Source organism: Carassius gibelio, chromosome A9 (assembly GCF_023724105.1).
Source record: "Carassius gibelio isolate Cgi1373 ecotype wild population from Czech Republic chromosome A9, carGib1.2-hapl.c, whole genome shotgun sequence".
Lineage (NCBI taxonomy): Eukaryota > Metazoa > Chordata > Actinopteri > Cypriniformes > Cyprinidae > Carassius > Carassius gibelio.
The window spans coordinates 10350556-10927271 of NC_068379.1; the positions used below are offsets into that span (position 1 = coordinate 10350556).

General features: G+C 39.5%; 6 protein-coding genes and 2 long non-coding RNA genes across 18 annotated transcripts in view; 3 read left to right on the forward strand and 5 right to left on the reverse strand.

The window, feature by feature from the left end:
- Nucleotides 1-9243: 9243 nt before the first annotated feature.
- LOC128020207 (interferon alpha/beta receptor 2-like) lies at nucleotides 9244-151403 on the reverse strand. Of its 3 annotated transcripts, none has more exons than XM_052606982.1 (9): nucleotides 151294-151403; nucleotides 127598-127691; nucleotides 123144-123264; nucleotides 117118-117287; nucleotides 116783-116940; nucleotides 112026-112185; nucleotides 95129-95247; nucleotides 38026-38205; nucleotides 9244-16221 (listed from the first exon to the last, which is right to left on the reverse strand). In XM_052606982.1, the coding sequence occupies exons 2-9, from the start codon at nucleotides 127647-127649 to the stop codon at nucleotides 15523-15525; spliced, it is 1659 nt and encodes a 552-aa protein (XP_052462942.1). In that variant the 5' UTR covers nucleotides 127650-127691; nucleotides 151294-151403; the 3' UTR covers nucleotides 9244-15522. The 3 variants fall into 3 exon arrangements, with proteins under 3 accessions (XP_052462942.1, XP_052462944.1, XP_052462945.1); XM_052606985.1 differs by lacking the exon at nucleotides 9244-16221 and adding an exon at nucleotides 16251-22967; XM_052606984.1 differs by lacking the exon at nucleotides 123144-123264 and having other exon boundaries at nucleotides 151294-151334.
- On the forward strand, nucleotides 46558-69614 carry LOC128020225 (uncharacterized). Its single transcript, XR_008185309.1, has 3 exons — nucleotides 46558-46663; nucleotides 68139-69024; nucleotides 69068-69614. It is a non-coding gene; the product is annotated as an uncharacterized LOC128020225 (long non-coding RNA).
- Nucleotides 151404-164207: 12804 nt separating the features above from the next.
- On the reverse strand, nucleotides 164208-226106 carry LOC128020201 (plakophilin-4). Of its 6 annotated transcripts, none has more exons than XM_052606917.1 (21): nucleotides 225965-226106; nucleotides 204934-205052; nucleotides 201060-201172; nucleotides 199246-199280; nucleotides 197849-198030; nucleotides 195375-195777; nucleotides 194873-195064; nucleotides 193617-193815; nucleotides 193310-193442; nucleotides 191286-191499; nucleotides 186547-186730; nucleotides 181284-181401; nucleotides 180999-181187; nucleotides 179706-179879; nucleotides 169216-169366; nucleotides 168656-168848; nucleotides 168384-168471; nucleotides 168191-168308; nucleotides 165551-165676; nucleotides 165291-165352; nucleotides 164208-165142 (listed from the first exon to the last, which is right to left on the reverse strand). In XM_052606917.1, exons 2-21 carry the CDS (start codon nucleotides 205045-205047, stop codon nucleotides 164903-164905), a joined length of 3228 nt encoding a protein of 1075 aa, XP_052462877.1. In that variant the 5' UTR covers nucleotides 205048-205052; nucleotides 225965-226106; the 3' UTR covers nucleotides 164208-164902. The 6 variants fall into 6 exon arrangements, with proteins under 6 accessions (XP_052462877.1, XP_052462879.1, XP_052462880.1 ...); XM_052606919.1 differs by lacking the exon at nucleotides 225965-226106 and adding an exon at nucleotides 216068-216192; XM_052606920.1 differs by lacking the exon at nucleotides 225965-226106 and adding an exon at nucleotides 216058-216157 and having other exon boundaries at nucleotides 165551-165669; nucleotides 168187-168308.
- A 246-nt stretch (nucleotides 226107-226352) lies between these two features.
- Nucleotides 226353-349457, forward strand: LOC128020222 (coiled-coil domain-containing protein 148-like). Its single transcript, XM_052607003.1, has 15 exons — nucleotides 226353-226463; nucleotides 228840-228894; nucleotides 229181-229302; nucleotides 257978-258081; nucleotides 272098-272192; nucleotides 272489-272634; nucleotides 288674-288769; nucleotides 289497-289684; nucleotides 289944-290082; nucleotides 291628-291834; nucleotides 316648-316788; nucleotides 323435-323553; nucleotides 339707-339824; nucleotides 339943-340077; nucleotides 349037-349457. Exons 2-15 carry the CDS (start codon nucleotides 228840-228842, stop codon nucleotides 349181-349183), a joined length of 1812 nt encoding a protein of 603 aa, XP_052462963.1. The 5' UTR covers nucleotides 226353-226463; the 3' UTR covers nucleotides 349184-349457.
- LOC128020217 (uncharacterized) lies at nucleotides 305482-307491 on the reverse strand. The gene has a single exon (XM_052606998.1). It carries the CDS (start codon nucleotides 307353-307355, stop codon nucleotides 306492-306494), a length of 864 nt encoding a protein of 287 aa, XP_052462958.1. The 5' UTR covers nucleotides 307356-307491; the 3' UTR covers nucleotides 305482-306491.
- An 829-nt stretch (nucleotides 349458-350286) lies between the features above and the next one.
- upp2 (uridine phosphorylase 2) lies at nucleotides 350287-354674 on the reverse strand. Of its 3 annotated transcripts, XM_052606996.1 has the most exons (9): nucleotides 354514-354674; nucleotides 354344-354415; nucleotides 353863-353977; nucleotides 352929-353087; nucleotides 352446-352560; nucleotides 351997-352206; nucleotides 351312-351458; nucleotides 351082-351113; nucleotides 350684-350860 (listed from the first exon to the last, which is right to left on the reverse strand). In XM_052606996.1, exons 2-8 carry the CDS (start codon nucleotides 354394-354396, stop codon nucleotides 351097-351099), a joined length of 816 nt encoding a protein of 271 aa, XP_052462956.1. In that variant the 5' UTR covers nucleotides 354397-354415; nucleotides 354514-354674; the 3' UTR covers nucleotides 350684-350860; nucleotides 351082-351096. The 3 variants fall into 3 exon arrangements, with proteins under 3 accessions (XP_052462954.1, XP_052462955.1, XP_052462956.1); XM_052606994.1 differs by lacking the exon at nucleotides 351082-351113 and having other exon boundaries at nucleotides 350287-350860; XM_052606995.1 differs by lacking the exon at nucleotides 351082-351113 and having other exon boundaries at nucleotides 350287-350860; nucleotides 353863-354048; nucleotides 354514-354602.
- Nucleotides 354675-392791: 38117 nt separating this feature from the next.
- Nucleotides 392792-576716, forward strand: part of si:dkey-11f4.7 (piezo-type mechanosensitive ion channel component 2) — a 293659-nt gene continuing 109734 nt past the window's right edge. Inside the window, 28 exon segments of the mRNA XM_052605318.1 lie at nucleotides 392792-392849; nucleotides 400439-400534; nucleotides 404998-405099; nucleotides 429790-429835; nucleotides 430657-430792; nucleotides 431129-431348; nucleotides 431434-431647; nucleotides 448705-448864; nucleotides 449371-449454; nucleotides 488962-489100; nucleotides 490948-491105; nucleotides 492153-492416; nucleotides 497539-497647; nucleotides 507561-507742; nucleotides 509333-509481; nucleotides 509695-509862; nucleotides 510711-510752; nucleotides 512481-512513; nucleotides 523882-523979; nucleotides 540363-540526; nucleotides 540626-540802; nucleotides 546377-546523; nucleotides 550615-550815; nucleotides 553484-553688; nucleotides 564401-564502; nucleotides 564593-564758; nucleotides 570679-570922; nucleotides 571478-571574. Of these exon segments, the coding sequence (XP_052461278.1) occupies nucleotides 392792-392849; nucleotides 400439-400534; nucleotides 404998-405099; nucleotides 429790-429835; nucleotides 430657-430792; nucleotides 431129-431348; nucleotides 431434-431647; nucleotides 448705-448864; nucleotides 449371-449454; nucleotides 488962-489100; nucleotides 490948-491105; nucleotides 492153-492416; nucleotides 497539-497647; nucleotides 507561-507742; nucleotides 509333-509481; nucleotides 509695-509862; nucleotides 510711-510752; nucleotides 512481-512513; nucleotides 523882-523979; nucleotides 540363-540526; nucleotides 540626-540802; nucleotides 546377-546523; nucleotides 550615-550815; nucleotides 553484-553688; nucleotides 564401-564502; nucleotides 564593-564758; nucleotides 570679-570922; nucleotides 571478-571574 (3961 nt within the window).
- LOC128020224 (uncharacterized) lies at nucleotides 483886-485997 on the reverse strand. 2 transcript variants are annotated; one of them, XR_008185308.1, is made up of 4 exons: nucleotides 485497-485997; nucleotides 485319-485353; nucleotides 484538-484572; nucleotides 483886-484116 (listed from the first exon to the last, which is right to left on the reverse strand). It is a non-coding gene; the product is annotated as an uncharacterized LOC128020224 (long non-coding RNA). The 2 variants fall into 2 exon arrangements; XR_008185307.1 differs by lacking the exon at nucleotides 485319-485353.

Consider the following 576716-nt stretch of genomic DNA (forward strand, 5'->3'; position numbering starts at 1 on the left):
TATTGAATGAAGCAGCTTTCTCTGATAGAGAGACAATTTTTTGAGCAGATTTGGGCTAGATTTCACTTCATTTGAACAGAAGCACTATTTCAACATTACTGGTCTCAGAAACGTAAACTGACAATCTTGAGCATTGAAGCTCAAACATAAGTTTTTGTGCATATAACTTCTAACACATTAAAAACAGTCTCACAGCATTGCAAAAACATTGCATTTCATAAGGCATAAGAATCTTTCAGTTTGGCAAGGTTTGCACTGAATATTGAATGAAACAGCTTTGTCTGATAGAGAGACAAGCTTTTGAGCAGATTTGGGCTAGATTTCACTTCATTTGAACAGAAGCACTATTTCAACATTACTGGTCTCAGAAACCTGTAAACTGACAATCTGGAGCATTGAAGCTCAAACATAAGTTTTTGTGCATATAACTTCTACCACATTAAAAACAGTCTTACAGTATTGCAAAAACATTGTATTTCATAAGGCATAAGCATCTTTCCGTTTGGCAAGATTTGCGCTGAATATTGAATGAAGCAGCTTTCTATGTTAGAGAGACAAGCTTTTGAGCAGATTTGGGCTAGATTTCACTTCATTTGAACAGAAACACTATTTCAACATTACTGGTCTCAGAAACCTGTAAACTCACAATCTTGAGCACTGAAGCTCTAACATGAGTTTTTGTGCATATAACTTCTAACACTTCTAAAACTGTCTTAAAGCAAGCTTGCTCTGTCCACCCCACATCTAACTTTAGCATTAACTAGCATTTGAATTGTAAACATATTTGCATGATGGAACAATTAATTATACAACATTAACACTCTCTATTTCTGTTCAATCTACTTTTTATTTATTATAAAACGTGTACTATGTTAGACTAACTGTGACTTGTCACAGCTCTTACATTTTGATCCTCTTTTGTTGGATTGATTGCTTCTATTGTTGTAATTTGTAAAGTGCTTTGGATAAAAGCATATGTTAAATGATTAAATGCATTTGTGATGTAACTAAACTGGTACACAATACACAAAAGTACAAAGACAATGTACAAAAACATTAAAATTACAAACAATGTCTTGGGTATATGAATGTTTATTCATTGGAAGGTTTTTCTATGAATTACAGTGGTGGACAGTAACGGAGTAGCTTTACTTCGTTACTGTACTTAAGTACATTTTTCAAGTATCTGTACTTTACTGGAGTAGTTTTATTTTGAGTAACTTTTACTTTTACTTCACTACATACCAGCGTCAATCAACATCAATCAGCGTCTCTGTGTTTTAGGTAAAAAAAAAAATCCATTAAACTAACACAGATTAGAATAAAATAACTTGTGCATGTTCAAATTCCCCGCTGCCATAATATTAACAGTTATATTAAAATGCTAACATGTCCTATGTGACGTCTGTTTTTATATTGTTTATCAACAGTAACGTTAGGCCTATATTGTTTGGATTAACTAGACGAGTAGACAGACATGAATGTTTATTCATAACCGTACTGAAAATAAGTAAATATTGTTAGCTGATGCTAACTGTCTAGCTAACAAGCTTGCTGGTGCTAACTTGAGGTATTTTTTATAAATAATGTCCAAATATTTTTATTCAACAACCAATATATATATATATTGGTTGGTATATATATATATATATATATATATATATATATATATATATATATATATATATATATATATATATATATATTGTTGGTATATATATATATATAGATAGATAGATAGATAGATAGATAGATAGATAGATAGATAGATAGATAGATAGATAGATAGATAGATAGATAGATAGATAGATAGATAGATAGATTACATCTAGGGACAAAAGAAAGGATGTGATGTTCAGAACATATATATATATATAGATAGATAGATAGATAGATAGATAGATAGATAGATAGATAGATAGATAGATAGATAGATAGATAGATAGATAGATAGATAGATAGATTACATCTAGGGACAAAAGAAAGGATGTGATGTTCAGAACATGGTAACTAAAGTAATTATCAAAGAGGGCAAGAGATGCACCGTTTGGCCAGGGGTGTTTTTACACCACAGACAAGATTTGAGAAGGAAAAAATCATTATGAAAATATAATTATATTTTCCTTAAAATGTTCTTCCTAACTTCAGGCCTTATTATCATGTCATATAACTGTGATGTTCTGTAAAGCAACAAACTTTAAAATACTTTGTTCTTACTGGTGAAAATCAGATGGTCAGCTCTGCTTTCTCTCAGGTACATCACAGTGTAAGCTTCACAGTTAACATCACCCTCGTCAACGTAGTCCATATCAACAACAAAAATATATCTTGACTCCATATAGTGGTTATTTTGGAAAAAATCCCAGGTATTTTGAGCAGTATGATTATTAAAAAAAAATTTGCTTATATAAAATTAAATTAAGTAGCCTATATGAAATTGCAAACATCTATCGTTCAGTACTTTTTTACTTAAGTACATAAAAAATTGAGTACTTTTGTACTTTCACTTGAGTAAAATTGAAAAAGGAGTACTTTTACTTTTACTGGAGTAATATTTTACCATACGTATCTGTACTTTTACTCAAGTACTTGATTTGTGTACTTCGTTCCACCACTGATGAATTAACTGAAAGAAGTCCTTTTCTATGGACCTTATGTGTCTGTTTCAAAGTGAATTAAGTGTGATTAAAACTCTAAATTAATTTGGGTTGTAAAAGCCATATTTTCTTGTTAAGGTGTCCTTACTGCTATGGTAACCAGTTGCCCGGTGCCACATTGGGTATTTGTGGTTTGGGGGAGCAGTCCATGGTTAATGCCTGTTGGGTGTGAAGAGTAATATATGATTGGTTAAATATAATAAATAATTGTGTTTTTTGATTATTCTAGCTGCTACTATAGTCAGAGCCATTGAGAGACAGAATTGCGTCAACTCCATTCACTACAATGGAATTCCTTTATACAGCAATGGTGGATTGTGGAGCCTCTCAATAGTTTCTAGAAGTGCCGTAGAGATGCAGCAAAAGAGACCACTGTTATTAACTTTTATAAGGTAATGCTGGGTACACAACAAAATATTTTTTAAATCTTATAAGATTTTCAAAATGTACGGAGCCCCTCTGGTCACACTTTGTCAAAAAAAAAAAAAATATATATATATATATAACTTACTCGTGGCCTCAAGATAAGCTAACTCGTGGCCTCAAGATAAGTTAACTCGTGGCCTCAAGATAAGCTAACTCGTGGCCTCAAGATAAGTTAACTCGTGGCCTCAAGATAAGCTAACTCGTGGCCTCAAGATAAGCTAACTCGTGGCCTCAAGATAAGCTAACTCGTGGCCTCAAGGTAAGTTAACTCGTGGCCTCAAGATAAGCTAACTCGTGGCCTCAAGATAAGCTAACTCGTGGCCTCAAGATAAGCTAACTCGTGGCCTCAAGATAAGTTAAGTCGTGGCCTCAAGATAAGCTAACTCGTGGCCTCAAGATAGTGAAGTGTCTGACACATGGACCCTTTGTTATTAAACTGAACCCTGTACTGTAGTGCAATGTAATACTCCACATTCTGTGCAATATTATCTGTTTTAATATTCAGTGTAATAGAATTTGCTGCAGTTCTGTTTCTATTTATTTACTAGTAATGTTCATCACAATCAATTCAATTCTGTTAATACAGTAATATAAATCTTGTAGGCTGCATTTCCATAGTCCTTTATAATTCTTCTTCATATTTTATAGCATATTTTTATACTTTTTACATATATATAGGCTACTAGTTTATTTACCAACTTATATTATTATTTATATTCCTTTAAATGTCTTGAGTTGCACATCAACTGTGACACAAGAATTGTCCCCCGGGTTATCAATATCAATAAAGATCAAAGTATTTCTGATTCGGATTTTAAGATAGCCTATAGTAGTGTGCAGACTGGTTCATTAATTATTGAAGTGTTTCACATTTTGGAAAAGCATGTCTGTGTAGCCTACGATAAAACGTCAGCAGAGGGCGTTCTAGGCTTAGGTCACGGTACCTCCGTCTGGCTGTATGTATTTATGTGTATTTCCCAGTTGACGGCAAGGAGTTGCAGGATGAGAATGCGTTAGATGATCATATAATTAATTGTGACGACTTTACAGAAGTAAGAGTGTTTTAATTAGAATGGTTAACATTTACTTAGATGGCAAATTACTGAGTTAAGATAACTGCAAGACATAAGAGATCGCTAATGTGTTGTCATCATGACGTTTTCCCAGTGGTGAACGCAAAGCATTTTGGGAATCCGCAGCACAAGCATTAGGCGCTAGACTTCTTTGCATGAGGGAAGAACACAGTGTTCAAGATGCTGTCTACCTATAAACTGCAATAGTCGTTCTCACGATAGAAGTGGCATAAAGCAGTCGATGTGAATCCATCCATTTTCAGTCAAGCAATTAATACATGAATGGATAAAATATTTATATTTTATTTACTGAGAACAAAAAAACATGTCTAAATGATTAAAATAATGTATAAAAGTTAGCATCACAATAAATGCATACATGCACAAGTCAACAACACATGATACAAAGCTTCATTCAAACTTATTGTTCTAACAATCATGTATTTACAGATGGTGAAACCAACATCCTCCTGCGATCTGAACACAGCTGATACAGTTCTGCTGCACTTAACAATCTCACTCTTCTCAACAGGGATGTCGTTGAGCAACAGGATGAGGAAGACCTTGATGACGGCTCTCTGAACCACAAAACCTTGAAGCGAGAGCAGGGGAACACGTGCAGGACAATCTGACTGCTGTGTCTGCTCCAAACTTTTTTATGTGCCTGCACCCCATGAGCACGACTATATGAAAAACATTTACACAGAGTTTACAAGTACATGCATTGATTTATTACTTTTGTAGTGGGCTAAACCACTGAAGTGGTTCAAATTTATAAATAAATTATACATTTATCCAAAGTGACTTACAGTGCATTCAGACTAACAGTTTTTACCTAACATGTGTTCCCTGGTATTCGAACCCAAAACCTTGCACTGCTAACACAATGCTCTACCACTTGAGCCACAGGAACACCAGTGTGTCCTTGAGCAAGGCTCTCTTCTCCAGGTTGATCAGGGGATTGTAGGCCCCTGTAATAAGAGCACTGTCAATCACTTCAGATAAAAGCTCCATCACATTTTTTGATGATGCTTTTGAAGCTTCTGAAAGTCGGGCCTTCATTGTTTAAACATTAACCAGCTGAACAAACATTACCAAAATCACATCCTCAGTGTCTTGTGGTGTTTCTCTAGATGCTCTCACTGGCTCTGGGATCACTAAGGATGAAGACACCAGAGCAGCATCTGGTCCTGATGAGACAGTAAGAGCTGGAGTGATGGAGCGTCTCATCTGTGACTCTCGATCATTTCCAGGATGATGCTGTGGTCTTCTCCATCCTCAGTGCACACACCAGTCTACAGACATTTTCATGTCCTACAAAAATACACATACACAATACAAAAAGTCATTACATTATTCTTTTGTTTCAGGTTTTCCCTCTTTTTCATCTTTCCTTGCAGGTCCTGCTCCACCACAAAAGATCTGCAGCAAATGCACAGAAATCAAGAATAAGAAAGGAGGTGTAATAGTTGTTTAAAATTACATTTATTAAAATAAAATACAACTTAAGACTTCAAATGTTTAATTTATTTTTGTAGTGTAGTTACACAAATCCTTTGATGGCAACATTCCTTCATCAGTTACTCTACAGCAGATAAACACATATGTGTCTCATCTGTTCCTGTAACATCCAGACAAGAGTCAGTCTCCTCTGTCATATATCTGTGATATACTGCATTTACATGTTGAACTAATAACTGATGTAACTCACTTTTTATCCAACAAAAATGTTCCTTAAATTATCCATATTGCAAATGGACAAATAAAATAGATAACTTATGTTTAGTTACTTTATGTAGATTTGTTTGTTTACATGACTCACATTCATCTATAGCAGTGTTGACAAAAGTGAATTCTACACAATATCACACACACATATCACTCAGACACCTGTTTCATGTCTGTTAGATGTGCTCATCTACAATACTTATCTAACATTATCCAGTCAGATGATAAATAGACATTTTAGTAATAGTCTTCAAGAAGTATATATAGTTTATGTAAATCTACTATTGAGTCGTGTACTTAATGGAGCTTCACTGTTAGTTATGCATTATAAAACATGTTTACAGCTAAATCACAAATATGCTATATTATGTAGGTCACAGACAGATTGAGCCTGTGATACCTGGGGATGGCGTCTTTAGACCTTTTGCTTATATGTTGCTTACTTTACGCCTTAGTTTTAATAAATTATTAACTCCAAAAAACAATACCACTGTATGAAAATGACTTATACACTTCAATTGAAATAATTATTTCGGAAAAAAAAAATATTCTCACCGTTGTCTCTCACAGCAAGCTGTCATATTCGTTTTCCTTCCAGTTTAACGGCGGTTGGCATCCAGCTTATTGGTGCATTACCGCCCTCTTCTGTTCCGGAGTGTGGGTCAGATAATACGTTTTCCTACTAAAACGAACTCTCACATTGTCCCCTAACATTAATATCTACACACACATCATGAATCAAATCCTGCCTAAAATCCCTGCCTTCCTTAAAACGTAACCAATATTCTACTCTGTGCCGCCATATAGAGCTCGGGCGTAGACGTTATGGAATGGTGCATTGTGGGTAACGGCGGCCATTTTAGAGGCATCGCAAAGCAGGTTTGTAATAAGATAATAGCCGGTCTCCAGAAAAAGTTATAGAACGTGACAAAAAAAAGTTGCCTATACCTATACGGACAAACTTAATAATGAAGCCAAACAACGCTACTTAAAAAAAAAAAAAAAAAGAGGTTGTAGGCGGAATCGATCCCTATGAACACATGAAAGTTTACCAAGCCTCAGTTTCCCTGATAATTTCTCCTACCGGGTCTGTGGAGAGAGCGCTTACACCTCCGATCAATTAAAAAAATTAAAGTCACTGGAGGCTCACCTGCAGAACACAAATGGATCTGCAAATTAAACGTGGAGAAAACAATCGTTCTCACTAAGGAAATGTTAACATTAACCAAGCATCAGTGGTGACACACACACACACTTCTCAGATTCTGCGAGCTATGAAGCTTGTCTATGCGGGTTTGTTACACTTCAGGAGTAATTACTCACCTATCATACTTGCAAAAATCCACTGTTTTCATCCGGTAGTTCTGTAATCCGGTATAATATTGACGAACAGTAACCTCAGACACAGCCCACCATTCACCAAAACAAGTCGCTTAACTTCCTATTTTGAAGTTCGTTCCAGTTTTTTTTTTTTTTTTTTTTAAACAAGTTTTTAAAATTTGTTAAATACAGTCAGCACAAAAATATCAAAAAGCAAATTAAGTTCAGGATTGGGTCAAAAGAAAATGTTTAAACAAAAAATACAGACACTAAACTGACTCCCTTACTGGCCAAAAACTAGAGAAAGCGTAATGTGTCTGTGTCTGAGTTTGTGTGTGTGTATGTGAGAGAGAGAGACCATACACAACATGTCTCACCATAACTATGTATTATAATATTATCGAAGGTGATGGTTTCCCTCCGTACAGTGGCGACCCAAGCCATCTGACGCCTCTTGGTGATTTCAGACACCTTGTGTTTTCTTTCCAAGTAGGAAAATGTTGAAAACTAATATGATTCACGAGGTGTTTGCCCTGTCGATCATGAAACCGATTACAGCAGTTCACAATACAGCAATACTGAACCATTTTCCAAAAAATAATCAAAATTAATGACCAAATGACCAACGTTACCTAATGCCTACTATACAGTACATCTACTTCTGTACCGTGATTCCCACAATGCATTGCGACGTGACGCAACGATCCCGACCTCTATTGCCAACAATTTATCGTTTTGAGGTCTCGCGTGGTTCTGTGTGATTTGGACAACTTCAAGTTACGCCTCCTACTTCAAGTTACGCCCCGTCATGCAGTCTGCAGACGTACACGCTTGTGGATAGCAGCGGTAAGGAGGCCAAGCTTACCTTCGATAACACTCCACCACACATGATGGTGTTCAAAGCATTTTCACAAAGGTAAGTTACAATAACTCTCTGTAAATGTTAACTGTTAACTAGCATGACATGGCTAGAAAATGAACTTAAGTTACCAGTGTATTAAAGCGTAACGTTAATCAGTTTTAAATGTTGTACATCTAGGCTACATTGCAATTTATTTGGTGACTGTGTTTGCAGTCAAACCTGCCTATGAAATGTTGGAGTGTGATCCTGCTTTGATTACAGGAATAAATTAGTTTAAAATATATTAAAATAGAGAAGTCATTTTAAATTGTCATAATATTTCACAATATTACTGTTTTTATTATTATTAATTTTTTTATCAAATAAATGCATCCTTGGTGAGCAGAAGATGCTTCTTTTAAAAACATTTAAAAATCTTACTGACCCCAAACTTTTGAACGGTAGTGTATGTTGCCCCCTGTGTATGGATAATCTGGAATCCTTAGGAATAGAGGTTGTGATATGACACGATTTCTTTATATTGTTACTGTCAGACATTACACCTGCACCTGAGATGGAAGATCCTGAGAATCCACTGCCATCGCCGGACACTGTCCACACCACTCATGAGACTGAGCTGAAGACTTTGCTGGATAATAATTGTGGTTGTGTGCTGTGCTTTGACCAATGTGTCCAAGTATTGTTGTGAAGGTGTCATGTTAGAATTATACACCATGCTCACATCTAATATGTAAATTTATTTTATTTTTTTTCTAAAAAAAGATTTTGTAATGTCTCTTCTCACATGTAATGTTTTTTTTAGCCATGTCTGTAAATAAAATACACAAAGATTGAATGTAATTCTGCCTCCTTTATCTTTATTAAGGAAGAATTGTGCAAAATCAGTGTTCTTTGGTTGCAAACACAATTACATAACTTAAATAGTAGTAACAACCAACTTAATTTCAGTTTCTTTACATATTTAACATGTAAATACATTTAGATGAATACATAAACATGTAAATACAATTAGATGAATACATTAACATTTATAAAGAGTCGAAAAAAATGATGAGAAACTGAAAATGTATGAAGTAGGTTGTGGGTGATAAGTCACAGACACATGACTTTTCTCTGGCTGGTGCGCTGCTGAGTCCCACGAAGTCTAAACGGAATCACTGTATAGGACAGTTCTGATTGTCGCAAGCAAACATGTCATCAAGCTCTTCAGGCTGTCTGCAAAAGCACCACAACACAGCCTTTTCACATGCCCTTCTTTTGGGCTGGAGGGTGTTACCTTGACCAGACGCTCTGCTCGTAAGGATCGAGTTCTTTGATTCTCTTTATTTTCTTGTCATATCTCATCTTTGCATTAGGATTTAGTTTTAGGCGGTATGCTCCGACAATGTTTTCTTTAGCCCGCTGCATTTTGTAGGATTATATTCAGTTTTCACGCTAATTTTTCATTATTTTCATGCCAGAACACTAGCCTGCTATGCCAGACGATGTTAACTGGCCAAACATGCCCATAATTCTTTGCATTCGGATGACGTTGCCGCCCAGTTGGTCACATGTGTTAGCGATCTCTTATAGGTGTTCGAGCTGGAAGCATTAACGATTAGAATAACAAGTAAAGCAGGCTAATTCAACGTTAATGGCTATCAAGTCACTGCTATCTTAGTCTCTGTTACTAATGTTACAAATTTTATCGGACTTGATAGCCATTAATGTTGAATTAGCCTGCTTAACTTGTTATGCTAATTATTCATATGATCATCTAACGCATTCTCATCCCGCAACTCCTTGCCGTCAACTGGGAAACACACATAAATACATACAGCCAGAGGGAGGTACCGTGACCTAAGCCTAGAACGCCCTCTGCTGACGTTTTATCGTAGGCTACACAGACATGCTTTTCCAAAATGTGAAACACTTCAATAATTAATGAACCAGTCTGCACACTACTACAGGCTATCTTAAAATCAGAATCAGAAATACTTTGATCTTTATTGATATTGATAACCCGGGGGACAATTCTTGTGTCACAGTTGATGTGCACATCAAGACATTTAAAGGAATATAAATAATAATAGAAGTTGGTAAAAAAAACTAGTAGCCTATATACATGTAAAAAGTATAAAAATATGCTATAAAATATGAAGAAGAATTATAAAGGACTATGGAAATGCAGCCTACAAGATTTATATTACTGTATTAACAGAATTGAATTGATTGTGATGAACAGTACTAGTAAATAAATAGAAACCGAACTGCAGCAAATTCTATTACACTGAACATTAAAACAGATAATATTGCACAGAATGTGAAGTATTACATTGTACTACAGTACAGGATTCAGTTTAATAACAAAGGGTTTATGTGTCAGACACTTCACTATCTTGAGGCCATGAGTTAGCTTATCTTGAGGCCACGAGTTAGCTTATCTTGAGGCCACGAGTTAACTTATCTTGAGGCCACGAGTTAGTATCTTGAGGCCACGAGTTAACTTATCTTAAGGCCACGAGTTAGTTTTTTTTTTTTTTTTGACAAAGTGGTTCCAGAAGGGCTCCGTAAAAATGTGATAGACCACAAACATGAGGATAAAAAAATCCTAGATTTAACCGTTTTGCTCTATAGTGCACATGAACAGATTTTCAACCAGAATCTTGACTGTGAACACAGGAAATCTCACAAAATCTTGCGAGACTTCAGAATAAGCATGGTAGGTGATATGCAGGAAGAAATTGCAATCATAGTGTTTGGAATGATTTCCCCAGAAAATACATGACACGTTGTATAAACATTCATGCTGTTGCCACAAATCAACAAGCTGATCCTCCATTTCTACTGTCCACATAAATTTCACTTTGTGCTGCGCCATGACTGCTTCCATCTTCCATCATCTTGTTTTCTGATTGGATATTGTTTCGTTTCACGTGATACTCTCCAGAGCGTGCATGCGTTTTTCCTCTGGGTTCCCCCCACACATCAGGATTTCTGATCGTAAATATTAAACATGTTGAATATTTACAATTCACGATCCATGCGGCTCCGACGTTCTTCCGATCAGGTTCGGACACTCCTAACACACCTCCCACCAAGGGAAAATCTGCTAAAATAATCTGTAGAACCATCAAGATAATCGGAACATAGCTAGGAAGGGGGGAAATCGACCCAAAATCAGCCCATCTTTATCTTTAGGTGAGTACCCAGCATAAGACACATAGAATACAATTGTTTATTATCAACACAGCTAATCAAATTACCTTGTAAATTAAAATAGATTATTATAAGATTATTCCTCACTAAATTTGTAGATTTAGGGAATTATACATCCTCTTCTTGCATTGATCATTGTCTAATTAAGACTTTTAAAAAATTGTTTTTGGTGGGGAGTTAAATAATAGAATAAGATTTATTGCAAAGGATGCTGATGAACCTAAGTGAGAATGAAGTGAGCAGTGTCAAAAAAATATTATTGTATTATATAATTAATCACAGTGAACCTGTACTTTATTAGGCCTACTGTTTTTTGTACTGAAACTTCTTAGCTACTGTAGAAGCACTTTTTGGGGAGGAGCACTGATGCCACAGGACTGATATGATATGATATGGATCATCACATTACCATTTCTCCTGTGCTTTTCTCCTTCTCTATTTTGCTTTCAGAACCACCTGAAGAATCCCTGTAATGAGACATCACATTCATAATGAGTCTCAGTTCACATGGTTTTGCAAGTCTTTCAATGTTTTTTGTGAAAAAGTGCCAATTCCCAAGTATGATCACCTCACTTTTTGTTGGTGTAATCCATAGCTAAATTTAGAGTGTAAGAGGCTGGATATGATTAGCAGGAGCAAAGACTTCATATGACCAGTACCTGTGAAGTGATGATGCCAACCCTTGAAATGGCACTCCTGTGATGCAAAGCTGAATTTTCAGCATTATTACTCCTGAGAAATCTTGAAAACGTTGTTATAAATTGAAGCAACACCTTTTGCCTTTTAGACGCGGCTCATGTTTATAAAAGTAATCTTGGGGTAGACTCATTTACAATAATGTAATCATCAGGTTTTAGCCAGGTTTCTGTCAAACAGAGCACATCTATATTATGATCAGTGATCATATTATTTACAAAAAGTGTTTTTGTTGAAAGGGATCTGCTATTCAATAAGCCAAGCTTTATCATTTGTTTATCCGTATTGCATCTGTTTTTTGTTTGTTGAACCTCAATTAAATTGTTACTCTTAACTTGGTTTGGATGTTTTTTGTATTTTCTAGTTCGGGGAACAGACACAGTCTCTATAGTGTGATATCTAGGTGAAAGAGTCTCTATGTGCTGAGAATTAACTGACCTCTGTGACGTGAAGCAGCTAGCAGAACGTCGGTTTAGCCAGTCTGTCTGCTTCCTGACCTGGGCCCGAATTAGTCAAGTATAAACTCTAAGACTATTTGCCATATTTCTAGAGAGAAGAGCGGCGCCACCCCAGGAGGTATGAAGACCATCTCTTTTCAACATGTCAGGTCTGCCCCAAAAGCTCATCCAATTGTCTATGAAACTTTTTCTGTGGGCACCACTTAGACATCCGGCCATTGAGTGATGACAATCTGCTATGCATCTTGTCACCACGGTAAGCAGGGCATATTATAGTGTCTGACATCGTGCTTGCATGTTCAAACACCTCTTTAATGTTATTTTTAGTGATCTCCGACTGGCGAAGTCGAACATCATTAGCGCCGGCATGAATAACAATCTTACTGTATTTATGTTTAGCATTAGCTAGCACTTTGCAAATTTGCCAAGATGTCAGGCTCTCTGGCTCCCAAGTAAACATTTGACTATGGTGGCTGGTGTCTCTATATTCACGTTCAGTACAATAGAATCGCCAATAACTAGAGCACTTTCATCAGGTTTCTCAGTGGGTGCCAGTGATGCGCTGGTTAATGTATAAACAACCCACACCTGACTGACGTTTTCAACTAACACAACTCGGACCGCAAAACAAGAAAACTAAAATACTGTACCCGACCCGCTTCCTGACCCGCATTTTTTAAAAGTAGTAAACGCGTCGCCCTTTTATATTCATTTAATTACTTAAATAGGCTATAGCCTACAGGATAATAAGCATTATGACCGCACACATAAGGCTTGCCACAAAGAACCAATTAAAGTAATGATTATGAATGTGTCTGAATTAGCAAGGAGACATTTAATTGTTTAGTAATAAACTAGTTTTTTCTGTGTCGCATTGGACCTGCCATGAACGTCAGAGAGAAATGCACATTTCATATGGATTACATAATCAGATAGTAACGTTAGCATATGTATTTTGTTTTGAATATTTTCATTTAAAAGTAGACATTTTAAGCTTCCTGTAATATATTGCCTATATTTATTTTTAAACCCACCGACTAAAAGATTACGACACTACCTGACCCAAAATATCACCCGAAGTTTCTACAGCTTTTTTCTTAGCTATTTCAGAATCTGGAAAAATTACTGGGGCTAACTTGTTGCTGCAGTGGGTAGAGCGATATGAATGTGTGTAATGTACGGTATGATAAATGCTCATCACTTCTGCTGCCGAAACTTTGTAAGCCTATGGGTCATTTGGTTTACTGAAAAATGATTGCACTGATTTGCATGTTTCTTGATGATCTGCTATTTTTCTGTGGTACTCACATGCACCCTGTTACTTCATGTCGTATTCTCCACCATGTCCCACAGAAAAACTGCTTTTGCTCTCTCTGCTTCACCATCTACAGGTCTTAACCAAGACTACTGTATGTTGTGGTCCATTCTCTATTAAAAGTGCATCTTCTCTTTTTCATTGCCACACTGGCCATGGCTGAAGGGGCCGTTCACATATCACGCCTAAAACGCGTGGAAAACGCTAGGCATGCCACTTTCAGATTTTTTCCAAAAGCCTTCAGCACTTGTGCTCCTGATGCATCTGCATTTGTTAAGCAACCATGACCTGCTCTCTCCATGAAGACGCGGAAATTTCAGCAATGGATAAATGGATTTGCAGCACTAAAAATTGCTTGCAGTAGCTCTGCTACTAACGTTAAATTAATTAAAAAATGGTAATCCATATACAGCTATGATCAGCTGTTCCTTCATCTTAGCTGAGCTTTCAACGTTGACCATTGTTGACATATCGCTTCCATTATGAGCGTGCATACCGTGCGCCTACATTTGAAATAACGAACTTGAGCGTGCAAAAGACGTGATATGTGAATGGCCCCTAACCTTTCTTTTACTGTCTAAGTCCCTAACCTGACCAAATAGTGCACGCGTGCTCCAATTTGAGATTGTTGACACTACTGTGGAGGAGGCGTTCATGCACCAGTCAACAGTTTAATTGATGTACGACCTATCGACTAACGCTTTTATTGCTCTCCTCTGAACTATTGGACATAAATTAACAGTACACCTATGGACGTATCCGTGTATTTATTAGTCATGGTCGAATGAAAAAGTGGGACATATGCTCAGTTTGCATGAGGCGGGACAAAGGGTAAAATTGCTGTACAGTACAACGTAAAGCGGGACAGGTGGTCACTCTATTCGTGCCAGTTATTCAGCCAATAGAGTGTAGGCCTATGTATTTAAAAATTGTGTCTATTACTTTATAAATCACAAAGGTTTAATTGGGATCTTTATTTCGAACGACCCGACTGACCGCGACCTGAATATGGATCAGGCGCAGGCACCTGCTCATTTTGGATCAACCTGCGCATCACTGGTGGGTGCATCACTGAGTGGGGAGAACCTGTTTAATGTTTTGATCGGACCTGAATGCGAGTTGCTTGCACTGCTCCTTATATACCCACTCTGCGGGGTGGAGCTCGCGATTCAAATTCCGCAGACCAAGGTACTCGGCGTACCATTGGCTCATTTTGTAACCACTCAAAGGTGTTACGTCTCCATTCCCTCCTTCAGGGAACGAGGGTAACATACTGTAAGTAACCAAGACATTCTCTCTAGATGAGGGAACGATTGTTGCGTAAGATAGCTTATGCTATGGGAAAATCCCCTTTTCTCGAGAATACTTAAGCCAAAAAAGTATCCTTAATTTTGCATTAATTTAATTTATCCTTCGATAGGATACAGCAGTTGCTGCAGAGCGACCAATAGGCATGCAAGCTGTCTCACCTAGGTCTGCTTGGGCAGAAATGCGCTTTAAATTAATGCAAAATTAAGGATAATTTTTTGGCTTCAGTATTCTCGAGAAAAAGGGATTTTCCCCTACACGAGAGGACTCTCGTAAGATAATAGTTATTTTGAATTGTAATATTTGACAATATTTGTTTTACTGTATTTTTGAGCCCATAAATGCAACATTGGCAAGCAGAAGAGACTTCATTAAGAAGTCGTAATGGTCCCAAATTTTTTCACATATATATTTACATTTTACAATTTTTATCACAAACATTTTATAAACATTCATATTGTGAATATGTTCTGACACGTCTTTACCGTGTTATATAGTCTGTATCACAGTCTGTTCCCTCTGACAATGAACTGTTATGTTCATGCATGTTTCCTGTATGGTTTATCATATATCCTGATGTTGTTTCATACTCACTCCCCATGTCCAAATCAGAACATACACACCTTTCTGTATGTTCTTCTGAGGTATCTTTGCATTCCATTTGCATTTGATTGTCTGTTTTAATTTCTCTCTGTATGGATGCACAAAGCTGTTGGCTTGTTTTCTGTTTCTCCAGTAGAGAGATGTGAGAAGTCGATAATTCTTGAACTTCACTTACCACTGATTTAGGTAGTAATGGTTTACATGCCTCTTCCTCATCCAAATCATCCTCCGATCCCAGAGCACTCAAAGTGACTGAAAACAAGTTGATGTTCCCAGAGACATGCCCTGAACGATCTTGATTTCCCTTCGATTCTAACACAGAATTGTTTTCTTCAAGATGGCTTTTTCTATCTTCAGACATGTCTAATATAAATTCCTTTTTAAACTCAAATTTATCATGATGGATTTGTTCCATGGATGATGCTTTTGTATGGCAGATCCCTGAACTGTTATGGAGAGTCAAAAAAGAAACTATAGCCTTCTCTTCACTGTTATTAGTTTCCCGACCACTGTTGTCAATTACACAATCCATGTTGTTGCAGTTGCCTTCATCTTCTTCCTCATCCTCTGTATCTGCCTGTGAGAACAACAGTTGGTGAATTTTCAATAAAAACATGTTTCATGGTGGCAGTGTACAATTTTATAACAAGCAATTAAGTGACTAGGAATAGTCTGTGTCATGGCTATTGCAAGCAAAGGAACCAGAATTTTAATAACTGGCATTATTAACTGCACTCAGATCATCTGCATTTCAGATACGGGCTGAATTATTTTTTTTTTTTTCACAGAATATTAGAAACTCAAATTTCATAATGCTTGAAAACATTTATTTTATTATATCAATTAATTAAACAATAAGACAAAAGTTGAGACAACATCACTGTTAAAAATATAGAAGAAGCCTGAGGCACTGAGTTTAGAAATTAGTTGTCCAAAAACAAAAACTAAAACTAAAAAAACCATCCAGATGATCCTGCACCCCTGATGTGTCCATCTGACATTGTACATTGTTAGCTGTATTTCATTTCATGTTTATTTCTCCTAAATGCAAATGATTAAGGTATAAGATCTGTTCTGTGCATGCATGCCATGCCTACTAAATTAGTGATCAAAAATCAAAATTAATGCTCAGTCCCAAAGGCAATAAAAGTAAAACAATCATTCTGAATTACTACATTTACAGAGAGAAAAAAAAAACAAAAAAAACATTTGTATCATTATAGTTTAAAATAAAAATTGCTTAAACATTAAAAGTGGTTCTTGAGGCCTACTCAGTGAAACCATTCAGGCATTTACTTAATGTTTAGACCAGGTCTGCAAAACTACAAGCACATCACATGCTTTAAACTCAGTTTGTTATTGTAAAACAAACTTTTTACGAATACACACACACACACACACACACACACACCAGCCACTTTATTAGGTTCACCTGTTCAATTGCTTGGTAACACAAATTGCTAAACAGCCAATGACATGGCAGCAACTCAATGCATTAAGGCATCTAGATGGGGTGAGGACGACTTGCTAAAGTTCAAACTGAGCATAAGAATGGGGAAGAAAGGGAATTTGAGTGACTTTGAATTTGGAATGGTTGTTGGTGCTAGACAGGCTGTATTTCAAAAACTGCTGATCTACTGGGATTTTCTCAAACAACCATCTATAGGGTTTACAGAGAATGGTCCAAAAAATAGTTGTGTGGACGAAAATGCCTTCTGCCGATCTGCTCCAGTTTGAATATCGTCCAAACTGCTCTACAGAAGATGCAATTTCCTCAACCCTCCACCTGACTCTTAACCACTTAGAGATTAAAGACTCCTATGCTAGAATGCTGTTCATCGACTTCAGCTCAGCATTCAACAAAATAATACCACAACAGCTCATCAACAAACTAAACCTGCTGGGCCTTAACAGTTTCCACTGTAATTGGATCCTGGACTTTCTAACTGCAACACCGTGTCACTCTCCAAGAAGGCACAACAGCACCTACACTTTCTCCGCTGGCTGAAAAGAGCAAGTCTCCCTCCACCCATAATCATCACATTCTACCCAGGAACCACAGAGTGCGGTCAGCTGACAGTGAACACAGCTGCAAAGACCCTGTGTGTGTTTCATGAGGAATGCGGCTGTATCTGCATGATTACCATCTTTATGAGCACATATCAGCGTGTGATTACTGTATATGACAGTTATCAATGTAAATGCGGTCTATATGAATAGAGTGTGATAATTATCACATGCTGATGGCCGTAATAAAGATGGTAAGTATACAGATGCGCCATTCAGTCAGTAATTAGTACTGTACTGAATTAGTAAATTTGAGAGGTTGAGCAGGACCCCATGGCCTGCCTGCTTGTGACCTAGACTGGTGATATTAATCCTGAATTTGCATATTTAACAGTCTACTCCAACCTCCATTTAAATAAATACATTTTCCAATATTATAGCGACTATTACCGAAAATCAACAGTAGGCTAAATAATAAAATGATCACAAATTCGTGAAAATGTTCGAATACAAACAGTCTATGTACGATTTTTGCGATCAAAATTACTGATTCTGTTGCGGCTTTTCTCAAAAATTTGTATTATTTTTGCAGACTTTATTATTGTTTTGCAGTGAAAATATACTACAGAGAACATTACTCTAACACTGTTATGACTTTTCTGACTTCGAGAACCACTGTAGGTCTCCAGACTAATGTTTGACGACACCAGCACTAGTGCCATTAAGTTCTACAGAGATGGCACCAGCAAATAACAGTAAAGCACATGTACATCTCAGAGATGTATGTTTAATGTCTGCATTTCCATATGCAAGATGTATTTTTAAGTGATTGTTAATCTGTATGTAAAACTGCTTCTGAGACGTTTATCAGAGTACACAGCAGATGATTCCCATATCTTTAGCAGACGTCTTACAGAGGTAATAAATATATTACATCTGATAACGTACTTTTTAAACTGTCATTCATAATGTCTAAATATTATTTAATAAATACAAAAATATATAGGCTATATTAGGGAGTGGAAATGACCTATAAGTACTTCTCTGGAGTCATCTACTAGTGGTCATTTAATATCTTTTTTTTTTTAAGTGTTTGCTTTTCTAAATTATTCAACTTTTAGTTTTATACATGAGGGAAACCGATTAAATATGAACAAATATTGTCACATTAAAAATAACTTTCAAATTTGGTAATACTTGAAGCATTGAAGTGCAGGGAAAAGTTGTGTGAAGCATTTAAAATCACTTGAAAACTAAGACCATTTCTGCAACTAGTTGTTGTGTAGTTTACTGTTAAATCCATGGTTAATGGTGGAGATTTTGTGTTTAATGAACAATGTTTTTCCTAGTTTCCACATCAGTTGCATTTGTTCTGATATCCTCTAATGTAAACGAGCTTGCGTACCGTATTTTCCGCACTATAAGGCGCACTTAAAAGCCTATAATTTTCTCAAAAAATAACAGTGCGCCTTATAATCCGGAGCGCCTTATATATGGATCAAGACGCTCTGTCAAAATGTTGACATTCCCTTTAGCACAGCTCCATCTAGTGGATGCATAACGCAAACCCAGTCAAACGTTTGACTGCAGTATCTTCTATCCCAGTGGTTTTCAACCTTTTTTTCCAATGGGCCGCATTATAGTCCAAGTGCAATACTCGCGGGCTGCACGCATATAATGTACATATAATGTCATCAATACATACCAACCTGATTTATAATATTATAGCATAAATATTATAATATCGATTAGATTCATTGAAATAAATAAATAATTCTATTCCCCATAAATAAAACACCTGATGCTGTCGGGAGCTGAACAATTTTGTGAAATTCGGCTCAATGTACTAACAGCACAATGAAGTTGCGATTGTAAAGCCTGTGTTATACTTTTCGCATGAGCAATCCAGACATGGACGCGGCCAGCGCGGACTTCTTCCATTTATACTTCCGAAAGCGTACGCTGATGATCTGCAACAAACATGTGAACATGTGCGGTCGTCTGCTCAGAGCCTCGGCTCTCCAATGGCGATTTTTACGTCATGCCTACCTAGCGGTCCATAGCGGACTCGCGGATGTAGAAAGTATAACAGACAGAGGCTTTAATATGCAGTCTGTAAGACGCGCATGAGAGCATGACCTGATGCGCGACATTGCAGAAAATGTGCATTCATGTCGATCCAAATATGGAAAGCACTTTCGAGTTTAATAATACGAGGTTCTCTTCAGAGTTGTTTTGCCAGATTTCTTCTATTAAGGATAATTGCTGCATAGTTTATAGTGTTTCTATTTGCTTGAACTTCTTTAAGTGATGTAACAGAAATGAGTCGAACCAGACAAATTAAAGAGTCTATCAAAGCAGTGTTTGGAACACGAGCCGAATTCCTCAGGAAGTCATAAAACATTCTGTGCCACAAGTCCCAAGGAAGATAACCAACCAAACAACTTGTTCACACAACAGCTTTCAACGTTAACACCACTAGAACAATTATTGACAATTTTAATTCGCAGAAGAGATTGTCAAATTTGTTGTTCGTAATTGAAATGCAACGCTGGACATCACATGGTAACCCATGAGTTAAACACTTCCATTGACTTCCCCCCACCTAGCAGAACCAGACTGAAATTCCTAAGGGAGGGGGGGGGGGGGGGTACTTGTATCCTCTGCTCTCCACAGAACATCCCTATGTCAGAGAATGACAAAGAAAATGTCTTTTGTACATATATATGGACCAAAATGAACTCCAAAATGACTTATAAATGAATCAGTCCATCCATTCACTCCATAGTCATTTATGTGTAACCCACACATTTGACTATCATGTTATAATCACTTATTGTGTATGTTTTTTTTTTATAACTATGGCATAGCTTAACAATTTATAGTTATGTTTGGTATGTGTGTGATCGAATCTGTTTGCTTGATATTGTCCTGACAATCATTTATTTGTCAAATATATCATAACCTGGTAATAGGAATCATGTCCAAAATTAGACCCTTGCAAGGCAGGAAAATTCGGACCACATGCTTGGTAATATAAACATATGATTTATGAAACCCCCGAGCCAAGACAATATCTGATTGGTCAAGACAACATTTGAGGTGTGGCCAACAGGCCAGTTTAAATACTTAGGACACCATAAAATCTTTGCTGTTATTCTCTAGCTGTGTTTCTGCTATTAGCCATGTTTTTTTGTCATCACTATTCTTTGAGCGCGGTTGCAGCATGCTTCAGCCTGCATGCCTGCTGCTACTTAGCCACGATGAGAAGGAACACAACCTTGTCTCGTCAAACTTTATTTCTTTTCTTTTCCGTTTGTGAGTTTCGTGTTCTGAGTTAAGTTTTGTACCGTCGAGTCTCCGAGGCCTGACCTCAGGTGCCCGTTCAACTTCAGCCAGCGCACACGACTCTGCACCTTCAGCCAACGCCCAACAACCACGGGCTTCCCAAGACGTCACTTCAGCCACTACTGAACTTCCAGCCAATCAGCGACACCGGGATACCCCTTTCACCGGGACTCCTTTTTCACAGGAAACCAAGGCAATGTATCCTCAGACATTTGTGCTGGTGTATCTAATATAATTTTAACCCCATTGAGGAACTCAATGCGAGCATTAATTAAGTGATTGATGGTTGTTCATGTCTATGCAATTTAACGTATTGCTGTAAACTTGGGATTCCATATTTCCATTCTCCTAAAGATCGTACAATAAGGTAGAAATTGAGCGTGTTCCTCATTTTTGTAATGCCTTGTTTATAGCTGATTGGATTTTACTGCGTGTTCCAGTGTCTCTCTCAAAAGCTATCTCAGTCACTGTTTGCTGAACAGAGCTAAACTGTTAGTGTTTCAAAAGGGATATAAATCGGTGAATAAAGAATAGTTTTGAGCGTGTTCCTCAATCTATTTATCAAAGCCCCCGTATTCATATTTCATATAGTCTGATTGCCAGTGCGTGTTCCACTGCCGAATCAAATTTGATATTTGACTCCCCTAGTTAATGTTAAACATTAGAGAATAATGTTTGCCCGTTTGTGTCTGTTCACAAAGTGAATGCAATCTCGCGTAACACTGCGTGTGTCCGAGAGTAATTTGAATGGGAGTGTTTTAAAAGCTTGATCGCGTAAATTTTAACGGTGTACCAACAGTGAAGGAAACCTTTTTGTGTTTGTGTCCAGAGAAACTGGCACAGAGATTCAGATCTGCAGAAGGTCGCTATCACTGTGTTCCCTTAACTACAGCACGAAGCTGCTATTTGAAATAAGATAAATTTAACTCTATACAAACTGAGAGTTTAAGTGCCACATCACAAAACCAACTGAAGGCGGTGTTATTTGTACAGTGTTGAAATGAGCCGACATTTCATGTAACATGCTTAACTGTATGTCCAATGCAACGATTCATGTACTAACGTTAATCCACTAGAGTGTGTTTTGGTTGCCATAGTGATGACCGTGACCCAGAAGTCTTAACGTACTTCAGGAGCAACTCTGAACTGTGCACGCGCAGCGCACTAGTGTAAACAAACTCCACGGTGTTGCTAAGCTAACAAAACCAATGCATTTACATTGAAGTCTATGCTAAAGCCACTAGCCTCAAAGGTTAGCCGTTAGCATTACAATTCGGTGGATGAATAGGGTGTGTTTGGGCAACGCTGACGTGATTTAACCCTTTAAACATCTTAACTAACACTTGTTGGTCTCTTTCTCTCACTTATTGCTCTCTTTTCTCACTATACAACTTTTTTTCATTTTACTAGAAAGGGAAATACTAATTGCCCATTTAAATTTTACTTTTTCTTACCATTTCTTTACTTTGTGTATCCTAGCCTGGGAACGACACACCTGAGCCCTAAAAGGACACATTGTTATCCCTCACTACGAGTTCAAATAAATTAGAAAGACAACTCTCTTTCACTTAAAGTTTATTTTGTTTGATTAGTTGTATAGCAACTAACACAGCGCTCTCCTTGTACTTGAGATAACCGCTACTGAGACTTACCATCTCCGTCCTCTCTCTCCTTTACTTTCCTCTTCTCTTTTTACATTTGTAGGACATGTAAGAACCAATCAATTAATTCTAAGTGAATTAAATACACAATCGTGCCAAAGACGACAAATCATCCTTATGAATTTTGATTGTAATCAAACCTCTCCCTTGTTCTTCCTAACCTACATTTGAAAACGCAATCGAAGTTTTAGCATCTCATCCAACGTTGAGATCAATTTAATAGAGATACGTGTTGAACAACTGTCACCTTCGCAGCCTCACTGGTGAGTGGTCCAACTGTAAGGTGTATGGTGTCAATCCTGGCAGACTAAGAAAAGATATATCAGAATTATTATTGTATTCTTTTGTCCAAAACAAGAAATATAATAATATTGTTTACCTTTTTGATAACATTTAATTGGAAAAAAAATATTTTCCTAATTTGAAAAACATACATTTTTGCATTTTTGCATTCACATCTCTAGTCTACTTAGACCCCCTGAGACCAACACAGTCATCACCACATTTCACTAGTGGTTAACAATCACTGATACAACACTTAGTTGTCCCACAACACATAGGCTTTTACTCCACACAGATCTGTGTCAGTGTCTCTTCTCCCCAGTGTGCCAACATGCCGCAGACTGCAGACCCCATTTCCCATGGGGAAGATGTGAACATTTGGCTGAGAGGCATGACAGACAGCCTCACTCCAAAGACATTTGAACTGTTATTGTTTTTAATAATAATCCTAATCCTGAGAAGATTCCTGACACAAGATTCAAGCCAGAACAACAACCACGAGGAGCTAGTCAAGATCACGAGCTCACTAAGCTATGCCTTCAGAACCCAGCTGAAACTGAGCGACAAGCACATCACCCACCTTCAAGAGGAGCTGACACGTGCTCAACGTCGCATAGACAAGCTGGAAGTGAAAGTTCAAGATCAAATCAAAGCACCCAGCGAGAGGGAACAGAAAACAACGGAACAAGTTATGAAGCTCCAAGCAGCCCTGGCAGCAGCTCAGCTCGACCAGCAACATGCAACGGCTGCTCAGAAAAACCTGGTAAACAGACTCCAGTATGCCGAACAGCTACTAGAGAAAGCCAAGCTAGACATCAGAAACAAGAATTATGAAATCAGTGCTTTGAAAGACCACCTTGAAGGTTACAGAACTGAAACAGACAATCTGACCCAACAACTAGATGATACCAAACGATGAGCTCTACATGGTCAGAAAAGAACTCCAATATGCTTACAAGCACAAACAAAAGCCAAGGAAAGAGAAACCTCTCTTAGCCTCATCACTGCTGAGCAGAGCTGAGTCCCACGTCCAAGAACTGGCATATGACGAAAGGAGCGAAGGGCCACAACCCAAAACCTCACCTGCCTTCGCCACACAATCCTTTCCTGCCAACGAAAGAAAACCTCCCGTCCAAGGACTTGGAGCTGCACACAGGATGACCATCAAAGACCTCAACAAGCTGTCTGAAAACATCAGCAGGTTCAACCCGGACTCCACAGAGAGCCCCGACATCCAAGGTTACCTGCGAGATATCGAATTTCATCTGGAAGTGAGACCTCATGTGACTGGTTATACCTCCTTAGAGCCACGTCCAGTCCCGAGGTACGAAACTTTCTAGATCAACAGCCCAGTCAAACTAAGTCAAACTACCAGCGACTTTGTGAGGTCCTGATTAAAGAGTTTACAGACCCAGAGTCTGAACATGGACTGTTAACTGCCTTGGAAACCAAACAAGGTCGTCAAGAGACTCCACAAGCTTACTACAACCGACTCCGACAAGCCTACTTTGGTGCACACAACCAACCTGACCTTGAAGAGGATGTGAACTTCAAAAGCCTCTTACTAAAGAATCTGCACCCTGGAGTCAGTCACCATCTAGGTGTCATGGCCTGTCCGAACTCCATGACCATCCAACAGTTGCGTGACCTAACACAGAAGGCTTATAACAAGCAGAAGTTGGCCTCAAAGAAAGGTAACAAAACATCCACACTCTTGAACTCTGTCAACAAAGACTCAAGCCTTGCACTGGACGACACCCAGTGGCATCACAACACCAGAGTCTTCCATCAAGAGCACAGAGAACGTGACCCCCATATCCACGACCGCATTCAGCCCAACTGCTGGAAAAATCCATGGGACCAGCCACGCTTCTCAAGAAACCAAAAGGATAAGAACATCTGGAAACCTAACCAGATATCCAAAGGTAATCACCTGACTCATCCAAGAGCAATTCATGTTGGTGAGCAACAACAAAACCCACCTCAGCACCACTCAGACATGCACAGTGCTGAGTATGCACAAGAACATGACCGCTTACCATCAGAAGACATGGAACAAGTCATGAAACAACTGAGAGAGTTCTTTCAAGATAATTTACATGCATATGACCACAAAGTTGAGTCATGCTCGCTGTGACCAGCGACAGAACGGAAGGCCGGTGATCACCTGGTGCACCACATCAGTGATGACAAGCACCTGTTCAACAACGACCCAGAATGAGTCTTTCACGAAGTCTTTCACGGCCAACTGTTGATGAAAAATCTGAGGTACTAAACGACATCACCTCAGGTACCTAACACAGTCATTAACAAACTGTCAAATTAACTCCAATTCCAAGAACCACATTCCCTGTCTGTCCAACAGCAACCACCATAGCACAGAAGGTCAGAAAGTCTGCTACAGCCAGAAGGCATCAGAAGAAGAATGCAACATAGGAGACAAAGTTTTGCAACCCAGCTGCACACAGCCATGCCAAACTGCCTCCGACTGTGTGCTAAAGAATTTCCTGCCTTGCTGGACTGACCCTCATTAGACCATGGACATGCCTTCATCCAAGCCAAGGATGCAGAGAGCCAGTCTTCAGTGACATGCTAGAAAAAGGGGGAGACAACACAGACTTGAACAGATCTGACCACACATGCACTACACCAGTAACACACACAACATTACCTACACCCAGAGGTAACCACATCTACTGATAACACAGTCAACAAACATATTCTTCCTACAGGTAGAATACCCAACTTTTAGTGTAAAAAACTTACACATAACCACCATGAAGAAACGTGCAGCCATCCTCACAATAGGTAGAACACCTGACACTAAGTTAAGGTTCATGACACACTAGCTGCACCTGACATCCTAGCTCAATAGTAGTTGTAACCCATGCAAGGAAAACCCACAGCAGCCTTGTTTTGTTTTGTTCTTCTTTTACCTATCCTTCTCCTTCCCCTCTTTCCTGAGTAGGTGAAACGCCTGGACACCCTGCAAGGGTCGAAGGTCTGATATTAGGATTGACTCGCAACACCTAATATCCACCAGCCACTCTAAACTGTATGGAAGCTAGAGAGCTCCATTCATGATGGGTCAATTAATTTCATTGAAAATGAGATTACTAGGAAACTAACAGTAAACGTGCAAAGTAAGACAACCTAGAAGAACCAAACAAAGTTAACCACAAATTTGATTGATGAATCAAAATAATAAAACAATTTCCAAAACAATCTAAACTATCCTCAATGTGCTAAACTACATTGACTAATTGAACTTAACCACGTGTACCTAAATAACCTGATGCCTGCACCAGTACAGTAACTGTCACGGAGGTGTTGTCTTGTTGTTTGCTGTGTTTGTCTGTTTCTTCTGCCTTTGTTTCTCCAGCGATCGACGATGTCTTCACCTAAACACCTCGCAGATCGAAAGGAGGATATGTAAAAGAAATGAGTCAAACCAGACAAATTAAAGAGTTTATCAAAGCAGTGTTTGGAACACGAGCCAAATTCCTCAGGAAGTCATAAAACATTCTGTGCCACAAGTCCCAAGGAAGATAACCAACCAACCAACTTGTTCACACAACAGCTTTCAACGTTAACACCACTAGAACAATTATTGACAATTTTAATTCGCAGAAGAGATTGTCAAATTTGTTGTTCGTAATTGAAATGCAACGCTGGACATCACATGGAAACCCATGAGTTAAACACTTCCATTGACTTCCCCCCACCTAGCAGAACCAGACTGAAATTCCTAAGGGGGGGAGGGGACTTGTATCCTCTGCTCTCCACAGAACATCCCTATGTCAGAGAATGACAAAGAAAATGTCTTTTGTACATATATATGGACCAAAATGAACTCCAAAATGACTTATAAATGAATCAGTCCATCCATTCACTCCAAATTCATTTATGTGTAACCCACACATTTGACTATCATGTTATAATCACTTATTGTGTATGTTTTTTTTTTTTATAACTATGGCATAGCTTAACAATTCATAGTTATGTTTGGTATGTGTGTGATCGAATCTGTTTGTTTATTTGTCAAATATATCATAACCTGGTAATAGGAATCATGTCCAAAATTAGACCCTGCAAGGCAGGAAAATTCGGACCACATGCTTGGTAAGATAAACATATGATTTATGAAACCCCCGAGCCAAGACAATATCTGATTTGTCAAGACAACATTTGAGGTGTGGCCAACAGGCCAGTTTAAATACTTAGGACACCATAAAATCTTTGCTGTTAGTCTCTAGCTGTGTTTCTGCTATTAGCCATGTTTTTTTGTCATCACTATTCTTTGAGCGCAGTTGCAGCGTGCTTCAGCCTGCATGCCTGCTGCTACTTAGCCACGATGAGAAGGAACACAACCTTGTCTCGTCAAACTTTATTTCTTTTCTTTTCCGTTTGTGAGTTTCGTGTTCTGAGTTAAGTTTTGTAACGTCGAGTCTCCGACACCTGACCTCTGGTGCCCGTTCAACTTCAGCCAGCGCACACGACTCTGCACCTTCAGCCAACGCCCAACAACCACGGGCTTCCCAAGACGTCAATACAGCCACTTCTGAACTTCCAGTCAATCAGCGACACCGGGATACCCCTTTCACCGGGACTCCTTTTTCACAGGAAACCAAGGCAATGTATCCTCAGACATTTCTGCTGGTGTATCTAATATAATTTTAACCCCATTGAGGAACTCAATGCGAGCGTTAATTAAGTGATTGATGGTTGTTCATGTCTATGCAATTTAACGTATTGCTGTAAACTTGGGATTCCATATTTCCATTCTCCTAAACTCATCTTTCCCCAACTTTCGATCTTCCTGCAACTTGTGTGAATGTGTGAGTGCATGCGTTTATGTGTTAGATTAGTTTATATGTCTTAGATTTATCTAATAAAGCCTTATTCATATTGAAAAGAGAAGTATCTTGTGTTTTGTGCTTACAATTTAATGTCTTAAACTGCCGATCTTGTTACTGTGCTAATTGATAGTGTTTTCACTATACTTTGGATATTAATATCCAGCGCAGATTTGATGTTAAATGGCTTGTTCAGTGAATCGCAGGGCGTCTCAGTGATCAGCCGTGAAACAGTGATTCTGTTCAAATTCCCTTTAAATTATTAAATGATTCCCTTTGAGCTAAATTGACCTGTTTCCGTTACAGTGAGTTGCGGGGCAAACCGAAAATCCTCCTTAACTACATACTGCGACTATTCTTTTTTGTATGTGTTCTTCGCTGGCATTCTCCACATTTCTTTTTTTCTCCCTTAAAAACAAATTTCTAATTCCTGATGCTCAATTTTACCAAACTAATAGCTGTTGATGACTATTCGAATTGAATTCTGCCAAAGTGCGTGCTTGTATGTGTTTGTAATGTTATGTAAGTCTGCTTATGTCTGAAAACAATATATGAAAAACAAAATAATTTCTCATAAATACATTAGGTTATAGCTTATATTTCTGTAGTAGCCTTTTTTTAATTAATTAACAAAATAAAATGTATTGTAAAATTAAAAACTTTTTTTTTTGTGTTCAGCATTCGGTGGGCCGCATTTGAATTCATGATGGGCCGCATGTGCCCCGTAGGCCGCGGGTTTGAGAACCACTGGTTTATTCTATGCGCCTTATAATCCGGTGCGCCCTATATATGAAAACAGTTCTAAAATAGGCCATTTATTTTAAGGTGCTGTTTTATAATCCGGTGCACCTTACAGTGCGGAAAATTAGGTACATGTTTGGCAACAAGCCAGTAGGTTACCCAGCTTGTTTCAGCATGCGTGCGAGAAAGAACACCTCACATGATATCACTCCTACTCCTACTTTCAACATCTAAATAAATCCACGCGAATTTTAGAAGAAAGGCCTGCACTCAGGGGCGTAGCAAGCTTTTCAAAAGTGCGGGGGATGGATGTGGTTTGTTTATAAACAATAAAAACGATGAATACAGTGACAGAGGGGTACAAAATGCAGGGCTTAAAGTTCTCCGGCATCGTGCAGAATTTCCGGCTTGCAGCGTTTGGCTGAAAAAAAAAAAAAAAAAAAAAAAAAAAAAAAAAATCAGAAAAGGGGAGAAAAAAAGGCCCACACAAAGCTTTTTCTCTGATGGTATAAATAATGTAACAATTTACTGTTTTTAAACGTTAAAATAATATACACTTTTCTTTCATAGTTCTTCAACAGGTATGCAAACAATGTCATCATTTCTCACTTTTTTCTCCTCAACAGGTAACGTTACAATCAAACACAACAGGTAAGTATCCACAAAAGTATTCAGCTAATCAACAAACAATGCTCAAAATATCAAAATCAGTTGCACTGGCAATGAACCCATAAATACACTGCTTAACAATGGCAGTTTGTCCCCCATCTTCGTCAATTCCTTGCCTTCTTCATCACAGTTATGTTATACATTGCGTACCACATAACTTTACATAACCGAATTTAGCTAGCTGCTGAACAATATCCCAATAATAGCAAATAGCATTAGTCTAAAAAACGAAATATATTACCGAAAACACTCGACATAAACAAAACGATAACAGAACATCTTCCCAAACACATATCATTTAAAAACTTCGAAAGCATAAACACTCATTCAAAGTACCTGGAAAAGGGAGATGTAAATAACCATAACCAAGTTCCCGCCTCAGCAGTAGCTGACCAATAACACCCCAAGAGAGGCGGGACTTAAGGTAGAACAGCCAATCATCAGCCGGTCACACTCAAAGCTGGTGTCATGTTTGAGAGGGAGGGGGAGAGGAGGCAGCCGCAGCAAGCACAGACACAGAGCGGCCATACAAACGGAGGAGCGACTGTAGTAAGGCGTTTGTGCAAAACTGCGGAAAAACTGCAGAAAACGTGCGGCTGTTGAACCCTCTCACCGGGAAAAGTGTGGGTGTTAAAACATTGGGCCTTAACAGTTTCCACTGTAATTGGATCCTGGACTTTCTAACTGGAAGACCTGTCAGTCCGTGTTGTCAACAACACCTTGAGCACTACCACACTGAGCACAGGTGCCCCACAAGGCTAACTATATGGCTCAGCATTACTGTCTGGGCAGAACTATTGTTCCAGCCTTGAAGCATTAGTGCTCTCAGAAGCTCTAAACTGACAATTCTGAGCACTGAAGCTGTAACATAAGTTTATGTGCATAGAACGTCTAACACATTAAAAACATCTTGCATGTTGGCAAGTTTTGCACTGAATATTGTAAAAAGCAACATTCTCTCACTGAGAGAGAGAAGCTGTATTGCATATGTGGGCTTGTTCTAGCTTATTTTCACCAGAACCACTAACTAAGCATTTGTGCTCTCCGAAGCTCTAAACTGACAATCCTAAGCACTGAAGCTGAAACAAAAATTATGTTTATTTTGTTGGAACAGCAGCTACGCTAATTATGTCTATTTGTTTCGCCCCGTTTTAACTAGGATTTAAACAAGCTCCAGTCTGGATCCAGAACACCTGAGAAGAGATGCTGCCAACCCTGAAACAACATAAAGAAACTTACAAATATTGCTACTTACTATGCAATCACATTATAATTGCTGTTAACAATGTTCATCGTCTGGTTGAAAGTGACGTGACATTCAGCCAAGTATGGTGACCCATACTCAGAAATCGTGCTCTGCATTTAACCCATCCAAAGTGCACACACACAGCAGTAAGCGCACACACACACACACCAAGAAGACCACTAGAAGACGCAGTGTCTCATTTCCCTACACAGGGAACCATGGTTAGTCGTAACCTGAAACGTTTTCCTTTGTACAAACAAAAGGAACTCATATACTGTAGATTAGTTCAAAAGACAATCATTTAAAAGTATGAAATGGGAACTAGATTCCTAAATAATAATTGCTATGCTTGATGTGTTTCATGTAATCGGTGCAACTTAATCAACTTAATCAACTTCTTTTAGCAGATAAAGCCATTAAATATGTGTAAGATATGCAAAGTTTGTTGTTTAATGGAAGCCAGTGTTATTTGCACTACTTTGACATGAATGAAATGTTGAAATCTGGAATTGTACGCACGTTAAGAAACTTTATTTACAAAACCTGCAAAGACACCTCCACAGTAATTAATTAAACAGTGTTTTAATTTATGCTTGGGAAAGGAACAGAGAAGCCGAGAAACTAAACTCTCAGAAGAACTAGTGCTTCACCATCTGTATCTAAGGCAACCGACTTCAGCAGTTACAAGGAAAACCCTTTTCGTCACCATCTGAATCCCAAAGACATCATCCAGACGACAGATCTGCAACCAATCCGAGGTGCAGAATACCCTGAGAAGCAGCAATAAGTGAATCTTCAACTCTTCTGGACTCCACTTTTCAGCGCAAATGCAAGTAGAACAAACAAATCTTCTATCTGCTGAAGCTGGGGCAAATTGATCTTGAGCAGTAAAGATAAGACAAATCTCTGCTTTTGTGTTTCTCTTGGTGTGATCTAAGAACCAACAACCACTACTGGAGCCTTGGGACTTAATTCAAAATCAGTTAATCCTCATCTTCAGTAACTTTATGCGTGTGTTCGTTTCTTGGAATGTGTATTTTCAAGTTAAACTTTGTCCAAACCCTTTGCTACCCAGGTTATTCATTATCAATTTGGTTTATATTCTCGTTGGCCTCGAAGTAGTATAAACAAAACTGTTAACTAATACTGATATTAACGTTCACTGGACAAATAGTTGAACTAAGTATAAACTAATTAAATTTGGAATCAGCTCAATTAAATCAATTCAAATCTTTAGATTTGATTCCCCTCTTTAAAAGAATAGAGCTAAAAAAAAAAACAACACACCCCTACCCCTTCATGTGAACGCACGAAACGGAGAGGTAGGGGAAAGGGAAAGGGCTAAGGGGTAGAATTGGGATTGGGTCTAAGTGTTCCCCTTTTCTAAAGTGTTTCCAAAGTATGGTTACTATAGTTAAACCTTGATAATCACAAATTACACCAACCAACGTTTAACCATGGCATTTCCATGGCATTAAACTCGGAGCTGATAGGACGGGGGCATGGCACAACAGATCTTTTGCAGCATTAAATGCACAATTACAATCATGACTCCACACAAATTTTCTGGAGGTGCTAAGGAGATCTGTCAACGGGGCAACCACAGAAGCAAAGTTTTTACAGAAGCTTCTGTAGTAGCCAGCCATACCCAGGAATCGTCTCAGTTCTCTTTTGTTAGTAGGAATGGGAAATTTCAATATGGCAACAACTTTTTCTTCAACTGGCCTCACTTGACCTTGGCCCACCTTTTTACCCAAATAGGTAACTACAGCCTTTGCAAACTCACACTTTGTTAAGTTTAACGTCAATGACGCCTCAGATAATCTACAAAAAACTTGGTTAAGACTATTCAGATGGTCTCCCCAACTAGCTGAATAGATCACTACGTCATCCAAGTAGGCCTCACAGTTGGCCACCCCTGACAACACGTGCTGCATTAGGCGTTGGAAGGTCGCAGGCGCATTTCGCATCCCGAATGCCATAACGGAATACTGTAGGAAGTTGTCAGGGGTAACAAAAGCAGAGATTTCTGAGGCTCGAGGTGTGAGTGGCACCTGCCAGTACCCTTTTAGAAGATCCAATTTGGTAACATATCGCGCAGAACCAACTCTGTCAACACAATCCTCTATTCGAGGTAGCGGAAAAGAGTCAGGCTTGGTGATGTTATTAACTTTGCGATAGTCAGTGCAAAAACAATAGGACGAGTCAGATTTAGGAACAAGCAAGCATGGTGAACTCCAGGGGCTTTGGCTGGGTGTAGCAAAACCATGTTGCAACAGATATTCAACCTCTGACTTCATTACTTCACGTTTATGCGGATTGACACGGTAAGGATGTTGCTTAATGGGTACTGAGGCACCTATATAGATGTCGTGTGCAAGGACAGTAGTTTGGCGGGGAACATCAGAAAACAAGGTGGGATGCCCACTTATCAATTCCACTAAATTTGTGCGTTGGTTCTTAGGCAAATGAGCAAGATACGAGTCTAAGTTACTCAGTACTGCAGAATTGTTTAGACGTGTACAAGACATTCGATCTTCATTTTCAATCAGATCATCTTCCAATGGACAATATGCAGTAGAGAGCACTGTAGTAGTAGCTGATGACACCACATCGGAGACAGGGGTTTTGTTTGCGACTTCGTTCGTGACATAAGCCTTCAACATATTCACATGACACACTCGACTTTTTCTCCTACGATCTGGAGTTGAGATTGCATAATCAGTGTCAGTAAGCCTTTTCTCAACAGCATAAGGACCAGTGAATTTAGCCTGCAGTGCTGACCCTGGAACCGGAAGCAAGATCAAAACCAAGTCGTTCGGTTGAAAATTGCGCTTTACACTTCTCTTGTCATAGCGCAATTTCATCTTAGATTGTGCAGTTATCAGATGAGCTTTTGCTACATCACAAGCCTTATGGAGACGTTCACGAAAATCACTTACATAGTCCAATACATTACTAGACATTTTTTTTTTTTGATAACTGCTCACTCAGCAGTTTCAAGGGTCCCCGAACAGTGTGCCCAAAAACAAGTTCCGCAGGGCTGAAACCTAACGACTCCTGCACAGTCTCTCTAGCTGCGAACATTAATAACGGCAAACCCTCAACCCAGTCTTTGCCAGTACTGAGACAATATGCACGTAGCATTGATTTTAGAGTTTGGTGAAAGCATTCCAGCGCACCCTGGGACTCTGGATGGTATGCGCTGGATAGTTTATGATCAACTCCTAACTCTCTTAACACTTGAGCGAACACTTTGGACGTGAAGTTAGTACCTTGATCGGTTTGGATAACTTTAGGCAATCCAAACATTGAGCAGAACTTAATCTCCTTCACTATCGCCTGGGCTTTAAGAGTACGGAGCGGAACAGCTTCTGGGAACCGAGTTGCAGCACACATCAAAGTCAAAACATATTGATGCCCTGATTTTGATTTTGGTAACAGCCCGACACAATCCATAATCAACCGTTCAAACGGCTCACCCACTACTGGAATCGGATGGAGGGGAGCAGAAGGTAAAGTCTGATTCGGCTTACCCGCGATTTGGCAAACATGGCAACTCTTGCAGAATTTGGAAACACTAGACTTTAATCCAGGCCAAAAGAAGTATTGATAAATGCGCTTGTAGGTTTTATTAAGCCGAGATGGCCAGAGAGTGGATGCTCATGGGCAAGCTGCAATACCTCAGAACGATAATCAGAAGGCAAAACAATCTGACAGACAGCTAAAGCTTAATCAACATCATGTGGCTTCCAGCGACGCATTAGGACATCATCTTCCCAAATAAAGGCTATTCTAGTATCGTACGAGTCCTCTAACTGAACAGCAGCTTCAAGGCAGGGTGCTAGAGATTGATCAGATCTTTGAGCAGCAATTAAGTGTTCTCTTTCAAATCTCAGAGCTGTTGCTTTTAAACCTGACTTCACAGAATCATTAGGGTCTAATTGTGTTTTAATATATAGAGTACACTCCAGAGGTTTTTTTTCTGGATTCAAAAATGAGTCAGCAAGATTCACCGTCTCTTCCCACTTCCGTGCCTGAGCACGAGTTACTGCACATGCAAGAAACACGGAAGGGTAACAAATCGCAACATCAGAGTCAGGCGATATCTCTGGCGTATCAACGACAACTGGAGAGGGGAAAACCTTACCGCCTGCCAAGTCATTCCCCAAGATAAGGCTTACCCCATCCACAGGCAGCTCAGTTCGCACCCCAAGAGGAACCACACCTGTAACTAGATCAGACTTAAGATAAACCACATGCACTGGGACCCTCACACATCCCAACTCAATTCCACGCACCAACACATCAGTACCAGAGTACGTATCAGCAGAAAATGGCAAAGCATCTGCTAAAATAAATGACTGTTTTACTCCTGTGTCCCTCAGAATTGAGATAGGCTTACCCAGAGAGTCAGAACCAAGGGAAACCGAACCCTTAAAGAGAAAAGGTTCAGACCCAGTACCATCAGCCGACACTGAACAGTTTTTCGGGATTGAGACAGCCTGAGCAAAAACTACACTTTTAGATTTCCCAGCAGCATTTTTCTGTTTCCATGCTTTACAATCCATTATCAAGTGGCCTGGATCCAAACAGTAGAAACAAACACGTTTGTTACTGGAGCGTTTTGCATCAGCTTTACAACCTTTTTCTGCCATCTCCCTTAAAACACTGGAAGTTTCCCTCTCCGCCTGTTCCGTATTAAACTGACGTTTGGACTGACGTGAAGATGTAAATACTGTCTTATGGGTGAGCACAAACTCGTCTGCTATCACAGCAGCTTCAGAGAGCGTGCTTACCTTTTGTTCATTCAAATGGACAACTACAGTTTCAGGTGCACAATTCTTAAACTCCTCCAATAAGATAAGTTCCTGCAACTGCTCAAAACTGGTGACTTTATTAGAGAGGCACCACTTCTCAAAGAGTGTTTATTTCTCTCTCGCAAACTCTACATATGTTTGTTTGGCTGTTTTCATTAAGTGTCGGAAGCGCTGACGGTAGGCTTCAGGAACCAATTCATATGCTCTCAATACTGCCGCTTTGACAATTTCATAATCAAGAGATTGCCCAACCAGTTAATACCTCACAACATCAAAGTTAGGCTAGGTATTACCAACTGGGTCGTAGCCAACCGTGTTGGATTGTGAAGGTGAACTCTCAAACGTTGGTAAGGAGGGAGATCCCAAGCGTGGAAGGGGAACAGGCTTCCTGCGCAAAGTTTCAGCTTCTAATTCAAGAGTCTTTAGCTTAATGTCACGCTCTGCTTCAACCTCGACAGTACGGAGTTGTACTACTTTAATATTGTGTTCTTTTTTTTTTTAGCTCCAACTCAAGCTCTTTCAATTTAACTACCGTTATCGGATCTAATCGAGATTCAGCAGGAAGGGATACACCTGAAGAAGAAGTTTCTCTCCCTCCTACGTTCTCCTCTAACACATCCAGTGGTGATTCAGCAGGTAAAATGCCTGTACTCACCAACTCCTCATACAGCTTCTCTTTGATCACCTGCTTGGTAGCATCTTTATTTACTATAACATTGAAGAATTCAGCAATTAATAACAGATATTTCTTTCTGCACTGATTAAAAACTTCTGTAGTTGGTAGAAGTGTAAACGCCAATAGATCAAATTCCATTTTTACATATGCAGTCTGCCCTCACCCACCCCCCCCCCCAAAAAAAATTAAAGCAGCCAAAACTTACTTTACCAACCTACCAATAAGGTGCTACAATGCTCTACCCCATAAATGTGTGTTTTTACAAGAGAAAGTCACCAATAATAGGAAAGTTCAACAGCAAGTAACTTTGTAGAGGACACTTGTTAACTCTACAAATAATCAAATTCGCAAAGGACGAGCCCCCAAATATGTTACGTCCCACTAGTGTCTAGGGTTCTTGTCTGAACGTAACAAAATTAGGATTTTAAAGAGCATTAGTCAGGGCCCTGCCACAGCACCACAACAGCAAGAATCATTTTAAGGCTTTTATTTAAAAGCTCTTAACAGAAAGAACGTGTACATCCATGTCAAAACTTTAGGGGAACAAAGACTTCAGAAGGGGGCAATGCCAAAATAACAAACAAAAGTTTAGTCTACCTGGGAAATTAAATTCTTAATAAGCTTCACAAACAAATAAATGACAGAAATGTACACTCACTCCCTACCTAACCACAAACCAGGAGAAAACACGATTACAAAACCAAAATGGCGCCCACCTCCCTACAGTTCCCAAGTAACACACAAAAAAAGTAAACAATCAGGAGAATAACAGCTTGAAAAGGAAAATAAAAGGGGTGGCTTTATAACAGTGAAATGTTAGGGGCGTCTCACCAGCAACAGAACTCCTAGGCATCAGCATTCAACAATGAGCAGACTACAGCATTCAACAATGAGCAGACTACAGCATTCAACAATGAGCAGACTACAGCATTCAACAATGAGCAGACTACAGCATTCAACACAACAGTTTCAAACAACTGGACCGGGCAGGACACAGACCAAGCTCTGGAGAAAAGTTCTCCCCGATTGAGAGTTCTGCTGGCTTTTATGCTGCTTCCCTCCTGGTTGGTAAGCAGGTGCAGCTGGGGACGCAATCAGCTACCTGCCAGAGTGAAAGAGTGGGAGGAGCCAAAGGAGAGCAGGATACACAAAACAAAAACCACAGGAAGAAAGAAACACATACCACAGTACCATGCAGGTCTCACAAATATATATATACGTCCTTGGACGTAACACTTGTTAAAGGGAATCTAGGGTTAGCAGTCAAACTCTCTAAGCACTAGGCCCCATTTATTCCCCAATAATTACTACAATTTTACTCTAATAAAACCATGATATAAAACATTTTCTTAAGTGTTGATGGAGTCCCCTTGAAACATTTCCATTGTCGTTTGGGCCACATGCCACATGTTTTTTAAGTATTTCGTAATCATGTGAGTCTTTGCAGTGTGCTTTGCAGTATTTGGTTGTGTTGTGCATACAGTATTTGCAGAGCGTTTCTATATTTGGTTATGTTGTTAGTATCTGCAGTGCACATGTTGTCAAACTGATGAATATGTTTTCTTGGTGTTTTTTTCAGATGGAGTATCAAGCTCACATCAATTAATTAACATTAGCTCCACATGAAACATTCAAATAACACTCAACATCTAACCACTCACAAGCTGTAGTAAGATACTGTGCAGATCTTAAATGAACAATGTCAAGATATGATACTGTCCATTATACTGTAAATGAAGCTGATTTAATATGGTGTTCATTGTGTTATAAATAATCAGACTCTTAAAGTTGTGTATTATAATTGTTGTTATGATTATTCATGAGTTGATATATTATAAGACATTTTATAATGCATTAAGTATTCATCATAATGCCTTAAGAATACCCTTATAAATATGGGCTTCATAGAAATTGTTACCAAAAAATATTAAAAAGCTTACTGATCCCAAACTCTTAAACAGCAGGGTGTGTCTGTGTGTGTGTGTGTGTGTATATATATATATATATATATATATATATATATATATATATATATATATATATATAAACAGGATATATACAGGTATCAGACCGACCTCATTGAGATAGTTTTCCTCATCTTCATGTTGCTTGTTTTCTGCATCTTCCTGTACATTCATTTGGTTGTTGTTTTTGGTGGGATGACTCTTAGATGCCCAAATTAACTGTGAATCAGTCCACACACTCTCAAATAATGTCTGTTCAGGAATTAGATGGTAGGCTTCAGTGGTGTTAATCTAAATTAGAAACAAACCAAAAAAAAAAAAAAATGTTGAGAGAGAAAAAGCAAAAGAACAACCATGGCAGGATGATAAATGAGACTTACTAATACTTCAACTATACTAATAAAAGGTTTGGATAGACTTAAACATATATATGATTCTCAGAGATGTATAGTAACGAAGTAGAACTACTTCACTACTGTACTTAAGTACTAAAAGGCGGTATCTGTACTTTACTAGAGTATTATTTTTTTTCTCCTACTTCCACTTTTACTTCAGTACATATTTTCGCTGAGTTTAATACTTTTACTCCGATATTTTTTTTATGTGCTGCATCGTTACTCGTTACTAGGGGTGCTATCGGCCGCATCTCGTCAGTAAAGCCGGTTCTCTAATCAGCGGTTAATTCCATCAGGTGCGTGGTTTCACATAGAGCAGCTGTTACTACACAGAGCCGTTGTTAACTGAGAAGATGCTCCAAAAAACGCTGAAAATGAGGTGGATTTGTGCAGCTTCTCTATTAGCAAAGGCTCTGTGTAGTAACAGTTGCTCTATGTGAAATCACGCACCTGATGGAATTAACCGCTGATTAGAGAACCGGCTTTACTGACGAGATGCGCATAACGATCGGCCGATCGTGATCGGAGCACCCCTACTCGTTAAAATTATAAAAATGTTACGAATCATTCCATTACAAACCACTGCCAGAACTGTAGATGGCAGGTTTGATGAAGCTGGCACATCATTGAGCGAATCAAGCGATTAAGCTCCTCGGTTCACGAATCGGACACGTCTGACAGAAACGGTTCTTGACTCGTGAACGAGTCATTATCTGGCTCGGATCGGTGTTCATCTTCAGTTCTCTCTTCACAGCAGTTCAGTCAGTGTACTGTTTGAGTAAATTAATTACTCCGGGATATTGGTTTGTTTTAACTCAGGGGGAGTGTCACACATTAAACAAGTTAACAGCTTAATTCATCTGTGGATTAATGCGTATTGGAGAAGCGAACCATTTAAAATGATTCAGTTCGATTTGGTGAACGGTTTCAAAAAGATCCGGTTACATCGAATGATTATATCACAAACTGCTTTGTTTTTAACTGTCTTACAACAGACACGGAAGAGAAGACAATGCTGAATAAAGTCATAGTTTTTGCTATTTTTGGACCAAAATGTATTTTCGATGCTTCAAAAAATTCAAATGACCCTCTGATGTCTTATGGGTTTGAAACAACATGAGGGTAAGATATTAATGACATAATTTTGCAAATTGGGCTAACTAACCCTAGTAACCGTTTTTTGTTTACAAGAAGTTACAGTCAAAGGAATTGTGATTGTCCTTTAGGTTAATCATTTGAAATAGTAAAAACAATATGTTCAAACTTTTGACTACTTTCTTTAATAACTACATAACACAATACTTCTACTTTTACTTTCAGTACTTGAGTAGTAAATTTTAAAATAGACTACTTGCAATACTTAAGTACAAAACATGTTGAATACTTTAGTACTTCTACTTAAGTGTGGTGCTTAAAGAGCACTTCAACTTCTACTCAAGTCACTTTTTTGATAGAGCACTTGTACTTTTACTCAAGTATGGGTCTCTAGTACTTTATACATCTCTGATGATTCTCTTTATGAACATTGGTGTATGTACATTATGTACATTTGCTCACAAAATATTATAAGACAGTTTGTGTTAAACAGACTATAATCAGACTTGAGACACTGATTGTGGTCATATGATGTGATTTAAATTTTTCCTTTCTCTTTGGAGTGTTACCAAAGTTAGTAACCCCAATCTGTCTTGAAGCAGCTGTGCCAAGGAGATGCTGTGTGTTTCTAGGGGAAAGCAAAAGCACTTAATTTGGTCTTCCGGAAGTAGATGCATTTAGGACAGAACAACAGAACAGCAACGCATTTTATGGACAACCGTTTCATGAACCTAGGAAAGGAGGTGATTCTGACTTGTTTTACGACAATCTGGCGCTTCTGAATCAGCTTTTGTTAGTATGTTTTTTTATTAGTTGAAGTATTTGCTATAGACTGTTCAAATGCAGAGTTTTGTGCATTGTGTGTGTGTGTATGAGCATGTGTGTGTAAGAATGTGTGTGTGAGAGAGAGAGAGAAAGGGTCACACAGTGGAGTCAGTCTTAATCATCCGTGGCTTGTGTATTGCAAACACATACGAGCTTCATCACTATGTCTGTCACGCGACTCTGATCCCCTTTGGGCTTGAACTTATGGTAAAACTAAGGAAATTATTAACCGTCTTTACTTTTATTTTAAAATATGAAGCTCGTGATTATGGAAAGGGGCATTACATTTCCAACATGTGCTTGCGGTATTCGGCCAATCACAATGTACTGGGTCAGTTGGCCAATCAGAACAGACTGCTAATAAAGCATCATATGACCCCTTTAACTGAAATGAGCACAACTGTTCACTTTGAAGTGAACTTGTCCTCACAACTGTCATGCATCTGCTTGACTAACAACACAACTGTGATGCCATAAAGGATATACAGTACTGTGCAGAAGTCTTAGGCCACTAGTACTTTCACCAAAAAGAAATGCTTTTAAGTTAGTTACTGACAACAGCCAGTGCTCCACAGAGATCTGATCTCACCATCATTCAGTCTGTCTGGAATAACATGAAGAAACAGAACAAACTGAGATGAACTACATCCAGTAGAACTATGGTAATGTCTCCAAGACACTTCAACAGAGATGTATAAAGTACTAGAGACTCATACTTGAGTAAAAGTACAAGTGCTCTATCAAAAAAGTGACTTGAGTAGAAGTTGAAGTGCTCTTTAAGCACCACACTTAAGTAGAAGTACTAAAGTATTCAACATTTTTTGTACTTAAGTATTGCAAGTAGTCTATTTTAAAATTTACTACTCAAGTACTGAAAGTAAAAGTACAAGTATTGTGTTATGTAGTTATTAAAGAAAGTAGTCAAAAGTTTGAACATATTGTTTTTACTATTTCAACTGATTAACCTAAAGGACAATCACAATTCCTTTGGCTGTAACTTTTTTGTAAACAAAAAAACAGATTAAAGGGTTATTTCAGATATTTCAAAACCAAAGTACATGGATTTAAACACTTGCATTCCATTGTGCTGGTCATTTAATGGTGAGAAGAGCAGCAAGCAACACGAGAAAGTGCTTGACTTGTACTGAAGTTTTAGAAATTATTATGCAGCTTGACCCCTCCAGCGAGGTGCAGCTTATTTGAAGTTGGTATTGCATTTCGGTTCATAATACATTATGTTCGTAAATTTGATGCGAAGAAGATTTTTTACAGGTTTTAAACTGGCTTTACAATCAAGAAAAGACGAGCATTTCACACATAGACCATCCGTACTTTTCACCATCAAAAGGCAGCAGGTGCATAAACACACTTCTTTTTTTATTGTTTACTCCATGTAGTTCAGATACATCAAGGTAAGGGCACAAAGGTCTCTTTTACACTCTATCTTTCTCTCTCTCTCTCTTTATAACACACACACACACACACACTATAATTTGCTGTTATACTCCATATAACTCCATATACAAGCCAGAAACTAAGCCTTTTTTTTTGCACAGGCCTATCTGAAGGGATAATGGTCCCACCTAGTAATCAACTGTAAAAATAACAAATTTCCTCTCAAAAAAAAAAAAAAAAAAACTCTTCTCAAAAGGGGGAAAAGAAAAACAATCGAGAATGCATGATTATATGGTGTCATGGCTTTGCAATCAAAAAATGTCATTATAATGGAAGTCAATGGGGCAAAAACAGCCACCAACAACAAATGAGGAAAAAATAAAATCTAATGCTGCACAAAAACTAATAATGCATCAAAGCCAATCTTGTTACTAATCTTTGACATGTCTAAAACTATGATAAAAGGTAAAAAAAAAATATCCAGTCCACAATCATTTTATACATTGAAAATATGTAATTTTGTGTGTTTTTCCCCCAAATCAGTAACATAATTTATGAACTTGGTAATTAAAGAGTTAAAATCTTGGATTTTTTTTTTTTACATTTTGTAATTTTGATCAGGAATGAGGTTGATTCATAGATTTATGAAAAAAAAAATATAAATAAATAAATAATTGATACATTTTTACAGCAGGTTAATTTAGTGGATGTTTTCATCCACGAGCATAACGAAAGGGTAGTAAATTTGCCCACAGTGTACCGTTGAGTTTTTGAAAAAAAATTAAAAGCATTTTCCCAAAATATGGGTCAAAATAAGATTTGTCACCAAAATCATTCCATTAGCTCAAACACAGAGAAAGTTGTGGCCAAAGTAAGACTTTAACCCCTAGTGGATGAAAACGTCCCCAACAACGCGTAAGGGTTAAGACATATTGTGTCACTTCGGAGTAATTTTCAAGGACAAGGAAGAGTTGATTGTCCTTCCTGGGGTGCATTTCCCAAAAGCATCATTAGCTAACAAAAAGGTGTGAAAAGTGACGTGATATGGTGACCCATACTCAGAATTTGTGCTCTGCATTTAACCCATCCAAAGTGCACACACACAGCAGTGAATACACACCGTGAACACACACTCAGAGCAGTGGGCAGCCATTTATGCTGCGGATCCCAAGAAGCAGTTGGGTTTGGTGCCTTGCTCAAGGGTATCTCAGTCATGGTATTGCCGGCCCGAGACTCAAACCCACAACCTTAGCTAATTTACTTTTATAACTTCCTTTAAGAAAATTAACCCTGGTTTTACTATTAAAAACATCAACAACAACAAAAAACATTTAAAATATACAAAAATTATTTTAGTGTATCTTAACTAGTTGTTTATTATCATGCATATTACTAGAATATTTGCCATTTTTTAGTATACAAATTTAACACGTATTAATGCCTTATTCTACATGACTTTATTTTATATCCCTAATCCTACCCAATACTTAAATTTAACAGCTACATTTCTAACTATTAATGAGCAGCAAATTTATTTATTGAGGGCAACGTGGTGGGAAAAATGGTTACTGTAGTTACACAAAAGTTAATCACCACTAATCTAACCTGCTAGACTATCAAATAACATATGTTTGCACTCTGTAGGCATTTTTTTTTTTGCTATTCACGATAAACTGGATAATATCATAACAACAATTGCAATATTATTGCAAGATTCGCAGACCACATCGAAACCCCTATACTTTTTTGATTTGCATCATCTTCTTATTGATCCACCAGTTCATATTTAAAGCTCTGTGTGTGTGCAGGGTTAAAACATTGGTCTCTGAACAAAACAACAGTTTTATTGAAAATGCTCATTCATTCATTCTGCTAACAGGTGGAGTGTTTGGTAGAATATAACTGTTTCCCTGGTAACAGCAGAACAAGAAGCTCAGCACCATACTTCGAACATGCAGCACTCATGTTTATTTAATGATATCATAACGTTAGCCTTTTGTAGTTTAATCTCACATTCAGCCATATCTCAATTCTGGTCTTTCTGTCCCCTAATTTAAGACCTCAAGAATCATAATTAAGACTTCCCTGTACAACTTAAGACTTTTTAAGGCCTTAAATGTGGTGCAACTAATTTAAGTCTTTTTAAGAGTTTTTGAAGACCTGCCATACTTCTGCTGCTGTTCTTTCAATAAGCGAACTAAAAGGGTACAATAAATGAAATTCCAAACGAACATTTTTATCAAAAGTAAATTGCCTACACTTCGTCATTTCATAGTTGTTGTGTATAGGGGATACGCCCGAGCGTTGTGACATGTTTACATTAATCTACACCCTGCCTGCAGCAGTACGGGGTTGTCAGAATGTTCGGAAACAGTATACTATCATTCAGCCTTTTTGAACTTCTTTTTGCCCCCAAGCGAAGAATGGATACAAACTTAATTTGAAGTATATCAGGGCCTTTAAGTTGCAGCACATTGAGCTCTCTCGGCCACCATACATAGTTCCAATAAAAAAAAAATAATAATAAAAAAAAAAAAAAACAGCAGTGCAAAATTGTGTGGTTGGAAATACAGCCCTCTTAAAAGGGTCAATCTATTATTTATAATAAATTCCTGACAATGACAATGCTGAATAAAGTCGTAATTTTTGTTATTTTTGGACCAAAATGTTTTTTGTGATGCTTTAATAAATTCAAAATGTTTCCAACTACTTTTTGGAAGTACAAATGTTTTAAATGTTTTCAACTACTTGTAAATCATGAGACAATTCCCATTCTAAACAGTGACATGGGGCAGTGCAGTCGCCTGTCAATGATGTTAGTTACCCTTTGTTACTGCCTTTACTGATGTAGAAACCACATGACACCAGTGTCGTGGACAAATGCGGAAGTAGCTTCGTGACAAACTTCAACTAGAAGGAGATGCCGATCTCGCTTGTGTTTTATTCGACAGGTGAATTGTTTTGATTCGTATCTTTACAGAAAACGTATGCTATTATAACAATCAACAAGATTAGTATTATGGGACATGCACGCCAAACGCGGGGGATCACGTCTCTAGACCCACACGAGGACACGTCTAATCCATAGTCTGATCATGTCTTTGCATTGACTTCGTATGTAATCTACTCGCGCAAATCGTTGAACTCGCATTAAATCCATGATTTATCTTTCCGTCTGATTGATGGCCGTCAGCAGTTGGGTAGAACACAAAAAATCCCATCATTCCATGTTCCTTCTTAGCGTCATCAAACCACGCGATTGTTATTGTTTTGGTAATGTGCCCTCTAGGCAGGTCCTACAACCTGTACCTTTAAATCACAATTTACATAACAGATTTGTTTCATGCTATGCTACGAAGAGAAACAATGTGAAGTTGATCGTTTAGTCACTGGCTTGATTCACTGATGCATAAAGAGTATAAAATGTTTTTGAAAGAAAGTCTGTGTGAACTTGAATAATTAGCTACACATCAGAAATCATTGATTGCAGATCATGCATTAATGAACACTGTTACTCACTGTTTGATGTGGTGCTGTCGAATCCATATCGTAAAAGTCAGTTTGTAAAGCCTGTGCTGACATTGTGACTGAATTATATGTAAAAAAAAAAATGAACTGAATACATTTTCTCCAAATTCTCTCGGTGGGCAAAGCAGAGAAAGGGGAGGTAACCTTTCCCCTTATGACGACATAAGGGGAAGATTCCAGATCGGCTCGTCTGAGCTCTCTTTTTTCAAACACAGAGCAGAACACCCAGAGCTTGCTTTACAGCTCTCCAAAGTTCTAGCCACTGAGGGACCATAGACAGTCTAGGTGAACTCATATTAATGTTAAAAAACCTTGTAAAGTGAAATTTTCTTGGACAGAAAAGGGAGATTCGATATTGGTCTATAATCAACTAGTTCTTTGGGTTTTTTTTTTTTCAAGTTGTGTTTTTTTGATGAGAGGATTAATAACAGCCAGTTTGAAGGTTTTGGGGACATATCTTAATAACAATGAGGAACTGTGAAGAGGATCTATGACTTCTGGAAGCACCTCTTTTAGGAGCTTAGATGGTATAGGGTCTAACATACATGTTGTTGGTTTAGATGATTTAACAAATGTATACAATTCTTCCTCTCCTATAATAGAGAATGAGTGGAACTGTTCCTCAGGGGGTCTATAGTGCACTGTCTGATGCGATACTGTAGTTGACGGCTGAATGGTTGCAATTTTATCTCTAATAGTATCGATTTTAGAAGTAAAGTAGTTCATAAAGTCATTACTGCTGTGAAGTTGGGAAATGTCAACACTTGTTGAGGTTAATTTAGCCACTGTATTGAATAAATACCCGGGGGTTATGTTTGTTTTTTTCTAAAAGAGAAGAAAAAAGTAATCGGATATTGCAGTTTTTAATGCTTTTCTGTAGGATAGGTTACTTTCCCGCCAAGCAATACGAAATACCTCTAGTTTTGTTTTCCTCCAACTGTGCTCCATTTTTTGGGCTGCTCTCTTTAGGGTGCAAGTATGATCATTATACCATGGTGTCATACTGGTTTCCTTGACCTTCCTTAAGCGTAAAGGAGCAACTGTATTTAAAATGCTAGAAAAGAGAGAGTCCATAGTTTCTGTTAAATTATCAAGTTTTTCGGAGGTTTTGGATATGCTAAGGAATTTGGATACATCAGGAAGATAACTTAAAAAGCAGTCTTTTGTGGTAGAAGTGATGGTTCTACCATACTTGTAACAAGAAGTAGAATTTACAATTTTGGCTATATGAAGTTTGCACAAAACTAAATAGTGATCTGAGATATCATCACTTGGCTGCACAATTTCAACACTATCAACATCATTCCGTATGACATTATTAAATCTAGAGTATGATTTTGACAATGAGTAGGTCCTGAAACGTGTTGTCTAACCCCAATAGAGTTCAGAATGTCTATAAATGCTGAGCCCGGTGAAACACACCAATTTGAAAAACTAATGGAATGCATAGTCGATATAAAAAATTGGATGACGAGTAATTTCTTACTGCTAAATTCAGAAAAAAAACAGAGGTGTTAATCATAGGGCATAAAAACTCTGCTTGTAATAACCTAGAACACTGTCTAAGACTTGATGGTTGCTCTGTCAATTCTTCGTCATCAGTTAGGAACCTAGGTGTGCTACTTGATCGCAATCTTTCCTTAGAAAGCCACATTTCTAGCATTTGTAAAACTGCATTTTTCCATCTCAAAAATATATCTAAATTACGGCCTATGCTCTCAATGTCAAATGCAGAAATGTTAATCCATGCATTTATGACTTCAAGGTTAGACTATTGTAATGCTTTATTGGGTGGTTGTTCTGCACGCTTGGTAAACAAACTACAGCTAGTCCAAAATGCAGCAGCAAGAGTTCTTACTAGAACCAGGAAGTATGACCATATTAGCCCGGTCCTGTCCACACTGCACTGGCTCCCTATCAAACATTGTATAGATTTTAAAATATTGCTTATTACTTATAAAGCCCTGAATGGTTTAGCACCTCAGTATTTGAATGAGCTCCTTTTACATTATACTCCTCTACGTCCGCTACGTTTTCAAAACTCAGGCAATTTGATAATACCTAGAATATCAAAATCAACTGCGGGCAGCAGATCCTTTTCCTATTTGGCGCCTAAACTCTGGAATAACCTACCTAACATTGTTCGGGAGGCAGACACACTCTTGCAGTTTAAATCTAGATTAAAGACCCATCTCTTTAACCTGGCATACACATAACATACTAATATGCTTTTAATATCCAAATCCGTTAAAGGATTTTTAGGCTGCATTAATTAGGTAAACCGGAACCGGAAACACTTCACATAACACCGTACTTTCTACATCATTAGAAGAATGGCATCTACGCTAATATTTGTCTATTTCTCTCTTGTTCCGAGGTCACCGTGGCCACCAGATCCAGTCTGTATCCAGATCAGAGGGTCACTGCAGTCACCCAGATCCAGTACGTATCCAGACCAAATGGTGGATCAGCACCTAGAAAGGACCTCTACTGCCCTGAAAGACAGCGGACACCAAGACAACTAGAGCCCCAGATACAGATCCCCTGTAAAGACCTTGTCTCAGAGGAGCACCAGGACAAGACCACAGGAAACAGATGATTCTTCTGCACAATCTGACCCTGCAATCTTCGCTGCACCCTGGAATTGAACTACTGGTTTCGTCTGGTAAGAGGAGAACTGGCCCCCCAACTGAGCCTGGTTTCTCCCAAGGTTTTTTTCTCCATTCTGTCACCGATGGAGTTTCGGTTCCTTGCCGCTGTCGCCTCTGGCTTGCTTAGTTGGTGTCACTTCATCTACAGCGATATCATTGACTTGATTGCAAATAAATGCACAGACACTATTTAAACTGAACAGAGATGACATAACTGAATTCAATGATGAACTGCCTTTAACTATCATTTTGCATTATTGAGACACTGTTTTCCAAATGAATGTTGTTCAGTGCTTTGACGCAATGTATTTTGTTTAAAGCACTATAAAAATAAAGGTGATTGATTGATTGATTGATACAATAGCCAGTACAAACATAACAGGGTATTTATCATTAACATTTGTTTCTCTGGATAATGTTATATGAAGCACCATGGGCCCTATTTTAACGATCTTAAACACAAGTGTCAAAGCGCGAAGCGCAAGTAACTTTGTGGGCGGGTCTCGGCGCTGTTGCTATTTTCCCGGCGGGATAAATGGCTCTTGCGCCCGGCGCAAATCTAAAATGGGTTGGTCTGAAGTAGCTTCATTATTCATAGGTGTGGTTTGGGCGTAACGTGAAATAAACCAATCAGAGCGTCATCCAACATTCCCTTTAAAAGCAGGTGCGCAAGTTCCATTATAGATTGCTATTATTATGGCGTATTTACCAGGCGCATGCCAGGAGCGGTTCACAGCCGAGGAGACTGATGTTCTTGTAAGAGCAGTGAAAGACAGAGAAGTTGTGTTGTATGGGGATGGGAGAATAATTAGCCTGAATAATTTGTAAACTAGATTTATGCCTATTTTTTTCACATCTTCGTGGCACACCACAATGATTTTCGTCATCTCATGTGTTAATAATTTTTAAGTGTAACAATTTATGATTTGCAAAAATAACTGTTGCATCTGTGTAGATTACTACATGAGCAACGTGTATGCGCGTTTTGCACGCTATACATTATGGTCAAGCATGCGCCCTTAAAATAGCATAATGAACAACTGCGCAACGCGCCACTGACTTTAGACTAGGTTTTTTCTGGTCAGTGGCGCAATTGTTTAATGGAACAGCAAAATAGCACCAGGGATTGTTTGCGCCGGAACATGCCTCCTTTTTTGCGCTGAACCGCCCAGGGAGCGCAAGTTCATTCACTAGTTTAGCGACGTGCTTCTGTGGAGGGAAAAGCGTGCTTTGCGCGGGTGCAAAATAGGAATGACACATGCGTCGGTGTACAAAGTCAATTGCGCTGGGTGCAAGATAGGGCCCCATAACTTCAAACGAGTTATACTTGAAGCCTGCCCTCTGAGAAATCCTGAAAATGTTGTTATAAATTGAAGCAACACCTCCCCCCTTTGCCTTTTAGACGCGGCTCATGTTTATAACAGTAATCTTGGGGGGTAGACACATTTGAAATAATGTAATCATCAGGTTTTAGCCAGGTTTCTGTCAAACATAGCACATCTAGATTATGATCAGTCATCATATTATTTACAAAAAGTTTTTTCGTAGAAAGGGATCTGATATTCAATAAGCCAAGCTTTATCATTTATTTATCCGTATTGCATCTGTTTTTTATTTGTTGAACCTCAATTTAATTGTTAATCTTAACTTGGTTTGAAGGTTTTTTGTATTTTCTATTTCGGGGAACAGACACAGTCTCTATAGTGTGATATCTAGGTGAAAGAGTCTCTATGTGCTGAGAATTAACTGACCTCTGTGACGTGAGGCAACTAGCAGATGGTCGGTTTAGCCAGTCTGTCTGCTTCCTGACCTGGGCCCCAGTTAGTCAAGTATAAACACTAAGACTATTTGCCATATTCTAGAGAGAAGAGTGGCGCCACCCCAGGATGAATGAAGACCATCTCTTGTCAACAGGTCAGGTCTGCCCCAATGCCCCAGGTCTGCTCGTCCAATTGTCTATGAAACCTATGTTATTCACCACTTAGACATCCAGCCATTGAGTGATGACAATTTGCTATGCATCTCGTCACCACAGTAAGCAGGGACGCGACCAGAGCATTACAGTGTCTGACATCGTGCTTGCAAGTCCACACACCTCTTTAATGTTATTTTTAGTGATCTCCGACTGGCGAAGTCGAACAAAATTAACCTAACCCTAACCCTGTCTCTAATTCTGAAATCTTCTCTGTCAGCCTAACTATTTCCCTGCATTTATCATTTGTGAATCCCTCATCTTCGACAGAGATAGATAAACTGTACATGTGACAAGATGTGCAAATAACAATAGCAGGAGAAGCCATTACTCACTGTGCTTGATTAAATATTCTTACCACAGTTGTTTGATGAACTTGCAAAAAACTGAAGCGAGAGAGAGGAGAGGAGAAAAGGAAACAGCGATAGGTTCGAATGAAAACGCTAATGACAAGCTAATGAGTGCTAAAGCTTTGCAGGTGTACTGCACTCACGGATTTAAAATAAAAGTGAACGATCAAAATTAATCTGATAAGATTGATCGATAATATCAGAAATATGGTGTGAATTAAGTTATATTTTATCACTGTAGCAGAAATGACTCGAACCAGACAAATTAAAGAGTCGATTAGGGCTGTGTTTGAAACACAAGCCGAATTCCTCAGGAAGTCATAAATCAGTTCTAGTGCCACAAGTCCAAAGCAAGATGACCAACCAACTTGTTCACAGAACAGCTTTCAACATTAACAACACTAGAACAATTATTTACAATCTCAATTCGAAGAAGAGAAATTTGGTGTCAATGAGAGTTAAACACTTCCATTGACTTCCCCCCACCTAGCAGAACCAGACTGAAATTCCTAGGGGGGGGGGGGGGGGGGCTTTGAACCTCCGGTCTCCACAGAAATCTTTGTCAAGAGAATGGCATAGAAACTTTTGTACTTTTTGTCTTTTGTACATATATATGGACCAGAATGAACTCAAAAAGACTTATAAATGAATATCAGTCCATCGCTTCACTCCATATTCATTTATGTGTAGCCCACACATTTGACTATCATGTTATAATCACTTATTGTGTATGTCTTTCTAATAACTATGGGATAGCTTAAGGATACATGTTCATGTCTAGTGTCTATGTAATCGAATCTGCTTGCTTGAAATAGTCCTGACAATCATTTATTTGTCAAATATATCATATTCTTGTTACTCTGAGTAGTATTGAACAGTAAGAAAGCTATTTTTCTTAACCAGGAAATTAACATTCTTATAGCTGACAGACAGTTGACACTGAGCGGTCAAGTAAATACTTACAGCGGATCTAAATAGTTAAATTAATCATAATCTGTTATCATAATCATAATCATATCATCATAACCATAATCATTAATCAGTTATGAAAATTTATTAATATTTCCCCTTTGAGCTGATTCACTACATTATAATCAGTAATTATGTCCCCACTATATGCAACAAATGCCTCGTTTGTAATGGGTTTTATTGGTTTTGTCTTATCGCGACAGGACACACAGCATCACAGTATGGTAGGGGGTGTAACATTTCCATCACACGCTTGAGGAATTTGGCCAATCACAATGCACTGGATAGTTGGCCAATCAGAGCACACTTTGCTTTTCAGATCAATGAGCCTTTTAAAAATCAATGTGTTTTAGAAAGGCGGGGCATAGAGGAGCAACAATAGTGTACAGGATGTGGAAAATGTGTGTTTTTTTTTTAACCTTAAACTGCATAAACCTATTGCATTACACCAAATACCGCAATACTATTCTTTTTAGCAATGTAATATGACCCCTTTAAGGAATATCACATAAACAACAGTGGCATTTTCCTAGACTATCAGTATTAATGCAAACGAGATATTGAGTTTATCCTGTTAACCTGACCCCCCATTATGGGACTCCCAGCTGAAAGTGCTCTACCTAACTTATGTAACACTAATGAGCTGATGGTATTTCAGCCATCTGTTCCATACTAGTGAATCCTGACTCTTAACACATTCGGAACTCAAAAGACCAGAACGTGAGTAAACAAGGACCTTCGTTGTTTACATAATTCACCATTTTGGCCGCCCTGAAGTCGGCCACATCCTGCCTTGAGTGACAGTTATTTACAACACGAAATTCCAGAGTCACGTGGGCGAGCCTCAAAGGAGAAATGAAAACCCCCAACCAAATTCCTGAACACAAAGGAAACCTTTCGTAGAAGTTCCTTACTTTCATCATGTTATTAATAATATGTATTTTGAATATGTTTTGTGTGTACCATGGTTAATCCTTGTTATGCGAGGATTATAATTTTTCTAGCGTATAAATTGGAATTGTTTCTCCTCACCAACTTTCTAAAAGAAAGCCATGTGCTGCAACCCCCAGTCCCTTGCAGCTCGTAAAATTTTACGACCACACAGGACAGGAAACCTAATCCTTACAAAAGAATGGTAAAATGTACTCAAATTTAGTCTTAATGTGTATATTATTGTTTTTGCGGTGCATTAGAGGTTTCCCATATAAATTGGGACTATCTGCAGTGTTATCATGTGTTAATCAAATCTTTAAATGTGTGTAATTCTGCATTTGAATGTAACTTCATGTTTTGATCATTTATATATATTGTTTTTAGTATCTGTGTGATCGTCATGCTTTGACAGACCCATTTATCTAGAGCAAAGTAATGAAAAATGTATTTAATCTGGAATTACGAACTTGGTAGAATATCCCTGATGAAATCGGAGAAGCCCTAAATCATCAGGGGGCTGTCTCCACAGAGACAAAGGAACTTTTCCCTCCGCTTCAGATCGCGGACGTTCATTGGCTGTTCACACGAAAAGAGGCGGGAACCATCCCAAGCCATAAGAACCGGCCGAACAAGATCCGCTCTCTCTTCTTACGCTGATTCCCTTCCCTCCTGCATCGACCCAGGTCACTCCCGCGAGTCCCTCGGCGCGGATTTCACACTCTCTTCTCTTCTTCTCGTTCTTGGTTCTCGGACACGCTGCTCTCCTGTGCCACCCTCCGCTCATAACGCCGTCCCCCCTCAGCACAGGGACTGAGAGGGGGAAGCCATTATCACGGCTCCTTTGGAAGCTTTCGTTTTTGTTGTTTGTTTTCTTTACTAAGTTTATTCAACTATTCGCCTCTCCACACAAGGAAGACGAATTCTGGAACATTGTTTGTTGAACCTTTCAAATACCGCGCGAAGACAGAACAAAGGACCACGTGACTCCACGCTCACGCCAAGATCCAGAGCAGCTCACACGCGCGCGTCGGTCTTCACGCTCACGCACGATGGGCCATGCAAGTATCACTTTTCTATGGAGATTTAAATGCTGCTTTAAAGTGTTGCTATGATCTGATTGTTGTTGGCTTCCAAAAAGGTTACTGACTGATTTTCATACCTGAGCTCATTCTGTGATCTCTCTCGCTTTCTCCATTTTCTCCATTTTCTCTCTCTCTCTCTCTTATTTGGATTCCGTTATGTCTTGTATAAAGGTTACTGTCTGTATTGTCGTACGCATATTTACTCTGTGTGATTTGTAGTTTGATGTATTATTAGTTGAATTATTAAAAAACCATATATCCATGATTGGCTTGGACTCCACCCCACTCACATTACGAGTCACTGAAAGGTCTGATCTTTAGCTACAAGCTTTAAATTTAGAAACTAAATTTATCATAAGGATAGGATAATGTTTTCATGGCCAGAGAATATTTTTCAATAAAGTGATAACTTTATTGAAAATTGATAGGTCAACCTGGTTTGCTGGACAAACCACTGTTTGATTTGCAGTAATTTACAGTAAGAGATATCACAATAATTGATATGAAGAATGGAATATTGACATATTAATGAGTAAGTTACAGTGCCCTGTAATTAGTTATTGGTATAGACAATTGAGCTATTTTTAATAATCAATAAAATTAAATGTAACTGTCATCTGAGATATATATTAATCATATTCCTGATTAATTATTCAAATTCCCTATATATCATTTGAGTTAATTACTATGTAAAACTCATTGTTGTTACATTTTGGTGGAGAATGCGGGAATTTCAAACTTCGTTTTGTGAGCAATCAATCTGTGTATATGGTTTTTAATAATTTCTGCACGTGCGCTATGAAATTATGTAACGTTACTTGTGAGATAAGTCGCAAGACGCGAATTCACTCAACTGACTGAGGCAAAAAGCTGGTCAGTCAGCGTGCTAGGTATTTGTAGAAACTTAACAGTATAGTCACTGTTATTTTTAATGAAAGTAAACTGCAGTATAATGTTAAAAGTATCCTGTTAAGAAAGACCAAAATCTTTTTACAGTGAGAACATTTTAATATGAATGATTAAAAGATAAAGAAATCTTTTATTAGTTGCAACATGTAAATCTGAACATGAGCGATGTTCCTCTGATTCAGTTAAAAAGGCCTTGCTTATTAAATATCATTATTGAATTTGTGGTGAACCACAGTGATATTCAAAAAATAAAACGATAAAAACTCCTGGTCTAAAATTGGCTTAGCTACCCGATTTTAAACCTAAAACATTTAAATCATAAGTGCTATTTTGATAAATGTCTATTGGAGTCAACTGATGGAAAATTCCTGTTTTGTTACATTTGTGTTTTGGAAGTGAACGGATCCTTCCTTCACCCTATGTTTAATATAGCACCACAGAAATCAAAACTTTCTGTTCGTTACTTGTGATTTTTGATGCAGAAAATCAGCCTGACAAAAGATCTGATAATTTCTAAGTCATATTGAAATTGTAATTCCGCTATCTAAACACCAGAGGGAATGCGTGGTTTAGAAATTTCAGGTTACGCCCTGCTTTCTGATTCCAGCTTGCATGAGTGCAAAGCTGCCATCCTGTGGCCGTTTCAGATAATGCGCTCTGATTGCTAATTTATAATCCCCTGTGATGTATTTGAATTAGATGTCTAAATTCTCGATAATTATTTGCATTTACAGCTTTGCTCGTGCGAATATTATTACAGGGAAACAAAAGAATTTTCCCTGCCTTTGACTGTTTACATTTACTTTGAGTTTGGTTCAAACATGATTTGAATTAAAATGTAATTGTTTAATAGTGGAAATCTAGATGTTTCAGGTCAACTACTGTTTGACCCACTTAGAAGGTAAGCCATCTAGTGGCAGTCTCCTGTTAAATCGACTAACAGACCTCTGTCTTTTCCATTCTGTTTTGAATTGCATGTCCACTTTTACCCTTTTTGATTAATCTCACCCTGTTTGATTAATTTCATAATTATTAATGATAACTTACAAGCTATCATGGGTTATTATACGATATTATTCAGATTTTCCTTTTAATTCTTACATGCTTATTTTAAATTTTGAATTTTTAATTTGAATTAAGTTTTCTGTTCAGCAGGTTAAAGACAGAGAAGCAGCACTCCCCCCCCCCTTGTGGTGAAAACCAGCTACTCCTTCTCCCTTGTTTCATTCCTGTCTTTTAATTTGATGTTTATTATTTTTCTTCTCTCTTTTGACTTAGGTTATTTTGATAATTACCATTATTATCATAATTCCTTTGTTTTGTTTTATTATTATTAGGTAAAGCTGTTACCTTTCCTCTCTACATATATAGTTACTCAATTGATGTTAAACAAACCAAACCTTAATTAACTTTAAGTTTCCTTTGTTCATCCTTTGTGTATTTGATTGTAGAACTCCCTCGGTGATTGGACAGTCATCTCAGGTTTCCAGTGAGCAAGGCTGCCCGACCGGTGTTACCGATACTGGCTGCGAGTGAAACTCGGTTCCTCTTGTCTCTGTCCGTTAGCTGCATGCAGTGGAGACATCAGCAATTTTGGCACTCCAAAGGTTGTGCTAAAAGTCACAAGCCGTTCGAGATGGCGCCACGCCAGAGTAACGGAGGACCGGGGACACTGCGGTTGAGTGTTTGGGGAGCACCGGAGAGGTTTACCAAGCTACGGGTCACCTCCTGAATGACTTCAATTCACCCAGGTGAACCCAATGTGATAAAACCTATCCACTTATTATAAGCCACAGAATATTAGATATTCCCCCAGATATATTTTAAGTGTTTGACCCTTTTGCTTCTTTAAACCACACCATATTTCTAGGTTTCCTACCCAGATAGCCCACTCACCTGTTGGCCCTATCTTAAAACCTAGCAGTAGGCTTAGGCCTCCTTATTCTCACAAACACATTGTGTTTCTATTGTTTTTATCTCATTTCAAGTGTTGTTTCACTTTGATCTTTTTCTATCCCCTGTTGTGATTTGTTTCTTTCATTTCACATAGAGACAGTAACCTATGAGCCACCAACACGAAGTTAAATCGTAGAGCCAACCAGCAGCCGGTGTCATCACACGACCCGCTAGGCTACTGCCTGTCAAATCTCCATTTCAGGTCCTTCGTTGACCCAAGTTAATTGGCTACTTAACTGTCTGACTGTTTGCATCAGTCAGCCCCAAAATTCTCATAAACGGCACAGCCCGTATGAATATAGCTCGTTAAACGTAGAAAAAAAACTGGCATTGGTCTTTTTGTGTGTGTGTGCTGTGCTTCTCTCACCGACAGAGAGTCAGGATGTTCCAGGCATCCAGTCCAGCAGTCCACGGGGGCCACCTCTCGCCATGGTTGAAAGCAGTGACGACCCCCTTCCTGCCCAAGGACGCCAGTAACCTGCAGCACCCAGAGCAACTAGACACCGAGCTAGATGAACTGATGGCACACGATCCAACCAAAAGTGACTACTACAGAGAAGTAGTCACCCAGGCACGGCTCAGTGAACGGAGCAACATCGCGGAGGAGGCCTGGAAGGACCAGGCCCCAACCCAGAGTCATCTTGATCAGCTCCTCCTCGAGACCCGGAACCAGCGCGAGAAAGAGGACGACACAGATTCAGAGCTACAGAAAGGAGTTGAAAGACTTCACAATGCTCTGCAAGATCTTCGCCTCGACACAGATCAAAAAGAACAGCTGGAGAGAGAAGCCAGAAAAGAACTCAACAAAAAACTCCAGCAAGGTGACGCTCTACTAAAAAGAACAGAGACTGAACTGAAAGAAAGAGACTATAAAACCTGGGCCTGCAAAACACACTTGCAAGCGGCCCGAGCTAGAATTCAACAAGCTTACTCTGCAGAGAGACAAGCTCCAAGATGAACTTGACACTGTTCACACAGAACTGAGACAATCTCACAGATTACAGAGTGGCTGCATCGGAGAAACGCACACCACAAAGTTTCTCCCGGCCCGCCACTCCAACCCTTTCAACCAAGAACCCAGAGCTGAAAAAGGGGGTGTAAGCTCACTTCTAAGGAAATCACCAGCCAGCTTACAAGAACATCTGTTAACAACAGAGGGAAGAGAACCCTTCCAGAGAACGCATGTCACTAAACCCTGCACTGCTCACAGAGAACTTCACAAGCTAGCCAGAACCATCTCTACATTCAATCCAGATCCTGCAGGAGGACATGACGTTCATGCTTCTTTACAAGCCATTGACTTTCATTTGCAAACTGTCGCTAACGTGACAGATGTGAACACATTGTACCTGTTAAAAATCACGTCCAGCCGTGATGTGCAGTGTTTTCTGGATCGTCAACCAGAGACTGTCAAAGCGTATTACCAGCAACTGCTACAGACTTTGATTCTTGAATTATCTGATCCAAACTCAGACCATGGGCTCCTTATTGCTATGGACCTCAAACAGGGCCGATTTGAAAACCCACAGACTTTCTGTAGTCAGCTACGAAAAGCCTACTTCGGAGCATGCAACGAACCAGGTATGTAACAGGATGTCAACTTAATAATGCTGTTCCTCCTAAACCTACATGCCAGTTGGAGTTTTCATCTCAGAGTCCCAGCGTGTCCACGTAACAGGACTACACAAGAGTTACGGAACTTAGCCCACAAAGCTTGCACCAAGCAAAAGACTATTGGTGAAGTCTCTATCTCTGAGCACTGCTTGGAGTTAACCCTAGATGGCGCCCTACAACGCCACAGTCACAGACATTTTTACAGAGAGTTCCAAGCGTTCCAAGCCAGCAGAGGGCAACACAATCGTAATGGTGCTCATCCAACGCACCAGAGCGAGCGATTCCTACCATCCAGGACACAAAGCCCCAACATCCGGCAGTGGAACCACTCTCGACTCGACACTGGTAAGCTCAGTCCTGAGCCCACGTCGGAAAAAGACAGTGCAGCCACGTCTGAGACAGCAGAGATCCTGAGGGTGCTGAAAGATCTTCTTCACATGAAAACTCGCAAGGAAGATGAGCCAAGCACCCAGAACACTGCCCGTCATCTACAGACCACAGAGCTAACTGTCACAGCACAAAGTGACAACAACACCCAAGCTCCACAGTCAACAGCTGCACACCCTGAATGAGACAGCACAGGTCCTCACACCAGGTACCACAAACACAAGGTACCAGAAAATGCTGTTTTGACTACCTGCCTTCGCAGCGAGCTACACAAGACCGGTCCTCACCACCCACCGATCGTCACACCTGCCCTGATGCCAACATTCCTGGGCAGCCTTGTCAAAAAGGGGGTGGGTCGAAAAGGAGTCAACAGGGAAGACCTGATCGACACAGGATTAAACCTGATGGTGATCTCATCTCACCTTTTCAAAAGACTCCAATTTGAAGCTAAGAGACAAGATCGAACTCTTACACCTCAAACTTATGAACTGAATGTACAGGTGTACAGACAGAATGACATCCAGTTTGAACAGGTTGTTTCCATTCACCTGAAAATCGTTCCGTTGAGTCTAATACATCCCATGTATGTCCCACCAATGAACACTCATACATTGCTCATTGACAAAGACCTGCTAGAACACTTTGACCCTTTTCTGAACTTCAAACAGCTAAAAGACTTTGCTCAAGTGCGAGAACCTTTTTCTCTCCAGCCACTCCCACAGAGCCAGACGGTCAGGTCATAGAGGTCACAGGAACCCCAGCAGCCAGCCATGAGTACAACACCCTAACGACAGGCCCAAGTTCAAGCCTCTGTACCTTAGTCAACAAACAGGGTACGGTGGTACCAGCTTACACCAAAGGGGTCGCTGTTCGGCTCAACCTGCAATGTGGTCAAACCTTACACCACACGCTGGGTTTCTTCCAATCCTCACCTGAATGTGTGGAACTCGGACTCACACTTGCAAACAACAAGCATGTCAAACACCAACACCTGTTCCAGCAATGTGATAACATCACAAAAACACACAATGTGATCGGGTACTGGAAGAAAGCAAAAGGACACTCGAAGTTACCAAGTCTAGACAAGGACTTTAAAGATCACACTGACACCCTTGCCAAAACTGGCACACTAAACAACATTCTGTGGTCACTCCCAACCCTCCCACCCACATTCAAGGTTGAAGTGATTACACACAGCATAAGAACTTTACTAGCTAAACTGCCTACCTCAGAATCACTTACGCTGGATCCGTTGTCTACACAGACCAACATAGCGGACATGCGTGCTTCTGAAAACTCGATAATGACTTTGCTTTACCACCTCTCAGACCCCTCCATCCACCCTGGCAACCAGTCTACAGTCACTGACAACCAAAGCCCCAGACCACTGCATGATACACAAACCATGCTGCGTGCACAGAACAATATTGTGGGTTGTGCACCGTCTGACATCACAATGCCAGGGCTTGTAATGCCACGGAGCAAAAGGGGGATAATGCAAATATATTTCCATGACGCAGCATGTGCTGCACCACGCAGCACCAGAGCCACTGACAAAACACTGAAGCAAGCGTCATGCCAGCAGCAAGATGTGGCAAAACATGGGCGAGGGCGAGCTAAACCCAGTCGCCGCCCACTAAGCAAAGAGGCTGCCCTGTCCAACCAAAGACAGCCCTCGTTTGTTCTTTCTCCCCTTTCTCTCTCTCTCTCCCTATTATCTGTACCAGGATGCTGCTGTGGTTTGCCGTGCCGTGCTGTCAGCCAAAGAGAGGACAGCTGCCAACGAGAAAACCGCTGAGACTCCTGACTACCGATGACAGGGCACACTACCCCAGCACTGTAACCGAATACAGCTGTACAAGGTTCCGATGGAGAGAGGACTCCCTCACTCACACTGAGGCCGATGTCAAACACATGTTCAGCCAACATGAGAAAGTGACTGTTACACAATTGGAGTTAAGTGGACACCACCACCGCTCCAAACAGTTCCCGGGAGCTTTGCTTAGAGCCGCTGCTGCCGCCAGAATGTTTAACATTGTTATGTCCAGTGTCAATGCAGCGAACCAGACTGTAAACTCCTTGAAACCATTGTTTACTGTCTTCCAGAAGAACTTCACCCAGACTCAGCTGTTTACAGCATTAACAACAGACATGCTGTGGGAGGTTAGCTCCTCCAAAGACAGCCTAACCACGAGTAAACCCACACCATACATGATAACCTTAAACCTTGTGTTAACTGTGCTGTCTTACGCCATCACCATGCCAGCTGACCTGCTACAAATACACCTGACCAACTCTCTGGATAGCGCCTTCCTACGGCCGTCAACCCCAAACAGAGAGAAGTGAACGTGCTCCTGAACCAACCCATCAGCGAGTCAAGCCAAGTCTACAGACCTAAAGACATTGTCAGTGTCAGGATGTGGAAAAGCAACACCCACACCACAACACACATTCCAAATGTGGTGGCCTAACACGACAGTGACACACAGCTGTACCTGGCCCCAAACGTGCACATGTGTGCTTTGTCCAAAGACATTCATTATCTCTGCCTTAGCAAACCCTTCCTCAGACACAACTCTGAAGGAATCTGCGAGCTGCAACCCTGGGACAGCGATACGCGCTGCCCTGCCGAAGCCAAGCCTCTTACACAAGTCACAGAAACGCAAGCAGAGATTGTGGGTAACAGATGGCTCGTCAACACTCCTGTGCGCTCAGCTACGCTGACCTACGACCAGCATGACACCGCCACCCGTGCCAACCTGCTTGACCAAGTACTGAAAGGTACCACCCAACACATTGACATTACTCCTGTCGACACAGCCCTCCAAGCACAGCCTCGACAGCCCGTTCTGAACCCGTTATCTGCGGTCCGAGTCTGGACTGCTCCCGACACTGCACGGTGCATCTCCACCATCATTGGTCCCGCCCTGAATCTTGGCGTGACCTTCATCCTATACAGGATACTCAACGAGATGCAAACCTCTACAGCCAAACTCACGACAACTGTGGCTGGAGGTCTCCGATGGAATCTCCGGAAAGGGGGTGCCAAGTCAAAGACAACACCGAACCTCACCAAGCTGAATCCACAGCTCCAGGAACCACCTTCCATCTTGAACCACCTGCCGTCATGATCCACCTTTCATCTGCCCATAGTGATGATTGCCGTCCGATGATGTCCACACAGGGACTTCATCCGACGGAAAGGGGGGAGATGTAACACTAATGAGCTGATGGTATTTCAGCCATCTGTTCCATACTAGTGAATCCTGACTCTTAACACATTCGGAACTCAAAAGACCAGAATGTGAGTAAACAAGGACCTTCGTTTTTTACATAATTCACCATTTTGGCCGCCCTGAAGTCGGCCACATCCTGCCTTGAGTGACAGTTATTTACGACAAGAAATTCCAGAGTCACGTGGGCGAGCCTCAAAGGAGAAATGAAAACCCCCAACCAAATTCCTGAACACAAAGGAAACCTTTCGTAGAAGTTCCTTACTTTCATCATGTTATTAATAATATGTATTTTGAATATGTTTTGTGTGTACCATGGTTAATCCTTGTTATGCGAGGATTATAATTTTTCTAGCGTATAAATTGGAATTGTTTCTCCTCACCAACTTTCTCAAAGAAAGCCATGTGCTGCAACCCCCAGTCCCTTGCAGCTCGTAAAATTTTACGACCACACAGGACAGGAAACCTAATCCTTACAAAAGAATGGTAAAATGTACTCAAATAGTAGTCTTAATGTGTATATTATTGTTTTTGCGGTGCATTAGAGGTTTCCCATATAAATTGGGACTATCTGCAGTGTTATCATGTGTTAATCAAATCTTTAAATGTGTGTAATTCTGCATTTGAATGTAACTTCATGTTTTGATCATTTATATATATTGTTTTTAGTATCTGTGTGATCGTCATGCTTTGACAGACCCATTTATCTGATTTGATTTGATTTAATGGTTTATTTAAAAGGGGACAGTGCAATTTCATAAAACACATGAACAAACATGGTTAAAAAAGCCAGAATTAGCCAAAAGGCTATTTTTCATCTGTAGTCCCCTGGCCAAGATGTAAAAAAAGCAATATAAATGACACATAAAATAACTTAAGGTACATTGTACCTGTTACAATAATCAGACACACAAAAAACACATTTTCAAAAATGGCTATAGTGTATCTAATATATAATACAGCTCAAATAGGCTCAGCTTTTAATGTTGGCAGACATAATTGTTAATGAGCCAAATTTTCAATTTTTTTGTAAAGGCCTTGTAAGTGTTAAGCTGTCTAAGCTCCTCAGGTATAGAATTCCATTCAGTAGCGCTCCTCACTGACCAGGCCGAGCGACTGAAAACGCTCCTGCGCAGAGGGATGACACAGTCCCCTCTGGCAGAGCCTCGAGTAACGCGCTCAGAACTGTTTCTTTGGCTGATGAACTCAGCCAGAGGAGCTGGTGCCAAATCATGTGTCACTTTGTATATGAGATTCAAATTTAAAAACTTATGAATACTGTTCCAGTTTAAACGGCTGTGTTTTTTTAAAATTGCACAGTGATGATAGTGCCTTGGTTTTTTGTCCATGATTTTAATGGCTTGTTTGTATAATGTTTCCAAAGGTCTTTTTGCGCTCGGACTTGCTTGAGACCAACTTGTAAAACAGTAATTGAGATGACTGAAAATCATGGAATGTAGAAAAATTAGTGCAGCTTGGGTTGACATGTCATTACGAATTGAGTGGAAATTTGCAAGATTAAACTTGATTATTTTACATAGTTTTTCAATATGGGCTTTAAAGGAGAGTTGTGAATCTATTACTAAGCCAAGATATTTATCAATCAATCAATCAATCACCTCTATTTATATAGTGCTTTAAACAAAATACATTGCGCCAAAGCACTGAACAACATTCATTTGGAAAACAGTGTCTCAATAATGCAAAATGATAGTTAAAGGCAGTTCATCATTGAATTCAGTTATGTCATCTCTGTTCGATTTATATTGATTTACGATTCGTAATTTTTCTCCACCAACTATTATGTCAGGATTAAATGAAGCTCTATTGGTTTTACTGAGAAACATACCAACAGTTTAAATATTTAGCTGCAGGAAGTTCTCCTGCAGCCAGGATGTAACACGAGTCATTGCTTTATTAAGTTTATCTGCAACAATGTCTTTAGAGCGACCATGAACAAATAAAACGGTGTCATCCGCATACATTAAACATTCTACTTCAGAGCAAACATTAGGCAAGTCATTGATATAAAGGCTAAATAAGAGGGGCCCTAATATTGAGCCCTGAGGAACCCCGGTGGTTAGCATCTAGAGCAAAGTAATGAAAAATGTATTTAATCTGGAATTACGAACTTGCTAGAATATCCCTGATGAAATCGGAGAAGCCCTAAATCATCAGGCGGCTGTCTCCACAGAGACAAAGGAACTTTTCCCTCCGCTTCAGATCGCGGACGTTCATTGGCTGTTCACGCGAAAAGAGGCGGGAACCATCCCAAGCCATAAGAACCGGCCGAACAAGATCTGCTCTCTCTTCTTACGCTGACTCCCTTCCCTCCTGCATCGACCCAGGTCGCTCCCGCGAGTCCCTCGGTGCGGCCTTGGGCCATGATCATTTCGCGCTCTCTTCTCTTCTTTTCGTTCTTGGTTCTCGGACACGCTGCTCTCCTGTGCGACCCTCGGCGCGGCCTTGGGCCGCGCTCATAACGCCGTCCCCCCTCAGCACAGGGACTGAGAGGGGGAAGCCATTATCACGGCTCCTTTGGAAGCTTTCGTTTTTGTTGTTTGTTTTCTTTACTAAGTTTATTCAACTATTCGCCTCTCCACATAAGGAAGACGAATTCTGGAACATTGTTTGTTGAACCTTTCAAATACCGCGCGAAGACAGAACAAAGGACCACGTGACTCCACGCTCACGCCAGGATCCAGAGCAGCTCACACGCGCGCGTCGGTCTTCACGCTCACGCACGATGGGCCATGCAAGTATCACTTTTCTATGGAGATTTAAATGCTGCTTTAAAGTGTTGCTATGATCTGATTGTTGTTGGCTTCCAAAAAGTTTACTGACTGATTTTCATACCTGAGCTCATTCTGTGATCTCTCTCGCTTTCTCCATTTTCTCTCTTTCTCGCTCGCTCTCTTTCTCTCTCTCTCTCTTTTATTTGGATTCCGTTATGTCTTGTATGAAGGTTACTGTCTGTATTGTCGTACGCATATTTACTCTGTGTGATTTGTAGTTTGATGTATTATTAGTTGAATTATTAAAAAACCATATATCCATGATTGGCTTGGACTCCACCCCACCCACATTACGAGTCACTGAAAGGTCTGATCTTTAGCTACAAGCTTTAAATTTAGAAACTAAATTTATCATAAGGATAGGATAATGTTTTCATGGCCAGAGAATATTTTTCCTTGAATTATAAGGAGTGATAACTTTATTGAAAATTGATAGGTCAACCTGGTTTGCTGGACAAACCACTGTTTGATTTGCAGTGATTTACAGTAAGAGATATCACAATAATTGATATGAAGAATGGAATATTGACATATTAATGATTAAGTTACAGTGCCCTGTAATTAGGCTGTTGGACAGTGTTTTCTCTACTTCCTGTTGGCCTTCTGTAGCTAATCATAGCTCCGTGTAGCTGTTTTTATTTTATATTTTTTTCTCTATAATCTTTCTTACTATCACTGTCTGTTTGTTTGTTTTTTAAATTGTAAAATATAACTTAATTCACACCATATTTCTGATATTACCGATCAATCTTATCAGATTAACTTTGACCTTCACTCTTCCGTGACTGCAGTACACCTGCAAAGCGTTAACACTCGTTAGCTTGTCATTAGCGTTTTCTTTTCTCCTCTCCTCTCCTCTCTCACGCTGCAGTTTTCCACAAGTTCATCAAACAACCGCAGTAAGAATATTTCATCAAGCACGGTGAGTAATGGCTTCTCCTACAATTGTTATTTGCACCTCTTGCCACATGTACAGTTTATCTATCTCTGTCGCTGATGAGGGATTCACATGTGATAAATGCAGGGAAATAGTTAGGCTGACAGAGAAGATTTCAGAATTAGAGACACGCATCCAAACTTTAATTGAGGACAGTAAGAATGTTAGGGCTCTAGATATGGCTTTGGATGCGTCTAGCTCAGGGACTCCTGAACATTGTCCGGTTCCAGCAGAGCCCCTGCAGCAGGGCAACTGGGTGACGGTGAGGCAGCGTAGTCGTGGGTCAAAACACCGCTCTTCTGTTCCGATCAAAACATTAAACAGGTTCTCCCCACTCAGTGATGCACCCACTGAGAAACCTGATGAAAGTGCTCTAGTTATTGGCGATTCTATTGTACGGAACGTGAATATAGAGACACCAGCCACCATAGTCAAATGTTTACCGGGAGCCAGAGCGCCTGACATCTTGGCAAATTTAAAAGTGCTGGCTAATGCTAAGCGTAAATACAGTAAGATTGTTATTCATGCCGGCGCTAATGATGTTCGACTTCGCCAGTCGGAGATCACTAAAAATAACTTTAAAGAGGTGTGTGAACTTGCAAGCACGATGTCAGACACTGTAATATGCTCTGGTCCCCTGCCTGCTTACCGTGGTGACGAGATGCATAGCAGATTGTCATCACTCAATGGCTGGATGTCTAAGTGGTGCCCACAGAATAACATAGGTTTCATAGACAATTGGACGAGCTTTTGGGGCAGACCTGACCTGTTTAAAAGAGATGGTCTTCATCCCTCCTGGGGTGGTGCTGCTCTTCTGTCTAGAAATATGGCACATAGTCTTGGTGATTATACTTGACTAACTGGGGCCCAGGTCAGGAAGCAGACAGACTGGCTAAACCGACCGTCTGCTAGCTGCCTCCCGTCACAGAGGTCAGTTAATTCTCAGCACATAGAGACTCTTTCACCTAGATATCACACTATAGAGACTGTGTCTGTTCCCCGAACTAGAAAATACAAAAAACGTCCAAACCAAGTTAAGGTTAACAATTTAATTGAGGTTCAACAAATAAAAAACAAATGCAATATGGATAAACAAATGATAAAGATTGGCTTATTGAATATCAGATCCATTTCTACGAAAACACTTTTTGTAAATAATATGATAACTGATCATAATATAGATGTGCTCTGTTTGACAGAAACTTGGCTAAAACCTGATGATTACATTATTTTAAATGAGTCCACCCCCCAAGATTATTGTTATAAACACAAGCCGCGTCTAAAAGGCAAAGGGGGAGGAGTTGCTTCAATATATAACAACGTTTTCAGGATTTCTCAGAGGGCAGGCTTCAAGTATAACTCGTTTATGATAAATGTTAATGATAAATTCCCTGTTATGTTTGTACTGGCTACTGTATACAGGCCACCAGGGCACCATACAGACTTTATTAAAGAGTTTGGTGATTTTACATCCGAGTTAGTTCTGGCTGCAGATAAAGTCTTAATAGTTGGTGATTTTAATATCCATGTCGATAATGAAAAAGATGCATTGGGATCAGCATTTATAGACATTATGAACTCTATTGGTGTTAGACAACATGTTTCAGGACCTACTCATTGTCTAAATCATACTCTAGATTTAATACTGTCACATGGAATTGATGTTGATAGTGTTGAAATTATTCAGCCAAGTGATGATATCTCAGATCATTATTTAGTTCTGTGTAAACTTCATATTGCCAAAATTGTAAATTCTACTTCTTGTTACAAGTATCGAAGAAACATCACTTCTACCACAAAAGACTGCTTTTTAAGTTATCTTCCTGATGTATCCGAATTCCTTAGCATATCCAAAACCTCAGAACAACTTGATGATGTAACAGAAACTATGGACTCTCTCTTTTCTAGCACTTTAAATACAGTTGCTCCTTTACGCTTAAGGAAGGCTAAGGAAAACAGTTTGACACCATGGTATAATGAGCATACTCGCACCCTAAAGAGAGCAGCCCGAAAAATGGAGCGCAGCTGGAGGAAAACAAAACTAGAGGTATTTCGTATTGCTTGGCGGCAAAGTAGCATATCCTATAGAAAAGCATTAAAAACTGCTAGATCTGATTACTTTTCTTCTCTTTTAGAAGAAAACAAACATAACCCCAGGTATTTATTCAATACAGTGGCTAAATTAACGAAAAATAAAGCCTCAACAAGTGTTGACATTTCCCAACACCACAACAGTAATGACTTTATGAACTACTTTACTTCTAAAATCGATACTATTAGAGATAAAATTGCAACCATTCAGCCGTCAGCTACCGTATCACATCAGACAGTGCACTATAGACCCCCTGAGGAACAGTTCCACTCATTCTCTACTATAGGAGAGGAAGAATTGTATAAACTTGTTAAATCATCTAAACCAACAACATGTATGTTAGACCCTATACCATCTAAGCTCTTAAAAGAGGTGTTTCCAGAAGTCATAGGTCCTCTTCTGACTATTATTAATTCCTCATTGTCATTAGGATATGTCCCCAAAACCTTCAAACTGGCTGTTATTAAGCCTCTCATAAAAAAGCCACAACCTGACCCCAGAGAACTTGTTAATTATAGACCAATCTCGAATCTCCCTTTTCTGTCCAAGATACTAGAAAAGGTGGTATCCTCACAATTATATTCCTTCTTAGAGAATAATGGTATATGTGAGGATTTCCAGTCAGGATTTAGACCGTATCATAGTACTGAGACTGCTCTCCTTAGAGTTACAAATGATCTGCTCTTATCATCTAATCGTGGGTGTATCTCTCTATTAGTTTTATTGGATCTTAGTGCTGCGTGAACACTTGAACACTTTGTTGGCATCAGTGGAAGTGCATTAGCATGGTTTAAATCGTACTTATATGACCGCCATCAGTTCGTAGCAGTGAATGAAGATGTATCATATCAATCACAAGTGCAGTATGGAGTACCTCAAGGCTCAGTACTAGGGCCGCTACTCTTCACGCTTTATATGTTACCCTTGGGAGATATCATCAGGAAACATGGTGTTAGCTTTCACTGTTATGCTGATGATACTCAGCTCTATATTTTCTCGCAGTCTGGTGAAACACACCAATTTGAAAAACTAATGGAATGCATAGTCGATATAAAAAAATTGGATGACGAGTAATTTCTTACTGCTAAATTCAGAAAAAAACAGAGGTGTTAATCATAGGGCCTAAAAACTCTGCTTGTAATAACCTAGAACACTGTCTAAGACTTGATGGTTGCTCTGTCAATTCTTCGTCATCATTTAGGAACCTAGGTGTGCTACTTGATCGCAATCTTTCCTTAGAAAGCCACGTTTCTAGCATTTGTAAAACTGCATTTTTCTATCTCAAAAATATATCTAAATTACGGCCTATGCTCTCAATGTCAAATGCAGAAATGTTAATCCATGCATTTATGACTTCAAGGTTAGACTATTGTAATGCTTTATTGGGTGGTTGTTCTGCACGCTTGGTAAACAAACTACAGCTAGTCCAAAATGCAGCAGCAAGAGTTCTTACTAGAACCAGGAAGTATGACCATATTAGCCCGGTCCTGTCCACACTGCACTGGCTCCCTATCAAACATAGTATAGATTTTAAAATATTGCTTATTACTTATAAAGCCCTGAATGGTTTAGCACCTCAGTATTTGAATGAGCTCCTTTTACATTATACTCCTCTACGTCCGCTACGTTCTCAAAACTCAGGCAATTTGATAATACCTAGAATATCAAAATCAACTGCGGGCGGCAGATCCTTTTCCTATTTGGCGCCTAAACTCGAATAACCTACCTAACATTGTTCGGGAGGCAGACACACTCTTGCAGTTTAAATCTAGATTAAAGACCCATCTCTTTAACCTGGCATACACATAACATACTAATATGCTTTTAATATCCAAATCCGTTAAAGGATTTTTAGGCTGCATTAATTAGGTAAACCGGAACTGGAAACACTTCACATAACACCGTACTTTCTACATCATTAGAAGAATGGCATCTACGCTAATATTTGTCTGTTTCTCTCTTGTTCCGAGGTCACCGTGGCCACGAGATCCAGTCTGTGTCCAGATCAGAGGGTCACTGCAGTCACCCGGATCAGGTACGTATCCCGACCAGATGGTGGATCAGCACCTAGAAAGGACCTCTACTGCCCTGAAAGACAGCGGAGACCAGGACAACTAGAGCCCCAGATACAGATCCCCTGTAAAGACCTTGTCTCAGAGGAGCACCAGGACAAGACCACAGGAAACAGATGATTCTTCTGCACAATCTGACTTTGCTGCAGCCTGGAATTGAACTACTGGTTTTCGTCTGGTCAGAGGAGAACTGACCCCCCAACTGAGCCTGGTTTCTCCCAAGGTTTTTTCCTCCATTCTGTCACCGATGGAGTTTCGGTTCCTTGCCGCTGTCGCCTCTGGCTTGCTTAGTTGGGGTCACTTCATCTACAGCGATATCATTGACTTGATTGCAAATAAAAACAGACACTATTTCAACTGAACAGAGATGACATAACTGAATTCAATGATGAACTGCCTTTAACTATCATTTTGCATTATTGAGACACTGTTTTCCAAATGAATGTTGTTCAGTGCTTTGACGCAATGTATTTTGTTTAAAGCACTATATAAATAAAGGTTATTGATTGATTGATTAGTTATTGGTATAGACAATTGAGCTATTTTTCATAATCAATAAAATTAAATGTAACTGTCATCTGAGATATATATTAATCATATTCCTGATTAATTATTCAAATTCCCTATATATCATTTGTTGTTACACTTATAATTGTAATAGTTTCCTACTTCAGTGGGTTACAAACATAATTGTGGTGTCTTTAGAAAGAAGACCCTTTGGGCTTTAATTTTTATCAAGCGGATTTGATAATGCTCAAAAATATTAAAAGCTATAGACACTTGAGTGCCTTGAATTTTTTTTTTACCACTCTTAAATATTTTTTTTATTTGTTCTAAAAATACATGAAATGAGTCCTGGAGACCAATCTAGAAAAGTAATGAGTTGAAAGCCACATGTCTCATGAGTTTCTATTTCAAATCTGAATAAAATATTATGAAAAAGGAGACTCCTGCTAATATTTTTATGAGACTATGTCTACACCCCCCATCCCCCAAATACAAGAAAATATATTTCCAAATAGTATTGAAGGCTTCTACAAACTATTTAGTCAGTAAACATACCACTGCATAGTTTTTTTCAATTATAAAACACTAGACAGAAACTTAGACATCATATAAGTGATTTATTTGAGCACTAGAAAAATAGAATAAGAATAATTTGAGTAAGAAAAATAAGAAAAATAAAAAAAAGATTTAACTTTGTTTGCCAATTATAGAACATCCTGAGATTGCTAGAAATGCATCTTTTACAATGAATTATGATGCAAATAAGTTAGGGCTGCGCGATTAATCGAAATCGAAATAAAATCACGATTTGAGTGTGTGTGATTTCTAAATTGCTTTATAGCACAATTTTCTTGCATTGCATGCAGGGCCGGCGCAAGCTCAAATGCCGCTCTAGGCAGAGAACGATCGTGCCGCCCCAACCTCACACTCACATTTAGGTATCCTTAAGATGCATGTAAACAAATTATTATTTATTTTTTATACAAAATTACACTAAAATAAAAACATGTTTTTTTCATACTGAAACATGAAAAAAGTACATAATGCAACAGCTGCATATAATTTCTGTTTTATAATACATAGTGTACAGAATAAAACTAAACATATGCACACAACTTTTAAGCTCATAAGTACTGGAGGTTTAGATTTTTCTTGACTGAAACACACATTCTCACAACTAGCCTACATTTCAGAAGCGTGCGCATCGGGCTTTCGCAGCGACAAATGCTTTGATTGCATCCTCGAGTTTAACTTGTACTTTGGAGATAATTTTTAATCAGTTTAAGCTTTAAAAAACCGCGTTCTCCAGAGCTCACAGCGACAGAGAGAGTGAGGAGTGTGACCCTTGGGCAATAAATATATTGGGCAAAACATATAACACCTGAGGCACCACTAAAGTGAGCTCTATGACCAATGCATGGCAAAAAAAAAAAAAAAAAGAAGAAGGAAAAAAAATCCCTGAACACGGTTTTATTTTTTATTTTTTTCATGTCTAGACATTTTGTTTGACATCTTTACTTAGTGATTATTTTGACCTATGTCTGTTCTAGAGACATTTGATAAAGATCTCATTGGTTTTCTTTTGGAAATAAGTTTAAAATTTATACTGAATGCATTTATGACTGTAAAGCATGTCTGTGTGTGTCAAAATAGTGATTAAAATCGAAATCGCAAAATTGATCAAAAAATCGTAATAGTTTTTTTTTGTCCATATCGCACTGCCCTAAAATAAGTGCTGATGTGCTGATGGCCACTTATATAGATGGTAATAACACAAATGCGCCATAAAGTAAATAATCCACTCTCTCTATTCATAAAGATGCGTTCACTTTGATAGCCGTGATCATTCAGTAATAGCGAGCTGATTTGGGCTGATTTGCACTCAAACAGATGGTAATCATGCAGATACATTCACATTCAACATAAAACACACTCACACATATACAAAAACTGTTGAAAAATAAAAGAAACAAAGACAAAGGCGATTGCTTTAAGTTCCGCCTCCATCAGCTGACAGGTGCGTCAGAACACGTCACAAGTTATTGCTTCGTTGGACTAAACGTGCTTCATGAGATGTCGTTCAGTGGACCCTTACGTTTCTAATTAAACCGGGATTTACAGCTGTGGATGTGTTTATGACTCATTATTATGACGGATCTGGTATGTACAGCATTTCTAATGTTCATGTTTTTTATGTGTACTGCTTACACAAATGTAGCAAATGCAGTCTTTATAAGCTTTCCATTGAAAACAGCGATCTGTCGTCGATGCTTGAGGCTTAGATCTTTATAATGATACATAGATTGTCAAGATTAAATTTGTCCCGTTTCATTTAATCTATTCATAAACACTGACACGTGCGAGTTGAGTGGCTTTTTATCCAACTGTTCAAGAAGTAGTTTATATTAAGTGACATTTAAAAGACACAATATTATGGTATCTGTCCTTCCTCTATATACTAACACTGAGTGAAAAGATGAATTTCCGGGATAAATCTGTATGGGAAATTTCAGTGAAATTTAAGGTGTACGACCCGTGTACGAAAATTTCCCAGGTAAGTGTGCTGAGTCCAGGGCAGATCTACGTTTTGAATCCTAATAAACAAGTAACACTACAGTTCTATAGTCTAATTTGAAGGGTGAACTTAAAAGACATAAATCATACAACAAGGAAATTTTTGAAGATTAGAATCCAATGTAAAAAAATAAAATAAAATAAAAAAAACAATCAAAGTGATGTCGCCATAATAGAGACGACTCGTTCTTCCCTAGTGACATTAAAGATTCGAACGACACATCACAAGACACCAAACAAATAGCTAGTAGGTAACCTATTCATGTATGGTTTAATATGTTTGTATGGTTTTCTCAGATCAATGTTTTTACTCCGTCAAGGCTCTGCTCGCGTTGGTCGTGGTTGATTTTAATTGAACGTTCAATCAAAATTTAATAAAACACAATAAAAGTAAAATACGCTGGGCGGTATCAAACAATATACAGTCATGTTGATTTGCATATTTTGTATCAGTTTATTGTGTGACAGTGACCACATAGCAAGATTGCACCAAATGACAATATGCACAGAATGTTCCATAATAATAAACTGTCGTTTTGACGGTCGTGGACCGGTTCTCGAAGGCGGCTCATTTTATCACCTTGCCCAAATTACCTTCAGCCAAGGAGACAGTGGTTGCTGTCATAGATCACGTCTTTCGTTTACATGGCCTCCCAAAGGACGTGGTCTCCGACAGGGGTCCAAAATTTGTGTCCAAATTTTGGCAAGAGTTCTGTAGATTATTAGGGGCGACGGTTAGTCTCTCTTCGGGGTTTCATCCCCAAAGCAATGGTCAATCAGAGAGGGCCAACCAAGATCTGGAGAGAGTATTGCGATGTTTGGTTTCCAAGAATCCTTCCTCTTGGAGCCAACAACTTTCTATGGTGGAGTACGCACACAACTCATTACCAGTGTCAGCTACGGGCCTTACTCCGTTTGAGTGCAGTTTAGGTTACCAGCCACCAGTTTTTGACAGTACGGAATCCGAAGTCGCGGTCCCCTCCGCTCACGCCTTCGTCCAGAGGTGTCACCACACTCGGACTAGAGCCCGTGAGACTCTTCTCCAAGTGGGGGCGCGCGCCAAGGCCAAGGCCGATCGCCACCGGTCAAAGCCTCCCGTATACGTCGTTGGTCAAAAAGTGTGGCTTTTTTCTTAGAACATTCCTCTCCACTCCGTCTCTAATAAGCTTGCTCCCAAATTTATTGGCCCGTTTCCTGTCACTAAAATCATTAGTCCGGTGGCAGTCCGCCTCAAACTTCCTCCCACGTACAGAAGAATTCACCCCGCCTTCCATGTATCAAAGATCAAACTCGTGTTTTGGGCACCTATTAATCCGCCTGTCCCGGTTCCTCCCCCGCCGCGTCTCGTAGATGGGGAACCCACTTATTTGGTTAACCGTATTCTGGACTTGAGAAGGAGGGGACGCGGATTTTAGTACCTGGTGGACTGGGAGGGTTACGGTCCGGAGGAGAGAAGTTGGGTTCCTGCTAGAGACATTCTGGATCACTCTCTGATCGATGATTACAATCGTCAGGTAAGAAGTCAGGGAACGCCAAGAGGCGTTCATAGGGGAGGGGGTACTGTCACGGTTCATGAATTCACTCTCTCTCTCGTCTAACGTGTTGTTATGTGTGCCTCTATGGGCGTGGTCACTGATCAGCGATGATCAGCAGCACCAGCTGCTTTGGGCCGCGCTTGGGCCGCGCTCATATGGCCGTCCCCCTCAGCACAGGGACTGAGAGGGGGAAGCCATTATCATGGCTCCTTCGGAAACATTCGTTTTCGTTGTTTTGTTTTGTTTTCTTTACTAAGTTTATTCAACTATTCGCCTCTCCACACAAGGAAGACGAATTCTGGAACACTGCCTTGTTAAACCTTTCAAATACCGCGCGATCCCGCAACAGCCGGAAGATGAACGAACACCCCTTGCCACAAAGGACCACGTGGCTCCACGCTCACGCGAAGATCCAGCGCAGCTCACACGCGCGTCACACGGCCTCCGGCACACGCACGCTGTTTTCAAAAGGACCAGCGCACGCACGCTGGGCCATGCAAGTATCACTTTTCTATGGAGATTTAAATGCTGCTTTAAAGTGTTGCTGTGATTTGATTGGTGTTGGCTGCTAAGGTTTACTGACTGTGATTTTCATACCTGAGCTCCTTCTGTGATCTCATTCATTCTCTCTCTCTCTCTCTCTCTCTCTCTCTCTCTCTCCCTCATTTGGATTCCGTTATGTCTTGTATAAAGTTTACTGTCTGTATTGTCGTAAGCATATTTACTCTGTGTAATTTGTAGTTTCGATGTATTATTAGTCAATTATTAAAACTCATATATTTATGATGATTCTTGGCCTCCACCCCACTCACATTACGAGTCACTGAGATGTCTGATCTTTAGCTACAAGCTTTAAATTTAGAAACTAAATTTATCATAAGGATAGGATAATGTTTTCATGGCCAGAGAATATTTTTCCTTGAATTATAAGAAGTGATAACTTTATTGAAAATTGCTAGGTCAATCTGGTTTGCTGGACATACCACTGTTTAACTTGCAGTAATTTACAGTTAGAGATATCACAATAATTGATAGGAAGAATGGAATATTGACATATTAATGAGTAAGTTACAGTGCCCTGTAATTAGTTATTGTATAGACAATTGAGCTATTTTTCATAATCAATACAATTTATTGTAACTGTCATATGAGATATAAATATTAATCATATTCCTGATTAATTATTCAAATTCCCTATATATCATTTGAGTTAATTATTCTGTACAACTCATTGTTGCTACACTTCAGAGCAGAGCCTGCATGGGTCTAATCTAGGATATCCAGGTTCTTTTTTTTCATTGCACCTGAAAATGACTTTGTGCAGCATATTCACTTCTGGCGTACATCCGCCTCTCGCGTTGCTCAGCTGTGGATGATTTAAAAATGTTTGATATAAAGGTTGCTGTCCCATTTTATACAGGAATTGTTCATTTAATAAAAAAATCTAATTATATTGTTAGTTCTAATTATATTGTTAACACAAGTTGATTTAGGCTATTTAACATGCACTGTGACATTTTATCCTTTTTAATTTATAAATTCCTTGAGATATTAAAGTTAGTTTAATAGTATTTAAATTCAAGTTTAAAAATAGGTTTTAACTGCTTAAATTATTTCTAGATGAATTAGTAATATGTTATGTTTTTCTCTCATGTCTCTTCGTTGAGTATTCACGGAGTTAGAGTTCATTTTAATGACGTGTTTGTAAATGAAGATCAGCGCAGACAGCACACCTTGTTTGTTATCTTTATTTTATAAGTGCACAAAGTTTTGTTGTTATAATGTCTGTATCCAAAAAAAAGTATACCTTTTACAGATTCGATTGATGTATTGCTCTTATCTGTACGATTAAAACTGAAAGTGTAATTTAAGTTCTTTTCGGGGTTATCAGGAGAAAATGACTAATCGACTCCAGAGGGTTAAGAAAAGAAGGGAAAAAAATTATAACAAATGGCATTTGATTTTAGAGCATAACAACTGAAGGTTTATGAAACCTTAGCCAATAAAGCATTTTTTTTAAATAATGGAACTTAAAGTTGTGAACTAAAATATAATTTCAGCCAATTTCATTATTCATACAATGCATAACATTTCTGGTGTTTGGATTTGTACTTCAATATAATGAGCTCCAAGAATAGCCCTAGATTAGTTACTTTCTCTCTCTCTCTCTCTCTCTCTATTTAACAGCATTAGCTCGATGAAATACGTCTTCCTTCAAGGCAGAATTCATGTTTTCCTGCCTTGCTAAATGGTCTCATGATCAATAAGTTGTATTCGCCTCAATCTGATTTAATAAAGTCAAACCGCAGACGGTGAAGCTGCGTCAGATATCTTAAATAACTGCTACCTTATCAACTGCTACGGTAATAGTACATTTTTAAAAGTGAACTTTTAGTACAATATACATATTAATTAATGTTAGTTTAGCTAGCATGCTTTAGTTGGTAACATATATTCCCCATTGACACATTCTGCTCATCTGATTTCAGAGTCTCCAAAGACTGCAGCTGACTTCTGATTCCCCAGAGACAGTCTTGGAGGAGAAATGGTTTGTCTTCATTTGTAAATATATTATAATATTCACAATGCAGCGTAAATTTCACTTGTTTTGTTCACTTCAGTGTTCTAGTTTAAATTTTTTGAAATCTACAGTGTATTCTGTTGTATTCTGAGGTGATTTAATGTTTTAATGTGTATATATATTTAATGTTTTTAGGTCAGATAGCAAATGTTGCCATTCTTCTGGAAAACTGCTGGTCTTTAAAGAAGTCATCAATTAGGTAACTTGAACACAAACCCAACCATTCATCTGAAGGACTGTGAAAATATGAACCCTTTGAACCACCGGTGACCGTTTCCACATGATAAATAGAAATGACATGCCATAGGATGATAGGGGTATTGATATTTCATATAATATTTTATATTTTATATAATTTAATTACATTTAGTCTGCTAGTGTTTCATGTTTGTTTTGGGATAGTGGGTCATGAGTCCTTTGATCTGAACAGTTTAAATGATCCTCCAGATCCTTCACTTTCTCAGGTATTCCATCATCTTTTGCATATCTAAACCCTTTCCAGCAATGAAAGTATGATTTCAGATCTATTTATTTACACTAAGAACAGTTAAGGGACTCATACACAACTATTTTGAACTACTTGAATTGGATGATTAGGGAAAACTCATTTTTCCAGTATTAAATCAGCATTAAAGTATATAGATTCTGAAGGGCAGTTCTAAATTAACATATTTTGTCTTTAAACTGTAACACCAATGAGCGGATGGTATTCAACCATCTGTTCCATGTTAATGAATCCTGACCCTGTTGACACATTCTACACTCAAAGACCAGAACGTGAGTTAAAGAAAAAACAGGGACTTTCGTTTTACAACCCTCTTACAACATAACTCACCACCCTGGGCGCCGCCATGACGGCAATGTCCTGGCGAGGATGAGAGTTATAACACCTTGGAGACTATCCAGAGATGCGATATCGAACTTCAAAAGGGGAGACAAACACCCCCCCTTTCTGATCGCACATTCCAGTGAAACAGACGCACACGCAGTCATGAGACGCACACACACTCAAAAACAGGCACAAGCATTTTTGCTGGCCCATGGACCTTCTTTTACTAAAACTACCTCTAAATGTATTTTAATGTCTCCCTTTTTGTGCTCAAATGTATGTATGCGGCATAGTGGAATATATGAATGTTACTGTGTGTTTAATGCAAACTTTAGATGCATTTAGTTAATAGTAAGTCTGTATCTTTGGATACGGGACTGGTAAAAGCCTAGTTCTTAGTGTCGGTATAATCGTAAAAACACGACTGTAACGAATCTTGATAGCAAATTACAAAAAGATGCATTGTTTCAGAGGAACGATCTTGCTTAAGAAAAGTGTTTAACTTTGACATCGCCATAAATTAGACCAGTGGGCGGAGATCAGCAAACAAAGAAGATTTTTCCCGCCTTAGTTTGTTTACACTTCATTGGCTCATACTAAAAAAATAGGTGTAAACCTAGAGTTACTTAAAAGCTCAGGGAAACCTGTATTCTGGGCATTCCACCAGAGAGAAAAGAGGATTCCCAGCTTTGCAACCGGACTTCAAGAAGTTCTCCGTTATTCTTCTTTACTTTTCGTTTCATTCTAGTTTTTCTTTATTGTCTGCTGATATTTGACTTCGTTCAATTGCCCTCACGAGCCAAACGAACTTAAGTCTAGTCATCTTTTGGCAAAGTTTACCTTCGCGTTAACCATCGAGCTCGCGCATCATCTGCTCTGGAAAGAACCACGCTGAGGCCGCACAGACCGGACAATTTGAGCGCAGCTACGCACAAGAGCCAGATCAAAGCAAGTACTTTCTTATATCGCAACTAAAATTGCTGTTTAAGGTTGTCTAGGCTATTCCATGTTTGTGAAATCATCCAATGACTTGGGGTCTCTTGCAAAGTTAACTGTTTGAAATTGCCACGCTGAGATTGTTTTTCACTTTCACTTTCTCTCCCTCTCTCTCTCTCTCTCTCTCTTTATCTCTCTCTCTCATTTATCTCATTATTATTCTTGTTCATTTACCTCGTTTAAATTGTATTTTCGTTTTTGCTATATACTCATATATACTCCGTGTGAATTGTAGTTATGTACTCTTTAGTCTGTTTTTATTAAATCCTATAATTTGCTTGAATTGAATTGTTTTATTGCTCATTGAGATCGAAGTCCCTGAATCGTGTGATCTACGCTACGAGCTTTGTTTTATATGAATTAATTTTCAGTAATCTTAGTAGTACAGACACAGAAAATATTGTTTTTTCCTGATCAGAAGATTAATATTTCTTGGAGTTTGTAAGAAGGGTATTTTTATTGGATTTTGATAAGGAAGTCTAGCTTCCAGTTCGCTGGACAAACAGATTGTCTAGAGTAACTTAAATTAATTCTAGTAAAGGTTACCTTTAAATGATTAAATATTCCCTCTTTGGGTAATTTAATATTTGTAAGCAATAAGCACGTTATATTCATAGACTCATGAATATTCACTTCATTTGAGTTAATTATTCCCCAGAAAGTGATTGTTGCTACATTATAATGGTGGAGAATGCGGGCAGCGTTCAAACTTTGTTTTTGTGAGCAATATTCATTTTCATTTTCATGAGCATTTTTGGATGTTAATATTATGTATGCGCATTTTTGAATTGTGAGTTAAGTCGCGCTTCGAGCGAACTCATTTGGCACAAAGGCAACTGTTCAGCACAGCAGCCTAACAGTTTCTAAAAATACCTATAGTCACTGTTATTTTAATAAAAGTAAACTGCAGTAAATGTTAAAAGTCTCCTGTCAAGAGAAGACCAACATTTTCATATGAATAATTAAAAGATGAAGAAATCTTTTATTAATTGTAATATGTAAATCTGAACCTGAGCGATGTTCCTCTGATTCAGTTAAAAAGGCCTTGCATATTAAGTATCGTTATTGAATTTCGTGGTGAGCCACAGTGATATTCAACATTTAAACGATAAAAACTCCTGGTCTAAATTGGCTTAGCTACCCGATTTTAAACCTAAAACATTTAAATCATAAGTGCTATTTTGTTAAATGTTTATGGGAGGTCAACAGATGGACAAAACCTGTTATTAACAGTCGTGTGTTGGTTAGAGAAAAGCTCCGGCCTCACGCGCTGTTTAATTTAGCACCTCAAGGGTCATAAAACCTTTGTCTGTTTGTGAGTTGCGATTTTGATGCAGAGAATCAGCGCTGATGAGCGCACAGAGATTAGATCATAGTGAAACTGACTGTCATTCCGCTATCTAAACACCAGAGGGATTTTTAGAAGTTTCAAGTTGCCCTGTCTTCTGATTCCGGCTTGCATGAGTGCCATCTCGTGGCCGTTTCAGATAAGGCTCTCGAATTACTAACCTCTATTTCTCTCTGTGATTTATTGAATTAGCTGTCTAAATTCTCAATAATTATTTGCATTAACAGCTTTGCTCGTGCGAAAATTATTATTTCAGCATTAGACAATTTTTGCCTGTTTTTGTTCACATTTACTTTGAATTTGGTTCAAACATGATTTGAATTAGAATTTAATTGTTTAATAGTGCAAATTAAGTGTCTCAGCCCAACCACTGATTAACCCATTTAGAAGGAAGTAAGCCATCTAGTGGCAGTAACCTGTTAAGTCAGTTCACAGCTGGCATCTCTCTGATCTCTTTCTGTTCGGTTCTGTTTTGAATTGCTTCATCTACTTTTACCCTTTCTGATTAATTTCATAATTATTAATGATACATTACTGTTATCGTTGGGTATTATAGGGCATTTATTCCGATTTTCCTATTAATTCTTCTCACCTGCTTATTTTCAATTTTGATTTAAACCAGTTTTGAAATTTTTAATTTGAATTAAGTTTTCTGCTCACCAGGTTAAGCCACAGAGAGTGAATACGCCCCTTTGTGGTGAAAACCAGCTTCTTCTTCTCCCGTGCTCATTCCTGTCTTTTGTTATTTATTTTATTATTATTATTATTTTTTTTTTTATTATTATTATTATTATTTTTTTTTCCTCTTTAATTTTTTTTTTAATTATTACTTTTTTTTATTATTATTATTTTTTTTTTTTTCATTTTAGTTTTATTCAACTTTTTATTTTATTTTATTCTATATAGCCCTTTTTGTTGTTTATCTTTCCTCTCTCTTTTTGCTTAGATTATTTTGATAATTACCATCATTATCATAAGCTTTTGTTTTTGTTTTATCATCATTAGGTAAAGCTGTTTACCTCTCATTTCTACATATATATTTACTCAGTTGATGATTAAACAAACCAAACCTTAATTCACTTTAAGTTTCCTTTGTTCATCCTTTGTGTATTTGATTGTAGAACTCCTTTGGTGATAGGACAGTCATCTCAGGTTTCCAGTGAGCAAGGGGGCCAACCGGCGTTGCCAACACTGGCCGTGAGTGAAACTCGGTCCCTCTTATCTCTGTTCGTTTGCGGCACGCAGTGGAGACATCAGCAATTTGGCACTCCAACGGTGATCAATCAGTCCAGCCGACACACGACGCAATCTCTGGGACCAGTACCTAAACCGGGGGCTAAATCGGGGCCCACTTTCTTTTCTAAAGAGAGGGTTCTGGGGAACAGCCCAATTTTGTAGTGCTGTCTGGCGGTTGACATCTTGGTGTTGCCGGTTGTGTTAAAAGTCACAAGCTGTTTGAGAGGGCGCAACGTCAGAGTAACGGAGGGCCAGGGACACTGCGGTTGAGTGTTTGGGAGCGCCAGGGAGGCTGACCGTGCCGCTGGATTCCACCAGGTGAACCAAAAGTGATAAAACCTATCCACTTATTATAAGGCGCAGGATATTAGATATTCCCCCTGATATTTATGTTAAGTGTTTGGTCCATTTTCCTCTGTAAGCCACACCCTTTTCCTAGGTCTCTTACTCCCCCAGCCGCACGTGCTGTAGGCCCCTAGCAGAAACTCTTATGAAAAGCAGCAGGCTTAATTTTTTTTTTTTTTATTCTCTACCTAACACTTCTAGCGTTCTTATTCAGTCCATTTCATTGCAGACCAATATATTTGGTGTTTTGTTTTCACGGTGCTCTTTCCTATCTTCACCTTTTTGCATGCTGTTGTGATTCTGTTTCTTGCAGTTCACCGAGAGACCCCAAGGAGAGCTAAGTAGTAGAGCGACAACCGAGCAGCCGGTGTCACCAGGTGACCCACGAGGCTATCCCCTGTCAAGTCTCTATTTTGGGCCGACCCTAATTGGACCCGCCTCCCTGTCTAACTGTCTGCACCAGTTAGCCAAAATTCTTATAGACGGCATAGCCGTATGATAGCTCGTTAACCAGAGAACGAACTTGCATTGGCCTCTTTGTGTGTGTGTTGTGCTTCTCTTGTCCGCAGTGAGCCAAGATGTCGCGTGCATCCAGTCCCGCAGTCCCTTGGGATCAGCTAGCGACATGGCTGGAGACGATGACGACCTCCTTCCTGCCAAAGGACACCAGTGACCTGCAGCACTTGAGCCAGGGACAACTGGATACTGAGATGGACCAGCTGATGGCGAACGATCCAACGCAGAGTTACACCCACAAAGAACTTGCCAGGATCACAGGGACCCTAGCTCACCTCCTCATCGCCCAGGCAAGGATCAGCGAAAGGAGCAACCACGACTTGGAGCAGGAAGCCGCGGCTCTGAGACTTCGAGTGGAGGAAGCCCTACAGCGTCAGGCCCACACCCAGAGTCGTCTAGATAAGCTACTTCTCGAGACCCAAGACCAACACGAGAAAGAGAACGCTACAGATCCAGAACTACAGAAAGAAGTGGAAAGACTTCAAAATGCCCTGGAGAATCTTCGTCTGGACACAGACCAAAGAGAACATTTGGAGAGAGAAACCCGAGAGAGACTCGAGGCAAAGCTCCGACAAGGTGACGCTCTCCTTGAAAGGGCTGAAATCGAACTGAAAGAAAGAGATGCTAAAGTGAAGGCCTATGAAAATCACCTGGAAATGGCCCGAGCTGAAATCCACGACCTTACACAGCGTAAAGACTCTCTAATAGATGAACTTGACATGGTTCACAGAGAACTGAAACATTCTTATAGCCTGCAACGTGAACAGAAAGAGGAAACACACTCCACAGAGTTTCCCCTGGCCAGTGAACCCCAGCGTGTCAGCCAAGAACTTCGAGCTGGAAAAGGGGGTGAAAGCCTGCTTTTCAAAATGTCACCAGCCAGCCTCCACGAACCCCTGTCAGCAGTGGGGGAAGGAAAACCCTTCCAGAAAGTCCGGGTCACCAGCCACGGACACATAACTCCAAAAGAACTGGACAAGCTGGCTAGACACATCCCTACGTTCAACCCAGATCCTGCAGGAGGCCACGACATTCACGCTTATTTACAAGATATAGACTTTCACTTGCAAACTGTCACCAACGTAACCACTTGGGACAAATTGTACCTGCTCAGAATTACGTCCAGTCGTGAGGTACGCAGTTTCTTAGACCGTCAACCAGAGACTGTCAAAATGGACTACCAGCAACTGCGAAAAGCTTTGGTGCGTGAATTCTCTGATCCAGAATCAGACCAAGGGCTAGTAACCGCAATGGACCTCAAGCAAGGTCGACTTGAAACCCCACCAAATTTCTACAACCGACTGCGACGTGCCTACTTCGGAGCGAGGAATGAACCAGGCATGGAGGAAGACGTCAACTTCCGAACTTTGTTTCTGCGAAACCTCCATCCTACTGTCAGCCACCATTTGGGAGTGTTAGCGTGCCCGCGTAGCATGTCAACGCAACAGTTACGTGATTTAGCACATAAGGCCTACACCAAACAAAAGACTGTGTCAGAAAAGACTGTAAAGCACCCAACTATTTGCTCTGTCTCTGAGTCCCATTCAGAGTTGACCCTAGAGGGCGCCCAACAGCACCCAAGTTATACACCCATCAACCGAGAGTCAAGACCGTTCCAAGCCAGCAGAGGGCAGCGCGGTCGCGGTGGTGGTGCCCGTCCGAAGCACCAGAACGACCGCTCTGGAATATCCTGGGACCGGCCTCGCCCCTCCCATAACCAAAAGGGGGGGGCCACCTGGGAAGCCGGCCGGCGACCCAGAACTAGCCAACCTCCAGCCTCCAGAACACCAAGCCCAGGGAGGCGGGAGGGGGAACACTCTCGACGTGATGCTTGGAAACTCAAGGCTGAGCCCACATCTAAAAAGGAAAGTGCAGCCACATCCGAAGCTGCAGAACTTCTGAGAATACTGAGAGAGTTCCTTCAACAGAAACCTCACAAGGAGGACAAGAAGGATAAACCAGACACCGCATGACTAAACCTTATGCCTGAAACCAGCAACACTCCCAACGTCTCCACAACTGAACCAAGCACACAGAACACTGTTTGTCAACCACGAACTATTGAACTAGCTGTTGCCTCATCAAACAATAGCAACACCCACTCAGTCCAGCTGACGTCTGCACCTCCTGACCAAGAAAGCATCATCCCACACACTGAGGTGCCAGAAAGTGCTGTTTTGGTTATCTGTACCCACAACGAAACACACAAAACATACCCTAACTGTTTATCGATCAACACACAAGCCCCAACACCAAAACTCCTGGGGAACCTGATCGAGAAGGGAGTGGCTCGGAAACTCTACCTAACCATCACTTTAGAAAAGGAAATGAGACTCGAAGCCCTTGTGGACACAGGCTCAGACCTCACGTTGATTTCGGCTCAACTATTTGATAAGCTCAAATTTGAAGCTCAGAGACAGAATCGAACTCTAAATTTTCACACTTGCAAGCTGAATGTGCAGTCATACAGCCAAAATGACATCCAGCTCAGAAATGTAGCTCCCATCCACCTGACGATCGGACCTATGAGCCTAGTACATCCTATTTATGTCTCACCAATGAACAATTATTCATTTCTCATCGGGAAAGACCTGCTTGATCGCTTTGAGCCTTTACTAGATTTCAAACAGCTGAAAGTCTGGGCTCAAGTGCGAGAACCTCTTCCCCTCCAACCACACAGGTCGCCGGTGCCAGACGGTCAGGTCACAGAGGTCACGAGAATTCCCACGGTGCCAGACGGTCAGGCCACAGAGGTCACGAGAATTCCCACAGAGTCAGACTGTCAGGTCACAGAGGTCACGGGAACCCCAGCAGCCAGCCATAGGTACCCAGCCTCAACAATGAACCAAGGCTCAAGTTCGATCCTCTGTACCTTCAAGGCCACTAAAGACTCTGATACCTACTGCCCCAATGTCAAAACCAAACTGCAGCTGCATGATATAACAACAACGGACAGTATTCTGGCCATATGGGCAGACAACTCAGCCATTAGTCTGTCACTGTACAATGCAATCACTGAGAAGACACCTGACCTCCCTTATGCCAGCAAGCGCACTCGTTTCCCTTTGAACTCACACCCATCCTCAATGGTGTCTGCTAGAGGAATCTGCGCTTTGCATGTGAAATGGAATTATCGGTGCCTTACTCATTATTTCCTGGTCCTTCCGGACCTGCCACACGATGTTTACATTGGAGCAGACCTCTTGATTCGCCTCAAGGCTCATGTGGACACTTTTAATGAAGTTGTATGGGCCCCATTGACTTTGCAGCCACACGTTTCCATCAACCATGACAACCTCATAATCCGGGCAGACCATCCCAGAAGTCTGCACTTTAGTCAACGAACAGGAAACGGTGGTACCAGCTTACACCAAAGGGGTCGCTATTCGGCTCAACATGCGATGGGGTCAAACCTTAAACCACACGCTGGGTTTCTTCCAACCCTCACCTGAATGTGTGGAACTCGGACTCACACTGGAAGCCACACCCCTCACTGAAGTGTCATCTCGTGTAGTCTACATCCTGTTCAACAACTGCACGGCAACTGACATCAACATTCCCAAGGCCTACCGGCTGGGATGGCTAGTAAGCCATGACTTTCATGATTTTGAACTTGTACTACCTGTCATTGGTCCCATTCCACCCGCACTGATACCCGAAGGGAGTACAGACAGTACATTGTTCACTGCACCCTTCAAACTCATTGCCATCACATCTGTTATGTCGGTGCCTAAAGACCAAGTGTGCAGAACGGAGCTGACCGAGGACGAACACCTCACAATATACACAGTCTCCCACAAGAACGTCGGTGAGGCTCATGAACCTACTACACCTCTCAATGCCAACCCGACTGATGACACACCGATGGAGGAGCCTTACCCAGGTTTTGAATCTCAAGTGCAGCAAATTCTACAAGACGCTAATGCACTTCAAAGACAAGTTCTGTATAAGTTCAAAGAATCCTTTGCCAAAGACTCTCTAGACTGTGGTCTCACCAACCTCCACACGGTGCGCATCCCTACGCACCCTGATGCTCCTCCCACTTTTGTCAGACAGTACAAGATTCCCATCGCCTCACACGAACCAGTGCAGGAGATCATCGAATCTATGCTTGAAAAGGGGGTCATCCGTCCATGCAACAGCACCTACTCAGCCCCCATCTGGCCCGTCCTCAAACCTAACGGCAAATGGCGACCCACCATTGACTACAGGAAACTGAATCAACAGGTGCCGCTGTCACGATGGCCCATGACCCAGCTAGAACAAGAACTACCCCGAATCAGAGGAGCCACAATCTTCTCTACACTTGATGTGGCCTCTGGATTCTGGACCATTCCGGTGCACCCGGAAGACCAACACAAGTTGGCATTCACATTTGGCAACAGACAGTTCACCTTCAACAGGTGTCCGTTCGGCTACGCCAACTCACCAGCTGAATTCAACATCTTTCTGAACAAAGCCTGCCCAGACGCTAGAATGAGAGGCAACTTGATCTATGTAGACGATGTTCTCATGAAGAGCACAACGGTGGCCGACCACCTGAAAGAAATAGACTATGTTTTGAACCAACTATCCACCGCCGGAGCCAAGATCGCCCTCCACAAAGGACAGTGGTGCCGAACTAAGGTTAACTACGTGGGCCTGCTCATCGGATCCCAAGGCATTGAACCTCAGTCAAACCGCATTCATGCCATTCAGAACATCAAGCCTCCCACCAACGTCTCTGAGCTGCGGAGTTTTCTAGGGGTATGCAATTACTCTCGACAGTTCATGGAAAACTACTCGGACATTGCCAGACCTCTGACAGCTCTGCTAAAAAAGGACTGCCCTTTCGTCTGGTCAGAGTCTCAAGAACACGCCATGAAAGAACTAAAAAGACATTTATGCACAGCTCCGTGTCTTGCTTACCCCGATCCACAAAAGGAATTCTACCTGGAAGCTGGGTTCTCCAACCAATGTCTCAGTGCTGGCCTGTACCAACGGCATGATCAAGACAAGAAAGTAGTTGCCTATGCCAGCAAGACACTGCTTCCACCAGAGTGTAAGTTCTCAGACTGTGAAAAAGCTCTGCTCTGCACTGTATGGGCCATTCAGCGATTCTCCAATTACATTGGGGCACAGAAAGTTATCATAGAGACTTGCCACCAGCCAGTAATGTTCCTCAACAGCCAGCGAATCCGAGATGGCGTGGTCACCAATTCACGCATAGCCACATGGCTAATGGCTCTCCAAGGACGCAATGTTGAGGCACGGTATGCACAGAATCACAAGTCTGCGCTGGGCAATGGCCTGGCCGCATGCCAAAACTGTTCTGATAACATATCTGCAGAAGAAATGGGCGTGCAAGAACCCCAACAGCAACAACCGACCTGTCACAGGTACTTTGAAGAGAATGCGTGTCAGGGCATGCTCACAGCCTACGTCGATGGATGCTCCTACAACCACGATGGCATCCTCAAGGCAGGCGCAGGAGTGCTGTGGGTCAACGACCAGCCGTGTTCCCCACAACACTTCAAGTTAGGTCCCCAGTCATCACAATATGCAGAAATAGCAGCCATTCTCATAACTCTGCAGATCGCATCAGCCCATGACATCAGAGAAATCCTCATCTGTACAGACTCTAACTATGCCAGACTCAGTTTTGTGTGCCACCTTACCGGCTGGAAACAGAATGGTTTCAAAACGGCAAACAACAAGCCAGTCAAACACCAACACCTGTTCCAAGAATGTGATAACATCACCGAAATGCACAATATGACTGTGTACTGGAAGAAGGTAAAAGGACACTCTAAGCTACCAGGGCTGGACAAAGACTTAAATGATAAAACCGACGCCCTCGCCAAAACAGGCGCACTACACGGGGAGGTGTGGTCACCCCCAGAACCCACACCCAGCCCCGATGTTGCAGTATTAACCCGCAGCAAACGACCTTCAGCTGTGGCAGTGCCCGCCTCACAGTCGCTATCGCTAACTCCGCAGATCTCCAACAACGACATTGCGGATATGCAAGCCTCTGACACTGCCATAAAGACAATTCTTAACCACCTCTCTGACCCCTCCAACCACCCTATCACTGAAGCTGAGCTCAATGATGACTCGTGCCTCCGACACCTGTATAACACCAGACACATGCTACGTGTACAAGACGACATTCTGTGGTTTGCACCTGATGACAGCACATCGCCACGGCTCGTGGTGCCACGATGCCAAAAGGGGGTGATGCTAATGTACGCCCACGACACACCATGTGCTGGACACCACGGTGCCAGAGCCACGTATGACACACTGAGACAGGTGGCATTCTGGCCCGGCATGCAACAAGATGTGGCAGAGTACGTCAGAGAATGTCTTGTGTGCTGCCAGTTCACACCAGCAAACCCAAACCACAGAGCCCCACTGCAACGCAGAGGGATCACGTTCCCGTGGTCAGACCTCCAAATCGACTGGGTAGGGCCCCTGCCCAGATCAACAAGAGGCAACAAGTACTTCCTCACGGTGGTGTGCCAGTTTACCAAGTGGGTAGAGTGTCTGCCAGCACCCAATGACACTGCCCAAACCACTGCATACCTCCTGATGAACCATATCTTCTCCCGGTTCGGATTGCCACTGAGAGTCAACTCAGACAGAGGTACCCACTTCACGGCCGAGATCATGCAACAGATCTGGAAATGCCTAGGGGTACAAGCTAAACTACACATCAGCCACCATCCAATTGCATCCGGCCAGGTAGAGAGATCGAACCGAGCGGTGGTCGCCATGCTGAAAAAGTATGTGTCTGCTAATCAGAAAGACTGGGATGTGAAACTACCCCTTGTGTTGATGGCCATCAGAGCCACCCCACAGGAATCAACACGGGTGTCCCCTTTTGAACTCATGACTGGGCGGCAGATGACCCTGCCACTACACTTGCTGTATCAACCAGGAGACTCCAACCTTGTTACTGCTTACACCACATTCCAGTACCTTGACGAGCTCCATAGACACTTGAAAACAACGTTTGCTTTTGCCCAGCAACACCTGCAAAAAAGCGCTGAAGGCCAGAAAGCATACTATGATCGGAAAGCGTCACACCAGGAACTGAATGTGGGCGACAGGGTCTTGTATTACCGCTTCACCCCGCCAACTCAGACAGGCCCCCAGCGGCTGTCAAAGAAATTCCTGCCACACTGGACGGGACCTCATGAGATTATGAACAAACTCTCCCCAGTTGCGTACCAAATCCAGCTAAGTCGGGGATCGAGAGAACCAGTTCTCAAATGGGTCCACCGTAACCAGATTAAGAGACATGTGGCCACTAGCAGAGAAAGACAGGGAGGGGCCAATGCAAGCTAAACACCAACCGCCGCCATCGAAGCGAAAAGACTGTCCCATCCAACCCGGGACAAACCTCACTGACCTGTTCCCTCTCTCTCTTTTCCCTTTTCCTCCCCATCTCTCTCTCTCTCTCTGGCCTGTAACAGGATGCTGCTGTGGATTCTCATCCTGTGCCTCCAGTCAACCAGAGGCCAGCCGTCATCAGACATTATCACACCGGGTCCTGCCTCGGGCATTGTATTGAGAGAGCAACCGGGACTCCTGATCACGAATTGTCGGACGTACACCCAGAAAGTATACGTTCGACTCGACCCCCGCAACGTCTACAGAGCACACTACCCCCGCGCAGTAGCCCAGTACAGCTGGGCCGGTGCCCGTTGGACAGAGGATTCCCTCCAGCACGCCGAGGCCGATGTCAAGCACATGCTCAACCAACTTGAGAAGATGACTGTTACCCAGGCGGAACTAGGTGGACACAACCGCCGCCCCAAACGTTTCCTGGGAGCGCTGCTCGGAGCCGCCGCTGCTGTGGGAACTCTGTTCAACATTGGTATGTCCAGTGTCAATGCAGTAAATATAGCCACTGTGAGACGGCATGTGGTTGAAATTCAGACGGAACTTCCACAGCTAAAAGAGCAACTCACTACACAGAGTGCATCCTTGCAAACCATTGGAAAGACTTTGAAAGGAACGGTGGTCATTCTCAACACCCACAGCGTGCTTTTGAACCAGACCATGAACTCCATGAAACAGCTGTTCACTGTGTTCCAGAATGACTTTGCCCAAACGCAGCTGGTCACAGCATTAATGACTGACATGCTACGGGAAGTGAGTTCTTCCATCGACAGTCTAGCCATGGGAAGAATTCCACCATACCTGATACCCCTAAGCTTGGTGCAAAATGTGCTGGCTTCCGCCATCACCACACCCACTGATCCCATGCAAATCCACCTTGCCTACTCTCTAGGTAGTGCTATTCCCCTTTACGTGGATCCTGAGCAGAAGGAGATGAGTTTCCTCCTGAACTTACCCATCATAGAGTCAAGCCGAATCTACAGACTCAAAGACATTGTTAATGTGGGGTTCTGGAAGGATAACACTCATATCAAGATACGTACCCCTGAGGTGGTGGCGTACCATGACAGCAACACCCAGCTGTACTTAGCCCCAAACCTGCACATGTGCACCCTAACTAAAGACATTCACTACCTCTGCCCCAGCAAGCCATTTCTCAGAGACAATACTGATGGAATCTGCGGGTTGCAACCCATGATCAGCGACACGCGTTGCCCTGCCGATGCCCAGCCTCGCAGCCACGTCACCGAGACGCAAGCTGAGATTGTAGGTGATAGATGGCTCGTTAACACTCCAGTACGTACCGCTACACTGACCTACGACCAGCATGACACAGCCACCCGTGTCAATCTGCTCGACCAGAGCATGTGGATTCAAGTCCCACGAGGGGCCATCCTCCACCTCGACGATCTGGCCTTATACCATCTTCCGAGTGAAGAGTACCAATCAGAACTAGAAATCCCATCCTTCTTCAAGAACTACAACTTCACCCTAGGTCCGGAGTTGGAACTGTGGATTGAAAAAGGCGGGCCTCAGCTCATTGACATTGCTCCCGTCGACGCAGCCCTCCAAGCCTTGTCTCGATTGCCCATCCTGAACACCTCACCTGTTGTCCAAGCCTGGACTGCAGCTGACACAGCACTGTGCATCTCCATGGTCGTCGGCCACACCCTGACCCTTGGCGTGGCCTTAGTCCTATACAGGAAACTCAATGAGATGCGAATCTCTGCAGCTAAACTCAAGACAACTAGGATTGGAAGTCTCCGATGGAAACCCCGAAGGGAAGGTAACACACCAGAGACGGATAAGGACCTCATCGAGTTGAGTCCTCAGCCCTAACAAACACCTGCTACCCGACTGTCAGGATTCACCTGCCATCCGACCATGGTGGTGGGTGTTGTCCGATAATGACCACAGGGCATCATCCGACCACAAAGGGGGAATGTAACACCAATGAGCGGATGGTATTCAACCATCTGTTCCATGTTAATGAATCCTGACCCTGTTGACACATTCTACACTCAAAGACCAGAACGTGAGTTAAAGAAAAAACAAGGACTTTCGTTTTACAACCCTCTTACAACATAACTCACCACCCTGGGCGCCGCCATGACGGCAATGTCCTGGCGAGGATGAGAGTTATAACACCTTGGAGACTATCCAGAGATGCGATATCGAACTTCAAAAGGGGAGACAAACACCCCCCCTTTCTGATCGCACATTCCAGTGAAACAGACGCACACGCAGTCATGAGACGCACACACACTCAAAAACAGGCACAAGCATTTTTGCTGGCCCATGGACCTTCTTTTACTAAAACTACCTCTAAATGTATTTTAATGTCTCCCTTTTTGTGCTCAAATGTATGTATGCGGCATAGTGGAATATATGAATGTTACTGTGTGTTTAATGCAAACTTTAGATGCATTTAGTTAATAGTAAGTCTGTATCTTTGGATACGGGACTGGTAAAAGCCTAGTTCTTAGTGTCGGTATAATCGTAAAAACACGACTGTAACGAATCTTGATAGCAAATTACAAAAAGATGCATTGTTTCAGAGGAACGATCTTGCTTAAGAAAAGTGTTTAACTTTGACATCGCCATAAATTAGACCAGTGGGCGGAGATCAGCAAACAAAGAAGATTTTTCCCGCCTTAGTTTGTTTACACTTCATTGGCTCATACTAAAAAAATAGGTGTAAACCTAGAGTTACTTAAAAGCTCAGGGAAACCTGTATTCTGGGCATTCCGCCAGAGAGAAAAGAGGATTCCCAGCTTTGCAACCGGACTTCAAGAAGTTCTCCGTTATTCTTCTTTACTTTTCGTTTCATTCTAGTTTTTCTTTATTGTCTGCTGATATTTGACTTCGTTCAATTGCCCTCACGAGCCAAACGAACTTAAGTCTAGTCATCTTTTGGCAAAGTTTACCTTCGCGTTAACCATCGAGCTCGCGCATCATCTGCTCTGGAAAGAACCACGCTGAGGCCGCACAGACCGGACAATTTGAGCGCAGCTACGCACAAGAGCCAGATCAAAGCAAGTACTTTCTTATGTCGCAACTAAAATTGCTGTTTAAGGTTGTCTAGGCTATTCCATGTTTGTGAAATCATCCAATGACTTGGGGTCTCTTGCAAAGTTAACTGTTTGAAATTGCCACGCTGAGATTGTTTTTCACTTTCACTTTCACTTTCTCTCCCTCTCTCTCTCTCTCTCTCTCTTTATCTCTCTCTCTCATTTATCTCATTATTATTCTTGTTCATTTACCTCGTTTAAATTGTATTTTCGTTTTTGCTATATACTCATATATACTCCGTGTGAATTGTAGTTATGTACTCTTTAGTCTGTTTTTATTAAATCCTATAATTTGCTTGAATTGAATTGTTTTATTGCTCATTGAGATCGAAGTCCCTGAATCGTGTGATCTACGCTACGAGCTTTGTTTTATATGAATTAATTTTCAGTAATCTTAGTAGTACAGACACAGAAAATATTGTTTTTTCCTGATCAGAAGATTAATATTTCTTGGAGTTTGTAAGAAGGGTATTTTTATTGGATTTTGATAAGGAAGTCTAGCTTCCAGTTCGCTGGACGAACAGATTGTCTAGAGTAACTTAAATTAATTCTAGTAAAGGTTACCTTTAAATGATTAAATATTCCCTCTTTGGGTAATTTAATATTTGTAAGCAATAAGCACGTTATATTCATAGACTCATGAATATTCACTTCATTTGAGTTAATTATTCCCCAGAAAGTGATTGTTGCTACAAAACAAAACAAGAAAAATTGACTTATCCTGTTCAAAATGTACATCCCCATCTCTTAATGCATTGTGTTTCCTTCTGGAGCATCAGTGAACAATATTTTCAACTCGTATAATAGTTGTGTATGAGCAGTGTTGGGTATAGTTACTTTGGAAAGTAGTTAGTTAGGTTACAATGTTACCATCAATTAAAAGTAATCAGTTATGATACAGCGTTACCTATTCATAAAAGTAACGCGTTAGAGTACTCATGCGTTACCAAAAATTAAAAGCCGTTTGCAGCGGCTCACACATGACAGACACAGCCCCCGGCCCCTTTAAATGCACCTATAAGTCGTGACTCCCGACAAAGAATAACGTCAGTCATCCGACTAAATTAACACTGCAGGATAACAATAACGGGAAAGACAGTCAGCAATAGGCTATTCCACATGGCGTTTTATTTATTTATTATCAAAGAACATATTATTAATAAAAATTTGCACCTACCCAGCCCGGGTAGCCTAGGCTACTATATATTATGAGCACCACAAGAAAACTCCTGATTTTTCTTTAACTTTAAATAATGCAGTTATCAAAGTACAATTATGCTTACTTGTAAACACAACCTTAAACAGGCTTGCAGATTTAAATCCATTTAGAAATGATGAACAATCAGCCAGCCAACGATCTAACAGAAATTAACAGCTGCCTGTCAAACAAAAATGATAACAAACCGAATTAAATCCTTCACCGCCACATAGGCAAATGACAAATCGCTTAATAGCCGAACTAATTATTATTAAAGTGTCACTCACAGTCACAAGCCTAAATTCGCTTTAACACAGTCCTCTTACATTTACTCTTAGTAGTGATGTACGTAGCGTTAAATTTGAGGTAGAATTTTTGGCGGTCGACAGAAGCTTTTCACCAACGCAGTGTGCATTTTACCATTATGTTCTTTTCTTTTTCATTGACAAATTGAAAATAGTGTGCGTACTTCCATAAACCAAACGCTGTCCACTCTGCCATCTTGCCGGGAGTTCGAAAAAAAAAAAAACCACACACACAGGGTCAGGCGCAGGGCACAGACGCATCACAGCCATTGACTTTACGATCACAGAGTTTCGGCTCCGCTGATACATCCGCAGGTGGCACAGTAGACCTTGGCATACTGTCTGACAAAAAGCAGGCTGCAGTCGGGATTTTCCTTTCCTTAAAATAACGGATTACTTTTTTAAAAAAATAACGAAGTTACTGATTACTTACGCATGAAACTAACGCGTTAAGTTACACATTTCAGGAAAAAAGTAATTACCCACAACACTGTGTATGAGTTCTTAATTTTTCCTCACAGTGAAAAGATGGATCTCAAAATTATTAGTCATTGTTAGACAGGGGCCAAATCTGCAGAAGATGCTGGAAAAGCAAAAGAATTTGCGGGACTTGGAGAATTTTTCTGAAGAAAAGCAGGCAGTTGAACTGCTCTGGAGTCATAAAAACTATCCCAAAACAAAAACAGCTGTGGGACATCCAGTGTATGTAAACTTTTGAACATTTTTATAAATTATACATTTTCATTTTTAGAAAATCAGTAAATGTAAATATCTATTAAGTAAAATGTATTATTTAATGACAGTACTAAATAAAAATGGCATACATTATGATCCCTCTTATTTTGTTAAAATGATTGTATATTCTGCTAGGGCACAAAGGGGCAAACTCAGTCCTTTAAGTTTACTTTAAGTGTCTGTGTTTGCAAATATTTAAAATATTTTTCTCAATCTAAATGATTTTGCAGTCCTGCTGAGTTTGTTTAATAATATTTACTGTCCTGCTAAATGTTTGCAGTCTTGCATTTGCTGAAAAATAAAAATAGATTTTTCTTGACGCCTTGCTGTGTTTGTGACTTTGTTGACAGTTATTATAAGCGCATATGATGCATTTTTGTATAGAAGGCCCATAGCATTTAAAACATTAAGTGTACAGTAATTTAGAGACCTTTACTGAGACACAAGTGTCCGTTTACGGAGATTTAAAAGCCTGGATTTTGCAGAAACTATTGTCATGCACGGGGATGTTCGTAGATTTACCGGTGAGTGAAATGCTGGAGGACACAAAAAAACAGCAACTGCCTACATTGTTGAGAATCAATGCAATGCCTGATGTTCCATCTAAGCTGCAGCTTTGCATATACATTGCTTTTTGTGCAATGTGAAACAGGTGCTTGAATAAATTTACAGTCACTGTGATTTACTGACATTTATTAGCCAGACAACCTTACTATACTCAGTAACAACAACAACTTAAAATAGCAAGGTAAGGAAAGGGTAAGACAAGAAAAACAAATGATGTACAGTAAATGAAAATGTATGATACATTCCTCATGAAATATGTCAAATTCTGTGTTTGAATGTAGAAAGGGCTTACCAGTGATTTAGGAAGAGGGGGCTTACATATAAACCCAGTGTAAACCAGACTCAAAGCCAGCAACAGCAAACCTAACCCTGACACTGCTGCTCCTAGTGACCAACTCATTAAATAGAACACTGTAGAGAGACAAAAGTACAAAACAATCAATTACAACACAATGCACAAAAAGTATACATACTGTAGCTCTACTGTTTTTCTTCTGGATAAAATTCCATGGCAGGCCACAGAACCATATGGTAAAAAAGGGTACACTGACTGGGACGGGTCTATATAGACCGCAATAGTTTCTCACTAAAACCTTATAGCATCACATATAGCACAACTTTTGCCTCATGCTAAATTCACAGCTTGCCTTGCTATTAGGGGTGCTACTTGCTATGATGAGATGTTTTGTCTTTTAATGTCACCAGTGTTATATTCCTATCCTATTCATGAGCTTGACAAGAGCATTTTACTCAGAAAATCCATATGTCCACTTTAACTTCATTAAAGTTATCAACATATGTTTTTAACACTGCTGCTGAGATGCAGTACAGTTATTTGAATTTGTGACATATTTTGAACATATGCTCTTCTACCATAATCCATTTCTTTTGGAAAGTTGTGAAATCACAATAGTGGATTAATACATATATATTTAATTACATTTTTACAAGTAATAATGAATTTGATGAAATCTGTAGTTTTATTTAGGCTACTCAATTTCACGTTTAATTTTTTTTTTCATAGATACTTTTCTAAAATCCAAATAATAGTCACAGATCTTTAGAAAGGGTTTAAACAATTTGTTTCATTCTTGTTCAATAAACCATTAACTATTCCTGCACATGCTAACTGTGGAACAGTTCGTAAGACATTTATAGTTTACAGGTGGCAGGCAATTAAGGTCAGTTACAACTTTAAAGTAAAGAGACTTTTCTACTTCTGCAGGAAGCATGATGACTGCAGATGTGGCCAGAGCGATAAACTGCAATGTCTGTAATGTAAGAGGCCTTAGATCTTCTTTGCAGTGGCAAACCACAGTGATCATGGTAACATCTCATAGTAAAACAGTTTGTAAACTTTATTTTTTTTTGTGTGCGTGTGTGTCTGTCCCCTGAGAACAAATGTGCGTGCTCTCAGTAGATAGTCACGTGGAATGAAGCAATTTCTAAAAGAAAACAGAAGCATTACTCTCCTCCAGCTCCTGCTGTAATATATAAAGTTTATGTTCAGACTGTCTCCACGACTTCATCCAGACCTTTTTCTTTTTTTCCCGCGAACTTTCGGTAAAAAGATATCCAGTTATTATAATCACCATTTCTTTTTGCAAATCGTCCATCATTTGTTTACTCTGAAGTCACGTTTGTCCACGCAAGATTTCCCGTGTTTACAGTTATAATTTGTGATTTTGACATGAACGGAATCTGTTAAGTGTGTACTGTCACACTGTAGGAACAAAACTATTAAATCTGTTTTTGTGTGTTTTGTTTTGTTACTGGTATGCCTTAATCATGTTAATGTAACAAGACGGATAGAGGAATGCAGCGTTTTATTGCCAGGTAATATTAAGACAGCGGGAGAGATGCAGGTACGTGGATACTTTGATGAATTGATGTGAAGAGAGGAGGCGATAAATTAAATCTAGTGTATCTTCTTTTAGAATGGGGGTTGCCGTGTGATAGGGCTGCCGCGTGATAGCATACACCTCAGTAGGAGTTGGATATGGAGACTTGGAGGGATCGTTCGTTGGAGAATCACAGGAGTCACTAGGAGGTGAGGAGAGATTCGCTGGAGAGAATGTAACCACAAAGAGGTAAGTTAGAGGAGTCAATCCAGGTAACTATGACAGAGGAACGTTCCGCTGTGTAGCCACGAGATTAGACAACTTGGTGAGTGAGGTGTGTGCATTTATGTGCTGGGGAATTGAGTTGAGAATTGAGACTCAATTGTGAACAGGTGCCGGTGATCAGTATTCAGGTGAGGGAGTGCACTGTGATGAGCCTGGCCTGATTTGTCACTGTTAATAAACAGTCTACATATATAAGTTATAGTGAATCTTTAATGTGACTCGGGAAGAACGAGTCATCTCGGGGAGTGATTTGTTCAGTCGCTCATGTGCAATATTCTATAGGTTCTGTTCTGCTAGTAATTCACCTGTGTCAGTCAATGTAATCTTGATTGATTGATTAGTTTATCTTTCGGGATTTTGACTCGTTCCTTAATCACGTGACAGCCCCATACGCTAAACCAATGCAGTCTCAGCCAGAAAGAGAATCGATTAGTTCATAGTACGGGTCTTCGTGTTGTTCATTATTTTGTCACGTGACGTGACAACATTGGCTAGATTAATTAGTTAATTTACAACCTTCCTTACAAATGGGTGCATAGTACTTATTATTATTTTGTATTATTATTATTGGTTATGCTTTAAATGTTGTCCACATGATGGTGAAATCACTCTGATGAAGATTTTTTTTTTTTTTTCAGTGGATTCTATTCTTCAAAAATGACCTTGTTGTATGATTTATGTCTTTTGGATTCACCCTTCAGATTAGACTATAGAACTGTAGTGTTACTTGTTTAGGATTCAAAATGTTATTTGCTTTTAATTTATGTCATTATGTTCTTTTTGAGCAATATTCTTGCACATATATTAGACCAAAATGTCAGGTCTGCCTAGGAATAGCAATTATTATACCAGCAAACTCAAAATTGGATTAAAAATGAACAAACTAGGCTATAAATACTTTGTAATGTAGGCTTGGATTATTATATTATTATATAGCCTAGTGTTTATTTACTGATAGACAGTAAAAAAAAAGACAAATTAATCAATATTTTATTTATAACAGGGTTTTATTTATTTATAAAAAATAATAACACACCACAGATCCTGAAGAAACTGTAACAAAAACACAGTGACAGAAATGTCAGAAATAGTGCATGGGTCTGTCACGTGATTAAGGAACGACTCGACCTGAAGACCCGAAAGATGAAATAATCAATTCTCTTTCCGGCTCAGACTGCATTGGTTTAGCGTATGGGTCTGTCACGTGATTAAGGAACGACTCGACCCGAAAGATGAACTAATCAATTCTCTTTCTGGCTCAGACTGCATTGGTTTAGCGTATGGATCTGTCACGTGATTAAGGAACTTGAAGACTTGTCAGACAAGAGATGGATGTGCTTATCACAGACTGAAGACCCAGGTAAAAAAATTTATTAATCTTTTCTGTATCTTATAGCATTTTTAGTTTTGTATTGTTTGTAGTGTGATCAAAGTTTGCATAAGTACTAGATGTTTTGGGAAGTACCACATCAATTTTTTTATTACATTTTGCTATAATTAACAAAATGACTCGAAAAAAGATTTGTTTATTTTGCTGAACGAGACTCAAAAGTCTGTGACGGTTGGGTTTAGGATAAACACAAGGAGAGGGTAGGATCCAATTGCAAGTATGGGTTTTATTAACAGAAGGGAAAAATACAAAATAAACAGTCATGGGAGACAAACCAAACAAAAAAGGGAACCGGATGAAACAGATAAGAACTCGGAGGAACAAGAAGTTAACGGGAAGACTCGGGAGACGAGCACAACTCACACATAGGGTAAGGACTCAATACATATGAGAGAGAAAGACAGCTATACATAGGGAGACTAATGACAGAGGATTGTCAGCACCTGTGCGATTCTAATTGGAGTGCAATTACTGTGAAGACAGAACCAGACTAGAGGAATTAAAGTGCCTATGGTGAAGTGCCTAAGGAGAAGTGAGCTCACTAGGGAACACCCAGGAAAACAGAGACTGACAGCGTGACATTACCCCCTCCCCTACGGAGCAGCCCCCAGATGCTCCACCTGAAACCCCGGAAAACCCAACAGAAAAAGAGGTAGGAGGGAGGTGAAGCGGCGGACTAGGGGGAGGGACGGAGGGTCAGAAAACAGGGACAGGAGAACCAGATAGAATGGACAGAGACAAACAACCAGGTGGAATGGAGAGACAAAGACAGGACAACCAGGTAAAATGGAAAAAACAGAGACGGAACAACCAGATGGGATGGAAAGGCAGAGACAGGAAAGTGTAACACAAAACAAGGAGTCCAGGAGGGTGGTGGACCGGCGGAGGGAAAAAGGGGAGGGACGGAGGGCCAGGTCCAAAGGAGGAAAATAGACAAACAAATGCAAACAAAAACATGGGTAAATGGAGGACATTAGGTGATTACCACCCGGGTGGAACAGAGGGCCATCACACCCATGTGGTCAAGACAGAAGCCCCCCAGGGCGGAGCGGAAGACCACCACATCCTCGTAGTCAAGGCCAGAGTCCCCCAGGGCGGAGCGGAAGACCACCACATCCTCGTAGTCAAGGCCAGATTCCCCCAGGCCGGAGCGGAAGACCACCACATCCTCGTAGTCAAGGCCAGAGTCCCCCAGGGCGGAGCGGAAGACCACCACATCCTCGTAGTCAAGGCCAGAGTCCCCCAGGGCGGAGCGAAAGACCACCACGTCTTCGCGGTCAAGGCCGGAGTCCCCCAGGGCGGAGCGGAAGACCACCACATCCTTGTTGCCGACCCCATGGGAGGACGAAGATCACCGGTGACTTGACTCAGTCCTTGAAGATCACCGGTGACTAGCCTTGTCTCTGGAGAGTTCATGGGAACCTGAGTCGACTCTGAAAGGTCAATAGTGACAAGCCCTGACTCTGGAAGGCCATCGGTAACTAGCCCTGACTCTGGAAAACCATCTGTGACTAGCCCTGACTCTGGAAGGCCATCTGTGACTAGCCCTGACTCTGGAAGGCCATCTGTGACTAACCCTGACTCTGGAAGGCCATCTGTGACTAGCCCTGACTCTGGAAGGCCATCTGTGACTAACCCTGACTCTGGAGGGTCCACGAACACCTGACTCGACTCTGAACAGTCAATGGGCACCTGACTTGACTTAAGACTGCCTGTGGAGACGTGAGACACCTCTGCTTCGTGCACTGCCTCTGGAACGGCCTCGGGCACCGCCTCAGTCACCACATCGGGAACGGCCTCGGTCACCGCCTTGGCCTCCGGAACAACAGCGGGCACCGCCTCGGCCTCCGGAACAGCAGTGGGCACCTCCTCGGGAACGGCGTCGGGCACCGCCTCGGCCTCGGGAACGGCATCTGGCGCCGCCTCGGGAACAGCATCGGGCACCGCCTCTCGAACAGCATCGGGCACCGCCTCGGCCTCTCGAACAGCATCGAGCGCCTCCTCGGGAACGGCCTCGGGCACCGCCTCGGGAACTGCATCGGGCACCGCCTCGGGAACTGCATCAGGCACCGCCTCGGGAACTGCATCGGGCACCGCCTCGGCCTCTCGAACAGCATCGAGCGCCTCCTCGGGAACGGCCTCGGGCACCGCCTCGGGCTCTCGAACAGCATCGAGCGCCTCCTCGGGAACTGCATCGGGCACCGCCTCGGGAACTGCATCGGGCACCGCCTCGGCCTCTCGAACAGCATCGAGCGCCTCCTCGGGAACTGCATCGGGCACCGCCTCGGGAACTGCATCGGGCACCGCCTCGGGCTCTCGAACAGCATCGGGCACTGCCTCGGGCTCTCGAACAGCATCGAGCGCCTCCTCGGGAACTGCATCGGGCACCGCCTCGGGAACTGCATCGGGCACCGTCTTGGGAACTGCATCGGGCACCGCCTCGGCCTCTCGAACAGCATCGAGCGCCTCCTCAGGAACTGCATCGGGCACCGCCTTGGGAACTGCATCGGGCACCGCCTCGGGAACTGCATCGGGCACCGCCTCGGCCTCTCGAACAGCATCGAACACCTCCTCGGGAACTGCATCGGGCACCGCCTCGGGCCCTCGAACAGCATTGGGCACCGCCTCGGGCTCTCGAACAGCATCCTGTGCTGTGGCGCTGGGCTGGCGGCCATCCTGTGCTGTGGCGCTGGGCTGGCGGCCATCCTGTGCTGTGGCGCTGGGCTAGTGGCCATCATGTGCTGTGGCGCTGGGCTGGCTAGAGGAATTAAAGTGCCTATGGTGAAGTGCCTAAGGAGAAGTGAGCTCACTAGGGAACACCCAGGAAAACAGAGACTGACAGCGTGACAAAGTCTGAGTCGGTAAAATGATTCGAGCTTCCCATCACTAGACATCAGTTAATGTTGGACTAGTGTAAACTTTACAATAAGTTTTACAAATTAATTCCCTTAAATAATGGTTTGTTAGTAATAAGTCGTGTTAATAAACAGTCTACAAACATGAGAAGCATTATCAGTTGATGTTTAGATGATTTCCAAGTTTACCAATAGCCCAAATCAGTGTCCAATTGGGCAGTTAGTATTGTTTATTCATTGTGTGTGTTAGCTGCTCAAGTCAAGTCTAAATAAATGTATGTGTACATACTGTATTATAATTAAATAAAGCTTATTAAATAAAGCTATCAACAGGCATAGTTCATTGTTAGTTCATGTTAACTAATACATGAACTAAAGCATTAGTATACAAATTAAACATGAGCAAAGATAAAGTAATGTTGAACAGATGCGTTGTTCATTTATAGATCATTGTAAATAATGCTTTAACCACAAAGTTAACTAGTTAATGTTAATGTGAATAAACTTGTAAAGTTAACATTAAAAAACATTAAGTAATCCTGAACAGTGTAGTTGTTCATTGTTAGTTCATGTTAACTAATGTAATTAACTAATACATTAGTAAATAAATAAGTTAACATGAAGAAAGATTAAGTAACATTGAGCAGATGCGTTGTTCATTGTTAGTTCATGTAAACTAATGCATTAACTTAAGTTAACTAATACAACCTCATTGTAACGTGTTGCCAAGAAAATGCCATTGCCATCAAAATTTCTGAAGACGTCAGATTTTATTTTATTTATTTTACTTTATTAGTTTATTTGACAGGGACCGTGCACAGTTCAAGCCCTGTACCAGAGTTAGCTGTAAAGCTAATTTACATCTGTGGTCCCTGGGCAAGGAAGATAAAAATAAATAATAAATAAATAATAAAAAAACAAGAACAATACAGACAGTGTAGACAATACTATCAAAACAGATAAAAACAAACAGCATGTGACAAACAGTACTCGGATATAAACCAAAACACAGATATAGATACTCATTCCATGGATTAATGATCACATAATTGATTTGCCTTCAGCCAAGTTTTTAAGGATATTTTAAAACTGTGAAAGCTTTCACAATCTCTAATATAAGGTGGAATTAAGTTCCACCTTTTTACTACAGAAAAGGAAAAAAATGGTTTTCCAAATTTTGTCTTTCTAAACTGGGTTTAAGAGTCACCTGTTACAGAAGCCCTGGTGACCCTTACATTTTCTATGCAAAATGACACACATTGCTTGAGTGGGGGTGGTGCAAGATCATGGATCAATTTATACATCAGGCACATGTCTGCAAAACAGAGAAAACTATCAAAGGTTAATAAATTGTATATTTTTTTTTTAATGGAGCAATGGTGATAGTTTCTTGGTTTTTTGTAGAGAACTGTCACAGCTTGTTTGTAAAGGGTACATAAAGGTTTTAGTGTGGTCCAACCCACCTGGGACCAGCTTGTCGAATAGTATGATAATTGTGAAAAAATCACTGAATGCAAAAACAGTTTAGCTGCGGCTATTGGTAACTGGTGTCTTATATGTCTAAAATTAGCCAAATTAGCGCTGACACAATTGGAGATATTTTTTATGTGTTTTTTAAATCTTAAATTAGAATCAATAATTATGCCCAGATACTTGAAATGATCAACAATATGTATCAACTCTCCCATAATACAGATATCGGGTTGATGTTGTGTAACATTCCTCTTAATAGAGAAATACATACCCACTGTTTTGCTTACATTAAGAGTAAGACAATTGAGAGTTAACCAGTCTTATACTTTGGTCAACACTGCAGTAAGTTTTGCTGCAGCTTGTTCTCTAGTTTTCGCATGGGTGTAGATAACTGTATCATCAGCGTACAATTGGATGTGAACTTCTGGGCAAATCAATGGTAGGTCATTAATATATAAACTAAATAAAATTGGTCCTAAAATTGATCCCTGAGGGACTCCAGTAGTGCAATTAGCAAAGGAGGAGCATCTATCATTAATCCTGGTGCACTGCTTTCTATAATCTAAATAAGATCATTTTGGGATAAATTATATAAACCTCCACTACCACTTTATTATTTATTTTTCCTTCCAGTATTTTGCATAATGAACAGTGAGATTGCTCTGCATGATACAGTATTTTATCATCGTTGCTTTAATCTTAGACTTCTGTGAGAGTCCTGTTTAAAAGACAAATCCGGTTCCAGAAAAATCTACAGCATGATTTTAGCTTCTTGCCCGTTGCCTTTGTCTAATTGTACAGGAAGAGAGCTGAATTGGATGATGACTGGAATTATCTGTTTTTATCCTCTTGCATTATTGTCAAACAGTTTTTCTGTTTGACACTGTAAAGGTGACTGTCCCAGTAGTTCCTGAAAATAACTAACAAATACAGGTTGGCCACCACTGGACTAAAATATTAAAATATCAGAACTGTATAATGTCTTTGCCAGTGCTATACTTATTTTTTCCCATAAGAACTGGCGTGGCAGTTTGTAAATTTAATGTGTAATCTTTCGTTGTCATCTGCATCCAGCTATTTTTATAACAGTAATCATAATTTTAATTCTTCTCATTATTTCCCTAGAGCAGCTAAGGAAATGGAAGTCTTGCACATTCACAGAAAACAGCTTACTTCCGTGTTGAAAAATTAGGTGGATATATTTTCACACATCACACAAAAAAAAAACAGATTGAATTGAAAATTGACAAGAAATTATGCCTGTTGATGCTTTCCTGTTTGGAAGAATTTGCAAAGGTCAGTGGTTGTAGATATGAGATCAGATCATAGGCATAGGGCAATGTCAAGCACACATCACTTTTATTTAGTAAATCTTTTTGAAAATAGACACTTAAGCATTTTATGTCCTAATATATATGTTTAGGTTTTGTGCTATGTAAATTAAATAACATTTTGATGTAATGGTCCTCCACCTGACATAAATGTACTGGGCTACTACAATCGGTCCTGTGGATCAACTGTATCAGAATGTCAAGGTACAGAATGAACATCATGAGTATCTTAATTTGATGTTTTATTATTATTTTTTTTAGAGTAAGGTGAAAACTTTTTTGTAATAATGGATGTTGTCAAAAAATGCTGAAAATCCATTTATTAACAGGCAAATAGTATATTCCTTAACCCATTATCCATGAAAAATGCAGATTTATCACAGGACAATGTCTTACATAACTGAGTCTGCAGAAGTATTAGTAAGTTTGATTTGATTTATAAATTTCTTTACAAAATAACCCTACAGTCCTGTTTTGTGTTGTACATGGTGTCAGGGTTTTCCACTGTATTATTATATAACGCAATTATATTTATCAATTAGAATGATATATTTTTAATTCTTGTTTTGTTCTGATAAATTTGTTAAATTTAAAGGATTCGTTGTAAAGTGAAGGGAACTAAAAATATCCTGTTGGCACATTTTAACATTATTAGGCCAGCCATTATTATTTCTGAATGTAAAAAAATGCAACTTATAAATGACTTATATATACTTTATTTATTTTTTAGTGTCTTTAAAAAAAACCAAAAAAAAACCAAAGCAAATGAAAACAGGCTATTAATCAGTTACAATTTGTTATTGTGGGTTAACAGTAATTATAATTATGAAATAGGCTACTTAGGAACAGTCTGGGACTAAGCTAGGCTATCCAGGTTTTTTATTTTTCTCATTGCATCTGAAAATGACTTTGTGCAGCAAATTCACTTAATGCGGTCTGTCGCAGATTCGCCTCTTGCATTGCTCAGCTGTGGACGTTTTAAAAATGTTTGATATAAAGGTTGCTGTCCCATTTTATACAGAAATTGTTTATTTAACACCCCTTTACGGTCAAGGATCGTCAAAAGCCCCAGATTATTATTGTTTCACATTCACAGCATGTTAAACATCACTCTTTTACTTGATCTGGACAAACTGTGCATCAGTTGAAAGTTTAAAGACTCTAACTTCGATATTTGATCAATGTTTTGATAAAACATTGTTGCAGTGACGGTTTAGTAATTTATGTCAGGAGTACAAAATAATGAATATGTATATTTTTAGAACAGAAATTCACCAAGCATTCATATTCAGTCATGTCTGCAGAGGTTTAATTGTGTTTACATAGATTCACTGAACAGCGTCAATAAGGGTTTATAGTCCAAAGTTGCATATCTGCTGAGATATATGGATATATTTACTGCTGTTTACTTCATATTTCTTCAGACAGAATCATAATTTCTATTCATGTTCCACTGATTTACATGATCTGATCATAATGATCTGCACCCAGTGCTGTCTATGTGTGTTAGTGAGCCTTGTGCACGCTGCCGCTGACAGAGACCTGATTCGTCCATGTCTTGTCCATCATAACTGTGCTTCGTATCCCACCCCCTCAGATCCGCTGATGTATTTCCTGTACACTTGAGTGTTGATATCTGCCCACAACAACACAGATAAACCTCTTTACCCATGAAATATCCAAATAATAAACACACGATTATGATAGAAATGGTTGGTATTTGATTTTCTTGAGATTTGGGGCATTTGTTTGAAAAAATATTGAAAATGTACATCTGAAATGCTAACTTGTGCAGCAATGTAAAAGGCTATAAATAGCATATTTTTACAACAGTAAACGGCCAAATTCCACCCGTGATCACTGTTAACGCGCGAAACGCTCAATTGAAACGGGTAAACTACATGATAAGACGAGATCTAACGTGTGACCATGCTGTGACGAGTCTCTCTATTCTTCTTGCTACAGCTGGTTAGTGGGTGTGGCTAGGAGATTCGTCAACGGAATGATGTCCACCTGTTCATCCCTCTGTAAAAGTTTAGGCTGGCTAGTGTAGGAGTGGGACTTTCTCTGGGTTTATTTTGTGTTTGCTTTAGGCTCTGGTTTGTTATTTGATTTAGTATTTTGTTTCTGTAGCTATTACATTTACACCCATGCACCTGACAGACATTACAGATGACCACGTTTTCTTGTTTAGATATATATTATTTTATTTGCATTAATAAATGTTTATTTCTTTCAATCCAGTCACTGTGTTCTCCATTTCATTTGCCACGGCTTCGAGCCGGTCGTGACAAATGTGGGGGCTCGTCCATAACTTTGTTTGTTTGGTTAAATAGTTAAATAGAAATTTCGTGGAGGATTATAATGATTGGTTTGGATTTTTGGGGTTTGGTCTACTTTACGGGAGTCTGGTTTTGGTAAGTGTTGACTATATTTGTATGTTTGAGGGGAGGTTTCTTGGATATGCTTTCCCTGTTCAGGTTTAGCGGGGTATCCTTAACGGGATGCTCAGAATTTTTTTTTATTTTAGTTTGTTTTGTTTGTACGGTGAAAGCAGCTAGGGCAGTTGTCTCGGGAACACGTCCGTGTTTTGTAATGGTGACTTGTTAATCGGTTGCCATTTCAAACACTGGTTTACAGTGTATAAAAACCCGCTGCAAGTAACTGTATGAAGATTAGGGATCAGTTTAAATAGTTTGGAAATTTAGGTAGAGGGAATTGTTTATCCAGTTTTTACCCCCTCAAATATATATATTTTTTGGAAATCAAGTAGCCGTACGCTTATCTTTTACCATGGATTCAAAGGTTGAGGAATTTATTAGTGCTCCATCTGAAGATCTGTTGAATGGGTTTTCTAAAAAGAAACTGGTAGAACTTGCAACTCATTACAAAATTAGTTTGTCAAGTCAAGATAAACGTCTAAAAGATAGTATTAGAACTATGACTAAGACTGAGTTGTCTGAACGTGGAGTTTTGAAGTCTCAATCTTTGGAAGATGCTTCAGCGTTTGTTAGTGCTGCATCAATGTCTCATCTAACATTTGAACAACAAAAACAGTTGTTGTTAATTCAAACCGAAACGAAAAAAGAAACCGTAGAAGGATCGCATTGAGATGTTTAAACTACAGTTACAACAACAACAGCTTGATCTGGAATGTTATCGGTTAGATCTGATCAAAGACGGTAAACTTAATTTAACGGAAGGTGTAGAACGTGGTTTGGCTTTGTGTAAATTTGATGTTGCGACTAATATGAGCTTGATCCCTAGATTTGAAGAGGAAGATGTGGAACGTTTCTTTTTATTGTTTGAACGTGTGGCAAAAGCGCGAAAGTGGCCAGATGAGGAATGTACGCTTATGTTACAGTCTGTTTTTACAGGAAAAGCTCAAGAAGCGTATTTGTCTCTGTGTGGAAGATGCTAAGGACTATTTGACTGTTAAGAATGCAGTATTAAGGGCATACGAGTTGGTCCTTATACTGTTGCTCGTCAAATTTCTGAGCTTAACTATTTGATTAATACGCCAGATCGGAAAAAGAAGACTAGAGTGTGTCATGTAAATTTGCTAAAGCCTTTTTATGGTTCTGAAGATGTTGACACTAAAATAAATCAAGTTAACATCGATATATCCAATTCTGGTATTAAACCTGTGTTGCTTACAGGTTCATTTGGCTGTGATGCTGAATTGTCAACTAATTCAATTCTGATAGGAGGGGATCAGGATGAGATTGATCCTGGAGATTCTATTCTTCAGGGTCGTTTACACAATTCAGAATCGTTAAGCTCTTTGCCTGATCGTTTTAGTCACTTAATAGAGGTGCAGCGTACCGACTTGATTGATTTGATTTCTGAATATATTACATTGTTTGCCGATACTCCGTCTCGTACAAGTCTTATTGAACACGACATTGATGTGGGAGATTCAGCTCCAATTCATCAACGCTACTATCGAGTATCTGCGACTAAAAAGCAACAATTAGGGAAATAAACTATATGTTGGAAAATGATATCGCTGAACCTTCCTTTTCAAGTTGGGCTTCTCCTTCATTGCTGGTAAATAAATCTGATGGATCATTCAGATTTTGTACTGATTACCGAAAGGTAAATGCTATAACAAAACCGGATTCATTTCCATTACCTCGAATTGAGGACTGTATTGATCAGGTGGGAAACGCTAAATTTGTTAGCAAGTTTGATCTGCAAAAAGGTTACTGGCAAGTGCCTTTAACTGAAAGAGCTCGAGAAATTTCTGCTTTCATTATACCATCTGGATTATTTTCGTACAACGTTATGAGTTTCGGGTTGCGCAATGCTCCCGCAACTTTTCAGCGTTTAATGAATAAAGTTATTTCTGGTTTGAAGGGATGCACTGTGTACTTGGATGCAATGTTGTTTTCATCAACGATGACGACAACAAAATGATTTCGTCGACGTACCTTTTTTTATGATGATAAGGCGACGATGACTAGCTAAAAATGGCTATAATGTGACTAAAACATGATGAGATGTTTTCGAGATTTTGTTGACGAGACGAAAATGATTATAAGTCTGACGTTCACAATGCATATCATTTCTGCCTGTTTTGGAGAAGCACCCGGCTGCAGCCTGCAGATCGAGGCAGGGCTGCACGTACTTTTAAATGCACACTTGAGCAGCGCAGCGCACTGTGACTCCATGTTGCTTTGAGCACATCATTCTGCACCCGCGATGTGCATATGCGCTTTGTGCACTCTGTTTTGAAGCGTTTCATATTATCATGGTTTTGCGCACTGAAAGATTATTAAAAGCCTATATTTTTATACCTAGCCTACACAATACATTTAAAATGAGCATAATTTAATTGTATATTATTTGTGTGTAGTGTAGGCTATATAAATACATACACTTCTTAGCTCTTGACATCCATATATAAATATAAAATTGTGATATTTGCTGCGGGGTGAGGGCTTCGATAACTCTCTCTTTTTTGACCATACATGTGTTTGCATCCCTGAATGTTTGTGTCACTTTTATTAGACAGGGTTGTATGGTGTTTGTGTTTACAAATAATATGCATCTTGTTGTTGCACTGGCAGACAAGTTGAAGCACAAGTTGTAGAGCATAAGTATGTGTTCCTCAATAGCTTATATTTTGGGCACATTGTTCATTGCACTTTAGCAATTTCTCAAATAAAGCCACAATTGCCAAAGTAAGAATGTTTTTATTCCTGGATTTTTTTGGAGTAAAACAGTGATTCCACTGTTACCACTTTATCTGTGTGTAATGTTGTAGTAGCTCAAAGTTTTTTGCTGTTTAAACTTTAAACCATTCCTTTATAACTGTGATTACTGGTGAAAATAGGCAATGTGCTGAAATCTCCATCAATGAGAAAGTCTAGTTTATTATGCAAAGCTTTTAAGGTTAACTGTTGTTTTAGGAATTGCAACACTCGTTACAACCTGTCAAACATAAGTCAACTTCCAATACTTTTTAATCTAAATTAATTTGCTAAAGACTACTTTTTTGTTTTTTACTAAAATTGACTAAAACTTGACTAAAACCTTTTTGTGTTTTCGTCGACTAAAATTTCACTAAAACCCTTTTGTGTTTTCGTCGACTAAAACTTGACTAAAACTATCAAGTTTATAAGTGACTAAAATGTGACTAAAACTAAAAAGCATTTTCGTCCAAAAGACTAAGACTAAAACTAAAAGGGCCGCCAAAAACAACACTGACGTCGTCGTGTATAGTCAGACTTGGGAAGAACATATTGTTCAAATTAGAGCACTATTCGATCGATTTGTGGGGGCAAATTTGACCGTTAATTTGTTAAAATGTGAGTTTGCCAAGGCCACAGTAGTTTACTTGGGGAAAGTGGTTGGGCAAGGCCAAGTGTGCCCTGTCCGTGCAAAAGTAGAAACGATTGATAACTACCCTACTCCTACCACAAAGAAAGAACTTATGCGATTTCTTGGAATGGTAGGGTTTTATAGTTGTTTTTGTAGTAATTTTTCTACAGTGGTGGCCCCCCTGACAAGTTTATTGTGGGGCGGAGTAGACTTTTGTTGGACATCGGTTTCTCAGCAAGCCTTTGAAAAGGTAAAAATCCTTCTTACAGGGGATCCTGTTTTGAAAGCTCCAAAATTTTATCAGGCGTTTCGTTTCGTGGATGCCAGCAATGTGGGTGCTGGTGCCGTGTTGTTACAGACTTATGAAGATGGAATTGATCATCCAGTTGGATTATTTTCTAAAAAATTTAATTCTTATCAACTTAACTATTCTGTGATTGAGAAGGAGGCGCTTGCTCTGATTTGGGCTTTGCAACACTTTGAAGTGTATGTGGGTTCCTCTGAGGGACCCCTGGTGGTTTTTACTGATCATAACCCTTAGTTTTTCTTCACTCGTTGCAGAACCCAAACCAGAGGTTAATGAGGTGGTGCTTATTTTTACAGGGATACCTATTAGATATTCGCCACATTAAAGGTTCAGAGAACATAACTGCTGATGCCTTATCTCGTTGCAGAAATTGATATTAAAATCGCCAATAATTAAAATCCTGTCATAATTTGCAGAATTCCAGAACAAAATTCCTAAATTCCAGACAAAAAGTCAGTAAAGTCATTGTTGTACTTGATATTGTGGTTGTGGTTGATATATCACAACGCAAAGCACTGGCTGGAAACGACACAGTTCAGAGATAATCAACTCAAAACTGGAATTATTGTTTAAAAGACAGTTGGCGACAGTTAAAGGTCCCATTCTTCATGATCCGATGTTTCAAACTTTAGTTAGTGTGTAATGTTGTTGTTAGAGTATAAATAATATCTGTAAAATTCTAAAGCTCAAAGTTCAATGCCAAGCGAGATATTTTATTTAACAGAATTCGCCTACATCGAACGACCCGTTTTGACTACATCCCTCTACTTCCTGTAGGAATGACGTCACTAAAAACATTTTTTTGACTAACCTCCGCCCACAGGAATACACAAACAAGGGGGCGTGGTCTTGTTGCGCTCAGACGGAGAAGAAGGAAGAGTTCCTTTTGTGTTTGCTATGTCGTTGAAACGTTGAAACAATTTATGTTTAACTCGGTTCCCGAAAATTATAATCCACATGTAAAACTATGTGCAGCACTTTTTTCTGGGGACAGCTTCCTCAATCTCAATCAGTTTAATGCCGGGTTCGCACAAAGATTATTCTTGAAAGATGGAACAGTTCCCTCTTTGTCTGGAGAAGGCTTTATTTATGGATCACAACCGGTATGTGTATTTTATTATTTAAGTTGGTGCGTTTAACAGTTTCTGTAACTTATTACACAAATGTCAACACTGTTTAGCTTTGTTAACTAGACGTTAGGGCTGTGCAAAAAAATAAAATGTGATTTTCATGCGCATCTCGTCAGTAAAGGCTGTGATTAGAAGTACATCTCCAGCATGTGCGTTCAGATCAGGATTCATCATAACACATGTTATATTGAACAATGTAAACATAATCAAAGCTTCAAAAAAACACAAAAACGTGACCTTTGAATTGTTCTTTAAAAGTAGTCGCTATTCCTCCTCCTTGTCCAGAAGACCTCGGAGAGTTAAAATATGTGCAGTCTATAGGTAAAACCTCCGAGAATGTGCTTTAATCACTCCCATTAAACCAAGTTCCAGTTTCATCTGGGGGCATTTAGCGAGATTAATTTTCATTTTCATCAGCATTCCCCTCCGCTTACCCCAGTGTCTGTTACGCCTCCTCTGGGAAAGAGGAACTGGCGCATGCTAGAGCTCCAAAGGAATGACATTTAAAAATGGAGATGATTTCTGCTGTCCATCCTGTTCATACTGTATCAAGTTCTTTGCATCAAATCCAATATTTAGCAGTGCTTGGCGATCATATACCAGTAGAGAATGGGTATTCTTACAAATAATTGACAAAAACAGCACAAATGGGACTAGGAGCAGCAGACAGCATGCCACTGGCACCATCTTGCCATTTTGTCAAAAAGAATAAAAAAATAATACAATGCTATGGTTAAAGGTATTTTCTTACTTCCTCTTGGCTCTTCTTTACTGGTGTATCCACACTGCCAAGCAGAAGGGTGAGTGTTGAGGTTAGAAATGATTTGGGGAAATACTCTAACACAGTACTGTTCACCAGGCTGAAGATTCTGCAAGACATACTGTTTACCGGATATAGAGATCTGGTTGGCCTAGGCAAAAAAAGAACATAATCAAGGAATATGCAAGCATTCAGTTATCAACAGTAATTAAATGAATTAAATTATAAATATTAAATCTAACATTATTTCATTGTTAAATTATTTTATAATATCTTAAAATCCACATTCATTTTTGAGCAAGAGTAGTATTTATTCTGTACAAAGTGATCTCAACCAGCCTAAAGCAAATTCTAAATCCATAAATCTCATGAAAAAAATAAATTTGTAAATAAATAAATGCGATAATAAACAGTGATTAAGAGGTGTGGTGGCCAATGCTGATCATACAACCTTAACTTTCCTTGTTACACGTAATAAATCAAAGTAATGTAAATTAACATAAATGAGAATGTCAGCTGACCAGTCTGAAGGATTTGTGAGATATACACTGACACAAGGATAAAAAATGCTAACACTTTAGAATAATGGTCCATTAGTTAATGCTAGTTAATGTATTAATTAACATGACCAAACAATGAACAGTACATTTATTACTGTATTTATTAATCTTTGTTAATGAAAATATAGTTATTCATTGTTAGTTCATGCTAATTCAAAGTGCATTATCTAATGTTAACAAGCACAACATTTGATTTCAATAATGCATTAGTAAATGTTGAAATTAACATTAACATCAACTAAAATTAGGAAATGCTGTAGAAGGATTGTTCTTGCTTAGATCATGTTAACTAAAGTAGTTAACTAACATTAACCAATGGAGCATTATTCTAAAGTGTTACCTAATTTTAATCTACAAATCAGAGAAATTGCATAAAATGGATATATGCAAGTGATAGAGTTGGACGTTGATATGGCAGTTACATTGTATTTGTTGTCAGCTGATCCCCTTGAAGAAAACCTGAGATTTTAAGCTAATATTACAATTCCTTAGGTTTGATGGATTTCCTGTCAAGTCTTTATCATGGTCAAAAATATGGGTCTGCTATCTGATAGCAATTTATTTAAAACGTAATTTCTAGAATTTGTAAAATAGTTTTTCAATGTGAAAAACATCTCTAAATTACAACACATTCTCTCAATCTCAATTGCAGAAATGTAAGACCTTTAAGATCTCAAGGCTACATAACTGTAATGCATTATGGGCGGTTACCCTATAGCCTTTATAAACAAACTTTTGCTTGAGCAACCAGAAGCTGTACGTTACAGTTTATAAAGTTTTAATTATCTATATTTTTCTTAAATTAATGCATTGTTTTGCTTCAGAAGGCCTTTATTAACACCCCAGAGCCGTGTGGAGTAGTTTTATGATGGATACTTTAAAAAAAAAAAATTATTCAGAAACAAGGACAAGATTCAATGCAATTATACAGACTGGAACAGACAAGACAATGACAAATATAACTTCAAATGTGTTCATCTGAAAGATGAATGTCAGACAAGCCTAGGATGCCATGAGGGTGAGTGAATCTTGGACTAATAAACATTTTTGGGTGAACCATCCCTTTAACTGTTAGTATCAAACATCTGCAATGTTCGTGTTGGTGTTTTTTTTTTAACAACTTGACTGTTGGTGTGCTGAAGTTTGCAGTTTGAGGGGGGCTGATGGTTGTTTGTTTATCATTCTCTCCTCCTTTGATGTCTGTTTTGCTATCTCAGCAAAAAGAGAGTGGGTCTGCATTTCTCTTCACAAGCTGCAATTAGAGCATTGTCCCAACATCCACAGCAGAACTGCCTCAACAGACAATGGTGTCATTCACTCTCAGCAGTGGTGCTGCTAGTGGTGGGGGTACAGATGCTATCCACTGTGCGCACATGAAATGCAGTGCCTGCATCAGTGAGCTGCTGCTGACTTGCATTTTACGAATTAACAAGCACTATGGATTCAGCTAAAAATCATATTTACTGTTGTAGTCAAGAAAAAAAAGTCAGCCATCTTGGATGGTTGGAGGGTGAGTTCATTAACAGCAAATTTTAATTTTTGGGTAAACTATTCCTTTAAAATTTTGTATTATGAGTTTAAATATTTTTATTACAATTAAGCACATTTTCCCCTACATTTCCTTTATGCTAATTATTTATCATAAAAATGTCACAATGCTAAATGAATAAATGATTTGTGAATGATTTGCATTTTATGAATCAACAAAATCAACAAGGCCTTTGCCTGAAAATAATAAGGAACAACATATATTAATATCCCCTATTGGGATTTGTAGAGCAGTGATTTATATACAGTATTGTTCAAAATAATAGCAGTACAATGTGACTAACCAGAATAATCAAGGTTTTTAGTATATTTTTTATTGCTACGTGGCAAACAAGTTACCAGTAGGTTCAGTAGATTGTCAGAAAACAAACAAGACCCAGCATTCATGATATGCACGCTCTTAAGGCTGTGCAATTGGGCAATTAGTTGAAAGGGGTGTGTTCAAAAAAATAGCAGTGTCTACCTTTGACTGTACAAACTCAAAACTATTTTGTACAAACATTTTTTTTTTCTGGGATTTAGCAATCCTGTGAATCACTAAACTAATATTTAGTTGTATGACCACAGTTTTTTAAAACTGCTTGACATCTGTGTGGCATGGAGTCAACCAACTTGTGGCACCTCTCAGCTGTTATTCCACTCCATGATTCTTTAACAACATTCCACAATTCATTCACATTTCTTGGTTTTGCTTCAGAAACAGCATTTTTGATATCACCCCACAAGTTCTCAATTGGATTAAGGTCTGGAGATTGGGCTGGCCACTCCATAACATTAATTTTGTTGGTTTGGAACCAAGACTTTGCCCGTTTACTAGTGTGTTTTGGGTCATTGTCTTGTTGAAACAACCATTTCAAGGGCATGTCCTCTTCAGCATAGGGCAACATGACCTCTTCAAGTATTTTAACATATGCAAACTGATCCATGATCCCTGGTATGCGATAAATAGGCCCAACACCATAGTAGGAGAAACATGCCCATATCATGATGCTTGCACCTCCATGCTTCACGGTCTTCACTGTGTACTGTGGCTTGAATTCAGAGTTTGGGGGTCGTCTCACAAACTGCCTGTGGCCCTTGGACCCAAAAAGAACAATTTTACTCTCATCAGTCCACAAAATGTTCCTCCATTTCTCTTTAGGCCAGTTGATGTGTTCTTTGGCAAATTGTAACCTCTTCTGCACATGCCTTTTTTTTAACAGAGGGACTTTGCGGGGGATTCTTGAAAATAGATTAGCTTCACACAGACGTCTTCTAACTGTCACAGTACTTACAGGTAACTCCAGACTGTCTTTGATCATCCTGGAGGTGATCATTGGCTGAGCCTTTGCCATTCTGGTTATTCTTCTATCCATTTTGATGGTTGTCCCGTTTTCTTCCACGTCTCTCTGGTTTTGCTCTCCATTTTAAGGCATTGGAGATCATTTTAGCTGAACAGCCTATCATTTTTTGCACCTCTTTATAGGTTTTCCCCTCTCTAATCAACTTTTTAATCAAAGTACGCTGTTCTTCTGAACAATGTCTTGAACGACCCATTTTCCTCAGCTTTCAAATGCATGTTCAACAAGTGTTGGCTTCATCCTTAAATAGGGGCCACCTGATTCACACCTGTTTCTTCACAAAATTGATGACCTCAGTGATTGAATGCCACACTGCTATTTTTTTGAACACACCCCTTTCAGCTAATTCAACTAATTGCCCAATTGCACAGCCTTAAGAGCGTGCATATCATGAATGCTGGGTCTCATTTGTTTTCTGAGAATCTACTGAACCTACTGGTAACTTGTTTGCCACGTAGCAATAAAAAAATATACGAAAAACCTTGATTATTCTGGTTAGTCACATTGTACTGCTACTATTTTGAACAATACTGTATATATATATATAAACTTGGACATTGACTTGGACATGTTTTCATCAGATTCAGTAAAAAAAAAAAAAAGCTGTTTTGCTATCTCAGCAAAAAGAGAGTGGGTCTGCATTTCTCTTCACAAGCTGCAATTAGAGCATTGTCCCAACAACCACAGCAGAACTGCCTCAACAGACAATGGTGTCATTCACTCTCAGCAGTGGTGCTGCTAGTGGTGGGGGTACAGATGCTATCCACTGTGCGCACATGAAATGCAGTGCCTGCATCAGTGAGCTGCTGCTGACTTGCATTTTACGAATTAACAAGCACTATGGATTCAGCTAAAAATCATATTTACTGTTGTAGTCAAGAAAAAAAAGTCAGCCATCTTGGATGGTTGGAGGGTGAGTTCATTAACAGCAAATTTTAATTTTTGGGTAAACTTTCAACTAATTCAACTAATTGCCCAATTGCACAGCCTTAAGAGCGTGCATATCATGAATGCTGGGTCTCATTTGTTTTCTGAGAATCTACTGAACCTACAGGTAACTTGTTTGCCACGTAGCAATAAAAAAATATACGAAAAACCTTGATTATTCTGGTTAGTCACATTGTACTGCTATTATTTTGAACAATACTGTATATATATATAAACTTGGACATTGACTTGGACATGTTTTCATCAGATTCAGTAAAAAAAAAAAAAAAAAAGTAAACTAAGCAAAGTCTTTATCTTTTCATCTTTATCTTTTTCTGTTTGAGTATACAAAAAGACTCACAGGAATACTTACCTCTTTCTGTCCAGATTTCTTCCAACTTATATCGAAGGACACAGAATTATAAAACGGATGCAGATGATCTATCTTCATTGATTCACTGGGTAGAGAGATGCTGATATTCAGACAATCTCCACAGCCAGACATAAATATAATGGGTGGACCTATAATAGCTAAAATAAAAATAAATAAATAAATAAATAAACACAAACATACATACATACAAATAAAGCCATTTTAAAAGACTAAAAACTAGATCTTGACACATGCATATTCAAAATGACGAAGAAAAAATTGGTCTAATTAAGTGCATTAACTGTAAAACTAGCTTCAGATATGCAAGTACTTACTGTCTTCATAAGGTGTAATACTTTTATTAACTATTGATGATGTCATGTTGTCAATCGATGCCCAAAGAAAGAATGTGCAGGATGTATAGATGTCTTTGAATGTTTCAGAGACATCTACTGCCGTATTTCTAATGTTCAGTTGCAGATGTTCAGGTTTTCTGTTACCACAGCTATGAAAAAAAAAATCAGTCTCTTTAGTAAGATGGATATAAAGGGAAAATAATGTGATTGCCATTTTTCACAATAGAAACTGCCTCAAATTTGTGCAACACTGACAAAAGGAGAGTTGTCTTTTACAGTTACAGTGGGTTCAGGATGCATTTCTGCATTTGAAAATGTTGGTGTGAACTTTCCAAACTCGATGGAGAGTATTGGTGGAAAGTGACATCTGGATTAATCTAAGATACTGAACTTTCTCTAAGCTCCTGCTGGGAAATAATCATGAAAGTAAATGCTAGGAAATAATGACTCTTTCAGGACACACCTATATTTGGCTCTATCCAAGTTGCAACCCCCCAGGGCATAATGTTGCCACTAGGGATGCGCAATATATTAAAATAGAATCAATATTGCAATATGCCTTGTTGCAGTGATCAAATCACAATGTATGGAATTTAAAAGCACCACGGGTTTCAAAGTGAACTGTGTGCCACGGTGTTCATTTATAAGTACGTAACTCATTATACATTTTTGAGAATCTCAGAGCAGCTCAGTTCATTTACTATAAAATAAGCCGCTCTGCCTAGTTCTCAAACAAATTAATTCTCAACCAGAGCTTTTCTGAATTGCTTGAAAAAATTGTGTCTCAAGTTAGCATTTCTCGAGTCAAAAGTACACTTAATAGATCCTGGCTCTTTCAGATAGATGTGGTTTTATTAACAAAGTTCGGAAGGAGCACGATCAGATAATCATCCAATTTGGCACCGGTGCATCTCGTTTAGCTAATCATCTTAACTAGCACACAAGCGTGTATATATCCAGTCTTCCTACCTCCTTTCCCACTACAGTTTTTCCGCATGGACGGTTTATCAGCATTCAGTTCGCTCTGTCTGTCATCTTATCACAGACCCAATTTGCCTTCCAACGAAGAGATCCAGGGGTGTAGATTACGCGGGGGACGTATATATATATATATATATATATATATATATATATATATATATATATATATATATATATATAATTCCACATGTGTTAATTCATAGTTTTGATGCCTTCAGTGTGAATCTACAATTTTCATAGTCTTGAAAATAAAGAAAACTCTTTGAATGAGAAGGTGTGTCCAAACTTTTGGTCTGTACTGTATATATGCCATATATATGCGATATTGAGCCACTTAATTCCCGCAAAGGTAATTAATTCACCGCAACAATCAATCAATCAATCACCTTTATTTATATAGTGCTTTAAACAAAATACATTGCGTCAAAGCACTGAACAACATTCATTTGGAAAACAGTGTCTCAATAATGCAAAATGATAGTTAAAGGCAGTTCATCATTGAATTCAGTTATGTCATCTCTGTTCAGTTTAAATAGTGTCTGTGCATTTATTTGCAATCAAGTCAACGATATCGCTGTAGATGAAGTGACCCCAACTAAGCAAGCCAGAGGCGACAGCGGCAAGGAACCGAAACTCCATCGGTGACAGAATGGAGAAAAAAACCTTGGGAGAAGCCAGGCTCAGTTGGGGGGCCAGTTCTCCTCTGACCAGACGAAACCAGTAATTCAATTCCAGGCTGCAGCAAAGTCAGATTGTGCAGAAGAATCATCTGTTTCCTGTGGTCTTGTCCTGGTGCTCCTCTGAGACAAGGTCTTTACAGGGGATCTGTATCTGGGGCTCTAGTTGTCCTGGTCTCCGCTGTCTTTCAGGGCAGTAGAGGTCCTTTCTAGGTGCTGATCCACCATCTGGTCTGGATACGTACTGGATCCGGGCGACTGCAGTGACCCTCTGATCTGGATACAGACTGGATCTGGTGGCTACGGTGACCTCGGAATAAGACAGAAACAGACAAATATTAGCGTAGATGCCATTCTTCTAATGATGTAGAAAGTACGGTGTTATGTGAAGTGCTTCCGGTTCCAGTTTACCTAATTAATGCAGCCTAAAAATCCTTTAACGGATTTGGATATTAAAAGCATATTAGTATGTTATGTGTATGCCAGGTTAAAGAGATGGGTCTTTAATCTAGATTTAAACTGCAAGAGTGTGTCTGCCTCCCGAACAATGTTAGGTAGGTTATTCCAGAGTTTAGGCGCCAAATAGGAAAAGGATCTGCCGCCCGCAGTTGATTTTGATATTCTAGGGATTATCAAATTGCCTGAGTTTTGAGAACGTAGCGGACGTAGAGGAGTATAATGTAAAAAGAGCTCATTCAAATACTGAGGTGCTAAACCATTCAGGGCTTTATAAGTAATAAGCAATATTTTAAAATCTATACGATGTTTGATAGGGAGCCAGTGCAGTGTGGACAGGACCGGGCTAATATGGTCATACTTCCTGGTTCTAGTAAGAACTCTTGCTGCTGCATTTTGGACTAGCTGTAGTTTGTTTACCAAGCGTGCAGAACAACCACCCAATAAAGCATTACAATAGTCTAACCTTGAAGTCATAAATGCATGGATTAGCATTTCTGCATTTGACATTGAGAGCATAGGCCGTAATTTAGATATATTTTTGAGATGGAAAAATGCAGTTTTACAAATGCTAGAAACGTGGCTTTCTAAGGAAAGATTGCGATCAAGTAGCACACCTAGGTTCCTAACTGATGACGAAGAATTGACAGAGCAACCATCAAGTCTTAGACAGTGTTCTAGGTTATTCAGTGGTGGAGGAAGTACTTAAGTTTAGTACTTAAGTAAAAGTACAACTACCCTGCAAAATATATACTTAAGTAAAAGTATAATTACTACATCAACATCTTACTTAAGTAAAAGTCATAAGTACATACTTTTAAATTTACTTTAAAGTATTTTTTTAAGTAAAAGTACAATCAGTTGTCTCAATGTCTGGGCTGTTCAATTGTAACAATCACAAACAATATCTATTGTGTACTGGAAAGAGTTGTTGTGCAATACTGACACTGTAAAAATCTGGTTATTTACTAATTACTCATTAAATAATAATTAGGCTAAGCCAATTATGACGTACAATTTATTATGACATACAATTTTTTTTTTTTTTTTTTTTACTATACTATTAAGAGCAGTAAAAAAAACTCAAAAGTACACAGGTGAGTGTTATTCTGAACACTTTAATCAAATTTGTATGACCAGTTTATTCTGCACAATATTATTCTGCTCAATATTACATTTATTTCTGTATTTTTGATCAAATAAATGCAGGCTTGATAAGAAGAAGAAACTTGTGTCAAAAACATAAAAAATAGTAATGTTTCCAAACTTTTGGCCTGTACTGTATGTATATATATATATATATATATATATATATATATATATATATATATATATATATATATATATATATATATATATATATAATATCATGATATTGACGAAAAACCACTGTCATAGTTCAAAATTGTTCACAATCGAATCAAACCAAGATATAGTTTTGCCTGCATGCTTACTTGTGAATGTCAAATATATACCCAATGTTGTATGGTAAAGAAGCTAGGAGCCGACGACGTATAAATAGTTTGAACATTTTTTCATCGAGTCAAAACAAACAGCTATTTTAGCCAACTACGAATGTACAGATATAGCAGTAGTTTGCTCATCTCCAAAAATGTAACGTACTAGCAAGCTATCGTCCCTGCTGTGCTAATAACCAGCTAAAGAAGTTGCCCTGTTAGGGTAACAGTTACCACTAACTTACGTCAAACAAATATTATAATATCTTCGATTTACATCAGTTCCGCTTGTGTTGTTTCAAAACACGCGCTGAGCGCGTGAGTTCTTCGGCCAATTAGATCTCCGATCTGTTTCAACGTGCATTGGCCAGCAACGCCAAAACGTCAGTCGACCAAAAAAAAATGTATGCAAGATTCGGAAGGATGTAACGACACGCATTTTAATAATGTAGTGGAGTAGAAAGTACAGATAATTGCTGAAAAATCTACTTGAGTAAAAGTATAAGTATGCATTATTTTTTTTACTTAAGTAAAGTATAGATACGTAAAAATTTACTTAAGTACAGTAACGAAGTACAAATACTTCGTTACATTCCGTCACTGAGGTTATTACAAGCAGAGTTTTTAGGCCCTATGATTAACACCTCTGTTTTTTCTGAATTTAGCAGTAAGAAATTACTCGTCATCCAATTTTTTATATCGACTATGCATTCCATTAGTTTTTCAAATTGGTGTGTTTCACCGGGCTGCGAGGAAATATAGAGCTGAGTATCATCAGCATAACAGTGAAAGCTAACACCATGTTTCCTGATGGTATCTCCCAAGGGTAACATATAAACCGTGAAGAGTAGCGGCCCTAGTACTGAGCCTTGAGGTACTCCATACTGCACTTGTGATCGATATGATACATCTTCATTCACTGCTACGAACTGATGGCGGTCATATAAGTACGATTTAAACCATGCTAATGCACTTCCACTGATGCCAACAAAGTGTTCAAGTCTATGCAAAAGAATGTTGTGATCAATTGTGTCAAATGCAGCACTAAGATCCAATAAAACTAATAGAGAGATACACCCACGATCAGACGATAAGAGCAGATCATTTGTAACTCTAAGGAGAGCAGTCTCAGTACTATGATACGGTCTAAATGATACATCCCTAAAGGTGATACATCCCTAAAGGTGAATGATATGAATGCGAATGTGGTGTATTTTTGCTTATTTTGTTTTGCACATTTGCAATGTAACAAAAAAATGTCTGAAAACACACAAGTAAATAAATTGTATTAAAAAAAGAAGAAAATATGTTTTCCTGTGCCCTGACCTCATTCAGATGATGCTATCAAAACAACTCAATTATTTACAATTGGAAACAGTAGGGAGGGATTCCATTAAATTGGTCAAAAGTTTTAGGAGCAATTACCAAAAAAAAAAAAAAAAAAAAGATCTAATAATAATTTATGTTTGGAGGCAGGTTGCTTTTAGGATCTTGAAGTAAGTAAATGCAGAAATCCAGATAAGGGCTCACAATCTTAGTTTTGCAACTGTATATAAAGAACACAAGAATTGTTTAAATGCAGTAATTATAATGCACATACAAGCTGAACTAAGAACTGCACACTTGAGTCATGAGTTTGAGTTTACACAATGTCAAAATGTCGAGATTATGGAATGAAATTAAAATAACTTAAAAACAAACATTTTGAACCAGTTAACAAACAAACCATTTGAAAGAACCAGTTAAGACTCAGTACAGACAGTATAATAAGTTGCATGTCCGCACGACACAGTTCGGTGTTTTAAAACCTGCAGAGCATTTATTTATCTTGAAGTACATAGTTTGATCATTTAACAATTAAAATGGATTTTCAAATACATAAATATTATTATTGTAGCTTGACAGATTTAACGGCTAATTACTCTTCTATCTAATTACTTTTACAAGGTGGTAACTGAGTTACTAACTCAATTACATTTTGGGAGAAGTAATTTGTAACTGTAACTAGTTACTTTTTTCAAGTAAGATGACCAACACTGATAGATTGTAGATTAGATTAGATTTAATTGTAATATAGTGAAGTAAATGTAAGTGTCCCGGGATGACAGTTAAAGGGTTAAGATATAATTGTTTGTATCAAACATAATGGCACATTAGAAGTGATCGTGCTATGTTTTGCATACTTTTTAATAATGTTTCTAGAAAGTTTCTAAACTTTCAGGACTTATCAAACGTGATGTTTGGAGCAAATTATGAAAAAGACAAAAAGTTATATTAAGGCCAACATAATCTTTTCCCCCTTTTTTCCACTTAATTTCAGAGTGCAAACTAAAATACCTTCTTATTCCGTCCTTCCCAATGAGGTGACCACAAAGGTTGTATCTACTTGTATCAGAATTGCTTCCAGACTTATTTGTACTTTGAGAACACTCACCTTTGATTTAAATTGAAAACTGTCTGTGGAGGAGAATTTATTCCAGGACTCCACTGTAAAATGTGCTTGAAGTTGTGAGACAATATTGTAAAGTTGACAGGAACAGGGATTGTGTCAAGCACTAGAAGAAGAATACCATAAAGAAATATGACATACCACAAACAATCAATGGTTATCTTTTATTATGTGTCATACTAAGCAACAACATAATCACAAACAGTGGTAGCTGGTGATAAAAAATAATTGCAAAGGCAGCAACAAACTGAATCACACTGTTAAGGCAGCAGGACTGAATGCAATTGTTAAATAACCATTTAAAAAGTAACATTATAACGTATATTGTAGGGGTGCTCCGATCACGATCGGCCGATCGTTAATGCGCATCTCGTCAGTAAAGCCGGTTCTCTAATCAGCTGTCAATTCCATCAGGTGCGTGATTTCAAATACAGCAGCTGTTACTACACAGAGCCGTTTGTTAACTGAGAAGATGCGCCAAAAAACACTGAAAATGAAGTGGATTTGCGCATCTTCTCTATTAACAACGGCTCTGTGTAGTAACAGCTGCTCTATTTGAAATCACGCACCTGATGAAATTAACAGCTGATTAGAGAACCGGCTTTACTGACGAGATGCGCATAACGATCGGCCGATCGTGATCAGAGCACCCCTAGTATATTGCTTAGCTAAAAAAAATCTAACTGAAAATTCAACTGTTAAAGCATGAAATAAGATCCCTCAAATCATTGAGTTTGAGTGTAATGTTTGGTGTATTATCAGTAAAGTAATCATTAAATGTTTAATCATAAAAAAAATAAAAAATAAAAAATAAAAACCTGTTCATATAATACGATTATCATGAAAAAGTTTATTCCACTAATTCCATTTAAAAAGTGAAAATTGTATATTATATCAATTCATTACACACACACACAGACACAAATGTTTATTTATTTTAATTTTGATGATTGTAACTGACCACTAAGGGAAAATACCAAATTCAGTATCTCAGAAAATTATAATAATGTGAAAAGGTCTCTAATCAGCTAATTAACTCAAAACGCCTGCAAAGGCATTTAAATGGTCTCTCAGTATAGTTCTGTAGGCTACACAATCTTGGGGAAGACTTCTGACTTGACATTTGTCCAAAAGACGACCACTGACACCTGCACAAGGAGGGCAAGACACAAAAGGTCATTGCAAAAGAGTCTGGCTGTTCACAGAGCTCTTTGTCCAAGCACATTAATAGAGAGGCGAAGGGAAGGAAAAGATGTGGTAGAAAATAAGTGTAGAAGCAATAGGGATAACCGCACCCCAGAGAGGATTGTGAAACAAAACCCATTCAAAATTGTGGGGGAGATTGACAAAGAGTGGATTGCAGCTTGAGTAAGTGCTTCAAGAACCAATACACAAAGACGTATGCAAGACATGGGTTTCAGCTTCGCATTCCTTGTGTCAAGCCACTCTTGAACACCAGACATCTCGCCTGGGCTAAAGACAAACAGGACTGGACTGCTGCTGAGTGGTCCAAAGTTATGTTGTCTGATGAAAGTAAATTTTGCATTTACTTTGGAAATCAGGGTCCCAGTGTCTGGAGGAGATGCACACAATCCACGTTTCTTGAGGTCCAGTGTAAAGTTTTCTGAGGTCCAAGGTAAACACAGCCGTATACCAGGAAGTTTTAGAGTACTACATTCTTCCTGCTGCTGACCAACTTTATGGAGATGCAGATTTCATTTTCCAACAGGACCTGGCACCTGCACACAGTGCCAAAGCTACCAGTACCTGGTTTAAGGACATTGGTATCCCTGTTTTTAATTGGCAAACTCGCCTGACCTTAACCCCACAGAAAATCTATGGGGTATTGTGAAGAGGAAGATGTGATATGCCAGTCCCAATAATGCAGAAGAGCTGAAGGCCACTATCAGAGCAACCTGGGCTCCCATAAAAACCTGAGCAGTGCCACAGACTGAACGACTCCATGCAACGCCGCATTGCTGCAGTAATTCAGGCAAAAGGAGGCCCAACTAAGTACTGAGTGCTGTATGCTCATACTTTTCATGTTCATACTTTTCAGTTGGCTTAAGTAATATTGTAATTTTCTGAATTTGGTGTTTTTCTTAGTTACATACATACATATACTTATACCACGATGATTGCCTAAACGTAAACTGCAATTATTTTGGTAATAAAAATAGACCTAAGTGAAAAAACTTTAAGGCTTTTATATAACTACATTTATATATATATTAAACTAAGACAAGACAATAATAATTGGTTTGAATAAAGAATCAAAACCAAGTAATGTACAACAGGCAAAATGTGCAAACAGGTTGACACTGTCAGTATGTCAAAGTGAGGTAGTGAATGATGAAGATCTTACTGATAAAGTGAATATTTAGGAGTTTAGGAGCCTGATGGCCTGAAACGCAAAGATTCCTCACTTAATGTTGAAAAGGAAGATCAGGCAAAAGAAATAGAGCATGCAATGGATATTGTTGTATAAAATAAGAGAGATCTTGGAAATGGCTGTAACAGCCAAAACTATGTAGTTTGCATGCATCACATTATAGTGTGGTGTGCTCTTTAAGAGACTGATTACTTAACTTATAACGCACGCTATGTGGTGATAATGTATAAGGACTAGGTGACTATGTAATAACAACCACTATGGATGATAAGTTCACTCTGCCGCCTTTTTATTATTCTGTCTTTGCTTTATTTGTAACGGCAAGAAAGAGTTAATCTTTGTACCAGCCATTAAACGTGTAGAAAACTCCTTGTTTTCTATCTCTTTCATTTCATGGATTTAATGAGTTATCCGAGTCAAAGCGTTACAATTGGCACCTGGACAACTGAAGCTGGATCCTTCATCTATGTGGAACATGCGGAACATTTGCTATAAATTTCCTGGTATGTTTTTTTTTTATTTTTGTGCAGATGGTTGAAACCTAAATCCAACTTCAATTCAATTTTGTAATAAGGTAAAACTCTTATACAAATCTTTAAAATTAGTTAAGAACAAGAAAGCCCATAAGTTGATTTTTCTTTTGGTATTTGTATAATTTAATTTAAAAGGCTTATTTTTTTGTATCTAATACACTTATTTTCTTTCTGGTTCAGTTTGGTTTATTTTCATGCTTTTTATTTTTATTTTGTTGTTGTTCTTGTGTTTATGCTCAACAAAGGCTGAATAAGACTGGATTTATTTTGTAATGTGATTATTTACCTTGTTTGGTTGTAAAGTAGATGCATTAATAAAAAAATAAAAAAAACTGGGTGAAGTGACAAGTGACTCTGTATTTAAACATGATGCATTGTTAATTTAGCGAGAAAAGACAAATTTCATATATAATGCCAGCACCAAAAAATCAGCACCAATTTCATATATAATGCCTTTTAAAAATTCAAGTACTTCAAGCACCTTGTACGAACCCTGTAAAAGGCATCCAGCTAGCCAACTCCAAGCTCCATGATCCATAATTTTATTTTTATTTTTTCCTTCATTTAAATGTCTTGTGAAAGATTTTGTAAAGATCAAATTGACTTTCATCTCGGAAGAGATATCCAATCACAAGGCCAAATATATCTAAAAACAATACTGATTCACTAAAATCAAAAGTGGGAGGTTCTGGGGCACAGAGTACAATTTGAAACAAGCCAATTAGAGCTCAGCCTCAAGTCACATATAATTCAAAAGTTCACGGACCTAATAGACACCCATTTGTCCAGTGCCCTGCACAAACACAACAGTCTTGAATGTTTTTGCAGCATATTATTAACTAATTTTTAACATGAAGTAGGCTTCTTTCCTGGCTAACTTGAGGGGGGCCGCACCCCAGCACCAGCTTTTGACCAGCCGCCACATATAATTCTATATATAGTGTTCCTGTAGCTCAATTGGCAGAGCACTGCTTAACAAGCGCAAGGTTGGGGGTTCAAATCCCAAGGAGCACATGATAGGAGAACATTTTTAGCCTGAATGCAATGTAAGTCGCATCTGCTAATATAAATGCATTTTAGCAATTCCATAAAAATGGAAAAGAAACATGCCAAAATGTATCTTATTTTATATATATTTTCCAGATCTATAAACTGTTATTTCCATTCCCAGTTCCAGGGTCTCAACCAGATTAAATCTTTATCTTGCTTGACCTTAGGATATTTTTTTTTACTTGAATCACACTACTGCTGGTCCTTAAGTCATTAGATTATCAAACATACCCACAAAACCTAAAAAAAAAAAAAAAACTTCAAATGAGAATGGAAGCATTTATTCAATCCTTAATCGTGGATTAGTACAGTATCTAGTCTGTGATTAAAATTACAAACAACTTTGAGACACAAAGCATTGGTTGCTATATTTCACACATAATGTTCAACATGAGAGCCACTCGTTTAAATGTAATTCACCTGACATTCTAAGACCCTAGATTCCTTACCCCCAAGCATCATACCTGTAAAGTAGAGAGACATGAGGAAAAGCTGCCCCATGTAAGTGGTCGTCATTTTGATTGTTGATTATAATTCACAAACAGCAGCAATCTCAAACTGAAATGAAAATACAAAACAGAAATTATTCAGATAGACCACCAATGGAAGAAAACAGGAACTGAGAAAAATACCTTTATTTACCAAACCTGATAGGGGTCATATGACGTTGCTAAAAAGAACATTTGGTGTATTCGGTCTAATGCAATGTGGTTTAAGGTTTAAGTGTGTGACGCCCCTTACGGTGATGCCGTCTCCCAGCACGATGAGACAAAACCAATAACACCCATTACAAACTAGGCATTTGTTGCATCCAGTGGGGACATTATAACATTATAAATTACTTCTACTGTCTTTTTATGCACTGCGTATCATGCTAAGTAAACATAAAACTATGTCTGCATTTGTGATTGGAGAAACAACAAACAACAAGTGCTACTCTACACTGATCAATCACTCATCAGTGGCAAATTTATGAAGGTATTTTTGGTGCAAAACAACTGAGCGTCTGTGACAGTGGAATTTGTAGTTGTAAACGTGTACACGTGTACCGGTAATTTTGAAGTAGTGTTGCATGGTGCAATGATACTTCAAAAGTATCGCGATTCTCGGAAACTAAAAACGTCACGATTCCTAAATGTATTAGTACTTCAATTAGATACTTCAAAGAATGACTGCGTTCCAGTTTTGTAAGAGACGTATTTCATGTTGGTGTGTGCAACGCACGCTTCCAGTGCCTCCCTATGGACATCTGTGTTTTTTCTCCTCACGCAAGCAGCAAAAAAGCACTACAGCGAGATGGCTGCATTAGTGGCTTTAATAAGCTGATTTGGCTTTACTAAAATGTGCATAATCGCATTAAATAGTTTAAATAAATTGTTCAGATGAACAAAGCACAAGGTTTTCTTGCATAATTATCATTTTAATTGTTTGGTCAGACAGTTATATATATAATATTCACATTAATCAGGGATTAAACATAGAGTTATGTTCTGTATGCTAAATATGAAAATGAGCATATCTGCACAGCACTTATAACTGTGCTTTGTATCTGCTGATTGCTGATCGAGATTTACATGCTTGGCTCACTGACCCTGTATACTCATTCATTTAGTTCATAAACGAGATCAGTTCGTTCAACTTGTTCACGAATGAAAAGATCTCTCGCTCTCGTTCAGTGAAGGGCGTATGGGTTCACTACATTCAACAAATCATATGCTCCGTCACATCTTGAGTAACTCTTTGACACTATTGAAACAGTTCACAGACCTGTTCACTATCTGCACATGCACTGCCAATAGCGTCGTGCTCGCGTGCTGCTGTGGAGAGAGGAACTTTAGTGAATGAGAAATATGAGTCAGTGGATTACATGAACGAGAACGATTCGTTCATGGACAAACCATCACTAGTGCAATTTCGTATAGCCTATATTAAATATTTGGAATATATTTTCATATTTTATTAGGTTCTTTGATAAGGTTACAATATGAAGGTCTAAGTAGACACGTATCTTCCGTGATGTCCCGAATGCACAAAAGAAATTTTACTTTATGTGCGAGCACAAGTGATACGGTGGCCACCGGTCCATGACTGGTAGAAAAAGATGACGCTCATTAAAGCTCACTGGCTGAGTTTTCTCTTCTGAAAGAAAAGGTTGCACAACTGACAGAATAAGTTACAATATCTGAGATATTGCTGCTAAATTTTATTTGCTTTATTTATTTATTTTTTTTACTTGAAAGCCATTGCTTAAATTGATATTATTTATCTTTTGACATTTAATCTTCTGAGTTCAGAAACATTGTTTAATATAATTGCTAATCATATTTTTATTCAAAGATAAATACAGAGGGCACTGTTCAGAGATCAGAGAGTTTGGGCCAATCAGAAGAGATACACTATCCAATTTTTATTATGTTACAGTTTGTGAATCTTATCATTGTAGGGTGTATTTTGTAGCCATCGTGATGGTGATTACATCAACTGGTAAGTTATAACATCACTTAGTCAAAGTAAATTAATCAGAGAAGCATTATAATTCTTCGCTGCCTCTTTATCGCAGGATGTCAGACATATGTTGCATAACAGTGAACTGTGAACTGCCAAAATACAGACAACATGTTACATGTCCCACCAGAGACTGCAACATATTGGATCACTGTTACACCACAATAAAGGGTGCATATTACTCTGTTCCAATTGCAGCTTTGGGACTGTCTGATCACTGTCTGGTTCATCTTATAACCATCCTAAACCAGAAACTTAAATCTGCTAAACCTATAGTAAAGACTGTAAAGCCATGGTTTTCAGCAAAACTCAGACATCTTTGTCAGGCCAAAGAGGACGCCTACAGAAATGGGGACATAGTCTTGTACAATCAGGCCAGGAACACACTGAACAAAGAGATTAGAGCAGCTAAAAAGACCTATGTTAAAAAGTCGGAAGACCAGTTTACTTCCAATGCCTCAACTTCAGTGTGGAGAGGACTGAGAGCCATCACTAACTGCAAGACACCAACCTACTACACTGAGGCTAATCAACGACTTGCTAATGACCTGAATAAGTTTTATTGTAGATTTGAAACCCCCAACACCCATTCTGACTAACTCCCAACTGTTAACACCTCCTGCAATCCCCCTCTCTACACCTCCTGCTCTTCAAATCTGTGAAGGTGATGTGCGCCAGATCTTCAGGAAGAACAAAAGAAGACACCAGCCTGTCTGAAAACCTGTGCTGACCCCCATCTTTTGTGTGAGTTGTGTGAAGTGCCTTCCTGCTTCAAACGCTCCACCATCATCCCTGTTCCAAAGAAACCCAAGATAACAGGACTTAACGAGTACAGACCTGTGGCCTCTAACATCTGTCGTCATGAAGTCATTTGAAAAACTGGTTCTGGCTTATCTGAAGGACATCACTGGACCCTTACTGAACCCCCTGCAGTTTGCTTACCAGGCAAACAGGTCCATGGATGATGCAATCAACATGGGATTGCACTTCATCATGCAACATCTGGACAAAACAGGGATTTATTTAAGGATCATGTTTTTGGACTTTATTTCTGCTTTCAACACCATCATCCCAACAGCCCTCCAGACCAAACTGACCCAGCTCTCTTTTCCTAGATCTATCTGTCAGTGGATCACCAGCTTTCTGACAGATAGGCAACAGTTAGTGACACTGGGGAAATGTCAAACAGCTGCTCCACCAACACTGGTGCCCCTCAGGGATGTGTTCTCTCCCCACTGCTCTTCTCCCTGTACACCAACGACTGCACCTCTAAAGACCCCTCTGTCAAGCTCCTGAAGTTTGCAGATGACACTACAGTCATCAGCCTCATCCAGGACGGTGATGAGTCAGCATACAGACAAGAGGTTGTGCAGCTGTCTGTCTGGTGTAGTCTTAACAACCTGGAGCTGAACACGCTCTAAACAGTGGAGATGATCGTGGACTTTAGGAGAAACCCGCCAGCACTCCCCCCACTCACCATAATGAACAGCACTGTGGGTGCAGTGGAGTCATTCAGATTCCTGGGAACCACCATCTCTCAGGACCTGAAGTGGGACAATCACATTGACTCCATTGTGAAAAAGGCCCAACAAAGGTTGTACTTCCTTCGACAGCTGAGGAACTTTAATCTGCCTTAGGAGCTGCCGAAACGGTTCGATTCAGCCATCATTGAGTCTGTACAGTGCACTTCAATAGCTGTCTGGTTTGGTTCAACTACAAAATCAGACATCAGAAGACTACAGAGAACTGTTCGGACTGCCGAAAGGATTACTGGTGCTCCCCTACCCACCCTTCAAGAACTGTATACATCTAGAGTGAGGAAAAGGGCTCAAAAAACACTCTGGATCCCTCACATCTAATTTACCCCATCTTTGAAATTTTGCCCTCTGGCCGGCGCCTTAGAGCCACAAATGCCAGAACAGTCAGGCACAAGAACAGTTTCTTCCCCCAAGCAATCAGTCCAGTTAAAATAACAGTTAAATATCCCCCACTTATGCAATAAAAATGTGATATATCCTTACATTTATTTGTTACCCCTCCATCCTAGTACATCTCTGCATCTTACTCAATCCTATTCCATTATCTTTTATGGCACAATTGTTTATAAACTTATTTATTTGCCTTTTTTTGTCTTTGTGTTGTTGTGTCTGTGTACTGGAAGCATATGTCACTAAAACAAATTCCTTGTATGCGCAAGCACTTCACTTTTATCCAAGGAGACAGAACTATTTGCACTGTATTTATCAGTGGGACAAATATTCACACAATACTATAACCTAGAAATAAATTAAAGGGGTCACTTGCAACTTGCAGCAGCACTAATTATGTGCCCAGCAACATCTGATTCAATTATTATGCTAATTAACAGTGAGCGGTGGTTTCAGGCATTACAGTGCCGCACTCATGCTGACTCTTATTCTGTCTGAAAGAATGAAAAGACGGTGCTGAAGGAGGAGCGATTCGACCAATCAGATGAAAGCAGTGTTTCAGCTCCACCCACAAGTGCGACTGAAATATTGAAGCCATAAAACTGATTTGTAAACCTTAAACGAAAAATGAGAAATCGATCCAAAATCTCATTTTACGTTTGTTAAACTAAACGGAAAAACGAATAAACAAGCCATTTTTCCATTTCTTACATTGCAGTCTAAATAGGAAATGAAATTATCATGTCGAGTTGGATAACTAAATATCAAAATCAGATTCATGGTGAATCAGGGTATCTTCCGTCCATTCCAAATCCGTTTCCAATTAAAAAACAGAAAACGAAAGACTCAAGAGGATTCAAGTGAGAGAACATGAATTCAATAACGAGAAATGGAAAAATGGCTCGTTTATTCGTTATCCCATCTAGGTTAACAAACGGAAAATGAGTTTTTGACTTGATTTCTAATTTTGTCATTTGGGGTTTAAAAAACGGTTTATGGCTTCAATATTTCATTCGCACTTGTGGGCGGAGCTGAAACACTCCTTTCATCTGATTGGTCGAATCGCTCCGCCTTCAACTTGGTCTTTCATTCTTTCAGAATAAGAGTCTTATAAGAGTAGTGTCTGAAACCACCGCTCACTGTTAATTAACATAATATTTGAGTCAGATGTTGCTGCGCACATAATTCGTGCTGCTGTGACTTGCAAATCACCCCTTTAAATTATTTCTAGGTTATAGTATTGTATGAATATTGTCCCACTGTAAATACAGTGCAAATAGTTCTGTCTCCTGGGATAAAAGTGAAGTGGAAATAAAAATCAATAATAGACTGAACATTTCCATGATAATATGTCTGTAACATTTACCACTCTCATCTTTTAAGTCTAATGGCACTAGGTAGGTGTGTGTGACATTAATAATTAATTGCGGAAATTAATATAGTTAAATTTATTAAATAAATTGGAATTATTAGTTTTATTACAGACAAAATTGAATGATGTTTCTCTTTTAGTCTTCTTTGTTGGCCTTGAGAAAGCCAACATATATTTGAACATTATTATCATTTATTATGAGAGTAATTGACAACGACTAAAATTTCATTGTTTCACCAAATTCATCTCAGATCTTCAGACTCGTTTGACTCGTTGCTGTAACTGGTCAGACTTTTTCCTTCTCAAAAAATCCTACTGACTTTCATTATCTGAGCGATGAAGGTCTTACACTTAAGGTCCACTAGAGGGGGAGACAGGATTTCTGTTTATGTAAGTTTAAATGACAGATAAATACATTAATTTCATGTGAACTACCATGAATATGCCATATCTGTGTAACACAGGTTCTTCAATGATAGATGGGGTGGGAGGTGGGTATACCTTAGCTCAATGATAGCTGTATAATATAAAACAACATTAACTACTGCAGCTGGTACCAAATAAAAATGATTAAGTTTTGGAAAACTGCAAGTCAAATGTACTTGCACAAATGACTTGCTGTTACATAATACCCCATATGCGTTGTTGGGGACGTTTTCGTCCACTAGGGGGTAAAATTGAGTCTTATTTTGGCCACAACTTTCTCTGTGTTTCAGCTAATGGAATGATTGGTGACTAATCTTATTTTGACACTTATTTTGGGAAAATGCTTGAAATTTTTCAAAAACTCAACAGTATACTGTGGGTAAATTCACTACCCTTTTGTTATGTTCGGGATGAAAACACCCACTAAATTAAAATGCTGTAAAAATGTCTCAGATAAAGTTTTTTTTTTTTTTTTTGCATAAATCTATTAATCACCCTAAGTCCTGATCAAAACTACCAAATGTTTCAAAAAAAATCCAAGATTTTAACTCTTTAATTACCAAGTTCATAAATGATGTCACTGATTTGGGAAGAAAAAACACACACAAAATGACATATTTTCAATATAAAAAGTAATTGTGGACTGAATGTTTTTTTTTTACCTTTTATGACAGTCTTGGGCATGTCAAAGATTAGTAACTGTAGATTGGCTTTGATGTATTGTTAGTTTTTGTGCAGCATTAGATTTTCATTTTTTCTCCCTCATTTATTGTTTGTGGCTGTTTTTGCCCCATTGACTTCCATTATAACGACATTTTTTGATTGCAAAGCCATAACACCATATTATCATGCACTCTTGATTGTTGGTGGTTTTCCCTGTTGGGAAGAGGTAACATTTGTTATTTTTACAGTTGATCACTAGGTGGGACCATTAACGCTTTAGATAGGCCTGTGCAAAAAAAGGCTTAGTTTCTGGCCTGTATATAGAGTTATATGGAGTTTAACAGCAAATTATAGTGTGTGTGTGTGTGTGTGTGTGTGTGTGTTTGAGAGAGAGAGAGAGAGAGAGAGAGTGTGAGAGAGACCTTTGTGCACTTACCTTGATGTATCTGAAAAAATCCAAATATGCACCTCATGCTCTCAGAACTACATGGACTAAACAATAAAAAAAGAAGTGTGTTTATGCACCTGCTGCCTTTTGATGGTGAAAAGTACGGATGGCCTATGTGTGAAATGCTTGTCTTTTCTTGATGGTGAAGCCAGTTTAAAACCTTTAAATCTTATAAAAAAACTACTTTGAACATAATTGATTATGGACCAAAATGCAATACCAACTTCAAATAAGCAGCAACTCGCTGGAGGGGTCAAGCTGCATAATCATTTCTAAATCTCTGGTTCAAGTCAAGCCCTTTCTCGTATTGCTTGCTGCTCTTCTCACCATCAAATGACCAGAAGGATGGCATGCAAGTGTTTAAATCCATGTACTTTGTTTTTGTTTAGTCTATACTTATCACCACAATTAAAAGGCAGCAGGTGCATAAATACACTTTTGTTTACTCCATGTAGTTCTGAGAGCTGAGGTGTACATTTAGATTTTCTCAAATACATCAAGGTAAGTGCGCAAAAGTCACTCTCTCTCTCTCTCTCTCTCTCTCTCTCCCTCTCTCTCTCGCTCCTACACACATACACACAATATAATTTGCTGTTATACTCCACATAACTCTATATACAAGTCAGAAACTAAGCTTTTTTTTGCACAGGCATATCTAAAGGGTTGATGGTCCCACCTAGTGATCAACTGTAAAAAATAACAAATTTTACCTCTTCCCAACAGGGAAAACCACAAACAATCAAGAATGCATGATTATGTGTCATGGCTTTGCAATCAAAAATGTAATTATAATGGAAGTCAGTGAAAAAAAAACATCCACCAACAATAAATTAGGGGGAAAAAAAATTATCTAAGGGTATCTAAAGGGTAGTGAATTTGAACAATGCACAAGGGATACATAATAATTTTTATTTGGCACCAGCCGCAATTAATGTTGACAGCTAGCAGGAGTGTGGTGGGGTGCGAGGTCTGTTTTGACCAATGGATGGAGACCTCAAGGCAGTGGCCTAAATGCTTATCTGAAGATTTTGTCTTTATAGATTACAGTTTACATTGTACTTACTGAAGTACACCTCTGCATGCAGACACCCAACTGTACAAATTCATTTATAGATTTAAAACCCAGTCCTGAACCTGGAGAACCATGTTCTGCAGAGTTCAGTTCCAACACACTTGCTTGGACATTGCTACTGATCCTGAAGACCTTGCTTAGCTTAGGTGTGTTTATTTGGGGTAGCTAAACTTTGCAGGACACTGGCCATCCAGGAGGAGGACTGAGAGTCCTGACATTAGCACTTTACATTCAGTGCATGTGATTTATCAACACTGAGTACATCTTAAAATGTACAGCTCATGAAAAATACAAGTTCCAGATGGACAAACATTAAATGCATAAACCAGTGTGAATAAAAAATAAATCTTAAAATAAATTTGGAGGTACGTTGAAAAAGCCAGAATGAGAAGTTTTAAGTACAGCTTGAAGTGTGAAATTTATTCTTGTACACAGATATGGCATATTCATGGTAGTACACATGAAATTAATGTATTTATTTGCCATTTTACGTAAATAGAAATCCTGTCTCCCCCTCTAGTGGACATTAAGTGTAAGACCTTCATTGCTCTTCATGAAAGTCACTAGGATTTTTTGAGAAGGAAATTTGGTGAAACATAAAAGTGAAGTGGAAATAATATTCCAAATTTTAGCCGTTGTCAATTACTCTCATAATAAATGATAATAATGTTCAAATATATGTTGGCTTTCTTAAGGCCAACAAAGAAGACTAAAAGAGAAACATCATTCAATTTTGTCTGTAATAAAACTAATAATTCTAATTTATTTAATCAATTTTACTATATTAATTTCCACAATTAATTATTAATGTCACACACACACCTACCTAGTGCCATTAGACTTAAAAGATGAGAGTGGTAAATGTTACAGACATATTATCATGGAAATGTTCACTCTATAATTGATTTTTATTTCCACTTCACTTTTATCCCAGGAGACAGAACTATTTGCACTGTATTTACAGTGGGACAATATTCATACAATACTATAACCTAGAAATAATTTAAAGGGGTGATTTGCAAGTCACAGCAGCACGAATTATGTGCGCAGCAACATCTGACTCCAATATTATGTTAATTAACAGTGAGCGGTGGTTTCAAACACTACTCTTATAAGACTCTTATTCTGAAAGAATGAAAGACCAAGTTGAAGGCGGAGCGATTCGACCAATCAGATGAAAGGAGCGTTTCAGCTCCGCCCACAAGTGCAAATGAAATATTGAAGCCATAAACCATTTTTTAAACCCCAAATGACAAAATGAGAAATCATGTCAAAAACTCCTTTTCCGTTTGTTATCCTAGATGGAATAACGAATGAACGAGCCATTTTTCAATTTCTCGTTGTTGAATTCATGTTCTCTCACTTGAATCCTCTTGAGTCTTTCGTTTTCAGTTTTTTAATTGGAAACGGATTTGGAATGGACGGAAGATACCCTGATTTGGTCCGTGTATCTTTTGCTCATTCGATTTTCTATTTAAAAATAAATAAAGATAAATGAGAAACGGTTTGATTTTCGTTTTTTCATTTTCTTTAAGAAACGGAAAACGAAAATTTAGCTGGATTTTTCGTATTTTTGTTTGTGGGAAAAAAATGAGATTATGCTTTATATGTTGTTTGAATGTGTGGGCGGCGCTGAAGCGCCCCTTTCCTCCCTTCTGTACTGCACCGACAAGCGGCAACCGGAAGCTCAGTTCATCTTCACCAGGAGAGAAGCGGCAGACAGCAGAGTTGATTAATCCTGCAAATTATTTGCTAGTGGTGCTTGCAAGATAAAATAATAATAATAATAATAATAATAATAATAATAATAATAATAATAATAATAAATTAATTAAATTAATAATAAAATAAAAAATAATATAATATTTTTCCGGCTGCTGACAAAGCAGACTTGACAACTTTATTCATAAAACACCATTTGAATTTTACTGTAGCCTGTGATCTACAACGACATGGAATAAAATATAGGCCTACTACAAATTTTTGCCTACTTATTTTATTCTAGGCCATTCAAAAAAAAAAATAATTAAATGAGAAAAATCCAACCCCACATTTATAATAAAATTTATATTAAAATAAGTTAAGTTTTCCCCATAATTAGTCTACTTTAAATGTTTTAATTATAGGCTATAGGCTACTTAAAATTATGAACTGAATTCACGAATTCTGTAGATGACCGTATGAATATAGTGATGGTGTGACATCATTACAGATAATGAGTTCAGACGGGAAACACTGCACCTCTGGTTGGTTTCATTTGAATTACATAAGCCTAAATATAAAATTATTATTATTATTATTCTATTTAAATGGCTTATTTTAAAAGTAGCCATGTCCAGCTAGACATGGTTCGTCTGATGCATGAGCCTGGTTCATTTCTGACGTTTCAGAAAGAAGTTAATGTAGACCGAGATGGCAGAAAGCAAATCCTGTTGAGTTTTCATGTTATTTAGGGTGTCTTACAACCCAAACTGATGGAGCTGAAGCTCTTTCCTCTTGTTATCGGGATGGGAGCTGTGGATCGGGATCCGCCGATCGGAGAAGTGCAGACTACACTCTACAAGATAAAGCTTCAGTTGCTGTTGTTTGTATAGCAAATGAAAACATGTTATGCTGTGAGGTTTTTCTTAAATAGGCATAGAATAAAATTAGTAGGCTAAAAATCTGCATATTTCATGTCATTGTAGATCTTACAGTAAAATTCAAATGTCATTGAATAAATTAATTTCTGTTTGGTCAAAAAAAAAAATATATATAAATATATATATATAAAAAGCTTGCAAGCACCACTAGCAAAGAATTCGCTGTCTGCCGCTTCTCTCCTGGTGAAGATGAACTGAGCTTCCGGTTGCCGCTTGTCGGTGCAGTACAGAAGGGATGAAAGGGGCGTTTCAGCGCCGCCCACACATTCAAACAAATATTAAAGCATAATCTCATTTTTTACCCACAAACAAAAATACTAAAAATCCAGCAAAATTTTAGTTTTCCGCTTCTTAAAGAAAACGAAAAAACGAAAATCAAACCGTTTCTCATTTATCTTTATTTATTTTTAAATAGAAAATCGAATGACCAAAAGATACACGGACCAATAATCAGGGTATCTTCCGTCCATTCCAAATCCGTTTTAAATTAAAAAACAGAAAACGAAAGACTCAAGAGGATTCAAGTGAGAGAAAATGAATTCAATAACGAGAAATTGAAAAATGGCTCGTTTATTCGTTATTCCATCTAGGTAAACAAACAAAAAATGAGTTTTTGACTTGATTTCTCATTTTGTCGTTTGGGGTTTAAAAAACGGTTTATGGCTTCAATATTTCATTCCCACTTGTGGGCGGAGCTGAAACGCTCCTTTCATCTGATTGGTCGGATCGCTCCGCCTTCAACTCGGGCTCCTCAGTCTTTCAGAATAAGAGTCTTACAAGAGCAATATCTGAAACCAGATGTAGACACATAATTAGCGTTGTTTGACTTGCAAGTCACCCCTTTAAATTATTTCTAGGTTATAGTATTGTATGAATATTGTCCCACTGTAAATACAGTGCAAATAGTTCTGTCTCCTGGGATAAAAGTGAAGTGGAAATAAAAATCAATAATAGACTGAACATTTCCATGATAATATGTCTGTAACATTTACCACTCTCATCTTTTAAGTCTAATGGCACTAGGTAGGTGTGTGTGACATTAATAATTAATTGTGGAAATTAATATAGTTAAATTTATTAAATAAATTAGAATTATTAGTTTTATTACAGACAAAATTGAATGATGTTTCTCTTTTAGTCTTCTTTGTTGGCCTTGACAACGACAAAAATTTTATTGTTTCACCAAATTCAGCTCAGATCTTCAGACTCGTTTGACTCGTTGCTGTAACTGGTCAGACTTTTTCCTTCTCAAAAAATCCTAGTGACTTTCATTATCTGAGCGATGAAGGTCTTACACTTAAGGTCCACTAGAGGGGGAGACAGGATTTCTGTTTATGTAAGTTTAAATGACAGATAAATACATTAATTTCATGTGTACTACCATGAATATGCCATATCTGTGTAACACAGGTTCTTCAATGATAGATGGTGTGGTAGGGGGGTATACCTTAGCTCAATGATAGCTGTATAATATAAAACAACGAACTACTGCAGCTGGTACCAAATAAAAATGATTAAGTTTTGGAAAAACTGCAAGTCAAATGTACTTGCACAAATGACTTGCTGTTACATAATAACCCATATGCGTTGTTGGGGACGTTTCTGTCCACTAGGGGGTAAAGTTGAGTCTTATTTTGGCCACAACTTTCTCTGTGTTGCAGCTAATGGAATGATTGGTGACAAATCTTATTTTGACACTTATTTTGGGAAAATGCTTGAAATTTTTCAAAAACTCAACAGTATACTGTGGGTAAATTCACTACCCTTTTGTTATGTTTGGGATGAAAACACCCACTAAATTAAAATGCTGTAAAAATGTCTCAGATAAAGATTTTTTTTTTTTTTGCAGAAATCTATTAATCACCCTCAGTCCTGATCAAATTACCAATGTTTAAAAAAAAAATCCAAGATTTTAACTCTTTAATTACCAAGTTCATAAATTATGTCACTGAGTTGGGAAGAAAAAACACACACAAAATGACATATTTTCAATATAAAAAGTAATTGTGGACTGGATATTTTTTTTTACCTTTTATGACAGTCTTGGGCATGTCAAAGATTAGTAACTTATAAGATTAGCTTTGATGTATTGTTAGTTTTGTGCAGCATTAGATTTTAATTTTTTCTCCCTCATTTATTGTTGGTGGCTGTTTTTGCCCCATTGACTTCCATTATAACGACATTTTTTGATTGCAAAGCCATGACACCATATAATCATGCACTCTTGATTGTTGGTGGTTTTCCCTGTTGGGAAGAGGTAACATTTGTTATTTTTACAGTTGATCACTAGGTTGGACCATTAACCCTTTAGGCCTGTGCAAAAAAAGGCTTAGTTTCTGGCCTGTATATAGAGTTATATGGAGCAAATTATAGTGTGTGTGTGTGTGTGTGTGTGTTTGAGAGAGAGAGAGAGAGAGTGTGAGAGAGACCTTTGTTTACTTACCTTGATGTATCTGAAAAAATCCAAATATGCACCTCATGCTCTCAGAACTACATGGACTAAACAATAAAAAAAAAGAAGTGTGTTTATGCACCTGCTGACTTTTGATGGTGAAAAGAACGGAGGGCCTATGTGTGAAATGCTTGTCTTTTCTTGATGGTGAAGCCAGTTTAAAACCTTTAAATCTTATTAAAAAAACTACTTTGAACATAATTGATTATGGACCAAAATGCAATACCAACTTCAAATAAGCAGCAACTCGCTGGAGGGGTCAAGCTGCATAATCATTTCTAAAACTCTGGTTCAAGTCAAGCCCTTTCTCGTATTGCTTGCTGCTCTTCTCACCATCAAATGACCAGAAGGATGGCATGCAAGTGTTTAAATCCATGTACTGTTTTTGTTTAGTCTATACTTATCACCACCATTAAAAGGCAGCAGGTGCATAAATACACTTTTATTTACTCCATGTAGTTCTGAGAGCTGAGGTGTACATTTAGATTTTCTCAAATACATCAAGGTAAGTGAGCAAAAGTCTCTGTCTCTCTCTCTCTCTCTCTCTCTCTCTCTCTCCTACACACATACACACAATATAATTTGCTGTTATACTCTACATAACTCTATATACAAGTCAGAAACTAAGCTTTTTTTTTGCACAGGCCTATCTAAAGGGTTGATGGTCCCACCTAGTGATCAACTGTAAAAAATAACAAATTTTACCTCTTCCCAACAGGGAAAACCACAAACAATCAAGAATGCATGATTATGTTTCATGGCTTTGCAATCAAAAATGTAATTATAATGGAAGTCAGTGAAAAAAAAACAACCACCAACAATAAATTAGGGGGAAAAAAAATTATCTAAGGGTATCTAAAGGGTAGTGAATTTGAACAATGCACAAGGGATACATAATCATTTTTATTTGGCACCAGCCGCAGTTAATGTTGACAGCTAGAAGGAGTGTGGTGGGGTGCGAGGTCTGTTTTGACCAATGGATGGAGACCTCAAGGCAGTGGCCTTAATGCTTATCTGAAGATTTGCCTTTATAGATTACAGTTTACATTGTACTTACTGAAGTACACCTCTGCATGCAGACACCCAACTGTACAAATTCATTTATAGATTTAAAACCCAGTCCTGAACCGGGAGAACCATGTTCTGCAGAGTTCAGTTCCAACACACTTGCTTGGACATTGCTACTGATCCTGAAGACCTTGCTTAGCTTAGGTCTGTTTATTTGGGGTATCTAAACTTTGCAGGACACTGGCCATCTAGGAGGAGGACTGAGAGTCCTGATATTAGCTCTTTACATTCAGTGCATGTGATTTATCAACACTGAGTACATCTTAAAATGTACAGCTCATGAAAAATAAAAGTTCTAGATGGACAAACATTAAATGCATAAACCATATTCATGGTAGTACACATGAAATTAATGTATTTTTTTGCCATTTTACGTAAATAGAAATCCTGTCTCCCCCTCTAGTGGACCTTAAGTGTAAGACCTTCATTGCTCAGATAATGAAAGTCACTAGGATTTTTTGAGAAGGAAATTTGGTTAAACATTCAAATTTTAGTCGTTGTCAATTACTCTCAAAATAAATGATAATATTGTTCAAATATATGTCGGCTTTCTCAAGGCCAACAAAGAAGACTAAAAGAAAAACCATTCAATTTAGTATGGAATAAAACTAATATTGCTAATTTATTTAATAAATTTAACTATATTAATTTTCCCAATTAATTATTAATGTCACACACACACACACCTACCTAGTGCCTTTTGACTTAAAAGATGAGAGTGGTAAATGTTACAGACATATTATCATGGAACTGTTCAGTCTATTATTGATTTTTATTTCCACTTCACTTTTATCCAAGGAGACAAAACTATTTGCACTGTATTTACAGTGGGACAATATTCATACAATACTATAACCTGGAAATAATTTAAAGGGGTGACTTGCAAGTCACAGCAGCACGAATTATGTGCGCAGCAACATCTGACTCAAATATTATGTTAATTAACAGTGAGCGGTGGTTTCAGACACTACTCTTATAAGACTCTTATTCTGAAAGAATGTAAGATCGAGTTGAAGGCGGAGCGATTCGACCAATCAGATGAAAGGAGCGTTTCAGCTCCGCCCACAAGTGCGAATGAAATATTGAAGCCATAAACCGTTTTTTAAACCCCAAACGACAAAATGAAAAATCAAGTCAAATACTCATTTTTCGTTTGTTTACCTAGATGGAATAACGAATAAACAAGCCATTTTTCCATTTCTCGTTATTGAATTCATGTTCTCTCACTTGAATCCTCTTGAGTCTTTCGTTTTCTGATTTTTAATTTAAAACGGATTTGGAATGGACGGAAGATACCCTGATTGACGGTCCGTGTATCATCCGATCATTCAATTATTCCATTTAATCTGGCAAACCAAAAACGAAATAACGAATCAATATTTAGTTTTTCTGTTTTTCTGTATGAACCAAATATAAAAAACTGACGTTTGTTTCATTGCTTTCAGCTCGAAACGGGAAATATAATAAACAAGGAAACCAAAGCGAAATAATGGATCAAATTTACGTTTTCTCAATTGTTCTTTATTTGTTGTAGTAGGTCTAACTATTTCCCACGGTGCCGTCCTGCTTGCTTTGCGCATGCGCAGTGGATAGTTTCAAAGGAATTGCGCTTACTTCCGCGTATTCCTCGCGGGGATAAAGAACATGTTTTTTTTAATGATCACAGGCATAGTTACAGTATGTCCAATAACAATACAACACGCTCTAATAGATTATATTGGTTAATATAATGTAATAAACCAATCAGAGATGGTATAAATGTCCTTTGAAATCACGCTAACCGCTTGTTTTGGTATGTGAGGCATTTTAAGCGATCATTAATTATTAAATACTATCTATCTATCTATCTCTCTATCTATCAATCAATCTATCTATCTACATACACACATACAATACAATACAAAAAAAAATATAAATAATTGAAAAAGAATACAGAAAGCTAGTGTTGGATGAAAAACTAGCAGTTAGAATAAATAAATAAAAATTTGATAAAAGTTCGAGGGTCAAAGATGAAAGAGATGCGTTAGATGTTTCTTGAAGATGCATGTACTGCATGTTATATATATTTAGCTTTGCACGATTAAAAAAAAAAATTAAAGGTGACAATGTAATTAAAAAGGTAATGGTTGACATACTGTAATAATGTTTGTTATAGTATTTTACAATTACTGTATCAGTTAAATATATTAAATCCTTTTATTATACTGAATTTATAGAATAGAACACCTTTATTGCACAGATGTACTTTGAAATGTAAGTTCTAGTAGCAATACACACTTACAAACAGTTCTAGTGCACATGTAAACAAATACTGTATGCACAGAACTACAAAGTTAAATATTTACATTATTTTACAGTTACATTGCAATCTGTACAAATAAAACAAATTCATTTATTCCTTGTGTTATGTCTAAACCTAGGATCAGCTTATCTACTGCTGTGTGCCATTCTTCAGTTATCAAATTATTGATGTAGTATCAGGGTTGAAGTAACTATACATTTAGTAGGCCTACTGTAAATCCATGGCTTTATCAGATCTCGTCTGAATTGGCGACAAGTGAGCAGAGTTCTGCTGCCTATTTCCTTAGGTTGGAAAGGCAGCAAGTGAAAAATTATATTTAGCAGCTATGTAGGAAAATAACTAATTACTTTAAGATAAATGCAGATCTTTGTGCTTTAATGATTTGTATTCTTCCAAATTCTGCCAGCAGAATATTTTTATTCTTAATTCTCACCTAAAATAAATGAATAGCCTAAAGAAAACTGTAGTTTTTGTGAAGCATAAAATCAGGGTTTCATCCACATCTTTTTTTATTTAATTTTGAAATCTGAAAAATGAAATTAATTTACTCCAAACCTGCACTCACTAGAAATTATTCTATCAGTGTCATATTCTATCACAAATCATTTTTATTAACCATTTAAACAGAATGTCGTATTAGGCCTAAATATAAAACCCGATTCCAAAAAAAATTGTGACATTGTGAATAAAAACAGAATACAACATAGATGACATATCAAATGTTTAAACTGAGAAAAGGTATAAATTTAAGGGAAAAATAAGTTGATTTTAAATTTCATGGAATCAACACATCTCAAAAAAAGTTGGGACAAGGCCATGTTTACCACTGTGTGTCATCACCTCTTCTTTTTATAACAGTCTACAAGTGTCTGGGGACTGAGGAGACAAGTTGGTCAAGTTTAGGAACAGGAATGCTGTCCCGTTCTTGTCTAATACAGGCTTCTAATTGCACAACTGTCTTAGGTCTTCTTTATCACATCTTCCTCTTTAAAGATCTGGACTGCAGGCTGGTCATTTCAGTACCCAGATCCTTCTTCTATGCAGTCATGATGTTGTAGTTGATGCAGTATGTGGTCTGGCATTGTCATGTTGGAAAATGAAAGGTCTTCCCTGAAAGAGACGACATCTGGATGGGAGCATATGTTGTTCTAGAACTTGGATCTATCTTTCTGCATTGATGGTGCTCATCTTTCCAGATGTGTAAGCTGCCCATGCCACACACACTCATGAAACCTCATACCATCAGAGATGCAGCTTCTGAACTGAGCGCTGATAACAAATTGGGTTGTCCTTGTCCTCTTTAGTCCGGATGACATGGAATCCCAGTTTTCCAAAAAGAACTTCAAATGTTGATTCATCTGACCACAGAACAGTTTTCCGCTTTGCCACAGTCCTTTTTAAATGAGCCTTGGCCCAGAGAAAACACCTGCGCTTCTGGATCATGTTTAGATATGGCTTCTTTTTTGACCTATAGAGTTTTAGCCAGCAACGGTGAATGTCACGGTGGATTGTGTTCACCGACAATGTTTTCTGGAAGTATTCCTGAGCCCATGTTGTGATCTCCATGCAGCGCCGTCTAAGAGCTGAAGATCACGGGAATCCAGTATGGTTTTCTGGCCTTGACCATTACACACAGAAATGATTCCAGATTCTCTGAATCTTTGGATGATATTATGAACTGTAGATGATGATAACTTCAAACTCTTTGCAATTTTTCTCTGGGAAACTCCTTTCTGATATTGCTCCACTATTGTTCACCGCAGCATTGGGAGAATTGGTGATCCACTGCGCATCTTGACTTCTGAGAGACACTGAGAGGCTCTTTTCATACCCAATGATGTTGCCAATTGACCTAATAAGTTGCAAATTGGTCCATTTAACTTTTCCGGCGTCTTATTGCTACCTGTCCCAACTTTTTTGGAATGTGTAGCTCTCATGAAACCAAAATGAGCCAATACTTTCAACATTTGATATATTATATATATTCTACTGTGAATAGAATATAAGTTTATCAGATTTGTAAATTATTCCATTCCTTTTTTACTCACAATTTGTACAGCGTCCCAACTTTTTGAGAATCGATGATAATGTTAAATTGGAATACATGTAATAATTAAATCAGTATTAATTAAGCCTTCAGAGATAGCTGCGTCTGAAGTTGATTTTAGATGTATTATTAGGCCTGTTTACAGTTTAATGCTGATCAGACATGCCTTTACATAGCAATTACAACTGTATAATGAAATGAGATTAATGTTTAATACAACATTTTTAACACAGAAATATGTAATGACAAAATGAAATGATAGGCCTACTTTACGATACTTCTGAAAGTAATTTCGCCACTAGGTGTCGGTAAGTCACTGTGTTAATAAAGAAGCCTTTTATTCAATCTATTCGTCCAAGATTCAGATTCTTTCAGGAATAAATTCAAGTGTCTGTGTTTAATAATTTGTAACTGAACTGTCTATAATAATAGGTCTTTCAAAGACTGATTCATATCAGGATTCAGGAATGATACATAAGTCTACGCTTGCTGTTACTTTGGTTTGATGACGTCAAGAAAATACCCCCCACCCATTCACATCTGAAAACTACTACTTATATGTAACACAATATAACTGTAAAAATAATGTAAATATGTAACTTCACATAATTTTGTACATATTTGTTTACATGTTTGCATTTAAATAAAGAAAACGCTTGACCCTCTACTTGCTCTCTGTTCGTTTTCTATCTAGCCTACTTAAGATTAACAAAAACACTTTCTTTATATATTCTAAATATTTATATTCTAACTACTTGTTCTCTCTCTCTCTCTCTGTGTGTGTTTGTGTGTGTGTGTGTGTGTGTGTGTGTGTGTGTGTATAAAGTAGTCAACGTTTGAGGTAGATCAAATCTTTTAATCAAAGCTGTCCTAAAACCAAAACGAATATATATATATATATATATATATATATATATATATATATATATATATATATATATATATATATCGTTTTGATTGCTTTTGTTGATCTCATTATTATTAAAATAATCTGCTAATATAAATGTTTTAATTAATGATCGCTTAAAATGCCTCACATACCAAAACAAGTGGTTAGTGTGATTTCAAAGGACATTTATACCATCTCTGATTGGTTTATTACATTATATTAACCAATATAATCTATTAGAGCGTGTTGTATTGTTATTGGACATACTGTAACTATGCCTGTGATCATTAAAAAAAACATGTTCTTTATCCCCGCGAGGAATACGCGGAAGTAAGCGCAATTCCTTTGAAACTATCCACTGCGCATGCGCAAAGCAAGCAGGACGGCACCGTGGGAAATAGTTAGACCTACTACAACAAATAAAGAACAATTGAGAAAACGTAAATTTGATCCATTATTTCGCTTTGGTTTCCTTGCTTATTATATTTCCCGTTTCGAGCTGAAAGCAATGAAAGAAACGTCAGTTTTTAATATTTGGTTCATACAGAAAAACAGAAAAACAAAATATTGATTCGTTATTTCGTTTTTTGGTTTTCCAGATTAAATGGAATAATTGAATGATCGGATGATACACGGACCATTGACCAATTATGGTGGAGGCGTTTTTCATATTTCCCATTTTCAATTTGAGCATGTAATCGAAATAATAAAAAAAAAAATCACTCATTATTTGTTTTTTAAATATTGTATTTGTAAACGAATAAGGAAATAACAACCTTTTTTGATTTTCCGAATTAGTTTTCTTAATTTGAACATGAAAAGAACGAATGATACACGGATTAGTTTCAAACGATTCAGTTCGATTTGGTGAACTGGTTCAAGAAGATCCGGTTACATTGAATGATTAGTCCGCGAACTGGATATCAATACACTGTTGTGTTTTGAACTCTCTCACAACAGACACGGAAGAGAAGACAATGATGAATAAAGTCGTAGTTTTTGCTATTTTTGGACCAAAGTGTATTTTCGATGCTTCAAAAATTCTAACTGACCCTCTGATGTCACATGGACTACTTTGATGATGTTTTTATTAACTTTCTGGACATGGACATTATACTGTGCACACAGTTTCATTTGAGGGACTGAGAGCTCTCGGACTAAATCTAAAATATCTTAAACTGTGTTCCGAAGATAAATGGAGGTCTCACGGTTTTGGAATGACATGAGGTTGAGTTATTAATAACATAATAATGATTTTTCGATGAACTAACCCTTTAATTCAGTCACAATGTCACCACAGGCATTACAAACAGACTTTTATGATATGGATTCGACAGCACCGCCACAAACAGTGAGTAAACAGTGTTCATTAATGCCTGATCTGTGATCAGTGATTTCTGATGTGTAGCTAATCACTCAATTTTACACAGACTTTCTTTCTAAATCATTTAATACTGTTTATGCATCAGTGAATCAAGCCAGTAACTAAACGATCAACTTCACGTTGTTTCTCTTAGTAGCATGAAACAAATCTGTTATTTACATTGTGATTTAACTACAGAGAGCGATCAAAGGATTCTCCCTTTATATTGTTCGGAGCTGCCAATCACACATCACCAGTATATCTGCACACTTGCCCAAACTGCCGTTATAATGAATGACGCTGTTATGCTGCACAACAGAGCTCTTACTGTATTCATGTCGATATTGTGTTTGCTGTTAGTTGGGGTGAAAGCATTTTGAGAGAAAACGCATTACAATGACGAGATCACTGCATTCACGTGATAAACATTTATTTCTAAATTTTAAATGTAAAAATCATACTAACAATATAGGTACACTTCAGGAAACACACACACAAAAAAAAAAACATTAAAAAAAAAGATTAAAATGCACATTATTGTGGTCACTTCAACCCGCACCATGGACATGAAAAACAGCCCGCAGCAACAGCGAAAAAGAACCTCAATTCCACAGGAAAACCGCTGACTTGGCATTGGCAACACTGTGATGAATAGTAATGTCTACAACGGACATGAGCGCTGTCACAGCGCTAATTTGACAGTCTCTCTGCTGCATTAATAGTAGTATGGCTTTCCTTTGTGCAAACATATCCTTACAAGTAAAATTTTTGCTGGATTATTTGTATCCCCTTCAAAAATCGCTCGTGAGAAATTTTATGTTTATTGTCTTCCCTAACTGTCAAAATTTACACCCCTGCTTCACATTATCATTTTCTTTCCATTCTACTCCACTGGAACTAACAGAACTGCGAGACTGCCTGAGATATGTGTTGGGGCCCACTGGGCACACCTGCACCATCTCAGGCTCACCACATGGACACAGAAGACTTAGCAGAAGAAGCATAACAAGAAACAAACAATGGGCAGAACTGTTGGCTGAGCCTTTTTAAGTCTGAGACAGTTCACAGCCTCTCAGGATGGGCTTGTGCAATGAGAAAGGCTGAAATTCCAAGTGGGAAGTTGGAAATACTGGGGAGTTTTATGATCCTTTGTCTCAGAGCATGCAAATGTAACTGGATCAGAAGTTGACATACAAACTAATAGGGGTGTAATGGTACGTGTATTCATACTGGAACCTTTGCAGCATTATTTTATTTCTTATTCATTTTTTATTATATATATATATATATATATATATATATAGTTTATTATATTTTATTAAAGTGTTAAAAAAAAAAGTGTAAACAAATTGTTTAAAAAAGTTTAAAGTAATAAACAACCTGCAGGTTAATGTTTGAATTTATTTCCCTTACTGTACCGAAAATTAACCGAACCGTGACTTTAAAACCTAGGTACGTACCGAACCGTGATTTTTGCGTACCGTTACACCCCTACAAACTAATAAAGATTCTTAGAACAACTAATATGTTGCATAGGTATCAACATATAATATACACTCTCGTTTAGATCAACAGAAGACCAAAACATGTTATAAGTGAGGTGATATCAACTAGTGATATGTATTTGGAATGACATGAGGTTGAGTTATTAATAACATAATAATGATTTTTCGATGAACTAACCCTTTAATTCAGTCACAATGTCACCACAGGCATTACAAACAGACTTTTATGATATGGATTCGACAGCACCGCCACAAACAGTGAGTAAACAGTGTTCATTAATGCATGCATAAAACATTCAAATTCAACAGACAATATACAAGAACAGCACTAATATCCATGAAATAATATAATATGATCCGAAAGATATGTGTGTTCATTCAAAGAGAAGTTTTCTTATTAACTTAAAAGAGAAGAGACAATTTTATGGGCATTTTGTGTCTCTCCTAAGGGGAAATGAAGTGAGTTTTGCTCTGCCTGCATTCCTTTGGGCAATAAAACTAGTGTTATCAGATAAGCTGTGTTTCCACCACTGGTACTTTACCCAGTAACTAGGGACTTTGGGCTGGTACTCTGTGTGTTTCCACAGCAGTATCCAGGATCTAAATAAAGTTCTGGATAAAAAAAATGCCCTCAGAAAGTCCCTGCTGGCAAGGTAGTCATTTTTCAAAGGTCCAGATCTTTCTGGTGATTGAAACATGGTGATTGGTTGAGGTCACACAGCATTGTGATTTCAACCACCAATTATGTAAGGAATAATTGACGATGGGTCATTTCCCGTCATGGACGCATCACTACCTCGGTTTTCATTATTTTTCTAATAATTCAATGGTCTGGAGTCAATTATTCCGCTTATACTACGGTTACCACACCTCAAGACATCGATCCAATGATTTATTTTATTTGATTTATTTTATGTGTTCCTGTAGTTCAATTGGTAGAGCACTTGCTTTATCAAGCGCAAGGTTGAGGGTTCAATTCCCCAGGAACACATGATATGTAAAAATTGATAGCCTGAATGCACTGTAAGTCGCTTTGGATAAAAGCATCTGCTAAATGCATAAATTTAATTTAATTTAATTAGTAGATATACTTTAAAAAAAAATGTCTTAACATGTACCATGTAGCACCATGGTATTATTTTAAGTGAATTGGTGTATCATGTAAAATCATGATAATAGAATGTCATGTAAAATCATGATAACAGTATATCTCTATCACACACAACATATAAAACAACCATACTTATCCCATCACTGTACCAATAGAAAGTGTCAAACACCAGATGTATAAACACTATTAAACACAGATTACATAGCATTAAGCGACCTGTATTTCCCTCAAATACGTTGCATTTGCAAATCAATTGTTATTAAACAATTGATTACTTTGTGCAACGGGCGAAATATTATACAAGTAAAAATGTATAAGGTTTCTGAACACTCATTTAAACCCCATTTTTAAAAGTTCTTCACATTACCTGTAAATCCGTCAGGTATATCCTATACTTTTGACAACAAGAGGAGACGTTATTTAAGTGTAAAAAAAATGGTAGTTGAACGGGCGTATAAGGAAGTTCCAACTCTGCTTTCCCAACGTCATACTGAAAAACACGTGCTTCAATAGATCACTGACAGGTAAGAACGGGTCACGTGATGTTTATTGCCAAATAGAAGGAAAACAAAGAGGAGTTAAACAAACACTGTATATTTGTACGTGTTTGTATCTTGACAATTGTTCTTGGTTATTGAATGAACCCTTTTTTTGTTTATTTGTAGATTAACAAGCATTTAAAATATAAGTCTTTTATTATAAATCAATTTATTTTCCCAGTTTTTATATACATAAATGCAAAAAAATTTTGTTCGTTAAAACCCCTTTTTTAATTTTTGTAAATACTTTTTGCACAAAGTATAGTATTTATGTTTTTTTTATAATGAGCTATAATGTATGGTGAACGAAACCTGCAAAAACAATAAATAAATAAATAAATAGCTACGCAAGTAATTAAATGTATATAAATATACGTTATATTTAATTTTATATATATATATATAAATTATGCTAATGAGAGGGTGTCAACCATAGACTGTAGGCTCGCTCATGTCATAAATAATCCCCATCTGCAATCTCCATGTCACAGCTGGGAGCGTGCGCTTTCCCTCTGACGGGAAACGCATGTAAATCCAGTATAGCCCACGTAAAGTCACTTTTGCTTTTAGTTCTGTATCTGTGATTTTAAAAACGACCCAAGGGGCCAGAGCTAGACAAGTAGATAGCAAGAGGTGTCGTTTCCTGACGTTCGACATTCACAAGGGACCGTCTCTAAAGTTAAATACGAAATTGGTATACACTTGTCTCGCTTCAATAGCATTTGAGGATAATGAAGTACAGTAACACAACCAACTTTAAAGTGTTCATATAGTTCTCAGTTATAATGCACAATGTTTATATTTGTATTATTTATTCAATAAACGGTCAAATTATATGTAAATATTGCTATTTTTTATTTATCAAATATAGGCTCCAGCACAAAATATGCCATAATTTAAAGCTCTATAGCCCAATTTGAGGATAATTACTTACAGTCATAAAATCAACTGTAAAGTTTTCATGTACGTGTCAACTATAATGCACACCTTTTAGATTTTTGATATTTATTAAAATAAACTGTAAATTCATACATACACTGTAAAAAATTAACTAGCTGGCAGCAGTTTGCACGTAACCTACTGTGATTTTATTTTATATAAAAAAATATTTAATTTCGTTGTACCGTGCCATTTAACTTGCTGTAAATTTATGGTATAATGATTTTTATTGTTAAATATTTTATTATTGTTTTAATCTTTTTTTCAGAGTAATGCATTTTAAAACAATAAAACATACTGTAAAGTTTACTGTAATTTGGTTGGTTCACTTTTTGGTTACTTTAACACTAAATGCACAAATTGTAAAATTAGCAGTTCCATTTAACATCAGTCATCAACATTTTTTTACAGTGTACATATGGATTTACAGTTTATTTTAATATCAAAAAATCTAAAAGGTGTGCATTATAACTGAGACCTATATGAACACTTTACAATTGGTCGTTTTACTGCAAGTCATACTCTGCAAATGCTATTAAGATTTAAATTATGATATATTTTGTGTTTGAGCACATTCTGTAGTGAAAAAATTAAAAAATTAAATATATATATATATATTGGTGAAGGGCGGCGATTTAGGACGGGGTGCCGGTGACAATCAGGGAGGAGGCAGCTGACTCGTCACATTCCCCCTCCCAAGCGACATCCCCGCCCACTCCAAACGGTCGGAGTGGGCGGGGATTCCTCTCCGGGCGGTCCTCGCTCTCGCAGCGCGCGGCGCAGGAAACCCGGTTTCTCTGTCCCTGTTCCTGCGCGCTGCGAGAGGGAGGACCGCCCGGAGAGGAATCCCCGCCTACTCCGACCGTTTGGAGTCTGGTTGAGGATGGTAGCACTCCCGTGTGGGTGGCGGGGGATGTCGCTTGGGAGGGGGAATGTGACGAGTCAGCTGCCTCCTCCCTGATTGTCACCGGCACCCCGTCCTAAATCGCCGCCCTTCACCAGGCTCCCGACTGGAGTGGGTGTGTGAGAGGAGGGGCGCTGGACGAGTCAGGGCTGGCGGCGTGTGATGGGGCACACCTGATGTGAATGGAGCCTCATCCCCGCCGCTGTTTAAAAGCCCAACGCGCCTCTCCTCGAGAGACCGGTCTCTTCCCCGTGCATGCACACTGGTGTCCTCCAGGAAGGGTGCGTTGAGGGACTCCCGCGCCACCAAGACGTGAGCTGCCGGACCCGCGATCCGGAGGAGAACCGCACCCGTTTACACGGCCGACGGGCCAGGATGCCGGGCCGTCCATCCCCTACCAGCGCCGCGGCCAACGAGAGAGACGCGGCCGCTAGGAGAAGCCGCCGCCCCTCGCGCCCCGGACCGAGTAGGGGAGCGCGTGCGGCCGCCGGACTCCGCCCCTTGCCTGGACCCTTCCTTGATGAACACTGCCCGACCTACAGAAACCCCGCAGTACGACGAGGACACCAGATTCCCTGTTATTTTGGACACTTTCCCCCTTTGGCCACTTTTATTCCCTGTGTTATTTTATGATTTCTGTTAATAAAAGCCTCTCCGAGGCCTGACGCCACGCCCACTGTGTCTGTCTTGTGCTCCTCCCGTGACAATATATATATATGATTTGACGGTTAATTTTAATAAATATAAAATATATAAAAAGCGTGCATTGTAATTAAGACTTATATGAACACTTTATAGTTGGTGAGTTACTGTAAATCATTCTCCTCAAATGCTATTGAAGTTAGAAAAGTGTATACCAATGTTGTATGTAACTTTAGAAGACGGTCCATTGTGAATGTCTAATGTCAGGAAACTACACCTCAAGCCGTTCCGTTTGGGTTGTTTGTAAGATCACAGATACCGACAATAAGGCTCAGTTTCTCTATTTACATTGCTCTGCTCTGTCTCTCAGCAAAAGGGACTTTATGTAGGCTATACTAGATTTAGATGTATTTTGTGTCAGAATGAAAGTCGCGCCCCCAGCTATGAAATGAACGACCAAGGCATGGTTGACACACTCTCATTAACATGCTGCGCATAGGAAAAGTAAATGTGAAACTACATTCAGAAATAAATGAGTGATTAAGAAAAGAGTTAGGATGAGTTTAGCATTTGTTTAAACATTTCCCATTTACCCATCAATTTATTTAATTTATTTGACTACTTCCATCGCATGTGTAATTATTTATGCATTTAAACAAGAATAGGTGTATTTATACACACATTTATTTATTTGAGTATTTATTTATTTGTTGTTTTCACAGGTTTCATGTTATGGGTGGGATTCAGCCATTAATAATAATTTTTATTTTATAAATATTTTTTTTCTAGGTTTTGTATATCGTTTAATATATTATTGTAGTTATCATCTGATTTGAGCTGTAAATATGTCAAGTCAATTCAAGTCACCTTTATTTATATAGCGCTTTAAACAAAATACATTACGTCAAAGAAACTGAACAACATTCATTAGGAAAACAGTGCGTCAATAATGCAAAATGATAGTTAAAGGCAGTTCATCATTGAATTCAGTTATGTCATCTCTGTTCAGTTTAAATAGTGTCTGTGCATTTATTTGCAATCAAGTCAATGATATCGCTGTAGATGAAGTGACCCCAACTAAGCAAGCCAGAGGCGACAGCGGCAAGGATCCGAAACTCCATCGGTGACAGAATGGAGAAAAAAACCCTGGGAGAAACCAGGCTCAGTTGGGGGGCCAGTTCTCCTCTGACCAGACGAAACCAGTAGATCAATTCCAGGCTGCAGCAAAGTCAGATTGTGCAGAAGAATCATCTGTTTCCTGTGGTCTTGTCCTGGTGGTCCTCTGAGTCAAGGTCTTTACAAGGGATCTGTATCTGGGGCTCTAGTTGTCCTGGTCTCCGCTGTCTTTCAGGGCAGTAGAGGTCCTTTCTAGGTGCCGGTTTACCTAATTAATGCAGCCTAAAAATCCTTTAATGGATTTGGATATTGAAGCATATTAGTATGTTATGTGTAAACCAGGTTAAAAAGATGGGTCTTTAATCTAGATTTAAACTCCAAGAGTCAGTCTGCCTCCCGAACAATGCTAGGTAGGTTATTCCAGAGTTAAGGCAACAAATAGGAAAAGGATCTGATGCCTGCAGTTGATTTTGATATTCTTGGTATTATCAAATTGCCTTAGTTTTGAGAACGTAGCGGACGTAGAGGAGTATAATGTAAAAGGAGCTAATCAAAATACTGAGGTGCTAAACCATTCAGGGCTTTATAAGTAATAAGCAATATTTTAAAATCTATACGATGTTTGATAGGGAGCCAGTGCAGTGTTGACAGGACCGGGCTAATATGGTCATACTTCCTGGTTCTAGTAAGAACTCTTGCTGCTGCATTTTGGACTAGCTGTAGTTTGTTTACTAAGCGTACAGAACAACCACCCAATAAAGCATTACAATAATCTAACCCTGAGGTCATTAATGGATGGATTAACATTTCTGCAATTGACATTGAAGAAGATAGGCCATAATTTAGATATATTTTTAAGATGGAAAAATGCAGTTTAACAAATGCTAGAAACGTGGCTTTCTAAGGAAAGATTGCGATCAAATAGCACACCTAGGTTTCTAACTGATGAAGAAGAATTGACAGAGCAACCATCAATTCTTAGACAGTGTTCTAGGTTATTACAAACTGAGTTTTTAGGCCCTATAATTAACACCTCTGTTTTTTTCAGAATTTAGCAGTAAGAAATTACTTGTCATCCAGTTTTTATATCGACTATGCATTCGTTTTTCAAATTGGTGTTTTACCGGGCGTTAGGATCGATCTAAATATCGTTAGTATCGATGCCAACACTGGTATTGGTATCGGATCGATACAAGTGTAATTAAATTGATATTTTAATTTAAATATCACTCATCTACGTTCATTATACTTTGCTCGTGTCTTCTACCTCTACAATCCTGAGCAAACGCTGCTTTCACATCCTGGCCCACTTTGCTACTCATCCCCCTCCTGCTGCTCTGCTGTGATTCGTTGTTGTGTCATCACGTGACTCACTGACACAACATGCCGGGGAGCAGTGAACAGAGTGAGCAAAGCTGATAACATATCCAGAAGGGGGGCTCAGGAAATGTAATTGCACAGGTATATTTGTTCTTTGTTTGTTCTTCAGTAATAATTTTGTGCACTTTATTTCATTTGCTTTTAAAATCAGAAAAAAGAGAGAGTTTTTTATTCTTTATTTATCTTATATATTTTTTTAAAGTCTGTGAAGAATTCATTCTACAGTGCCTAATAACTAATCATTTTGTGGACTTCAATACATTAATAAAAAATATTGCCTAAATAATTGATCATTCATTCACCTGAGAAATAATGACATAGACCTACTGCACTCCCCTACACAAAAGTTTTTTTTTATTTTTTATTTTTTTTAAGTACCGGGCGGTGAAGAAATATAGAGCTGAGTATCATCAGCATAACAGTGAAAGCTAACACCATGTTTCCTGATGATATTTACCAAGGGTAACATATAAAGCTTGAAGAAAAGCGGCCCTAGTACTAAGTCTGGAGGTTCTCCATACTGCACTTGTGATCGATATGATACCTCTTCATTCACTGCTACGAATTGATGACGGTCATTTAAGTACAATTTAAACCATGCTAATTCAGTTCCATTAATGCCAACAAAGTGTTCAAGTCTATGCTAAAGAATGTTGTGGTCAATTGTGTCAAACGCAGCACTAAGATCCAATAGAACTAATAGAGAGATACGACCATGATCAGATGATAAGAGCAGATCATTTGTAACTCTAAGGAGAGCAGTCTCAGTACTATGATATGGTCTAAATCCTGACTGGAAATCCTCACATATACCATTTTTCTCTAAGAAGGAATATAATTGTGAGGATACCACCTTTTCTAGTATCTTGGTCAGAAAAGGGATATTTGAGATTGGTCTATAATTAACTAGTTCTTTGGGGTCAAGTTGTGGTTTTTTGATGAGAGGCTTAATAACAGCCAGTTTGAAGGTTTTGGGGACATATCCTAATGACAATGAGGAATTAATAATAGTCATAAGAGGATCTATGACTTCTAAAAGAGAAGAAAAGTAATCGGATCTAGCAGTTTTTAATGCTTTTCTGTAGGATAGGTTACTTTCCTGCCAAGCAATACAAAATACCTCTAAGTTTTGTTTTCCTCCAGCTACGCTACATTTTTCGGGCTGCTCTCTTTAGGGTGCAAGTATGCTCATTATACCATGGTGTCATACTGGTTTCCTTAACCTTCCTTAAGCGTAAAGGAGCAACTTTATTTAAAGTGCTAGAAAAGAGAGAGTCCATAGTTTCTGTTACATCATCTAGTTGTTCTGAGGGTTTGGATATCTTAAGGAATTTGGATAAATCAGGAAGATAACTTAAAAAGCAGTCTTTTGTGGTAGAAGTGATGGTTCTTCCATACTTGTAAGAAGAATTGACAATTTTGGCTATATAAAGTTTGCACAAAACTAAATAATGATCTGAGATATCATCACTTGGCTGCATAATTATAACACTATCAACATCAAGTCCGTGTGACAGTATTAAATCTAGAATATGATTTAGACAATGAGCAGGTCCTGAAACGTGTTGTCTAACCCCAATAGAATTCAGAATGTCTATAAATGCTGATCCCAGTGCATCTTTTTCATTATCAACATGGATATTAAAATTACCAACTATTTGAACTTTATCTGCAGCCAGAACTAACTCGGATTTAAAATCACCAAACATTTTAATAAAGTCTGTATGGTGGCCTGGTGGCCTGTATACAGTAGCCAGTACAAACATAACAGGGGATTTATCATTAACATTTGTTTCTCTGGATAATGTTATATGAAGCACCATTACTTCAAACGAGTTATACTTGAAGCATGCTCTCTGAGAAATCCTGAAGATGTTGTTATAAATTGAAGCAACACCTCCCCCTTTGCCTTTTAGGCACGGCTCATGTTTATAACAGTAATCTTGGGGGGGGTGGACTGTAAAAATAATGAAATCATCAGGTTTTAGCCAGGTTTCTGTCAAACAGAGCACATCTAGATTATGATCAGTGTTCATATTATTTACAAAAATAGTTTTCGTAGAAATGGATCTGATATTCAATAAGCTAAGCTATATCATTAGTTTATCCGTATTGCATCTGTTTTTTATTTGTTAAACCTAAATTAAATTGTTACTCTTAACTTGGTTTGGATGTTTTTTGTATTTTCTAGTTCGGGGAACAGACACAGTCTCTATAGTGTGATATCTAGGTGAAAGAGTCTCTATGTGCTGAGAATTAACTGACCTCTGTGACGGGAGGCAGCTAGCAGACGGTCGGTTTAGCCAGTCTGTCTGCTTCCTGACCTGGGCCCCAGTTAGTCAAGTATAAACTCTCAGACTATTTGCCATATTTCTAGAGAGAAGAGTGTGTGTAAATATGTGTATTTATCTTTATGCTTGTTTGTTAATTAAAAAAAAAAAAAATATATATATATATATATATATATATATATATATATAGTGTAGGCAAACTAAATTATTTTGCCTATTCTAGAAACAGTATGTGTTGGGTTTTGCTTTGTTTCACTTTGTTTTAATATAAGATCACGTCAGCAAAAATGATGCCTGGTGTTACAACGTAATTATTGAACTCTAGGCAGTTCAAAATATAGGTAAATTTTAACATGTAAACAACATGTAAAAAACATATTGATAACGCATTGTTTTAGCATAAAAGAGACGTGTAACTTAAATAATTATTAATAGTTTGTTCTACTTTCATGTTATAAGCATTGTTTGAGTCAACATTACTTTACAGTTGAGTTACTTTAATCCCTTTTAAAACGTTTGCAAAAGTTGAGATAATTGTGTGGTTCTTTAACCTCTTGTAGAGATAAAGGCTCAGAGAGGTGAGTGTTTGCAAAAATTACCACTGCCCTTTTTGCTCGGTCGGTGTGTTTAAACCAGCCAAACTGGTCAAATTAAAAAGTCATCTTCAAAGCCACTTCAACAAGGCAGTTGTATGTGAAAGTTTGAATATATTGAGTTTCTTGTTTAATATGTACTCAAAATATATTATTGCATAATAGTTTACCAGTATACTTATTTATTTTAGGCTCTTGTACCAATGTGGACTAGGATGTAGTAGTAGGAGAGAGTAAAATAGGAGCGAATGTGAAAAGAGTCTTTAGCTGGTCAAAAGCCGCCTGGGAAACCTCTGACCACCTGAAACACGACATGACAGATGTAAGAGCAGTAAGGGGCACGGCGACTTGGCTAAAGTTACTTATGAAACAATGATAAAAGTTAGCAAAACCAAGAAAGCGTTGGAGTGCAACCCGAGAGTCAGGAATGGGCCATTCGTTGACCGCTCACACATTGGCCGGGTCCATACCGACTCCTTCTGGTGAAATGACTGAGCCAAAAATGTGACTGACGGAACATGAAACAAGCACTTCTCAGCTTTGACAAAAACTAGATTCTCCAATAAAAAATGTTGGAGGACTCGACAAACATGTTGGACATGAACTTGGAGTGAGGGAGAGAAAATAAGAATGTCATCGAGACAAAAAAAAAAATATTTAGCATATCTCGTAGGACATTGAAGATGTCACTCGCGCTCCTTGGCAGAAATACCGAGGCCACCGAGCTGCATGGGTTCGGGGTCCATGTCAGAGGCTTGAGGGACTGTACCAGTAGATGAAGTCGAGAAGAGGGTGGCTTCGGTACGGCGTGCTCTATGGCGCAGGTCGAACTGCTTCTCAATCCGGATCACCTGATTGATAAGAGCATCAAGTCGTGCAGGTACCTCACGCATGAAGATCTCATCCTTGAGATCAGGATTCAATGCCTCCAGGAAGCGCGCAACCAGAGACGATTCATTCCACCTGCAGGATGTGGACAGAGTGCGGAACTCTATGGAGAAGTCAGTAACACCCACCCTGGCGAAGGGAAGAAAGGAGTCATGAAGCCTCCTCTCCCTGGGCCGACCGGTCAAAGACACGGATCATCTCTCGCTTGAAGAGAGTGAAGTCAGAGACGCAACCACTCTCTGCCTCCCAATCGCTCCCCATTCCCGAGCTCGTCCAGCGAGGAGGGAGTTAACGTAGGTCACCTTGGCCTGGTCCTGTGCGTAAGTAGCTGGCTGTAACGAGAAGACTATTTCGCACTTGGTGAGAAAGGAGCAGCATTGAATTGGCTCACCGGAGTAGACAGTCGGATTGTTGACTCGCAGTTCAGACACCTCACAGATCTCAGTGGTGGGTGGCTCATGGCGAATCTGATGCACGTGATGAGAGAGATCAGCCATCTGGTTGGCAAGGGAGTTGACAGCCTGGCGAGTGGTGGATATCTCCTGCTCATGTCTGCCCAACATGGCACCCTGGAGCTCGACAGCCGCTTGAAAGGGATTGCTGCTCGCTTGGTCCATAACTGGTCAGTTTATTCTGATAGGTGGGAGATAGAGGACCAAAAGGCAAGATTCTCAATCACAGTCTTTAATGAATATGAGAAACAATCATTTAATCAACAGGAAACATAAATCCACTCTGGAAACTGAGGTAACAGTCAAATAGATTTCTTCGCTCGTTAACCCTGAGCATAAACAGAGAAGTAGCAGAGAAACTAATTACTGGGATGCGGGATGTGCAGCGGGCATGGCAGGCGAAGTGGAAGATCCCAATAGAGAAAGCTGTGAGAGGCGAAGCCCACAGAGATAGTGGGTACCATAGGCTGGATATTGCATCCGTTCAGGACCACAGCATCTGAGTTGGTAGAGCAGAGTAAGAAGCGTAAAGGGGAAAGGCGTATGTGACAAACATTCACATATGAGGAGATGCCAACTAATTCAGTTTGTTTCCTTCTTCGCCATGGCTTGAACTACCTACTCCAACATGCTGCTAACGTTCTTGTCATCCAGAACTCAAAACACTCTGTTGAAACTCTGTGACTGCTGAGAGTCTTCAAAGTCTTGCAAACAATGAAAACTCTCAGAAGAAATTCCGAAGCTACTACGTAATCAGGTAACCAACCAATCACCAGGAAGATTTCCCCAAAAGATGTCATTTCCCCAAAAGATTGTCATCATCTTCAGTAACTGTGTGTATGTGTATGTATGTGTGTGTTCATTAGGTTTTAGATCCATGTAATAGAGTAGCTCAGTAAATTTTTGTTTCATTTGAAGTATAGTCTTGTGTGGTGTATTTTGAAGTTAAACTTTGCCCAGATCCTGTGCTACCTAGCTCATAGATAATAAATTATAATTCTGTTTGTATCATTGTCCATTAAGTAATTTAAACATAATTGTAAGGATATACAATTTTACATTTGCTGGACAAACGGTTGATGAAGTATAAACGAATTAAATTTGGAATCAATTCAGTTAAAGCAATTTGAATCTTTAGATTTGATTCTTTAAAAGAAAAGAGCTAAAATTTCCTTGGAACTGACTCTTTTCATAGCTTCATTCTCTGGTTTTCCTGATGGTATCATCCATCAAATCTCATTTGCCCTTTCTCCAGTATGAGTTATTGAATGTTTGTTAGTTAGACTAGTTTGCATTAATGTTTAGTTAATAAAACTCTTGTACACAAATTACATGAGTTTCTGATTCTGACTTACAAATCAATGTCCCTTTACGATTCTGATTTAGCTACATGGTCTAATGCATTAATACTGTATGAAAGTATTTTATCCTTTCGTAGCGCTTATATGAAATTATGTCAAATGTTCAGTGGATGAACAGATTAGTTTATGGCAATTTAATTCTGCTAAAGTTACTACTGGCAGTTCATGTAAATAAATCTAGAAATCTGTTATGGATGTGACATGTCTGAAATACACATAAAATCGATTTGGGAAATCAACAATCAAATCATCATGTCACTTTTGTTGACATAAAATAACTCTGCTAATTTTGACATTAAGAAAACCATCTGAAATTATTCTAAAGATTTTTCAAAGGGCATTTTGGTTGTACCCCCAGGATTTGAACTCACACCTAGAATTATAATCACATTTATTAGATTGGATCCCACATAATAATACAATATGTAAAAAAAATGATAATGAGAGAAGATGAGGGTGAAGTAACTTATGTATTATAATATAAATATAAAATCGATTCTGAGCCAAGATTTTAACATCAGATGGCGCTCTAGGTTAGGTTTTAAATCACACATTCAAACGCTCAAGAAGAGTCATGTACTGGAAGTGGGTAACTTTACTTGCACCCCTTTTTTATGCTTTTATGACATGAGATTAATGTAAACAAATGCTTTTATATAATGAGGTTAATGTAAACACAGCCCACTGTGAACACAACTGTAATTCGCTTCAATCTTTTAGAATTTCATGAATGATTATTGTAGGTTCAAGTGGTGTGTTTAAGTAACTGGAACCAGGCACAGTATGGCTGTTTCTAAAGAACATAGTGCCATCTGCTGGTAAAAAACTAATCTCAGAATCAATTCAAAAGAATCGTGATGCATTAGGCAAATGGATCCATGGATCAGCTGACAACTAAATAGATGTCATTAAGACCCATCTTATTGGAGTTGAAAGAATAACTAACTTGGCTACCAAAGCTACTGAACTATCAGGTCAGGCTACATGATATGAGACATTAAAATAACTAGATTTCTATTCAACTTATTTTCCCTGATTCTGAGCTGTTTTTAGTGTCATCTTGCCATTTTTAGTCTGTTGTTTAAAATAGTTTTCCAAGCTGTCAAAACCTGAGCTTAAATGACAGGTAACACAAGCAAATCACAAACCCTATTCCAAAAAAATCAGGGCATCCCCTCTTCTTTTTATAACAGTCTGCAAACGTATGTGGACTGAGGACTCAGGCAATTTGATAATACCTAGAATACCAAAATCAACTGCAGGCGGCAGACCCTTTTCCTATTTGGCGCCTAAACTCTGGAAAAACTACCTAACATTGTTTGGGAGGCAGACACACTCTTGCAGTTTAAATTTAGATTAAAGACCCATCTCTTTAACCTGGCTTACACATAATACACTAATATACTTTTAATTTAATTTTACTTTTAAAAAGAACCTATAGTTATCTTTTGCCAACTTTATACGGTTCATTAAGGATTTAGAATTTTTGTAGATAGAGAACCTTATTGATAGAGAATGGGATTTTACCTTTTATTCTGTTTTTATCTATTTTATTTTATTGTAACTAACAAGTTATAACTGCCTTTTATGTTCACGATTCAAGTGAAAAAAAAAAAAAAAGCACGTCACCCGATCCTGCCAAGGATTATCTCATGCACAACCAATTCATCGTGTTATGTTGTGAGTGAGCAGTGGCAAATGGAAAACAATTTAATGTGTTACAAACCTGATTATTTATTTTTTTCACTTTAGAAACAGGTTCCATTTTTAATATCAGTTAATGTATTAATTAACATGAACAAACAATGAACAATACATTTATTATTGTATTCATTCATCTTTGTTAATGTTGGTTAATGAAAATACAGTTATTCATTGTTAGCTCATGCTAATTCACAGTGCATTAATGCTATCAAGTACAACTTTTGATTTGAATAATGTATTATTAAATGTTGAAATTAACATGAACTAAGATTAATAAATGCAGTAGCAGGGTTGTTCTTGCTTAGTTCATGTCAACTAAAGTAGTTAACTAACATCAACTAATGGAACCTTATTCTGAAGTGTTACCTTTTTTTGTGATGCACATGCACATTTAACATGCACATTTTTGCCCTCAGGGGATTTCTGTGTTAGCTTAACTTGATGCACAGTTCCATTTAAAAAATGGCTGTGATGGCATCTCTCACCATTTATTCACTTCACATGACATGAGTTTTGACCAGTGTAGTAAAGCATAAACCATGTAGCTATTTTCAAAAATACATGAAAGATATGTACAAGTCTCCATAATATTAACAATCTCAGCAAAAGCAGGCACAATGTTCCCTCTGAAATCCTTCATATACATTTAATCATAATTCATTTATTTATTGTTTTGACAAACTGAAGTTCATGTTCATGTGCCCCAGGTTTGTAATAATTTCCCAGTCTTCTTACAGAGCGAGTAACTCTTAAATACTTTAATGCTAATAAAAATCATTTAAAGTCTACACCAGGGAAGCAAAGCTCAGTTTCTGGAGAGTCCGCAGTCCTGCAGTTTAGCTTCAACCCTAATAAAATGCACCTGATCCAGCTAATCAAATCCTTCAGGCTTATTTGAAAACTACTGTGTATGGCATGTGTGTTGGAGCAGGGTTTGAACTGAACTCTACAGGGTCTGGTTTTTTGGCACCCCTGGTCTGCAACATCTCTCCAGTCCCCTACAAACAGAGTTCATGATTCATTTCTTATTTCCATTTAAACAACATTCTGCTAAACATTCTCCATCGCATTCATATGCTTTTCATCCACTACTCGAGTCTCTTTAAAAACAATGTGTTCCCAAATCTATTTCTGTGTTAGAGATAGTGAAGTCTGTGAGCCGGGCCTCTATACCCATGAATCGGGGGATCCCTGGTAATGTTCACTGTGGTGTAACGGTCTCCTGGTGGAAGAGTAAAAGTCCACGTAGTTGCTTGTGGTTCTGAAGCCGTGTGTCTGGCTGTAATCAGCAGGAGAATAGTGCACCATCTTTTCCAGATAAGAGTCCTTGTAATCGTATAGTGAAGGCAGGTATGTGCGGTAAGTGTCATGGTTTCTGTGGCCTGTTTCATCGGCGCGATAGACCTTCTGCACACAAACAAAACAATCTGGTCTTTAGCTAAACAGTCAGGATCCTGTTCATTCTTACAGTAATGAGAATCTTACTGGAATACAATAAAAAGGAAAGTGGTAAAGGTTGATTTCAGTGATGGGAAGCTGAGTTCAGCGGCCTCACCTGTTCTCGTCTCGAGCCCTCTCTGCTCAGGGAAGTGTAATACTGAGATTCTTTTGCAGACCCTTTAAAAAAAATCAACTTTAAAATCAAATCAATTTTAGCTTAAAGAAATAGTAATCAGTTAAGCTTTAAGGATTTTGGGTCTATATTAAAGTACAATTGAATTTTAATAGAAAACCATTATAAACTCACAAATCTGCTTGTAAACTCAGTCTAGTAAACAGGCACCTTTGTTAAAGGAGGAAGTTCTCATACTGTACCTGTACTTTTGTGTTTATTGATGCCATTTTCTTCTTGGTAATCATAAAATTGCATAGTTTGTGTCTTCTGATGATCAGAGTGTTCTTTGGTGCACAGCGTGGCAGGAGATGATAATGTGCTGCCTGCTAAAACAACAAATCACTTTATCAGTTTATGTGCAAACAAATAAACCAAAGAAAAAATTATTCTAGAGGTGTCGCATGACTAAACCGATACTTACTGTTAATTTAGCTGCATTTTTACAAATTTAATCAGAAATCTACTTTACAACAGTAAACAGACCGCTGTGATATTTCACTTCTCATTCACTGTAAAAAATTTAATATCACAGCTCAATAAAATTAAGGAACACTTAAATCACACATTGGATCTTGATGAACAAAATATTTAAGTTGAAAATCTTTACTTGTATACATGGTTTAATTTGTTGAAAACAAAATGATGTGACAATGGTAGATGGAAACCAAACTCATCAACCCACCGAGGGCTGGATGGAGGGCAGGGCTCACGGCACCATTACCAGGATTTCACCCCAGTACCAAACAGCAATGAGGAAACGTAGGCTAGCACGTGGAGGTGTGATTCCTCCCCCAGACACCTATCTATTCCTCACATGCTCAGCGTGAAGCTACTCTACTGAAACTGTGCTGGGAGATGCACCAAACCTCTTTACATTGGCATGCATGGATGTGCCATCCCGGAGGAGCTGGACCACATGATTAGGTTACAAGAACTGCCTTATTCTACAAGTAGTGAAAAGGACTCAAACAAAACTAGAGACAAATCATTCAGGAAGGATAACGAGAGAGAACAATTGTCTGTGGCCACCAACTGCAAAACCATTTCCTTTTTGGTGGTTGTCCTTCTGTTGCCTGGAACGCCACTTGTACATGCGTATAGCAGTTAGTGGAAACTAATGTGAAGATCTTGTTATATAAATGACAACTGGATGTACGTTCTATCACAATGACTATAATCTGTGTCAAATCTGAGTTTGATCCACTGTTCCTGACGGAAATCAAAAGCAGGCAGTATCTCCAACAATTCTTAGAAAATGTTTGACACACACAGCATTATTGGATAATTTTCAGCTCCATCTGAGGGAAATCTGTAATTTTCTTGAGTGCATTATACAGGCATATGATCAACTAAAGACAAAAAAATGAGGAAAATCTGACTACGCCCCAAGTACTCATTATTAAAGATATCTATTTTAGCAGATTAAAAGATACATTTAATATTGTAAAAATACCTACTGTCCTGTAGAAAAGTAAAAAGGAGCATTTAATAATCATGACAACAATATATGTGACCCTGGACCACAAAACCAGTCGCTGAGGTATATTTGTAGCAATAGCCAAAAAAACATTGAAAATCTTTTTTTTTTTTTTTTTTTTTTTGCCAAAAATCATTAGGATATTAAGTAAAGATCATGTTCCATTAAGATATTTTGTAAATTTCCTACCGTAAATACATCAAATTAATTTTTGATTAGTAATATGCAAATATTGTATGATCCTAATAAACCATAAACAGTGAAAAGCTTATTTATTCAGCAGCAATATTTATTCAGTGAAATATTATTACAAATACAATTCGTTTTTTAAATTTTAAGTAATGTAGTTAAAAATGTAATGTGATTTTCATCACTACTCCAGTTTTTGGTGTCACACGATCTTTTAGAAATCATTACAATTTATTTGACTCTCAAGAAACATTTCTTAACATTATCAATGCTGAAAAGTATTTTGCTGCTTCATATTTTGTGTGGAAATGGTGATACACCAAATTTTTCAGGATTTCTTTGATAAATGTAAAGTTTAATGAACAGCATTTATTTGCATTTATCAATTGTAAATGTATTCACTAATTTTTTGTCACTTTCATGTGTGATGAATAAAATTAGTAATTTCTCTCTCTCTCTCTCTCTCTCTCTCTCTCTTTTTTTAAATCTTATACAAATGTTTGAGTCTCAAATCTCAAATTCTCACCACAATTCATAAAAAGAGAATGGGTCAGTAATGGATTTCATTTACTCAGGTTGATGAGTAATGTTAAGCAACACAAACACAGCACATGCAGTGGAAGAGTTGAACCTAGCTGCTGAGATGGAGATGTGCCCCACACTTGTAAATGATAACAGTGCAACACAAAACACAGCATTGTTTTCCCAAATCTAATCCAAACGAATAGCACATGCAATAAAAGACCGAACAACAGTGCAAGCACAAATGGCTCTGTATTTATATCAGACACTCTACATTGTTAATTTTGCCAAAAAAAAAAAAAAAAAGTTAAATAAAAAAAATAACTAATTTCATACATACTGCCCTTTAAACATTCAAGTGCTTTTCAAGTACTTTCTCATAAATATGGCTATTTTCAAGAATTATCCAGGATTTAAATTTCAAACAGTCAAATTCAAGTTCTTCAAGCACTTTAAGCACCTTGTACCAACCCTGGATAAATGTCTTGAGGTGTGGTAACAGTAGTATAAGCAGAATAACTGACAATAATGCACAGCCGAGGTGTAACATGCACTACTTTCTAATAATTAAACGGCCCATCATCAATTATTCCTTATTTAAAGAACAATACAGGGCTGTAATGTATGTGTTTGTGTAAGGTGTGACACTAGCCTGTGTGGTGTGCAGGGGACATCTGTAGAGTGCTCGATGGTAGAGTGGGTGCGGATCTGAAGCGCTCTCTCTCCAGAGTCGATACAGGAGTCAGGAAGTGATTCTGATTCCAGCCGTCCTGCTCAAACACAGGCAGAAATAAGCACACAGCCCTGATGTGGAGCAGATGTAGCCCTACTGTCCTGCTGCTCACCTTCTTGTAGATGGTGCGCAGGTCTCTGTACTGCCACAGTGTGTTCAGCACCTGAGCGGCCGCCTTCACCACCTTCACAGAGTACCTGCTGCAAACGCATGTGAGAAACATACAACATGAACAGAGCCGTGGGGCTGAGAACAACTGATTTGGACAAATGGAGATTCAGAAATTATATTTGTGTATGTGTTCAGTGGTGAAGTATTGAATGACTATATAAACGATGAACAAGCATTATTACTTATTGTGGAGCATTCATGGCAGTCTCTTACCTTTCTCCTCTACACTTGGTGATGTTGACAAGTTTCTCAATGCCGCCCGCATCTGCCAGGGCTTTAGCGTTCTCCATGTTTCTTCTGGTGACCTCATGCAGTGTGCAGCAGATTGCCGCCACCGTATCATATGACAGCTGTTTACTGTTTCCCCCCGGCAAACGGTTCACCAGGTCCCGCATGGCGTATTTCCCTGAGATAAAACCAACCTCACACAATTAAGATTAATGATCTTCTTAACAGTGAAACTGCAAATTGCATGCGTAAAACTCAGAGAAAAATTATTTTCATGGCAGCTATCATTATGAACAAACTATGACATCACTGAATCAACAATGAACTGACTTATTTGACTGAAAAATTGATTCTTTACATTTGTCCTCTTTTGAATTTTGATTGCATTATTGAAACACTATCTTCCTGTTTAACACTGTAAAGCTGATTTGACACATTCTGTATTTTTATAAAGTGCTATAAAAGTAATATTCGACTTGACTTTTATAAGACATACACTGGATGAGTAAAATATTAGAGGTGTATGTTGGTAATTGTACTCTCACCGATCAGTTCTTTATTTCTCACGTCCAGAGCCATGTTTCTGAGAGCTGTGGCGATGGAGCACACCACTCGGTCATTATCCATGCGTAATAACTCCACCAGTATGGGCAAACCTTTCTCCTTACGCACCGAGGCGCGGATATACGCTGCAAACTACAGATTAACACACATTCAAAGGCAGAAAAGGGAATTAATTTGTAGAAACTACAAGTTTATTAAAGAAGCAAATTAATTTGTAGAAACTACAAGTTTATTAAAGAAGCAAAGATTTGAACACTTTCCCCCAAATACATAATATAGACTGCATATGTCAACCAATGAAAACGTAAAAAAATAAATAATAATAATAATAATAATAATATTGCACTAGGGATGTCCATTTTGGTTATTTTTCCAAACCGACAACCAACGCTCATTAACTAATTATTAACCGTTAATCTACAAGATTATTTTAAATTAGAATTGAATTAAATTAGAAAGGATAAGTGTCTCTGACACATTAGAAATACTAACATTTGTTTCCCAGGGATTAATTTTACATGCGCAAAAAGCAACAAACATGTATATTCATAGTCTTTATATCACATCACACACCTAAATAGGCCTATACGAGAAATATAGTTTTACTTGAATAATAAATGCAAGAGTTTTGGTTCATTTCTGTGCTGTGCAAAAGGAAACAGATGGCAGAAAGCGGCATCCTATTTTACTTTAGGCTTATTTTACGCACAAAGATTAGTTTTACATGTGTACAAATAAAGGCAAACCGTTTACAATCCCAATCCCTAAAAGGAGAAGTTGCTTCCACTGTAAGAAGGGGAAAAAATCAAGTGTGAATCTCTTGCTCTTTCATATGGAGAATATCTGATCAGCATTTCAAACTTGCAGAGCAGGTTTACAAAAATTGTCTGTTTTAGGACAAATGCCTTGCTTGGCTTGGCTATTGCAATTTTTGCAATGGCATACAGAGTATTACATACAATCAGAGACGCCAAAGCCCACCGAAATGGGCGGGGAATCTGGCTATATATTGCCCGCTTCGCCACAGGAATTCAGATTATTTCTCCTTCAGCGACGACGTCACATCGCGTCGCTGATCTCCGCTGAACTGCTCGCCGTTGACACGCCTCGCACTGGAACGCGACTGCCGGACCCCACCACAGATACATCGCTTCCTGCGGCCATCCGGTGAGATATATTGAAAGAGCAAATTTCTCTAAAAGAGCCTTTTTCTACGGCATTGTTGCAAATGCCGTCTCGTCATTGCAGCTCGTGCAGAGCCCCTCTGCACGCTGATGACGGGCACAGCGAGTGTATTGCGTGCTTGGGGAAACCCCACGCTGACACAGCACTCACGGGGAATTCATGTTCTCATTGCGATAACATGAATATCGCCTCTCTGCGCTCGCGAATCGCTTTCTTTTGCCGGACCCCGCCCCCTCGATGTCATCTGAACCAAACCGCTCGAAACTCAGGATGGACGCCGAGCTTATCCTCGTTCTCTCCAGGGCAGTGGATGAGCTGGGTCTGGATTGGTCTCCTCCAGAGGAACCAGCCCGTAGCCGTCTGGATGAATGGTTTCTGCCGGGGCGCCAGCAAGCCCCTCGTCAGCGAACTGCTCCGTTCTTCCTGGAGGTCCACGACGAGCTCACTAAATCGTGGCCCCTACTCAGCGCGCCTGCGTACTTCATCTTCATCTGCCCTCACCTCAATTGACGGCGCTGATGAAAGAAGATACGAACGGCTGTCGCCGCTGGACGAGTCTGTGGCCGTGCATCTCTGCCCGCCAGCAGCTATTGGATGGAAAGCCAAGGCCAACCATCCGTCCAAACCCTGCCGTACGACGTCGGCGCTCGCCGGGCGTGCCTACTCATCGGCAGGGCAAGCAGCCGCGGCGCTCCACTCTATGGCGGTGCTGCAAGTCTTCCAGGCCAAACTTCTCGCCGCCACCGACGAGTCTGGCCCAGATGTCGCCACGCTCAGGGAGCCGAGAAGTGCAACAGACTTGGCGCTGCGTGCTACCAAGAGCACCGCCCAGGCCATTGGGCGCTCGATGGCTAACCTGGTCGTCCTGGAGCGCCACTTATGGCTTAACCTTACGGAGATCTAGGATGCTGACAGAGCCCAGTTCCTAGACGCACCGATCTCCCCCAGCGGCCTCTTTGGCCCGGCGATAGAGGGATTCGCCGAGCGTTTCACAGAGGCGCAGAAGTCATCCCAGGCAATGCGACACTTCCTGCCAAAGCGCGCTTCATCTGCTGCTGCCAGTCGCCCCAGACAGGTGCCGACTCGTCAGCCTCCTAAGCAAGCGCCCGCTGCTGCCACCGCAGCCCAGCCGGTGAAACCCGAGCCTCGACACCATTCTCGCTTGGCCACCAGACGGTATCAGTTTCCTAAGCGCATGGGACCCCGGCCCAAGATAGTGCTGGACCCTGCGCTGCCGCCGTCATCCTGATCGACAGGAAAGAAAGAGGAGGGGGCTAAGTCTCGCCACAGCCGGACCACCCCCCAAACTGCCCCGTGTGTTCTACCGTCAATCTCCAGATGTCGACTAAGTTGTTCCTGCTGCAAACAATGGGCCCTTGTTAGCGCCCAGACAGCAAAGCGCTGTTATAGTGCAAAAAATAAAAAACACACTCCTTCACAAAAAGAGCAGTTTTCCTCACACAACACTCACGAGTGCTATGTCCCCCCACGGCGGTCAATCACTCGAGTTAATACAACCTCTGTCCATCCGGGCCTCACAATGGCAAGCCATTCTCGGGGTATCAGATTGGGTCATGGGAGTAATAAAACACGGCTATTCCCTTCAGTTCGCACGACGACCACCACGCTTTCGCGGGGCGGTCACCACTTCGGTGCACAACGAGAACGCTCACGTTCTTCGTGCCGAAGTGGAAAATCTGCTGGTGAAAGGAGCTATAATCGTTCCCCCAGCACACCGCGACTCAGGGTTTTACAGCCGTTACTTCCTAGTTCCCAAGAAGGATGGCGGGCTGCGCCCCATCCTCGATTTAAGACATCTGAACCGTGCCCTCATGAGACGGCGCTTCAGAATGATCACATTGAAATAAATCCTCTAGCAAATACGCTCAGGGGATTGGTTCTTTTCGCTGGATCTGAAAGACACTTACTTTCACATCCAGATAGCCTCCCGTCACAGGCCGTTCTTGAGATTTTCCTTCGAGGGCGTGGCTTACCAATACAAGGTCCTCCCCTTTGGGCTGTCTCTGGCGCCTCGCACGTTCACAAAGTGCATGGATGCGGCTCTCTCCCCTCTCAGGCAGAAGGGCATCCGCATTCTCAATTACCTCGACGACTGGCTAGTTCTGGCTCAGTCAGAGGGGGAGGCATTGGATTACAGAACTGTGCTCCTCAGCCATCTGGAATGCTTGGGGCTCAGGGTGAATTTTGTCAAGAGCTCACTGTCCCCCAGCCGACGGATATCGTTTCTGGGAACAGTGTTAGACTCAGTGACGATGAGGGCAACAATGGTGAAGGAGCGCGCTGAGGCTCTACAGCGACTTGCGGCCTCTTTCAAAATAGGTGCTTCTCGACCCCTAAAGACATTCCAGAAGCTGCTGGGTCTTATGGCGGCAGCATCACCGGTGCTGGAGCTCGGGCTGCTACGTATGTGCCCCCTCCAGTATTGGCTGAAACCGCGTGTTCCACCTCATGCATGGCGTCACGGACGCTTGAATATCAAGGTGAGTCAGGACTGTATTTCGGCCCTGACCCCTTGGAGGAACATGCAATGGATGGAATGGGGTGCTCCACTTGGTATGGTTTGCAGAAGGAAAGTGATCACAGATGCATCCAACAAGGGTTGGGGGCGCGCTGTGCGAAGGGAAACCCGCTTTTGGCCAATGGTCGAAAGAGGAGAGCAGGCTTCACATCAACTGCCTCGAGATGATTGCAGTTCAACGAGCCTGCCAGAGCTTCCTGTCAGACCTAAAGAGCCACCACGTGCTGGTCAGATCAGACAGCATGACGGTGGTCTCTTACATAAATCACCAAGGTGGGCTGTCATCGACGCGTCTCTTCAGACTAACGTCGCGACTGCTGGAATGGACCCAAAGCAATTTGGGGTCCCTGAGAGCAGTGCATCTTCCGGGCAAGCTGAGCAAGGGCGCGGATATGCTGTCAAGAAGCGGAGTCTCCTCAGAAGAGTGGAGACTCCACCCGCAGACGGTTCAGAAGATATGGGAGGTCTTTGGCAGAGCGGAAATAGACCTCTTTGCCTCAAAAGACAACTCTCATTGCCCAATATATTTTTCCAAGATCAAGGACGCGTTGTCCCAGGACTGGCCCAACTGTCTTCTTTATGCTTTTCCTCCGGTTCCTCTGATTCCCCAAGTAATCAGGCGGGTCAGGGACCAGAGATGCAGGGTTCTGCTTGTAGCCCCATTCTGGGAAAATCAGCACTGGATAGCCGACCTGTCGCAGATGCTGACTGCAGCCCCATGGCCCGTTCCCCTGAGATGGGACCTCCTTTCTCAGGCGGACGGGACGATTTGGCATCCACACCCAGAGAAGTGGTCTCTGCACCTTTGGTCGCTCGACGGGAGCCCGCGGGACTCCCTGAGCGTGTGCTAGACACAATTTCACAGGCTAGAGCTCCGTCTACACGACGCCTCTATGCCTCCAAATGGTCTGTGTTCTCCGCATGGTGCTCAGACCATGGTGAAAACCCGACCTCTTGTGACGTATCAGTGATACTGTCATTTTTGCAAGAGCTCTTGGAGAAGGGACGATCCCCCTCCACGCTCAAGGTCTATGTAGCAACTATAGCGGCGTCACACGCCCTTATAGCAGGCCAGTCGTTGGGCAGAAACGACTTAGTCGTCCGATTTATGAGAGGTGCTAGACGGCTTCATCCGCCTTGCCCTCCCACCGTCCCTTTTTGGGACCTGCCCACGGTGCTGAGAGCCCTGAAGGGGGCCCCCTTTGAACCGCTACAGTCCTTATAGCCCTGTCGCTAAAGACCGCTCTGCTGTTGGCACTAGCGCCTGTTAAGCGTGTGGGCGATTTGCAAGCACTTTCGATAAGCCCTAATTGCCTAGAATTCGGGCCTAACGACTCGAGGGTCGTCCTGAAACCGAGGCATGGCTATGTGCGAGCTGGAGCTCGCGTCCACATTTGCTAGATTTTACAATCTAGACGTCCCGGCGCTTCATGCTAGGGTACTTTCTGTGTGAAGATCACCTTCTTGTTCCTCATTTGCATGCTCTTGGCCATTCTTGCCCAAGGCTCAAATTCTACTCGTACGCACTTGGTCCCTTGGGTACTGAGGCGATACGAACACGGGATGATCAGGCTAGGCCAGACGTAACCTCATTGAGCTTATTCTGCCCCTAGTTGCTATTGTCATATCTTGGTTTAACAAATCAAGTGTGATTGCGTTGGTCGTCCTCCCTTCTTAGCATGGCGTGATTGAACTGGGTTCCCATATGCGTCTTCGACGCAGTACGAGTGAAGTTTTGAAAGGGAACGTACTCGGTTTCTAACGTAACCTCGGTTCCCTGAAATACGGGAACGAGTACTGCATTCCTTGCCATGCTAAAAAGGCTGCACAACTCAGTCATCGCTTCAGTCGAAGTACTGAAGACCCAACACCTTTCCATCATATGTGTTTCTATAATAATCCCAGGCAAAGCAAGCACAAAATAAATGAAAACATTCTGCATAGATATAAAATTTGTGCATGTCCGCTTATTTTAGGTATGTGTTTACATGTCTCTATTTATTCCATACATAAATATATTTACATCCAGTCTTTTCTAGTAGTTGAATCAACTTCCTGACTACAAACATGTCAAGTTTCAAAGCTCTCAGAGCTTGTGTGATTGATCTGCATTAGTTTATATGCCGTAACTCCCATACGGACAGTCTATATTTAAGTCCTTTATTGGTTTTGGGGTGTATAACAATATCAGTTAATTTAACAATCTTAGCAGTAAAATATTTTTAGCCAAGAATCCATTTCATATATGGGAGACCTTAGAGATGAGGAAAAAACATTGTTGGGTTTAGTTCTACCTCCGGTAGAGGTATCTCGAAAACTAAATCACTTTTTGACCATTTGTCAATAGCCTAGTTAGCCTATATGTTGTATGCGCAGCCACAGAGGAGACATCATTTAAGGCTGTGAGCGCCGCAAGAATATGACACAAAAACAGATTTCAAATTTCTTTTCAAAAGCTCCCACAGCAAAGCGAGTAAGGGAAGGAGCGCTCTGATGCAGCGACATATATTTGAAAACCTGGCTGCGTAACACCATGTCACAGGAGAGATGCACTTGGCCATTATGAATGCCCACAGTGATCTCCTGGATGAAATCGATGTCTCGACTCTGATAAAAAATGTTTATAAGTCGAACAACTGAAAGAAGATCCACCTTTGGGAATGCATGAATTTTTGTTTGTTTAATGCACTTTTTCAGTAGCGTATGTTTTGACTATCAATGCTATTTCAATATAGGGCTCTATATGTTCGTTCAGTGGCTTGATATTACCGGTATGAATTTTCATGTTCAAAAATGTTGTCAAAATAAAACAGCTTGCCCTCGTTCATTACAGGGGATTTAATTACCATTTGTGCATTTCATTCATTTCAAAAATGAGTCCCAAAAGTCCGTGGCCTATGATTCGCTCTTTTGTTGTTCTGTTTTCTTTCAGGATCAAAAATACAACAAATGAAAGCGTTTATCAGTGTGTCCGACTGATGAGAACTATGCACATATTCATAAATCAGTCGATTTTGTATTTTATTATGAGATTTTATTCTAATGTGATCAGTGACTCAAGCACTGATGGACCAAAGAGCGCGCATTTCGACATTTGCAGTAAAAACTTGATATATAAATTCTCAGAAAATGCATTTAATACCAATATATTGAAATGTCTGTTTATATACTCCATTAATAAAGGAGTCCAGACATTGGAAAAATATCAGTCCATATGCGTTTTATATTTAATATGAGGGAAATAGAAATGCATGCATGCGTGAATCTTTAACTTTTAGGTAGCAAAATATTTTAATATATATCAAATACATATCAAAATATAAGGTTATTACATTGTCTGCTATATATTTGCTTCTTATTTATTAAATACGTTCAATTGATTGATTAAACATTGATAAAAATTAAGATACAATTTATACAAAACGAATATCCTTTAAAAAGAGTTTTCTATAAAACAAAACTTAATGAAGTCGTCAAAATCATGTTTTACCAAAATCAGCGCCGATGTTAATCATAAAGTTAATCAGGAAACATAACGCAGCCTTCTATAGGCCTACCTACACTAAATCCCCGCCCCCCCCTCTCACAAAATAGTTCCCACGTCCCTGCATACAATATAATATGGGTTTGTTTTTTCTCAGGACACGAGGCACCTCTGACAGAGAGTTAAAGGAACTGGCCGAAAGAGACACGAAACTGCCAAAAAGATAAAAACTTTTGTTTTTAATGTGCTGCTTTGTACTATTTTCAGTTTTAATTGTACATGGCAATACTGCAGTCATTTTGGCAATACAAATGTAAAAATATATTGCAGTAAGAAGAAATGTCCAGAGACATTAGGTCTAATCATTTTTAGTTTCATTATTGGGAAATTTCAGCGTTACTGACGTGACATCCTCAAAAACTGAAATATAAAATTTCACAGAATGTATTCATTACCAATATTTTTTCTAAATCCCAAACATAGGCCAGACATCAGAAAAGTATACATCTATGTACATGTTTTATAGGCTATTTAGATTGGGAAATACACATGCGTTACAGACGTGACAAAAAACACCAAAGTTTTTGGTAGACAACATATTTTGTAGAGTTAGTGATTTACAATGTACAAACAAGAAGAAACAATATCTGCAGACCATTATCAAAAAATAAAATAGGCCTATCAATTTTATTTAAACTTTCACTTTTGTGTTTCAGAGGAAAAATCAATGTTAAGGTTGTGTTTTCTCTCCGTTACGGACGGTTTCGAAAGCAGAATTTTTGAAAACATGTATAAAATGCTTTAAAAACTTTAACAGAGCTGTCTAGAAGGAATTTAATAGGGCTGCCCCTCACATACAATTGTCTTTTAGTTACTAGTAGTCATTCATTTAAGTCAGTATTCAAACTAACACAAGTTTCTATTAAATTAACACAGTCTAATCCATAATGAGCCTTAATATATTCCGCACTCAAGCACATGCAAGTTTGCCACACAGCACAAGCAGAAGTAACATAATAATTGTGAAAAAGGGGTCATTTTAATTATTCATTAATAAACTAATGTTTCCCAATTTTAAGTTATTTCATTATCAGGAAAAAATTCACGTGATCAAGAGGGTGCCTCCCTGTAACACATGTGCATTAATCATTTTCTGCACAAACACTTGTGTCACAGGTTTATGCACCACCTCCTCTGCACCATCAGAGGAAACGCTCACCAGAGTAATGACTGTTTCAATTCAGACTCCAATTCCCATAAGCCCACATACCTGGGACTGACACACACACACCTGCTAGTCATTATCCTCTCTCCATATCGGCAAACCAAACACACACATAACCGTGAAGTCTTGATTTGCCTAGGTGATCATTGCCGGGATCATTACTGGACTGTGATTATGAATATTAATAAAGCACATTTCTTTTAGGTTACAGTATGGGATCTACAACCGAGACAGATGCAGTTATATATAACCTGTAAATTGAAGGCTATCTAATGTTTTAAAAATTATCTAATAGCCGATACTGCTTCAAATCGTTTAATCATAGTTGTTCTTGATCAAGATTAAACCAATGCGTGACTCTCATAAAATTGTTTTAATATTTTTTGTAAAAAAAGATAAAGATACAAAGTTAAAGGTTAGGTGAAACATTATTGTACAAATAATTATAAAATGCTATAGATTGCGAATAAGATAAAAATTTCACATGTTGCATATGCATTACAAAGTAAAAATTTTTCACATGCAATTATACAAAATAAAACCAAACAAAATTTTTAATGAAAGTAAAATATTTAGACAAATAAGAATAAATGCGTCACACCACGCAAATCTTGCACCAAGACCACAGGAAACAGATGATTCTTCTGCACAATCTGACTTTGCTGCAGCCTGGAATTGAACTACTGGTTTCGTCTGGTCAGAGGAGAACTGGCCCCCCAACTGAGCCTGGTTTCTCCCAAGGTTTTTTTCTCCATTCCGTCACCGATGGAGTTTCGGTTCCTTGCCGCTGTCGCCTCTGGCTTGCTTAGTTGGGGTCACTTCATCTACAGCGATATCATTGACTTGATTGCAAATAAATGCACAGACACTATTTAAACTGAACAGAGATGACATAACTGAATTCAATGATGAACTGCCTTTAACTATCATTTTGCATTATTGAGACACTGTTTTCCAAATGAATGTTGTTCAGTGCTTTGACACAATGTATTTTGTTTAAAGCACTATATAAATAAAGGTGATTGATTGATTGATTGAAAATAATTAATGAAACATGCAACAGATATCTTTTTCCAAAGTAGTTATCTGTCAAAATAAAGGACAGGTAACAAATAACAAAGTATGTGCATATCAAAAATGGATGCTGTTTCATTAAAATAATTTTAAAATATAAAATAAAAGATAAAAAAAATCTATAATTTTTTTTTTTTTTTTTTTTTTTTTTTTACATAATAGGCATAATATGTGAGAATATTGACGTTTTGCATATAGATCCATGTTACTCTAGCTCACTAAAACAGGCTACCACTTTTAATCCTCGATGAAAAGTAAACCACCATTTCTTTAGGATGATGATTTAACAATGCTAAAAGTTAAATGTTACAAATCTAAAATATTGTGTAATACTGTGCAGCTTAGAAAAAATATAAGCACAGGCTCATTTGTCTTGACATGTATCCTGTTTATGAATTATTAGGATTATAAAAGAATGAGTGGGTGGATTTTTACCATTATAGACTGGCAACAACAAGTATCAAAGGATCAAAGGTTACACCTTCTTTCTTTGTGTGAAAATTTGGGCAGTGTTATGCAAATCTTTCCACATTGTGATGTAGACGTGTGGGGACATGTTTAAACTAGGCATTTTAGGAGGGTGTGGACCAGTCTTAACTTTTATAAAGAATATCTTGAATATCTTCTATATTTGAGACATTAGTCTTTGCAACTTTATAGATCTTCTTTATGCACCAAGAGCTTGTAACACTTCAAAGAGAAAGGAAACTTGAAATAACATCATATGACCCTTTTAATTTATTTCTCACAATGTGACATTTTGGAAATTGTGCCTTTATTTTTCACAGTTGTGACCTTATTTTAATTGGTATGTTTACTGCTGTTAATTTTTTTGTCAAAACAAGTAAAGGAACACAGATTGTACCCTTAAATTTGCTTTTAAGATTAGTTTTTTTGTTTTAGTTTTTTTTTAACTAGCTTCAATCAAAAGCCTATGAAGGTCTTGCAGAATTCAATTACCCACCTTCCAGTTTCCTGCGGAGAGGTTCTGGAGTGACCCGGCGGAGCCCTCTAGTGTGGCTGGGTTTGAGCTCTCAGCTAACAGGGTAAGATAGGGCTTCACTACAGATGGGTGCCACAACATTTCAGCACCTTTAGGAGAATCTGAGAAACCAGGGATCGGCCCGACACCATCCCACTAAGAGAAATTAAAAATACATCAGTTGACTTAATGAGACTTTCAAACAATAGCTCTAAAAAACGGTAACACTTTAGAAAAGTGAACACTTACTCACTATTAACTATGACTTCTGCCTCAATAAATTCCTAATTTGCATCTTATTAATATTTAGCATGGTAGTTGTTAAGTTTAGGTATTGGATAGGATTACGGATGTAGAATAAGGTCATGTAGAATAAGGCATTGATATGTGCTACTAATAAATGTTTAATATTATAGTAATAATCATGCTACAAAGCAAATAATTAAGAGACCCTAAAATGAAGTGTTACATAAACTTGTGACAATTGACAATGCAATAATAATAAAAAAAACCCAAAACAAATACCTTACTATCAATATGCAGCAAATTAGGAGTTTATTGAGAGAAAATTCTTGGTTGATAGTGAAAAGTGTTATAAACTTGGACTTGGCTCAGATTCAGCATGATGGACTAGCACTTGCAACTTGATATAAATAAATAAATGACTAAATACATCTTATTTATACAGCCTCTGGCAACTTGCAGTACATGGGATATTTTTTTAATTCATTTGGAGCACCTGGATCTCAGCAGTTATGACTCCTTTTTTTTTTGTCCTCATTTGTAAGTCGCTTTGGATAAAAGCTTCTGGTAAATGACTAAATATAAATATAAACTGAAGGTTTTTGGGGCTCATGATTCTCACCAAATCTACTACACAGATAAATCAAGACCCCTTCACCACATTTATATCTAACTGAGCTTTGTGTTTGGTCACAGAGGCTGATGACATGAAGTGGCTATTCCTCGTCATGGCTATAGTGCAACCAGCTGGCAGCAGGAACCAAATAAATATGTGCATGTGCATTTTTTTCTAGAGCTATTTGGTGGTGGAGGCACAATAATGCTTGGGCCTGTCACTGTCTTCTGGATTATTGTTATTTAGAAATACTTAAAACTTTTATAAGTCACTTAATTTAGGAAACTCTCTCTAAAGAACTTTCCACAGAAATTTATTGGGATAACACTTACACTAACATTCAGAAGAATACGTATTGTATACATGAAGCACAAGCAGTGGATTTACAGATATACAAGACAAAATGTTAGTCTCACCTGTTCTTCGAGTAAATTCTTCTTTTTTCTCCTCTTGTTCCCGCAGCAGCTGTTATCTGCCTCTTTACTGGGTGACTCTGACCCCATTAACTCATCAAGCTCCTGATTGGCTGTCAGCCAGGAGGGTGGGATTTCCAGCTCCAGCCGATAGGAGAGATTCCTCAGAATGCAAATACAGTTTTCCACAATCTGACAGAGAGACAGCCTTCACTGACTGAACATGATTGTGTCTAAGTGTAATTGAGTGAGTGTGTATGTGTGTGTGTTAGGAGTTCTGGTGCATACCTTGCTGTCAAAATCAGAGGTGCGGACACAAGCTTTGATGACGTACAGTAGTGAGTCCAAGAGTCCCTCGCAGGAGCGCATGCATTTTCTGGCTTCTTCTCCAGCTGAACTCAGGTTCCTGTGTCAACACAATGTCACTACACAGTCATTCACAAACAGAATTACAGCTCTGATTTGATTTATTAGTAGAGAATACATTTTGAAGTCATGGAAAAACACTTTAATATCAAGACAATTTAAGTCATTAGATAACAGAGGTTGATCATATAAATCACAGCTAAAAGGTGTTTATAAACCATTTACTACATAATAAAAATGTGAAAAATATTTTGGTAACACTTTATTTTAGGGTAGTTTAACTAGTTACTTATAAGCATGCATATAACTATAATATTATCCATTTATTAGTAGTAATTAAGCACATATTAATGCCTTATTCTACATCCCTAACATCCCTAACGTCACTTTACTGTCCAGACAGGCACTACCAATGGGGGAATGGAAACACCACCCAGAGGTAGTGAAACAAATTTGGAGAAAATTTTACAAAGCAGAGGTGGACCTCTTCGCCTCCCATCAGTGCAATGTACCATCTACTTGTCTCTGAGTCACCAAGCCCCACTGGTCTGGATGCGATGGCGCACTCATGGTGCAAAATGCGCCTGTATGCGTTTCCTCCAGTCTTTCTGCTCCCGAGAGTCCTAACCAGAGTTCGCCAACTAAGGTCTTGCCTCTTGTTGATAGTGCCACGTTGGCCAAATGGTTCTCGGAGATAATATCTCTCCTCGATGGCTCGCCATGGGCGATTCCGGAGAGGAGGGACTTTCTGTCTCAGGCAGGGGCCACGATATTCCATCCCAGGCCCGAGCTGTGGAATCTTCATGTTTGGCCCCTGAAGGGTACCAACTGAGGAACACAGGGTTTTCGCCGGAGGTTATTGATAACATTCTTAGTGCTAGGGCTTCCTCCACCAGACAAAGTTATGCCAGTAAATGGGGTGTCTTTGACAGGTGGTGTGTGGTACACAATGTTGATCCAGTCAACTGCCACATCGCTTGAGTTCTGAACTTCATGCGAGAGAAATTCAAGTGAAATACAGTAAAATTCAAGATGCCTTCTTGGAACTTAGCTATAGTTCTCGAGTGTTTGGTCGAAACCCCCTCTGAACCTTTAGAATCAGCGTCTGATAAACTTCTGACTATAAAAATGACAATAACTTATTTGAAGAGAATTTGGGATATGCAGGCTCTGTCTATCTCACCATCATGCTTAGACTTTGCCCCAGGGAGGGTAAAAGTGCATCCTCATTCCGATTACCTGCCTAAGGTTCCATTTCGGCGGTACATCCGGTCATTCTAGAGGTTTTCTGCCCTCCACCGTTCACAACGCCGGAACAGGAGAAATCTTATAGACTGTGTCCAGTCCATGCTCTTCAGGCTTATGTCCACCGCACTAGCCAGTGGTGTAAGTCAGAGCAACTGTTCGTCTGTTATGGTGGTGGTAACAGAGGAGCAGCTGCCACCAGGCAGACCATGTCTCACTGGGTCAGGGAAGCTATTGCTTTGGCTTATGAGGCGCACCTATAGGTCTTAGAGCTCACTCCACAAGGGGGGTCGCTTCCTCTAGTGCTTTAGCAAGGGGTGCCCCCTTACAACAGGTTTGTGATGTGGCAGGTTGGTCCTCTCCACACATTTATTAGATTTTATAGTTTGGATGTCCATGCTACTCCTGGCTCTCATGTCCTTGAGTCAACATCACAAGCTAATGTCTAAGGCCTTCTTGTGGTTTGATAGTAAACCTGCACAACCTTAGGGGTCGAGACATTTTTCTAGCACGGTGGCATGGGTATTCTCTTTCCCAATGCGCTAAACAGCGCAGCATTGACTGAAGCTTTCGAAAGGGAACATTCCCGGTTACTTGACTTTAACCTTGTTCCCTGAGAAAGTGGAACGAGATGCTGCGCTGCATTACCGTGCTGACTGCTCTTCAGACAAAATGTCCTGTTGATGCACCTGTGGCGTATCTATTTAAAGCCCCGTGTTGCGGGCGCGCCCCTATGACATCATCAACCAAGGCTATATTACCACCGGGTCAATTCTATCAACGTGTTACACACATTATTCACACCTGGTCATGATAAGACGTTTCCCTATGCGTTGAGCAGCACAGCATCTCGTTACGCTTTCTCAGGGAACAAGGTTACAGTCAAGTAACCGGGAACGTTCTGTCACCACTTCTGTCATCATTCACCTCCAGTGTTGCCAGATATCGCGAGACAATTAAAAAAGACACTTTATTTATTTTTCTCCTCCCTGAGCTACAGGGCAATGACCAAAAGAGGGAGTTAAACCACATTTTAACATTACATTGGACAACTGATGGGATATCAAATATAGACTGATGTACCAAGTACATTTTATACACAGTAAACATCTGATAATTACAATTTGGACACACAAATAAATATCATCCTGAATTCACAAATTCTTTATTTATTATTGCAAGGACTGCAGAAGATCCCATTTTTATATAACTATAACCCAGAAACAGGAGAAATTATTGATGATCTTAGTGTGCGGCAATAAAGTGATTTAGAAAAGACTTAAATAAAATAAACTGGTTTAAAAACCATTCCAGTCAAAACCATTTGAAAAGGTGAGGATGAGGCTTGGTCTAAAACATTTTTCTTAAGACTCATAACACTTTAGCCTCATATATATGAAGAATAACACCACCATTATCTTTCAAGCTGCTTCAGGTACCAAGGTGCAAATTAAACATATTTAACAACTTAATTTGTCTGAGCTGAACCCATGAACTATCTGAAAATATCAAATATCCTGAAACATTCAAAATTTTTTACTTCTAATCCAGACATTCTTGATTGCCCACATTCAAACAAGAGCATAATAAAACCATATAAATAATCAAAACAAACATAACAAAAACTGTCCTCTTGTTTCGTTGAGGAGAGTGTGGGGACCCAAAGAGGGCCATTCAAAGTCAAATGTCAAAGTGCACTTTTTTTTTAATGTTTCTCTGTGTAAGCATGTTGTACGAGGTCCGCATGTGACCCGTGACTACCAATATTTGTAAGCGACTTAACAGAAAAACAAGCCCAAAGTCGCTTATAATAAGCGGACTTGGCAACACAGTTCACCTAGTGCATGCGCTGTTGACAGGCTGTCCGCGAGCCCTCTTGATGACAAAATTACTTACTGTGTACGGTTGCGGATGGTCAAATTATTAATTTGGCCTTTATCAGTGACAATATAACAATATATTGACAATATAAAAGTGTAATTGCATTAGAATGTTTTTGTTAACCTATACAGTTGAAGCAACAAGATGAAGCGCTGCTGTGATGTTAAATCAAAATAGAAAAAAAGAATGTGGAGAAAATCTTGTTTACGTCAAAACTGAAACCAAGCCATTCACACAGAACGCATATTTCATGCATTTTCTAGAGAGGGTCGTCTTCTATTACCCTTGCACTCACAGAATAGAGCCGCTTGTTTAGAAAGCAATGCAAAATTAAGGTGGGTTCAGTTTTTTTCAAAAACATTTCTTGAGACTTTATGGTGGGTTTTCCCCATCCTACTGCATCTCATGTTTAAATGAAAAATGTACTCTGTGTTATTGGCTTTCACCCCTTTGAATTAAACTATGCATGCACACATGGTGCTGTTTTGCTTATAGTTCTTTAAGCTACTTAATTATAATTGGTTTATAAACATTCTTTTAAATATTATGCACTTTTTTTGTCATATTTTCTTATGCTTTGAATAAACATGCATTAGTAATATTTTGCCCAATGCACCCTCTTGTGGCCTCAGAAGAGAAGCCAAAAGCTTTTCTTCACCCTAACTAAAATTATGCATTTTAAATTTGAATATAATTTGAATTTGGATAATATTTAATTGCAAATTCGATTTTAGTTTTTCAGCCATTTTGACAGCCGTAGGTTGCACAGCTGCATTGTGGCACGAACACTCATATAAACAGTAGCTGTGAAGATCACGGGCACAGAGGAACACAGAAACTAGTTGTCAGCGCTGTCCTTTGATTTATTACTAAAGTCGCTTAGAATATTTTTCTACTTTTGAAGGAACTAGGCTATTTACAGCCCACAGCTTCACAATAATATAGAGACGTTATGACTTATTCACACATGTAATCACTCGTACTGGTACTGTGCTAATTTATCCGATCTTTATTTATCTCTTACATCGAGCAATAATCTGTAAGAAATGTTACGAACATAGATAAAATAACTGCTGAAAGTGAGTGATGATGTCAGATCGCTCTTTCAATAGGAAAAAATATATCACCTTTAATAGTCAATCATATTTACAGTACAAACCTTGTCAGTGAACTATGAGGGCAAAAAAAAAAAAAAAAAACGGAAACAAAATAATCGTTCATTAATTGTAATCGAGGTAAAATGTTAAATTAATCAAGGTTTTGATTTTAGGCCATAATCCTCCAGCCCTATTTTAATTGATGATGAATAGAGTGCAATGTCAAGTTATTATTGCTAGAACTGACAGGGACTATATGGGAGTACTATATGCTGTTTTGGGGACAGGTATGCTAGGGTGGTTTGTCCGTGAATTAAAGGGAGAAATTTAATTTTTTTAATTGTATTCTATAGTCTTCTTTCTCCTGTGGCATTTTTTGCTTATGTTGCCACCCATTCCCATGGCATCTCTTTAATATCCCAGGGAATGTCTCACAAGCCTCCTGACTAATGTCAGAAGGAGTAAAACATTGAGATTAGGGTTCTTAATCCCCTCATGGAGTCTCTCAATAGTTCCCGGAAGTTAGCGACAAATACTATCAGCACCATAGAAATGCAGCACTGTTATATTTTTATATGAATATTATGACACAAGTGAATCACAAAGCTTTGTTTGTGAGAGAAATAATTGGTTAAGCAGCAAATTTTATATTCCCGACCATGATTTTGGATTCATGTCGTTCAAGAGGTAGCCCACAAGCCCATCCATTTTAATTAAGCCATGCCATTCACTGCTTTGTTCTGTTTTGCAGGTTTATTGAAAAAAAAAAGATAATGGCATATGTCTTTGAAAAAACGGATGTTAAATTGCTTGAACTGACTGAATTGCTTTTCATTTTGGGGTGGAGCATCCCTTTAAGTTACACTTTCATAAATAGTGGCTTGTGAATATGAATTAGAACTATTCTGACTCCATACTGTACTTCTCATCCATGAAGTGGTTCTGTGATGTGCTGCTGTTACCTGAGACAGCCGGTGGTGTTGCGGAGCACAACAGAGGAGTGCAGCTTGAGTTTGTGCTCATCGTGAAAGTCAGTGCTGCTCCAGCCCGAGTGAGGGATAATCACAGTGTTGGTCATGGTGCTTAAAGCATCGTGGATGATTGTCGTCTTCACTGCATCACACGAAGACAGATTCCACAACACACCTACACACAGAAAGCAGTTCACATGATGATGTTCCAGCACAATCACACGCAAACCTGTCTATTGTGGGATTACTAATTTATGAAATGTTTAATCTATGTTCCAATGTAATAGTATATGTACATTGTGTTTTTACATTTTGAGGTTAAGATGATAACATTCTGAGATGATCAAGTCAAGCAACCCAGGTTTACTGATTGAATTAGCACCTATAATGACCTTTTGTCTTTGTACTCTTCCTTGCCATTTGTTTTTTTAAGGCTGACTGAATTAGCACCTATGCATTTGAATGACTGTTATGCTGATGAGATCAAGGCTAGGAAAATGCCAGTGTCTGGCCTGATTCAATTTGCTTGCTTTGTTAAATTGTCTCCACCTCTATGTATCCCTCCCCCTTGAAATGTATAAAATCTCCAAAGTACAATTTGCTTGGGTGAGACTTGGATGACTGCAGCGACACACAGCGAGTCCTCAATAAACAGGAACTTCTGTGTCAAAGATATCCCAACGTCCCCTGGTCTTAGTTTCTGAGTGTCCAACACTCAATAATCTGCCTTGCCATAAATTGTAGTTACTGTGTTCATTAAACCTGTGTCACAAAATTTAAAACAGGAAATAAAATCATAAAAAGAAGACTATGGGCCCTATTTTAAGGATCTAAATGCAAAGTGTAAAGCGCACAGCGCAGGTGCACTCTGGGTGTGTCCAAATCCACTTTTGCTATTTTAATGATGGAAAAACAGTCTGTGCGTCTGGCCACAGTTTTGGAATGGGTTGTCCAGATTCTCTTTATGAGTAATGGGTGTAACGTTCAATAAACCACAGGAGATGCAGATCACTTCTCAAATCTCAAAATGATTTTATGATGCAAAATCAATTAAAACCTGTTAAAAACAGTCATTTATGGATATTATGGATTATGAAACTGTAATTAAAGCTGTCAAGTATAACAAATCCACTTCAAAATTAAATAAATTGCTAATTACAATACTCTTGACATTGAAATCTTTTTTTTTTTTTTTTTTTTTTTTATTATCTAGGCTGTTTCCTTGGTCTTTATTATACTGCTAGCCAATCACTGCATTGCTGATATATCTGCCCTTTCCAGTGAATAAAGCTAGACCATAGATAATGGGAACATGAAGGCTATACACACACACAGACACACTTTGATCTTTTCCCTTTCAAGTCACTTTTATTTGTATAGCGCTTTATACTATACTGTCAAAGCAGCTTACCAGTGTCAAACAGGAAAACAGGTTGTCAATAATGCAAGAAGACAATAACAAAGAGTCATTGTTCCAGCTAAAGACAGATCATTGATGATTCTTTAATATCATCATCCAGTTCAGCTCTCTTCCAATAGTGTCTGTGCAATCAGTCAAGTGTCTCCAACTAAGCAAGCCAAAGGCGACAGTGTCAAGCAACCAAAACACCATCAGTGACAGAAATGGAGAAAGAAACCAGGCTCATTTGGGGGGCCAGTTCTCCTCTATCTACTGACTCTCATTAGAGTGTTAGTAGAGTATTAATAGACTGGTAGGATTAAGGTTAGAATAAGTTGACATGTACTTGCAAAGTTACTTATAGTCAGTGGAATGTCTGTTTGGAGAACATCACAATAACAAGCTAGCAGACATTAAGCAGTCTACTAATACTCTAATTAGAGTTAATAGACTGGAAAAGTTGACGTTAGTGACAAGGCAGATTTGAACTTGATCCTGTTAGGGTTGGGTACAAAAACCCGGTACCAATATGGCACTGGTACCTATGGAACCGGTATGCACTGAACCACATCAGAACGTAGAGTTCGGTGCCACTTAATGCCTGAGTGAGCGACTGAAAAATTTGTCCTGTTTCGTTAGATCCATGGGCATCATTATGCCATTTTTAGCGGGGCTATAGTGATTAACTCCATAAACTGTAGACAAATTTGGGATCGCCTCAGAGTCAGTCACTTAATTTCATATGAAAACGGTGGCGACTTGTCCCGTATTTTACAAAGGCCAGCACGTATTTTAATAAACAAAAAGTATTCTGCACGGTTTATAATACTAATAAATTATAATGAAATCAGTTTCATGAGTAGTGTTAAAGAAGCTCATTTGCGCGTGATTTTGGCATCTTTGTTTCCATATCGATGGAGTCTCCAGAGCGCGTGCTGTTAAAGCCCTTTCACACGAGAGCAGTATGCAGCAAACAAACCTGCGCGGTTTAAAACATCTAGAGCTCACATCTGCCCTTTGAACTCAAGACTCTCCAGATGTAGGGCTGAATGGGAAAGTTCCCTGAAGGTGGCAACACTATGCTCATCACACCAATGCGGTTTCCTCCAGTGAACAAATATGAGCGCATACTTTATAAAACAATCATGTTGGTATATTCATTTGAAATTGTAATATTTAATATAAAACATATTACAGTACATGTGGCATACCACAATCATTCAGATAACTGATTGAAGACAGACAGACAGCACTCAGTCAATTCACAATTCAGAGATATAGTAGAAACATGTTATCCATGTTTTTTTTTTGTTTTTTTTTTAATGGCACCGGAATCGTAAAAAACCCAATCGATACCCAAAACTAGATCCTGCACATGACTGGAACAGAAAGGAATACAAGTCAAGGAGAGAGTTTAGAAAAAAGCCTCAGACTATAAAGCTGTCCTATATGTCAGCATCAGATTCTTAAATTTGGTGAGGACAGGTGCACGCAGCTAATGAAAAGAGAATAAGAGGGGTGAAATGACTGCTCTTTGGCTGACTGAAGGCCAGGTTCTTAGAAAAATATATGTATAGTGGACCTTTATGCCAAAATTCTACACACATTTAAAGCATTCAAATGCTTTACTAAATCCCTGCTGCTAATTGGTGTGTAATATGTATTGTCTGCATTAATACTGTAATTGTTGTTTATAAAATGAATAGTTCCAGTCCATGATTCTGATTGCTTGAGTGTTGTTTGAAGCTTTTGTAAATTACTCTAAGAACATATACCTGTGACCTTCAGATTTACTCTACCACTGCACCTGTGTGTCGCTGTGGTTCCATGTATTATTTCCTTTTATAATTCAGATAAGACAAGAGATACTACTTTTTGGACCAAAAACCTGTACACAGAATCTCTTATAATACATTTTGCATCGTAGTTTCCTCCTCGACAGTCAAAAACTTGGGTGTTTTATTAGATTGCAACTTATCTTTTGAAAATCATATTTCACATTACAAAAAGTCTTCTTCCACATTAGAAACATTGCCAATATATTTGATGCTATAAAAACAGGGTGTGGTATCATGATTGTGATTGCTTGTGATTGGGTCTGCGAGAGTTTGGGCATCTCAGTAAAATAGAAAATCGTGGAAAAGTTCATTTATTTCAGTAATTCAACTCATATTGTGAAACTCGAGTATTACACAAATCCAGTGCACACAGACTAAAGTAGTTGAAGTCTTTGTTTTTTTTTTAATTCTGATGATTTTGGCTCACATTTAACAAAAAACCACCAATTCACATCTCAACAAATTAGAATATGGTGACATGCCAATCAGCTAATCAACTCAAAACACCTGCAAAATTTTCCTGAGCCTTCAAAATGGTCTCTGAGTTTGGTTCACTATGCTACACAATCATGAGGAATACTGCTGATCTGACAGTTGTCCAGAAGACAATCACTGACACCCTTCACAAGGAGCGTAAGCCACAAACATTCATTGCCAAAGAAGCTGACTGTTCACAGAGTGCTGTATCCAAGAATGTTAACAGAATGTTGAGTGGAAGAAAAAAGTGTTGAAGAAAAAGATACACAATCAACCAAGAGAACCGCAGCCTTATGAGGATTGTCAAGCAAAATAAATTCAAGAATTTGAGTGAAATTCCCAAGGAATGGACTGAGGCTGGGGTCAAGGCATACAGACGTGTCAAGGAATTTGGCTACAGTTGTCGTATTCTTCTTGTTAAGCCACTCCTGAACCAGAGACAATGTCAGAGGTGTCTTACGTGGACTAATGACAACAATTGGACTGTTGCCCAGTGACTGGCCAGCAAACTCACCAAAACTGAACCCCAGAGAGAATCTATGGGGTATTATCAAGAGGAAAATGAGAAACAAGAGACCAAACAATGCAGATGAGCTGAAGTCCACTGTCAAAGAAACCTGGGCTACCACCTCAGCAGTGCCACAAACTGATCACCTCCATGACACACCGAATTGAGGCAGTAATTAAAGCAAAAGGAGCCCCAACCAAGTATTGAGTACATGTACAGTAAATGAACATACTTTCCATACATTTTTTATTGGTCTTATGAAGAACAATTGGTTGAGATAGTGAATTGCTAGGTTTTTGTTAAATGTGAGCCAAAATCATCACAATTAAAATATCCTAGACTTAAACTACTCCATTTTGTGTGCATTTAATTGATTTAATACAAGAATTTCACATTTTGAGTTGAATTAATGAAATAAATTAACTTTTTAATTCTAATTTATTGAGATGCACATGTACTGTATATAAAGAGACGAGGTATATACACATATAACAACAGTGTGGCTAACCTGTGACAAGCTCTCGTACTTCAGTGTCTACAGTTGTTCTCAGCAGGCGAAGCAGTGCAGGAACTCCACCTGCATTTCTCACGGCAATCTTGTTGTCGTCTGTAGCTCTGCCATAAACAAGGTTCCTCAGGGCTCCACATGCGTACCGCTGCACATCCAGAACCTTATGATCCAACAAATCTACCAGGTGTTTTATTCCATCCAGACGACACACCTTCAAAACACAAGAGATTTTCACTTTGTTCAGGGGTTGCTCAAATAATCTGCATTTAAATTGAGATATACCATTTCTGTTCCTTCTAGTGATACAAAGCAGCAATGCAATGTTTTATACAGGTTCCCAAATATTTCCTTTGGTCTGCCACTGTTTTGTATTGTGATCCATTTCATAGCCCACACTAAATACAGGTTTCTTGTCATCTTGATATAACCAGTTATATGCAAACTCACTGTAAACATACCATTAATGAAAAAAATATTATAACAATAGAGTTACCAGCGTCAACAGACACTTATACTACACGTTTTCTCTGGAGACGTGCTAAGATGCCATAAACCCCATTCTCTGAAACAAATTCTCAATAGCCTAAACCAATTTGACAAATAAATCACTCTTTCTGCAAAACCTTAAACAAGTTCAGGCTGTTAGACACTGTTTGAAGTTCTTATCGATAGAATAGAACTCTAAACACATTTCCACTAAAACACAATCTGTACTGCGATGAACACATGATGCAAAACCCTAAACACAAGAAAGCAAAACTGCAGCACTGTTGTCATCATTTAGAATTACTGAAAACTGTTTACACTTGTTTCTAAATATGTGAATGTACAACATATGAGCAAGTTCAAAGTGCACAAATGGCATGGGTGCATCCATCAATCTGAGAGGTACAGAAGAGTGTATATACGAGGTTGAGGTATAGGAACGAGGAAGAACAAGACAAGAACAGTCATTTCAGATGAAATCAGAGCTACGCTGATAGACCATGTTCTTGTGCATGGAATGACAGAGGCAGGACAAAGAGTTCAACCTCAATTGAGCAGATTCTCACAGTTAATGAAACAAGCAACCATTTTCTCACAACTATAAACACAATTTCAAATCTACACACCAAATTGTACAAACTTCAGACTTCCAGGTCATAATCAAATATTTTATTGAAAATTTTTTTCTCTGTCATCAGAATCTAATATTTGGCCTCAAATGACATGCAAACATAAATACACAGACTGCTTCACTGCCTAGAGAACACTAGGGAGATCAATTCAAAACACTGTTATAAAAACATTTTGGGAATCAGGAATCACTTAAGTGAAATTCAGCAGTCGTGGCCTAATGGATAGAGAGTTGGACTAGTAACCCGAAGGTCATGGGTTTTGAGTCTCAGGTCCAGCAGGGATTGTCGGGGAATGAATAACCAGCACTCTCTTCCACCCTCTACTACCACTGAGGTGATACATTTTTGGAAAATTGGACCAAATTACTCCGTTATAGTGTTTTAGGGAAAAAAAAGAAGAATAAATAAATAAATAAAAAGAGTCCTCTTTACTCCTCTTTGAGAGTAGCTCTCCCCCCCCCCCCCCCCCACATATTCACTTAAGTAAGATTTATTTTTGTTTGTTTGTATTTTAATTGTAAAATATTTACTATATACATGGACAATTAATCTTTTTTTTGTAACTACATGAACTGGACACTGATTTCTCCATTAATTTGTTTTTGACTTATGAATGATCTGTAGTGCATATATTACTGAAAAATATGTGTATGATTTGAAAGCTTTGTTTAGTTTTAGATACAGATTAAATGGTTTTGAAGTGATTATTTGGTTTTGCCAGAAGAGTCAGAGGTTCTGTGAATTTGGTTTGAAGATTTGGATTTGTGCTCAAGGTTTTGAGAAAATGAGTAATGGTTTTAAGAAATATATATTAGCAATTCAGAGTCATTAACCATTTAATCATTTCTTAATTTACTGAAAATGGGCAGAATCTTGTCTCACAGATAATGGAACATCGTTTACCTCCGTCTTGACGTGGTTGTCTCTGTAGCACAGGTGTTGCAGGTACGCTGCTGCATTAGCCTGCACGGATGGAAACTGATGCTGTAGCATGTGGATGACCTCCGGCAGGTCTGGGTTGTGCCATGCAAACTCTCTAAAAAAGCACACATTAACACAATGAAAACAGTCACATCAAGCCAGCTTACTGATTATAACACAGACACACACACACACAGCAGTAACAGGGTGATAATGTGAAAGCAGCAAGTGTTGATCCAGAACCACGTTATAACGAGTTCTACTAATTAATATCAGTACTGTCATCAACCTTGGGTCCTTCTGCATGCTGTCTACCGAAGGGGAGCGTGTGGCTTCATCATGCATGGGCTGGCGTGTGTAGCTGGGATCAGGGGACCAGTAAGGAGCAGATTGGTATACTTCTGTGTATATGGAGTTTAAAGGATAGTTATTTCTTTGGTACATCATGTTACTGCGCTGACTGGAGCTCCGCTGCAGGTTACTCATACCTGAAACACAGCAACCACAGCACATATTAATAAAGCTTTCATTTTTGTTTTAAACCTTGGATTCTTTGGCTTGAAATGTTTGAGGTTAAATCAAAATCAAGCTCTATAAATCAACCTCTATAAAACAGTGTCCGTTGCATTCTTTACAAAATAACTTTTAATTTTGTAGCCCCATAATTCTTGATCAACTGCTTTGTTTTACACCCATTCTTCAATTATCTTCATAAACCATGCAACATTTGAAAGCTGCAAACCTTAAGGTTAGACCTTTAAGATCTAGACATCATTATATTTTTTGCCATCTCAATCGAATAGTCTTCAGCCAAGGTTTTTCTTTTTTTCCCAAAACTTATGAGCATAAACATGCGTGCAACGTGAAGCTGTTGGTGGCACTAAAGGCTTTGATTGGTTTTACTTTTTTTTTTTATTCAGGTTTCCTTTTTTTCACAACTTTTTTCACAAAGTCTACGGTTACAATTTATTTTGATAGTCCACTTTAGACATTCTACTAACTATTAGTAACTTTGCAACTACATGTCAACTACGTGTCTACTAACTCTCAGAGTAGACTGTTAGGGTAGGTTTAGGATTAGTATACATGGCTCTAGAGTGCCACCAATTTGGTCCCATGTGCCACCTAATTTCTCAATGGTGCGACCAAGCGTCTCCGCACAAACTAATGGATATAGCGCACATTTATCTGGGTCTAACGTTTAAACATTGTTATACGCTAAACTGTTTTATATTTATAGATTTTATTTTAGGCAAATCGTGATGATTTGAGAAGGCTAAACTTATCAAACATAGGCTCACTATGCCGCTGGCCGCTTGGTCATTACTTAAAAAAAAGAAAAACTAAAACATTTTTTTACATTTAACAAGCAAAAGATGATCCAAACGTTTTTCTAAATTAACTTAATAAAAAAAGAAACAACTTTGCTAATACATAGCTAATAATAGCATAGCTTTGCTAATACATTTGCTAATAATAGCTGGATCAGTAGCTGTTTAGGGAGTGTTGATCTGTTCAAATCGGACAGTTTCTGTAGGTGTGTACCAAAGGAGGTCCTGTAGAGAGCACTCTGTGGGCTGGGGTTCAGGTCTGAAGCTGTTGGGCTCAGGCTGTGGTAAAGGGGGCCCTGCAAAGTCCGGCCCTCATAGATGGGTCCAATATGGCGGTCAGGGGAAGTGGCTGACCTCAGATCAGCACCTATCTGACTGTGTTGACTAGTGTAAGATGTTCGCACACCTGATGATAAAGAAACAATATAAACAAATAGTTACAGTGAGACCATCACTCAAATACTCACTGACATCCACTTATTCAATTCTGGTTTCTGTCAAGTCAAGTTCAATATAACCAGTCTTAAAGAAAAATTAACTGACTAACTTTTAAGACTGGTCCTTTTATGCGACCGGCCCTGGTCTTTCTTTGTGTTAGTCACATGGTCAGGAAAGATCGTTACTTGTTTTTCCCTAGGAAATTTATGACCATTTTCACTCGAGGGTTGAATAAAGAAGTAATAAATAAGAGAATAAAGCAGTTCCTGTTTCCTAACCTGTTAAGATGTCTGGTCGTGGGTCTATCTGCTCGTAGATCTCATAGCTGTGTGTAAGGTATGGATTAGATACATCATGCAGAAACGTTCTGGACATCATCGACCCATAATGCTGTGGGACTGCGGTCATCCCTGGCCTGACTGGTGACCCCGACCCGACCTGCTTGTCTTCTCTCACAGAGCCTACACCTCCAGAATAGGGTGACGCGGAGGAGCCCGCTCTATTCAGGGTGGCAGGAGAGATCTTCTGTGGGACTCCAGAGAGGGAGGAGCTCCCAATGGTCCGAAGGGACCCTCGAGATGGCGAGATGTTGCTTCCATACAGTGACTGAGTACGAGTGGGCATCGAACCAACTCGTCGCAGAGCATGACCTGGTTTAGCCCAATCCATCATTCCCGACACCTACAAGAGGACACAAACACCCTTTACTGTATCTCAACATAGACTGTTGTAATTAAGCTGCCGTGATGTAAAAAAATAAAATAAAAAAGTTCTGCTGGTATAACATTAATCTTCTCAGAAAAGAAAAAAGTGCATATAACTTGTCAATTACTCTACAATTACTCTTATACTTGATCTGACTAAACAGATTTACTTGGAGTAAACTTAAGTGATGAACTGGACTACAGTATGGATTATTAGCAATATTTTTAAATAAACATTATCTATAAAATTATTCACATTAGATGTTATAAACTACTGGTTTTTAATCATTTATTTTGAATCACATTTAAAAGTTGTCCAGATGAAGTTCTTAGCAATGCATATTACTAATAAACTAATTAAATTAAGTTTTGATACGTAAGAAATTGACAAAATATCTTCATGGAAAATGATCTTTACTCAATATCCTTAAACTTAAGTGATGAACTGGACTACAGTATGGATTATTAGCAATATTTTTAAATAAACATTATCTATAAAATTATTCACATTAGATGTTATAAACTACTGGTTTTTAATCATTTATTTTGAATCACATTTAAAAGTTGTCCAGATGAAGTTCTTAGCAATGCATATTACTAATAAACTAATTAAATTAAGTTTTGATACGTAAGAAATTGACAAAATATCTTCACGGAAAATGATCTTTACTCAATATCCTAATGATTTTTGGCATGAATAAAAATTATAATTTTGACCCATAGAATATATATATATATATATATATATATATATATATATATATATATATATATATATATATATATATATATATATATATATATATATATATATATATATATATATATATATATATAATTTTAATTAGCAAGGATTCTTTCAATTGATCAAAAGTGATGATAAAGACATAATTTTACAAAATATTTTTATTTTAGATAAAAGCTGTTCTTCTGAACTTTCTATTCATTAAAGAAACCTGGAAAAATCCTACTCTGCTGTTTTCACCATTTTTTTTTTTTTTAATAGGCTAGTAAAATATTTCAAAATGTTACTGTTTTGCTGTTCTTTGGATCAAATAAATGCAGGCTTGGTTAACATTAGAGACTTTTCTAAAAAACATTAACAAGCTTACTGTTCAAAAACTTTTATTGGTAGCGTAAAGGCTAATAAATTTTTTTCTCTAATTTCTAGCTTTTAATTGGTTTAGAAATCTGTAACTGCTGGACAATATATATATATATATATATATATATATATATATATATATATATATATATATATATATATATATATATATATATAGATATAGATATATATAGATATAGATATATATATATATATTTTTTTTTATCACATAAAAAGACAGAATAGTTTCTATATTGTGATAATAGCATTGTTCATATACTTTATTTATCACCTGCTGGAGATGATTTGAAAAAAAAAAACATATAGTGTCGTTTGTTTAATGTCTTCGTGTTTTTAAAGTTTCAGTTTTCAGTTTTCACACAGTGATATAAAGTATGTTTTCACATTCACTATCTCTTCTTTTTCTGTCAAAAACTGACCAAAGATCATCAGAGGGTTAGGTAATAAAGTGAAAAAGTACAAAACCCTTCATTTTGAAAGACTGTATGTTTTTGTATGTAGCATATGTCAAAAGATCAAGGAAATGTTTGTCCCCTTTAATATATATATATTTTTTTACTTTAATTTGAACTTGAACAAGTAATATCTCAGCTCATTAAAGCAAAAAATATATATTTTTTTTGTATGTAATTACTTTAAAATGTCAAATCAAACATTTTTGTCCCCAAAAATCCCATCATGTTATAGCAAAAAGTAAATGTAATTTTTGAAGTACTTATAAATCATGGTAATGTCTGTTTTTTTTATTATAATACAGTATTACAGTAATGAAAAATCTAAACGAGTATCTCAACTGAGAATACAAATCACACACAAACAAAAAACAAAAACACTTCATGGATTTTGATTTTGAGGTGAAACATGACCCACACGTGTTCTTCCAGAGATTTATCTATCAGGAAGTGAGGGATGTAAGATCTACCTGAAGCTCAGCTGCTGGGGGGTGTCCCGCAGCCTGACCCTCAGCCCTGGGGCTTCCTCCTGAAGCAGGTGATGAGTTCGGCTGACCCTCGCCTTGCGGCTGACCGCTCTGGTAGCTGACAGCGTCCTGATACCCACTGTCAGAGTTCATCAGGGCTGAAGTGTGAGAGTGCCCCCCAGACCCTGACACAGACAGCAGACTGCAGGTTACACACCTCATAATAAACTGGTATTGATGACATTTAATTTGCAAGTGTCTGCTATTTAATGACATTCACACAGCTGCTCATAAAGCACCTTGAACTGCCTTTGGAAAGCAGCTCATATTTTGCCCTTTCATGCAATTAATCTGTGTGGAGAATTTTTACTTTTTTTTTTTTTTTTTGTAATATGAAATATAAGTTATGAGGGTAAACATTTGCCACAAGTGCTCAGGGTGGTATTCGTGTTGATGGCAGGAAGGAAGCCATACAGACAGAGTAGAGCATTCAATACTCTGTTAATATGCTGTCCACTTTGTTGGCCTTGGGTCACAGTACAAAACTGGTCACCAGTGTCTTCTATTATATACCTATGCATGTCTACTTCTGCATATTAAAATATTAGCTTAAATTGTCAGGTAAGCTGTCATTTCAAAATAAAAGCCTCAAAAGAAAACACATTTTACATTCAAGTCTGCATGAAATCAAAATGGACACTATTTGCTCTGTTAGTGCACATTCCTAGTGAACAGTTAATACAAATAAAGTGTCTTACATTAATATTAATCTTCTAGTAATTTGCATGATTTGACTGAAATATCAATCATTTTCAATGAAGTCACACTGCCACCGATGCTTTGTGAGACTGTTGTTTAAAATCAGCTGTGATAGTCTGGGACTCTTTGATTTCTCTGTGATACACTATACAGGGTACTGTTCTCCTGACAGGTGCAAGTATTTGGTTCAACAGTGTAACATCGTCCTCTAGGGGTGAAATAAAACCCAACTGCTTCACTTCACACAGAGTTTGTTGTGACCAATGCTTTGTTCATGAAGAGGATCTATCATTTGGCAGAGAAAGGCTAAGCTATGTGTACCACATGCATTATTACACAGTCATGGCACTACATACAGTCACAAATCAACCTACGAAGAACTTGCTTAAAACTAAGAACTGCATGTTTGAAGACTATCTTAAGAGAATAGCTTAATTTGCTGTTTTAAAGAAAATGACAAATTACACTGTGCATTTGCAGCAGGTTTTGGCTTTCAGGGGTGAAGGCGATCCGGTTATTATTTTTGGCAAAGCCTGCTGCTCGACTCTTTACTGATGTATAGAAGCTGTCATCATTTAATTCATGATTGAGTCACATTGGGGATCCCCCTTGGTTAATTCATTCACTCAGTGATTGCATACCTGCAGATCTCCAGGGAAGAGACATCTCAGAGGAGCTAAAAAAGGAACAAACAGAAAATAAGTTTATGTTTCTAGAAAACGATTCAACCCGGCGCTCCGGTGAGGTAAGAACTTGTAGTAGGTGCTCTGGGACTGGGGAAGCAAAACAGAATGAAAAAAACACAGGTCCCAGGCACTCAAAAATAATTCAGGTGGAGAAGGTAAATGTTAAGAAGCCTTTATTGTGGTATGGCCAATATCAAAATTAAAATTCTGACATGTTTCGACCGCATTGGTCTTCCACAGGGCAAAGTGATAATCACATTTAGTCTGCTCACACATATAAGTACTACAAACCACTCCCATCCTCAATAAGCAATTAGTGGACTAATTAAGTTCAGAATCGAAACATGTCTGCATTTTAATTTTGATATTGGCCATACCACAATAAAAGCTTCTTAACGTTTACCTTCTCCACCTGAATTATTTTTGAGTGCCTGGGACCTGTTTATGACCAAGTTTATGTTTCTGTCACAGAAAATCACTGCCAGTTTGTGCCAAAGTTGTGGAATGGGATTTCAGAGCCAAGATGGAGGAGAATAACACAATCTGTGTCTGTTTGTCACACAAAGCTTTCATGCTGACTTTTTAATAGTTTTCAAAATGTTCACATGACAGGTATTTTCCATCCTTCGATGGTAGAAAGTCATACAAATTTAGTGTGACATGAGGACGAGTCAATGAGGAGGAGTAAAACACACAAAATGAAACCTATTATCAGTAACTGACCAGTACAGTGTAAACCAGCAAACTGTGAAGGAGTGAGTGACACCTCAACAGCTCAGTTTGAGTGTTTGGCATTATCACTGCAAATTACTGAACAGAATAGAAATATTATAGGCTACAACAAGGTTTATCCCAGCACACATGGCAAGACATGAGTTCCCCCAATCAGAAGGACACACGGTGCATTAAGAGCCGTGGGATGAAAACTTTTTGAATTTGAAGATCAAGGTAAATTGTACTTAATCTGTTTTCCAGTAAACATGCAAATATCTTCCGTTGCTTCCGAAGGACAGCAATAAAATTGATTATTATTATTTATTTAAATAAGAAAAATTTGGACATCTTCATTCTGTTCAAAAGTAATGCATCGTGTTTCCTTCTGGAGCATCAGTGAATGCTTAAACCTTTTTTATTAGTTAGATTTGAGTCTCTCAATTGTCCTCAGTGTGAAAAGATGGATCTCAAACTCCGAGTCACTGCTGGAAAGGTTCAAATATGCAAAAGATTCTACAGTTGTTACAAGATTCTGATCAAACATGTGTTTCCTTGATTTATTTAATGAATGCTATTAAAACAACACAAATAACTGTAATTCCACCTTCTACTTAAACACTCACGCTTTCAGGTGGCAAAGCTCATTTCTAGGGTTGTAGCTTCATTATATTATACATATTTTATCATTCATATGTATATATACACATTACATATTCATTAGATTTGACTTAAGCTGTAAGTGATACCTCAATTATTTAAAATGTTTTAACAAATTTGTTTAATTCATAACTGTTTTTTATTTCTTGAATCCTCTAGAATCACATAATGATGCGTGTGTGTGTGTGTGTGTGTGTGTCTGTGTTTGCGTGCGTGTGTGTGAGATGTGTGTGTCTGTGTGTGATGTGTGTGTGTCTGTTATGTGTGTGGTTGTGTGTGATGTGTGTGTGATGTGTGTGTGTGTGTGTGTTTGTGTGTCTGTGATGTGTGTGTGTGCGTGTGTGTTTGTGTGTGTGTCTGTGATGTGTGTGTGTCTGTGTGTGTGTGTGTGTGTGTACCCTCCACTAGCAGCTCCTGGTGAATCTGAACTCAGTCGGCATCGTTCCAGCTGATTGGCCAAAATCTGTCGCTCCACCTCCAATTCCCGAGTCAAGCGCTCAAACTGCAGCTCCTAAACACAATACACACACTCAGTCTGTGTCTCTGATGAACAACAGTATCTTGATTGAGACAGTGGTGAACACACATACTGTGAATACAATAGTGCACCCAAAAATGCTTTAAAATGCCCTCAACAAACAGTGAAAGTAAAGAGGTCACATACACGCACCCTAGTGTAACTGAGTTCTCTGTCCTGCAGCACTGAGGAGCTGATGCACAATACACTGTCCCCAGAAAGACAATGAGCAGACCTGATCCACTCAGCTCAAACCCTGTCAAGACCCTGCATTTCACTGGGCCTTTGACTGTAGCAGTATTTTGGATATTAAAACATCTGATAAATGACAGTAGTAAACCCTTCAGAGAACACAGCCATAAAGCTACACCTGAACTACAAACTACTACACCCTCACTGTCCATATATTTATACAATTTTTATGAGATATTTTTCTATTTATTTGTTTCCATATTTTTTGTTGTTGTTCTATTTGCCATATATTTCCTACATTAGTCATTCTCGACCACGATGGTACCAAGTGTTTGTTGAATTTTTGACCCTTTAAAATCTCTGAATCATGTTCATGCATTTGAGATAACCAGGTGTCATCTCCTTATTTGTCTAGCTGTTCACTTTGATCACAGTCAGTCTCTTACTGTCATTTTTTTATCCTGTAAAAGCTTCTGATATTTATATTCAGACAGTTACACACAACTGTCCTTTCACAGTTCCTACTCTCATAAATTACTCGCACTGCATGTTGACTTTTAAACCTAAATGGCTTCATGGGATAGTTAGACACATACACACACACACACCCAACACACACGCACGCACGCACACACACACACACACACACACACACACACACACACACACATTAATACGCTAAACTAATAGTGGAGTTTTTACAAATATGCTAAACACAGAAATGGCTTCTGTCCTCTTCTATTTATATGGTTTGGTTAAAAGCATGTCAGTGTGAATAAATAAATATTGCACATAAAAGTCTTCAGCAGACACCTAATAATTATATCGTGAGCATAATGCACGTATCATGGAAACGGATACGGTTATCTCAGTGCACCAGCTCTTCAGTCTTTTAACTATGGACACAATAACCATTAAAATAATATTCTAATATAATAAAAGGAAATTTAGAAATAGTAGAAGGATGTAATATTTGATTTTGGTGAAACATACAATACATCACATTCTGCAACAGCACTGATCTAAGTGATCAAACAAAATCTCTTCCAAAACCTCAGAAAAGCAAGAAAAACTAGTAAAGGGCAAGACACCAGTAAACTCGACGTGACATCACTAATCCCAGCCTAACAGTCGACTCCGCACTAAACCTCCCGGTCTGTCTCTCTCTCAATCCTTCCCTGGTTAAAAAGCTAGAGGTGTGGTTTACAGTCTGAGGGCTAAATAGTCAACTGAGACGGTCTTGCTCTCAGTTGTTGAAGCTCTAAGACTGGCAAGAGCAGAATCCAAATCTTCAGTACTTATCCTGCTTGATCTGTCCGCTGCTTTTGACACGGTTAACCACCAGATCCTCCTATCAACCCTACTGGCAAAAGGCATCTCCGGAACCACATTTCAATGGTTTGAGTATTACCTATCAGATAGATCCTTCAAAGTATCTTGGAGAGGTGAGGTGTCCAAGTCTCAACATCTAACTACTGGGGTGCCTCAGGGTTCAGTTCTTGGACCACTTCTCTTCTCGGTCTACATGGCATCATTAGGTTCTGTCATTCAGAAACATGGCTTTTCATACCACTGCTATGCTGATGACACTCAACTCTACCTCTCATTCCATCCTGATGATCCGACGGTAGCTATTCGCATCTCAGCTTGTCTAACTGACATTTCTTCCTGGATGATGGACCATCACCTTCAACTCAACCTTGCCAAGACAGAACTGCTTGTGATTCCAGCAAACCCATCGTTCCATCACAATTTCACCATCAAGTTAGAAGCCTTGGAGTTATGATTGATGATCAGCTGACTTTCTCAGATCACATTGCTAAAACTGTCCGATTCTGCAGATTTGCTATATTCAACATCAAGAAGATCAAGCCCTTTCTTTCGGAACATGCTGCACAACTCCTTGTTCAAGCTCTTGTTCTGTCCAGGCTGGACTATTGCAATGCTCTCTTGGCAGGTCTTCCAGCCAATTGTATCAAACCTTTACAATTAATTCAGAACGCGGCAGCAAGATTAATTTTTAATGAGCCAAAAAGAATACACGTCACACCTCTGTTTATCAATTTGCACTGGCTTCCAATAGCTGCTCGCATAAAAATCAAGGCATTGATCCTTGCCTACAAAACTACCACTGGCTCTGCACCCATTTACCTAAGTTGTTACTTCAGACTTATGTGCCCTCTAGAAGCTTGCATTCTGCAAGTGAACGTCGCTTGATTGTGCCATCCCAAAGAAGCACAAAGCCACTTTTACAGACTTTTAAATTAAATGTTCCCTTCTGGTGGAATGAACTCCCCAACTCAATCCTAGCAGCTGAGTCCTTAGCCATCTTCAAGAATCGGCTTAAAACACATCTCTTCCACCTTTATTTGACCCTCTAACTTTAACACTCACTATTCTAATTCTATTCTTTAAAAAATCTAACTACCTTTCTAATCTTTTTAATCTGTAAGTCGCTTTGGATAAAAGCGTCTGCTAAATGAATAAATGTAAATGTAAATAGTCTAAACGCTGCTCAATTAAACAAGCTTATCTTTTTCTATCCTCTCCTTTCTTTTACTTTAAGCGAGTACTTCAACAAAACGAGTGAAAGTTTCCAGGAAATTCCTTTTAAAGGAAGAGGAAATTACATTGGCCAGGAACTCTCCAATAGAGATTTATTTCCTCTTGAAACTAGTCAACAATAGGATTTGGATTTGTGCCATAAAGAGGGAGAACGGGAAGAGAGTATGACTTTTCTCAGATTTTCACACTTAAATCACCTAGTGTGTTTTTTAACCCTGGTATAAATACCCCTTGCCCATTTCATGTTCCACAATATTCTTATTTGGGGAGTCACGTTTTGTAATTTTACACTTTACACTCTAAAATCTAGCCTGAATAAAATTATAAACACAGCACTTTTGTTTTTGCCCACATTTTTCATGAGCTGAACTCAAAAATCTAATATCTATTTCTCTCAAATATTGTTCACAAATCTGTCTAAATCTGTGTTAGTAAGCACTTCTCCTTTGCTGAGATAATCATCCACCTCACAGGTGTGGCATATCAAGATGCTGATTAGCATGATTATTCCACAGGTGTGCATTAAGCTGGACACAATAAAAGCCCAGTCTAAAATGTGATGCTGGGGGGTCCGAAAACCAGTCAGTATCTGGTGTGACCACTGTTTGCCTCACACAGTGCAACACATCTCCTTCACATAGAGTTGATCAGTTGATCAGAGTTGATTGTGGCCTGTGAAATGTTGGTCCACTCCTCTTCATTTGCTGGATACTTGCAGGGACTGGAACACGCTGTCATATACTGTACACCGATCCAGAGTATCCCAAACATGATACTTTTTTTTAAATCTAGAAAAAGTTTCAGCACTTTACAATAGTTAACCCCCAAATTAAAACTCTCTCATCAGTTACTCACCCTCATTTATCATTCCAAACCCTATGACTTTCTTGCTTCTGTGTAACAGTTTTGGATACCATTGACTTCAAATGTATGGATAAAAAAAAATAAAACACTATATAACAATACAGAAACAAAATGTGTGTGAAGAAGGTTGTTACCTGTTCTTTGACAGAAGCCAGGATGTTGTTGGTTGCAGTGCTGTTTGACTCCATGCTGTGAAGCGCTGGCATGGCTCCTTCTTGTGTGCCTGGGCTTGGCTTCGGAGCTGGCATTCCTCCTGTCAACACACAACACATGCCTCTGAAGCGGTGCTCGAACTGGTTTAGATTTTAAAAAAAATACACTAAAGGCCAATATTTGGAGCTAAAATTATTTCAAAACAATGGAACTGTAGCTATGGCCTTTGCACTCTACAGATTAGAGTAGAATCTCAAAAATGACTCTATAATAAGATGCCTGAATGTCTGCAATTCATGAACTGGGGAGTTACAATACAATCATGTCACGATTCAGTTTTGGAACACAATACTATTTTCACAATAAGATTCTACATCAATCAATCAATCAATCACCTTTATTTATATAGTGCTTTAAACAAAATACATTGCGCCAAAGCACTGAACAACATTCATTTGGAAAACAGTGTCTCAATAATGCAAAATGATAGTTAAAGGCAGTTCATCATTGAATTTAGTTATGTCATCTCTGTTCAGTTGAAATAGTGTCTGTTTTAATTTGCAATCAAGTCAATGATATCGCTGTAGATGAAGTGACCCCAACTAAGCAAGCCAGAGGCGACAGCGGCAAGGAACCGAAACTCCATCGGTGACAGAATGGAGAAAAAAACCTTGGGAGAAACCAGGCTCAGTTGGGGGGCCAGTTCTCCTCTGACCAGACGAAACCAGTAGTTCAATTCCAGGCTGCAGCAAAGTCAGATTGTGCAGAAGAATACATAACAACGCAAGCAGAATGAATGAACGAATGAATGAAGTTAATAGGTAGGATAATTGGTATTGGATCAGAAGTGGTCAGTGGATACCGGTGGAAACAGAAAAAGACATATGGAGGTAGTCAGAAACACATGTGACCATATGGCATTGTAAAGGACAATTCACGCTGCACTGACAAACACACGTTCCTCAGGTTCTGTCTAATCAGTGTGTTACCCCTGTTGGTGTTGTAAGGTCCAGACACTCGGCCCAAGGAAGGTATCCGGTGCTGGATGAAGGTTTCCTGCGTGTTCTGTCTTTCAGCGCGTATAGTTATTCATTTTAGGTTAAACTCAAATCTGACTCCATTTTAGTATGACCTCGAATTTAGGTTGAAATGCAAATTGGTTGTATGCCTTTTTAATTAATATTCTTCTGACATTTGATTATTCTAGTTAACTCTATTTTTATATTAACTCATTCATTCGGGTGCTCATGTTGCTAACAAGGATACGATGTAATCTACTAGTCAATAATTACAGAGTAAGACAGAATAGAATCAAAATGTAACAATTTATTTACAGTCAGGTAGATATGTATTTTGCCAATTACATATCCAATTGAAACACATCAAATCATATCAATACAAAACATCAAATTCTCAAAGATGAATCTAAAAGTAAAATATGCATACCTGACCTTAGAAAATACATAGTATGAAGTGAAGAGACACACAACACACTACGGGCTTTCGGGCTACAGAAATCGCCCTGATCCTTTTGCTGCAATCCTTTAAATACCTCAGACCAAGACAAACATCCCCCGAGATGAAGACAGAAACTAACAATTGGAATTTGCATTACCTCAGGTCCCAAGCCTGGGTGGTTTTACAACTCAATGGGAACAGGGGGTAATTTACATGGAGGGCCCCAGGAAAGGACACTCCCATCACAGTAATCAAGATATCTCTTGACTCTTCAGATCTGTATTATCTTCTAATCTACTTTTGTGAGAGTGAGACCATTGTACCAGTTGCACTGAGACATTTCCAATGATACTAGACATGAGTGTTAGTTCACTTGCATTGACATTTTCATGTAATCATTTTGAGCAGACTGAGTAGAAGGAAGAATGGGTGAAGGGATTTAAAATGAAACAAATGGCCAGAAGGGGAGGAGGTCTCCTGCTCCTCCACTCTGTGGGGTGTCTCGAAGATGCCTGTGTATGTTTGTATTGTCTGTTTCTCAGGAGCTCAAAGTATCTCAGGTTCTTTCGTCCTTACAGTTCCTCCGTTTGACCCCCAATGGGTCACATTCAGATGAATCCAATGGGGTCACCGTTAGATGATTGTTTATCTTCGAGATGTTATCTCAAAATTGTCTTTGTGATGTAAGCAGCTTTAGAAACCTTCTGAGGGCTGTATTCATCTGCAGAACACTCAGTCTCAGCATGTGTGTGTCGCTTGAGTTTGGCAGGTGGATGAATGTCTCCAGGGTTTCTACCTGTGGTTGAGCTCAGCATGTGAGCACAGTTCAGTGGGTCAATCTGAGCCTTTACGACTTGAGCCCCTTTCACACTGCCATTCCGGCATATACAGGGGTAAAGTGTTCCTGTAATTGTTCCCTGGTCGCTAGATTTGGCACTTTCACACTGCCAGTGATGACCCGGTATATGTGCGTGCTTTCACACACAACCCTTGAAGATCCCGTAACGACACGTGACATCAGCGCGTGACGTGTAATGTACGAGTCGACAACGCTAGACACGTTACACTTTCACTGAAGCAAGCAAACGATCTCTGAGTCAGCGCGGAAAGTGAGGAACTAACTGATCTCTGCTTCATTACAGTTTGCACATATGTTTTCGTTGCGAATGTTGATCTTCCTTCAAAACAGCCTGTAAAAAAGTCGCGCGATAACGCGCGTCATCACTTCGTTACGGAATTAAATCTGGCATTTGTTCACACAGCGCTCGTTCCGGATCGATTACCGCAATGTTACTATGTCCCCGACCCGGGTTCGATTCGGTAATCAATTCCGGGACGTGGTTGCTTTCACACAGAAGGCGACCAGGCAATGTTACGGGAATATTGCGGGTCCGACGTGCAGTGTGAAAGGGGCTTTGTTCAGTTAACGTGTCCTTCCTTTGTGGAGAAACCTCTGCTCCTTATGGCACCTTTTCTAGGACGGTAGTCTGACCCATCTTCGTGAATCCTCTCACCTCCAGCGGTGCAGTTTTTTAAGCAGACTTCAGTAGGTGAAGGTGTTCTCCTTGCTTACACACTGATTTGTGTGGGACACCTGAAAAGCATCTTAGTGGCCATCCAATGACTGTATTCTGATCAGCTTAATGTCATCACCCATGGAGTAAGAAAGAAAACTCATAAGTTAATATAAGAGCAATAAAACAAAAAGAAACCTGATAAATTCATGTCAGCCAGTGCAAGTGGTACATCTGATGTTAAAAGTGGTCCCATGTAAACATAAATTTTGGTATGAATGACTCAAAGGAAATGCAGCAAGAGTTCAGTATAATTTGAGCATTAATTTAGAGGTATGCAATCAATAAACAAGTCATATAATGACAATAATAACATTCAATCACAATTATGAAGGTATATACAATAATCACACTGTTAATTCAGGAATTTTCTATTGCAAGTCACTTTAGAAGATGTTTTAGAAGGTTTTTAAGAAGTGACTTAGAATATGATTAAAACATTTTTCTACAATGTAAATCCTAAATTCCTTGTAACAGGTGTGTGTGTGTGTGTGTGTGTGTGTGTGTGTGTGTGTGTGTGTGTGTATGTGTGTGTGTGTTCATATGTGTGTGTGTGTGTGTGTGTGTTAGAATGGGTATCTGATATAAAGGTTAAGTCACAGTTGATGGTTTGGTAAAGTGTTTAATTTTATAATTGACTGATAGAGATGAAGTGCAGGCACTTCATATTTTATAATTTTAATAATGTTTATTGTCATTAGTGATGTGTTGGGAAACCAGGGGCCCTCTGGCTTGTCAACCACCCTAATGACAATCTAAAAGATTCAAAATTTTAAATTGTAAAGGCTTGTCTGCCTCTGTGTTAAAAAAATTTGCACCATCGATCTGTGACTTGTCGTACAAATGTGTTACAGTGTTGTTCCATTAGTTTTTTAGACAGTTGCAGATAGTAGATATTTTATATATTTTGGGAATGTAATTAATTCTATTGTCCTGTGTGTGTGAGGCTATCTGGTTCTGTCAGTGTGATGATGGACAATAGATCTTTAGTGGAGTACCATGTTTGTGATCTAAGCCATCATTGTCTTCTGATTGTAGTGTGCAGACTGGATAGTCTAGATGAGGTGATGATGCAATGGGTGAAATGTGTGTTCTATGGTCATGTCTGGGAGATGAATGGAGTCTAATCTATAGCAATCTGTGTTGCAAAAATTTAGTTCCGGTTCTAATCAGGGAGGCCATGTAGATATTTGTGTGGTGATGTTCTCCTGTGAGGTGTGAATGGCCCCTTCAAGTGTTTCAGGTTATGTAACAATTCTGTTGTCCTGGCTTGGTGCAGAGGGGACAAGACACCCTCCTGGTATCTGTCCTCCAAAGAATTGCAGTGGTCAACCTGAGACAGAAACAGATACAAAGATAACCACAGTTAATTTTGAACTTTTCATCAGTTTAGTGTTCTGGCATGTGGAATTATTTTAAGTGAAGTGAAGTGAAGTGAAGTGACATTCAGCCAAGTATGGTGACCCATACTCAGAATTTGTGCTCTGCATTTAACCCATCCGAAATGCACACACACAGAGCAGTGAACACACACACACACTGTGAGCACACACGCGGAGCAGTGGGCAGCCATTTATGCTGCGGCGCCCGGGGAGCAGTTGGGGGTTCGATGCCTTGCTCAAGGGCACCTAAGTCGTGGTATTGAAGGTGGAGAAAGAGCTGTTCATGCACTACCCCCACCCACAATTCCGTCCGGCCCGAGACTAGAACCCACAACCCTTCGATTGGGAGTCCAACCCTCTAACCATTAGGCCACGACTTCCCATACTACATACTACATTAACTACATTCATCCTCATGTACTGCAGTTTTAATCCAGATGTCACAAACGGAGTTCGGTTGGTCAGATCTGAATTACTGCTACTGTTTCAGTGCAGTCTGAGTGTGTAACACCTGATGCTGCTCTTGCAGTAGAGCCCTCACAGTCTGTTGTGTCATGAGCATTAGAGACCCAATTCTACTGTGGACATTTTCTAGATTAATTGGTGTTTTTATCACCAATGTCTTCATGCATTCCAATGGACCAATGTCCATGGCTTTAGTTGCTGTTGCTCTCATTACAGTCAGATCTGTGGGCAGAAATGTGTTCACCTGTTTTGGTGTTGTCTGTTTGACAATTGTTGTTTTATGGTGTTGTTCACACATGCAGATCTCTGTGGCACATAAAAACTTCTTGTATTTTACACCCCCCTCTCATTATTTTTCAAGTCAATTTAAAAGATTAAAAGATCAAATGGTGTTTTGTGGCTGTATATGACTGTGGCTTTGTGTAAATGCTGTCATGCTCCAAACAAAGGAAAGGAAGTTTTACAATTGTTATGTAAATTTGGTCCTGTTGCTGTAACAGGTAATAGCCTCTAAGAGCGAGTGTGAGGTGAGATCTGGCTCAAAATACTTCCATAAAATGTTTTTATTATTGCAAGATTAGTAACAAAATCAGAGTTTCCATTTCCAAATAATGTTAGCCATTCTCTCTGATCAGATCAAATTTTTAGTTGGTGCTCCTCAGTGAAGGATGACTTGGTTTGCTATCGCTTGTGCCACACTATTGAAATGAAATCACACTTCCTCCCTTTTGGCACTGTGAAGCAAATCAATCTGCCACACGGTTTAAGTTCTCACATGTCACACTGTGGCCACATGGCTATTCTATGCTCCTCTACATGGTTTAACTGCAGCTATACAGAAAATAGCAGAGTGTACCACTCAGGAGACAAACAAATTCAACACAGACACACATGCAACTTGAAATTGCGATGCAATTCCAGTATTAAAGTTATTCCAATTTTACACAAGACACATGGTCTAGAATGCATGTAGCATCTACAACCTTAAACCTAAGTGTTTACACGCTTACAGTAAAGCAGTCATGTGTTTTTTTAAGAATAAACTAAACTAAGCTATGTGTACATTTAGTAGCACCAACAACTATAATGTGTTTTCTATGCTCACAATGTTCAGCACAATTATAAATTTGAAAATGCAAGCAGGATTATTGAAATTTGGATGTTTCCATATTAAACTCATTGCTATTAAACTGCTTACCCACTAGTAAGTGAAGTCAGTAGCTGAAGGCCTTGCATAATCAATGCAGTCAACTCACTAATAGTGTTACCAGAGGTAGACTTGTTACATGTCAACCCCTGATCTTTTCCTTTAGAAAGTGATATCTTACTTTTCAGAAAATAAGGTGGAGGTCTACCCCTTCCCAGTGACCAGCATTTTTCCTCTGTATGGCCTATTTTCTGACAGGAAGAACAAAACCTGCTATCTTTGCCACAGGTTTGTTTGCTGTGTTCTCCTGAAGTTTGAGGATTTTCATGAATCTCTAATGCTTCCTTTACACCTTGCGCTCTGGTCCACGACTCTGCGCTATTATGGTGCTGCATCTCCTTAAGAACTGAAATCGGCACACTATCTTGAGCAGTGGCACAGGCTTCCTCTGAACTAAAAGTTCTAGATTCATCACAGCAAGTCACCTCCTCCAAGAAGTGGACATGCTTTTCAGCCCCATTGCTTTTAGAATAATTCCCTTCTGTCATCCACTGTGCAGATGTAATACTGTGGGGCTTTGATTTCCATCTGTTTTCTATCCTTGAACCCCAATCTACAATCGCTCTGAATGTGTTTTCGGCTGAATCTGCTCCGTTTAACAATGCATTTTGGACTGGAGTGCTAGCATTGTTCTTTATGAGTTGTAACAATGGTTCGTGATCACGGCTTGCATTTTCTAGACCGGAATATTCTTTGTATGTCGTCCACAGACGTTCAGCGAATGTTTCAAATGGTTCATTGCTTTCCTGCTTAATTTGTAGTATCCTGCTCCAATCCGCGCTCGTTGGACCCCTTATATCTAGCAATGCCTGTTTTAATCGTTCAAAGATACTTTCGTCAGTTTCGTTATTGTTTCGCTTGATTATGTCTCCAGATTTCATTTGAGGGGTTAATTTAGATCGGAGCTCTTCAGGAATGGTTAAGAGTGCGATTTGCCATACATCCCTAGTTTCCAATTTATACACTGTGGCTTGTAGCATCAGTGTTTCCCAATAGGGTTGGAATGGCCCTCTTCTGGGCATCATTCCCACGATCTGTTTGTGTGTTGTACACTCTTCGCATGTTAATGGGCGGCTAATCGTGGTTATTTCATCATTTGTATTTGTTATGGTTTTGAGTACAGCAATTTTAACTGATTTGGAGGGTTTTTCGCTGGATTTTGCTCTGGTTTTAATCGGACTTCGCTGATTTTGTTCTCTGTGTCTCTGAACGGGATCTCGGTTTCTCTGAGAATCTAATGCGGCAACATCATCATCATCACTATCGCTGTTTCTATCATAATCAAAGGTTTCATCCAGTGCCGCTTGCTTAACTGCAGCCACTGGGAAGCCTGCATTATCACAGCAGTCTTCAAGAGCTGATATGTAATTGTTGCCGTTTTGGAGTTTGTTTTGAAGTTCTTCGATTTTTCTAGACATCATCTCACTCTGTCTTGCCCAACCTTGTCTTTCGAAAGTAAATGCCTCGACCTGTGCTCTTAACTTTTGCAATTCTTCAGAGCGCGCCTTTTCAATTTCTTTTATGCTTGTTATCGCGCGTTCGTTTTCAGCTATTGTCTCTAGGTCATTTTTGCGAAGAAGGTAGATGATGGCAGTCGGGATTTTTTTATATTTAGCTTTAGACGTCAATTTTTTGCCCTCGGCCAAAAACCAGGATATTATTTCATTGTTCTTCCATTTAAGGTTGAATCCTTTATCGTTTAAACGAAGAAGAGTGTCTTTTATTTGCAGGACTTGAATTTCCATGATCTCCTGATCTACACTGTCGCTGTATTGTCCCTGAAAAGCCATGTTTCCCCAGTTAATTCTCCCCCCACCGGATTTCTACGGTCTCCGGTCTAACAATGGGTATGTCGACCCGTTCTAAAAATGTGTCTATATGTGAGGTGCAAAAAACTTTCCCTCAACACTTCTAATAGGAAAAAGGAACGAACTTACCACAGCAGTTGTAGACAGGGAAGAAGGAGCTCAAACCTCATATTCTCTGTGAGAATCAATCTGAATTTCGCGCTGGAAAGACGTCACTCGCCTAAGTAGGGAGATCACGGAGGCTGGTCACCACTTTGTAAGGTCCAGACACTCGGCCCAAGGAAAGTATCCGGTGCTGGATGAAGGTTTCCTGCGTGTTCTGTCTTTCAGCGCGTATAGTTATTCATTTTAGGTTAAACTCAAATCTGACTCCATTTTAGTATGACCTCGAATTTAGGTTGAAATGCAAATTGGTTGTATGCCTTTTTAATTAATATTCTTCTGACATTTGATTATTCTAGTTAACTCTATTTTTATATTAACTCATTCATTCGGGTGCTCATGTTGCTAACAAGGATACGATGTAATCTACTAGTCAATAATTACAGAGTAAGACAGAATAGAATCAAAATGTAACAATTTATTTACAGTCAGGTAGATATGTATTTTGCCAATTACATATCCAATTGAAACACATCAAATCATATCAATACAAAACATCAAATTCTCAAAGATGAATCTAAAAGTAAAATATGCATACCTGACCTTAGAAAATACATAGTATGAAGTGAAGAGACACACAACACACTACGGGCTTTCTGGCTACAGAAATCGCCCTGATCCTTTTGCTGCAATCCTTTAAATACCTCAGACCAAGACAAACATCCCCCGAGATGAAGACAGAAACTAACAATTGGAATTTGCATTACCTCAGGTCCCAAGCCTGGGTGGTTTTACAACTCAATGGGAACAGGGGGTAATTTACATGGAGGGCCCCAGGAAAGGACACTCCCATCACAGTAATCAAGATATCTCTTGACTCTTCAGATCTGTATTATCTTCTAATCTACTTTTGTGAGAGTGAGACCATTGTACCAGTTGCACTGAGACATTTCCAATGATACTAGACATGAGTGTTAGTTCACTTGCATTGACATTTTCATGTAATCATTTTGAGCAGACTGAGTAGAAGGAAGAATGGGTGAAGGGATTTAAAATGAAACAAATGGCCAGAAGGGGAGGAGGTCTCCTGCTCCTCCACTCTGTGGGGTGTCTCGAAGATGCCTGTGTATGTTTGTATTGTCTGTTTCTCAGGAGCTCAAAGTATCTCAGGTTCTTTCGTCCTTACAGTGTCATCTGGCATTAGTCGACGCTTGTTTCAATGACTGAACATGTTGAATCAGTGTTTGTCTGGTCTTGAAACGTCTGAGAAGTGACGTATTGTACTCAGTTGGTTGTCAGCATTGGTCTGATTCTGTCAGTGCTGTGTGAAAAGGCCTTTAGGACCCAGACTCCCCATCAACGCCCACTAACCAAACACACAATCTTTTTGGGATGTGTTATAAGCACTCCAAACTAGCAAGTCATTCAAAATTTAGGGCTGTACCAAAACACGCAGATTACAGTCAAAAACTTCTAAATATCTGAATCAATTTCCTTTTCTGTAAACCGCATGGTTTTGTGGATTCAGTAGTGCCACAGCTCTAAAATGAAACTGATCGCCAAACTAATCAGACTTCTTGACTCTTGGGTAGAATTCCCCTCCTTTTCTCATCTTCTATCATTATATATTCCCCTGGTTTCACATACAAGATTTAAATCTAGTAGCAGATTTACATGCCTTAAAACATTTCAGGCCATTGATTTGTCTGAAGATGCACACTGTAATCTTTTTTTTCTTGTTTCTCTCTCTCTCTTTAAGGCATGTTTATAACAGATACTTAAATGACCTAACTGAACTATGGGCTAATCCTGGCTTAACCTAAGCCCTCTCTGTGAAAGCAGGCCTTAAGACTTTGAATATAACCTGATACAAGAGTGTGTGCTTTTGCACAGTTCATGTTTTCACAGTAATAAACTATGATAAACTGACCATTATGTCATATTCACTGTTACCTGGTCTTTCAGAAAATATGATTCCAAGTGTGAAGAGACCAACTGTAATAATGATTGTCTTTAAGTACTTTTTAGTAATGTTTATAAGTACTTATTTACCTTTGCAAAAATAGTGATATGGTGCTGTCTAAAGTATAAATCAGTATTTATTTTTTTCATATTCTTTCATTTTCAATTTATCTATTTCTAATTTAGTTAATGTTAAGTAAACATTTAATTGTCTTACTCATCATTTTTAGCACTAGGAAGCTTCACCAACACTGCTGAGAAGAATCACTGCATACTACAATTCACTTCAGTCAACCACTAGTCATGAGCATTCATGGCATCCAGTCATAAAACTGCATCTGAACGCAGCACTTTTTAAATGGATCCTTCACAAAAAATGCTCAGTCAACACTTAACCGTTTCTCTCAAGTAGCATATCGACCTCGTCATATAAAAGTGATATTTGTAGTCAGCTTTTGCCTTTCAGCTCTTATTACACAAAATCAACCCAACTTCAACAAACAAGGTCAGTAGTGAAATGTGGCAATTCAGAAGAAAAGATTATAACATAACCAGAGAACAACATTACAGCAGCAACCACAAGAACAAGGCTTTAGAGGAACGCACCAGGCAATAAACTCAGACACACTTACACAATGAGGTTTGGAAAGAGTAATTACCTGAAGGCCGTCATTTGTTTGATTCACAAATCCAAAAACTTCTGTCAGCAGAAATGCAATATCGAGCAAAATGCCTTACGTACACAGAACAAAGACAGAATAAGTCAGAGGTGAGGATGTGGAGGTTAAGATGAGGGGTAATGCCTCTAGACTGTGATACTGAACACTCTTTAGCCTTTTCAAAGGTTTGACTTTCCACAGAACAGAATGAGGAAAAGAAATACTGAAGGAGGCCCAGCTGAAAACATTCAACTTATTCTGACACACCCAGAGGCTTTGGAATGGATCCCAGCTCTAAATGTTCCAGATTGCATCAGACATAACACGTTTAAAAAAAAGCAAAAAAAAAAAAAAAAGCAAGGGAGACAGAGAAAGAGTAACCCAACATGTATGCACACGCACACTCAAAAACTACAATAAACGCAGCAGGTTTCAACACAAAACAGCTTTTTAAATGTCATGTTCTGAATCAAATGTTACAAGATTACCCTAAATTACCCCACTCGGAGTAGGTCTTCCCGCTCTCTCGGTTGCTCCCTCTGTAGAAGGAGAGCAGACAGGAGCATTTCTGTGTGGGCAATCAAACAGCGCTTAACCTTTCATGGGCAGGGCCTGCAGTCACCTTACACAGGAAGCACTGTCATTCAGTACATAAGGGAGTGGAAACACACGTTATTCTCCTGAAACTACACTGAGACACACCTCATTTCTTAATCTCGCTTACTAAGAAATCTGACATGAGGGCCTCAGATTTAGTGCTATGTAATATGGCATATGACGTCTTATCTTTATTAAGTAATGAAAAGAGCAAATACAGACATGATTCAGACACTATGTTGGCTTTTTACTGCCTGTATCAAAAGTTATGACAGGGTAAACCATGTTTTATTTACATTTAAAATACCCCAAAAAACATAATTAATGTTGGAGTCATTTTATTATTTATCTTACCCATTTTATTATTAGTATCTAGTACCCCTACACACCCTTATTATTAGTATATGCACCCTTACACACACACACACACACACACACACACACACACACACACACAGACAGACACACACACACACACACACACACCTCTTTGTATATCATTTTGCTTAGGAACTGGTGCTGTATAATAATAAATATTATATTTATAAATAAAACATCTTTCTTAAATATAAACATGCATTTGTGGGTATTACATAATATATACACAGTACACACACGTATTACCATGTAAAATAACCTTATAGTTATTTTAAGTTTTAATATCAATCAAAAAAAAGACAATCACTCCCTGCTCTGGGATGAAAAACTTTTGCAACGATAATATAATATTTTATTTATACAAGTTAAACATGCAATTTTATTTTACATATCATTACTTTATTCAATATCTGTAACTAAAAACTAATGTTAGACCTACCTAAAACACCTGAAAAGCATGGTTTGTTTTATTTGTATCTTTGCTCTATTGTATTAATTTGTGTTGTTACTGTAGTAAGATTATTTGTTCTTGCTTTCTTTATTTTTACTTAATAATATATATAATAAATTTTTTACCTAAACATAGCACACAGATTAGGCTACTTGTTAAAGTGCAATGAAATACCTTGTATTTGCAGACAATGTACTGTGATCTGTTTGTGGATAGAGACTCATTCACCTGCTACAGGCTCTAATACTCATTTGCACGTGTGGTGTGTGTGTGTGTGTGCGCGCATGAAATGCGATACTTAAGTGAAAAACTGGGCAGTTTGATAGCCGAATTATAATAGGCCACCAAATTATAATAGGCCAGTCAATAAAAATAACATGTAAAATGTTACATTAATAGGAGAATAAGCCTAATATCATCTTGATTATCGACAGAGACATCTGCTATTGTCGATATGTCTGACTATCGTCGATACACAATACTTTCGTCTATTGGCACAACGCTAATTAGCATGGTTTAAATCATACTTATATGGTCACCATCAATTTGTAGCAGTGAATGAAGAGATATTATATCGATCACAAGTGCAGTATGGTGTACCTCAAGGCTCAGTACTAGGGCCGCTACTCTTCATGCTTTACATGTTACCCTTGGGAGATATTATCAGGAAACACAGTGTTCGCTTCCACTCTTATGCTGATAATATTCAGCTCTATATTTCTTCGAGGCCCGGCGAAACACACCAATTAAAAAAACTAACAGAATGCATAGTCGATATAAATAAAATAGAATAAAAAAATAATAATTTGGATGATGAGTAATTTCTTACTGCTTAATTCTAAAAAAAAACACAGGTTTTAATTATAGGACCTAAACCTCTGCATGTAATAACTTAGAAAACTGTCTAAGACTTAAAGGTGCTGTAGGGAACTTTTGTAAAAAAATATTTTTTACATATTTGTTAAACCTGTCATTATGTCCTGAAAGTAGAATATGAGACAGATAATCTGTGAAACAAATCAAGCTCCTCTGGCTCCTCCCAGTGGTCCTATTGCCATTTGCTGAAAGCCATCCACTCCCGGTAAAAAATAACCAATCAGAGCTGCGGTCCGTAACTTTGTTTGTGTTCAAAATGTAGAAAAATGTATATAATAAGAGAGTACACCATGAATCCATTTTCCAAACCGTGTTTTTGGCTTGTCCTGAATCACTAGGGTGCACCTATAATAAATGTTTATAATCGGACTATTTTAGATTGCTTCGGGGATACCGCGGCGGAGTAACCCAGTACCTTTGTGATTCTTCATAGACATAAACAGGGAGAAGTAGTTCCGGCTACGATGTTCTTCCACAAGACGCAAGCAGTTCTGTTTATTAACCGCTAGAGCGTCAAAAGTTCCCTACCGTAGCTTTAATGGCTGATCTGTCAATTCTTCATGGGTGCTTTTTCTGCACACTTAATAAACAAACTACAGTTAGTCCAAAATGCAGCAGCTAGAGTTCTTACTAGAACCAGGAATTATGACTATATTACTGCAGGTGGCAGATCCTTTTCCTATTTAGTGCCTAAACTCTGGAATAACCTACCTAACATTGTTCAGGAGGCAGACACACTCTTGCAGTTTAAATCTAGATTAAAGACCCATCTCTTTAACCTGGCTTACACATTAATATGCTTCTAATATCCATAAACGTTAAAGGATTTTTAGGCTGCATTAATTAGGTAAACCGGAACCGGAAACACTTCACATAACACTCTATGTACTTGCTACATCATTAGAAGAATGGCATCTACGCTAATATTTGTCTGTTTCTCTCTTATTCCGAGGTCACCGTAGCCACAAGATCCAGTCTGTATCCAGATCAGAGGGTCACTGCAGTCACCCGGATCCAGTACGTATCCAGACCAGATGGTAGCTCTGCACCCATAAAGGACCTCTACATCCCTGAAAGACAGCGGAGACCAGGACAACTAGAGCCCCAGATACAGATCCCCTGTAAAGACCTTGTCTCAGAGGACCACCAGGACAAGACCACAGGAAACAGATGATTCTTTTGCACAATCTGACTTTGCTGCAGCCTGGAATTGAACTACTGGTTTCATCTGGTCAGAGGAGAACTGGCCCCCCAACTGAGCCTGGTTTCTCCCAAGGTTTTTTCTCCATTCTGTCACTGATGGAGTTTCGGATCCTTGCCGCTGTCGCCTCTGGCTTGCTTAGTTGGGGACACTACATTTAGAGCAATATTCTTCGATATTCGATATTCATCAATGATGAACTGCCTTTAACTGTCATTTTGCATTATTGATACACTGTTTTCCTAATTAATGTTGTTCAGTTGCTTTGACAAAATCTTTTTTTTGTTTAAAGTGCTATATAAATAAAGGTGACTTGACTTGTGGGCGTTCTTGACAAGTCTTGAGTTTTTACAAGGCTTTTTTAATAGTGTTCAACCAAAATTTGGCCATTTGGCCATATTGTCCAGCCCTAATTTCTAAAATAATATTTTAGTGAAATATATTTTGAATCTAAAGTTAAATGATATCAAAACAATTGGACCAACCACGGGTATTATTGTCAGTTGCCATGAAGGAATGACAGCCCTGAAGAAATTGCAATACATAGAAAAGATGGTAACGATTGTACCTTCCTAATTCGAGCCGGAGTCTTGATGAAACTGTTGAACTGGCTGATTGACAAGAGACTGATTCGCAAGCACGACTGGGGCAGGACATTTCTTAGTGATAAGTGTCAAGTGTTAAAAGGTTTGTGGTAATTCTAAGATGTAATAAAACAAAATGACCCCTGCATTGCAGGATACAGCATCTTCTCTACATGATGTTCACCACACATAAATTTGACTGTTTGTGGGCGGGCATGTTGACGACGTAGAATGTGGGCAGACCTTATGCAAATGTATTACTTCATTACATAGCGGTAACAGAATAAGATTTCATTCTGAATTCAAATGAACTTTAACGTGCACTGTCGGCTTCACAACTTTGCAGATTTTCACATAAAAAGCTAGATGCAGATGTTCACATAAAGATACATGACACACTGCATTAAAGGTAATATTAGAAAAGGTGTAATAGGGGCACTTTAAAATGCATACCTGCTACGCAAAATGCATACAGGTTGGCAGGTCTGACATAACTTTTTCAAGATTCCTGAAAAAAACATTGGGTCAGGAACTCAGGATGAAGCAGTTGTACACTGTGAGAGGAAAAATGGCTCAGTAAGGTTTGCGTTTCCTCTGCAGCGTAGTATCACTTTAGACTGGGCAGGATTATTCACATTTTGTTATAGTTGTGCCGCCTCTACTACTGCGACCCCTGCCCCATCAAGCTCTCGCTGGATCCGCTCCTCTGCTATCAATGAGACGAATGTCTGTTGTCTTTACTTCCTTAACAGACAATGAAACAGAATTTTTTTGGTTGTTAAAAAATTTGCACTTGTTCAAAACAGTAGCATTCGATTCTTCACAGGATTTGCTGATTTAAATCTAGAGGTTCTGTTGTGTTTGTGTCACAAGTTCAGTGATACAGGTAGTGACGATTCTCACTGGCCAATCCGTGATCATCAGAGTTTACACACAACATTTTGGTAATGTTACGGTTCACTTGGAACCTCAAGAGGTGATATGAAAGAAAGCACATGGTATTAGGTTCTGTACCCAGCGGAAACCCCCCAGAAGTGAACCGTGTGAGTTTGAGTCTTGGGCCGGCAGGAATTGTGGGTGGGGGGAGTGCATGTACAGTTCTCTCTCCACCTTCAATACCACGACTTAGGTGCCCTTGAGCAAGGCATCGAACCCCCGACTGCTCCCCGGGCGCCGCAGCATAAATGGCTGCCCACTGCTCCGGGTGTGTGTTCACAGTGTGTGTGTGTGTGTTCACTGCTCTGTGTGTGTGCACTTCGGATGGGTTAAATGCAGAGCACGAATTATGGGTCACCATACTTGGCTGAATGTCATGTCACTTTCACTTTACATTACTGAAATAGACTGTTGCCTTCTGGATTTAATTTAGAGAGTCATGGAGACTGAAGGTAGGTATTTTCATCTTTGTGGATAAGGCTGATTTCAACTTGGCCAAAACATGGCGGCGAGGAAGGAACATGATTGGGAAAAAGAGCCACAGTGGATGATCCAGGCCAGAGGGGTGCTAACATCACAACATGTGTTGCAATATCTACTGATGGACTGCTGTTACACACAATACAGAAATTCGTAAAGTGGAAATTTTATCTTCCTGGGTGGGTCACAATTTAGCTTATGTATGGGAAACACACAAGTTGAGAGTGCACTGACGTAAGATGTCTACTCTGGGCCAATCATGACATTCTGACGCAAATGACGCATTTACTCCACGCTGTTTACGGAAGTCAAAGAAATGTGTAAAGTCATTGAATAATATGTCTCTGGGCCAAAAGCAGCTGCATGAATGTGAATGTTTGACACAAAAATGAAAACATCAACAAAAACACAGACTTCATCCAAACCTTGATGTTTACAAATAACAACACTGGAGAGAAATTACTCCCAAAAGATCATTTAAAGTAGTTGTTGTGTAAAGCATCAAACAGACAATACAAAAAGTAGCTTCAGCAAGAAATATTTTGTTTGATAAAATTTATTACAAATACGTACTCTTTTGGACCATGAGGGTGAGTAAATGATGACAATCAATTTTGGGTGGGTGAACAATATTTTTAATAATTAATTTTATAATGATTACTATTGAAATTAGGGCTGCACGATAAATCACATGCAGTATTTAATCATTTATGCTATTACAGAGAACCATTCAACTGTACTTATATTGGTACAGGCTACTGAAATGTTGGTATATTGTGACAACAGAAATCTGTGGAATGGGAGGCACTGTTAAAATATAGATTTACTCTTGACTCTTAAAATGGATAAATATAGCACAATTCTGATGATACACGGTGATACTGGTATAACCGGTGTTGTCACATGTCGATTAACCGATGGGAAAATTTCCTCACCGTCAACACCTCACAGTGAACTCCAAAAAGAAAGAGACAGCAGTATTAATGTTACTATTTGATCATTAAATCCCTTCCTAGAAAAGATACTGAGAAAAGCAGGAATATATTACACATCTCAGAATGAATTCTTCTGGTCTATTACTTGTGGTTGGCCTCATGGAAAAAGAGTCTCTATATGGTACACCCTTAAACTTAAACAGCCTTTTGAAAACACAGGCTACAGTAACAGTAAAAGGAAGACACAGAGAAATGGCAAATGGAGTGCAGAGTGTGCCTCGAGCTATGTTTCACGTACATGTACAAAAATCAGTACACACATGCAACACACCAATACCTACGAAAAAGTCTCTGGGTACGAAATCTGAATTCCAACAGGAAGTCGGTTATTTCAAATTCTCTCTGCAAAAATAGTGTTGTTTTTGCCAATTTCAATTTCCATCTCACTCAAACATGCTCACTCTCAGTCTCTCAGCACAGTGCTACTCTTACTCTAATATCAGATAATTTAATAAGTGATTACCCAATTAAGATATTACCCTTTTTTTTTTCTTTTTTACATAGAATCCATGAGCCTACTTGCCCCGGTATTCACAACCCAAGAAGATGTGATGTGGATGAGGATTTGAGATTTGGATTTCCTCAGAAAAATGAAGTTTTATTCAGCAGAGATCATAAACATGAGTAAGTCTCTTTTTATTTATTTATATATGTTTACTAGCTTTCACATAACGCGTAAACATTTGACTAGTTAGACTTTTTCCAAACTATAATTCCAGACTAAATGTATAATCCAGTGAAAGATTATGAAGTTTCAATAACAATAAACACTACTACTGTAGGTAAGGGATGTCTATTGTCATTTAGGGGTGTGCCGGTTTCAGAATTGGTGATGACGGTTATGACGTGAGTCAAATGTGACGGTTCATAACATAACCATCATTGGATCTGCCGTAGAGTCAATTGGTTGTTCTTGGAGATAGCGGGGTTAACTCCGTGTCAGCGCGCGCTCTGATCGGTAAAGGGGCGGAGATTTCAGACCTCCGTTTATTAAGGAGATCTGTCACAAAACTCATCATCCGCGCCAATGTTTTTTGAGCAAATTTCAAAGCCGCACTCGCCCGCCATCCGCTGATTGTTTTGCGGTCTATGGCGATGCAATGCTTTGCTACGGAAGTTCTAAGCGGCCATGCATTATAATTTTTTTCCCTTTTTGTTTTCTCATTATAACGACTTAATTTTCTCGTTATCTCAACATAACGAAAGTCGTTTTCTCGTTATAACGACTTATTTTTCTCGTTATCTCGACATAACGAAGTTTGTTTTCTCATTATAACGACTTATTTTTCTCGTTATCTCGACATAACGAAAGATTGTTTTCTCGTTATAACGACATGACAGTTTTACTGTTGCTATAGTAACGAACTCAACTTTGACAGGCATCTGATGGACAACCATGCAGGCACTCTTACTGTAGCCTATATTTCAGCAAATTTAGCTTCGCCTAGGTAATAACGTCTACAATACTGTATATAAATAAAGGCTGATCAATCACTGTTGATTTTTCCAGAGACAGTACAACGAACGTTTTGTTTTTGTAATTAACATGTTTAAATGACAACACCGCGAAATTAGAGCTGCTTGGATTAAACTCACTTTTCATTTTCCCTTTATTTGAAATAAAATTATATATAATTTGTAGTACTCATTATATGATGTGGCAGATATCATGTGTGTTACAAGCTTCTGTATGAAAAGAGCATCCATGTGTAGGACTACGTGTAGTGTGTGTGTGTGTGTGTGTGTGTGTGTGTGTGTAGAAAAAAATGATTACAACATTATAGAACAAAACTGAATTAATTTAGCCTATGGATTTTACATACATCACATTTCTCATCAATATGGTTAACAATAAAGATTAGTAATAAGGAAAAGAAGCACATCAGCCTGCATCGTTAAATCCCGTCCTACTGTAGATAAACAGAATACAGTGACGTCAACCTTGGTTTTGATAAGCAGTTATTTTATGACACAGAACGCGTTGGTGAAACTCATGCATCTAGCAGGAACTTAATACACAAAATATTCATATTGATTTAAGCATTTAACATTTATGAATTAATTGTCAGTAATGAAGACTGCACAAATTATAGCGATCATGAGGAAGGTCCGCGTAAAGTAAAGTGGATAGTGTACAACGCCCCATCAGTTATATTCAGGTCTATAGTGCCACCTGCTGGCGCAGTTTTGTAACTTCTTAGAGAAAATTAAGTCGTTATAACGAGAAAACGAACTTTGTTATGTCGAGAAAACGAGAAAATGAAGTTGTTATAACGAGAAAACGAACTTCGTAATGTTGAGAAAACGAGAAAATTAAGTAGTTATAACGAGAAAACAAGAAGAAAAAATATTATAATGCATATATACATTATATACTAACCGTCACACCCAACCTTACCTACTTATTTTTTATTCTTGTATTATGTGTTTTTTGTTCTGTTGCTGTCATTCTGTTGCACTGCAGAGCTTCTGTCACGAAAACAAATGCTGTTCTTTCAATTTATACCCCAAAAACCTGAAAAATATTCTCAGCTCTTTTCAACATTAATAATAATAATAATAATGATAACAATATATTTCTGATTTGTGACGCATAACATTTTTTTTCTCGAAAACACAATCATGTACATACATGCATTTCACATATTATTATAGCCCAGTTTGTGCTGATTACAGTGAGATTAGACTTTAGCCATTTAGATATTTATAAGCAACTGAAAAAAGCACAAATGTCAGGGTATGACAAAACTTCTCCAGGCCCCCAAAATACCCTTAGACCTATGAAGGGAGCCTAGAAAGCCCTCAGAGAACACCCCCTAATAAAAAGCTGTCACTTATCTTTGTTCAATGAGATCTCACAAAGTTAGATTACAAACACTGAATCTCTACACTGTGCAATAATCTCTTCAAGTGTATGTAATAGCTGTAATAATGAGAAGATTCGCTAGCACATACAACTGAACAACACTCCGGCGCACTGTTGCCAACTATTTTCAATGAAAAGTATCTGAAGCCTGCATGAAAAGTTACTGAATTAAGTCATATGCAAGTGTAGTTTTCACTGTCAGACTGACACCCTTTTAAGTGTCACTATCTGCTCTAGCCTCTCCAGCATTTCTTTAGACTTAGTTGTATAAACGTGGGTCGGTCTGTGGGATGCTAAATGGGTAGCACATGATAAGAGAATCTGGAGTAAGCATCAAACAAGTCACAGGTGGCATACAGGACAGGCTGACCCACACTCTCTAGCTTCTAAAAGCAAAACTTTTTCTGCAGTATATTTTAAGATGAATAAGACTTTTGGACACTTCCTGAACCTATCATCATCTCACATCACAATTATGGACCACGTGACTCATGGTCAATACCAGTGTATAAAAGTACACAAAGTAAGAGTTGTTGTTGTTTTGGGTTTTCTAAACTCCGCCCCCAGGCAGCCTCACATTCTCGGAATTCCTGCTCAGTCCTCATCTGGCCTTACTCACTAACAAACTCCACTCACCTTGATAAAACACATATTTATACCCACTAAACGTGCTCTCTGACTGAGAAATATAAAACAGGGGAGTAACATCTAGCACAGGCTAACGTACACAGAATCGACTCTAGCAGTAAAAGGTCTGAGTGTTGGGTTCGCTTAGATAGATACAGTTACAGGAGACAGACTGGGATAGAATTAATTAAATATCCCCCGCTCATGCACTGAACTCCCTCTCTTACTGTAAAAAAATAGAAAATAAATAAAATCGTAAATTAAAATCAGTTTATAAAACTGTAGTTAAGACTCGTACTTCATTCGCCTAACTTCACAATCCGCATCCAGTTCAAACTTTCAACGTTAAATAAAGTCGCACATCACAGGTTGTCAAAAAAATACGCATAATTCGTCTTCATTACCTTTCGTAGCACTTGTTTAATCCAAGACGATATTTTTAAATATCAAATCACATCGAAAAGAAACATTCTCCTCTGTCGGATCACATTTGTTAGTTCCGTGAATCCACTGCCATACTCCAGGAGCTTGAGAAAACCCTTCTCTCAGCAAGGAAAGTAATGGGAGTTACCAGACAGGTCAGGGTGTTTTTAGACTATGATACCTGATTGGCTGACGTCATGGTTTAGGGGTGGGGTTAGATAAGGGGGATCATTTTGATTGCATGATTTAGAAACAACCCAGCAGTTTGAAAACACCCACGACAAACGCCCACTTTAGCTCTGCAGAGACCTGAGTCTCCCTCTCAGCGTGGAATTTAAGCCTCGCATGCCATTGGCCCACACCATATAACGCGGAAGCTTGGTTGGTCGGCTGTGTTGTTGATTTGGACAATAGGAGAGTAGAAAACGGTGCCCATGGTTACACTGGATACACAACAGCCTTTGCAACTGGATCATAAAGGTAACGATGTTTTTAATATGCTTTTATTCTGTGTGAGGGCTTATGTTTGCTGTTTGAAGTTATTTTGCTCCTTTTTCATAGTTGCCAGTAGTTTTTCAAAATCAAAGAAAGATTTTAAGATGTTTAAAAATAAAAACTTTAGATTTGCATAATTCCAATAAATAAATTCGTTAAATTAATGAATTTACACAACAGTTAATACTATCAGTTGAACACTGTTTGTGTAAAGCTATTCAGAGAAAATCTCACTGTAAAACAGTAGTTGATATTAGTTCATTCAGACGATCGAAACGGATACAAACAATCATAGCCTTGTTTGCAGCTGTTCTCTTCAATTTTTTTATTGAACAAACATAACAGCAAATACAGTTTAATCGACAATATATATATATATATATATATATATATATATATATATATATATATATATATATATATATATATATATATATAATTATAAACAGTAGACAAAGAGCAAGTAAAGTAAAAAGCAAGTAAAATAGACAAAAGTAAAAAAAAAAAAAATACATTTACAAAATAATACTAATAATTGATAATAATTGATAATAATTGCGCCAGGGGTAACATATCCTTTAAATACATTTTAGAGAGATAGACATGCCTCGAGTCCCTTTTGTTTACATTATAAAAATAAAAAAATCATAAATATTATACTTTGTGCATAATTTGTAATCTTCAAATAATCACGTCTCGTTAAGTGCAGTTCTTCTTATTTTAATTTAATTTAATTTTTCATTTTAACCTTTATTTAACTAGGAAAGTCACATTTAGGTTAAAACCTCTTTTACAAGTGAGACCTAGTCAAGACAGGGTCAGATAGCAGGATTAAACAAATAACAAACCACAGACAAAACCAACATCATCAATAGATACAACAAAGAATACAGCAGCATAAACAATTAGGCAATATCTAATACCCTATATAATACTGTTCACAGAAACAACATTAAAATCATATTAATAATACATTTAAGTGGAAGAGTAATTATCAAAACATCTGCACTTAGCAATGACCAATTCTTTTATTCTTTGTTTAAAATCACCTAAAGAGATGAGGGATTGTAGTTTAAGTTTAGTCTGCAATTCATTCCAGGACCAGGGGCCATAATAGAACAGGCTTAGCTTTCCAACCTCTGTTCTAATAACCGGTACTTTAAACTGTAACCAGTTATATGACCTGAGATTGTAGGAGCTTTGGAATGATAAAAATTTCCTATATAAATATTTTGGAAGTTTTCCTAAAATAACTAATTAAAATATACCAATGTTCAAGCCTGCTTAAATGCAGAGATGACCATCCTACCAAACTGTAAAGTAAACAATGATGTGTCCTAAAACTAGAATTTGTGATGAATCTGAGAGCAGAGTGATAATGGGGGTCAAGTTTGGACAAGGTGGACAGAGAGGCAAATCTATAAATAGTATCCCCATAATCAATCTGTGACAGAAAAAGGCTAACAACTAAACGTTTTCTTGAAGCCAAGGAAAAACAGGACTTTAGTCTATACAGAAAACCCAATGTGAATTTTAATTTCTTTGCAAGAAAATCAACATGATATTTAAAGTTGAGGTTTTTATCCATCCAAAATCCCAGATATTTGTAATTATCTACAGACTGGATTCAAATTCCATCTAGTGACTTGATGGAGAAAGATGGTAGCTTTGTTCGCCCAGTTTGAAAGACCATGACTTTAGTTTTATGTTGGTTTAACAACAGCTTAAAATCTAGAAGGGCATGTTGCAGGGTATTGAAGTCTGCCTGTAGATTTGAAAAAGCTAAATTAGCTGTGGGGGGGGGGCACAGGAATACAGAATTGCATCATCTGCATAAAGGTGATATTTACAAAAATTAAGATTATCACAAACATTATTAATATAAACTAGGAAAAGCAGGGGACCCAAAACAGAACCCTGTGGAACACCCTTAGTTACAAGGCTGGGTTTGACAAATCACCAGTTACGTCACATTTATTTACACAGTGCTTTATTCAATGCATATTGTTTCAAAACAACTTCACACTGATAAACAGGAAAATAACAGTGCTGATAAAATCAACCATTTAGACACGACTTCAATTTTAGATGTAGCATCGACAATAGTGCCATTATTCAGCTGTTTCATTTCAGTTTAGTGACTCAATATTACAAAGTCCATTAATTATAATGCAGTTGTATTCAGCTCAAATCTGTTCAATGTTGATTCGATCCAGTTTAGAAAGCGTCGTTGTTGCAAATCTAGCTCTGTTCGAAAATATTACTGGATATTAATTATATTTAAAACTGTCAAATACATTGCATTGATTTTACATTCATAAAAGTCCTACATTTGTAATCATATTTACATTTTATTCACAGATGAATAGCAGAGATTTGTGTTCTTCCATCACAAACCACTGCTCTAAAGACACAGGTAGGCAGCAGTGATCAGACTTTCATTTTATCCAGAAAAAGATCCGTCAGCACCAGCTGTCATTCATTCCCCTCAACAACTTTGACCTGCAGAAATAATGTGTATCTATATCTATAATCACTTCTGTACAGAAATTCTTGAATTCTACAGTTTAGAGTTATTCTGTATACAGACTATGAATATAAAATCTGATATAAACTTTGTATTGACTGACATTTAATTGACTAATTTAACCATGTTTTAATTACATGCACAGTCCTTTGAATTACTTTTTTTTATTACCTAGAAAAGTTGCTTCAAAGAAAACAAGTGGGTCTGGGACACTCAAAATGTAAAGTGATCCAATATGAGCAACTACGGGACATGGTAGAGGCCAAACGCCTTTCCTCCCAGCTCTCTCAACAGAAGGTAATTAATGTGTTGTATACCCAATGTCATGTTTTTGTTACGGTGCAGGAAGAAAGTATTTTTTCACTAGTTTTGCATTTTCTTTGCAGACATTTTCTTTGATCATTTATCTCCTATAAAACCCTTTACTTATTTATTTATTTTTTTGGCAAATAGATAATTAAAATATGTGGTAAATAATTTATTCAGAATTAATGGATTGTGTTGGTCCAGCAATCATTCTTTATGATAATAAATCTTAACCTTTTGGAGTCAGTGAAGGTTCAGTTCAATTCAAGTTTATTCGTATAGTGCATTTGACGATACAAATCATTGCAAAGCAACTTTACAGAAAATTAAGTTTCTACAATATTTAGTAGTAGCTTATCAGTGGTGACTGTCAGTTTATGTGCGTATGACAGAAATGTACAGAAAAACCAATTAAAGACGTAATCAAACAGATGATGAGCACTGTTAACAGCAGTTATTTTATGATGCAATCAAACTTATAGCAATATTTGTTAGTTCTGTATGTTGTTTCAGGGTTAGCATCATCTGAGGTCCTCTAAAGGGTTGGCATCATCTCTTCTCAGGTGTTCTGGAGCTTGTGTAAATGTGCCAAAACAGAGAAACAAATAGAGACAAAATTAGCGTAGCTGCTGTTCCAACCAAGTAAAATTAATTAGTTTTACCCAAGCTAAAGAATAATAATGCACATTTGATCAGACATAACTGCTGTCCAAAATTATGAGATGCATTATTTGAATGCTTGTGTAGAAAGGAAGAGATAGGATCCAAAAATTGAATGAAAGAGTTTATTGAGAGAGTGGAGACACAAGTCTCTTCAAACGGGAACTCAGGAAGTTGCAGGTTATGCAGAAATTAATAGTCTCTTTAAACTTAAACACAGGCAGATTGCAAAAGGACAAAGGAAAGGTTACAGGGCGGTCTCTGAAGGGGGTCCCTTTATGAACGGGTCAGTGGCTCTCTCGCGACTCTTGTGAGTGGCTGGTATGCAGCAGGAAAATGGTGAAACGGATCAGCGAGAAGGTAACTAACGAGGCACAGCTGAAGAGGGAAAGGGAAATAATGAGGTAGTAATCAGCGGAGGGAGGAAAAAGGAAAGGAAAAGCCAGAGAGAAGAACCAGACTCATAACGGCTCCGGAGGAAATCATCAATGAGAAAGCGATCCAGGACGTCCCGGGAGGGAACCCAGCTTCTCTCCCCAGGACCGTAACCCTCCCAATCCACTAGAAATTGATGGCCACGACCGCGACGACGCATATCAAGAATCTTGCGTACAGTGTAGTTGACGTGCCTGCGGCCTGAATAGGAGGAATGGAAACACGAGAAGGAACGTGTACAACTGACTTTATGCAGGAAACGTGAAAAACCGTGTGAATCCGCCGGAGCTTAGGGGGTAGCCTCAATTTTACCGTGACAGGATTGATGACCTTGGAAATCTGAAAAGGTCCGATAAAGCGGGGAGCTAATTTGCGAGACGGTGCCTGAAGAGGCAAATTGATAGTGGAAAGCCACACTCTTTGACCACACACGTACCTAGGACTCGACATTTATTGGCATCTCTTAGAACGCGGACCCTTGAACGACACAAAGCAGCTTTAATAAAAGCCTTAAAATGTGCTGCGTTTAATAAAAGCCTGAATGGAAGGAACGTTGGACTCGGTCTCTTGCGAGGAGAATAGGGGGGGTTGGTATCCCAGACAACAGTGAAACGGCGACAGACCGGTAGCGGAGGACGGGAGCGAATTGTGAGCATATTCATCCCAAGGTAATTGTTCGACCCACAAAGAGGGATTCCGAAATGCCAGGCTGCGCAAAAGTCGACCGATTATCTGGTTGGTGCATTCCGCTTGCCCATTAGTTTGGGGGTGGAAACCAGATGAGAGGCTGACCGACGCACCAATCAGACGACAGAATTCCTTCCAGAACTGAGACGCGAATTGGGGTCCCCAGTCAGAAACCACGTCAGAGGGAAGCCCGTGAGATACCAGTACTTGGGCGGTCTCCTTAGCCGAGGGGAGTTTAGGAAGTGGTATAAAGTGAGCGGACTTGGAAAAACGGTCTACTACAGTGAGAATTACTGTATTACCAGCCGAGGGGGGGAGGTCGTTAATAAAATCAAAACCAAAGGTATACCAAGGACGCGACGGAATGGGAAGTGGTCTAAGGAGACCGGCCGGCGGAGAGTGACTAGTCTTAGTCTGTGCGCAAACAGCGAAAGAGGCTACGAAGCGACGTACATCGGGTTTTAAACTGGGCCACCAAAATCGCTGACAGACTGTAGCTAGCGTGCCCCTAACGCCGGGATGGGCAGTCAACTTGTTAGAGTGAGCCCACTGAATGACTGCCGAGTGAACAGAAACCGGGACAAATAGGAGGTTCTTTGGAACGTTACGCGGAGCGGACGAATGGGACAGAGAGCGCTTTACGAGCCTCTCAATACCCCAGACAGCGGTACCAATTACTCGCCCCAGAGGGATTATCTCCCGGGGCATGGGGATGGCGTTAGAGGAGTCGAATAGGCGAGATAATGAGTCTGGTTTGACGTTCTTTGAACCCGGTCGATAAGAGATCTTGAAATCAAAACGAGCTAAAAACAATGACCAGCGTGCCTGACGCGCATTAAGCCTTTTGGCAGAACGTATGTATTCCAGATTTCTATGATCTGTCCAGACTATAAACAGAACGGTAGAGCCTTCTAACCATTGTCTCCACTGGCCTAGAGCCAAACGGATGGCAAGGAGTTCATGATCCCCCACATCGTAATTACGTTCTGCAGGCGAGAGGCGGCAAGAAAAAAACGTGCGGCCCCAACGCCTGTCTCCGACGCATCAACCTCGACGATGAACTGTTTGGATACATCAGGAGTCGTGAGAATAGGCGCTGAAGTAAATAAATGTTTTAAACGATCAAAAGCCTGCTGAGCAGACTCTGTCCACCTAAAACTTGACTTGACCGACGTGAGAGCAGTGAGAGGCACGGCTATTTGGCTAAAATTACGTATAAAGCGCCGATAGAAATTGGCGAACCCCAGAAAACGCTGTATCGCGACTCGAGACTCTGGAATGGGCCACTCGGCAACGGCTTGTACCTTAACGGGATCCATGCTTATTCCCCCCGCCGAGATTACGGAACCGAGAAAGGTAACGGAGTGGGCGTGAAACATGCATTTATCGGCTTTTACGAGCAGACGGTTCTCTAGGAGGCGCTGGAGAACACGGCGAACATGTTGGACATGAACCTGGAGAGACGGTGAGAAAATTAGAATATCGTCTAAATAAATGAAGACAAAAACATTCAGCATATCTCTCAGTACATTGTTGACTAATGCCTGAAAGACTGCAGGTGCGTTTACAAGGCCGAATGGAAGAACCCGATGTTCAAAATGCCCAAGTGGGGTGTAGCAGAAATGAGTCAAACCAGACAAATCAAAGAGTCTATCAGAGCTGTGTGCATTGAAATGAGAGCCAAACTCCTCAGGAAGTCATAAATCAGTTCTAGTGCCACAAGAACCAAGCAAGATAACCAACCAACCAACTTGTTCACACAACAGCTTTCAACATGAACACCACTAGAGCATTTATTTACAATTTCAATTCGAAGAAGAGATTGTCAAATTTGTTGTTCATAATTGAAATGCAACGCTGGACATCACATGGAAACCCATGAGAGTACTGCACAAGTCCGATTGACTTCCCCCCCCACACCTAGTGAAACCAGACTGAAATTCCTAAGGGGGAAGGGCTTTAAACCTTTGTCTTCACAGAAAAGTCCCTTTGCCAGAGAATGGCAAAGAAACTGCTTTTTATACATTATATATGGACCAGAATGAACTCAAAAAGACTTGTAAATGAATCGTTCCATTGCTTAACTCCATATTAATTTATGTGTAACCCACACATTTGACTATCATGTATAATCACTTATTGTGTATGTCTTTTGATAACTATAAGATACATAGTCATGTCTAGTATTGACATAATCGAATTTTCTTGCTTGATATTGTCCTGACAATCATTTATTTGTAAAATATATCATAATCATGTTATAGGAATCATGTCCAAAATTAGACCCTTTGAGGCAAGAACCACATGCTTGGTAAGATAAACAAATGATTTATGATACCCCAGACTCAAGACCATATCTGATTGGTCAAGGCAACATTTGAGGGGTGGCCCACAAGGAAGTTTTAAATACTTTGGACCCCTGAAATTTTGCTTTTAGTCTGCTTTTAGTCTGCTTTTAGTCTAGCATTGCTTGTGCTATCAGTCATGCGGGCTTTTAGTCTGCTTTTAGTTCTAGCATTGCTTGTGCTATCAGTCATGCCTTGCTTTTAGTCTGCTTTTAGTCCCTAGTTGCTTCTATTAGCCATGTCGGCTTTTAGTCTGCTTTTAGTTCCAGCCTTGCTCGTGCTATCAGTCATGCTATTAGTCATGCCTGCTCTTAGCTTTTAGCTTGTAGCTTTGCTACCTAGCTTTAGCTTGTAGCATCTAGCCATGCGGTTAGTCATCATTGTTCTTTGAGCGCGGTTCCAGCGTGCCTGCCTGCTGCTAATATGCCACAATGAGAAGGAACACAACCTAGTCTTGTCAAACTTTATTTCTTTTCTTTTCCGTTTGAGAGTTTCGTGTTCTGAGTTAAGTTTTGTAACGTCGAGTCTCCGACGCCTGACCTCGGATGCCCGTTCAACTTCGACCAGCGCACACGACTCTCCAGCTTCAGCCAACGCCCAAGCACGGGCTCCCCAAGACGTCACTTCAGCCAACTGAACTTCCAGCCAATCAGCGACACCGGGATACCCCTTTCAACGGGAGTCCCTTTCACAGCAAACGAAGGCAACGTATTCCCAGATATTTGTTGTGCTGGTGTATCTAATATAATTTTAACCCCATTGAAGAACTCAATGCGAGCGCTAATTACGTGATTGATGGTTGTTCATGTCTATGCAATTTAACGTATTGCTGTTAACTTGGGATTCCATATTTCCATTCTCTTAAACTCATCTTTCCCTAACTTTCGACCTCACTGCAACTTGTGTGAATGTATGTGTGCGTGCGTTTATGTGTTAGATTAGTTTATATGTCTTAGATTTATCTAATAAAGCCTTATTCATATTGAAAAGAGAAGTATCTTGTGTTTTGTGCTTACAAGTTAATGTCTTAAACTGCCGATCTTGTTACTGTGCTAATTGATAGTGGTTTCACTATAGTTTGGATATTAGTATCCAGCGCAGATTTGATGTTAAACGGCTCGTTCACTGAACCGCAGGCGCGTCTCCGTGAACAGCCGTGAAACAGTGATTCTGTTCAAATTCCCTTTAAAATCTTAAATGATTCCCTTTGAGCTAAATTGACCTGTTTCCCTTACAGGGGTATTGAAAGCGGTCTTCCATTCGTCCCCTTCCTTAATGCGGATCAAATGATACTCGTTACGCAAATCTAACTTAGTGAAGACCCTCGCTCCCTGTAAAAGCTCAAACGCTGATGCCATAAGCGGCAAAGGATAACGATTTTTAATGGTAATCATGTTAAGCCCCCGGTAATCGATGCAGGGTCGTAGAGAGCCGTCTTTCTTCTTCACAAAAAAAACCCCCGCACCTGCAGGGGAAGAAGAGGCGACAATGGTTCCTGCGGCTAACGAATCTGACATATAACTCTCAAGTACTTTGCACTTAGGACCAGATAGAGAATACAAACTGCCACAAGGGGGCGAAGTACCGGGTAACAAATCAATACTGCAATCATAGGGGCGGTGAGGGGGGAGAGAAGCGGCCCGGGACCGACTAAAGACCGCCCTCAGATCATGATACTCCTCCGGAACCCCAGTCAAATCGGCTGGCTCCTCCTGAAAAACAGAGACAGAGGAGACAGAAGGGTCAGCGGATAACAGACAATTGACATGACAAGACAGGCTCCAGGAAAGAATACAATTAGTAGACCAATCGAAGTGGGGATTGTGTCTCACTAGCCAGGGGTGTCCTAGAATTACCGGGGAGTAAGGAGAGTGAAACACTAAGAAGGAAAGAGTCTCATGATGGTTACCTGAAACAGTTAGAGTTAACGGGATAGACTGAAGATCAATACTGGGCAGGGGGCTGCCATCTAAGGCAAAAAGGGGTGTGGTCTGTTTACGGCTCCTCAAAGGAATACCTTGTTTACGAGCCCAAGCTTCATCAAGGAAATTCTCCTCTGCGCCTGAGTCTATTAAAGCCTTGCATGAAACGGTGGTACCAGCCCAGCTTAAGGTGATTGAAACGGTTGTGCAGGACGTGGACGAGGAGGTCCAGGAAGTTGCGCTCGCCAGTACCCCCTCTTCTACTGGCAAGCGTTGGCTTTTACGGGGCAGTTCAAAACAAAGTGGTTGGCCGCTCCGCAGTACAGGCAGAGTCGATGGACTAGGCGCCGTTCTCTCTCCTTTGCAGATGCATTGACTCTGGAACAGGACTGGAGAGGGGAGGAGACGGCGCTGCAGCCGTAGAAGTGGAGGTGGAGTCAGCGCCTCTGACGCGGCGACGTAGTTTGAATCTCTTCTCCACGCGGATAGCGAGATCAATGAGTGGACCGAGACTCGTAGGCAGCACGCGGGCTATGACTTCATCCTTGACATGAGCACTAAGTCCCTCCAGAAAGTGTGCCGCAAGGGCTGTTTCGTTCCAGCCGCAGGTGGTCGAGAGAGTACGGAACTCTATGGAGTAATCCACCATGGATCGCCCTCCCTGACGGAGTGAGGAAAGCAGGCAGGAGGCCTCCTCACCATGGGCCGAACGGTCGAATACCCGTAACATCTCCTCCTTGAAAATATCGAAGCGCATGGTATATTCCGCCCTTGCCTCCCACGCTGCTGCTCCCCAATTGCAGGCACGGCCAGTCAGAAGTGAAATGACATATGCAACCCGGGCTTGTTCATCGGCATAGGTGACTGGTTGGAGGGAAAAAAACCACCTCACATTGTGTGAGGAACGGACGACATTGGGTGGGCTCTCCACTATAGCACGGGGGATTATTCACACGCGGCTCCTGTATGTCAGGCGACCCTGGAGGGCGCGGTGGATCTCTCCGGAGCAACTGAACCTGGGTGGACAAATCAGATAGCTGAGCGGATAGCTGAGTAAGTTCCTCATCATGTCTTCCTAACATTGCACCTTGCAGTTCAACAGCCGTGTGAATGGTTCTCTCCTTTGCTGGATCCATCAGTGGCCGAATTATTCTGTATTAAGGAAGAGATAGGATCCAAAAATGCAATGAAAGAGTTTATTGAGAGAGCGGAGACACAAGTATCTTCAAACGGGAACTCAGGAAGTTGCAGGTTATGCAGAAATGAATAGTCTCTTTAAATTTCAACACAGGCAGATTGCAAAAGGACAAAGGAAAGGTTACAGGGCGGTCTCTGAAGGGGGTCCCTTTATGAACGGGTCAGTGGCTCTCTCGCGACTCTTGTGAGTGGCTGGTATACAGCAGGAAAACAGGGAGACTGGTAGCGGAACTTAGACCTCTCGTCCCTACGTACTGCGTGGCTGGAATGCACAGAGCGCAGCTCAGGGAGATCGTCGACAGGAGAAGGGCTGGACACAGTAGAAGAGAGGTTAATAGGTAGTGATGTGGTTTAGCTGACCTGAACCAGACTGTGACAGGACTGTGACACGACGAGACGGGTACAGCAGGGTTTGTAGATAGCTACCAGCATCATACACTGACGAAATAATCCGGCAACTGGCAAGAAAGCAGAGGACATTAAATAGCAAGCGGGTTAGAGGGGGGGAACAGGTGAAACGGATCAGCGAGAAGGTAACTAACGAGGCACAGCTGAAGAGGGAAAGGGAAAGAATGAGGTAGTAATCAGCGGAGGGAGGATAAAGGAAAGGAAAAGCCAGAGAAAAGCACCAGACTCATAACAGCTTGGTGAAAGAGGTGTGTTTTTAATCTAGATTTAAATAGAGAGAGTGTGTCCAAACCCCGAACATTAACAGGAAGGCTATTCCAGAGTTTGGGATCCAAATGCAAAAAAGCTCTACCTCCTTTATTTTGTGACCTTAGGGAGCGTGATGGATTGTAGCGAACCTAATAGGTAGCCAGTACAAGAGAATGTAAAATTGGGGTAATATGATCATATTTTCTTGACTTGGAAATGACTCTAGCTGCTGCATTTTGGACTACCTGTAGCTTGTTTATTGAAGATGCAGGACAAGCACCGAGAAGTGCATTACAATAGTCCAGTTTAGCGATCATAAATGCATTAACTAGCTTTTCTGCATCAGAAACAGTTAACATATTTTGGTAACACTTTAGAATACTGTTTCTTACTACATAACTAATAAGGAATTATTGAAGAACTGACAGGTGATTATTCATTAACACTTAACTCACTACTGTTAACTACTAAGGAAGATGTGTTAACTAATCAGTATGTAATATAACTTTATGACTATTTTAAGAAACAGTTAGCTAATCAATAACTAGTGTATTCTGTCATACCTCCTGAAGAACTACTATTAATTATCTACTAGTTAGGGTTCAAGAAAAATAACTATGAGGTAACTACTAATGAACAGTTTTACACATTACATTGAATTGTGACCCTTTCATATAAATGTTAGTAGCAATAGTAGTAGTAGTATGAAAATGCAATATTAATAAATGCAATTCATTTTATAGAGGTTTTGCCTATGTAGTGAATTGTTTTGTGAGTGTGTTTTGTAAGAAATCAGCTTCCAATAGGAACCCCACCACGACTCAAGTGCCTTGTGATAACTTACCTTAGTTTTTATATGTTATATACAGTACTGTATGTTTGCCTCCTCAGCATATACCACATTATCATTAATTCAGTTTCTGCATGTAAGGCAAAGCCTAAAGAAAAGTGAAAAAATAGGTATCCAATTTGTAATTAATAAAGAATTATAAAATAATTCTGCAGGACTTATTTTGAACCTGAAACATTAGGCCTATTTTAAAGTGAAAATGTTGAGAACCCATTAGTAATTAATAAATAATTATCAGATAATTCTGCAGGAATTACTTAGAATCTGGAACAGTATTCTAAAGTGAAAACATAGGGAACCCATTAGTAATTAACAATTAATGAACTAATAATTCTGCAGGACTTATTTTGAACCTAAAACATTAGACCTATTTTAAAGTGAAAATGTTGAGAACCCATTAGTAATTAATAAAGAAAAAATCAGATAATTTTGCAGAACTTACTTAGAACCTGAAACGGAATTCTAAAGTGAACATATTAGTAAATAATAATAAACTACATAATTTTGACTAAAATCTGTTTATTTCAGATGAGAACATTTCTTTATACAGCACATTTTATTCCATTTTAACATGTATACTACCCACATTTTAACTAATTTAACAAACATTTCACAATCAGTAATCAAAACATTTAGAAGCAAAGAAAATACATATTTCATTTCCATTATAGGCTAATAAGTGGGCTGTAACAAAGTTGCTACCGTAGTAGTACTTTGTACTTGTCCTTTTACTCAAATAATTGTGAAAATGAAGAGGCCTACTTATAATTTTACTGGAGTAATATTTTATTGGGGTATCTGTACTTTTACTCAAGTACTTGATTTGTGGGACACAGCCTGATTATTATAGTGATTATTTGCATATAACTGTTCAGTAGTAGTTATTTCATAGTTATTTTTCTTGAACCTTAACTAGTAGATAATTAATAGTATTTCTTCAGGAGGTATCACAGAATTTATTAGTTACTGATTAGCTAACTGTTACATAACACAATCATAAAATTGTATTACATACTGATTAGTTAACACATCATTTTTAGTTAACACTAGTGAGTTAAGTGTTAATGAATAATCACCTATTAGTTCTTCAATAATTCCTTATTAGTTATGTAGTAAGTAAGAAACAGTATTCTAAAGTGTTACTCATATTTCATAGCTTGGCAGTGTTTCTAAGATGCAAGAATGCAGTTTTTGTAATATGGGAAATATGGTTTTGCAAAAGACAAGTTGCTGTATAATATAACACCCTGTTTTTTTACTGTAGAGGAAGAAACAGTACATCCATCTAGTTGCAAATTGTAATCTACGATATTCTGTGTACTGTTTTTTTTTTGTTTTTTTTGGTCCATTAAATAATATCTCTGTCTTATCCAAATTTAATATTATTATTGGTTACTCAATCATTTACATTTTTAACACAGCCTGTTAGCTTAGATAATTTAGATGTTTCATCTGGTCTCATTGAGATATATAGCTGAGTATCATCACCATAACAGTGGAAACTTATCCCGCATTTTCTAATAATATTACCAAGGGGCAACATATATATGTCATGGTCTTGTCATGATCCTGTCTCTATCTCTCTCTTTTTCTCTCTCTGTCTCCCCCTGCTGGTTTCTCCCCTCCTGTCTCCCTCGCTCTTCGCTTCTGTGTCACAGCTGACTTCACTTCTCATTAAGATAATTCCCCCTCCACCTGGTTCTCATCTTGCCTTGTTATTTGGGCTACTTCTACCCTCTCGTTCCCGTGTCTCTTTGTCAGATTGTTACTTCCGTATGAGGCTGTTGTCTTTGGCATCTTCACTAGAAGTTGGTCTTGTCCTGTCGTGTCCTGTATTATCGTTGTTGGGTTAGTTAACTGCTATCACTGCCCGTACTTCTCTGTGCTCACCATTTGCACCCCACAGAACCTTACCTGCTGTCCAACGCTGCGACCTCCCCGCTCTGCGAGCTCTCATCTCCGGTTCTCCCTTGAGCCCGGTCTAGCCTCCGCCTCGCCAGCCTGCTGGTCGTTCCAGCCACAGAGGTCACCTGTGTTATTTATACCCAGCCTTCGGGCCTCCCTCGGTTCTCATCGTTTGTACTCCTTGGTTGGATTTACCTGTGGCTTTCCCTTGTTTAATTAAAGACTGTCATTTTGCCCTCGCATTTGAGTCCTCTCTCTTCAATACTCATCACAGAACAATCTGACCAGAATGATGGACTCAGCGAGTGGCAGCCCGTTCCAGACCGCCGTTGAGCATCAGGGCGCCCTCCTCGGGAAGCATGAGGAGGACATCTCAGCTACCCGACACGCCGTCGGTTCTTTGGCCGCCCAGATGTCCGAGCTGTCCAACCAGGTTCACAACCTCCGTCTCCAGCCGTCCGCCTCTCATTGTCCTCCTGTTCAGACGGAGCCTCGCATAAATAATCCTCCGGCCTATTCGGGTGAGCCAACACAGTGCCGCGCTTTCCTTACTCAGTGCGAGGTGGTCTTCTCGCTCCAGCCCGTCACATATGCTAAGGAGAAGGCCAAGGTTGCTTTCGTTCTTTCACTCCTCCACGGGCGGGCTCGCGAGTGGGGAACGGCCAACTGGGAGACTGAGGCGGAGTGCATCTCAAGCTTTGAGCGGTTTAAGGGGGAGATGATCCGGGTCTTCGACCGCTCCGCCTATGGAGAGGAGGCTTCCCGTAGGCTTTCCACACTTCGGCAGTGGAGACGATCCGTGCCGGATTTCTCCATTGAGTTCCGGACCCTCGCTACCACCTGCGGGTGGAACCAACCCGCTCTGACCGCTCGCTACCTGGAGGGCTTGTCTCCAGAGGTGCGGGACGAGGTCCTCGTCCGTGAGATCCCTGCCCGGCTCGACGACCTTATCGACCTGGCCATCCGTGTGGAGAGACGGTTTGATCAACGCCGTCGCGCTCATCGCCTGGAGGAGAGCCTTTTCTCGCCGCCCCGTGTCAGCCCCTCCCACTCTGAACCTGAACCCATGCAGCTGGGTGGCCTGCGTATCTCAGCTAAGGAGCGTCAGAGGAGGATTCATAACCGCCTCTGTATGTACTGTGCTAGTGCCTCTCACTGTGTGTCTTCTTGTCCGGTTAAGGCCAACGCTCGACCAGTAGGAGGAGGGTTACTGGCGAGCGCTACCTCTAAGACTATTCCTTCCACTTCCTGCACGACACTTCCAGCGCATCTCCAGTGGGCGGGGTCGTCAGCCTCCTGTGTGGCCTTGATCGATTCTGGGGCCGAGGGAAACTTTGTGGATGAGAAGTGGGCGCTCCAACAAGGTATTCCGCTCACACCGCTAAGAGACTCCACCCTTTTATTTGCCCTTGATGGCAGCGCCCTACCTAGGGTACAGAAACAGACTATCCCATTAACTCTGACCGTCTCTGGCAACCATAAAGAGACAATTTCCTTTTTTATTTTTTAGTCTCCTTTTACTCCTTTAGTACTGGGGCACCCTTGGTTAGAACTTCACAATCCAAACATTGACTGGGCTAAGGGGTCTGTTTTGTCTTGGAAGTTGTCATGTCATGTTAAGTGTTTAGCCTCGGCTGTTCCCCCCGTGTCTTCTGTTTCTGTGTTGCAGGAGGAGACAGGAGACCTGACTGGGGTACCGGAGGAGTATCACAATTTGCGGGGGGTTTTCAGTCGTTCTCGAGCCATGTCTCTTCCGCCCCATCGCCCGTATGACTGCGCTATTGATCTCCGCCCAGGGACCACGCCCCCTCGGGGTAGGCTCTATTCTCTTTCTGCTCCCGAACGGGAGGCTTTAGAGAATTATTTATCTGAGTCCCTCAGCGCCGGCACAATCGTTCCTTCCTCGTCGCCTGCCGGCGCCGGATTCTTTTTTGTTAAGAAGAAAGACGGCTCTTTGCGCCCATGCATAGATTATCGGGGGCTGAACGACATCACTGTAAAGAATCGTTACCCACTGCCGCTGATGTCCTCAGCCTTTGATATCCTGCAGGGGGCAAAAGTCTTTACCAAGCTCGACCTACGTAACGCTTACCATCTCGTACGCATTCGGGAGAGGGACGAGTGGAAGACCGCCTTTAACACGCCCCTCGGCCACTTCGAGTATAAAGTCCTTCCCTTCGGATTGGTTAACGCCCCCGCTGTCTTTCAAGCTTTGATTAATGATGTTCTTCGGGATATGCTCAATTTATTAGTTTTTGTCTATCTCTATGACATTTAGATTTTTTCGCCCTCTTTCCAGATTCACGTGCAGCACGTTCGCCGCGTTCTCCAACGTTTGCTTGAGAATCGACTCTTTGTTAAGGCCGAGAAATGCTCCTTTCATGCTTCGTCTATAACGTTCCTAGGCTCCGTTATCTCAGCAGAGGGGATCAGTATGGATCCCACCAAGGTCCAGGCCGTGCTCGATTGGCCCGTCCCTGATTCTCGTGTCTCGCTACAGCGCTTTCTCGGTTTTGCTAATTTCTATCGCCGCTTTATACGCAACTACAGCCAGGTGGCCGCGCCACTCACCGCCCTCACTTCGGTTAAGTCTCGTTTCGGTTGGTCCGGTTCTGCGCAGGAGGCGTTTGACCGGCTTAAGACCCTTTTTACGTCTGCGCCCATCCTCCTCACTCCAGATAGCTCAAGACAGCTTATCGTTGAGGTCGACGCCTCCGAGGTAGGGGTGGGAGCCGTTCTTTCCCAGCGGTCAGCGTCGGATAATAAGATACACCCTTGCGCGTACTTCTCACACCGCCTCTCCCCCGCGGAACGTAATTACGATGTCGGGAATCGTGAGCTCCTCGCCATCCGCTTGGCATTGGGTGAGTGGCGGCAGTGGTTAGAGGGTTCCCCTGTCCCTTTCATTGTTTTGACTGATCATCGCAATTTAGAATACATTCGCTCCGCCAAGAGATTGAACTCGCGTCAGGCGCGTTGGGCCCTTTTCTTTACGCGTTTTGATTTTGTCATTTCATACCGTCCGGGCTCTAAAAACGGTAAGCCGGACGCGTTGTTCTCGACTTTTCGATCCCTCGACCGGCCGCACCCCCCAAGAGGCGATTATTCCTCCCGGTCGGGTGGTGGGGGCTACGGTCTGGGGAATCGAGAAACAGGTTAAGCGCGCACTCTCTCACGTCGCTACTCCCCGTAACTGCCCTAGGGACAGCCTCTTCGTCCCAGTTCCCACACGATTAGCCGTTCTTCAATGGGCTCATTCCTCTAGACTAGCGGTTCATCCCGGTGTTCGAGGTACTTTTGCATTTATCCGCCAGCGTTTCTGGTGGCCCTCTTTAGAACGTGATGCGCGCCGTTTTATCGCCGCCTGCTCTGTTTGTGCCCAGACCAAGGCGGGCAATTCCCCACCTGCTGGTCTTCTCCGGCCGCTACCTGTTCCCTCTCGCCCGTGGTCCCATATCGCTCTCGACTTTATCACCGGTCTGCCTCCCTCGGCCGGCAAGACGGTCATCCTGACGGTAGTCGACCGCTTTTCTAAATCGGCGCACTTCATTCCCCTTACCAAACTGCCCTCTGCTAAGGAGACGGCCCAGATTATGATTGATAATGTGTTTAAGTTTCATGGGTTGCCCACCGATGTCGTGTCCGATAGGGGTCCGCAATTCGCCTCGCAGTTCTGGAGAGAATTTTGCCGTCTCATAGGTGCCACTGCTAGCCTTTCCTCGGGTTTTCACCCACAGACTAATGGCCAGGCCGAGCGAGCCAATCAGGTTGTTGCCCGCATGCTCCGCAGTCTAGCCTTTCGCAATCCCTCGTCTTGGGCCGAACAGCTTTCCTGGGCTGAGTATGCTCATAACTCCCTCCCTTCCTCGGCCTCTGGTATCTCTCCCTTTCAATGTTGCCTCGGCTATCAACCGCCCTTATTTTCTTCCCAAGAGACCGATTCTCACTGCCCGTCCGTTCAGGCCTTTATCAGCCGCTGTAAGCGAACCTGGAAGAGGGTGAGATCTGCTCTATGTCGTTCTAAGAGACGCATGTGCGTGGCTGCTAATAGATCGCGTGTCAAAAGTCCTCGCTATGTTGCGGGTCAGAGGGTTTGGCTCTCTACATCTAATTTACCCCTCCAGTCTGACTCCCGTAAACTGGCCCCCCGCTTCATCGGACCGTTCCGCATTATCAAGATCGTTAACCCTGTCGCCGTCAAACTCCGTTTGCCGCAGAATCTTCGTCGTGTTCACCCGGTGTTTCACGTCTCCTGCATAAAACCGGTCTCCCGCTCCCCCCCCCGACATCTTTCTCTGCCGTTCGTATCGAAGAGTCCCCGGTCTACACCGTCCGCAGGATCATAGATAGGCGGCATCGGGGTCGTGGTCACCAATATTTAGTCGATTGGGAGGGGTATGGAACTGAGGAGAGAAGTTGGGTCTCCCCTAAGGATATCCTGGACCCCTCGCTCATTGATGATTTCCTCCGGTCTCGCCAGCAGTTCCCCGCTGGAGCGCCGGGAGGCGCTCTTTGAGGAGAGGGTACTGTCATGGTCTTGTCATGATCCTGTCTCTATCTCTCTCTTTTTCTCTCTCTGTCTCCCCCTGCTGGTTTCTCCCCTCCTGTCTCCCTCGCTCTTCGCTTCTGTGTCACAGCTGACTTCACTTCTCATTAAGATAATTCCCCCTCCACCTGGTTCTCATCTTGCCTTGTTATTTGGGCTACTTCTACCCTCTCGTTCTCGTGTCTCTTTGTCAGATTGTTACTTCCGTATGAGGCTGTTGTCTTTGGCATCTTCACTAGAAGTTGGTCTTGTCCTGTCGTGTCCTGTATTATCGTTGTTGGGTTAGTTAACTGCTATCACTGCCCGTACTTCTCTGTGCTCACCATTTGCACCCCACAGAACCTTACCTGCTGTCCAACGCTGCGACCTCCCCGCTCTGCGAGCTCTCATCTCCGGTTCTCCCTTGAGCCCGGTCTAGCCTCCGCCTCGCCAGCCTGCTGGTCGTTCCAGCCACAGAGGTCACCTGTGTTATTTATACCCAGCCTTCGGGCCTCCCTCGGTTCTCATCGTTTGTACTCCTTGGTTGGATTTACCTGTGGCTTTCCCTTGTTTAATTAAAGACATTTTGTCATTTTGCCCTCGCATTTGAGTCCTCTCTCTTCAATACTCATCACAATATATTGAAAATAGCTGAGGACCTAGGACAGACCCTTGTGGCACTCCATATTTTCCTGGTGATAAATGGGATGACTCCCCATTTAAACAAACAAACAAACAAAGCGGTAACGATCGGACAGGTAGGGTCTAAACCATCTTAAAGCCAGATATTTATTTTTTATTTTTTTGCAGGAAGGAGCACAATTGAGCAGACACAACTTTTCAAAAAATTTTAGACATAAATGTAAGATTTGAAATGGGCCTATAATTTGCCAGTTCACTAGGATCTAGTTGTGGTTTCTTAATAAGAGGCTTAATAACCACCATCTTGAATGGTTTTGGGACGTGACCTAAAGATAACGACGTGTTAATAATATTCAGAAGTGGTTCTTTGGCTACAGGTAGAATTAGAATCAGGTGGCGTCTGGTAATTTGTTAATTTAGCCACTGTGCTAAATTAAAACCTTGGATTGTTTGGTTATTTTCTATGAGTTTGTGGATATTCTCGGCCTTGGCAATTTTTAGGCCCTGTCTATAGCTGGACATACTGTTTTTCCACTAAAAACTTCCAAGTTAGTTTTTCTCCATTTGCGCTCAAGACTATGAGTTTCTTTCTTGAGAGAGTGAATATTAGTGTTATACCATGGCTCAGTATGTTTTTCTCTAACCTTTTTCAATTTGATGGGGGCAGCAGCTTCTAATGTATTAGAGGAAATAGTGCCCATGTTGCCAGTCATTTCATCTAGTTCATGTGTATTTTTGGGTACACATAGCAGTTGAGATAGATCAGGCAGGTTATTTGCGAATCTATCTTTGGTGGCTAGAACAGTAGTTCTGCCCAGACGGTAACGCTGAGACATATGGTTATTATCAGTGATACGCAGCATACACAATACAAAGAAAAAGTCAGTAACATCATCACTTTGAGGTACGATATCTATATCAGTAAGAACAATTCCATGCGATATAATTAAATCTAGTATATGATTAAAACGATGAGTGGGCCCGGTGACATTTTGCTTGACTCCAAAGGGTTTATTAGGTCAGTAAACGCAAGTCATGCATCATTTGTATTATCAAAGTGAATGTTAAAATCTCAAACAATTAGCACTTTATCAACGATAAACGAATAGGTCTGAGAGGAAATCTGCAAATTCTTTTAAAAATTCTGTATACGGCCCTGGTGGTCTATACACAGTAGCCAGAGCAAGAGATACAATAGATTTCTTTTGCATGTCTGACAGTGTAACATTTAGCAGAAGTATTTCAAATGAGTTAAACCTGTATCCTGTTTTATGGGTAACATTGAGAAAATCACTATATATTGTTGCAACACCTCTGCCACGACCAGTCTGACGGGGCTCATGCTTATAACAGTAGTTTGGTGGAGTAGACTCATTTCGACCAATATAATCATTTGGTTTTAGCCAGGTTTCAGTCAAGCAGAGTATATCAAAACTATTATCTGTGATAATTTAATTTACAATAACTGCTTTGGGTGTGAGTGATGTAATGTTTATGTTCTACTTGCTACATTAAATTTATTTTTTGACCTCACTATTCGGGAACAGACACAGATTTAAAACACAGTGCAAGTACTTCTATCATTTAAGTGGGTAAAACAAAAGCCATCATGGCAGTTATTTGAGAATTGGCTTACTAGCCACATGGAGCGTAGCGTCCTGGAGATTTTATTCCACAATATAATAATAATAATAATTCTTTACATTTATATAGCGCTTTTTTTTCTAGACACTCAAAGCGCTTACATAGTCAAGGGGTATCTCCTCATCCACCACCAGTGTGCAGCATCCACCTGGATGATGCGACGGCAGCCATAGTGCGCCAGAACGCCCACCACACACTAGCTTACTGATGGTGAGGAGACAGAGTGATGAAGCCAATCAGCGGATATGGGGATTGTTAGGAGGCCATGATGGTCAGAGGCCAATGGGCGAATTTAGCCAGGATGCCGAGGTCACACCTCTACTCTTTACGAAAGACATCCTGGGATTTTTAATGACCACAGAGAGTCAGGACCTCGGTTTAACGTCTCATCCGAAGGACGGTGCTTGTTGACAGTATAGTGTCCCCATCACTACACTGGGGCGCTAGGACCCACACAGACCACAGGGTGAGCACCCCCTGCTGGCCTCACTAGCACCTCTTCCAGCAGCAACCTAGTTTTCTCAGGAGGTCTCCCATCCAGGTACTGACCAGGCTCAGCCCTGCTTAGCTTCAGTGGGCAACCGGTCTTGGGCTCCAGGGTGATATGGCTGCCGGCAATATTCTGCTTCGACTCTGCTGGGGTGAAGGCCATCAGCGCGAAAGAGCCTAGGACGCTCCCAGAAAAGATTCCAATTATTAACAAAGAGCAGTTTCTGTTCTTTACACTATGACAATAAGAAATCAAAATAAACCTAGTGAAAACAACATGATATAGGATATATTCACACATTATAGGAACGGAAATTATGGTTTATAAAATAGATTTTAAGATAAAAAATAAACGATAAATAATTAATGTGAGTTCAAACTCAAGACACACTGCAGCAACAAACAGGAAGTGATAAAATCAGAATCAGAATGTGCTGTGAACTTTAAAAGTAACTTAAAATTAATGATTTTGAATTAACGATTGAATTAACGATAAGAGTAAGACATAAGAAAAAGTGTGGAAGAAAAAGATGCACAACCAACCGAGAGAACTGCAGCATTATGAGGATTGTCAAGCAAACTCGATTCAAGAATTTGATTGAACTTCACAAGGAATGGACCGAGGCTGGGGTCAAGACATCAGGAGACACCACACACAGACATGTCAAGGAATTTGCTGAACCACAGACAACGTCAGAGGCGTCTTACCTGGGCTAAGAAGAAGTAGAACAGGACTGTTGCCCAGTGGTCTAAAGTCCTATTTCAGATGAGAGCAAAATTTTGTATTTCATTTGGAAACCAAGGTCCTAGATTTTGGAGGAAGGGTGAAGAAGCTCATAACCCAAGTTACTTAAGCTTAGTGTTAAGTTTCCAAAGCCTGTGAAGATTTGGGGTGCAATATCATCTTTTGGTGTTGGTCCATTGTGTTTTTTGAAAACCAAAGTCGCTGCATCCGTTTACCAAGAAAGGATTTGGCACCTGCCCACACTTCCAAAAGCACCAAAAGTTGGTTAAACGTCCATGTTGTTGGTGTGCTTGACTGGACAGCAAACAAGGCAGATGAGCTGAAAGCCACTGTCAAAGAAACCTGGGCTTCCATACCACCTCAGCAGTGCCACAAACTGATTACCTCCATGCCATGACGAATTGAGGCAGTAATTAAAGCAAAATGAGCTTATTATAAGTATTGAGTACATGTACAGTAAAAGAACATACTTTCCAGAAGGCCAACAATTCACTAAAAATGTTTATCATTGGTCTTAAGAAGTATTCTGATTTGTTGAGATAGTGAATTGGTGGGTTCTTCTTAAATGTGAGCCAAAATCATCACAATTAAAATAACCAAAGACTTAAACTACTTTAGTCTGTGTGCATTGACTTCATTTATTGCACAAGTTTCACAATTTGAGTTGAATTACTGAAATAAACTTTTCCTTGACATTCTAATTTTTTGAGATGCACTTGTATATAATAATCTCATTGGCTAATATGGTCATAGTTCCTGGTTCTAGTAAGAACTAGCTGCTGCATTTTGTACCAGTTGGAGTTTGTTTATTAAGCATGCAGAACAACCACCCAATAAAGGATTAAAATATTTTAACCTTGAGGTCATTGGGGCTCCTCAGAGTGAGTGCTCAATAATAGGCCTTAAGAATGAAGGAAGAACCATCACACTCATGCCTCAGGGGAAACAGTTTACCCAGATGACTCAAAGAGAGGAGAGATTAACTGGTTCAACCATAATAACAGGGAAATGTATAACAGGTTGTCGGGCCAACTATGGACTTCCCTATCATGACTGCAGAGCGGGATTCCAAGAGCAGAGTTACTCAACTCAACAAGAAGAGAACTCAAGCTCAGTACATGTGCAGAATGTTCACATGGAGCTTAGATATAAGGAAGCTCCTCAGGGCGAGATAATTACAATTATTTACCTCAGCTGCCAGTAGTAACTGTAGCAGAAAAATATTACAATCAACTAATGTGTTTGTTCAGCGAACATTCAGTTTAATTTGAACTTAATATAAACTCTAAGATATTTTTGTGGCCATAGAATAAAATAATTCTTACAGTACTAATGCATTAGAGCATGTAGCTATAGATTGGGATGTAAAAGGGACCCTATTCACAAACAGTGACAGAACAAGAAACAAAAGTTGTATTAACTAAACACTAACACACATATAATCTAAACAAACAAACATACAATCACTCATACATGGGGAAGTAGAAGTGGATGAATGAAACCATTAAGGAAACGAGTGAATGCAGCAGAAAAAGGAGTCAGTTTCCACCTGAGTGAAACCATCAGCGCAGTTTTACAACAGGTTCTACATATTATGCTAAAGCACTATGTCATTTAGTTAATGTACGATACTTGCAATGCCTTGGCTGTTGAAGTGTCCAAATGCAGTCTCAGATGAAAGTCTTGATGTTTTTAAGCATTGTTGGTGTTGGAATTGCGATCACATTCTTGCGGGTTTGAAGAGTGATGAAATCCAAAGATGTTACTGTGACTCAGTGGTGGTTAGAAGATTTTTCTCTGAGATGGAAAATGATGAGAGAAAAGCACAGAGATAGGGAGACATCAGCTGAAATCTGAGGATCTTTGGTGAATAGAAAGACAAGGCACAAACTTAGGGGTTCTTAGAATACTTCCAGCTCAGCAAATATAAAAGAACCACCCTGATCTGATCAGTGATCTTTAAAGTGTGAGGGGTTATACCATCATGATTTGAGTGCACCAATGAGGAATGGTATCTTTGGAGGGAAATTTTGTGATCCTTTGTTTCTAGCATGGCGTTTTGCATATGAAACTGGATTGGGTGTTCAAGAGAAGAATCTTCAAGATTCTTACAATACTAATGTGCTGAATAGGTATCAGCATGTTACATTACATTACATTTAGTCATTTAGCAGACACATTTATCCAAAGTGACTTACAAATGAAGACAGTATAAGCAATCAAAACTAACGAAAGAGCAACAGTATGTAAGTGCAAATGACTGGTCTCGGTTAGCCTAACACAGTACATGTAGCAAGGTATTTGTCTCTGTGTGTGTGTGTGTGTGTGTTAGGGCTGCAACTAATATTTATTTTGATAATCGATTAGTTAGCTGATTGTTTTATTTTTATGAATTGGATAGTAATTAATCAATTAATCCGATCAATAAATTGTAATTGTCAATCTTAATTTCTTTATTTAAATTTTATTGACAAAAACTCACTATTCCACATTCTGTCCTTCGAACAAATGTGCCACCTGAATGCTATAAAAAATATACAGTGCTTAACAATTTATTAGACCACCTGTCATAGTAGATAAAACACTAAGAATCTGTCAAAAAAAAAAATCTTAATCTAAAGATGTTATTGTCATTTATTTGGCAAATAACAAACCGAAACAACTAAATAGTATTTATTCACATAATAAAAAAGAAAAGAAATGGCCTCCTTTGCCTTTGATAACAGCTTGCATGCTTGATGGCATTGTTTATATACTTTTTGACTAATTTGGTATCTGAATAAAAAAAAAAAAAAAAAAAAAAAACAAAGCACTTGACTTTTTTCTGCCTTTCTTTCATAGATAACAGCAATAATTATATTATATCATTAGAAATAGCCTAAACTTTAAAAAAAATAATCTGTAGGAGTCGAAAACCTTAGGCACGTTATACTTTCACTGAAGCAGGTGAACGATCTCGGCGTCAGCGTTTAAAGTGAGGAACAAACTGATCACTGCTTCATTACAGTTTGCACATGTTTTTTTCATCGCGAACGTTGATCTTCCTTCAAAACAGCCGGTAAAAGAGTTCATCACTCGTCATCACTTCGACACAGCATTAGATCTGGCTTTTGTTCACACAGTGCTGTCCCGGGTTGAACCCGGCAATGTTACTAGGTCTCCGACCCGGGTTCAATGCCGGAATAGTTCAATGTGTGTTTGCTTTCACACGGAAGCGACCCGGCAATGTTCCGGCAATATTCCGGGTCCGACGTGCAGTGTGAAAGGGGCTTAAATGTGACACTTAAATGTTGAAAATTTTCAAAAAGTCTGACTGCAATCTGCCAAAATACACTTAAAGGTTAAATTAGATGTATTTAAATGAATTCTCATGTGTCTTATTTACGTCACTATTGTAGCACAGTTATGATAACAGATTTGACAGGCGGACATTTTGTTATTGCCCGATGGTAAATTCCTTGTAGATTGAAAATTTTCATCAACAAACATGCATTAGTCTTGATTATGGCTGCTGGCTGATTTTTATTGATACCGTATTAGTCTTCACACAGAAATGTTTAACCTTAACTGAGTTGCAATGTTAGGATTGTGAAAGAAAAGCCACAGATGATGCAAAACGGTTTGACAAAGCATATACTCTAAAACAGTTGAGAAGTTGGCTGTGTGAGACGCGCTGTGACAGATAAATAAACAAAATTCATTCACAAAGAGTCCAGAACGACAATACTTTCACACCAGTTTGGCATTTAAACAGAAAAATGCAAAGCCTTGATGATTCAACTGTCTTTAATCGAACTACAATAAGCTTAATTTTCTTGTTAACTGTTTGTAAAACACCTTTCATTAAAAGTTGACACAAACAAAATAAAACTCACCGAAACCATCTTGGTTAGCCAATGTTCAATTAATCCTATAGTTTGGTTGAAATAAATACTTAATCACAGAGCAAGATGAAGGCAAATTTTTCCAGTATCCTAATGCTATTTTACTGTTGCCGATTTGCTGCTCTCTCTCTTGCCGGTTAACAAGTGTTGTTCCTCGGATGCAAAAGTTTGGCTAATGTTACCAAAATTAAACAAAATACCACCCAAAAGTAATATTTGTAAAGTAATATTTAATTTTGGCTGTTTAGATCTAAGCATCACCTGTTAAATGACGTTCAAATCCCTTGCAAGACAAGGTCCTATCAGTTTGATAACAAGCATCCTTGGCAATATGAATAATATTTGAATTACTGTTTAATTTGCACAAACCTGATTCCAAAAGTTGGGACACTGTTACACAAATTAGACACAAATAAAAAAAGGAATGGCATAATTTACAAATCTCATAAACTTATATTTTATTCACAATAGAATATAGATGACATATCAAATGTTTTGAACATTTTGAAATATCATGCCAAATATTGGCTCATTATAATGTAATAATGTAAAAAAGGCTAGTCATCTTGGAATCCACCGTGCCATTCGCCGTTGCTGGCTTAAACTATAGGTCAAAAAAGAAGCCATATCTTAACATGATACAGAAGCGCAGGCATTTTCTCTGGGCCAAGGCTCATTTAAAATGGACAGCGGCAAAGTGAAAAACTGTTCTGTGGTCAGATTAATCAAAATTTGAAGTTCTTTGTTATCAGCGCTCAGCTCAGAAACCTGCATCTCTTGAGCATTCGTTCATATTTTACATCTGCTTAACTGTCTATATAGTTTGCATAATCATCAATAAAGTGTGTTCTGAGATCTTAGGTCTTATATCACAGTATTAATTAATCAACAGCCACTTGCACCACCTGCTGGTGAGGGACTGACAGCAGATGGAGATCATGCCTCTGTGCTCTACTGCTATTCCTGCAGCTCCTGGATGTGAAAGGGCAAATTATCTGCCGAATTTTAATCACTGAATTTGTGGAAGCGAATTTGGAAAGTGAAATGACATTTACAGAATTTGTCTGTTGAATATTACACATCATATTTTTAAACCGATTGAATATTTTGGAAGTGAATTCTGGAACGTGAATATGAATTATAGATTTTTTAATTATGAAAAGGTGTGTGAAATATTTTGAATTGAAATATTCACAGCTTAAACGAACAACTATGTTAAATTTCAGGACCTAAAAATGCAAGCCCTGGAAATACAAGACATTAAAATGAAAGTACTGTTAATGCAATGCATTATTTTTTCAGTTAGTGCTATTCAGCATGCTTTTTTGTTTCAAAGACATATGTCATTATTTTACTTCCATAGAAAGATTTGTATGAACAGGGTGTATTTATGTCTTATAATAATCTTGTACAGAAGTATCATTTAAAGGGAAAAATATAATTTCTGGAAATATCTTCAAATCATAATTTGTTTCCACAAAATTTCAGCACATTGACAGAAACCACATCTTTGACTTCCTAACACTGCCTCATCCCCAACATAAACCTCTGTATTCTACAGGATGAACAAACACATACCGGTACTCAGCAATCACTGCATTCATTTAAAGAGAATATGGGAAAAGGACATTGGGATTGTAATCGGGGTCAAAGACTGGAAAAGTATTTTGTCAAATACAGGCAAATTTTACATGAAGCTAGAGGACAATTTACACAAATCATACACAGGTTTTATTTGACTCCTCTTAGACTCAATGGAATGGGTTTGACCAATAATAATGCCTGTTGGAAATGTCAAAAGGACAGAGTACTTTTATTCACTGTATCTGGGAGTGTCCACTTATTCAGCCTTTATGGCAACAAACTTTAAATATGTTACAGGGGAAATAATGTAAAAAAGGCTAGTCATCTTGGAACACTGGAAATCTCCCAAAACAAATGTTTGCTCTACAAACTACCTAATAAGAACAAAGCAGTGGTTACTGTGTGTATTCCGGTTTAGGAAGACTTTTGGTCTTATGTGATACTGTTTTTCATTGTGACACAATAATTTAGACTTTATTGTTATTTTATTTTTTATTATTTATTTATTATTTTCTTCTCTCCTTATATAGTATTCTGTCCATCTCTGTTATGTTCAGCCACTGTAAATATTCTGGTCTAACATGCAGCATATGTATAAATCTGTAATTTGTCTTTTGTATGATATTGTCATGTACCTGGTGAAAACAATAAAAGTGTCTTCCCTCGTACCCTGAAGCAGACATCAACAGTGCTGGAGGAACCCAGGGTTTTGACTGAGGAACTCACCTGAGGGGAATAGCGCACACATCCAGTCCACGGAGTGAATGGCGCAGCAAGCGGATTGACACCAAGCAGGTTCTTACTGCCTCGAAGGGGCAAGTACCTGGGAGGACACAGGCTCTTCATGGAGATTATAAAATCTCGCAAATGTGTTAGTTGTCGCCCATCCCGCAGCTCTACCAATGTCTGTTAGCAAGGTGCCATGCACCAGCTCCCAGGAGGAAGCTACACTCCTAATTGAGTGAGCTCTCACCCCTAGGGGGCATGGCAGGTCTTGAGCCTGATAAGCCAGGACAATAGCATCCACTATCCAGTGGGATAACCTCTGCTTGGAGACAGCATTTCTCTTCTGCTGGCCTCCGTAACAGACAAAGAGCTGGTCTGAGGTCCTAAGGCACTGAGTTCTGTCCACGTAGGTGCGGAGCGCACGTACTGGACAGAGCAGCGCCAGGGCTGGGTCTGCCTCCTCCAGGGAGGAGTGGTGGGAACTTTGGGCACGTAACCAGGCCATGGTCTCAAGATAACGTGAGAGTTAGCCTACCCGAATTCCAGGCACGCTTTGTCAACTGAGAATGCCTGCAGGTCCCCGACCCTCTTCGCCAAAGCCGTCAGGAGAGCAGTTTTCAAAGAAAAAAACTTTAGCTCTACTGAGAGCAAGGGTTCGAAGGGAGCCCTTTGCAGTGCCTTTAGAACTACTGTGAGGTCCCCAGAGGGGACTTGTTGAGGGCAAGGCGGATTGAGCCTCCTTGCTCCTCTTAGGAACCTGATGATCAGATCATGCCTCCCAAGAGACTTACCTTCAACAGGGTCATGGTGAGCCGAAATGGCAGCCACATAGACCTTGAGGGTGGAAGGAGACAGCCTTAGTTCCAACCCCTCCTGAAGAAAGGAAAGCACTGACCCAATTGGACATTTCCAGGGGCCCTTACGCCGTGAAGAACAGCAAGTGACAAAGAGGTTCCATTTCAAAGCATAGGCGTGTCTGGTGGTCACAGCTCTAGCTTAAGTGATGGTAGCTACCACCTGTGGTGGCAAGGTACCTAAACCTTCCGTGACCTGTCCAGAACCCACACATGTAGGTTCCACAGATCGGGACGTGGGTGCCAGAGGGTGGGGGAAACACATACTTGCGCAGAACGTGCTTGTCCTTCAGCAGGGCCCTGAAGCGGTGCAGAGCAAGCCATACTGCTAGCAACTAGAGGCAATTGACATGCCACTGAAGTCGGGGTCCCGTCCAGGAGACTGATGCAGCATGCCCATTGCACATGGCACCCCAGCCTGTGGCAGAGGCATCTGTTGATACAACAACATGTCTGGACACCAGTTCTAGGGGCACGCCGGCCCGTAGAAATAAGGGGTCCAACCACGGGGTGAAGTTTCGGCGGCAGGCCAGAGTGATGGTCACTCGGAGTGTGCCCAGTTGCCATGCCCATCTCGGGACGCAATTGTGAAGCCAGTGCTGAAGCGGTCTCATATAGAATAACCTGAACGGTATGACCGCTGACGTAGATGCCATATGCCCCAGGAGCCTCTGAAACAGTTTCAGTGGAAACGCTCTCTTGCCCTCTAATTGTCTCAGGCAATTCAGTCGTGACTGCGCACGCTCATTTGTAAGCCACCGACATGGCGACCGAGTCTATTTCCATACCGAGAAAAGAGATCCTCTGCACAGGGGAGAGCTTGCTCTTTTCCCAGTTGACCTGAAGATCCAGTCGGGTGAGGTGTCTGAGCACCAGATCCCTGTGCTCGCACAACCACTCTCGAGAGTGAGCTAGGATCAGCCAGTCATCGAGGTAGTTGAGGAGACAGACACCTTGTTCTCTGAGAGGAACCAGGGCTCCCTCAGGGACCTTCGTAAAGACGCGGGGAGACAGGGCCAACCTGAATGGGAGAACCTTGTACTAAAATGCCTGCCCCTCGAAAGCAAACCGAAGAAACGGTCTGTGTCGAGGAAGAATGGAGACATAAAAAGTATGCGTCCTTAAGGTCGATTGCTGCAAACTAATCCATCAGACGAATGCATTCGAAAATGCGCTTGGGCGTTAGCATCTTGAACGGGAGTCTGTGCAGAGCTCGGTTCAAGGCATGCAAGTCCAGGATTGGCCGTAACACAACTGTCTTCTTGGGTACTATGAAGTAAGGGCTGTAAAAGCCGGACTTCATGTCGACTGGAGGGACGGGCATGATAAGGCATCTTTGCACACCATCATCGCACGGACACCCCGAAACCTCTACCGCGTTGCCGAAGAGGCCATCATGGGAAAGCGGGGAGTTGAGGAGCTGAGCCCGATCAGACTCCCTCATGTCTGCCAGGTTCAGCCATAGGTGGCGCTCCTGGACCACCAAAGTGGACATCACCTGACTCAAGGAGCATGCAATGACCTTAGTTTCCCAGAGGGCATGCAGGGCAGAAGCAGCCAGACCAGGAGCTCTGTAAGCCTTGGCTACAAGCGTGGATGAGAACTTACAGGCCTTGGAGGGCAGCTTGGAACCACCACGCCAAGCGGAGGTGCTCTGCGGACACAGTTGCATCACAACAGAATGCTCCACCAGGGGAATCCCAGCCTACCCCTTGGCCGCCCCACCATCGAGGGCAGTGAAGGTGGAGGAAGTACCAGAACGGTTTCGGGCAGTTAAAGGTGCCTTCCATGAACTGGTTACTTCCTGGTGCACTTCCGGGAAGAAAGGTACCAGAGAGATGTGCTCGGCTCCGAAGCGAAAGCTTGAATGCGAGTTGCTCGTGCTGCTCCTTATATACCCGTTCTGCGGGCGGAGCTCGCGATGCAAGTTCCGCAGACCAAGTACTTTGTGTACCATTGGCTCGTTTTGTACCACTCGAAGGTGATTGGGCTCTCGGGCGAGATCCCATTCGTAACGTAGAATGTGACCAACTGAAAGGGAACTTGAATTACAGTACAAATTTTTTTTTTTTTTATTAAATGGCCCAACATATTAGAACTACCTTTAACTTAAAATTTGCTTGCCTGTTGAAAAGAAACATCCAGTTTCTCCATCTTGTAAAACACTGCCATTGTTTACTCTTGTTTTACTCTGTTGTATGTCTCTGTGTATTTTGGCAAGTCTGCAAACTGTGGATCATAAATCTGTAACAGAATCTGAATTTCTTTTTCCACACCTTGGACTGAATGCAATGATTGGACAAACATTTACGATCACGAGCCTTCCATGTGTATGCCATTTTGTTTTTAATCACTCCTTTGAATTTTTACAAATTTCACATATCACATTGTAAGTGCAAAGAAAATATATATTTTTAATGTAAATATCGATCAGTGATGTGGTGAGTAGTTAGTAGCATAACATACTGCTGAACTTTTTTGGTCATCAGATCATCAAGTATATTAGCTGGTTTAAAATATAGTTTCTATGACACACTACTGTCCATCCTCTACCACATGTTGGTGGTGCACTATACATTGCATATCCTGTCACAAAGACTGTTAAAGCTTTCCCAAATCTGAGTGCTGGCGGTGTTTCACATTAATATCTGTCCCATTATTCACTGCATACTCAGTTCCAGATGGATAAAATCATGTCCACCTTTACTAATTAACCATTATTATCTTGTGTGGCGAGTGGTGCGGGGGCCAAGAGACGTGGGAACGAGGGGTGGGGCGCAGGTGTAGCTCATCTCCAATCACTACACCTGGCCTCACTCCTCGTTCCCACACCTCTCTGCCCCGCCCCACTCGCCACATCTTGTTTGACTCATATGTCGCATGATGAATGTAAAATGAGTTTGTATGTATTTCAGGTGCAGAAGGTGTTGGATGCAGCTCAGCTGAATAAGGAAAGGAGTGTTCTGAGCCTGCATAGACAAGTGTGGCTCCAGGAGCATCACAGACTCAATATAGCCAGGTAGTACAATAGTAAATGCTTAATCTGCATTTTCAAATCTTTCTTTAAAAACATTGGAACTTTTCATGTTTGGGACCAAATTTACTAAAGCATAGACATATTTTTATGGCTCACTTTATTGCATATGCATTTGTGAAATTTTAATTTTCAGATACAAAATTTATGTGGATTGAAAATAAATCATGCAATGTTATTTAGTAGGGCTCACGGTAGTCAGTTTATTGTATTTGAGCCATTGTTTAAAAAAAAAAAAAGAAAGATCGAAAAGGAAATGGGTCTTAACCCATTTGCATCTTTATTGATAGTAGATTACCTGAACCTGATTATTTAGAATTAGCAGACTCTATTAGGGGATAAAGGGAGAGGTGTATACATATGAAGAACCTGGACTTGGACTATAATAAACAGTCGAGAGCCCCCGAACAGAGCAAACAACAGACAGGAACAAACTGAACCAAATAGGAGCAGATCATTGCTGACTGGGCTGAGGTGAGCAGAAAATGGCAGGCCAAGCTAAAAGCACATTGAGAACCAATTACAGAAACTCCAAGGTAGATAGGCTGAGATCAGGCGTATAGTGCCAAGGGACAGGAATGAGTTTAACAAAAGCAGTAAAAAAAGAAAAGAAAAAAAGGATAAAACTAAGTAAGCATTAGAGCTAATATTAGTGTAATAATGTAAAAAACTTCATAATCACAGGAAAAAGGAGGCAGGAACATTCAAATCAAACTTTAATGATAAAATAAATACAAAACAGCGTGACAGCCCCTCACGGACGACTGCCTCACACAAACAAAACCAAAACACAAAATAAAATCCAGGCCTGGTATTCTCTGGTCCTTCTCTGTCGTAACTCCTTTTTATCCTTCCCGAGCTCCTCCGTGTGACTCAAGATCGGTGAGTGGCACAGGTGTTGCTCATTTCCAATCACTCCACCGACCTTAACCTGTTCCCACAGCTCTCGGCCTAGCCCCACTCGTCACAATTAGTATCAAGCTATGTAAAGCCGGGCATACACTGTGCGATTTCTGTGCGATTTTGGCAAGGTACCAACTAACACTGTATGAGTAGATGGCATGCGATGTAAAACCGAAGCTCACAATTTTTATGCGCTCACTATACGGTCCGATCGTCAAGTTGAGATTAGACTGCTCACACTACACGTGGGGAATCAACCGAATCAACACGTAGGATCCCTCAGAACCCAGATGTTTGTGGCTGTTTCAGAATAAAAATGCTTTCCCTGGATAAACGCACTGCTTTGGTGATATGCACAATTCTGTGTGATGAAACGTCCAAAAAAAAAGGCACGCAGGTGGCTCGGAAGACTTGACCAATATGGTTTATCCATTTTGCAACGCTAATTGGAGGTAAGCAGGCATTTTCTTCCCTCTTTTTTTTTATTTTTCTTTGCCATAACTTTTCCCTCCATCACCTCAGGCCACACTACACGCCGTGTCACCATGGTTTTGTTTATGGTTTTGCGCACGCGCTGTGAGGGAAATGCGGAAAATCTGTCCGTAGCCCTGCTTCAATAGTGCGATACCTCATGAGAGGCGACCAAAATTTCTGACATGTCAGAAATCCATCCGACCAACCGATTGACGGTCGGGCGAGGTTAATCGGCTCTCATTTCCCCTTGTACACTGCATAAACACTGCATGACACACAAGGCGTTAAAATGCTGAAAATTGGCCTGACCCGAAAAAGAGTCGCAAGAAACAGAATTCGGCTTAAAATTGGATGAAATATGCTATTTATAGCCTTTCTAATCACTACACTTGCTTAGCAATTCTCATGTAAAACATTCACATCATAGACATCGATCCTGAAAACTCAAGATATTGTGTATTCACTATCATATTGGCAGAAACAGATAATATAAACAGATCTGGTAATCTATCCAATTAATTGAGTAATTGTTTTTGCACTTTGGAGGGCATCAAAATGTTTATTTACATCTTGTTTTCTGAACCATTGATTTCTTGAATGCAATTTGCAAATCAGAGGTGTTCAAGTTAGAATCCACAAATCACTCAAAACATCAGAGTCCTGTGCTGGGTTTTCCAAGAATCCTCTCATTATCGTGATGAACCAAAACGAGTAACAGCTTTTTAGTGATTAATCTTTATGTGCTTTCTAGTGCAACAGATATGCAGGTCATCGATTCATGGGTTAAATTCAGGCATACAAATGAAACCTTTTTGCACTAAATGCCTGGCCTGGCGCCAGCCTGGCTGGACTTAAATTATTTACGATACCCGTGCGAGCCTCAAAGGGGACATGAAATCCTCCCCCCCCCCACACACACACATAAGCACACACACGCAAACAAACTTTTCTTTATACTTTTTATGTAAGTCTTTAATAATATGTATTTTGAATATGTTTGTGGGTACAATGGTTAATCCTTGTTATGCGAGGATTATAATTTTACTAGCTTATAAATTGGAAATGTTCTCCTCATCTTAACTTTCTCAAAGAGCCATGTTTCTGTAACCCCCCCACTCCTTTGCAGCTCATAAAACTTTATGACCCCCCTGGGCAACAGGACAGGAGAGAAGCCAAGTCACTGGTTTCTTTTCCCAATGCATTCTAAACTATTACCTTTTGTTTTTTATGTTTTCTAAATGTATTAAGTATTTCTTTTTGGTACATTAGATGTTTCCCATATAAATTGGGACTATCTGCAATTTATTAGCATGTGTTAATCTTTAAATGTGTGTAATTCTGCATTTGAATGTAACTTCATGTTTTAATCATTTATATACATTATTTTTGGTATCTGTGTAATCGTCATGCTTTGACAGACCCATTTATCTAAAGCAAAGTAATGAAAAATTTGTTAATCTTGAATTAGAACTTGCTAGAATATCACTGCTGAAATTTAACAAGCCCCAAAGTTAGTAGAGTGGGTGTTTCCACAGAGACAAAGGAACTTTTCCCCCGCTTCAGATCGCGGACGTTCATTGGTTGTTCACGCGAAAAGAGGCGTGAACCATCCCAAGCCATAAGAACCGACCGAACAAGATCCACCTCTCTCTTCTTCTCGTTCTGCGTCTCTGACACGCTGCTCTCCTGTGTGACCTTCGTCGCTCCCGCGAGTCCCTCGGCGTGGCCATCCGGGAGGCGAAGAGGACAGCCATTTTCATGGCTCCTTCGGAAGCTTTCGTTTTCGTTGTTTTGTTTTCTTTTCTTTACTAAGTTTATGTAACGGGTATTTTTTTAAAGGGACTTTTATTTTGACGTGTTGGCCTGTTTTCAGCAAGTTCGCGGGAGAGGCAAAGACGTCTGGGAAGAAGGAAGAGGGAGATCGGTTTTTACGAGAGAAAGACACACCATGATTGCTGTCTGAGAGATCTTCAGTTTTCACCGGGAAAACGGGAAAGAAGATAGTAACACAGTTCATCTCAGTTTTTGTGGGTTAAATGAACATTAACGCCATCGTTGTCTGAGACTGGAAACGGAGCTGGTGCAGAAGTTCGGCTGATTGCGTCATCGAACAGAGTGAGAGACTGGCTGAGAGCACGAGAGTCAGTTGCTGGAGCCGTGAGTTTCGTTCTGAACACTGCTGTTTTGCATTTTTCGAACTGTATGTATCCTTGAGAGTTTTTCTGCGTGTCGGAGTCATTAATGAGCTGTGCTTTGGATTGGGAGACGTTAATTTCTTCCTGCTTGTCAATCTAGTGCACTTGTTAGTGTGCGAGAATATGTAAATGAACTGGAAGTTTTTTTCACAGCGTTTAATCTTTCCACTCCCTGAGTATTTTTGTATTTTTGTGGAGACTGTCCATTGCCTAAAATCGGATTTGTTTTGGGAAACTTTATTTTTTTTATTTATTTTTTTTCTCTCTCTTTTGAGACTTGAGTCAGTGCGTGCTGTGGCAGAGCTGTGCCATTTTGTTCCAGAAATTCTTTTTTTTGTAGTGGCCATTTGCTAGTTTTTTTTATTATTACCCTGCCATCCTGACGACATCTTCTTACTTTCCTGTAAGAGACAAGAATCATGAATATATGGGTTTTTAATAATTGACTAATAATACATCTAAACTACAAATCACACAGAGTAAATATGCGTACGGCAATACAGACAGTAAACTTTGTACAAGACATAACGGAATCCAAATGAGGGAGAGAGAGAGAGAGAGAGAGAGAAAATGAATGAGATCACATAATGAGCTCAGGTATGAAAATCACAGTCAGTAACTTTTGGAAGCCAACAACGACTCAAATCATATCAACACTTTAAAGCAGCATTTCAATCTCCATAGAAAAGTGATACTTGCAAAGTGTCCAATGCGCGTGAGCTAGAGACCGGTGCGCGTGCTGGAGCAGCGCTGGATCTTGGTGTGAGCATGGAGCAGCGTGGTCCTTTGTGGAAATCTTCCGGGCTGCTGCGGAATCGCGCGATATTTGAAAGGTTCAACAAACAATGTTCCAGAATTCGTCTTCCTTGTGTGGAGAGGCGAATAGTTGAATAAACTTAGTAAAGAAAAGAAAACCAAACAACGAAAACGAAAGCTTCCGGAGGAGCCATGAAAATGGCTTCCCTCTCCGCCTCTCAGCCTCCCGGCTGAGAGGGATGGCGATGTTAGAGCGGCCCGAGGCCGCTCGGAGGGACAAGCGGAAGCGACCAGGGTCGACAGGAGAGCAGCGTGTCAGAGAGCAAAGAAGAAGAAGAGGCGGACCTTGTTCGGTCGGTTCTTATGGCTTGGGATGGTTCACGCCTCTTTTCGCGTGAACAACCAATGAACATCCGCGATCTGAAGCGGGGAAAAGTTCCTTTGTCTCTGTGGAAACACCCACCCTACTAACTTTGGGGCTTGTTAGATTTCAGCAGTGATATTCTAGCAAGTACTTAATTCAAGATTAATAGATTTTACACACATTTTACACAGGGGAATAGTTATGTCACAACATGACAATTCCAACACCAAACAGTACATATATAACATATATAACTGGTAGCAACACGAAGTTACAATCAAATGCAGAATTTACACACATTTAAAGATTAACACACGCTAATAAATTGCAGATAGTCCCAATTTATATGGGAAACATCTTAAAGCACCAACAAAAACAATACTATATACTTTTAGACTACGTCTGAGGTAATAGTTTAGGATACATTGAGAAAAAGGTACCAGTGAATGGGCTCTTTCCTGTCCTGTTGCCCAGTGGGGTCATAAAGCTTTACGACCTGGTCAGGAGTGGGGGTTGCAGAAACATGGCTCTCTTTGAGAAAGTTAAAATGAGGAGAAACATTTCCAATCCTCGCATAACAAGGATTAACCATTGTACCCACAAACATATTCAAAATACATATTATTAAGGACTTACATAAAAAGCATAAAGAAAAGTTTGTTTGCGTGTGTGTGCTTATGTGTGTGTGTGTGGGGGGGATTTCATGTCCCCTTTGAGGCTCGCACGGGTATCGTAAATAATTTAAGTCCAGCCAGGCTGGCGCCAGGCCAGGCATTTAATGCAAAAAGGTTTCATTTGTATGCCTGAATTTTAACCCATGAATCGATGACCTGCATATCCGTTACATGCTGCAAAGTTTGGGGAATGACCTCCTAAGATTCATACAGAATTCATATTTGAGAGAGCAACTGACAAAACAAAAAATCTACATGAAAATATGAGCATTGTGTCTAGAACACACTCACTAATTTCTGAAGCACCCTCGGTATTTATCTCTGGAACCGGGCCTGGATAAAACTGTGTTTGAACAGTCTTCATTACCAGTAGCTCATATTTAGGCACAGAGATGTGGCAGTAGACTATGCTTTCAACATGATATGCAAACATTAGGTCAATGTTAACTTTATTTTAATCAGTACACAAAACATGATTTACCCCGTTTGCATCTGCGAAGCGTCCATTACACATTCCCCCTGTGTTAATGTCAGTATTTATGACTATCAAATGTTTGAATATTTGACCTATAATTTTGCTTTTTGAATGTTTTATTTCTTTCAATAGTAATTGGTGGCTCTCCTGCAATACTTGTTGCATGGCCCACAGGTTGAAAACGTCTCAGGTTACAAATGTAACCATGCATCCTCTGGGGGTCGCTATGGGGAACACCTCATCGTGACCTGTGTCTGAAGCATACATCGAAATAACACCAACGAGTTGGCCGGTGACAGCCTCTGACGTCACTACTGGCGCGACTATAAACAGGCAATTGGCTGGTGGCAAGATGGCAATGTACTGTAATGACGTCATATAATTTAAAACGACACCTGACGAAAGACTTAACAAATTTCTGGACTTTTATAAGGAAACAGCCAAGCAAACAAAACTACATAAATGTTATAATATATACATGAAACAGATAATAGATAGGCCTACATGTTTTTGTTTTTATTAGAATTTTTTTCATGATTCCCAATTATTTAGATTCGCAATTTATAATAGTTGTGCAGTCTTTACATTTTTATTCCAATGTAGAAATTATCTATTCATTTCATTTTATATTTGGACAGATTTGTTACGTGACAGCATTAATAAAAGTTTCTTAAGGGTCAATATCATGTTATCTGCATCTCCTGCGCTCCATCAAGCCACTCTTATAATAGCAGTCATCACTCAAAATAATGCACGACTCTATTATCTGTATAGCATGTGTGTAAGACTCTAATAGAATTATGAAGTAATAATTGTATGACAAATAAATATTTCAGTGAGTAAAACTGACTGTCTATAGTAGGCTGTTATGGACTACACAGCATTTTTATATTATTTTCAAATACTTTTTTTAATGATTATTATTTTAAACTATTGTCCCTGGATCAGTACGAAATCTCTTGTAATAAAGTAGCGGTGGTAGCAGACATATTTTGAGTATCAGTTCTGGTTGTAAAGAAGCGATCTAATCCTGTTTACATGAAATAAGCTGCTCCCGAGCAGGTTTAAAGGGGGGGAGAAATGCTATTTCATGCATACTGAGTTTTTTACACTGTTAAAGAGTTGGATTCCCATGCTAAACATGGACAAAGATTCAAATATTAAGTTGTATGTTTGAAGGAGTATTTTTGTTCCCAAAATACTCCTTCCGGTTCGTCACAAGTTTCGGAAAGTTTTTTTCGAGTATGGCTCTGTGTGACGTTAGATGGAGCGGAATTTCCTTATATGGGTCCTAAGGGAACGTCTGCCGGAAGAGCGCGCGCTCCCGTATAGCAGAGCACTGAGAGGCTGAGAACAGACATTCATTCACTGATCAGAGCGAAAGCGTCGCGAAAAGTCACAAAAGAAGTGTGTTTTTGGTTGCCAGGGCAAGACAACCCTGCACAGATTACCAAAAAAAAAAAAAAAAACAGCATTAAGGGACCAGTGGATGGAGTTTATTTTTACAGAGCATCAACGGAGTTGTGCAAGTGTTTTTGTTTGTTCCCTGCATTTCGAAGATGCTTGTTTTACAAACAAGGCCCAGTTTGACGATGGATTTGCGTATCGTTTATTTCTTAAGGATGATGCAATCCCAACTAAAAAGGGTCACGATCGTGTGTTGGAACCGCAGGCGGTGATTGAGAAACTTATTGACATTGAGGAAGCTGTCCTCAGCAAAGAGTTAAACATAAATTGTAACCATTCATCTCCAAGCACAGCATCCCTGGGAAGCCCAAACAATGGTGATTGGACTCCGAGATGAAAATAACAGTGTTTCTTCGACATGGCGACAAACACAACTCTTCCTCTTCTCCGTCGGAACGCAACAAGACCACGCCCCCTTTTTGTGTATTCACATGAGGTTAATCAAAAAACGGTTTTAGTGACCTCATTACTGCAAGAACTAGAACTAAAGGGATGTAGTCCAAACTGGTCGTTCGTTGTAGGCAAATTCTGTTAAATAAAATATCTTGCTTGGCATTGAACTTTGAGCTTTAGAATTTTACAGATATTATTTATACTCTAATAACAACATTACACACTAACTAAAGTTTAAAACATGGAATCACGAAGAACAGGACCTTTAAGAAATATCACACGAGCTGTAGGCTAAGTGTAATATCTCATGAGTTCAAATGTGATAATGTGATAGACACAATGTTGTCTGTCTGCTCTATTTTGCCAACCAAAATATAAAGAAAAATCAGAACTGTTCATCCCTGAGCAACCCACAGCGGCATTTCATTTCTTAATCCATGTTATGGACGAATTTGGTGAACCATTTGGCGCGTTGAACCACTGACCATAGTCGCGTTGGATTTGAAGTGGTGCTGCACAGACCGTTCGTTGTATGACATCAAAGTACCGCGAGAGTGATTCAAAAGCACAAGGAGTTGTCTGCTCTCTAAAGCTCTTGTGGTTTTTTGATGTCACACACTGGTCGGTCTAATGGTGATGATCCGCTTCAAGTCAAACAAGCCTAATGATTCAATGAACCATTCATAAAGAACCCTTTATTCACTCCTAAATGAATCAGCCATTTGAATGAATCGAATGAATAAATGACTTGATGACTTAATTATTAAGACATTTACCACCACCTACTGTCAGTTTTAGTTTATTATTTATTATTTAGAGTATCATTTCATTAAATAAATAATTTAATATTTTCATAGTAATAATAATATAATTAAGAAGATAAATTATTAAAGTTATAGTTCGCCCAACCAAAAATGACAATTCTGTCATAATTTACTCACATGGTCCAAAAGAGTATATGTATAAAATGTTATCAAACAAATTTTTTCTTGCTGAACCTTCTTTTTGTAATCTCTATGTGATGCTTTACACAACAATGACTTTAAATTATCTTTTTAGAGTAATTTCTACAAATTTGATGTGTGATTAGTTAGATTAATTAATCATCACATCAAGTTATTAATTAGATAAAAAATTTTAATTGCTTACCAGCCCTACTTTATTAATTTAGCAGACACTTTTGTTATTTCATGTTGTAGACCACAGAATAGCAACTGAGTTACCATTGAGATACAAGTAAAAAAAAAAATAATAATAATAAAAAGATAAACCTCAAAATTGAACCTTTAAACTATTTTTTTTAAGAAAAGGAAAGAGTTGGAGGTATATATTATTATATTATTTAAAACTGATTTATATAGGTGAATTTTCGCATTGGTCTGAACTAATACATACTGGATTATTGAAAATGCACATTCATTCTCTGGCAGTAGGAGGTGCTTTTGGAACTTCAGAAATATATTGGTTTGAAATTGCCATCAAAACTTTTCTGAAGACAATCAGTTCCCTTCAGAGGATCATTCATATAAAAACTTAAATTAGTGAAAATTAGAAAAGTGTGAAAAAAATATAGCCTATGTTGACGAGGAAAGTCCACTGATGAGGTAACATCGTTTTTTTTTTTTTTTTTTTTCATTTTAACTTAGGGCTGTCAATCAATTAAAATATATAATCGTGATTTATTGCTTGATTGTCATGAGTTAGCTTGTGAACAATCACAATTTAATCACACATTGTTATCTTTTTTAAATGTACCTTAAATTAATACATTTCCCCATGGTTTCACAGACTGTCTCTTTGAGCTGTCTCAACTGAAGATATCTTGCTCTAACATATCTTAAAATATGTCAATGTCATTGTTCTGTGTCAAGATGCACACCTGTAACACACACACACACACACACACACACACACACACACACACATATATATATATATATATATATATATATATATATATATATATATATATATATATATATATATATATATATGCACACACACACACACACACACACATATACATGTCCTTCTCAAAAAATTTGCATATTGTGATAAAAGTTCATTATTTTATGTAATGATAATGATAAAAATTAAACTTTCATATATTTTAGATTCATTGCACACCAACTGAAATATTTCAGGTCTTTTATTGTTTTAATACTAATGATTTTGGCATACAGCTCATGAACACCCAAAATTCCTATCTCAAAAAATGAGCATATCATGAAAAGGTTTCTTTAAACGAGCTATTAACCTAATCATCTGAATCAACTAATTAACTCTAAACACCTGCAAAAGATTCCTGAGGCTTTTAAAAACTCCCAGCCTGGTTCATAACTCAAAACCGCAATCATGGGTAAGACTGCCGACCTGACTGCTGTCAAGAAGGCCATCACTGACACCCTCAAGCGAGAGGGTAAGACACAGAAAGACATTTCTGAACGAATAGGCTGTTCCCAGAGTGCTGTATCAAGGCACCTCAGTGGGAAGTCTGTGGGAAGGAAAAAGTGTGGCAAAAAACGCTGCACAACGAGAAGAGGTGACCGGACCCTGAGGAAGATTGTGGAGAAGGACTGATTCCAGACCTTGGGGGACCTGCGGAAGCAGTGGACTGAGTCTGGAGTAGAAACATCCAGAGCCACCGTGCACAGGCGTGTGCAGGAAATGGGCTACAGAGAAGCAGCACTGGACTGTTGCTCAGTGGTCCAAAGTACTTTTTTCGGATGAAAGCAAATTTTGCATGTCATTCGGAAATCAAGGTGCCAGAGTCTGGAAGAAGACTGGGGAGAAGGAAATGCCAAAATGCCTGAAGTCCAGTGTCAAGTACCCACAGTCAGTGATGGTCTGGGGTGCTATGTCAGCTGCTGGTGTTGGTCCACTATCAAGGGCAGGGTCAATGCAGCTAGCTATCAGGAGATTTTGGAGCACTTCATGCTTCCATCTGCTGAAAAGCTTTATGGAGATGAAGATTTCGTTTTTCAGCACGACTTGGCACCTGCTCACAGTGCCAAAACCAATGATAAATGGTTTACTGACCATGGTATTACTGTGCTCAACTGGCCTGCCAAGTCTCCTGACCTGAACCCCATAGAGAATCTGTGGGATATTGTGAAGAGAAAGTTGAGAGACGCAAGACCCAACACTCTGGATGAGCTTAAGGCCGCTATCGAAGCATCATGGGCCTCCATAACACTTCAGCAGTGCCATAGTCTGATTGCCTCCGTGCCACGCCGCATTGAAGCAGTCATTTCTGCAAAAGGATTCCCGACCAAGTATTGAGTGCATAACTGAACATAATTATTTGAAGGTTGACTTTTTTGTATTAAAAACACTTTTCTTTTATTGGTCGGATGAAATATGCAAATTTTTTGAGATAGGAATTTTGGTTTTCATGAGCTGTTTGCCAAAATCATCAGTATTAAAACAATAAAAGACCTGAAATATTTCAGTTGGTGTGCAATGAATCTAAAATATATGAAAGTTTAATTTTTATCATTACATTATGGAAAATAATGAACTTTTATCACAATATGCTAATTTTTTGAGAAGGACCTGTATATATATATATATATATATATATATATATATATATATATATATATATATATACCTTTTTTTTTTTAAGTTGCTTAAATATCTTAATATGACTAAGGCCTAGTCTTGGTTAGTTGGTTGGTTAGTTAGACCTTTCAAGTTTTTGATCTAATCAACATGGGCATGGACAAATATGGATGCTTGGATGTAATATATGTTTATTTTTAGTGAAACCATAGTTAACAGAGCATGAAGAGTAGACATGTTTCATAGATAATAGATGTTTTTTCATAGAACTGTAATATCTATTAGTTATTATTTTTTCATGAAAAAAACCCCCCATAGAAATCCTAGGTTCATATCACTTCTCTTTCTTTGCACTGAGCAATTTACTTACACAAACCTGTTTTAAATTTTGCAAGACTGTGCAGCTCACTTCTTCTGAACATGCAAAATGTAAATTTATTATTTATTATTACATTTGTTTGCCTCTCTGTGCCACATACTGTATTTTATAGCAGCTAAATTCTAAAAACTATGAAATAGGGACTGATAGCGATGCGTTACGACTAACCAGGTCTCCCTTCCAAGATGTTAATCTGCCCAAAAATCCTGATTTGTAACCATGCTGTTATCTGATAAAATCAAATAGGCTACACGCAGCTCCTTTCCCCCCACTCGCTGAACAGAGCAGACGCAGAGAGAGAAGTGTGCGTGTGCACTGGGAAAGAGAGGCCTCACGCTCGTCAAGTCAAGTCACCTTTATTTATATAGCACTTTACAAAAAAGATTGTGTCAAAGCAACTGAACAACATTAATTAGGAAAACAGTGTGTCAATAAAGTAATTTTCCAGAATCTGCATAGACCATCATGGTGTTCAGGTAAAGATAAATCTGTTCCGCAACCACCTGTCACTTTTGTTTTTTGCTTATATTGGAATTAAAGTTTGTTAAATATCTGCCAATTTCTGAGGATCCAATGTAATGTACCATATTAGGTCAACCATTAGAAAGTGCTCCCTCTTCATTTTCATGGTCATTGCCCTACATGTCTTCATGGGAAAATAACCATTTTTTTAAAGGGTTCATGCTTTTTTAAGGATCATTATTTTATGTATTTGGTGTAACAAAATATTTTGACATGCTTTAATGTAAAAAAAAAAAAAAAACATAATTTTTCAAATAACTGTAAATTTTTATAGGTCCTCTATGCCCCACCTCTCTCAAGTTGTGAAATTGTGGCCTAGTGGTTAGAGAGTTTGACTTCTAACACTAGGGTTGTGGGTTCGAGTCTCGGGCCAACACACAAAACTCTGCATTTGAACATTCAGTAGTAACTACTTAAACTAATGTCAAAACGTACTTACAGAAGCTGATTCAGAAGCACCAGATTGTCGTAGCAAAGTCAGAATTACCTCCCATCCTAGGTTCACGGAACGGTTGTCTATAAAATGTGTTGGTGTTCTGTTGTAAGTAATCTTAAAGAGTTAGTTCACCCAAAAATGAAAATCATTTCATTAATGACTCCCCCTCATATCGTTCCAAGCGTGTAAGACCTCCGTTCATCTTCGGAACACAGTTCAAGATATTTTAGATTAAGTCCAAGAGCTTTCTGTCCCTCCATTGAAAACCTATGTATGGTATACTGTCCATGTCCAGAAAGGTTATAAAACATCTTCAAAGTAGTCCATGTGACATCAGAGGGTCAGTTAGAATTTTTTTTAAGCAATGAAGGGCAGTCATTGCCATCGACGTCATTATGACGAGCGCAAAAGGACTGTTAAACCATTTTTTTCAACTGGTTTATTGAATCGAACTGTCCGAAAGAACTGATTCATGGAAAAGAAGCAAACTTCCTATCACCACTGGTGATCCAGAAACCTATGCAACCGCTTCTTGAATCGAGAATGAGTCAATCTTTTTTTTCGTTTTCTGGCTCTGCTCGGTGTTCATCTTCAGTTCTCTCTTCACAGCAGTTCAGTCAGTGTACTGTTTCAGTAAATTAATTACTATTGGTTTGCCAAAGGGGGAGGGAGTGTCAGCCACGTTGATGTTAACAGCTTAAGTAATTTGTGGATTAATCCATATTGGAGACGCGAACCGTTTAAAATGATTCAGTTTGATTTGGTGAACTGGTTCAAAAAGATCCGGTTACATCGAGTGATTCGTTCGCAAACTGGATATCATACACTGCAGTGAACGTGCTCACAACAGACCCAGAAGAGGAGACAATGCTGAATCAAAATTTTTGGACCAAAATGTATTTTCAATGCTTCAACAAATTCTAACTGACCCTCTGATGTCACATGGATTACTTTAATGATGTTTTTATTACCTTTCTGGATATGGACAGTATACCGTAAATAGATTTTGAATGGAGAGACAGAAAGCTCTCGGACTAAATCTAAAATATCTGTATATAACTGTGTTCAGAAGATGAACGGAGGTCTTACGGGTTTGGAATGACATGAGGGTGAGTCAGCTTCAACACTAACTGGGTTACTGAAACCACTCCTTTCTTTGCGGGAACATTTGAGCAGCATTACGCAAATATTTTCACAAAGTGACGTAGACGTGTGTCAGAGTCTTAACTTTGATAAAGAATATCTCTTTGGATTTGAGACTTTAGTCTTTGCAACTTTACAGATCTTCTTTATGCACCAAGAGCTTGCAACACTCCAAAGAGAAAGGAAAATTTTCATCGCATCATATGACCCCTTTAATCTCAAGTGTATGATCTATAATGTTTATTGAATGTATCAGGCACAAGACTGAGAAGGACTTTCAACAATTTCTTCATGGAGGTGGATTCAAAGAAGAAGCAGGCACAGATATCATTTCTCAGTTACAGGAATATGGTAAGGTTCCTTCTAATTTTAGTTGTTCTATTGAAATTACATACATTAAATGTTGTTTGTTTCAAATTATTCCTGCTGAAATAACAATTAAGATTTATTATTTAAAATAATAATACATTCACGACCAGCTGGTTTGCAAATTTCAGTTGGCTTGACAATTTTCCTAGCACGGTCAAACTTGTTTAAAACTAGACCAGCCTGACCGGACCGAAAACCAGCTAAAAATAAATAAATTCTTTTTAGGCAGGATGATTTTTTATTAGGTCACATAAAGTGCATCCTTTGTGTTTATCTAGAGTTGGAACTGGAACAGGAACGTGAGGAGTTTCGGTTAACCACAGTGGAACCTATTTATCAGCTAAGAGAGGATCTTCAGTATAGAATCTCATCACATTGTTCAACAGCCAATCACATCAGGGAGCTAGAGAAAGTCTCACAGCAGGTAACCAATAACAATCAACAATGCAATCTTTCTTATTGATCATACACATCCATTTTCAACACAAAATGGTGTTATATAAATTACACACTAGTATTTTCACTAGCTAAAAAATATTTTAAGTCACTTGTTTATATTTGTTTCTGTATTGTGTCAGTAGAAAATATCAGTTCACATTTCCAAACTTTCATTTTGCCATTAAATGTTATAATCCACTCATATTTTAGCCATATAATCAAAACCACCATTGGCTCTGTATCCATTTACCTAAATTCATTACTTCACGATTATGTGCCCTCTAGAAACTTGCTTTCTGCAAGTGAGTGGCATATTATTGTGCCATCTCAAAGAGGCACAAAATCACCCTCCTGGTGGAATGACCTGGCCAACTCAATCCGAGCAGCTGAGTCCTTAGCTATCTTCAAGAAACGACATTTATTACATTTATTCATTTATTCATTTAGCTGACACTTTTATCCAAAGCATATATATATATATATATATATATATATATATATATATATATATATATATATATATATATATATATATATATATATATACACACACCCACACAAAGAAAACAAAGTGTAATATAGCATTTTATTGGATTGTTATTTAATAAAATTAAATGTACGTTTTTTGTAACATCAGGGTTGTGATCTAATCCATCCTAATTGGATGACTGTCACCAATGGAGTTACGATCAATTTAGGCTTACAATGCTTTTGGGAAACACAGACCAGGCCAGGGTTGAAAAAGATGAGGAAGATGCAATTCAGAATTTCAAAATCATATATTCAGAGACAATAAAATCCTTTATAAAAAAAATTCTGAAGTTGTGCAGTGTTTGGAGGGGACGAGATCAAAATGCGTCTGAACTGGATGTTTGGTAGTTATATTTAGGTTAAATAATAATTAAAAAATAATATATTTCCAATCACACATTGAAAAATCTAGCAAAACTTTTACAAAAGTGTCAAGCCTCTCATCTACACATAAAGATGTGATTAAAATCCCAAACTTTCATGAAGAGCTCAGTCTGTAGAGTTAGCATACATTACCTCCTCTGAAAATGGTTAAGATGCTAACGGTATTGTTCGTAGACATTAAACAATTTCTATGAAGTAAATTCAACAGAAGTGGGTCAAAAATAAGCCAGAGAAGTGTCAAGAACAGTTGTAAATTATATTTGTGCGATTTGGACTGAACTTACTTACTTTCTTTTTAATTTGACCCTCTAACTCTAGCACTTTATATTCTATTTTAATTCTACTTTATCTATTTATCTTTTTTAATAAAAACAAAAAACAGAAAAATAAATACAAAACGAAATAAAACAAAATAGAATGCTTTTTAAAAAAAAATCTCACAGATTTCACATTCACAATAGTTTGCTTAACGGGCTATTGCAAAAAAGAAAATAAATAATACTAAATTATTAAATAATACTAAATACTTGAGAGGACAGGATTTTTCACAATTTATTTTCAGTTGACAAATGAGAATTGTTCCCAGATACCTGACTTGCTTTGCTTTGCTTTTGCCAAGTAAACAGCAGAGTTAATTTTCCTCTCAACTTCTTGTGTTGACTCCATTTCTTCCACACACCACCATTCACCGCGAGATTCAAATCCAATGCAGCACTCTATTATACACACACCACATATATACAGCCAAAAAAAAAAAATGTTTTATATTATATATATATATATATATATATATATATATATATATATATATATATATATATATATTTACATTACATTTATTCATTTAGCAGACGCTTTTATCCAAAGCGACTTAAAGATGAGGACAATGGAAGCAATCAAAAACAACAAAAAGAGCAATGATATATAAGTGCTATAACAAGTCTGAGTTAGGTTAACACAGTACACATAGCATGGGATTTTAACTAATATAATAAATAAAAAGAAAACAGATAGAATAAAAGATAAAAGAATAGAGCAAGCTAGTTAGAGGTCTTTACACATATATGTAACAACAATGAGTCTTACAGAATAATTAACTCAAATGATATATAGGGAATTTGAATAATTAATCAGGAATATGATTAATTTATATCTCAGATGACAGTTACATTAAATTTGATTGATTATGAAAAATAGCTCAATTGCCTATACCAATAAATAATCACAGGGCACTGTAATTTACTCATTAATATGTCAATATTCCATTCTCCATATCAATTGTTGTGATATGCCTTATGTAAATTACTGCAAATCAAACAGTGGTTTGTCCAGCAAACCAGACTGACCTATCAATTTCCAATAAAGTTATCACTTATTATAATTCAAGGGAAAATATTCTCTGGCCATGAAAACATTATCCTATCCTTAGGATAAATTTAGTTTCTAAATTTAAAGCTTGTAGCTAAAGATTAGACATCTCAGTGACTCGTAATGTAAGTGGGGTGGAGTCCAAGCCAATCGTCAGTATATGGGTTTTTAATAAATCAACTAGTAATACATCAAACTACAAATCACACAGAGTAATTATGCATACGACAATACAAACAGTAAGCTTTATACAAGACATAACGGAATCCAAATAAAAGAGAGAGAGAGAGAGAGAGAGAAAATAGAATAAAATCACATAAGGAGCTCAGGTATGGAAATCATAGTCAGTAACTTTTGGAAGCCTAAGGCCGCGCGGAAGCAACGTTGGTCGCACAGGAGAGCAGCGTGTTCGAGAACGGAGAAGGAGAAGAAGAGAGAAGGCGGACCTTGTTCGGTCGTTCTTATGGCTTGAGATGGTCCCCGCCTCTTTTCGCGTGAACAGCCAATGAACGTCCGTGATCTGAAGTGGATGAAAAAGTTCCTTTGTCTCTGTGGAGACAACCCCCTGGTGATCTAGGGCTTGTCCAATTTCCAGGGATTATTCTAGCAAGTTCGTAATTCCAGATTAAATACATTTTTCATTACTTTGCTCTAGATAAATGGGTTTGTCAGAACATGACGATCACAACGATACTAAACATAATATGTATAAATGATAAAAACATGAAGTTACATTCAAATGCAGAATTACACATATTTAAAGATTTGATTAACACATGATAACACTGCAGATAGTCCCAATTTATATGGGAAACCTCTAATGCACCGCAAAATCAATAATATACACATTAAGACTACATTTGAGTACATTTTACCATTCTTTTGTAAGGATTAGGTTTCCTGTCCTGTGTAGTCCTGTGTGGTCGTAAAATTTTACGAGCTGCAAGGGACTGGGGGTTGCAGCCCATGGCTCCCTTTGAGAAAGTTGGTGAGGAGAAACAATTCCAATTTATAAGCTAGAAAAATTATAATCCTCGCATAACAGGGATTAACCATGGTACACACAAAACATATTCAAAATACATATTATTAATAACGATGAAAGTAAGGGACTTATACGAAAGGTTTCATTTGTGTTCAGGAATGTGGTTGGTTTAGTGTCTCCTTTGAGGCTCGCCCACGTGACTCTGGAATTTCTTGTCGTAAATAACTGTCACTCAAGGCAGGATGTGGCCGACTTCAGGGCGGCCAAAATGGTGAATTATGTAAACAACAAAGGTCCTTGTTTACTCACGTTCTGGTCTTTTGAGTTCCGAATGTGTTAAGTGTCAGGATTCACTAGTATGGAACAGATGGCTGAAATACCATCAGCTCATTAGTGTTACATATACATAAACAATTGCATAATAAATGAAAAGAAAATAGAATACAAAAATATTAGAAAGGTAGTTATATTTTTTTAAAGAATAGAATTAGAATAGTGAGTGTTAAAGTTAGAGGGTCAAATAAAGATGGAAGAGATGTGTTTTAAACCGATTTTTGAAGATGGCTAAGGACTCAGCTGCTCAGATTGAGTTGGGGAGTTCATTCCACCAGAAGGGAACATTTAATTTAAAAGTCCATAAAAGTGATTTTGTGCTTCTTTGGGATGTCACAATCAAGCGACGTTCACCTGCAGAACGCAAGCTTCTAGAGGGCACATAAGTCTGAAGTAACAAATTTAGGTAAATGGGTGCAGAGCCAGTGCTGGTTTTGTAGGCTAACATCAATGCCTTGAATTTTATGCGACCAGTGCAAATTTATGAATAGAGATGTGATTGGCTAATTTATCGGCTCATTAAAAAGTGTATCTTGCTGCTGTGTTCTGGATTAATTGTAAAGGTTTGATAGAATTGGCTGGAAGACCTGCCAAGAGGGCATTGCAATAGTCCAGCCTGGACAGAACAAGAGCTTGAGCAAGGAGTTGTGCAGCATGTTCCAAAAGAAAGGGCTTGATCTTCTTGATGGTGAATAAAGCAAATCTGCAGGATCGGTCAGTTTTAGTAATGTTTTCTGAGAAAGTCAGCTGATCATCAATCATAACTCCAAGGCTTCTAGCTGTTTTTGAAGGAGTTATGGTTGATGTGCCTAAATTGATGGTGAATTTGTGATGGAACGATGGGTTTGCTGGAATCACAAGCAGTTCTGTCTTGGCAAGGTTGAGTTGAAGGTGATGGTCCATCATCCAGGAAGAAATGTCTGTTAGACAAGCTGAGATGCGAATAGCTACTGTCGGATCATCAGGATGGAATGAGAGGTAGAGTTGAGTGTCATCAGCATAGCAGTGGTATGAAAAGCCATGTTTCTGAATGACAGAACCTATGAAGGACCTATCTGATAGGTAAGACTCAAACCATTGAAGTGTGTTTCCTGAGATGTCTTTTGCCTGTAGTGTGTGATAAATGTGGAGATTTGGTTGAACACCGCTCTTTCAAGTGTTTTCGCAATGAAAGGAAGAAGGGAAACTGGTCTGTAGTTCTCTAAAAGAGATGGGTTGAGGGTGGGTTTCTTAAGTAGTGGAGTTATACGTGCCTGTCTAAATGATGAGGGAAAAACACCAGTGTGGAGGGAAGTGTTGATGATGTGAGTGAGTGCAGTTACAACTTCAGGAGAAATGGCTTGAAGGAGATGAGATGGAATAGGATCAAGCGGGCAAGTAGTAGGCAGTCCCTCCAGAAAAACACGATTATGCGATCACCTGATTTAATGCATAATCAGCAAAAGGCCGCATATTTATGCGGGGTCGCATTTTTTCAAATACGCTGCTCTTTTGCCACATAAATTGCCGATTTTTTAGAAAGCAAAATATGCGGGGCTAGAATGATTTTCATAATCCCTGTATTTTCGTTGCAAAAAAACTCACATATATATTAGCAGAAAGTTGAAAAATGTTGCATTTATTTCACACAAGTGAAGCGCCATTTTCCCCCTATTGCCATGGGAACCTTATGAAGTGACGCAATTACGAGAAGTGAATATCATCTGCAAACCCCGCGGTGAAACCAGGGTGAAACTTGAAGCGTGCAAATCATTCTTATTTGCCAACAAAAATAAGCGCAAAAGAATGCGCCAAGCAGTTTCACGATTTGTTACATGACAGTAGAGCCAAATTATATTGCGAGAACTTGCGAAAACTGCGGTTTGATGAAATAGAGAAAAAAAGGTGATTCCCCAAAACCCCCTTCTCACTAGGCTACTAATACTGTTGTAGTTTCATTCAGAAGTTGATGCAACTTTACAGTTGTAAGATTGCACTTTTTTTTGTAACAGAACAGTACCAAAAACTTACAGTTGTAATTATATTAGTAGTATGTAAAATAATTTACGTTGCAGTAAGATATTGCAACTTAAATATTCTGTGATTTAGTATGCTTGCTTATCATAGAAAGTAATAAGGAATTACTCTGTACATTAAGGTAGTAGCCTGGTGAGAAAAAGGTGTTGGGGGAAATCACCTTTTTTTCTCTTTTTCATCAAACCGCAGTTTTTGCAAGTTCACGCAATTTCATTGCATAAAATTGCAAAAATATCCTGCATATTCCGTCGCATTTTTTTAAGAAAACGTGCCAAAAATCAAGGATTTTTGCCCGCAACAATCAAATTTTTTTTTTTTTTTTTCTGAAGGGACTGAGTAGGGTGATTAGTAGAAAAAAAGGTGATTCCCCAAAACCCCCTTCTCACTAGGCTACTAACACTGTTGTAGTTTCATTCAGAAGTTGATGCAACTTTACAGTTGTAAGATTGCACTTTTTTTTGTTACAGAACAGTACCAAAAACTTACAGTTGTAATTATATTAGTAGTATGTAAAATAATTTAAGTTGCAGTAAGATATTGCAACTTAAATATTCTGTGATTTAGTATGCTTGCTTATCATAGAAAGTAATAAGGAATTACTCTTTACATTAAGGTAGTAGCCTGGTGAGAAAAAGGTGTTGGGGGAAATCACCTTTTTTTCTCTTTTTCATCAAACCGCAGTTTTTGCAAGTTCACGCAATTTCATTGCATAAAATTGCAAAAATATCCTGCATATTCCGGCGCATTTTTTTTAAGAAAACGTGCCACAAAATCAAGGATTTTTGCCAGCAACAATCACAATTTTTTTTTTTTTTTTTTTTTTTCTGAAGGGACTGAGTAGGGTGATTAGAAAGGATGAGTTTTGAGACTTCTGCCTCAGAGAGTGAAGAGAAGGATGTAAATGAGTGTAAGTTTTGCTGGTGATATGAGCTTGACTGATTGTGGTGTGGGTTGTTATTTGTATAATGAATGAAAAGAAAACATAATACAAAAAGATTATATATATATATTTTTTAAGAATAGAATTAGAATAGTGAGTGCTAAAGTTAGAGGGTCAAACAAACGTATCAAATGGTTGAGGTCTTACTTAGAAGGGAGAGGTTATTGTGTGAGTAAATGTGACGATACGTCTAAGTGGATGTCTTTTCTTGTGCCACTCTTGTTCAGTTTGCATTTGCTTCCACTTAGTCAAATAATGAGAAAGAACCACATTTTCTATCACAGCTATGCAGATACCCAGGTTTACCTAGCCTTATTGCCAAATGACTACAGCCCCATTGGCTCCCTCTGCCAAGGTATTGATAAAATTAACAGTGGGATGTTTTTCTTAAGTTAAACAAAGAGCAAACTCAAGTCATTGCATTTTTAAACAAAGATGAAGTTCTCAATGTGAATGCATACCTTGACTCTAGGCGTCAAATAATAAAAAATCAAGTCAGGAATCTTGGTGTGACCGTAGTCACATCAAAGCAATAAATAAATCGGCATACTATCATCTCAAAAACTTAGCAATAATTAAATGTTTGTTTCCAGTCAAGACTTGGAAACTTGTTTATGCCTTTATCACCAGCAGGGTGGACTACTCACCAGTCTTCACAAAAAGACCATTAGATAGCCGCAGCTGACAGGATTCTGACAAAAACCAGAAAATCTGAGCATATCACACCAGTTTTTAAAATATTACTACTTGTTTATAAACACTCAATGGTCTAGGACCTCAATACATTGCAGATACGCTCACTGACTATGAACCTAATAGACCACTCAGATCATTAGGATCAAGTCAGTTAGAAATACCAAGGGTTCACTCAAAACAAGGGGAGTCTGCTTTTAGCTATTTTCCATTCACAGTTTGAACCAGATTTCAGAAGAGATCAGATGTGCTAAATCAGTAGACATATTTAAATGTAGACTCAAAACACATCTGTTTAGTTGTGCTACGTCTGAACTGATTGCACCGCATTTTATGTATCATGATTTTCTATTCTTAACTGTTTACATTTATTTATTTAATTTTAAATACATTTTTCTAATCAGTTAAAAAAAATTCCTTGCTTTTATTATTTAGTGTGAGATTTATTTTGATTATTTATATTATGTGTAAATTGTTATACAAGTAGGATTATCTGATTGGTTTATGTATGTGACGTGAATGACAGGTTGGCGCGATGACATGCGCAGTGAATTGGCGCGAGGACATGCGCACTAGTGGTCAAGGGAGAAAAAGTCTGTAACGCGAGCTGTGAGTTAAAGTTCAATACTGAGTGTCAAATAAAAGACAGTAGAGTTCCAGTTAATGTGTATGCCTGCATTATTTCGACGGACCCATTCTCAAGAGACGGAAGTTTCCTCCTATGGTCATCAGCCCCTCTTACATTTATGGTGGCAGCGGGTTTGGACGACGTGCATGGCGCGTGAGTGAACTTTCTCTTCGGCGGGTAGTAAATGCGATGGATGTGGCATCACGACGTTGGAGACTGATATCGAGCGCAAGATTTCAGATGTCTGTTATCCGTGACGTCTATTTTGCTTGGTGTTTCAACCGTGGACAGATTTGTGCGTGCATTGTTCGTGCATTTGTCTGATCTCTGGATTACAGCGTTGGTTTGACTGGGAACTTTAAAGAAACAGGACGACGCGAACTTTAAAGGGTAATCATTGTTTAATTTAATGGACTTTTTGGGACATTTTATTATCGTGGTATACTGAGACTTCTGAACTGTGAACTATAATGAGTGAAGCAGACTCAGCATGCGATTTGCCTGGCGCTAGCAGTTCACATGCAGTGCAGCGCTTTAATGGACATTTTCCACCTATCTTTTTGGGCGACGGGAAAGAAGATTTTCTCCACTGGTGCAGGCGCTTTGAAGTGACTGTGGAGGCTAGCGCTGATTTTGATAACGCCAGGTTAGCAAAGTTTTTGCCAACTTGTCTTGGTGGTACCGCTTTTAACTATTGGGACAGTTTGCCTAGTGACATTAAGAAAGACTATAAACAAGTGAAAGAAAAAATGAAAGCTGTTTTTGGAAAACGAGTTTATCTCTCCACATTTCAAGGTTATGTCAATGCACGCACACGCCTGCCTGGTGAGGCTCTCCAAGTTTTCGCAGCAGAAATTAGCCATTTGGTGGATGAAGCTTTTCCCACATATGAGGCTAATGCAAAGAATTAGCAAAGAATTGAACCTTATCTGCAGCTTCGCATTCATGAACAAGGTGTAGATACACTGGATGCTGCTCTTACATTGGCTTTACAGACTGAACAGGCACACCAAGCCAGCAAGGTACTGCTGCCATCTCACCCGCAACAGTGGACTTCTTCGGCAGCAGGAGTTTTTCCTGGATCTACCCTCAACGTTCTTCCACAGACTGTACCTACCTCTCCCTGCTCCATGATGTCTACAGCACTTCCTGCAGTTCATTCAGCTACATCAGGGGACTTCATGAAACTTCAACAGACCTTGGAACGTTTGACAGAGAGAGTGGATCAACTTCAGCTAGAGGTTAACAGACAGAGGTATGATGGCCGACACATTTCTTCACCGGATCGACAGCATTGCAGTCTTACCCCAGACAAGTCACGTGGGCGCACATCTGAACGTCGCAGGTATGACGGACATTCATATACTAACTGTGACTCTCTTTATGAGCGAAGTAGACCATCATATAGAGATACGAGTGGCGACAGGGCCTATTACAAAGCACACAGATATGAGGGCTATCGTGATCAAAGTCCTAGGATGTCACCTGAACGTGGGCAGCGCCTTACAGCTCGGGATTCTCTGGATCATGCTTCTGGTTCAGACAATGGTCGAGGTGTCAGGTCATCGGATGGATACTTAAATCGGCGGAGTCATCGTTCTCCAAGTCCTGCTCATGTGCGTTTCCAGTCTCCTTCACGTGTTCATCAGCGCCAGGGAAACTATCAGTAGTTGACAATGAGGGCCAATTGCCAACTGCTACTGACACCAGGCCCATTGGTAACGTTGTTGAGCATCATGTGACTTCAGACTCTGGTCAGGCCGTGACACAAAATGTGGAACTTGTTATCGAAGACACAGTAGTGCATGCATTTATTGATACGGGTGCTGATGTTTCGCTTATCAGTGAAGATTTCAGAATGTCTACTCCTACCTTGCGTCAAAGACCCTTGGTGAAACAGTTTATACCTCTAACATCCATTTCTGGTGACACTTTAGATTCAGTGGGTTCACTGTCAGTGAATGTCACTTTGGGAAAGCATACAGTGTCACATTCATTTCAAGTGATCAGAAATTGCTCCAAAGCACTTGTACTTGGTTGGGACTTTTTGTCTATGCACAAAATTGTGATTAACATGCAGAACATGTCTTTTCAGCTTGGTGAGGACTCCATATCCTTTATGGGTGTAGATAAGCATCCCCTTAAACTTGTAGATGTGACTGTGTGTACCACTAGGATGGTTCCTGCTCTGTCAGAGGCTGTAATCACTGCAAAACTTGCATCACCCTACACAGGTTTGCAGTCAAATGGCTACACGGGTGTGTTTGAGCCTTACTATCGTGAAGATTCTAAGATAGGGTTTGCATGGACTGTGACAAAAGCAGATAAGGGTTCAGTTTATGTGAAGGTGGTCAATCCCTCTGCAGATGACATTTCTCTGTACTGTGGTACTCCAATTGGTACGTTCCATTTCATTTCTGAGAGCGATCAGGATGGTTTTGTGATTATTGAGAAAAAGGTGAAAAGTGTAAATGCTGACAATGTGTTTGTGTCAAGTGAAGTGGCAAAGCCCAAGACACATGTACTACCAGATCTCTCTAATACTGAGCTATCTGTGACACAGCATAAGAATCTGACAGATTTGCTAACCTCTTTTTCTGATGTTTTCAGTCAGCATGATCAGGACTACGGTAGAACCAGCTTGGTTACCCACAAAATCAGGACCGTAGATGATACTCCAATTTCCCAGCGAGCCTACAGGACTTCTCCTGCTCTCAAGGCAGAAATTCACCGTCAGGTAGAAAAACTCAAAGCACAAGATATACTAGAGGATAGTGATAGTCCTTGGTCAAGTCCTGTAGTAATGGTTAGAAAGAAAGACAATACCTACAGATTTTGCGTTGACTATCGCAAATTGAATTCTGTAACCATTACTGATGCGCACCCGCTACCTCGAATAGACGATAGTCTTGATGCTTTGTCAGGGTCTCAGTATTTTTCTACCATGGACATGTCTTCAGGTTATTGGCAGGTAGAATTAGATCCAAATGACAGGAAAAAGACAGCCTTTACCACAGGAGATGGCTTGTATCATTTTAAAGTGATGCCTATGGGCCTGAAAAATAGTCCGCCCACGTTTCAAAGGCTAATGGAGCTAGTCCTTAGAGGGCTGCATTGGACAAAGTGTGTCATTTATTTGGATGACATCATTTGTATGGGTAAAGATTTTGAGGATCACATGACAAACCTCACAGACATCTTGACCAGGTTCAGGGAAGCAGGTCTCAAACTTAACCCTGCAAAGTGTCATTTTTGCGAGGCATCTGTAACGTACATGGGTCATGTTGTCTCAAAGGATGGGCTGTCTCTTGATCCAGCTCATAGCGAGAAAGTAAGAGATTGGCCAACTCCAAAATCAGCTACTGAGGTGCGAGCATTTTTGGGCTTGTGTAGCTATTATAGGCGTTTCGTGCGAGATTATGCCTTTAAGGCTCAATCTTTACACCGACTAACCCACAAAGATGTGCGTTTTGAGTGGACCGATGAGTGTTCACTAGCCTTTCAGCACCTAAAAGATGCTCTGACATCTCCGCTTGTCATGGCATTCCCTCATTTTGATCAGCCGTTTACATTGAGTACAGATGCGTCTAATCTGGCTATTGGTGCTGTCCTGTCTCAAACTCAAGATGGTAAAGAGCGAGTTGTTGCATACGCTAGTCATGTACTTACCTCGACTAAACGAAAATGGTCCACTTATGACAAAGAACTGTGGGCAATTGTTTGGTCATTCAGACATTTCCGTCATTACTTGAGTAACAGGCCTTTTACAATAGTCACCGATCACAAACCTCTTGTTGGCCTGAGAAAATTGAAATTTGATATTGATCCCACGGGACGTAGAGGTCGGTGGGCTATGGAGCTTGATCCGTATGAATGGGTGATCATCCACAAAGATGGCAAGAGCCACACTAATGCGGATGCTATGTCTCGTATTCCTGTAGATTCATCCACGACTCCAACACCTCTCACACAGACAGTATCTATTCAAACAGATTACTTGCCCCTCACTTCTCAGACTGATGATTTTGTTGGTGTAAATGGTACAGAAATTCAGCCTAAGGTCGAGTCACAAATTTGTCTGACCGAATGTGAAAGTCTACTGTCTACTGTGTAGATGCTGTGTACGTCTTTGGGTGAGGAGGACAAGGACATTACATACTATCAGAAAACAGATGCTTTGCTCTCTCAGGTCTCTAGTTGGGTGGAAAATCATAAGAGGCCCAATCTTAGACAAGTAAAGGGGAAATTGAGACAACTTTGGTGGCAGGTTCCCCGTATGGTATTGAAGGGTGGAGTCTTGTGTCGTACAGCCTGTAGTGCTCCAGGTAAACCTCAAACTTATCAGGTGGTCATTCCTGATGTTCTTATTCAGGACACATTACACTATTTGCATGGTGATCCCTGTTCTGGACACTACAGTGCTGAACGTACGCTGAAGAGAGCTCAGAGTTTGTGTTTTTGGCCAGGAATGAGAAGTGCCATTGAACAGCATTGTGAGTCGTGTGAAGCTTGTGAATCTCGGAAAAAGCCTGTTCCTCAACGAAGGGCACCTCTTCAGTCTATTAGTACTGTACGACCTTTTCAGTTTGTGTGTACTGATATCACAGAACTGCCTGTCACTTCCTGCGGTAACAGGTATGTGTTGGTGGTGCAAGATCACTTTACAAAATACGTCAACGCATATCCTATGGTGGACCAAACAGCCGGTACAGTAGCACGGTTGTTGTGTGACCGGTACATACCTGAACACGGTGTTCCAGAGGAATTGTTCTCTGATCAGGGACGTCAGTTTGAGTCAGAGATTTTGCAGGACATCTGTAAGAGATTAAACATTAGTAAAAAGAGAACTACACCTTACCACCCTCGTGGTAACGGAATGGTAGAACGGTTCAATAGAACATTGAAGGATCAGTTAGCGAAGGTTCTTTTTCAGAGTGGTGGTGAATGGGATCAGTACTTATCTGCAGTTGTACTGTCATTTAATGCTACACCTCATTCTAGTACCGGGTACTCGCCGTTCTTCTTGGCCCATGGTCGTGAACCTCGTTTACCAGCACACATGTACCTTGATTCTCCATCAGATGGAGCCGTAAACACTCCGCAGACTTATGGTTCAGCTCTAGTCAAACGTATGGAAACTGTGTTTCGAGAAGTGCTTAACACTAGTGCAGATCAGAGACTTAAGCGTGAGTACTACTTTAATAGGTATGAGAAATTCAGACCCTTTAAAGTGGGTGATCTGGTGTGGATGAATGATCCAACCACACAGAGAAAGAAACTTGAGCCAAAATGGACAGGACCATATCGGGTGCTTACAGTGGACATGGCAGGTATTCTTTACACAGTGCTGAATGTGAGAAATGTAAAGGCAGAACCTAAGGTAGTTCACTATGAACGTTTGAAGCCCTACAGGTCTAAGTGGACAGAACCAGCACTTACTGCTGCATGGTATGGTCAAGATAAGGACGAAAGGGTTCAGGAGTTGAAACCATTTTACACAGCTTTATCTGGGTCAATCCCTTTGTCATCAGGAGGGCTGTGGGTTGGTGAAAAGGAGGCTCCTGTACTCTCTTCTGTTCCTCATGTACGTAGGCCTTCAGGTCGCATAGCGCAAGTTCCTCGTGCTGTGCAGCAGCCACCTCAGTTGGTTGAACATACCTCCTCAGTAGGTGGTGAACCTTTGTCAAAATGTGTAGTCACTCGTTCAGGGCGTGTTATTAAAAGGCCTAGGAAGTTTTCTTGTTAAAATAAATGAATGAATAAAAATTGTGCATAAATTGTACTTTTGTTATTGGTTTGAAGTTTGCTGTTTTTCAATGTACAAACACTTGCATTTTCATACTAGGTAACTTCTTTGTCTGCTCAAAGAGCTGTGATGGAGAGGAGGTTTAAAAAAAAAAAAAAAAAAAAAAAAGGCAGAAATACAAGGTGATAAAAAATTTTGTACAATAGTGGGACACTGTTTGACATTGTGCTATGGCATGTTATATTTCTTATGTTAACTGTGACATTTCATAATGTGAGATTTATTTTTTTTGGTATATTTGAAATGAGGACATTTCTTTTGCTAAGGGGGGAAAAATGTGAGATTTATTTTGATTATTTATATTATGTGTAAATTGTTATACAAGTAGGATTATCTGATTGGTTTATGTATGTGTCGTGAATGACAGGTTGGCGCGATGACATGCGCAGTGAATTGGCACGAGGACATGCGCACTAGTGGTCAAGGGAGAAAAAGTCTGTAACGCGAGCTGTGAGTTAAAGTTCAATCCTGAGCTCTGTCAAATAAAAGACAGTAGAGTTCCAGTTAATGTGTATGCCTGCATTATTTCGACGGACCCATTCTCAAGAGACGGAAGTTTCCTCCTATGGTCATCAGCCCCTCTTACATTAGTTTCAAAAGCTGTGGGTAGTTTTGGAAGAGGAATTAAATGTCAGGGCTTGGAAAAAGGATCTATGGTGAGTATTGTTATTATTGGACTTGGGGAGATCAGTGATAACGTCAATAGCAAGATGGGACCATGGTCGGTGGTGGACTGGTAAGGGGATCAGATGGTAGCTGTCTGTAGTGTCTGTCCTCATGATTGGCCACCAAAATCTGTTCTAGAGGAGATGGAGAGTGGCAGTAATGCCAGGATGACCAGAGCTGAGCCCCAATGGAACGGGTTGCATGACCTTCTTTCGAAGTTCCTGAGGTACAGAAGTCTTATCGGGAGGAAAGGGTTCTTGTGAATTGGCCTGTTCATTTTCTGTCATGATGTTGCATTGGAAGTGACAGGTCATCAGCCTTGGTATTCTTGAACCGGGTTGATATGTGACAGAAAGACGAAGCGTGTAAAGAACAGTGCCCATCAGGCCTATGTGGGATTCAGTCTTTTAGCGGATTGTAAATATTCTAGGTTTTTGTGATCAGTGAGGACAACGAAGTGGTGCTTTGATCCTTCCAGACAGAGTTGCCATTCCTCCATGACTGCTTTCATGGCCAACAATTCCCTGTTTCCGACATCATAGTTTTGTTCAGCAGAACTGAGTTCGCGGGAAAGGATGGACAAGCGTGAAGCATGGGTGGATGCCATGCCATTGTGAAAGGGTGGCTCCAATGCCAGTATTTGAGGTGTCCACTTTGACTATGAACAGGAATTCAGGATCAGGGTAATGAAGAAAAGGTAGACTGAAGTGAAGCGTGCTTTCAATCCAAACAGTCTGAGCCTAGAGGGTACGAAATGACAAGTCATACTCAGATGGAGTATCTATGTCCTGACATATGGTGAGCATCTGTTCATTCTCACTTTTACCTACCTCAGGATGGTTGAATATTTCTTAGAAGTGTTGGAGAAAAGTGCATAATGAGGGCAAAGCTGATCCATCCTTCCTCCATACTGCTGTGGCCCACTCTAAGACCTTATCAGTTAGTTGAGAACATACAAAGGAGATCTTACTGGTATCAGTGGTATATATCATGGGCTGTTTGTTGACAAATAAGGAGCAGTGCAACAGAAATTCCTTACACTTCATTGGGTTTTCCATTGAACTTGTCTGGAAGAGCCAGGCGAAGATTCATAGACAGAAGGGGATGATGTGTTCATGCTCGGCTGATTAAATGCTGCGGCCTTCCCTGAGCTTGACTCAGGAACTGTTGCCCTTCCCGGGCCAGACGTCGGAACAGCGGTCCTCTCTGGGCCAGATTTTAGAACAGGAGCCCTCTCTGGTCTGGACTTGGGAAAAGAGTCTTTCTCTGGTCTGGACGTTGGAACTGGAGCCCTCTCTGGGATGGACTGGAAAACAGGAGCCCTTACTGGGCAGGACATGGACACTGGAGTGGCTGGTGGGCTTGACAGTGGAGATTCTGATTCTGAGATTCTGAAGATTCTTTAATAAACAAACCACAAACAGGAGGACACAGGGCACACAGGAACAGATGTAGTACATACTGTAGACGTATAACACTGGACAGGACAAAAAGGGGCAGAACACACTTTAAATACTCAACTAAACTTTGGGTACTAGATGAGACACACCTGAATTAAATGAATACAATCAGAATACAAGACAGGAACACAGGGGCAGTCCACTGTATGTGTGACACATACAAAATATACATTGATTATCTCACTTTAATTAACCCCATTTATTTTGTGTTTTAGGTTCTGTCTGTCAGACAGCAGCAGGAGGAAGTCATGGACAGACTGCAGTGTGAATGTGTGTCTCTACAGGAGGACATCTGTGTTACTCAACTCAAGGTCATTTAAAATTACACTTGCACTGTAATTATATATAATTGTTATTATTATTATTATTATTTTTATTTTATTTTTTACTTCGCATTAAAATGTTGGTAACCTGTAATTTTATAGGTCAGTTCACCCAAAAATTACAATTGTCATTATTACTCAAATTTAAATATGTATTATTTTGTGTTCAAGCAAAAAAATACATTCATTCAAGTTTGGAACAACTTAAGGGTGACAAAAGTTTTGGGTTGAACTATCCTTTCAGTATTTTTGGACAGCTTCATTTGTTGAAATATGCTATGTGACCTTTAAATGCTGATTTTAATTGGCCACAGGCTTTCGTAAGGATCATTCTATTTGAAATTAATTTATTATGTAAAATATAATTTAAATGCCTTTTGATTATTATTATTATTTAATTAAGCCATTAGCCTTTTGTTCAATGACCGTCATGAATCACAGTTGACTACCAGCCAGTCAGGTGGCAGGTCATTTTCATTTTAAAGAACATAAAAAAAATAAAAATAAATGATACCTCAAAAAGATTATCTTAAAAAGACATTAACAAATAGCCAGAAAACTTCTGTTTTCATTTTAAAGAGTATTTAATCAAACATTAATCAGTGATATTAGGGTGTGTAAATTTGTACAATGTGTTTGTACTATAAGTCTCATTAATTTGTAGTAAAACATTTTTTCAACCATGTTTGAAGATAAAACTGTATTTATCCTATAGGAGAACCTGCTGTCTGCTGGAATGGAAGACCAGGTAGCATATTTGGAGAAGGTTCCAGATGAGATCTTTATTGCAGACTGCCCATATACTGAACTCAGATCAGATCTTATCGACAGCTTTCATTCTCTCACGGATAAATATAAACTCAGATTAGCGATAGTGGAGACCAAACTGCAAGGCTTGTACAGGTAACATACTCATAACATATTATTATTAACTCTTTATTATCACCTACAGTGGTCATGACTTGTTCCAAATCCATGTAGAGTTAGAAGTTATTATTATTATTTTTAAACAAATCCATTAAGAATGATGCTAAACTTGATCACAACATTTTTTTAGAACGTTTTTGCTTTGTTTTGTTGTTTCAGAAGTGGGCCGGTCCAGTATAATCTTGGAAATATAATTTGTGAAGTGTCATCTGTATACTGTGTGTGTTTATCTCAGAATTTGTGGCTGGAATGCAGAAGATCATGGGTGTTTCCAGCACATAATAAGTCAGTATTCCCCAAGTCTGCGGAGCCAGCGCTCACTTTACATGGACATGTTGCAGAGAATGCTGCCACATATATCCAAACAGAAACTGGTCAGTACTCCTTCATATAGCGGTCTCCTTTTGTCTTTCTCTCTCTGGTGAGGTCTGATAAAGCAGAGAGTTGTGCAGAGTCACCCATACGTTAACCCGTATGCACATACATATAGGGTTGTCCTGTTCTGACCAAACAATATTATATCCTAGCCCTATATATACCAATATACACAAAAATATGGCATTTCTTTTGTAAAAACTGGATGAACTAGCTGAAAAGTTACAAATGCAGAAATGCAGAAATGTATCTGGTCATAAAGGAACATCTGTCTGTTTTGGTGTTTCTATTCAGGAATAAATTAATATGGGTGGGGCTTGAACCAGAAATTTGTCAAAACTAACCGAAAAGCTTATTTTTTTAAGACGTAAGATGATTTTCTCTTTATAGTTTACATACAGTAAACTCCCTTGTATAATTCATAGAATACTTTTTTTCTTTTTTTCCATTATTATTATTATTATTATTATTATTATTACTTTATGTAAAATAAAGCTACTGTGTTTAAAATGCTTGTTGGTGGGGATGTAGATTCACCTCAGTGACACTGAAAAGATGTATTTAAAATAATTTTCTGATCATTTTCTGATTTCTGTCTGCAGTCTACATAGCTTTGTCAGTAGATGGCACAAGTGTGTACAAGAGAAGTGAGTACACTCCTCAACAATTTAGCAAAAAAGGTCAAATGAATCAAAATTTTAATAACTCTCTTTGACATTTTTTGCTACATTGCCGAGGAGTGTACTCACTTCTCTTGTATACTATAAGTCACTTGTAGTTGAAGTTGCCAAGTAAATATTTCCTTTTATGAAAAATAAAAAACAAAAACACTGAACATAGTTTATGATTAGATGGGGCAGAATAATCCACAGTATCATAATCAGAGCTGTAGAGTTTTTTCTTCTAAAATGATGCCACAGACAGTGTGATACTTTTACAATCTATAGATTATTGGTGCATTTACCCAAACATTGGATGTCAAGATGACTGACCATGATCTAAGTCACACTTAATAGTTTTTTTCTTGTTCCTAAAAGTTTCTAAAGAAAAATAAAAAAAAAACTGATCTGGCCAAGTATTTCACCTGACTTAAGTCCAATAATAATAATAATAATAATAATAATAAAACATATTTAGCAAAAAAAAAAAAAAAAAAAAAAATCAGAATCTAGAAATTTGTGCAAAACTGTCAAGGAGGATTGAGTACGTGTTGAGATTTAAGATATTTGAATATTAGTAATAAAAGGTGTACTGAATTTTGTTCCATTAAGTTTGCACTGGGGCTTAATTACGGTAAACTTGAGCTATTTGATTTTTAACAAACAGCACTTACTCTACTGTTCAACATAGAAGGTGATACATTTTTAAATATGTCATATCAAAGATTTTTTTTTTTGAAAAACCAATTTCAGGGGTATAAAGCTTCTTGCATCATACTCAAAAGAGCTGTTAAAAATACTTCAACTAAGGTGGTGTCAGTGAGTCTGTTTCCTGGTCATGCTTGTGAACAGTCACTGTATCTGTGATTATTTGTTGTATTGTAGATTGCACATGAGCGTCAGAGTGACTGGTATCATTTCAGCATTACACAGAAGAATCTGATCCTGCAGGGCTGGCAACGGGATCACTCAGAGCTGCTCCTGAGGGCTCTGAGCATGTTGGAGGACTGCAGGATATCTCACATACAGCAGCAGGAACTTCAGAAACAGCGCTCAGGCCAGCAGAACATCTGTCTCAAGCTCAGAGCAAAGGTTTTGACATTTACCATCTTAAGATACTGTGGTGAATACTTGAGGATTCTGTTTGCAAAATATTACATTTGCAATTCCATTTAGTGGAATAGGAACACACAGCCCAACACATCTACACTTCTCTAGTTTCTTTCTGTATATTTCTTGCTCTCTTACTCTCTTTATCAGAACACAGCTGTGCTTTTACTGGATGAGTAATTTCCAGTTGACACCAAACATAAGTGTGATGATATCTGAAAATACTCTGCCTTTTAATGATTAATTAATGAAAGTCTTTTTGTAGTTTCAGCTCAAAGTCAATCAGTCATTTACCATATGAGTTAGGAATGGATAGAATGCAAAAAGATTCTAGCAGGCAGTCTACACTGAACTTGTAAATGACATGATATGAGTTTGTTAACATTGATGTGCATTGCTGCATAGTTGTCAAAATTCATATCCTGCCATTGCCTTGTAGTGGATGCTGGCTGAAGAAGTGTGTTTTAGAGTATGTGAGGGTCAATGGTTTAGTGATTCTGAATATAATCATATTCAGTCAAGATAAGGCAACTACCATCTGCCTGTAGTCCTATTTGGTATCGCAACTTGACTCAATTTGTGCTCATTCATCTCATATTTAAAAATTCTCGAATCATTTTTCTTTGGTCACGTTTTTTCTAACCTTAGGATTGTGGGTTTGAGTCTCGGGCTGGCAAAGCCCACGACTTAGGTGCCCTTGTTGCCCCCAACTGCCCCCCCGGGTGCTGCAGCATAAATGGCTGCCCACTGCTCCGTGTGTGTGTTCACTGCTGTGTGTGTGCACTTTGGATGGGTTAAATTAAGAGCACAAATTCTGGGTATGGGTCACCCATACTTGGCTGTATGTCACGTCACTTTCACTCCATTAAAAGTTACAGTTGACCAATTTGAATGCTACTGGAGCAAAAGTATTCACATATCTTATTTTAACAATCCTTAAGTATTTTACTTGTACTGAATCTAGGGTCAAACCTGGTCCCCTCTGCCCTCAAGATGCTCCACAGAGCAAAATCTTTACCACGCTGCAACTGAATAACACATGACACAACTTCATCTTTATACGAAGAGGAGATGAATGGAAGGATGCCTTCATAACACTAACTGGACACTACGAGTACCAGGTCATGCCACATGCTAACCAACTAACCCTCTTTATTCCAGGGATTTATAAACAAAGTGTTCTGGTAGTACCTCCACCATTTTGTTATTATCTACATTGATGACATCTTAATTTACTTCCAGAGCGAAACCAACCATTCCATCTCTATCTCCATATTAAACCTGTCCTCAAAAAGGTTCAGGAGAATAATCTCTACCTCAAATGTGAGAAATGTGAATTTCATCAATCTTCTTACTAGTTTCTTGGCTACATCATCAATGCCAATAGTGCACAGATGGACCAGGGGATGGTTAAAGCTGTCAGAAACTGGATATTATCTTTTATAGTTAAGGAATTACAATGATCTGTTGGATTTGCTATAACATCTACAGACATTTTATCTCCAACTTCAGCCAAATTCCTTCACTGTTAACCTCATTACTATGCAAAAAGCCCAAGTCTCTGTCCTGGATACCATCAGCCACAACCAAAAATGTGAAAGCTGATGCCCTCTCTTAGCTGCACTCTCCAGACTCTCCAACTGTACCTCCCGAGAACATCCTTCATCCTTTCATAACCGTCGACTTGATTCAGCTTGATTCAGTGATCGCTTGATGAACAGATCACCAAATCACCAAGGCCATTCAGTCAGAAACTATTCTGCTGAGATGTCATGAGGGAAAGACCCACATTCCATCAATTCTTTACATTTCCCTCATTGACTCAGTGCATTCCTCCATGGTATCACAGGTATCTAACAAATAATCTTGCTCATTCATAATCGCTACTGTTAGCTCTGTCTGTCTCAGGAAATCCATTGGTTTGTACTAGGATCCCCCAACTGATGGTAAACTTTTTCCATCGCCTATTCAATGCCTGTGAATTCTTCACAAGCATTCTAGTTGTAGTAGAAAAAAGTTCTCTAAAGCCTTTTTACTAAATCTTCAGAAACTATGATGTACCTTTAGATTTAATTTCTGATCAAGACCCCCAGTTTCTATTTAGAGTGTGAAAGTTAATCTTAAAAAAAATTAAAACCAGGAGATTGGATACTTTCTGAAAACATACTGCAACAACTTTCAGAACAGCTGATGGGTTCCATTAGATGACGCACTATACACAGCCCAACTCAACCCAACTCAGCTCAACTCCGCCCGACCTCAACGTCAATCACATTAGTCTATGGCCTTTCATCATCCTCTTCAGTCCCACAACCTGCAAAATAGAAAGACTGTTACCATTCAGTTGAGGTGTATATCTTGCCATACTCCGTTGTTAATTTTCCGGTTCTTGTCTCAAAAATTCGTCATTAAAGCTCTGTGTTGATCCTATCCTCCATGTCTGTCCCTCATCCTGTGTAATGGCTGCATTCTATTAATTTTTGTTTGAATTTAAATTAGTCATTCTTAACCAAAATCCTTACTCACATGTCCACTTCTGACCACATTGGAAAAACTGATTTTCCAGGTTTGCACTGCACAACATCAGTGCAAAGATCAGGCCCTTCCTAACTAAACATGCAGCACAACTTCTTGTCCAGCCCTTTGCCATTTCTAGGCTGGACTACTGCAATGCTTTTCTGGCTGGACTTTCATCATTCACAATGAAACCTCTTGAAATGATCCAGAAAACAGCAGCACAACTGATCTTCAATGACTCAAAAGGCCTTGCATTCGCTACCAGTTGCAGTTCACATCAAGACATTGATGCTTGCAAATAGAACAGCCACAGGCTCAGCACCATCATACTTCTTCTAATTCTTACAAATCTACAGCCCCTCCAGAGGCATGAGATCTACAATTGAGCGACGCCTCATGGTACCATCCCAGAAAGGCACAAAATCACTTTCCAGAACATTTTCATTCACTGTTCCTGAATAGTGGAATGATCTTCACCCCCCCCCCCCCCCCGGAATGCTGAATCTCTAACAATTTTCCAGTGACAGCTGAAAACTAATTTATTACGGCAAGATTTGACTGCAATGTCTAAAACTTTGTATTATTAGCAATTTTTTTTTTCTCTCCTGTTGATTTTTGATTCAAGGAATATACTGTTTAATGATATACTAAAGATAGTATAGTAATGTGAGTGTTAAGACAGTAAAAACATATTTTGCACCAAAATGACAATTTCTGTTATGTCTTTAGCAAGTATTTAGCTAAACTTAGCTAGTCCAGCCACCCTTCACACAAACCTTTTCAGCAGCTAAAAGTCCAGTGCCAGTAAAGATATTAAATGATTAGCAATTATTTATACACATTTACAAATTATGAATAGTTTGAACTTTAGGTTGGCTACTGCATAAACATTAACAAATGATTAATCAAATATTAATAAAAAATTTTGAATATTGTAAATATTCACCGTTGCAGAAATCACAGCATGCTAGTCCACATAGCCCTAATGAAGACGTGTCCAAGTATAGGTCAATCTAAACAGCAAATGTGTCTCTCTGGCCAAGAAAACACTGAAAAAATGCAGAGCATCTATTACCTTCTCCTCGCATGATGTAACCAGACCACTGAAGAGCGATCAATCCATGCAAAGCACCTGGTCCTGATGGTGTTCATGGCGGTGTTCTCAGATCGCGTGCCAACCAAGTAGCGGAGGTGCTTACAGACATCTTCAATCTCTCTCTTAGACTGTAAGTGATTCCCACTTGCTTAAAGAAAACCACCATTGTCCCTGTGCCTTAGAAGTCTGTTGTCACCTGCCTGAATGACTACCGACCTGTGGCATTGAAGTCTATCATCATAAATGTGTTTCTAGCATCTCATTAAAGACTTCAAGTGAACTTGAAGTAAGGAGATGGGGTGGAGGAGGGATGCTGATAAACCGTCAATGGATAGAGGTAAGTCAGCGATATTTATACCATGGGATTGATTACTTGATTGTGGTCCACCTGTGTTGATTAGGCTAAGTATCTGACGCACTCCTCCCGAATCTTATTGATAATTACATTTCACTAGTTCACGCTTGCATATAATTAGCTGAGGTATTGTATGCGTATTTGGCGTGCTGTCCGGGGAAGAGCTCCGAGCTCGGGAATGGCCCGAACCTAGAGTACCCCCCAAAAAGGCAAATGTACAAGAGGACAGCCGCCAATTTAAAGAAAAAAAAGCAGAGTACTGGCGGGGGCTGATTTGGTTTCTGAGAAGTCATCTCGTTGGCAGGCTGGAAGGGCCTACGTACTCCGGAGGGAGCGACTTGGGGGTTGGGAGAGTAGGCCCTACCGGCTGCAGCTAGTGAACTACGTGGTTGTTGGCGCCCGGTCGGTATCGAGCCGATGCTCAACTGGCTCAACTTTTTGGCGTTGGAACGGTGAGCCCTACCGGCCGATGAGGAGGAGCAGCGTGGTTGTGGTGCCCGACCGGGAGGACCCGAGTTGCCTCGACCGGAATAGGTCACGGTGTCGGCGTACGGGCCTTACTGGCTGAAACCCCCTGCTATTCAGTGGGTGAAGGGCCTAACGCTGACCGAGAGGGCCCATGAAGCCTCTGACAGGAGATTGAGACTCAGGATGACGGACGTCTGGGTCCTCTCGGTTTGGCAGATAAAAAGCTTTGGGCTGGCCGACAAGGAGGACTCTGGCGACATCTGAAGGGAGATCCCGACTCACGGCATCGGATGGATGAGACTCGTTTGCGGCCGGCAAACATAGGCACGTCCGGGAGACTCTCGCCAGACGTCTGAAGGGAGCACACGCGACAGACAGGTAAGCCTCGGCGGACGGGGAGGGTTGGAAAGGAAAACCCGACTGGGAGGACTCTCGCTGCATCCGATGGGGCCTCTAACTCAGAACAGGAGGGTTTATTTGTGTGTTTGGTACTTGCAGCATTGAACAGCTTGCTTGTAGGTTTGTAACCTAAACCACATGGTAAGGTCATGGTTGGCTGGCCAGGAGGCTCTCGCCAGCGTCCGATGGGAGCACTCACATCGAACGGGTGAGCCTCGCTGGCCAAGGGTGGAAAAGTTCAGGTTGTCTAGCCGGGAGCTTAGCTCCAGGAATCGAACGGGTAAACCTCTCTGGCTGAAGGACGGAAAAGGTTGTCCGGCCGGGAGGCTCTTACCTTCGTCCAACAGGAGCTTAGCTCCCGGATAGAACGGTTAAGCCTCGCTGGCCAAAGGACGGAAAAGGTAAGGTTGTCTAGCCGGGAAGCTCTCACCTACATTCAATGGGAGCCCTGACTCCGTGCATTGGATGGGTAAACCTCTCCGTACGTAAGACAGAATGGCAAAGCAGGTAGCCGGGGGCTTTCACCTACGTCCGAAGGGAGTGTGAGCTCCTGGCAACGAACGGGTAAGCCTTGCTGGCCGCAGAATGGAAAAGGTGAGGTTGTCTGGCCAGGAGGCTCTCGTCAGCATCCGATGGGAGCTCAAGCTCTTGGCATCGAAGAGAGAAGCCTTGCCGGCCATAGGATTGAAAAAGGTAAGGTTATCCGGTGTCTTTTTATTTATTATTTATTTATTTTTATATTTATATTTATTTTTATTTATTATTATTATTATTATTTATTAAAATAATCTGCCTTTTTTAATCGGGTAAGCTTCGCTGGTGGTCGGATGGAAAGTCCAAGATTGATTAAGTGGGAAAGCATCTGGCAGGATTTTAATACTTGCGATTTCATACGAGTAAGCTTTGCTGATAGTTGAACGGAGAAGGCAAAGGTTGGTTCAACCGGGAGCCCTCTTGCAGCGCCTGGCAGGGAGTTCGATACTAAGGATGATCTGTTTGTCTACGAGGGTAGACGCTGTAAGGCTTACTTGAATAATTGTTTAGCAAATCCAATGAGCTGCTTCCGATAATGAGTCCGAAAAATCTTGGTGCAATCATAGTATCCGAAATTAAGCGTGAAAAATAAATTGGATTTCCTGTGCTAGTGTACCCCAAATAGGTGACATGTATCGGCGATGTGGTCATTGTCAGCACGTGAGATCGATGGTACATATCGACGATGTAATCGTGCATGGGTGGAGTAAGAGAAAGATTCTTTATACTGTCTGAGCTTACTATTTGCCATTTTGACCATGCAGGTGCATGAAAAGAGCCTATGGAACCAATAATCGAAAAATATACCTTCGGACGTACTGATACACTGGCATTAAGTATAAAATACTATGTTTAAATACTGCTAGGTTTGCCTGTGACGTTTTTTTTTTTTTTTTTTTTTCACTTACGGGCTCACATCATCCTTTGAGAGCACAGGCGAGCGGGAAATGCAGTGCTGAGATGGGATAACGGAGCGGTTTGATAGCCGAATTATGGTAGGCCGCCTAATGATTATTATAAAAATCGTTGGTTGGAGAATGGTATAGGAAAGGCTCCTGCGGGAACAGACACTGCTGCGGCAGTGGGGAGAACGGAAAAGGCTCCTGCGGGAGCAGACACTGCTGCGGCAGTGGGGAGATACAGGAAAGGCTCCTGCGGGAGCAGACACTGCTGTGGCGGTGAGGAGGTACAGGAAAGGCTCCTGGGGAGCAGACACTGCTGCGGCAGTGGGGAGATACAGGTAAGGCTCCTGCGGGAGCAGACACTGCTGCGGCAGTGAGGAGGTACATGAAAGGCTACTTGCTTCGGCTGCTGTAGATGTTGGCTGTGGGAAGAGTAAAAAGGGTTAGTAACATTTGATGGGGCAAGCTAAAAATAAATGGGTAGCTTACTGTGTTACCAGCTTAGCAATTTGTTGCCTGATTTGACAATTCCTCAAGCCTTGTCCACCTTATTATGTTCCTGTTGGAAAAGCATCTTTCCTCTCATTTGGCCTCCGGGCTCTTTAGACGGTCTCCCGAGCGGATACGTTTGGAACGCTGTTTTCACGTTGTATTATGGACTGTGGAAACAGAGGCTTTTGGAAACGATTGAGCATGTTTAGTCTTGTAAGACGTTGTACCGAAAGACATGATTATAGCAGTAACGTTAACCCCTTACCGGACACCCCCCATTTTTGGCATGGAGACAGAAATGACATACCCAAAATAAAGATGTTTCTGTTCATGATTCTTTCTGACTAGATCCATGATCAACATTTGTCCACGAGCTAACACTTTGACGTTTACCATTCAGGAATAGGAATAGTTTTCCTGACATGATGGAAAATTATCACTGGAATGATGTTTTATCGAAATATTGGTCAAATATAAAAGCCAAAGTCTTTAGACTTCAATTGATGCGCGGTTTATCCAGATCAAGTAAGAGAGTGATGTTTAACGTGCTGTGAAAGTGAAACGATAGTAGACTGGGGCCGTTGGCGATGCTTGCAGCAAATGGGTTAACAGCAGTTATGTGCTATTCACTTCCAAGTGGTTTCTAAAGATATTTACTTGCCAGTTTTTCCGTATTACGGTCCTTAAAGGGCGACAGTAATTTTACTCACACTTGCTATCCTGCATCAAAACACGAGGACAGATGCTTAAATGATTTGGTCCTACCAGAATTGCATGGAAATTAAAATTTAAAATTAAATTAAAGCTGCAAGCAGCGATGAACGGGCCCTCGCACCCGGGCTTACCAGCAGCGAATGGATTTAGTAAATAGGTGAACGGTGAGAAATATGCATTTAAACTCATAAATAAAAGTGGAATATATATCAAAGTTTATTCCATATATTTGCCAATCTTCCTGTTGCCAGCAGGTGGCGCTATCATTATAATGGAATATTGGCCTTCAGATGTGTTCAGGCCAGGACCCTTATCACACATGTGAAGTTCGGGCAAGATCAGATATTTTATGCCTGAGTTATAACATCTTTTATTCCCATTGCGAGACATCGAACTTTGTCACGGCGTCATGGACACGCCTTTTAACGAAAACTCAGAATCTTCACAATTTAACATCGCACAGGCCTTTAGATTAGACTGACCACAAAAAAGATATTGATGTCAAAAATTTCTAGGAGTAGTTTGTCGCAGCTTAAAATATGTCACTTCCTGTAGCCAATAGGTGGCGCTATGACTATAACTGAATTTGGGCATGTCAATCTGTTTAGGTCAGGAGTCTTATCCAACATGTGAAGTTTGGGGCAGATTGGACATTGTATGTGTGAGTTATAGCAACTTCCTGTTTCATGGCGAATCATCGAAATTCGCCAGGCCGCCACACACACGGCCTTCAACGAAAACTCAAAATCTTCGCAATTTAACATCGCAAAGGCCTTTAGATTAGGCATACCAAATTTGGTAATGATCTGAATAAATCTCTAGGAGGAGTTCGTTAAAATACAAAGCCTGGAAATGACAAAAATTACACAACATTTGCTCATAATATAAAAAATAACTGAGTTCCTGTTGGATTTAGAATTTTGGTCCAAGAGTCTTTTTTGTAGGTATTGGTGTGTTACAATAACATGCTCTTGCTGCTGCGTCTGCACCACATACACATACTGTATACACTCTGCAAACAGTGAACCTGTATAATGTATAACAAATCTATTTCAACACCTGAAGCATTGCTACAATGAGCTCTATGACCAATTCATGACAAGAAGACATGCCTAAAAACATGCCTTTTCACTTCCAGCCTTCGAGGAAAATTATATATATCACTCATAAATCATGAAATACCAAATCTATAGTATTTATTAAGATTGATGTGATTTGAAATTGGTAAAATGTGCTTGGAAAAAAAATGTCATCAGAATATCAACATGCCTTATTATTATGCACTTTGTGAAAAAGCATTTTTAACTATTTTATTGATCTATAAGCATTTGTAAAATATTTTTGCCAGCATTACAGCTTAGTCTTTATCTGTGAGCTGAACTGTTTTACTGTTAAATCAGCAAGATTGTGTAAATTCAGGTCATGTCATGTATCACAATGTCTGTCATAGGTCAGTATCAAATTAGTTTAAAATTATTATCAGAACAAAAAAATATATACAAGTCAACGTGTATGTATTTTTAAAATCTTTTTTTATTTTGCAATTAACATAATTAAAATTAACATATAAAATAATTTTGTCTGAGCCCTACAAATTGTAATAGTTTTTTTTTTTTTTTTTTCGTCCCCAAAACTGACAGAAAATGATTTAGAGATTTCTTAAGCTTTCTTAATGATGAAAAAAAATATCAACAACACACAATTACTGTTTTTTTCTGGTGATTAAAGAGATGTTAACTCTCTCTCTCTCTCTCTCTCTCTCTCTCTCTCTCTCTCTCTCTCTCTCTGTCAGGCAGGCCCTCAAGCACCCCTCCCCCTCCCCCTCCTTTCCCTCACACAGAGAGAATGCCAGAGAGTGAGTTTAGATGTCTGACAGTTTTATAATTTTATTTTAATCATACAGTGTTGTAAAGTCATGAAACTATGCATATATCGCATGTTCTCTAAATGAAAAATGGTTTTGAAATGTTTGGAAGCAGCAATTTAAAAATACAAGACAATTAATGTTTCCCTTTTTAATGTTATTTCAAAAAATCACCACGGCAAAACCGTTCAAGCTAACCAAAATCCATTCGCAATTTAAGTTCCTCAATGTTTTTTCAACATGTAGACAAAGTTTGGTGTGTATAGTTCATTTCCCCTGTGAGGAGTATGCATTAATTCACAGCCGAATTAAGCCCAAAAATACATATTCAAATCAAAATAGCTGACTTCCTGTTGGTCGTAGCTTATGACTGTGAATTAGAAAATTGTCCGTCTTGATAAGAACAATTTATGTACCAAGTTTGGTGTCTGTAGCTAAAACTAACCCCCCCACTTTTGACAAAAGGTGGCGCTATAGAGTGCCTCCTTCGCGTCCTTTTAAAAGCTTTTGCCATTGTCTAGATATCATTAATACTGATATGTGTTCTGAGTTTAATGTAAATCTGAGGTTGTTGTCTGCCTCAAAATCACCATAACAAAATATTAAAGTTTGACACGTTGCCATGGCAACAATATATGAGATATCAATATCCCCACAACAGATTTACATCGGTCATGTTTTGTCAATATTCTGATGAAGTTTGAAGCAAATCGAGTAAAAATAAGATGCTAAATTCAAAGCATTTTGAAAATGACTCAATTCTTGCTGCCAGTTGGTGGCGCTATAATGTTGACTCTTAATAGTCACATATATAAGATCGGTATCATACATCGAACAAACCGATGAAGTTTGATCAAATTCAGGAAATGAATGTGGATGTTATTAGACATTTCCTGTTTCTCATTTCTAGCCATAATTTCCACGCCTCGCCACGGGCAAACCGTTCGAGATATCAAAAATCCCCTCGCAATTTTTCATCCCCAATGTCTTGAGATCATGTTCACAGAGTTTCGTGGCGAACGGGTTGACAACCTCAGAGGAGTATTTCAAATTCCAGAGCATGCTTTTTTTAAACAGCCCTGAATAGCTGACTTCCTGTTGGGCGGAGCCTATGACATATAGTGTGAAAGTTGTTCGGCTCAATGAGATCTATAAGTGTACCGAGTTTCATATAAATACATGCAAGTATGTGTGAGCTATGGTTCAAGATTTCTGACTGTGTTCCAGGGGGCGCTGTAGAGCCCCTGTGTCACGCCCGGGTCCCAGCCTCTGCAGCGTCCTGATGGCCGCAGATTCCAATGTGTGTGCCAATTTTCTAGAGTTTTTGAGCATGTTAAGGCCCCCAAAAACCCCCGGAAGGTTTAATAAAAAAAAAAAAAAAAAAAAAATATATATATATATATATAGCTGCGATGGCGGGCTCAAGCCACCAATGCCATCGCCACCCCAGTGGCATCAGGTAAACTGTGCATTCACAATATCCCTCTGGCAGTGAGGTTTTAAAGGATATGGCGGTTAAAGGGTTAATCGGAATCATCTAGACTTTAAAATCACATTCACAGAACAATATATATATATATATATATATATATATATATATATATATATATATATATATATATATATTTATTTAGTAACACTTTACAATAAGATTTCATTTATAAACATTATGTTAACATGAACAATATTTATATAGCATTCATTCATGTCAGTTAATATTCCAAACTTAAACATTAAAACATTGTTTTATTGTAATTTTTTTTCCAAGCACATTTTACCAATTCCAAACCATATCAATCTTAATAACTACCATTATTTTTTATCTAATCATTTATGAGTGCTATACAATAGTCCAGGAAAGCTGGAAGAGAAAAACTCCTTATATTCATGTGCAGAATTATTAGGCATGTTTTCTTTTACAGATGAAATGCGCCAAAAAAGAGTTTTAACTCAAACTTTTTTAACTCAAAGTCGAAAATTATGAAATACCCATGAGAAATATCAAACACAAATGCAATACAGAAATGGATAAGTTAAGACTTGACCATTGCACAAAAATGCTGACTGGGTCATGAGGTCAGAAAAGAAGAAGAAAAAAAAAACAGGTCAAGAAGAACTGACAAAAATAATTGCAAAATAATTAGGAATTAATGTGAAGATTAATTTTTAGTCAATTCTGCAAGACAGACTTTCAGGAAAGGAGGTGGAATAAAAATGAGTTCCTAAATCTTAATCCCGGATTCTGGAAGATATATTCCTCAACCCATCGGACAAGAGGAGGTGGTGCTGGTCCTTCACAAGTCACTCTAATCTGTTCATAAAGCCTATATATAAAGTCTTAATATATAGTATTTCACAATACTTCATGGTATTCTAATTAAATCATTTTTTGGAATCTTTGATTTCTCAGAACCTGACACATTGTAATTCTGAGACTCCAGGAAAGTGGCAGTTCTGTAAAATGTTGGCACTGGAGACTAAATGCTCCCTGATAGTTTCACACCTAATTCACTTAACACACACACACACAGTAAGTTCTAGTAAGAACTCTTGCTGCTGCATTTTGGACTAGCTGTAGTTTGTTTACCAAGCGTGCAGAACAACCACCCAATAAAGGATTACAATAGTCTAACCTTGAAGTCATAAATGCATGGATTAACATTTCTGCATTTGACATTGAGAGCATAGGCCGTAATTTAGATATATTTTTGAGATGGAAAAATGCAGTTTTACAAATGCTAGAAACGTGGCTTTCTAAGGAAAGATTGCGATCAAGTAGCACACCTAGGTTCCTAACTGATGACGAAGAATTGACAGAGCAACCATCAAGTCTTAGACAGTGTTCTAGTTTATTATAAGCAGAGTTTTTAGGCCCTATGATTAACACCTCTGTTTTTTCTGAATTTAGCAGTAAGAAATTACTCGTCATCCAATTTTTTATATCGACTATGCATTCCATTAGTTTTTCAAATTGGTGTGTTTCACCAGGCTGCGAGGAAATATAGAGCTGCGTATCATCAGCATAACAGTGAAAACTAACACCATGTTTCCTGATGATATCTCCCAAGGGTAACATATAAAGCGTGAAGAGTAGCGGCCCTAGTACTGAGCCTTGAGGTACTCCATACTGCACTTGTGATCGATATGATACATCTTCATTCACTGCTACGAACTGATGGCGGTCATATAAGTACGATTTAAACCATGCTAATGCACTTCCACTGATGCCAACAAAGTGTTCAAGTCTATGCAAAAGAATGTTGTGGTCAATTGTGTCAAACGCAGCACTAAGATCCAATAAAACTAATAGAGAGATACACCCACGATCAGATGATAAGAGCAGATCATTTGTAACTCTAAGGAGAGCAGTCTCAGTACTATGATACGGTCTAAATCCTGACTGGAAATCCTCACATATACCATTATTCTCTAAGAAGGAATATAATTGTGAGGATACCACCTTTTCTAGTATCTTGGACAGAAAAGGGAGATTCGAGATTGGTCTATAATTAACAAGTTCTCTGGGGTCAAGTTGTGGTTTTTTTATGAGAGGCTTAATAACAGCCAGTTTGAAGGTTTTGGGGACATATCCTAATGACAATGAGGAATTAATAATAGTCAGAAGAGGATCTATGACTTCTGGAAGCACCTCTTTTAGGAGCTTAGATGGTATAGGGTCTAACATACATGTTGTTGGTTTAGATGATTTAACAAGTTTATACAATTCTTCCTCTCCTATAGTAGAGAATGAGTGGAACTGTTCCTCAGGGGGTCTATAGTGCACTGTCTGATATGATACGGTAGCTGACGGCTGAATGGTTGCAATTTTATCTCTAATAGTATCGATTTTAGAAGTAAAGTAGTTCATAAAGTCATTACTGTTGTGGTGTTGGGAAATGTCAACACTTGTTGAGGCTTTATTTTTCGTTAATTTAGCCACTGTATTGAATAAATACCTGGGGTTATGTTTGTTTTCTTCTAAAAGAGAAGAAAAGTAATCAGATCTAGCAGTTTTTAATGCTTTTCTATAGGATATGCTACTTTCCCGCCAAGCAATACGAAATACCTCTAGTTTTGTTTTCCTCCAGCTGCGCTCCATTTTTCGGGCTGCTCTCTTTAGGGTGCGAGTATGCTCATTATACCATGGTGTCAAACTGTTTTCCTTAACCTTCCTTAAGCGTAAAGGAGCAACTGTATTTAAAGTGCTAGAAAAGAGAGAGTCCATAGTTTCTGTTACAAGTTTCTGTTATCAAGTTGTTCTGAGGTTTTGGATATGCTAAGGAATTCGGATACATCAGGAAGATAACTTAAAACGCAGTCTTTTGTGGTAGAAGTGATGGTTCTTCGATACTTGTAACAAGAAGTAGAATTTACAATTTTGGCTATATGAAGTTTACACAGAACTAAATAATGATCTGAGATATCATCACTTGGCTGAATAATTTCAACACTATCAACATCAATTCCATGTGACAGTATTAAATCTAGAGTATGATTTCGACAATGAGTAGGTCCTGAAACATGTTGTCTAACACCAATAGAGTTCAGAATGTCTATAAATGCTGATCCCAATGCATCTTTTTCATTATCGACATGGATATTAAAATCACCAACTATTAAGACTTTATCTGCAGCCAGAACTAACTCGGATGTAAAATCACCAAACTCTTTAATAAAGTCTGTATGGTGCCCTGGTGGCCTGTATACAGTAGCCAGTACAAACATAACAGGGGATTTATCATTAACATTGGTTTCTCTGGATAATGTTATATGAAGCACCATTACTTCAAACGAGTTATACTTGAAGCCTGCCCTCTGAGAAATCCTGAAAACGTTGTTATAAATTGAAGCAACTCCTCCCCCTTTGCCTTTTAGACGCGGCTCGTGTTTATAACAATAATCTTGGGGGGTGGACTCATTTAAAATAATGTAATCATCAGGTTTTAGCCAAGTTTCTGTCAAACAGAGCACATCTATATTATGATCAGTTATCATATTATTTACAAAAAGTGTTTTCGTAGAAATGGATCTGATATTCAATAAGCCAATCTTTATCATTTGTTTATCCATATTGCATTTGTGTTTTATTTGTTGAACCTCAATTAAATTGTTAACCTTAACTTGGTTTGGACGTTTTTTGTATTTTCTAGTTCGGGGAACAGACACAGTCTCTATAGTGTGATATCTAGGTGAAAGAGTCTCTATGTGCTGAGAATTAACTGACCTCTGTGACGGGAGGCAGCTAGCAGACGGTCGGTTTAGCCAGTCTGTCTGCTTCCTGACCTGGGCCCCAATTAGTCAAGTATAAACACTAAGACTATGTGCCATATTTCTAGACAGAAGAGCAGCACCACCCCAGGAGGGATGAAGACCATCTCTTTTAAACAGGTCAGGTCTGCCCCAAAAGCTCGTCCAATTGTCTATGAAACCTATGTTATTCTGTGGGCACCACTTAGACATCCAGCCATTGAGTGATGACAATCTGCTATGCATCTCGTCACCACGGTAAGCAGGCAGGGGACCAGAGCATATTACAGAGTCTGACATCGTGCTTGCAAGTTCACACACCTCTTTAAAGTTATTTTTAGTGATCTCCGACTGGCGAAGTCGAACATCATTAGCGCCGGCATGAATAACAATCTTACTGTATTTACGCTTAGCATTAGCCAGCACTTTTAAATTTGCCAAGATGTCAGGCGCTCTGGCTCCCGGTAAACATTTGACTATGGTGGCTGGTGTCTCTATATTCACGTTCCGTACAATAGAGTCGCCAATAACTAGAGCACTTTCATCAGGTTTCTCAGTGGGTGCTTCACTGAGTGGGGAGAACCTGTTTAATGTTTTGATCGGAACAGAAGAGCGGTGTTTTGACCCACGACTACGCTGCCTCACCGTCACCCAGTTGCCCTGCTGCAGGGGCTCTGCTGGAACCGGACAATGTACAGGAGTCCCTGAGCTAGACGCATCCAAAGCCATATCTAGAGCCCTAACATTCTTACTGTCCTCAATTAAAGTTTGGATGCGTGTCTCTAATTCTGAAATCTTCTCTGTCAGCCTAACTATTTCCCTGCATTTATCACATGTGAATCCCTCATCAGCGACAGAGATAGATAAACGGTACATGTGGCAAGAGGTGCAAATAACAATTGTAGGAGAAGCCATTACTCACCGTGCTTGATGAAATAGTCTTGCACACTTAAACGGGTCACAAACACCTGCATTTAGCTCGTGTTGTGTTATAATGGATGTATTGTGTGCATTTATGGCAATAATTTATTTTAAAAAGCTCTTAAACAAGAATAAATTCGTTAGTTTTGAACTTGTGACACTGTGCGCGCTGATCGGAGGCAGTGATTTCAGGGCAGCCGCGAATATTTCATTTTCACACAAACAGTTCAAAAACATCTTAATTTAGCTCTTGGTGTGCTCTAATTGGTGAATTGTGTGATATCGCTGCAATACTTTATTTTTAATAGCTATAAAACAAGAATAAACTCGTTTTTTTCTGAGCTCATCATTCCACAAGCTCTTGCTCAGAGCGGTGATTCATCTCTCGTGTTTCTCACGTATCACTGACCACACATCAATTATTAATGAGCCCTGACCTGATAATAATCATATATGTTGGTTTAGCTTGTCAGTGTGAATTAAATCCAAGTATTTATTTGTATTTTAACCGATTTAAAAGTGAAACCAAAAGACAGTCTCCTCCGTTTTTTAGTCCGGGAATTGCACCTAGGGGCGCATTTTGTCTCAGACAATGGAAGTCTAAGCACAACTCACTCAAACAGATGGACAGAGTGAGATGAGATGTCTGACAGTTTTTTCATTTTCTGTTATCCATACAGTGTTGTAAAGTCATGAAACTATGCATATTTACTCAGAATAACTTTTTTTTCTGTATGAAAAAAGGTTTTGAAGTGTTTGGAATTTAAAAATGCAGGAAAATTAATAATTCCATCTTTACTGTCATTTAAAAAAATCACCACGACAAAACCATCCAAGCTATCCAAAACCCATTCACAATTTAAGTTCCTCAATGTTTTTTCAACATGTAGACAAAGTTTGGTGTGTATAGTGTTACTCTCCTCTGAGCAGTATGCATTAATTCACAGCTAAATGTAAAAAACAATCCACATTCAAATCAAAATAGCCGACTTTCTTGTTGGTCGTAGCTGATGACTGTGAATTAGAAAGTTGTCCGTCTTGATGAGAACAATTTTTGTACTGAGTTTGGTGTCTGTAGCTAAAACTAACCCCCCCACTTTTGACAAAAGGTGGCGCTATAGAGTGCCTCTTCCACGCCCTCTTATGAACTTTTGCCAGTGTCTAGCTGTCACTAATACTGATATGTGTTCTGAGTTTGATGAAATTCTAAGCATGTTATATGCCTCAAAATCACCTGAGAAGTATTACAGTTTGACATGTTGCCACTGCAACAATATTTTTAGATATCAATATCCCCCCAGCAGATTTAGTATCGGCTGTGTTTTAACATTATTCTGATGAAGTTTGAAGCAAATCGAGTAAAAATAAGATGCTGAATTCAAAGCATTTTGAAAATGACACACTTCCTGCTGCCAGTTGGTGGCGCTATAACTTTGACTCCTAATAGTCACATATATGCGATCGCCATCATACAATGAATAATCTGATGAAGTTTGATTAAAATTAGGAAATGTATGTGGATGGTATTAGACACTTCCTGTTTCTCAATTCTCGCCATAAATTCAACGCCTCGCTACGAGCAAACCGTTCGAGATATCAAAAACCCCCTGGCAATTTTTCATCCCCAATGTCTTGAGATCATGTTGACCGAGTTTGGTGGCAATCGAGTAAAAAACCTATGACAAGTATATCAAATTCCAGAGCATGCGCTTTTTACATAACTCTAAATAGCTGACTTCCTGTTGGGCGGAGCCTATGACATGCAATACGCAAGTTGTTCGGCACGATGAGATCTATATGTGTACTGAGTTTCATATTAATACGTGCAATTATGTGTGAGCTATAAATCAACATTTATGACTGTGTTCCAGGGGGTGCCGTAGAGCCCCTGTGCCACGCCCGGGTCCCAACCTCTGCAGGCTCCTAAAGGCCACAGATTCCAAAGTGTGTGCAAATTTTCAAGAGTTTTTGAGTATGTTAAGGACTCCAAAAGCCCCCACAACTTTGATGACAAATATGAATAATAAACCCTAAATAGCCAACTTCCTGTTGGGCGGAGCCTATGATATGCAATACGAAAGTTGTTTTTATTGATGAGTTCTATATGTGTACCGAGTTTCGTGTGTCTACGTACAAGTATGTATAATATATGGCCCTCCATATTCCAGGGGGCGCTGTAGAGCCCCTGTGCCACGCCCGTGTATCAGTCTCTGCCCGGCCCTAATGGCCGCAGGTTCCAATGTGTGTGCCAATTTTCAAGACTTTTTAAGCATGTTAAGGGCCCCAAAAGCCCCCGTAATGTTAGAAAAAAAAAAAAATAATAATAAAAAATAATCCTAAGGAAAACAATAGGGCTCTCGCCCTCCAGGCTTGAGCCCTAATAATAAGAATAATCCTTAGAAGAACAATAGGGCTCTTCGCCCCTTTGGGCTTGAGCCCTAATAATCCTTAGGGGAACAATAGGGCCCTGCGGCCATTGGCTCGGGCCCTAATTAAGCATTTAGCAGACGCTTTTATCCAGAGACTTACAAGGTTTTTTTTTAATAAAAGTGACTTAATCAACTTTTTTAAATCACCCAACATTGGTGCATATCTGACGTGCAGAGGAAGTACATTCCATAGCTTAGGGGCTTTATATGAAAAGGCTCTTTCCCCCATGGTCTTTAGCTCACATTATGGCTGGTGAAGTGAAAGAGAGTCAGTAGAGCGAAGAGAGCGTGATGGAATATAAGGACTGATGAGTTCACAAAGATACTCAGGTGCAGTCCCATGAAGTGCCTAGTATGTTAAGATAAGAATTTTAAAATCAATTCTCGCATTTACGGGAAGCCCGTGTAATTGTGAAAGAACCGGTGTAATGTGTTCACGAGGAGAAGTACAAGTGAGCACGCATGCGGCAGAATTTGTATATACTGAAGCTTGCTCAACGATTTAGCTGGAAGGCCTGAGAACAAGGCATTACAATAATCTAACCTAATGCCTGGGCTTCGTGGTTAAAAGTGGCATCATCATCCGACGGAACGTTGTATCTGTAGTCCAAATCTATGCGCGATCCACACCCCGGATCAGCGGGTGGCGGTAATGCACCTTTACACTGGTTTGCCAAAACCGCCATAAAACACTAGTAGAAGAAGACGGAACTACGTCATCACGTCGTTTAACAAACTTTAGCCGCGAAACTGCTTTTAGATGCAACACTTTGGATGCCAACTGCCGTAAAAATCCAATGAAGAAAATGAAGAACTTGTTTTTAGCATCTTCACCTGTAAATGTATTGGTTAACGTCGCGCGGTTTGCGCCGCTAGAGGAAGCGGCCTCAAACTGCCACTCGGCCGGAACGCAGTGGTGAAAGACTGAGTCGCGGTGAAAACTGTTCAGCCCAGGCTGGTTGGATTCTTTCTGCTGCAATCCAGCGCTCGACGAGAGCTCGGTCTCGGGCGGCACGATCGTGTATCGAGCGAGGCGAGCTCGGAGCTTGCACAGTCTATTGGCCACGATGTGTGGCTTGGCGAGGAGAGCAGCTGTCGCGATGACGCTTAATGCTGCTCAACGGCCGTGTTTGGCTGGGTAGAAATGATCTCGGGTCCGGCAAAAGCAGCAGGTCTTATAAATCCCCTGTGTAGCACTCTTCGTTGGTACGAAAATTGGGTCTGTGATAAGGTGACTGACGAAGCGAACCAGCATGCTGATAAACCGTCAATGGATAGAGGTAAGTCAGCGATATTTATGCTATGGGATTGATTACTTGATTGTGGTCCACCTGTGTTGATTAGGCTAAGTATCTGACGCGCTCCTCCCGAATCTTATTGATAATTACATTTATTGATCACAGCTCTGGGTTTAACACCATCATCCCATCAATACTCATCACAAAGGACTGAACTCTCATCTCTGAAACTAGATAATGGACATTCTGACTTGCAGACCCCAAGTGGTGAGAATTGGTAACCATTTCTCATCCACACTGACCCTGAGCACAGGGCTGCGTTCTCAGCCCCCTCCTATACTCTCTGTTCACACACGACTGTACTGCCAAACACAGTACCAATGTCATCTTTAAGTTTGCTGATGACACATCAATCCTAGTTCTCATCACAAATGGAGATGAGATGGCCTACAGAGATGAGGTGTGAAAACTATCACAATTGTGCAATAAAAACAACCTCTGCCTCAACGTCAGCAAAACCAAAGAGATGACCAAAGAGATGTGGACTACAGGAGGTCAGCCATGCCCCATTATATACCAACAGATCTGCAGTAGAAAGAGTTAAGAGCATCAAGTTCCTTGGTGTGCACATCTCTGAAGATCTATTCTGGTCTATGCACACCTCATCAGTAGTTCATCGGCTACTCTACTTCCTACGGAAGCTCAAAAGCTTTGGTCTGCCTCCCGATATCCTTACAAACTTTTACAGATGCACCATTGAGAGCATCCTGACGGGGTCCCTTACTGTATGGTATAGTGGCTGCTCACTCCTTGACTGCAAGGCCCTTGAGTTGTGAAAACAGCTGAAATCATCATCGTCATTAAACTTCCATCCCTACAAGACATCTTTCATCGCAATGTCTGAGGAAAGCTCGAAAAATCACAACTAACCCTAATCACCCAGCACACAGTCTGTTTATCTGTTGAACTGCCATCAGGTAGGCGATACCAGAGCATTCAGTCCAGAACCAGCAGGCTGAAAAACAGCTTCTACCTGCAGGTCATCAAAACCCTTAGTAAACTGTAAAGCTGTCTCTAAAATTGCACTATTATCCCCCTTCATATCATATCAAAGACTATAAAAACATCATGTCTTGAATGTTGCGTACTTTGCACAACTGCATTACATACCTCAAAACAAAGTCTCAACCTCGTACCCACACACTTTATTTTAATTCTTATTTTTACTTTTTAGTTTTATTGTTATAGTATTGTGAATCTGTTGTAAGCTTTAATAATGTTGTTTTCAACAATTTTAATCACTAGTTCACTAGTTCAATACCCTTCTTGTTCTCAAGAAAAATAGTATTTTTTTCACATTGATTGGGCTGTGTTTTCGTTAAAGGGATAGTTCACCCAAAAATTCATATTTGATGTTTATCTGCTTACCCTTTGTTTCTTCAGTAGAACACAAACAAAATGTTTTACACAAACTGTTGCAGTCTGGCAATCTTATAATGGAGGTGAATGGGAATCATGGCTAAAACATACATTTAAAAAAATAAATAAAATAAACCCTGTGGGTCTTAATAATAGATTGATGGGTGAAGACACAAAATATCAGTCTGTGCAAGACACTGAACAGTATTCATATATGAATTTTTTTTTTTAACTCACGCAATGCCCGAACTGTTAGATCTCTCCTGAGCTTGTCTTTCTGAGCACATTCTCAGCAGCAGGAGAGTGAGGGGTTGTGTTCCTCTTCTTGCTTTATTGAGGATCACAGTCTTATAAGTTCATTACCTCCATCTATCTCTCAAATGGAACATTGACACCTCTAATAGAGATTGTAGACAAGAGTGTAATTGTTCATTTTGAGAGAAAGGTGGCAGTAATGCTCTTATAAGTCTGTGATCCGCCATAAAGCATGTAAGCAAGAGGAAGATGCCTCACATGCCTGTTACTGAGAACGTGATTTTTTGGTAAACTATCCCTTTTATACAGTGTACAGTCTAATATTGAAAAAATTTGTTTTGTCCTTGTGTTTGGCCCACATTTTTGGATTTAGTTGTTTGTGCTGAATTAACTCCTCTCCCACGCTCACTTTGCTGTACATAGTCCACAAGAAGTGGTAATAGCTTAGTGGACACCATCAACACAGAAGTGAAGAAAGAGACACACCATTCCTTATTTATGAATCATATTGTGGCCTAATGGTTAGAGATTCGGACTTGCAGTCCAAAGGTTGTGAGTTTGAGTCTTGGACCAGCCTTACAAAAAAGTAGTATACTTCAAGTTTATTTTACTAAGTATGCTTAAGTAAAGTTCAAGTATATTTTTAAGTATACTTTATGTAGTAAGTATACAAATATCAGTGTTCTAGTAGTATACTTGTAAGTGTACTGTTTCAATATTCCTTGGGACCAAATTGGCCCATTTTCTAGTATATAAAAGTATACTTTTAAGTATATTTAAGTATAACAGTAGCAAACTTTGAGTACACAACTAGTTTACCTCTATGTTTGTAGTTTGTACTGCAATTAAACTAAAAGTGAGCTTACAGGTTTACTGATAGTTTACTAAATAAATACTTTGTACACTGAAGTATAGTCAAAGTAAACATTTTATACAAGCTTCATGCATTACCATTTGTAAACACTTTAATGTGTTTTATAACAAATAAAGAAATAACATTTTGATCAAAAAGCTGAAAAAAGACAATGAACTGGATTCAGAATGATAATCAAAACGTAGACAGAGTCTGTCGACACCCCAAAGCTTGACTTTAATTATTTCCTCTTCATCTGTCATTTTATTCCATAACGTTACAGTTTTGATGCTGTTTCATGTCAGATTACGTGTTATTATCTGACGTTTCTTTTTCTTCTTCACTTTTTTTTGTGTGGAAATGCTGTACAGAAGATATGTACTAGCACAAAACAATTATCTACCATAAAACATTGAAAACACAGATTCTAGGGGTACAGCTAAAATATATTTAGAATTTTTGTAAGTATAAGTCAAGTATACTTAAATGTCATTTTAAGTATATTTATGAGGAGTACATAAAGGCAATTTCTGAGAAGTACATAAAAAGTACATTAAAAAGCATACTTTCCTATTTTTAGTTTAAAAGAAGTATAAAAAATAGCACACTTGAATAAACTTCTTTTTTGTAAGGGCAGCAGGGATTGTAGGTGGGGGGAGTGAATGTACAATACTCTCTCCTCCCTCAATACCACGACTGAAGTGCCCTTGAGCAAGGCACCAAACCCCCAACTGCTCCCTGCATAGTGTTATCTGTGGTTCCTTCACTCCATAGGCCTCTCTATAGGGGAGTCCGTTATGTTTGGTACTTGTTTTTAGTCTGTTGACTGGAGGAGGGAATCTTTTTGTATTGTGTAGCCACTAGATGACAGTGAGAGACAAGAAAAGATCAAGTAAAGAGAAGAGGAGAAAGAATACAGAACTTTTTACAAAAGAACAGATATTACATTTGGCAATGAAGTAATTCTGTAAATCTTTGTTACATATGGTGTTCCTAAGAAAGTAAAGATATTGCTTTGTAATGTTTCAAGACAGTACCCCAATGAATATGCTTCAAAGAAAAGGGGAAATGTTGTGTCTGCAAAGGAATCATGTAGCCATTTGACGGGAGTGAGAAGAGAAGAGAAGAGAAGAGAAGAGAAGAGAAGAGAAGAGAAGAGAAGGAATACAGAACCATGTCTGTGCATGCTTCTTTATTTTTTTTACAAAAGTATTGACATTACAGTTCTTTCCCTTTGATTATTACATCAGATTAAATTTTTCAACAGTTTTCTCTAAATCTCAACAGTTATATCTTCCACTTAGAGGGCAGCCACGGTCTAATGGTTAGAGAGTCACCAGAAGGTTGTGGGTTCGAGTCTCAGAATGGCAGGAATTGTAGGTGGGGGGAGTGAATGTACAGCTCTCTCTTCGACCCTCAATACCATGATTGAGGTGAGGCCCTTGAGCAAGACATCCGGGCACCGCAGCAACACCCTCCTGGGTGGAGGTCTGGTTCCTGTGGTCTTGTGCTGAGGGTCATCAAGGCGACGAGGTGTACGGTGACCTTGGAATCAAGAGTGAAAGAGACTAACATTAGCGTAGATGCAGTTGATTTAGATATTCTATGTATCAAATGACCAGAGTTTTGATAATATCTCTGGTTATTTTCTTAAACCTTGTGCAAAAGAACGAAGACCTGTGTAATGATATACAAATCTCCATATTCATCGGGAAGAAGGAGGCGGGAACCGGCGCACAATCAAAACATAATTTTAATATTCAAAATAAATACAAAACGGTGCACCAGCCCCTCACGGCCGACTGGTGCGCATAAATAAAAAGCAAACACATAAAATAATGTCCCAGGCCTGGTCCTCTCTCGTCCTTCACTATAGTCGCTCCAGTTTTATATCCTTCCATCTCCTACGTGGGACTCGATACTGGCGGTGGGGCGCAGGTGTAGCTCATCTCCAATCACTACACCTGGCCTCACTCCTCGTTCCCACGCCTCTCGGCCCCGCCCCACTCGCCACAACCTGTATTTTACTATATTGAGTCTCTAAAAGCACAGCAAATACCTGAGAATTGTGGTAGTCTCTGTTCCTAAATCTAGCTATTTAGATCAGGTGCTTTCACATTAATTTGAATTAACTGAATTCTTAAGGCCTGAAATCTTAAGGCAACTGAGCATGCACTTGATCCCAATTTGCAATTTGCTTATAGTCCACATAGAGGAGTATGGAGCCAGAAGAGTCTCAATAAAGATAAATGCACACACTACAGTCACATATGCACACATAGGATTTGCATTTGTGAATCTTGAGTGCATTTGTAAATGTTGTTTGCATTTCTGAATTGTGTGTGTATTTCTGATTTTTGTGTGCATTTCTGAATTTTGTATGCATTTGTGAATCTTCTGTGCTTTTTAAATTTTGTGTGTGCATTTGTGAATTTTGTGCGCATTTGTGCATCTTGTGTGTGTATTTATGAATCATGTGTGTGCATCTATGAATCCTGTGTGTGCATTTATCTTTATTGAGACTCTTCTGGCTCCATAGAGGAGCAGAGGATACTATGTTACTTGGCTTAATTAAACATTTGGTTGGAAATGGTTTTCATGTTAGCCTTCTATTTGTTGATTTTTTTGCCTCAGCTTTTAACACAATTTAAGTTTTGATTTTTAATTAGTAGAATTTTAAAACATTTAGGATTGAGTAACAATGTTGTGGGCTGGATTGTTGACTTTTTAACTAACAGGACAAAAAAGCGAAAGTAAATGAAATGTGACCATGCCTTAAGGTGTTGCAAATGATAAAAAGACACTCAGCTACTCAGCATACTACTACTTACAGTATAGTTGCATTTTGGACACTGTTTCATATGCTGTTTTATACATACATAGTCTGCAGTATGTAGTAACAAGTAAACCATGCTAGTATTCCATCTGTGTGAGTGTTTAAGACTGTATGTTTATCTAATTTGAGTGTGTAATCATGTTTTTATTCTTGCTATGTTGTATTGTGATGAATCGATAACATACAAGAGTAGCTACATATATCCAGTTTAACACTTCAGTTGTCTAAATACTTGTATCATTCTGTGTGTGTTTAGCTCCAGCGGTGGCGCATTCAGCAGGAGGAGGCTGCCGAGTTGGAGGCTACACTTGCTGCTAACTGGTTCAAAGAGGAAGAGGAGAAACTGAGGAAGGAACAGCAAAGAGAAAAGACTAAAAGAGCTCAAGTGAAAAAGCAGGTGATGTCATCATTAATTAAAGTCAACATGAAATCGCATTCCCAAACCATTCACCTCTGTGATGTGACAGATTATGGACAAAAATTTGTTTGTGTATGTGTTGTGTGTTTTATTTTTTTTTTTATTGAATGCTTGTTTAATGTAATTATTAGTCCCTTGAGATAATACATTATCACTGATTGGTGCACTCCGAAAAACCCACTGTACTTATATAGTTTATATATATATGTATATATATATATATTGTTACAAACACGTCAGGTTCCACCTCCACACAATCACGGCGCACACCCTCACCTGAATTCTAACCATCACCACCTGATCCTCATCACCTGCCATCCATCACAGCACTATAAAAGCCACACACACGCACCCAGTCATTGTCCGGTCACGTTCGCGACAAGATCATTCATCTGCGCTAACTGTAACGACTAACTCCTCTTAATCTTCTCTCCAAGGATATACTCTAAGGATTACTTCGCCTTCATCTTCTCTCCAAGGATTAATCCCGGAGACTCCTCCAAACCCCCACGGTGTGTGCGTGTGTGTTCACCTCCTTCCCGGCACGGATCCCAACTCCCATCCACTCCTCACTACCTGCTCCTCTGCTTGTGTCTTAAAATAAACATCTACTTCATCTGTTACTCCTCTGTCTCCGAGTGATCCGTAACAGATGACCGGACCAGCACTGAGAGACGCAAGCATAAGCCTCACGGACCCCTTCCAGGAACTGGTTGACACACTCCGTTGGACACTCATGTCAGCACCCGCATCACCACCACCAGCGAGCACTTCCGCTAACCCCGTCATCTCTCCTTCACCTGCCATGCACGCCAGTCCCATGGCCCGGCCAGTGCCCTACTCTGGTTCGGCGGAGGAATGCAGCGGTTTCCTGCTTCAGCGTTCACTGGTCCTGGAGATGCAACCACTCTCATATCCAACGGACCGATCCAAGGTAGCCTTTATAATTTCCCAGTTACAAGGCAAGGCATTGCAGTGGGCAGACTCTCTCTGGACCCAGAATAATCCTGTAACCCAGTCATATTCTAGTTTCATCGAACACTTCCGGGAAATTTTCGGCAAACCTGCCTGGGACTCCTCAATAGGTGAGAGACTTTACAACTTAAAACAAGGGAAAATCTCTGTCAATGATTATGCCTTGCAGCTCAGAACTCTGGCGGCCTCCAGTGGGTGGAATGAACAGGCCCTGCTCACTACCTATCGTCAAGGACTGGATCCCAGAATGAGGTTGTATCTCACTGCATACGAGGATACCATCAGCCTTGAGCGATTCATCCAGCTATCCATCCGCTTCGCCACTCTTCGTCACTGTTGTGACAATTACTGCGGCTGATGTATCTCTTCCAGTTTCCGCCCTCCTCGATTCTGGGTCAGCCGGCAACTTCATCTCCGGCGTCCTCTGCCGTCAGCTCAGGCACCCTACCAAGGCCACGCAGGCTGCTTACCAAATCCACACAATCACCGGCAGGCCGCTAAGCAAGAAATATGTACGCCACTGCGTGGGCCCTATCTCTCTTCAAACTGGACCCCTTCACCACGAGGACATCCATCTGCTGGTTCTGGAGGATTCCACCGCTGACGTCATCTTAGGGCGCCCATGGTTGGAGCAGCACAACCCGGTGATCTCCTGGAAGAACGGAGAAATCCTGAAGTGGGGCGAAGCCTGCTTTCAATCATGTATCTCCGGCTGTCCTGTTCCAGCAGAACGTCCCCACGAACCACTACCAGTCTACTCCACATCTGTTGAAAGCCCTGTCGAGAATCAGTCCATCTCCATACCCAAGTGCTACGCCCCCTTCAGCGATGTCTTCTGCCCTAAGCGGGCCTCCAAGCTGCCTCCACACCGGCCGTGGGACTGTGCTATAGATCAGCTCCCGGGTGAACCAGTGCCAAAGGGACGGATTTATCCCTTATCCGTCCCCGAGGAGAAGGCCATGGAGGATTACATCAGGGAGGCGCTGGCTCAAGGATACATCCGCCCATCTACCTCCCCTGCTGCTTCCAGCTTCTTCTTCGTGGCCAAGAAGGATGGAGGGTTACGGCCATATATCGATTACAGAGCTCTCAATAAGATAACTCAGAAGTTTCGTTATCCTCTTCCCCTCGTCCCAGCGGCCCTAGAACATCTCCGTGGTGGTGCCACTGTGTTTACCAAGTTGGACCTCCGCAGCGCATATAACCTCATCCGGATACGTGAGGGGGACGAGTGGAAGACCGCCTTCATCACTCCTACTGGCTACTACGAATACTGCGTGATGCCGTTTGGACTTATAAACGTCCCCTCCATATTCCAGGATTTCATACACGAGGTGCTCCGGGATTCCCTTCATCAGTTCGTCCTAGTCTACATCGATGACATCCTGATATACTCCCGGAGCCAGGCAGAACATCAACGCCACTTTGCGGAGGTCCTGCAACGCCTGAGGGACTACCAACTCTACCTAAAAGCAGAGAAGTGTACATTCCATCAACCCTCAGTGCAGTTCCTTGGATATACCATCGAAAGTAAGCGCCGTCAGGGACTGGCCCATTCTTAGCACCATAAAGGAACTACAGCGATTCCTTGGCTTCGCCAACTTCTATAGACGATTCATTCAGAATTTTACTACTATCACCAGTCCGCTTACCAACCTCCTTCGCCAGAAGCCCAAGTCCCTGTCATGGACCACCGAAGCCTTCCAGACCTTGAAGCAGGCTTTCACGACCGCCCCACTCCTTGTGCATCCAGACCCGGACTTACCCTTCATTGTGGAAGTGGATGCATCTACCACCGGAGTGGGAGCGGTCCTATCCCAGCAGCAGGGGACACCCAGCCGTCTCCATCCATGTGCCTTCTTCTCCAGGAAACTCAACCCGGTGGAGGTTAATTACGACATTGGTAATAGGGAGCTACTGGTCATCAAGCTCGCCCTGGAGGAGTGGAGACACTGGCTGGAGGGAGCCAAACACCCTTTTCAAGTACTCACAGACCACAATAATCTGGAATACCTTAGAGCAGCCAAGAGACTCAATCCCAGATAAGCCCGCTGGGCGCTATTCTTCACCCGCTTCCAGTTTACCATCACCTACCGCTCTGGGGCTAAAAACACAAAGGCCGATGCTCCAGATGTTATGCACCCGAAGAAAGGTCAGAGAACCCCAAACCCATCCTTCCGGACAATGTCATAGTCGCCCCTATCTCCTGGTCTGCAGAAACTCTCCCTCCAGCTGAGGGCCCCAACAACAATCCGCCGGGTTGCCCACCAGGTCTCCAATACATCCCTCGGACACAGCGCACTCCTCTCATCCACTCCACCCATGTATCACCTGGCACTGGTCACCCGGGGGTCAATGGAACCCTCTCGTTGCTACGTGAATACTTCTGGTGGCCCAACATGGCCTCGGATGTCAGAAGGTACGTGAGTGGATGTAGCAGCTGCACCATGTCAAAAAGTCCTCGCCATCTACCATCTGGCAAACTTCATCCTCTGCCCCTTCCCAACCGCCCGTGGTCACACCTAGGGGTGGATTTCATAACGGACCTTCCACCCTCTGATAACATTCCTGTATTCTGATAATTGTGGATAGATTTTCTAAAGCTTGTCGTCTTCTTCCTCTGAAAGGTCTCCCTACTGCCATGGAAATGGCAGAACTGATGTTTAACCATGTCTTCAGGTACTTAGGCATTCCAGATGACATTGTGTCAGATCGGGGCCCCCAGTTCATCTCCCAGGTATGGAGAGCGTTTCACTCCCTCCTAGTGTGGCCATCAGCCTGTCCTCCGGCTACCACCCACAATCCAACGGGCAGACGGAAAGAAAGGTCCAGGAGATCGGACGCTTCCTCCGTACCTTCTGTCATGGCCACCAGAACTCCTGGAACCAATTCCTGGGGTGGGCCGAGTACACACAAAACTCCCTCCGTCAACCCACCACCGGACTCACACCCTTCCAGTGCGTACTCGGGTACCAACCGCCTCTATTCCCCTGGTCTGGAGAGCCCTCAGATGTTCCCGCGGTCGACTATTGGTTTCGGGAGAGCGAGAGAGTCTGGGACGCGGCCCATCACCAACTGCAACGGGCGCTCCGTAGACGCAGGATGACAGCCGACCTTCGCCGTTCCGATGCCCCCCAGTACCAACCCGGTCAGAAGGTCTGGCTGTCTACCCGGGACATCCGCCTGCGTCTACCCTGCCGCAAGCTCAGTCCCAGATTCATTGGCCCATTCACCATCACCCAGCAGATCAATCCGGTCACATACAAACTCCAACTCCCCCCTGATTACCGGATTCACCCAACCTTCCATGTCTCACTCCTTACACAGAACCTGGCGAGACGGAAGCCCCCCCTCTTCTCCTCCTAGATGACGGCGCAGCCTACTCGGTCAAAGACATCCTGGACTCCCGGCGGCGTGGTGGACAACTGGAATACTTAGTGGACTGGGAAGGATATGGTCCAGAAGAACGTTCCTGGGTCCCACGCAACGACATCTTGGACCCCACCTTGCTGGATACCTTCCACTCCATGCACCCCAACCGACCTGCTCCCAGAGGAAGAGGATGCCCACCATGTCGTCGGGGTCCCCGGCCCTCAGGAGCGGGCCCTGGGGAGGGGGGTACTGTTACAAACACGCCAGGTTCCACCTCCACACAATCACGGCGCACATCTTCACCTGAATTCTAACCATCACCACCTGATCATCATCACCTGCCATCCATCACAGCACTATAAAAGCCACACGCACGCACCCAGTCATTGTCCGGTCACGTTCATGACAAGATCATTCATCTGCGCTAACTGTAACGACTAACAAGGATATACTCTAAGGATTACTTCGCCTTCATCTTCTCTCCAAGGATTATTCCCGAAGACTCCTCCAAACCCCCACGGTGCGTGTGTGTTCACCTCCTTCCCGGCACGGATCCCAACTCCCATCCACTCCTCACTACCTGCTCCTCTGCTTGTGTCTTAAAATAAACATCTACTTCATTTGTTACTCCTCTGTCTCCGAGTGATCCGTAACACACACACACACACACACACACACACACACACACACACACACACACACACACACACACACACACATACATATATATATATATATATATATATATATATATATATATATATATATATATATATTAGTGCTGTCAATCGATTAAAAAAATTTAACTAATTAATCGCACATTTTTTTTTAAATTAATCGCGATTAATCGCAATTAAAAGACTGAAACTTTTTGGATATGTAAATGTAAAATGTAAATAATTAATGTAAACTCAAGACAAAGAAACTATTTAAATTCAAAATATGATTGTTTATTGGAATTTTTGTTTAACTTGTAACACAGATTTTCTCATGTAAACAACATACCTGCAATAAACCATCAATATCCTCCAAATTAACTGTTGGCTTGAAAGCCATATTTATTACAGAAATAAAAACACAGGCATGTAAGTACCATTTGAATTTCAAAACAATCAATGCCAATAAAAAACAAAAATGATTTCCATGTTGAAGTCTAAGTGGACTGCAAAAAAATTCCAAAGTATAGTCATTGCCAGTGCTTTACGTGGGCCAGTACGCACCGGTACTGAGTACCGCCACTTCCAAATATAGCTCTTGAGCGTACCGCCACCTCTCCGTGCGCCCAGAACGTGCTTGTAGCGTACCGGTACGCTCATTTGGACATCTGTTTTAATAGAGGTTTTAATCTTTTACCTGCACTGCCGATTTTCAGAGCGCCCTTCACAATGCAAGCTTCCTAATTCATCCCACCCAGAGCAGAAACTATTACCCATTCACCCTTAAGTTATACAAGTGAATAGCGCATGTGTCGCTTTTCCCACTGTTAAGTGTCAACAACTCAACGTGGCACAAATTTAGATATTCATTTATGTAATTAATCTATAGCCTATGCACAAAGACAATATGATCTTTTTTTCCCCTTTTTGTTTTAAAGCTTGATGAAGAGAGAGAGCGCAAGTTGCTGCAGCTGCGAGGAGGACAGTGATGCATGCGTACAGGAGTGATTGACAGTTCGCGGCACTGTGTACAAAAAATACTCCGCTACACAATTATTTCGTTATTTTCGTTTAAGCTTATTAACGTTAGCGTTACAGAAAGGTCTGATTTATGCACTGTTACAGTCATTGTTTTTTTGATTTTTTTTAAACAATGACATTTGAGTTCATGATTTTAATGTTGCTGTTTCTTGTGGCAGACTAAATGAAGAGTAATGTTTCTTGTGGCAGACTGAAGAGTAATCCGGCAGAGTTTTATACTGAAACTTTCCGTCTAAAAGTCCTTCCTTGGTCTTATCCATATTTCTTTGCACGTTGAACACACATAGGCCACAACTGGAAATAAAAAAACTGCAACCGCGTTAATTGCGTTTTTTTTTTTTTACGCGTTAAATATTTCCAATTAATCGAATGCGTTAACGCGCTAATTTTGACAGCACTAATATATATATATATTTTTTTTTTGTTTTGTTTTGTTTTGTTTGTTTGTTTGGGTGGTAATATTAAGCCTATTATATTCTTAGTAAACAGGGGCCGTACAGTAGGTAAATCCGATCCTGGTCAATACTAATGACAGACTCTTTCTTTCTTTCTCTCTTTCTTTCTCTCTTTCTTCCTTTCAGATAAATACATTCAATGCAGAGAAGCAGAGAAAACAAGAAATGCAGAGAAAGAAGGATATGGAGAGGCTTGCAGAACTGAGGAGAGAGATAGAAGAACAGGTGCAGAAAGATAAAGAAAGGTAAAATACTTTGGTTGGTCTTGCAATTTAGCAAAAATCTCGTAATCGCAGATTATTATTATTATTTTAATGTGGCACTCAAACTGCGTCAAATAACAGTTATAGTGTCAAGTAATATATATATATATATATATATATATATATATATATATATATATATATATATATATATATATTTTTTTTATTATATATTTGCTTTAAAGAATTTATATGTATTAATAATAAAGAATGAGCAACGCAAAGTAAATAAAGTCAGTATAAGTGTTAAACTAGAGAACTTAAAGCGTATGCAATCAGGGTTTATGAAGAGTCATGTAAAAGGAAACAAAATCAGCAAAACGGTGTGGGAGAGAAGGAGAAGCGGCGGCCCTGCTTCAACCCGGTCTGGAGAGCTTTTAAACATCCAGGATACTAGAAGCAATCCCACAGTCCTGGAGTCAATTATAGGCAACACGCCACACCTGTGCTCTGCTCACCTGTAGGGGAGACGCAAAGGCAAAACGAGGAGGAGGAGCCGGCAGGTCCGTAACACCCCCTCCCTTAAGACAGAGGCCCTTCAAAACAGTCAAAACCCCACACAACAAATGACAAAATATTATTATTATTTTTTTATATATAATTTCTATAAACAAAGTGAGCACTTAACTTTAGTTTAAGGGATGTTAACAGCCCATATACATGGACTGGACAAAAGAACTCTCGTCCACAAGCCCCAAACTCTTCTACCCTCCAACAGCTCCAATCGCCCTCCTCCATACCAAGAGCTCCAGCAAATCCCGGGACCTGGAAAGCTACATTTAAAGAGACTAGGCAGAAGAAGAGTGGAGAAACAGGAAGAGAGAGAAAGAGATATAGGACAAGACAAAATATTCACTCCAGCCCACCCGGAGCACGGGACGAGGCGTCAGCCATCACATTGTCCACGCCCCGAATGTGCTGTATCTGCAAGTTATATGGCTGCAAAAATAAAGCCCAGCGCATAAGGCGCTGACTAGGACTCTTGGAGGAATGTCAGTGGATTGTGATCCGAGTAGACAGTCATAGGAACAGCGCCCCCAGCTAAGTACACATCAAACTGTTGTAGACCCCAAACTAGCGTCAATGTTTCCTTCTCAATAGTTGAATAAATCAACTGATAACAATTAAACTTTCTTGAGAAGTAACATGTTGGCCTATCCACCCCCTGCTCATCACTCTGCAGGAGCACCGCACCAGCCCCAACTTGGCTTGCGTCAACCTGCATCTGGAAAGGCTGATCTAAGCAGGGTGCCATCAAAACTGGGGCAGAAGTCAACAACAACTTGACATTATCAAAGGCAGTCTGAGAGGTCACAGTCCATTCAAATTTAACTTCTTTTAACAAGTTAGTCAAAGGGGCTACTACCGTAGAAAAGTTGGAACAAAAGCTGCGGTAATACCCTACCATACCCAAAAATTGCCGCAACTCGGTTGGGTGGTAGGAACAGGAAACTTATCAATCGCCACCACCTTAGCATGGACTGGCTTCACTTGCCCCTGCCCTACAATCTTTCCCAAGTAGACCACTGTAGCCTGGGCAAACTCGCACTTGGCTAAATTTACAGTGAGGCGAGCATCAACCAACCTAGAAAAGAGAGACCGAATACGGTCCAAATGTTCCGACCACTCCTCGCTATACACAACTACATCATTGAGGTACACAGCGCATCCCTGCAAACCGGAAACAACACGGTTCATAATTCGTTGAAATGTGGCTGGAGCATTTCGTAAACCAAAACTCATAACAGAGTAAGAATATAGCCCAGAGGCGGTAATAAAGGCTGAAACTTCCTGAGCTCGAGATGACAACGGGACTTGATGATATCCTTTCAATAAGTCAAATTTACTCACAAACCTTGCAGATCCTACACGATCAACGCAATCTTCAACCCTTGGGAGTAAAAAAGAATCTAATTTTGTGATGTTATTCAGTTTACAATAATCGGTACAGAATCTATGTAATCAGGGTTACTGACCAATATACAGGATGAAGCCCAACTCGAATAGGAAGGCTTAGCCAACCCATTATCCAAAAGGTACTTCACCTCTGCCTCTAGATGTCGATGTTGACACGCCATAGAACCGCTGTCTTATTGGTTCTGCATTACCAATATCAATATCATGCTCAATTAAATGAGTACATGATGGTGTATCTGAGAATAAAGAAGGAAAATCAGACAACAAAGATGACAGTTTTGATGCACGCTCCTCTGGCAAATGTCCAAACAAAGCATTTAACTCTGCCAGTTTCTCAGAGTTCCTCAAACGAGGTTTCAGCACACAGTCAACAGGACCTACCACATCCTCCCCACTACTTGCTGCCACCATGTAGGGAGTCCCAAGGGCCCTATGAACCTCAACAACTGCAGCTAAAGAAACAGGCATAACCCGCTCACCAGACTCTGCTGCCCTAGAGACTGAAAACCTGTCATAATAGGGCTTCAACAGATTTATGTGACAGAGCTGAGTGGAACGCCTACGATTTGGTGTAGAAAGTAAATAATACAGGTCTGACACCTGTTGAACAACCCTATAAGGACCCTTGTGTTTTGCAAGGAAAGGCAATCGGCAATAATGCCAACACCTGATCACCAGGACTGAACACCCTCGGCTCAGCATGACGGTCATACCAACTCTTCATTTTCTGTTGGGCTTTAGACCAATCTGGCCAAAGACCAGATCATTAGGCGAGAAACCCGTGCTCTCTTGGGTAACCTCTCGTGCCGCCAACATTAGCCATGGGAGCCCCTCTTCCCAGTCTCTGTTAAGCTCAACACAATACCCCCTGAGAAGCGACTTCAGTGTCTGATGAAAACGCTCCAGAGCACCTTGGCTCTGGGCATGATATGCACTACTAAGCTGATGTTTCACACGCAACCGCTCGAGCACCTCTCTGAACATGCGTGACATAAAGTTAGAGCCTTTATCACTCTGTATAGTTTGAGGGATACCGAAGATGGAAATAAACTGTGAAAGGGCTTTCACCACAGACCTAGTTGTGATCGTACGCAAAGCATAGGCAGACTGACACATCACAGTCAGTAGGTAAACACACCCTGACTTAGATGAAGGCAATGGTCCCACACAATCAATTAACAAATGTTTGAATGGTTTTCCTATAGCTGGAATAGGTTAAAGTGGAGCTGGCTTTAACACCTGATAAGGCTTCCCTGTCAACTGGCATACATGACAAGTCTTATTGAAGGATGGCACATCCTTCTTTAGGCGAGGCCAATAGAAGTACTTCATAAGACGGTCATAGGTCTTTCTTACCCACAAGTGCCCAGCTATATCCCCATGAGCTGTCTGTAGGACCAAGTCTCTAAACTTAAATGGCACTATCACTTGAAACACTGGATCCTCGACCCCTTCGTCAGTGTGGGAATACCACTTCCGGATCAACAACCCATCCTGAATAAAATAACCCCTTGCTGCATTTCACAACTCCTCAGGTGGTAACACCCCAACAAACAGATCTTTTAATGTTACATCCTCCTTTTGAGCTGCCACAACATCACTATGAGCGAGAGATGGTGGTAGATTAGGCACAACAGCAGACTTAAACTCTCTACTCGGAGAAACATCATCATTAGAGGCACGGCTCATAGCCCGTGTCACGGCACAAGCTGTAAAGACAGTCAAATTCTGACCACGAACGACACTGTCAGCTGCAATAGAAGGAACATTGTTAACAACTACAGGGGGCGGTATATCATGCCAGACACGTTCTCCTGCCAAATTGTTACCTAAAAGAAGATGGACGCCCTCTATAGGTAAGGAAGGGTGAACTGCTATTTTTACTTCCCCTTCTACCAAATCAGACTGCAGATTAATCCTGTGCAATGGAACAGAGACAACCTGCAACCCAATCCCCCGGACTAAAACATTGTTCCCAGTACTCGAGTCTGCAGAAAAAGGCAATACAGACTCCAAGATAAAAGACTCAGATGCCCCTGTGTCCCTAAGCATCTTAACTGGCACTCGGTTGGAACTACCCACCAGTGAAACTAAACCATCTGTAACAAAAGGGAAGTAACCACTTCCACCAATCACAGCTGAATCAGCTCCACCGTTTCTCTCATTAGCCCAAAGAGACCTCAGGCCTGATAGCTGAAATGACGTCACAACGCCCTTAGGTTCAACCTCAGTCTCACCCATCAAAACCTTGGCAGGTCTAACAGATTCAGATACAGCAAGTGTGACTCCCCTATCAACCTCAGTACCCTTTCTCTGACTTTTCCCCTTTAAAACAGGACAGTCTTTCTTCCAATGCCCCTTTTCCAAGCAGTACTGACATACATCAGCATCATTCTTATCCTGACTGGCAGGTGTAAGCGCAGAAAACCTAGAATCTCTGAGAAAACTCACAGCACCTTTGTGTGACTGATTAGAGTGTGAATCTATTCTACTCTGAGTTGGTGACTCAAATGAACCTAAAGAAGAAGACCCCAAAGCTCTATTGAAATGTCAAATACGTTGTTCCTGATAAACCTTACCTGTATTGTTTTCTTTTAAACTATACTTGTGTGTCAAAGCAAAATCATCAGCCATAACTGCGGCTTCCGCTGTGGTTTTCATCTTATGCTCAAATACATGGGTAGAGACACGCTCAGGAAGGATATTTCTGAACTGTTCTAAAACAATCAGATTAGACAATTCTTTAAATGTAGTGACTCCTACTGCAGAGCACCAATGATTAAAATGGCTGTACAATTCCCTCGCTACCTCTGTATACGTCTGTTTATCTCCCTTCCTCCAGCTACGAAACCGCAAACGATAAGCTTCAGGAACTAATTCGGAAATTTTAAGCACTGCCTCTTTTACCTTGACATACTTTTTTCTATCTGGTACAGGCAAAGCAATAAATGCTTCTTGTGCTCTACCTTCCAGAACACTTTGGAGTAACAACGTTCTTTCAGAGTCAGACCAGCCACGGTCATCAGCCACACTCTCGAATAAAGAAAAGAAAATATCTGGATCTCTCTCATTAAACTTTGGCCGCAACTTAACCATGCTAGATATATCAGGGGAATGCACAGACCCCCTAGGAGCAGTACCCTCATCCCCATCAACTGGAAACCTACCTTCAACACTCAGTCTCAGCCTTTCTACAGCTACATCACGTTCACTTTTTATTCTTTCCATCTCTAATTGACACTCTGCCTCACGTTGAGCTTCTCTTTCATTCCGATCTGCCTCATGTTGAGCTTCTCTTTCATTCCGATCTGCCTCATGTTGAGCTTCTCTCTCTCTACGTTGAGCTTCCCTCTCTTGACGTTCTGCCTCACATTGAGCTTCTCTCTCTTTCTGTTGCATTTCCATCAACACTTTTTGTTGCTCAAACATAAGTGACACTTTAGAAAACTCTGTCATAATTGGTGTTGATGTTTCTCCTAACTCTAACTCATCCATAATTAGAGATACAGGTGATGAAAGAATATTCCTAACAACCAATTCAGCCTGAAGTGACACTCTAATCTGGGCTAATTTAGCTGTTCTGGGTAAACCTAAGTCAAAGTTATAATGGTCACAAACCTGACGCAACTGATCCTTTGTCAAATTTTTCAAAACCTCCACGGATGGAGCTACAAAAAAATCCTCAAAACTAGCCATACAAATGAAACGAATTCTACAGCATACAATTCTTGCAGATAGGCTACTAAAGAAAAACGAGCTCACCTTTCAAATGCAAATGTGGCCACAACACTGCGCATCAGATGAGACAAAATGGAGCTGCCCTATAAAAAGAAAAAAAAAGAAGAAAAAAAATGATCCTCTTCATGCATTTCCCAAGGACAGATTTTTATTACACAATATCAGCGGAGCCTTAACTCCTCCGACAAAATGCCGTTAAAGCAGGCTTCCACGACGGTCCCTTTTTTGCCCAGGTTAGCACAAAAATAACAAACTAAAATAAAAAAAAATAATAACAAACATTAAAGCTGTAGCAGAAATGAGTTGAACCAGACAAATCAAAGAGTCTAGCAGAGCTGTGTGCATTGAAACGAGAGCCGAACTCCTCAGGAAGTCATAAATCAGTTCTAGTGCCACAAGAACCAAGCAAGATAACCAACCAACCAACTTGTTCACACAACAGCTTTCAACATTAACACCAATAGAACAATTATTAACAATTTTAATTCGAAGAAGAGATTGTCAAATTTATTGTTCGTGATTGAAATGCAACGCTGGACATCACATGTAAACCCAGGAGATCAAGTTAAATACTTGCATTGACTTCCCCCCAGCCAGCAGAACCAGACTGAAATTCCTAAGGGGGAAGGGCTTTAAACCTTTGTCTTCAGAGAAAAGTCCCTTTGCCAGAGAATAGCAAAGAAACTGCTTTTTGTACATTATATATGGACCAGAATGAACTCAAAAAGACTTGAGTCATGCTATTGAGTCATGCTATTAGTCATGCCTGCTCTTAGCTTTTAGCTTGTAGCTTTGCTACCTAGCTTTAGCTTGTAGCATCTAGCCATGCGGTTAGTCATTATTGTTCTTTGAGCGCGGTTCCAGCGTGCCTGCCTGCTGCTACTATGCCACGATGAGAAGGAACACAACCTAGTCTCGTCAAACTTTATTTCTTTTCTTTTCCGTTTGAGAGTTTCGTGTTCTGAGTTAAGTTTTGTAACGCCGAGTCTCCGACGCCTGACCTCGGATGCCCGTTCAACTTCGACCAGCGCACACGACTCTGCACTTTCAGCCAACGCCCAACAACCACGGGCTTCCCAAGACGTCACTTCACTACTGAACTTCCAGCCAATCAGCGACACCAGGATACCCCTTTCAACGGGAGTCCCTTTCACAGGAAACGAAGGCAACGTATCCCCAGATATTTGCTGTGCTGGTGTATCTAATATAATTTTAGTCACATTGAGGAACTCAATGCAAGGGCTAATTACGTGATTGATGGTTGTTCATGTCTATGCAATTTAACGTATTGCTGTAAACTCGGAATTCCATATTTCCATTCTCTTAAACTCATCTTTTCCTAACTTTCGATCTTCCTGCAACTTGTGTGAATGTGTGAGTGCGTGCGTTTATGTGTTAGATTAGTTTATATGTCTTAGATTTATCTAATAAAGCCTTATTCATATTGAAAAGAGAAGTATCTTGTGTTTTGTGCTTACAAGTTAATGTCTTAAACTGCCGATCTTGTTACTGTGCTAATTGATAGTGTTTTCACTATAGTTTGGATATTAGTATCCAGCGCAGATTTGATGTTAAACGGCTCGTTCACTGAACCGCAGGCGCGTCTCCGTGAACAGCCGTGAAACAGTGATTCTGTTCAAATTCCCTTTAAAATCTTAAATGATTCCCTTTGAGCTAAATTGACCTGTTTCCCTTACAAAGCTAACAGAAGAAGAGAATCAGAATCAGAATCAGCTTTATTGCCAGGTATGTTCACACATACAAGGAATTTGTTTTCGTGACAGAAGCTTCGCAGTGCAACATAGCAGCGACAGAAAAAACACACAATAAGGAATAAAAAATACAAAAAAATACAAATAGGTGGGTAAGGAATGACAATATACAAATGACAATGTATGGCAGGTATATTACAATGGCATTTATGTATGTACATGTATAGTATGTGCAAAAAATATAAGTGTATGCTAAGTATGTGTGTTAGATAAATAAGTGTATGTGTATATAAGTATAAATAGTGTTCCACAGTTATTATCAGCTGTTCATAAGATGGATTGCCTGAGGGAAGAAACTGGTCCTGTGTCTGGTCGTTCTAGTGCTCAGTGCTCTGTAGCGTCGACCAGATGGAAACAGTTCAAATAGGGAGTGTGCTGGATGTGAGGGGTCCAGTGTGATTTTAACAGCCCTTTTGCTCACTCTGGATAAGTACAGTTCTTGAATAGAAGGGAGGGTTGTACCGATGATTCGCTCAGCAGTCCGGACTACCCTCTGTAGTCTTCTGAGGTCAAATTTAGAAGCTAAACTGAACTAGACAGTTACTGAAGTGCAGAGGATGGATTCAATGATGGTGGAGTAGAACTGTTTCAGCAGCTCCTGTGGCAAGTTAAACTTCCTCAGCTGGCGGAGGAAGTACAACCTCTGCTGGGCCTTTTTCACGATGGAGTCAATGTGAATGTCCCACTTCAGGTCCTGAGAGATAGTGGTGCCCAGGAACCTGAATGACTCCACTGCAGTCACAGGGCTGTTCATGATGGTGAGTGGGGGGAGTGCAGGGGGGTTTCTCCTGAAGTCCACGATCATCTCCACTGTTTTGAGCGTGTTAAGCTCCAGGTTGTTGAGAGTGCACCAGACAGCCAGCTCTTTTACCTCCTGTCTGTAAGCAGACTCGTCACCGTCCTGAATGAGGCCGATGAGTGTGGTGTCGTCTGCAAACTTCAGAAGCTTGACAGAGGGGTCCTTAGACTTGCAATCATTAGTGTACAGGGAGAAGAGCAGTGGGGAGAGAATGCAGCCCTGGGGAGCTCCAGTGCTGATTGTACGGGTACTGGATGTGTATTTTCCCAGCCTCACTAGCTGCTGCCTGTCTGTCAGGAAACTGTTGATCCACTGACAGATGGAGGTGGGCACGGAGAGCTGAGTTAGTTTGGGCAAGAGGAGGTTGGGGATGATCGTGTTTAAGGCAGAGCTGAAGTCCACAAACAGGATCCTCACATAAGTCCCCGGTTTGTCTAGGTGTTGCAGAACATAATGCAGTCCGATGTTTACTGCATCGTCCACAGACCTGTTTGCTCTGTAGGCAAACTGAAGAGGATCCAGCAAGGGTCCAGTGATGTCCTTCAGGTGGGCCAGCACCAGTCTTTCAAATGACTTCATGACTACAGACGTTAGAGCCACAGGCCTGTAGTCATTTAGTCCTGTAATTTTGGATTTCTTTGGGATGGGGATGATGGTGGAGCGTTTGAAGCATGAACGGACTTCGCACAGCTCCAGCGATCTGTTGAAGATCTCTGTGAAGATGGGGGCCAGACAGGCTGGTGTAACACAATCTGGGCCTGGTGCTTTTTTCCTTTTCTGCTTCCGGAAGACCTGGTGCACCGCAACCTCGCTGATCTGAATTGCAGGTGTGGGGGAGAGGGGGGATCCAGGAGGTGTGAATGGTGAGAGTGCTTGATTGGAGATGTGTTCTGGGCAGGTTCCAGGAGTTGTGAATGATGTGAATGGTTGTTTGGAGAGGCATTCAGGGCAGGTGATGGGTGTTCTTTCAAACCTGCAGTAAAACTCGTTCAGATCGTATGCCAGTCGTTGATTCTCCACAGTGCTGGGGGGTGGTGTCTTGTAATTGGTGATCTTCTTTAGACTTTTCCACACTGATGCGGAGTCGTTGGAAGTGAAATGAGTCTGTTAATAGAGTCGACACAACGACTTGACTGACTTCGAACGCACAGCAACAGCTGCGCTCACTCAAGGTGATTTTTATTGAAACATTACAGGTACACACCCACATTAACAATCAATCACAGTTGTTCCATCATTCAATCAAATAAACAAAACAAAAACAAAACTACAATTTGAGAGCACATAGTTAACACCCCCACTTGCTCTCACATTGTTAATATATGTAACATCATTTTCCAAAAATAAATGCAGCAAACTTCATCAACTTACACTTGGTTGCAGGCTTTGTCAATACATCTTCTACCATCTCATTAGTTGGACAATATTCTAACATAATTACACCATTATTTACAGTAGACCTAATAAAATGATACTTGATGTCTACATGTTTGCATCTTTGCCTGCTTACAGGATTTTTTGGTAAAGCTATTGTACCTTGGTTATCTTCTACCTTAGGTGGGGAGTACTGACATTTGTCAAGATTGTTTAACAGCTGTTTAAGATAGAGACACTCTTGTATGGTTGTGGCTAGTGATATATATTCTGCCTCACAAGTGGACAGTGCGACAGTGGGCTGTTTCTTGGTCCTCCATGAAATCAAAGCACCACATTTGGTTAGACTTACACAATAGCCTGTTGTACTACGTCTATCACTACTAGCCGCCCAATCTGCATCACAGTATGCTCTTATTCCCAGTGTCTCATTACATTTTCTGTAACACAGCTCTTTGTCAATTGTACCTTTAAGATACCTCATTACATGTTTAACTGTGGCCCATTGCTCAACAGTTGGCTCTGTGAAATACTGTGCCAGTTTGCATACCACAAAACTTAAATCAGGTCAAGTACAAATGGTCAGATAAAGAAGGCTTCCAACTGCCTCTCTATATTTTCTCACATCAGTCATCTTTTCAGCACCATTAGTATAGTCTAATTTTTGTTCACAAGGTGTCGATCTACCTGCATGTTAAACCTTTTCAATATTTTTCCCACATATTTTGTTTGTGACATTCTCACACAGTTATCACTTTGATTAAAATCAATACCCAAAAAATGCCTTAATTTGCCCAAGTCCTTCATTTTGAATCTTTCTGTAATCATGTCCTTCACATTTCTGAGTACATTTACATCACTTGCAGCAATCAACAAATCATCAACCCATATTACAATTATCACCTTTTCATTTTCCGTTTCCCATGTGTAAACACAGTGATCAGCTTGATTCTGCTCAAAGTGGTTTTTGGTTAGGTACTCATGCAGCAATTTGTTCCAATTTCTGCCAGATTGTTTTAATCCATACAGTGATCTTTCCAATTTACAAAACAATTTTTCATTTGTGTCAGATTTCACCTCATAGCCCTCTGGCTGTTCCATGTAAATTTCATGGTCTATTGGTGCATTCAAATAGGCAGTTTTAACATCCACTTGGTGCAAAATCAGGTTTTCTTGTGCTGCTTTTTGCATTATCACTCTGATACTCGTCAAATTAGCTGTAGGGGAAAATGTCTCCTCATAATCTACACCTCTCTTCTGACTGTATCCTTTTGCCACATAACGTGCTTTGCACTTTTCAGATCCATCTATGTTGTTCTTGATTGCATAAACCCATCTACCCCCCACTACCGTCTTAACCTCTGGCAAGCTACTTAGGGTAAATGTGTTATTCTCTATAAGTGACTGCATCTCCTCATCCATCGCAGCAACCCACTCTTTTGATCTATCTGAGGTTACAGCTTCTGTGAAAGTTACAGGTATGTTACATGTCACTCTATAACAGTAATCTATGTTAATCTGTACCTGATCAGTTTCCTCATCAGATGCCTGTTGAGAAACATAGTCATGGAGATAGGCTGGCCTCCTCCTCTCTCAACATGCATCGTGCCATGTCAAAAAGTGTGCGCCAATTTCGCTCTGCTGTACCATTTTGATGGGGAGAATAAGGTGCAGAAGTCTCATGTCTAATACCATTCTTAATCAACAGTGTTTTGTAATGCTTTGCAGTAAACTCAGTGCCATTATCAGATCTAAGGCGTTGAATTTTACCATATGGGGCCATATCTGCTAGAAACCTCTCTGTGGCTTGTAGTGTGTCACTTTTATTCTTAAGGGCATATATAAACACTGCACTGGAAAAATCATCAGTGAATGACAGGACATATTTATACCCCTCTCTGGAATCTGGCTGAATTGGACCTGCCAGATCTGTGTGTACTAACTCTAGAGGTCTTTTAGCCCTCACATCAGGCTTTCTGTTTCTACTTTGCGTAAACTTGCCTTGGGTGCACACTTCACAAAATGGGGGTTTATTTATTGGACCCTTAATTTTCATACCATCAACAATACCTTCTAACCTCTGAACATCATCAAAATTACAGTGTCCCAATATCTCATGCCATGTCTTTAAATCATAGCATCCCTTAACATGGTCATCACATTCATTTGGTACTTTATGCAAATAATATAGTCTATCATGTACATGAATAGGAAATTTTGTACCGTCTTTGTGCATCAGAATGTTCTTGCCTTTCTTGAAAGTCACAGTCGCTCCGCTGTTAGCTGCTGCTTGCACCGAGAATATATCCTGCGGGTAAGAAGGAATATACAGCGCCCGTCTCAGCGTAGTTTTGAGGTGGCGTCCTCGGCTGTCCATCAAGTAGACTTCTGCATCACCTCGGCGCTCTGCCACTCCTTTACACCTCGTGCCGTCAGCCAACTCCATGCAATGTGTCCCGGACTGGAACTCATCATCAAAACTTTTGAACTTTGCAATATCAGTGACGATATGCGAGGTTGCCCCGCAGTCGACCATCAGGCCCCTCGTGTAGATACCCTGGCTGCTTGGCTGGGATCCTGCCGCCCCATCCGTCACCAGGAATACGTATTCGTCTGTCACTTCCTCAGCGGCTCTCCATGTTGCGTCCTGACGCCGTCTCCTCCTGCAGGTTGAGTCGCGGTGTGTACTGCTTTTGCAGTGGCTACACCACAGTTTTCGCTGGCAAGCGCGGGATATGTGTCCTTTCAGACCACACCTGTAGCACACGACGTCCGCTGCAGCCTGTTGAGCTCCACTTTCAGTTGAACCTGCACTGGCGGGTCTCGCTGTCCTTTGTCGCGCCCGCACTGACATTACATTGTCCTCAGCGGCTGGGGCACGCATCTTTTCGATGTCCTCGTAGCTTCGAAGCTTCGTTTTGAATTCGGCAAATGATATCGTCTCATCTGCTTGCGTTATATGGATGGCAAACGGTTTAAAAGTCTCAGGAAGCCCCTTCAAAACCATAGTTATCAGCAACCCGTCACTCAAAGTCTCTCCAGCATTTCATAATGCCGTGATAGCGTTTTCCGCTCGAATAACGTATTCAGTCACACTTTCGCTGCTTGATTTTTGAAGCGAGGTCAGTTCAGTATACAGGCTTATTACTCGTGGTTTTCCTTTACCTGCATAATAGTCTCTCAAAATCTTTAGCGCTGCACGTCCATCATCGGCTGCGTCTCGCATCACCAGCGATAAACTTTTATTGTCCAAGAATTGTATCAATTCTGCATATGCATCAGAATTTGCGGCAGCTTCCTCCGGTGTCTCAACACCCTCGGCCTTCATAGTGATAATCCATTTCAGCCCTTGCAGTCGGAGGTGGCCCAAAAACTTTATCTCACATAGTTAACAGAGTCCTTATTTTTTCAGAATAATTCCTCTTTGCCACTTTGATCTCTTTTTCCAGTGTATATTTAGCCTGTTTATACAGGAAATTGTCTTCCTTCACGTAAGCATCTTCTTTGGCCTGACGGAGCTGTCTGAGTTTTGCAGTGAACCACGGTTTGTCATTGTTGTAATTTAGTTGAGTCTTTGTAGGAATACACATATCCTCACAGAAACTGATATATGATGTTACGGTCTCTGTGAGTTCATCCAGATCGGTGGCAGCAGCTTCAAAAACACTCCAATCAGTAAGGTCAAAACAAGATTGTAAATCCTGCTCTGCTTCATTAGTCCATCTTTTTACTGTCCTTACCACAGGTTTAGCTGATTTTAGTTTCTGCCTGTAGGACGGTATAAGATGAACCAGAAGGTGATCAGAACGTCCCAAAGCTGCTTGCGGAACAGAGTGAAATGCATCCTTTATTGTTGTGTAACAGTGATCCAATATATTACTGTCTCGTGTGGGACAAGTAACATGCTGTCTGTATTTTGGCAGTTCACGGGAGAGATTGGCTTTATTAAAGTCCCCAAGAATTATAAAAATGGAGTCTGGGTGTTGTTGTTCTGTGTCTGTGATCTGATCAGCGCGTTTCTGTAAAGCTGAGCTCACATGCGCTTGCGGAGGAATGTAAACACTAACCAGAATGAACGAGTGAAACTCCCGCGGCGAATAGAACAGCTTGCAGTTAATGAAGAGTGTTTCGAGATTTGAGCAGCACGTCTTCTTTAACACAGTTACATCTGTACACCACCGTTCATTGATGTAAAAGCTAGGGATGCACCGAAATTTCGGCCACCGAAAATTTTCGGCCGAAAATGACCTTTTCGGTTTTCGGCCGATAGACTTTTATCACCGAAACAACACGGCCGAAATGTTGTGAGGACGCAAACCGCGACCTGCACGTGCACCTGCATAGCGCAGACCACGAGCTCCACGTGACATTCACTTAACACCAGTGAGAACATTCTCTCTCTTCGTATTCCTTTATTCGCAGCACTAAAGCGTCTCCTAACAAAGAGATTAAGACGGAACACGAAGTAAAAACAAAGAAAAGTACAGTCTTATAGAGTCTGTTAGCACACGTCTCACTGAGATCTTTTCGGATCCTCTGCACTTCATCGCGAATGTGCTTTATCCGCATTATAAAGACCATTACTAGGATGCGGAAATAAGGCAGCGCGCACGAGAAATGATCCAGGCCGCGCTGTATGCGGAGAACCCGTGTGGAGACGGAGAAGCGCCAAGTGCAGGAGACAGATCAGAGCGCAGAAAAAAAAGACTTGTCTCTGCACCAGATGAGTGCCATGCACCATCGTTGTCTGATATGTTCAGTGGAATTCTGCAAGAAAGTGCCTCAAATAATAATAATACGTTGGCTATTTTGTTCTTAGGCTACTATATATATATATATATATATATATATATATATATATATATATATATATATATATATATATATATATACACACACACACACACACACAAACATATGTACATACATGATATCAAATTGTAGCCATATTTATGCTAGATTTTCTGCTAGATTTCTGCTTTAATTTGATAAAAATGTTTATTTATGCCCTGGCCCTATTTAAATACACTCTCTCAAATATTTCTCAAATGTCAGGCAGATGACAAGCTCAACTGCTCAACAGCTAGATGGTTATCTGTCTGAAGTCCCCATCCCCAGAAGTGATAACAGTCTTGCCTATACTGGAGAAGTGATGCACTTTCTAGTCCTACAGAGAACAATTTCAAATGCACTTCACCTAAATGCACTTTGTTTTTATGAGAGAACTGTTCATTTTAAAACCTTTCTGCAGGCCATGTGGGCCTGTACATTATTATTAAATATACACATGAGTGGGATACATTTTTGGTTCGAATTTTATTTTATACTGTGCATTGTTGCAATGTGCTTAATAAATATTTGCATCATTTGTAATTATGTTTTTTTATGTTTTTTTTAAATAAGTTATGTAATTGTAATTATCTTTGAAACTTTAATATTAATTTATGCAATTGCAATGTCTTAATTTTAGTAAAGTTAGTACACGGTCATAGCAATAAATGCAATGGTACTAATAATTGGCATAATTTCTTTCGGTGTTTCGGTTTCGGTTTTTGGCCTTGGTTTTCTCTTTTTCGGTTTTCGGTATCGGCCAAGAATTTTCATTTCGGTGCATCCCTAGTAAAAGCATGTCCCGCGGCCAGGCACTCTTAAAGCTCCGATAATTATTTTATCGAATACTTTATCAATAAACTCAATCTTGAACGCGCAGTCCCACACTTACCAAACAATAGCCCACCGCCAATACTTCAACCTGGCTCACTTAAAAAAAAAACAGCCCAGGCACAAATTAACTAAATGTTCTCCTCCTCTCACACACCTGCAACGAAAAATAAATAAACAAATTATTCCAAACGAAATTAATTTTCAAAATAATACACATGCGTCTTCCCAATGAATCAAAACAAAAACTTTCAATTCAATGAACTATCAAAGCACTTTCCAAATCAAACGCACTTAAACAAAATGGTCTCAATACATTTAAAGCTTAACACCTAGGCTCTTTTTAAAAATAAAAACCTAGTTATAAGCATAAAAAATTATATATTTACCGACTTTGTTTTGGATCCATATTTTGACGAGCCCCCCAAATCTTTTTGTCGTTTGATCCCGATCGTTCAAATCTAGTGGAAGAGGGTCAAGGTTTTTGTTTATTTATTTAATAAATTAAAAGAAAACAGGTTTTTCATTGAATCAGTTCAAAAGTCTAATATAACAACTAATTAACGGAAGTTTCTGCTTGGGTTGTTTCATATATTTCAATGACTTGTATGAAAGTATTCAAATAATACTATTACTTACTATGTATTGTATGGGGTACATATAAATAAACATTATTACATCATTTTCATCCTTGTTTCCATAAAAAATATTGTAGATGATGATGATGATGATGATGATGATGACGATGATGATTACAATACAATATTGAGAAATACTGCACACTAAATATTGTCAAAAAAGTTGAAAAATGTAATGACAGTGTTTTACAGACATAATTGTTTCAGCTCTGTCATTGGTTGTATATGTTGTACAGAGTGAATTTCAGGAAAGAGCAGTTTCAGCAGAAACTGCAGATGCGTGAAGCTGAAGAAAAACAAAAACAGAAGGAAGATAAAGAGAGAGAGGAGAGACTGCAGGCTTTACGCAACCAGGTACACACACATTCCACCTATTGATCTGAATCAGGGTGTATTCTAAGTTTGGGGTATAGCATCATTTGAAAAAAAAAAAAAAAAAAAAAAAAACTTGTGCTTATTTGTTTGCTTTAAGGTCTCTAAAGTAGCTAAAGCCGACCCAGAGAGGATGATGGGAAACACAGTGGTGTGGAGAGTACGTCAACAGCCTGAAGAAGTGTTTACATTACAAAGGCCACTGTACCAGCTAAATACATACACGGATTCACAGGTAACACACACAGCACATACTGTAGATACCATACCATACCACTCACACATTCACCTTACAACACACAAATACACATGAAGCATTTTATCAGTCAATACTATTACACTATCTACAGGTGCATCTCAATAACTTAGAATGTCATGGAAAAGTTCATTTATTTCAGTAATTCAACTCAAATTGTGAAACTTTTGTATTAAAGAAATTTAATGCACACAGACTTAAGTAGTCTTTGGTTCTTTTAATGTGGCGATTTTGGCTCACATTTAATTCTCAACAAATTAGAATATTTTGATAAGACCAATAAAAAAATAAATTAAAAAAAAAAATAGTGAATTGTTGGCCTTCTTGAAAGTATGTGAGATTTCTTGGTAAACGGTGCAGTGACTTTGGTTTTCAAAGAACACAATGGACTAACACCAGCAGATGACTTTGCACCCCAAATTATCACAGACTGTGGAAATTTAACACTGGACTTCAAGCAGCTTGGGCTATGAGCTTCTCCACCATCTTCCAGATTCTAAGACCTTGGTTTCCAAATGAAATACAAAACCTGCTCTCATCTGAAAAGAGAACTTTAGACCACTGGGCAACAGTCCAGTTCTTCTTCTCATTAGCCCGGGTAAGACACCTCTGTTTCTGGTTCAGGAGTGGCTTCACAAGAGGAATATGTAGGGCTGTAGTACTCGAGTCCGGTCTTGGACTCGAGTCCGGACTCGAGACATCTTTCTGTCGTCTCGGACTTGTCTCGGACTCGTTGCATTTTCACTCAGACTTGTCTCGGACTTGGCCATTGGACTCGCCAAGTCTTCTAGTTGGTCTCGACCGAGTCCAGCAAAAAAATAAAATAATTTCTCCTTCATAACAAAACCACATTTGCATGATGTCGCGACTGAAAACTTGTGGAAAACGCTAGGCGCGCAGCTCTCCTTATTTCGAAAGCACTCTGTAATCTGCGCTCTTGCTCCAGTGGCGTCTGCTGTTGCTGGGCAACCATGACCCACGCTCCATGAAGATGCAGAAGTTTCAGCAAAGAATAAATGGATTTCCAGCACTAAACATCCCTTGTAGTAGCTCTGCTAATAGATTCATTTACAAAATGTCTATCCTTGTACAGCTAAGATCATCTGTTTCTCCATCTTAGCTTTCAGTATTGTTCCGGGAAAGGATGTGCATGACCAGCGGTGCACTTACTGCGACCTCAAAAGTTTAGATGTTTCTAATTTAATTTTCTACCTGTTAGATTGTGTTTTATTTACGTCTAACGTACACCTAGATAGCCTCAAACGTCCCCTTTACAATAATGATATACTTATTATTGTTGTACAGTATAGTGGTTGCAAGACTACTGATTTCTACTAGTCGATTTTTTTAATTAAAAATGCTTGAGTGACTCGACTACTCGTGGTTCATGCTATTGTAAATGAAAACACTAAATCATTTTTTTTATCAATAAACGCTATATTAATGTATAGCCTTATGCAACAATTACATGTTTAACCCTCTGGAGTCTAAGGGTATTTTTGGGGCCTTGAGAAGTTTTGTCATGCCCTGACATTTGTGCTTTTTTCAGTTTATTATAAATATCTAAATGGGTAAAGTCTAATATCACTGTAATCAGCACAAACTGGGCTATAATAATATGTGAAACCCATGCATGTACATGATTGTATTTTTGAGAAAAAAAATGTTATGCATGGTTAGTGAAAAACTAAAAATGTTAAATCACTTGAATAAGGCAATAAAACACATACATAAAATTGGTTGCCGGAAAAGTTGAGAACTGGAGCTTGTAGCCTAGAATTTTTCTTTCTGAATGATGTGAAAATCATCTTGTTTACTCACTCACAGAAAACAATATATTGATTTAAATTTTCTAAAACACTTTTTGTTGGTAAAAGTCATATGCGAGTAGGCGTCAACTATCATGAATATCATTGTGATTTACACCTGAGAAGACAAAGGCCTGCATAATGAGCTGCATAATGAGCCTCTCATTCAACTGTGCCACTGTGAGGGAGGACTAACAAGAAAGAGAACAAAATAAAAGTATATAATTTTATGTTTGTAGTTTATTAAGAATATATTTAATTATCCCACAACATAATTTGATATCCACTTGGGGGAGCAGTTAAACAGTTTATTAGGAACAATCAAAGCTGACTTTCAAATTTTTTGGCATCCTTTCTCTAGTCACACAATCCTTCAGAAATCCTTTTAACAATCTTATTTTCTACCAAATAAACCCCATTTATTATCATTATTATTATTATTATTATTATTAATGTTGAAAAGAGCTGATAATATTTTTCAGGTTTTTTTAGGGGGAATAAATCGAAAGAACTGCATTGTTTTTACATTTGTTAGAGTTATCTCTATTTGTCACATTTATATTATTTACATCAAGCTTTTGAATGGTATAGTATTGTATATTGTTATTGAAACTTCATAATGTTTCACTTGATTATAAATTTAGTCAGGAATTATAGTTTGGAAAAAGTATTTGGAAAAAGTCTAACTAGTAAAATGTTTACACGTTATGTGAAAACTAGTACAAATAAATAAAAAGAGACCTACTCATGTTTATGATCTCTGCTGAATAAAGTGCTTCATTCTTTTTTCTGAGGAAATCCATTTCTCAAATCCTCAACCACATCACATCTTTTTGGGGTGAATTATGTCTTAGTCCTCTCATCGCGAAGCAAACAGTAAAATAAAATAAAAACTTGAAGAATAGTCTCGCTGCTTTTTCTTCTGTGTGGGCGTATTCAAGCCGCGCGCTTCAGTTTGAATCTGAATAGCGCGTTCAGCGTGGGGGCGTGGTCACATTAGATATAATGAGCGGAGATATGAAAAACAGACATTGCGTTGTTTTCATATGGATTACTTTATCTCAGAATATTTGTTTTCGGCAGCACTTGTTTAGTTTAAAAGTAGACATTCCAGGCTTTCTATAGATATCTCTCTCATGTCTCTTCGTTGAGTATTCACGGAGTTACAGTTCATTTTAATGAAATGTTTGTACATGACGATCAGCGGAGACAAAGACTGTAGACAGTGCACCTTGTTTGTTATCTTTATTTTATAAGTGCACAAAGGTTTTTTGTTATTATGTCTGTATCCAAAAAAAACTACACCCTTTACAGATTCGATTGATGTATTGCTCTTATCTGTACGATTAAAACTGAGAGTGTAATTTAAGTTCTTTTCGGGGTTATCAGGTGAAAATGACTCAAAACGCATATATGCGTTAATCGACTCGAAAGGGTTAAATTAAAAAAAAAAAACTTTATAATTATGACATCCATCCATCCATCCATCCATCATCTTCCGCTTATCCGGGGCCGGGTCGCGGGGGCAACAGTCTAAGCAGAGACGCCCAGACTTCCCTCTCCCTAGCCACTTCCTCCAGCTCTTCCGGGGGGACCCCGAGGCGTTCCCAGGCCAGCCGGGAGACATAGTCCCTCCAGCGTGTCCTAGGTCTTCCCCGGGGCCTCCTCCCGGTGAGACGTGCCTGGAACACCTCCCTGGGAAGGCGTCCAGGAGGCATCCGAAATAGATGCCCGAGCCACCTCAGCTGGCTCCTCTCGATGTGGAGGAGCAACGGCTCTACTCTGAGCTCCTCCCGAGTGACCGAGCTTCTCACCCTATCTCTAAGGGAGCGCCCAGCCACCCGACGGAGAAAGCTCATTTCGGCCGCCTGTATCCGGGATCTTGTCCTTTCGGTCATGACCCACAGCTCATGACCATAGGTGAGAGTAGGAACGTAGATTGACCGGTAAATCGAGAGCTTTGCCTTACAGCTCAGCTCCTTCTTCACCACGACAGACCGGTACAGCGACCGCATTACTGCAGACGCTGCACCGATCCGTCTGTCAATCTCACGTTCCATCCTTCCCTCACTCGTGAACAAGACTCCAAGATACCTGAACTCCTCCACTTGAAGCAGGAACTCTCCACCAACCTGAAGTGGGCAATCCACCCTTTTCCGGCTGAGAACCATGGCCTCGGACTTGGAGGTGCTGATTCTCATCCCGGCCGATTCACACTCGGCTGCAAACCGTCCCAATGCACACTGAAGGTCCTGGTCTGAGGATGCCAACACGACAACATCATCCGCAAAAAGCAGCGACGAAATCGTATGGTCCCCAAACCGGACACTCTCCGGCCCTTGGCTGCGCCTAGAAATTCTGTCCATAAAAATTATGAACAGAACCGGTGACAAAGGGCAGCCCTGCCGGAGTCCAACATGCACCGGGAACAGGTCTGACTTACTGCCGGCAATGCGAACCAAGCTCTTGCTCCGGTCGTACAGGGACCGAACAGCCCTAAGTAGGGAGCCGCCGACCCCATACTCCCGGAGCACCCTCCACAGGATGTCGCGAGGAACACGGTCGAATGCCTTCTCCAAGTCCACAAAACACATGTGGACTGGTTGGGCAAACTCCCATGAACCCTCCAGCACCCTGGAAAGGGTATAGAGCTGGTCCAGTGTTCCACGACCGGGACGAAAACCACACTGTTCCTCCTGGATCCGAGGTTCCACTATCGGCCGAATTCTCCTCTCCAGTACCCTGGCATAGACTTTCCCAGGGAGGCTGAGAAGTGTGATCCCCCTATAGTTGGAACACACTCTCCGGTCCCCCTTCTTGAAAAGAGGGGCCACCACCCCGGTCTGCCAGTCCAGAGGTACTGTCCCCAACCGCCATGCGATGTTGCAGAGGCGTGCCAGCCAAGACAGCCCCACAACATCCAGAGACTTGAGGTACTCGGGGCGGATCTCGTCCACCCCCGGTGCCTTGCCACCGAGGAGCTTTTTAACTACCTCGATGACTTCAGCCCGGGTGATGGACGAGTGCCCCTCCGAGTCCCCAGCCACTGCTTCCTCAACGGAACACAAGTCGGTGGGATTGAGAAGATCCTCGAAGTATTCCTTCCACCGCCCGACGATATCCCCAGTTGAGGTCAACAGGTGCCCATCTCTACTGTAAACAGTGTTGGTAGGGCACTGCTTCCCCCTCCTGAGGCGTCGAACAGTTTGCCAGAATCTCTTCGAGGCCAACCGATAGTCCTTCTCCATGGCCTCACCGAACTCCTCCCAGGCCCGAGTTTTTGCCTCCACGACTACCTGGGCTGCAGTCCGCTTGGCCTGCCGGTACCTGTCAGCTGCCTCCGGAGTCCCACAAGCCATCCAGGCCCGATAGGACTCCTTCTTCAGCTTGACAGCATCCCTTACTTCCGGTGTCCACCACCGGGTTCGGGGATTGCCGCCTCGACAGGCACCGGAGACCTTACGGCCACAGCTCCGAGAAGCCGCAGCGACAATGGAGGTGGAGAACATGGTCCACTCGGACTCAATATCTCCAGACTCCCTCGGGATCCGGTCGAAGCTCTGCCGGAGGTGGGAGTTGAAGATCTCTCTGACAGGGGGCTCGGCCAAACGTTCCCAACAGACCCTCACAGTACGTTTGGGTCTGCCGAGTCTGTCCAGCTTCCTCCCCCGCCATCGGATCCAACTCACCACCAGGTGGTGATCAGTTGACAGCTCCGCCCCTCTCTTCACCCGAGTGTCCAAGACATATGGCCGAAGGTCTGATGACACGACCACAAAGTCGATCATCGACCTCCGGCCAAATATGTAATTATGACATTACATATTTAAATTGTCATGTAACAGCCAGTATTTGTATCTGTAGCAATCACAAAAATATTCCTGTCTGCATTCGGATACAACATAGTACAGTTACTTGATAAGACCGTTATGACTTTTTATATATATATATATATTTTGTAGTTATCACTGAACAAGTATGTTGAGTTAAACTAAAATAATTATTAATTTCTAAAATAATATTTATCATGCAAGCAGAGAGATGTCATGACAAACGTTTAGCGATCATTTGAACACGACTGAATCCATTCAATGCGCACATTTTCATTACGCAGAATCTTAATGTTAATGAACTTCACTAAACAGATGTGTGTGTGTCGCGCAAACCAGCAAAAGGTAAAGATGCAAACATGTAGGATAAGTAGACAATGTATCCGTATCTAAGCTGATTATTAGCCAATCTTGAGAGAACACTGAATTGGTTTTTGAGAGACTGAGACGCGCAGCGTGTCTGTTTGATTCGTGAGCGCGCTGTGCTTATTCCATTCATTCGTATCATATCGTGGCCTAAGCTTTAAGTATTTACCTTTTAAATATAAACAAATACTATAACGTGTATGATGTATAGGTTAAATTACTCTTGCAACGCTCTGATTTCTGAGAGATGCGCAGAGAGGCGACAACAATGCGGTGTTTGATTTGCGCTCTTTTCACTCATAAAGACTGCAAACACCAGACTGTGTCAGCTTCAGTCAAGTATTCAGGCAGAAATATTCCTTGTCCGTTATTCGTTTTTTAAGCCATTATCCTTGCCATTCCGAATAAGGTATTCGGCTTCAGGCACAACCCTAATTATTACATTACATGTTTTATTTTTACATGCAACATAGATAAGATCATATAGTAACAGCTCCACGCAATATTGTAGTTCTAAAATTTGCGTCGTACTTGCAAACACGTTGTATGAATTATGGTTAATGCATGCTGGAGTAGTTGATTGTTTCCAACAGCGCCGAGTAGTCTATGCAAGCACTAAGTACAGTATGACAAAGATGTCGCTGTATTTATGTGCGCATGCCCAGTAGAGCCAAACGTATCCCTTCTTGCTGCGCGCATTTGTCATATCCCGAGCTTTGCGTGTGTCTGTGCACTGTGCCAAGGCATCAGTCATTTTAATTTTTGACCACAGACATAATGTCAGCAAAAGCAGCATTATTACGTAAATAAAATGAAAATAAAGTACATAAAAATAATTTGACCTTACAGCTCCAAACTCTGTTCTAGAGGGCCAGTGTCCTTTATAGTTTAGCTCCCAGGGTCGGACTGGGGGTAAAACCAGTACTCATTACCAGGGCCCAAATGAAGAGAGGGCCCTTGAAAAAGTATGAATCTGAAATATATTTTATTTTACCTGGATATTTTGATGGGTGGGGGGCATGGGGGCCCATCAGGATCGCCTATGCTTAGGGCCCGGGATCTTGTGTAACGTCCCTGTTAGCTTTAACCCTAATTATACACACTTGAACCAGCTAATCAAGCTCTTACTAGACACAATAATCTTTCAGGTGTGTTAAAGCCAGTTGGAGCTAAACTTTTCAGGACATTGGTCCTCCAGGATCTAGTTCGGAGACCCCTGTTAATGCACTACCCCCACCCACAATTCCGTCCGGCCCGAGACTAGAACTCACAACCCTTCGATTGGGAGTCCAACCCTCTAACCATTAGGCCACGACTTCCCTAATAATAATGTAACAAATAATAATGTAAATGTATTTTCTTAGAATAGGAGATATGCTTTCTCTCACATCACAAACATTATCAGTAGTTAAGTATGTGGTCTTGAAGAGGACAATTTTTTTTCTCATTTGGACTCGGTCTCGACTTGGACTCGAAACTTTTGGACTTGGACTTGACTTGGACTCGAACCTCTTTGGACTCGGTCTTGACTCAGTCTCGACTAGTCCTGGACTTGGACTTGACTTGGACTCGACAAAGCTGGACTTGACTACAGCTCTAGGAATATGACAACTGTAGCCAAATTCCTTGACTGTATGCCTTGACCCCAGCCTCAGTCCATTCCTTGTGAAGTTCACTCAAATTCTTCAATCGACTTTGCTTGACAATCCTCATAAGGCTGCGGTTCTTTCGGCCGGGTGTTCATCTTTTTCTTCCACACTTCTTTGGCAACGAATGTTTGTGGCTTACCCTCCTTGTGAAGGGTGTCAATGATTGTCTTCTGGACAACTGTCTTCCCCAATGATGCTGTAGCTTAGTGAACTAAACTGAGAGACCATTTTGAAGGCTCAGGAAAACTTTGCAGGTGTTTTGAGTTAATTAGCTGATTTTTTTTTTCAAATTTGAGCCCAAATCATTACAGTCAAAAGAACCAAAGACTTAAACTACTTTAGTCAGTGTGCATTTAATTTCTTTAATACACAAGTTTCACAATTTGTGGTAAATTACTGAAATAAATGATCTTTTCCATAACATTCTAATTTATTGAGATGCACCTGTAACCAACAATTGCATACCTGCTGGCTTGTAGTATGAATCACATATCTTGAACACAATATATGAGCTATTTCAATCAATATTCAACCTCTTTTCTGAAAACCCACTGTCCTGCAGTGTTAAGTTAAAATCATATCCAAACACATATGAACCAGTTAAACAAAGTCTTCAGGATCACTTAAAAAAAATCAAAGGCCAGGTTTGCCAAAGTCGGCTTTAAATAAAACTGGCAAGACAGCGGGTCCCCTGGAGCAGGGTTGAAGACATAAGATTTAATGCGTTTAATTAAATTTCACATTTTACTGTTTTGTAATTTAAGTTTTCTCTTCCTGTGGGTAGTGGCCAATTCATTTTTCAAATTCATGATTTGAAAGGGTCGATAGTTAGATTCTCACATTTCCCAGCCCTGTCTTCTGATTGTCCACTCAAGTACATGGGACATCCTGTTTCTGCCAATAATAATGGTTAACCTGTGATGACATTTTGGGACTCTGACGTCTACAAAGTCACTGTCCAAGGCCAAACAGTGAAACAGCAATATTTTTCAGACTTTTGTTACATAACATGGAGATTTAACAGCACATCCTGTAAATACACATAAAACAGAGATAAGTTACTGACTTTAACCTTGTTCATGTTAAAGCAGATCAACCTGGCAACAGCTGCTCTGTTTACAGAATTACAGTCTAGAAATCATTGAACTTTTATAGGAATCCATTTAACTTTACTTCCCTGATTGTTGTTCTCACTTCAAACTTAGATTTTGGTGATATATGGACTTGTAACCAGTTGATAATGTTATGAATAATTGAGTCTCTTATTATTTTTTCCTTCTTTCAGATTGTGTCTGATCCCAGAGTGCGTATTGAACAAGCGCTCAGAACCGCGGGTATCCATAACACCCCTTATGCAAGACAGATTCTTTCTGAGATCCAACCTCTAAAGCCACCCAGACGAGACATGGAGTCCGCTGCCTTCAGATCCTGACCCATAATTATATGAATATAATCATCTTTTCACATATATGAGTCATGATTTGTCTACATGTGGCCCACTGTCTTACAAATTAGTCTACATATTTTTTAACCATATTCCTTTGGACACTATTCAATATTTGGAGCGTTGATTGATTGATGTGTCAAAGTCTTGATCTCAAAAGATTAAGGAATATTTCATTTCTCATGATATATCCAGCTTGCCTGAGGCAAATAGATCTAACCATTTTGGGCTTTTTATATACAATAAAGTATATAGTGCTATAGTGCTTTTTTGACAATGTTATTGACCGGCCTCAGATTCAGATTTAAGATTCGGGGGAAGTCATGGCCTAGTGCTGAGAGAGTAATACCACTTGAGAAAGGCACTGAACCCCCAGCTGCTCCCCAGGTGCCGCAGCATAAATGGCTGCCCACTGCTCGGGGTGTGTGTGTGTGTCGTGTGTATTGTGTGTGTGTGTGTGTGTATGGTGTGTGTGTGTGTGTGTGTGTGTGTGTGTGTGTGTGTGTGTGTGTGTTGTGGGCATGTTTTTGTGACATATCAGGACACAACTCTGTATAATGACATGGGTATGACACAGGTATTACAAGGAGAGGGTGACTTATGAGGACATAAGCCATGTCCCCATTTTTCAAAACGCTTATAAATCATACAGAATGAGTTTTTTTGAGAAAGTAAAAATGCACAAAGTTTCCTGTGAGGGTTAGGGTTGGTGAATGGCGATAGAATATACAGTTTCTACAGTATAAAAACCATTACGCCTATGGGATGTCCCCACTTTTCACAAAAACAAACGTGTGTGTGTGTGTCGTGTGGTGTGTCATGTGTGTACGTGTTGTGTGTGCGCACGCACACTTTGGATGGGTTAAATGCAGAGCACGAATTCTGAGAATACTTGGCTGTCACTTTAAAAAAACTATGTTGTGGTAAGAAGTGACACTATGACCTAAAACACTGTTATTGCAGTACAAAGTTCTTAATGATTCAAACCTTTTGACACACAGAATCCAGCATTTCCAGAAGATTCAGTTGCTTTGAGTTTGTTATACTGTATTATTAGTATCAAGTGTTAAAGTACAAAACCACATGACTCATTTCATTACCTTAACATATACTTTATTTAGATTAGTTTATTTCTGCTTAGACACCAAAGCTACCATCAACAATCATGTTACTACATGAACGCTTAGCATAAACAATCTAAAGAATATTTTATTTTTATTGGTACAGTGTAAAAGGTCAGTGTGAAAACTCACTTTATGTAATTAAAAAACAACAAAAACAACAAAAAGCTTTCCAGTATATATATATATATATATATATATATATATATATATATATATATATATTTAATTTACAATTTAAAATACACACAAGCTGTTTTAGTACTAGTACTAGTAACGTGTAAAGTGAGATAATATGTAAGGAAGTCCACTGAAGATGGTGTGAGAATGTGAAAGTCACCTTTAAATAACACATAGACACTATGAACAGTATTATATACACTGTAAATCATTACAGGGTTTTATGGGATAAGTCCAAGGCGTTTCTTGATGAAATGAGCCACCAGGCACTGCGGTCTCTGCTGATATTCCAGGAGAACATCGTGAGGTGTAGATATTTGATCCCCCTCAAACCGGTTCAGCAGAGTCACACACACTACTGCAGCTGCAAAAAATAAAAAATAAACTAAATAAATATATAAAATGATGACACCACTAAGTGTTCAATGGCATGATAATTAAGTATTACTTTAAGTAGTTTTAAGGTTATAACATATGGCTTAAAGGAGGTATAAAGCTTATAAAGCAGTACTGCATACTCATGATTGAAGGATTGGTGCATACTAGATAAAAATTATGTTATAATTGTATGTGTCAGGAACATACTCCAATTGAAGTTCTTCATAGAAAACCTTTGCCTTTAAAAAAAAAAAACGTTTAATATCTTACTTGCATTGCTCAAAAATCTATAAAGCTTGGCACAACTTGGTTGAAAACCAATAAAATGTAGTTATTATCTATTATGTTGCCCCATTAAATAATAATGTTAATAATAATAAAATGTTAACTGTCATAGTGGTGATGAGGACACCAAACAATGTAAACTTTCTAACTACCTTTAAGATTGCAGACACGACACATGGCAGCGAAGACCGTGGACTCCATCTCAATGTTCCTGACGCCTGCTTCACTGGCTTTTCTCAGATATTCCCATTTTTCTTCAGTGGAAAATGAGCACAGGGCTCCATCCAGTCGCCCTTGACCTACAACAGGGAAAGAAGTAATGATGGAAAAAAAAATTTTTTAGTATGCAGTCTTCAAAAGGATGTCTGGGTTTGAATGCTTGTGATCAGTAAGGTGTAAGAGGCCATGATGTAAACAGAGTCAGCTATTGTTATGCAAGTCTGACAAGTAAACTAAGGCTAATATTTGGCCTTTTAGATGTACTTCACACTAGTACGCACACAATAGCTGATGAACAGATTATACGGCCATTCTACAATTATATAGTATTTGTAGCACATCTACACCATATTATATATTTTACACAACCGGAGCACTGTATTGACCAATCAACATCCAGGACCACAACTATCAGTTTTATAAACTAATTAAAATTTTTATACATTTGACATTTTTAAATTGACTTGCACTGCATTGAAAGTATATATTTGACCAGTTTATGCAATCACTGGAAATCAAACCCATGATGCTCATATCACTAGCAACTTGCTCTACTGTTTGATAACCCAATATGGGCCAAAAACAACAGCAAAATAAAACAGAAAACAATTAGTGTACCTTCATAGAAGTCATGTGTGCACATTGTGTTTCCGATAACAGTGGGGATATTAGGAAGCTCTGAGGAGTACTGCAGCAGCTCTTTGGCCACATCCACATCTAGCTCTGTGCTCCTGATGATTACCTTTCCCAAAACCACCTGCTCAAACTGTGGCCTGAAGAACGAGTCTACAGCTTTATCTGTGATCACTACGGTACCTGCAGGCAGACCTGTGTGTTCAAACAAAAGGCTAAATTAATTTGTTCCCCCGAGAGAACAGGGCAACAAACCCATAAACTTCATGCCCCCTTCATGCAACATTATTAAGCTCTAATATATAATGCTTCTGAGTTTGAATTATTGAATGATTACTGTTTGTCTCTCCACAATTCCCATTAAATTTGTAATCACGTGTGTGATGTATTTGCACTTCATAATTCAGTCATAAAATAAAGCAGGAAGTTCTCACCAACTCCGCCGGACGTGCCAATACGAAAGATGACGACATCTCGACAGCGAGCATGATAGAGCAATTTAATGAGCTCATGCAACATGATGGAGATTGAGGGAACGCCCATGCCATGCTGTCAAAGACATCAAAATATCCATAAGTTATGATCCTTGTGACAAAGTGATGCTAGCCCCATACAGAATAATTGATATAACTAAAATGATTATTAATTAGTTAAAATAGTCTGCCACAAAACAAGTCCAGCCCTTTAGAAAAGTAAGTTGCATGATTTGAAGTACAAGAATAACTTACAGCTTGTCTTAAACACCTCTAAACATGTTTCCCACCTCATTGTGCATTAGCACTTTTAGCACTATTAGCAATATTACTGAATCGGTAAGATTCCTACTCCTACATTCTCCCACATCACATGATGTTAAAATCAATTAATATGCGCGTAATGAATGAAACACCAGCCTCATCCATATTTGAGATACTCACACTAATGGACAGCACAGGTCCCACTTTATACATGGAATACCGGTCTGTTCCTTCACAGATATCTCTGATGTCTGCGATGTTGCTGGGCAGCTCCAGCTCCTCATGGATAAACTGGGCAAAAGATCTCATCCGATTGGGACTTCCGCCAACACAAACAAACTACAGAAAGACAATTGAAGCAAAAGGAATCACTTTCCCACAAATGTATTTTTTATCAGGCACTAAACGGTGTAACGGACTGTAGTGTTAGGCAACTTTTTTTCTGACATAGCGGTCCACATAAAATAATTCTGACTCAAATGAATGTTTCTTACTCATTACTTTCTTGTTCATTTTTCTAAGCAGCAAGTAATAAGGAACATAAGGCACACTCATTATTGGAAAATAATCCCCTTTAAGGGGATACAAGAGTTTAAGTGGGTTTTCCAGTCAGGATGTTGATTGTGTGGTATGGACAGACAGACTGACAGTTCATTAATCTTTATGAATATAGAACATACCCATCTTTATCAATCATACTTTAAACCAGTGGCTCTTAATTCTGGTCCGGTGTAAAGTAGACATCTAATATAACCAAATCTGGTTGGTGACACTTTAGAATAGGGGACACATATCCAGTATTAACTAAGACATTTCCCTGAACTCACTCCTAAATTGCTTCTTATTATTAGTTAGTAAGGTAGTTGTTTAGTTTAGGTATTTGGGTAGGGTTAAGGGTTAAGAATAAGGCATTAAATACTAACAAGCAGCCAATATGCCAGTAATATGTATGCTAATAAGCAAAAAGTTAACACATACATACAAAATGTGAAGAGCGATTGAGAATTGAGAACGTCTACTCTAAATCCTATAGACTTTCTTACTTAACATGTAATCAAATGTAAGTTAAGCTTAAATCTGCTGTCTAACTCTTGTCTGGTCAGGACTTACACACCTTCACATCTCCAAACATCTGGGGCAGGTCATGGGTCTTGGTGCCCAGGTTGAAGTGGTACAGGATGTCCTCTTCCATGCTGTCCAGATGAGGGTTCTTCACATACTCCACCTGTCTGTTACACATCACATCTGTTATTGACGTAGACTACGGCAATAGTGGGTTACTCAAAAAGCAACAATGAATCTAAAGAAAAATAAAAGATTTAGTGAATGTTTTCACAGCTTTCGAAAATGTTCTCATTAAAATAACTCTACACTCTTTTTCTTAGTATCCTGACTATGTAAATGATACATGAGAACTGAACTGAGCACAGTATCTCCCAAGACTTAAGCCAGTAAACTTTAGTAAATCTTTACACAACCATCAGCCTGAAATGCCTAGCTACTTAAACCCTTATCTAACCTTCTAAACTTTAACTTCTTGCTTCTGCTCTGACCTGTTAAATAAGAATGATTTGAGTAAAATACAGTTTTCTTACTGAATGTAATCACTGTGTTCATTTCCCATTCTGTTCAGTAAAATAGGAGCCATGGTTGTAGTTCTCGTCAATCTGCAAGAAAGTTGAATAAATTCAATATCTTCACACATAGATATGAGGAAAAATATGCAGAATAAAATTTATTTATAGTATATGTATATATCTCTTACAGCAATTGTATTTTTTAAAAGATATCCTTTTAATATTTTTAAAAGATATCCTATTTTTCTACTTCTATTTTTAGATCCTTAGCGTGTCATCAGAACCTTTAGAGAATAAAAATGTCTCTCTAAGACAAGCTCATATATAGAGCTCAGAATGCATTGATTGGTTAAAGAGGGAGGTGTAGCACCTTCTACATCTTTCTTTACCTGGTTACCTATCTCTACTGACATGTTCTCAAATAGACTTATGCTCTACAGAGAGATGCAGCACTGTGCCAACATCACCTCTGAACACAGACAGGCTTGTTGTGTGCGCACAATTTTATTTGTACGAGTGTATGCGTGTGTGTGTGTGTGTGTGTGTGTGTGTGTTTGTGTGTTTGTGTGTGTTTAGTTTACTAAACTTCGTTACTGTTTTTCACCCTCACCACTTCTCCATCTGCTCCAACCCATCCATTAAAATGAAAAATGTATAGTTGAACAGAAAGAATTACATGCATTTAAATATAGGACTGCTTGATGGTGACTGTACAAGTGTTTAAGGGATTTTGTAACATGATCAATAGAGCTGGCAAAACTCAATGCTAAAATAAATATTGCCAGTTTAATTTAACCCTGGTTGTGTCCAAATTCCTGTAACACTCAAGGTGTTCCCGGTCAAAAATGACCGGCCTCCAAACCATTGCTTATAATAAATCTCTCTTTATGCTATATTATCACCAAATATTGGTGTGACGAGTGGGGCGGGGCCGAGAGCCATGGGAACGGAGCGAGGCCGGTGGAGTAATTAGCAATGAGTGACACCTGCTCCACTCACTGGTCTCAAGTCCCATGGATCCAATCTTTTTGTCAATTTATTTCTTTCATTTAGGACTGGTTTTGTGTTTCTATTTGCATTTGATTAATCATAGGCCTAATTTATATGAGAGTAGGTGCCTAATTTTTTTGAGTGTTTTTATAGTTTTTATACATAATTTTTACAATATGAGATAATTTTATTTTTAAATTTTTTAAATGTTTCAGTTTATCACACTAGTGTAGTTGAATGTTTAATCAGGAAGTTTGAAAAAAAAAAATCAGTCAAAGTGATTGGGTAGAATGAAGTAAGAGAAACAACTAGTATCCAGGAGCATGTTGATTATGCTCACATTTGTACATGTGTGTTTGCAAAAATAAAGACCTTGGACCTGTGCATGTGTGCATGTATTCATACTCACACTACCACACACACACACACACACACACACACACACTCAAACTGTCTTGTCTTTAGCCTGCATTGGCTTCAAAATAATATTTTTCATCTACAACAAGGTATTAGAGACTTTTTGTCTCACAATTGAGAGTTTTTTTTTTTTTTTTTGCCTTGCAGTTGCTACTTTATCTTGCAGTTCTTTTTTTTCTTGCAATTGCAAGTTTATATTTAACAAATTATTATTTTTTCTCCCAATTGCAAGTTTATATCTTGCAATTCTGACTTTTTACTTGCAATTATGAGTTTATCTCGCAGTTTATCTCGCAATTATATATATATATATATATATATATATATATAAGGGTATATATATATATAATTATATATATAAGGGTATATATATAAGTTAGAATAATGAGAAGTTGAAATTACCTTGTTTCATTTTTTATTCAGAGATTTTAAATGTCAGACTTATGAAAGGATATCGGATGCCGTTTAGGGTAGGATGAAATAGAGAGCATGTAATATCCGTGATAGTTTGTATAATGTGTGTGGTAGCGTGAGTATGCATGCATACACACATGCACAGGTCCCAAGGCCTTTATGTTTGTAAGCACACATATACATATATGAGCATAATCAACATGCTCCAGAACACTAGTTGTTTCTTTTATTTTCATTCTTCCCCATTCACTTTCATTGGCTGTGGAATACCACAAGTCTGACTTTTTAAATAAAAGTATTTCCAAGCAAACTTCCAGATTAAACATTAAAGCGCTCTAGTGTGATCAAGTGAAGTGCACATTTTCATAATTAAAAAAATATATTGTGAAATAATATTCATATATATTTTATTTTATTTTTCTGCCTATGGGCACTGAAGTCACACGAGTGTAACAAGGTGAAAATACAACCCACAAAGAAATACGAAAATTCCCCAAAAATAACTGAGAAGCATTTATACCCTCTGTAAACAAAGTCAGTAAGTTTGAGTCATACGCAATAACATTAACTAGTATTTTCGGGAAAAAGAAAATCTTCTCGGGTGCAACGAGAGGGTGAAGTAAATATTGACATTCTGTTGTTGCTATCTAGACAAAATAATAGCAGAGAAAATTTCTATATTAAATTTTATTAGTAACTAGATAATAATATTAGATGTAAATAAATAATATTAGATAATAATATGAGTGTATAAGTGCCTAACTGAAAGTAGAGGAATATAAATGAAAATATATGAGATACATTTATCACATTTTTCTGTTTGAAATGTCTTAATACGTTTATCCATTGAATAGTTCTGAGCTCTGTGAAACAGATTCAGAAAATTATATTCATCTTGTATGACACCTCATAATCTGCACAAGTAATAAAATGTATTTATTTATTACTAAAATAATTTGTGACAAGAATTAAAACCAGAAATCCTCCCAGGAACTTAAAACCCAAGGCTGACCAAAGGCCACATGGCTGGTTAGTTTATTAATTCATTCATTTTATTGATTTAGATTCCTCTACCTTAGAAATCAAATTATGGCACTGTAAAAACTGCAATTATAAAACAACAAATATCCACACATTACTTACACAACTAGTTCATTCTCAATTAGCTGGGAATGAGATCAGAAATGTGTTTACACGGAGTTCACGGAGAAATCAGCAGCTTTGCTTTTTATTTATTTATTTATTTTACATGCTAAGACAGCATTAAGGGGTAACTAAGGTTGTACATAGTTGAGACAACATTAAAAAAAATAATTACTTTCAATAACTGCAAATTCACAACACATGCTCTAAAGACTTTGTCAACATAGTAAATGTACATTTATCTCCAACTGCATACAGCACAGGACACACTGAGGGTTTTGCAACAGCTCTTCAATAGATTACACATTGAATCAAAGCAAATAATGAAACTTGTTGAAACAGTGTGAATTTGAAAAACACACTATGCACTTTAATTTCATTTTGCTTACTCTCAAGTTGTTTTATCATATGCTTTATCATAAGAAGCCACAAATATGTAGCATTTCAAATATTTAATAGCAAAAACTTTATCACAAAAGTAATTATTTAATTTAATTGTGCATTTTAGTTTTTAGGAGGAATAGAAGAAGGGCTCCTGCTCCCTTGTGACCCATGACTCTCTTAGATGTCCTGAGTCCAGTGGACCCAAGAGACCCATTGGCTCTCCCTGTACTGGCAACGAAGTCCATCCCTGTATGCTCAGACATTCCTGTGCCACCCAGTCTCCATGGTCTAGATGGATATCCCCGGCCATTGGTCATAAAGTCATAAAACTGACAAAAAATGTTTTTGGAGGCTGATTGCTGTCTGAATGGTTGGTCATGAATGTATAATTTGATTATTCATGGAGACAGCAGAGTGGCATTTTAAAAACTGCATGTGGTCGTTATTGGATCCTTCACTTTTTTTGGCAATGCTTTAGATAACAACCCATAATGTACCGTGTAATTAAACAGAATTTACAGTGTACCTATTTGTAACTATAGAGTAGGCATACCTCTACAGAAACTGCTCATAGGTATAAAGGAACAATATACAGCGTTTGAGGAATAAGGGGGTAATATTGTGCCAAATCATAAATCATTTATACTGTAAGTATTTTATAAGTAAAGGGTACCTATTCTGAAATTACATGTATGTAGAGTCCGCGATTTCCCATGTCAACATAACTTAAAGCTGATCGTACATAAACGGAAACAACTGGGGAACAAGTGGGTATTGACGTAAAAAAATAAATCACTGTTAGTATTTCATAGCAAGGTGTAACTATTCTAAGATTACGTGGTTTTTATAACCTACTGTGTTAAGCAACAATATTATGATTTATAACAAGTTGCCTTATTGTAACAACACAAAATATATGATGCAACATAATTTACACTATGTACTGGGTAGCCTATTTGTATTATTATATATTGTTACTTCAGACTCATGTGCCTTCTAGAAGCTTGCGTTCTGCAAGTGAACGTCGCTTGATTGTGCCATCCCAAAGAAGCACAAAGTCACTTTTAAACTTTTTAGACTTTTAAATTAAATGTTCCCTTCTGGTGGAATGAACTCCCCAACTCAATCCGAGCAGTCCTTAGCCATCTTCAAGAATCGGCTTAAAACACATCTCTTCCATCTTTATTTGATCCTCTAACTTTAACACTCACTATTCTAATTCTATTCTTTAAAAAAATCTAACTACCTTTCTAATCTTTTTATATTCTATTTTCTTTTCATTTATTATGCAATTGTATATGTATTTGTGTGTGTATGTGTAAAGACCTCTAACTAGCTTGCTCTATTCTTTTATTTTTTATTCTATCTGTTTTCTTTTTATTTATTATATTAGTTAAAATCCCTTGCTACGTGTACTGTGCTAAACTGAGACTTGTTATAGCACTTATATATCATTGCTCTTTTTGTTGTTTTTGATTGCTTCCACTGTCTTCATCTGTAAGTCGCTTTGGATAAAAGCGTTTGCTAAATGAATAAATGTAAATGTAAATATCTAACATGACATTGATACAAATAGTAGATTGTAGTATAGTATAGTATAATTTGTTTATTAAATTTTACAACAGTTTACTAAATAACATATGCTATAGTATTTACTAGTATTATTTGTGTGGGGTCATGGAGATTACTGAACAACTCATCTGGAAGTATGGGGTAACTATGTGATGAGCTTCTGAGATGATTTGGTTTAGAAATTCCCATATGAAAATTAACCTGATGAAAGAATATTGTTTAAGGTCATCTCAGCAGCGAGTCAGGTTAGCAGCGTTGTACTGTCGAGGTGCAATACAGTGAAAAAGTAGATTACCTGTCTACAGCTCCTCCCAGGATTTGCTGTTGGTGCACTGGGCTTCTGTATGTGGTTTTAGGCAAGTAACTTTTTCTTAACCACTGTGCAAACATACACCCTTGTTATAAGTCTAACATCCGTGGGCTGTAATCTAAAGTGATCATTTGTTACCCTCTTGCTAAGTGTAGTTACAGTGTAAGTGTAACATTAAACAATTTTAGTTATGCTACAATAGGTGTGTTTCAAAATTATTAACAATGAACTGTATTACATAGTTAAATGCAAGGTCCAAAGACCTTAAGTTAAAGAAATATTTGTATTATTTAACAAAATTTTTAACAGGTATTTTTCAAGAACAGAATGCAGAAAAAAAACTAATTTGCAACCACTTATACAAAATACAAAGAACGGTAAACACACACACACAAATCATGTTCTATATTCATTTTTAATAGGCATATTATATTTTTTCCTTTCAGATGTGGCCAGAAGTCAACAAATTTCTGGAGATATTTTGCATATGCTGGCAAAGTTGTCCCTGCAGTATATGATGGGGCAGAAAACTCCTCCCCCTCTGATGCCGTTTGACCACAACTGGAGAAAGATACATTGCAAAAAATAAAAATACATTTAAATAAGTTAATTGTTAATACGTCATGTTTGCATAATGTAAAGAATTGTTGCAAAAAGCTTATATTTAACCAAATATAAAAAAGGACTTCTGTGAGGACTCTGTTTCACAGCAATGTTTCAAGGCAAATCTGCAAGAGTCACCAACACTGTAAAAAAAAACAACAACAACAAAGGACTACAAACCTTACAAAGATAACTGGAAAATAACAAATAACTTAATATTAAATCAAAATAAAGAATATGTCAAGTCACCTTTATTTATATAGCACTTTAAACAAAATACATTGCGTCAAAGCAACTGAACAACATTCATTAGGAAATCAGTGTGTCAATAATGCAAAATGATAGTTAAAGGCAGTTCCTCATTGAATTCAGTGATGTCATCTCTGTTCAGTTAAATAGTGTCTGTGCATTTATTTGCAATCAAGTCAACGATATCGCTGTAGATGAAGTGACCCCAACTAAGCAAGCCAGAGGCGACAGCGGGAAGGAACCAAAACTCCATCGGTGACAGAATGGAGAAAAAAACCTTGGGAGAAACCAGACTCAGTTGGGGGGCCAGTTCTCCTCTGACCAGACGAAACCAGTAGTTCAATTCCAGGCTGCAGCAAAGTCAGATTGTGCAGAAGAATCGTCTGTTTCCTGTGGTCTTGTCCTGGTGGTCCTCTGAGACAAGGTCTTTACAGGTGATCTGTATCTGGGGCTCTAGTTGTCCTGGTCTCCGCTGTCTTTCAGGGCAGCAGAGGTCCTTTCTAGGTGCTAAACCACCATCTGGTCTGGATACGTACTGGATCCGGGTGACTGCAGTGACCCTCTGATCTGGATACAGACTGGATCCGGGTGACCAGTCAGTCTTTCGTTCATTATCTGGCTCTGCTCGGTGTTCATTTTCATTTCTCTCTTCACAGCAGTTCAGTCAGTGTACTGTTTGAGTAAATTAATAACTCCGGGATATTGGTTTTTTTGAACTCAGAGGGAGTGTCAGCCATGTTAAAAAAGTTAACAGCTTAAGTCATTTGTGGAATAATGTTTATTGGAGACGCGAACCATTTCAAATGATTGAGTTAGATTTTGTGAACTGGTTCAAGAAGATCCAGTTACATCGAATGAATCGTTCACGAACCGGATATCACTAAACTGCAGTGTTTTGAACGGTCTCACAACAGACCCGGAAGAGAAGACAATGCTGAATAAAGTTGTAGTTTTTGCTATTTTTGGACCAAAATGTATTTTCGATGCTTCAAAAAATTCTAACTGAAGGTCAGAGGGTCATGATGTCACAAGGACTACTTTGAAGATGTTGTATTACCTTTCTGGACATGGAAAGTACACTGTACATAAGCTTTCAATGGAGGGACAGAAAGCTCTCAGACTAAATTTAAAATATCTTAAACTGTGATCCGAAGATGAACAGAGGTCTTATGGGTTTTGGAACGACATGAGGGTCATTAATGACATAATTTTCCTTTTTGGGTGAACTATCCCTTTAACTACTATGTACTTCCATCAAGAAATAAGTACATGTACTTATTGTATTTATATTGTATTGCAAATCACTTTTTCTGGTATTGAGGTAGGAAACGGGTGAGGTTAGGGACAGGTTTGGTGTTGTGGGTAGGTTTAAGGGTGGGTGAAGGTCTTAAAGGTGCTGTAGGGAACTTTTGTAAAAATATATTTTATACATATTTGTTAAGCCTGTCATTATGTCCTGACAGTAGAATGTGAGACAGATAATCTGTGAAAAAAATCAAGCTCCTCTGGCCCCTCCCAGTGGTCCTATTGCCATTTGCAGAAAGTCATGCGCTCCCGGTAAAAAACAACCAATCAGAGCTGCGGTCCGTAACTTTGTTTGTGTTCAAAATGTAGAAAAATGAACATAATAAGCGAGTACACCATGAATCCATTTTCCAAATCGTGTTTTTAGCTTGTCCTGAATCACTAGGGTACACCTGTAATAAGTGTTTATATTCTGACTATTTTAGATTGCTTCGGGGTACCGCGGCGAAGTAACCCAGTACCTTTGTGATTCTTCATAGACATAAACAGAGAGAAGTAGTTCCGGCTACGATGTTCTTCCACAAGACGCAAGCACTTCTGTTTATTAACCGCTAGAGCGTCAAAAGTTCCCTACTGCAGCTTTAAGGGATGGTCCAACAGTTTAAATATAAGTACAATGTAAAGAAAAATAAAATAAATGTACACAAAATGTGCATAGTACCAAATTATTAATTTAAATGTAAAGGCCACGCAATAAAAAGACGGACCGAAAACACTCATAATTCTAAACCATGGTGTTGTTTTAATGTATTTGTTCATAATTTTATGACAAACACAAAAAAAAAAAAAAAAAAATTCCTGAAAAGTTACAATCCTGTATGTCGTCCTTTTTTCAGTCGCAAAGAAATTAATGCTGTGTCAAAAACTGCTTCCTATTCACTGTATAGTGCACCATATTGGGTGTCAGCCATTTTGTACTGATATCCGAATTTTGAGTAAATTACTTAATTCCCTACATTTGTCCACTGCTTTTTTTCCCCACAATTTATTCTGATTTCGAGTGATTTCGATACCATTTACATCTTTATTATTTCTGCTATAACGGTTATTTCATAGAATTATTTATGTTAAACTGTTATTTAGGCAATAACTCGAATTTAGCATCGTTATTAACTTAAAGAAATGTCTCAAAAATGTTAACTTATCTTATCTTAACACTGCTCGGGAGAGTGTAAAGACACTAAAAATAAATACATAAAAATTATTAACTTATTAATGTCTGTTTATTTTTGTTAGTATTTTAATAGTATTCAATGATTGTGAACATAAAAAACTGATGTAGAGATATGTATAATTACAATATAAAGTCATTTTGAGTGTTATTGCTATTAATGTTATTTTCTAAAATAAGATACATGTAATATAAAAGAACACATGACATTGTTTTTGCAAACGCTCCAAGTCTCACACGTAGGGTATACATCACTGTCCGAATCCGATCACTTATTTGTTCACTCTTTCCTGATATAGTCCACTCAGCTGCCATACACTATATAGGAATTAGTGAATGAGTGAAAGAGTGAGCGATTTCGGACACATTATACGTTTATTTAAGAAAACATTCCAGGATTTTTCTTCATACAGTGGACTTTTAAGGTCATCTAATTTTTTTACGCCAACTACAAAGTCGTCCTAAATCATCCTTTATTGCACTGTTTTTATATAGGGCGTTCGACCTTCTTTGTCAACATGGACTTGACTTGACTCTGGAAGGTCAAGGTTAACTAGACTTGACTCTGGAAGATCAGCTGTGGCTACCATTTCTGGAGGAAGTACCATGACCTGACCTCCCTCTAGAGGGCACATGCGAAGATTGCATTCTGGATTAGCGGCCATTTTGTGCTGTGGTGCCGGATTGGCCATATTGTGCAGTGGCTCTGGGCTGGTGGCCATTTTGTGCAGTGGCTCTGGTGGTTCAAGCTGCCACCAGCATTTTGTGATTGTGCTCCAGTGCAAAAGCCATTACGTGAGTGAGTTCGGGGTCGTGTGGCTCCACGACACCCACAGTGAATGCTGAGCCAACAATCAGCAAAGCACAGTCCATAAACTGACCAATAGATGAGCGGGGACCCTCACTGATTAATCGTGACTACAGAGGTTCGTTTAGTCCATCACTAAAAAAGTCCAGCAGATCTGAATAATGAGCAATGGCTAGAAACCCCTTGATATAGCCTTTGTGATTATGTACCCTGATCGTGTACCCTGATTGAGGGCTAACAATATTCTTGGTGTGTCCAGGCCTGGCCAATGTCCGTCTGTGAAGCTACTGAATCCTTTTTTTTGCCGAGTATTCTGTAATGGGGCACACAAGATGGGAGACGTGCGGATCCAAATGCAAAGCTTTTATTGACAAGACATGGTGAGAAATGGGAATAGATCTGACGATGGCATCAGGCGTGTAGAAGGAAAGGCTAAAGCAGTTAATATAAATGTATAGAATAAATGTAGAACATTATTTTGTGTGTGTGTGTGCTTGTGTGTTTTTTTTTATTTAGTTATAAAATCCTTACAGTATAAATGCTTTATAATTTTGCATTTTAATACCCCCTTATTCCCCAAACATTGCATATTGTTCCCTTTTACCTATGAGTAGATTCTGTAGAGGTACTCTATAGTTACAAATAGGTACGCTGTAAACTCTGTTTAATAATGCGGTACATTGCGGGTTGTAAACTTTATTTATATTGTCCTCAAATTTGAAACATGAAACGTTTACACTTTGGTTCCATTACATTTCTAGGTGTCACTTGCTATTTTTGTTGTTATAATTTTTTATGATAAAAAGATGTTCATTCAACAATGGCATTTGAGTAGGCCCATGCACTATATATAGAACAGTGGCTCTTCAGATTTTTTCTCCTTCAGTCAACGTCTTCACTCAACCTGAAGAAGTGTCATGGTGTGTGGTCTGTGTTTCCATGGGTCTCCACTAATGGTCTCACTTCCCCATAGGCACCTCACCGCAGGGACTACAATTCCCACAATTCCTTGTCTCTTCATCAAAGTAATTGCACACCTGTTAATTGCACCCAGGTGTCTTCACTTTCATAGTCATTATCCTGCCTATTTAAACTGGTCTGATTCTGTTTGTGTCATGGAGTCCTTACTTACCGTCACCTAGTTTCCTCGCGTTCCCTTGTGGTTCTAGTTTCTAGTTTCTAGTTTCTAGTTTCTAGTTTCTAGTTTCTAGTTTCTTGTTTCTTGTTTCTTGTTTCCTGTTTCCTGTTTGTTTTGGACGGATGTTTCTGGTCATGACCTTTTGCCTGTTTTTGGATTTTGATTTTGGATTACCCAATAACACTCACACTGCTCTTGGATCTCTCGTCTCCTGTGTTCCTGATCATTACAGAAGGACTCCATCATGTCTAGATCCAGCAGTGTGGGACTTTGTGTCCATTCCCCAGCCAGTGTGGAGGAGCGGAGGGCGAAATTCCTCAAATTACCCACCCTCCGTCAAGAGGGGAATGAGGTGGGGAGTGTGGCACAAGTGTTCTGGACCCTGGCGGGTGGAATGGGATATAATGATGTGCCCCTGAAAGACCTTTTCAACGCCGGTCTGGATAAGCCTGTGCCAGAAAGGGAAATGGATCAGCTGGACGCCTTTGATTTTTGGGGGTTCATTTTGTACCTATTACATCAGTCTCAGTGGGATACCCCAGCCAGACCTGTCTCTCCCGGTGGGATGGCCGACTCTAGACCGGGGTCTACAGACAGCAAGACCACCAGCACAGCGCCACTGCACAATATGGCCGCTGGCCCAGTGCCAAAGCATAAGTTGGCCGCTGGCCCAGTGCCAAAGCACAAGTTGGCCGCTGGCCCAGCACCACTGCACAAGTTGGCCGCTGGCCCAGCGCCACTGCACAAGATGGCCGCCTGTCCAGCATCTCTGCACATGATTACAGCCACAGTTGACCCTCCAGAGTCGAGTCAGGTTCCAATTGACCCTCCAGAGTCGAGTGAGGTTCCCGCTGACCTTCCAGAGTCGAGTCGGGTCAGGTCACTGTTGACCCTCCAGAGTTGGGTCAGGTCACCGTTGACCCTCCAGAGTCGGGTCAGGTCATCGTTGACACTCCAGAGTCAGGTCAAGTCACATAGTCACCGTTGACACTCATGAGTTAAGCACTACCACAGTTTGACCTCAGGAGTCAAGTCAAGTCACCGTTGATCTTCAAGGGCAAAGTAAAGTCACCAGTTTTCTTCATGGGCAAAGTCAAGTCTCCGTCTATCTTCATGCACAAAGGCAAGTCACCAATGATCTTCATGGGCAAAGTCAAGTCACCAGTGTTCTTCATGGGCAAAGTAAAGTCACCAGTGTTCTTCATGGGCAAAGTCAAGTCACCAGTGTTCTTCATGGGCAAATGCAGGTCACCATTGATCTTCATGAGCAGATTTAGGTCACCAATGATCTTCATGAGCAGAGTCAGGTCACCAATGATCTTCATGAGCAGAGTCACGTCTCTGCTGAACTACCAAAGTCTCTCCACGTCTCTGCTGAACTACCAGAGCCTCTCCACGTCTCTGCTGAACTACCAGAGCCTCTCCACATCTCAGTCGAACTCTCTGAGCGCTCGACTTATCCTGTAGTGGCCACGGAGGCCACCCTTAACCTGTTCATGTTGTCTGTTTCAGACTTGCCTAACCAGACTTGCTCTCCTGTGTCATCGATCCCACTGTGGTGGTCTTCGGCGCCGCCCTGGTGGGCTCCTGTCCCGACCGCATGGCTGTGGTGGTCTTCTGCGCCACGCTGGTGGTCTTCTGTCTCAACCGCATGGCTGTGGTGGTCTTCTTCGCCGCCCTGGTGGGCTTCTGTCTCGACCGCACAGCTGTGGTGGTCTTCTGCGCCGCCCTGGTGGGCTTATGTCTCAACCGTACGACTGTGGTGGTCTTCTGCACCACCCTGGTAGACTTCTGTCTCGACCGCACGGATGTGGTGGTCTTCCGCCCCGCACTGGTGGGTTTCTGTCTCGACTATATGGCTCCAGTTCCACCTGATCCATTATAATTGCCCTGTCAGCTCAGCCCCGGGCCCCGAACTTTCTGTTCCCTCCTGGTCTTGTGTTTCGTTTCTTGTTTTTCTATCTGTTTCCTTCTGTGGACCTTGGCCTCCGTCCCCCCACCCCTTGTCCTCCACCGGTCCTCCTCCCTCCTGGTTTCCTTGTTTTTTCCACTTTCTGTCTCTGTTACCCTCTATTACCTGGCCCTCCGTCCCTCCCCCGGTCCTCCGCTGGTCCACCTCCCTCCTGGTCTCCTTGTTTTATTTTTTTGTACTTCCTGTGTCTGTTTCCCTCCATTACCTGGTCCTCCATTCCTCCCCCTGGTCCTTCACCAGTCCACCTCCCTCCTGGTCTCTGTGTTCCTTGGGATGTTCTTATGTTCAGGTGGAGCATCTGGTAGCTGCTCCGTAGAGGAGGGGGTAATGTCACGGTGTCTGGTCTGTGTTTCCCTGGGTCTCCACTAGTGGTCTCACTTACCCATAGGCACCTCACTGCAGGCACTACAATTCCCACAAGGCCTTGTCCCTTCATCACAGTAATTACACACCTGTTAATTGCACCCAGGTGTCTTCACTTTCATAGTCATAATCCTGCCTAATTAAACTGGTCTGATTCTGTTTGTGTCATGGAGTCCTTACTTTCCATCACCTAGTTTCCAAGTGTTCCCTCTTGGTTCTAGTTTCTTGTTTCCTGTTTGTTCTGTTTTTGGACGGATGTTTTTGGTTATGACCTTTTGCCTGTTTTTGATTTTGATTTTGGATTACCCTCGCACTGCTCTTGGATCTCTCGTCTCCTGTGATCCTGATCATTACAAGAAGCCTGAAAGCAAACAGAAGATGTCATGATTCTCCATATTAAGTGGTTAGAAGGGACCGTAAAGTCTTGGAGCTTATCATCTTATGTTAAATATTTTGTCTTGACTATGCCTGTTGTGTCCTCTGTTTCTGTGTTGTAGGAGGAACCCATCGATTTATCTGGTGTCCCTGAGGAGTACCTTGATCTGCTTTTTTCCCTCCACATCGACCATATGACTTTAGTATCGATCTGGTTAGTATGCCACCTCGAAGTACACTTTATTCCTTGTCCACACCTGAACATGAGGCGCTTGATAAATACCTTGCTGATTGACTTGCTGCTGGCACCATTGTTCCTTCATGCCTTCCCGCCGTTTTTATTTTTATTTTTTTTGTGAAAAAGAAGGATGATTCTTTGCGTGCCTGCATAGATTATTTCGGGTTGAATGACATAACAGCTAAGAACAGGTACACATTGCTACTTATGTCATTGGGCTTTGAAATCTTGCAGGGATTTTCACGTAATTAGAACTTCGCAATGCATACCATTTAGTACACATCAACGAGGGAGATGAGTTGAACACAGGTTTCAATGTGCCCTTTTTGTGTACCTGGATGACATTCTTATTTTTTTTCCCTCTCCCCAGGAGCATGTTCAGCATGTGCATTGTGTGCTGCAATGCCTGTTAAGATAACTGTTTTTTTGTTAAGTGCATTTTTCATGGTAGTTCAGTTATGTTTTTGGGTTTTGTCGTGTCCGCCCAGGGCATTACTATGGATCCGGTCAAGGTGAGCACCATTATCGATTGGCCCATCACTGTCTCTCGCACAGCTCTCCAAAGATTTTTTAGTGTTTGCAAATTTTTATCTTTACTTTATTCAGGGTTACAGCCTTACTCATTCAACTAAGATATTAAATGCTAGACAGACATGGTAGGCTCTATTCTTTGGATGGTTCGACTTTACCATTTCCTAAGAATACAAAACCGAGGCTCTTTCTCATCAGTTCGGTTCTCCGGAGGATGGCTCATCCATAGAGACTATTCTACCTTCGGAGGTTGTTTGGTCAGGGCAGAGGTCTGGGGAATTGAACAGTAGGTAAAGAGGGCACTTACTCATGTCACTATTCCTCTAGAATGTCAGACGGGAAGATTGTTTGTCCCTAAGTCTGTGTATCCAGCTGTTCTCCACTAGCCATGCCTCCGGGCTTGCTGCGCACCCTGGAGTAAGGGGGACTCTAGCTACTGTCCATTAGCTTTTTGGTGGCAAAGAAAGCTATCCGCGAGCACAGAGAAATGAGACTCATGTTAAACACTCCATCTTTGAGAGCAGGGCTTCAGCGTGGTATTTTCCAAAGCATGAAATGCACTCATCTTAACCATCAGCGGCATTCAAGGGGGCCTTGTATGAGCCACAATAATGGCACAGCATTTGCATCAATGCAGAATAAAATTACTCTTTAACATTTGCTCTTTTAAATATCACTGGATAGCAGCATGGAATCACAGAGACCATAGCTCCTGCAGATGCTGAAGGCAGTTTGTGAGAATGGTGAATCAGCCAAGCAGAGAGGTCTTGATCTGCTGCAAAGCTAGTCAATGGTGAAGGCTTTGATTGTTAGTCATTTGGTGAAGAGCATGGTCGTCGCTGAAGGAGAAGAAATCTGAGGATCTTATGCCAGAATGCCCAGTTATATAATCAGATGGCAGGCTATATTGGCAGGCTACATGGCCATAGGATTGTGCAGCGATGCTGACTTGCCATTGGTTTGTTTTTATTTTCACTTCACGAACCAATTGCCATGCAGTTACACTGCATCATTAAAAAAGGCTTCAGTATCAGAATTTTTTTTTTTTCATAGCGTCTAGCTGTCACAGTGTCTGGGTTGTTGTTCCCTGGGGTTCCACTAGATGTCCTCCTTGCTCACGGTGTCTGTCACCAGATCACTTCCTCCTCCCTTATTTGGTCACCTTCCTCCTTGTTGTGTAATTGATTGTCCCCCACCGTTCTCTTGTTCCCTCATTATCCTTCTATCTATTTATACCCAGTCTGTCTTAGTCTGTGTTACGGAGTCCTTGTTTAATGTTATGTTAATTCATGTCCGTCATCCTTGCCTTGCCTTGCCTTGTCTTGCCTTGCTTTGCCTTGCCCTGCTTTGCCTTGCCCTGTGTTCGTGTCCTGTTTATGTTCTGATTTGGATTCTCTTGTTTTGACCCTGCCTGGACTGTTTACCCCTTTGGATTATCCCTAAATAAAACATACTTACCTGCAATTGGTTCCTTCTCTCGTTCCTGTACACCGAACGTGACAGAAGGACTCCGTCAAACAGAGAACCAGCGGTATGTCTGCTCATGCCTCATCCCCAGGCACAGAGAGGGACAGAGGCGGTTTAGAGGGAACTCGCCTGGTGGTTTTCCGGGGGACCAGGGGAGGTCGCCGAGGAGGGAGGGGTCGAGAGGAGATTCAGCACCACTCTCAACCATGGCCTCCCTTCGACCCGGGGCTCGTGTGGGATGGATCAGAGCCACCCTCTCACCATGGCGGACGGAGAGGTGAGAAGAAGCGCACGCCCGCCATGGTAGTGCCACAACCCAAGATGGCTGCCAGCCCAGCGCCACAGCACCAAGTGGTCACTAGGCCAGTACCACAACACAAGATGGCCGCCAGCTCCGCGCCACAGCACAAGATGGCCGCCAACCATGCACCGCTGCGGTGCATGGCCACCAAACTCACATCACGAGGCAAGATGGAAGCCAGCCTCACACCACAGTACCCGATGGCCACCAGCTCTCTCGTTCCTGTACACCGAACGTGACACTAGCGACAGTCATTATGAGTGTAGTATCTAAAGAGAACCCAGATATGATGCAAATAAAATTAGGAAGCAAACCTCCTGTATTTTTTTGCCCAAAGTAAAAAATCATAGTCTCAATAAAATCATTAATTTAAGTATTTATCATGTTATAAATTGAAATAAGAGAACTGTATCTCAAATTCAATTATATAATCTATAATGTATAGCAATAAACACAAAATACCAATTTTCGTCATTTTATGGCTATAGAAACTTTAACAATCTTTATCTCAAAATTATATAATGAGACTCAAGCAAGAGTTTCACAGAGGAGGTCACATAATGCAACACATAATTAGAACTTCGCAATGCATACCATTTAGTACACATCAACGAGGGAGATGAGTTGAACACAGGTTTCAATGTGCCCTTTTTGTGTACCTGGATGACATTCTTATTTTTTTTCCCTCTCCCCAGGAGCATGTTCAGCATGTGCATTGTGTGCTGCAATGCCTGTTAAGATAACTGTTTTTTTGTTAAGTGCATTTTTCATGGTAGTTCAGTTATGTTTTTGGGTTTTGTCGTGTCCGCCCAGGGCATTACTATGGATCCGGTCAAGGTGAGCACCATTATCGATTGGCCCATCACTGTCTCTCGCACAGCTCTCCAAAGATTTTTTAGTGTTTGCAAATTTTTATCTTTACTTTATTCAGGGTTACAGCCTTACTCATTCAACTAAGATATTAAATGCTAGACAGACATGGTAGGCTCTATTCTTTGGATGGTTCGACTTTACCATTTCCTAAGAATACAAAACCGAGGCTCTTTCTCATCAGTTCGGTTCTCCGGAGGATGGCTCATCCATAGAGACTATTCTACCTTCGGAGGTTGTTTGGTCAGGGCAGAGGTCTGGGGAATTGAACAGTAGGTAAAGAGGGCACTTACTCATGTCACTATTCCTCTAGAATGTCAGACGGGAAGATTGTTTGTCCCTAAGTCTGTGTATCCAGCTGTTCTCCACTAGCCATGCCTCCGGGCTTGCTGCGCACCCTGGAGTAAGGGGGACTCTAGCTACTGTCCATTAGCTTTTTGGTGGCAAAGAAAGCTATCCGCGAGCACAGAGAAATGAGACTCATGTTAAACACTCCATCTTTGAGAGCAGGGCTTCAGCGTGGTATTTTCCAAAGCATGAAATGCACTCATCTTAACCATCAGCGGCATTCAAGGGGGCCTTGTATGAGCCACAATAATGGCACAGCATTTGCATCAATGCAGAATAAAATTACTCTTTAACATTTGCTCTTTTAAATATCACTGGATAGCAGCATGGAATCACAGAGACCATAGCTCCTGCAGATGCTGAAGGCAGTTTGTGAGAATGGTGAATCAGCCAAGCAGAGAGGTCTTGATCTGCTGCAAAGCTAGTCAATGGTGAAGGCTTTGATTGTTAGTCATTTGGTGAAGAGCATGGTCGTCGCTGAAGGAGAAGAAATCTGAGGATCTTATGCCAGAATGCCCAGTTATATAATCAGATGGCAGGCTATATTGGCAGGCTACATGGCCATAGGATTGTGCAGCGATGCTGACTTGCCATTGGTTTGTTTTTATTTTCACTTCACGAACCAATTGCCATGCAGTTACACTGCATCATTAAAAAAGGCTTCAGTATCAGAATTTTTTTTTTCATAGCGTCTAGCTGTCACAGTGTCTGGGTTGTTGTTCCCTGGGGTTCCACTAGATGTCCTCCTTGCTCACGGTGTCTGTCACCAGATCACTTCCTCCTCCCTTATTTGGTCACCTTCCTCCTTGTTGTGTAATTGATTGTCCCCCACCGTTCTCTTGTTCCCTCATTATCCTTCTATCTATTTATACCCAGTCTGTCTTAGTCTGTGTTACGGAGTCCTTGTTTAATGTTATGTTAATTCATGTCCGTCATCCTTGCCTTGCCTTGCCTTGCCTTGCCTTGCCTTGCCTTGCCTTGCCTTGCCTTGCCTTGCTTTGCCTTGCCCTGTGTTCGTGTCCTGTTTATGTTCTGATTTGGATTCTCTGGTTTTGACCCTGCCTGGACTGTTTACCCCTTTGGATTATCCCTAAATAAAACATACTTACCTGCAATTGGTTCCTTCTCTCGTTCCTGTACACCGAACGTGACAGAAGGACTCCGTCAAACAGAGAACCAGCGGTATGTCTGCTCATGCCTCATCCCCAGGCACAGAGAGGGACAGAGGCGGTTTAGAGGGAACTCGCCTGGTGGTTTTCCGGGGGACCAGGGGAGGTCGCCGAGGAGGGAGGGGTCGAGAGGAGATTCAGCACCACTCTCAACCATGGCCTCTCTTCGACCCGGGGCTCGTGTGGGATGGATCAGAGCCACCCTCTCACCATGGCGGACGGAGAGGTGAGAAGAAGCGCACGCCCGCCATGGTAGTGCCACAACCCAAGATGGCTGCCAGCCCAGCGCCACAGCACCAAGTGGTCACTAGGCCAGTACCACAACACAAGATGGCCGCCAGCTCCGCGCCACAGCACAAGATGGCCGCCAACCATGCGCCGCTGCGGTGCATGGCCACCAAACTCACATCACGAGGCAAGATGGAAGCCAGCCTCACACCACAGTACCCGATGGCCACCAGCTCTCTCGTTCCTGTACACCGAACGTGACACTAGCGACAGTCATTATGAGTGTAGTATCTAAAGAGAACCCAGATATGATGCAAATAAAATTAGGAAGCAAACCTCCTGTATTTTTTTGCCCAAAGTAAAAAATCATAGTCTCAATAAAATCATTAATTTAAGTATTTATCATGTTATAAATTGAAATAAGAGAACTGTATCTCAAATTCAATTATATAATCTATAATGTATAGCAATAAACACAAAATACCAATTTTCGTCATTTTATGGCTATAGAAACTTTAACAATCTTTATCTCAAAATTATATAATGAGACTCAAGCAAGAGTTTCACAGAGGAGGTCACATAATGCAACACATAATTAGAACTTCGCAAAGCATACCATTTAGTACACATCAACGAGGGAGATGAGTTGAACACAGGTTTCAATGTGCCCTTTTTGTGTACCTGGATGACATTCTTATTTTTTTTCCCTCTCCCCAGGAGCATGTTCAGCATGTGCATTGTGTGCTGCAATGCCTGTTAAGATAACTGCTTTTTTGTTAAGTGCATTTTTCATGGTAGTTCAGTTATGTTTTTGGGTTTTGTCGTGTCCGCCCAGGGCATTACTATGGATCCGGTCAAGGTGAGCACCATTATCGATTGGCCCATCACTGTCTCTCGCACAGCTCTCCAAAGATTTTTTAGTGTTTGCAAATTTTTATCTTTACTTTATTCAGGGTTACAGCCTTACTCATTCAACTAAGATATTAAATGCTAGACAGACATGGTAGGCTCTATTCTTTGGATGGTTCGACTTTACCATTTCCTAAGAATACAAAACCGAGGCTCTTTCTCATCAGTTCGGTTCTCCGGAGGATGGCTCATCCATAGAGACTATTCTACCTTCGGAGGTTGTTTGGTCAGGGCAGAGGTCTGGGGAATTGAACAGTAGGTAAAGAGGGCACTTACTCATGTCACTATTCCTCTAGAATGTCAGACGGGAAGATTGTTTGTCCCTAAGTCTGTGTATCCAGCTGTTCTCCACTAGCCATGCCTCCGGGCTTGCTGCGCACCCTGGAGTAAGGGGGACTCTAGCTACTGTCCATTAGCTTTTTGGTGGCAAAGAAAGCTATCCGCGAGCACAGAGAAATGAGACTCATGTTAAACACTCCATCTTTGAGAGCAGGGCTTCAGCGTGGTATTTTCCAAAGCATGAAATGCACTCATCTTAACCATCAGCGGCATTCAAGGGGGCCTTGTATGAGCCACAATAATGGCACAGCATTTGCATCAATGCAGAATAAAATTACTCTTTAACATTTGCTCTTTTAAATATCACTGGATAGCAGCATGGAATCACAGAGACCATAGCTCCTGCAGATGCTGAAGGCAGTTTGTGAGAATGGTGAATCAGCCAAGCAGAGAGGTCTTGATCTGCTGCAAAGCTAGTCAATGGTGAAGGCTTTGATTGTTAGTCATTTGGTGAAGAGCATGGTCGTCGCTGAAGGAGAAGAAATCTGAGGATCTTATGCCAGAATGCCCAGTTATATAATCAGATGGCAGGCTATATTGGCAGGCTACATGGCCATAGGATTGTGCAGCGATGCTGACTTGCCATTGGTTTGTTTTTATTTTCACTTCACGAACCAATTGCCATGCAGTTACACTGCATCATTAAAAAAGGCTTCAGTATCAGAATTTTTTTTTTTTCATAGCGTCTAGCTGTCACAGTGTCTGGGTTGTTGTTCCCTGGGGTTCCACTAGATGTCCTCCTTGCTCACGGTGTCTGTCACCAGATCACTTCCTCCTCCCTTATTTGGTCACCTTCCTCCTTGTTGTGTAATTGATTGTCCCCCACCGTTCTCTTGTTCCCTCATTATCCTTCTATCTATTTATACCCAGTCTGTCTTAGTCTGTGTTACGGAGTCCTTGTTTAATGTTATGTTAATTCATGGCCGTCATCCTTGCCTTGCCTTGCCTTGCCTTGCCTTGCCTTGCCTTGCCTTGCCTTGCCTTGCCTTGCCTTGCCTTGCCTTGCCTTGCCTTGCCTTGCTTTGCCTTGCCCTGTGTTCGTGTCCTGTTTATGTTCTGATTTGGATTCTCTGGTTTTGACCCTGCCTGGACTGTTTACCCCTTTGGATTATCCCTAAATAAAACATACTTACCTGCAATTGGTTCCTTCTCTCGTTCCTGTACACCGAACGTGACAGAAGGACTCCGTCAAACAGAGAACCAGCGGTATGTCTGCTCATGCCTCATCCCCAGGCACAGAGAGGGACAGAGGCGGTTTAGAGGGAACTCGCCTGGTGGTTTTCCGGGGGACCAGGGGAGGTCGCCGAGGAGGGAGGGGTCGAGAGGAGATTCAGCACCACTCTCAACCATGGCCTCCCTTCGACCCGGGGCTCGTGTGGGATGGATCAGAGCCACCCTCTCACCATGGCGGACGCAGAGGTGAGAAGAAGCGCACGCCCGCCATGGTAGTGCCACAACCCAAGATGGCTGCCAGCCCAGCGCCACAGCACCAAGTGGTCACTAGGCCAGTACCACAACACAAGATGGCCGCCAGCTCCGCGCCACAGCACAAGATGGCCGCCAACCATGCGCCGCTGCGGTGCATGGCCACCAAACTCACATCACGAGGCAAGATGGAAGCCAGCCTCACACCACAGTACCCGATGGCCACCAGCTCTCTCGTTCCTGTACACCGAACGTGACACTAGCGACAGTCATTATGAGTGTAGTATCTAAAGAGAACCCAGATATGATGCAAATAAAATTAGGAAGCAAACCTCCTGTATTTTTTTGCCCAAAGTAAAAAATCATAGTCTCAATAAAATCATTAATTTAAGTATTTATCATGTTATAAATTGAAATAAGAGAACTGTATCTCAAATTCAATTATATAATCTATAATGTATAGCAATAAACACAAAATACCAATTTTCGTCATTTTATGGCTATAGAAACTTTAACAATCTTTATCTCAAAATTATATAATGAGACTCAAGCAAGAGTTTCACAGAGGAGGTCACATAATGCAACACATAATTAGAACTTCGCAAAGCATACCATTTAGTACACATCAACGAGGGAGATGAGTTGAACACAGGTTTCAATGTGCCCTTTTTGTGTACCTGGATGACATTCTTATTTTTTTTCCCTCTCCCCAGGAGCATGTTCAGCATGTGCATTGTGTGCTGCAATGCCTGTTAAGATAACTGCTTTTTTGTTAAGTGCATTTTTCATGGTAGTTCAGTTATGTTTTTGGGTTTTGTCGTGTCCGCCCAGGGCATTACTATGGATCCGGTCAAGGTGAGCACCATTATCGATTGGCCCATCACTGTCTCTCGCACAGCTCTCCAAAGATTTTTTAGTGTTTGCAAATTTTTATCTTTACTTTATTCAGGGTTACAGCCTTACTCATTCAACTAAGATATTAAATGCTAGACAGACATGGTAGGCTCTATTCTTTGGATGGTTCGACTTTACCATTTCCTAAGAATACAAAACCGAGGCTCTTTCTCATCAGTTCGGTTCTCCGGAGGATGGCTCATCCATAGAGACTATTCTACCTTCGGAGGTTGTTTGGTCAGGGCAGAGGTCTGGGGAATTGAACAGTAGGTAAAGAGGGCACTTACTCATGTCACTATTCCTCTAGAATGTCAGACGGGAAGATTGTTTGTCCCTAAGTCTGTGTATCCAGCTGTTCTCCACTAGCCATGCCTCCGGGCTTGCTGCGCACCCTGGAGTAAGGGGGACTCTAGCTACTGTCCATTAGCTTTTTGGTGGCAAAGAAAGCTATCCGCGAGCACAGAGAAATGAGACTCATGTTAAACACTCCATCTTTGAGAGCAGGGCTTCAGCGTGGTATTTTCCAAAGCATGAAATGCACTCATCTTAACCATCAGCGGCATTCAAGGGGGCCTTGTATGAGCCACAATAATGGCACAGCATTTGCATCAATGCAGAATAAAATTACTCTTTAACATTTGCTCTTTTAAATATCACTGGATAGCAGCATGGAATGACAGAGACCATAGCTCCTGCAGATGCTGAAGGCAGTTTGTGAGAATGGTGAATCAGCCAAGCAGAGAGGTCTTGATCTGCTGCAAAGCTAGTCAATGGTGAAGGCTTTGATTGTTAGTCATTTGGTGAAGAGCATGGTCGTCGCTGAAGGAGAAGAAATCTGAGGATCTTATGCCAGAATGCCCAGTTATATAATCAGATGGCAGGCTATATTGGCAGGCTACATGGCCATAGGATTGTGCAGCGATGCTGACTTGCCATTGGTTTGTTTTTATTTTCACTTCACGAACCAATTGCCATGCAGTTACACTGCATCATTAAAAAAGGCTTCAGTATCAGAATTTTTTTTTTTTCATAGCGTCTAGCTGTCACAGTGTCTGGGTTGTTGTTCCCTGGGGTTCCACTAGATGTCCTCCTTGCTCACGGTGTCTGTCACCAGATCACTTCCTCCTCCCTTATTTGGTCACCTTCCTCCTTGTTGTGTAATTGATTGTCCCCCACCGTTCTCTTGTTCCCTCATTATCCTTCTATCTATTTATACCCAGTCTGTCTTAGTCTGTGTTACGGAGTCCTTGTTTAATGTTATGTTAATTCATGGCCGTCATCCTTGCCTTGCCTTGCCTTGCCTTGCCTTGCCTTGCCTTGCCTTGTCTTGCCTTGCTTTGCCTTGCCCTGTGTTCGTGTCCTGTTTATGTTCTGATTTGGTTTCTCTGGTTTTGACCCTGCCTGGACTGTTTACCCCTTTGGATTATCCCTAAATAAAACATACTTACCTGCAATTGGTTCCTTCTCTCGTTCCTGTACACCGAACGTGACAGAAGGACTCCGTCAAACAGAGAACCAGCGGTATGTCTGCTCATGCCTCATCCCCAGGCACAGAGAGGGACAGAGGCGGTTTAGAGGGAACTCGCCTGGTGGTTTTCCGGGGGACCAGGGGAGGTCGCCGAGGAGGGAGGGGTCGAGAGGAGATTCAGCACCACTCTCAACCATGGCCTCCCTTCGACCCGGGGCTCGTGTGGGATGGATCAGAGCCACCCTCTCACCATGGCGGACGGAGAGGTGAGAAGAAGCGCACGCCCGCCATGGTAGTGCCACAACCCAAGATGGCTGCCAGCCCAGCGCCACAGCAACAAGTGGTCACTAGGCCAGTACCACAACACAAGATGGCCGCCAGCTCCGCGCCACAGCACAAGATGGCCGCCAACCATGCGCCGCTGCGGTGCATGGCCACCAAACTCACATCACGAGGCAAGATGGAAGCCAGCCTCACACCACAGTACCCGATGGCCACCAGCTCTCTCGTTCCTGTACACCGAACGTGACACTAGCGACAGTCATTATGAGTGTAGTATCTAAAGAGAACCCAGATATGATGCAAATAAAATTAGGAAGCAAACCTCCTGTATTTTTTTGCCCAAAGTAAAAAATCATAGTCTCAATAAAATCATTAATTTAAGTATTTATCATGTTATAAATTGAAATAAGAGAACTGTATCTCAAATTCAATTATATAATCTATAATGTATAGCAATAAACACAAAATACCAATTTTCGTCATTTTATGGCTATAGAAACTTTAACAATCTTTATCTCAAAATTATATAATGAGACTCAAGCAAGAGTTTCACAGAGGAGGTCACATAATGCAACACATAATTAGAACTTTGCAATGCATACCATTTAGTACACATCAACGAGGGAGATGAGTTGAACACAGGTTTCAATGTGCCCTTTTTGTGTACCTGGATGACATTCTTATTTTTTTTCCCTCTCCCCAGGAGCATGTTCAGCATGTGCATTGTGTGCTGCAATGCCTGTTAAGATAACTGCTTTTTTGTTAAGTGCATTTTTCATGGTAGTTCAGTTATGTTTTTGGGTTTTGTCGTGTCCGCCCAGGGCATTACTATGGATCCGGTCAAGGTGAGCACCATTATCGATTGGCCCATCACTGTCTCTCGCACAGCTCTCCAAAGATTTTTTAGTGTTTGCAAATTTTTATCTTTACTTTATTCAGGGTTACAGCCTTACTCATTCAACTAAGATATTAAATGCTAGACAGACATGGTAGGCTCTATTCTTTGGATGGTTCGACTTTACCATTTCCTAAGAATACAAAACCGAGGCTCTTTCTCATCAGTTCGGTTCTCCGGAGGATGGCTCATCCATAGAGACTATTCTACCTTCGGAGGTTGTTTGGTCAGGGCAGAGGTCTGGGGAATTGAACAGTAGGTAAAGAGGGCACTTACTCATGTCACTATTCCTCTAGAATGTCAGACGGGAAGATTGTTTGTCCCTAAGTCTGTGTATCCAGCTGTTCTCCACTAGCCATGCCTCCGGGCTTGCTGCGCACCCTGGAGTAAGGGGGACTCTAGCTACTGTCCATTAGCTTTTTGGTGGCAAAGAAAGCTATCCGCGAGCACAGAGAAATGAGACTCATGTTAAACACTCCATCTTTGAGAGCAGGGCTTCAGCGTGGTATTTTCCAAAGCATGAAATGCACTCATCTTAACCATCAGCGGCATTCAAGGGGGCCTTGTATGAGCCACAATAATGGCACAGCATTTGCATCAATGCAGAATAAAATTACTCTTTAACATTTGCTCTTTTAAATATCACTGGATAGCAGCATGGAATGACAGAGACCATAGCTCCTGCAGATGCTGAAGGCAGTTTGTGAGAATGGTGAATCAGCCAAGCAGAGAGGTCTTGATCTGCTGCAAAGCTAGTCAATGGTGAAGGCTTTGATTGTTAGTCATTTGGTGAAGAGCATGGTCGTCGCTGAAGGAGAAGAAATCTGAGGATCTTATGCCAGAATGCCCAGTTATATAATCAGATGGCAGGCTATATTGGCAGGCTACATGGCCATAGGATTGTGCAGCGATGCTGACTTGCCATTGGTTTGTTTTTATTTTCACTTCACGAACCAATTGCCATGCAGTTACACTGCATCATTAAAAAAGGCTTCAGTATCAGAATTTTTTTTTTTCATAGCGTCTAGCTGTCACAGTGTCTGGGTTGTTGTTCCCTGGGGTTCCACTAGATGTCCTCCTTGCTCACGGTGTCTGTCACCAGATCACTTCCTCCTCCCTTATTTGGTCACCTTCCTCCTTGTTGTGTAATTGATTGTCCCCCACCGTTCTCTTGTTCCCTCATTATCCTTCTATCTATTTATACCCAGTCTGTCTTAGTCTGTGTTACGGAGTCCTTGTTTAATGTTATGTTAATTCATGGCCGTCATCCTTGCCTTGCCTTGCCTTGCCTTGCCTTGCCTTGCCTTGCCTTGCCTTGTCTTGCCTTGCTTTGCCTTGCCCTGTGTTCGTGTCCTGTTTATGTTCTGATTTGGTTTCTCTGGTTTTGACCCTGCCTGGACTGTTTACCCCTTTGGATTATCCCTAAATAAAACATACTTACCTGCAATTGGTTCCTTCTCTCGTTCCTGTACACCGAACGTGACAGAAGGACTCCGTCAAACAGAGAACCAGCGGTATGTCTGCTCATGCCTCATCCCCAGGCACAGAGAGGGACAGAGGCGGTTTAGAGGGAACTCGCCTGGTGGTTTTCCGGGGGACCAGGGGAGGTCGCCGAGGAGGGAGGGGTCGAGAGGAGATTCAGCACCACTCTCAACCATGGCCTCCCTTCGACCCGGGGCTCGTGTGGGATGGATCAGAGCCACCCTCTCACCATGGCGGACGGAGAGGTGAGAAGAAGCGCACGCCCGCCATGGTAGTGCCACAACCCAAGATGGCTGCCAGCCCAGCGCCACAGCAACAAGTGGTCACTAGGCCAGTACCACAACACAAGATGGCCGCCAGCTCCGCGCCACAGCACAAGATGGCCGCCAACCATGCGCCGCTGCGGTGCATGGCCACCAAACTCACATCACGAGGCAAGATGGAAGCCAGCCTCACACCACAGTACCCGATGGCCACCAGCTCTCTCGTTCCTGTACACCGAACGTGACACTAGCGACAGTCATTATGAGTGTAGTATCTAAAGAGAACCCAGATATGATGCAAATAAAATTAGGAAGCAAACCTCCTGTATTTTTTTGCCCAAAGTAAAAAATCATAGTCTCAATAAAATCATTAATTTAAGTATTTATCATGTTATAAATTGAAATAAGAGAACTGTATCTCAAATTCAATTATATAATCTATAATGTATAGCAATAAACACAAAATACCAATTTTCGTCATTTTATGGCTATAGAAACTTTAACAATCTTTATCTCAAAATTATATAATGAGACTCAAGCAAGAGTTTCACAGAGGAGGTCACATAATGCAACACATAATTAGAACTTTGCAATGCATACCATTTAGTACACATCAACGAGGGAGATGAGTTGAACACAGGTTTCAATGTGCCCTTTTTGTGTACCTGGATGACATTCTTATTTTTTTTCCCTCTCCCCAGGAGCATGTTCAGCATGTGCATTGTGTGCTGCAATGCCTGTTAAGATAACTGCTTTTTTGTTAAGTGCATTTTTCATGGTAGTTCAGTTATGTTTTTGGGTTTTGTCGTGTCCGCCCAGGGCATTACTATGGATCCGGTCAAGGTGAGCACCATTATCGATTGGCCCATCACTGTCTCTCGCACAGCTCTCCAAAGATTTTTTAGTGTTTGCAAATTTTTATCTTTACTTTATTCAGGGTTACAGCCTTACTCATTCAACTAAGATATTAAATGCTAGACAGACATGGTAGGCTCTATTCTTTGGATGGTTCGACTTTACCATTTCCTAAGAATACAAAACCGAGGCTCTTTCTCATCAGTTCGGTTCTCCGGAGGATGGCTCATCCATAGAGACTATTCTACCTTCGGAGGTTGTTTGGTCAGGGCAGAGGTCTGGGGAATTGAACAGTAGGTAAAGAGGGCACTTACTCATGTCACTATTCCTCTAGAATGTCAGACGGGAAGATTGTTTGTCCCTAAGTCTGTGTATCCAGCTGTTCTCCACTAGCCATGCCTCCGGGCTTGCTGCGCACCCTGGAGTAAGGGGGACTCTAGCTACTGTCCATTAGCTTTTTGGTGGCAAAGAAAGCTATCCGCGAGCACAGAGAAATGAGACTCATGTTAAACACTCCATCTTTGAGAGCAGGGCTTCAGCGTGGTATTTTCCAAAGCATGAAATGCACTCATCTTAACCATCAGCGGCATTCAAGGGGGCCTTGTATGAGCCACAATAATGGCACAGCATTTGCATCAATGCAGAATAAAATTACTCTTTAACATTTGCTCTTTTAAATATCACTGGATAGCAGCATGGAATCACAGAGACCATAGCTCCTGCAGATGCTGAAGGCAGTTTGTGAGAATGGTGAATCAGCCAAGCAGAGAGGTCTTGATCTGCTGCAAAGCTAGTCAATGGTGAAGGCTTTGATTGTTAGTCATTTGGTGAAGAGCATGGTCGTCGCTGAAGGAGAAGAAATCTGAGGATCTTATGCCAGAATGCCCAGTTATATAATCAGATGGCAGGCTATATTGGCAGGCTACATGGCCATAGGATTGTGCAGCGATGCTGACTTGCCATTGGTTTGTTTTTATTTTCACTTCACGAACCAATTGCCATGCAGTTACACTGCATCATTAAAAAAGGCTTCAGTATCAGATTTTTTTTTTTTCATAGCGTCTAGCTGTCACAGTGTCTGGGTTGTTGTTCCCTGGGGTTCCACTAGATGTCCTCCTTGCTCACGGTGTCTGTCACCAGATCACTTCCTCCTCCCTTATTTGGTCACCTTCCTCCTTGTTGTGTAATTGATTGTCCCCCACCGTTCTCTTGTTCCCTCATTATCCTTCTATCTATTTATACCCAGTCTGTCTTAGTCTGTGTTACGGAGTCCTTGTTTAATGTTATGTTAATTCATGTCCGTCATCCTTGCCTTGCCTTGCCTTGCCTTGCCTTGCCTTGCCTTGCCTTGCCTTGCCTTGCCTTGCCTTGCCTTGCCTTGCTTTGCCTTGCCCTGTGTTCGTGTCCTGTTTATGTTCTGATTTGGATTCTCTGGTTTTGACCCTGCCTGGACTGTTTACCCCTTTGGATTATCCCTAAATAAAACATACTTACCTGCAATTGGTTCCTTCTCTCGTTCCTGTACACCGAACGTGACAGAAGGACTCCGTCAAACAGAGAACCAGCGGTATGTCTGCTCATGCCTCATCCCCAAGCACAGAGAGGGACAGAGGCGGTTTAGAGGGAACTCGCCTGGTGGTTTTCCGGGGGACCAGGGGAGGTCGCCGAGGAGGGAGGGGTCGAGAGGAGATTCAGCACCACTCTCAACCATGGCCTCCCTTCGACCCGGGGCTCGTGTGGGATGGATCAGAGCCACCCTCTCACCATGGCGGACGGAGAGGTGAGAAGAAGCGCACGCCCGCCATGGTAGTGCCACAACCCAAGATGGCTGCCAGCCCAGCGCCACAGCACCAAGTGGTCACTAGGCCAGTACCACAACACAAGATGGCCGCCAGCTCCGCGCCACAGCACAAGATGGCCGCCAACCATGCGCCGCTGCGGTGCATGGCCACCAAACTCACATCACGAGGCAAGATGGAAGCCAGCCTCACACCACAGTACCCGATGGCCACCAGCTCTCTCGTTCCTGTACACCGAACGTGACACTAGCGACAGTCATTATGAGTGTAGTATCTAAAGAGAACCCAGATATGATGCAAATAAAATTAGGAAGCAAACCTCCTGTATTTTTTTGCCCAAAGTAAAAAATCATAGTCTCAATAAAATCATTAATTTAAGTATTTATCATGTTATAAATTGAAATAAGAGAACTGTATCTCAAATTCAATTATATAATCTATAATGTATAGCAATAAACACAAAATACCAATTTTCGTCATTTTATGGCTATAGAAACTTTAACAATCTTTATCTCAAAATTATATAATGAGACTCAAGCAAGAGTTTCACAGAGGAGGTCACATAATGCAACACATAATGAAAAACCCACAGCTCATAAAATTATGAATAACATCTGGATAACAGTGACATCAGAATCAATTAGTCCTAAATGTGTGCATGTTGTATGCATATGAGAATTTCATGTTTATGTTATAAAATTTGTGCAACCCTTTTATCAATATGAATTTCATGTTTTTATAGATGCTCATGTGTTGTGTAAGCATGGGGGTTGACTTCCTGAAGATGATGTGGTGTCCAGCATTGATTTAATGTGCTGTCAGCTCAGTCTCAGTACAACTCCATCATGAGAGCACAATGTCCGATGAAATGCCAGATGTCATAGTGGGGACACTATTTAATTTATTACTACCTGTTTTACTACTGACTGGTAAGCTCTGTTTAAAGTTTACTTGAAATCAGTTAGCTTGTTATGAGTTTATCTTATTCATGTAATAAATCTATAAAATGCAGCTTGTTCTTAGTGAAACAGAGGCAAATATCCTGCCATCCGTTGAATATCTTAAGGCATCTGTTCATGTTAATGTGCAAGTAGAAGGACTGAAATGTCTCTGTAGAAACATTTTATGGTGTGTATACTAACCAATAACTAGAAGCCAGTATTATTTTCTAGACAAACAATATCTACCACTCTACACTCAATGTAAATACGATCTTTCCATTTCCATTTTTACACTTACTGTAACTTATCTAAGTAACATTTTGCTTTGCTTATCTAGCATTAAGAGCTGCTTGATTATGTCAAAAATCATAATGAAAGTTATTTTGTTCAAGATTGAAACCATAATAATTGAATACTCACTAATTTAAATATCATGCATTTATTACAATAATGATAATAATAATAATAAAATAACAGTGAATTTTATCAAAGTTTTAATCCAATTTAAAACATGCCACTAATTGTTGTAGAAAAAAGAAAATACTTTGTTTACATTGTTTGCATCCCTCTGTGACTTAAGCTAACAGTGCATGTGGCAATGCATTCAACAACAACTTCAGGGCAAACAAACAACTCATGTACAATCTTATAGCCACAGTAATTTCTTAATTTTCAGGAAATACAAAAACTAAAATGGAGTTCATGTCAAGTCACCTTTACTTCAATAGCTCTTTATACAAAAGAGATTATAAAACCTGTTTCACTGTGATAAAGGACATTTCTGCTTTTCTGCATTAATGTTAGCAATATTTGCCCTCTGGGTATTTATACTTAATAAGTAATTTATCCTGAGAACTGGCACAAATGGCCTCGTCACTCATCCAAAGATGGGCAAGGACGTGTACACAAGTAGCAAGGAACATAAAAATGCTGATGGACTGAACGGATTGCCTCTGTGGAGACTTCAGTGAATGAGTTAATACTGCTGGAAGGAAATAATGTAGCACCTGTGAATGCAGAGCTGGTGAGGAAATGGGCAGATAAATATGCTGTTTTAGCACAGGAAAATATGTTCCCAGAGGATGGAAAAAGAGACTGAAAAAAAAAAAAAAAATCTAATTTTCAGAACGTACCTAAAAGATAAGCACACCATTTTCAGTGTACAGGGAGGCTGTGTACTATGGGGTGTACATGTAGTAACACAGGAAGTCAAGAATAATTTTTGGACCAATAAATCATTAACATCTAAACCTCTGTTAATTCTCAATAAGAGCTTCTGTCTCACAGAAATAATCAATCTGGTTACTAATGAGTGAAGCTGGTGATGCTTTTTGTGGAGTTTGTTGATCATCCCCTGCTGAGATTTTGAGAGATTTAATGTCTTTTTTTAATTTTAATTTAAAAAAAGCCAGTGGCCAAAATCAGTTGTAGTTCTTGTGTTTCTCTTTTCTTCAGTGATTCTGCTTGTTTACAGCAGGTGTTCATCACTAATGCTCCAGTATCACAAAAAAAAAAAAAAAAAAAAAAAAAAAAAAAACACATACAATTATCTCATTAACGTTAACTCTGCTCCAGTGCTTCATATTTGCATAGCTAGATATTTGAGATAATGTTATTGTCAAAGTTTATTAATGTACTTACAAAAAATTGCCTAATGAATAACAGATCATTATTTATTGAAAAATGCTGTTAAACTTTCAATTCATATGATCAAGCACTTACAAAAAAAAATAAAAAAAAATAAATAATAATAATTTAACAGACATAATACAGTGATTACGATTTTATTTGTTAAGGTAATTTTGAATGCTAACATTGTCATGAAATTAATTTAAGTTCATTTATTACCTAATGGTATTAAAAAATAGCTTAATAATCTTAAGCTATACTAAACTATATGTTAACATATAATTCAACTCAAATAATACAATTTTGTATCAAAATCTGTAAAGATCACAAATGTAGCCTTTGTTGGTTATGTAGAGTTGTACTATTTTCACATCTTAACATATCATTTATTCACAAGATCACACTTACATATAATTAGCTGAAGTATTATAATGCATATTTGGTGTGCTGTCCGGGGAAGGGTCCGAGCTCGGGAATGGCCTAAACCTACAGTACCCACCCCCGTATAAAAAAGTGTGAAATTAACTCTACTCGAGGAGAAGGGGTGGAGGGGGGATACTGATAATCCGTCAATGGAGACAAGTAAGTCAGCTGTACAGTATATTGTCACACACCTGGACTCATTTAGTGTTTTTGCCCCAGTGACCCAGTTTCTGTCTTCCGTGTTTAGTTTGATTAGTTCCCAGGTGTGTCAATTCTATTCCTCACTTGCTACTTACGTGTGTCTACCTCTGTGCTCCATGTTGGATATCCCCTGTGTTGGATATATTAAAAGCCTTATTCCGTTTATCCTCGACTCCGTATTCCTTCAGGCAGCGTAAAACCGTGACATATATATAACCTAGGGTTGATTATCTTAAGTGTGCTCCACCTGTGCTAATTAGGCTAAATATCTGACGTGCTCCTCCCGAATCTTGTCAATGAAACTTCATTTAATTATTTGTTCATGTTTTTGCAGTACCAATCTAAAGTATAAACTATTCATAATTGATAAATACTTATAAATGATTACTAATCATTAGTACTTTCATGTGCAGTCATCGCAATGGCAAAATATGTCCAGAATGACCAGTATTTATGTCAGGGACCAGTCAAGCCTGGTCGCAGCCATCCCACAACGATCACTCTCCCCTGTGTATTAATCACCCACACCTGCTCACCATCAGCAACCTCATCACACAGCACTATAAAGAACTCACCACAGCCCCAGTTCAATGTCAAGCCTCCAACAGGAACAACCTAATGCTATTGTCCCCTGATCGTCTGATGCCCCGCGGATTCTAAGACGTAACGTATACATACTTTTGAAACACTTACCTTTGTGTCATAGGTCTGCTGCTTCTAGGATTCCAGAGCTTACCTTAAATCCCAACGATCCCCCGAATCTCCTGTGTTTCCTCCGAGCTTGCTTGAAAGTTTCCACTTCTGAAAAGGAAAGGGAAAAGTATTAGTTTTTGACCTGAATTGTATGACATTGACATATCTGCCAAGGACGTACTCACCTGCTTTCAGCCCCACACTTAGTGATCTACACCGAACCTGCATCTGAAATCATGACTACTCACCTTGCACTTGCAATTTTGTAAATAAACTCTGTGTTGGATTCACTGACCTCTGCCTCTCGTTACTATCCTGACAGAAGGCTTGACCAACACCAAAATTAATTCAACGCAACACAAAGACAGGGCTTCCGCAAACACCACTCCTACACTGGTGTACAACGCCAAAACAGTCTCTCGACCAGCGCCCTTCTCTGGCCGGGCGGAGGATTGCAACAGGTTCCTTTTGCAATGTTCATTCGCCCTTGAATAAAATGCCAACCAATATCACACAGAAAGATCCAAAATTGCGTTCATCATTCAGCAGTTATGCAGTGTGGCTGAAGCGCTGTTGTTCCAAGAGACTACGGTCACCTCATCAGTACAAAATTTCATCAGCCATTTTAAAGAAGTGTTTGGGTAGGTGATTCTTCGGTCAGCGACCAATTGTTACACTTACGTCAAGGTAAGAGACCTGTTTCTGAGTATTCCCTTGAATTCCGAACTCTGGCTGCGGCAAGTGAGTGGAATGAGAAAGCACTTCTTACAGTTTACCGAAGAGGATTAAATCCCTCGCTTCACCTACAGCTTGACATTTATGATGATAAGTTGGGGTTAGAAAAACTCATGCAACTAGTCCTTCGAGTTCAAAATCACAAGATCACGATCTGCTATCGAGAAACTCACGTCTCAGTTCCTGTTCACCATCAGAAATTACCTGAAGAATTCCCAGAACCGAGACCTGAGAGGATGCAGGTGGAAACCCATAGACTGCAGCCGTCCACGAGAACTAAAATAATGCCTCTACTGCGGGAACGAAGGACATTTTATACAGACCTGACCATCTCGCCCAGTTCTCCACCAACCCTCTGTATCAGCCGCACTAACTATATGTGTGACTCTGAGCTTTCGAGATCTCAACGTTGCAGCCACCGCTAAAGTTGACTCCGGATCAGCGGGCAACTTCATATCTGGAGAACTCGCCAAAGACACTCAAGCTCCAAAGGACCCGTACCACTAAATCATACTCCATCAATGCAGTGACTGGTGAGGTTATCAACAAGAGGTATGTGACATCTCAAATATCACCCTATGTGTTGAAAATACCCATCACAAATTATTTGACCCGTTCATTCTTAAGGATAGCCAAGCTGACTTAATTCTAGCATGCCCATGGCTCATCCAACATCAACCCACAATAGATAGGAAGATGGGGAAAATTTTGAACTGGGGCTGCAACTGCCTATCCGCTAACACCTTATCCCCCATCCAGCCCATTGATGATCAACCTGCACCAATGTCAGTGAACTCCACATCCTTTGAGAGACCCAAAGAAAATCTATCTGTCGACGTTCCTTCATGTTATGCATGCTTTGCGTCTTCAACACAATAGCAACCTCCAAGCTACTGCCACACCAACCTTGGGATTGTGCTTTAGAGTTAATCACAGGTGAAACCATTCCCAAGGGTTGGATGTAATCATTGTCCATCCCTGAACAAGCCGCCATGCAAGAATATGTCAAAGAGGCTTTAAGACAAGGGTACATTAGAACTTCCACCTCTCCAGCTGCCACCAGCTTCTTCTTTGTCCCTAAGAAGCATGGGGGCTTGCGTCCCTGTATCGATTATAAAACAAAATTACAGTGAAATTAACAACTCCGTGAAGCCCGAATATTCACTAAACTAGATCTTAGAAGCACATACAACTTGGTAAGGATTCGGAAAGGAGACGAATGGAAGACAGCGTTCATCACCCCCGCAGGGGACTACAAATATCTCGTGATGCCATATGGTCTAGTAAACACCCACTCTGTGTTCCAGAGTTTTATGGACGAGGTCCTCCGAGAGTTCCTGAACCATTTTGTCCTTGTTTACATTGACTACGTTTACATGCAGCCAATAACCCGTTCAAAACCAGGATATTAGCAATAACCCGGTCGCGCACGGCCATGTAAACACCGGCAAAAACCCGGATATGCTCATATTCCGGTTTTTAAAAACCGGGACATTATACCTGGGGTACCCCTTTTGTAACCCGAATATTTGGTCTTGTAAACGCGTTTCGGCATATCCCCATCAAAATGTGTGTTCTGCGCATGTTCTATTCGCAATGAATCTTGGTCTTTTGAGTCTTTGGATACAGGAAGAAGAATCGGAAATGACGCATATTGCGTCTTACGTCCATACGCTAACCGTGCGTCGCCGTTTACATCGGGATATTGGCGACTGATTAAACATTCCATGTATACAGGAGTAACTCTCTCTGCTCACGCATGTAATCGGGTTATCCCGAATGTTTCAGAAACCCAAATAGTGACCTTAACCCGACCATAACCCGGATTTTAACAGCTTGTAAACGTAGTCACTGATGATATTCTCATTTTCCCCCGCAATATAGTTGAACATCAGAACTCTGTTTCCCCAGTACTCCAACGACTCAGAGAGTTCTCCTTGTTCATAAAAGCAAAAAGAGCATTTTCCACCAGACCTCTGTTGAATTCTTGGGTTACCACCTCAGCGAGAAAGGAGTTAAGATTGATGACTGTAAGACCCAAGCCATCACTTCCTGGCCCACTCCCAATTCAATCAAAGATTTACAGAGGTTCCTGGGTTTTGCAAAGTTTTACTGCCGTTTCATAGACCGTTACAGCATGATAATTACAAGCCTAAGACCCTTCACTGGACTCCAGAAGCTGAACATGCCTTCCAGGCATTAAAGACCTCCTTCACCAAGGCCCTCCTGCTCCAGCATCCAGACTCAGAAAAGAAATTAATTATTGAGGTAGACGCTTCTACAACAGGCGCGGGAGCCACCCTGTCACAATGCTCTGAAAACTCGTAAAAACCTATGCCTTGTGCATTTTTCTCTCAATATTTTTTCCCTGCTGAAAAAAAGTATGATGTTGGCAACCGGGAACCCCTATCCCTGAAACTCGCCCTGGAAGAATGGAGACACTGGTTGGAGATAGCCAGGCAGGCATTTCTCATACTTATGGATCACAAGAACTGGCAATAAATAAAGGAAGCTAAGAGATCTCCTGAATCTGCTTTGTTTCCTCCGAGCTCGCTTGAAAGTTTCCGCTCCTGAAAAAAATAGTATTAGTGAACTGTGATTGTGTGGCATTGCAATTTTGTAAATAAACTAAAATGTGTTAGATTCACTTACCTCTGCCTCTCGTTACTATCCTGACAATTTACCCAATTTATTATCTTTAATAATAATATATTTTTTTTTCATTTACTCATGCTTTTGCAGTAGTCAATCTAAAGTTGAAAATATTTAATATTTTACTGATAATTCAGTACCTTTATAATCATAAGACATTTAGCTGCTGTAACAATGTTTATGTTAAGAATAAGTAGTTTAGTTTAGCTTTCTAAAGACAACCCATAACATTGTAATTTTCTGTGCAAAACATGTTTTTACTGCCTCAACACCTACATTAATATATAATATTCCTTAAATCATACATCAAAAGGAGAAAACAAATACATTTTTCAAGAAAATACTTGTTCATTTATCAAAACAATGAATAAATTATAAAACAATAAACTATATAAACAGATTGAACCGTGTATTCCTTATATTAATCAATTTGACTTTGTACACTTCTGACTATAACAAACCCTTAAACCTACCCATACCCCCAAACCTGTCCCTAACCTTACCTCCATCACACCTCACTAACAGCTAAATTGTTGTGTTTTTAAAAAAGCTTGTAGTCATTTTAAAACGTATATTAAACTATTATGAAGATTTTCAAGAAGTGCATTTTGCAGTTTGTAATTATTTTAATTTAAATGAAATAATTATCTGTTAATCACTAGGAAATGTTTAATGTTGCTTGTTGTTTCTAGCCGTTTGAATATTAACTAATGATCTGCTAACCATTATATAATGTATGTAATGCTTTGTGAACATATGTTTATTATGTATCTAGTCAGAAAGACCCATTAGCAGAAACATTTTTATTTTGGGTATGTCATGTGTGTCTTCATGCAGAAAATGGGGAGTGACAGGTAAGGGGTTAATGATGTATTAATAAAGATTATAATAACGTGTTACTGATAAAAGATTATAATAATTCAATGAAATACCATTCCCATTCTGAAGAAAACAATTACAAATGTTCCGTGAAAATGTACCTAATTAAACATTAAATGGGGTTCCATTTTACCCAGCCTTTTGGTGCCCTAATTTTATGTGTATTATTATTCAGGATACTAATTTATCATTTCAAATAATTTATGAATTAAATGTGTAATTCTTTTAAAATATTGATTTAAAAAGTAAACAGAATATTAATAAATATGTTCTAATATTACAGTCATAACCATATTAAGGTTAGATGTGATTTTGCAGTTGTTCTGCAGGTGACTGAATTACTTAAGTTCTGTCACTTTTGGAATCAGCTTGTATTATTAATTTCTATGATCTATCTAGGCTTAAAATTGTCACAGTTGGTAAACCGTGATCTGGGGGTGTTTGCACTTTGTGGTGAAGTCTGTGTGTTTCGCGTCAGCACTGATTAGTTTGTGGGCATCTCTGTTAATTGTCATCAGCAGCATCTGTCACTCATTACTCATTCCCAATATATTGGCTTGTCTCACGTCTTGTGTTTGTGAGATCATTGTTTAATGTAATTTCCCCTGTTTGTCGGCTTCAGTGTTGTCTGCGTTGGATGTCTGTGTTTTCCCAGAACCTCATCCACTCTACGCACTTCCACTCAGCTACAAACACTTACCTTCGGCTCTATTCCCCGCAGTTCCTGTGTCATCCTCTCCTGCTGCCTTCTCACCGCCATCATCCGGATTCCTCACCTCCTCACCACCACCCTGGATTATCGTCTTCTCAGTCTCATTGTTCCCTCGTGTTTGTTTGTTTTCATTAAAAATTGTTTACTCGCCTTTCCTTCATCCCACCGTCACAGAACGATCTCACCAACATGGAAGCAGTGAGCACCAACACCCTCACGGACTACATGCACCACATCGTCAAATGAATGGATCAGCAGCAGGAGAGCATCTCGAACACCGGATGCGCTGTCCAAGCGCCGGTGGCACAGGTGTCCGAGCTCACTCAGCAGATCCACCAGCTCACCTCTCCCACTGCGCCCATCGCACCGCCTACGCCATCTTACCCCCGGGAAACCCCCCAGGATCACTTCCGGCCAGAGCCGCGACTTCCGGCGCTTGAAAACTATTCTGGTGAGCCAGCATTTTGTAGAACTTTCTTAACCAAATGCTCAATGCAATTCGCTCTACAGCCAAAGGTGGCATCAAAGGTGGCATTCACCCTCATGTTACTGTCGGGCAGGGCCGCCCTATGGGGGACGGCGGTGTGGGAGAATCAACAGAGGAAATGAGAAGAGTATTCGACCATGCCGCGGCCGGCAGGGAAGCCGCTCATCAACTCTCTGAACTCCATCAAGGCTCTTCGTCAGTGACTGACTATTCCATCAAGTTCCGCACCCTGGCGGCCGCTTGCCAGTGGAACGAGCCCGTGCAGTGGGATCGATTCCTGCATGGGTTATCTGACCATGTTCAGAAGGAAATCTACCTCCTCGAGCTGCCCCCCACACTCAACGGAATCATCGACCTGGCTCTACGAGTGGACGCACGGATTAACCGCCTGGGTTGCCAGCCCAGTCCTACATGCCCTACCATCTCTCCTGTCAGGGAGTGCTTGAGTCGGGCAGGTGGGTAGGGAATGGCGGAGGTCCCAAGGACTGTGTTTATACTGTGGAGGCTCAGCTCATAACATCAACTCATGCCCGGTAAAAGAGCCAGCCCGGTAGTAAACTTGAGGCTACTATCGGGTGGGATCTCCGCTGGGAAGTCCTCATCTACATCATCGACCCTCCTTCCGGTGAAACTGCGGTGGAGGAATCAATGTCACGAATGTCACGCCCTTCTGGACTCCAGAGCCGAAGGTAATTTCATTGATTCTTCACTTGCACATCACTTGAACATTCCTGTCCTTCCTGTGTCTCTCCCCATCCATGTCACCGCACTCAACGGCCAGGAACTGCCTCACGTCACTCACCATACTGAACCCATCACACTGCTCACGTCTGGAAACCATCATGAAACCATATCCTTTTTTCTCATGGACTCCCCTGTTGCTCCCATTGTCTTAGGTCACCCCTGGTTAACCAAACATAATCCACGAGTGGAATGGGGTTCTAACACTGTCACATTGTGGAGTGAAAGTTGTAATGAGTCTTGTCTGGTTTCTAGTTGTCCTGTTGTCCCTGTTTCTGTCTTTCAGAAGGAGAACATGGTTTTGCCAAACATCCCCCTAGAGTATCTGGACCTGAAGGAAGTGTTCAGTAAGTCCCGTGCTGCTTATCTTCCTCTGCATCGCCCCTACGACTGTGCTATAGATTTAGTGTCAGGTATGTCTTCGCCTAAGGGCAAGTTATACTTTTTGTCTATTCCTGAGAGGGAGGCCATGGAGAAATACATTTCTGATTCCTTAGCCTCTGGGTTCATCCGTCCTTCCTCTTCTCCAGCGGGGGCGGGATTCTTTTTTGTGGGTAAGAAGGATGGTTCCCTGTGACCTTGCATTGATTACCGAGAGCTGAACAACATCACGATAAAGAACACCTATCCTTTACCACTCATGTCTTCAGCTTTCGAGAGGTTGCAGGGAGCATCCATATTCACAAAACTGGATTTACGTAATGCCTATCATTTGGTCCTCATCAGGAAGGGGGATGAATGGAAAACCGCCTTTAATACCCCTAGAGGGCACTTTGAATACTTGGTGATGCCGTTCAGGCCGTATGGACACTGGCAAGGTTAAGGCTGTGGTAGATTGGCCATCCCCAGATTCCTGTAAGGCCCTACAGCGGTTTCTGGGGTTCGCCAATTTCTATCAGCGTTTCATTCGCAATTGCAGCCAACTAGTCTCACCTCTGACAGCCTTGAGCTCCCCCAGTACTCCGTTCAGGAGCTGCTTCGTTTCGGCTCCCATCCTTGTGGCCCCTGATCCCACACGGCAGTTTGTGGTGGAGGTCGACGCGTCAGAGGTGGGGGTAAGAGCAGTGTTGTCCCAACTTGCTGCTTCGGATGATAAGGTACATCCTTGCGCGTTTTACTCTCATCGACTATCTCCTGCCGAATGTAATTATGACATTGGCAATAGAGAGTTGTTGGCCGTCAAATTAGCATTAGAGGAGTGGCGTCACTGGCTGGAAGGTTCAGGGGTTCCTTTTATTGTTTGGACCAATCATAAGAATTTAGAGTACATTAGAACTGCCAAAAGACTCAATTCCAGGCAGGCTCAGTGGGCACTTTTTTTTCTCGGTCATTTTGAGTTTACTTTATCGTACCGCCTGGGTTCCAAGAATGTCAAACCCGACTCTTTATCATGCCTTTTTGATCCCTCCGCCCGCCCGGTGACTCCCGAGTGTATTCTACCTGAGAAGTTAGTGGTCTCAGCACTCGTATGGGAGGTCAAGTCGAAGGTCAAGACGGCTTTAAAAGGGGTAACACCTCTGTCCAGTTGTCCACCAAACCGTTTATTTGTGCCTGAGGAGTTAAGGTCCGAGGTTGTCCAGTGGGGTCATTGTTCTAATGTAGCTTGTCACCCAGGGATAAGTAGAACTAGTGGGTTGGTTAGACAACAATTCTGGTGGCCATGTATGGCTAGTGACGTCCACGATTTTGTTTTGGCTTGCTCAGTTTGCGCCAGTGGTAAGTCATCTAACCGACCTCCTGATGGGCTTTCAGTGTAGTGTAGGGTACCAGCCACCAGTCTTTCCCAGTCTGGAATCTGAAGTCGCAGTCCTCTCCGCTCACGCGTTTGTCCAGAGGTGCCACCGCACCTGGACCAGAGCCCGTGAGACTCTGCTCTTGATGAGGGAGCGCACTAAGGCTAAGGCCGATCGCCACCGGTCAAAGCCTCCCGTTTATGTCATGGGTCAAAAGGTGTGGCTTTCTAATAGCCTCTGCGTTCCGTTTCTAATAAATTAGCTCCCAAATTTATCGGCCCGTTTACTATCACAGAGATCATTAGTTAGGTGACAGTCCACCTTAAACTATCTCCTGCATACAAGAGGATACACCCCGACTTTCATGTGTCCAAAATTAAACTCCGGTTCCCCCGCCGCCGTGTCTTGTAGATGAGGAACTGACTTATTCAGTAAATCGTATTCTGGACTCGAGACGGAGGGGACGAGGATTCCAGTATCTGGTGGACTGGGAAGGTTACGGTCCGGAGGAGAGGATTTGGGTACCTGCTAGGGACTTTTGATGACTACTATCATTTTTGATGACTACAATCAGCAGGTATGCCCTTCTGGGAACTCCAAGAGGAGTTCTTAGAGTGGGGGGTACTGTCTCGGGGTGTTTGCACTTTGTGGTGAAGTCTGTGTGTTTCGCGTCAGCACTGATTATTTTGTTGGGGGCGTCTCCGTTAATTGTCATCAGCAGCAGCTGTCACTCATTACTCATCCCCTATATATTGGCTTGTCTCACGTCTTGTGTTTGTGAGATCATTGTTTAATGTAATTTCCCCTGTTTGTCGGCTTCAGTGTTGTCTGCGTTGGATGTCTGTGTTTTCCCAGAACCTCATCCACTCTACGCACTTCCACTCAGCTACAAACACTTACCTTCGGCTCTATTCCCCACAGTTCCTATGTCATCCTCTCCTGCTGCCTTCTCAACACCATCATCCGGATTCCTCACCTCTTCACCACCACCTTGGATTATCGTCTTCTCAGTCTCATTGTTCCCTCGTGTTTGTTTGTTTGTTTGTTTTCATTAAAAACTGTTGTAATGGCCATTTGTTGTTGCTGTTGTGCCATCTCCTTCCCTGTTTGCACTTTTGTTTGCCCACTCATAAACGCAGTTACACATTCAAATGTCTGAAGAGAAGCAAAAAGCCCTTCAAACAGACTCCACAGGCAAGGTTTTATGTCAATATAACATTTATGTTTTTGCCTTGTTTTCATGCTGAATGGGTCCGATAGGGTTACAGTTTCAGACAACTTTTGTACTGCTTCATCTTGTACTTATATCCTGAAGAAGTTACTGTTAGTTTCTTTTTGCTTGCTACAGGCTGGAAAAAAAAAAAAAAAAAGTAAAAAAAATACATATTGCAGCCCCAACTGGTCTCATGGTAAATACATACCTGGGGGCAATAAGTACATATCACTACAGATTCCAAAAGAAATGAACACTAGAGGCAATAAAACACTTACCTTAATATCACCTTTTATTCCTTTTCACACACATTTACAGAGTTTTGATTAATTTCCTTGCACAATAATTAGAAGAATATCATGTTTTGACTGCAAAACAATATTAATATTACTGGGAAATTTGAAAACTGATGCTTTTGAACATTAGCATTGCACATATCCAGCTTCATATCTATAGGTTTTCAGAGTCGGTTCAAATCTACATGTAAGGAAGTTGAAATGGCACAGTTGCATGAACAAATGCGTTTTTACAACAGTTTTGCATTTGTTAACACTATCGGTTAGGTAAAAAAAGAAATTAAATTAAATGTATGCATTTAGCAGTCTCTTATATCCAAAGCGACTTACAGTACATTCAGTTTTCACAGTTTTTTCAGTACAACAGTTTTCACCTAACATGTGTTCCCTGGGAATAAAACCCACAACTTTGCGCTGCTAACACAATGCTCTACCGCTTGAGCCACAGGAGCACTTAAGTTTCGGGTCAGGTTGGATGTAGGACATATTTCCAACATGATAGAGCATTAACTTTTAGCTACAGTCCCCGGATATTTTAATTATGAACTGCCACACCAGAAACAACGTAATAAAAACACAGCAATACGTACCTAGAAAACATGCCAGGGTTCAAGTATTGAAACTGTGTTTGAGCGCCACTCAGTGGACATTTCTCTTTGAAACTGCTTTTAAACATTCAGTAAGGTACTTAAAACCAGTGTTGCAGAAACATCCCTAGAGGTATGTATTTGCCATGAGACCATCGATGGCGGTATTCTTTAATTCTCTGGAAGAATTTCAAACTTGGCCTCTACCTCCTCCAACCATTCTGCTAGTGGCATAGTAGTGAGCAGGCAGACAGACAGACAGACAGACAGACATTCATCTCCTAGAGGTTTCAATGGCTGAACTTGTCCATATATCTGAAATTAAAGCCATTCTGCGTTCAGTATTGTTGATGTCACACTTTACTTTCTGTAATGTCCCCTGGTACCATCTCTCCATCAGTTTAGTGAATTGTGTTCTTGAGGAAAGGGTGTATACTGGGTTGAGGACATTGATCATGCTTTTAAAACCTTGGTTCATACCAGTCTGGGGAGAGAGGTGTTGCAATGTAAAATCTGTGAAAAAGAATGTGTTTTCCAAACAACCTAGTATGAGAAACTGTTCTAGTACACCCCAAAACAAAATCAAGACTTTGTAAAAGAGCATAATAGGACCCCTTTAAGGATTTCTCACAACAGCTGTTTCTCGTGAGGTGTGCAGGGGATTTGTTATTTTTTGTTTCTATATGAAATTAAAAACATAAAAATATAAATAAATATTTAGTATGTACACATTATGCATTTATGCAAAAATTGCATAAAAAACATACAAACTAAAAACAAAATACTGATTTGAAACAAATATGTTATACATTTATCATACAGTTTAAATTTGACATTACTGATACCTCTTGCATTAACACTGTTAATCATTGCATCTACATTGAGGAGGCAACATGGAACTCATTACAACTAGATTGCTCCATAGATTAAATTTACACTGTAAGCATGCAAATATACATTATACATTTTACAGTGATTTTTCAGATATGGAACTCCTAAGAAGCCATGGATTATGATTATGATTCTTTTTTTTTTGTGTGTGTGTAATCTCTACATAACAGAAGTTGTTTCTTTTTCTTTTTATTTATTTTATTTATGCTTGTTTTATTTTTTTAAAAATGCATCATGAGCTTCTATTGCTATAGTAACGAATGCAAGTTTGAGGCCATACGCTCTTATACTGTGTTGTTGATATTTCAACAAATTTGGCTTCGCTTAGTAATAACAAAGACTATAGAATACCCAAGACATGTCAGTTGTATTGTTTGGAATGGGGAAAATTGCAACGCTCAATATGGGGCATCGCTGCAGCTGCCATTAGAATTCTCTTTTGCTCTAGAAACAGTCAGCATTCAGAGATGTGCGCCGAGGACTGCGCATGCACACTGGCTTGTCTAGCCTTAAAAAATTGGCTTTTTTATAATGTTGTCAGTTGTTGTCAGATTTCAGTGGTGATTTCAAATATGACATTTAATCCTAAACTTGGTGAACTCTTTTGAAGAATTTGATGTTTCCCCATTCAAATATTTAGGAACTGCACTTGCATGCCCGAGAGGCATTTCAAATATGGCCACCAAGGAACATGACTTGCCTTAAACTAATTTGCCTTATTGACTTTGGTAATAAATAAATCAATCACTGTCCAGTTTTTTTCTTTCCCAGAAACATTTTGTTTGTCTAATTAACATGTTTAAATGGTCAAAGCATTTAACATCGCAAACACAGTCTGAGCACCTTCAGAAGGATGCAGAAGTTTTACATTTTTGCCCAAGGGAGACGCCTACCAGCAGACCAAGCTCTGATTTTTTTTCTTACCATACTGTATATACCTGTGTGCTTGTAGCTCAATTGGTAGAGCATTGCGCTATCAAGTGTAAGGTTGGGGGTTCAATTCCACAGGAACACATGATAAGTAAAAATTGAAAGCCTGAATGCACTGTAGGTCGCTTTGGATAAAACCGTCTGCTAAGTGCATAAATTTAATTTATATACCACATTTATACATATACAAAAGAAAGGATAGGCTGTTTTGGCCCTGTAGCTTTCTCCCCAGGGTGGTTGACGTATCCACATGTGGTTACGTGTTGTGCGACACAGTTGTTGTACAGGTGCTGCAGGCTCCTGGGCTGGAAGTGTTCTCTCAAGAGGCCTTGATTGCTGTGTCAGTAGAACTAATATTGAAAGTGTCAGATTTAGAGACTTCCAATCTATTGATTGTGGGTTTATTTTTTATTTTTTTTAAAAAGGACGAATGTCCATTTTGTTTATTTAGATTATCTCCACAGACTAAAGTGGGAAAAGAAAAAGAAGAGAATACACTTATGCGATACATATATTAATATATTTTCTTTCTTCTTTCTTCTTTTTAAAAACATTAATTAAAAAATATTTAACCTTAACTTACTCATTAAAATAACAAGGTAAAAATATGGAAATATTTGTTTTATTAATAGCTCTTGCTTTTGGTCGAGATTACGAGATAAAACATACGTGATCAGAGGAAAACTAGAAAGAAAAATATTAATAATGTATGACCTCTTTATTATTATTTTAAAATTGTATTTACATATCAGATAAATTTATGAAAACAAAACAATATATGATACTTATTCTGACATGTACTTATATAAATATATGATCATACTAAATTTTATATTTGTAAAATGCATTATTATAATTACTATTGTTATTATTAAATATATTTAAAATGATTTTAACTTCCTTACAAAAACTTCTTTCTTGACAACTGTGTAAAACCTAGTTGTTTTAACAGTATTGGCAAAGAATAAAGATTTGAAATTAAAATGATTTGTATTTTAGGGTCTACACTGTGGTCCTTAAACAGAACTTTCTAATATGTCCTCAAAATTATTCTAATTTTAAATATGCCTGACAAGACTGTCATACAGTATAAACTGTTGTTACACTGAATGACATTTTAGTGGGATCATATAATGTTCTTCAACATTACTTAAAAATATATTTTGCTATAAAACATAACCAAAATTTTATGTTGGAGGTATAACTGTGATTTTTATTACATTCATTATTAAATTAGAGTTCGTTTCACATTACTGTAGCATAGTATCATGGAAAAGCATAGTAGCAGAAAGAAACAATAAAATAATGAAGGCAAATGAAGTATATTCTTGTGTCTGTTTTCAATTTTTTTTTTTTTTTTTTACTTATACTGTAATTACTTTTTCTCCCACAGCAATATCACTGAGGTACAATGGGCTATCAGTTGTGTATCTTCTTTTCCTTCTGTCCGTACCACTGTTTCCTAGTCCAAACTTGGCTTCCATGAAGGGTAAGTAATGCTTGAGTCATGAATAATGCCTTATCTTTAAGGTAATGTCTAAGGTAGTGTAATATTTAGTAAAAGTTTTTTTTTTTTTTACAGATAAAAGAGAAAATGCATATGTTGTAGGGTGCTTTATCAGTTTAAAGAGTTACAGTATTGGCAAAAACTGCAAATAGTTATAAATAATTACTGTGCAGCATTCACAAAATTGCTTCTGAAATGAGTTAAAGCATAGTAAATGGAAATGCACATTTGTTTTTGTGTAGTGATTCAGGTCACACGGTAAATTTTTGTCTTGTTTTCTTCTCAATTCTGCTAATACTGTTCTAGCCATCTCATCAATGATGCATTACAATAATTACATAGAGTTGTGCTGTCAGCAGAGTTAAGCTATAGAGATTACCTTCAAGTGGACATTTGGTTGAGTGCTTTATAGATCCATACAATCATGTCAGACATTTTCTCACTTTTTTCCATTTATTTCCTCTGACCTGACTTTAAACTAATTTAGCCTTTTAACACACACACACACACACACACACACACACACACACACACACACACACACACACACACACACACACACACACCTATTCCATCTTTTCACACTCCCTTTCAGTGTTTCCTGTAAGATGTAAAGGATGGAATGATTGTGTAAGGTCTCAGCTTAAAAAAAAGATGACATAATGCTTTTAGTAAAACTTCAATCCTGAAACACATTTGCTGCATCAGCTGAGTGTTTTCAGAAATATAATGGGTTTATTGCTAAATAATCAAAATCTTACACTAGCAAGACAAAAAGCATTCTCGTTTCCCATAAATTTACAAGGATTAATGACTTAAAAGCATATAGTCTTTTTATAGCATAAGTTATATCGCTTGTATATCATTGATCTTTTCTTGATTTTGATTACTTCCATTTTCCTCATTTGTAAGTCGCTTTAGTTAAAAGCATCTGCTAAATGATTAAATGTAAATGTAAAAGCACCGGATCAAATAGTGATAATTAATAGATATAATTTGCAGTGCTAGCATTTTTACAAAGGTTGTATTATAGTTTATATATAGAGAGTGCTGCTTTACCCAAAACATAATCAGATTTTTACACAAGTCCTGAAAGTAGACAAACAGAACCCAGTCACACAAATTAGATTTTTTAATTTTTTATTACTATTTTTATTTTCATTTATTTATTCAGGAAAATGCTCCAATATTACATATCTGTGAGTGGCAAAAGGATTTGAATTTCTAGGATAAGCAGTTAATTTAAATGTGAAATTAAAGTCCATCTGTTCAGAGGAGTTCAATCAATGGGATGACTATCAGGTCTCATTGCCTGCTGTGTTTTATTTAAAGAACCGGGACATATCAAAGTCTAATCACAGTCATAAAGTACAAATGGAGGAGATTTGAGACCACTGTTTCCCTTCCCAGGAGTTGTCAACCAACAAAGATCACTCCAAAAGCAAGATGTGTAATATTCTGTGAGGTTGCAAAAGACCTTTCTCACGTTGACTGTTAAAGCTCATGAGTCCACCATCAGAGTACCACTGAACAACCATGGAGAAGGCAAGGAGAAAGCCACTGCTCTCCGAAGAGAGCACTGCTGCCCTTTTGCAGTTTGTTAATGATCATGTGGACAAGCCAGAGGATTATTGGGGAAGGAGTCACTACAAATATTGAAAGCAAAGATTCACACACTTTTGCCTCTCACAGATATGTAACACTGGATCATTATTCTCAGTAATTATTTTTGTCTCATTTGTTTGACTGGATTCTCTTTGTGTACTTTCAGAATTTGTGTGAAAATCTGATGATGTACTTTGTTTGTATATAGTTACATTTATTCAATTAGCAGATGCTTTTATCCAAAGTGACTTACAGATGAGGACAGTGGAAGCAATCAAGACGAGCAATGATATATAAGTGCTATAACAAGTCTCAGTTAGCTTAGCACAGTACACATAGCAAGGGCTTTTAAATAATATAATAAATAAAAAAAAATTGTATAATATACAAACAAATGTTATCTTAGTTTTTTATTGAGCCTTCATTTATAAACGTAATACATTTAAAATGTAAATCTACAATTAATTCCCTAAAAAATGTAAAAAAAAAAAAAAAAAAAAAAAAAAAAAAATATGTACAACAGATTCATTTTAAAACTGCTGTACAAACTGAATAAAAATAAATAATAATAATTTCACACCCTCTTTATTTTGTTCAAACCATGTTAAAGAAGAAGACTCCTGAAATAACCATTATATTACATTGGCTTCCATGCCCTTGGCTCGAGCCATCCTCTCTAGAGATGACTACTGTAGTGATTGTTTCCTTTTTGGACATTATCAGGCACCAATCTAAATGGTAAGCCATTGTAAACAACCAAAAGGTTTAGGGCCTTATGACAACTTCTGGAGTGTGGATGTCATGTGGCGTTATATGGTCCGACCTGGGGGTTAGCACAGAATAAATTGGTGAACTCATGGTTCAGATGATTAGGATCATGTTTCGGGGCTGGAGGCAGCTAGAGAAGGTGTTTTTTTTTTGTAAGATGTTAGTCAGTCAGTTAGGGAAGGAACTATGAAATTTCAGTTGTGTGTTAGTGCCAAAAGGTTTCCAGATTTGATATATATGCCACGCTGTGGGTGTTTAAGTTAAATGGGGAGTTTGAAAGTTTCAAAAATGACTGATACAATCATGACAGTATGACTAAAGGAATGCAACAATCGCTTATTCTGATGTTCATTTATATTTAGTTTTTTGGCAGATATATTTATCTAAAATCAACTCTCATATTAAATTGTAGTGCAGGGATAGCCAACCTTGTTTCTGGAAGGATACATTCCAGCAGACTTCAGTTCAACACACAAGCCTAATATATTCAAGCAATTCTGAACTGGCAGATTCTTTGAATGAGGACTCGGTATCAAAAAGATGCTGAACTGAAACTTTATTAAAAAATAATCAAAAACCAAACAAATGGCAGGTTTCAGTAAGCTGTAAAGTATTCCTGTAGTATTCACTCCTAAAGTGGATGGCTCGAGCCAAGAACATGGATGTAATGGTTCCTTGAATTCAAAGAGTACCATTTTACCACGAAACACCATGCTAATAAGAAGCATAGCTTCTTTCTTGTATGTTTAGATGTGGTAAGATGATTTAAAAAAAAAAAAAAAAAAAAAAAGAAAATAAAGAATTAAGGATCAAGATGAAAAACAGCTGGCTCTTAAGCAGTTTGATGGCTTGAAGATAAAAGATGTTCTTCAGTCTGGTTATACGTGATTGAAGGGAATGTAAGCATCTGCCAGACAGCAATGTAGCAAACAAGGGGGTGAGCGGGATGAATCAGTGTCCTGTAGACCAGGGGATCATGTTTAGTAATGAGCTCAGCTGTTCTCATCACTCTCTAAAGAGCTTTGCAGTCAGAAGAAGAGCGGATCTCACTGTGGTGTCTGAGTGAAAGCAAAGGTCCTAAGAGATGTGTATGCAAAGGAACTTGGGTGTTATGGCTGCATCAGGCATTGCTGAGCGTAATTACATCTCACAGAGAGCCAGCACACAGCAGTTCTGAAATCAGTCATATTACATGGAAACAATCTACCAGTGCTCCAAATCAGAGTTATGAGTCATATATCAGAAGGATGTCCCTGTCACTATACTTGTGCATTAGGACTCACACAGACCACAGGGTGAGCACCCCCTGTGGCAAAGTGACATGGCATACAGCCAAGTATAGTGACCCATACTCAGAATTTGTGCTCTGCATTTAACCCATCCAAAGTGTGCACACACACACACACACACACACACACACACACACACACACACACGGAGCAGTGGGCAGCCATTTATGCAGCAGCACCGTGGAGCAGTTGGGGGTTCAGTGCCTTGCTCAATGACACCTCAGTCGTGGTATTGCTGGCCCAAGACTCAAAACCACAACGTTAGAGTCAAGAGTCAAGCTCTCTAACCACTAAGCCATTTCTAACACCTCTTCCAGCAGCAACCTAGTTTTCCCAGGAGGTCCCCAAATCAGGTAATGACTGGACTCAACCTTAGCTTCAGTGGGCAACCAGTCTTTGACTGCAGGCTGATATGGCTGTGGCATGAAATTAAATGCATTTACAAGGTAGGAAACCACAGCAACTACCACAAATGTTTGAGGACGGCCCCTGATTCTTTCTCTGAAGTCAGTATTGTCACTGGCCTTGTCATCCCTAAAAAGGATTTGAGATTTGGTAAACAATTGGCAGGATTTTATATGGGCTTCAGAAAATCATCACACCTGAAGTCTGTACTCATAATATCAGGTTAAGGTTAAAGATTAGCAGGGTTTAGATTGGGTACAGTATCAAAAGGTTATCACAAGCTTCTTCACAAAACTACAACTAAAGGGTTTTTAGATCATATGAGAAAATGTTAATGAACTGAATGATGCAAAATTGTGTGTATTTGTTCATATGCAGGGAAAACCGGAAGGTTTCTACATGCTATTTGCTCAACTGGTGTGACATTTCTGGCATTGCAGTGTGGAATGCAAATCACCTTCACATATATTCCCAAGGATGGTAAGATCTGTCTTCTTCCTCTTCATTGGGAATGCAAACCCTGCTTGCATCTGTAAACCCTACAGTGCCACCAATGGGTCAAATATGCACTAATGTTTATGCTTAGAACTTTTGAACTAAGGTCTAGAAACTAAATTTGACCAAATTGTGACCAGTCAAAAGTTTTAGAATGTTTAGTGAATTAGAAAATGACAACCAGCAAAGTGTTATTTTAGTCTTATTCATAAGCTAGACACTGTGAATATGTTCCACAACTCCTTGTCTAGGCTCTTCTAATTTGTAAACTGGAAATTGCTCTTCTCTCTGGACTTTTCAGCATGTGCAATCAAACCTCTACAACTGAATGCAGCAGTACAGCTGATCTTTAATGAGTCAAATCTAAACTTCAAAGCAACAATTTCTTTCACTGGCTACTGGTTACTGCTCACATCAAGTTCAAAACATTGAAAACAGCCACAGGTTCTGCATTTTTCTGCCTCCACTCGCTTACAAATTTGCTCCCCCACCAGAAGCCTGCTGTGGGTGAGTGAGTGATAATAATAATAATAATAATAATGTAGCACTTATGAGCGGATGGTATTTCAGCCATCTGTTCCATATTAATGAATCCTAACTCTCTAACACATTCTGCACTTGGAGACCAGAATGTGAGTAAACAAGGACCTTTGTTTTACAACATCTAACAAACATAATTCACCATTTGGGCGAAAATATATTGAAATCATATTTTAGTTCAAATCTTTTAAGTGCCATTGTTCAAAAAAAGTTTTATTGACTAATGTTTCATAGACCTTCATATGTTATGCTTTAAAATTCCATTTCATTTGTAATTTCACAGGTTTTTTTTTCACCTCCTAAATTACTACCCTTGTGAAGTCACAAAGGCCATTGGCATTTTTTAAATGACAAAATTATTATACATTTTCATTTTTATTTTTTATTTGTTATTTTTTTTTTTTGTTGTAATAATTTTACAAACATGGGTGAAGAAAAACAAATATAATTTTTTTCTGATACATTTTTAATTGCAGGCTGATATAGGCCTACATTATTGTACATCATACATGTCCCTTATTCTGTACATCATACATGTCTCTTATTTCTTAAAGAATAAAAGAGAAATAATTACAATTAGCCCTTATTTCCCATTTCTGAAGTTAACTGGCAACCCTAATGATAATGTAATTATCTTTTGACTCCCCCAACAGTGGCACCTTCTTCAAAAAACTAAAACTTCAGTTGTAGAAGATATGCGAGCGAATAATAGATTTAAAAAAGAAAAAAATGTGGGTGCTTGGTTTCCAGAATGTAAAATTAACACAGCTTATTATCACACTGTAAAAAAAATTATATGATGAAAAGTCATGATTACATATTTTGAAATTTAAGTTTAATTTTAAGGTTACTTTAATTCATAGAGATAATTTGTGCATTTTACATTTTTATTTTACTAGATTCAACTTGAAATTCAATACTATTAAACTGACTTTAAAATCTCAAGGATTTTATAAGTTGAAACGGGTGAAAATGTCACGATGCATGTTAATGAACTTGTATCATGTATAGTATCCGAAGACCTTGATTTCATGCTACCATGAAACTAACAATATAATTAGGTTTTTTTATTATTATTAACAATTCCTGTGTAAAATGCGACAGCAACCTTTATATCAAACATTTTTAAATCATCCACAGCTATGTAACGCGTGGGGCAGGTTCTGCACCAGAGCGCACAACGTGAATGGGAATGTACGATTTTTAGGTGGGGTGGGGAAATCTTTTTTCGTTCCTTAAAGTAATTTTCAGATGCAGTGAGAAAAAAAAAAAAAAAAAAAAAACCTGGATAAAAACATCAAACTTCTAAATAGTTAACATTTAGTCAACACATAGTTAACACATCTAGATTAGGACCAGACTCTGTTGCTAAGTATACTATAATGTAAATCTGTTAACCCACAGTAACACATTTTAACCAATTAATTGCCTATTTTTATTTTGCTGCATGTTTTTTTCTAAAACAAGCTAAAAATAAATTACAATTTTGAGAGGACAAAAAATATAAGTCATGTATAAGTCGCATTTTATTACATTCAGAAATAATAACCTAATAATGTTATAATGTACCAACATTATAAACACTAGCCTATAGGATATTTTTAGTTCCCTTCACTTTGCAACAAATACTTTAAATTTAACTAGGCTATATGAACAGAAGAAGAATTTAAAATATATAATTCTAATGTTTAAATATAATTGCAGTAAATAATGATATAGGCTTAGCTATATATATAATGGCTGGTGCAAAAAATAAGAGACCAATTGGAATTACTCGAACTGAGTCTTTAATAGAAAAGGGAGAGATGACAAATTAATTTAATGATTTTTTAGCCGATTTGATACACATGATTTTAATGAAAAATGTATGGATTTTTATTCTAGTTTGAAAACAGAGGAATATTTGCAAATTGATAAAGCCACTATTTTTGAGGGTTTTGCAAACCACCCAACAAAATTAATCCTGGGCCTGATAAAGTGAGTCGGAGAGTTCTGAGGAGTTGTACTTATCAGCTCTGTGATATTAGTCATTTTATCTTTCAGACCTCATTGAAATTACAGAAAGTACCCTCAGTGTGGAAAAACTCCATTGTTGTACCCATTTCTAAAAAGACTAATGCCAGACAAATGAACGACTTAAGACCAATTTCTTTAACATCATTATTAATTGAGTGTTTTGAGAGAACTATTAAAACTTGGATTGTAGAGCATACTAATTAGTTGATTGATCCACTACATTTTGCTTATAGGAGAAATAGAATTCTGGAGGATGCAACCCTGACACCCTGACACACAAATTTTTTATATAAATATGTGGATACTGGCAAGTGTCAAGCACGTTTATTATTTGTAGATTTTTCATCAGCGTTCAACACTATTAAATCACTTTGTGACGAGTGATGCGGAAAAGCAGGGAACGGGGGACTCCTGCTGGCTGGCCAAGAATGGAGGAGCCGTCGCCATCCACCAAGTGGTGGAGGAGTGTCGTGCCATCCACTGAAGGCCGTCCAGTGCCACCACCAGGCACCGCGGAGGAGTTCACCCAGCTGGTGGGGGGCCGAGTGGCAGTGCACCTGGGAACCGGAACTAATTATTTATTTATTTTTTATTTTCCTCTCTCATCTCTGTTGCTCCTCATCCTTCCATCCTTCTCTCGCCTCGTCTGTCTTACCCCCAGGTTCCCGCAGGTCACCGTGGGTGGCCCCTCCTAGATTAGAGTGCACGGGGGAGTAGAGCGCAGTCTTGTGGGTACCCCCCGGCCTGCGAGGGGCGATGGGGGTATATGACGAGTGGGGAGGGCCGAGAGCCGTGGGAACGGAGCAAGGCCGGTGGAATGATTGGAAATGAATGGCACCTGTGACACTCACCGTTCTCAAGTCCCACGGAGGAGATGAAAGGATACAAAAGGGGGGCGACGACAGTGAAGGACAAGAGAGGGCCGGGCCTGGGTTTTATGTTATGTTTTGGGTTTTGTTTGTGCACGGCAGTTATCCGCGAGGGGCTGCCGCGCTGTTTTGTCTTTATTTTATTATTAATGATTTGATTGTCCACCAGTTCCCGCCTCCTTCTTCCCACGAAAGAACATTGCTGCACACTTCTTTTAGCTGAACATTTGCTGTCCGAATATGAGGTTCCTAAGGGTTTGTTGGCCTAGATTTTAGAATTTCTGACCAGAAGATTTCAAGTAGTACAGGTAAATGGAGAACATTCCCAGAAACTTTATTCTTCAGTGGGCTGCCCCCAATGATGTATTCTTTCACCTTTATTATTTATTTTATATACTGATAGGTGCAGAAACCAATTTTCAGACTGACATATTATTTAAATATGCTGATGATACAGTGGTGCTAAGTCTGTTAAAAGAGGGTGACTGTCACGGTTGGCAAACCGTGATCTTGGGTTGTTTACACTTTGTGGTGAATTCTGTGTGTTCCGCGTCTGCACTGATTAGTTGTGGCCGTTTCCGTTAATTGTATCAGCATCAGCTGCCACTCATTACTCATCCTCTATATAATAGTTTGTCTCACGTCTAGTGTTTGTGAGTTCGTTGTTTCATGTCATTGTGTTTACCCCCGTCTGGCTTCTGTGTAGTTTGCGTTTTGGATGTCTGTGTTTCCCCAGAACCTCATCCACTCTCCGCACGATCACTCAGCCACGGACATTTACCTTCGGCTCTATTCCCCACAGTTCCTGTGCCACTCTCTCCTGCTGCCTCACGCCGTCAACATCCGGATTCTTCACCTGTCTTCCACAACAGTCTGGATTACTCACCGCCTTACCATCTCTCTGGAGTGTAGCTGTCTTCATCGTCATCGTGTGTCATTGTCTATCAACTATATCTCATTAAATTCATTAACTCGCATTTGTTTCCAGACTGTCCTTTCACCCACCGTCACAGAACGATCTCACCAAACATGGAAGCAGCGAGCACCAATACCCTCACCGAATTCATGCACCACAGCAGCAAAAGAATGGATCAGCTGGGTGAAAGCATCTCGAACACCGGACGCGCTGTCCAAGCGCTGGTGGCACAGGTGTCCGAGCTCACCCAGCAGATCCATCAGCTCACGTCTCCCACTGTGCCCATCGCACCGCCTGCGCCGACCGTTCCCCCGGAGATTCCCCAGGACCACTTCCGGCCAGAGCCGCGATTTCCGGCGCCAGAGAGTAACGCTGGTGAACCAACCTTCTGTAGAACATTCCTCAACAAATGCTCGATACATTTCTCTCTGCAGCCCCGCACTTTCGCCACAGAAGAATCCAAAGTAGCGTTCACGCTCAGACTTCTCTCTGGCAAGGCAGCCTTATGGGAAACGGCGGTGTGGGAAAATCGTCATCCATGCTGTGCCTCGTTCCACCTCCTGTCAACCGAGATGAAAAGAGTCTTCAACCAGGCCGCGACCGGCAGGGAGGCCGCCCATCGCCTCTCGGAACTCTGTCAAGGACATTCATCGGTCACTGATTATTCCATCGAGTTCCGCACCCTGGCGGCCGCGTGCCAGTGGAACGAGGCGGCGCAGTGGGATAGATTCCTGCATGGGTTATCCGACCGTGTTCAGCAGGAGATCTACCTCCTCGAGCTGCCCCCTACTCTAAACGAACTGATAGACCTGGCGTTGCGGGTGGAGGCCAGGTTTAATCGCCTGGGCCGCCAACACAGTCCTCCCAGACCTCCATTCTCTCCCAGTAGGGGGCGCTTGAGTCGAGAGAACACGGTCGGTTCTGTCGACGATCACGAGCCCATGCAGGTGGGTCGAGCTCGGCTGTCCCGGAGGGAGAGGGAACAGCGGAGGTCAGCCCGATAGTAAATCTGAGGCTACTATCGGGTGGGATCTCCGCTGAAAAGTCCTCACCCACATCATCGACCCTCCTTCCGGTGAGACTGCGGTGGAAGAATCACCATCATGAATGCCAAGCTCTTCTGGACTCCGGAGCCAAAGGTAATTTCATTGATTCTTCACTCGCACATCACCTGAACATTCCTGTCCTTTCTGTGTCTCTCCCCATCCATGTCACCGCACTCAACGGCCAGGAACTGCCTCACGTCACCCACCATACTGAACCCATCACACTCATCACTTCTGGCAACCATCAAGAAACCATATCCTTTTTCCTCATGGACTCCCCTGTTGCTCCCATTGTTTTAGATCACCCCTGGTTGTTCAAACATAATCCACGGGTGGATTGGGGTTCTAACACTGTCACATTGTGGAGTGAAAGTTGTCATGAGTCTTGTCTGGTTTCTGCCTGTCCTGTTGTTCCTGTTTCTGTTTTTCAGAAGAAGACCACGGCGTTGCCAAACGTGCCCGTTGAGTATCTGGACCTGAAGGAAGTGTTCAGTAAGTTCCGGGCTGCTTCTCTTCCTCCGCATCGTCCCTACGACTGTACCATAGATTTAGTGTCAGGTAAATCTCCGCCCAAAGGCAAGTTATACTCTCTTTCTATTCCTGAGAGGGAGGCCATGGAGAAATATATTTCTGATTCTTTAGACTCTGGTTTCATCCGTCCTTCCTCTTCTCCAGCGGGGGCGGGGTTCTTTTTTGTGGGTAAGAAGGATGGTTCTCTGCGACCTTGCATTGATTACCGAGAGCTGAACAACATTACTATTAAGAATACTTATCCTTTACCACCCATGTCTTCAGCTTTCGAGAGGTTGCAGGGAGCATCTGTATTCACAAAATTGGATTTACGTAACGCTTATCATTTGGTCCGCATCAGGAAGGGGGATGAATGGAAAACTGCCTTTAATACCCCTAGAGGGCATTTTGAATATTTGGTGATGCCGTTTGGGCTCTTCAACTCGCCCGGGGTTTTTCAAGCACTCGTGAATGACGTGTTGAGAGATATGGTAGATCAGTTTATATATGTTTACCTGGATGACATACTGATTTTTTCTTCATCTCTCCAGGAACATGTGCAACACGTCAGACGAGTACTCCAGAGGTTATTAGAGAATGGGCTTTTTGTCAAGGTGGAGAAGTGCGTATTCCATGCACAGTCGGTCCCCTTCCTAGGGTATATCGTATCGTCTGAGGGAATACGTATGGACCCTGACAAGGTAAAGGCTGTGATAGATTGGCCATCTCCAGATTCCCGTAAGGCCCTACAGCGGTTTCTGGGGTTCGCCGCTTTCTATCTGCGTTTTATTCGTAATTACAGCCAACTAGCCTCACCTCTGACAGCCTTGACTTCCCCCAGTACTCCGTTCAGGTGGTCTGACGCAGCTGAGGCTGCGTTCACCAACCTCAAGAACCACTTTGTTTCGGCTCCCATCCTTGTCGCCCCTGATCCCACACGGCAGTTCGTGGTGGAGGTCGACGCATCAGAGGTGGGGGTAGGAGCAGTGTTGTCCCAACGGGCTGCTTCAGACGATAAGGTACACCCTTGTGCGTTTTTCTCTCATCAATTATCTCCTGCCGAACTTAATTATGACATTGGCAATAGAGAATAGTTGGCGGTCAAATTAGCGTTGGAGGAGTGGCGCCACTGGTTAGAGGGTTCAGGGGTTTCCTTTATTGTTTGGACCGATCATAAGAACTTAGAGTACATCAGAACTGCCAAAAGACTCAATTCCAGGCAGGCTCGGTGGGCACTTTTTTTCGGTCGTTTTGAATTTACCCTTTCGTACCGCCCGGGTTCCAAAAATGTTAAACCCGACTCTTTGTCACGTCTTTTTGATCCCTCCGCCCGTCCCGCTACTCCCGAGTGTATTTTGCCTGAGAGATTAGTAGTCTCAGCACTCGTATGGGAGGTCGAGTCGAAGGTCAAGATGGCCTTAGAAGGGGTAATGCCTCCGTCCGGTTGTCCACCGAACCGTTTATTTGTGCCGGAGGAGTTAAGGTCCGAAGTTGTCCAGTGGGGTCATTGTTCCAACATGGCTTGTCATCCAGGGATAAGAAGAACTAATGGGTTGGTTAGACAACGATTCTGGTGGCCACGTATGGCTTGCGATGTCCGCGATTTTGTTTTGGCTTGTTCAGTTTGCGCCAGTGGTAAGTCATCTAATCGACTGATGGGCTTCTTCAACCGCTGTCTGTCCCTTCGAGACCCTGGTCACATATCGCTCTAGATTTTGTCACCGCCCTCCCGCCCTCTAATGGCATGACAGTCGTTTTGACTGTAGTGGACCGGTTCTCGAAGGCGGCACATTTCATTCCCTTGCCCAAATTACCGACAGCCAAGGAGACAGCGGTTACTGTTTTAGATCACGTCTTCTGGCTTCATGGCCTCCCGGTAGATGTGGTGTCAGACAGGGGATCTCAGTTTATATCCAAATTTTGGAAAGAGTTTTGCAAATTATTAGGAGTGTCTGTTAGCTTGTCGTCGGGTTATCATCCCCAAAGCAACGGACAATCTGAGCGAGCCAACCAAGATTTAGAAAGGACATTGAGATGTTTGGTCTCCAAAAATCCTTCTTCCTGGAGTCAACAACTCTCTATGGTGGACTCGAGACGGAGGGGACGAGGATTCCAGTATCTGGTGGACTGGGAAGGTTACGGTCCGGAGGAGAGGAGTTGGGTACCTGCTAGGGACATATTGGATCACTCCCTTATTGATGAATTCAATCAGCAGGTAGGCCCTTCTGGGAACTCCAAGAGGAGTTCTTAGAGGGGGGGGGGGGTTGGGGGGTACTGTCACGGCTGGTAAACCGTGATCTTGGGTTGTTTACACTTTGTGGTGAATTCTGTGTGTTCCGCGTCTGCACTGATTAGTTGTGGGCGTTTCCGTTAATTGTATCAGCATCAGCTGCCACTCATTACTCATCCTCTATATAATGGTTTGTCTCACGTCTAGTGTTTGTGAGATCGTTGTTTCATGTCATTGTGTTTACCCCCGTCTGGCTTCTGTGTAGTTTGCGTTTTGGATGTCTGTGTTTCCCCAGAACCTCATCCACTCTCTGCACAATCACTTAGCCACGGACATTTACCTTCGGCTCTATTCTCCGCAGTTCCTGTGCCACTCTCTCCTGCTGCCTCACGCCATCAACATCCGGATTCTTCACCTGTCTTCCACAACAGTCTGGATTACTCACCGCCTTACCATCTCTCTGGAGTGTAGCTGTCTTCATCGTCATCGTGTGTCATTGTCTATCAACTATATCTCATTAAATTAATTAACTTGCACTTGTTTCCAGACTGTCCTTTTACCCACCGTCACAGTGACACAGAACATGGGCCCAATTTTTTTTTTTTTTTTTTTTTTTGTACTGGTGTGAGAGTTCACATTTACAAATTAATGTCTCCAAAACTAAAGATATGATGATAGAATTTTATACTTCTGTTGATACTCCATCTGAAGTAGTTACTGCGGGCAAAGAAGTTGAAAATGTTAGTTCATACAAGTATTTTGGTACAGTTATTGATGATAAGTTTAGTTCAGACAGGACTACTTTGGCAAGTTTACTTGAGTTTATTGAACACAAGTTATATGGCAGTATGGTTCCTTTTAGAGGTGCTTGCTCTCAAAATAATTGAACATACAAGAGCTTTAACCAATAACCCCCCAGAACCATCAGCTTGGAAATACATGACATTTAAGACTCTTAATAATGTCTTTAAAATAAAACAGTGGTAATCATGTAGATGTGGCAGTGGGACATCTGTCCTGTACCTTGGTTATGAGAATGAGTGTCTCTAAGCAGTGAGGTCTTGTACTTGTGTCTTTCAAGTGATCTGAAACGAAGAACATGACAACTAGAAGGTGCACGGTAATATGCTCATGCTTATAATGGGGAGGGAGAGGGTTGCGAGCGGTTTGAGCATGCTCACTGAGCAGTGGTGCCACGAGTATATTTCTTGTGTCTAATAGTAGAGTGGTACTGATTGGAGCAATTTGATAGCTGACCACATCAGCTGGTTGCAGCCTATGCCTCCGTGGCCTGACTGAACTAACTTTGCACTCGATTTGAGTGGAAAACTAAAATCTTTTTGTATCAAAAGCACAAAACGGTTATATTTATTGAGGAAGCTTAAGTCATTTGATGTGGTTAAATCTATATTGATATTGTTTTATAGATCTTTTATTGAAACTGTTTTAACTTTTGATATGATCTGGTTTTATGGATTAAATGTTAAAAATAGATCCCAGTTGCAGAGCATTGTTAATTTAGGGTCAAAGATTACAGGCTACACAATATAAATGAGCTCTGATTAAACAGAGAAAACTATTTGCATTTTTTAACGATGAAGAGGGCAGTAATTCAGAGGACCCATGAGCTGATGAGTTAAATCAGGTGTGTTTGATTAGGGAGACAAAGAAAACGTACAGTGTTGGGGGATCCTTCAGGACAGGTTTGGTAACCACTTTAATGTGATGGGTGCGCGCTGACGCTGAGCACTGAGCAAAGCAGATCCAGTCTGGGTTTAGTTTTGGAGATGGCAACACGGAGATCATCTTCCACGTTAATGTGATCTATGTTTATGTTTTATGTAAGTCAGTGCTAAGAAAGTCTTCTCGCATAAATAAGTTGACCAAATGGCATCAGTGTATCCAAAGTGGCTTTGGAAAGCTGCGGGTACTCATCCTTCACCGAAATCCAGAACTCGTCCAGCATTTTTGAGTCACAAACGTGTCCTCAAGGTTTGATCATATGAAAGTTCAATCAGCGCATCCTCTGTGTCACACGTCAGATGGTTTGCGGTGGCAGTGAAAGGGGATCGAATCCAGTGTTTGTCTTGCGTACCTTCCTCTGGAATGTTCTTGTTAAAATTATCCAGAAGGGATTGGATATGGTCAGTAATAGACTCCCTAACCATATTTACACTCAATGTATTTTTCTTGAGGAATTCGTCTAATTTAGTGAACATGTCTATGTGCCCAGTTTCCACCCGTTCTCTCCAGCGCTCCACTTTACACATAAATTGTATCATTAAGAGACAGGATGCGTTTTTGCCCTGCAGTGAAATGTTAAGTCTGTTCAGTTTTTAAATATAGATGACAAATATGCCAGCTTTGTAACCCAGCCAGTATCAGTGAGGTGCTCGGCGAGAGGAGATCTTTGGTAAGTGAGGAAAATGTGCACCTCATCTCGCAGCTCATACAGATGGCTCAGCACATTGCCCCGCGATAGCCAGCAGACTTCTGTGTGGAGCAGCAGGCCCCGGTGCTCTGATCCCATTTCATTGCAGAGTGTTAAAAACAATCTCGTGTTAAGTGGTCGTGATTTAATGTGATTGACCATTTTTACTGCAGTTTCAAGAACGTGTTTTAACTCTGGGTTCAGTGTTTTACATGCGAGGGCTTCTCTGTGTATGATGCAGTGAGTATAATTGACATGAGGTGCCACTTGCAGGACTCGTGCTTTTAAACCCTTCTTTTTTCCAGGCATTGCGCCTGCACCCTGACAGGCCCTCGCTTCAAGAGAGACCCTCTTCTTTTAGATTGCAGTCCAGTTTGTTAAAAATGTCCTCACCAGTGTATGTTCCCTCCAGCAGCACGCAAAACAGCATTTCCTTGTTAAGCTTCGCCTCAAAAATGTACCTGACAAAAACTAGGAGCTGGGCGGAATCGGAGATGTCAGTGGAGATTGTAAAGAATACTCCTTTCACTGCATCAATGAGTTGACGTTTAATGTCCAGTGCCATGTCACTGATGCTGAGGGCTACAGTCCTGTCTGAGAATCACAGCTGGCTTAATTAAAGTTTCACCTATCGTGTGAGGCTTTTTAGTTTGTGCAGTAAAATATGCCACTTCATAGGAAGCCCTCTGAGCTTTAGTGGGGATCGTTGTTTGTAAAGTTAGGAGTTTCTTTTGCCCTTGTAAATCTTCCTCTTTTCTGAGGAAAAACTCGATAGGTTTAGCAGAGAGACTGGGATGTTTAGTGTTCAAATGTCTTTGCATTTTTACCGGCTTAAGACTCTCGTGAGCAAGGACTTCAGAGCACATTACAAACTGGGAATGTTGTACTCCATTTACAACCTGACACACAAATCCATGCTTAAAGAGTAACTAAACCCTAAACCAAAATTTTTTTAATTAATGATCTGTAAGAATGGGGCTTCATTAGTGCTGTTCATCGATTCGAGTAACTTTTTTACATTTGAGTATAAAGTGTTTTAATTTTACAATATGTGGTGTAAAAATGTTCAGGTTGAACGGTGGCTACCGAAGTTGAATTTTCCTATTGGATGTTTGTGGTGGTATGTGACGTAAGCGGTGGCAGGTGACTTAAGCAGTTTCCAGCTCACCACACCCTTTGTACTGTACGAGCTACCATGCCCTTGGCAGTATAAAACCATCTTGTTCCATCAAAATCACTGTAGTGGGTCAGGAGTTGGAATTGTGAGTATTGAAAACGATCAGGATAGAGTATTTTAGCTTCTATTTAGCATAGCGTTTATATAGTTATTTAGACTTTTTAGTGTAGCCTATGCAGTTAATTAACATAGCTGTTAGTGTAACATTAGTATTGTTAGAAGCATAGTTAGTTAGTAGCATAGTATTGCATCAGTTAGGATAGCTTCAAGTAAGCATATTTTTATTTACGGTGGTCAGGATGGTACGTAGGTGTTGTGTTGCTGGTTGCAACAACACTGCTGTACTGCATAGTTTCCCAGCAGTCTTGAAAATTAGGTGCCAGTGAAAGACCGCGAGTTCCCGCCTAGAGCTGGAATGTGCAAATTGCATTTTACGCGGGATTGCTTCTCCAAAGCAATTGATGTGGAATTGAGCTTCTCCACACAGCTCACGCTGAAAAGTGATGCAGTGCTGATCACTATGCAGGAGTTAAGACTGCAGTTTGAGCCAGCGGCTCGAATTGATATGGCTTAGACCCTGGCCCTGGCCCTGGCCCTGTGTCCACAGACACCTTGACATCCTCCACTTCAGGTGTAGGTGGGGGAGAAAAGTCCTCTACTTCAGAAGAACGCTCTGTTGCAAAGCTACTTGCATACCTACAGTGACTATCCATTTTAGTGAGTCTGACAGCAGCTCTCAATTAATCCGTCACTGTGGGTCTCAGGTTCACGCCCCACCCACTCAGCCTGCCTTCGGTTCGTCCCCTCTATCTCCTGACTGGTTGTCTTACCAGGGGTTTAGTTACCCTTTAATAAATTCCTCTCTGTATTTTCTTGATTTGGAGTAAGCTGGGTCCCAGTGATGGGCTTGGCGGGCTCCACCCTTAGCAGAAGTGGAGGGCATTTCTTGTGGCTCACCCTCAGTGACCTCCAATGCTCTCTGGGATGTTTCCTATGCAACTGCAGTCTTTGCACCATCAACCTCACCTGTGGCACATGTGACTTTTCTCCCCCTCTCGGTTTTTCTGTTGTGGATATTAACCACCGTTTCATTTTAAAGCAGTATTATTTGTTTGTAGCCTCCAAACACCTTTAACTTTAGCAAACAGCGGGACATGTTGTCAATTCAAGTCAAGTCACCTTTATTTATATAGTGCTTTAAACAAAATACATTGCGTCAAAGCAACTGAACAACATTCATTAGGAAAACTGTGTGTCAATAATGCAAAATGATAGTTAAAGGCAGTTCATCATTGAATTCAGTGATGTCATCTCTGTTCAGTTAAATAGTGTCTGTGCATTTATTTGCAATCAAGTCAACAATATCACTGTAGATGAAGTGACCTCAACTAAGCAAGCCAGAGGTGACAGAATGGAGAAAAAAACCTTGGGAGAAACCAGGCTCAGTTGGGGGGCCAGTTCTCCTCTGACCAGACGAAACCAGTAGTTCAATTCCAGGCTGTAGTAAAGTCAGATTGTGCAGAAGAATCATCTATTTCCTGTGGTGTTGTCCTGGTGGTCCACTGAGACAAGGTCTTTACAGGGGATCTGTATCTGGGGCTCTAGTTGTCCTGGTCTCCGCTGTCTTTCAGTGCAGTAGAGGTCCTTTCTAGGTACTGATCCACCATCTGGTCTGGATACGTACTGGATCCGGGTGACTGCAGTGACCCTCTGATCTGGATACAGACTGGATCTGGTGGCTACAGTGACCTTGGAATAAAACAGAAGCAGACAAATATTAGCGTAGATTCCATTCTTCTAATGATGTAGCAAGTAAATGGGGTGTTATGGTAAGTGTTTCCGGTTTACCTAATTAATGCAGCCTAAAAATCCTTTAACGGATTTGGATATTAAAAGCATATTAGTATGTTATGTGTAAGCCAGTTATGTGTTTGCCTCCCGAACAATGTTAGGTAGGTTATTCCAGAGTTTAGGCGCCAAATAGGAAAAGGATCTGCCGCCCGCAGTTGATTTTGATATTTTAGGTATTATCAAATTGCCTGAGATTTGAGAACGTAACGGACGTAGAGGATTATAATGTAAAAGAAGCTCATTCAAATACTGAGTTGCTAAACCATTCAGGGCTTTATAAGTAGTAATCAATATTTTAAAATCTATTCAGGGTTTGATAGGGAGCCAGTGCAGTGTTGACAGGACCGGGCTAATATGGTCATACTTCCTGGTTCTACTGAAAAAAAGCGTTTCATTGGATCAAAGTAAAAATTTTACGTCAACTTCTTACATCTAATTACTTTACTTTTTATCAACTTAAAATTTTTAATTTGAAAAGAATTAACTATCATTACTTAGCCAAAGCAAAAAGTATCTTTGAATCAAATAAAGTTTTTAGGTTTAATGAAATCTCAAATTATACCTTGTCTTAATGTTTTCTCTTTGTATTAACTTAATTCTTTTACTTTACATCTAACCAAATATCCAACCAAATACAATTTAAAATTGTAATGTAATGTAAATATAGACAAATTTTATTTACTTTCAGAATGTGTAATTGTATCATCTAAGATGAATGACAAGCATCAAACTTTTGACAATTTATTTTGTCATAATAATTTTTTTTACAATGTGTACAGTATCCTGATACAAATACAAACTGTCTATCAATGTAAACATCATACACTTGACATTTTTTTATCATAAAATATTTCTACAATGTGTATAGTATTGATATAAAAACACATATTGTATAACAGTTTTTAGTGTCGTTATACATAGACACACTGGATAAATTCACCTTAAGAAATAGTTATGGTTTCAAAGAGAAACATGCAATCTTTCCATGAACTGTCAATCTTACTACAAAATTAAACCTTTCAAATTCTTCTGAAGTCTTTTTAGCTTCATGGAAAAGTTTATTCAAAAATGAAACGTCTCTCATAATTGTCATAATGTATCTGAACCTAATTTAATTAAAGTTAAATACTTGATTAGCTTAAGGGTGAGTAAAAAACATAAGAATTTCCATTTGTTGGGTAAACTATTTAACTTACCCTGGATAAAACACAACTAAGGCCTGGTTCACACGGGACGATTTTAAAATTGTCGGCCGATTTTCCAAATATGAGAGACCCCACACACAGCGATAAAAAATCACGGGTCTAACAGTTTTGGTCGTTCCGTGTGTGGTGTGCAGCCACACGGCAATATCAACACATCACACACGAACCGATTTGACTCCCGAGCATTCCCAGGTCAGACGGGAAATCTCGCAAAATCCCTCGAGATCAAACGTGACTTTAGAGTAAACAATCATGGCGGACGAAGAGGATGCAGTGGCCATAGTTTGTTCTTGGTTTTTAACTGAAAAAAAAAACATAAGAAAAACAAGAAAAGGCGATGGTCAAAGAGGTGGAGACAACGCGAGGATGGACTATACTTGCTATATCATAATATGGAGATAAGTTGTTGTTTTATCTCATATAAATGTTGTTACGTACTACACAGATTAATAACCGTTGAAATAAACGTTCATATATTCGTTTCCGTGTACTCTGGTGGACTGCAGTTGTGGATGTAGTTATGCACATCGACTTTATTTGTATTTGTTATATTATATACGCCGGCTGTTTTGATTTTGTTTCCCGGTACTAACTAACTTGCCTCGTCACCTCGCTTTCTGATTGGCTACACGCCACAGTCCACAGGCTGCATGATTGTTTGTCCTCGGGGGACACCACACACGAGAAGAAATCGGGCCAAATAAATCCGACATGTTGGATATCCCCGATTTGAGATCGGAGCGGTCCCGACATTCTTCCGAGCAGAGGAGAGCAGTCTTAACACACCACACACGGCAGGAATATTTGATCAGATTATTTTACGATAATCGGAGCATCCTAAGATTGTCGGAAGGGGTGAATCGGGGCTAAAATCGGCCTAATTATCCTGCCGTGTGAACCAGCCTTTAGCCAAGATAAAACAAATCAGGTTAAGTAAACAGACAGTTAACTTTGTATAAAAGGCTTAAAACAGTACAACATCTTCAAAGAAACTTACCATCAGTAGAATATTGTAGCTGAGTCAAAGGAAACAAATTTACTCCAACAGCTTTGAAGAGAGGTTCTGCACCCTTCGGCTCATCTACTTACTCTCGATGTCCATGATTATTCTTTGAAAGGCCTAAATTATATATTTTAGTCCTTCAGGATATTTTAAGTTCAGTGCATAAATGTGTCCAAACATGATGGCACAGGCATGTGCAAAAGAGGGCAACTCAATTAGTACTTCCACACCGTCCATGACAATGGAAATGTCCAGTGCACGATAAGGAGCATCAGTTTCAATGATCACAAAAAATGCCATGGTGGTCAAATTCTCTCTCCGCTTCTCCCTCTGGTCAGCCTAAAAACATAGAAGAACAGAGAGTAATTGAGGGACTGTGGGAGAAAAAAAAAACACCACTTCATCTGAATACTACAACATTTATTTAGCTTTCCTTCTATGGAGATCAATGCAGAACACAAACGTTTGTTGCCAACTTTCATTAAAATATCTTAATTTGTGTGCAGCACAAAAATAAAATATATACAGTTTATTACAAGAGTAGAGTAAGTGATGATAATTTTTGGGTGAAGACATACTTTTACACTCTCTTTGGCTTTGAAAATCTTTTTAAACACTTGTACAATCAAATACTACCATGTGTTGACCAATCACAGACAAATTTGTTGGCCAATCAGAGGCATTTATCAATCTACTCAACAAAATGCATTTTTGGGTAAACCAACCCCTTTTAAAGGAGTAGTTCAAATTCAAAATTCTGTCATCATTTACATGGTCTCTTGTAATTTCAAGCCTATATGAATTACTGTCCTCTGTAGCATTTTGAACAATGCTGGAAACAGAAGAGCTGAGCCCCCATTCACTATTAATGTATGGACAAAAAACAAATGCAAGTGAATGGGGGGCTCTTAACAACACTCTTCAAAATGTATTCGTTTGTGTTCTGTGGAAGAAAAGTCACACAGGTGGATGTATAAATTATAACAATTACTTGAATTACTTTAAAGCTATATTTCACTAACAAATCAAAATTTCCCCACGTTTTACTCACCAAATGTTGATTTGGTAGTGAAATATCACTTTAAGGCAAACATGGTTGGAGAAAATTTCAGTAGTTTACATTGTCTACATTACCTGGTATTCAGACAGCTTTCATCTTCACCATGGGTACGTTATCAGGCACTTCAGCAGGCACTCTCTTCGTTTTTTATTAGACCAAAACACTACTAAATTGATTGCCACCAGCAAATTTGTTCGCATGTTACAAATACCTGATCCATAACTTTAATATTGTCCTTAGTTTTTACATGGAGAACTCCACCTTTGCTCCTAATAACCTGGAGAAGCTGAGAGCTCGGTCTGTCCAAAAAAATCAGCATTAATCTGTAAGAAAGAGAAACAGAAAATAGACTTCTGAAAAAATAAATAAATTGAGATCTAGTTGTAAAAGTACATATACACACACAAAGCATTAAACAACAAAAGGTATAATTAGGGCATTTAAGATATTTTCTCTACAAACTCAAATATATTTACTCTACAAACTAAATTTAAATGGTAAAGAAAAACTATGGTAAATACAGGATTATTTACGTACATTTTAACATTTTTCATTAAAATAAATGCTTTTACCTCCTCTTGTTGAATAAGAGCTGGCCATCTTTCTGGCAGTTCTTGAACACAAGGTTGGTTTTCCACAATCTATTGTCTGCGTAAGGCATATGTTGTCTTGCCTTGTGCATTTAAAAGTATCCGTATCTATAGGTTTTGTATGATCACCCACTAAAAACACAAGGAACAGTTTCATTATTTTTCAGGTGCTGCCCAATGTGAAGGAAGTAGTCTATAAACGATGGTGCGTGTTTGTATTTACAAAACAAGCATTTATAAAAGTTTACAATCTCTTAAGTCATAAGTCAATGTGTTGTGTTAAAGCTCGTCAAGACGGAAATTTTCGACATATTTTACCATTTATGCGGCAGAGGACAATGTTGACGCGCGAGTCTCATGCGCGTGCGCTTTGGGATGCACGAGCGCAGAAAGCCTTTGTGCTATTAACAATTTCAGTTCTGTTTCGCGGCTATATGGCGCTTTTAAAATATCAAGCTCTTCATTTTTCATTGATCCATGTTTCTTTGATCACTCTAACGTGTCAGTAACTTTATGCAATCCGCATAATGAAAGATGCGCGTATATGTGACAAAACACACCCATTAAACAATTAACTTAGTCAAAATCATCATATAACGTTACATACTTATCAATAAGTAACCATAATTTAAAGCTTATTTGTATAATTACTCACCAATATTGAGGATCCAACCATGTGTATCAGCAGCAGTCTGGACGCGAGGAAAACAAGATGGCCGTTGACCAGAAAATTATCAAACCTAACCTCGATGACGTCAGTGGTCACGTGCTTCTCACAAAACTCAAAATTATTGATTTGATGTGTAGAAAATAGTTTAAATTAAACCAACAAAACTTAGATTTACTTCCAATTTAAGAAAATAATTTACTTTGGCTCAATAACAAGACAGAAAATTAAGTAATTTAAGTCGGATCAAGTATAAAATTAGCTTTAGAGTAATGATAAGGCAGTTGCACTTTTTTCAGTGATAAGAACTCTTGCTGCTGCATTTTGGACTAGCTGTAGTTTGTTTACTAAGCATGCAGAACAACCACCCAATAAAGCATTACAATAATCTAACCTTGAGGTCATAAATGCATGGATTAACATTTTGTCAGGACACTGGTTTGATCATCAGGACTTCTGTTGTGTTATGTCTAAAGTGGTTAATTCCACTCACTCTGTCTTCACAGCTGCACCTCATCCTAATTAGTGTTCCAGCTCACACACACACACCTGTCTCTCAATTTCACATTGATTTTCTTCTATACTTATGCTTCTCTCTTTCTGTGCTTCTCTGTCAGTGTGTCTTGGCTACCATCCGTTTCACTACTGTCCTTAAAACTATTGTGCTCAAGTTGTGCCTAGTTGTCATGCCCTGTTTGTTCATTTAATCTTGTTTTTTGTCTTTTTGGTGTACCCAGTCCCGTACACAGTCCAGTTTTTGGAGTCCTTCCCGGGTTGCTGATTGTCAGCGTTTGTTTTGGATTATTGCCTTTGTTTTGGACTACTGTCTTTGTTTTGGACTATTGCCTGTTTTTGTTCAATAAATTTTGGCAAACTGCGAATCTGCTCTTGGGTCCCTTTTTCTCCCAGCAACCCTAACAGTACACACTGACCAGGATGGATCCAGCAGATCAATCGCAGTTTCGCTCAGCTTTGGAAGCGCAGGGTGTGCTGCTCGGACAGCATCAGGGAAAGCTGGCGGCAGCTCATCATGCCATGGACACTTTAGCCAGTCAAGTCTCTGAGCTAACTGAAACCATTCGCCGGATGGAGACTGAACGTAACCTACTGTCAACAGCCACCGGACGTTCTTCAGTCACCCCTGAACCACGCATCAACAATCCTCCCAATTACTCCGGTGAGCCTACGGAATGTCGATCATTTATTATACAATGTGAGGTGATTTTCTCTCTGCAACCCCTCACTTATGCCTCAGATTCAGCCAAGGTGGCATTTGTCATCTCCCTTCTTACCGGTCGGGCTCGGGAATGGGCCACTGCTGTATGGGCTGCTAAGGCAGCATGTTGTATGGAGTTCGCCAGCTTCAAAGCGGAATTTGTCAAGATATTTGACCGCTCAGCACTCGGTAAAGAGGCATCGCGGCTGTTGGCAGCACTTCATCAGGGGAGGCGTTCGGTGGCGGACTTCGCTATCAAGTTTCGCACTCTGGCTCCGTCCAGTAAGTGGAATGATGCAGCACTGGCAGCCAGGTTCACGGAAGGCCTGGAGGATGAGATAAGGGATGAGATGTATGCTCACGATCTTCCTGAACATCTAGATGAACTTGTTGACCTGGCTATCCGTTTGGATAATCGACGGGATCTTCGTCGGAGAGCTCGGGCTTCTACATTCTTGCCTTTTGTAAACCCTGTGTCTGCCTTTTCGGGGTCCGATACTCCCGTTCCCTTATCTGCTCCGGAACCTATGCAGTTGGGCAGGTACCGGTTATCTGCAGAGGAGAAACAGAAACGTCTTTCCAAAGCATTATGCCTCTACTGTGGCCGTCATGGACATTTTGCTTCTTCCTGTCCGGCAAAAGCCAACGCTCGCTAGTAAGAAAGGGGGTTCTGGCGAGCGCTACTTCCACCACCCCGTCTACTGGTTCGCGCTCTATGATTCCTGTCTCAGTCACTTATGAAGGTGCAGTTCATCAACTCTCTGCTCTCATCGATTCAGGAGCTGAGGGGAATTTTATAGATTTTTCTTGGGCTTTGAAGAAGGGCATTTCTTTTCAATCTCTCTCTCCTGTCCTCACTGCTCATGCTTTAGATGGTCGCGAACTTACCACCATTTCTCAGGCCACAGTTCCATTACAATTAATCACATCTGGTAATCATAGAGAGGAAATAGTATTCTTTGTCACTCGCTCACCCCTCACTCCGGTGGTCTTAGGCCATTCCTGGTTAACCACTCACAATCCACACATTAATTGGTCTGAAAGCACCATCCTATCATGGAGTCCCTATTGTCATGCCCATTGTCTTGTGTCTGCCTTGTCTTCTGTCTCTTCTTTTCCTGTGTTGCAGGAGGAGCCGATTGATCTCTCCAGTGTTCCTGAGGTCTACCATGATTTGCGGGCGGTTTTCAGTCATTCCCGGGCCGCATCTCTCCCTCCACACCGTCCCTATGATTGTGCCATCAATCTTCTCCCTGGCACTTCTCCTCCTAGGGGGCGATTGTTCTCCTTGTCCGGTCCTGAAAGGGCGGCCATGGAGCGGTATCTGTCTGAGTCTCTGGCGGCCGGTGTTATTCGTCCCTCCTCTTCTCCGGCGGGGGCGGGGTTCTTCTTCGTGAAGAAGAAGGATGGTTCCTTGCATCCTTGCATTGATTATCGGGGGCTGAATGACATCACCATTAAGAATAGGTATCCCCTACCTTTGATGTCATCAGCCTTTGAGATCCTGCAGGGGGCAAGGTACTTCACGAAGTTGGACCTTCGCAATGCCTATCATTTGGTTCGGATCAGGGAGGGGGATGAATGGAAGACGGCTTTTAATACACCCACAGGGCATTTTGAGTACAGGGTCCTTCCCTTCGGTTTGACTAATGCCCCAGCCGTCTTCCAGGCGCTCGTCAATGACGTGCTGAGAGACATGATCAACAAATTTGTCTTTGTGTATCTGGATGACATCCTAATTTTTTCTCGTTCACTCCAGGTACACATTCAGCACGTCAGACGAGTGCTGCAGCGGTTGCTAGAGAACCAACTGTTTGCTAAGGTGGAGAAGTGTTCCTTCCACAACCAGTCAGTTCCGTTCTTGGGCCACATCATCTCGGTGGAGGGGATCTGCATGGACCCTACGAAGGTAAAGGCCGTCTCTGACTGGCCCACCCCTGGCAACCGTAAATCTCTGCAAAGTTTTATTGGATTTGCTAATTTCTACAGGCGGTTTATCCGTAATTTCGGCCAGGTGGCGGCTCCTCTGACAGCATTAACCTCCACAAAGAAACCGTTTTGCTGGTCCTTAGCTGCTCAGGCAGCCTTTGATGAACTTAAGAGGCGGTTTTCATCCGCACCTATTTTAATAACTCCGGACCCTTCCCGGCAGTTTATTGTGGAGGTTGATGCGTCAGAGGTAGGTGTTGGAGCGGTTTTATCTCAACGATCCCCTCTTGACAATAAAATACATCCTTGCGCTTATTTTTCACACCGATTGTCCCCCACAGAACGGAACTACGACATCGGCAACCGGGAGTTGCTGGCTGTACGGCTAGCTTTGGGGGAGTGGCGCCACTGGTTGGAGGGCTCGGCGGAGCCGTTTCTGGTCTGGACCGACCATCGGAACTTGGAATATATCCAAACTGCCAAACGACTAAATTCCAGGCAGGCTCGCTGGGCACTCTTCTTTGGTCGCTTTAATTTTACCCTGTCTTACCGACCAGGCTCCAAAAACATTAAGCCTGATGCGCTCTCCCGTCAATTCACTGCCCCGGAGGATGCAACTCCACCAGACACCATTATTTCACCTGGTTGTGTGGTGGGGTCCGTCACCTGGGGCATCGAGGAGCATGTCAGGCTGGCTCAGTCGGAGGCAGAGGTGCCAGAGGGGGGCCCGGTGGGTCGGCTGTTTGTTCCGGAGTTGGTTCGGCCAGAGGTTCTGGAGTGGGGTCACGCCTCCAAACTGGTCTGTCACCCAGGAGTGAGGAGAACGTTGGCTGCCATTCGTCAGCGTTTTTGGTGGCCAGGCATGGGGGGGGAGGTTCGTGATTTTGTGGTCGCCTGCTCGGTCTGTGCCCAAAACAAGTCCTCTAGTTCTGTACCCATTGGTTTGCTCCAACCTCTTCCTGTCCCATCTCGTCCCTGGTCTCATATTGCGCTGGACTTTGTGTGTGGTTTACCAGAGTCCAGTGGCAATACGGTTGTTCTCACTGTAGTGGACCGCTTTTCTAAGGCGGTTCACTTTATCCCTCTCCCTAAACTTCCTTCTGCCAGGGAGACTGCTCGGGCGGTCGTGGACCACGTCTTTCGGATCCATGGTCTTCCGGAGGACGTGGTTTCTGACCGGGGACCCCAGTTCGTCTCCCACTTCTGGAGGGAGTTCTGTCGACAGATTGGTGCTACCACTAGCCTGTCGTCAGGATTCCACCCACAGACCAATGGCCAGACCGAGCGTGCGAACCAGGACCTTGGGAGGACCCTTCGTTGTCTGGCTTCACATAATCCCTCGTCCTGGTGCCAGCAGCTTACGTGGGTTGAGTATGCGCACAATACATTGCCGGTGTCGTCTACTGGATTGTCTCCTTTCTTTTGCTGTCTCGGATATCAACCCCCTCTGTTTCCTTCACAGAGTTCCGAAGCTGCGGTTCCCTCAGTTCAGGCATTTATCAGTCGATGCCGGCGAACCTGGAGGAGGGCCAGGGAAGCGCTTCTGAGAACTAGGGAACGCACCAAGAGATTGGCGGATCGTCGTCGGGCTGAGGCACCCAGATACATCTGTGGGCAAAAGGTATGGCTCTCCACCAAGAACCTGCCTCTTAAGGTGCCCTCCAAGAAGTTGGCACCGCGGTTCATTGGGCCATACCCCATTGTTAAGGTGCTCAGTCCGGTGGCGGTTCGGCTTCGGCTTCCGCATCCTCTTCGTCGAGTGCATCCAGTGTTTCACGTGTCTTGTGTCAAGCCTTTTATTCGTTCTCTCTCTTCATCATCTTCCCCTAAACCCCTACCCCCTCCTCCCTTGATAGTTGAGGGTGCTCCCGCTTTTACCGTTAGGAGGATTCTTGATTCCAGGCGGCGGGGCAGGGGATACCAGTACCTGGTTGATTGGGAGGGGTACGGTCCAGAGGAGAGATGTTGGGTCCCGACTCGGGACATTCTGGACCGCTCTCTTATTGAGGATTACCATCGATCTGCCCCTCACCCTGGAAAGCCTGGTGGCATTCCTGGGGCGGGGGGTCCTGTCAGGACACTGGTTTGATCATCAGGACTTCTGTTGTGTTATGTCTAAAGTGGTTAATTCCACTCACTCTGTCTTCACAGCTGCACCTCATCCTAATTAGTGTTCCAGCTCACACACACACACCTGTCTCTCAATTTCACATTGATTTTCTTCTATACTTATGCTTCTCTCTTTCTGTGCTTCTCTGTCAGTGTGTCTTGGCTACCATCCGTTTCACTACTGTCCTTAAAACTATTGTGCTCAAGTTGTGCCTAGTTGTCATGCCCTGTTTGTTCATTTAATCTTGTTTTTTGTCTTTTTGGTGTACCCAGTCCCGTACACAGTCCAGTTTTTGGAGTCCTTCCCGGGTTGCTGATTGTCAGCGTTTGTTTTGGATTATTGCCTTTGTTTTGGACTACTGTCTTTGTTTTGGACTATTGCCTGTTTTTGTTCAATAAATTTTGGCAAACTGCGAATCTGCTCTTGGGTCCCTTTTTCTCCCAGCAACCCTAACACATTTCTGCATTTGACATTGAGAGCACACCTAGGTTTCTAACTGATGAAGAAGAATTAACAGAGCAGCCATCAAGTCTTAGACATTGTTCTAGGTTATTACAAGCAGAGTTTTTAGGTCCTATAATTAACACCTCTGTTTTTTCAGAATTTAGCAGTAAGAAATTACTCGTCATCCAGTTTTTATATCGACTATGCATTCCATTAGTTTTTCAAATTGGTGTGTTTCACCAGGCCACGGATAAGTATAGAGCTGACTATCATCAGCATAACAGTGAAAGCTAACACCATGTTTCCTGATGATATCTCCCAAGGGTTACATATAAAGCGTGAAGAGTAGCGGCCCTAGTACTGAGCCTTGAGGTACTCAATACTGCACTTGTGATCGATATGATACATCTTCATTCACTGCTACGAACTGATGGCGGTCATATAAGTACGATTCAAACCATGCTAATGCACTTCCATTAATGTCAACAAAGTGTTCAAGTCTATGTAAAATAATGTTGTGGTCAATTGTGTCAAACGCAGCACTAAGATCCAATAAAACTAATAGAGAGATATACCCACGATCAGATGATAAAAGCAGATCATTTGTAACTCTAAGGAGAGCAATCTCAGTACTATGATACGGTCTAAAACCACCAAACCTGTATCTAACCTTTCCCATATTCAACCTCGATAGCAGCAGAAGTGTTCTGCATTTCAAATTGAACACAATAAGTTTTTATTTTTATTATTATTTAACTACATAGTAGTTATGGCCACCTAATATAGAATGGAACCAAGTTTTTATTTCAGGTTTTACCCTGTGCTATTCATGCATAGTAATAAATGTATGCTTTTTATTCTTCAGAGACTGGGCCATGGGACAGCATTTTCTTTCACCTTGGCATTGTCAGGTATGGAATATATTAATTAAAATGTTTCTTTCAAAGTAAGACATTACATCAGTAGCATACAGTTGCCTAATAGTGTTTGAGTCCACTTTAGTTGGGGCAAATCCTGTTCATGAGGTGGGGTGAACACAATTTTGTGAGATTCTTTCAACAGTTGAACAGATATAGTAATAAGATCAATGTAAATTTTCACACACAGTAATGTGGCCAGCCTGCATGTGTAACAGAAAACATTCCTCTTCGATTCTGGTTCAATCAACATTGTGTCAGTAGCTGAACACTAGGGGAACAGTGTAAATCCATGTAACATTAGTGATGCAGATTGGTATCACTTCTCAAACAGGTAAAGATAGCAAATGATTAAAGCTGCAAGCTTGAAATATACCCATAGTGTCACTGCCAATTAATAATTAGAGTTAACATCAATAACAGTCACCTGTATGAACAAGACATCATGAGCAGCATACGTTTAGCTCTCCCACATAGTGAAGATTTGTAAAGTGAGAAAAGATACATTTGAGTTAGCCATTGCTACAGATAGAGATGCAAATATAGGCTTTGTTGCACATCCCTAATGTGATCTATAAAATTTTATGGCATTTCTGGTTATTAAATGTTTTCTCCCACCCAGTGAAAATATATGTTTAATATTCTATGTGGTGTTCCACTTTTTATATTTTTTATATTGAACCTATATTTTAAGTTAATTGAACAGTAATGTTCTTTTCTTCCTCTGATTTTTTGTGTGTACTTAAATTGTCTCAATTATATATATTTGTTTTTCTTAGTAAAATACATATGTATCTTTTTACACCTCTTCCCAGGTTTAGTGATGTGGACACACTTAACATAATACGTCTACTAATGCCAGATCTCACTGTCATCCTGTCTACACTGTTCATCCTTCATTGGTGTAAAGCCAAGAAGCCACATCATAGTGAAAACCACTACAACAGTGAGGTAATGAGCAACTTGTAATTGTATAAATTAGTTGTAGATCAGGGCTGCTTAGTCTTCTTCCTGGAGGCCCACCATCCTGCAAGCCTAATCAAACACAATTAGGGCAGTTGATAAAGAACTTTGAGTTTACTTGAAAATTACGGCATGGCTGGAGCTAAACTCTGCAGGATTACATTATTATTTTTCTTTATTAAATCATTATAAACTTACTAGCTACTTTATATGCATTATAAATGATCGTAAGGTATAAAACATTTTAACTGAATGCATTTTCAAACATAAAACAACTAATATTTTTAGTGTTGTCTTCTCTGTTCCCGTTTCAATATTTGACAGGGTTCAGATGGAGAGACTCCGGACTCAGAATGTGAAGAGGAAAGTAGGACATCTGAGGAATCCTCCCTCAGCTCCTCTGATAAGAGTCACACCTCTCCACTCTCCTCTCCTGACGTTCTGCAAAAATGTATCATATTTTTGACCAGTCTGAGACTTCTTATGTCTTCTACAATGAACATTGCTGGAAAAGTCTTGGTGACTGTTCTGTTGGGGTTGGCAGGTAATGCATATTGATAGGAATGTTTGTGTCTATTCTAAAAAAAATGATCTATAGATGCAGTCAATGATCTTATATATTTTGACAGGTATATCGTTTCCCTCGCTGACGTCAACACTGTATTTCATGGTGTTTCTTGGCATTGTGTGGTGCTGGGTATTAGACTATACCATCTCTTTGCTACACTTCAGCTCTTTGTGTGTAATGATGACCATCTTCAGTGGAGGACACATCCTTATCCTTTACCTCTACCAGCTACCTCTCATCCAACAGCTTATTCCTCCTCAGGATGGCTTTGCAAGGTGCAGTGCAGATTTCTACCCAGTAAACCGTATCATTAAAGGGAGGGTGAAATGCTCGTTTTCACTCAATATCCTGTTAATCTTGAGTACCTATAGAGTAGTACTGCATCCTTCATAACTCCAAAAAGTCTTTATTTTTATTATATTTATAAGAGAAAGATACTCTGTACCGATTTTTCCCGGAAAAACACGAGCGCCTAGAGGCGTGACTTGTGGGGGCGGAGCTAAAGAATCACGAGCGTGAGTAGGCTTTTGCGTTGAGAGCGTTTGGAAGCTGTGACACAGATCCAGAGGCTGAAATTTAACAAGAGCAGCATCAGCAAAGGCGTCTCTATGTGGTATGTACTGAAACTGTATATATTTGCTTAGCGGTTTTGGAAAATGATTAAGTTCCACTTTATGTCGTCTTTTTTTTTTTTAAGCTGTACATGTGGAAAGTGCAGTTTGATGACAACATCGCATGTTGTTTACTTGATGTGCTTACACGCTGATAGCTAAGTTAATAACACAGAGATATTTGAAGCAGTTTTACTCACCGCATGCGGTTCCAACACACGATCGTGACCCTTTTTCGTTGGGACTGCATTATCCTTAAGAAATAAATGATGTGCAAATCCGGTGTCAAACTGGGCCTTGTTTGTAAAACAAGCATCTTCGAAATGCAGGGAACAAACAAAAACACTTGCACAACTCCGTTGATGCTCTGTAAAAATAAACTCCATCCACTGGTCCCTTAATGCTGTTTCTCTTTTGGTAATCTGTGCAGGGTTGTCTTGCCCTGGCAACCAAAAACACACTTCTTTTGTGACTTTTCGCGACGCTCTCGCTCTGATCAGAGAAAGCCTGTGCTTAGCCTCTCAGTGCTCTGCTATACGGGAGCGCGCGCTCTTCCGGCAGAAGTGCCTTAGGACCCATATAAGGAAATTCCGCTCCATTTAACGTCACACAGACCCATACTCGAAAAAAAACTTTCCGAAACTTGCGACAAACCGGAAGAGGTTTTTTTGGAACAAAAATACTCCTTCAAACGTACAACTTAATTTTTGAAACTTTGTCCATGTTTAGCATGGGAATCCAAATCTTTAACAGTGTAAAACACTCAGTATGCATGAATATCAAGTATGCTATACAAGTTAAAAAAAAAAAAAAAAAAAAAGAGAGATTGTTACTTAATAGTCATTTGTTTGGAAACAAATGTGTGATTTTACATTTTAGATGCTTGGCTTTATAGTGAATATAGAGATTATAGAGGGAAGTCTTATCAAGTAAAAAAAAAAAAATAACTCTAACACTCTCTGTTCCAGCTGTATTATTTCTATTCTTAATGCTGCTTGTTTTCTTAAAGGGGTCCTATTATGCTCTTTTACAATGTCTTGAATTTGTTTTGGGGTTGTACTAGAACATGCTCGCATGCTTGGTGGTTTGAAAAACGCATAATTTTTTAAACATAATTTACAATATTACAATTTCTTTCTCCCCATCCTGGCATGAATGGCTTGTGTAGTTCCGGGTTTCATGAAGGCCTGCCTTCGAAAAAGGAAATGTGATGTGACTGGTTAGCTGTTCCAGTGCGTTGTGATTGGCGAACAGTTTAAGACAGTGTTTCAGTACTGCCTCACTACTTGCCAAAGCAGCATGTTCCTCAGTCAGCTCCGGTTTAGTTAAGGATGGCATCAACATGATATATAAATTTGAGCCAGATTAAGACCCCGTAACAATTTATTTTTTCCCACATGTATTTATTTCTAGATTATATATTTATTTATTTAATTAATTATTTTTACTTTTCCATTTGCAACATGGAGAAAAGGGAGGCAGTCCTTGTGGATCGCAGGTGAATCATTGGTTGAGAGCTCATGCAGAAGCCTCTGATTAAACTAATAATAGATATCGAAGTTTAGGAGATGGATTGCCAGATCAACTGGAGAGATCCAAAATATTTTCACAGATTCCCATTTATTATGTTGAATTATTTATTAGCGGTTGAATTCAGTTACAAAGCCGATTCCAAACAATTTAGGACACTGTACAAATTGTGAATAAAAACAGAATGTAATGATGTGGAATTTTCAAATTTAAATATTTTATTCAGAATACGAAATAGATGACATATGAAATGTTTAAATTGAGAAAATTTATCATATTAAGGGAAAAATAAGTTGATTTAAAATTTCATGGCATCAACACATCTCAAAAAATTGGGACAAGGCCATGTTTACCACTGTGTGGCATCCCCTCTTCTTTTTATAACAGTCTGCAAACGTCTGGGGACTGATGAGACAAGTTGCTCAAGTTTAGGAATAGGAATGTTGTCCCATTCTTGTCTAATACAGGTTTCTAGTTGCTCAGATGTCTTAGGGCTTATTTTTCGAATCTTCCTCTTTATGATGCACCAAATGTCTTCTATGGGTAAAAGATCTGGACTGAAGGCTGACCATTTCAGTACCCAGATCCTTATTCTACGCAGCTATGATGTTATAATTGATGCAGTATGTGGTCTGGCATTGTCATGTTGGAAAATTAGTTCCAACATGGATATTAAAACAGAACAGTTTGATGTAGGGAAAATAAATTGGTCAAAAATTTCTAAGCGAGATCTTAATAGATATGTGGATCATTCAGATGCTTTGTTGGCCAATATTGAGGTCCCAAATGATGCCTTGTTGTGTCGGGATATGAATTGTAAGAATGTGCAACACTGTAAGGCTTTATGTTCCCTGTATGAAGCTATTGTGGAGCCTCTCAGTATTTAGAGTAGGCCTCTATATAAACCTAGGAAAAACTTTCGTGCATTGTTAAGCCAGGGTGGAAGGAATACGTAGAAGAGCTTCATGTAGAGGCCCGTAATGCTTTTAAAAAATGGGCTGAGTCAGGCAAAAGTAGGCATGTCCCCTTGTTTGAAACAAAAAAAAAGCACTAATGCCAGATTTAAATGTGCACTTCGCTATATTAAAAGAAATGAAAACATTATGAGGTCTGATTCACTGGCATGGAAGCTGCAAAATAATAATCTTAATGATTTCTAGAAAGAAATTTAAACTATTAATAATTTCAAAATATCTCTTCCGTCTAATATAGATGGTGTGAGTGGTCCTGATGAAATCTCACAGTTATGGCGGAAACATTATTGTGAACTACTAAACTGTGTAAAAAAGTAATCTGTTTGTGGTGGATAATGTGGAGTATAATGATGATGTTGTTATTACTTCTTCTGAAATCCATGAAGCAATATTGAAGCTAAGGGATAATAAGGCATGTGGTCCGGACCATATTACAGCTGAACATCTTAAACTTGCTAGTAAGAAACTGTGTCCTCTGGTGGCTATGTGCTACACAGGGTTTTTTGTTCATGGGGAGTTACCTGATTCTATGCTGTCTGTTGAGCTGGTACCTGTTATCAAGGATAAAGTGGGGAAGCTGAATAGCTCAGATAACTATAGGCCAATAGCTTTGGCCAGTGTTATGTCAAAAGTGCTGGAGACAGTTGTTCTGTGTAGACTTGAGAGGTACGTCCTCCTGTCTACGGATAATCAATTTAGTTTTAAACGAAAGCATGGTACTGATTTATGTATTTTTGCACTAAAGGAAATTTTAGATAGATATAATAAACAAAATTCCACAATGTTCTTGTGCTTCATTGATGCCTCTAAAGCATTTGACCGTGTTAATCATCAAACATTGTTTTTAAAATTGATTAAAAGTGGGGTCCCTGGTTTTTTTATTAGAATCTTGGTCTATTGGTATTCTCATCAGACAATGAGAGTTAAATGGGGGAGTGTAACAACGGCTCCCTTTAAAGTGACCAATGGGGTTCGACAGGGTGGAATTCTGTTTCATTTTCTTTTTAATGTGTATATGAATGATTTGTCTATGATTTTAAATGCTTGTGGTACAGGTTGTAGGGTTGGTGACTCACTAATTAATCACCTTATGTACGCTGATGACTTGGTCATTTTTAGCCCATAAAGTGCTGGTATACAACAGCTGTTGAGACTATGCACACAGTATGGTGTAGATTTTGATATAAAGTATAATCCAAAAAAGAGTAAAATTATGACTATAAATTATGAAGAAGTAGAGATGATAAACATTCTCATTTTCCTGATTTTTATCTATCTGGTACTGTACTTGATGTATGCACAGATATTACATATATTGGCCATATTATTGCAAATGACCGGTCTGATGACAAGTATATTTATAGGCAGCGTCGTAAGCTGTATATGCAAGCGAACATGTTGTGTCGTAAGTTTAGTATGTGCTCTGTCCCTGTGAAGATTTCACTCTTTAGAACATACTGTACAGCATTGTATACTGCCTATCTTTGGTGCCGTTATAAGCAAGATATCATTAGAAAGCTCACAGTGGCTTATAATGACAGCATGAGGCTGCTGCTAAGAGTTCCAAGAAACTCCAGTGCAAGCCATATGTTTGTTAGTGCCGGGGTAAGTCTAAATATGATCTAATTGCTGTGTTGGCTAACCCTAGACGAAGTTCTGTAAGATTTTCGTCCAGACTGTGGAACCATTGGTGTACATGTCTGTATGTTAGACACTGAACACTGTGGAGGGTCTATTTTTACTTCTTGTATATTTATTTATTTATTTTTATTTTTTCTTCTTCTATGTATGTGTTTTTGTATTGTACTATGGATCCCTTTGGGTCTGGAAATGAAGTTTATTAATTAATATCCACTTTGCCACAGTCCATTTTAAATGAGCCTTGGCCCAGAGAAAACACCTGTGCTTCTGGATCATGTTTAGATATGGCTTCTTTTTGGACCAATAGAGTTTTAGCCGGCAACGGGGGAATGGCACGGTGGATTGTGCTCACTGACTGTTTTCTGAAAGTATTCCTAAACCTATGTTGTGATTTCCATTACAGTAGCATTTCTGTATGTGATGCAGTGCCATCTAAGGGCCAGAAGATCACAGGCATCCTGTAATGTTTTCCGGCCTCGACCCTTACACACAGAGATTGTTCCAGATTCTCAGAATCTTTGGATGATATTATGCACTGTAGATGATGATATCTTCAAACTCTGTGGTGTATTTTGCCGGTTCTCCAAAGAATCGAACTCAGTCAGGGATTTTTCTCTCAGAAGAAAAGACTTTATTTTGCGCAAAACAAAGTCGAGAGCTCCTGGCAAGAAGATCTCCCGTATCCTATTTGTTTTTTCCTTTTATCCATGATATGGGGCGGTTCCACATAGTCAACAACTTTATCTTTAGTCTACACATTTCATACATCCCTAGAGGAGAGGCCTTCTGCTTGCTTTACGCAGGCCCTCAATGTATATCTGACCCTGTGTTTCTTATCAGTTTGGTACATTCCAGGGCGTAGGCAAATTTCTATTAGCTTTTAATAGAATAATAACTTAAAACAAAAATGGCTAGATTCTCATTGATTATATACTTGATTAATTAAAACCTTACTACTAAAAATCTTCCACATATTCTCCCCTTTGAGACTTAATAAGTCTCACATTTGGTTATTCTTATCCAGAGTGCTACTCCATAATCCATTCATATTATTTACACTACCTAGTGACTAAATAAGTCACATTGTATTATCACCAGTGACTAGATTATGAAATTCCACTCTGAGGGATTACTGGACCAAACATCTCTCTCCTAATTTGACTAGGAGCGAGTAAAAGATCCAGTCTCCCTAACCCCTCTTTTAATAGTAAACATTGTTAAAAGCATGAATGTGCAATTGGTTCAGCACTGGCCGGTGGTTATCACAGTTATGTATAAAAGACATACAAATACATACATCACATCACACATTGAATATCACAAGATTATAAGAGTTGATCTTCAGCTTAGATACCTTATGTATCATAGAGAGCCTTTTCGGTTACCTTCAAAAATCTATTTCCCATCATTTTGACATCTTTGAATTTTAATTTGCTTAACTGTGGCTTTGACTTGTGACTTCAATATAGGAAGTATACATTAAAATAGTAAATCTCCTGTCAATAATGCAATTCCTAAAAACTTTCCCAATTTAGTTATAAACTATGCTCCCCATGCTCCTAACTGTAAATCAAACCAGTCTTACATTTTATTATCTTTTCCAACAGTTTCTTTATCTACCCTTCTTAGCCTTTTCAATTTGATCAGTACTTCATTAAATGCTCCTTCTTGAGCAGTATTATTTGGTATATAAATACAGCATTGTCCCCCAAACATAACACATACTTTTCCTTCTTCAATTCACAAATAATCTTGAGCTTTTCTATTTTGCTCCTTTCATGCTATTTGTTGCATCCAATTGCTCTATTCTCCCTTCTATCCTTCCTACATCCATATTTCCCTTCTCATAACCTTCAAATTCTTCATCTACCATTACTTGACATTCTTTTTCCACTTTTTCTTTTCTATTTGTTGGCTCATATCTGCTCCCAAGTATTTTGATCTCAGTAGCAGTCCCATCATTCTCTCATTCCATCTTCACCAGGGAGACTCTTTGCGAGTCGTTGCAATGGTCTTTCCCTCGTTGGCAAGGGTGGGTCGTTACTAGCACGCCCTTCATCCCTCACTTCATGCTGTGTAGAGTTGTTGAAGCTGGTTGGGGTATTTTAAGGTTAGAGATGTGAACTCAGGTGTCACTCTGTAACCATTTTGCTGATTCATGCAAGGCTCTTTTGAGATCATAACTGCACCCTCACTGGTTCTCTTTGATGGGGCGAAGCATTCCTTGGCATTACTGGAACTGCTGTCACCTGTAAATGGAAAACTTAAGAGTTTTTTGTTAGTGTTATCAAGCATGCTAATTTGCTCATCTTGCTAGTCGTCCTTCTTGGTGTGACCTGTGGAAATGTAATGTGGGTTGAGGGCTGTCCTGGCCCCTTTTTGAGTTTTCAATTTCAATTTACAATTCCAGTGCTGTCTTTACTATTTTTTAATTCATTTCAATTTTATTCTCAACAATTTGCTTATTTAGTTATCTCTTTGTTTTGTAAACTGAGTTCCACTAGATTAATGGATAATTTATCCAAGCCTATGTTGCTCAGAAGCATAGGCCTTTTGACCTGGAAAACACTCAACCCACTGTATTTATTTTAACAGTCAGAAAGACAATATTTCATCCTTTTGACACATTCAGCTCCATCATGATATGCTGAAAAGAAAGTTAAATGTTGGGTATACAGAGCAAGCTTGCTTTGCTCTGCTCTGCCTTCCCATGTTATACGCTGCGCATGTGTGGCACTGTTTTTCTTTCTGCCACAACAAAGACCTAGGTACTGAACAGGATACTTAACCAAATACATCCATGGTCATTATTTTACTGGGCATAATTTAGCCCTGTGGGCCCACATTCATATTTGTATACAGCTGTTTGGGCAAATTGGTTGAATTGCCTCAGTGTCTCGTCAGACACTCTCTTTCATGCCATACAACACCATCATTCATGCTTTTTCACACACTTTCACTCCCCCTTTTTTTTTTTTTTTTTTTTTTTTTTTTTTTTTGCCAAAAACTTTTATTTTCTTCTCCTTTTTTCAAAATCTCATAGATGAATTTGTTTAGAATATTAGGCCTAGGCATTGGGCATTTGAGAGAGCCAATTATAATTTCTCAAATGTCATGTGTTTGTCTAATTTAAAGTTTAGTCAAATACTTTTTTGTTATTGCTCATGAGCGACTCTGAGAAGAGGATTGGAGATCTCCGTAAATCTTGGATCCATGGTCATCAACATTTCCATCTTGTTATCCCCAGTGATGACAGCATATTTGATTTCATGATTTTGGATCTTTTGAATAATTTTTTATTCATTATTATTTTATTCAGTTTTACCTTAGACAATTACCTTTAAACAAAATGGAGTGACCAATATTTCTATTTTTTCAACCATATATATTTTTTCTATTGTTCATCAAGATACCCTTTTTTTTTTATTTTTTTTATTTATTCTCTTTTCCCAAAGCACTCAGCATTGTTGTCAAGTATTCAGTTATGCATTTTCCCCTAGTTGGTTAATGAAACAGCCCTACTATGCCAAATCCAGCTCCATGTTTATCTGATCGGTGAGTCAAGTACTCACTTCTGTCTGTCAGAATATATATATATATATATTTTTTTTTTTTTAAATATAAGATTGGACTGGAACCTATTGAAAAGCAGATTGAGAGAGTTAGTTAAAACACAGAGTTTAAAGAAATGCTGTGAGACCAGTGAATAATCAAGATTAAAACATAGTAAATAAGATAATGAAATAAAATAATTTACATTTGAAGCAGTCTCTATGTGTTCATTGAATCTGCAGGACCTGTGCACTGAAGGCATGGAAGTCCTTCTGATGACATCATCAGCCTGGGCTGTTGTACTGGGTCGTCAGTCTGTGATGGCACTCAAAGACTTGATGTTGTGGCGTACGGTCTCTGTTGTTCCTCTGCTTCTTCTCAGTCTGGCTTCTGGTTGCTTTCTGCCAGAGTTTGGCATTTCATAATGTTCTTTTCACCCTCAGGAAAAGTCTCAAGTGAAAGATTCACCTTTTCCTGCTTAAATTCAGTCTTTCTCCTTTCTGAAGTGTGTTCTTCTCTTTCAGGAGGGGAGGGGAACATCCATCAGCCCCTCCCTCGTCTTCTCTCCGCTGCTGTGTTTGCTGCTTTGCCACTTCTCTAGTTCATTGCTTTCCTTTGTCAAGGCACTGTTCCAGAAATCATCTGAAAGTTTAACACTCAGAGACTGCATTAATCAAATGTACCTATGTAACTTCTGACCAAATTGTTTCTGAGCAGTCAGCTCTTTTTCAAATTTTATATACTTTTAATCCTCCTCTTTCAGTGGTCCCTTAATAAAAACAAAATCATCTGGTTGAAAACAGCAGTTCTCTTATTCTTTGTTAGTTAAGCAAGTTCTTCATTGCAGAAAAATAGCAAGCATTTTTTCTTCTTTGCAAAATGCAGAAATCAGCTACCTTTATTATCTAAGTATACTGCAATAAAATAAAATAAACCCTTTTATAACAGCATGACATGCGTATAGTAAAATAAAGACTTCAATTATAATTTTTCTTCTATATTTGCATACATGATTCAGCATAATCTGGTATTGGTGAATTAATGTTTCCTAACCAACATAAAATAATTCCTATTATTGTAAATAAAATAATTAAATTAAATTATTTAAGCAACTAGTTCCCTTCCTATTGTAAAATGCCTATGGCTTTTGTATCAAAATGTCTATTAACTTGGTCACCCAATCTTGCTTTCATTCCACATTGCACAAGTTATTTCTTTTATTTTTTACATTTAAACAAGCCCAATCTCTGAAACTCTGTAATGGATTAACTTTCATACTGTGTCCCAGGGATAACAAGATATAAATTTTAGATGTCTTCACATATTAGATATAAAGTTTTAAGCACGTGCATCTTTTAAATTAATTAATCTATTAATATAAGTTATTAAATAATAAATACATACTTATTTTAATTAATTTATTATTATTTCTATATTCCACCATATCTGCCATCTCTATATTAGTCCATTTCTTGGAACATTTGTATTTATTTTTCTCTAAAACAACCTTCATACAGTTAACTTTATTGTTTTAGGGCTCCTGCACTTAGCCTTTCTGGGTTGCCTCTGTGTTTTTACAGCTGGCTTATTTTCCTCATCCATGTCTAACTGCCCTTCTAACTCTAGTTCTCCTGTTACCTCCATGCTAAAGGCAGATAAGGAGGGGGCTCTGCATATATCTTTTCTTTTCTCATGTTATCTTTCTCTGCCTCCTTCAGGACTTTCCTAGCCTGTTTTATACTCTTCAACATATCTTCGCCTTCTTTTTTAAACAGCGCAAGTACTTCTTTCTCTTTTTCCCTTTTTGTTTCTCTTTTTTCTTTTTTCATATTGATGCTTTTAATTTTATAGTTTTTTATCAGAGTTTCCATTTCCTCACACAATGCTACATCAAATGTCCCTTCCTTTGGCCATTTTGTCGTCATATTTTTGTTCTCTTCTGCCATTTTTTTGAGATTTTGTTTATTTGCTCTTTACACAGTGGATTTTTTAATCCAATGATTTCCACTGGTGTGGTTGCCATATCTTTATTTATATTATTACCACCAAAAATCAACTTTTTAGTTTTATATAGTAACTTGGTTACAATCTCTTCTTTCCCTCTCACTGAATTTAACTATTTTTTAACCATTTCCCCCTACTTTTTATTCTTTATTATGTGTCATACCTTTTTGAATTCAGTTTTTATTGTCTCATGCGTTTACACTTTTTTAATTTTTATTATTATTTAACTGTCTATTTTATTTACTCTATTTTATTATCACTTTTTAGATAACTATTTCTAACAATAATTCTTTATTTTTATTTTTACTTCTCTTTCCTTTTTTGTCCACCCATGTAATACAACTTTAATGTGGAAACTTCCTCCCTTGCTCTCACTCCCACTGTACTGGGCTCAGAAATTTTTCTCCCCTTTCACACAGACATCCAAAATGCAAAAATCCATTATAGATTTTGGTTCAAACTTTATTGATACTATTTTCCTCAACTCATTCACACTTTCTGCACTCTTTATTGAGCCAGAGTGCTTATTCTCGCATACTTTTCCCCTTGATCTAAGGGATAATCAGTCATTAATTATACTTTTATTATCAAGGCTTGTCATACATTCATCCCTCTCAAGTGGATACCCGTTGCGTCCAACTCCACCCAGCCACCCTGAAGTGACAGTCCATGAATGGTGCGCAACTTTTACCCACCCAACACAGAATTTATTTGCTCACACATTCATTTGTCCGAACACAGATACATCCACACAACAAAACACAGCTCACCTAGAGCTCCTTAAGGGCCCACCTATTCAGTCCTTCGAGAATTTCACTTATACTTTCTCAAAGCGGTATCCGTGGGACTTTTCCTCGCGATTCCTTAACTAATCTGCTTATCCGTTTATCACTGCCCTTTCCTAGGTCACAGCTATCCAATAAACACAGACCCACAGCATGCAATGTCTTTCTGCCTACACCATTTTTGTTTTAAATCAAGGTTACCTTCCAAGGCTTTCCTATTAATAACCCAAATATGTGCATGCAGTTATTTCTTCTGGAGTAAAACCCCTTTTTCAATTTAGATATCCTATTATTTTTCTAAATTTGGAAGAGCAGATTTTAAGTGTCCTTACCACTCAGAACTGACCAGTCAACAACACACACTAATTATATAAGCAAAAATGCTTACCTTATTCTATGGTGGCCACCACTGTGTGTGTGTGTTGTTCATCAGTCAGCTCAAAAGCAGTCGTCCACTCTGCTCCTTTCCAGTCCCATCTGGGGTGCCAAATATGTGGTGTATTTTGCCGGTTCTCCAAAGAATCGAACTCAGTCAGGGATTTTTCTCTCAGAAGAAAAGACTTTATTTTGCGCAAAACAAAGTCGAGAGCTCCTGGCAAGAAGATCTCCCGTATCCTATTTGTTTTTTCCTTTTATCCATGATATGGGGCGGTTCCACATAGTCAACAACTTTATCTTTAGTCTACACATTTCATACATCCCTAGAGGAGAGGCCTTCTGCTTGCTTTACGCAGGCCCTCAATGTATATCTGACCCTGTGTTTCTTATCAGTTTGGTACATTCCAGGGCGTAGGCAAATTTCTATTAGCTTTTAATAGAATAATAACTTAAAACAAAAATGGCTAGATTCTCATTGATTATATACTTGATTAATTAAAACCTTACTACTAAAAATCTTCCACAACTCTTTGCAATTTTTCTCAGAGAAACTCCTTTCTGATACTTCTTCAATATTTTTCGCCGCATCATTGGGGGAATTGGTGATCCTCTGCCCATCTTGACTTCTGAGAGATACTGCCACTGAGAGAGGCTCTTTTTATACCCAATAATGTTGCCAATTGACCTAATAAGTTGCAAATTGTTCCTCCAGCTGTTCCTTATATGTACATTTAACTTTTCCGACCTCTTATTGCTACCTATCCCAACTTTTTTGGAATGTGTAGCTCTTATGAAATCCAAAATATCTATATCCTATTTTATAAATATCAAAATCCTATCTTCTTTCTCTGCTAATGTCTCCTCTGCTAAAAGGACATACTACCATAACAAAATTAACAATTCATCTAACTCTCGCATGCTTTTTAAAACATTTTCCTCACTTTTTTGTCCTCCTCCTCCTGCTTCATCTCTAATAGCTGACGACTTTGCAACGTTTTTCATTAATAAAATTAAACACATTAGTGCACAAATTTCCACACCACAATCAGTCAAGCTCATATCACCAGCAAACTTACACTCATTTACGTCCTTCTCTTCACTCTCTGAGGCAGAAGTGTCAAAACTCATCCTTTCTAATCACCCTACAACTTGCCCGCTTGATCCAATTCCATCTCATCTCCTTCAAAAGCAAAAAAAGCATTGTGAGTAGACTGTAGAGACATTTCACTTCAGCGACACTTCAGCCATGTGTATTGAGGGTAGAAGATAGCGCTTTTCATTCAATCCCTCCCACCCACCTACAATTCCTGAGAGCACGGATCATTCACGGATGGTCCGTGGGAAAATCCTCCAGAAGTGTGGGATCAAGAATATTGTTTCTCGGGACCCAGGATTGTTCCTGCGGGCCGAAACCTTCCCAGTCGACTAGGTATTTGAGATTACCCCCACACCGCCAGGATTCCAGGATTTCCTTGACCTTATAGATGGTTCCTTCCTCCAGGAGTAATGGGATAGGGGGTTCCTCTGTCCGTTCAGGTTCTGTGGACACAGGAGGGTAAAAGGGTTTTAGTTGGGACACATGGAGGGTGGGGTGAATTCTATATTGTGGAGGGAGCTGGAGCTTGTATGTGACGGGATTGATCCGATACAGGAAAGTGAAGGGGCTGACGAATCTGGGACTGAGTTTCCGGCAGGGCAGGTGCAGTCTGATGTCTCGGGTCGATAGCCAAACCTTCTGTCCAGGTTGGTAGGTCGGAGAAGGTGTCCTACGAAGGTCAGCTGCCATCTTCTGTCCGCGCACTGCCCATTGGAGTTGGTGATGGGCCTCATCCCAGACTCTCTCGCTCTCCCAGAACCAGTAATCTACAGTGGGCACATCAGACGGTTCCCCAGACCAGGGGAAGAGAGGAGGTTGGTAACCGAATAAGCATTAGAAAGGTGTTAGCCCTGGTTCCAGGAGACCTGCTGGCCATGGCAGAAAGTCAGGAGAAACCTTCTTATCTCCTGTATTTTCCGCTCTGACGGTCTGACGGTCACACCTAGGAGAGAAAAGAAAGCCTTCCATACATGGGAGATGAACTGGGGCCCATGGTCTGACACTATGTCCTCTGGGAGACCAAACGGGCGGAATACCCAATTGATAAAGGAGTTCAGCAGTTTCTAGGGCTGTGGGCAGACCCTGTAGGGGAATGAGGCAACAGTAATTCAGTAAAACAGTAACAGTGCGTTGGTTATGTGGGACATACCAACATCCTGGTGGGCAGCCCAGCAGAGCAGCAGAAGGGACTTCCGCGGTGACTGGCAGTGAGGACTACTGAATGGGGCTGGAAATAAGTTTAGTGGGTATTAAATTTGCGGGTTCTTCCATACCTTCCTCGGGAGCATTGAGATGGGACAGGGCATCTGCCTTGATGTTTCGAGGTCCAGGTCTGTAAGAGATTGAGAAATTGAATCTGGTGAAGAAAAGTGCCTATCGAGCTTGGCGGGGGTTCAGCTGTCTGGCCTCTCTACGATAATGTAAGTTCTTATGGTCCGTGAGGATGGGAAATGGATGAGCTGCCCCCTCAAGCCAGTGGCGCCATTCCTCCAGTACTAGTTTAACCAGCACCTCGACGCGGAAATCCTCAATGCACCTCACCTTGCACATGCCAGTGTTTACGAATAGATTAAATAAAACGGGACAAATTTAATCTTGACAAACTATATATCATTATAAATATCTAAGCCTCAAGCATCGACGACAGATTGCTCTTTTTCAATGGAAAGCTTATAAAGACTGTATTTGCTACATTTGTGTAAGCAGTACACATAAAAACATGAACAATAGAAATGCTGTACATACCAGATTCGTCGTAATAACGAGTCATAAACACAGGAATAACATTTTAATATGGATCATAATTCCTTTGTTTATGTTTCAGTTCTTTAGCAACAGAATTGTTTGTGTCCGTTATGGAATAACTCAAGCTCAGAAACTGCGTCTTGGTAGTAAAAAAACGGAATGGTTTTGTAGCTTACAGTGTCACAAACTGAATGAGATGATCCACCGGAAAAAAGAATGAATGAAATATAGGCAAAATATATTATATTATTAATATAATAGTATAATATAATTGTGGTGCTCTCTCGTGATGGCTCGTGACGCGCGCTTCGACGTACCTGTCAGCTGATGGAGGCAGAACTTATAGCAATCGTCTTTTTCTTTGTTTGTTTTATTTTTTAGCAGTTTTTATATTGTTGAGAGTGTGTTTTATGTTGAATGTGAACGTATCTGCATGATTACCATCTGTTTGAGTGCAAATCAGCCCAAATCAATTTGCTTTTACTGTATGACCACAGCTATCAAAGTGAACACGTCTATATAAATAGAGAGAGTAATTGGTAATTGGCATGCAAAGTTAAATCTTTTTTGAATTTTTCTTATTATTCTTATTTTTCTTAAAATATTCGTATTGTATTTTTCTAGTGATCAAATAAATCACTTATATGATGTCTAAGTTTCTGTCTAGTGTTTAATAATTGAACAAAAAAAAAAACTATGCAGTGGTATGTTTAATGACTAAATAGTTTGTAGAAGCCTTCAATACAGTTGGTAAATTTTTTTTTATATATATTTGGGGGGCGGGGGTCAAATGTTTCATGAAATATTATTCAGATTTGAAATAGAAACTCATGAGACATGTAACTTTCAACCCATTACTTTTCTAGATTGCTCCAGGACTCATTTCATGTATTTTTATATCAAATAAAAATGGCACTTCAGTGTCTATAAGTTTTAATATTTTTGAGCATTATCAAATCTGGTTGATAAAAAGTAAAGCCCAAAGGGTCTTCTTTCTAAAGACACCAAAATTATGTTTGTAACACACTGAAGTAGGAAACTGTTACAATTATAAGTTAGGTAGAGCACTTTCAGCTGTGAGTCCCATAATGGGGGATCAGGTTAACAGGTTAAAGGCCAGTAACTCACGGTTTCCAATGTCATAATTTTTCTCAGCTGGGCTGAGCTTTCTGGAGAAGAAGGCACATGGATGGAGTCAAGGAGGAGAACCTTGCCGCTGGCAGAGAACCGCTCCCACTCCGGTGGTGGAGGCATCCACTTCAACCACCAAAGGGAGTTCAGGGTCCGGATGTACCAGAAGGGGAGCGGTGGTGAAGGCCTGTTTTAGGGTGGTGAAAGCTTTGTGGCCGCTTGAGTCTAGGACAGAGACTTGGGCTTGTCACAGAGGAGACTGGTTTTAGGACTGGTGATGGTACTGTAATCTTTGATGAATTGATGGTAGAAGTTTGCAAATCCTAGGAAGCGTCAGAGTTCTTTGATGGTAGAGGGTTGTGGCCAGGAGGTGATGGCTTCAATCTTAACCTCGTCCATGTGGATAGCAGTTTCATTAATGATGTAACCCAGGAAGTGAATGGAGGACTGATGGAATGCTTTGAGGAAGAGGTGGGAGTGTTGTGAGGACGGATCTTACATGCACGCAATGTTCTGCGAGGCTCCGGGAGTAAATAAGGATGTCATCAGTATATACGATCACAAAGCGGTTGAGATACTCCCAGAGCACTGTATGCATGAGGTCTTGAAAGATGGAGGGGGTGTTGACAAGGCCGTACAGCATGACCCGTTATTTGTAGTGGCCAGTTGGGGTTACAAATGCCGTCTTCCACTCATCTCCCTTATGAATGCAGATGAGATTACAAGGACTGTGGCGGCCTATATAGTGAATACAGTGGCTCCTCTGAGTTGTTCTAGGGCGGCTGGGATGAGGGGAAGAGGATATCGGAATTGATGGTGATCTGGTTGAGTGCTCAATAATCTATGCAAGGCCGCAAGCCTCCGTCATTCTTCATCACAAAGAAGAAGCTTGAGGCAGCAGGGGAGTTAGATGGTACAATATAACCTTGTTTGAGGGCTTCCTCCACATACTCCTCCATGGCCTTATGTTCGGGTAAGGACAGGGGATAAATCTTCCCACGAGGCATTGGCTCACCCGGAATCAAATCAATGGCACAATCCCAGGGGCGGTGAGGATGTACCATTCAATCATTCATAAGTCCTTGCTTTTAAAGGTACAGGTTACAAACGGTAACAGAGGGTATCTAATGTTATTTAAAGGCGACTGCACTGCCCCGTGTCACTGTTTAGAATGGGAATTTTATCATGATTTACAAGTAGTTGAAAACATTAGAGATATCGTTAGTAATCTGCTGGACAAAATATATAACACTAGCCTAGTGGTTTTTGGATATTTTACTGCAAATATCTTACAAATTGTACCTTTAAGTGTGCCAATGGCAATTATTAATATGCCTTTAGGATAGAAGGGGTTAAAATAATGTTACACAAGTCTGGCAATGCTGACATAACAATGGCTATTCCCATTGCTATACCTATGAGAAGTTGTGCTACACTTGTGCGTTGCATTCAGAGGAAAAAGTGGACGATAGAGATGAATCATCTTAAGCCGTTCTTGGCATATTTATTTTTCTAGCTGCTGACACATCATTCTCACGGTCAGACAGCCATCAGTAAGAGAGAACCGTAAATCAAATGGGACAAACATAATAAAGCAAACGCGTCTTCTGTAGCTTACACTTTAGTGCCCACTTGTGGCAGACACATATGCATAACACAGAAACCAGTACAGCATTACACAACTGAGGACATAATGAACATATTTTAACAGAAGTACTGCTCTAGAATACACTTGATTATTACAATTAAGGTTACATTTTAGGACATTAGTGAAATTACAAAGTACTTTTTTAAGACATGGGTGCTCAATAATGCTCTTCTTGCAAACCAACCACTGGTAATTTTGTAATTTTTTGGCATTTAAGGTTTCTGTCTGTTTAACAGGTTGTTTGGTTTGACAGCGCTTATCCAGACCAACATGTCAGAACCATATATCCTGGTGCTGAATGATGATGGTGGCTGGCCTGCAATGGTTAACCCACTGGTGCTCCTACTGCTGTATTTTTCAGTCATGAGTTTACTACAAAAGTGGACTTTTATGGAGGTAATATAATGCACTTCATCCATGCAGCCACAAAACATGGTACAGTATAGATGTCCAAACTTGCTCCTGGAGGGCCATCTTTTTGCAGAGTTAACTCTAGAACACCTGCCTAGTAATCATTAAGTATTGTTTTGTTTCTTTAAAACAAAAAGCTGACAGAATCAGTAAGTAAAGCAGTTGATTCTGATTAGCTGTGCACTATGAGACATCTCCATATAAATTAAACTCAGTGTGTCAGATACGGGAGACATACAAAGTGTGCAGGATTAAGAATTAGCATTCTAGCATATCCAATGTTTAACCTCTGGAGATCCAATAAACTCTGGACTATATGACTTCAATTATTATTTCTAGGAGTTACTATACCATGGAGTAAACCCGTTTAACATGGATTTGATTTAATTCTGGAATGCTTAAAACACAAAATGAATAATTGTATATGAGGTTGTGTTCATGTTTATATAATTGTCTGCATTTGTAACCTGAATACTGTATACTATGTTCAGGAAAATGTGGAAACTTATGATGAATCCACCAGCATTCTATCCAGCTTCTCCGAGACTCACCATTTCTCACCTGATAGAAAAGAGGTAAGGTATAATGTTTCAATATCATCTCATTGACAATAAATTCACAAGGCAGGCACGTGGATGAGGGTTGTGAAACATTGCCACTAATTGATGCAAGCAGTAGACTCTTATTTACTAAATAGTTAATAAAGCAGGTTTGTTATATTTTCAGGCCTTTTTTTAATCCCTTACTACAAGGTTGTTGGTTGATGACATAACCCATCCTGAGGTTTGCTAGGTAGGCATTTATTATCTATAAAGTATAACAAATGAACAGAATAACAGTCTAATCTACACTATTTTATCATTAAAGTAATTAAAAAAGGCGTTGCAATACTCTGGTGTAGTTTCAACTGGCTGGCTAGGCAAAGCACCTATAATATATGGTTTTTACCATGGAGAGGATCCTCCGATCATCCATATCTGTTGTCCTCCATGGACGTCCAGGCCTTTTTATGTTGCTGACCTCACCAGTGCGGTCTTTCTCAGAAGGTACCGAACTGTTGATTTGGCCACTCCTAATATTCCTGCTATCTTTCTGATGGATTTGTTTTGTTTTTGAAGCCTAACAATTTTCTGTTTAACTTGAGAGCTCCTTTGACCACATGATGTGGATTCACAGCAACAGCTTCCAAATGCAAATGGCACACTTGGAACCAACTCCATAACTTGTACCTGCTTAATTGATGTAGAAATAGCAAAGGAATAGCCCACACGTGTCCATGAAAAAGCTTTAGAGTCAACTGTCCAATTCCTTATAGTAATAATAATAATAATAATTTCTTAAATTTATATAGCACTTTTCTAGGCACTCAAAGCGCTTTACATTGTCAGGGGGTTATCTCCTCATCCACCACCAGTGTGCAGCATCCACCTGGATGATGCGAGGGCAGCCATATTGCGCCAGAATGCCCACCACACACCAGCTCACTGGTGGAGAGGAGACAGAGTGATGAAGCCAATCAGCAGATATGGGGATTGTTTGGAGGCCATGATGGTCAGAGGCCATTGGGCAAATGATCCCTTGAAAAAAGGGTGGGGTACTTAATAAGGAGCTGTTTTTCATTAACATTTCATCCAGTTTTAATGGGAATACACCCATTGTACAACTATAACTTAAATATGTTTTGGTTAACAGCTAAATAATAAAAACTGTGCATGTGTCCAAATATATATATATATATATATATATATATATATATATATATATATATATATATATATATATATATAGACCTAACTGTATATATATGATAAATTAAACCAGTTGTGTAATATCACATTAAAATAACAGTTTATACTTGAAAAAAGGGTGGGGTACTTAATAAGGAGCTGTTTTTCATTAACATTTCATCCAGTTTTAATGGGAATACACCCATTGTACAACTATAACTTAAATATGTTTTGGTTAACAGCTAAATAATAAAAACTGTGCATGTGTCCAAACAGTTACAGTACTTAAGTAATTTTTGGAAAAGTATCTGTACTTTACGTGAATTTTTATATTTCAGCCAACTTTTACATTTACTCCACCACATTTCCTCATTAAAATGTTTACTTTTACTCTAATACATTTCCGTTAAGTATATTTGTTACTTAACTACAAAATAGTAATGGTGGTTGCAAGTTAGGCTCATAAAAAGACCTTTGCTCATGTGCAAACAAGTGTGTGCCATGCACAACTGAAGATGATTTCATTTTCCACTCAAGTCAAGGTTGGGGTGTGCAATATAAAGCATCGTCTGTGATAATATGGTAAGTGTTGTTGTAATGATGTGCAATCTGATGTTTTCAAGTAGGCTAGGCCATATCACCAAATCACACACAGAGTGCATGCACATTGATTTATTAGATTAGATTTATTTATTAAAGCTAAAAATTCCAGGCATTCTAAATAAAAAAATACAAATTCTTCTGTATGCTTTGGAGGATAAATGCCATTTCAGATGCAGATTCCAGAAATGTTTTCTTAAATCACTGATGTCATGTACAAAATGGGTTAGGAAAAGCTTTTATTTGGATGTCAATTAATGACTGACTACAGTAAATCTTAGTAAAGCATGTTACATGATTCATTCAAATACTCTTTTTTTCACTTTGTGTCTTTAATAAATCCTGACAGTAGTTGTTTAACCCCAAAGGAGGCATACGCTGGTGCAAAACATTAGTAAATCTGGCCCTATTACTGATTTTTAGGGCTGGTAAGCGATTACAAAGATGTAATCTAATTAATTACATGTTGTGGTGATTAATTAATCTAATTAATGCACACACACACAGAGCAGTGAACACACACACACACACACACACACCCAGAGCAGTGGGCAGTCATTTATGCTGCGGCACCCGGGGAGCAGTTGGGGGTTCAATGCCTTGCTCAAGGGTACCTAAGTCGTGGTATTGAAGGTGGAGAGAGAACTGTACATGCACTCCCCCCACCTACAATTCCTGCCGGCCCGAGACTCAAACTCACAACCTTTCGATTGGGAGTCAGACTCTCTAACCATTAGGCCACTTCCCCAATAATGACAGAATTGAACAATAACTTTAATGATTTTCTTAATTTTCTTATTATTACTATGAAAATATAAAATGATTTCTTTAATGAAATGATAGTCTAAATAATAAACTAAAACTACCAGTAGGTGGTGGTAAATGACTTGATGATTAAGTCATCGAGTCATTTATTAATTCGTTTGATACTTTAAAATGGTTGAGTCATTCAGGAGTGAAGTAAAGGGTTCGGTAACACTTTACAATACGGGACACTAATAAGCATGAATTCATGCTTAACTAATGCACAGATAATGCACAAGCCATTGGCACGTTGAACCACTGGCTATAGTCGCGTTGGATTTGAAGTGGTGCTGCACAGACCGATCGTTGTATGACATCAAAGTACCGCGAGAGTGATCCAAAAGCACAAGGAGTCGTCTGCTCTCTAAAGCTCTTGTGGTTCTTTGACGTCACACATCGATCAGTCCGATGGTGATGATCCACTTCAAGCTGAACAAGCCTAATGATTCAATGAACCATTCATAAAGGACCCTTGTTAACACTTTACAACACGGAGGACTGTAATTCATGCTTAACTAATGCACAGATAATACTGAATTAATGCGTAGCTCATGATTATCTAAACTATTCAATAATTATTACCACATTAGGAATTAATTAAGAGTATGTCTGGTTAATATATTAGTTCATACATGAATTGTTATTAATTATATATATCTTTGTGAATTAATTCCCTAATAACTACTACTAGAAAAACTTTAACTGATATGTTAATTACCACAATGAGCCAAAGCCCTGAATTTCAACTTCCAGATAACACAGGTAAACTAATATGCATTAATACGTGATTAAGTACTGCATTATTAGTGCAACTTCATGTGTAAACTAGAAAGAAAAGTTTGTTGAGACAAACTTTAAGTTGGCTTGAGAAAGCCTGACCGGAAAGTTTGAAGAAGTTTAAAGAAGTTAGAAGTTTATAGTTTAAAGTTAGATTGATAGATTAGTTGAAAGAAAGAAAGAAATATTAGTTAGAAAGAATGACAGATAGTTTAGTTAGGAATAATGATATAGATTAGTTCAAAAGAAAGAATGATAGATAGATTAGTTTGACAGAAAGAATGCATGCGACTAACATGTTTCTAGCATGATTAGCAAGTTACTAGCATGTTGTTACCATGACTAGCATGTCACTACCATGTTTCTAGCATGACTAGCATGTTGCTAGCATGTTTCTAGCATGATTAGCATGCAAATAGCATGTTGTTAGCATGACTAGCATGTCGCTACCATGTTTCTAGCATGCTTCTAACATGATTAACATGCTGCTAGCATGTTGCTGGCATGTTTCTAGCATGATTATCAAGTTACTAGCATGTTGTTACAATGACTAGCATGTTGCTAACATGTTTCTAGCATTATTAGCATGCAAATAGCATGTTGTTACCATGACTAGCATGTCGCTACCATGTTTCTAGAATGTTTCTAGCATGATTAACATGCTACTAGCATGTTGCTGACATGTTTCTAGCATGATTAGCAAGTTACTAGCATGTTGTTACAATGACTAGCATGTTGCTAGCATGTTTCTAGCATGACTAGCATGCGACTAGAATGCAACTATAATGTTGCTAGCATGTTTCTAACATGACTAGCATGCGACTAGCATGTTGCTAGCATGTTTCTAGCATGATTAGCATGTTAATAGCATGTTACTATCATATTGTTATCATGACTAACATGTTGCAAGTATATTTCTAGCATGATTAGCATTTGACCAGCATGTTGTTAGCATGTTTCTAGCATGATTAGCATGCGACTAGAATGTTGCTAGCATGTTGCTAGCATGATTAGCATGTTGCTATCATGTTTCTAGCATGTGACTAGCATGTTTCTAGCATGATTAGCATGTTGCTAACATGTTTCTAGCATGATTAGCATTCGACTAGCATGATTAGCATGCAACTAGCATGTTGTTATCATGTTGCTAGCATGATTATCATGTTGCTAGCATGTCGTTAACATGTTTCTAGCATGATTAGCATGTTGCTAGGATGTTTCTAGCATGACTAGCGTGCGACTAGCATTTTGCTAGCATGATTTTAACATGATTAACATGTAGCTAGCATGATTTTAGCATGATTAGCATGTTCTTAGCATTTTTCAAACATGTCTAGCATGCAACTTGCATGTTGCTAGCGTGATTTTAGCATGATTATCATGTTGTTAGCATGAGTTTAGCATGATTAGCATTCTGCTAGCATGATTTTAGCATTATTAGCATGCCGCTAGCATGTTTCTAGCATGATTATCATGCGACTAACATGTTGCTAGCATTAATTTAGCATTATTAACAGGTTGCTAGCATGTTTCTAGCATGACTAGCATGCAACTAGCATGTTGCTAGCATGTTTCTAGCATGACTAGCATGCGACTAGCATGTTGCTAGCTTGATTTTAGCATGATTAGCATATTTTTAGGATAGATAGATAGATAGATAGATAGATAGATAGATAGATAAAAATCTCAAGCCAACTTAATAATAACTAGAGTGTACATTTCCTGAAGAAAATGTGAAGTGGTGCTTGTAGTGGCAAAACTCGCCACTCGGTTGCTAGGGTGCGGTTAGCTAGATTTTAGCAAGATGATAACAAAATTAACATCATGCAAGCATGGTAAGCATGTGACTAACATAATGCGAGCACCATGCTAGCATTATTAGCATTATACTAGCATCATGTTAGCATTATTAGCATTTTGCTAGCATGATTATTATGTTGCTAAGATGATGCTAGCATGCTTTTACCACGTGGCTAGCATAGTTTACCACGATTTACAATGGTTTACCATGATTTACCACGATTTACCATAGTTTACCATGATTTACTATAGTATACCATGATTTACCATGTTCAAGTATGATTTAATGATTTTAGCATGATTTACCACAGTTTACCATGATTTACCATAGTTTACCATTATTTATCACGATTTACCATAGTTTACCATGATTTATTATAGTATACCATGATTTACCATGTGTATGATTTACTATGATTGCATGATTTACCATAGTTTACCATAGTTTACCATGATTTACCATAGTTTACCATGATTTACCATGATTTACCATAGTTTACCATGATTTACTATAGTATACCACTATTTACCATGGTCAAGTATGATTTACTGATTCTAGCATGATTTATCATAGTTTACCATGATTTACCATAGCTTACCATGATTTACCACGATTTACCATAGTTTACCATGATTTACTATAGTATACCATGATTTACCATGTTCAAGTATGATTTACTGATTCTAGCATGATTTAGCAGTTTACCATGATTTACCACGATTTACCGTAGTTTACCATGATTTACTATAGTATACCACAATTTACCATGTTCAAGTATGATTTATTGATTCTAGCATGATTTACCATAGTTTACCATGATTTACCACGATTTACTATAGTTTACCATGATTTACTATAGTATACCACTATTTGCCATGTTCAAGTATAATTTACTGATTCTAGCATGATTTACCATAGTTTACCATGATTTACCACAATTTACCATAGTTTACCATGATTTACTATAATATACCATGATTTACCATGTTCAAGTATGATTTATTGATTCTAGCATGATTTACCAAAGTTTACCATGATTTACCATAGTTTATCATGATTTACCACGATTTACCATAGATTACCATGATTTACTATAGTATACCATAATTTACCATGTTCAAGTATGATTTACTGATTCTAGCATGATTTAGCAGAGTTTACCATGATTTACCACGATTTACCGTAGTTTACCATGATTTACTATAGTATACCACGATTTACCATGTTCAAGTATGATTTTATTGATTCTAGCATGATTTACCATAGTTTAGCATGATTTACCATAGTTTACCATCAGGGACGTGCACAGACATTTTGAGGGGCAGGGGCTCAAGTGAAATAAAGGGCACTTCTCATAATTACGTATTTCTTTTTCTTTTTTGAAACAAAAAAGTATATATATTAACGCAACACTGACTGACTTTAAAAAAACAAAAAACAAAAAAAAGTTAATAATTTTTTTTTTCCTCAAACTCTAATTTTCAAAAGATCTCTACAAAATAACCAGTTCACACAGAAACCATGGTCTCCTTAGTATTCACTAGGTTTATGGAGCAGCAAAGGAAACCATCCCACAATGTGCTAGGCTACTAGCTTCAAGTATATATTTAGAATAACCAAAATAACTGCATCAAGCAGAGGGGGGTGTTTTACTAATAATTTGTTTTTTTTTTTTTGCACAAGGCACTACATCATTTTAATTATTTTGGTGTTATCAGAACACATAACACTTTTAAATCAACACAAATATTCACTCTAAACTGAATAGGGTTGTTGCTGCTATTTTGTTAACTTTGCATTATGCTGCCTGCCTGGCCCTGCACTGCAAGCATGATTAAAATTAATTGTTTTTAAATACTTTTTGTTTCACAAGCAAAATAACTTTTTAGCTTCACACAACTAAGCATCAGAATACTGAATTGCCTTAATGTTTTAATCAAATACATTAATATTATTATTGCTATGCATGTACACATACACAATAACTGATGGTGACTGACAAGGACTTAGTTTCACATTTGAGGGAGGACTGTATCATCACCATCATCAAATAAAACCTTCAAAATCCACATTTAGATGGAGTTTGTTTACTACACTCAAAAAATATTATGTGGCTTAGTAAATATTTAACTTAATTAACTTAATAAAATCTCTGAAAATCTTACTTGATTCTTTGAATTAAACTTACCAAAATAACTGAGTAAAAATTAAATAAAATTTTATAAAAGCCAATGTCATGTATGTATTTGTTGTTGTATGGAATACTATTTTATAAAGGTTTAGAGGAAATAAAAAAAAAGTTCATAATTAAAAAGTTAATTTATAAATATTGTTATTTTTAATGTTAACTTATTTCTACTCAGTTTTATTTATTAATCTACAGAAGCAGTTACTCAGATTTAAAGGAAATAAAAAAAAAGTTCATAATTAAAAAGTTAATTCATAAATATTGTTATTTTTAATGTTAACTTATTTCTACTCAGTTTTATTTATTAATGTACAGATGCAGTTACTCAGATTTACTAAATTTTTTAGAGTGTAGCCTATCCTCCATCTGTTTGCATCTGTAGATTTCTTCTAGATTCACCAATTTAGATTTCTAATTTTCAGGGGGAAAGACTTTTGATGCAAGTCATTAACTAACTGGGGATGTTCTTATTTTATTAACTTATTTTATTACATGGCTTGGTTCAGGGGCGTAGCCATCTTTTCAGAAGTGAGGGGGACAGAAATTGTATATATATACACCCATATACATATACATATACATATACATAAAGCGTTTGGGGAGCTTCTCGAGGTCGTGACTAACGCGGTGGCCAGGCTTAAATTAGAATGGCCACAAGAGGAAGAGAACATTAAGAAACATCCCAACATCGATCTCTCCCCTTTGTCCCAGATTCAATTCAATTCAATTCAAGTTTATTTGTATAGCGCTTTTTACAAAACAAATCGTTACAAAGCAACTTTACAGAAAATTATGTTTCTACGATATTTAGTAGTAGCTAGTAGTTTGTGCACATTTGACAGGATTTTAGAAAAAAAAAAAAATAAATAAAAAAAAAAAAAAATAATAATAATAATACAAGACGTAGTCAGCTAGACGATGAACTATCAATATTATCAATTAAGTTATTATATGATTCAGTCACACATTTAGCAATAATTGTTAGTTCTTTTTGTTGATTCAGGGTTAGCATCATCTGTGGTCCTCTCAGGGTCAGCATCATCTCTTCTCAGGTGTTCTGGATCCAGACTGGAGCTTGTGTAAATCCTAGTTACCACGGGATGTAAATCCCGTGGCGAAACATAGAAACAAAATACAGACATCATTAGCATAGCTGCTGATCCAACAAAGTAAAATTAGTTTAACCCAAGCTAATGAATAAAAATGCACCTTTGATCAGATGCAACTACACACAATTAAAAAGATACATTTGCGTTTTCAGAGTTACGCCGAGCCACAGATCTGTCTCTTCGTGCGACCAAGCAGACGGCCCGTGCCATTGGCCGTTCTATGGCTGCACTGGTCTCCACTGAAAGACATCTGTGGCTCAACCTCACAGGCATCAAAGATAGAGACAAAGTGTTCCTCCTTGATGCTCCAGTGTCGCCCTCTGGCCTATTTGGCGACTCCATGAATACAGTTGTCACTAGGTTCAGGGAGGCCAAGAGACACGCTGAAGCCTTTGATCAATTTCTTCTCCGGCGTGCTCAGGCGTCAGGGCTGTCGGCCACCCAGCCCCGACCCAATCCGGTCTCTCTGCAGCGAGAGTCGCAGAAGCAGAGTGTGGCAAGCCGTGTGCCCCCTCCTCGCAGGGACTGGGGAGCGGCTCGCCGAGCTCAACAGCCCAGCAAGAGGCCAGATCTGAGGACGATTATTTTATCGAAAAAGAAGTCCTGACGGTCAAGCGACCTGGAACGTGGGGGTGTGCCCCCCCAGGGAGGGGCACGAAAAGTTCTATCAGAAAGTAGATGTTCCTTCCTGGCACCCCCATGGGGCCGCTGTACAATCTCCGCCACCGTTGGTGTTTCGGGGAGCAGCGGCCTCCATCGAAATGTTAAATGCTCTGTTGCCTCCTGCCACATTTCAGGACACCGGACATCTAACATCCCCCCAACAAAACAAAGTGTCAAAATTACTGCCCCTTTCAGAGAAACTGGCAGCGTGGAAGCTACTGCCAAATATCTCCCCATGGGTGCAAAATACCGTAGCAAAAGGCTACAGGATTCAGTTTGCATATCGTCCTCCGCGTTTCCACGGCGTGGTATCCACTTCCGTGAAACCGGAACGAGCACATTTGTTGACACAGGAATTGCAAACGCTGCTGGGAAAAGGGGCCATAGAACATGTTCCCCTGCCAGACAGACGGTCAGGCTATTACAGCCGGTATTTTCTTGTTCCCAAGAAAGATGGGGGGTTGCGTCCAATTTTAGATCTTCGCGGGTTAAACCGCTACCTCAGAACATACAAGTTCAAAATGCTGACAATCCAGATGATTGTGTCTCAGATACAGTTAGGCGATTGGTTTGTGACTATCGATCTCAAGGACGCTTATTTTCACATCGAAATCTTGCCACAACACAGGAAGTTCCTGAGGTTCGCTTTCGGGGGCGAAGCTTACCAGTATCGGGTTCTTCCATTCGGCCTAGCTTTGTCACCCCGCACGAACACAAAATGTATGGATGCAGCTCTGGCTCCTCTACGACTCCAGGGCATCTGCATTTTGAATTATATAGACGACTGGCTGATTCTGGCTCAGTCTCAGGAGCTAGCGCTTCGACATCGGGATGTCGTTCTAGCTCATCTCGAATCTCTGGGGTTGAGACTCAACGCCAATAAAAGCATTCTCTCACCCTCCCAGAGGACAACGTATTTGGGGGTGGTATGGGACTCGGTCGTAATGCAGGCACAGCTGTCTCCTGCACGTGTTGAATCCATTCTAAACACCCTAAAGAACATAAAGCTAGGCCAGAAAGTCACAGTTCATCGTTTTCAGAAAGTTTTAGGTCTCATGGCAGCTGCATCCACGGTGATACCTTTGGGCCTGTTGCACATGAGATCGTTTCAGTTGTGGCTCAGAGCCAGGGGATTTCATCCAAGGGCCAATCCCCAGAGGCAAATAAGGGTTACGCGCCAGGGGCTTCGTACCCTATCTATGTGGTTCAGACCCCGGTTTCTGACTGCGTTCGCGTCGCTTGTTAACAAGTTAGCGCAGCAGGTCCTGATTTGGGCACAGGACAAGTTCCTGTCCCTCAAGGCGATTTACATTCCTGGGCATATGAATGTGGGAGCAGACTTGCTGTCCAGACAAGCTGTGAAACACGGGAAATGGAAACTCCACCCCGAAGTAGTGAGTCAAATCTGGGAAAGATTTTACGAAGCAGAGGTGGACCTCTTTGCCACACAGGAGACAGCACAATGTCCCCTCTACTTCTCTCTGACTCATCCAGCTCCCCTGGGTCTGGACGCTATGGCCCATACGTGGCCCAGACTGCGTCTTTACGCCTTTCCTCCGATCGCTCTGCTCCCGGGAGTCCTGGCCAAGGTCCGTCAACAGGGGTCTCGCCTCTTACTGATAGCGCCCCGTTGGCCGACCAGAGTCTGGTTCTCAGATCTAATATCCCTCCTCGACGGCTCGCCGTGGGCGATTCCGATCAGGAGAGATCTTCTCTCTCAGGCGCAGGGGACAGTATTTCATCCCCGGCCCGAGCTCTGGAACCTTCATGTCTAACTAAGAGATGCTGGCCTTTCAGCAAATGTAATAGAAACTATTCTAAGTGCTAGGGCTCCCTCCACTAGAAGAATGTATGCCCTCAAATGGCGTGTTTACGAGGACTGGTGCATGACACACCATGTAGACCCAGCTCACTGCCAAATTGTTTCAGTACTGGAGTTTCTGCAAGAGAAATTGTCCTCAGGCACAGGCCCTAGTACTCTCAGAACCTATTTGGCCGCTATTTTGGCTTGCCACGGTCTGATTGATGGGATTTCTGTGGGAAAGCACCCTCTAATTGCCGCTTCATTTGTGGGGCTAAGCGGTTGAGGCCACCCACTAGAGCTACGGTCCCTTCATGGGATTTAGCCATAGTGCTCGAAGGGTTGGCTGGCCCCCCATTCGAACCTTTAGAATCAGCGCTTGACAGGCTTCTGACTCTAAAGATGTTTTTTCTCATGGCCATTACCTCTCTAAAGAGAATTGGGGATTTACAGGCTTTGTCAGTCCTGCCATCCTGCTTAGATTTTGCCCCTGGGCGAGTCAAAGTTATTTTGCATCCTCACCCTAACTATCTTCCAAAAGTTCCTTTCTCGACCATACATCCGGTCATTCTCGAAGCTTTCTCTCCTCCACCATTCACGTCACCGGAGCAGCAAAGACTTTACTTACTGTGCCCAGTACGTGCTCTTCAGATCTATGTCCACCGCACTAGCCAGTGGCGTAAGTCAGAGCAACTTTTAATATGCCATGGGGGCCGCAACCGGGGGTCGGCTGCCACCAGGCAAACGATTTCACATTGGGTGAGGGATGCTATTGCCCTAGCCTACGAGGCGCATGGTCAAACTTCGCCTCTAGGCGTTAGGGCCCATTCAACCGGGGGGGGTGGCATCTTCAATGGCGTTAGCAAGAGGTGCACCCTTGCAGCATGTGTGTGATGCGGCAGGTTGGTCCTCTCCGCACACATTTGTCAGATTCTATAGCTTGGATGTCCATGCTACTCCGGGCTCGCATGTCCTTGAGTCGACATCTCAGAGTCATATCTGAGACCTCCTCGATGTTTGTGCGCACACACTACACAACCTTGGGGGTCCGGACACTTACAGTGCGGCGGCGTTGGTATTCTCATTCCCATTAGCGCTATTGAGCGCAGCATCGAGAGTAGCTTTTGAAAGGGAACGTCTCGGGTTACTTGAGTGTAACCCTGTTCCCTGAAAAAGCGGGAACGAGATGCTGCGCCTCAATGCCGCACTGTCGACGTGCCCGGACGTTTCTCAGACAAAGGGGTAACCTGGGGATGTTTCCGTTTCACGTCTATTTATAACCTGCAGGTGCACGTAATCAATGACGTTTTCACCGAGGTTATATAAGCCAATTCTTGGCGTGTTTGACACACGTGCTTCGCAACCGGTCGAACAAAGAATGTTCTCATTAGCGCTATTGAGTGCAGCATCTCGTTCCCGCGTTTTCAGGGAACAGGGTTACACTCAAGTAACCCGAGACGTTTTGTTGATATACTGTATTTATCACTTGCTGGAGATTACTTGAAAAACCATATATTGTCGCAATCGTATATTAATGTCTTCATGTTTCCAAAAGTTTAAATTCTTCTGTCAAAACAACTGTTTTCAAACAGGAGTGTTTAGCGCTTCTGTGTCCGAATAAAATATCAGGTCATGCGCAGACTTTTCTGTCTCTTTGAGTTTAAATCTATATTTGTTCACACCAGCTCTTGAAAACATGTATGGGAAAACATTTGACTGAAAAATGTCACGTCCCCCGTGTCCCCCGCGTAATCTACGCCCCTGGCTTGGTTGATCTCCAATGTAGAATGCGGTCTGTTATTTCTTGATAACAGACCGCTGTGCGGAGTATAACAGACCGTTGCCATGAAAAACAGAGAGTTGCTATGGACTCACAGGATTCTAACCGTAGAGACGGAGCATACTATTTTCTTTAGCGGAAGCAATACAATCGGGTTTAAATCAATAAACTCCCTTTTAATATTTTGTGTCAAATTATTGATTTATTTGGTAGGTAGCCAGGTAATAAGCAGGAGGATAATGTATAGCGATTATCCCTTACACAGCTCTAATCTAGTAGCTCATGAGGCATGCATGCTAGCAAAACACAGGTTAAGTAAGTTATATTTGCCTTTGGCTAATCAGCAGTAAATTCGAGCATTATTCGGGGCACTGGTATTTTAATCTTTTGTTCATCACCAGCTCCACTCACCTCAGCACAAGCCAAGAAAAACACTGCTGGGAGGGGCTGCTGCTGCCTGCAGGTGTGTGTCTGTGTATCTGATGTGTTCCGATGTGCGCCGCTGCGCGCAGGGGGGAAGGGAGTTGGGGGGGAGGGGTGTATTGGTGGTCAATGAGCGCTTCAGAATGCCTGACCTGATATTTATACTATTCTTCAGTAAATATATTTGTTTGACAGGGAAGCTGTGCGCAAACAGGAATATATATTATTTTTTTCAAAAAAAAAAAAAAAAAAACAGAAAAAAGGGCACTTTCTCTCCAGGAATAAAAAGGGCAGGTGCTCAAGCCACCTTTGATGTCTATGTGTGCACGTGCCTGTTTACCATGATTTACCATAGTTTACCATAATTTACTATAGTATACCATGATTTACCATGTTCAAGTATGATTTACTATGATTCTAGCATGATTTACCATGGTTTACCATAGTTTACAATGATTTACCATAATTTACTATAGTATACCATGATTTACCATGTTCAAGTATGATTTACTATGATTCTAGCATGATTTACCATGGTTTACCATAGTTTACAATGATTTACCATAGTTTACCACGATTTACCATAGTTTACCATGATTTATCATAGTTTACCACGATTTACCACGATTTACCATAGTTTACCATGATAGTATACCACGATTTACCATGTTCAAGTATGATTTACTGATTCTAGAATTATTTATCATAGTTTACCATGATTTACTACGATTTACCATAGTTTACCATGATTTACTATAGTATACCACGATTTACCATGTTCAAGTATGATTTACTGATTCTAGCATGATTTTTATGATTTTTAATATTAATTTTTAAGAAAACCGTAACTCAAACCAGTCTGAAAAGATATAGCACACGAAGTCAGAACAGTATGAAGGTCTGACCCGAGTTTGGAGTATGTAGCTTGAACGGTCTAGGAGGAGTTAGTGTCCAAAAATTTTGCAGCAAGAAAAATAATAATAACTAGAATTAAAAGTTAGTGAACTAACTTTGATGTTGGCTTGGCCATCTTGGCCATGGGGCAAAAGAGCCACAGTACTTGTGTGCCCAACATTCTTGAGTTGCCCCGCTGCAAAAAAAATAAAATAATAATACCATAAATATATATATATATAGAAAGCTTGACATGTCTACTTTTAAACCAAACAAGTGCTGCCGAACAAATATTCTGTGATAAAGTAATCCATATCAAAACAATGCAATGTCCTTTTTTCACGTCTAATGTGTGATATATATATATCTGTCTCTTCGTTGAGTATTCATGGAGTTACAGTTACTTTTTTCCCCTCGATGTCAAATGATATTTCATTTTGCACGGCTCAACAAACACCTGGATTTTGCTCTTGTTTTGTTCTAATGAGTGGATTGTGTGCATTAATATTTTAAGAAGCTCTTAAAAATATATATAAATGACTTTACCATGTTGTGACGATGGATAGCAATTGATGTGACGTTCAGAACTTCAGCCTGACAGATAAAATCTCACAAGCACATATAAACACTCATTTTCATGTGTATAATATATTCTTCTAAGTGTTTTGTGCCGTTTCGCTGCAGGGTTTTAATGTGAAAGGCTGTGAATTCTCTATTTAGACTTGTTCAGAGAAATACATTGCGAGCTCGCGGACATTTGGCTGCCGCGAATATATCATGTTATTACTTTAAACAGTTCAGAAACATCTGAATTCAGCTATTGGTGTGTTCTAACGTGTGGATTGCGTGCAATCGCCGATATAATTTAATTATAAAAGGTCTTAAATAAGAATAAATTCGCTCGTTGTGAGCTCCGTGGAGACAGCATGAGCTGAGCAGCCGTGATTCTTCTCTCGTCTTTCTGACTGCTCTCTGCCCAGACATCAAGTATTCATAAGCTGTATCACGCTGTCAAATTATATTTCATTTTGCACACATAAACAGTTCAAAAACACCTGAATTCTGCTCTTGTTGTGTTCTAATGGGTGGATTAGTGCAATTCGCTGTGATATTATTTTTGGAAGCGCTTAAAAAATGCTGATGAAGCGCTCATTTCTCTCTCGTCTTTCTCTCTGTTCTTTGGCCAGAGACATAATTTATAAATGAGATCTGACCCGGTAATAATAACATATGTTGGTTTAGCTTGTCAGTGTGAATGAAATGTGTAGCCTATTTATTTGTCCGATCTCGCACCGAAACGCGGCTTTCATGTGGACTTCAAGTGTTCGGAGAAATACATCGCGAGCTCGCGGACATTTGGCTGCCGCGAATATATCATGTTATTACTTTAAACAGTTCAGAAACTTCTGAATATAGCTCTTGGTGTGTTCTAACGTGTGGATTGCGTGCAATCGCCGATTTAAAAGGTCTTAAATAAGAATTAATTCGCTCGTTGTGAGCTCCGTGGAGACAGCCTGAGTTGAGCAGCCGTGATTCTTCTCTCGTCTTTCTGACTGCTCTCTGCCCAGAAATCAATTATTAATGAGCCCTAACCCCTGTACTAATCAGATATGTTGGTTTAGCTTGTCAGTTTGAAGGAAATTTTATTATTTACTTGTATTTGTATTTAACCGGTTTAAAAGTGAAACGAAACCCGACTCCTCCCCTAAATCTCATTGCAACTGTAGGGGCGCAATTTTTCTCAGACAATGTAAGTCTATGGGTAATGAATTTTGACATTTAAAAATTAATAAAAAAAAAACTTTAAGTCTGATCACTCTGAAAAGATATAGCACACACCACCACTCTATCCCGCAGGTGTCTGCCGAGTTTGGGGCTTGTGGCTTTAAAGCCCTAGGAGGAGTAGCGTTTAGAATTTTTTCTCAGAAGAAGAATAATAATAACTAGAATTAAAAGTTAGTGAACTAACTTTGATGTTGGCTTGGCCATCTTGGCCATGGAGCAAAAGAGCCAAAGTACTTGTGTGCCCAACATTGAGTTGCCCCGCTGCAAAATTAATACACATAATAATGCCATAAAAAAATACACCTGCAACAGTCTTTTTCCATGCTCCCTTGCTGTTTTCTTTTTTTAATAAAAAGCCTGGGCTATGATAACAGCCATGACAGGGTTGTCTAGCTGGATGTGAAATAAGTCTTGCCTATTTTTCTCGTGTATGTATTTCACAGTCCTGCCACCGTTGCGTTGTGGGCAACGACACACAAGATTACTGAAACAATGCATTTTAAATCAAGGAGATCATAAGGGGTCCAAGCACAATGGTTTGTATAGATGATGCAGTTACACACTGTTTAAAATTGTTTAATTTGTACTGTATGTTCATTCTATTTATTTATTTGTGCTATTTACATAATGTTTACTTTTTTTAAGTTTGTTTTTGTTAATGTAAAATAGCACTGCATAGTCTTCACTGTAAGATAAAATACACAATCAAACCAAAATGTATTCAGACACCTTCAACATTTCTCACATAATCACAGTTTATTTGCTGTAGTTTAGAAACTGGTAATAATATATGACAATAACTCAGAACAAATTCATCTTGATAATTTCGGATAACTTTGATAAAAAGATATGTAATGGAATCAACCAAAACTTCAGACTGTCAGTATGACAATATTTACACAACTATCAATACTTTTTTGAACAGTTACCAAGCAAGAAATGCTTAATTTGGTTCAGTCTGTGGTGTGAAAAGGTTGCATTACCAATTAAAGAAAGAAACACTTAAGCAAAACATGGGCAGGTCCTTAATTATTATTATTATTAAATCAATTTCACTGGTAGCCTACTGTATGAAGAATTAGTGGGTATAATATTTCACAGATCACTATTTTGCCATACTCACTTACATAAATGAACTAGTGGCCTGCACCCACTAGTAAAACAATTCTATCTTATTTTTGGATTGACTTTGGATAAATTCTTGTACTACAAGGTAATTCAGTCAAGAGCAGTGAGTGATTACTTTCATTTTCATACATTAAAGACACTGACAGCAGAGCTAGTAAATTAGGCGCGGTGCCTTTAAGAGACAAACGCATCCATTATGATGATACACATCCGATTTTTTTTTTGCAAATCTTTACTTTCACTTAAGACATAACCACATACTTATTCGAACACACTTTCCAACACGGGTATTTCGACATATTTTGTATGTATTTGTTGTCGGTACAAAAGCAAGAAGACTTTGAGACGCGTCTCTGCTTGCTCCCTGAACAACACCGCGCTGCTGAATTGAGCTCTTTTGCTTTTCGCTCTTTTTTCTGTTTATTTAAACTGCGATTTGAATTTGTTCGTTCAGGTCCAGGAGGAAGTGAACGTCCTGAACGACAGCTCTCTTCAGTGTTGCTGTCCCTGTCCGCGATACGCGCGGCTCTCTCTCGTGCACACGCGCCATCATCTGCTCAGTTCAGTCTCCCGCAGCGCGGGGCTGAAGCCAACTTGATGTGTTGAATGCTCGGAGCACGTTATAAAACGTATTCTTAAAATACACATTTCTGTTTTAATAAATGGTCATATTAAATCATAGCATAACACATAAGTAGGTACAAAAATAATCAGTGATGCATGCGACCCTTTTGGTCTCAGTGTAGCTCCCTGCTTTACCATGTTATGCAACGCTGAGCAATTGCTGCGACGTTAAGCCTGACAGAGAAATCTCACAAGCACATATAAACACTCATTTTCATATGTGTAATATATTCTTCTAATTGTTTTGTGCCGTTTCGCTGCAGTGTTTTAATGTGAAAGGCTGTAAATGTGTACTTCAAGTGTTCAGACAAATACATCGCGAGCTCATCTGTGACGTTCAGCATGATGATTCAGTTAGAAACCAGCTAAGACCAGCGTGACAGTGGCCGAAACTACTTTAAAACCATATAATATATTATTCTAATTGTTTTGTGCCGTTTCGCTGCAGTGTTTTAATGCGAAAGGCTGTAAATTCTCTGTGGACTTCAAGTGTTCAGAGAAATACATCGCCAGCTCGCGAGCAGTTGGCTGCCGCGAATATATAATGTTATTACTTTAAACAGTTCAGAAACATCTGAATTTAGCTCTTGATGTGTTCTAACGTGTGGATTGCGTGTAATCGCGTTTTTAAAAGGTCTTAAATAAGAATGAATTCGCTAGTTCTCGGCTCCGTGTAGACAGCCTGGGCTGAGCAGCAGTATTTTTAACCAGTTTAAAAGTGAAACGAAACCCGACTCCGCCCCTAAATGTCATTGCAACTGTAGGGGCGCAATTTTTCTCAGACAATGTAAGTCTATGGGTAATGAATTTTGACATTTAAAAATTAATAAAAAAAAAACTTTAAGTCTGATCAGTCTGAAAAGATATAGCAACCATCACCGCTCTATCCCGCAGGTGTCTGCCGAGTTTGGGGCTTGTGGCTTTAAAGCCCTAGGAGGAGTAGCGTTTAGAATTTCTGTCAGAAAAATAATAATAAGAAAAAAAAGAAGAAGTTTAAATAGCATAACAGTATGTTGGCTTGTTGCCAAGCCAACATAACTAGAATTAAAAGTTAGTGAACTAACTTTGATGTTGGCTTGGCCATCTTGGCCATGGAGCAAAAGAGCCAAAGTACTTGTGTGCCCAACATTGAGTTGCCCCGCTGCAAAATTAATACACATAATAATGCCATAAAAAAATACACCTGCAACAGTCTTTTTCCATGCTCCCTTGCTGTTTTCTTTTTTTAATAAAAAGCCTGGGCTATGATAACAGCTATGACAGGGTTGTCTAGCTGGATGTGAAATAAGTCATGCCTATTTTTCTCGTGTATGTATTTCACAGTCCTGCCACCGTTGCGTTGTGGGCAACGACACACAAGATTACTGAAACAATGCATTTTAAATCAAGGAGATCATAAGGGGTCCAAGCACAATGGTTTGTATAGATGATGCAGTTACACACTGTTTAAAATTGTTTAATTTGTACTGTATGTTCATTCTATTTATTTATTTGTGCTATTTACATAATGTTTACTTTTTTTAAGTTTGTTTTTGTTAATGTAAAATAGCACTGCATAGTCTTCACTGTAAGATAAAATACACAATCAAACCAAAATGTATTCAGACACCTTCAACATTTCTCACATAATCACAGTTTATTTGCTGTAGTTTAGAAACTGGTAATAATATATGACAATAACTCAATATAACAATAATTATATTATATTATATTAATAATAATAACAACAATAACTGATAATTTCGGATAACTTTGATAAAAAGATATGTAATGGAATCAACCAAAACTTCAGACTGTCAGTATGACAATATTTACACAACTATCAATACTTTGTTGAACAGTTACCAAGCAAGAAATGCTTAATTTGGTTCAGTCTGTGGTGTGAAAAGGTTGCATTAACAATTAAAGAAAGAAACACTTAAGCAAAACATGGGCAGGTCCTTAATTATTATTTTTTTAAATCAATTTCACTGGTAGCCTACTGTATAAGGAATTAGTGGGTATAATATTTCACAGATCACTATTTTGCCATACTCACTTACATAAATGAACTAGTGGCCTGCACCCACTAGTAAAACAATTCTATGTTATTTTTGGATTGACTTTGGATAAATTCTTGTACTACAAGGTAATTCAGTCAAGAGCAGTAAGTGATTTACTTTCATTTTCATACATTAAAGACTCTGACAGCAGAGCTAGTAAATTAGGCGCGGTCCCTTTAAGAGACAAACGCATCCATTATGATGATACACATCCGATTTGTTTTTTGCAAATCTTTACTTTCACTTAAGACATAACCACATACTTATTCGAACACACTTTCCAACACGGGTATTTCGACATATTTTGTATGTATTTGTTGTCGGTACAAAAGCAAGAAGACTTTGAGACGCGTCTCTGCTTGCCCTGAACAACACCGCGCTGCTGAATTGAGCTCTTTTGCTTTTCGCTCTTTTTTCTGTTTATTTAAACTGCGATTTGAATTTGTTCGTTCAGGTCCAGGAGGAAGTGAACGTCCTGAACGACAGCTCTGTTCAGTGTTGCTGTCCCTGTCCGCGATACGCGCGGCTCTCTCTCGTGCACACGCGCCATCAGCGGCTCAGTTTAGTTTCCCGCAGCTCGGGGCTGAAGCCAACTTGATGTGTTGAATGCTCGGAGCACGTTATAAAACGTATTCTTAAAATACACATTTCTGTTTTAATAAATGGTCATATTAAATCATAGCATAACACATAAGTAGGTACAAAAATAATCAGTGATGCATGCGACCCTTTTGGTCTCAGTGTAGCTCCCTGCTTTACCATGTTATGCAACGCTGAGCAATTGCTGCGACGTTAAGCCTGACAGAGAAATCTCACAAGCACATATAAACACTCATTTTCATATGTGTAATATATTCTTCTAATTGTTTTGTGCCGTTTCGCTGCAGTGTTTTAATGTGAAAGCCTGTAAATGTGTACTTCAAGTGTTCAGATAAATACATCGCGAGCTCATCTGTGACGTTCAGCATGATGATTCAGTTAGAAACCAGCTAAGACCAGCGTGACAGTGGCCAAAACTACTTTAAAACCATATAATATATTATTCTAATTGTTTTGTGCCGTTTCGCTGCAGTGTTTTAATGCGAAAGGCTGTAAATTCTCTGTGGACTTCAAGTGTTCAGAGAAATACATCGCCAGCTCGCGAGCAGTTGGCTGCCGCGAATATATAATGTTATTACTTTAAACAGTTCAGAAACATCTGCATTTAGCTCTTGGTGTGTTCTAACGTGTGGATTGCGTGCAATCGCGTTTTTAAAAGGTCTTAAATAAGAATGAATTCGCTAGTTGTCGGCTCCGTGTAGACAGCCTGGGCTGAGCAGCAGTATTTTTAACCAGTTTAAAAGTGAAACGAAACCCGACTCCGCCCCTAAATGTCATTGCAACTGTAGGGGCGCAATTTTTTTATTTTTTTTTTACATTTAAAAATTAATAAAAAAAAAACTTTAAGTCTGATCACTCTGAAAAGATATAGCACACACCACCCCTATATCCCGCAGGTGTCTGCCGAGTTTGGGGCTTGTGGCTTTAAAGCCCTAGGAGGAGTAGCGTTCAGAATTTTTTTCTCAGAAGAATAATAATAATAAAAATAAAAATAAGTTTAAATAGCATAACAGTATGTTGGCTTGTTGCCAACAAGCCAACATAACTAGAATTAAAAGTTAGTGAACTAACTTTGATGTTGGCTTGGCCATCTTGGCCATGGAGCAAAAGAGCCAAAGTACTTGTGTGCCCAACATTGAGTTGCCCCGCTGCAAAATTAATACAAATAATAATGCCATAAAAAAATACACCTGCAACAGTCTTTTTCCATGCTCCCTTGCTGTTTTCTTTTTTTAATAAAAAGCCTGGGCTATGATAACAGCTATGACAGGGTTGTCTAGCTGGATGTGAAATAAGTCATGCCTATTTTTCTCGTGTATGTATTTCACAGTCCTGCCACCGTCACGTTGTGGGCAACGACACACAAGATAACTGAAACAATGCATTTTAAATCAAGGAGATCATAAGGGGTCCAAGCACAATGGTTTGTATAGATGATGCAGTTACACACTGTTTAAAATTGTTTAATTTGTACTGTATGTTCATTGTATTTATTTATTTGTGCTATTTACATAATGTTTACATTTTTTTAAGTTTGTTTATGTTAATTTAAAATAGCACTGCATAGTCTTCACTGTAAGATAAAATACACAATCAAACCAAAATGTATTCAGACACCTTCAACATTTCTCACATAATCACAGTTTATTTGCTGTAGTTTAGAAACTGGTAATAATATATGACAATAACTCAGAACAAAATCATATTGATAATTTCGGATAACTTTGATAAAAAGATATGTAATGGAATCAACCAAAACTTCAGACAGCTGTCAGTATGACAATATTTACACAACTATCAATACTTTGTTGAACAGTTACCAAGCAAGAAATGCTTAATTTGGTTCAGTCTGTGGTGTGAAAAGGTTGCATTAACAATTAAAGAAAGAAACACTTAAGCAAAACATGGGCAGGTCCTTAATTATTATTTTTTTAATCAATTTCACTGGTAGCCTACAGTATTAAGAATTTGTGGGTATAATATTTCACAGATCACTATTTTGCCATACTCACTTACATAAATGAACTAGTGGCCTGCACCCACTAGTAAAACAATTCTATCTGATTTTTGGATTGACTTTGGATAAATTCTTGTACTACAAGGTAAATCAGTCAAGAGCAGTGAGTGATTTACTTTCATTTTCATACATTAAAGACTCTGACAGCAGAGCTAGTAAATTAGGCGCGGTCCCTTTAAGAGACAAACGCATCCATTATGATGATACACATCCGATTTTTTTTTTTGCAACTCTTTACTTTCACTTAAGACATAACCACATACTTATTCGAACACACTTTCCAACACGGGTATTTCGACATATTTTGTATGTATTTGTTGTCGGTACAAAAGCAAGAAGACTTTGAGACGCGTCTCTGCTTGCCCTGAACAACACCGCGCTGCTGAATTGAGCTCTTTCGCTTTTCGCTCTTTTTTCTGTTTATTTAAACTGCGATTTGAATTTGTTCGTTCAGGTCCAGGAGGAAGTGAACGTCCTGAACGAGAGCTCGGTTCAGTGTTGACGCGCGGCTCTCTCTCGTGCACACGCGCCATCAGCTGCTCAGTCCAGTTTCCCGCAGTGCGGGGCTGATGCGCGAGTTTACTGTGACGTTCCGCCTGATGATTCAGTTAGAAACCAGCTAAGACCAGCGTGACAGTGGCCAAAACTACTTTAAAACCATTTAATATATTATTCAAATTGTTTTGTGCCGTTTCGCTGCAGTGTTTTAATGTGAAAGGCTGTAAATGTGTACTTCAAGTGTTCAGAGGAATACGTCGCGAGCTCGCTGTGATGTTCAGCCTGATGATTCAGTTAGAAACCAGCTAAGACCAGCGTGACAGTGGCCAAAACTACTTTAAAACCATTTAATATATTATTCTAATTGTTTTGTGCCGTTTCGCTGCAGTGTTTTAATGTGAAAGGCTGTAAATTATCTGTGGACTTCAAGTGTTCAGAGAAATACATTGCCAGCTCGCGAGCAGTTGGCTGCCGCGAATATATCATGTTATTACTTTAAACAGTTCAGAAACATCTCAATTTAGCTCTTGGTGTGTTCTAACGTGTGGATTGCGTGCAATAGCGTTTTTAAAATGTCTTAAATAGGAATGAATTCGCTTGTTGTCGGCTCCGTGTAGACAGCCTGAGCTGAGCAGCAGTGATTCTTCTCTCGTCTGACTGCTCCCCTCCCCTAAATGTCATTGCAACTGTAGGGGCGCAATTTTTCTCAGACAATGTAAGTCTATGGGTAATGAATTTTGACATTTAAAAATTAATAAAAAAAAAACTTTAAGTCTGATCAGTCTGAAAATATATAGCACACACCACCGCTCTATCCCGCAGGTGTCTGCCGAGTTTGGGGCTTGTGGCTTTAAAGCCCTAGGAGGAGTAGCGTTTAGAATTTCTGTCAGAAAAATAATAATAAGAAAAAGAAGAAGAAGTTTAAATAGCATAACAGTATGTTGGCTTGTTGCCAAGCCAACATAACTAGAATTAAAAGTTAGTGAACTAACTTTGATGTTGGCTTGGCCATCTTGGCCATGGAGCAAAAGAGCCAAAGTACTTGTGTGCCCAACATTGAGTTGCCCCGCTGCAAAATTAATACACATAATAATGCCATAAAAAAATACACCTGTAACAGTCTTTTTCCATGCTCCCTTGCTGTTTTCTTTTTTTAATAAAAAGCCTGGGCTATGATAACAGCTATGACAGGGTTGTCTAGCTGGATGTGAAATAAGTCATGCCTATTTTTCTCGTGTATGTATTTCACAGTCCTGCCACCGTTGCGTTGTGGGCAACGACACACAAGATTACTGAAACAATGCATTTTAAATCAAGGAGATCATAAGGGGTCCAAGCACAATGGTTTGTATAGATGATGCAGTTACACACTGTTTAAAATTGTTTAATTTGTACTGTATGTTCATTCTATTTATTTATTTGTGCTATTTACATAATGTTTACTTTTTTTAAGTTTGTTTTTGTTAATGTAAAATAGCACTGCATAGTCTTCACTGTAAGATAAAATACACAATCAAACCAAAATGTATTCAGACACCTTCAACATTTCTCACATAATCACAGTTTATTTGCTGTAGTTTAGAAACTGGTAATAATATATGACAATAACTCAGAACAAATTCATCTTGATAATTTCGGATAACTTTGATAAAAAGATATGTAATGGAATCAACCAAAACTTCAGACTGTCAGTATGACAATATTTACACAACTATCAATAACTATCAGTTACCAAGCAAGAAATGCTTAATTTGGTTCAGTCTGTGGTGTGAAAAGGTTGCATTAACAATTAAAGAAAGAAACACTTAAGCAAAACATGGGCAGGTCCTTAATTATTATTTTTTTAAATCAATTTCACTGGTAGCCTACTGTATGAAGAATTAGTGGGTATAATATTTCACAGATCACTATTTTGCCATACTCACTTACATAAATGAACTAGTGGCCTGCACCCACTAGTAAAACAATTCTATGTTATTTTTGGATTGACTTTGGATAAATTCTTGTACTACAAGGTAATTCAGTCAAGAGCAGTGAGTGATTTACTTTCAATTTCATACATTAAAGACTCTGACAGCAGAGCTAGTAAATTAGGCGCGGTCCCTTTAAGAGACAAACGCATCCATTATGATGATACACATCCGATTTTTTTTTTGCAAATCTTTACTTTCACTTAAGACATAACCACATACTTATTCGAACACACTTTCCAACACGGGTATTTCGACATATTTTGTATGTATTTGTTGTCGGTACAAAAGCAAGAAGACTTTGAGACGCGTCTCTGCTTGCTCCCTGAACAACACCGCGCTGCTGAATTGAGCTCTTTTGCTTTTCGCTCTTTTTACTGTTTATTTAAACTGCGATTTGAATTTGTTCGTTCAGGTCCAGGAGGAAGTGAACGTCCTGAACGACAGCTCTGTTCAGTGTTGCTGTCCCTGTCCGCGATACGCGCGGCTCTCTCTCGTGCACACGCGCCATCAGCTGCTCAGTTCAGTTTCCCGCAGCGCGGGGCTGAAGCCAACTTGATGTGTTGAATGCTCGGAGCACGTTATAAAACGTATTCTTAAAATACACATTTCTGTTTTAATAAATGGTCATATTAAATCATAGCATAACACATAAGTAGGTACAAAAATAATCAGTGATGCATGCGACCCTTTTGGTCTCAGTGTAGCTCCCTGCTTTACCATGTTATGCAACGCTGAGCAATTGCTGCGACGTTAAGCCTGACAGAGAAATCTCACAAGCACATATAAACACTCATTTTCATATGTGTAATATATTCTTCTAATTGTTTTGTCCCGTTTCGCTGCAGTGTTTTAATGTGAAAGGCTGTAAATGTGTACTTCAAGTGTTCAGAGAAATAAATCGCGAGCTCATCTGTGACGTTCAGCATGATGATTCAGTTAGAAACCAGCTAAGACCAGCGTGACAGTGGCCAAAACTACTTTAAAACCATATAATATATTATTCTAATTGTTTTGTGCCGTTTCGCTGCAGTGTTTTAATGCGAAAGGCTGTAAATTCTCTGTGGACTTCAAGTGTTCAGAGAAATACATCGCCAGCTCGCGAGCAGTTGGCTGCCGCGAATATATAATGTTATTACTTTAAACAGTTCAGAAACATCTGAATTTAGCTCTTGGTGTGTTCTAACGTAGGGATTGCGTGTAATCGCGTTTTTAAAAGGTCTTAAATAAGAATGAATTCGCTAGTTCTCGGCTCCGTGTAGACAGCCTGGGCTGAGCAGCAGTATTTTTAACCAGTTTAAAAGTGAAACGAAACCTGACTCCGCCCCTAAATGTCATTGCAACTGTAGGGGCGCAATTTTTCTCAGACAATGTAAGTCTATGGGTAATGAATTTTGACATTTAAAAATTAATAAAAAAAAAACTTTAAGTCTGATCCGTCTGAAAAGATATAGCACACACCACCGCTCTATCCCGCAGGTGTCTGCCGAGTTTGGGGCTTGTGGCTTTAAAGCCCTAGGAGGAGTAGCGTACAGAATTTCTGTCAGAAAAATAATAATAAGAAAAAAAAGAAGAAGTTTAAATAGCATAACAGTATGTTGGCTTGTTGCCAAGCCAACATAACTAGAATTAAAAGTTAGTGAACTAACTTTGATGTTGGCTTGGCCATCTTGGCCATGGAGCAAAAGAGCCAAAGTACTTGTGTGCCCAACATTGAGTTGCCCCGCTGCAAAATTAATACACATAATAATGCCATAAAAAAATACACCTGCAACAGTCTTTTTCCATGCTCCCTTGCTGTTTTCTTTTTTTAATAAAAAGCCTGGGCTATGATAACAGCTATGACAGGGTTGTCTAGCTGGATGTGAAATAAGTCTTGCCTATTTTTCTCGTTTATGTATTTCACAGTCCTGCCACCGTTGCGTTGTGGGCAACGACACACAAGATTACTGAAACAATGCATTTTAAATCAAGGAGATCATAAGGGGTCCAAGCACAATGGTTTGTATAGATGATGCAGTTACACACTGTTTAAAATTGTTTAATTTGTACTGTATGTTCATTCTATTTATTTATTTGTGCTATTTACATAATGTTTACTTTTTTTAAGTTTGTTTTTGTTAATGTAAAATAGCACTGCATAGTCTTCACTGTAAGATAAAATACACAATCAAACCAAAATGTATTCAGACACCTTCAACATTTCTCACATAATCACAGTTTATTTGCTGTAGTTTAGAAACTGGTAATAATATATGACAATAACTCAGAACAAATTCATCTTGATAATTTCGGATAACGTTGATAAAAAGATATGTAATGGAATCAACCAAAACTTCAGACTGTCAGTATGACAATATTTACACAACTATCAATACTTTGTTGAACAGTTACCAAGCAAGAAATGCTTAATTTGGTTCAGTCTGTGGTGTGAAAAGGTTGCATTAACAATTAAAGAAAGAAACACTTAAGCAAAACATGGGCAGGTCCTTAATTATTATTTTTTTTAAATCAATTTCACTGGTAGCCTACTGTATGAAGAATTAGTGGGTATAATATTTCACAGATCACTATTTTGTCATACTCACTTACATAAATGAACTAGTGGCCTGCACCCACTAGTACAACAATTCTATCTTATTTTTGGATTGACTTTGGATAAATTCTTGTACTACAAGGTAATTCAGTCAAGAGCAGTGAGTGATTACTTTCATTTTCATACATTAAAGACACTGACAGCAGAGCTAGTAAATTAGGCGCGGTCCCTTTAAGAGACAAACGCATCCATTATGATGATACACATCCGATTTTTTTTTTGCAAATCTTTTCTTTCACTTAAGACATAACCACATACTTATTCGAACACACTTTCCAACACGGGTATTTCGACATATTTTGTATGTATTTGTTGTCGGTACAAAAGCAAGAAGACTTTGAGACGCGTCTCTGCTTGCTCCCTGAACAACACCGCGCTGCTGAATTGAGCTCTTTTGCTTTTCGCTCTTTTTTCTGTTTATTTAAACTGCGATTTGAATTTGTTCGTTCAGGTCCAGGAGGAAGTGAACGTCCTGAACGACAGCTCTGTTCAGTGTTGCTGTCCCTGTCCGCGATACGCGCGGCTCTCTCTCGTGCACACGCGCCATCAGCTGCTCAGTTCAGTTTTCCGCAGCGCGGGGCTGAAGCCAACTTGATGTGTTGAATGCTCGGAGCACGTTATAAAACGTATTCTTAAAATACACATTTCTGTTTTAATAAATGGTCATATTAAATCATAGCATAACACATAAGTAGGTACAAAAATAATCAGTGATGCATGCGACCCTTTTGGTCTCAGTGTAGCTCCCTGCTTTACCATGTTATGCAACGCTGAGCAATTGCTGCGACGTTAAGCCTGACAGAGAAATCTCACAAGCACATATAAACACTCATTTTCATATGTGTAATATATTCTTCTAATTGTTTTGTGCCGTTTCGCTGCAGTGTTTTAATGTGAAAGGCTGTAAATGTGTACTTCAAGTGTTCAGAGAAATACATCGCTAGCTCACTGTGACGTTCAGCATGATGATTCAGTTAGAAACCAGCTAAGACCAGCGTGACAGTGGCCAAAACTACTTTAAAACCATATAATATATTATTCTAATTGTTTTGTGCCGTTTCGCTGCAGTGTTTTAATGCGAAAGGCTGTAAATTCTCTGTGGACTTCAAGTGTTCAGAGAAATACATCGCCAGCTCGCGAGCAGTTGGCTGCCGCGAATATATAATGTTATTACTTTAAACAGTTCAGAAACATCTGAATTTAGCTCTTGGTGTGTTCTAACGTGTGGATTGCGTGTAATCGCGTTTTTAAAAGGTCTTAAATAAGAATGAATTCGCTAGTTCTCGGCTCCGTGTAGACAGCCTGGGCTGAGCAGCAGTATTTTTAACCAGTTTAAAAGTGAAACGAAACCCGACTCCGCCCCTAAATGTCATTGCAACTGTAGGGGCGCAATTTTTCTCAGACAATGTAAGTCTATGGGTAATGAATTTTGACATTTAAAAATTAATAAAAAAAAAACTTTAAGTCTGATCACTCTGAAAAGATATAGCACACACCACCGCTCTATCCCGCAGGTGTCTGCCGAGTTTGGGGCTTGTGGCTTTAAAGCCCTAGGAGGAGTAGCGTACAGAATTTCTGTCAGAAAAATAATAAGAAGAAAAAAAAGAAGAAGTTTAAATAGCATAACAGTATGTTGGCTTGTTGCCAAGCCAACATAAAAATAAAAACTAGAATTAAAAGTTAGTGAACTAACTTTGATGTTGGCTTGGCCATCTTGGCCATGGGGCAAAAGAGCCACAGTACTTGTGTGCCCAGCATTCTTGAGTTGCCCCGCTGCCAAAAAAAATTAATAAATAATACCATAAAAAAATACACCTGCGACAGTCTTTTTCCATGGTCCCTTGCTGTTTTCTTTTTAAATAAAAAGCCTAGGCTATGAAAACAGCTACGACAGGGTTGTCTAGCTGAATGTGAAATAAGTCATGCAAAAACCATGATCTCCTAAATACCATTCAATTTAATCTTATTTTAATAGTACTGACAACATATTTTAAGTTATCACACATTACTGAAAAATTAAAGAATTTTAATCAAAATTTTAATTAATATTTATTCTAAAATAAATATTTCATAAAACTGAAACTTAAATATATTATTTATTTAGGCTATACAAAACAGAAAAGAAAAAAGACTAAATAATAAGGCTGAATAAGCTGATCTATAGCATGTTAAATGGTGGTTGCCTGTCTATGAATGGTACACCCTTCTAAGCTCACAGAAGTGGTTTGACCCAAGTCCTCAGCAGCCAATGACATTGACCTCTTCAAACTGATTTTTAACTTGTACTTCACATGTATTTCACCTGTATTTAACACGTGAAATACACGTTAAATACCCGCTGATTTTTCATGTGTAAACAACACGTATTTAACGCGTTAACTAATATTGGATATAATATCGGAGTAATATAGTATTTTAAGAAGCTCTTAAAAATATATATAAATTACTTTACCATGTTGTGCAGCGCCGATAAATAAATAATATTAAATACGTGTTGTCTACGCATGAAATACACGTATTTAACGTGTTGTTGACGTGTTAAAATTCACGTGTATTTGACCCTCTTGGCCTTCCATACACATTAGATATAATGAGGGAGACGTGAAAAAAGGACATCGCGTTGTTTTGATATGGATTACTTTATCAAAAAATATTTGTTCGGGAGCACTTGTTTAGTTTAAAGGTAGACATGTCAAGCTTTCTATAGATATATCTCTCATGTCTCTTCGTTGAGTATTCATGGAGTTACAGTTCATTTTAATGACGTGTTTGTAAATGAAGATCAGCGCAGACCAAGGCTGCAGACAGCACACCTTGTTTGTTATCTTTATTTTATAAGTGCCCAAAGTTTTGTTGTTATTATGTTTGTATCCAAAAAAAAGTAGACCCTTTACAGAGACACGTTAAAATTCACGTGTATATTTGACCCTCTTGGCCTTCCATACACATTAGACGTGAAAAAAGGACATCGCGTTGTTTTGATATGGATTACTTTATCACAGAATATTTGTTCGGCAGCACTTGTTTGGTTTAAAAGTAGACATGTCAAGCTTTCTATAGATATATCTCTCATGTCTCTTCGGTTGAGTATTCATGGAGTTACAGTTCATTTTAATGACGTGCTGTAAATGAAGATGAGTGCAGACCAAGGCTGGAGACAGCACACCTTGTTTGTTATCTTTATTTTATAAGTGCACAATGTTTTGTTGTTATTATGTTTGTATCCAAAAAAAAGTGGATCCTTTACAGATTCGATTGATGTATTGCTCTTATCTGTACGATTAAAACTGAAAGTGTAATTTAAGTAATTGTCGGGGTTATCAGGAGAAAATGCCTCAAAACGCGTATATGCGTTAATCGACTCCAGAGTTAAAAGGCTGTCGTGACTTTTTTTCCTTCCAGTATTCATAAGCTGTATCACGCTGTCAAATTATATTTCATTTTGCACACATAAACAGTTCAAAAACACCTGAATTCTGCTCTTGTTGTGTTCTAATGGGTGGATTAGTACAATTCGCTGTGATATTATTTTTGGAAGCGCTTAAAAAATGCTGATGAAGTCCTCATTTCTCTCTCGTCTTTCTCTCTGTTCTTTGGCCAGAGACATAATTTATAAATGAGATCTGACCCGGTAATAATAACATATATTGGTTTAGCTTGTCAGTCTGAATGAAATGTGTAGCCTATTTATTTGTCTGATCTCTCCCCGAAACGCGGCTGTCATGTGGACTTCAAGTGTTCAGAGAAATACATGGCGAGCTCGCGGACATTTGGCTGCCGCGAATATATCATGCTATTACTTTAAACAGTTTAGAAACAACAGAATTTAGCTCTTGGTGTGTTCTAACGTGTGGATTGCGTGCATTCGCCGTTTTTAAAGGTCTTAAATAAGAATAAATTCGCTCGTTGTGAGCTCCGTGGAGACAATGCCTCCAGCAGCTGACCAGCAGCTGATTCTTCTCTCGTCTTTCTGACTGCTCTTCTGCCCAGAAATCAATTATTAATGAGCCCTAACCCCTGATCTAATCAGATATGTTGGTTTAGCTTGTCAGTTTGAAGGAAATTTTATTATTTACTTGTATTTTTAACCGGTTTAAAAGTGAAACGAAACCCGACTCCTCCCCTAAATCTCATTGCAACTGTAGGGGCGCAATTTTTCTCAGACAATGTAAGTCTATGGGTAATGAATTTTGACATTTAAAAATTAATAAAAAAAAAACTTTAAGTCTGATCACTCTGAAAAGATATAGCACACACCACCACTCTATCCCGCAGGTGTCTGCCGAGTTTGGGGCTTGTGGCTTTAAAGCCCTAGGAGGAGTAGCGTTTAGAATTCTGTCTCAGAAGAATAATAATAACTAGAATTAAAAGTTAGTGAACTAACTTTGATGTTGGCTTGGCCATCTTGGCCATGGGGCAAAAGAGCCACAGTACTTGTGTGCCCAACATTCTTGAGTTGCCCCGCTGCAAAAAAATAAAATAATAATACCATAAAAAATACACCTGCAACAGTCTTTTTCCATGGTCCCTTGCTTTTTTTTTTTTTAATAAAAAGCCTAGGCTATGATAACAGCTACGACAGGGTTGTCTAGTTGAATGCGAAATAACCATAAATCATAATCTCCTAAATACCATTAAATTTAATCTTATTTTATTTTAATAGTACTCACAACATATTTTAAGTTATCACACATTACTGAAAAATTCAAGAAGGGACACTATATATAGTATACTTCGGCGAGTCAAGAGCTAAACAAAAAGTCCTGTTTCATTACAAAATACTGTAACTTTTATAAACTTTATACTATCACCACAAAATTTTAATTACTATTTATTATAAAATAAATATTTCATAAAACTGAAACTTAAATATATTATTTCTATAGACTATACAAAACAGAAAAGAAAAAAGACTAAATAATAAGGCTGAATAAGCAGATCTATAGCATGTTAAATGGTGGTTGCCTGTCTATGAATGGTACACCCCTCTAAGCTCACAGAAGTGGTTTGACCCAAGTCCTCAGCAGCCAATGACATTGACCTCTTCAAACTGATTTTTAAGGTGTACTTCAGTGTATTTCACGTAAAATACATGTTAAATACCCGCTGATTTTTCACTTGTAAACAACACGTATTTAACACGTTAAATAATATTGGATATAACATTGGAGTAATATAGTATTTTAAGAAGCTCTTAAAAAATATATATAAATGACTTTACCATGTTGTGCAGCGCCGATAAATAAATAATATTAAATACGTGTTGTCTACGCATAAAATACAGGTATTTAACGTGTTGTTGACGCGTTAAAATTCACGTGTATTTGACCCTCTTGGCCTTCCATACACATTAGATATAATGAAAGGAGACGTGAAAAAAGGACATCGCTTTGTGTTGATATGGATTACTTTATCACAGAATATTTGTTCGGGAGCACTTGTTTAGTTTAAAAGTAGACATGTCAAGCTTTCTATAGATATATCTCTCATGTCTCTTCGTTGAGTATTCATGGAGTTACAGTTCATTTTAATGACGTGTTTGTAAATGAAGATCAGCGCAGACCAAGGCTGCAGACAGCACACCTTGTTTGTTATCTTTATTTTATAAGTGCCCAAAGTTTTGTTGTTATTATGTTTGTATCCAAAAAAAGTAGACCCTTTACAGAGACACGTTAAAATTCACGTGTATTTGACCCTCTTGGCCTTCCACACATTAGACGTGAAGAAATGACATTGCGTTGTTTTGATATTACTTTATCACAGAATATTTGTTTGCACGGCTCAACAAACACCTGGATTGTGCTCTTGTTTTGTTCTAATGAGTGGATTGTGTGCATTAATATTTTAAGAAGCTCTTAAAAATATATATAAATCCCAGCCGGCATTTCAACGTTGATTCAACGTTGAAACAACGTCAGGTACCATGGTTGAATCAACGTTGAAAAACCTTTCGATTTTGCAAATTGGATCAACGTTGAAATCACGACGTTGATTCACCGTTGAAATCGTGACGTTGATGTACGGTTGGAATCACGACGCTGATTCACCGTTGAAATCCCGACGTTGAATCAACGTTGAATAACCTTTCGATTTTGCAAATTGGATCAACGTTGAAATCACGACGTGGATTCACCGTTGAAATCGCGACGCTGTTTCACCGTCTTACCTGCATTACGGGTGAATGAGGGTCGTGCTGCAGACCTGGGATGAAAGCTGAATGAGGTGTTGATTTTGAAAAGTTAATCCGCGTTGATAACACGACGTTGTTTCCCCGTCGTACCTTGCACCGTGTATAAATACACCTAGATCCTAGTTGGCATTTAGATCAACATGGTACATGCAAGGCTAAAAATCTAATGACTGGCAGCAATGGCTTTACAAACAACTTCAATAAACTACCACATGCTCAAAATTGTCAAACAGCAGTTTAATTTTGGAAACATACTGTATAAAACAGATGAAAATAATCCCACACTTTATTATGCAGAGTATGCATGGAGGTAATGCTAAAAACATATAGTAGAACAATCCAAATACAATAATATTTAAAGGTTTTTGTAAAATAATTTGGCACATAAATGCATATTTTTTTGCAGCACTTACAAGACAAACCCTTGTACCTTTATGACTGAAACCAGTGGATCTTTTATTTTGGTGGAAACCTACAGTTTCTGTCAAAAACATGTTTTAGTAATGTGCCTCATTACAGGAGTTGTGTACATTTGTGCAGTGAAAATGTGTTGAACAGTTAGAGAAGGGAACCTTCCACCAGTTGATTTCTAATGGGAACCCCCCCGGACTGTGTCTTCTTTACTGTGGGGAATGCAGAATGAGATTTCTACCGCAGGGCACTCTAAAATGTTAGAACCAGCAGCCTTAGTGTATACAGTGTGGTTGTGCTTCGGGTGATCCTTGAAAGTGTCCCAGCGCTAGGTCCATTCTGACGCCGTCCCCTCCACTCTCTCCCACTTGTGCACTTTCTGTACCGTCCTGTATAAACATTTACATTTCATCATTTAACAGACGATTTTATCCAAAGCGACTTACAAATGAGAAGAACAGAAGCAGTCAGGTGTACAAGCGAACAACAACAGGATACAAGTGCTATGACAAGTCTCAGTTAGTCTAGTACAGAACACATAGCCAGGTTTTTTTTTTTTTTATATATATATATATATATATGAAAGACAAGAAAAGAAGGAAAAGTGCTAGCATTAGTTGGTTAAGTTCTGGTGAAAAAGATGAGTCTTAAGATGTTTCTTGAAAATGAGTAAAGACTCAGCAGTTCGGATTGAGATTGGGAGGTGATTCCACCAGCTGGGCACAGTCCAGGAAAAGGTCCTTGAGAGTGATTATGAACCTCTTTGGGATGGCACCACAAGGCGTCGTTCACTTGCAGAGGGCAAACTTCTGGAGGGAACATAAGATTTAACCAGTTTGTTTAGGTATGTCCACAATGTTTGACAATAACTTTGATATTGTGAAATATATTTAACTGAAAACTGAATGCAAAATAAATCACACAATATTTTCACTTTACAATTCAGTAACAGTGATGTTGGAAACAAAGTGGACAACACTATTCATTAAACACTTATTTAATGTATTCAGATGAAAATGTACAATATTAACAAATTATTCACAAGCAGTGTTTTTAGAGCCCCCAGTTACACTGTTTTAATCAGAACACTAGCAATACAGTGTAGAAAAACAAGTCAAATCAAATTCAGTACATTTTTATTAAACTAAGCACAAACAAAACCTATCACAAAAGGTCAAAGCATCTCTAGCAGAAGTGACAGTGCAATGTAGCAGAAGAACAATTTCTTACCAATGTTTCAAGAACAAGCTGGATCCTCGATGACTCTACAAGGGGAAAAAAGAAAGAGTTTACTGAAAAGTTCTTAAAAAGCAGGATTTCATATTATACCATTTCTTTAACCCACTGGTTCTCAAACTTTTTATACCAAGTACCACTTCAGAAAATATTTGTTATTAAATATTAAGTTGCACCATAATGACCAACATTACATTTCAGCAGCGTAGTTGGCCAAACTATTCAGCTACAGGTCTACAGTTAAAAAATGAGGCAGTTTTATTCTAATAAGAATATTAATTGTTGTCAGACATTTTACCATGGTAAATACAGTTTGAACATTAACACTACAACTGTGCTTACATACACAGGTAAATGAAAAAAAAAAGTTTAAATTAAAATGTAATTTTAAATGTAATTATGTAACAAAAGTTACAAAACTGTACTGTACTTTCACTCTAACATACTTAAATGTGCAAAAAAAAAAACTTACTCAAAGATTAAGTTAAAATATATTAATATTAATTAGTTTAATTTAGTGATTCACCTGCATAACAACTAGAGGGGGCCTGACACTTTGAGAACCATGCTTTAAACAATCCTTTCTTTTTTTTTTTCATTTTCATTAATTCATTAAAATTATATTATTTAAATACCGACATTTGCACTTATATGTTGCAGAAAACACTTTGAAACTATTATAAGAATACAAACATATATAACACACCTAATGCATGGGATTCATATCAGGAAAATATGGGAAAATCTCTAAAAGACAGACATTAACACAACCTACCAGCAACACATTGGGTGAGCATCTAACTTGATCATCTGTGATAAAGCAATGCAAAAATAGACACACGGGTATTTATTTATCTGCAGGTTACATGTCATTTAAGCTACCCATTTGTAAACTCTGGTAATACTTTACTATTTTCATAAGATAATAAAGATAAAGTTAGCGATTTTCTTACCTCATTTTGCCAGGATGTTTTCAGGACCTCGCAGAACACCTGACCCTTCTTGTGTTCACAGTTTTTGTTCTCCATTGACATGTCACAACTCAAATTCGCTCAAAATAAATAAAAAATGTACAGGCAAATATGAAATAATTCGGGACCGACCGTAAATTATAACGAGCAGCAGCTCACAGTTAGCCGCCTCACTCACAGAAAGACGACAATAACGGTCATATTTTTAAATGTAGAAAAGCGCGAACCGATTCATTGTCCAGTTTCCTGAATGACAGCCAGATTAACCAATCATGATAGAAGTAATAAAATAAAACTACCAATGGGAGTTGTTTCAGTGTGATAAAGCAGCGAAATGTATAGTTTTATTGTTGTTAATGATGATAATATTTAACATATACCTTTAGATTTTAGAATAGGTATCATGACTAAAATATTTTTAAATGCTATTAAAATAATAATTAATTTAAATAATTTAATATAAACAATTTAAAAGCTTGTTAACCTTTTTCTACCATTTAGCATTAAACATTTTTAACGTTGTTTCATTAAAACAACTGACCTTATTTCAACCATATTTCAATGTTGAAAGTTGGTCATGTGCTGGAAGTTTTTCAACAGTTCATCTTTAAACGTTGAATCAACGTTGTTTCAACGTTGAAACCACAACTGACCTTATTTCAACCATATTTCAACTTTGAAAGTTGGTCATGTGCTGGATGTTTTTCAACCATTCAGCTTTAAACGTTGAATCAACGTTGTTTCAACGTTGAAACCACAACTGACCTTATTTCAACCATATTTCAACGTTGAAGGTCGGTCATGTGCCGGCTGGGATGACTATACCATGTTGTGACGATGGATAGCAATTGATGTGACGTTCAGAACTTCAGCCTGACAGATAAAATCTCACAAGCACATATAAACACTCATTTTCATGTGTATAATATATTCTTCTAATTGTTTTGTGCCGTTTCGCTGCAGGGTTTTAATGTGACAGGCTGTAAATTCTCTTCAAGTGTTCAGAGAAATACATCGCGAGCTCGCGGACATTTGGCTGCCGCGAATATATCATGTTATTACTTTAAACAGTTCAGAAACATCTGAATTCAGCTCTTGGTGTGTTCTAACGTGTGGATTGCGTGCAATCGCCGATATAATTTAATTATAAAAGGTCTTAAATAAGAATAAATTCGCTCGTTGTGAGCTCCGTGGAGACAGCATGAGCTGAGCAGCCGTGATTCTTCTCTCGTCTTTCTGACTGCTCTCTGCCCAGACATCAAGTATTCATAAGCTGTATCACGCTGTCAAATTATATTTCATTTTGCACACATAAACAGTTCAAAAACACCTGAATTCTGCTCTTGTTGTGTTCTAATGGGTGGATTAGTGCAATTCGCTGTGATATTATTTTTGGAAACGCTTAAAAAATGCTGATGAAGTCCTCATTTCTCTCTCGTCTTTCTCTCTGTTCTTTGGCCAGAGACATAATTTATAAATGAGATCTGACCCGGTAATAATAACATATATTGGTTTAGCTTGTCAGTCTGAATGAAATGTGTAGCCTATTTATTTGTCTGATCTCTCCCCGAAACGCGGCTATCATGTGGACTTCAAGTGTTCAGAGAAATACATGGCGAGCTCGCGGACATTTGGCTGCCGCGAATATATCATGTTATTACTTTAAACAGTTCAGAAACATCAGAATTTAGCTCTTGGTGTGTTCTAACGTGTGGATTGCGTGCAATCGCCGTTTTAAAAGGTCTTAAATAAGAATGAATTCGCTCGTTGTGAGCTCCGTGGAGACAGCCTGAGCTGAGCAGCCGTGATTCTTCTCTTTCTGACTGCTCTCTGCCCAGAAATCAATTATTAATGAGCCCTAACCCCTGTACTAATCAAATATGTTGGTTTAGCTTGTCAGTTTGAAGGAAATTGTATTATTTACTTGTATTTTTAACCGGTTTAAAAGTAAAACGAAACCCGACTCCTCCCCTAAATCTCATTGCAACTGTAGGGGCGCAATTTTTCTCATACAATGTAAGTCTATGGGTAATGAATTTTGACATTGAAAAATTAATATAAAACAAACTTTAAGTCTGATCAGTCTGAAAAGATATAGCACACACCAACCCCCAATCCCGCAGGTGTCTGCCGAGTTTGGGGCTTGTGGCTTTAAAGCCCTAGGAGGAGTAGCGTTTAGAATTTCTGTCAGAAAAATAATAATAAGAAAAAAAAGAAGTTTAAATAGCATAACAGTATGTTGGCTTGTTGCCAAGCCAACATAATAAGTTTAAATAGCATAACAGTATGTTGGCTTGTTGCCAAGCCAACATAATAATAATAATAAGAAGAAGTTTAAATAGGATTTCAGTAAGTTGGCTTTCTCAAGCCAACTTAATTACTACAATTATTGATGACGAGTTAATAATGATGTCTGGTTGCATTGCCATTGGTTCAACGTGCCAAATGGTTCTCCAAATTTGTTCAAAATGTAGATAAAGAAATTAAATGCCACTGTGGGTTGCTCTGGGATGAACAGTTCTGATTTGTCTTTATATTTTGGTTGGCAAAATAGAGCAAAACAGACAACATTGTGTCTAAAATAACACAATAACAAAAACTTCTTAATTAACTGTTGTATAAGATGAGTATAACATTTGTGAAATAGCACTTTCTTAAATATGTGATGTAAATACGAGACAAAATTTCAAACAGGGGCATTTAGACCCATATCTTGAATTTTAGGGACATGTTCTAAGCTCCATCATGCAGTAAGTTGTTGCTCTGCGTCATATTAGTCATCAATCGACTGTATTGAATGGCAGATGATACACATTGGTCTGGGGCGGGGCATGTGCGTTAAATGCGTTAAAAATTTTAACACATTATTTTTCTTCATAATTAATTAATCTAATTAACTCGTTAAATTACCAGTCATACTGATTTTTGATCTTTATTTTTTTATATATAAAAAAAAGAGTCCATGTGTAGACATGTCCACGTTTAATAAATCTAAAAAAGTTATCATGTTTGATAGCCCTAACTGTATTGTTAAATTGAAAGTGAAGTGACACGTGGTCGGAGCAGTAGGCAGCCATTTTTTGATGTGGCGCCCAGGAAGCAGTTGCGCGTTCAAGGGCACCTCAGTCGTGGTATTGAAGGTGGGAGAGAGCACTGTACATTCACTTCACCCACCTACAATCCCTGCCAGTACAAAACTCAACCTTTGGTTTACGAGTCCGACTCTCTAACTATTAGGACACGTTTCCCCCAAATTGTTACCATAACATAACCAAACTATTAAACATAGAATTAGAGCCATTACCAGCAGTGCTATATGAATTATAAATTAATTAGTGATGAAGAATTATGAAGTAATGATTAGAGGGCAGAAAGTCTAGCTTTTCTCAAAGATATTGTTACTATTTTGTAAAGAATTTGTTCTGTGTTGTTATTTCCATTTTTTAGGCCATGATGTTGGTGTGGAAGAGGACATGGCAAGACCCCGAGGGTTCTGGTGTGAATTCCCTGATTCTGGAGGATGATTACTCAAATTGCTTTGCACTTTCTTCATACAGACACAATATCTCTTATTGTACATCAAAAAGTAATTGAATGTAGAAGTCTACATTATTCTTGTCTACATTATGTGCTCAAAGCCATATACACACAAAACAACAGTTTCATGAAGCTAGTTGAACAAACTCATAGTTTCTGACTACAGTATGTAGGGAGTTGTCAAAAAACAACAACTCAGTTTAATTTGCGTTATGAAGGTTAACAAAATGCCATTTAGATACTTAACATCACAAACTCAAAGACAATACAACAGTAGAGGCTTGGATCTATATTCAGTAGTATTTATTAATGAATATGAGGGTAAACCATACAAGGAATGAACTAAAACATGAATATGACAACTCTTCTATTCAATTAATCATTTTATTGAGAAAATGCACATTACATTTTTTCCTTTTAAATCGAATTACGTTGTGCATAAACAGAGATCACCTAACAGAAATTTCTAAATTAAAACAAATATGATTTCGTACAATAAATCACAATAAAGAGCTTAAAATTAAATAAACACACTATAAAAGTGTCAAATATAGTCCAAAAGAGGAAGATTATGATAAAAATAGAACACGGTTTATTCAAATAGCTAAAAATAGAAAACCATATGCGAGACAGCATGTAAACTCAAACAATACCAGACAACTAAAGAGTGAACAAACAGCAACTTAAATACTGGGCAAATAAGGAAAATAATGAACAGCACTTGTGCAGATTAAATAAATGGCCATGGCAACTGATAAGTGGTGGGGAAACTGAGCAAAGGGAACAAATTAAAACAAACTACAGTAAAAGTCCAAAATTAAAAAAATAACAGAATGACTGAGTGTCTTTGACAGTGTTCCAGTTTCAGTGTTGTAGCGTAGTGGTAGAGCATTGTGTTTGCAGCACAAAAGCTTGTGGGTTTAATTCCAAAGGAACACACATACTAGTAAAAAAAAAAAAAAAAAAAAAAAAAGTATAGTCTGAATGCACTGTAAATCACTTTTAGATAAAAGTATCTGCTAAATGCATAAATGTAAATAATGCCCCCTCCCAGAAGGTATGACCTTCTGCTGTAACCAAAAAACAAACATGATTGAGCGAGAGAGGGGATGGAGAGGGCTTTGGAGGAGGTCGAGGATTAGGTGAAGAGCGGTCGAAAAGGAGCTGGTGAAGGGCTGGCAAAAGCAGGCAGGAAGACAAGCGGAGACTCCACAGAGGAACAGATGTGGTAACATCCATGGGGGTTATGATGGGAGGAGTGGTCAGATGGTTCAGGCCCAGAGATGGGACAACCAAAGGAGACAAAGCCCATATCAGGGGATCACAGGATAATGACAGACAGCTGATGGAACTGAACAAAACTACTGGCACTTTAGACCTAGGTAGAACTGCGGCAACGAGTATCTTAGGTGGAACAAGACCACCCAAGGACTGAGGCAAAATAGGTGTGACCAAAGGATCCTCTAGCTCAGGCGAGGCTGGTGACTGCATGACCTGATGCTTCACATCGCTGCAAGGCATGATTTAGCAAGCAAGGTCATGCCTGATAGTAATTTTATGTGGTGCATAATATATATAGGTTAGGGGCTTGACATTTTTTTTCTCCCTCCACAAAAGAGGGGCCCGGCAGAAAAAAATTGGGAACCATTGCTTTAACCTGATGCTAAAAGAATTAAAGTTTTAAATAACATTAATTAGTTAATTAATTCGTTAAAAAATAAGAACAAAGTAGAAGAAAAAAATTAAACCTTAAAGAAAATTTTTTATAAAAACACAAAATGTAAAAATTTTAACTAATTCAAATATCCCTGATTTACTGTTCATATTTGTGTATCAAGTTTATTTTGTTCACATTTAAGAATCTCTCTGTGTGGTTGTGTGTTAATATATGCACAGAATATACTGTGAAGAAGGAAAACTGTGGCGGAGAAAATGAAATACTGAATGACGCAGACTCTCTAACTTCTACTGATGTGTCAGGACCTAGTGCTTTAAACCAGCTTGGACAGTTCATAATGAAACAGAGCTATTTAATTGCTCTCATCATCACAATGGTAAAATAATGTTTGTTACCCTGATGTATGTCAGAACAGTAAAATTATTTTTGTTGCTATAATGTATGTTGTTTTGTGACTGAAGAACATATGTTTAAAAAGGAATACAGTTTAAAAGTTTTCTGTTTAAAAGTACAGTTTCTGTTTAAAATGGAATACAGGGGAAAACTGTTCATTTACTTACCCCCCCCCTTATTTCCTTAAAATAATAGAAAAAGGGAATATGAAACTTTTAAAATCAGATAAAAATGTACTTTCAGCATCTTTGTCAACCTTTTTTTTTTTTTGCCTGTGCTAAATTTTCCATGCTCGCTTCCTTCATAGTCAATCTCTCTGGTCAAAGGTTTCAAGATTTGCTTTATGTTATAATAGTGCTTTTTAAAATGCCTCACAAAATCACAAAATTTGGCATATTTTTTGAAGTAAGGCAGGCAGCAGCTGATCTCCACAGGCCTGCATTAAGTCACCCAAGTGACTGTTTTTAGACAGTTTCCCCAAAAAACTCTTATCATCCTCCACTTGGACAAACAGATCCTGAACCTTACTTAGTGACTTTTTTATTGCCAGACTGCTAAAAGAAATACAGCAGGTCTTCACATTATTTAGGAAGTCGGGGCTTACTGTGAATGACTAATTGCAATTTAAAAAATTCACACTTCATAATGTGCCATTACTGCACATTGTATTTAACAGTTCATGTTTTCTGAATATCTGGTCACATTTTTATCATCATCATCATTATTATTATTATTATTATTATTATTATTATTATTATTATTATTATTATTATTATTATTATTAATAATAATAATAATAATAATTGTTATGTTTTATACTTATTTATTTTATTTTGTTTTTACTTTAAATGAAGTCTGGTCATATGTGAGTGAAAATTATTCAAGAATATTTCATTACTTCTGAAATTTGTTTTCTAACTGGATCGTAACATCTGTTAGGCTTACTCTTATTAAACTTTTTATGCCCTATACATATTATATTCTTACATTCATGCTGCTAATATACTTGTTTTTCTTTGCATGCATACAGGTATGGAGCATCAGCTATAACTCATGGTTTACATTAGTGTTACTGGTGTGGTCATGTGCAATCTGGATGCTGAAGGATCGTCGGCGGTTTGCCATGCTAAGCGCTCCATTCCTTGCTGTATATGGGACATTGCTGCTAGTGGTTACTTTCATTAGTCAACTCCATCTCAACCATATTGACATCTTCCCTGCTTTACCAAAGCATGTCTTGATTGACTTTGATGTCTCTGGTTATCCAGTACCCTGTGTGCACCTTGCTGCAAAGGTATGTAAAACTAAATCTTGGGATAAAGCTTAACAAAGAATACTTAGTGTAGAGTCTATTACTCTTTGATTTGTATGCTTATGATAAAAAAATATTACATACTGTTACAGAGAGAAGTTGTAATGAGTGAAATAGCCTCACAAATGTAAATTTTTAGCAACACAATATTATTTGCATGTTGCAAAGATTCAAATAATCACAGAAGCACAAACTGAAGTGACTGGGCTAGACCCACCTGGGGGACTGACAGTGCATGTAGCTTTACCATTTTGAATTATCAATGGTCAGATTCATTCATTGTTATAATAGATTTTGAGTGTCTCATTACCCACAGCTTTTCTTTGTGTATGGATATAATATGGCATACATATGGAAATCACAAATGAATGTTTTCAACTCCCCATGAAATCCAGCCAGATTGGAATAAAAAATAAATCATTATTATAAGTTTTGTCCAAGTGTATTTGGGTAAAGTAAATTATTTGGAAGCTATTCATTTTTGCATCATGACATGACATGAAAAATTACATATTGGAGCCTTAAATGTCACATAAGTTTATTGCTTGAATGTTGTAAAAACTAGTTTGTTCCTCTTATAATGTTTACACCAAGGATGATATCTATGATGATAACGATAAAGATATAGTTATAAAAATCATTCTCAATATTAAAGAATAGCAGAGCCCACAACACAGCTTAACGATAAAGGCACAGAGAAATTATATAGTTGGAATCACTTTGAGAATTATTATTTTTTTTTACAGGTGATGATAGTGTAATGGACATGATCTCATGGAAAGATAAACTGAAACTTCCTGAAAGTAATAAGGATATTATTTGTTATTACCTGACATTAGCTATATAAAATTGAATGCAAATTAGATAATCATAAACTGATGATACACTTTTTCGTTGTAAACAATAAAACGTTTCCCACTTGCAGTGGGAAGTAAGGTGTCGGATCTGTTTCTTGAACACGAAGCACTGGTGAACGATGAACTCCTGAGCACTGAGAAGGTCCTTTGTCTGTTTAACTCAGTTATAAAATAGAAGAATTTTATCTAAAATAGGAAAATCAATACCTGTTATTCTTTCTTTAAACCAATCAAAATAGTGTATTGAGTGTTGTCCCGCCTCTTGGCAGTGCTTATTGGTTGGATCAACTCGAGCAAGTTAGGTTTTCAGACTACGCAAATCACACACAAAAAAAAGAGTTTCATATATTTTAGATTCATTGCACATCAACTGAAATATTTCAGGTCTTTTATTGTTTTAATACTGATGATTTTGGCATACAGCTCATGAAAACCCAAAATTCCTATCTAAAAAAATTAGCATACTTTTTTGAGAAGGACCTGTATATATATATATATATATATATATATATAAATTGTCAGGAGATATCTGTGGAACAGCATTGATTGTTCAAAAAGTTACAAGATCTTAATTGAATGTCTTATGAACCTTTGCTTGTGTCAATCCCGGTGAGAAGCCATCTAGGCTATTTACAGCATCTATAAAGTTCCTATAACAATGCTCGCTCGTCCTGGAACAAGATTTAATTTATCATCCAGCAATTAGCAGGAGCTGCATTAAGATGGGCTGAACCATTGTGGTTCCAAGAAACTGAGGTCACCTCGTCTGTACAAAATTTAATTAGCCATTTTAGAGAAGTGTTTGTGGACCCTGTAGATGACTCTTCTGACAGCGACCAACAAATACTTCAAGAGGCTCCTGTCCCATCCATAGATTTTCCTCCAATATCTCCCCAGTTAAGCCCAGGATGGGCTCCCGATCCTCAGTTAAGCCCAGGATGGGCCCCCGATCCCCAGTTAAGCCCAGGATGGGCCCCTGACAGTGATGTGTGGGTTGATACAAAATAAGCGGTGGTTGCTGCACTTCGGCCCTCCAGAACCATGTCTCCACCTCGCCCTGTCAGCCCTTTGGCTCCGTGTGGGCTCTGCATCCCTTTGGCTCCACCAAGGCCCGTCTGCCTAAGGACTACTCTGTGTCAAGGACCAGTCAAGCTCTAATCAGTGGGTTTACCCGAGCCTGCTTGAATGCTGAGGGAAATGTTCCAGAGTGAAGAGAGGAGTTTATAATGTGAGTAAGCGAAGGTATGACTGAAGAAGAGATCGCTTGAAGGAGGTGAGTGGGGATCAGATCAAGTGGACAAGTAGTAGGATGACTGACAGCGGAGACCAGGACAACTAGAGCCCTAGATACAGATCCCCTGTAAAGACGTTGTCTCAGAGGACCACCAGGACAAGACCACAGGAAACAGATGATTCTTCTGCACAATCTGACTTTGCTGCAGCCTGGAATTGAACTACTGGTTATGCCTGGTCAGAGGAGAACTGGCCCCCAAACTGAGCCTGGTTTCTCCCAAGGTTTTTTCTCCATTCTGTCACCAATGGAGTTTCGGTTCCTTGCCGCTGTCGCCTCTGGCTTGCTTAGTTGGGGTCACTTCCTCTACAGCGATATGGTTGACTTGATTGCAAATAAATGCACAGACACTATTTAAAATCTGAACAGAGATGACATCACTGAATTCAATGATGAACTGCCTTTAACTATCATTTTGCATTATTGACACACTGTTTTCCTAATAAATGTTGTTCAGTTGCTTTGACACAATGTATTTTGTTTAAAGCGCTATAAAATAAAGGTGACTTGACTTGACTAATAAGAGGCTTAATAACCACCAGCTTGAATGGTTTTGGGACGTGACCTAAAGATAACGACGAGTTAATGATATTGAGAAGTGGTTCTTCAGCTACTCTTTCTTTAATTTAGTGGGTACAGGATCTAATAAACATGTTGTTGGTTTAGATACAGTGATACGTTTATTTAGCTCTTCCTGTCCTATATTTGTAAAGCACTGCAGTTTATCTTTGGGTGCGATGGATGAAACTGAAGTGTTAGACGCTGTAGAATCTACATTTGCTATTTTATTTCTAATGTTATCTATTTTATCAGTGAAAAAATTCATAAAATCATTACTATTTAACGTTGGTGGATTATTGAATCAGGTGGCGTCTGGTAATTTGTTAATTTAGCCACTGTGGTAAATAAAAACCTTGGATTGTTTTGGTTATTTTCTATGAGTTTGTGGATATGCTCTGCCCTAGCAGTTTTTAGAGCCTGTCTATAGCTGGACATACTGTTTTTCCGTGCAATTCTAAAAACTTCCAAGTTAGTTTTTCTCCATTTGCGTTCAAGACTATGAGTTACTTTCTTGAGAGAGTGAGTATTACTGTTATACCATGGCACAGTATGTTTTTCTCTAACCTTTTTCAATTTGATGGGGGCAACAGCTTCTAATGTATTAGAGAAAATAGTGCCCATGTTGTCAGTCATTTCGTCTAGTTCATGTGTATTTTTGGGTACAAATAGCAGTTGAGATAGATCAGGCAGGTTATTTGCGAATCTATCTTTGGTGGCTGGAACAATAGTTCTGCCCAGACTGTAACGCTGAGACATATAGTTATTATCAGTGATACTCAGCATGCACGATGCAAGGAAATGGTCTGTAACATCATCACTTTGAGGTACAATATCTATAGCAGTAAGATTGATTCCATGCGATATAATTAAATCTAGTGTATGATTAAAACGATGAGTGGGCCCGGTGACATTTAGCTTGACTTCAAAAGAGTTTATTAGGTCAGTAAACGCAAGTCCTAATGCATCATTTGTATTATCAACTTGAATATTAAAATCTCCCATGATTAGCGCCTTATCAACTGTAATCAGAAGGTCTGAGAGGAAATCTGCAAATTATTTTAGGAAATCTGTATACACTGTAAAAAATTTCTTGTTGTTTTTACAAAAACTTTTTGGCAGCTGTGGTTGCCAGAATAATTTTGTAAAAATACAGAAAACTGTAAACACATTTACGTCAAAAACTGTTAATTTTACAATATAAAGCTGTAATTTACAAACAAGAAAATGTGAATATAAACCAGTAAATTCAACAACACACAAAATTAAATCTGTTTTGTACCTTGAAAATACTGACAACCACCATAATAATAAAGATGGTACTGTATAAGAGAAAGCCACATGAAGTATCAAAGCTCATCACAAGTAGCTTCACCACAAGCAGAAGTATATATTAACATATAGAAGGTGCACATTTATGGAAACACAAAACACCATCATGGTAACACACGTGATACTTAAATAATGCAAAAAACTTTCATTAAGCAACAGAAGATGTAACATAAAGCTCAAATGTACATAACTGATAACAAGAACTATTTAAAAACATGATTATTTAAACAAAATACTTTCAAACGTGGAGTGTCACGCAGGGAATTCTGGGAATATCAGTTTACAGTTTTAGACTGTAAATTATACATTGATTTGTTCTTTTTTTACTTCTAAAAGCTGTATAATTAACAGAATTTTACTGTAAATTTACATTAAATGCTTTGTTAGATCTTTTACAGTTTTTCCCTGTATATAGTACGGGAACTTACTGTTAACCTATTATCAGTTTTTTTCCGTAGCGTTTTTACAAAATTTTACAGTTAAAATTACACTTATTTTTTACAGTGTAGTCATTGAAAGTCATTAAAAGTTTTTGAGGTTTTTCTAAGGTTTTGGTTAATAATTCCTTCTGATGGAATTGATAACTGTTGAGTCATTATTAGAGGGTTAACATAATTTTCACTTAAGAATACTGTTCTAAATAATTAGTAATTCCTTTAGAAGGAGTTATTACCATCTAAAACTTTACAAAAACCTCAAATGACTTCAGTGACATTATCTTACAATTCTTTACTAACAACTTCCAACTCATTACTAGTGGGCTACCATAATCTTCACTTTATAATTAAGTATACATTATGCATTTATTGCATTTATTGTTTAAAAAAAAATAGTTACTGATTAGCTAAAAGTGAATTACCTATTTTAGCTAAGTGCTATCACTTAATAATTTGTTAATCATAGCTTTCTGTCATGGTTAAAAAGTAGTTCCTAGAATGTTAATACTGTGTTACACATTTGTTCTTGTGTAGGTATTTGTTAATGATGGAACAACATGCTAAAGTGTTACTGAATAACTTTATTAACAAGTGTTACCTATAACTGTCCCATGTGTTTTTCTTTGCAGGTTTCTTACACATTTAGTTTCTGGATTTTACTTAGACAACAGCTGAAAGAAAAAACTGAAGAGGAGCTGCAAACAGCAGATCATTTAATGGAAGTCAAAGTGCAATCATGTATGCATATAATTTAGATTTTAAAATAGTGTATTTCAATCTGTGCATGCTATATAAAAATGTGTACTGAACACTTATTGCTACTTACAAAAATTACACAAAAGGACATTTTTAAATCATAAGTAGCAATATAAAAATAATGAAGATAATGGTTTAAAAAAAAAAAAAATTCAAGGACAAAACTAAATTCAACATATCATCTTCTTAAGAGCATCATTTCCCAACCCTGGTCCTGATGTTAGAATGTTACAGTTGGATGCTTAGTAATAGACCCAAATGTGTGCCTTAAATTAACATGCTTTAGACAGTCACAGAAACACTGTGTGTCCACCAAAAAGTCCACTCTGGAAAACTTAATAGTATACTGTCAGCAATATATAATATGAGAATTCACAATGCTAGAGCCATTACGTAAATAGGCTATCTATCTATCTATCTATCTATCTATCTATCTATCTATCTATCTATCTATCTATCTATCTATCTATCTATCTATCTGTTCCCTTTCAGTATTACACTTGTACTGCGTCTTGCTTGACGCAAATGGGAAAAAGCCTGGTTCAAGCTGTGTATTTAAAAACAAACCAATGGCTGCAGAAGCCTATGGTGAAAAAGCCTGCCAAGCATGCCACAGCCCGCCAAAATGGGCGGGGCACTCTGGCTATATAAGTGGGTGTTCGCCACAGGATTCTCAGGTTACTTCAACTGAAGTGATGAACGAGTCGTGCAGCTACATACCATGGCTAGCAACGCATTACTCGTCTCTGTATCTCAGAGAACTGAGCTTATATTAAGTAACCGAGTACATTCCCTTTCGATACTACACTTGTACTGCATCTTGCTGGAAGCATATGTGAACAGTGCAATCACACCTTGGTAATGCAGTGGAACGGCTAAGATATCAAACTTCCATAAGCAATCCATTGCAATAGATGTTAACAATAATCCAAGGTTATTCGGGTGAAAAAACCTGGCCTAGTTAATCATTCCAAAGTACTCCTGTCACTTCGACACCCATAGGCTGAGAGGTGGCAGGTGAACTGATGCCAAAGAGCTTGAGCATGATATGGTCAAGGGCTCTCTACCAGATTTGTTTATGCAGGTCACTTAAGTGGAAAGAACCCTGGCCTGTAAGGGCAGGAATTCCAGGTTATAAAACCTTGCAAATGTGGATGGCGAGGCCCAGTCGGCCATGCCCAAGATGTGGCGATGTTGCTAGTCGAGTGGGCCTGTACTCCAATGGGGCATTAAAGGCCCAACAAAGAGTATGCTAGTGAGATGAAGCAGACAAAGTTGTTCCTACTGCCTATAGGGGGCAGAATGCTCAATATAGATTATCAGAGCTCTAACTGGGCAGCGCATAAATGGATCACTGTCCTATTCAGAGGGAGGAAGCGCAGAGAGCGTAATAACCTTAGGTACATAACCGTGCCTTGGTTTCAAGACAACTTAGTTTCGTTAGGCCCAAATTCCAGACAGGCAGGCCTAATAGAGAGCGCCTGCAGGTGCCCTATTAACTTTGCTGATGCCAGTGCTAGAAGCAGGGAAGTGTTCAGCAATAACAACTGAATGCTGGCAGATTGTGGAATCTCGAGGGTGTGCACCGTGGGTGAATACCATGAAGGGACAGAGGGAAGAGGCGGCCTTCTGTCACCCCTCAGAAAACGGCTGACCGCGCTGTGGCTGCCCACGGATTGGCCCTTGATAAGGGCATGAGGAGCCATCATGGCCACCACATAGACTTTGAGAGCAGATGGGGAGTAGGGGTGGGACGATACAGGTACCTCACGATTCAATTCTGTGGCGATATGTGTTCCACGATATGATAATATCACGATTCGCGATATCTACGATATTGCATATATTGGAAGAAATTTAATCAACGATATATCACGATATATGTGACTGAAAAGAAAAAGAAGGATAAGTGAATAAGGAAATTTTATTCATTTATTAATGCCAACATTTCCAACATTGTGCAAAGAAATATGCATTTGCATAATAACTCACTGCCTCCTGGTCTTAAATGTAAACACTGTACATCTAGACAGATAAAAGTGCTTGAACATTACAAAACAACATGAACATTAACGTGTAAACCATAATACTGAAACGTCAGTTAAACTCGGTATCTCGTATCTCGGTTCCAGTGTTGTCAACATTCTGCAAAATCCATCATTCTCGACCATGCTGGCGAAGGTCCTTGCAAATAAATTCGTCGATGGACTTAGTGATACTCTGTGCCCTCGGCGACCCAAAGGGGAGCTTGGCTTTGAAAGCAGTAGTGATTGTCGGCTGACTTGGTTTGCCCTCATTATCACCTGAGAGTATTTTTTTTTTAATTTGCAGATCCGTAGTGTTGCTGTTATATTTTATCTTTGCAAAGCAGTTCTTGCAGATTGCATAGTCTTTATCCAGTGCCTTTCCGTCGACTGTCTCGTAAAACCCGAAGTGTCTCCACACTTTAGACTGGAAACTAGCGGGTGGGTCTTTGATTAGTTTTTTATTGTTTTCCGCCATTCTTCTCGCCTCTCTTTTTTTCTGCAATTCTCTGTTATTGTTGTTAATTAACTTGTGTTCTTCACCGGCCGATGTTTGCGCCACTTTACCCCTATTTACTCGAACAGCGCCCCTGCAAACAGAATGGTAGATATTGGGTAGTGACAGTGACACTGAAAACGGGTAAATTAATCATTTTGTTCTGTAATAAAATATCAATATTGGGCGTTAGTGTATCGATTATTTATTGCGACAGAGAGCACAACAATATATTGCAATATTGATTTTTTTTCCCACCCCTAATGGGGAGCATCCCTTATCCAGCAACTCTTGCAAAAATGATAACAAATCTTGTCAAATTGGTAGTCTGAGGGTCTTTGCCATGGTTTAGACTCCAAGTGGAGAAACTAGAACACTTTAAGGCATAGAGGCAGCTCGTAGACAGGGCTCTAGTCTCCAAAATTGTGTTCAGAACTCACTATGGGAGGCTGGAAGACTCCTGTCAACCAGCCAGAGATGCAGGGCCCAAAGGTCAGACCGAGGGTGCCATATTGTCTCATCCACTTGAGAAAGGAGATTCCATCTCAGCATAACAGGCCAAGAGGCTGCTATCAACAGCTGAGTTAGCTCTGATACCACAGATGGTTCATCTAAAGGGGGGACAGAGTGATCAGGGAAAAAGCATAAAGAAGAAGGGTGGGCCAATCGTGGACCAACGCAATCCTTGTTTTTTAAGAAATAAACTGGGCAGTAAGTTGTCTTCTGAGGCGCAGAGCGTCCTGGAGCGTCCACTCCCCTGAGGGAAAATTGTTCCTTATTAACATGTCCGCTCCTTGCATCAATTTGCCCGGCATATGTGTTGCTCTCAGTGAGCTCTGAAGAGATGCTTTGATGAGAGGCCTCCCTTGCAATTCATGTGGGACACCACAGACATGTTGTCCGATTTGATTAACACATGGTGTCCTTTTAGGACTGGCAGAAAGATGCTGTGGAAGCCTGACTCACTCTGATTCATTTCTATGGCTCATAACACCAGCAAATTCATCACGTTGTGAATTGTGAGTATTCGACTGAATTGCAGTGAATAACCCCAGTTGTCTCTAACACCAAGTTTGGCAATAAAGGGATGGCCTGTCAAGCCTTAAACCATATGACAAGGGTTTGGATTCAATTAAGAGGCTGGTCACCATATGGGGACCCCACACTCAGAAGAGGAAATTTGATTTCCCTGAAAATGCTTCCCTATATTTAATGCTCTCATAGCAGAGCAGTAAGCTCCCATGCATGCTGCTTCAGTGTGGGTGTGGCCCAGACATGTCCAATTTGAAGCTCTCAGTGATAATAATCATAGTCACAGCATACTCTGGAAAAGAGTACTCTACTTTACTTTAGCGACGCACCCACAAATGTGTAGCTGCCCGCGTTTGCTTTGATCTGTCTGGGAGCATTAAGCTGATTGTATAATGATGTGCATTGATCCTTCTTTTTGAAACACATACTGGCAGATTAAGCATGCACGATGTGTACAAACTCATTGTTGTTTTCTCCGATGGTAAACAGGTGGAGAAACATGAGACTGGGAAGGCTGGGCTGCCTTCTACGAACGATCAGGGGCAGACTCCTTTTGTGATAAAACCAGCCCATCTGTGAGCGCAGACACAGTGTCACAAACACTAAAATAAATGGACCTGAACTGCTGCATTGCTGTTGCGTCAGAGAAAGCAGGTCAGCTGTGCTGAGAGGTCTCGATTCCAGCTGCGAAGGTGTATTCATCTGAAAGCGGCTTCGAATCAGCGTAGAGACATAGTTGTCGCTGAAGAAAAAAAAAATGGAGAATCCTGTGGCAAACACCGGCTAAAATAGCCAAAGCACCTCCGCTCATTCTGCTGGGCTTTGGCAGGCTTGGTGAGTTTTGTTGCCATAGGCTCGTGCAGCCTCGCTGCCCAGCCATTGGTTCGTTTTGTAATATACTACACGTTCCACTGGCCGTGCAGTTTTACTGTGTGAATGAAAATGTCTTCAGTTCAGGAGTATGGAGCCAAAAGAGTATCAATAAAGATAAATGCACACACTACATTCACATATGCACACATAGGATTCATACATGCACACACATAATTCATAAATACACACACAGGATACACAAATGCACACACAAAATTTAAAAAGCACAGAAGTTTCACAAATGCTTACAAAATTCAGAAATGCACACAAAATTCAGAAATGCACACACAATTCAGAAATGCAAACAACTTTTACAAATGCACTCAAGGTTCACAAATGCACAGGACAGATTCAGAAATGTATTTCTGATGCACACACACATATCTTGATTTACAAACTGCTTGCGGTCTGTGAACTTCACTGCATTTGTGTGTGAATTTTGAGTCTCCTCTGACTTGGCTCGACACACAAATGCCTTTTTTTAAACAGGGAATGATCTGCAACCAATCAGATATCTCCCTTGTTTGAGCCAATCACAAGAATGCACCCCACGTGGGGGATTGTTTACTTATAAGCCAATCAGCGAACAACTCACTTTCCTCAATCAGCGAACGACTCACATTCCTCAGCGAACGATTCACTTTCCTCACGCAGCGAACGACTCACTTTCCTTAGCGAACGACTCACTTTCCGCAGCCGGAGAGTCACTTTCCTCTCGCAGTGAACGACTCACTTTCCTCACGCAGCGAACGACTCACTTTCTTCACGAGTCACGCAGCGAGCGACTCACTTTCCTCAGCGAACAATTCACTTTCCTCTCCCAGCGAAGTTGAGCGAATGATTCCCTTTCCTCACGCAGCCGGCGACTCACTTTGCGCAGCCGGAGAGTCACTTTCCTCTCTCAGCGGACCACTCATTCTCTCTTCATGTAGGGACCGAATATTATAATTAAAGTGACTTCTATATTGCATCCAAAAGAATATTTAGATATATTTAAAATATTAAAAAAGGTGTAACATTTTTTTTTTTTTTTTTTTTTACTTTCATTAAAATATTTCAATAAAATGAAATAATTGCCTATTGCAAATTTATGAATCCATGGTTAACTTTTTTTCTGCAGTCACAGTCTGGGCTATATGTATTGAGACATTTTTAAATTTATATTTTGTAAAAAAAATAAAAAAAAATAAACCTGAATTGTAATCTAAACATCTGTATTTCCATACAATTTCATAAATAAGTAGGCTATAATATGCCACACGACAGGCATATTGTGCTGTGTGAACGCGTTCATGTGATTGGCTTATAAGTAAACAACCACGTGGAGTGCGTTCTGTGATTGGCTAAAAGAAGGGAGACATCTGATTGGTTGCTGATCATTCCATGCATTTGTGTGTCGAGCCAAGTCAGAGGAGTCTCAAAATTCATACACAAATGCAGTGAAGTTCACAGACCGCAAGCAGTTTGTAAATCAAGATATATGTGTGTTTATCAGAAATACATCTGAATCTTGTTCTGTGCATTTGTGAATCTTGAGTGCATTTGTAAATGTTGTTTGCATTTCTGAATTGTGTGTGTATTTCTGAATTTTGTGTGCATTTCTGAATTTTGTATGCATTTGTGAATCTTCTGTGCTTTTAAAATTTTGTGTGTGCATTTGTGAATTTTTTGTGCATTTGTGTATCATGTGTGTGTATTTATGAATCATGTGTGTGCATGTATGAATCCTGTGTCTGCATATGTGCATGTAGTGTGTGCATTTATCTTTATTGAGACTCTTTTGGCTCCATACAGGAGAAAAAAAGGCTTGTTTCTAGCAAGACACAGTACTCGTTCCTGTATCTCAGGGAACCAAGGTTATGTTAAGTAACTAAATACGTTCTCTAATATAACGATATTAGCCCTTGTGGGTTGTTGGGGACGTTTTCGTCCACTAGGGGGTAAAGTTGAGTCTTATTTTGGCCACAACTTTCTCTGTGTTTGAGCTAATGGAATGATTTTTGGTGACTAATCATATTTTGACCAATATTTTGGGAAAATGCTTTGAAATTTTTCAAAAACTCAACGGTACACTGTGGGCAAATTCACTACCCTTTCGGGATGTTTGTGGCTGAAAACATTCACTAAATTAAACTGCTGTAAAAATGTATCAGATAAATATTTTTTTTCAAATTTTTTTTTTTTTTGCATAAATCTATTAATCAACCAAAACTACCAATTTTTTTAAAAAAAATCCAAGATTTTAACTTTTCAATTACCAAGTTCATAAATGATGTCACTGATTTGGGGGTAGAAAAAACCCCCCACAAAATTACATATTTTCAATATAAACAGTGATTGTGGACTGGATTTTTTTTCCCCTTTTATCACAGTCTTGGGCATGTCAAAGATTAGTAACAAGATTAGCTTTGATGCATTGCTAGTTTTTGTGCAGCATTAGATTTAAATTTTTTCTCCCTAATTTGTTGTTGGTGGCTGTTTTTGCCCCATTGACTTCCATTATAGCGACATGTTTTGATTGCAAAGCCATGACACCATATAATCATGCATTCTTGATTGTTTGTGGTTTTCCATTTTGGGAAGAGGTAAACATTTTTATTTTTACAGTTGATCACTAGGTGAGACCATTAACCCTTTAAATAGGCCTGTGCAAAAAAAAGGCTTGGTTTCTGGCTTGTATATGGAGTTATATGGAGTATAACAGCAAATTATAGTGTTTGTATGTGTGTGAGATTCTTGATTGTTGGTGGTTTTCCCTGTCGGGAAGAGGTAACATTTGTTTTTGTTTTTTACAGTTGATCACTAGGTGGGACCATTGAAACCTTAAGATAGGCCTGTGCAGAAAAAGGCTTAGTTTCTGGCTTGTATGGAGTTATATGGAGTATAATAACAAATTATAGTGTGTGTGTGATAGAGAGAGAGAGAAAGAGAGGGTGTGAGAGAGACCTTTGTGCACTTACCTTGATGTACAGTATCTGAAAAAATCTAAATATGCACCTCATGCTCTCAGAACTGCATGGAGTAAACAATAAAAAAAGAAGTGTGTTTATGCACCTGCTGCTGCAGCCTTTTGATGGTGAAAAGTACAGATGGCCTATATGTGAAATGTTCCTCTTTTCTGTATGGTAAAGCCAGTTTAAAACCTTAAAATCCTGTAAAAAAATCTACTTTGCATCAAATTTATGAACATAATGTATTATGAACCAAAATGCAATACCAACTTCAAATAAGCTGCAGCTCGCTGGAGGGGTCACGCTACATAGTCATTTCTAAAACTTTGGTACAAGTCAAGCCCTTTCTTGTGTTGCTTGCTGCTCTTCTCACCATTAAATATCCAGCACGATGGCATGCAAGTGTTTAAATCCACGTACTTTGCTTTTGTTTAGTCTATTCGCTTGTTAAGTCTGACGTCACGTAGCAGCAAACGCTCTATCAGTTACCACGAGAAAACAACAAAAGGTGCTAATATAAACTAACAATGTTATAGAATACGAGCGAAAAAGTTATAATATTAACCTTTAACTCCATACCGAAGTACCAGATAGCCAGACAATGAAAATATTAATATTAAAAAATATATAAAAATTATTTGTGTTTGGGACGCTGTGAGCACGGAGACTGTAGACTGTAGTGTAATTTTGAAAGCGTTTAACTTAAATAATCAATATGAATAAACAGTGCTCATAAACGGCTGCTGAGGTCATATTCTCAAGTGAAGCGAGTTGAGGCCTGGAAAAATACACTTTTGTTTACTCCATGTAGTTCTAAGAGCTGAGGTGTACATTGTGATTTTCTGAAATAGATTAAGGTAAGTGCACAAAGGTCTCTCTCACACACACTCTCCCTCTCTTTCTCTCACACACACACATACACACTCAATATAATATGCTGTTATACTCCATATAGCTTCATATACAAGTCAGAAACTAAGCTTTTTTTGCACAGGCCTATCTAAATGGTTAATGGTCCCACCTAGTGATCAACTGTAAAAATAACAAATGTTACCTCTTCCCAACAGGGAAAACCACCAACAATCAAGAATCTCACACACACACAAACACTATAATTTGCTGTTATACTCCATATAACTCCATATACAAGCAAGAAACAAAGCCTTTTTTTTTTGCACAGGCCTATCTAAAGGGTTAATGGTCCCACCTAGTGATCAACTGTAAAATTAACTAATTTTACCTCTTCCCAAAAGGGAAAACCACAAACAATCAAGAATGCATGATTACATGGTGTCATGGCTTTGCATGGTGTCATGGCTTTGCAATCAACAAAAAATGTAATTATAATGGAAGTCAATGGGGCAAAAACAGCCACCAACACCAAATTAGGGAGAAAAAAATTGAATCTAATGCTGCACAAAAACAAAAAATTCATCAAAGCCAATGTTGCTACTAATCTTTGACATGCCCAAGACTGTTATAAAAAGTTTTTTTTTTTTTTTAAATCCAGCCACAATTACTTTTATATTGAAAATAAGTAATTTTGTGTGTTTTTTCCCCCAAATCAGTGACATCATTTATGAACTTGGCAATTAAAGAGTTAAAATCTTGGATTTTTTAAAACATTTGGTAGTTTTGATCAGGACTGAGGTTGATTAACAGATTTATGCAAAAAAAATTAAAAAAAAAAAAAAATGAATCTAATACATTTTTACAGCAGTTTAATTGAGTGGATGTTTTCATCCCGAACAACTCGAAATGGTAGTGAATTTGAACAATCCACAAGGGTTAGAGAATCGTCTGACAACTGTATGTGGTCAGTTTGGTGTAATTAAGTTATACAATCATCAAATAACAAGTGATTGGAATGGGAAACTGGAAACAGTCAAGTGAACTTTATTTACATAGCACTTTATACAGTACAGATTGCTTCAAAGCATTAACATTATTCAGTGAACTCATTCATTCAACAAAATTAATACTTCAATATTGAATGTATTACCCAGCCCTGCCTCTGTTTCACCAAAAATAGTTTATTTGGTTTTTAAAATTATTTCAGAAACATAACTCAGAAAAAAAGCAGAATACACAGCTCTATGTATCATGTATATTTGCTTGATATTTTGCGCTTCAAAGTTATATATACATATCATCTCAGACATCTCAATCAAGTATTTTTAATACTAAAAAAAAAAAAAAAAAAAAAAAAAAAAGCTCATCTCAAGGTAGTTTGCTGGTCATGTAACAGCATTCAGCTGGTGTGCCTTGACCACCAGAGGTCAATGCGTCTGTTTGTTGAGCACATAGCTTGTTGTTCATTGTTTAACAGCTCATTGTTGGTTTATGATGGTCTAAGCTAGTAGATAATTTGGCTATCTTATGTTGCTTTCCAGAGGGTTTAGCAACATTTGAGGACACAGTATTATCTATGTTCTTTATGTTTTTTTTTTAAATATAGCACATTATCTCAATTTCAAAATGAGTAATGCAATGTAGAAATGTGTATGTTTCTGTTATAGGTGACATCAGTCATACCTCTCAAATGATGATTTTGTTGGGAGGATTAATCAAAGGCATTTTGGTGAAGTACTGGATCTTCTGTTGCTGCTTTATGTTCTTCTTTGTCAGTTTCTCTGACAAAGTAGCAGTCTTCAAAATCCTCTATATCTGCTTATTCCTCTTCTGTGTGGTTCTGTATGAGGTAAGCTGACACCATGTATTCCTGATCCATATTCTCAACCAACCTGCAGGGTCTCTGACATAAAAATGCTCATATCTTTCCTTAAGAAAAACAATAAACATTATGTTATGTTAAACAACCAAGTTTCTAAATGAAAAACTCTTACCCTAGGTTTATCAAAAAAAAAAAAAGATTAAAACAATCTAAATAGAATTTCATAGCAAAGTGTGTTAACATTTTATTTTATAATTTTTTTTAAATATATTTTAAGAAAAGCTAATGTAAACTACTTTAATATAATTTGAAACATAATGATGGGCTCTTTTAAAGCACTGCAAAGATTTCTGTGAACCCAAGTTCATTGAGATTGCCAATCAGTGGCAAACTATTGAACCAGTGTCTATGCTTTTCATTTGATCTCTTATCAGTTTGATTGATTTGTAGACATTTTAGTGAGACATTTGTTCATTTAAAAGGATGAGTAGTAGTAAGTAGTCTCTTATTGCCGTTAAGACAAACTCTCCATAAAACAAACAAAACAAGCCCAGCAAATTAATAATTATTTTGAAAAATAAGCAATTTACAGACACCTCATATTTAATGGTATTTTATTATCTAATCTATTATACTTTCAATAAAACATTTGCAATGTTTTTGTTATTTGTTTTTGATGTATTTACACAGCTTTGACCAGCAGGTGTCTCCAACGTGAGGTGTTTTGATCGCTTCGAAACAGTGAATCATTTTGCAAAGCAATTGGCATGATTCACAGATTCAAAGAGATTATTGCTCACCAGTCGGCAAAACCATTGAAAAAAAAAAAAAAGTTAACACATAAAGCATTATTTACTGAAATTACATGACTTTCGCAGACTGATATGTGCTCTGAACCATTTAGAATCAAATGATTCACAAAGATTTAGAAGATTCACAAAGCAGTGCTTCAAAGGTGCTTATCACTAACGTGGACCGATACCAACCAAGGACTTTTCTCTGATTAAGTGATTTAGTATTAGTTATTAATTTTAACTCCTTCAGTGCTGTGATTTTATAACATTTTATAGTCATGATGCAGAAGATGTTTTGACAGGGTAATTCAGACACATCAAGATTAGTAAAAATAAAAATAAAAAATCTAAAAAATATTCTGATAAACGTGTTAATGCTGTACATTACAAAATAAGCTTCTAAAATCACGGAAAAAGCTTTTTGTTGATTATTACCATTGTTGAGATTCATATTCTGATCGCTGATGTCTCTGCTAACACAAAGCTCAAAATAATTTCTTTATAATAACTTAAAAAACAATAGGATATCTTATTGGCAGAAAACTCATGCCATAATATCACAAACCCTTTTGTAAATAATGTAAAATTAACAGCTAATACACTCAAAGATGTGTATATATATATATATATATATATATATATATATATATATATATATATATATATATATATATATATATATATATATATACAGTATATATATATATATATATATATATATCATATATGAAAGTAATTTCACTTGGAACTGTGTCACATTATCTAAGTAAAATGGTTTGTGGATTCAATTTGACTTCAATATTGAAATAACTGCTGTGTCCAGGTACATTATGAAGTATGGAGAAGTCTATTGAAGCATTTCTGGGTGGTAGTGGTTGGATACTCAATGCTGGTGTTGATCCTGATCTACGTGTACCAGTTTAAAAGTGTCTGTAACCTGTTCCAACAGATATTAGGCATTCCAGAGGAGAAGTAAGTACTGCTATGTTGACACATAAACAAAATGTGTCATAATTCAGAAACAGTGGCATGTGGGTGTAATGTTTATCTAACTAAATTGATTTGTACTTGACCTTTTAATTCCTGACCCTATTCAAAAATGATTCTGCTTTCACTCATATAGCATGTAAGTATATTTCTGAGACAGACTATTCATATGAAGTCCATGTGTTTACTCTTTGTCAGGTTGCGAGACATTGGCCTGGAACAGTTTGACACCATTGAACTATTTGCACAAATCTTACAGCCAGCCTTCTTCCTCCTGGCCTGCATCCTTCAGCTGCATTATTTCAACTGTGATTTCCTGTCTCTTACTGATCTTAAGACAGTACTGACCAGAAACAGAATTAACAGGTGTGTAAAAATAATCAGACACACAAATACAATTCATCTTTGTCCTTTGGAAATTATGACCAAACTCAGGAAAGTTTATATTTAACATCAGATTAAAAACTCCACTACATTCAGTCCTTTGTTAATTATAATAAGGGCAATCTAGTAATTTAATAGTGTTTAAGTGTTTTAATCTTGTAACTTGCTTAAAACAGGGGTTTTCAAACCTGTCCTGGAGGCCTTCCATCACTTTACATTTTGTATGTCTCCCTTATCGAACACATACAATTCAGGTCTTTCAGTCTCTACTAAAGTTCAGGTGCATTAGATATGGAAGACATACAAAATGGTACAAAGCATTTCCCAGGCCTGTTCCTGGAGACCATGGCTATCTAGTCCTGGTCCTAGAGAGCCAGTGTACTCCAGAGTTTATGCTTGTCTGCCCCAACCTACAGTACTTGCCTGTAAGTTTCTAGTGATAATGAAGACCTCAGTAAGTTGGTTTTATTAGGTTTTGAATTAAACTCTGCAATATAGTGACCCTACAAGAACAGGACTGGACACCTGGCTCTGCAAGTCTATGTCCCTGCATACTACTCTACAGCTTCCATTCAGTCTGTGAAGAATTGCTGTCTTTGCAGGTTTGGTGTTGAGGGATGAGGCAAGGACTCAAATGCAGTAATAATGGGCATTTATTCAAATTCTAAACATAAACAAATCAAAACTAGCCATAAGGGGAAAACACACAGTGTCTGGCACAGAAAGACATGGCAGGGCTATACAAGGCAAGGCAGCAAGTGCAGTACACATCTTTTAATGGTTCATTCTTTGAAACATAATTATATTAATATCTTATGATATCATTTCAGAGAAGAAGACCTAAAGGAAACACTGAAGGCGATTTTTGATATGTGAGTATTTTGACCTCTTGCAGAAGCTTTAGTTTAAATTATTAGCATTTTTTTATATTATTGTACTTAGGTTTCAGAGAAAATGCTAGGGAATGTTTTTAATTCTAATTTTAAATTGTTTTGCTATATTGGTTTAGCATGGGAAATAGGCCTATTATGAGTACAAACATATACAGCAATTCTCTGAATTTATTTTAGTATTGTGCCCGACTTATTACTGCTAGGGGTGTAACAATATATTATGTCACAATATAACTCAATACAAAATGTATATATATATATATATATATATGTATGTATGTATGTATATATATATATATGTATGTATGTATGTGTGTGTGTGTGTGTGTGTGTGTGTGTGTGTGTGTGTGTGTGTGTGTGTGTGTGTGCGTGTGTGTGTGTGTGTGTGTGATGTATAATGACAATCTTTTGTAAAAACACCAAAAATGAAAATTACTGTGTGCAAAAAAACTACATGAACTTACTATATTTATATTGTTTAATAATATGATGTATACTAATGCAATGGGGGATTTGTGTGGGTCCTGGCAATGCCAAATGTCTTATGTAACCAGTAAAAAGTGGCCTACATTTTTAAATATTTCGCATGACATACACATGTCACATGCAAGTCAGTGACAGAGTGGAAGCTTATTCATCTAAAATAATTCTGTATTTTAAGCATCAGAATCAGGAATATTTTTATTCTGGTTTCACCATTGTTCTGTGCATTAAGTTACCAGCACCAAGTCCAAACCTATTAATTTACACCCCCAATGCAATACCAAATTGAATTAACATTTTCGGTTAACCTTTTTACAAAAGTCTTGGCGTATCGCAATAATATTGAGTTGTGAGTTCAGTATCATGATATGTATTGAATTGTGACATTAGGGTATCTTTACACCCCTAATTACTGCTAATGTTTCTTTCATGTTATGTGAAGTGGCAGTATATGCTGGCACATTAGAACCTCAGACCCAAATTTTAGTCTTAGCTCTAGGTCCCTCCTCCATTTTGTCCCTCTCTTAATTCACTAAAATCTTTAATATAAATTAAATGCATGATGTGCAAAACATGACTAAAAAAGAGTGATGATAAAAATAATAACATCCTTTGGAGATCCAGAAAATGAAGCAATCAATAGCAAACAGGGCAACATAAGTTTAATAACCAACTAACTTAACTCAGGATGGAGACTAAAGAAGGGAACCAATGAGGGAAAGACAGGTGCATAATAAAACAAAACACAACAAGTGCAAATTAGAGCAGCGAGATACAACAAAAAAGAGCAAACTAAGTTCATAACTGTGACAGAAATTATCAAACTTTATTTTCGAGGGGGAGAAAACCTTAAAGCACAACCATGATTTGAAAAGATATTAATAATGAAAATATCTAATTCAGCAGTTTAGTAAAAAATCTTTAAATTAATTACTAAAAGCACCATTACAGAAAAAAATATTGCATTAATAAGCAATCAATAATAATTTTTATCATGATAAAGCCCAATGTAACTTGAGTATTATATATATATATATATATATATATATATATATATATATATATATATATATATATATATATATATATATATATATATATATATATATATATAGTATGTTGGATCCTATGGTCCCCTATACTTTATAATCCAAAGCACCTTTGTATTTTCTACACTATGAAAACTCTTTTAATAAACACTGACTTTGTTTTTACTCACTGCAGGATGAAGAAAAACACTGAGAAATTGAAGAAATGGTGAGTGAAGGGTGGACAAAAATTTAAGTTCATGTGAGAGTTTATTAGAGGTGTACCCCGGTGTACCCCGGTGTACCCCTAACACTTCACATTTTGTGTGTTTCCTTTGTCTGACACACCATTTTCAGTTTTTGGGGGCTCTACAAATAATATCATGAGTGGAATAAGGTTTGTTAGGAGTATAAGGTGACTTTCTAAATGTGCAATGTTGAGGGTACTCCAAGAACGTGGTTGGGAACCACTGTATTAGAGAGCTATTCAAGCCACAAAAGTTAATGGAACATGCAAAGATCAATCAGGATACACATACGGAAGGGACAAAATTGGTACCACTATGAAAAAACTAAAAACAATAATAATAATAATAATAATAATAATAATAAAAACTGCCAATGGTCAGAAATGTAGTGGAAACGTTAGAAAGCCCTTAGGAACAACATATAACCTGAGGCCAAAAAAAATAAATAAATTACTATTTCAGTTAGTCAATGAGCAAGAGAAAATCAAAAGAATAGAAATCCAAAGTTACAGTGCACAACATAAGTTAGTACAACCTATGGTAGAAATTCCCCTATGCGACCCTACAGCTGTAACAGACTGACTGCAAACAGTGCCTTTGAATATGCTTTAATCATGGCTGGGAGGTCCAATAACATACCAATAACAGTGAATCCCACTGGGAAAACAGTTTATATAGCATAGGTGCATGGCATGTGATTTTTGGCTGGAAAAGGAGCAGGAGAAATACCAATCAAGTGTCTCAGAGCTGGCAAAAGCTATGAAAACAGTGTTTTTTTCACAGTGATGTTTATTCTCACAGAGTAAGATGCAGCCTGCAGAAGTTATAATGTAATAATGGAACTACCTACTGTAGCCAAAGCACAATAAACTCATTTAACCTTTTCTGAGACCCATATATAGAAATCTGGTAATCAATACTCTGGTCTCATGAGAACAAGCCAATCATTTCAGATCAAACAGCATCCAAAATATTCTAGAGGAGAGGTACAGTGAGAAGTGCCTGGTTTCCACATTGAAGTTTAGTGGTAGTAAAGCTCTTATATGGGGTGTATGAGAGCTGAACGTGTGAGGGAGTTGTGCCTTATTGATACTGTTTGAATTCACACACCACTGTGTGATGTATAAACAAAAACAACACTTGAACCAGAAGATGCTACCCTCTCCTCATTCCCTGCGTTGCAATTTTTTTCAACATGACAATGATGATATGCAATCTCCCAAGGTGAAAATCCTTCAGTGCAGTGTTAATTTTGACACGAAATTTTAATTTAGTTTTAGTCTTAGTCTTTTGACTATAATTCTTTTTCGTTTTAGTCAAGTTTTAGTCATCTGATTTGTTTTAATTTTAGTCTTATTTTAGTCGACTAAAATTGCTTGGTATTTTAGTCGACTAAAATCAATAACAGATTTACTAGACAATTTTTTACAGCTGGTATAGGAAACAAACTTAACCAAAATATATAAAATACAAATTCAACTTTATTTCAACACAACTGTGTCTTTATTTCGATTCAAACGCTTTTATGCAGCAACAAACACTGTCATGATAATGTAAACAATAACTAGCTGCCAATTGACCATCAATAAAAGAAAAATAAAGTTAGGTCCAGGACCTTAAAGCTTACAGCTGAGCTGAACAATAAGTGCATACATTTAAAGTAAATATTTAATAAGTTGGCAGCTAGGTGGATAAAAAAAGTAACAAGATTTTATAAGGTATTCATTTGTCTAGCAATATTGTATGTTTTAAATACTACAATATTGCTAGATTTGTATGTATAATGATAGGATGTGAACATTCATGTTTCACATGACTAATATAGAAATATTTGTGATATTGTCAACAAGTAGAACATTATAAAATATACTAAACATTAGTATTAATCAAATGTATTTATCATGATATTACGTATTAGTATTGTGCTCTCATCTAACTTGAAGAAGGGGCTATTTTACAGTACTTTTCAGTTCGTAATATTTAATGCTACAACATCTATGCACTGCAGTCTTCCAATTTTGCTTAGCTCAATAAACAAAAGAACATCGTTGTGAAATTACATTTGAGAAAATGTCCAGGTGGCTCGTCTGTAAATGTCTTTTCAAATTGGTTGCGTTGCCAAGAATGAGCGCTCCACATGCTTTACACTTTGTTTTGTTTTGTTCGTCGTCAAACGTGAAGTGAGCTGTGGACATTTTGTTGCTCTTTTAGACATCACCTCTTCGAATGCCGTCTTCCCGGGAGCTCATTTAAAAACTGAAAACCTTCGCTTCACGTCTCAATAAGTCAGGCTCGGATTGGTTCTCTTCTCTCATGCAGTCTGTTCTGTTTTGCTGGTTCTTTTGCTCATTCCTCGCATCTCTCCCGTCTGGTGATTTGATTTTCGTCACAGTCTATTTTCGTCTCGTCTTTTATTCGTTGACGATAATGTCAATCAATTTAGTCATAGTTTTAGTCTCCATCAGTGCCTTCTATTTTAGTTTTCGTTTCGTTTTCGTCCGCAAAAATATATTCGTGACGAAAATAATGACGAAAATATTTAGTCAACGAAATTAACACTGCTTCAGTGGATATATAGTCCATCTTAAAAATCTTGAGTACCAGTGGGGGATTCTGTAGAGGCAAGCAGAGTAAGATTCACCATTAAACATTTACATTTACATTAGATTTTGTCATTTAGCAGATGCTTTTATTAGATTAGATTAGATTAGATTCAACTTTATTGTCACTGCACATGTAGGTACAAGGCAACGAAATGCAGTTAGCATCTAACCAGAAGTGCAATAAGCAGTAAGTACAGAATAAAGGTCTATAATATGTACAATAACTATACAGGTAAGTATTATGGACATAATTTACAGATATTAAATACTATATGCACGATATACAGATAGGTGTACTATGAACATACTATACAGATGGATTATGTAAAAGTGTATGTACACTATAGGCAGAACTATGAACATAATTTACAGTATTGCAATGGACAGTAAAGTGCATAGAAAATATTACAATGTGCAAATGGATTATACAGTGTTCCTGGATGAACAGACAGTAGTGCAGGTAATAAGTTACTGTTTTTGCTTGTTGTGAATAAATAAATAAATCAGTCAGAGTGTTGAAGAGGGGGAGGAGTCTATGTGTGGTGTGGGGGGTGTTGAGGGGTGTCAGAGGGCAGAGTTCAGCAAGGAGACAGCTTTAGGGAAAAAGCTGTTCCTGAATCTTGTGGTCCTTGTCCGGAGGCTCCTGAAACGCCTCCCGGAGGGCAGGGGGTTAAACAGTCCGTGGTCAGGGTGAGAGGAGTCCTTCAGAATGCTGCGAGCTCGACGTAGACAGCGTTTCCTCTGGATGTCCTCAAGAGCAGGAAGTGGTGTCCCTGTGATGCGCTGGGCAGTTTTCACCACCCTCTGCAGTGCCTTGCGGTCAGCCACTGAACAGTTCCCATACCAAACTGTGATGCAACTAGTCAGGATGCTCTCGATCGCACACCGGTAGAAGTTAACCAGGATGGATGAAGACAGCTGGTTCTTCTTCAGTGTCCTGAGGAAGAAAAGGCGCTGGTGAGCCTTCTTGACCAGGCTGGAGGTGTTTGTGGCCCAGGACAGTTCCTCCGAGATGGTGGTTCCCAGGAACTTGAAGCTGGAGACACGTTCAACAGCCAGCCCGTTAATGTGGATGGGGTCATGCGTGCTTCCATTCTTCTTCCTGAAGTCCACAATGAGCTCCTTGGTCTTATTGGTGTTAAGGAGCAGGTTATTGTCAGCGCACCATGTGGCCAGGTGCTGTACCTCTTCCCTGTAGGCAGTCTCATCGTTGTCACTGATGAGGCCAATCACCGTGGTGTCATCTGCAAACTTAATGATGGAGTTGGATCCATGCACAGGCTTGCAGTCGTGGGTGTAAAGGGAGTAGAGGAATGGGCTCAGCACACAGCCCTGTGGTACGCCAGTGTTAAGTGTGATTGTGGTGGAGTGGGTGTGGCCTGACCGCACAATCTGAGGCCTGTTGGTCAGAAAGTCCATGATCCAGTTGCAGAGGGAGGTGTTGATGTCCAGGTCTCCAAGTTTTGTGGTCAGCTTGGAGGGAATGACGGTGTTAAATGCTGAACTGAAGTCAACAAACAACATCCTAACGTACGTGTTGTTATTGTCCAGGTGTGTGAGTGCAGAGTGCAGCACTGTGCATACTGCATCCTCTGTGCTCCTATTTCTGCGGTAGGCAAATTGGTGTGGGTCCAGTGTGGGTGGGAGGCAGTCTTTGAGGTGTGCTAGGACCAGTCGCTCGAAGCACTTCATAATGATGGGTGTGAGTGCTACGGGGCGATAGTCATTCAGGCACGTTGGGGAGGAGTGTTTCGGTACTGGCACAATGGATGTGGACTTAAAACATGTTGGCACAGTTGCTTGGGTGAGGGACAGGTTGAAAATGTCTGTGAAGACCCCTGCAAGCTGCTCTGCACATGCCCTAAGCACACGTCCAGGAATGCCATCCGGGCCAGCAGCCTTGCGTGCATTGATCCGGCTCAGTGCAGTGTGGACATCTGTGGAGGTGAGTTTGAGAGGTTGGTGGTCTGAAGAGGCTGAGATTTTGGTGGCGATCTCCTTGCTGTCGCTGTTGAAGCGAGCATAAAAGTCATTTAGCTCGTTAAGGAAGGAGACGTCCGTGACTGTTGGTGTGGAGTTGCTTGACTTGTAGTCACTGATGATCTGGATGCCCTGCCACATGCGTCGGGGGTCAGAGTTGGAAAAGTGTTCCTCTACCTTCAGCTTGTAGCAGTACTTGGCCTTTTTGATGCCCCTTTTCAGGTTAGCCCTGGATTTACTGTAGGCCTGAGCGTCGTCTGACCTGAAAGCAGTGTTGCGGGCTTTCAGCAGAAGTCGCACCTCCTTGTTCATCCATGGCTTCTGATTAGGGTATGTTGTTATCTGTTTTTCTGTTGTTACACTGTCAATGGTGGAGTTGATGTGATCCAGTACAGAGGAGGTGTAGATATCAATGTCCGTGTGAGAGCCACAGGCAGCCTGTGAAGCAAACATACTCCAGTCAGTGTGTTGAAACCTGTCTTGAAGTAAAGAGTCTGCTCCAGTTGGCCACACTTTGATGGTCCTCACTGATGGCTTCACACGGTTGATGAGGGGTGAATACTTAGGGGTGAGAAACAAAGAAAGGTGATCAGACTGTCCGAGGTGGGGGAGGGGGCTCGCGATGTAAGCTCCATTAATGTTTGTATAAACATGATCCAAAGTTTTGTCTCCTCTGGTGTGGCAGGAAACATGCTGGTGAAATTTGGGGAGTACTGTTTTTAATTTGCAGTGATTAAAATCACCCGCGACAATAAAAGCAGCCTCTGGGTGAGCAGTCTGTTGTTTACTAATGGCTGCATGAAGTTCGTTCAAAGCAAGCTTGGCATTAGCATCCGGTGCAATATAGACTGCGGTTATTATGGTGGAAGTGAACTCCCGTGGCAGATAAAAAGGTCTACATTTAACCATGAGAAACTCTAGGTTAGCTGAGCAGTGTCTCCCAACAATGACAGTGTTCGTACACCAAGCTTTGTTGACATAAATGCACAATCCACCACCTCTTGTCTTGCCGGAGTCATCTGCTGTTCTATCTGCCCGGAGCGTGTAGCGTCCTGCTAGCTCAATAGCATTGTTGGGTACGTCGCTGTGTAGCCATGTTTCCGTGAAAACCATGACATTGCAGTCCATAAGTCTCTTACTGTGGGTGATGCGGAGTCGTAACTCATCCATTTTGTTCACCAGTGACCGCACATTAGCGAGGAAAATGCTGGGTAAAGAGAGCCGGAGCGGTGTTAGCTTTAGCTTGGCTCTTAGACCTCCGCGCTTCCCCCGCCTTTGTTTACGATCTCGACGCCGCCTGCGAGCACTTCCGCCCGGCCGGGTAGAGTGCGAAGCCTCGGTTGTTCTAGCGATCTCAGGGATGAGTCGAAGATTGGTGATAAAACTGCTGGTAAAGTCCTCACCGATATCCAAAGCGACTTGCAAATGAGGACAATGGAAGCAATCAAAATCAACAAGAGAGCAATGATATACAAGTGCTATTACAAGTCTGAGTTAGCTAAACGCAATACACATAACAAGGGTTTTTGGTTGTTCGTGTTTTTTTTTTTTTTTTTTTTTTTTTTTTTTTTATTAAATGCTGTAATAAATAAAATAAAACAGACATAATAGAAAAATAATAGAGCAAGCTTTTTTAGGTAATTAATAGACTGCAAGTCTAGAAGGGGGGAGTTTTTTTCTAAATAATATAATTGGAATAGAGAGAGTTAGAGTAATAGGGTGAAATAAAGATTGAAGAATTGAATTTTTAAATTTTATGGTTTTTTTTTTCTTTTCTTTTTTTTTAAATTTAATCTAAAAGTCTGTTAAAGTGATTTTGTGCCTCTTTAGGATGACACAATAAAGAGACGTTCACTTGCAGCGGTTCCCAATCCCCACTTAAAAAAAAAAAAAAAAAAAAAAAAAAAAAAAAATACGCAACAAAGCTTTCTTTTATTGCCATATAAAGAGTCATGTTTAATCGTGCGCAAATAACCAGAACACGCATGACAATAAAAACTTCAACAAAGTTTCAATATTATGCAACAAAGCTACGCACAATCTTCCACTTTTAAGAGAACGAGTGACAGACACAGGCTCAGTAACAGAAAGCACGTAAAAAGAAACAATGCAGCCGCGTAAAAGAAACATTGCAGCAATAGGTTGGGCCTATTAAATGACCATGGAGCTAGCAGCAGCATCATCTCAACCCGCGGCCCGTCACAAATTCAAATATGGCCCACCATGCTGAACACAATTAATTATATATATATATATATATTTTTTTTTTTTCAGTTTTACAATTATTTTTTTTTTACATTAATTAAAAAATGTACTTCAGAAATATGTTATAGCCTAATGTTTTTATGTTAAATTATTTTGTGTTTCATAGATTATTTTCAGACATGAGCAGACCTAGGCTACTCACAGCATTTAACGAACACAAGCGCCCGCTTTGGCAGAATTCAATTCAAATAGTCATCAACAGCCATTAGTTCGGTAAAATTGAGCATCAGAATGGACAAATTTGTTTTATGTGAGAAAAAAAACGAAATGTGGAAAATGCCAGCAAATGAACATATAGAAAAAATAATAGTCAGAGTATCAGTAGTGAAGGACAGTGTTGGATTTTCGGTTTGCCCTGCAACTTAATTGAAGAAGTTCAGGCAAACAGAAACTCCATTTACTACGTAGCAATCATGCTTAATTGAAGAAATGTGGCAAAACATCTCTAATATTATTAAATTCGAAAGTGCTTTCCATATTTGGATCAACATAGGCTACATTTGTGAATGCACATTTTCTGCAATGTCGCGCTTCAAGTCTGTCACAGTGTCTGGGTCGTGTTCCTTGGGTGTCCACTAGGTGTCCTCCGTTCCCACGGTGTCTGTCATCTTATCACTTCCTGTTCCCTTATTTGGTCACCTTCCTCCTTGTTTTAGTTAATTGATTGTTCCCCCACCTGTCTCCTGTTTCCCCATTATCCTTCTGTGTATATAAATACCCGGTCTGTCTGAGTCTTTGTCGCGGAGTCCTTGTTGTATGTATGATACTTTCCAGAGTCTGCTCTTCCCGTGTGTTTTTGTTTGGTTTTATGTTTTTGGATTTTCTGGTTTTGACCCTGCCTGGACTGTTTACACTTTGGATTGCCCCTCAATAAACCTGTTTACCTGCATTTGGATCTCTCCCGTGCTTCTTGTATCACCGTACGTGACAAAGTCATACTCCCCTGCGCGTCTTACAGACTGCATCTTAAGCCTATGTTAAACTTTCCGCGTCCGCGGGGATACAGTTATGGACCGCTAGGTAGGTGCGACGTAAACATCATCATTGGAGAGTGTGTGCGGATGCTCTGAGAGGACGAACGCGTGCCCCCCATTTTTTTTTATGGCCGCGCGGACAGGTGCGCGTGGTCAGTAGGCTTCAAAAGCACAGTTGCACATGTGGAGGCAGTGTGAAGAAGCCCATTGCTACTCAAACCTGTGCAATCCGTCAATAAAAGAATGTAAATACAACCAGATGTGTAATAATTCTGGGCAACTGTTTGTTCACGTTTGTTGCAGAGCGGACTGTCAGCGTGCGCTTTCGGAAGTATAAATGGAAGAAGTCTGCATCTGCACTGGTCATGTACGCGCCTGGATTGCTCATGCAGAAAGTATAACACAGGCTTTACAATCGCAACTTCATTGTGCTGTTACTCCTTTCGAGCTGAATCTCACATAAGCTCCCGACAGCATCAGGTGTTTTATTTATATGGGGAGTAGAATTATTTATTTATTTTAATGAACATAATCGATTAGCTATCATACTATTTATGCTATAATATTATAAATCAGATTGGTTTGTATTGGTGACGTAATATGTTAATGATATGCGTGCGGCCAGCAAGACTAGCACTTGGACCATAGAGCGGAGCGGCCCAGTGGAAAAAAATGTTGAGAACCACAATGACACAATGGTTATGGAAATTAGAACGACAGTACATATTTATTAATTAAATTGCAATGAAGTTACAAACGATACACATCATTAAAGAGAATAAGCTCCGAAATAGATACAATAAATAAAAACGAGGATCAATCTGAAACTTTTCAAGTGCGACAATAAAATTAGTCTACACACGATCCACAACATAATTAAGTTTCAAAGAGCATAGGCTCAAACATAAAATAAAATGAAAGAGGATGCATCTGTAACTTTTCGAGTGCAGCGCAAAAGTCGCTCAGCCTGCAGCGAGAGAGAGATTTCCTCAAGATTTTTTCTTCGCTCATTTTCTTTCTCTATTCTCTTCGCTCTCTGGCCCCTCTCCTCCTGACTAACAACTTTATCATAAGATGTCCCACTTAACAGTTTCACTGATTTCAGCCAGTTAAGCATATTTATAATATATATTATGGAATGAATGAAACGAGTTGGCACGCATATAGCCTATCCTGCAGTACATAAAAGAAGAACAGTGTGCAGAAGACAGCATCAGTCTTCTACGTTTCCATTGAAAACTAATAAATTATAGTTTTTTTTTTAAAATAAAAGCGATTACAAAGGAAATGTTTATTGTTCCTGTTTATTATTTTATGGAAAAATCCCACTTAAAAAAACAGACCGCCATTACATTTTTCCTCTAGCGCACCCCAAGGTGGCAGCTCGCGTACCCCTGGGGGTGTGCGCACCACACTTTGGGAATCCCTGGTCTAAAGCAATGAATTTAGGTAAATGGGTGCAGAGCCAGTGGTGGTTTTGTAGGCAAACATTAATGCCTTGAATTTTATGCGACCAGTGCAAAGTTACAAATTTTCAGCTCATTAAAAATTTTATCTTGCTGTCACGTTCTGGATTAATTGTAAAGGTTTGATAGAATTGGCTGATAGACCTGCCAAGAGAGCATTGCAATAGTCCAGCCTGGAGAGAACAAGAGCTTGAACAAGGAGTTGTGCAGCATGTTCCGAAAGAAAGGACATGATATTCTTAATGTTGAATTACCGTATTTTTCGGACTCTAAGTCGCACCTGAGTATAAGTCGCATCAGTCCAAAAATACGTCATGATGAGGAAAAAAACATATATAAGTCGCACTGGATTATAAGTCCCATTTATTTAGAACCAAGAACCAAGAGAAAACATTACCATCTACAGCTGTGAGAGGGCGCTATATGCTGCTCAGTGGTAGGCTACAGGAGCACAGAGCAGCATTAGAGCAGCCCTCTCGTGGCTGTAGACGGTAATGTTTTCTATTGGTTCATTTCTCTTGGTTCATTTTTCTCGGTTCATGTCAAATTAATTTTGATAAATAAGTCGCACCTGACTATAAGTCGCAGAACCAACCAAACTATGAAAAAAAGTGCGACTCCGTAAAATACAGTAAGCAAATCTGCAGGACTGGACAGTTTTAGCAATGTGATCTGAAAAAGTTAGCTGATCCTCAGTCATAACTCCAAGATTTCCGGCTGTTTTTTAAGGACTTCTGGTTGATGTGCCTAACTATAACACAGTAAAGGTCTGTAAACCGTTACTAGCCATTAACACAAAACAAAAAAGGTACGGAAAATAATTTCTTGCATTTTGTATTTTTGGGCTTAAGTTCAGACCAGAGAGGTATAAAATTATCAAACAAACAAACAACAGGTGTTTTATCATGTTTGAAGGACTGAGCATGTAACAGAAAGGTTGTGTGGAAAACCCTTATATGGTGATGGTTTAGGTGTGTTTTATGCAAAATACCTCTTGCACACAGCCACTTATTTAAAATACTCTAAATTGATTAACATTTAGGGTGATGTTAGAAAAAAAAATCATGTTATACGTATGTGTTGTGAATTGGTTACTGCCTTTAGGTAAAGCAACATGCAGCAGAACACCCAATGGCTTACAGAATTTTCAGTATAAATCAAAGTGAAGGAAAATGGTTGTTTGTTTATTTTTATTATTATTAATTTTTTTTTTACAACTTACAGTATGTCGAAAGAAATAAGAAACTTAGTGTCTTATCTGCAGCCTCCCCATTTCCAGAGGCAGGAAGTGACCATCTGAAGAGTTCCTACTTCCATTTTGTACATTTTGTTAAGTTACTCTTTGTGAGCAGCAGCAAAGGAATGCAAACAGTAATGTTTTTGTAATGTGTAGAGTCTAATGAACAAACTGATTACAGAAGACAGAAAAGCCTTTGCTCTCATTTTCACTATATTTAATATGTCCAAAAAAAAGTATAAAAGCTTTTTTCTATCTTGTTGCAAGAATTATATATAAATAATTGTCACATTGTCACATTGTCACAGTGTCTGGTCTGTGTTTCCCTGGGTGTCCGCTAGTGGTCTCACTTCCCCATAGTCACCCCACTGCAGGCACTACATTTCCCACAAGCCTTTGTCCCATTCATCTCTGTTAATTGCACACCTGTTGATTGCACTCAGCTGTCACCATTTTCATCGTTTTCACCTGTCCATATAAACCAGCCTGTCTCATTCTGTTTCATGTTACTCTGCTTTCTCGTGTTCCCTAGTGTTTTTCATGTTTCTTGTTTTTTTGGACAGCTTTTGTTGTTTTTGACCTCTTGCCTGTTTTTGGATTGCTTTTGGATTCCCCATTAAACGCTGCAACTGGATCTCTCGTTTTGTGTGTGCGTTCGTAACAACCATTTACTCTTATCTTACAACAACAGTAAATGAGTTTCAAAAACACTAGATGGTGCTGTACCTCATTTTGTGTTCATGTATCCATATATAAACTACATTGTAGTAAAATCAGAACACGCCTCACCTGTGTTATTATTGGTTCCTTTTTTTCCATTATAGGTTGATGGAAAGGCAGATCCATGGAAAATGTGGGGATCAAATTAATATTTCATCTTCCTCCTTGGATGAACATCATGAAGTAGAATTAGAAGATGATGGTAAGTCAAGTTCCTACCTGAACAATTTGGTTTTAAGATCACCATACAAATAATCCATGCAACAAGCTCTCTGTGAGAGAGCTGCTATTTATGGAACTTCTGCGTTCGTTCTTCAAAAAAAAACCAAAAAAAACATTATCTAATAATTTGCTCAGTAAACATGTATTTTTTTTTCTTTTTTTTTTTTTTTTTTTCTCATAAAGCTTTCAAATTCCAAGGTACAATTTTTTTTAAAAAATAAAAATAAGTTTTGAATCCTGTCACTTTGCCAGAAATCTGACTACTCGCACATACTCCAAATATTAGTATTCAATATTGAATCAGTCATCTTTTATCAAAACAGATCAGTTTTTGCAACAGAAAGAGAAATCCCATTCATTAGACCAGTTCACTATATTTACAATAGTTATTTACATACACTTATCCACATACCCAAAATTGCAGCCCCGTTGCACTGTCTATTTCCATGTCTATCTGTGCAAAAATGTTGTAAATAATTAGATGAAGAGAATAGGACTTGCTAACACTTCCTGGATATATCTGAGAAAATACTCTAACTTGCATAGTTCGAATAAACAATAAATATGTGATCCAGTTGTCCATTATTTTCATTCTGTTTGGTCAAATTTTATCAAAAGTCTCTCTTTCACATTTTTCAAATGATACTCCTAACACTTGGGTTTACTTGGGTCTTTGTTATTTCAGCTTCCAAGCAGAAAATTGTATTTTGCCCTTTCTGGAAACAGCGAGAAAAGGTTTCTCTTCCCAGTAACATGCACTGGTCTATTCATAACCACATGCTCCACAGATTTTATCTTTTATATGGACCTGTATTTAGTAGGCTTCTGCCCCGCCGCCATTTCCATTTCCATTTTTTTTTATTTATTGTAATCTATACATGTATTAAAAATGTATTTGTGTGTTAAACCTGTTAACCAGCGCCCCCCATTATGGGACTCACAGCTTAAAATGACCTACCTAACTTAAAAGGGTCATATGATGCTTTTTTTTAAAGATCAATAATTTGTGTATTTGGTGTAGTAGAATATGTTGAAATGCCTTAATGTTCAAAAAACATTATTATTCAAATACAGTACATTATTATAGGTCCTTTTTGTCCTGCCTCTCTCAAACGCATTGTTTTCTACAAAGTAATGAACAAAAGATTGACACGTTCATGAGTCAAGAACTGGTTGCATCGGTTTTCGTATCACCAGTAGTTCTTTCAGACAGTTCGATTCAATAAACCGGTTGAAGAAAACAGCTCATTGGTTCTTTTGCGGTCGACGTAATGGCGTTATTGGTGATGATTGCCCTTGATTCAAGTCTTGGTTTACCCGCGCTCATAACATTAGCACAGAATCAGTTCAGAATCAATCACCAAAAGAATCAGTTCAGTTCAGATGCTCTGTGTGTCGGTCTGCTTCACGCTGAATCACACATGCACAGTATCATCAGCTCCTCGGTTCTCGAATCGGTCGAGTCGACAGAAACGGTTCTTGACTCGTGAACGAGTCAATCTTTTCTTCGTTATCTTGCTCCGTTTTCATCTTCAGTTCTCTCTTCACAGCAGTTCAGTCAGTGTACTGTTTGAGTAAATGAATTACTCCGGGATATTGATTTGTTTGAACTCAGAGTCAGCCACATTAAAAAAAAGTTAACCGCTTAAGTAATTTGTGGATTAATGCATATTGGAGATGCGAACCATTTCAAACGATTCAGTTCGATTTGGTGAACTGGTTCAAGAAGATCCGGTTACATCGAATGATTCATCCGGGAACCGGATATACACTACAGTGAACACACTCACAACATACACGGAAGACAAGAAAATTTTGAAAGTCGTAGTTTTTGCTATTTTTGGACCAAAATATATTTTCGATGCTTCAAACAAAAACTAACTGACCCTCTGATGTCACATGGACTACTTTGATGATGTTTTTCTTACCTTTCTGGACATGGACAGTATACAAGGAAACAACGCGATACCACACGTGCAAGACCGAAGTTCTCACGTTAGACTGGGATTATTATTAAAAATAGTAGCCACGAGAAGCTTGCAATACTAATTGCCTGTGTGCTGATTTGCAGCGAAAGCAAAAAAAAAGAAGAATATGAAGGAGAAAATGTTTGGGGAGATGTGAGGATATCGTGGTTTATAACTCCTCCCCGAACTGCCAGCTGCTCTGTATCTTGTGCTCTCATTGGCTGTCGGTCATCGCTGATGTAGTTTTCAGTCAGAACACTTTTCACAAAGCATGATTTTGAATCGCCGAAAACCTGTCGGCAAGCCAAAAACTGGGCTAATGGTCTTTCTCACAGTCACACACCTAGTTAATGGTCTTTCTCAAGGGGACCACAGTGGTATTGAAGAGGGAGGGGACAAATGCAGTTTCCCCCAACTAATCTAACACCCATTTAAAGCAGAAAGGCTTTTATACAATAAAATAAAATGTAAAATTTATAATGTTTTATTCATGATTCATTCATCTTGATCCATGTTTTTTTTTTTTTTTTTTAAGCTGTAGACCATAAAGATATTTTGAAAAGTCCATGCAATTTGCCTAATTTTTCATTTTATTTCTTTGTGTTCAGCAGAACATAGGAAGATATACAGGTTTGAAACACGAGGGTGAGAAAATGACAGAATTTTCATTTTTGGGTGAACTATCCCATTATATAATAATTCATTATTTTGCAATTTCACTTATTATGTAAAATATTTATCAGGCTGTGTCTGGCATATATTAAAGATGTATGAACAAGATCAAGAATACGTTCCCAATGTTCATCAGATAACTCAAGTCCCTCTCCCTGACCCAATCTGATTTGGAGGGCCTGGATTAGTATTATAAATCAGGTAATACATTACAGAAGTACAGTGTTTTGATTGTGGTTCAAGCTTTAGCTTTTGTCCAATGGGGATTCAGGGGGATTATTTGGGAAACAATGGAATGGTGTTTGTACACAGTTCTTGGCTTGATAGAAACAAAATTAGCAGGAATTAGGTTGGTCAAATCACTTGAAAATATTATTAAAGGCATTCTTCACCCCAAAATGAAAATTTTGTCATCAATCACTGGATCCCTATGTCGTTCCAAACCCGCACAATCTTTATTCATCTTCGGAACACAATTTAAGATATTTTGGATGAACACTGGGAGGCTTGTGGCTGTCTCATTGACTGCCGAGTAAATTTCACTGTCAAGGTCCAGAAAAGTATTAAAAAACATTGTCAAAATAGGAGATAAGTACAGTAATTTGCAAATAAAGCCATTTTCAAAACTAAAGCATTCCATTACACAAAAGAGGTATCCACATTTCATTCTATCGTACACCTTTTCCACAAAAGACAAAATATTAGTTAAAATTCTATAATCCTCATTCAAAGGTGAAATCTTAGTTTATTCTTGGCAGTCAAAGTGATTGATGCTAATGACAGGAAAACTACGGTGCCTGGGAGAGGACCTGGTTGGTTCACTAAGTTTTGTTGTGGCCAAGAGATATTAACCTGTGAGAATATCAAAAATGTCATGGCCATGAGATAATTTTGATGAGGAAAAGACATACTTATATAGTCCTATCGAAAACATGCTTAGCCCCTAGTTTCATTTGTAAATGAAAACACAACAGGCTCATTTATCTGACAGTTATGCCAATAAAGTTTTGACGTGGTGTGATAAATGAGCGTGTTGTGAATCAAATTATTCATTCATTATTATAACAATTATTCATTCAATTTATTATTTATTCATGATAAACTTAATTTGAATGCTGACAATCACGCGTAATAATAAAGTCCCGTAGCCAAGGCATATGGTTAATATAATAATTGTATAAAATATTTTCTATAATAAATATAATAATTTTATAATTCAAAATAAAATATAAATTAATACATCTCTGATAATCCCGGGTTGCTGTGGTCACGCAGTTTTTTTTTTTTTACACATTTAACTCATGGCCACAAGAAAAACATGTGGTTCTGTCATCATAATAAGCTGTGGCCATAAGAAAAAATTTTGTTCCTTAAACATAGCACCTCGAGTCTACTATATAAGGATGTCACTACCTCGACAAAAGGATCTTGGGGCCACGACATAATATAACGTTATATTATCACGTTCCCACAAATTATTATGTAGTGGCCATAACAAAACTAAGTGAACCGACCATGTCCTTTCCCAGGTACCGTACAAAACACAAAAGCATAAAAGAAAAATAGGAAAACTTAAAGGAAAATAAAACAAAACAATATGGAGAGGTTGAAAAACTCTGAACATTAAAGAAAAATACTAATAAAAACTCATTTCAAGAACCTAAATCCCATTCCTAAAATATCAATCTACAACAGTGCAGAGAACCTGCTAAATATCAGCATCTCTGTTTACACAAATGACCGTTCCCCAAAAATGTGTAATACAGCCCTTGAATGAAAAAAAATATATATATATATGGATAAAGAACAAACATTGATCAGCAAAAGCATCAATATGACAAATATCAGTTCACATAATAATATTAATGCTTAATTTATATAGTACATTTCCCAAGCCCAAGGATGCTGTACAAGAGCAGTAACACAATAGACAGTAGATTCACATAAACATAAACAGTAATTTATCACAGTGTAATAAACATCACAGTGTAAAATACATTCCATATACTCAGCACTACGTGTCTTTCTGATGTCAAGTATGGATATTTTACTCTTTACTATGAGCATTTATTTATTTATTTTTTATTTATGCAAACAATTTTTATACATATACTGTATGCGCTGCTTATAGACACCAGCCAGATAATGATTTATGCAAGAGATAATTTTCACAAAACAGATATTTTAAAAAACAAAGGGAAATACACACAACTGTTTTATTAAATGAAAATGACTATAATTAAAAAATTAAAATTAAAAAGTGTTAAAATGTACAGATACAATTAGAAATAAGGGTAACACTTTAGAATACTGTTTCTTACTTACTACATAACTAATAAGGAATTATTGAAGAACTAACAGGTGATTATTCATTAACACTTAACTCACTACTGTTAACTACTAAGGAAGATGTGTTAATTAATCAGTATGGAATACAATTTTATGACTATGTTAAGTAACAGTTAGCTAATCAATAACTAATGTATTCTGTCATACTGTAACGATGACTGACTCGACATGGGATCCATTTGCAAGCTTTTATTAGAACACTCGTAGTCGTACAGGCGAAGGGTCAGGATCAGCAAACACAGTATAATAGAGATATCAGAATCGTAGTCAATACCAAGCAGTGGGTCGGGGTAACAAGCAAGTATCACAGTCCGTATAACAATCTGGGTTCAAAGGTAGGCAGCAAAGGTTCTAGGATCGATAAACAACAAGGGTTGGCAACTGGGATAGCAAGACAGGGTAGAACGCTCAGAAATGTTAGCCGTGGCAGAAACAAGACTTCGCAATGAGGTGACGCAAAGGTCTGGCTTATATGGCAGTCTCTGATATGGAACACCTGGCCGGTGATCAGTCCAAGATACGGGGCTGTTGGGTAATGTAGTGAGTATCAGTGTAAGTGAGTGTTTGGATGCCTGTAGGTGTCAGTATTCGGGCGATGGTGCCCTCTGCTGGCCTCTGGAGGGACTCACGGGGTTCGTATTCGTGACAGAGCCCCCTCCCTGCGAACGCCTCCTGGCGTGAGGTGGAGGGCGACGTCGGGGTCTTCCTCGAGGTCGAGGGGCCGGTTTCTCTGGATGTTCTCTATGGAAATCAGTGGTTAAGTTGGGGTCAAGAATGTCCTCGGCATTGACCCAGGAATGTTCCTCTGGACCGTACCCCTCCCAGTCAACCAAGTATTGGAGAACTCGTCCCCGACGTCTTGAATCAAGCAGCTCTCGCCCCTGATAGGTCTCCTCGCTCTCCACCTGAACCGGTTGGGGACTCTGCTCACGGGACCTCCCCTCACCCTCCTCCTCAGGGGCAGCAGCGGGCTTGAGCAGTGACATGTGGAAAGTGGGAGAAATACGATATGTGTCAGGCAAAGCAAGGCGGAATGACACAGGAGTGATTTGTTGTGTGATTTTGAATGGACCCACGTACCTAGGACTTAACTTTCGGCATGGCAATCTCATCCGAAGGTCTCTGGTGGACAGCCAGACCCATTGACCAGGTTGGTAAGTGTGTCCAGGGCGTCGACGACGGTCGGCCTGTTCCTTCAGGCGCCGTACAGCTTGTTGAAGATGTACGTGGGCCTGATTCCATGTGTCCTCGCTTCGTTGAAGCCAATCAGTAACAGCGGGAACATTGGTGGGTTCACCTGACCAGGGAAACATGGGTGGTTGGTACCCTAGAACGCATTTGAAGGGGGTGATTCCAGTGGAAGGCTTGATCAGGGAGTTCTGAGCATATTCGGCCCATAGGAGAAAACGAGACCAGTCCTCTTGATGGGAGCTGCAGTAGGAGCGGAGGAACCGAGTGAGCTCCTGGTTGAGGCGTTCCACTTGACCATTGGCTTCGGGGTGATAGCCAGACGTGAGACTTACGTTGACCCCTAGGGCTTGAAAGAAATCCTTCCATAAACGAGAGGTGAACTGAGGACCTCTATCCGAAACGATGTCGTCAGGTATGCCGTAAAACCTGAACACCCAATTACACAGGAGTTCGGCGGTCTGAAGAGCAGTAGGGAGTTTGGGTAGAGGTATGAGGCGACAAGCCTTGGAGAATCGATCGATGATCGTGAGTATGACCGTGTTACCCTGGGATAGGGGTAAGTCTGTGATGAAGTCTATGGCAAGGTGTGACCAGGGTCGTTGAGGGATAGGAAGAGGTTGAAGGAGTCCAGCTGGCAGTTGACGAGGGGTTTTGTGCATGTTACACGTCTGACAGTTCTGAATGAATTTAATAGTGTCGGGGTTAATGGTCTCCCACCAGAAGCGGTTCTTGAGGAGATGGAGTGTGGCTGTGATGCCGGGGTGACCAGAGGCAGGAAGACAGTGAATATGACTCAGGACCTGATCACGGTGAGGGGCAGGTACGTAGGTTTTATCCGGTGGACAGGCGGCTGGTGGTGCCTCTTGTGAATTGTGTTGTTCTATAAGAGTCATGATATCCCACTGGATGGGAGCAACCACCACATGGAAGGGCAATATGCGTTCGGGGACTGAGATGGAGGGGTCGTCATCATGGATACGTGACAAAGCATCGGCTTTAGTATTCTTGGAACCTGGGCGATAAGTGACATTGAACTGGAACCGGGAGAAGAACAAGGACCATCTGGCTTGGCGTGGGTTGAGTCTCTTGGCGGAGCGTAGGTATTCCAGATTTTTATGATCCGTAAAGACGGTGAAAGGATGAATAGCCCCTTCGAGCCAATGTCTCCACTCTTCAAACGCTGCCTTCATGGCTAACAGTTCTCTATCACCCACATCATAATTCCTCTCCGCTGGGTTGAGCTTGCGTGAGTAGAAAGCACAGGGATGAAGTCTCTCCTGAGGGCCTGGTCGTTGTGAGAGAACGGCCCCAATGCCAGTATTGGAAGCGTCAACTTCGACTAAGAAGGGAAGAGAGGGGTCAGGGTGATGCAGGATAGGAGCGGTGACAAAGCGTTCCTTTAATTCCTTAAAGGCTTGACGGGAGGCTTCGGCCCAGGTGAGACGATGGGTACCTCTTTTGACCATGGAAGTGAGAGGACTGACGACTGTACTGAAATTTCTGATAAAGCGTCTGTAGAAATTGGCGAATCCCAGGAACCGTTGTAGCTCCTTGAGAGTCTGAGGCTCTGGCCACTTGAGTACAGCAGAGACCTTACTGTCGTCCATAGCAACTCCCCCCGGACTTTTTTGCATTATTGAGACACTTTTTTGCATTATTGAGACACTGTTTTCCAAATGAATGTTGTTCAGTGCTTTGGCGCAATGTATTTTGTTTAAAGCACTATATAAATAAAGGTGATTGATTGATTGATTGATGACATAACCCAGGAAGGTAGTGGATGTGGTGTGAAACTCACACTTCTCGGCTTTGGCGTACAGTTGATGTTCAATGAGGCGCTGTAGCACAGTTCTGACGTGTTGAATATGATCCTGTAGGGTGTTGGAGTAGATGAGAATATCGTCAATGTAGACCACAACAAACTTGTTCAGCATGTCCCTGAAGACATCATTAATGAACGCCTGGAAGATGGACGGACTATTGACCAGTCCAAACGGCATAACCCGGTATTCATAGTGACCGTTGGTTGTAGAAAAGGCCGTCTTCCACTCGTCACCCTCTCTGATGCGAATCAGGTTGTAAGCACAGCGTAAGTCAAGCTTGGTGTAGTATTGAGCTGTGCGAAGTTGTTCTAATGCAGCTGGAACCAGAGGAAGGGGATAACGGTACTTCACCGTGATCTCGTTGAGACCACGGTAATCAATGCAGGGTCTTAAACTGCCGTCCTTCTTTTTGACGAAGAAGAAACCAGCGGATGCAGGGGAAGTGGAAGGACGTATGAAGCCTTTCTCCAACTCCTCCTTGATGTATTTAGTCATGGCTTCGGTTTCTGGGAGTGACAGTGGGAACACACGACCCTTGGGTGGATTGTGACCTGGTAGAAGATCAACAGCACAGTCATGGGGTCGATGAGGTGGTAAGGTGTTTGCTTGGGTTTTACTGAATGCTGCCTTGAGGTCGTGATATTCCGCTGGTAGGTTGGGAACCTCGAATGACTCCTTGTTAATCGCCAACGAGCGCACTGGAAGAGGAGAAATGGTAGATAGGCATTTTGTTTGACATTTAGTGCTCCACTTTAATATCTGACCTTCCCTCCATGATACTAGCGGATCGTGCAATCTCAGCCATGGTAGTCCCAGAATTATGGGTGTATTAGACGTGGGCAGAACGTAGAACTGAATGACCTCCTGGTGCAGTAAACCGGCTGTGACGGATAGACTTTGTGTAAGGTGAGTGATGATACCAGTTCCCAGGGGACGACCATCTATGGTAGCTACAGACAGAGAGTTAGCACAGGGTATTAATGATACGTTGTTTGTTCTTGCAAACTCAGCTGACATGAAATTCCCAGCCGCTCCAGAGTCCAGTAAAGCAAATGTGGTCACTTGAACGTTGTTAATGGTTAGCTTCAGGGGCACAAACACACAGTTTACTGGATGGAGAGAGTGTAAGGATTCACTCACCAATTTGGATGAGACAGATGAGGGACGTGAAGGACAGTTGGCTCGTTGATGACCAGGGGATCCGCAATACAGACATAGACGATTTGCCAAGCGACGATTCTTCTCCTCAGATGAGAGATGATAGGTATTAACTTGCATGGGTTCAGAGTCCTCGACAGACTGAGCTGCTTTAATGACAGTACTGACATGAGAGCGGGGTTTACGTGAACGCTGCAGATTGTCAATTGCTATCGTCAACTCGATGAAATCGTTCAAACCTCTCCCCTCATCTCGACATGCTAGTTCAGCTTGTAATTCATGACTTAAACCCTTTCGAAACAGAACTTTTAAGGTGTCACTCACCCAGGTCGTTTGTGCTGCCAATGTGCGGAAGTTCATAGCATAGTCAGCAGCTGAAGATCTCCCCTGAGAGAGCTCTAGCAAGCGTTCGCCAGCACTCTTTCCCTCCTTGGGATGATCGAAAACCTCACGGAAGCGTGTGAGGAAATCGTTGAAGGAGGAGAAGGATGATCCATCCGTGCGCCATACAGCGGTAATCCAGTCAAGAGCCCTTCCGGTTAACAACGAGCAAACAAAGGCAACCTTACTGTTGTCAGTGGAATAGAGCATGGGTTGTTGTTCCACAAACAGCGAACATTGTAGTAAGAAGCCTTTACATTTGTTAGGGTCACCGTCGAATTTCTCAGGAAAAGCCAGTCGTGGGTTAATCTGAGAGGGCGTGGGAACCGCATGTGCAATGGCGGCCGCTGGTGGCGCGGGTGTCGTGACAACAGGACTATGGAGATTCTGAATAGCCTTCACCAATTCCTCCGTGACGGCGGTAAGACGATTTAACTGTTGCTGATTAGCAGCGATCTGACTTGCCTGAGCTGCCAGGTTGGTGCAGAGATGTTCATAGGCTGCTGGATCTTGTCCTGGCGAAGTCTTCTGTAACGATGACTGACTCGACATGGGATCCATTTGCAAGCTTTTATTAGAACACTCGTAGTCGTACAGGCGAAGGGTCAGGATCAGCAAACACAGTATAATAGAGATATCAGAATCGTAGTCAATACCAAGCAGTGGGTCGGGGTAACAAGCAAGTATCACAGTCCGTATAACAATCTGGGTTCAAAGGTAGGCAGCAAAGGTTCTAGGATCGATAAACAACAAGGGTTGGCAACTGGGATAGCAAGACAGGGTAGAACGCTCAGAAATGTTAGCCGTGGCAGAAACAAGACTTCGCAATGAGGTGACGCAAAGGTCTGGCTTATATGGCAGTCTCTGATATGGAACACCTGGCCGGTGATCAGTCCAAGATACGGGGCTGTTGGGTAATGTAGTGAGTATCAGTGTAAGTGAGTGTTTGGATGCCTGTAGGTGTCAGTATTCGGGCGATGGTGCCCTCTGCTGGCCTCTGGAGGGACTCACGGGGTTCGTATTCGTGACACATACCTCCTGAAGAACTACTATTAATTATCTACTAGTTAAGATTCAAGAAAAATAACTATGAAGTAACTACTAATGAACAGTTTTAAACAATTACATTGAATTGTGACCCTTTCATATAAATTTTATTAGCAATAGTAGTAGTAGTATAAAAATGCAATATTAATAAATGTAATACATTTTATAGAGGTTTTGCCTATGTAGTGAATTGTTTTGTGAGTGTTTTGTAAGAAATCAGCTTCCAATAGGAACCCTACCATGACCCCAGTACCTTGCGATAACTTACCTTAGTTTTTATATTTTATATAAATTATCATTCATTAAATTTCTTTATGTAAGGCAAAGCCTGCGGAAAAGTGATAATACAGGTATCCAATTTGTAATTAATAAAGAATTATAAAATAATTCTGCAGGACTTATTTTGAACCGGAAACATTAGGCCTATTCTAAAGTGAAAATATTGGGAACCCATTAGTAATTAATAAATCATTATCAGATAATTCCTGAATAATTACTTAGAATCTGAAACAGTATTCTAAAGTGAAAATATGGGCAACCCATTAGTAATTAATAATTAATGAATAAATAATTCTGCAGGACTTATTTTGAACCTGAAACATTAGGCCTATTCTAAAGTGAAAATGTTGGGTTACCATTAGTAATTAATAAAGAATTATCAGATAATTCCTGAAGAATTACTTAGAATCTGAAACAGTATTCTAAAGTGAAAACATAGGGAACCCATTAGTAATTAATAATTAATGAACAAATAATTCTGAAGGACTTATTTTGAACCTGAAACATTAGGCCTATTCTAAAGTGAAAATGTTGGGTTACTATTAGTAATTAATAAAGAATTATCAGATAATTCCTGAAGAATTACTTAGAATCTGAAACAGTATTCTAAAGTGAAAACATAGGGAACCCATTAGTAATTAATAATTAATGAACAAATAATTCTGCAGGACTTATTTTGAACCTGAAACATTAGGCCTATTCTAAAGTGAAAATGTTGAGAACCCAGTAGTAATTAATAAAGAATTATTAGCTAATTCTGCAGGAATTACTTAGAACCTGAAACAGTATTCTAAAGTGAAAACATAGGGAACCCAATAGTAACTAATAAAGAATTATCAGATAATTTTGCAGGATTTACTTAGAACCTGAAACAGAATTCTAAAGTGAACCTATTAGTAAATAATAATAAACTACATCATTTTGACTGAAATCTTGGTTATTTCAGATGAGAACATTTCTTAATACAGCATATTTTATTCCATTTTAACATGTATACTGCCCACATTCTAACTAATTTAACAAACATTTCATAATCAAAAGTTAAACATTTAGAAGCAAACAAAATCCATATTTCATTTCCATTATAAGCTAATAAGTGGGCTGTAACAAAGTTGCTACCGTAGTAGTACTTTGTACTTGTCCTTTTACTCAAGTAATTTTGAAAATGAATAGGCCTACTTTTTATTTTTACTGGAGTAATATTTAATTGGGGTATCTGTACTTTTACTCCAGTACTTGATTTGTGGGCCACAGCCTGATTATTATAGTGATTATTTGCGTAAAACTGTTCATTAGTAGTTACTTCATAGTTATTTTTCTTGAACCTTAACTAGTATATAATTAATAGTAGTTCTTCAGGAGGTTTCACAGAATATATTAATTACTGATTAGTTAACTGTTACTTAACACAATCATAAAATTATATTACATACTGATTAGTTAACACATCTTTCTTAGTAGTTAACAGTAGTGAGTTAAGTGTTAATGAATAATCACCTGTTAGCTCTTCAATAATTCGTTATTAGTTATGTAGTAAGTAAGAAACAGTATTCTAAAGTGTTACCGAAATAAGATTACCAAATTAAGTGATTAAAACATACATTGAGTTCATAATGCAGAAATCTCTGATCATCTCTTGACAGTCGCACACCTCATGATCTCATCAGATCTTATAGAGTTGTTCTAAGCACAAGGAGAATGAACAAGTCATGTCCACAGCAATCAGAACCAAGTCAAGTCTTTTGAGCGATTTGTGTTTGAAAGGAGAGATCTCCATAGATTTTGACTAACCACTGACACTACGAACCGCATAATCAACAGAAGAAAGAATGAAGCATTGTATCTTGATGAATTTCCACTGAGGTTTTCTCTTGTCTTTGATATACCACTATCCGCTATTTCATTTGAAAAACTTTAATTATACATATCTAGCTAAGTTTCCCCTAACAGCAAATGGGAAGGTTGCAAATGCCATAAGCATGCACACACTTACACTGCCAACACTCACCGACGCCAATTGTTAAATGTGATGATAAAATGTGATGATAAAATAAATTACTATGTACAAGACCAATGATTAATTGGTGCAGGAAACCTTCATCCACACTATTACGTAGTGTACCGGCTATTAGTCATTTATCTACTAGTGTCAGGGTTATGCTCTATTTTGGAGTTACAGTGTTCTGTCCTGTTTTGCAGTAGTTAGTCTCCTTGGTTTCTAATTAGTCCCTCACTTTTTACTGTTCTCCTTGATTACATTCCATGTGTATTTATGCCCTAAGTTTCCTTTAATTCCTTTGTCTTATTACATATGTGTTTATGTGGTTGCTCATCTGTGATATCTCCAGAGATCTCTTGTGTCTTATTTTGCTTACTAAAGACTTTTTTTTCTGTTTACTCCATCATCATATGCTTTAATACAGCCAGGGCCGTATTAAGACAGTGTGGTGCCCCTGGGCACTTTACCTCAAAAGCATTGATAGGAGGATCTGGTGGTTAACCGTGTCAAAAGCAGCGGACAGATCAAGCAGGATAAGTACTGAAGATTTGGATTCTGCTCTTGCCAGTCTTAGAGCTTCAACAACTGAGAGCAAGGCCGTCTCAGTTGAATGTCCACTTCTGAAGCCAGATTGGTTGCTGTCAAGGAGATTGTTGTGTGTGAGAAATGTAGAGACTTGTTTGAACACAGCTCGTTCAAGTGTTTTTGCAATAAAAGGAAGAAGGGAAACGTAAGTAGTGGAGTTATACGTGCCTGTCTAAATGATGAGGGAAAAACACCAGTGTGGAGGGAAGTGTTGATGATGTGAGTGAGTGCAGGTACAACTTCAGGAGAAATGGCTTGAAAGAGATGAGATGGATTTGGATCAAGCGGGCAAGTTGTAGGGTGATTAGAAAGGATGAGTTTTGACACTTCTGCCTCAGAGAGTGAAGAGAAGGATGTAAATGAGTATAAGTTTGCTGGTGATATGAGCTTGACTGATAGTGGTGTGGAAAATTGTGCACTAATGTGTTTAATTTTATTAATGAAAAATGTTGCAAAGTCGTCAGCTTTAGAGATGAATCAGGAGGAGGAGGAGGAGGACAAATAAGTGAGGAAAATGTTTTAAAAAGTATGCGAGAGTTAGATGAATTGTTAATTTTGTTATGGTAGTATGTCATTTTAGCAGAGAAAGAAGATAGGAGTGACTGATACACAATAAGATCAGTAGTATTTTTGGACTTGCGCCACACACTTTCAGAAGCTCTAAGCTTAGAACGGTGTTCGCGTAGAACATCAGATAACCAAGGGGGCAGAAGGGGTGTTACGGGCTGGCCTGGAAGATAAGGGGCAAACAGTGTCTAAACAAGATGTAAGAGTGGAGCAGAAAGTATCAGTAGCACTGTTAGCATCCAAAGATGCAAACAGTTTAGGAGAAGGAAGTGAAGATGAAACCATTGCAGATAGCCGGGAGGGTGAAAGTGTGCATAGGTTACGTCGAAAGATGACATGTGGAGGGGTAAGTGATGTGTCAGGGATCATGTTGAGGTTAAGAGTGAGGATGAAGTGATCCGACGTGTGCAGTGGAGTAACCAGAACATGATCAGTAGAGCAGTTTCGTGTATAAATAAGGTCCAGTTGGTTGCCTGACTTGTGAGTAGCAGAAGTTGACACTTGGTTGAGATCAAAAGAGGCAAGCAGATTGTGGAAATCGGCAAACAGAGGTTTATCTAGATGAATGTTGAAATCTCCAAGCATAACTAGGGGAGTACCATCCTCAGAAAAGGTTGAGAGCAACACATCTAATTCATCCAAAAAGTTACCCAGTGGTCCTGGGGGTCGATAGACAACTAAAAAATGTGTTTTAAAAGGGTAGGTAACAGTAACTGAATGAGATTCAAAGGAGCTGTTGATACCCAAAGATGGTAAAGGATTAAATTTCCAATCATTAGAGATGAGCAGACCAGTACCTCCACCTCTTCCAGTCAAACGGGGAGAGTGGGAAAATGAAAAATTATTGGAGAGTGCTGCAGGTGTAGCAGTGTCTCTGGTTTGATCCAGGTCTCTTTTAGGGCCATGAGATTAAGCTTTGAATGACTAATAATAGAAGTAATGAAATCGGTTTTGTTTACAGCAGACTGGCAATTCCAGAGACCAATAGGAAAAGAAAGTAGTGTATTAGCAGACATAGGCAAAGTATGCAGGTTGTTAAGATTGTGCTGTCTACATTGTGTGTTGCATGGTTTACGAGTGGTAATGATAGTAGGGATCTGGAAACACATAGTAAGACACTGACAACGTATGCGATAGGGTACGAGACCAAACGCAGCACGTCTCAACACAGTAAACAAACAAGTGTTTCCTAGCAACGACAACTGCTCTAAACACTAATGAGACAAGAAATAAATACACTTTCAACTTTGCTTTTAACTCCCGCTGATTTAACTGCTTCTCACAAAGGGTATTTCTTTACACTCTCTTGGCTGGTGCTTGAACACACTTTACTGTTTATCACAACACAGGTCTAAGGTGCAAGCGCACAACACTGACAATGTATGCGATAGAGTACGAGACCTTAAAAAAAAAAAAAAAAACATTACCGTCTACAGCCGTGAGAGGGCACTCTGTGTCTTCAGTGTAGACTACAGGAGAACTAAGCAGCATAGAGCGCCCTCTCGCGGCTGGAGACGATAATGTTTTAACTTTAACTTCAATGGTAAACAGGGAGAGTGCAGTCAATCGCTTCTGTGTCATTGTTGTCCTGAGCTCATTCTTCAATCGTAAAAAAAAAAAAAAAAAATGTCGATCCCTGGAACATTTTGAATTGTAACGTCTAGCGTCCTTGTCTTTCTTTAACTTTCTTTTTGCAAAATCACTCAATTGACGTCTCTCCATTTTGATTCATTTTCTGTAGCAGTTAAAAACAATGACACATTTGCGCGTACTTGTTGTGGACCAACTCAACTCTGACAGATTGGGGACGGAAGGGGGGGACTGATAGTGGTCATGTAATCTTTATTATATTATAATTATTATTATTATTGTTGTTGTTAAGTTAGTGTTCATAAACAAGTTATGTATGGTCTTTCAAAAATTTCAAGTTAATAATAAAACAATTTACAAAAAAATATTCTTAAAGCTTGTGTCATGTGGTGCCCCCCTAGTTGTTGTGAATGGTTGGTGCCCCTGGGCACTGGCCCAAGTGCCCTTATGGATAATCCTGCTCTGAATACAGCCACAGCCATTGCAGCTAGCCAACAATAACATGAATAAGCATGTTAAATTTAACTTTTTTTTTGTGATGTGATCCGTCACATAACTGACAAAACATAGTTAATGCTCACTGAATAAGTCTCTATACATCACAGTCATCATGTAGACACCCAGAAGTTTGATTTATTTTGATGGTGTAGTTTATTTTAAATTAATTGAACAAGAAAAAAAATCCACATTGCATGCTCAACATTTTTTACTTAAATCAATATATTGATATAATTAGATATGTGCATTTATTGCAGTTCCCACAGTGAAGCAGTGGCTGGTGGTGATGGAAAGGGTGCATGAGTTGACCCTGCAAGCTGTTCTGTGGTTATGGAAAGTTCAAGAGCTCTGCTGGAGAATACTGGAGCTTCACAGCTTCAAACTAGTCTCTACAGGCATCATCTGGGTGTGTGTGCAGGAGGTGAGACATAAACCAGAGTACAACCCACACATACAATACCCTCAAATAGAACCTATATAATGTTGTAGGTTCACACACTCTTATATGCATGTATTTTAGGTATCACTGATGAACTTGTTGTTTTTGGTGCTGTGGACATTTGCTCTGCCGTACTCAAGACTGCGGCCTTTGGCTTTCAATGTGTCTTCTGTTTGGGCCTGTGTGATTGTTGTGTGTAAAATGATGTACCAGCTCAAAACTATCAAACCATCTGAGTATTCTTCAAACTGCACTGCTGTAAGTATTATTTATGTGACTGCTGCCTTTTAAACATAATTTTAATTGTACTTCATTTAACAATGTTCTTACATGTACATTTATGGGCCTTTCGCACTGCTTTAATTCCAGAATTAAATGTACAGTACTAAAGTACTGAGACGATTTTGTGCGAACTATTTCCCAGTACCATTTAGAGGGTTGCATTCACACCGACTGTGTGTACTAGGATGTGACATAAGCTAGTGATAGGGATGTCATTTTTGCATGATGTTTAAAAAAAAAAAAAAAAAAAAAAAAAAAACAGTTCTGTACTTAAATCACACCTAGTTCCTGCTGTGCGAAAACATTCATAAGTGGGTAGTTCCACAATTAGTTCTGGTACTATGAAAAGGTTCCTGCAGTGTGAAAGGCCCTATAATGTACTAACTTAAGAAAGTATTGGTAATATGAGGTAAATACATAGTTAAGCTTAGATTTAGGGGTAGGTTCAATGTGTGTGTATCTAGTTATTACCCAGTTATTGTAATTACTTTTAGCACGTACATGGGGAACAGGACTGTAAAATAGTGCTGTCATAATTTAATATACACATTGCACATTTTTATATATTCATTAAAATAATAATTTTGTTTCAGATGAGTAAATCTACATTGTTATGAAAAGGATTTGAGCAAGTGTAATGCGAGAATAAAAACTAATTAATGATGATTAAATCTCATACCTGGCAGAGGTGTGAAAGGTTAAAAAAATAATGTGAATAGGGTTTGCCGTGGGATACTTTAGATAAAGGGTGTCAAACTCCGTTCCAGAGGGGCAGAACCCAGCAGAGTTTAGCTTCAACCTTAATTAATTTGAACTGAACTCTGTAGGACTGTGGACCTATAGGAGTTGACAATAACTTTAATGTAACATAGTTTATATATATATACAGTACAGACCAAAATTTTGGACACACCTTCTCATTCAAAGAGTTGTCTTTATTTTCATGACTATGAAAACTGTAGATTCACACTGAAGGCATTAAAACTAGGAATTAACACATGTGGAATTATATATGAAATTATATACATAACAAAAAAAGTGTGAAACAACTGAAAATATGTCATATTGTAGGTTCTTCAAAGTAGCCACCTTTTGCTTTGATTACTGCTTTGCACACTCTTGGCATTCTCTTGATGAGCTTCATGAGGTAGTCACCTGAAATGGTCTTCCAAAAGTCTTGAAGAAGTTCCCAGAGGGATGCTTAGCACTTGTTGGCCCTTTTGCCTTCAGTCTGCAGTCGATCTCACCCCTAAACCATCTCGATTGGGTTAATGTCCGGTGACTGTGGAGGCCAGGTCATCTGGTGCAGCACCTCATCACTCTCCTTCTTTGTCAAATAGCCCTTACACTGCCTGGAGGTGTGTTTGGGGTCATTGTCCTGTTGAAAAATAAATTATGGGCCAACTAATCGCAAACTGCATGGAATAGCATGCCGCTGCAAGATGCTGTGGTAGCTAGGGATGGGTACCGAAACCCACTATTAAACTGGCCCCGGGGCTAAATTATGAAAGACCGTAGTATCAGTAAGATCTGATGCTACCGGTTCTGCTTTCGGTACTGGAGGGGGAAAAAATAATGTACTATGTGTTTTTGCTTAATAATGTTATCGTGCACATTTAATCTCGCCAAACATTTCTAATGTGCCATCATATTAAGACGTTTGTCTGTGAGATCTGCAAGATCACTCATGCACGTGCGGAGGCTGTCTGTCAGTCACACACACACACAAACACCACAACGAGCGCGGCACACGCACAGACATAACAGTATGAAAACTCCCGCTTAGTAATAAAGAGTGACAAAGGCGAAGAGATTTGCTTAATGATGTTATCGTGCACATTTTATCTTATTTCTAATTTGCGATATTATTAAGACTTTTGTCTGTGAGATGTAAGAGATCTCTCATGTGTGCCGCGGACACACACACAGAGATGTATAAAGTACTAGAGACCCATACTTGAGTAAAAGTACAAGTGCTCTATCAAAAAAGTGACTTGAGTAGAAGTTGAAGTGCTCTTTAAGCACCACACTTAAGTAGAAGTACTAAAGTATTCAACATTTTTTGTACTCAAGTATTGCAAGTAATCAAAACTTGTACTTAAGTATTTTAAAATGTACTACTCAAGTACTGAAAGTAAAAGTAGAAGTATTGTGTTATGTAGCTATTAAAGAAAGTAGTCAAAAGTTTGAACATATTGTTTTTACTATTTCAAATGATTAACCTAAAGGACAATCACAATTCCTTTGACTGTAACTTCTTGTAAACAAAAAACGGTTACTAGGGTTAGTTAGCCCAATTTGCAAAATTATGTCATTAATAACTTACCCTCATGTTGTTTCAAACCCATAAGACATCAGAGGGTCATTTAGAATTTTTTGAAGCATCGAAAATACATTTTGGTCCAAAAATAGCAAAAACTATGACTTTATTCAGCATTGTCTTCTCTTCCGTGTCTGTTTGTAAGACAGTTAAAAACAAAGCAGTTTGTGATATCCGGTTCGCGAACGAATCATTAGATGTAACCGGATCTTTTTGAAACAGTTCACCAAATCGAACTGAATCGTTTTAAACGGTTCGCGTCTCCAATACGCATTAATCCACAGATGAATTAAGTTGTTAACTTGTTTAATGTGTCTGACACTCCAATACCAATATCCCGGAGTAATTCATTGACTCAAACTGACTGAACCGCTGTGAAGAGAGAACTGAAGATGAACACCGAGCTGAGCCAGATAATGACTTGTTCACGAGTCAAGAACCGTTTCTGTCAGACGCGTCCGATTCGTGAACCAAGGAGCTGATGATACTGCGCATGTGTGATTTAGCGTGAAGCAAACCGACACACAGAGCGTCTGAAACGAACTCATTCTTTTGGTGATTGATTCTGAACTAATTCTGTGTTAATGTTATGAGCCCAGGTGCAGTCAACGCCAATGACGCCATTGCTTCGAGCGCAAAAGAATCGGTGAACTGTTTTCTTCAACCGGTTTATTGAATCGAACTGTCAGAAAGAACTACCGGTGATCCGAAAACCGATGCAACCGGTTCTTGACTCGTGAACGAGTCATTATCTGGCTCGGCTCGGTGTTCATTTCTCTCTTCACAGCAGTTCAGTCAGCATGCGCAGTCTTCTTAATCGCTTGATTCGCTCAATAATGTGCCAGCTTCATCAAACCTGCCATGCCATCTACAGTTCTGGCAGTGGTTTGTAATGGAATGATTCGTAACATTTTTATAATTGTAACGAGTAACGATGCAGCACATAAAAAAAAAAAATATCGGAGTAAAAGTATTAAACTCAGCGAAAATATGTACTGAAGTAAAAGTGGAAGTAGGAGAAAAAAAAATACTCTAGTAAAGTACAGATACCGCCTTTTAGTACTTAAGTACAGTAGTGAAGTAGTTCTACTTCGTTACTATACATCTCTGCACACACACACACATAAGGGGCTGTTCACATATCGCGTCTTTTGCGCGCTCAAGTTCGTTATTTCAAATGCAGGTGCGCGGTATGCGCGCTCATAATGGAAGCGATGCGGTCGCGACGCACACACGGTCCGACGAGCTTGTTTTTTTCCAGGCACGTCTGCACCGCATCGAGTTAAAAACATCTCAACTTTTCAGAATGACACAAGCGCACCGCAGGTCATGTAGCTTCCTCACCTTTTCTGTAACAATGTTGAAAGCTCAGCCAAAATGAAGGAACAGCTGATAGCTGTATGTGGATTTTTAAATTAGTTTAGTAGCAGTGCTACTTCAAGCAGTTTTTAGTGCTGCAAATCCATTCATCCATTGCTGAAATTTCCGTGTCTTCATGGAGAGAGCAGGTCATGGTTGCTTAGCAACGGCAGACTCTTCAGGAGCGCAAGTGCCTGAAGGCTTTGGGGAAAAAAATCAGAAAGCGGCGTGCCTAGCATTTTCCACGCGTTTTTAGACGCGATATGCAAACGGCCCCTTACAGTACAAAAACTCCTGCTTAATACAAAGAGTGACGATGGCGAAGACAGCAAAACGTTCCAAAGTGTGGTTATACTTCACTAGAGTGGATGCAGTGGTTGTCATAAGTGCAACAAAATTTTTGCATGTAAGGGCGGAAACACAAGCAATCTGTCAAAGCATCTTTCAAAAGTGCATTATGTGCCTAACATAACACAAAGTACCGATAAGAATACCGTTAAAGTACCGGACCGTTAAGCAGTATCGGTAAGAGTAGTAATACCGTTAAAACCTTAACGATACCCATCCCTAGTTGTAGCCATGCTGGTTCAGTATGCCTTCAATTTTGAATAAATACCCAACAATGTCACCAGCAAAGCACCCCCACACCATCACACCTCCTCCTCCATGCTTCACGGTGGGAACCAGGCATGTAGAGTCCATCCGTTCACCTTTCTGCGTCGCAAAAAGACACTGTGGTTGAAACCAAATATCTCAAATTTGGACTCATCAGACAAAAGCACAGATTTCCACTGGTCTAATGTCCATTCCTTGTGTTCTTTAGCCCAAACAAGTCTCTTCTGCTTGTTGCCTTTCTTTAGCGGTGGTTTCCTAGCAGATATTCTACCATGAAGGCCTGATTCGTGAGATGTGTCTGCTGCTGGAACTGTGTGTGTCATTGACCTGGTCTCTAATCTGAGCTGCTGTTAACCTGCGATTTCTGAGACTGGTGACTCGGATGAACTTATCCTCCGCAGCAGAAGTGACTTGGTCTTCCTTTCCTGGGGCGGTCCGCATGTGAGCCAGTTTCTTTGTAGCGCTTGATGATTTTTGTGACTACACTTGGGGACACTTTCAAAGTTTTCCCAATTTTCGGACTGACTGACCTTCATTTCTTAAAGATGATGACCACTCGTTTTCCTGTACTTAGCTGTTTTTTTCTTGCCATAATACAAATTCTGACAGTCTATTCAGTAGGACTATCAGCTATGTGTCCACCTGTCTTCTGCACAACACAACTGATGGTCCCAACCCCATTTATAAGGCAAGAAATCACACTTATTAAAACTGACAGGGCAAACCTGTGAAGTGAAACCATTTCAGGTGACTACCTCTTGAAGCTCATCAAGAGAATGCCAAGAGTGTGCAAAGCAGTAATCCAAGCAAAAGGTGGCTACTTTGAAGAACCTAGAATATGACATTTTCAGTTGTTTCACACTTTTTGTTATGTATATAATTCCACATGAGTTAATTCATAGTTTTGATGCCTTCAGTGTGACTCTACAATTTTCATAGTCATGAAAATAAAGAAAACTCTTTGAATGTGAAGGTGTGTCCAAACTTTTGGTCTATACTATATATATAATTAACGAAGACTTCCTAAAAAATCACTTAGCATGGCCCTACCTCTCAGATCTGAATAGATGTCATTAGAGTCCTCACACAGACCTCATAAGTCCACATAAGAGACCTCATTAGATTACCTCAGATCCCATTAGAATTCAAGGAACCATAGCAAAGGAACCATATCCAACCTTAGTAGGTATTCATGTGTGGTTAACATTTTCTGGAATGTTGGTGGCATGTTCTTTAATAATCCAACTTTTCCAAAGGGCCTGTCATCATCTAATGAGAGTTGGATCACTGATAACAAAGCAGAGCTGTTGAGGAATTCAGTTCTGTATTTGGCACCAGTAGATCCAGCAATGTGGGTTGGCGGACTGAGGAAGTGTGAAGATCGTATCCTACCCTGTCTCTGGGTATTCTGCTAAGTATTTATTTTATTGACTATAATGTCACTATTTTATGGACTATAATGTCATCATAAAGCTCACTTAGGTACTGAAGACCCAAACCATTTAAAGCTCTGTAAGTAATTAGCTAAATTTTTAAATGTATACAAAACTTAATAAGCAGTTATATTAATGTTATTATGATTAAATTGGCCTGAAATTATCACATTTCTCTGTTTTGTTAAGCACTCTAACACAGTGATTCCCAACCACGTTCAAGCATTTCTGGAGTATGTAAACCACTGTACATTTTAGCCTCTCCTTAAATCAGACCCACTCTACTCCTGTCATAAGCATTTATAGGGACTCCAAGACCTGAAATCGACGTGTCAAAAAAATCATTAAAATGTGCAGTGTTGGGGGTGTTATGATTCCTTGGCATCTTTGTTCTTGTGTGTCTCGCTTTTTTTACATGAGTGTGCCTGCAGGGACTGGCAGATCATCAAGGAACATTATGGGTGGATCCAGAAGTGGATGACTTTAAAAGGGCAGCACTACCAAAACATGAGAAGTTAATTTTGGCATTTGCTGTAGTGGCGCAATGAGCTCCTGATTTCACCTCCATCAACAGATCGCCAAATACATCTTGTGGCTATTGTTTGCTGTTTAATTAATTCATAGTGCATATACAGGTGCATCTCAATGAATTATAATGTTGTGGAAAAGTTAATTTATTTCAGTAATTCAACTAAAATTGTGAAACTTGACTATTAAATAAATTCAATGCACACAGACTGAAGTAGTTTAAGTCTTTGGTTAATTGTGATGATTTTGGCTCACATCTCAACAAATTAGAATATGGTTACATGCCAATCAGCTAATCAACTCAAAACACCTGCAAATGTTTCCTGAGCCCTCAAAATGGTCTTCGAGTTTGGTTCACTAGGCTACGCAATCATGGGGAAGACAGCTGTTCAGAAGACAATCATTGACACCCTTCACAAGGAGGGTAAACCACAAACATTCATTGCCAAATAAGCTGGCTGTTCACAGAGTGCTGTATCCAAGAATGATAACAGAAAGTTGAGTGGAAGGAAAAAGTGTGGAAGAAAAAAATGTACAACCAACCGAGAGAACTGCAGCCTTATGAGGATTGCAATGTAAAATCAATTCAAGACTTTGAGTGAACTTCACAAAGAACGGATTGAGGCTGAGGTCAAGGCATACAGACATATCAAGGAACTTGGATACAGTTGTCATATTCCTCTTGTGAAGCCACTCCTGAACCACAGAAAACATCAGAGGCGGCTTACCTTGGCTAAGGAGAAGAACTGGACTGTTTCCCAGTTGTACAAAAGTCCTCTTTTCAGATAAGAGCAAGTTTTGTTTTTCATTTGAAACTAAGGTCCTACAGTCTGGAGGAAGGGTGAAGATGCTCATAGCCCAAGATGCTCGAAGTCCAGCGTTAAGTTTCCAAAGTCTGTAATGATTTGGGGTGCAGTGTCATCTGCTGGTTTTTGTCCATTATGATTTTTTGAAAACCAAAGTCACTGCAACCGTTTACCAAGAATTTTGAAACACTTCATGCTTCCTTCTGCAGATGAGCTGAAGGCCATTTTCAAAGAAACCTGGGCTTCCATATCACCTCAGCAGTGCCACAAACTGATCACTTCCATGCCACGCCAAATTGAGGCAGTAATTAAAGCAAAAGGAGCCCAACCGTGCATTGAGTACGTGTACAGTAAATGAAAAGAAGGCCAACAATTCACTAATTTTTTTATTTTTTTATTGGTCTTACAAAGTATTATTTGTTTTTGGTGATCTGTTGATTGTGGCTGAAATCACATTAACATCATGCGTTCACATCTTAGCCTTATAAAATGGGCCGTAACAAATGGGGGCTCACCCTACGGTATGTATATTCCTTCTCATTTGGCTGGTGATTAATATTTTTTTTTTTGGCAGTTTTGGTTTGTGTGTCGGAAAAAGGAATATAAAATAATGGAGTTTAGTATTGAGACATTTGAACAGCAACCTTTTCTTGAAGTTTTAGGCTTATGCCGTAAAGCTGATCTGTATGAGATTGAGTGTTATGCCATTCCTATTATTAAAAAAAACAGCTAGTAAAAAAGAATTGTGAGATCTCAGACAAACTTTTTTTGGTTCAGCAAGGTTTGTTACCAGTAGTTCAGCCTTCTGAGAGTGATGATGCAAAATGTAAGTGAGGGGGCGAGTAGTGAAGAACAGGGCTTGAGTAGTGAAGTGATGTGCTTATTTAGTGCACTGGGTACGGCAGATGTAAAACTCCCTATCCAGTTAAAATAAACTTGATTTGGGAAATAAGCATCAAGAGCAAACTACACAGATGCTACCATTTAGACAATGTGAGCTGGAGACACAGGCTGGTCACCGACCTCCAATTGAGTCTAGACCCACGCCTGCTCGTTCAAACTAGTCAGGAATTGCAACAGTCATCTGATTCCTCTTTGCCTTCTGCCAATCTGTCTGATTTTGATGTGCGTAAGCAGATTAATCTTGTTCCACTGTTCCAAGAGGTCAAGGTGGTTTCTTATTGCAGTGCTTTTGAATGCATTGCAGTAGCCTTTCAATGGCCAAAAGAACTGTGATCTCTTTTGTCACAATGTCATTTGGCTGGTAAATCAATAACTTTGTTCTACTGTCTATTGATCAAAGTCTTAATCACAACAATTTAAGTCTGTGTTGACAAACATTTTTTTTGAGTATGCTCATGAAAATGGTGTTCTTTTTAATAACTGGTGCCAATCCAGCAAAACGATTAATTTTGACCAGCTTCGTGAACTCGTTTTAATTGAAGATTTAAATAATTAGTTGCCAGATAAAATAGTAGTGTGTGCTAATGAATTTGTCTTAATGCAAAAAAATGTGTTTGCAGTACCTTGGCTAGAATTACTGTATTCTGTGAATTTGGATAAACCCTGAACAACTAAATTAACGAAACTGTCAGAACAACCAGAAAAAAGTTTGTGAATGTTTTTATTGTCACAAGACTGGTCATTTTATTGCAACATGTCCCGTTCTGAAGAAGAAAATTACGTTTAGACAAGCAAAAAGTGTTGGCTTTGTATGAACTGTTGGTACAGAATATGAATATCATTTGAAATGGATTCCGTTTTTTTTACCTTTCATTGGTCAAGGTATGAATTCAATGGTCAAGGTATGATTTCAATAAGTGCTATAGAGGAGGATCAAGTCCCTGTTACCTTGCTGTGTGATAAAGGAACTGCTCAGTCCTTAATTTTAGAAAGGGCCTTGTCATTTTTGAACGAAACGTACTGTGGCTGAGATGTTTTAGTGCAGGTAATTGAGATGGGAATTAGAAAGGTTCCCTTTTATTAGTTGCATATTCGTACTTATTTGATAGCGGATTTCATAAAAGTGGATGTTACGATCCTCTGCATCTTTGCTCTTGTGCGTCTTGCTCTGTGTATGAGAGTTTGTCTGCATGGACTCGCGGATCATCAAGGAACGTGACTGCTGGATCCTGAAGGGTGGTGCTACCAAAACATGGGAAGCTCATTTTGGTGTTCATAGCTTACCCTTTAAAATGGACCATAGCAGAGGGACTCCATGAATGTGGTTGGGAACCACTGTTCTACCTAGCTAGCAGTTCCAAACCTGCTACAAAACACTTGCAATGCCTGGAATACACTATACAACTTTTGCCCAGATTATTGCACTGATTTACTGTGGTAAGCAACATAAGTCCTGGAGTGCTGATGTCCTGAAAAGTTTAGCTCCAAAAAAAAAAAAAACCTCACCTTCCTGAAGCCTTAGTGATCCTGAAGACATTGATTATCTTGTTCAGGTGTTTTTCATTAGTGCTGGAAGCTAAACTTTGCAGGGAAGCAGCACTCTATACCAGGACTAATGTTGCTAATCTCTGCTTTAGACTATTATTCTATCCAGTCAGAGGATATCAAACATGTTCAATATTTTTAGCTGATATTAGAAGACTTTAACTGTATTCATTTGTCATGTGTCTCCTACCCAACAAGGCATGTGTTTCTACATAAGTTTGTTGTGATCATCTAGCTATTCATTTGTTTGTTTGTTTTTTGGTGATTCCATGTGGGTAGAATCACCTGTTAATTTTAGGCCTCCTTGTGTTTGATGTGACTGTCCATCGGCACCAGCTCCATCATCGTCTTCAAAATGGCCTTAAAGCAACACACAGCAGCACCATATTTCAGGGTGTGACACAACAGCATCTAGACCATGGCATTATGGCCTCCCTCAGATATTTTACTAACTACTTCTTCTACAAGTTTGGTTTGGAGGTGAATGAAGTTGGTATACTTATTTATTTATTGACCAAGAAATTAAGTTCATGAAATTTATTTTACAAGAGATTCTTGGCAAATACAGGCAGCATACTTTGTTAAACATGAAACCATTTAAAAGTAAAACATACACATTCATTCACATATACGTAAAATTTACACATTTCAATCGGGTAAATCCTAAACCATATAATTTAAAATAAAAGTATATTCATTAGAGAAACCAACTCTTTTATGCATAATTTCTTATCACTGGTTCCAGTCAAATGAAGCAGCATAACTAAATGTCCTTTTGCCTATTTGAACAGACTTTCATGATATTTAAAAGATAATAATGTTGAGAAAATTTTTTACACATTTTTGAGTGATATACTGCTAAATAAGAGATAAGCAAACCCAGAATAATTTTAGATATAAATATGTGCCAGTGCTTGAGTCTGTGATGATAATTTGGGCCATACAGCCCAAGAGTACAGCAGAAAATGATGGGTAAGGGCTTTTGAATTAGCAATAAACCTTAATGCTCCATGATAAACAGAGTCCGAAACCTGTAAACAATACTTAGATAATATCATAATAATGCAACACTAACGAGACAGTAAATCACCAATCTCATTCTTGCTTCTAAAGACAGAAATTAATTCAAAACAAAAAGCCAAATCTCAAATCTTGAAAATCTGTATATGCCATTTATAACAATAACAACTCTGTTTTTTTTCTTAACATATAGTTGAAACCAGCATTATTTTTTGTTTTTAAATAAAAATAAAAATGGCAAAAACATAAAACTATAAATATTATTTAAAGGCGCAATATGTAATTTTTCTGCTTTAAAAATAGCAGAAATCACTATATCTATGTTATATATATGTTTTAGTTGTGTACTTACATCATCCCGAACTTTCAAATCCGGAGAAAATTATAGTTTAATTAGAAGACACGGCATGTTTCTTTATTTCCGTTTTGTCGCCCATCTATGGCGTCATATAAACTTTGACCCCTCTAGTTTATATAACTTCCTGCGGAACCGCCAAATACAAAGGTGAACAGAAACAAAGACGAGACGAAGAAGAAAAAGTAGTAGCCTTGATTGAGACTATTATATTTTATATTTATATTGTTTATATTCGTATTTAAACCTCAATCTATAACTTAGTTATGGATCATGATTATGCTTTGCCTGCACGTTCTGTGAAGTGCAAACGCACAGGTGAAATAAATGACCCGAGATGGTTTTGGGACAAGAGAAGCTACAAGACACGGGTAAATATTGGAGTTGCATTTCCAAGATAGAGAGAGCTTTGTGACAAGCTGAAACTACAGAGAGATGCCGAACTCGCTTGCATTCTGATAAACAGGTATGCATCCATTAAGCTAACTGTATCTATCCGTATATTTTGTGAAACGATATGATGTCTTGTGTAAAATGCAGACAGACTAGCTCTCATGTAAATCTACATTTGTTCTATATTTAGCTGAATAAAGTAGCTTCAAATGCAGTTCTCTAACTTGTTCGATATCATAGTATAACATAATTATAATTATTAACGAAAGGCGGCTGTGTTTTTTAACATATATTACTACTAGCTAGATGTAATATTGATTTGATAGAGGTCTCATAATTCATATAGACGGTTTCATCTGGCGCACGGTCGTGTATATCGGTCTGGCTGCGGTGCCTTCTACAAATGCAGTTAAAGGCAAGGTGATGAATAGACTGAAGTTGGGCTCAGGTGGTTGTGCTGCGGGGTGTGTTTCCCATACATTTATTTATTTTTGGAGACTCGCCACAATTTTAAAATTGATATTTTTTTCAAAAAGGCTTCATTGAATAAACATGAGTAATGTTACTTACTGCACGTTTAATAATAATAATTCCTTACATTTATATGTTTAAACATCAAAACGAGGCACAGGTGTTTTTATATCGCTGTATTTCTGAAGGAAGACTTGCATGTTATATGCCTGATAGCAGCGTATGAGCGTACCAGCTCTGCTTCGTTTACAGCTGTTACTGGCGAAACCTCTATTTCTCGCGCTTTATGTCTTATGCTTTAAAACATCTCCTGCTGGCAAATAATGAATTTGCATTTTCATTAAGTCTGCCTGATCCACGCAGCAAACATTTAGTTTGTTATCAAAAAATATCTATTCTAGAGGGACTTGGCTGTTGTTATTGATTCTATTTGGAAGTCTATCAGAAGTTAAGTTAGGTCCACAAAAGCGCTCATGCGCAGTAACGTTTGTTTATGTTGTTGCCGTTGAAACCGTCTCTCCTTTCGAAAAGACGTGATTGTCAAAATACTAAGTTAGAATGAGTGAGGAATGATAGGGAGTGACAGAGCGCGTGTTCCAATGAACAACAACTCCCATGAGCCTTACGCTCTTTCCCGAAGTCATCAAAGTACGTCTTATGTTATTATTTTGATTGAGTGACCCCTGGTGGCCAAAAATTCCATACTGCGCGTTTAAACAGTGCTGTGTTACTGTATGAAGCGTTACCACAATTTTTTTTAATTTTCTAAAGCAAAATAATGATTCAATATTTATTGTTTGAGCTTTTGCTGAGAATGCCAATCAGATGCTGCTTTTTCAAACTAGTTTTCAAACTAGCATCAGCTTTGAAATTAATGTGCTAAATTTTCCACTCTCTTTTCTGTATCAGGTGTGTTTTGTGGTAGCAGTTAATGTCATTGGCCAGCGGATGGATGTCTGTGCACTTCTGCACTCTTTTGCTCTAATGGCTGTTCTGGCACAACGTCGTAGAAAGGCCATAGGTGAAGTGTGGCTAAAATACTGCTGCTTCATTGCAAGTTTCATGGTGCTGCAATACTTGCTGTGCATTGGCCTACCACCTGCGCTCTGCACTGGTCAGTAACTCAACATTTACTGCTGCAAAGTTATATTAATCAATGTAAAGTGTATTTTCTGTTTATTGTTTTGACTTGTAAGAAAGGGACACATTCAGTTATAACTCTTTAGTGCATACTGAATATTTTATAATTAAATCATAATAGCTGTTTTACTACAAAAACCAGCAGGCTGAACTAACGCCTTAGGTTCTACTAACTCTTTATACTCTTCATGTTGTCTGTATGTTTTCTTTGGATTCTGTTTATTATATAGGCTCATTGGTGATTACTGCTTTCTATTCACCAATCAAATCTAGTCTGGTTTTGATCAGGTTAAGCGCGCTCACAGTGTTCGATATAAATGTTCTCTGCCAACTCAGGGTTTGATCCAGAGATTGTGATTAAATCTAGAGCATGTGCACCTGAAAGTGCGCAGTAAACCATAGGAAGCCGTTCAGCAAATAATATTAAAAAATAATTTATATTATGTAATTGTGGAATGGTTCACTGGTTGAAAGTAGGGTTTTAATGACAGATGCATTGGTTTATAATCAGTGTTGGGCAGTAATGCATTAATTGAAATTTGATTACTTTTTTAGTTTTGAGTAAATTAACGTGTTTTAATTTTCAAAATATTAATGAGAGTATAGTTACAAGTCGAGGTCTGTACTTTACTGCCGTGTTACATTGCTGACAGAATGTAATGTTTTATAATCTAGAGATTGTAAATACGTACTGTCAAGTCAAGTGCCAGTGGATTAGAGACCTGCTCTTGAGAGACCCAATGCAACAGAGTGTGGTACAGGACAAGATGGGCAAGTGCTGCTGCGGGCGGTAGACACTTTTCTAGATTCATTATTCATATAGGCCTATTTATTGTGTTATAACAGAGATTTGTGAAATCTGAGATGAACTGAGATGTATTTTATAGAATATAAATTTAGCGCTCTTTGCTGGCATTCTGCCATGCCAAACCATGCCTGCAGCAGCCACTTGCTTTAGTTAAAAACAACAGTGTTCTGTGAATGTTGATGCTTCAATACAAAAAATATTTCATGCAGAAAAAAGTAATGTAACTAGTAATGTTACTAATTACTAATTACTTTGAAATAAAGTCAGCCGAACAGTAATGTGATTACTTTTTAAAAAGAGTAATCAGGAATCAGTAATTATATTAAATTTCCAGAGTAACTTGTCCAACACTGTTTATAATACATTGGGATAACCAGACATGTAGTGGTTTAGATACATTGTTTTGATCAAGCACACGTGGGCTAAGGGGCATACAGACAGGAGGATAACCCAACCGCTATCCCTCATTCAAACTGCCACATGTCACAAAGGACCAATGATGATGCACCCCAAGAAGCCAAACACTTCCCTTTTTTATATTCACAACACATGCACCAATAGACCTGTGAAACTTACACAATACTGACCAATCATAATGAATTACAAACATTGATAGGTTCAGCAGCTTGGGTAATGCCAGCCAATCATACTGGGGCTATTCCTCTCTTGGCTATTTATGCATTGGTTTAGATGGATGGATTGGTTGGCTCAAGCATATATTGGTTTCATCAAGTATACATATCTCTGTTCAATTTATAGATTGATTTGATTAACTATATATTTGTTTGTTTGGTTACATTTTATCTTGATAGCCCACTTTAGACATTCTACTAACTATAAGTAACTTTGAAACTACATGTCAACTACATGTCAACTAATTCTCATTAATTTGCAATTACATGTCTTCTAACTCGCAGAACCCTTGTGCATTGTTCAAATTCACTACCCTTTCGGTATGTTCGGGATGAAAACATCCACTCAATTAAACTGCTGTAAATATTTATCAGATTCATTTTTTTTTTTTTTGCATAAATCTGTAAATCAACTTCAGTCCTGATCAAAACTACCAAATGTTTTTTTTTTAAAATCCAAGATTTTAACTCTTTAATTGCAAAGTTCATAAATGATGTCACTGATTTGGGGGAAAAAACGCACAAAATGACTTATTTTCAATATAAAAGTAATTGTGGCTGGATTTTTTTTTTTTTTTTTTTTTTACTTCTTATAACAGTCTTGGGCATGTCAAAGATTAGTAGCAATTGGCTTTGATGCATTTTTATTTTTTGTCCAGCATTATATTAATTTTTTTTCTCCCTAATTTGTTGTTGGTGGCTGTTTTTGCCCCATTGACTTCCATTATAACGACATTTTTTGAATGCAAAGCCATGACACCATATAATCATGCATTCTTGATTGTTTGTGGTTTTCCCTTTTGGGAAGGGGTAAAATTTCTTATTTTTACATTTGATCACTAGGTGGGACCATTAACCCTTTAGATAGGCCTGTGCAAAAAAAGGATTAGTTTCTGGCTTGTATATGGAGTTAAATGGAGTATAACAGCAAATTATAGTGTTTGTATGTGTGTGAGATTATTGATTGTTGGTGGTTTTCCCTGTTGGGAAGAGGTAACATTTGTTATTTTTTACAGTTGATCACTAGGTGGGACCATTAACCCTTTAGATAGGCCTGTGGAAAAAAAAAGCTTTAATTGTTATCTAAACAAAATGAACAGCTGAACCTACAGTATTCAAGGCTGTATTTATTGTACGAAATAGCACTCTCGGACAAAGATGGTTCTGTGATATTAGACTTTAAAAATAATGTGCCTTGGCAGATTTAACAAAATGTTGGTAGGTATTCATGCAGTCTCTGAGTATCTCATAGGAGACTTGGAGCTTATCTCTTTTCCATCTCCTGTCTGCCTGTCTCCATTTGTGATTAATTAATCAGCTCTATGCATTAAGCCAGGGTTGAGAAACCATTTTAGATATTACCTTTTTAAAAAGGCATATGGAGTTCAGAATACCACTATACTCAGAGTTAAAACTATCAACCAACAATATAAATCTGGGCATGACGGGGAAAATTCTGTGACATACACAAATGCATACAGGCCTAAAATGGCTATGAAAAGTAGTCATGGTGAGATACTGAAACGTGGAGTTGAGGTCATCCACCACTGAGCTTGCATGTCAGGCCAGACCAGCAGTGAAGGCACACACACGTGCAGTCCTTACTCTCACCAGCATGCCTCCTCATTTGCCCCATCTCCTGCATTTCCATTGGTATCAGAAACAATCCATGAGCATGCGACAGTCCTCCGAGGCACATGCTCCAGCTGGAGAGAACAGCAGGATCGTCAATACACAGGAGTTTCAGAATGTTTCATGAACACAGATACTTTATACTGCTTAAGGGGCTGTTCACATATCGTGTCTTTTGCGCGCGCAAGTTTGTTATTTCCATTGTAGGTGCGCGGCATGCGTGCTCATAATGGAAGCGATGCGGTCGCGACGCGCACGCCATGCGACGTGGCCGTTTTTTCCAGGCCCGTCTGCACCTCATCGAGTTAAAAACATCTCAACTTTTCAGAATGCCGCAAGCGCACCGCGGGTCATGTGACAAGAACTAACCAATCAGCTTCATCTTTTCCCGTAACAACGTTGAAAACAGCTGTTCATAGCTGTATATGGATTGCCATTTTGAAATAAATTTAGTAGCAGAGCTACTGCGAGCGATTTTTAGTGCTGCAAATCCATTTATCCTTTGCTGAAATTTCCGCGTCTTCATGGAGAGAGCACGTCATGGTTGCTTAGCAAAGGCAGAAGCCTCACGAGCGCTTCTGCCCGAGCGTTTTGGAAAGAAGGAAAAAGCGGCGCGCCTAGCATTTTCCACGCGTTTTTAGGCGTGATATGTGAACAGCCCCTAATACGGCACCATATATTTCAAGAATAAAGATTAACATGATCATATGCTGTTTATATGCTAATACAGAGGGGTATATATGCTTTGATCTGTGTAGTATGATGAAGGGTACTTAATACAACAGGCGACTACATTTAAAGGCTTTTACCGTTCTAAAACACAGATTGTGGCCATTATTGGAATTGAAAATGTTGAATAAAACCCATAGACTGTATAAAAACATGGATGTAGTGTCCGTGACGTCACCCGTAGACTCCTAGATTGTTTTTGAAGCTCAAAGTGTACAGAGCGGGCCGTTGCCATCTTTGCAGCGCGTGACCGTGCGACTTTCCTGGACAATCAAAATGGGCAAAAAGGCAGGAGCTAGTGACTGAAGTAATGCCCACCTAGCTCGACAGCCCTTAATTATGCAGAACTTTAAGGCTTAATATAATTTAAACGAATGAGTTATAAAAAAAATTCACCCCCCTCACAGTTGTTGGATTTATTTACAGAACGTGCAATGATATCCCTGATTGATGACTGATGATTCCACTGCATCTTGCGCCAAAAATTAATTCTTGTTTATGTCAATCCGCTGTTTATTTGACGATGTTCTGGAGAGTCCAGTCACACATGATCTTAACACGACTGTAACGCGTGTGTGATTATTTATAATGCATTTATAAGACCTACCCTGATGCTAGTGAACCCTGCATAAGATTGTATGCATGCGGTCTTAGGATGTAGTTTAACTGAGCAGGAAATTTTAATTGCCTTATATGCTCGAAGCGCATGCTCTCCCATGGAAAACAACCAAGCACACTTTTCTCTTTAAGCGGAGGGCTCACATAAAAAAAAAAAGAAAAGAAAAGAGAAGATAAAGTCATTTTTTATTTTTATTATGGAAGTCAACTTGTGTGTTCAACAGAAGAAAGAAATTCAAACGTGATGGATACATTCATAAATTATACTTTTTACAACTAACACATTGTGTGTTACAACTAACACTTTAACACTAGTACTAACAGTAGGCTCAAAGAACAGTAACATTGCCAATTTTTTTGCAAACTAAGGAGTTGGTCAACGTGTTCTGGCAGAAGGCAACTTCTTTGAGCTGTAATGATGTCTCCAGCTGTGGAGAAAATTTCATTTTCAGCTGGGACACTGGTCCTTGGAACACAAAGGTAGCATTTTGCCTGGAGGGAGAAAAGTGGGTACACTCCTTCATGCTTACACCACCACTTAAGTGGATCTTCTGAGAGAAGTATAGGTGTAACTTCTCTGTATTTGCCAACTTCTTCTCTTGCCCTGTCTGCAGCAGTAGCACAGACTACTGTAGCCCCTGGTGCATAGGCTGCCCAAAGTAGATCCAATAGCGCACAGGATTTTTTTTGCCTTCTCAGGTGGGGCTGGGCAGGAGTCAGCTTCACCAAGGGATTTTTGGTCCTGTACAGGTGCACTGACTCCATTACCAGCACTTATCAGATCCTTGCTGCTGATAGTTAGAAACAATTTGAATTTACATTTGAATTGAATGTTGCCCATTTTATTATTTTTTACTTTAATTTATTTATATGCTGTTGAAAAATATTTTTGTTTACATTTTCAGTTTTAAAACTTTGTAAAACTTGTAGCCTACCTTAGCTTGCTCAAGAGTGACAATCTCGCTGATCATTGCTGTGAATGTGTCCTTGCGTTCCCCTTCAGAGATGAAAGGAAGAGTCTTGAAACGAGGGTCCAGGGCAGATGCAACATACAGCTTCTCTTTTAGATTTGCATATCTTTAAAGATTGGACAATCACATTACAATTACCATATGGCATCAACATAATGTAATCTGTAACATTCACACAAATTTTTACATTTTATATATAGTAATAGCTGTTTTTGTAAACATACCTAATCCTCAAGTTGTCATGCATGGCAGATTTGAGTTCCTTAATCACAGTCGAATCACTGGCAGCTGAGCGCATCTCATCAAGGAGCTGTGCATGCAATGGTGCAATAATAGAGGGTAGCGGAGTTCTCCCCAGACATCACCAGAGTTGCACTGTTCATCGGCCGAAGAGCTTTCACGATGTCCTCGGCCACCGTTATATCAGCCTCTGTCAGAGTGCAAAGGTCCTTTTCGCTCCGACGGAGAAAGAAGTGCGGCTAAGATTGCCAGTTGCTGCTCCAAAAATCTGTCGAGCATGTCCAGTGTGCTGTTCCACCTGGTCAACACGTCAATTTTAAGTTTGCGACAGGGCAAGTTCAGTAGCATCTGTTTATCTTTGAAAACTTTGTTAGCGTAAGCGCTCCTGTGAAAGAATGTCACTATGCGCCTAACTCAACCTAGCAACTGAGAGATGGCTGGAAGTTTCAGCGCAGCTTGCGATGATAGATTTAGTGTGTGAGCAAAGCAGCTAACACGGAGCAGCTCCATCATCTCCATGGCACGTATTATATTGGTAGCGTTGTCGGTCACAATGATCAGGTCTTTCTCAGTAAGCCCCCACTCTTCTAACACATCTGAAAGCAATGCACATATATTTGCCCTGTGTGATTATCCTGCATAGCTCTGGTCTGCAACACATTTGAAATGAGAACCCAGTCGCTAAACCACGTCCACCCCTGCCACATACCCCCACCAACCGACTCAGGCCGGGGAGCCATGCGGCCAGCAGCCCCCCCCCCCCCTCCATTCCGGGAGAGGAAATCGGCCACAGCCATCTGAACACCCGGCCTGTGGACCACCTTGAACTTAAAAGGCTGTAAAGCATTTTTGGCTCTGGATAATGGAGAAAAGGGGATCTGCCAATAACCCTTTGTTAAGTCCAATGTCGAAAAAAAAACGAGCCGTACCGAGCCGTCGAAGCAATTCATCAACCCGTGGCATTGGATATGCGTCGAATTTCGAACCACAACATTCACCTTCCAAAAATCCACACAGAACCGCACTGAGCCGTACGTCTTAGGAACCAAAACTATCGGGCTCGCCCAGTTACTGTTGGATTCTTCTATTACCCCCATTTCAAGCATCGCACCTCATTCTTCCTGAACTATTTTTTTCTTGTTTTCAGGCAAGCGATATTGCGGGCTGCGAACCACCACGCCTGGCTCTGTCTCGATATGGTGCTGAATGAGATTTGTACGGCCAGGTAGGGGAGAAAACACGTTAGCAAACTCTGCCTGTAATGTAGTCAAATCAATGAGCTGGGAGGGCGAGAGATGATCTCCCCCTGGGGCCAGAGCGAGAGATTGTTTTTTTATATTCGCTTCTGGTCCAAGATCATCCTCTCCACCAATCACCATCGGCAGCATCACTGATTCTCCCTCATTCCATTTTTTTAGGAGATTGAGGTGATAAATTTGACGCGCTCCTCTCCTATCTGAGCGTATTACCTCATAATCGAGCTCTCCAACTTGCCGTGTGACCTCAAACGGTCCTTGCCACTTTGCAAGTAATTTTGAACTTGACGTTGGGAGTAATACAAGCACTTTTTCTCCTGGTGTAAATTTATGCAAATTGGTTCCCCTGTTATACAGCTGGCTCTGTTTGTCTTGGGCCTGTAACAAATTCTCCATAGAGAGCCGCCCCAAAGTGTGGAGTTTTGTTCTCAGGTCCATCACCAACTGAATTTCGTTTTTAGATTGCGAAGGTCAGTCCTCCCAGGTCTCCCTTATGACGTCTAGCACCCCCCTGGGCTGGCGACCATAGAGCAACTCGAAAACGGTGGATCAGCAACACTCTTAGCGGAAATGTTGCGGAGAGGCACTGCTTCTGGATATCGGGTTGCATAATCCACAATGACTAATGCAAAACGATGTACTTGTGCTGATCGCTCTAATGGCCCGATGAGATCCATGCCAATTCTCTCGAAGGGGACCTGCATTAATGGGAGGGGGCGCAAAGGCACAAAGGCGCACCGGGTGGCCGGTGGGTTTACCAACTAACATTCATGACAAGCCACGCAACACCTGCGCACATTCTCGTGAATGCCCGGCCAAAAAAAAACGGGTCATGAGGCGATTTAGTGTCATTCCTTGTCCTAAATGACCAGCCATTGGATTAGAATGAGCCGCCTGAAAAAGCATTTCCCGGCGGCTCCTAGGAATTGATAACTGGGTTGTATCTTCGTTTGTCTGAGAATCTTGGGTCACTCGATACAACCTATCTTTAATTATTGCAAAATATGTATAGGTAAGTGGGTGCCCAGGATGGAGAGGCTGACCGTCGATGGTCCAGACCTGTTCAAACGCGCGTTTCAGCGTCTCATCCTGAGACTGCTCCAGGGGAAAATCATCGCGCTCCGAGATAATAATTCTCTCGTTTTCGCTCTGTTCCCCTGAGGCAGTACTCAGTGGTCCTGGTTCAGTCTCTCCCGCCTGCACACTCGCATCCCCCTCCGGTGCATTCTTTCCCCAAGAGGCATCCGTGCATAAAGCCCCCAATAATTCTTTAAATGCTGGCCAATTCATCCCCAAAATTAACGGATACCGAAGGTGCGGATTAACTGCCACCTCAACACTATGATTTTGTCCCCTAAATTTGATAACGACTGGCAAAATAGGATACTCAACCACATCCCTGTGTACACACCGTACTTTAACCATGCGGCTCGTATCCAATGCCCTCGATTGTATCAAACTTTGATACAATAAAGTATACAATAAAGTATTTTGGTAAACAAATGTTCTTTCTAAATTTGAGTTGCCTTTATTTGATAATATTACTAAGTCTTCTACTTGTTCACTTGATCTCTTACCCACTGTCTTAGTTAAGTACTGCATTCATTCTATTTCTCACAATGTCACACCCATAATGAGTTCCACATTATCAAATTTTTACTGTTCATTTACAGTTAAAATTAGCTTCTATCGCTACAATTCTTACAAATTGTAGTACAATTTGTACAAATTCTTCGGATCCTAATGATTTCAATAAAAAAATGTTCTATTTGTAATCTTCCTTTTATTTAAAAAATACTTTTACAAACACCTTTACCAGCTTTACAGTTTCTTGGGGAAAGCAACTCAACTTAAAGCAAATTTGCAAAGTAATGATCTCTAAGAGTAATTTCAGTTGGGTTTCAGATCCAAATATAGCATGGAAACAGCTCTCGATAAAATTAAAAATGATCTTCTTCTAGCAGTTAATTCTGGTTTTCTGTCTATTCTTATTCTTCTACAATTTAGATATTTGCTGCCTTTGATCCCATTGGTGATTCAGTTTTATTTGATATCTTAGGTTTTTTCAACTTATTTAAGTGACAGGAAGCAAATTGCTCAGATTAAGAATGCTCATTTAGAGCCCGTTACAGTTACTCAAGGTGTTCCATGGGGGTCAGTGTTGGGTCCACTTTTATTTATTATTTACATGCTACCCCTTGGTCATATATGGCATTAAATTCTATTTTCACACTGACGATAAACTATTGTATATATCCGTAAAACTAATGCTTTCAATCCTCCTCCTGAACTCCCTAAATGTTTGCAGGAAGTTAACATATGGATGACCAATAACTTTTATAACTTTATAAATATAACTTTTTAAAGCTAAAGACCAACAAAATTGATGCCCTTCTTTGGTCTAGATCTATTTCTTTTTAGTTCTAAGTCTTCCCCCCTGCTAATCGTTAACTCCCCAGTTAATACTTCCACCCGTGTGAAAAGTCTGACTCTGTCCATCACTTTGTCAGCATAGCAATGAAATACTTATTCATGAATTAGTTAATCATGGATTGATTACTTTAAATATATATTTTTTTGATCTTCCTGGAAAAAAATGTAACACTGTAACTTTAGTAGTCACGGGAAGGAGCAGGCGGGAACCAGCAAACATTTAAATAACACTTAATAACAAAATAAACACAAAACAGTGCAACAGCCCTTCACGGGTGACTACGGCACACAAACAGAACCAAAACACAAAATAAAACCCAGGCCTGGTCCTCTTAAGTCCTTCACTGTCGTTAATCCTTTTATCCTTCCGGATCTCCTCCATGGGACTCGAGACCAGTGTCACTCATTTTCAATTACTCCACCGACCAACAACGTCATAGATTACAGCTAATTCAGAACTCAGCTGCTAGGACCTCTGATCACATAACTCCCGTTCTTTTCCAACTACATTGGCTTCCTGTTTGCTGCTTACCTATAAAGCTCTTCATAATATTATTTAATTGGACATTACTTTACGTTCTTTGAGATCATCTTCTGCAGACTTACTGAGAATTACAAATTTCAAGTTGAGTTCTTTTGGTGGTAGGGCTTTTAGATATGTAGCACCATATTATGGGATTCTTTGCCACTGCAGATTTGTCATTTGGATTCTACTTCCCTCTTTAAAGCTCAGATTAAAACTTAAGAATAGCTTTTAGTGATTTTAATGTTTGATTTTGTATGTCTGTGTGTTTTGTATATCTTGTATTTCTTTCCTTTCATAATGTATGATATCCTTGAGTGTCTTGAAAGGTGCCTAAAAAAATTAAAGGTATTATATTTATTTCTCCAAAAGCTCAAGCATACATATATGCATATGGAAAGATGTTTCAATCAAATTCATAAAAAAAAGAAAAAAAAAATGTGTCCGCTCCATTGCAGATTTTTAAGTTACTGTGGTCTTATGATGTTCCAGTTCAACCCATTGCAAGGTTTCTACCAGGAGTAGCCACTCGTGTAACACACCCCTCATCTATGCTTTTTGTAATGACTACTACATTACAATTTAAACTGAGCGATTTCAGACACAGCATTTGTGTTACAATATTTCTACTGTTTTTTTAGTTCTGATCCATTGCTGCAAACTTATGTGCTAGTTCAGATAAAAGAGCCTTTATTAATTCGTCGACATGTCAAATCAAATGCTTACCTTACACAGTGAGGACTACAGGAATAGGGCCTGGATCATTCTGGAATCAAAAAGAAATGTTAATAAATCACAATATTATAAAAGCATGTCTTAATTAAACCATTTCACTCTCTACTAGATTATCCCTGGAGGAAGTCATCTGCGGCTTTGAGCTCTAATTTGATAAAGTGGCTGTATCTACCAGATTTCGCCATGAGTCCCAACTCCAGCTTCATTCTCTGTGACCTATTCCATCACATCACATTGAATCAGCATATCTACCTAGAAAAATTTGTCTGTCACTCTCATTTTCTAATTTCTTTTCATTCAGATGACTGCCTGCTGTTGTTGGTAGCATCTCTGCAGTGGCAGGTCTTTGAGGATGAAAATCAGGCTTGTGTGAGACTCCTGGCAGGAGATAATGTGGAGATCAGCCGAAATCTAGATCCACAAACCCTCAACCAGTACACTCCTGTCAGCAACTTTCTTCATTGCCGGTATGTGTTAGTTTTATATGTATATACATTTCCAGCAAAACAAACACACACATACTCAGAAAATATAGTCTTCCCTGCATTTTTTTTAAGGTACTGCAATTGCCCCTAGAATAATTTATGAATATCTGAACAAATTAATAAAATGTCAAATTAAGTAACAGCCTCTGCTTTTGAATATTTTATTATTAGCTTTATGCATTATTTTTTATGAACACTTGAATGTCTTTAGGTTTCATTAAAAAAGCTGTTTGACATAGAGAAAAAAAGGTCTTTGTCTGGATTGGATTTAGAATGATGATTAAAACAGATTGAGTCCATCAACACCACAAATCTTGCAGAGTCATATACCTCTTTGTGAGTTCAATATAAATGCTTTGTGATCATATTAGCTTACATGCCCGTAAGGAATGCTTGGCCACGGATCCAAAATTTCCATTTAATGTTCTTTGAGCTGCTACTTTATCACTCTTGCTTTGTGACATGGTGCTCCATAATGCTGGAAAATGCACGGATAATCACCAAACTGCTCATGGATCTTTGGAAGGAGTCACTTTTGCAGGATGTTTTGATACCATCTTTTATTCATGGCAGCGTTTTTGGTCAGAATTATGAGAGATCCACTCCCTTGGTTTAAAGGCAACCTCACACATGTATAGTCTCTTGATGTTTCACTGTTGGCACACATTCACCTATTATTTTCTGAACAATTGATTTTCCAGATTTCCCAAATAGTCAGAAGGGAGCTTCATCAGACTTGCACCAGTTTTCTGCTCTCCAATCTTTGTACTTCCTGCTGAATTTCAGTGTTGCCTTGACGTTTTTTTCTTGGAGAGAAGTGGCTTCTTTGCGGCCCTTCTTGACACCAGGCCATTGTCCAAAAGACTTTTCCCCATTGTGCATGCAGATGCTCTCACACCAACCTGCTGCCCTTCCTGAGCAAGCTTTGCACTGGTAGTGCCACAATCTCATAGCTAACTCCTACCCATAAGGAGGTGACATGTGGAGATATACTTATACTCCGCCAAGTCTGACTGCCGAGGGTGCTGGAGGATGCTCGACTAGTGTAAGCCAACCAGGCAACTCTACTGGGAGAAGAAAGGTGCTCGCATCCCCGTGTTAGGGGGAATGGCACAGCAAGTGTGACACCCAGCCAGCCCATTCCTGCCAATTACCTGTTACCCAACACACAGGAAGAAACTGGCTATACACGAAGGTTGTAAAAACTCGCAAAGATGTTAGGTGTCGCCCAGCCCATAGCTCGACAGATGTCTGCCAGAGAGGAGCCATGCACCAGATCACTAAGGTCTGCCACGTCCCAACCAGAAGCCACACGTGGAGTTTTCCAAAGATCTGGACGCGGGTGCCAAATGGTGCCAAGCCCCTGAGAGAGGAGGTCCCTCCTCAGGGGGATGTGCCAGGGAGGGGCTGTCACGAGGAACATGAGTTCCAAAAACCAGTGACGGTGGGCCAGTAAGGCACAACCAAGATGTCGTTCCTAGTCCTCCCTGACCTTGCACCGCATCTGTGCGGGTTAGCTCACTGGGGGAAACGCATACTTGCGTAGAGCCTGAGGCCAGCTGTGTGCCAGTGCATCAATGCCCAGCGGGGCCTGGGACAGGAAATAGTACAGCTGGCAGTGGGAGGACTTGTGGGAAGCAAACAGGTCTACCTGGGCTTCCCCGAATTGACTCCAGATCAGCTGGACTGTCTGGGGATGGAGTTGCATTCCCTGGAAAAGGTAAGCTGTCTTGAGAGTGCATTGGCTGCACGATTGAGCTTCCCCTGGATGTGGATAGTGTGCAGCGACTTGAGCCACGTCTGACTCCAGAGGAGGAGATGGCGGGTGAGTTGAGACATGCAACACGATCATATACTGCCCTGTCGGTTGATGTACGAAACAGCCGCAATGGTGTCCGTGCGGACCAACACGTGCCTGTCTACCAATAGCGGCCAAAACCACCATAAGTCTAGATGCACTGCCAGGAACTCCAGACAGTTGATGTGCCAAAGCAGTCGAGGTCCTGTCCAGGACCCTGAAGCTGCCTGCTGTTGCATGTCATGCCCCAGCCTGTGTTGGAGGCATCATGCAGAGATACTTGTTCTAAGAACACACTGTGCAGTAGAAAGGCAAGGTCCGACTAGGGGCTGAATCGGTAGCGACACATCGGTGTGTTGGTGACACAATGTGTACTGCGGCACCATGCCCATCTCAGGACTCGGGAGTGCAACCAGTGCTGTAGTGGCCTCATATGGAACAACCTGAGTGGCGTGAATGCGGTTGCGGATGCCATTTGCCCCAGGAGCCTCTGAAAGTGTTTCAGTGGTACCACTGTCCTGACTCTGAAGGAACTCAGGCAGTTCAGCACTGACTGGGCACGCTCACTGGTGAGCCGTGCCATCATACTCACTGAGTCTAACTCCATACCGAGATAAGAGATTCTCTGCACAGGGGAGAGATAGCTCTTCTCTCGATTGACCTGCAGCCCCAACTGACTAAGGTGCCGGAGCACAAAGTCCCTGTGATCGCACAACTGCTCTCGGGACCGGGTCATAATGAGCCAGTAGTCGAGATAGTTGAGGATCCTGATGCCCACTTCCCAGAGTGGGGCAACGGCACCCTCCGTGACCTTCATGAAGACATGGGGGGACAGGGAGAGCCCGACTGGGAGGACCTTGTACTGCCATGCCTGACCCTCGAATGCAAGTCAAGGGAGGATTGAGACATGAAAGGTTCTTTCAGGTCGATCGCTGCAAACGAGTCCTGGGGCTGAACACATTTGATAATGTGTTTCTGTGTCAACATCTTGAACGGGAGCTTGTGCAGGGCCCGATTCAAGTCTCGTAGATCCCGGATAGGTCGAAGGCCACCGCTTTTCTTGGGTACGATGAAATAAGGGCTGTAAAACCCTGTCCTCATTTCGGCTGAAGGGACCGGCTCGATTGCAATCTCCTCATGCAAGACATGAGCATTCTGGACTGCCACTGAAGTCTCGAGCATGCCATTGAACTTGGGAGGTCGCCAGGCGAACTGAATCGCGTTACCGAGTCGGACCATCTGAATGAGCCAAAATTATGGGTTAGGCAGCGCAAGCCAGAGCAGTCTCCCACATCTCCGAGTTGCCCATGTCAGGGCCGCTGAGTCATCTTCCTCAAGGACTTCGCAGCCAGAAGTGACACTGGGGTGCCGCTCTCTTGCAAGGGGCTCGACGCGCCACTCTCAGCACGGGGTGGAGCTGGTGTGGAGGACGCAGGGGAGCTGTGCTGTGTGGCCTCAGTCTGCTGTTGTTCTGTCAGGAACTGCTGGGCACAGCCCTTGACAGCGTCGCCGCACAGGACAGCCTGGGAGATGGGAGTGTCGAGAAAGTACACTTTGGCTGAACCACAAATGGCACTACTGGCAACAAACTGTTTAGGGACTTGAATGGCCTAGAACATTTCCGGTGGATAAGAAGTCCAAGAAGATGTATTGTGGAGCCTGGCCGTTCAGCCCCTTATACACATACAATAAAACCTTAAATCTAATATGGTTTTCAACTGGCAGCCAATGAAGAGAAGCCAGAACAAGTGAGATGTGTTCCCTCTTTCTAGCTCCAGTAAGAAGCCTGGCAGCAGCATTTTGTACCAATTGGAGCCGAGACAGAGAGGACTTAGCTACGCCAAGATACAGGGAGTTACAGTAGTCCAGCCTGTTCTAAATAAAAGCATAGATCACAGTCCCTTGGTGATAAAAACGCTTTCAGTTTTGCAATGGATCTGTGATAATGAAAGCTGTTCATCTCCACAGATATAATTTCTTTGTCAAATTTAAGACCATTATCAAAAATTGCACCCAAATTTTTTGCATGAGTATGAGAATGAACAGATAAAGGACACAAATTGTCACTTATTTGTATAATAGATGCTGGAGGTCCGAAAACTACAATTTCAGTTTTAGAATCATTTAAAAGTTGGCTGCCAACTAGCATCTTACCTCTGCTAGAAAATTTAATAAAAAATGTATATCATAATTATCCCCTTGATTCAAAGGGAGGTACACCTGTGTGTCATCTGTATAAAAATGGTAAATTCTGAAATGTTAAACTTTTGAAAAATCCTGCCTAAAGGGAGAAAATAGTTAAAACAAAAGTGGGCCCAAAATTGACCCCTGAGGCACACCACAGAGGAAGAGTAGGAAAAATTCCCAACCTCCACCAAAAATTTTTTTATCTCAAAGATAGGATTTATACTATTTACTAGGAATTCCTACACATTCGCTCGACCTTTCAAGTAAAATGTTATGGTCAATTGTGTCAAAAGCAGCACTGAGGTCCAAGAGAACTAGAACTGAGGAATTTCCTGAGTCCAGAGCTAACAAAAGATCATTAAGCACCTTCAGCAAAGCTTACTCTGTCTATGATGTTGTCTAAAACCCGACTGAAACTTGACCGAAATCCTGTTAGGATTTCAAATATTATGCCAACCTTAAATGAGTGCTGGTAGCTAATCATACAATCTTTCATGATTTCAAAGGAGACTTGGAGCCTATCATTCTTCCACTTCCTTTCAGCTTTCCTCCATTCTTGTCTAGTGGTGTGAGTATCTTTGTTAAGCCAAGGTTGCAACTGTAATTTAGGTTTCTTAATTTTAAATGGAGCAACAGAGTCCAGAAGACTGCCACACATAGTATTAAAAAAAGATTAGCAATTTAGCAATAAAAAGATTAAAGCTCAGCAAAAGAAGAAAAAAAGGTAAGCATCTCTAACAAAAGCATCTTAAAACTGTTTATATGTTGCATAATTTTCAGACTGTACTTGATGATTGCAGCACTTGACTTGCACTTTTGAAGTATTGAGCAGAGTGCTGTCAATGTCTGTATTACTAATAGAAAGCCCTATGGAAATAACCAAATCAAGATTATGTCCTTGTTTATGTGTAGGCTCTGTGAAAGATGAAATGTCACACAGGCATTCAAGACAAAGAACCATTATTATTTTTTTTTATAGAAAATTAGAGCTGAGTATCATTGGAAAAAAACGTGGTAAGAAAAATTGTGTCTCTGTATAATATGACCAAAAGGAAGCACATATAATGCAAATAAAATTGATCCCAGGATGGAGCCCTGGGTTACACCATATCTATTGGGGTATGGTAAGAAAAAAAATTCCCTACTTTGAAGGAGAATGTTTTACCTTGAGATAAGAGGCAAACCACTCCAGCACAGAGCCTCAAAGCCCAGCTACATGTTCTAGACTGTGTAAAATAATATTGTGATCTACAGTGTCAAATGCTGCATTCAAAAGAAATCAAAACTAAAATACAGCCAGAACCTATATCCAGAGTAAGGTGTCATTTAAAGCCTTCAACAAAGTTGATTCAGGACTATATAGCTCCCAGAGTCCAGACTGAAATTATAAAACAATATGAAAAGGACTCAGGTATAAAGATATCTGATGGTAAACAACTTTTTATACAGAACTTTGGAAATAAAAGACAGTTTAGAGATGGGTCTATAGTTGTTCAAGTCATGCTGATCTCAGTGAGTGTTTTTTTTTTTTTTTTTTTTTTTTTTTTTTTTTTTTTTACAACAGCTCTACTGTAGCGTGTTTGAAATTAGTAGGTGCCACCCCACTGACCAATGAACTATTAACTATGGTGGTCACAACTGGACTCAGAGCTACAATAATCTAGAATAATCAACAATCTAGAAACAATGTGAATGAACACCACACCATCTTAAACAGCAAACTTTGCAAAACAAAGGTTATTTCACTGCCAATACCTTTGGCCATGACTGTAATTGTTATAAAATATAGAACTGTATTCTCTTTTTTACAGTCTGTGCAAAGTGTAAAAATGGTCAGTATCATTTATTGCATTTGTTTAGTGTTAACAGACATATGTTGAATGTTGTGATATGTCATGCTTTTGTGTGTGCTTTCAGATCATATCTGGACATGGTGAAGCTGTTTGTGTTCAGTTACTTTTTCTGGCTGGTGTTGTGTCTCATCTTTATCACTGGAACTACAAGAATTAATATATTTTGTCTGGGTTATCTGGTGGCCTGTTTCTATTTCATGCTGTTTGGAGGGACATTACTGCTGCAGCCAGTCCAATATGTGCTCAGACTATGGGACTGTCTCATAGCTTACACCTGTGTGGTCATCAGCCTCAAGAACATGCTCTCAGTAAGCACATCATTGAATGTTCTGTTACACCCTATAGTATGTTTCTGTGACTAAGGGAGGCCAGAAATAACACAAAGGACCATGCACAAAAACTAACTGCATTAGCCAAGAAGGAATTGTGCTATCATAAGTGCATCTTACAACATCACATCAGGAGATGTAACTAGTTTGAACTATCTTCTCCATCATTTGATAGTCATCGACTGGATTAATGCCCCCATGGTAAATTGAAAATGTAGACAAATATATTCTAAATAAGATTTGGTTTAATAAAGCAGTGATAATCTTAAATAGCAAATAACACTGAGTTTTGTGAACAAAGCACAAAAGGGCATTTTATGTCTTTTGTGTCACTCTGCACTCTTTTTTCACCCAAATTAACATTGTGTCCAATTTAATAATTTAATAATTTAATAAGTAGTCAAATATTAGGACAATAAACAGTCACCCTTATGGTTATGACCTAATGATTATACATTAAACGTACTCCCCCTTTTTTTCTTTAATATATTGTTTATATGTATAATCACTGACTTTGTTTGTGTGTGTGATCAGCTTGGCTCTTGTGTTTATCTGGAGAGTCTACAGAAGCATGGCTGTTGGCTCATTCAAGCTTTTAGCATGTTCTGCACCATCAAGGGCTACAATGTACGTAAGTATCACTTATTGAATAGGATTCCTAATGTCGTTACATTGGGGGAAAGTTGTGGCCTAATGGTTAGACAATCGGACTCATAACAAAAAGATTGTGGGTTCGAGTCTCATTCCAGTATGAATTGTAGGTGGGGGGTGTGAATGTACAGCACTCTCAATATCACAACTGAGGTGCCTTTGAGCAAGGCACTGAACCCCCAACTGCTCCCCAGGCGCCGCAGCATAAATGGCTGCCCACTGCTCCGAGTGTGTGTTCATGGTGTGTGTGTGTTCACTGCTGTGTGTGTGCACTTTGGATGGGTTAAATGCAGAGCACAAATTCCGAGTGTGGGTCACCATACTTCGCTTTATGTCACATCACTTTCCACTTCACTTTTATTTTTTTACACTATGAGTACACCACTAAAAATATAAGATTTAATTTACATTTCCTAATCTAGTTAGTACACCACTTAAATTATATAATATTTAATTTTCATTATCTAATCTGTCATAGGCCATTTACAAACACTGCAAAGATTTGGGAGTGACAACTGCATTTATTAACAGCCATTCAACTTCCTTTGTGGCCACATTTCCACTTCAGGTGTACATTAGAGGTCTGCAAGACACGCTGAATCCATTTGGGTGACCCATTTATCTAGGTTTAACGTTTAAACATTGTTATATGATTGAACTGTTTTAGTATATCTATAGATTTTATTTTAGGCAAGTCGTTATGATTGAGAAGGCTAAATTGATCAAACATTTATGATCAGCTTACTGTCTACCACTGGCAGCTTGGTCATTAATTAAAAAAAAAAAAAAAACTAATATTTAACAAATGAAAAATGCTCCAAACGTTCTTCGAAATTAACTTAATAATAAATAAAAACAAAATTAATGACATAAATATAATCACTTTGCAATTACATATGTTGCAGACCCTGCCTCCAGAGACCCATCTGAAAGCTTTGCTTTACCTGTAAAAACTTCACAGCTCCTCTGTTGGTATCAGGAAGCAAGCGCAGTTCACCAGTCCGCTCGAGACTCAATATATATATATATATATATATTTTTTTTTCTGTCCATATAAATCAATATAAATTTGTTAATTTGCACGCAAAAATAAGGTAAGCATTGGACTTATAACAATATACAGATTCCAGAGAGAAAAAAAACAACTGTATACATTGAGTGTATCACACTCTTCCTGACAAAATAAGAAAAGCTCCAGTGATCAACCTCTTACTTCCTATATGTGCAATCAACACACAGGTACAGTGAAATTGTAAGGTAAGTATGTAAGGAGTGTATGAATTGGTATAACAAATTTGTGGTAAGCAACTATTCAAGCCCCAAACAGGTATGTGTGTAATTGGGTAAACTGTCACTGCATTAAAGGGTTAGTTCACCGAAAAATGAAAATGATGTCATTAATGACTTACCCCCATGTCGTTCCAAACCCGTAAGACCTCTGTTCATCTTCGGAACACAGTTTAAGATATTTTAGATTTAGTCCAAGAGCTTTCTGTGCCTCCATTGAAAACGTATGTACGGTATACTGTCCATGTCCAGAAAGGTAATAAAAACATCTTCAAAGCAGGCCCGGCTCCAGATATGAGATGAAAGGTGGGCCAAATTATATTCCAGGTGGGCCTGGGATATCAATAGACATCTCACATGTCTATTGATATAGTTTTAATTTCATATATTTAAGCCAATTGTTAGGGTGGTTTGTTATTGTTGTGTTTGTTTTCTTCATTTTTAATGTTTTGTACATATTTTTGAACTAGTAGTTCAGAACCATGGATGCCAAAATTTCAATCACTTCATTCTGGATGGTTTTGGAAGTGTACTTCGTATTTTGTGGGATACCTGATGTAATGTCAGCCAGGTATTTATCTTTTTCAAATGTGCATTTTAAACAACTTGGCAAAAAGCCCCGCAGCTATGCAATCTGTGAGGACACTGTCACATGTTTTACAATCCCCACGTAGTGGAAGTTCATTGACTGCTAAAAACTTCACAACACCTGCCATGCTTTTTATGTAAAAGCGATTCTTTTCTATCTGTTGGGGGCCGAGCAAACATGCTACGGTCTCCCCTGACACCGATCGGCGGCAAAGTCCATGAGGTCAAGGCTTGTAAATGAGCTTGGCTGAACTCACGCACCTGTGTGATTCAGTGTGAAGCAGATTGACACACTGTCAGTCTGATCCGAACTGGTTATTTTGATGATTGATTATGAACCGATTCTGTGCTAATGTTATGAGCGCGGGTAAACCGAAGGCTTGAATCAAGGGCAATCATCACCAGTGATGTCATTACTTTGAGCACAAAAGAACCGGTAAACTGTTTTCTTCAACCAGTTTATTGAATCGAACTGTCTGAAAGAACCAAACTTTCCATCACTACGTGTGATCCGAAAACTGATGCAACTGGTTCTTGACTTGAGAACGAGTCAATCTTTTGTTCTTTATCTGGCTCGGCTCCCTTTAAGTGTTGGGTATGGCTGTAGCACAGGCTGACCAAGGCTGTCATAAGTGTAAATCTGTCTCATCCTTTTCTCCCTCATAGATGTTATCACTGCAGCTTCATTCCCTTCACTTGGAATTGCCACTCTCTCTGGCTCTACAAAAGCAGCTGCTTCCCTCTCCTCATCCATCTTTTTGACAAATTTCCAGTACCCTTGATTCCTCCATTTTGTGTATTTGATTGTATTCTTCCTAAATCCAGTACCCTTGATTCATCCATTTTGTGTATTTGATTGTATTCTTCCCTTACAGTTACTCGCTCAGGTAGACGGCTATTCCCTGGTTCCATCCAGCTGACTGGGGTTCTCAACGAGTATCCTCCTCTGTTATTTTCTTCATCTGAGTCTGTCGTGTCACTGTCTCTGATGTTTTCTTTGTTGGGTGTCTGGCTTTTTGTCTTTCTCTGTTTTCCAGGTTTCAGCGATCGAGTTGTCATTGTGGGAGCTTCCACAGGTAAGTCATTGACCAGCAGTAGAAGGTTCTGGTGCAGCGTCCTGGTTTTATTACTGTCTCCATTCTCAGGATAAACTTCATAGACTAGGTTATCAGAGACTTGACCCTTCACCATGTAGACCACTTTTCCGCAGTAGGATCGTAACTTCCCTTGACTCCTCGTTCTCCAAGGTTTCTGACGAGCACTCGATCTCCGACTTTCAGTACCAGTCCTCTGGCTTTTTGGTCGTATTGAGCCTTCCTTCTCGCACTTGATTGATGACTGTTTCCTTCAGCGATCTTTCTCCAACTGATTTGCATACCCCTTTGGTGTCACTCTATCCGTTGGCTCCACCAGGCCAAAGATCAGGTCATCTGGAAGGTGAGGATGCCGCCCATACAATAGGTAAAAGGTGGAATACCCATTAGACACGTGCTGGTTGCAGTTGTAGGCATGCACGGTTTGAGGTTAGTGTTTTTTCAACCTTTTTCTTTTTCTGCCAGTGTCCTCAACATCTGTAGTAGAGTATGATTGAACCTCTTCACTGCGTTTCCTTGGGGGTGGTATGGTGACGTTAGAGAGTGGCCAATTCCTGCAGACTGTTGGAGAGTGTGAAACAGTTAGTTCTCAAACTCATGGCTCTGGTCGTGATGTGCTGTGATGCTACCCATGGGTGCTTGAACATTTACAGCTGGTTTCTTTTGTTTTATACATGGGAACATTCTGGTTACATAGTCTTCCACTTCAACTTTCACATATGGCCAGTAGAACCGTTCTCTTGACAGACTCAGCACTCACTCTGTACCCACATTTTGTCATGCAGGTGCTTAAGTGACAGCTTTTTGTACTTGCTCGGCAAGACAAGCTGTTTTATTTCCCTTGTTCTTTGATATAGGAGTCCTCCCTCAAGATGTAGCTTGTTCCACTCATACATCAGCTTTCTGCTGGTTTCTGTCAAACCTCCCCTTATCTCATCTGTGAGAGTGACACCATCCTCATTCCATTGTCTCACTTGAAAGATTACAGAATTTTCTCTATGGGCTTGAATCAGTTAATTTGGTCCTATTGTCGGCAACCAGGTGGTAGGTTAATGTGGTTCATCATCCCCAGTATACATATACAGGGCAGCGACCCAGACCACGTCCTTCATCTTTGATGCATTACTGCCCTCCCATGCTGCTTGTATTGCCCCCGTGGGTAGCTCTTCCGTGCACTCTGATGCATATACTTCAATGTGTAGAGGAAGACGAGACAAGATATCTGCATCGATGTTGCCTTTCCATGGCCGGTAATTCACATCGAACCAGAAGTCAGACAGCTCCCCGAAACACCGTTGGCCTACTACGTTGAGCTTCACTATGCTCAACACCTATGTCAGGGGGTTGTTGACAGTGGACATTGTGAAGTATGGGGCATAGAACAGGTAGTCCCAAAACTTCTCAAACATTACCCACTGTTCACTCAATGCAAGGAATTCAAGTTTGCCACTGTGTAATAGGTAATTCCTCTCTTTCGTTGTCAATGTTCTGGACCCATATCGTATTACTCTCAACCTCCCGTCTTGTCGCTAATATAGGATGGCAACAAGGCCTCTTTCAAATGCCTTAGTGTGGAGTGTGAAGGGTAAGTTGAAGTCTGGATATGAAAGTATAGGTGGGCTTGCTAACATTCCAATTAGTTCTTCCAGGATTTGTTGGTGGTCCCTGGTCCATTCTACTGGAGATCTGGAGGGAATTTGTGGGCCTTTAGCTTTCTTCTTTCTGTGAGTGTCCTGTGTTGTTCCAGGCTTGGCCTGCAGCAGCTCGTACAAGGGTTTTGCTACCCTGGAGAAGTCTTGAATGAAGGCACGGTAGTAGCTAAGGAACCCGAGCAGTCTACTTACATCACCCACTGTCTGAGGAGTCCTGGTCTTTATGGATCTGACAGCCTCCAGGCTCTTAGGATGTATCCGTACCCCTTCGGCTGACACCAGCCATCCAACGTACCTGACTTCACTCCAGAACAGTTCACACTTTTCTGGTTTCAGCTTTACACCATGATGCTGGAGGGTCCTCAACACTCTACGGATACTTCACCAGTTCGTTCGCGAATCCCGGGCCACAATATCAAAATAAAAGTCATTTTTTTCTGTCCATATATACTAATATACATTTGTTAATTTGCACACTGCATAAAAAATAAGGTTAATAAT

Excerpts from the sequence above, each read along its gene's own strand:
- LOC128020222 (XM_052607003.1), top strand. The coding sequence starts at position 228,840 with ATGAATAGCAGAGATTTGTGTTCTTCCATCACAAACCACTGCTCTAAA. Across the intron at positions 272,193-272,488 it reads TTCTCAGTTACAGGAATATG|AGTTGGAACTGGAACAGGAA; the intron begins GTAAGGTTCCTT and ends GTGTTTATCTAG. Across the intron at positions 340,078-349,036 it reads ATACATACACGGATTCACAG|ATTGTGTCTGATCCCAGAGT; the intron begins GTAACACACACA and ends TCCTTCTTTCAG.
- LOC128020217 (XM_052606998.1), bottom strand. The coding sequence starts at position 307,355 with ATGGCTTCTCCTACAATTGTTATTTGCACCTCTTGCCACATGTACCGT.
- LOC128020207 (XM_052606982.1), bottom strand. The coding sequence starts at position 127,649 with ATGACGACCACTTACATGGGGCAGCTTTTCCTCATGTCTCTCTACTTT. Across the intron at positions 117,288-123,143 it reads GTTTTCAATTTAAATCAAAG|CTGTGGTAACAGAAAACCTG; the intron begins GTGAGTGTTCTC and ends TTTTTTTCATAG. Across the intron at positions 116,941-117,117 it reads TATTACACCTTATGAAGACA|CTATTATAGGTCCACCCATT; the intron begins GTAAGTACTTGC and ends TTTTTATTTTAG.
- LOC128020201 (XM_052606917.1), bottom strand. The coding sequence starts at position 205,047 with ATGCCAGCTCCGAAGCCAAGCCCAGGCACACAAGAAGGAGCCATGCCA. Across the intron at positions 198,031-199,245 it reads TCTTCCCTGGAGATCTGCAG|GGTCTGGGGGGCACTCTCAC; the intron begins GTATGCAATCAC and ends TGTCTGTGTCAG. Across the intron at positions 179,880-180,998 it reads AGAATTTACTCGAAGAACAG|TGGGATGGTGTCGGGCCGAT; the intron begins GTGAGACTAACA and ends AATTTCTCTTAG.
- upp2 (XM_052606994.1), bottom strand. The coding sequence starts at position 354,396 with ATGGCTCCTATTTTACTGAACAGAATGGGAAATGAACACAGTGATTAC. Across the intron at positions 353,088-353,862 it reads AGATGTTTGGAGATGTGAAG|TTTGTTTGTGTTGGCGGAAG; the intron begins GTGTGTAAGTCC and ends GTCTTTCTGTAG. Across the intron at positions 351,459-351,996 it reads CACACATGACTTCTATGAAG|GTCAAGGGCGACTGGATGGA; the intron begins GTACACTAATTG and ends TCCCTGTTGTAG.